This window comes from Spermophilus citellus (assembly GCF_964194105.1).
Source record: "Spermophilus citellus genome assembly, chromosome: 4".
NCBI classification, from domain to species: Eukaryota; Metazoa; Chordata; class Mammalia; order Rodentia; family Sciuridae; genus Spermophilus; species Spermophilus citellus.
In genome coordinates this window covers 29,797,998-30,374,713 of record NC_138185.1, presented here as the reverse complement: position 1 = coordinate 30,374,713, position 576,716 = coordinate 29,797,998, and the positions used below count along the sequence as shown (strand labels likewise).

At 43.7% G+C, this 576,716-nt stretch overlaps 12 protein-coding genes, 2 long non-coding RNA genes and 1 pseudogene across 41 annotated transcripts; 9 read left to right on the top strand and 6 right to left on the bottom strand.

The window, feature by feature from the left end:
• The first annotated feature begins 60,799 nt into the window (after positions 1–60,799).
• On the top strand, positions 60,800–94,440 carry ADRA1D (adrenoceptor alpha 1D). Its single transcript, XM_081290161.1, has 2 exons — positions 60,800–62,906; positions 83,222–94,440. The coding sequence occupies exons 1-2, from the start codon at positions 61,796–61,798 to the stop codon at positions 83,821–83,823; spliced, it is 1,713 nt and encodes a 570-aa protein (XP_081146287.1). The 5' UTR covers positions 60,800–61,795; the 3' UTR covers positions 83,824–94,440.
• An 11,743-nt stretch (positions 94,441–106,183) lies between these two features.
• Positions 106,184–149,901, bottom strand: SMOX (spermine oxidase). Of its 4 annotated transcripts, XM_081289701.1 has the most exons (10): positions 149,705–149,901; positions 126,061–126,294; positions 122,175–122,401; positions 118,580–118,753; positions 117,672–118,431; positions 116,787–116,947; positions 114,906–114,995; positions 113,682–114,451; positions 110,549–111,088; positions 106,190–109,704 (listed from the first exon to the last, which is right to left on the bottom strand). In XM_081289701.1, exons 2-8 carry the CDS (start codon positions 126,266–126,268, stop codon positions 114,314–114,316), a joined length of 1,758 nt encoding a protein of 585 aa, XP_081145827.1. In that variant the 5' UTR covers positions 126,269–126,294; positions 149,705–149,901; the 3' UTR covers positions 106,190–109,704; positions 110,549–111,088; positions 113,682–114,313. The 4 variants fall into 4 exon arrangements, with proteins under 4 accessions (XP_081145828.1, XP_081145826.1, XP_081145827.1 ...); XM_081289702.1 differs by lacking the exon at positions 149,705–149,901 and adding an exon at positions 129,043–129,159 and having other exon boundaries at positions 106,184–111,088; XM_081289700.1 differs by having other exon boundaries at positions 106,185–111,088.
• Positions 149,902–251,098: 101,197 nt separating this feature from the next.
• LOC308647664 (farnesyl pyrophosphate synthase-like) lies at positions 251,099–252,099 on the top strand (annotated as a pseudogene). The gene has a single exon. The product of its transcript is annotated as a farnesyl pyrophosphate synthase-like (transcript).
• A 14,607-nt stretch (positions 252,100–266,706) lies between these two features.
• Positions 266,707–349,274, top strand: RNF24 (ring finger protein 24). 2 transcript variants are annotated; one of them, XM_081291584.1, is made up of 7 exons: positions 266,707–266,999; positions 304,443–304,511; positions 321,295–321,444; positions 328,598–328,640; positions 330,143–330,184; positions 339,869–339,948; positions 340,945–349,274. In XM_081291584.1, exons 2-7 carry the CDS (start codon positions 304,456–304,458, stop codon positions 341,081–341,083), a joined length of 510 nt encoding a protein of 169 aa, XP_081147710.1. In that variant the 5' UTR covers positions 266,707–266,999; positions 304,443–304,455; the 3' UTR covers positions 341,084–349,274. The 2 variants fall into 2 exon arrangements, with proteins under 2 accessions (XP_081147710.1, XP_081147711.1); XM_081291585.1 differs by lacking the exon at positions 304,443–304,511 and having other exon boundaries at positions 266,723–266,999.
• Positions 349,275–349,391: 117 nt separating this feature from the next.
• On the bottom strand, positions 349,392–376,913 carry PANK2 (pantothenate kinase 2). Of its 6 annotated transcripts, none has more exons than XM_081291576.1 (8): positions 376,554–376,913; positions 367,237–367,374; positions 363,847–364,199; positions 360,982–361,235; positions 358,702–358,878; positions 355,084–355,207; positions 353,373–353,498; positions 349,392–349,655 (listed from the first exon to the last, which is right to left on the bottom strand). In XM_081291576.1, the coding sequence occupies exons 1-8, from the start codon at positions 376,810–376,812 to the stop codon at positions 349,605–349,607; spliced, it is 1,482 nt and encodes a 493-aa protein (XP_081147702.1). In that variant the 5' UTR covers positions 376,813–376,913; the 3' UTR covers positions 349,392–349,604. The 6 variants fall into 6 exon arrangements, with proteins under 6 accessions (XP_081147702.1, XP_081147706.1, XP_081147707.1 ...); XM_081291580.1 differs by lacking the exon at positions 367,237–367,374 and adding an exon at positions 367,865–367,929 and having other exon boundaries at positions 376,554–376,692; XM_081291581.1 differs by lacking the exon at positions 367,237–367,374 and adding an exon at positions 367,865–367,933 and having other exon boundaries at positions 376,554–376,691.
• Positions 376,914–404,503: 27,590 nt separating this feature from the next.
• On the top strand, positions 404,504–417,666 carry LOC308647204. The gene is made up of 2 exons (XR_014021607.1): positions 404,504–414,777; positions 414,829–417,666. It is a non-coding gene; the product is annotated as an uncharacterized lncRNA (long non-coding RNA).
• Positions 416,630–430,154, bottom strand: MAVS (mitochondrial antiviral signaling protein). Of its 6 annotated transcripts, none has more exons than XM_081291210.1 (7): positions 430,063–430,154; positions 426,104–426,247; positions 424,260–424,437; positions 422,891–423,057; positions 421,645–421,801; positions 419,097–419,572; positions 416,630–418,220 (listed from the first exon to the last, which is right to left on the bottom strand). In XM_081291210.1, exons 2-7 carry the CDS (start codon positions 426,218–426,220, stop codon positions 417,786–417,788), a joined length of 1,530 nt encoding a protein of 509 aa, XP_081147336.1. In that variant the 5' UTR covers positions 426,221–426,247; positions 430,063–430,154; the 3' UTR covers positions 416,630–417,785. The 6 variants fall into 6 exon arrangements, with proteins under 6 accessions (XP_081147336.1, XP_081147335.1, XP_081147337.1 ...); XM_081291209.1 differs by lacking the exon at positions 430,063–430,154 and adding an exon at positions 429,846–429,984; XM_081291211.1 differs by lacking the exon at positions 430,063–430,154 and adding an exon at positions 428,601–428,852.
• Positions 430,155–452,283: 22,129 nt separating this feature from the next.
• Positions 452,284–455,873, bottom strand: AP5S1 (adaptor related protein complex 5 subunit sigma 1). Its single transcript, XM_081289796.1, has 3 exons — positions 455,659–455,873; positions 454,346–454,537; positions 452,284–452,915 (listed from the first exon to the last, which is right to left on the bottom strand). Exons 2-3 carry the CDS (start codon positions 454,519–454,521, stop codon positions 452,489–452,491), a joined length of 603 nt encoding a protein of 200 aa, XP_081145922.1. The 5' UTR covers positions 454,522–454,537; positions 455,659–455,873; the 3' UTR covers positions 452,284–452,488.
• A 54-nt stretch (positions 455,874–455,927) lies between these two features.
• LOC308646617 lies at positions 455,928–458,195 on the top strand. The gene is made up of 3 exons (XR_014021434.1): positions 455,928–456,062; positions 456,570–456,789; positions 457,689–458,195. It is a non-coding gene; the product is annotated as an uncharacterized lncRNA (long non-coding RNA).
• Positions 458,196–468,314: 10,119 nt separating this feature from the next.
• CDC25B (cell division cycle 25B) lies at positions 468,315–486,010 on the bottom strand. Of its 3 annotated transcripts, none has more exons than XM_081289788.1 (16): positions 477,393–478,428; positions 476,380–476,489; positions 475,698–475,749; positions 473,915–473,956; positions 473,737–473,773; positions 473,397–473,519; positions 473,160–473,282; positions 472,866–472,997; positions 472,359–472,436; positions 472,095–472,271; positions 471,832–471,927; positions 471,245–471,307; positions 470,999–471,097; positions 470,656–470,789; positions 469,906–470,017; positions 468,320–469,762 (listed from the first exon to the last, which is right to left on the bottom strand). In XM_081289788.1, exons 1-16 carry the CDS (start codon positions 477,590–477,592, stop codon positions 469,622–469,624), a joined length of 1,719 nt encoding a protein of 572 aa, XP_081145914.1. In that variant the 5' UTR covers positions 477,593–478,428; the 3' UTR covers positions 468,320–469,621. The 3 variants fall into 3 exon arrangements, with proteins under 3 accessions (XP_081145913.1, XP_081145914.1, XP_081145915.1); XM_081289789.1 differs by lacking the exon at positions 477,393–478,428 and adding an exon at positions 485,734–486,010 and having other exon boundaries at positions 468,322–469,762; XM_081289787.1 differs by having other exon boundaries at positions 468,315–469,762; positions 473,160–473,519; positions 477,393–480,336.
• A 97-nt stretch (positions 486,011–486,107) lies between these two features.
• On the top strand, positions 486,108–489,009 carry CENPB (centromere protein B). Its single transcript, XM_081289786.1, has one exon. It carries the CDS (start codon positions 486,384–486,386, stop codon positions 488,208–488,210), a length of 1,827 nt encoding a protein of 608 aa, XP_081145912.1. The 5' UTR covers positions 486,108–486,383; the 3' UTR covers positions 488,211–489,009.
• A 1,694-nt stretch (positions 489,010–490,703) lies between these two features.
• SPEF1 (sperm flagellar 1) lies at positions 490,704–495,382 on the top strand. 5 transcript variants are annotated; one of them, XM_081289790.1, is made up of 8 exons: positions 490,704–491,721; positions 492,884–492,995; positions 493,581–493,737; positions 493,936–493,975; positions 494,099–494,159; positions 494,357–494,480; positions 494,600–494,703; positions 494,918–495,382. In XM_081289790.1, the coding sequence occupies exons 1-8, from the start codon at positions 491,613–491,615 to the stop codon at positions 495,240–495,242; spliced, it is 1,032 nt and encodes a 343-aa protein (XP_081145916.1). In that variant the 5' UTR covers positions 490,704–491,612; the 3' UTR covers positions 495,243–495,382. The 5 variants fall into 5 exon arrangements, with proteins under 5 accessions (XP_081145916.1, XP_081145920.1, XP_081145918.1 ...); XM_081289792.1 differs by having other exon boundaries at positions 491,701–491,721; positions 492,967–492,995; XM_081289791.1 differs by having other exon boundaries at positions 491,701–491,721; positions 492,964–492,995.
• An 8,077-nt stretch (positions 495,383–503,459) lies between these two features.
• ADISSP (adipose secreted signaling protein) lies at positions 503,460–515,960 on the top strand. Its single transcript, XM_081292593.1, has 6 exons — positions 503,460–503,641; positions 509,479–509,595; positions 510,952–511,094; positions 513,909–514,047; positions 514,985–515,107; positions 515,304–515,960. The coding sequence occupies exons 2-6, from the start codon at positions 509,577–509,579 to the stop codon at positions 515,402–515,404; spliced, it is 525 nt and encodes a 174-aa protein (XP_081148719.1). The 5' UTR covers positions 503,460–503,641; positions 509,479–509,576; the 3' UTR covers positions 515,405–515,960.
• A 379-nt stretch (positions 515,961–516,339) lies between these two features.
• On the bottom strand, positions 516,340–535,023 carry HSPA12B (heat shock protein family A (Hsp70) member 12B). 2 transcript variants are annotated; one of them, XM_081292592.1, is made up of 13 exons: positions 534,724–535,023; positions 529,730–529,789; positions 527,864–527,961; positions 526,731–526,855; positions 523,772–523,958; positions 523,352–523,456; positions 522,945–523,061; positions 520,860–521,034; positions 519,972–520,058; positions 519,490–519,594; positions 519,120–519,378; positions 518,501–518,604; positions 516,340–517,894 (listed from the first exon to the last, which is right to left on the bottom strand). In XM_081292592.1, the coding sequence occupies exons 2-13, from the start codon at positions 529,770–529,772 to the stop codon at positions 517,239–517,241; spliced, it is 2,061 nt and encodes a 686-aa protein (XP_081148718.1). In that variant the 5' UTR covers positions 529,773–529,789; positions 534,724–535,023; the 3' UTR covers positions 516,340–517,238. The 2 variants fall into 2 exon arrangements, with proteins under 2 accessions (XP_081148718.1, XP_081148717.1); XM_081292591.1 differs by having other exon boundaries at positions 534,832–534,964.
• A 12,141-nt stretch (positions 535,024–547,164) lies between these two features.
• On the top strand, positions 547,165–571,676 carry SIGLEC1 (sialic acid binding Ig like lectin 1). Of its 6 annotated transcripts, none has more exons than XM_081289411.1 (22): positions 547,165–547,266; positions 552,484–552,558; positions 552,911–553,270; positions 553,589–553,885; positions 555,147–555,413; positions 555,767–556,021; positions 559,665–559,964; positions 560,585–560,842; positions 561,875–562,210; positions 562,725–562,982; positions 563,183–563,485; positions 565,008–565,268; positions 565,396–565,707; positions 566,127–566,378; positions 566,684–566,953; positions 567,045–567,296; positions 567,610–567,912; positions 568,463–568,723; positions 569,486–569,788; positions 570,067–570,169; positions 570,547–570,619; positions 571,236–571,676. In XM_081289411.1, exons 2-22 carry the CDS (start codon positions 552,510–552,512, stop codon positions 571,341–571,343), a joined length of 5,181 nt encoding a protein of 1,726 aa, XP_081145537.1. In that variant the 5' UTR covers positions 547,165–547,266; positions 552,484–552,509; the 3' UTR covers positions 571,344–571,676. The 6 variants fall into 6 exon arrangements, with proteins under 6 accessions (XP_081145537.1, XP_081145536.1, XP_081145535.1 ...); XM_081289410.1 differs by having other exon boundaries at positions 569,486–569,620; positions 571,153–571,348; XM_081289409.1 differs by having other exon boundaries at positions 571,172–571,348.
• The last annotated feature ends 5,040 nt before the right edge of the window (positions 571,677–576,716 follow it).

Sequence of the window (576,716 nt, the reverse complement as noted above, 5' to 3'; positions counted from 1 at the left end):
AATTATGGTAGGATAAGAACAAGAAGGGACATAGAAAGAAAATTTTAATGTTATCTAATAAAATATGTAACTTTATGATTTCCTTCAACTCTTTTAACTTTATCAAGTACTTTCCATCTAAAGATTAGTTTGTGCTTTTATGGTCTTTTTATATTATGTTTCATTCTTTAATCCATTAAAATTTATTTTGGTGCTCAGTAAGATGAGATTCTAAATTGATTTTTTTCCCCAAATTGTTAAAATATTGTCTTGGTATCACTTATTGAATAATCAATTTCCTTCCTGCTGTTCTGTAATTTCTCCCCAGGGAGATATTTAACAGTATAATTTTTGAAGGCTAAATAAACTATTGTGGTTTTTTAAATACTGAATTAACTTGTTCTAAAATGCAAAAAAAAAAAAAACTTTACTAACTTAGAGTCTTTATCATTAATTTTTAATATAACCTAGATTCCCAGGCCAAAAATAAATTAAAAGCATTTGGTTGTTTGAAATCATCCATTTTTTTTTCTCAGTTTTACAGTGGAAAAAAATAGTAAGTTCAGTCAACCTACCAGTGTTATCCATGGGATTTCAGGGAACTTTTATGTGAAATTTATAAATTGGTGGTGGATGATATGTAGGTACACACATGTGTTCATGTGTGTGTACATATGTATGTGTGTTATTTTCTTAAGCCCTTGCTCCTGGAAGGGTGATCATTCAACCAGTGGCATTAGCCTCAGCTGAAATCAGGATATCAGGCCTCACCCAATTAATTGAATGTGCATTTTAACAAGATGCCTCCATGACTTGTATGCACACTGAAGTCCAGGAAGCATTGGTATTAAGCATGACCCTACTGCTCAACTTGGCTAGAGCCCCCACTCTGATAAATGGTCTATTGAAAGCAAGCCTTTTTAATCATAGTAAAGGGACAGAGAGCCTCCAGATAATTCTTTCAAAGGAATTGAGAGGCATCGAGGCGGTTCTTGGGACAGTTGTTTGGTTCCCCCACTCAATGTAAGGAGATCACTGGTTATCACTCTTAAGCTCACCCATTGATAAGACTCACTCACTTGCTTGGACTCTCTTCTTTCATTCCTTTAATCTTCTATTTCTTTCACCCTTAATACTTATTGGCTACTTTTTTCTATAACTTCCTGGTGAAATTTTATAAGAAGATTGTCTGACTGTCCTAATTGTTCACCTCTCTGTAACAGAACTTCATGTGCCTGTTTTATTACCACCAATCTATGCATTGTCTGCCCACAGGTGTGTTGAGGTCCCACCACGGGGAGACTTATCACCAAGAATAATGCAATCTCAGGGCTGGGGCTGTAGCTCAGTGGTAAAGCACTTGCCTACCATGTGTGAGGCACTGGGTTCAATCCTCAGCACCACATTAAATAAATAAATAAATAAATAAATAGGTATTGTGTCTATATATGACTATAAATAAATAAATAAATAACAGTAAGAATGCATTCTCTCTTAGAAGGACCCAGGGGTGTGGAAGCCTAATTGTTGTTATACAAGCTCTTTCCATACTTAAAGAAGATGTCACTGCAGTTCATCACAGGATAAGATTGGAGCTCTGTTCTAGCTATGAATGTGTTAAGCCATTCATAACCTCTTCCTTATGTACTTTTGTGTGTGGCTGGTAAAAATTTGACTGTCCCAATTAATAAGGAGTCTCGGAGTACTTAGGAAACACAGGGAATGTACTATTCCACTCATAAATCAAACCCAGTCTTATCCACCACAGGTAATCATTTGCCCAGTAAAACCAACCAGATGTAAATATTTCACCTATTCCCTTAACCCTGGCCCTGTGTGTTTGATTCCTAAGCTAGTCCCTGAGTTTTGTTTTGTTTTATTTTTTTCTAACTTCATTCCACACATAAGTTAGCATCTCAGCCACTCCAAACTGTTTTCATATCAGAGGCACAAGAGTGAGAGTTCCAGGTGACTGAGCTCTACTTTCACAGTCCAATTCCCAAGGGCTTGTCTCAGGTCCAGGAGTCACTTTAGCCAATTAGAATCCAATAACTAGTGGCCATTAACTGAGCATCTGCCAACTTGGGGGGTGAAATGAAAGGAGATCTAGTCCCTCCCTTGAAGAGCTCATTATTGGCTAAGAAGATAACTAACCCACAGACTAGCAAAGGTTTTTACCCACGGGTGAGAAGAGAAAAGAGATCAGGAAGTTTGGCTAAAGAGGGTGTTTATCTTAACCTTACAATGTTCACAAGTAAACTGACAAAGTCCAGTCCACCAACTAGCTCATTTGTTTGTTCGTTCATTTAACAAACATTATTGAGCACTCATGGTCATTTAATCATCATAATACTGATGATGACATTATTCCCAGTTTATAGAGGAAGAAACTGAAGACCAGAGAGGCAAAATGGTATGTCCAAAGCAAGACTGGAGAGAGAGAGAGAGAGAGAGAGAGAGAGAGAGAGAGAGAGAAGTATGGGTGCACACACAAGCACCTCAGGGATGTGTGTAATTAAAACAAAAGATCTAAGATTGGTGTCATCTGTGTTCACAAGGTGAGCAGAAATGGGAGGGGGTATTCACAATATATTCAAAGAAATAATGTTGGAAGTATTCCTAATTTATCAAAAGACATAAACCGAGATTCAAAAAGATGATAGAACAACAAAAGGACAAGTCCAAAGAAATCCACAGCATGACCCAAAGAAGTCAAATATCTGAAACTAAAGACGAAGTCTGGAAAATAGTCAGAAATCATTCATTGTCTATAAGGGAAAAACAATTCTTATGATAACAGACTGATCATGAGAAACCATAAAGGCCAAAAGGAAGGCACACAACATTTCCCAAGGACTGAGAGAACTGTCAACTCAGAATTCTGTATTTGTGAAATCATCTCCAGGAATGAAGGGGAAATCAAGACATTGTTAGATGAAGAAAAGACTACGAGAATTTGTTGGCGTAGACCTACCCTAAAAGCATAGCTGAAGGGACTTCTCTAAACAGAAAGGAACTGATAAATGAAGGAAACTTAGAACATCCAGAATGAAGAAAAAAACATTATAAGAGGGCTGGGGATGTGGCTCAAGCGGTAACGCGCTCACCTGGCATGCATGGGGTACTGGGTTCGATCCTCAGCACCACATAAAAAAAATAAAATAAAGATTTCGTGTCCACCGAAAACTGAAAAATGAATATTAAAAATTATCTCTCCTCTCTCTCTCTCTTTAAAAAAAAACATTATAAGAGATAAATACAATGGACTTTTCTTCTCCTGTGGAGTTGACTAAATTATGTTTGACAGTTGAAACAAAAATTATAACACTATCTAAGTGATTCTAGAAGTATGTAGATAAAGTGTCTAAGACAATTATAAATAGGAGAAAGTGTAGGGACTAAGAAAGGTTAGACTTCTGTACTTCACTCAAGCTGATAAAATGTTGGCACCAGTAAACTGCTGTAAGTCAGGTACATGTAACGTAATACTTGAAGCAACTGTTCCAGAACTCCCATCCGATTAGTTCTGAGATACTCCCAGGACTCCTTAGTCCCCAGCACTCCATCCTGCCCTGGACATGGATCAAGCAGATTCCAAAGACTATAGAGAATGTCCTCAAATGAAGTTTCAGGTGCTTGCAGAGGAAAACCTTATGTGGATAAGGGAACAGGGAGGACCAAGGGAATAAGATGGCAGGGCACCAACAGAAACTACAAAGCTAATTTCCTTCCTTTTGTTTTTAAATGGAAAAAGAAAATGTCAGCTCACGGAATAACTAAAATGAATGATTGCATCAATTCTAATTCTCCTCCTTTGCTGCCAATGTCACCTCCTCTACCTTCTTCTTCCTCCTCTTCTTCCTCCCCTCCTCCTTTCTAAGCTCTGCTCTGAGCAGTTCTTCATGTCTTCATGAATCAATGGCAACAAGGCCACCAGGGCAACTTCAGCCTTATATCATCTTCACATTCATCAATCCCATAATAAAGAGCTTCACTTTCCCGAGTAATTGGGAAGATGGCGGCGGGAAGTGAGTAAGCCGCTCCGTGCTCCGTGCCGCCGCGCCCGCAGCGTATGTTGCCGCGTCTTAAAAGATGAAGTAAAGATCATTAAAGGAGATCTGTCGACAAAGACTCAGCACCATGTCAAGAAAGGGGCCTAGGTGGAGTGAATCCTCCACGACTCCAGCCAAGGTGGAGTGAGTCCATCACGACTTCAGCGCGAGCAGTAAGGCTGCAGCCCCCGAGCTGCCCGGCTCCCTCGGCCCCTTCTCCTTCTCCTCTCCGCCTTTCCACTTTGCTTCTCCCCCGCCGTCTCTCCTCCCACGCTCAGTCCCTAAATCTAGATCTCAATTTCTTTCCCCCACCCCGCCCGCTCTCCCGCGTGTCCAGTACCCGGCCCGCGCGGCCCCGAGGTGCTGCCTCCCCTCCCCCAGCCCGCACCCCCTCCCCGGGGGTCCCGAAGGCCACAGCTGGGCCGCCACCGCGCTGGGGCCGCCACCGCCGCTTCCCGTGGAGCACCATAGAGCAGACTCTTCACCGCGCGAGTGAGCTGCCGAGTTAAATAGAACAGCTGATAAGATGAGTGACAATTTAAAATCTAAGTGATCCAACATGGCGGCGGACGCAGAGAGATCAAGTCTCTAACCCCTTCAGCTGCGCGGGCATAGGGAGAAGTAAACTGTCAAAATACTGTTCGCTCAGGACCACTAGGCACTGTTGAGCTGAAGGGGATCCCGGGCGAACAGTCTGCCCCTCTCAGAACACACCGAGCCCGGATTGGGCTGCATTCTAGTTCTGGTTCGCCTGCTTCTCATGACTCAGCACTAATGATCCCGCTGAAATAACTAGTCGGCCCACCTGAACTCACAGAGGTAAAAGCCAACTGAGCACAATAGTCAGACCCAGGGTATCCCTCTGCTGACAACAGAGGTCCCTTACACCAGCTACCAGGGGAGTTGCTACCTGAGGGCAAACAAATTCGCTGGGGGTCCTCAGCCCCAAGCCCTACAAACTTAGGGTCTGAGGGAGGCAAACAGAAAGGGTGTGCCCAGGCATCCATGGAAACAGGGCTCCCAGGAGCAGCAGACCCGGCATGTAGCCAGTATTGTGGTGAGCATCACAGGTGAGCGGGGCCTGGCTTGAGGAACCACAAGAGAAGGCCCTAGGCACTCAGGATAGGAGACCCGCACAGTCTGGGAAGAAGAGCTGAGGCACAGTGATTGGTTCCCACCCATCAAGAAGAGAAGCCTGGCCCAGTTCCCACCTACTGGAAGAGAAGTTAATTGAGCTCTATGACTGCATTTATTATTATTTTTTTAATGATTATTATTGGTATTTTTTTAAAATTTTATTTTCACTTTTTTGTTGTTGATGTTGTTGTTCTTCAACTTTCTTATTAATGGTTTCAATTTTTTTTAATTCTTTTTATTCTATTATTATTACTATTATTTTTTAAACTTTAATTTCCATTTGTTTATTATCATTATAATTTTTTTTGGTTTTTTTTTATTGATTATTTAAAGCATTACATAGTTCATGATATATCATCTTTCATACATTTGACTCAAATTGTGTTTTGAACTCCCATTTTCACCCCAAATACAGATTGCAGAATCACATCTGTTACATATTCACATTTTTACATAATGCCATATTAGTGACTGTTGTATTCTGCTACCTTTCCTATCCCCTACTATCCCCCCTCCCCTCCCCTCCCCTCCCATCTTCCCTCTCTACCTCCCCTGCTGTTGTTCAATTCTCTCCCTCTTTTTCCTTCCCCCTTGCCCCTCATAACCTCTTATAATTTTATGTATCATTGAAGGTCTCCTACCATTTCCATGTGATTTCCCTTCTCTCCCCGTTTCTCTCCCCCCATTCATCTTTGTTTACTGTAGTCTTTTCCTCATGCTCTTCCTTCCTGTTCTGTTCTTAGTTGTTCTCATTATATCAAAGCAGACATTTGGCATTTGTTTTTTAGGGCTTGGCTGGCTTCACTTAGCATAATCTGTTCTAATGCCATCCATTTCCCTGCAAATTCTATGATTTTGTCATTTCTTAGTGCTGCATAATACTCCATTGTGTATATATGCCACATTTTTTTTTATCCATTCATCTATTGAGGGGCATCTAGGTTGGTTCCACAGTCTAGCTATTGTGAATTGTGCCGCTATAATCATTGATGCAGCCGTATCCCTATAGAGCGCTCTTTTAAGGTCCTCAGGGAATAGTCCAAGAAGGGCGATAGCTGGGTCAAATGGTGGATCCATTCCCAGATTTCCCAGGAATCTCCATACTGCTTTCCAAATTGGCCTCACCATTTTGCAGCCCCACCAGCAGTGTACAAGTGTGCCCTTTTCCCCACATCCCCGCCAACACTTATTGTTGTTTGACTTCATAATGGCTGCCAATCTTACTGGAGTGAGATGGTATCTTAGGGTGGTTTTGATTTGCATTTCTCTGATTGCTAGAGATGGTGAGCATTTTTTCATGTACTTGTTGATTGATTGTATGTCCTCCTCTGAGAAGTGTCTGTTCAGGTCCTTGGCCCATTTGTTAATTGGGTTATTTGTTATCTTATTGTTTAATTTTTTGAGTTCTTTGTACATTCTGGATATTAGGGCTCTATTGGAGGTGTGGGGGTAAAAATTTGTTCCCAGGATGTAGGCTCTCTGTTTACCTCTTTTATTGTTTCTCTTGCTGAGAAAAAACTTTTTAGTTTAAGTAAGTCCCATTTGTTTATTCTTGTTGTTAACTCTTGGGCTATGGGTGTCCTATTAAGGAATTTGGAGCCCGACCCCACAATATGTAGATCATAGCCAACTTTTTATTCTATCAGACGCAGTGTCTCTGATTTGATATCTAGCTCCCTGATCCATTTTGAGTTAATTTTTGTGGATGGCGAGAGAAAGGGATTCAATTTCATTTTGTTGCATATGGATTTCCAATTTTCCCAGCACCATTTGTTGAAGATGCTATCCTTCCTCCATTGCATGCTTTTAGCCCCTTTATCAAATATAAGATAGTTGTAACTTTGTGGATTAGTCTCTGTGTCTTCTATTCTGTACCATTGGTCCACCTGCCTGTTTTGGTACCAGTAACATGCTGTTTTTGTTACTATTGCTTTGTAGTACAGTTTGACCTCCGGTATCGCTATACCTCCAGATTCACACTTCCTGCTTAGAATTGCTTTTGCTATTCTGGGTCTTTTGTTTTTCCATATGAATTTCATGATTGCTTTGTCTATTTCTTCAAGATATGCCATTGGAATTTTGATTGGCATCGCATTAAACCTGTAGAGAACTTTGGGTAATATCGCCATTTTGATGATGTTAGTTCTGCCTATCCATGAACAGGGTACATTTTTCCATCTTCTGAGATCTTCTTCTATCTCTCTCTTTAGGGTTCTGTAGTTTTCATTGTATAAATCTTTCACCTCTTTTGTTAGGTTGATTCCCAAGTATCTTATTTTCTTTGAGGATATTGTGAATGGAGTGGTTTTCCTTATTTCCATTTCAGATTTTAAATTTTTATTTTTTTGTTTTTCTTTCTTTCTTTTCACTTTTTTCTTTTGTCTTTTCATTTCTTTTCAATTTTCTTATTCCCCCTTTCTTGAATTCTACCTGCCTACACTCACTCTCTTTAGTGACTTCTTCCCTTCCCTTCTAATACCTCTCCTCCCAAGCATCAAACAAATTTATAAGAGTAAACAGTAACTCAGCAGTCAAACAGAACAAGAAGTATCATGAGCATAAAAAAGCAAGGAAGAAAAGGAGTACAAACAATGAAGGACAGCCTAAATATTCAGGAGGACCTGGAGTCATCAGAAAATGGCCATATAAAGAACTCAAGGAACACCTTAGACAGATGGAAAGGAACCTTAAAGATCACATTGAAAATGAATTACATAAACAGATAAAAGAAGAAGTTAAGCATCTTTATCAGGAGATACAAATTATAAAAAAAATCAAACAATAATTCTAGAAATGAAGGAAATGATAAACCAAATTAAAAACTCAATCGAGAGTATCACTAACAGAGTGGAGCAAGTAGAAGCCAGAACGTCAGATAATGAAGACAAAGTATATCATCTTGAAAAGAGTCTAGCCAACTCAGATAGGCTGGTAAAAAAATCACGAGAAAAACATCCAAGAGATTTGGGATAACTTAAAAAAACCAAACTTACGAGTCATCGGGATAGAGGAAGGCTCAGAGATTCATGCCAAGGGAATGAGTAACTTGCTGAATGAAATAATTACAGAAAACTTTCCAGAAATAAAAAAGGAAACAGATATACAAATTGTAGATGCATACAGGACACCGAGCACACAAAATCACAGTAGACCAATGCCAAGACACATTGTTATGAAGATATCCAATATACAGAACAAAGAGAAAATATTAAAAGCTACAAGAGAAAAGAGGCAGATTACATTTAGGGGTAAACCAATAAGGTTAACAACGGATTTTTAATCACAAACGCTGAAAGCGAGAAGATCCTGGAACAACGTATTTCAAACACTGAAAGACAATGGATGCCAACCAAGAATTCTGTATCCAGCAAAATTAAGCTTCAGATACGACAATGAAATAAAAATCTTTCATGATAAACAAAAGCTAAAAGAATTTGTAGCCAGAAAACCAGCATTGCAAAGCATCTTGAGCAAAACTCTACACGAGGAAGAAATGAAAAACAATAACCAAAACCATCAGTGGGAAGTGCCTCAGTAAAGACAGAGGACAGGGGGAAAGCTAATCATGGAGAAACAAACTAAATTAGAAAAAAAAAAAAGATAAATAATCAAACATGGCAGGAAGAACAAACCATATATCAATAGTAACTCTAAACGTTAATGGCTTAAACTCTCCAATAAAGCGACATAGGCTGGTAACATGGATTTAAAAAACAAATCCAACAATATGCTGCCACCAGGAGACACATCTGATTGGAAAAGACATACACAGGCTCAAGGTAAAAGGTTGGGAAAAATATACCACGCACACGGTCCTCGTAAGCAAGCAGGGGTGGCCATTCTCATATCGAATAAAATCAACTTCAAGACTAAGTTAATCAAAAGGGATAAGGAAGGACATTATATACTGTTAAAAGGAACCATTCACCAACAAGACATAACAATTATCAATATTTATGCACCAAATAATGGCGCTGCGACGTTCATAAAACAAACTCTCCTCAAGTTCAAGAATCAAATAGACCACAACACAATAATCATGGGTGACTTCAACACACCTCTCTCACCATTGGACAGATCCTCCAAACAAAAGTTGAATAAAGAAACTATTGACCTCAATATCACAATCAATAACCTAGACTTAACTGACATACATAGAATATATCAACCATCATCAAGTGGATATACTTTTTTCTCAGCAGCACATGGATCCTTCTCAAAAATAGACCATATATTATGCCATAGGGCAACCCTCAGTAAATATAAAGGGGTGGAGATAATACCATGCACTTTATCAGATCATAATGGAATGAAACTGGAAATCAATGATAAAAGAAGGAAGGAAAAATCCTACATCACATGGACAATGAACAATATGTTACTGAATGATCAATGGGTTACAGAAGACATAAAGGAGGAAATCAAAAAATTCTTAGAGATAAATGAAAATACAGACACAACATATCGGAATCTATGGGACACAATGAAAGCAGTTTTAAGAGGGAAATTCATCGCCTGGAGGTCATTCCTCAAAAAAGGAAAAACCAACAAATAAATGAGCTCACACTTCATCTCAAAGCCCTAGAAAAGGAAGAGCAAAACAACAGCAAATGTAGCAGAAGGAAAGAATTAATTAAAATCAGAGCACAAATCAATGAAATTGAAACAAAAGAAACTATTGAAAAAATTAACAAAACAAAAAGTTGGTTCTTTGAAAAAATAAATAAGATCAACAGACCCCTAGCCATACTAAAGAAGAGAAGAGGAGAGAGAACTCAAATTACTAACATACGGGATGAAAAAGGCAATATTACAACAGACGCTTCAGAAATACAGAAGACAATTAGAAATTATTTTGAAAACCTATATTCCAATAAAATAGAAGATAGTGAAGACATCGATAAATTCCTTAAGTCATATGATTTGCCCAGACTGAGTCAGGTGGATACTCACAACTTAAACAGACCAATATCAATAGATGAAATAGAAGAAGCAATCAAAAGACTTCCAACCAAGAAAAGCCCAGGACCGGATGGGTATACAGCGGAATTTTACAAAACCTTTAAAGAAGAATTAATACCAATACTTTTCAAGTTATTTCAGGAAATAGAAAAAGAGGGAGCTCTTCCAAATTCATTCTATGAGGCCAACATCACCCTGATTCCGAAACCAGACAAAGACACCTCAAAGAAAGAAAACTACAGACCAATATCTCTGATGAACCTAGATGCAAAAATCCTCAATAAAATTCTGGCGAATCAGATACAAAGACACATCAAAAAATTGTGCACCATGATCAAGTAGGATTCATCCCTGGGATGCAAGGATGGTTCAATATACGGAAATCAATAAATGTTATTCACCACATCAATAGACTTAAAGATAAGAACCATATGATCATCTCAATAGACGCAGAAAAAGCATTTGACAAAGTACAGCATCCCTTTATGTTCAAAACATTAGAAAAACTAGGGATAACAGGAACTTACCTCAACATTGTAAAAGCTATCTATGCTAAGCCTCAGGCTAGCATCATTCTGAATGGAGAAAAATTGAAGGCATTCCCTCTAAAATCTGGAACAAGACAGGGATGCCCCCTATCACCACTTCTATTTAATATAGTTCTCGAAACACTGGCCAGAGCAATTAGACAGACGAAAGAAATTAAAGGCATAAAAATAGGAAAAGAAGAACTTAAATTATCACTATTTGCGGATGACATGATTCTATACCTAGAAGACCCAAAAGGGTCTACAAAAAAACTACTAGAACTAATAAATGAATTCTGCAAAGTGGCAGGATATAAAATCAACACACATAAATCAAAGGCATTTCTGTATATCAGCGACAAAACTTCTGAAACGGAAATGAGGAAAAACACTCCATTCACAATATCCTCAAAAAAATAAAATACTTGGGAATCAACCTAACAAAAGAGGTGAAAGACCTATACAATGAAAACTACAGAACCCTAAAGAGAGAAATAGAAGAGGATCTTAGAAGATGGAAAAATATACCTTGTTCATGGATAGGCAGAACTAACATCATCAAAATGGCGATATTACCAAAAGTTCTCTATAGGTTTAATGCAATGCCAATCAAAATCCCAACGGCATTTCTTGTAGAAATAGATAAAGCAATCGTGAAATTCATATGGAAAAATAAAAGACCCAGAATAGCAAAAACAATTCTAAGCAGGAAGTGTGAATCAGGTGGTATAGCGATACCAGATTTCAAACTATATTATAGAGCAATAGTAATAAAAACAGCATGGTACTGGTACCAGAACAGGTGGGTGGACCAATGGTACAGAATAGAGGACACAGAGACTAATCCACAAAGCTACAACTATCTTATATTTGATAAAGGAGCTAAAAACATGCAATGGAGAAAGGATAGCATCTTCAACAAATGGTGTTGGTAAAACTGGAAATCCATATGCAACAAAATGAAACTGAATCCCCTCCTCTTGCCATGCACAAAAGTCAACTCAAAGTGGATCAAGGAGCTAGATATCAAATCAGAGACTCTGCATCTGATAGAAGAAAAAGTTGGCTCCGATCTACATATTGTAGGGTCGGGCTCAAAATTCCTTAATAGGACACCCATAGCACAAGAGTTAATAACAAGAATCAACAAATGGGACTTTCTTAAACTGAAAAGTTTTTTCTCAGCAAGAGAAACAATAAGAGAGGTAAATAGGGAGCCTACATCCTGGGAACAAATTTTTACCCCTCACACTTCAGATAGAGCCCTAATATCCAGAGTATACAAAGAACTCAAAAAATTAGACAACAAGAAAACAAATAACCCAATCAACAATTGGGCCAAGGACATGAACAAACACTTCACAGAGGAGGACATACAATCAATCAACAAGTACATGAAAGAATGCTCACCATCTCTAGCAGTCAAGGAAATGCAAATCAAAACCACCCTAAGATACCACCTCACCCCAGTAAGATTGGCAGCCATGATGAAGTCAAACAACAATGAGTGCTGGCGAGGTTGTGGGGAAAAGGGTACTCTTGTACACTGCTGGTGGGACTGAAAACGGGTGCGGCCAGTTTGGAAAGCAGTATGGAGATTCCTGGGAAAGCTGGGAATGGAACCACCATTTGACCCAGCTATTGACCTTCTCGGACTATTTCCTGAAGACCTTAAAAGAGCATACTACAGGGATACTGCCACATCGATGTTCATAGCAGCACAATTCACAATTGCCAGACTGTGGAATCAACCCAGATGCCCTTCAATAGATGAATGGATAAAAAAAATGTGGCATTTATACACCATAGAGTATTACGCAGCACTAAAAAATGACAAAATCATGGAATTTGCAGGGAAATGGATGGCACTAGAGCAGATTATGCTTAGTGAAGCTAGCCAATCCCTAAAAAACAAATACCAAATGTCTTCTTTGATATAATGAGAGTAATTAAGAACAGAACAGGGAGGAAGAGCAGGAAGAAAAGAATAACATTAAACAGAGACATGAGGTGGGAGGGAAAGGGAGAAAAAAAGGGAAATCACATGGAAATGGAGGGAGACCCTCATTGTTATACAAAATTACATATAAGAGGTTGTGAGGGGAATGGGATAACAAACATGGAGGGAAATGAATTACAGTAGATGGGGTAGAGAGAGAAGATGGGAGGGGAGGGGAGGGGAGGGGGGATAGTAGAGGATAGGAAAGGTAGCAGAATACAACAGTCACTAATATGGCAGTATGTAAAAATGTGATGTGTAACCGATGTGATTCTGTATTTGGGGTAAAAATGGGAGTTCATAACCCACTTGATTCTAATGTATGAAATATGATATGTCAAGAGCTTTGTAATGTTGTGAACAACCAATAAAAAAAAGAGCTTCACTTTCCCAAAAGCTTCAACAAAAGTATCCCTGGACCAGTCTAAGATATTGGCCCATACATTATAAGGATCATGGAGACAAAATAAACTGGTTTGAAAGTCCAGAATGGTTTATTTACCTAGGAGCCTTGTAGTTTGGGGTTGCAACTCCATAGTAACAACATAGATACAATGGGAAAACAGAGGTCTAGGAAGAGGTAGAGATTTGCCTCAAATCACATGTGCTTTGTGTGCAATCAATAAAGAGAACAACAGACAACCCAACCAGAAAATAGGCAAAAGTTTTGAATGAGTACTTCACTGAAGAATATATCCAAATGATCAACATACGTATGAAAAGGTGCCCAATCTCCTCAAAATTTAGCAATGAAAAAGAATTATAAAGATGTATATAACCTAAAAAATCTCAGAGACGTAATGCTGAAGATACCAGACACAAAAGTGTGTGCACTGATTGATTCCATTTATATAAATTTCAAGCACAGACAAAATCAATATATGTAATTAGAATTCAGCATAGTGGATATTTTTGAAAAGGTAGTGATGAGAAGAGAACATAAACAGAGCAGGGAGTATTTGAAGTACTGATTGTATTCTGTTTCTTTAACTGGGTGCTGATTACATGGGTGAGTTTGATTTGTGAAAATCCACTTTTGTACACTTTAATTAATTTAAGATATATAGTCATAACTCAGTATGCATGGGGTTTGGTTTCAGAATCCCTAATAGTTATCAAAATCTTCATATGCTTGAGTTCCTTATATAAAATGATGCAGTATTTGTATATAACCAAAGCATATTCTCCCACATACTTTCATATAATAGCTAATATCATGTAAATGCCATATAAATAGTTATACTATATTTTTTAGGACATAATAAGAAAAAAGTTTTTATGAATTCAGCATAGATGCAATTTTTAAAAAATATTTTTTCAAGTTGTAGACGGTCACAATACCTTTATTTGTTTGTTTGTTTAATGTGGTGCTGAGGATGGAACCCAGTACCTTCTATGTTCTTAGGTGAGTGCTCTCCCACTGAGCCACAACCTCAACCCAAATTCAGTACAGATGCAATTTTTAAAAACCATTTTCTGGGGCTGGGGTTGTGGCTCAGCGGTAGAGCACTGGTCTTAAACGAGCAAGGCCCTGGGTTCGATCCCCAGCACCACATAAAAATAAATAAAATAAAGTTATTGTATCCAACTACAACTACAAAAAATAAATATTTTAAAAAAAAAAGCATTTTCTATCCACAGTTGGTTGGATCTGCATGAAGTGGAACCTTTCGTTACAGAGAGCAGACTTTTCTTTTTCTTTTCAATTCAAAGACAAAAATTCCATAAAAAAAAATCCATCCCATTAAATTAAAACTTGTAAAACCAAGGCCTTTGTTCCCAGCCAGAAAGTTTTCTACCAAATTCTTCAACACACCCTAAAGGGTCTCCTTTAACCAGCCCCAACCAAAGCTAATTGCTCCTGTGTTTTAGTCTGTTGGGAGGTGGGGTCCCCTGTTTCAGTGATCAGCATGTGAAGGCAGCTTCCCAGTCTGACTTGCATCCTCCCTTTCTACCCTCCCTGCTCTCTGGGAGATGGCTGCCAGGATTTTAGCCTCCCTTTCACCAACACTTTCTCTTCTGGGATTTTCTCGAGCCAAATGTTCTTTGAGTCTTTGGCCAATTTTGCTGAGCTTTTTCCAACTTCTGTTTAATTCCTTCAATGGATAAAAGTGTTCCAGATTCAGGATGAACAGATGGATGCTTGAGAAATGAAATCCACAGAGTCATTGTGGACACTTGGTGCTCAATGCAAGGTCAGATTATAGAAAACCCTAGAATTTAGGGCCATAGGAGAACCCCAAGTCCTTAGGACACTTGGGATCCTGTGCCTTCAGGGCTCAAACTATGGGTGGGCTACAGTCAGGAAACCACCTTCTCTTTGTTAGTCTCCTTGAGGCAACAGCACCCATTTCTGGAACAACATTTGAAACTAGAGTGGAGAAATCAGTCTGTGGTATGAGCATCCTCTGAGGCCAGGATGGGTGGTCACTCCAAGATGTGGTCAGAGGTCCATTCGTGGCCCCATGCAGTAGGTCAACATTCAGTTTTTGGCGACCAACCTAAGTTTCTCTCACTGGGAAACAGATCAAGTTCTGTGTCAGGACGAAGGTATGCAGATACCCTGGCAAAATATACCCGAGCAGCCACTCTGACTCCAAATGAAAAAAGATGTGGGTTTTGGCTGGTGGAAATGGCACTTTCTCCCAAAATCCAAACCACTTCATAGTAAATTTTCAAATCAAGATACAGCTTTTAGCAATAGTTGAGCTTAACAAGCTTCAGGGTCATTCCAAGTTCGTTTCAATCTCTCCTCTTTAGCCACTGAGAAACCTGCTCCCCAGGCCCCACAACCCTTCCCTTAGCCCCAGACCTACCTATTTGTCCAGCCCCTTAGATGCACATACCCTTAGTGCTAACTGTCCATGCTCTAGCCTTTGGAACCCTAACTCTTCTGGTTCCCAGGTCAAGGTCACCCAGATGCACACACTGAGACAAGGATTTAAGTGCAAGCTCAATGTCAGGGGAAAGCAAAGGCAGGAAACATCTGTGGGAGCAATTGAGGATTAAAGGAAGGAGAGAAGGCAGTCAAATAAAGGGGCGTGTGCTGGGTGACCTACAAGCCACCACCATGGGCACTGACATCTCAACCCAGGTGAGGAATCCTGGAAGATATGTCAGAGTCCCCTGAACTCTGAAAGAAGAAGCTGCCCTCATTGGTCTGGCCTGCTCCTTCTCAGTAGTGCTTGGGCACTGTATTTAAAATTTCACTTTTAATTGACACAATGATTATACGACTTGATGGGGGTGCAATGTGATGTTTTGATACACACATACATTGTGTAATGACCCAGTCAGGGTAATGAGCACTTGATTGCTCAGCACACAGGTCACACCTGCCCTTGCACCAGAAAAAGAAGCCATCAGTCACAATCATTCATTGTATGCAGCGTTGGGGTACAGAGGTAAATGCTGTGGTGATGTGGACAGGGCACGGAGAGCTACTGCTACAGTCTTCATAATCAATATCCTAGTGTCCTGGTCTCAATATGCACAGAAGACTAATCAAGGACTTGCCCCTCTGCTTGGCTGTGCCATGGGGACAGAAAGGAGGCTCAGGCTCCAGCCTTGAGCAGAGCACCCCCACAATGGATTTATATAAAACACACACATCCAACTAGAGTAAGAGTATCAATAGCCAAAGACCCTGGCCTAACAAGTTACCCTTATAAACATGCCCCTTAGGGGACCGAGCATGGGAAGAAAACCCAATGGAGGTGAAACCCAACTGGGCCTTGAGGAATGTACAGAGTTTGAACAGGTGGCAGGAAGAGTGGGGAGAAGGTACCGAAGGGGCAAGGGGGTGAGCAGGGCCAAGGAGTGGGTCGAGCAGGCCAGAGCGAGGGTACAGCTAGCTGTGTGCCAGGCTGCCAAAGCAAGTCAAAAACAGTTTAACAGATCAGCCAAATGTGCGTCCGCTGCCACTCCACACATGGCACTGAAAGCACAGATGTCAGTCTGATTAACGGTGCTTTCTGTTATGGTTATAATTTTTTACAAATTAAAAGGTAAAGAATTATCAGGCGGTGCTGAAATGGCAGGGATTTGGAGAGTAGATTTGATTTCATAGTGAAGCTTATGGAGCACGAGAATGGCAAGATGAAAGAATTATTTAAATCTGTAAGTGTACCTCTACTCGGAGGAAATAAAGTGTCTCCCAGTGTCTTTGACTCCTGGTGAGGCATCCCTTTCTTCCTCTGGTGAGCATTCACCATTGGTTCCCTCAGTCGACCCCTGCATTTCTACCTCAAGGCAGTATCTGACCAAAAAAGATGGGATCCCCTGAGCAAGGCAGATTTAAAGTGCCTGGGAATGAACCCGTGGCAGCAACCTTCACCCAGAAGGGGCAGATACAGGAGGAAAATCCCTCAGAGGACAGTCCTGATGCAAGGTCCATACGTTCACTCAGTGGCCCCCAACAGGACTGGACTAGGGTTGCCTGCTTGTCCAATAGCATGCTCTTTGTTATTTTTCCTCCCTTCTGTCTCATTTCTCTACTCTTTTTAATGACTTACTTCCCTAAGAAACTCCTTGGATCCAAATCATTGTCTCACGGTCAGGTTTATTGCATAGGGTACGTTTTAGTCATCTTTGTTGTTGTTGTTGCCGTGACCAAAATACTGGACAAGAACAACTAGGAGGCAGAAAAGTTTCCTTGGGCTTCATGGTGTCAGAGGTCTCACCATAGACTCCATTGCTCCATCATGGAAAAAAGGTCCAGCAGAGAAGAGCTCCTCAGCTCATGGGAGGGTCAAGAAGAAGAGAGAAAGGGAAATGGAAGGGGAAGGGGCCTCAGGAAAACAACTTCCAGGGACCCACCTCTTCCAATCATGCCCCACCTGCCTGCAGCTACCACCCAGTCCATCCATTCAACTAGGATGGACTGATTAGGTTACAGCTCTCATAAGCCAATCATTTCCCCTCTGACTATCCCTGCATTAACAGGAGGTATTAAGGGACACCCCATATCCAAGCCATAACAAGGTGCTGGTCAAACATAACATAAGCATGCAGATCAAATATGAGGATTATCTGGGAGTAGAAATATTTAATATCCTCTTCTAGATCTGGGGAGGCTGATTGGACGTGCTTTCAGAGCAGGTGAATAGAGTCTGATGGCACAGAACACTAAGAAAGGTAATCAAATGCTTTCCTTTATCTTTCTGATTCAACAACTCAAATACACCATGTTAAGGGAAGAGCATCTTTAAGTAGAACTCCCAGGCACCAAACCAGAGAGTTAATTGAGGCAGAGCATAAATTGCCAGATGGAGATGTAGTACCTGCCCCATTTCTGTGTCTCCTCAGATTCCCATCCTGCTGCCCCCAGCAGCCATCCCTGCTTCTTCACGCTGATAGATCCCCTGGCTCCCCAACTGCTGCCATGCTTCATTCTGCCCCACAGTCCACCAGCATCCACCAGTCTCTCCCCAAAAACCCACATGCAATAATCTCAAGAGAGATGGTGTCTTATCCACAGCCTTCTTCTTTCCAATGTAACATCCTCACCAAGTTGTCAGTGCCCACATCTCTACTCCCAGAGTGTGATTTTGGTTTTTGGTTTTTGGTTTTTTGTTTTGGGAAAATTTTATTCCCAGGAAACATGCTGGGAATGCTAAATGCTCCCGGGATGGACTGCTTAGAGCTGGTGGGTAAATGTGCGCCTCCCTGGCTCCTCAGAAGGGGATGACTTTGAGGTACATGATCTACATGGTCCACCAATGCTCCTCAGTTGGACTGAGTCACCACATGAGAATTCTGTTATGGGCTGACTTCCTTTCCCTGTCTCAATTCCCATTCCCCAGTCAATGTGTCCTGTGGTCACCCCCCAAGTACATTACTTACACTCACACCCTGGGCTCATGCCTGCCTCTTGAGGAATCCAACCTGAGACAAGAGTGGCCCTGACCAATCTCTCTTCTCAGAGTCTCTGGTCCAGGGTATCGCCTGTCCTCTTAAATGGAGCTGCGTGAGGCAAGATGAGTTTCAAACATCTTAACCTGGCATTCAACACTCGCACGCAGTAGGAAAACAATCAAGATTCACTTGATGATTCACAATAGCCAAACTATGGAACCAACCTAGATGTGCATCAGTGCACACCAAGTGTGGTTATATACACAATGGAGTTTTTCAGCCATAAAGAATGAAATTATGGGGGTTGGGGTTGTGGCTCAGAGGTAGAGTGCTCGCCTAGCACGAGCAAGCTGCTGGGTTCAATCCTCAGCACCACATAAAAAATAAATAAATAAATAAATAAAGGTATTGTGTTCAACTACAACTAAAAAAATATGTTACAAAAAAGAATGAGATTATGTCATTTATAGGAAAATGGGTGAAATTTAAGAACATTATATTAAGTGAAATATGCCAAACTCAGAAGGTCAAGGGTTGTATGTCTGCTCTCTTATGTGAAGGCTAAAGAGGAAAATGGAAAAGACCGTGTGGGTGTGAATGGGCTGGATCTCTTGGAAAGGGACTAGGAAGAGGGAGGAGGGGAGGAAAAGTAAAAATACTGGGAAATGATACTGTCCAAATTATAATTTTATATTGTGTGTAAGTACAAATATGTAACAACAAATCTCACCATTATTCAACTACAGTGCACCAATAAAAATATGAAAAAATGATTTATTTAATGATGCAAAAACAGCAGCATGTTCTTAAAGTTAAAAGTTCAATACCTTTGGAGACATCATAGCTACTATTTCAAGAGTTTTGTACAAGTCAGGAATTTGATCTGAGTGACTAGCCAATGAGGTGGGGTTTATCCCAATTCACAGATAAAGAGACTGAGGTTCAAACAATTTTTAAAACTTGCTCAAGTTCATAAAGAAAATCGGATTGAGACTTAATCCCCAATTTGTCTCCAAATTCTGTTCTGACATCTCTAGGCAAAACTGTCTTTCTAAATAAAAATCAGCATTTTTTATAAGAGATGATGGCCATATCCTGAAATTTACAGGGAATTGCTCTTTTCCTACTTTCCTACCTTGGGAATTCCTCCTTGCACACTCAGCTCGCTTGGATTCATCATGGAAGCATTCTCTGGCCCTCTCCCCAACCCGTCACTGGGGCTACAGAGGGGTCTCTACAAGCAACCAATGACAGGCATGCCTGGCATCTTAGGAGATTCTGTCTTAGGGTTATAATGTTTGGGGTCTGGCTCCCAATTTTCATTTCATGGTTTTAAAAAACAGCTCAGGATTAGTCAATGAATTCCCAGACTCTCCTGAATTTCGATCCTGGCTGCATGTGGTTATGAAGTTCTGACATGAATGCCACCTTCTCCACAGGACAGCTGACTCAGCTGGGCAGTCTGCACCCAGGAACTTCAGGCCCTAGAATTCTCATGCCCTAGAAGTTCCCCAGGCCTGGCTTCTTATCACTGGGAATGGGAGCAGGAAGAGACATTTCAGGTGGAGATGCAGCTACAGAGCATGATTGATTATTGGAGAAAAACCAAGTTAGACTTGCTTTATAAGGGGAGGAAAGGAAGCCTTTAAAAAGATTTCTAAAAATTGTTAGATGCAAAGAAATGTCTGGGCATCCTCTAACTTGGGGGAGACATCAATCTCCTGGGATGCAAGCCACCCTGGTGTATCCACACTGATATTGTTCTGGGGGAAGGAGAGCTGTAGGTGCCTGGTGGGAATTTGAAAGAGGCTTGTCAAACTCAGGACTGGCTGGAGTCCCTGCAGGAGAAAGGATGAAACTTCCTACTCATCTGCTCTGCTGGCTGCCCCTTGGGAGGCCATGTCTGCCATGAATCATGTATGGAGTAAGGCCCCACCTGATAAAGACTTAGATGTGGAGAATGGCAGAAGGACACAGGGGAGGAGCAGGGATTCCAAGCATATCCATCGGTCCCTAATCCTCTCTATTTCCCTACAAAGTTCCCCAACTGGAGCCTTCAAGCAACTGAGACCCAATTTATTTACTTCAAAAACAATCCTTGGAAGTCCCAAAGCTGCCAATTCTTCTGCCCACTAAAATCTGTCCCACTAAATCTCATGTGTTAGGCAATACAGGAATGTTCAGAGATGAAATGATTAGATCATGAGCACTCTAACCTGATTAATGGATTAACCCATTTGATGGATTAATAATTTGACGGATTACTGGGTGATAACCATAGGCAGGTGGGGCATAGCTGGAGGAAGTAGGAATTGGGGGCATGGCCTAGGCTTTATGGGTCTATGGCCCCTTCTTCTCACTCTCTCTGCCTCCTGGTTGCCATGAGCTGAGCAGCCTTCCTCCACCATGTCCTTCTATCATGATGTTCCACCTCACTTCCGGCCCAGATCAATGGAGTCAGACAACCATGGACTGAAACTGTGAGCCCAATGTAAACTTTTCAGGCTCTAAGCTGTTCTTGTCAGGTACTTTGGTCACAGAGACAAAAAGTTGACAAACACACACATACATCCTCATCCAGTCCTGTTCACTGAGAATTATCCCCGACATTTTAATCAGTTCTTCTCTCTTCCCCAGTATTAAGATATAGTGGCCCAAGAGACAGTGAGCTGTGAACTCTGTTACACAGGGAAGTTAGGAAGTGATAATGTCTTGATATGGTCCTCTTTCCATCCTTGCCTGGAAATGCAAGACCTAAATCAAGGAAGTGATGTATTAATGGCAGGACTCCAAGCATGGGTCAGGCCAATGGGAGAGCTATATTGGGGTGACACAGTCCCTCTGGAGTTATCAGTTAGCAGGGCCAGTTGTTCTAGAACTGGAAAAGTGGCAAAAACACAGCTCCCTTTTTATTCTCACACAAGCTCTCCAAATTAGAGTAGATGTTCCCCTGGGACCCAGGCCCATCAGGCTGTGGATGCTGAATCAGAGAATTCCACAATAGGGGTGGAAGGATGAGATCAGATGTCCAAAATATGCAACAGCTGATTAACTTGCAATTAATGTGAGAATTCCCTTCCTCAGTTTTTTAGTGGCTTTTTATTCAGATTAAAATCAGGTCAAGGCCAGTGGCAAGAATATCTCTTTGCAATTCCAGAGCAGGCAAGTGGCTTTAAGGGAACAGCCAGAAATTATTATCTTCATATCCTGTTTCTAAGCCAAGAAAATGCCTTCTTCATTCAAGAAGAAAAAAGCACAGATAAACTTCATTTCAACTCATAAGCCATGACTATAAGAGTGGACCTGAAATCAAGCAAAATCAAGCACTACGGATTGGTTCAGCATGGCCAATATCACTGCCTAGTCTCTATAATCCTGATGGGGATCTCCCTGTTTATCATTATCATTTCTATGATTTTCACCATCCTCTTTCTCTTTATCATGACCAACACCATCACAGTAACATACGTCATCTCCCTCATTCCACTCATCATCAAAGATCAGCTCAATGTAACCTCCATTGGGAAATTTTCCCAGCCCATCTTTTCAGGCACAGTTGGTTGCTCCAAAGTGGTATGTTCTTGGGAGGTTATTTGTAACTTTCTCTCTCCCACTAGGCTATAAGCTTCTCAAACACTGAACTAACTTTCAATCTTTGTTTCCCTAACTCCCAGAGAGTGCCTAGAATATAGTAGGTTTTCAATATTCATTTACAAAATAAAAGACTGAATGAGAAGACACCGAATAACATGGACATTAGTTCTGCCTCTGACTTCTACTTTCCAGCTCCAAGTAAACCCATCCCTTTCTCTCCACCCAACCCTACGGCTATGGTCCTCAGACAAACCATCATACCTGTGTCCTCTTTTTCCTATCACTTAACCTCCCAGGAAGTGGTGAGTTCAAAGTATGGCCTGTGTTGATTATTGAGGAGAAAAAGCATCTGCAGGAGGTATTTGAAGATAAACACCAAAAAGGCTTGAGAATAGACTGGAATAGAAGATGAACTTGAAGGAGGAGCTAGGTGACCAGCAGGCTGCTGGTAATAGTGATGAACAGGACAGTCAAAAGGAGACCTGAGGACAGGATGGGAAAAGGCAGAGTCCAGTTGAGGAAAGTTGATGTTAGGAGGTCAATGGTATTCAGGTGGAGAGTTCCAACAGGCCAGTAGAAATATAAAACAGGAACCTAAGAATAGTAGTATGTCCATAACTGGGCATGTAGAATTTGGTGTCAAATACACTGAGATGAAAATTGAGAGCATAACACATTATCTATATCAGAGTCCTAGGACAGGAGGGTTAGCAGAGGAGAACAGCAGGCCCAGGAGTGGAGGCTCCCTTGTATATTGAGAGGAAGGGCACAGAAGAGAGGCTTATATGGATAATTCAGCATGATTGTGCCATGGGAGCTGGAAGCCAGAGAAAAATCAGTAATACTGACCCAGATTTTATTTAAAATTTTTATATTTTATTCATCATGAATTTTGGTATTAATTTTCATTGTTTTAAATATTTCATTAAAATGTTATTTATCTTGAGAGATGGGAGAGGATGTAACTGTCCAGCAATGTCCTTCTCAAAAGAAGGAAGCAGCTGAGCCCAATGGTCTGAGCACACGGGCTAGGTCCAACCATTTCAGATTTAAGTCTTGGTTCTGGCATCTCTTAGGTGTGTGACTGAGTCAAGTCACTGCACTTCCCTACCCTGGGTGCTCTCCCCTGAAAAATAACAACTTCCTGGCACAGTGTTGCACTGCCTGCCCTACATAGGTGATTCCTAAAGATCTGTCCCCATCCCCAGGCACCTAAGAGGGTGCAGAGGAAAACAGAAGACACTGAACAAGGAGGAAAGGGGAGAGGGGCAATGCAGAAGGAACCAGGCTCCTCTCCACATCTGACAGACACACAGACCTAGACAGAATTGGGACACCCCATCACTGTCCACAGTTTATATACTGCATGCACTACACTTTGCTTTTTTTAAATATCCGTGACTTCCTTCTCTTCCTTCAGTGTAGGAGGTGGGGAACCTAAACCTCTCCACAAGGCCGGGAAGGTGGTGCTCAGACTAGGCTGCAGCATGGCTACTCTTTGACTCAGTCCACTCTCCCACCCTGGTCCTCAAGATCCTGTCTCCGTTGCTTTGATTGGTGCCCCACGCTAGCCTGTCTCTCTGAGAACTGGGCAGAGGCCAGTAGGGGACAGCAACTCTGCCATCATTTCCTCCCGACCCTCTCTTTTCAGAAGCCTGTAACTCTGCAGCATGTTGTTCCCTGGTGGAAAAATGTCCATGTTTGGTGTCTGCCCAAAGGAGAATCTCTATGGAAAGTTTGAGAAAGATTCCCTCTGGCTGGGAATGTGAAAAAAAAAGTCTGTGCCTTTCCCACTTGGAGGGGAAAAAAAAAAGAAAGAAAGAAAGAAGGAACATACTTGAGACGTGGTTATTTTAGTCTCAGATTCAAAAGGAGCTGACTTGGACAGTGCTCACTTGGCCTGGATTCCCATCGCTTTGTTTGTAAAGGCGGGTGGAGCCAGCCACACAGAGGTGACGCCAACCCCAAAATGCTCATGTCTCTTCTGGATCTTTTTTTTTCTTTTTTATTAGCTCTAATTTACAAACAGCCAAGTGCACAGATCTTAAGACTCATGTATACAGCTTGATGAATTTTTACTTAAGTATATAACCATCTAACTATATTCAAATCAAGGTACAAAACATTTCTAGTATCCCATAGAACTTTCGCGTACCCCTTCCCACTCAACACTCAAACTCCCTCACGCATACACACAACATTAGTTTTGCAGGTCCTTAAATTTCATATAAATGGAATCAAGAAGGGATGTATACCTTCACATCTGGTTCTTTTCACTCAACAAGTCTTTGGGATTTGTCCATGTAATTGCATATTATATTAGTTTGCTAGGGCTGCCATAAGAAAATACCACAGACCGTGTGGCTTAAACAACAGATATTTATTTTCCCACAATTTTTAAGGCTTAGTAATCTGTAATCAAGGTATGGGCAGTGTTGATTTCTTCTGAGGCCTCTGTCCTTGGCTCATAGGGCTGTCTTCTCTCTATCTTTACCTGGTCTTCCCTCTTTGTGTCTATACCCTAATCTCTTTTCCTAAGAGGGACACCAATTATATTAAATGAGATCCCACTCTAATAACCTCGGATTAACTTAATTACCTCCTTCAAGGTTCTGCCTCTCAATAAAGTCAAATTCTGAGATGCTAGTGGTTAGGACTTCAACATACATATTTTTGGGCGGGACATAACTCAGTCCATAATATTATAACACTGGTTTGTTCTTTTTCTAAATGCTAAATTGTATTACACTTTGTGTAATTTATTTATTCTTTCTCTTATCAAAAGGCACTTGAATCATTTCCAATTTGGAGACTATTGCAAATATTGCGGCTATTAACATCTCTGGTACATATCTTTTAGAGAACATACATAATCCTTTCCAGTGCCTACCATGTATACCCAGGAATGAAATTTTGCACCATAAGGTAAGGGTCTTATGTAGGACTCTTAGTTCAGCAGATCCCTACAAGCAGTTTTTTTAGTTTAGTTGCATAATGTACTTTTACACTTCCACAAGCCTTGTCTGAGGAATCTAGTTGTTCTGCATCTTTGACAACACTGGTACTGTTATTCCTTTTTATTTTAGCCTCTCAAAAAAATCCAAAAGATGGTTTCAGAGCAAGTCCATCTGCAAAAGCTATACTCCTAGCAATTGTGTGGAGCATTTGCTGCATAAATCCATGGATAACCTCAATTATGCCAAGAGTTCTGGCATCTGCCTCTGTCCCACCCCTGATCAGGGAAGAAAATACCTATTTGGGGATTTTTTATGAGAAGGCTCAGAGTGTCGGGGGGAGGTTGGCATGTCATAAGGAACTAAGGGAGGCCCAGGGCCAGGAAATAACTGACCAAAGGAGCCAGGAGGATGGAAGGAAGCAAAATCCAGGGTGTTGCTGGTCACTTGGAGATTGATAGCTACATTTGTACCTCTCAGGGAGAGAACTTAAAAGACCCTCTGGGATGCTGTCTAATGTTTCCTGAATGATAGTTCTGGCTAGTCTTTGGTGAGAAGGAGATCCTAAGAGTCTCTCATATCCAGGCCCCAATAGAAGGCATCTCAGAGTAGATCCTTCAAAACAGATTCAGGATGTACCTTCCACCCCACCAGGTGCTTCCCCTAGGCCATCTGCCTCAAGGCTGGAAACCCCCATGGAGTGTCATTTGCCTGGCTTATGACATTTCCTGATATCTTCACACTGTCCGGGTCTGATGGGAACAGAAAGATAACCCAGGCCCCCAAGTGCAAGTGCAGTCCCTCTGAACCAGCAGCTCAGATATTTCCAGATATCCTGAAAAAAGTTATCTGATACATATGTTCAAAAGGTATCTGATACCTATGTTCAAAAGTTCAAGATCGCTCTGCTTTGTAGTAGCAAAAAACTAGAAGCAATCTCAATTTCAACCAATAAGAAAGTAGGTAATAAATTGTGGTACATTTGCTGAAATGGAATACTATATGCCTGTTTGTTATGGTTTAGATATTAGGTGTCAAAAAAAAAACTCATGTGTGAGACAATGCAAGAAAGTTCAGAGATGAAATAATTAAATTATGAGCAGTGTGACCTACTCAAGGTATTAGTCCATCAATATGGATTAACTGGGCAGTAACTGTAGGCAAGTAGGGTATGGCTGGAAGAAGTAAGTCACTGGGGGCATGCTATGGGGATTTATAGTTTTCCCTGGTGAGCAGAGCTCTCTTTCTGCTTCCTGGTAGCCATGTTTTGAGCTGCTTTTCTCTGCCATGCCCTTCTGCCATGGTTCAGTCTCGCTGCCCTCCCAGAGCAATGCAGACAGCTGATCATAAACTGAACTTCTGACACCATGAGCCAAAATAAAATTTTCTCCCTTTAAGCTGTTTTTGTCAAGTATTTTGGTTGCAGTGATGAAAGCTGATCGAAACACACTGTTAATGGCAAAAAAAATAGGCAGATATGAGTGTAATTATATAAATAAATCTCTAAGGTATATTAAATGAAGAATGCAATTTGCTGCCAGGCACCATGGTATATGCCTATAATCCCAGCTACTTGGGAGACAGGACGATGGCAAGTTCAAAGCCAGCCTCAGCAATTTAGCCTGAGGCTCTAAGCAACTTAGGGAGACTTTATCTCAAAATAAAAAATAAAAACAACTGGGGGTGTGATTCAGAGGTTAAGGGCCCCTGGGTTCAATCCCTGGTACCAAAAGAAAAAAAAAGAATGCAATTTGTTGAACAATGAATAAGCCTTGGTATAAATAAAACGTTTGAGGATATAAAACAAATATTTTTATCTATAAATACTTCCACACCTGAGTAACAGTGGCTTAAACAATAAGGATATTTAAGTATCTCACATAACAAGAAATCTGAAGGTTGAGAACCCCCGGTTGGTAGTGAAGTCATCAAGGCCCTAGCTTACTGCTCCCCCTTCCTGAGGTTGTTTGATCTCTTGTTATCAGTTCCTATCACAAGATGGCTCCCTCTTCTCTAAGCTCCCCATCCACATTCAAGGCAAAAAAAAAGTATAATGCCAATGATAACTCAGCTCATGCTTGTCTCTTTTATTTCATTTGCTAAAACCATGTCACATGATCACCCCATCCAGTTGCAAGGATTTCTGGGAAAGTGAGTACTGGCAAAAAAAAAATTAAATAAATAATATATATATCTCCATGACTAGCTTAGCTAATAATGCTTTGTTTTCAGAGGCTAGATACATAGCTATCCTAAACAAACTGTTCAACCAGGATTATCTGGGTGCTAACCCATATTTTGCTAGAATAACAATAAATTAATTTAAGCCTTATTGTAAAAATGTTGTAAATAAATGGGTGGATGAACCATCAAAGAGCCTAGAGGTATGGCCATTGGATCGGCTTTACTGAGAGCCAAAGATAGATGATAACTCATCTTAAGAAACCTAGGTGGGACAATTTAGAGGATCTGCCATTAGAGAAGGTGGAATAGAACTTTCAAGAGGGCACATGATCTGAAATAAACTCCCACATCCTTCCCAAAGGGCTACCAAAAGGACCTAGAGTGTAACAATAGCCTGATCTCTTTTGAGTACATAAATTTGGCTCAGGTCTCTTCCTTCAAGGGGTGAAAGACTCCCCTTGGGCCCAGGTATGTTGCCCTGTCCATAGTGCTGACCAGCCCCAGTCTAGGCTATAACTAATGCTCGCTACTTGGGAAAGGAATGATCCCACAAATGATGTAGACCAGGGCAAGATCTAAGTTCTTGTTGGGCTCTCATATGTTCTAGCAAGTCTCTTCACCTGAATAGGACTGCCAACACTTGGATCTGGAATAGCCTCCAAAGGTCCATGTGTTAAAGGCTTGGTCTTCAGTCCATAACACTATTGGGAGATGCTAGAACTTTTAAGAGGTGAGGCCTAGTGAAAAGCCTTCCGTCATTGGAGTCATGCTCTCAAAGAGAATTTGGAACCTCAGTCTCTTCTCCCCATCTCCTTTTCACTTCTGGCCATGAAGTAAGGTCTTGCTCCACCATGTGCTCCCCACCATGATGTGCTGACTTGCCACAGACCCCAAAATAATGGAACAACCAACCATGGGCTAAAAGCTCCAAATTGTAAGCTAACATAAAACTTTATTCTTTATAAGTTGATCATCTCAGGTATTTTGTTATAGGGGTGGAAAGCTTAAAAAACAACAACAACAAAAAAAAAACACAGGGACTCTGTTCTCTCATTTGTAAAATGGGACAAGTGGATCCATAAATGTAAAGACCCTTTTCAGGTCCTTAAGGCAGTAGTTCCAAACAAAACTTCTCTTTCACTATAGCATCTGTCAGTTTCACTTTCAGAGATTCTGGAAGTTCAACACACCTGTGACTTTGATCAAGTTATTGAAGCCATTTGGATTCATTTATTCATCTAAAAAACAGAAATAATAGGAAAGGAAAATCACCTGGTTTCTATTCAACAGGAACCCCAAGTGCCCTTAATGTTACCAAATCCAGCAGGCACTCTTTTGTTCCTATCTTACCTCTCTACAACCCCTGTCAGGGCCTCTCCCAGCTTCCTCTTCTCTTTGAAACCCCTCCCTCCCCCGTCTTCCATCCCACCTGTCCTCGTTTTCCCCCTTCCCAATCAGTGCTTCTCATTCTCCCTTATAGAGGTTTCTTCTTCACTCACTCTTCAAATGCCAAGGTTTTGAAGCATTCAGAAAAGATGCTAAGCTTCACTCAAAGGAAGAGGAATGCAAATTAAAACAAATATCAATCACTTTTTACTCATCAGATTAGCAAAACAAGAAGAGTTTGGCAAATAGAAACAGGCACCCTTACACAGTGTAGAAGTTTACCTGATAAAACCCCTTTGGAGGTCATTTTAAATGCCTTTAAGGATTTCATCCAGCAATTTCATTTATAAGAACTTGTTCTAGAGATAAAATCTACAAGATTCCTACCCAATGCCCATTCTCTCCTTTACAGCAAAACCTGATTTTTGCTTGTTTCTTTGTTTTTGTTTGTTTGTTTTGTGATTTTTCTGTCTGGTTAATTGTTTGGGGTTATTTGTTTGTTTGTTTGTTTTTAATAAGCCAAACTAATAACCATTTCAGCTTCCCAAAGGTAGGAACAGTGGTTTGACACAAGTTTGGCCAATGAGATGTGAGCAAAAATTATTTGAGAGACTGAGGGTGTAGCTCAGTGATAGAGCATGATAATTTTTTTTAAACTTGGGAAACTTTCAGGAAATCTTAAATGGATAATAGACTGCATTATTGATATACATTTTTATTGTCTTCCCTCCAGCTACATAGAATGTGGATGTGGTTGCTAGATCTGAAGCAACTATCTTATGACAACAAGGAAAGGGTCTGGTGAACTACTGTGATATAATTGAGCTACTAAACCAATACCAGTACTTATCTGCCCCAGATTTCTCCTTACATGAGGAAAGAATAAATATTTTTGTTTAAATCCCTGCTGTTTGAATATTCTGATACATGTAGCCAAAATTAAGCCCCAAATAATATTTATATACACAAGGAATTTTTTTGCAATATTGTTTATTTGAGAAAAGTCTGGAAACATGAAATTCCTACATTTGGGGAACTGATAATTATGGTACATGTATACAGTGGACTATTATGCAGCTATATAAAGAAAGAGGTAGATTTTTAATACTAATAAATAATAACATCCAAGATGTTTACTTAAGTTTTAAAGGAAAGATGTAGAAAAAGAAAACCTAGTGTGCTAACATTTAAATTAAGTTATTTTATAGATATAGAACATCTCCAGATAAATATATAAGAAACTGGAACAGTCTGTGGATAGGACCAGGGTTACTAGGGATCGGGAATAAGAGGGAAACTTACTAGTCACTGTACGTGCTTTTGTGTTTTCAAATGTTCACTATGTGCATATTTTATCTTCCCAAGCTTTGTTGATTAGAATTGTGCTCTGATTTAACCAAAAGAGAAACAGAGAGACAGAGAGAAGAGGGAAGATTTCCAGGACCCCTTCTTTTCACTGGATGACCCTATTCCCATGCCCTCAACCACCACAGATACATTAAGGGAACCAAATCTGAATATAAATCCATGAACCCTCTGATGAATACATTTACCTATCCGATGATCCACTGGACATCAGCACATGGAGGTCCCCCAGGCAGCCAACTTAACATGTCCAACCAAACCTGCAACCCTGCTCCTCCACTGTGTTCTCAATAAAGCGTGCCTCCAGCCAGCAATGCCCACTCAGTGGCCCTACCATCTGTGAGAGGAGGAATTGCTCCAAGTCCTGCTTTCTTCCCTCTGTCTCAAACTTCCTCCCCCTCCCATCTGGTTTCCTTGGTTTCCCTACAGAGAAATTGCACCAGTCAGAATCTTCCAGGAGCCTGGACAGAAGTCATACCCACATTAGGACCTCTTCCTCACCCACTGGCAGTATGCACACCATCACTTCTTCCCTTTTAAGCTGGAATTGCCATGGGAAAGGGGGCCACTTTTGTGTCTTTTGCTATGAATTTCTCCTATTCAAAACAGGAGTCACACAGCAATTGCAGGAATTCAAATATATGACTATATCTCACCACCCACATCTGATCATGTCCTCTCCATTCAATTTCCTGTCCAGCCTGAAAACCATTCACTTGTCTCCATTTCTGAAGCCCCTAAAACATGTCAGAGTAAAATATTTAAAATTATGATCTTATCATAGAACCCACAAATAGATAATAGATAGATAGATGAATGGATAGACAGATAGATAGACAAATAACTATTACAGATAGATAGACAAAGTCTTCCTGTGAAAAGTCAGACCCCACTACACTCCCAGGGCCTCTGCAAGACCCTCTCACCCCTGCTTCATGCCTCCGAGCCTATCTCAAAGCCTTGGCCTCAGCCACATGAAATAATTCTTACTTTCTCAAAAATGTCATTGCTTCAAATCTCTGTGCCTATACAATACAATCATTGTTCTACATAGAACACTCACCATTTCCCACTTCACCCTTTAATTTTCCTTTTAGTTAAACCTTTCAAACACAGTTCAAAGGCTACCTCCTTCAGGGAGTACCCTGTGACTACCCAGCCTGACAGAGAAGGACCCCTTCCATTAGGGTCTCCCCTCTGGACCATGAGTTCTTGAGGGAAGGACTGTGTGTGTCATTTTACTTACATCCCTGGAGCCTAAACATATCCCTAATAGATGGCAGGCTCTTAGCCAATGTTTGTTGAATGATCAAATAAATGAATGAGTGAATGAATGAGCTCTTGGTGGAATAAAATGAGATGTGTGAATTGTCTGACACCATGCCAAGTACACAGATGTCCAACAAATTTACTTTTGTTCCTTTCTTCCACTCTCCTGTGACCCAATTTTCCCAGGTCTTTCTAGCCCGTAGGTACAAGCAGAGTCCCCTTGGCAGTAAAGATGCCTATGTTACTGGTGCCTGGCCTTACCTGCTCACACTGGACAACCTGTCCTTGTTCAATGACTGTAAAGTCCCCAGGGGGGTCTTCAAATGAATCCATCAGCTATCCTTGTTCAATGACTGTAAAGTCCCCAGGGGGGTCTTCAAATGAATCCATCAGCTATCCTCACAGCATAAACTCTGTCTCATTTTTCCTTTTCTGCTCCAGCCCCACCTCCAGGATGCACAAAGTCATTGTCTCCAGGGCCCACAAAAAAGCACAGTAACAACTGTGCCCTACCCAGAGAACTGTCAGGAGGCTTCCTGGCTTAGACTTGCAGCCCATCACTGCAGCAGGCTTAGCATGAACCTGAGGCAGGTCCAGGGCATGAGTTGTACCCCTGATCATACTGTCCACTCCTCCCTGCCTCCTCTGCTCCCCTGAGCAGGTCCTTCCTCTCACATCCACTGTGGGCCTCTTCTACAACCCCCAGCCCACCCCAGCAGGGACAGCTCCTTTCCCACCTTCTGCTCCTAGTCTGGGATCTCAGGTCTCTCCCAGTCCATTTCTGCCTCCGGGGCCTGGCCTGGGCTCCTGGGGCCTTGTCAACACAGCTGGAAGCTGGATCCCTACATCCGTCAAGAGCCTAGAGTGGACACAGTTTATTCCCATTGCCTACTTCCCTCTAAATCTGAACCATGACCAAGGGGGTGGGGGGACATGCAAGAGGGATGAAAAACCATAAGAACAGGACGTCCTCTTCAGTTTCCTCTCCAATTCTATCAGGGGTTTGCTCCAAAAGCAGCTTTAATTGGTCAAACTATGTGTTTTGTCACTGAAAGCAAATTCCACAAAATGAAATATGATCAACATGTAGCACAGCAAGGGAGGGGGCCCTAGCCTTTGTCAGAGTCTTCAAGGCAAAAAGGGGTATGGTGGACTGGGGAGGGCCCAGAATCCCCATGGTTCCCAGGGAAGCCAGGACACAACCCAGGACACCCTGGAGCCTGTGCCTTATGTCAGACTACAGTGGCCAGTGCCACTGTCAACCCTCAGCTTCCCGGCTGGGTGCCCAGCATTGACCTCACACCACCCACTCACACCCTGAGGGTGTGAAAGAGGGAAGAATGTCTGCAGCCTGGGAATGGGGGGCATGTGCAGAGGAGGTCAGGAGGGAACTTGTGCCTCCAAGCAGAGGAGACACCCAGAGGCCTATGCAGGCTGTACAAGAGGAAGAAGCAATCATTCCTCTGCCTGTATCTACTCCCATCTTATTCCACACTCACAGCACCTGATTAGAAAGTCATAAGAAGTCCCTGCAAGACAAAGATGGTGACACCTTGTCAGTTGCGAATCAAGAGTTGGAGATAAGATCTGTGGAAATGACAAAAGATAATCAATTCAGTGTCACAGGTCACAAATCCAGGACCCATTCTCCTTTGGTTAAGGAGCTCCCAAATAGATCCACCATCTTACTCAAGCCTGTCCCATTTGACACTTGGAGTCCCACCATAAGTGCCCCGCTTCATTGGCTCCAAATCTGGAAGACCTAAAGGAAGGAATATATTAGTGTCCTAGCAGGTTTTGGTAAGAAGGGTAAGCAGTGACCATGAGGACACTGGAAATCCACTACATATTTAAAATAAAAGAGATGGGGCTGGGGGGAAAAGGAGGGCAGGAAAGTGGGTGTAGACAAGGTGAAGGAAGGAAAGCTCCAAAGAAGGGGAAATGAGCTAAATGAGGTGAAGGCCATATGTTTCTGGTGGCAGTCATCCCTACATTTTGTGATTCTCTCCAACAACCTTGCAATAGGTTGGAGTAGGAGTGGAGGTGGGTGGTTGGATTGATTCAAGGTTAGACAATTTTGGGATGATCTTGTTGGAAAGGAAGGAGGCTAAGGATTTTGAGGTCCCTCAAAGGGGAGAATGACCAGAAATATGTGTTTTCCAGTCACTAGGAAGGATAGCAGGTGGCACGTATCTCAAAGAAGGAAGATTTTTTTAAGAGTATTATTATACAGTAATGGTAGAAAATTAAAATATGAGAGAATCCAACACAAGCTGTATTTTTGGTTAAAAAATAAAAAGTAACATATTACTCAAGGCAAGAAAGTCAAGAGAACTTTCTGGGAAGAAGTTGATGATGTAAGAACATTTGTTTGCCTGGGAATCGGACCCTGAAAGGCTTCCTGGAGGAGGCAGGATTTGAGCAGGTCTTTCAAGGAAAGGTCAACAGGAAGCACACACTCAGGTCAAGAAATTGGGCCAAGCTGAGCGAGAACACCATTTTAAGAAGGCCCCTATAAAAATAAATGCTTTGTATTTGAGGCCTGATGAGCTGTTCTCTGATAAGTAGTTTGTTCTGTCCAAACCAAAAGATCCTATGGAAGAGAGGTTGGGAGAGAGGTGGAAATATTGGACCAGAGGAAGGGAGAGGCTAGCAAGATGACAGCGTAGGGCCAAGGATGCGCAGGTGTTCCTGGAGTCAATGAGAGCCATTAGAAAAGTTGGCAGGCCAGAGTAAGGAGCTCAGATGGGACGCTGAACACCAAGTATGTCTACCTCACAGCTGCATAGCATGGCCCTATCCCTAAGGGGAAGAGCCAATTTACCCTACTGGCCTGTTAATCTGGGGTCCCTTGAAAGTCCTAGGGCTGGCTCTTCTCTCTTCCAGGTCCTTATCCCAAGTCATAGTGTTCAATGCCTTGATGTTTTCTTTCCTCTTCAAAACCTGGTTCTCTGAGCCCCAGTGAGCCCTGGGCCCATATACCCAAGCAAAAGTGTAAAGAGTCTCTGTCCCAGTCTTCCACCAAGTAGTCCCCATCAGGCATCCTCTCCCTTACCTGCCGCCCCACCGTGTGTGTGTGTGTGTGTGTGTGTGTGTGTGTGTGTGTGTGTGTGTGGTGAGAGAGAGAGAGACCCTTGGATGAAAAGCTCAGGTCTGATCAAGGTTAAAGACAAGCTAGTACCATCTCTGTTCTCCATCAGAACAATGGAAACCATAATGCCAATCCTGTCTACGTCACAGGGCATGTTAGGATGAAAGAAGGTAAATGTACGGGAAAGCTCTTTGGAAACTTTCAAATGTTGTGAAGGTTTATTATGATTATTATTCATGTCTGATTTCACCGCCTCTGTGGAGCCCTAGCTCAAGTTTGTGCCCACGCCATGCCAAAACAACCAGTCAAATCCATCAAAAAGTCACTCAATTGAGTGGGAAAAAATGCAAACAGCTCTGCTGTATATTATCAAAAACATAAAGTCACAGGCAGATCACTGAGAAAGTGCAATGAGTTGTTCTAGGCACTGTTTTGAGTTTTTCTAAGGCTTTCACCTCCCATGAACTAATAAAGAGTGACAATAGAAAAAAATCAAGGTCCTCAACTTTTTGCCAGGAATGAGCATGGCTTTAGATGCCAGGCTGGGGAGCAGGAGAGGACAGAAATTCTTGCAAGGGAAGGCCCGTCTCTCTCTTAACCCTCACTCCTAGCCAGTATAAGACCAGCGGGTTGTCTTCTATTGGGGAGGTCACCTTTTCCAGCTAAGAAGCAAATTTGGGAGGTCCTCATATGGGTTAGAAGGAAGGAAGAAATACCTGAATAGTCCCCCAAACCAGCAAATGCTACAGACACTGACTACATGGGGCTGGAATCCAGAAGATGGGGACAGGGCTTGAGGGATTGGTATCTGGGGAGAGAGAAGATTCTGAGATAAGAGGATGTTTTTAAAACATAAATTTCCCAAGAGGGTTGCTTCAGAGTGGCAGGGGAGAAACCCAAGCCAGTTAATTTTGCTCTATGTGAGCAGTTCCACTAAACATTTGCTGGAGGAAAAGATGGAATCTCATTTTGAAGAAGAGGTTTGGCTATCATCCATGAGTTTTATTTATGTAAACCTCCCTAACACACCATTCTCATTAGGAGGTATCTGGCTCCAAAATGAAGTTTCTGGATGGAAATGGGAATATATATGAGTAAAAAACCATGCTGCATTCCAAATTTAATTCTATCAGTTATCAAGCCCTTCCCCAGCATCTGTGAATTCTTAATCCATTGCTAGAGGCAGATGGGAGGTGAAAGTGTGGGGAGAACAGGGTGTCAAAAAGGATAAGACCAACAATTATAAGAAGGGCCAACTGAGGCCATACTATGTGGCTGTTGGTTGTTCAGAGCTGAGTGTAGGCTGAAGCTGTCCCTATAGACAAGGTAGGTCTTGAGATAGTATTTGGAAAAGAGATTTTGGTAAACACCAAAGCAGCCCTATCCAAATATGTATTTTGATGATGGTATGTGTACAGTATTAGTAATGACACTGGATGGATGATTAAAGTAGTAGCTATCATCAGGGATTCACCTGAATCCCCTCAGAATCAACCATTCCCATGACTTCCAGCTGCCTGAACCTGCAACTCCTTCCTAGGGGCTCCCCTTGGGCTTCAGAAACTCTCCCTGCATGAGCACATGGAAAGCTAGTAGTGACAGGGAAGTAACCCCCCCCCAGCAACCTACACCAATGACAGATAGAAACAGGTGTACAGTATCCCACTGGTCCCAGCATTCTTTGGTGAGGTTAAGCTGTGGTTGCCAACAGTGCTGAGTGACTTGAAAACACACCTTTATTTGTTGCCTTCCCTTGCCTATCTCATGTCCCTACTCCCAGACAGTATTTTCAGGGATCATATCTCAAATAAAAATACTTGAACTTCAAAACTTGTCTCAAGGTCTGCTTCTTAGGGAGCTAAAATTGAGATAATACATATATTTTTTACTCTTCCTTTGAGTTTAGTTTCCTATTTTTCAGTCTATTTCATCCTCTAGGAGACTAAAGAAATATAAATGATTCTCAATTTTCAGATGATGGAATTGAGACACTAAAAGTTAAGATAACCAGCTGAAGATCACATAGCTGGTAAATTACTTACCTTCGTTGCTGATTCCTGGTCTAGGACTCTCATCACCACATCCCAATGCCTCTGGTCATTCCTATCTCTAAATAAATGCTGCATACTAGTTTAGCCCAATATTTCATGCTGAGAATATTCTTAAAGAACTGGTGCAAGGTATGATACATTTTCTAAGACTTGGCATATTAAGACCATAAAAATATGACACTGTCACCTTTGCATATGAACAACAACTTAACAGGGCCACAAATTCCTGTCACAACCCTGGACCTCTACCACTGAATAATTCTCAAAGCAGTGGTAGATAAGGCACTTTTATGGAGATTAATAAAGTTATGACATTTATTATTGGGAAATATAGCAAAAATAATTAATTAATTAATTTTTACTAAATGGGGCTTTGTAATTTTCCAAAGGAAATGTACAGTCCATAGCACTTCCCAAGCATGTTTGATTAAGACATCTTTCTTTCAAACAATATATATCACATCTTCCCAAAACAATGATGGGTACAGAATCTGCTTAAGAGAGAATGATGTACTTTCCTTATCAGACAGACACCTAAGTCCAGACTTAATTTTTTTTTGATACTCCCAAACTATGAAAACTTCACCAAGATGCACTGAATTTTTAGGCTCTTTATTATTATTTTGAAATGCAGTTGAGCTCTTTTGATCCTTTCTCATCTCAGAACAGTAATTACTTTATGCCTTTGAATTTTGCTTCTGTTCCATTTTTGTGATGGGCTCCATGCTTTCTTTTTTGGAAATCATCACCCTTTCTTTGACCAATTTCATCTCTTTGACCTGTTGCATAATATTCAAGGGATTTATTTTTACCTTTGCCCTCTCCATCACTAATTGTATTTTTAAAAAACTCATTTATTTCTTCATTTGTCTCAAGACATATATTAACTCTTAAGTTTTTGTCTTGTTTGAATAATTTGATAATACATGCACAGGATGCAAAATTCAAGAAAAATAATAGTTACCTATGGAAAAAAAAGCTAGAATAGGTCTCTTTTGCAACCTTGTCACTGAGGCTTTACTCTCCACAAAAATAAGCATTATTATAAGTTTCTTAGAATCCTCAAAATGGACTAAAGTCCTAAATGTAAGACCCCAAACTATAAAAAGCCTAAAAGAAAACAGAAGGGAAAAGCTTCATGACATTATATTTGACAATAATTTCTTGGATATGACACCAAAAGCCCAGGCAATACATTTAAAAAAAAAACTTTTGCAACACAGCAAAAAATAAAATCAAATAACCTGACTTTTAAATGGGCAAAGGATTTGAATAGACATTTTTCTGAAGATATACAAATGGCCAACAAGCATATAAAAAATATTCAACATCACTAATCAGAAAAGAGCAAATCAACACACACAATGAGATATCACTTCACACCCATTGGATGCCAATATCAAAAAAAAATGAAAATAAATGTTAGCAAAGATGTGGAGATATTAGAACTCCTGTATACTTTTGGTGAGATTATAAAATAGTATAACCAGTATGGAAAAATAGTATGGAAGTTTCTCAAATAGAGCTACCATAGATCTAGCAATCCCACTTTAGGGTATATAATTAGAAGAATTGAGAGTGGAATCTAAAAAGAGATTTGCACACCCATGTTCACAGAAACATTTTTCACAATAGACAAGGGGGGAGGAGTGAAAGAATGAACAAGGCTTGTCATCGGAGCAAATGCCCATTTATTGAGGAACAGCTCTACATATTTATATAGCCAGGGGTGGTTTGACAGTTGGCATGGGGTGCTTTTTGATTAGAGGGAAAGGATCAGGTGAGTCAGCAGGACTAGTCTGATTGGCGGGTAGGATCAGGTGAGCCAGCAGGGCTCTGATTGATGGGTAAGGATCACGTGAGCCAGCAGGGCTCACCATTGGACGGCTCTTCTTGGGGGATGGGGAAGTTAGTCTTTGGAGCCTGGGCAACTCCCAGCATTCCCCCCTCTTTGTTATTAAATGAGAATGGGCGTCGAATCATTCTGGCTGCTTCCTGCTGAAATGGAGTGGTGTGGGAGAAAGAGGAGGGAAGTAAGGAGCCCCCACAGGAGGGCAGAGAAGACCGGTATCAACAAAGGTTCTTTGCCACCACAGATTCATGATGACATCAATCCATTCGGCAAAGGTCTTGACTGGAGGTATCATCAGTAGCCAGGAGTTGGTAATTCCTGAGGAGAAGCTGGTTGAAAGCTTGACTAGAAATTTTACCCACCTGAGTCTGAATGAACTTTATGATAGGGGGAAGGAACAGGCACAGGGAGTTTTTATAGCCCAAATCTAAGGGGGTCTCTGGGTCTGCAAGCTGCCTTGTTGGCCCAAGGGGGGTTAAGTGTTCAGCCTTGAGCTGGGGCTTGGGCATTTGGGCTTGAAGCAAACAGGTGATATAGAACCAGACAGAGGGTTTGAGTGGCCAGGTCATTCTGCAGCTAACTTTGTTTGGCATGCCCTGCAGGCCCTGCAGACCAGCCTGTCCTGCACCTAACACCCTCAATTCCACTCTTCATTCCTTGTCTAATCTAGCTCCTTCCCCTCTCTATTAAGGCTGCTCTTCAAACTTTCTCCTACCTGGGTGTACCAGCTACCATATTTCCCTTTGAGAGCAGTCAGATCTCTCCAGGTTTTATGTGAAACACCTCAACTTTAAATACTGATACTTGGAATTCTTACAAAACTGGGAGGCCCTCTGGAGCCCTGTGTAAATTTGAAGGTGGACACACTAAGTGCATGCTATCATATTTGGCATGGATGCTCCAGCTAACCACTGGTCTGAGCAGCGAGTCTCGGTATACTCCAGCTGCTGTCAGAAGATGGTGACTTCTTCCCCTAGGAACTTAAAACTGAACTCAGACATGCACACACATACACAAAGGAAAAGCAGAAACCCTATCAAAGCCTGTAACGAGCTCATGACATCAAAGCTTCTCACTCTTCTATTGGCAAACAGGCAGGACCCAAAGAAGCACCTGGTTTTTCAGAGGCAGGGCATGTGGATCACCATGACAGGGCAACCTCCACACAGGATGGAGAAGTTGAGGAAAGGAAAGACTTAGAGAGCACTTCAGACAGGGGAAGACAGAGTGACGATAGAGCAGGTGGGCTGGACCAGAGCACACCCAACGCCTCACCCAAGGAGAGCTCAGGTTGCCTCCCAGGACAGTCACTGAAGGTAACTGGATTCACTGAAGGTAACTCAGGTAGGGGTAGATGTAAGCAACAGGAAGAAACAACTTCACCAGGAACCCAGGCATAGGAACTATTGGAGGGTGGTGATGGGAACACCAGCATGTGCACATGCCCAAACTGTACGCGCCAACTATGTGCAGGGTCCTGCACACCAGTTACACCTCAATAAAAGTGGGAGGGTAAACAAAACACACGTTTCTTCTTAGGTCCAGAAGGCAACTGGTAAAGTGCTCTCTTATGATCACACTTATTCAGGGGTCACCATGCTCTGGACACCTAAGTGGTTTGTCAGAAGGACAACACACAATGTCCCACTACTGGCCAGATCCAAGCAAGTAGGGGGTCTGTAAGGAAGAGAAGGGGGTCTGGCTGGAGGGGGCCCTTCGGGTCAATTGCCTTGAATAAAGGGCAAAGAGAGGACCCAAGAGGGGCCAGATATGAGGGGGAGCATTGACAAGAGTACTTAATAATGACAGGTGACGATCGTTGGCTCTTCTGATGAAGGTGGAGTGCCAGGCTTAAGCCTGGAAATATGAATCCATGGGGTAAGTTGGTTATTAGGTAGTTTGAGTTTGGCTGCCAAGGGAGTGCACATAATCACCTGAGCAGGACCCTCCCAGTTTGGTTTTAGAGGGGGCTTTTCCCCCCGTGGGCAATAGTAAACAAGTTGACCAGGTGTTAATAAGGAGGTAGGGTTTTGAAAGAGGTCAGGAAGGAGCCAGTCTTGAGAGCACCAGAGTTCAGAGTGTAGATGGAAGAGGAGGGGCAGGGCATAGGTTTAGGAGATGGGTAGGGGTTCTGTAGGCAATCCGGGAGGAACAAGGGGACGGCCATACTTGACTTTGAAAGCTGAGAGATTAGAAGGCTTTTTTGGCAGCGCCCAAATGCACAATAAAGCCAAGGGGAGCACCTTTACCCAGTCCAGGCTTAATTCCATGGTGAGCTTGGTGAGGGTCTCTTTAAGGGACTGATTGGTCCTTTCAACCTTTCTGGAAGCCTGGGGGCAGTAAGGGCAATGGAAATGCCAAGGGAGTGATAGTGAGCCAGTCCCTGAGTTATCTTCGAGGTGAATTCCGGGCCATTATCTGATTGGATAGAAGTGGGCATCCCAAAACGGGGGATTATGTGAGTAAGCAATAGATTAACTACCGTAGAGGCCCATTTATTGGAAGTGGGGAAGGCTTCAACCCATCCTGAAAAGTATCTACCAATACAAGAAGATATTTTATGTTTTTTACTCAGGCATGTTGGTGAAATCAATCTGCCAGTCTGCAGCTGGGGTATGACCGCGGGCCTGAGGAGAAGGGAAAGGTTTAGGTTTTAATGGAGTATTGGTATTGGTTCTCTGGCAGATCTGACAAGCAGAAGTGATCTGTTGTAGGAGAGTCTTATCGCGTGGAAAAGGGTGAAAAAGGAGTGAAGGAAAGTAGTAAGACTCTGTGGACTAGAGTGGAATAGAGAGTGAAGAAACTGGAAGAGTTGTTGGGGATCTTTGGGCCGATCTCCGATGGTTACGAAGATTAGCAGAGAGGAGGTAAAGCTTTGTAAGGCGGCTGATGGAGCTGCTTGATTGGCCTTGGAATTCCCCATAGTAGTAAGGGAGGAGTCAATTTGGTGGGCCTTGCAATGGATTATTCCCAGTTGGGAAGGCAGCCTGGAGGCTCGTAGTAGGCCAGAAATAAGTGTGGAATTAATGACTGCTGTCCCTCTAGTGGTAGCCCTCTTTCTTTCCAAATGGCTGCGTGAGAGATCAGGATATGGAAGACATATTATATAGGATGATGGATGAGAGGGAAATGACAGCATACCCCGCTACTTTAACCCCTTTGTATAGGGCAGGGTAAAATCTCTAATACCTCCAGGCATAAGCTGTGTGCTTCTTTCTGGAGGTCATGGGCCACTGCTAGGGCTCTGAGGCATGGGAGCCAGCCCCTGACGGTGGGGTCAAACTGTTTGGATAGGTAGGCCACTAGTACAAATGTGGGGCCATATTCCTGACCCTGAATATCAGACTTTCTCCCTGTTTTTATATAGAGGGTGAAGGGTTGGGAGAGGTCAGAGAGATGCAGGGTGGGTGCCCAGAGGCGGGCCTTTTAAAGGGCTTCCCTACCGCTGAGGGTAGGGGTTCATCTTGGGGGCCCTTGGCTAGATTATATAGCGGCCTGGTGAGAAGAGAGAAATTCAAAAGTAATCCAGGCCCTGAAGTACCCAGCCAAACCCAAGAAGGAGAGTCATCTTTGGTCTTTGGTGTAGGTATAGACACAATACACTGTTTTCTGTCTACTGTAATGGCCTTTTTCCCTTGAGAGATAGAGAACCCTAGATACATGCTATTTGGGCCTTTTGTGGAGAGGCCCGATATCCCTTTAAGGCCAAGAAATTAAGTAGGAGAACTCTGTCATCTGTTGAGCGCCCTTTGGACCAGCTAGAAGAATATGTTTGCAAGAGGTGCAGAGAGCAGGATTGGATCGGAGCAAGAAGAAAGCCTGGAAGAGATCCCTGAGAATGGAGGAATCCAGGGACCCAAAAAGGGACCATCTGCTTTGGTTGTCTAAGGGATAAGTGGGCCAGGCCTGGGTGCTATATTTGATCCAAGAGGCATTGTAGGGGAGAGTGCACCAGCAGAGAGGACACATTACCCATGTAAGGAGGAGGGAAGAGGATGCAGAGAAGGAGGAAACAAACTGATTTATTGGCAAAAGAGGCATCCCTGCTAGAGCCAAAAAATCAGGAGTGCCTAAGTGGTAGGTTCAAGCTGCAGAGATCAGTCGTTACCGAATCCTGACAGTCAAAGCTCTCATCCTGGATGGAGCCGGAGCCATGGGAGACCTTGGCCAAGGCTTTTCAGGACCCCTCCTGGAGAGGCCGGATACTCCCAGGACCGGAAAGAGGGGAGAGGAAGGGGAGGATAAGTGTCTCTCTAGCGGCCGAGTCTTATGGTGAGAGGACTAGGACTTTCGAATCTGCCCAAGGAAGAGTCCTGAGGGCCACCATAGCCTTAAAGGCTGTGGTGGGGTGCTTTCCTCCCCGCAGGTGGGCAAAGAGATTTGCCAGATGATAGTGAACATATTGCAAGAGGGTGGATTCATCCTATATAATACGTCTTCCATATTGGAGGTCGGAGGCCAAGGTTTGTCCAAAGAGGTGTGGACTATCTCGAAATCCCTGAGGAAGGACAGTCCAGGTTAAAGGCAAAATGATATCCTTTAAATCTATGACCAAGAAGTGGGTGGCAGTGTGGAGGATCTGAGACAGCAGAGTGTATGGGTTGGGAACCAAAGGATGTATGTTGTAGGCCCAGAAGAACTTTATGGGCCTAAGGGAAGTGTTGATGAGTCATAGGTAGGACCCATTGGGCTTTTTTACCACTAGTATGGGAGTAAGGGGAATGAGCAGGATGGAGGTACCCCTTGCTAAGAAGGTCCTGAATAATCAGGAAATAGTGGAGGGGGTGTGGGTATCCCATACAATCGGGTCAACCAGGTTAGTATGGTATTTCATGTCAGCCTCACAAGTGGAGCAGAATGGCCGATTTTCTGCCAAAAGGGCCAGAAAAGATGAATAGGTCGATTCTGGGGCCTGACTGATGCCAGGGGCCCGTATGTTGATTGTTGTATTGAATTTAGAGAGAATATCTCGGCCTAGCAAAGGAACTTGACATTTGGGGCATAACTAAGAACGTCTGAGAGGTTGGGAAGTTGTCTATTGAACAGAGTAATAGGGGAGTCTTTCTTGGATAGATGGTCTTTCCTCCTACCCCGACAATAGGAGAGGTGGACGGCACTGTTTGCCCCCAGAATTCTGTCAGGACTGAGAAGGTAGCCCTGATGTCAAGGAGAAAGTCAACCTTGAGTCCATCCACTTGAATCCACACCCTGGGTTCCTGTCTATTGATCGTTACGGCCGGGGACAAGGACTCAAGGCACCATCAATCGATTGCCAGGCCCAGAAGGTCGGAGGGTTCCCTGGCCATAGGCCTCCTATGAGATCTAGGACAGTCAGAGCCCCAGTGACCTTGTTGTTGACATTTAGGGCATGGGGTACGTGGAGTGCGTGGTGTGAGGCATGCCCTGGCCCAATGTCCCTCCTTGCCACACTTGAAGCAGGCACCCAGGGGGGTTTTCGGTGATGGGCAGCAACCCAAGGAAGCACCCTGCAGGACCTGGGCGAGCATCTGAAATTTCTCAGTCTGGGGGGTGGCAGGGCCTGTTTGAGCTTTTTTAGTTTTTTAGTTTGATCTTTTTTAGTTAGAACTTCGGGGTAGTTCTGCAAGAGGAAATATGTCATAAGGACATGACGGCCATCTGGGGTTTTGGGAGTCTGATCTGGGGGCAGCAAGTGGCCCCGGAGGGTGATTGGGATTAAGTCGGTGAGTTTCATCCACATGGGCTCTGGCAAGTTCCCAGACTCTGGTACATTCCTCAAGAAGGAGAGTATTAGCCAATAACATATAAGTGAGGCTCTAAGCCTGGAGGACCCACTGAGACTCTCTTCTGTGGTGAATGAGCCCAACCTTTGCTCGAGTTGCATGAGGTCATTCATAGAGAACGGGACATGTACCTGGATAATGCCCTCAGGTCCAGCAACCTCTCTTAAAGGGGCCATGGTTTGTGGGACTAGGGGCGGGACCTAGTTTGGGGGGAACTAAAGGTGTTGGCCAAGTCGGGGGGAGCTCCTGAGGGGCTGGACGGAGTCAACGGGGGAGGTCAGTAGGGAGGGGGTTCATCTGCCGGATAGGTAGGGGTGAGAATGAAGAAGAGAAAAAGCCTCAACATAGGGGAACTCCTTCCACTTTTTCGAGTGCTTGCAGAAGTTAAACAGATCTCTGAAAATTGTGGGATCTAGGGATCCTCCTGGGGGCCATTGACTTTGATTGTCTAATTGATAGTAAGGCCAATCTTGTGTGCAGAATTTAATAAGGGGGAGTCTGCAGGGAGGGAAGAAGAGGCCCCCATAGGTCAGGAGAGGGACAAGGGTGGTTGAGAGAGAGAGAGAGAGAGAGAGAGAGAGAGAGAGGAGTGCCTGTTCTTCCACCCCTCAGTACCTCCCACTCATGAAGGTCGTGGTGGGGTGCGTTCTCTCCTCCAGATTGGGCGTCAGAGGTTTGCCGGATGATCACGGTCAAAGCCCCTGCGTGGCCCATCTGAAGTTGGATACCCGATAGGGGAACTCACCTACTGAAGATCTGGTGTTGTAAACAGCATTCGAAAGAGTGGACCAGGATAGCAAGCCTTGAGAGAGGGGGCCCTCGAGCAGTGAGGCATTCCCCCTCCCGGATTTCGGCACCAATGAAAGAACGAACAAGGCTTGTAGTCGGAGCAAATGCTCATTTATTGAGGAACAGCTCTACATATTTATAGAGCCAGGGGTGGTTTGACAGTTGGCATGGGGTGCTTTTTGATTAGAGGGTAAGGATCAGGTGAGCCAGCAGGACTAGTCTGATTGGTGGGTAGGATCAGGTGAGCCAGCATGGCTCTGATTGGTGGGTAAGGATCATGTGAACCAGCAGGTCTCTGATTGGTGGGTAAGGATCACATGAGCCAACAGGGCTCACCATTGGACGGCTCTTCTTGGGGGATGGGGAAGTTAGTCTTTGGAGCCTGGGTGACTCCAAACAGGAAGCAAACCAAAGGTCTGTATCCATGAATAAGGAAATAAAATAGGTTATATTTTATAATATATTATTATAAAATATTATCCAATCTTTAAAAATGAAAGAAAAAACTTGTCACATGCTACAACATGTATGAGCCTTGATACTGTCAAGTGAAATATGCAGTCACAAAAAGACAAATATCAAGTGATTCTAATTATTATGTGTGTTATCTTCAGTCAAATATATAGAAATAGAAAGGAGAGTGGTTAGGGGAGTGGAAAGGGGAGAGTTTATTTAATGAGTATAGAGTTTCAGAGGTACAATATTAAGAATTTCTGGAGACTCATTTCACAGAGACATACTTAACACACTAGGCTATGCATTAAAAATGCCTAAGATGGCAAATTTTATGATACATGTTTTATTACAATCAAAAATAGAAAAAAAATCAAGCTTCTATTCTACCTGTATGTAACTATATTTCAGAATAAGCTAATTGTTGAGGATTGTTCTTCAAACGGGAATCACAGCTAATCCATATAGAAGGAACATCAGATTTAGAAAATCACAATTTCACACTCCCTGATGAAATAATTAATAAAGTTTAAAAATAAGTCACTCAAATCATTAAGTAAAATTTGTGCAGAAACTTTATAGTAGATCAATCAGGCTGACAACTCTTTAATCCATGGTTTATTGTTAGCATTCTAAAAATGGGACAACCAGATATCATAGAAGTCCTAATGTGATACAATAGAATATGTACAACAAGAATACTTGCTTTTTTATTTAAAAAAGAAAAGGAAAAGGAAAAAGATACAAAGAAAAGAAGCAAAATTATTTGAAAAATTCTCAGATCAAAATAATGAACAACGTCATGGGGCTGGGGGTGTAGCTCAGTGGTAGAGCCCTGGATTCTATCCCCAGTATGTAAATAAAACTTTAAAATAATATCATGATTTTAAAAATGAAGAGTACTGACCTCTGCATAAAAGTAATGATAAAACTGGCAAAAAAAGGTTAGAATAAACCTTTTCAGAACTCTGAAAATTAATCAGAGTTTATCATTAACACAGCATTTTTTTTCCAGGAAAAAGGGCTGAATTTCATTAAGAACATCAAGCTTTATGGCATTTTACTTGCCCTAATATCACCCCCTACTCCCTAGGTCCACAGTAGTCTCAGAAGGGCCCACATTCACAGTGAAAAGTGATAGCCTGGTAGCCACCAAAAAGGACCAGAAAAGGACTGGAGTATTTTTCAAAGCCCTGATTACAAAGAGCCATCATTATTCAACCTGCCTGGCAATTCAGAGAAGATCCCATTTGTAAGGCTATCTGTTGACTCGGCTTAGTGCTTTCCCTAGGTGGAAAGCTTTTTTCCCTGAGGAACATTTAAAAAAACACTAAACAACTAAATCACCCTCCAAGTTTCCCACCTACCTCACCAGCAGGTCTTCCACTGCACCTTTGCTAGCTCACCCGCCTTTATCTTGTGATCTTACTCGTTTCTACCTGTGTGCTGTCAATATCCCCAGACCCCTCTTCAGGACTCCAATGTGGATAACCAAAACACCTCCTCAACACCTTCATTTGAATATCTCAGATCATCTCACACTTACTACATCCAAAACATAATTTTAAATTTTCTCCCCAAAAGTCCTCCCCTGGTCCCATAGTCTGCCCTTCTCCATGTCAGGAAACTGCAATTCCCACCATGCAGCTAATGATGTAAGTCAGAAATTCCAGAGTCATCCTTGATACTTTCCTTTCCTTCAATCCCCCTCCCCATCTAATCCATTAGGAGTCTTGTCACATCACCTCCAAAATACATCTCAAATCTGTTCCCTTCTCTCCCTCTAGAAGCCACCATCAGCTCCTGCCTGGACATATTCAAAGCTCTATCTGATCTTGGTTGGCTTCCCATTACACCTGGATCAAAGCCCGTGTCCTTGGTCATGACCCACAAGCCCTCCATGACTTGGCCCTTGTCTACTCCTCAAGCACACACATTAGCTCCTCCCTCACAACCTTGGCTGCTTCTCCTGGCTCCTTCTCATATCATATATCACACAGCTCATATCACAACATGGAGGTCACCCTCCAGGGAATCTCTAATGATAAACCTCAAGAAGCTGCTCTACATCACATTAGCCTGTTGGATTTTCTTCATTTCACTCATCACTAGTGGAATTCAACTTTTTATTTGTTTCCTGGTAGTTCTCCATGAAAGCAGAAATCTTCTCTGCTGTGTTCATCACCACCCACTCAAAAGCTAAGAAAAGTGTGTGACACAGAATAGGTGCTTTATAGATGTTTATTTAATAAATGAATGGCTAAGAATGAGTTCCCGCTTCTATCCCTGCCATTCTCAGCCTGGCACAAAAAGGAATAAGTTAAAAACAAACATCAAGATACATTCTTGCTCCTCTTTGGATACTTTTCTCTATTGCATGAAATGTTTATAAGGGATAAGAAGCATTTTTATAATACTAGGATTTGCTTTAAAAAAAATTAGCCAGATGTGGTAGCACACACTTGTAATCCAGTGACTTCTGAGACTGGGGCAAGAGAATTACAAGTTCAAGCAATTAGCCTCAATCAACCTCAGCAACTTAGCAAAGTTCTCAGCAACTTAACAACACCCTGTCTCAATATATGAAATAAAAAGAAGTAAAAAGGTCTGGAGATGTAGCTCAGTAGTAAAGCTCCCCTGGGTTGACATAGTAGCCAAAAAGGGGGGGGGCACCTTTTTGCATCTTCCCATGGCCCCTTGATTCCTCTCTAACTGAACCTCAGAACCTCAATCCTCATCCTGGAGGCTCCAGCCTCATCAGATTTGATTTGGTACCAAGAACAGCAAGACTTTCTCCCCATGCTTTTCTTTCTGCCTGAAATGTGTGTGCTCTTCACAAACTTGGTTTCTCAAAATCCAATCTCAGTTGACATGCCACCCTCTCAGAGACCTGTCCTCATCACCCCCACCTAAATTGCCTTCATTATTCTGTCACAGTGCATAAGTGTGTCCCTTGATACACTAGCTTCATTGTACTTTTGTTCTTATCCTCCTATAATACACCATAAGATCCATGAAAGTCAAGGTGAGGTCTAACCCAACATGTCCTCCCCAGTGACCAGAAAGGAAAGGCATCTGATACCTAGTTTACACTTGTAAGAAATATTTGTGGCATGGAAGAAATGGAAGGCAATGTTCAACCCAAAAGAGTAGAGCAGTAACATGTCCTTTGGGGCATTATGGCAAAACAGTAAATAAGGTTTGGTTAGCAGACTCTGGTGTATCCCTCAGTTCAGTCACCCCAGTTATGAATATAAGGAATCTGTCTCCCTTAGCATTAGTCTATTTGGCTTTTTCCATACCACTCATCACCAGCTGAACCCACCCTGATTCTTTGCTTCCTTGTCTCTCTCTATGAATTCAAGAAGTTGTCTGTTCACAGCCAATAGCCCCTAAGATGAAACGATGGATAAGTAGTAATTGGAGATTATAGTTATGCCTACAGTCAACCTTTTAAGGAAAAAGAAACGCAATTAAACAGCACAATGAAAGGAACAAAAGCCCTCACCATGTCCTCACATCTCTGCCAACCTGGGAGATCCATGGCATCACAGCATCTTGATACTTAATACAATGGCAGGGGGCAATTCTGGCTTGGAGGTGGTTGTCAAACCCCTTCCTGTGCAGGTGAGATGATGCTTTTAGCACACAGCAGGGAGAGACTGCAGGCTGTAATTTCACCCTGTTACTCAGTTATCAAAGCCATGCCACTTCCTCCCCAACCTTGCACTACTAAAAGTACTCCCCCAAGGGGTCAGGTGCAACTGAGGGAGGTCTCTTGATGTAAAAAAAAAAAAAAAGTTAGAGAAGTTAAGAAGAGCATGACCTTGAATCAGAGCTAGTCAGAAATGGGGCTCATTTGGGCCAGCATCACTGGGTTGCTCCCATATTGGTAACCAACCTTCAGAAAGAAGCTTTTAGAGAACTATAGTCAACATACTATAGTGATACATGCATACCCATGTTTACAGTAGTACAATTCACAATAGCCAGATTATTGAACCAGCCTAGGTATTCATCATCAGATGAATGAATAAAGAAAAATGCTATATATACACAATAGAGTTTTATTCAGCCATAAAGAAGAAGAAATTTATATCATTTGCAAGAAATGGATGGAACTTGAGAGCATTGTGTTAATCAAAATAAGCCAAATTCAAAAAGTCAAAGGTCATATGTTTTCTCTCATATACCTTTTCTCATTGCTAGAGAGGAAGAGTAGAAGAAAGGTGCAGGGTGGAGCTCATGAAAAGTAAAGAGAGATCAGTAGAGTATAAGAAAAGAACCAAGGAAAGGAAGACAGTGAAGGAGGAGGAAATACTAGAGAATGATATTGGCCAAATTATATTGTTATGTGCATGTATGAATATGTAACAGCAAACCCCACCATTATGTAAAACTATAAATATATAAAAAAATGTATATATAAAAAATGTAGGGAGAAAAAGAAGCATCTTTTGGTCAATCCCCTTGCCCTCCGCTGACCACACGTCAGCCTGAGGAACAAGACTAAGTACTGCCCAAACTTCATTCTACCTGCAGCCTGACCCTCACTCTGCTCACAGCCTGACTCCTCAGCCTGGCCTCAGATAAACTGCTAATCCCAGGGTTGATCTTGTCCTTGAATGTACATCTTATTTTCTTACCCAGACTATGAACTTTCTGGGGTAAGGCACCAATTTCTCCTTCATATACAAATGGACAATGGCCAGACCATATGTAACCATAGAACTCTGATCCACAATCTGCAGCAACCATTCCTTTTCATCTTTTGCCCTCTTTTATTATTCCATTTTGTGCTATGCTGTCAAAACTGATGTTTGTCAAAAGAAGAAGAATCACAGGATAGAACACAGGCATAGACTTCACAGAACTGTTGATCAACTGACCTCATTGACCAGAATTTGTGGTTCTTACTGAACTAAAATATATTCAGACAAATTTTGCTATGGGTCACCAATAAACCATTTTTTTAAAGAGAGAGAGAGAGAGAGAGAGTTTTAATATTTATTTTATTTTATTTATTTTTTTAGTTTTTGGCAGGCACAACATCTTTGTTTGTATGTGGTGCTGAGGATCTAACCCGGGCCGCACGCATGCCAGGCAAGCGTGCTACCGCTTGAGCCACATCCCCATCCCACCAATAAACCATCTTAATCTTTTGTCCAAAGCCTTCTCTCTGATTTTCTTCAGGGAGCAAAAATTGTCAAGTCTCCATTTGATAGATCTCATCAATTTCTTATAGATATGAGTGACACTCATTCTTCAATAAACCCTCTCACCTTTGCTCAATCTCTTCCTCCAAGTAACTACACCATGTAGATGGCAGATGTTTCAAACATTACAAAGAATTTCTCTCACAGCCCCTTAAATGTAACTTTTAGGCCCTTCCTAAATGATAACCCTAAATCAATGATTGACAAGTGGGTGTGGGCTAAGAAAACCCAGCTCTTTTGCTGTCCTGCAAATATCTCTGACTTATATTTCAGAACTTCCCCAGTTCTGGGATCAGGCTAAAGCTACCCTCTGTGGGACAATGCAAGAGACAACATCCTTTCTTGGCTTCCTCGCCTTTTTTGTACCCAAATACTTGTTAGATTTTTCTGGGAGAATCTCTGTACATGGGTCCTTATCTCAGGATCTACTTCTGGGGAGCTCAAGATAAACAGAAAGTTTTTCTATAGGTTGGAAATCTTTGAAATTCTTTAGCTTTGTTCTGGGTTGAAATTAACCCTCCTCCCAACAGGAGCAGACCAATGATTAGTGCCTGAATGTGAGAAAACTCCCCAAACTAGCAGAAAAAGCACAGTAAGAGATTAGACCCACAGTTCCCAGCCCTCACACATGGCCCCAAATAATGCTTATTTCTACCAAGATTGAAAAACCTCACAATTCACAGGCCACTAGGTAGAGCATGCACAAAATAATCTTGGCTTAGTACTGGGGTAAAATTATCCCTATACCAAGCACTACTTTGATCCCAACTAACAAAGCAAAAGAATAAAACCCAAAAGGACCAGACTGTTTCCAAGTAACTTAACTGCATCCCTGAAAAAAGTTTAAAAATATATACTACTATACAAAAATACCTAGTACTTGAAAAAATATAATTCACAGTATCTGGAATCCAGGGGTAAAAAATCAAAATTGACCCAAAACTGATAGATATTAAGTGTGCCAATACCAATTAAAGCAGTTATTAACACTGTACTCATATGTTCAAAAAGTTAAATAGATACATGGCAAATACTTAAAAGTCCCAAATCAAACTTAGATAAAGGAAAACTAAAATATTGAGATGAAAAATATGCTACAGGGTATTAGCAGATTAGACATTGTAGGAGAAAAGATTAATGACATAAAGATATAACATCCAAATTGAAACACAAAGAGAAAAAAATAATTGGAGGGGAAGAGAAAAGAGAAAATGAGGACGAAGAGAAATAAAAGAAGAAAATATACACAATCAAATCACAATGAAGACAATCACCATATAAATAACCCCAAATTTCCTCATGCTCCTTTGTAATCTTTCACTGATATACAATTTGTTATTATAGATTAATTTGTATTTTTAAGAATTCTGAACAAATAAAATAATGTACAAAACTATTGTACTCTGCTTTTAAATGACTTCTTAGATTCTCTAGACCCATCAGATTCTAAGACATGAATCTCCTACCACCAAGAAAGATAAGATATTGAGTCAAACATGCATTTCTCCCACAGAATCCCTAGCTCCTTGATCTTTCTTATACTGTAAAATCCCAGACACATAGTAAGCCTATCTCTTAACTTCTTGGTTCCCATATTCAAACTCTGGATCTTGTTTAAAAGTACCAGAATTTCTCCAATTTCTTCTCTCAACCGGGCCCTTGGGACTACTTAGCAATATTATTTGTCCTTGGACAACCCTCTTTCCCATTTCCCTCAAGGGTTATTACAACTTTTTATTACTTACTTCAAATCCTTTACTTCCCACCATCATTAGGCAGAATTTCCATGAATTTCCTCTCCAAACAACCCACAAACCCCTTCAACTTCCCCTTTGCTCATTTTCTCCCTGGAGCCAACTCCTGCTTCTGGCTTAGAATCCTCATCTCTACTTCCTATTGAGTACTCCATTCATCCACATCCTCCATTCATCAGCATCCTGCTTCTGAGACTTCAACTTCTACCTTCCTTTTGGCTCTTTCCTCAGGCTCACAAACACACTCAAATCTTTTCAAGTTAGAAAGAGTTCACTGCCATCCTCCTACTTGCCTCTAGCTACAAGTCTTTCCTCTCTTTTTTCATTCCCAACAATTTCCTGCATCTATTTCCTCATTCCTAGTCCCTCCTTAAGCTTCTTTGATGGAGTAAAAGACGTTTGGATTATTTTCAGCTTCTGGTATTATGAATGAAGCTGCTATAAACATTTTATACATGTCTATTGGGGAAAATAAGCCTGAATTTCTAGGTCACAGGCTATTTGTGTAATAAACTTTATAATGGGCTGCATTGCCATTCAAAGGAGCAAATCATCTCCCCAACTGCCAATGTCAACAAGCCTGAAATCAAAATGACTCATTTCTCCTTGTATCTGTCAGTTCTTGCTACATAACAAACGACCACAAAATCTCATTGGCATGCAACTTCAAGTATTTCTCACATGTCTGCTGATTGGTGGGGTAGCATCACTCCAGGTGTGTCATTCTGCTCTCTGGGATGAAGATGCAATGGTCACCCGGTATGTGGCATTCTACCAATGATAGCAAAAGCTAAACACACAAGCACATTTCAACCCTCTGCTTCCATCACTCTGCCAACATTCCATTGGCCAAAGCACGTTACATGGTCAAGCTCAATGTCAAACAGCAGAGACATTTATTCTTCCCACCCTGAAGCTATATAAAGAATGTGAATATATTCTACTACAGGAGAATGAAATTTGGTGACCATAATTTAATCTTATAGATTAATCATACAATTATAGACATATATTTGCCTCAGTTGCAACTGCTTAGGGGGAAATGCACATACACAGTATGCTACAGCATATTCTTTGAGGTAAAAATCCAAAATTTTCTAGAATCCAGCCTCTCAGCTGAATCCTAGTCCCCTAATGAGGCCTGAATGAGGCTGTCAACTGAGCCCCAGGTTTAGGTAGGCAACACTCTCCTTAGGCAGACTTACATACAGGAAGGTAAGACTAACCCTAAGGAAGGGTTTTCTAGAAAGGCTCATAGACTATAGAGCTGAGAAGTTCTATGCCATGGGCAGGTCACTCCCACATTGGGAGCAGGGGCATGAAGCACTCTGTGCCAGCTCCCTGTTGGTGCCACTCAGCTCCTATTAGGGAAATGATGCCTACTCCTGCCCTGGAAAGATCAGGCTCCCTAGAATGCATGAAAACCCTCTCTAGTCATCTCTTGCAGAGATATGTATTCTAACCCTCAGTGATATCCAGCATTCATTTATTGATTCATGCTTTTGTCCACTGACTGAACATTCACTGAGAAACTCCAAGAGACCAGCATGGCATCAGCTGCCAAGCATAAAAGAGATAAACATGTCACCATCACTGAAAAACCCAAGAAGTTTATTGCCTCCAGGTATAACAAGTAAACAATTAAATCACTAGATATTACAGATGAATAAATCAAACATAAAAGAGACACAAAAGAGGAGGGCAATCCCCACGAGGGGCAGGATTATTATCATCTTTTTACAAATGGGGAAATGCAAGATGAGAAAGATTACGTGACTAATCCACAGAGAAAAGAGGAAGGGAGAATTGTAGGAGCCCAAGAGATAAGGCATGGAGAACACTAAAGGACGGAAGGCCAGCCTCATTTCCTAATTATTTTCCTGGGATGGCTGGGAGTTTTTCTTCTTCCATCCTTCCGTTCCTCCAGGGAATCATTATCAAGGGAAATCCTCCTTTCTTCACTTTCTTCTCCAGAGATTGAATCTTGGCCCAGAAGAAAGGAAATGGAAAATGGCTTTGGGCCATCTTATTCATTCTGGAAGGTTGACATCCCAGCAGGAGTTGTCTCAGCCTCTCTAATTGGGATTGGAGTCCTGCAACCCTGCCTGGCCTCTCAAGTTGATTATAGGCCACTTGTCTAAATGGACTAGCCTATTTTAATTCCGTGTTAGGAAATCTCCCTCATTAGCATTTGCTGATCCATTTGGGGATCAGAGAACTTGTCAGGTTAGTGTATCCCTGGAATTTTCTTTCAAGTACCAAAAATATTCTCATGGGACATCTTCCTTGCTTCTTCCAGTTTCCCATCCCATAATGGGTAATCATATTGTAGGGATCAGAAGTGATGGTTGTCTTGTATGTCACTTCTACTGGTAAGTATGAGGAATCTGTGATAAAATGAGAAAACCATTGTTCATGGAATTAGTAGACCTAGATTATAAGGGTGGAATCTCAAGTTCTGGAAAAGAAAGGTGAAGGATTCCCATTGGTATGGGGTGGATCCTATAAAGAGGGATTTCTTAGTCTTCACTAAGCCTAAAACAATGTTAACTGCACTCCCATTGCCCTCCTTGACTCTCATATTGTAGTCCAAAGCTGTGTGAGTTGGAACTGTCACTAGAATGTTTCCAAATGGTATTCCCAATTCTAACTATTTTTTGGCAAGTGATGCTAGAAAGGTACATATTAAGCCTGATTTAGAAGGAAGAGCCACATGGAAAGTCACAAAACTATCTTTGGGCCTTGGTAGAGTGTTTGCTGAGGGTTTAGAGCAACTGATAACTACTGTTTTCATAATGCATGCATCAGGCATTGCCTAGCTAATGCCTAAATGGAGTCTTCCTGTAACTCTTGCAGTTCTGCAGCACACACAGGCTAGACTATCACCAAACCCATTCTCTATTCCTGGGCACTTGACTAAACTACATTTCCCCCTTGCATCTAAGTGGCAACATGGCACTGGTGGGCCTAAAGACAAGTTTTGTTCTTGGATCTTAAAATACCCATCAATTCTCCATACTCTTCCTTTATTCTTTGGGCACCATTATAGATAATCCACAGAGGGTTCTAGGGCTGTAGGCAATTCTAAGCCTCTAGGAAATAATGGAGCCATCCATTGGAAGCACCCTGGATCTCTGAGTCATACCATAGAGAAGATCTGACCAAAAGAACTGCTCAACTAGGTACAGTCACATTGGACTTCGACTAAATGAGTAAGTTTTATTGTGCTAAGCCACTAAAATTTGGGAGTTCCTTATTATAGGAACCCCAAATAATCCCTGCCTTGAAAGTTTTCCACTCTAATGGGTCTTCCAACTTTGTCCAATATCCTGCTTCCCAGCTTATTTCCTCTCCTGAAGAAAATATAAAGAAATAAAAGACTATATCTTTGAAGCAGAAGAAAACACAGCTGCAAAGCAAAGAGCCCCTCCCAAAGGGTGCTCAGAACAGTGGGCTTCTTGCCAGGCTTTGAGTGGGAATATCATTCCACCACTGTCCTCACCATTTCCACTATAACAGGAGATGCAGTCACTAATTTCCAACTCCATTAAGTTTAAACAAACATTAGAATAAACAATCAATCCAGTTCATCCAGCTTCTGCTGAGAATAGGGTTGAGGTTGGGGAATGGATTACCCAGCATCTCCTTCCTTCAGAGACAATGTCCTTCATCCAAATATTCCCTAACCCATTCCAACTGAGAAGCCACCAGTCCTGTGTACCGAACTCTGCTATTCTGAAGGTGGAGAAGGTGGTACTTAGTTCCAACCCTTTCATCCAGTGCCCTTGCCAATCATAGTATGTGTATGGAGAAGAATGACACAATTTAGGGGATCAAAAAAAAATCTTAGGTTATAAGTAAGTCAAGGTTATGAGTCAAGATATAACCAGAATTAAGATCAGGCCATGGTAAGGTTTAAGTTCAGGCCAGGGCTAAATATCAATTTGCAGCTGAAGAATAGAATAAATGTCCATGTTCTTCACAGAAACTGATTCCAGGAAATGGCAACTTTAGCCAAGTCTTCCAATGCTATGCATTGGTCCAGGATGCCTCAGATCTGCTCTTTAAAGGCTAGAGTCCAGAGTTGGTCAAACTAAAGTTAACTTCTCACTTGTGAGACAAGCCATTCCTTTTTATTTACTATCACTCTAAAGAGGTTCAATAAAGAGGAAAGATCTTTGCACCCTTTCAGATTTAGTGCTCATCTCCCCACTGCCACTCTGAGGTGAAGAAGTCTTAGAAAAGAGTTCCTTTGAAATTGGATTTTTTTTTTGAAGATTTCTTTAGGGGAAATAATCTCTAGGATGCAGATGTCAAGCCCAGAGAAACTTTTTGTCCATGGAAATGGGAAAACTCTCCTCCTAACTCTCCTTGGTAGCATTGTCCGCCATTTGCATGCAAGTCTTAGGATGGCAGAAACTTTGCTTCATACAACATTATATCCCCAGTGCCCAAAATAGTTCCTGGCATATAGGTGATGTTTAGTTGAATTTTCCCAGAATGGTGACAGGGCACTAGAACTTGAGTATGTATGTGGGGAAGGTGATTGTGATTGATATATTCTGCTTGCTGGTGCCCACAAGCAGAATATATCAGTCACAATCACCTTCTCCACATACATACTGTCTCCCACTTAGCATCTTGACTCCAATGGTGCCAATCAATCTATAGCATCTTCACAAAGGGAGGGTTGGTCCAGGATGCATCAGATCTGCTCTTTAGGGACTAGAGGCCAGAGTTGGTCAAACTAAAGTTAACTTCTCACTTGTGAGACAAGCCATTCCTTTTTCTTTACTATCACTCTAAAGAGGTCCCATAAGAAAGGAAAGATAAATATAGGTGCTCAGTCTTCCATCTTAAACTGGGAGTCATGCCACTGAAACACAAAGAACCCAAAGGCCAGCGGGTTCTCCAGAACTCATTGTTCCAGCAACTTTCCCACAGGACTCCTGGTACTCAAGATATCTTGGGGGTGTCCCTGGCTTGGGGGGGGCTCCCAATGAAACTATGTGGGTTTCTGTGAAGACTTTACTTGAAGCAAGAGTTCCTGTGCTTTGCTGGGCAAAGTGGGGTACACCTGTAATCCAGCATTTTGGGAAGCTGAGGCAGGAGGATCACAAGTTCAAAGCCAGCCCCAACAACTTAGCAAGGCCCTAGGAACTCAACAATACCCTGTGTATAAATAAAATATATATATATATATAAAAGGGCTGGGGATGTATCTCAGTGGTAAAGCACCACTAGGTTCAATCCCTGGTACAAAAGAAAGAGAGAGAGAGAGAGAGAGAGAGAGAGAGAGTGTGTTCTTGTGCTTTAATCTTTGTTCTAGTTCAATCCCATTTGCCCTGTATTGTAAATTAAACAACTGGGCCTAGAGATTTGCCAAAGGCCATAGAATGAGAAAGTACAGAGCCTGAATGCCACTGCATGGTTCCCAGGTAAGAGTTCCTACAAAACTGCTAAAGACTTCCTTGTTGCCCTAGGAAGGCTCTTCAGTTAGAAGTCACACTTTGCCTGCCAAGGGTTCAACTCTAATTGAAAGAGTTCAGTGGATGGGGGTGTGTTTCATATTGCATCACAATTGAGGCCACCACTGGTCTTGCTCATTCTTCTACTATCTGTGACAAATAGTTTAACCAAAGGAATAAACCCAACCATAAGTCTTCTTCAGCTGAGAGCATTGATGGGTCACATGCATGACACTTTCAGAAAGCCCTCCAACATTTCTTTTAAGGATGGCCACGCTTCCACAGGCCAAGTCAAATTGAGGAAGAACGAAAAATAGAATAGATCAATTATTTATCAAGAGTGCATTTAAACTCTCCCTGAAGTCTACTTTCCCTAGGAAGTTTTGGAGATGGTTGAAAGGGGACAGTTAGAGGGAAACAAATAGAAATACACTGGGGATGTACCTGAGAATCTGAGTTCCCAGGCCCTAAGTTCTAGCCATTTTGAGGACAGCATGTCTCTATAGACAATGTCTATTCTAGAACATAAATCTCATGTGAGATTCATTCACATTCATTCATTTGTAGCTGAAATAAATACTAGGGTACTTTGTGGACTAGTCTCAGAGCAGCATCCTTGCAAAGAAATAACCACTCATAATCCCTGGCATCCCCTCTAAACTAATCACTTCACACACCACCATTCCCCGATAACAGAGAAGAAAGAAAAGAGGAAAATGATCATATTAGAAAGATCCACAGATACAACCAAGATACCCTTCAGTAGATGAATGGATAAAGAAAATGTGATATATATACACACAATGGAATATTATTCAGCATTAAAAGAGAATAAAATCATGGCATCTGCAGGTAAATGGATGGAGATGAAGAATATGATGCTAAGTAAATCCCAAAAAAGCAAAGGCGGGAATGTCTTTTCTGATATAAGGATGCTGATTCACAATGGGGATGGGCGGGGGAGCATGGCAGGAATAGAAGAACTTTAGTTAGGGCAAAGGGGAGGAGGAGTATGGGGTGTAGGAAAGACGGTGGAATGAGACAGACATCATTACCCTAAGTATGAAAACACAAATGGTGGGACTCTACTTTGTCTTCAACCAGAGACATGAAAAATTGGGCTCTATTTGTGTAATATGAATTGAATTGCATTCTGCTGTCATATATAACTAATTAGAATAAATACATTTTTAAAAATTCAAAGAAAGAAAGATCCATATAAAAACAGACCGGGAAGAGTCATTGTTGAGGTAGAAATGAAAATTAGAATGAGAAATTTTAGACTTGACCCAAGGTAGAGACTACAGAGAGAAGAGATGGATTCACAAAGTTAAGTGGCAAAACCAATCAGTACAACTTTAGACTGGCTAGTTTTGGAGTAGAGGGTGAACCAGAGGATGAATTTAGGTGTCTAGCTTTAACTGCCTGGATGGTGATTCCATTTTCATAAGGGATTACAGCAAGTTGAAAATCTGAGTGTCCAAGATGGTGAGTTTAGTTTAATTTGGTTTTGTTAAATACGTCTAATTTGAGGTGCCCATGATGTATCCAGGCAAAATTGTGGGTGTGGATGCTGTGCTCGGAGCAGTATTGAGCTTTTTTCCAGTCTCTCCACTGCTAAAACCTCTCTTCAGATAGAGACAACTCCTCTCTTTGCCCCTGCCAGCAGTACATGTGTCTAGACCCTTCCCAGATTTGAGCATCTGATAAGCTGGCACAGGAAACTGACAGATGATCTCACAGCTCCTGCCTTTCCATGTTCCTTCCCAAAGATCTCTAAAACATCCTCTTGCAGACCTTCTGAGGACCACCAAATTCTAAAAGGAGTGAGGCTGCCCCATCTTCTTCCAGGCACCCTACCCCACCTCTCCTTCTCATGTTGCTGGCAAAGACACCTCCAGCCTTCTGCTGGCTCTCTAGACAGAATCAAGCACAGATCTCTGTGACACCAGTGAAGAAATCCCCTAGTGCTCCAGCCCCATTCCCTTTACCCCAGTCTTCTTTGAAAACTCACCAGACCTAGAACCAAATGGACTCCATTGGGGTTACACCTGTCCCACATTATGAGAAGGCAGCCAGTCATGGACACTAGGACTGCCTCCCCTCACTCCCAAGTGAGGAGCTCCTGGCATCCCCTTTCAGTGCCCTTCCCTTTCAGAGAGGAAGCCCAGATTCAGGGTTTTGTTTTTGGTCAGCTTCCAGCTAACCCTTAAAAGCCACATTGCTTTCATTTTAACCCACAGTGGTAATTTCCAGACCCATGTAAAACATGGATGATTTAATGGGATAACTTGTGGGCCTTGAAGAACTGTTTCTAAGTTATGATTATTACAGCCTTGGCTTCCTAGGCTGGAGGAGGGGCTTACCCATATTTCAACAATTCTCCCATTTCCTGCTTTTTCTTCAAAGCAGCTTCTCATCTAGGACTTTCAGACAATTTGCCTGTTAGCCACAGCCAGAGACGCCAAGACCCATCTCCTCCCAGCCTTCTTTCCAAAAAAATCCCCTGGCAAGTGTTAAATCACCTTCATCTTGCACCTAAGAGGTGGCTTTATGCTCCCTACTGACTCTTCTTCTTCTGTCGTTCATAAGGGCCAGCAGCCACTTAAGTATTTTATGTTGGCTTAATGAATGATTGTCTTGTGTCTCTCCCTGCCAGATCTGCTGGTCAGTAAGAGGCTCCTCCTACTCTAACCTCCACCAGTGTCCGTGCTTCATACCAGTGCCACATTTCTTCTGCCCCCTGTCCTCCCTGTTCAGATCCTGCCGTTCTAAGTCCCACTCAACTAAGAAACCCAGGCACTAGGTAGACTTTGACTCTCATTTTACAGATGAGAAACTGAGGTAGGTACAAAGAGATCCAACAGCTAATAAGGGAGGAGCCTGGGTATTTGGAGCCAGACTTCTCTCTTCCCTCCTCCACCCCCATCCATCCTGCCAAGTGACCTTTCCCACCCTCCAGCACTTGTGCTCTCCCTCCCCAGCACCAGGCCGCTTGTTTGCAGTAGCAATAGAAAGATTTATTCTGACATTTGATGTAGAGTAAACTAACAGTGCGAAAGTTGGTGTTACATAGATCACTGTCCTGGGCAGGGTCTCAGGGCTATAGCCACATAGTCTGTTCGGCCGGCGCCCTTCATACCCGGCCTCAGCTTATACCAGGCTTCTGACCCCTTCCGGGGCTCTCTCCACGCCTTCATACTTGGCAGAAGGGTTTGAGACCCTCCTCTAGCCTGTGGCCTGAAAGAAAAAAAAAAAGAGGTGTTGCAGATTGATCCAGGCAGTCTCAGGAGGCGACCGCCGCGACACTGCACCGTCCAGTCCGCAGTCCGCAGATCCCGGGCGCTTGCTGCTCTCTGGCGGCCAGTGTCGGGAGTCTGGGGACCAAGAAATCGCGCCTTCTAAGCTCCGCACGCCCAAGGGCAACCAGTGAGTGACCCGGAGGCTGGAAAGGGAAGCGAAGAAGAGCGACGCAGCTGAGGAGTGAGAACCACGGGAGAGGGGATCCAGAAGAGGAGCGGGAGAGCGCGCGAAGGGAACAGCGAAGGAAGAGAGCAGTCCTGGCACCAGCGGCGAAGCGTAGGTGGCTCTGGAGTCGGAGAGCGCGTCAGCACCGCAACCCCTCCGGACCTTCACACACACTGTCTCCCAGAGATCAGAGCCCCTTCTCCCAGGGAGCGCGGCGCCCCCTCTTTCGGCTCCGGCCGCCCCCTCCTCCCTCCACGCGCTGCCCCTCCTCCGTCCCGCCCCCCGCACGGAGTTGGGAGCGCCGCAGTGGCCACTGCCTGCACCACCGGGTCCCGGAGCCGCTGCTTTGCCGGATCGCCTGGGCACGCTCAGAGAGCAGCGCGAGTCACCAGCCCTGACTCTTCTTCGATCCGACTCCACGGGTGGCCTCGGGGAGCCCCAGCCGCCTCCCGACCTGGCATTCCGCTCCCCAGCTGCCACTCTACGTATCACAGGAACTTGGGCAGGACCCGGACCGGACTCGCGCGCGGGGCTGAACCCGAAGCCCTGCGGCTATGCCCTCCTGCCCCCTCCCTGTCAGTTGTTGGTCCTGCATCCTGGCTCGGCCCCCGACGGCTGCGCGTTGAGATGACTTTCCGAGACCTCCTTAGCGTCACTTTCGAGGGACCCCGCCCGGACAGCAGCTCCGGGGGCTCCAGTGCGAGCGGCGGCGGGGGCAGCACAGGCGGCGCGACTGCCTCGGAGGCCCCGGCGGTGGGCAGCGTTTCGGGGGCCACGGGCGGCGGTAGCGGCGTGGTGGGAGCGGGCGGCGGCGAGGACAACCAGAGCTCCGCTGGGGAGCCGGGGGGCGCGGGCGCGGGTGGCGAGGTGAACGGCACAGCGGCCGTCGGGGGGCTTGTTGTGAGTGCGCAGGGGGTGGGGGTGGGTGTCTTTCTGGCAGCCTTCATCCTCACCGCTGTAGCGGGCAATCTACTTGTCATCCTCTCGGTGGCCTGCAACCGCCACCTGCAGACGGTCACCAACTATTTCATAGTGAACCTAGCTGTAGCCGACCTGCTGCTGAGCGCCACCGTTTTGCCCTTCTCTGCCACCATGGAGGTTCTGGGCTTCTGGGCCTTCGGCCGGGCCTTCTGCGACGTGTGGGCCGCGGTGGACGTGCTGTGCTGCACGGCCTCCATCCTTAGCCTCTGCACCATCTCGGTGGATCGGTACGTGGGCGTGCGCCACTCACTCAAGTACCCTGCGATCATGACAGAGCGCAAGGCGGCGGCCATCCTGGCTCTGCTCTGGGCCGTAGCCCTCGTCGTGTCCGTGGGGCCTCTGCTGGGCTGGAAGGAGCCGGTGCCCCCGGACGAGCGCTTTTGCGGCATTACGGAGGAGGCGGGCTATGCTGTCTTCTCTTCGGTGTGCTCCTTCTATCTGCCCATGGCAGTCATTGTGGTCATGTACTGCCGCGTGTACGTGGTCGCGCGCAGCACCACGCGCAGCCTCGAGGCGGGCGTCAAGCGTGAGCGGGGCAAGGCCTCTGAGGTGGTGCTGCGTATCCACTGTCGTGGTGCAGCCGCCGGCGCAGACGGGACGCATGGGACTCGGAGTACCAAGGGCCACACCTTCCGCAGCTCGCTATCTGTTCGCCTGCTCAAGTTCTCTCGTGAGAAGAAGGCAGCCAAGACGCTGGCCATCGTCGTGGGCGTCTTCGTGCTCTGCTGGTTCCCCTTCTTCTTCGTCCTGCCGCTGGGTAAGCGATCCCTCTCCCACTAGCCCCTTCATTTCCTTTCCAAGCCTATGGCTATGGCTTCCTGGCAGACATGGATGATCCTCCACCTCCTCCTTTAGGGTTCCATCCTAACCCTGTAGGGTTGATTTAGCGACTTTCCTGATCTCTTACTTTGTATAGGGAAAATGAGAAGCAGATTTCGTTTCACAGGGTTCCAGCTCTTTGTTTTTCTCCTGTTCGTTGCTATTACAAATCCGATCTTGTTTCCAGCCCCCCATGACCATGAGAAATCCTTGTAGATATCGCCCATACTGTGTGGTCAGCTGTGTATGTGACCCCTACATTACCCGCCCTCCGGAACTAGAGGCACAGAGTGGGTAGGTCCCCATGTGTTCATTCATTCATGAGAAGCAGGCCCTGGCCCATCCACTTGTGCATCACCATACTCTATAAGCCACCTGCTTCCTTCAGCACTCCTTCAGTTTGGAAGCTGGCCTCAGTGGTATCTGTGAGTGTATCCTGAGCTTTTATGTCTGAAGGCTCTTTTTGAAGGAGTTGCAGGAGAGGATTGTGTGGGGTAAGAAGGGGGGAAAAACAGGGCAAATTACAAAATGGACAATTAGTATTGTCTATCATCATTTCTGAAATTTATGAAGTCAGGGAACTTTCCTAATTCCTTCACAAGTTGCCCTGGGATATGGGCAATGTTCTCAGGGCTTCCTTTCACTCCTTGAGACCTCTCTTGCAGCAGGGACTAGGGGCTGGACCAGCATGGGGAGGAGAAGGAGACAGCATCTGTGGGGACATTTGCCTGGAATCATTTCCCATGCAGCTGCAGCCTCAGCCTACTCAAACAGAGGGCCGCCCCCGCCCCTGGCCTTTTCTCCCTGACCTGCCCCCTTCTTACCTTGTGAGACTGAGTCGAGGAAGAAACAATACCTACCCCCCCCTCCACTGCAGGCCCTCTCCCCACAGCAGCCACAGTGACCTTTATACATTATGAATTAGATGTGTCACACTCCTACTAAATCCCTCAATGTTTTCCCACTGCCCTGGGAAGAAAATCCAAACTGTACCATGGCCTGGAGAAGGTAACCTTCAAATTTTTATTGTTCAGGCCAAAATGGGACATTATGAGTGTTTACACTAGAACCACTGGCATGAACTAGGGCAATCCCAGACATGTAATTCCCCTCCAGAAAGGGAGGTCCCAAGGAAGGGGCTACCTCCCTCTACCTTGCCCCTGTTCCCTCCCTCTACCTGCCCCCCATATTTCACCCCTCTGATCCTGTCTGGTTCCTTTACCAAACCCATACCTGACTCTAGACCTTTGTACTTGCTCTTCCCTCTATCTGGACAGCTTCCCCACACACACACCTCCACCCACCAGCAGCCTCTCCTGGCTAACTCTTCATCCTTTAGATCTTCACTTAAATGTCCCCTTTTCTTAGAGTTATCGGTCTCAGTTGTCCTCCCTATTTTCTCTTTCAAAGGATAAGGTTCTCTGTCTTCATTGAATCATCAGTTATAGTTACATATATGTGTGTTGCTTGATTTGATGTTTGACTTCCCCACTGGCTCTGCAGCTCTGTGATGGCAAGGTCCCATAACTGTCTCATCATGAATCCACAGTGGCCAGCACAGCACCTGGTATATGAGGGACAATAGAGTGCCACATTGAGGGTCACAGGCTCTGACACCAAACAGCCTAGGTTCAAATCCCAGCTCTGCCTCTGTGGAACTTCAGGCAAGTCCCTTACCCACTCTGTGCCTCTGTTTCTTCATCTATAAATAGGGATGGTGGTGATGATAATAATGCCAGCCTAGAGTGCTGTGGTGAGAATAATATTGCATGAATATAATTGTGGCACATAGCAAGTGCTGGATATGCTGATGCTAATTCAGAGTAAGGCATGAGTAAAGCCCCCTCTTGAAGTCATCTGTCCCAAAGAGTTTTCCCACTGCCCTGGGAAGAAAATCCAAACTCTGTTGTGAGCACAGGGGCAAGGAATGTTCTGAAAGCAACACAACTGGAGGAAAAGACAAATAAGCGGTCATGAGACAGTGGGTGTGCCCCCCACCTTAGACACCTACTCAGACACCCAGGATTTAGAACTCTCTGAGCTCCATCCCCACACCCCTGTGCTGGCCTTGCCCCCCTGCATCTTGTTCATAAGCACCCTCATTCTCCCCCTGCACCTTGATTCACACAGGTTCCCTGGAGGGAAGCCACCTCCCTTTTTATATTTTCTTTAACTTCTTTTAAAATTTTAATTACAAAATAAAATCGAAAATTATGTAACAAGCACCTATGTACTATAACCACCCATTTTGAACACATGTTAACATTTTGCCATATTTGCCTTAGATCCCTTCCTCTTGCTCCTTTCAAAAAAAAAAAAAATAGAACCCAGCTGCAACCCAGTGCCCTCCTCCCCGCCTTCCTCTCTCTCTCCCTGCCTCCCCAGAGGCAAATCTGGCATTTGTCACTCCCGTGTATTTGTTTATACTCTTAGAACAAGCATCTGTATTCATAACAAAGTATAGAATTGCTTTGTGTCTTTAGAATTTATATCAATGGCACCTGCTGTGCATATCACTCTTCAGTTTACCTTTTTTTACCCAATATTATGTCCTTGAAATTTATGCCATGCTGGGCCATTGTCACAACAATACATTTGAGTGTCTTCCAGGTGTGTTAATCCAGTGTCCTGCTGAATGTGCAGTTTTTCTTGGTTTTTGCAGTTACAATAAGCACTGCAAAGGGCTACTATTGTTTTTTTGAGGTCCAGATCACATGTTTCCCTCTTCTAGGAAATCATCCCTAAATTTCCAGGGCCTTTGCCCCTTCCTAGCATCTACTGCTCTTTCTCAATTCCTCAGTCTCTGCTGCTCCTCACAAGTGGCATGGGGTCCCTTCAGAAGCTCTGTATCTTGTTCTGGGCAGAGATTTGCATGGGTGTATGCATATGTAAAGTCATAGAGCTGTATGATTAAGACATACACACAAGAGCTAAGGGATGCCGGTGGAGCTGAATGGAATGGTATTGACAATAAATGAGGCAAGAGAGCAGAGGCCAAGCAAGGAAACAGAATATTCCAATCTTCCCCATGTGACTTGAAGAGCTAATACAAGGGCAGAGGCTACTAAGGGAGCAGGAATGGCTTGGAGGCTGTGTAGGCAGGAAATTGGGCAGGAAGTCCTAACACCCCCCAGGCCTGGGATGGGGGAGGTCCCTTTGGAAGAGCCCGAACATTCTGAGCAGCAACACTTTGAAGGGAATATGGCCTCTAAGGGGCAGGCAGTTCTTGGCATGAAGGTGCCAGGTATATGGCGGGGAGGGGAGGATGAGGGGAACTTGGTTATGGGGTCAAGGATGGGGGTGCTCACAGGAGCATGGGGTGTAGGAAAGGATGGAGGGAGAAGAGAAAAGAAAAGGGCTCGGTGGAGCTTCAGGGAACACCTGCTTTGAAAGAGCCAGAAAAAGCAGAGAGGCAGCTGGGCCAGGTGTGGTGGCACATGACTGTAATCCGGCTCAGGAGGGTGAGGCAAGAGGATCACAAGTTCAAAGCCAGCCTTAGTGATTTAACAAGGCCCTGAGAAACTTAGTGAGGCCATGTCTCAAAAATTTTTAAAAAGAGCTGGGGATATGACTCAGATGTTAAGTGACCCGGGGTTTAATCCATGGTACCAAAAATAAATAAATAAATAAATAAAGGTAGCTGGGCAAGATGGCCATACAGGCAGCACCTCCCTCCTCACAGATCCTGATGGCCACACTAGGTGAAATGAGCACCAGAAATGGAGGGATTGGGAAATATCATTGTGTGTCCACAAAGGCCATAGGCCATAGAAATTAAGAGACCCATAAAGATACTACCCAGGACAGCCTAACAGTCCACAGTGTCCCCACTCACACCTGCACACACAAAGCTAAGTAGAAGCAGCAGCCAAAACCACAGCAGAGACAGTCCTTTAACAACAGCCACCAATAGCCCAGGGGAGTAACAAGAAAATGGTCCAGAGTCATAGAGGGACATTGGCTCAGTGGGCCATGGACTGATCATCTAATGCTGTGGGTCAGGCTACAGAAACATCAGAGAGAAAGAGCACCATCTGTGGGTGTCCTGAAACCCTGGGGACACAGATGCCAGACACCTAAAATCCTGAAGGGCTCAAAGAGACTGGGGATCATCTCCCTCATTTCTGGATGCCCCACCTGAGGAGCAACTGCAGAGCACACATTCCCTGAGACAGGCAGAGGGTCCCTCAATGAACCTGAGACATCAAGAGTTCAACAGTAATTCCAGGCAGCAAAGTTTGCTTCTGATTGCAGAGATGCCTGTGGACATATAAATACCCCTCACCCCTCACCTGCAGCCCCCCCAACCTTGGCTTTCATGCTTATACTCAGCTGAGCATGCATAGTGATGGCACATCCCTGTTCACCTAGGACAGTCCTGTTTTGTGCCTGTTGACCAATGTGATTATGATAGTGCTCCCTGTCAGTTTCAAGGATGTTCCTGGTTGGACAAGAGAGAATATGGACATTGGTCTGAGAGGCCTGTGGAGGAGGGGCTGTTGGCAGCCCTACCCAGGACAAACACATACCCACTGACCTCAGCAAGCTGGCGCAGGGCTAAGTGCCATGGAAAATCACAGGAAACTGCGTAAGTGGTTCCTGCTCATGGGCATCCTGTAGCCCCAATGTCTAGAGCAGCACAAACCTGCAGAGGGTTATGTGGAGAGGTAACAGTCAGAGCTGCTGCCTGGGACTTCCCTGGAGGATCCCTGAGGTGGGAGCATGGCCACCATGGGGCCGTAGCCCTGGGAGGGGTGGGCAGCTGGAAGTGTGCCTGGTGAAGCCTTCTGACCCTGGGATACTTGATGCAGGAGTCCCCTTTCTCTCAGAGGTCTGAGCCAATCACTCAGTGTAGTCATGCAGGTCACCTTCCCTGAGGGCCAGAGAGACACAGGAAGGACAGGGGAAACCTGCCCCTAGCAAGCATCCATCTGTGCAGAGATTCCTTCCTCTTCCCAGAGTCTCCAGAGGCTGTCTCTCTCCTCGGTGTCTTCACAGCAATAACACTTTGCTACCTTTGGCTTTTGCTGCCTGGGAAATGCCCCCAGCCAGTCCCAGAGGTGGATCTGTCCCCTACATTTTACACTCACACACCAGCCACACCTCCTGTCATTCCTGATGACCACTAGCAAACCCCTCAAGCTTACACTCTCAGCTGTGTTTTTGTTGGGCAGATCACAAAGTACCCCTGGCTTCTGAATGCCATCACCCAGGAAAGTCCCAGAGGCTCAGAACCTAGGACCCCTCCCAAATACACTTCAAGATATTCAAGTTGCCCAGAGGCCCAGATATCAGAAGCCCCCACAGTCCAGCCAATGTCCCAGAACAACACACCATCCATCCACAAGCCTCACCAGGTCTTTCTCCCTGCTGTGAGTCTGTCTCTGTGATACAGCACACCTCCCTGACCACCCAGACTTAGTTAGGTGTGCACATGCTTCTACTGCACATTACTTTCCCCACAGTATACTGTCTTTGTGAATATTCAATACATAGCACAAAGTTTGAAGAGTGAGAGAACTTACTATGTGGGCCTAGAAAAGTGGCCATATTGCAGGGGTGCTCCTGGCTTGGGAGTCTATGAGACACTCTTGGAATGTGTAGTCTATGAGAAGAAAGGTCAAGGGATGAGGCCAGCAGGAGGATGGAGAAATAAACTGGACTACTGTACAACAGGGAAAAGAACAAACCTCAGGTATACACAACAACATGGGTGAATTTTTTGTACATGACATTAAGTAGAATAAGTCAGATCAGAAATTTAAAGCATATGTACCATATGGTTCTGTGTATACAAAGTTGAATAATATGTGAAATTAATCAACAGCAATAAAAATCAGGGTAGTGATTATGTGTGTGTGTGTGTGTGTGTGTGTGTGTGTGTGTGTGTGTTGGTATTTACTGGAAGCGAATGCTAGAACCTTCAACTAGCAATGTTCTGTATCTTGTTCTGGGCAGTTATCACATCATTGTTTGCATATGTAAAGTCAGCAAGCTGTACGCTTGAGATGTATGCACTTATAAACTTGACTGTCAATTTGAGTACCTTAATGAGAGGGACAGAAAGCAGGTAGAAGACTGTGAGCCATGCTGAGGAATTTGTTAGCACAAAAAGACCAGACCGGATGCAAACTTCATAGATCAGCTCAGATTTTTATTGAGGAAAGAAGTTTCATGCAGGAAGAGGGTGACACCTCTGATGGGCCCACTTTCCTGGTGGAAAATGAGTCACTGGCCAAAGGAATTTGGGCTTATATAGGCTATACTGAGAGACGATTTAGTGAGCATGTGAGTTTGGGCACTCAGGAATTTGGGTTTTTAGGGGGGTGGGGAGGTCTGTGGCCAGCACTTGGAGAGGATTTATCTTGGAAGAGATTAGTGCTTCCCAGAGACTATCATTCTAGTTTTGATAAAACACCTTCTCCCCACCTGTGGCCAGCATCTGGAAAGGATTTATCTTGAAAGAGATTAAAGCTATCAATGTATGGCTTTCTTTTCATTCCCTTTTCCAAGGCCACACTATTTGAGGGTTTTTCATTTTCCATATCTAACAGAATTGATGTCCAGAATGGAAAGCAGGCTGTGACAATCAGGTAAGGAGTGGTGCAGGCAGGTGTTTCTGAGATTTGGCCATGTTCCAAAGGACCCATCTCCACAACTTCCTGAGATATTTCTTGGGTCGGCAGGTGCAGGGGAAGAGTTGGGGGTGCTGTGTGACAGGTCATTGGTGATGGCATTTGTCCCCATCCCCCCACCCCCATGCAAAAACCTGAAGAAAAGTCTGGCATTAAGTCTCCTACCTGTGCTTCTGTGGCACCTAGCACATAGTACATGCTCAGTAAATGTATGCAGAAGAAGAAGAAAAGGACAGAATCCATGGCCTCTTTGCATCCTGCCATGCCAAGAGTCTGTGTGGTAAAGCACAGCTGTTTTAGTCAACTATTTAGCTGCTGTAACTAAAAGATCTGACCAGAACAATTGTAGAGGAGGAAAAGTTATTTGAGAGCTCATGGTTTCAGAGGTCTTAGTTCATAGAAGACCAGCTTCATTCCTTGGGGCTCGAGGTGAGGCTGAACATCATGGCGGGAGTGGATGGCGGAGGAAAGCAGCTCACATCATGGTGATCATGAAGCAGAAAGAGAGTCTCCACTCTCGAGATATAGAATATATACCCCAGAGCCATGTTCCAGCTCCCACCTCCTCCCCACGCCCTACCACTTCAGTTACCACTCACTTGATCCCTATTAAATTAAATCACTGATTGGGTTAAGACTCTTACAACCTAACCGTTTCTCCTCTGAACCTTCTAGCATTGTCTCACATGTAAGTTTTTGGGGGACACCTCACATCCAAACCATATTACACAGCCTTCTACTTACTTTATTTTTTGTGTCGTATTGTGGTATTTTATTATTTATCCCTCTATTTATTAATTTATCCACCTAATATGAAATCTACCCTCCTAATAAATTTTAAGTATGCATATGGTATTGTTAACTACAGGAATTGTGTTGTACAGAAGAGCTCTAGAACTTATTCACCTTCCTGAACTGAAATTTTATGCCCATTGATTGGCAACTCCCACTGAGGAATTGTGAAGCACCATCCTGCTCTTTGATTCTATGAATTGGACTACCTCAGGTGCTTCATATATGTGGAATGCTGTGGTATTTTTACCGGGACTGGCTTATCTCACTTAGTATAACTTCCCTCTATTAACTGTCAATCATCCTTACTAGTGATATGGGTGTATGACCCTCCATACATGTGCTTTAAAAAATTTAAGCATAATATATAACATTGATCAAGTAACTGTTTCGAATAACCCATGAGTTAGGGTTCTTTGTGGGGTTGTTGTTTTGGATTTTTTTGTTTTTTTGTTTTTTTGTTTTTTGGGTTTTTGGGGGTTTTGGTTTTGGTTTGTTTTTGCAGTGCTATGGATCGAAGTAGGGCCTTGGACATGCTAAGCACAATTCTGCCACTGAGTTACAGCTCCAGCCTGGGCTTTTGCTGTTGTTGGTGGTTTGTTTGTTTGTTTGTTCTTCATGGAAAGTTTCAAGTACCTACAATAGTAGAACAGTATAATTAACCCCCATGTACCTATGACTCTGCTTCAACCCCAGGCTAATAATGTTGGTTCATCTCAACCCCACCCACTCTCCCACCACTGCACATTATTATGAAAAAAAAAATCCCAGATACCATATCACTTTAACTGTAAATTTTTCAGTATATATTTCTAGAAGAAAATGACTTTTAAAAAATAACTACTATCTATTGTAACACATTAAAATGACCACTTAATATTATCAATTTAATTCAAATATCTACCTAGTGTTCAAAAGGTTGCTGGTTGCTTTATAAACTTTTACTTTGTTAGAATGAAGATCCAAAAAAGGCACATGTATTGTATGTGGTTCATTTGCCTACCAGGTTTACTTAATTGATACATCCCTCCCCACCACCACCACCACTACCTCTTTTTTCTTTTAATTTCTTTAGTAAAGAAACAAAATTGCTTCTCCCAAGGTATATTTCACAATATATGGACTTCACATCTTCATAGTACCATTTACCATATCCCTCTGTTTCCTATTTGCCTATAAGCTAGTTTGATGAGATTCAGGTTTGGTGGTTTGGACAAGAATTCTCTTTTGTGATGTCAAGATTGATCAGGGTTCAGATGCTGTCGGCCTGATTTGTCCATTATAAGGTAACTCATCAGCCTCTCCTCTGCTGGCTTTAGCAGCTTTGATCATGGCCGGGACCAATGGGGCTTAAAGTGGTGGTATTTTAATCCTATAATTACTTCTGGATTTTTTTACTAGAATTTCAAAAAGAATTCACCACTAGCTGTTTGGTTGAAATAGTGTCTATAGAAGATGCAGGAGAGGTACTGAATGTTCCTCCTTATATATCAAATGAGGAGTCAATTCTCCAGTGTTCTTTCCAGAGGTGGCCAATGGGGGTTTTTTAATACCATAATAATGCCATGGTTTTTAGACATCCATGATATTCTGACACCTTACAGACATCACCATTTGGGGCTTGATTAATGAGCACCTTTTCAAATTGGCTCCTGAGATCTTTGGCACAACCCAGAGAATGTTGAGTACTTCCTTGCTTTCTGATCGAGTGAGACATTTTAGTCTCAGCTTATGCTTTTCCTGCTCTGGACCTAGAATTAGTTATTTCTCTTAAAAGTTCTGGTATCTTTTAGTGGAAAATGACAAGTGAGAGACCACAGTCTGAGCTCTCAGCTCTTCCTTGATTCTGAATTGGTTACACATCTAGTGGACAGATCTAGGAAATATATTTTATCTTTTGTAAAGAAAATATACACCACTGATGGGGATGGGTTTTTGTCCTTGGGGACAGATCCCTTCCCTTCAGATCTCATCCTGTGCCCAACTCCTGCTAAAGTGCTATCCCAAACATTCAATGACCTTTGGATCACTCAGCCTCGTTCATTAAAGACCTAAGTGTTGGGGTCACAAGATTTCTCCCTCACTTTCATCCCTGCCCTTGCATCAGTGTGACATTACTATACTGAGGCTGACCATGATGACACGTTGGCCTCCCCATTACAGTGACCTTCCCTCTCCCCATTCTAATTAGGGCCATGCCCAAGTCCACATGCCTGCCCCAATCTGCTCCTGTCCTGCCTCCTTGGCTCCCATTACTTCTGCTCATTGATCTCAACCACCCAAGCCTTCACCTTTCTGCCCTACATTTTGTCACCTGACCAGTTATACCTCCCTTCCCTAGCCAGCTAGTCCCATGATCTATCACTTCATCCTCTCCAACAATTTTTAACTCTCTCCCATCTACCTACTTCTATGAGTCCCAAATCCTGATTCAAGCCATTCTTTCACATGGAGCACAGTGATGTTCTGGGAAATGTTCAATAATTGGCTTTGGGGGGCTGGGGATGTGGCTCAAGTGGTCACGTGCTTGCCTGGCATGCGTGGGGCACTGGGTTCAATCCTCAGCACCACATACAAATAAAATAAAGATGCTGTGTCCACTGAAAACTAAAAAATAAATATTAAAAATTTAAAAAACAAAACAAAAAATAATAATAATTGGCTTTGGGATGGAGCTAATTTGTAGCATCTGCCCATTGCCCTAGTATAAATATTCCCACTGTGGTCAATTGCAAGTTATCAACAAAGCGCGCACGCACCACACACACACACACACACACACACACACACACACACACACATCAGCTTGCAAAATTCCTGAAGATTGAACCATCAGCTCTCGTGAATCAATCAATCCCAGGATCTAAGTGAGCACTCACTAAACAAAAATCACCTTCCATAGTCAGGGCTCTGCATGGCAGCAGGCCTTAGGATCTCTCCAAAATTCCTGCAGGTTCCCAATCAGCTCTGACTCCCTCTCAAAGCCCTTTCCCTTCCAAGGGATCTTCCTCGATCAGCTACTGCTTGTCCTTCCTTACCTTCCACCTCTCTTCTGCCTATACACAGCATACTGATATGTCCAGAGCTTTCTTAAAGATGTGTCTCCTTCAACCTTGTGGCCCCTTTGCCTTCACCCTCTCCCTATCTTCTCACTGTGATCTTTTCTCCCTTTCACTTATTTGCAATAATATTCCTTGCAACTTAACTTCTTTAAAGAATAATCTGATATCAATACTTCTCCACCTACCAACACACATCAGCCTCACTCACATATCTCCTGCCATCCTTCCCCCAACCCTCATCCTCTGAGGACACACTGCCATGGATATGCCTTTGACATGGTCACTGGTGACTGCCAGATTCTCATACTCAGAGGACTCTTCAAGTCCTTCTTTCATTCATCCCTGTATGTCAGCTTTCGTGCTCTCTCCTGGTCTCTTAGGAGTCTTCGTCTCCCTCTTTACCCCCTGCTCCTCCAGGTGTACCTCCTACTCCTTCTCAGCCTTCCTAGAAGGCCCTCTTCCCCTCAGATCCATATTTAAGTTCCAGGCCCACATTCTAGCTGCCAAGTCCCCACCAGCCCTTCAAACCCCCTGATGTTAGTTTCTTGTTGCTGCTGTAACAAATTACTTTAAACTTAGTGGCTTAAAACAACATTTTATCTCCCAGTTCTGAAGATCAAAAGTCCTAAAAATAAGTCTCCTTAGGGCTGTGCTTTTCCTAGAGATTCCAGAGGAGAATCCCCCTCTGGCCTCTTCCAGCCTTTGGGGGTGGCTGCACTCCTTGGCTCTGGGCCCCTCCTCTACCCAAAGTATTGCTCTGTTGTCACGTCTTCTCTGACTCTCCCCCTCCTGCCTCTATTCCTCTCCCCAGGACCCCTGTGATTACTTTGTGTCCACCTGGAGAACCAAGGATTGTCTCCCTCACTCAAGATCCTGAATGACAGCTACAAAGTCCCCTTCACCATGGAAGGTGGATTTCTTAGGTCCAGACCTCTTGAGGGCTCTTATTCTGTCTGTCACATTTGCATACCCCAACCACACTGTCTTCCCTTTCTGGACTCCCCCCTTTTCTTCTCCTCTTCTTAAGCTTCCACTGTCCCCAGGGTTAAGGGTCAGTTCATGGCCATGTTTTCAACTTTATCTCTCACCCAACTCCTCAGCCCCAGCTCACATCCCCCAGACTCAGTGCTGTGCACCTTCCTGCCCCAGATGCTGGCCAAGAAAAGGTCCCAAGCATTGCCATGGGACATGGCTACTCCCTGCATGACCTGAGCCTCTTATGGACCTGCAGAGTCCCTGAGGCTACTCCTCAGGGTTCCCATCTCCAGCCCACATAAGCTCTGCTTCATCTTGCACCCTGGGGATGATGGAGGATTTTCATTCCTTCACTTTGTGAGTGAAGGCCCAGGAGAACAAAGTTCTGGCCCTGAGAACTAACATGGGGTCTGGGAGGCAATGCTCAGGCAGCTCAATGCTGGGACTCCCTGACAGAGTGGCCACTATCTGGAGACCTTCTCTCCCCTGGCAGAAGTGCTATTCTGCTCAGACGTATGAGTCATTTGCCAGTGTGGACCCAGAGCTCAGAGGCTCATGCCCGGGTCAGGATCCAGTGGGGCTGAGCACAAGAGCCATTCAGCAGAACTGCAGTCTTGGTCGCTCAGAGCTTGGTATGGCCTGTTCCAAAGCTACAGATTAGATCAGGAAAGATGAGTGAAGAGATGGCAACCAAGAGGAGAAAGAGGAAAAGAAATTAAAGGAGAGAGGGGGGGGGCAGAGTGGAAGGGAAATGAGCAGGAGCCAGTATAGGGATATATTATATCCCTAATGTGGCCTCCACACAGCCTCTGTGTTCTAGGAGCTGCCTGCCCTTCCCTCTCGCAGCCTGCAGCTATAGAAGGGTGTCCCAGGCCAGACCAATAGTTCTCTGCCACCGCAGGGAGCCCAAGTATCCAGAGGCAATCATGGCAGCACAGAAGGACTTCTGGCCTATTCCTGGTCGATCTCAAGAAATAAGATCCTGCCAATTGCCCCTCACCATGGAAAATTAGCAATGCATGGAATTTAAGAGATTTGGCTGGCACAGCTGGCCCCACAGTGCCCTCAACCCACTCTTTCACGTCCTCACAGTCCATGAGATCTGGCTCCTACCCAGCTCACCTCTTTCTGGCAGCCTTCTGTGAGTGTTTCCACTTCAAAATGGCTTTATCTCTTTCCACTCTCCCTCTCACCTTCTCTGCTGCAGCCATCCTAATTTCTGGTTATCCCCAACTTGTCAGGTACCCTGATGCCTCATGCCCTTGCCTCTGCCTGGAATTCTGTCTCCTCCGTCAGATGCATGGCTTGCTCCCCACAGGCCCTCAAGTCTTCGCCCAAGGTGCTTTATTAGAGAGGCTTGTCTGACCCTTTCTGATTTAGCAAAGAGGTCCATGAGGAGTTGGAGGTTTAGCCCCTCTTGGGAGAGATTTTTGAACTCCAGGGTCAGAGCCACTGCCAAACAGCTAGAGAACTGGGAGACGGGAGGGGAATCTGGAGCTGGAATTCCTTCTCTCCTAGACCCGCTGGTGGGAAGAGACCTGAGTATCTAGAAGGACAGAGTATTTTTAACTCCTCTGTATCTTTCAGCCAGAGAGGATGGCGTACTATGGGTAGAAAAATCACTAATGGAGGAGGGGATAGGAAAAGGGGGAGGTTGGGGTGAAGCCTGATATTTCATGGTTGGCTACAAGTTATGGGAGAGACTGGCTGTGAATTCTGATGGTGTGCCAAGAACAAGTTCCCTTCTGGTGATGCCAAAAAAGTACTGTTAATCACACAGTCTGCCCCCTTGGCTTCAGAGCTGTCTGTTCTCGGCGGGCTTGGCCAGCGTGCTCAGTTCCAGCCATGTCCTTTCCCGCCTTACCTGACATCTCAGCAGCTCCTCCTTAGAACACAGAACTGGCCTTTCATAATCTAGACTACAAACAATCCCCCGCCTCAATTTCCCCAACAATTCTTGGACCAGGCTGACCCAGCCAACATGGCTATTTGCTGACTCAGGAGAAGCCCTACATCTTCTGACCAGCAGGGGTCTGGTCCCCTGGACACTAGGGTCAGACTCCTGAGACAGACTCCCCTGTGTTAGTCAGTTTTACATCTCTATAAAAAAAATACCTGAGCCAGGTGTGGTGGTGCATGCCTGAAATCCCAGTGGCTTGGGAGGCTGAAGCAGGAGGAATTTGAGTTCAAAACCAGCCTCAGTAACAGCAAGGCACTAAGTAACTCAGTGAGACCTTATCTAAACAAAACACAAAATAGGGCTAGGGATGTGGCTCAGTGGTCAAGTCCCTCTGAGCTCAATCCCCAGTACAAAAAAAAAAAAAAAAAAAAAAAAGAAAAGAAAAAAAAACCCTGAGCTGATTAATGTAAAAAAGAAAAAAGGTTTATTTTGGCTCGTAGTTTGAGAAGCTCCGGTTCATGATCGGCAAGCCCTGTTGCTTTGGGCCTGGCAGAAGTGCATGGCAGAGCAGAACACTCACCTCATGGTCAGGAAGTGAAAGAAGAGGAAGAGGAAAAGACCAGGGTCCCGCAATCCCCTTCAAGGACATGCCACCAGTGACCTGAAGATCTCTCACTAGGCCCCACCTCTTAAAGGTTCTGTCACTTCCCAGTAACTCCACAGGCTGGGGACTAAGCCTTTAACACATGGGTCTTTGGGAGACACATATCCAAGTCATAGCAACCCCAATACAGGGAATGGGGAAGGCAGGCAGGAGCTGCTGGATGGAGACTAACCACATGACAGAACAAGGACAAGGATCAGAGGGAGGCTGACAAGAACTACGACTATGGTCGGTCATCTCTATCTACATCCATCCTGTCTCTACTCATGGTGGTAAAAGTAGCCACTGCACCTCCATCCCACTCCCAGCCACCTTTTGAATGAGGAGGAATGGTCACAAACGTGCACACTCCAACTTCACCTTTCCCAGCAGTAGGCAGACAAGTTATGGTGGTGACCAAGGACTAATCCTTGGATCAGAGTTTTGGGACCAAGCAAAAGAACTTGAAGAAACATTCAGGAACTTGACCAAGAGTAGTCTTGGATCAGGTGCCCTAGAAGCAGAGTTTGAGATAGGGGTTCTTTTTACAAAGGATTTATTGAGAGAATGTTCTCAGGAGACATCTGGGAGGAAGGGAGGAAGCAACATGGGGCAGGGGAAAAGCTAAACCCAGATTGTGGTCTCCAACAAAGGCTTGCCTCAGTGTGATGACTCTAGGGAACTCAGGAGAAAGAAGGGCAGCACAGAATTGTACCACAATGAAGCAAGGGACTGTCATTGGCTATGGGCTGTCACATGGGGTCAGATTCATCTCCCCAATTGAAGCAGTGCCCATTGGCTGGGGATAGAGGACAAGTAGGAGCCATTGGTAGCCAATCCTCATAGCAGATGGGAGTGAGGGCATCCACTTAATGACCAAAAGGTAACTTTTTTCCATTTTTATTGGTGCATCATACTTATACCTAGTAATGATATTCATTATTACATATTCATAAATGTATACAATATAACAAAATGATTTGGTCAATATCATTCCCCAATATTTCCCCTGTCCTTCCCCTTTTCCCTCCCCTGGTCCCTTTCCTCCACTCTACTTGTATCCTTTCTATTTTAATGAGATCCCACCCACTTCCCCCCCCCCTTTTTTCTCTCTATATTCCACATGTGAGAGAAAACACAGAACCCCTGACATTTTGAGTTTAACTTATTTCACTTAATCTAATGTTCTAAAGTTCCATCCATTTTCCTGCAAATAACATAGTTTCATTCTCTTTATGGCTGAATAAAACTATTGTGTATATATACCACATTTTCTTTATCCATTCATCTGATGATAGACACCTGGGAAGGTTCCATAATTTGACTATTATGAATTGTGCTGCTATAAACATAGGTATACATGTATCTGTATGATGTACTGACTTTAATTATTCAAGATAAATACCTTGGAGTGGTATAACTAGGTCAGATGGTGGTTCCATTCCTAGTCTCCAAAAGGTAACTTTTGAGCAAAGACTTGAAGAGGTGAAGGAGACAACCAGGCAGATCTCTGGGACTCATCCTAGGAGTCTGGGGTCTATTCAATGCTCTCTCCAGAGAGAAGGCAACAGCCCAGCCTTTCTGAGTGCCATAGGGTACCCTTGAGGCCATACAGAAAGGCATACAGAAAGAAGAGAGTATGCTGGGAACACACACTCCAAAGACCACTACCACCTGCCCAGGGGCCACCAGTGAGGTGAGGTTAATCACAGAAATACCTGCAGAGAAGGTGGTCTTTGCAGAGTCTGAAGAGAAGAGGCTACCTGTGGAGAAAGGAGGAGTGCCACTCTGGCCAGATCAGCCATGCTCAGGAGTGGGGACAGGCATGCTGCTTGTGGGGAAGCTGCTGCAGGAATAAAGGGAGTGGCTATGGCCCCTGGCCCTCTTAAGTGATGATATGGGAAGACCAAAAGGTTTAGGACCAGACCAGCTCAGGAGCACAGCCTGACCTTGACCTCTAGGGTTAACTAGAATCTCTGCAAGTGGGCTGTCTTGAGGACTCAATGAAAAAACATTTCAAGGCCCCAAAATGGAGGCTAGTGGGTACTGAGCATTCAGAAAGCATTTTAGAGACCACCTATCCAAATGCCATTTCTGCATTCATTCAACAAATATTTTAGAGCCACTGTTCTGGGTCAGGAACTTATAGATAGAGAATCCTATCCCTGTCTCCAAGAAGCATCATGTCATAGAGTAATGGAGCAGTAACAAATTTTATTAAAGAGTCAGTATACAGGAAAGGAAAGGAAACTGACACGAATAGTTTACAAATCATAAAATTGGCATCCTGGAAGCCACGGATAAAATGAGCAGCATCCAGGCGGCCAAGAGTGCTGTTCGAAGGCTAGGGGCCCTGGGTGGGGGCGGGGGTGGGGAAAGCAGCAGGGTGACAGGTGATGTGCCCTGGAGAAGAGAAGCAGCAAGAGTAGCCTGGAAAGGGTAAGGAGCACAAGGCCACAACCAGAGAGACAGCAGTTATGACAGGGTGGATCAAGGACCTCAACACAGGCAAGGACACCAACTTTGGGTAGGAGGGTGACTCCTTTCTAACCCAGGAGGAAGAGAAGCCAGATGGTTTGGGCATGTGGCTAGCTTCTGTGGCCTCAGTTCCCTCTGTGAAACAGGAGATGAGTTCAACTACTTTGGGGAAGAAGAAAGGGTGGTACCAGGCTCAGAGCTAGAAAGGCTAGAGCAGGACAGGAGACAGAGCTACCAAGGATGAAGGCTGAGATCACTGCAGCTCCTGGACACGGCTGAGGTTGGAGGCCTAAGTGTGCTCAGAGACGGGTTAAATTGCCAGAGATGGGTTACATTGGGGTTAGGATCTGGCTAGATGAACCCAGCCTAAGTCCCAGGGGAGGATGGAGTAGGGAATGGCTGAGGTGCTGGCAAGCAGGAGGTCAGCTAAGCCCAAAAGGAAGGGCATGATAGGAGGGATACAAGGAGCTGGAAGAAGGTCAAAGTGCAGATGAGGAAAAGAGGACAGGAAGTGAGGAAATGAAATGCTCAGGCTTCCATTTTCAAGGGATTCTGTGCCAAGCATTTAAGGACAAGATAAACAGAAAACCAATAATTACTTACAGTGTTCTTGGCACTTATAAGTAAGTGTGATGATCTGGGGGTTGGCTGAGGGGACAGGAATACAAATAATTCTGCTGGATCAGGAAGGGTTGATAAAAGAAGTTCTGCAGAAGAAGTTCCCACTAAAATCTGGTCTATATGAACCTTAGACCTGCCATCTATGAGATCAGGGGAGCTGTGGCCTGTGGAATCTGAAACCCAAGGCACAGATGTCTATATTTTCTAGGCAACATGTCTGCACACCATGGGCAGAAAGCAAATAAGACACAGTTGTGGTGGACATTATTGGCACTTACCCATCTCCCCTAGTCCTTCAGTGCACATGGACCCACTTCGACCTGAGCACATGCCTGTATTACTTTGCCCAGGAACTCTCTCTGCCCATCAAAATCCTTGCCCACCATGGTAGCAGGCAAGAAGTAGAAAAATGAACACCCAGACTGAACAGCTCAACATAACTGATGGGAACAGGAGTGTAAATACCCCACCTCCTTTCCCCTCAGTTGGGTCACTCTGAGGTTTGTGTTCTGCACAGTCACCTAGAGCCCCGCTGGTGGTATTAAGCCCCAGTTGCCCACTTTGACAACTAATTTGATAGCCACCTCTCATGGGCTTCCTGCTTTCTTTTTTCCCTCCCAACTCCAAGTGTTTCATTTACCTCCCAAATTGATGACTTGCATTTAAATCTTTGTCTCAGAGTCTGCTTCTAGGAGATCCCAAAGTAAGACAAATCCTCAATAGGATACACTGGGAGGCTGAGTTTGGATTCCCTCTTTCATCTGTAAGGAATTCCCAGTTCACAGCTGGCTTCACACAGGTCAATTGAGCATGAATTAGGATATTAATGTTTACAACAAGACCCAGGCAGTATCATGAAATGCTGTGTTGCCCCCCAATCTGAATAAAAACCATGCTGATAGCAATGTCCTTTGGCCGGCTTCAGGCACACCACTGGAAAGCATAGTCCACTGATTTGTCATCCTGGGCTAAATATAAAAGAATTGTAGCCTGAGTCAGAAGTTATTTTCAGCACTTGATCTGACTGCAGCCATTGAGGGATGCTGTTCTTGAGGGCTGCCTTCCTGGAAGTTGAGGTCCACCCTGGTGGCCCACACATTCCAGGGACTACCCAACACCTCTACCAAGAAGAATCATCTCTTCAATCCACCCTGACTGATGCTCCAGCACCCCCAAACCTACCACATCTCAGCCACGTTTCTGGTCACTCTCTATATGTGGAAATTGGTCTCTCCCCAAGACTATAGTCTCCACTCTCAAAACCACAGGAAAAAAGTAAGAAGGAAGGAGAACAGACACCAGTTTGTGGTATAGTTGTGGTATTGGGGATCAAACCCAAGGCTTCACACATGCTAGACAAGCATGGTATCATTGAATTACATCCCCAGCCCCTCACTGGTATTTATTAAGAATCTGCTAACATGCTAGTTCCAAGACCTATAAATCTTTACCAAATCCCTTCCAGAGAAATATCATCATCTCTAGTTCACAGAAATTCAAAGTGAGACTTTAGATAGCCAGATAGCTTGCTCTTGAGCCATGTGATGCTGTGTGGCCCTCCTCTTCCTCCACCACATCTCTTGGCACCCAGAACTGTTTCTATATGGTAGGGGTTAGACGATATGCAAAGGTCTCCAGGTCAAAGAGTGAGGCATGGTGCCTCTTCCCCTTCACTAAGGGACCCTGCTCTTATTTGTGGGGAAGGAGCAAGAAGAGATATAGAAGTTTCCACAGTTTGTTAAGGACCCTGGGTAGCTGTCTCACCAGTCTCATGGGTAGCTGCAGTCCCTGTCTAGGATGCAACACCCTGGGCCCCCTACTGCTGCTTAGGTAGAGGAGAACAAGAAAGTGGCTTCTGTTTCCTGGAGTGTATCTTTGCAACTGGCTGTTCTTTCCATAGACATGGCCTCCTTCAGGTCTGTGGTGGGGATGTCAGGGTAGAGGTTTGTGGAGAGGAGGGTCTTCCTGGCACAGCTCCCAAACAGTGCCCCCACCCCCACCTGCCTAGTGCCCCCACAAAGTCATCCCAGAAATCTTCCCCAACCTCAGTCGGACAGTCTCACTGTCCTGCATTCTGATAGCCCATAGGCATTGTTTATAGAAGCCTAACTCTATGCCCAATCTCTGACCTGCTCTAAGCAATTCATGGTTCTTAACCCACAAAATAAAAAGTTGAACTTTCCAGCATTTAAGGCCCTTCACCATCTGTCCCAAATGAAGTCTTCTGAGTTGATCCTACAGGATATTTCCAGGCTCCAAATTTGGCATTCTCTTGCCCACTTGCAGCTTTCACATGTAAGACACTCTGGCCCTCTCATCCAGGCTGATTCTCTGAGATCCTTAGAAACACAAAGCCTAAGCTCCCTCCCTATGTGAACAAAATGAGTACTCCTCTACCATCACCCCACCTGCATTTCAGTGATGTTTGTATTGCTATCCTGGGAGCAAGGGCCATGCTTCGTGCCTCCTCACAGGAGAACCCAGCACACTGCTTGGCATGGGGCAAGCCTTAGTCCAGGTTTAATTCCCAGGTTCTTGCCCCTTTTTGTGCTGGGGACTACTCAGGTATCTGGTGAAATCTATGGATTCATCTTAAGTCGTACTTTCAAAAGCATGAAACAAAAAAAAAATGAGAAATGAAACTGATTTTACTAAAAAAGTTGTCAAAATATTTTTACATGAAATCAATGACTTAGAAATGTGCCTCCACATTAAGGCATTAAATGAGATCTGGTGGTGCATTCTAACGACTGTCATTTCCAAATAACAAGAAGCACAGAAAATATCTCATAACATCGGCAGCAATTGAATGTGATAGGAAAATATACGCGGGAACTGCCAATCTTGCACTACTAGTTTTGATGTATAAAAACAGTAATTTCACATGATTTTGTCCAATTCTACTCTGATTGTTGCCTGCACTCATTGAAGGAAATGATCAGTTTCGGGTAGAGGTGAGTAAACGTTGGAGATGCTAGCTTTCCCCATCCAAGTTTATGGAGCTCCTGAATTATATCAGGGGTCTCTGGGGGAGATCCTTTCAATCTCCCTGGAGTGCATAGAGAGCCTGTCCTCTTTGCACCCAAGGCCTGCCTGGACCTCCCGCTCCCAGAGCAGCTAACCAATCCGGGTCTCTGTGCCCTCCAGGCTCCCTGTTCCCGCAGCTGAAACCATCAGAGGGCGTCTTCAAGGTTATCTTCTGGCTTGGCTACTTCAACAGCTGCGTGAACCCGCTCATCTACCCCTGCTCCAGCCGCGAGTTCAAGCGCGCCTTCCTCCGCCTCCTGCGCTGTCAGTGTCGCGGCCGCAGACGCCGTCGTCCCCTGTGGCGCGTCTACGGCCACCACTGGAGGGCCTCGACTAGTGGCCCGCGCCCCGACTGCGCCCCCAGCCCGAGTGCCGCGCCCCCCGGAGCGCCGCTGGCTCTCATAGCGCCCCCAGATCCCAGCTGCCCAGGCACGGACGAGGTGCAGGCTCCAGTATCTAGCCGTCGAAAGACCCTCTACGCCTTCCGCGAGTGGAGGCTGCTCGGGCCGTTGCGGAGGCCGACCACCCAGCTGCGTGCCAAGGTCTCCAGCCTGTCGCAAAAGATCCGCACCGGGGGCACGCAGCACGCAGAGGCCGCGTGTACCCTGAAATCGGAGGTGGAAGCCGTGTCCCTAGGTGTTCCCCAAGATGTGGCGGAGGGCGCCACCTGCCAGGCTTATGACTTGGCCGACTACAGCAACCTCCGGGAGACTGATATTTAAGGACCCGCCAAGCTAGACTGAGGAATGTGCTGAGGGTGGGTGTGGGGGGCTTTGTGGGGAGGGAGGCTGGGTTTGTTGGAGTGGCCAGGGTGGATCAGGGACTCAAAAACTGTTCAGGATGGTTGCTTCTGTGGCATCTCTGGAGCAAGCCTGGCTGGACCCTTGAAGCGTTGGGAGTTTTGGGGCCCTCTGTTGGAGACAGGTGCGCAGAGCTCTTTTCCTAGGAGGGAGGGGCTGCAGGATCTATGGTGCCATTGGCACCCAAATTCCTGTTTGAGAAACTAACCACCCCATATGCCCTGCCCTTGACCCGAGTAGATTGCCCCAAGTATGGCCAGGCAGTCCTGTTCCTCTTCTTCGAGAGGAAGAGGCACCAAAGTCTTGCGTGGCTGCCCCAAGGTTAAAGGACAATGGGGTCAGGTCGCCTCAATGGACAATTTCTCCTTAACTGCCTACTAGCGGGACCCAGTGAACCTGCCACCACTGCCAGCAAGCTTTGGTGGCCTATTGGTTGACAGTCATACAAACCTGTTGTATTTTTCCCTGGGCCCACTGCCTCCTACCCCCACCCCTGCATTGGTCCAGTGTACACTCCATCACCTGGCTGTGCCCCTCATGACTTCCCTTCAAGGGCCTTACTGTTTACACTCTGTACATAGCTCATTGTGCCTGTGCCCATCACTTCTTGCTGGGATTTTGAGCTGCCAACTGGGGAGAGCTTTGTCATTTTGAAACATATTTATTGGTAAGAGTACTTATATTTTGTCCAAACTGTGCAAACTTTAGCCTATAATCCATAAAGAACTTTTTTTTCTAAAATCCTTAGAAATTCTTAGGCCCACAACAAGATAGACTAGGTCTCTATTTACCTCTCTAGCTTTGACTCAACTGTCTCTTTAACTGATGACTACTGTCCTTTGGGTCTTTTAGCATGACCAAAGGACTTGGGAGTTTTATTGGCTTTTAAAATTCACATGATTAATCTTGGTCACCAAATAGTAATAATAAGCACAAATTATCCCTTTGCTGATCTTCCCAGATGCATCCCTGATGCTCTGAGGACCTCAGTGAGGAAGGTGGTCATCAGTTAAATGGGTAAAAAATTACTTTATGTGAAAAGATATACAAGCCCAAGTAGACAGGTATACATGGCTAGGGAAGAGAATCCATACTTAGCATCAGTGTTTGTTAGCTTTAAGTAAAATCTCATATTCCCATAGATTGTAGGCAGTTCAGTCTTCAGCTAGATAATACCAACCACATTTATCCAACCAGCAAGGGAATAATTATTGTGGCCAGTGAACCCTTAAAAGGAGCAATGGTTAAACATTGCCCTGGGGTACCTGGGATTATTCTGAAACTGGAAAAGCCAGCTGCTGAGCCAACATGGACCAATATTGAGGCTAGAAGTCTCTATCTTGTACTAGGGAGGTAGTTTATGTGAAAGGTCACCACAATTCAAACCTTTGACATCCATTTTACAAGGTTAAAAGGCAGTCAATGCAGGGCTTGGATAGTTCACATGGTGGTGGTTCTATATAAGGATCTGGGCTTTCAGGCCTGGCCTTCCTCAACCTTGGGGAATAGGAAGGACAGTTCATAGCCAGTTCTGGGAGTATAGTGCATACTTTGCACATATTGGCCACTGTAAAGCTGGGTGGGGGGCATCCCTTGCTATCTTCTCACAGAGGTAGAAGCCATTCTTCAAATCAGAGGTTGGAGAAGAGGCAGACACCAGTGTCCAATGACTGAACACTGGCAAGCACAGTGGTAAACTAGACAAGAGTTCTGAGCAGGGTAAATGTTGGCTCCCATGCTCCAGGCTAGTTGCATCCACAGGTGGTGGACAGTGAGGGTAAGAGAATAGAATGGGAAGGAGCCTTTGTCAGGAGGATTTGGGGACCTCCCTGCCCTGTGTAACTCAATGGAAACAGAGGCAGGAGGAACTGAGGGCTTGCTCACTACTTGCTCCAGGTGTGATGATCACCTGCAGAACTGTTCTTAGGTTCAAGCCACAGCCCTGTATCCTGGCACAGCAGCCATTTGCACCCAGCTGCTTCCTCCTATACCCCTCAGACCAGGTACCAAGCCCACTAGCAATGCAGGAGGGCTGCAGAGCCCCAGAGAGGCCATGCCATATAGCAGAGGCATCCAGGGACCTTGCTCTAAAAACCAATAGAACACTGCCACTGACCTTGCCCTTGGGACATGTCAAAGGGTCAAAGAATACCCAAGAGGAATGAAAGGAATAACAGTGCCCTTGTGGAGGAGGGAGGTATGGCAAGTGATTTGGGAACACCTCGAAGAAGTACAATTGCACCATTCCCTGGGTCCTCAGGTGCCTCAGTTCTCCAGCTTGGACTACATGATTGATTAGAGAGACTGTCCCCCGGCTGCGTGTAAAAGAGGGCTTTTGCTTTTAGGGAAGCTCCTTTACGTGTGCTCAAGGATGGGTGGAGCCTGAAGGAATTGGTGAGTGGTAAAAGGGACGGTCCTGTGAGATGTGACAGAGACAGAAGCAAGCTTCCAGAGACACGGCATTTGCCTAATTCCTCATCCCCAATCCTTAGAAAGCCTCATTTCTACTTCCCACCCAGGAACTCAAGCTGCAGTCTGCCCTCCCTCTCTAGCAGGCTCCTGCCACCCACCTTGCCATGCTTCTCACACTCTTCCCAGGCTGCTTTTGCAAGTCACCTGGGACAGTCCATTTCTCCACTCTCCTTCCCTATGACTCTGTCATAGTCCATGTTGATGGAAGGCCCTTGCTTGCTGAGATATTCACTGCCTGCTTCTGGGCCATGCAAGGAGATCTCTGGGATCCCAGGGTCTCTCCTGATATGATGAACACTTCCTCTCCACCCCCTTCTTCCTCTCTCCCCGTTCTCTAAAGTCTCCCCTCCCTGCCCTTAAAAGTTTCCCCAGGGTTTTATTCTAACTTTTCTCAACTCTCCACATACTCTTATCCACTTCACATATCTCAATAACCACTTGCTTATGAATGAGTCCCAAGGGGCTGTCTCTAGCTCTGCATGTGTTCACCCTCCCCCTTGGTGACCTCCAGACACCCCCAAATACAAACCCCAAGGCCACTTGCCTCCTGAGCATACCCTGCCCTCTCTGATTTCCAACTTCCAGAATCCTCAGCTCTCAAGACCTCCTTCAAAGATCCCCTACTTGGAATTAATCCCTGAGTATCCCATAGCCCCCCACCCCCAGGATGCTCACAAACAGTTCATCCTGGCTACAGTCTAGAAAGCCAGCTATGCTGTACACTCCTGTGGGAACACCTGCTTCCAGTCCACCTTACCCTCCCATCTGAAGCCCCACTGCCCCTGCAGGCCCCTGCAGTAGCATCCATTCCCTCCCTTGGTCCCTCTGTTTCAGGCGCTGACAGTTCTGGGGAAAGGTTTGGGACCTCCATTGCCCTCTGCTCAGTGACCTGTCAGAGCTCAGACTCCTCTGAACCTTTCTGACCCTGATTCTATTCCTGTCCTGTTACACCCCCAGGGGGGTACATGTTCAAAATCCACTTGGAAAGAATTTCCTTTTTTTTTCTTCTTGTGACTCTAGGGAAGCACAAAACCAGATGCTTGCAAAGGCTAAACCAGTCCCCACAGCCTTTCTGCCTGGCATAGCTCCCCAGGGAGCTATTGGACCCAGGTGGCTCTGGGGGGGGGGGGGTAGGACCTTAGGGAAACGGGGCCTGGCACTGCTCCTGCTGTCTGAGCTGGCCCACTTTCCTTCCCCCACCCTGCCCCTTAGGAAAAAAAGGCAACAACAAGAATGCTGAACAGAACCTGCCCACATTCTAAAATTACCCGGGTCTGGGGGTAATTAAGGGGAAACCACAGGATACATATGGAATCAAGAAGAAATCCAGGACACGGAGCCACACAGGTTGAGCTTTCAGAGCCAGGAATTAGAGGTAAGGATGCACTGGAAGCATCTGCAAGCACCTCAGCTGTGACATTTCTGGACATTTCCTTCAGGGATTCACTATTCATGTATCTCCACTATACTGCTTGTGTCCACCTCTTTCTGTCCTGCCAAAAACCAGAGAAGGAAACTCAGCTCCTTTTCCTGAGAGGGAATCAGATTGGTCCCGCTCATCATTTGAGCCAAGCTATAAGGTCACTGGTCAGCCTATGGATTGGCTAATTTTGGGTCAGGCTTAACAGCAGGAGCAGGCAGATGGGAGTGGGATGGGCCAAGTGGGACAACAGCCCACTGGGCACCAGCCTGTGAGGAGCAAGTATTTTCCAGAGGGGGCAGGGCTGGTCAGATAAAGATTGACATCTCTGGGACACTGGGTCAGCTAAGCATGCAACAAACAATGAGGAAACTGCTCAGTATCTAGATAAATCCTTGGGCATTAGTTTTCTCACTTGACAAGTTACAAGGCAAATGGGTTACTGAAATTGTCATGCTCTCTCTGCTTCATAATCTATTTGTCCTCTTTGCTGCTGCATCATGACTAGTGGCTCCATATTTCAAGTAGTTGTTCAAAGCAGAGCAAGAGAAGGGTTGGCGGTAGCATCTACCTCCTTTTCTCAAGCTAGCAAAGCTTTCCCAGAAACATCTCTCTACCTCCACCTCCATTCAAGGATATATTGGCCAGAACTGGGTCACATGACCACCCTGTGCTGGAGACTGGAAAAAAAAAATCAGTGTGATTGGTCTAGATCAGGAGTCCAAAAATTCTACAGGCCAAATTCAGCCCACCGCCTGACTTGGGACAGCCTATGAACTAAGGATAGTGGAAAAAAGCAAAAAAAAAAAAAAAAAAATTTCATAATATGTAAAAATTATATGAATTTACTGCATAATATCTCCAATTTTGCTGACTGACCACAAAGCCCAAATTTACTACCTTGCCCTTTATAGGAAACATCTGTCAACCCTTGTTTTAGGGCAAGTAGGATCACTGATTGCCTTCTGTTGGGCACACTGCTATCCTGAACCAAAATCAAAGTTCTGGCAGCAATAAACCACAGAGAATGGATATTGGGCAGGCAGCCTTCTATGTCTGTTATATATGCCATCAACACATTCCAAGTCTAGACCCGATTAATTCATTTGAAAACAGTACAAACTAAGAACCTCCCCTTTCTTCAGGACCCTGGCACAAAGGGATTATTCTGGAAGTCCTCTTCCTTAAAAACATCTTCCACCAAATGTGTACTTTTTTGTTTGTTTTGTTTTGTTTTGCACCAGGGATTGAACCCAGGGGTACTTAACCATTGAACTGCATCCCCAGTCCTTTTTATTTTTTATTTTAAGGCAGGGCCTCACTAAGTTGCTGAAACCGGTCTTGAACTTGCAATCCTCCTGTCTCAGCCTCCCCAGTTGCTGGGATGAAGAGCATGTGCCATCATGTCCTGCTAAATGTGTAGAATTTTGAGAGACTTGTGAAAAGGAGAGGGGAACACAAGAAAATAACTGGCTGGCTGTGCTAAAATGCTGGCCTCAGAATTAGAGCTCCAGCAAGCAGTTACAGTGGCCAGTCTCAAATAAGCTAATACAGACTGCCTAACTCACTAGGAAGTGAAGTTTATAAGCCCAAGGTCAATGTGCCAATTTTTAACAATAAATATAACTTAACTATCATATAAACCAATATCCCCGTGACAATAAATGACCTTAATGACAAACCAAATCATGGTCTGAAAGCCACTTGGTGAACTCAGAGGCAAAGCCAGAGAGTTAATGACCAGAACCCTTGGCCAGGGTTTTACCTCTTCTTCCATGATCCATCCCTCTCCATCCTCCTAACTGACCCAGGCTTCATTCCCAGCCTTTCATCTTGATCTGTGCGTTGAAGATCACTTTTCTTGTCTTTAATCTCAACCATTATAGTTCCATCTCAGAGTGGAACTCTCTAAAGATAGTCTTGAGGCTTTTATTTTCAAGTTCTTAGGGAGAATCTTATGGTCCCCCTAGTGGACAAGCCTATAAGTATTGAATGTCTGGGCCTTATACAGATTAGGTACTTGATGTCCCCTCTCCCCAGCTGTGAACTGTACCTTATAGGTGGGGCCTAGGTAATTCCTGGAACCCTTCAACCAATCAGGATGCTTCAATCAGTAACAAATGGTGAGGTCAGGTGAAATCACTAAACAATGCATGCATTTGATATTTACAGAGCATCTATTATGTGGGGATCCATCAATGTATGAGGGATAAAAAACCCTCTGCTTTCCTGGTGTCCTCATTCTAGAACACACAAAAACGATAGGTAATAAACAACATCAACAAAATACACAGTAGTTAGATGGTGATAAGCAAGAAACAAATGGGAAGCATCAGGGTCAGAGAGATTACACTTTTAGATCTAGAACCCAGGAAGTCCTCAGCTAGAAGATGATAAGGCAGAGAGTCACACAAGTCCTTGGGGAGAAGCTTCCAGGTAGAAGGGATAACAGGGGCAAAATCCTGACTTAGGAGGGTACGTGGCATATTCAAAAATTAGCAAGGATGCCAGTTTCCATGGTAACACCCAACAGTCCAGGCAAGAGATGAAGATGCCTTTGTCAGAGAGATGGAGGTAAAGGTAATGGAAATAGGTAGATTCTGAAGAGATTCTCGAAGTGAAGCATTTCCCTGTGCCAAACCCATGCTCAGCACACCCTTCCCAAATTATCATCTAGACCTGCCTGCCTGCCTTATGAGGAAGGCCCCTTAAAATCTCAGGTAAGGTTTTTTTTTTTTTTAATTAATGACACTTTCAACTTAAGGTGGAATCCTGACAATTCCTTTATAAGACCTTTTTCCTTAAAATACCAACAAAGAACAAATCCCATCATTATGTACAACTATAATGCACCAATAAAAAATGTGGAAAGAAAAAAAACTAAATGAAATAAAAAAGCAAATAAAAAAGACCTAAAATAAGCATAAAAATTCAAAATGGGTCTTAAAAGTAAGGATATCAACCAACCATTTGCAAACAGTAGAGATTCCAGGTCTGAATAAGCTGAATTAAAAGGCTTGGGGCCCTTGCCAGAATTTTCCTCTTTGCATCAAAGGCATCATTGGCTAGGGATAAAGAGAAGGCTTGATTCTGTCCACTGCATAGTCCCCTGTGACTCACCCCTAATTCCAAAAAGTCTGCCCAATCATTAAACCTATGTCCACTGCCCCACTGCCCATAAACTGCTTTCTGAGTATCTGAGAACAAAGCCATGATTCTCCCATTCTCCTGAGCCTCCTCAGGAACTTGCTACATCTAGCAAAGACTTCATGCCCACTGGCCTATCCATGTATGTGGGTCTGGGGGCAGAAAGAAAACTGGAAATCAGAGTAAGATACTGTCGTTTTCCAGGTGTTTCACCTGATGGAAGAAAAGTGGTTAGCAGCTCTGAACTTTTAGAATGAAGTTCTTCCTTTTCAGTCAAGAATTGGGCGATGAGGGTAGAAGATGATCTTAACTGCATCTGGTGGAACAAAAAGAATGTTCACTGGCATCTGTTTCCCTCAGCTTGTTGGGTCTTAGTCAAAAGCATCCTCTAAGCCGGGCACAGTGGTGCATGCCTGTAATCCTCGCAGCTCAGGAGACTGAAGGAGGAGGATCAGAATTTGAAGCCAACCTCAGCAACTGAGCAAGCCCCTAAGCAACTCAGTGAGACCCTGTCTCTAAATAAAATACAAAATAGGGCTGGGGATGTGGCTCAGTGGTTGAGTGCCCCCAAGTTCAATCCCCAGTACTCAAAAAAAAAAAAAAAGAAAGCATCTTCCAGGGGCCCAAATCCCTTGGTCTCTTCCTTCCAGGCCCCTTTGCTAAAGTTGAATCACACTTCACCCTGGGTTCCTTCCCAATCCATCAACCCATTGTTCATTCTATCACCAGTGCCCAAGAATAGACCTCTTGGACTGGATGAAAGGTGTATCAGTCAGCTTTTTTTTTTTCAATTTTTTTTTTTAGTTGTAAAATACCTTTATTTTATTTATTCTTATGTGGTGCTGAGGATTGAACCCAGTGTCTCACACATGCTAGACAAGCACTCTACCACTGAGCCACAACCCCAGCCACTCAATCAGCTTTTACTACAATAAAGCTGTGAAACAAGCTTCCCATAAATGCACAGATTACAACAGTAAGCATTTCTTTTCTTGCAAGCATTTACCTTTTTTGCTTGTAAATGTTTATAGATTCCAGTTTCAGTTCTAGGCTTCTATGGGCTCCCATCTCTTACCCTTTTTTCCATATTCTCCTTGAAACTTCAGCCCTCTGGGGCATGCACTTCTCATGACAAATGGCAAGTACGCAAGAATTCAAAACTGTGACTACCTGTTAAAAGTTTCAGCGCCTATTGCATCATGTCTGTCTGCATTTCAATGGCCAAAGCAAATCACAAAGCTAACATAAAAGCCTGTGCGGCAAGAAAATCTACTCTGCTCCAAGGAAGAAAAGTATATGACTGAATATTTGCTGAATGATTCTCCACATGTATCACAACGGAAGTGAGTCTTGTGGCAGAACAAGCCCTCAACCTGTCCAGGAGCCCCCGTGGTATAATTAATAATCAGCCCAGAGACATCCTGTGGGATCTGAACCCTACAACTGATGGGGGCCAGCCAGCTGCCGCAAGCAGCATTTACTAAATGAAGGCAGGACCACAAGCAGGAAAATCTTGGGGACTCCAATACATCAACAAACAAAATACAACTGCAGAATAGTAGTGTCGCATCCAGAGGGTGGCCATGTTCCTGGCAAGAAGTCTGAGAATCACATTGCTGTGTCTTCCTGAACCTCTTTTCCATAATTTATCCACTTCTCTGGCCCTAGACTCCCTGGATCTGGCTACAGGGCATCTTCCATGGTTTCTTTCAACTCAATCTTCTAGGAAACAACTAGGCCCCTGCAACTTCAGCCCAGGCCTCAACACTCCTTCCCCATCTGCTTCTGGCTGGGCCATGTTCAGGGTTGTGCAACTGCCTCTTATTACCTGTGGGATCTGAACCACAAGGATGCTGTGTAACAGCCAACCACAAAATCTCACTGTCAGGCTCACATGTCTGAGGTCAGCTGGGCTTGGCTAGGTTCGCTCCTGGTCTAAGGGCTGGCCGGTTGTTTGCTGATCTAGACTAGCCCTGGCTAGGAAGACCAATGTGACTAAAGTGACTCAGCTCTGCTTCACGTGTCTCTCATCCTCCATTGGCCCAAGCCAAGCATGTTGTCATGGTGACTACAGAGATGCAAGAGCACAAGTAGAATGCCCAAAGCCTATTGGTACTCATTCAATTCCACTTCATTATCTTGGCTGAAGGTCACTGGGTCAAACTTGGATTCAAGAAGTGTAGGAATATAGACTCCACTTCTATGTTCATTTTCTAAGGCTTCCATAAAAAGGTACCACAGATGGTGTGGCTTAAACAACAAAAATCTTCACAATTCTGCAGGCCAGGAGTCGTGGTGTCTTCTGAGGTCTCTCTCCTCGGCTTGTAAATGGCTGGCTTCTCCTCATTGTCTACCATGGATTTGCCTCTGTACGCTTCTACATCCTAATCTCTTCTTTTAGGGACACCAGTCATACTGAATGAGAACCCATTCTAAACCTCATTTTAAATTAATTCCCTCTTTAAAGATCCTGTCTGCAAATACAGTCACATTCTGAGGTATTGTGGTTAGAACTTCAATTAATTTGAAGGCAGGGACACAATTTAACCCATAAGTACCTCCTTAGTGGGAGCAGATAGAAGGTCGCCTGGGAAAGCATACAGACATCAGAGAGAAGAACTGAGGTCCTTGTACCATCTACCTACCAGAAGTGGCAATACCGGTGTAGATTGTTCTCTGAACTACCACACTGCTCCGGATTGGGTGACACACTCCTGTACCCTGGGACAAGGACTATTCCCTGCCAAGCCCCAGGTTTTTCATTTGTCATAGGGTCCAGATCATACCTGTTTAGTGTTTAAGAACCACAAGGAGAGGCAATTTCCAAAATTGGATCTCCATCAAAAAAGTAGAAAAATCTTAACAGATTTTCATAAGATAAATTAAAATGATAGTCACATATCTATTCCAAAACACATACACACACACACACACACACACACACACACACACACACTGCACTAGACCCAGCCAGTTCTACAAGTAAATTCTTAACTACAAGTTTCCTTAACTAAATTGAGTATCATTTAGGAATAAATGTGAGAAGTAGATATTCTCGAACATGAATGAATTCTTCTTTTTTAAAAAGTACCTTTGACAAAGCTCAACCAGTGGAAATGTAGAAAGAAAGAAAAAACGCACAAATCCGAAACACAAAGGAGACATAACCATTCACAAAAAAGAATTCCATAAACAACTTTATGCCACCAAATGTTTAAACCAACATAAAAGGGCCAATTTTCAATCACAGTCTCCAAAATTGGATCTCCATCAAAAAAGTAGAAAATCTTAACAGATTTTCATAAGATAAATTAAAATGGTAGTCCTATATCTATTCCAAAACACACACACACAAACACACACACACACACACACACACACACACACACACACTGCCCTAGACCCAGCCAGTTCTACAAGTAAATTCTTTAATCCTTTAGGAAACAGATAACTAACATTTTATATTTGCTTTCCCAATCTACATAATAAAAATATATAACGCAACCCAAATTGTTTTTAAATCCCAAGAGAAAAAAAAAAGGCCACTTGTGAGCATATATCATGACCAATGTTGTAGATTGTATTATTGTCAAAGCTTTTGCTGCACGTCCCTGCAGAAAGATAATATGCCTGCCTCCCTGGTTTGCCCAACAAAATTTAAATAGAAGTAACACCTGCCACTTCTGAGCAGAAACATTAAGATCCTCCAGTATCTGCTTTACCATGTTTCTTCAGCCTGGATCCTAGAATTAAGAAGATATGAAATCAATCCTCAATGTGCTTGTGACATGAGCAAGGAATTAACTTCTGCTGTAATTCAATAAGATTTGGGGGTTGCTTGTTACCAAAGCAGAATTTAATCTAAGCTGATTAATACAATATGGTAAAGAATAACCCCAAAATACAAAGAAATCATTAGAAATGTTAATAATGTAATTAACACACTAACAAATAAGAAAAAATTATATGATAATCTCAAGAGATGCAGAAAAGACATTTGATAAAATTTAATGTTATTTACAATAAAACAAATTAGATAACCTGATAAAACATACCTACCAGAAACCCAGATCAAACAGCATACTTATTAGAAACTTTATTTTTATTTTTTTAGATGTGGGCTACTGGCATCCTTCTCTTCATGGAGCTTTATAGTAAGATGTTTTATTGGGCAAGGAGTCTGACTCATCTCCAGGGAACAGACATATCTGTCAAGAAACTGACTTTTGACATTTTATAGCACAGAAAAGTGTCACAGGTTTTATTTGTGTCTGGGCTACCTGTCACAAGTAATGAGATCATGATTATCATAGTTGCCCCTTAATTTGGGAACTTATTAGAAACTTTAGAAGTATTCCCATGAAAGTTAGGAACAAGACTGTGATCCCATGTCAATGTTTTATTCAACACTGTAATAATTATGTAATAGTTAACGCAATCATCATAGCAGTAGCAATAATTAATGTGGTAAGTGAAGGGGAAAAGAAGCAATCGGTATATGTCAGAAAAGAAAATGCCTATCAAAATTTGCAGATATGATTCTCTATCCAGAAAATGCAAGAAAACTGGCTGATTAAATAATTCAAACTAGAAAAGAGGTTAGCCAAGTTGAAATCATATCCAAAAACTAATACATTTCCTATTCTCCGTCAATGATTACTGATGGACTGTTGCAAGCCCAGCATGATGCCATACCTGCAATCCCAGCAACTAGGGAAGCTGAGGCAGGAGGATCACAAGTTCAAGGCCAGCTTCAACAACACCAAAAAAGAAAAAAAAAAATCGGGCTGGGGATGTGGCTCAAGCGGTGGCACACTCGCCTGGCATGCGTGCGGCCCGAGTTCGATCCTCAGCACCACATACCAACAAAGATGTTGTGTCTGCCGAGAACTAAAAATAAATATTAAAAATTCTCTCTCTCTCTCTCTCTCTCTCTCTCTCACTCTCTCTCTCCTCTCTCACTCTCTCTTTAAAAAAAAAAATCATTATTGTTGCAGAAGAGACCCACCCACAGAGCTTGAGTGAGGATTCCAGGGCAGAGAGAAGACTTAGTAAAAGAATGGCACAGTTTATTAGAAGAGAAAAGGAAGAAAGAAAGGGGACATCCTCATGGGTGAGAATGGGTCCTTTCAGAGAGGAGAGTGACAATGACCCTCACCAAGTCAAGGATTTCTAAGGACTTCTGGGTCCCTCTGTTCTTGCCTCAATTTCTCATACCCACTTAATCTGTTCATTACCCTTTGGATAGCCCTCAGCAAATTTTCTTTGTAACAGTCTGATACATCCTGGTCACAAGAAGTGGTTAGGATGGTTGTGACAGGGTTTCAGAGACAAGGGAGGGTCACCTGGCCACCTGGAAGGCTGTGACACAATAGTTTTTCTTAAGGGGATGTAATTACTACTTGAAATACCAGGCTCCCATCCCCCAGATGCTGTCTGATAAGGCTCCCTGTGGTTTTCAGTGGCTTTCACTGTTCCTGCTCACCTGTTCATGGTTGACTAGCTGCCTAACAATTAGGGGACATTTCAAATCAGTGGGGGAAGGGCAGACCATCCAATAAGTAATACTGAGTTAACCAGCCAAAGTCAAGGACTAAGCATAAACCTGGATCCCTACCTCCATAGCCACAAAAAGACTCTCAACAGATGCAGAAAAGCTGCAGACTAGGTATAAATTGAGATTACCATCATCCCCTCTCTTTGGGTTTGATAATTAGCTAAAATGGCCCACATAACTCAGGGAAACACTTTATCCATTTATTATAAATGATACAGATGAACTTCCAGATGAAGAGATAAATAGGGCAAAGTATAAATCAGTACAGAGCTTTCATGACCCCTCTGGGTACACTACCCTCCCAGAACCTTTGTGTGTTCAGCAACTCAGAAGTTCATCAGATCTTTTATAGAAGGTTCAAGAGTTTGTATAGAGCTTAAGCTAGCTGCATCCCTTCCTTAAAGGTGAGTGGGTGGGACTCAAGTTCCAACCCTTGAATCTTTTAATCACTTGATCTTTCTGGTGACTAATCCCACCTTGAGAATATCGAAGGCCTTACCCTAGGTCACCTCATTAGCACAAATTCAGGTGTGATCATAAAGGAGCATTATAAATGATAATAACAAAAAGAAAACATTCCCAGAGCTCAGGAAATTCCAAGGGTTTTAGGAATTCAGAGACATGAACAGGAGACAAAGATCAGATCCCCAAAGTAGTCTCTTTACCCCACCCCCAGTCTGAGATTTCATTTTCCACTTTCAGTTACCCATGATCAACTTCAGTCTAAAACAATAAATGGTCAAATTCCACAAACAAATAAGTGTTTGATTCTGCACTGTCCTGAGTCAAATGATGAAATCTCACACCATCCTGCTTTGTCCTGACCAGGACCCCCATCATTTCTTTGTCTGAAGTATCCATGCTACCTATACTATCCATTCATTAGTCACTTGTATCACACTGCTTATCCTCAAGTAATCCTAGTTCTGTTTGATAACAGCCCCAAAGCACAAGGGTGGTGATGCAAAGGCCACAAGTAAAACATTGGAAAGACAGATAAACTTTGGTACTATTTGGCAATGCTGCAGGGCATTTGGCAGAAGCATACTATATATAGGTTTTGGTATGATCCATAGTTTCGGGCATCCCCTGAGGGTCTTGAAACATATACCCCATGGGTAAGAAGGACTGCCTTATTCCATAATACACCACAGAACCTAAGGAGACACAGTAACTAAATGTAATTTTATGGGGTTCTGGAACAAAAAAGAAGGACATTTGGGGAAAAGTAGGGAAATGTGAATAAATGATGAACCTTAGTTATAACAATGTATCAATATTGGTTCATTATTTATAACAAATGCATCATACTAATGTAAGATATTAATAATAGGAAAAAATGGAAGGGGAGACTACTATTTGCCCATAAATCTGTAAGTCTAAAATTGTTCTAAAAGAAATAAAGTCTACTAATACAAAAAAAAATGATAGTGTAACAGGGGTCCACTTCATGCTTTGACCATAACTCTTGTTGCTCTGCCACTATGACTTATTTTAAAACTGACATCTTTTTTTTTTTCTTCCTCTTTCCCATCTGCTTCTTCCTAACCTTAGAGGAAGCAAGATTACCCATCTTTCTATCCTAGGTCGAGTTATCTGTCCTTATGCACACACATTTCAGACCTCAGAATGGCAACTGAAAGACCTAAGAAACAGCTGTCTCTCAAGTCTACTAGTGAATTGTGACTCTGATGGGGCACAGCTGAAGTATAGCCTTTGAATCACCTTTTTAAAAGCCCTCTGTTTCCCCTAACAGGTAGAATCACAGCCTCTGAGACAAGAGTTCCCTGTGTTTCTTCTTTGCTAGCAAAGCAATAAAACTTCTCTTTTTTTTTCAAAACCCTGTCCTTATTATTGGACTGGCACTGGGGACAAGAACCAAGCTTTTGGTAACATTAGAACCAAAAGCATGAGTAAATAAACAGTTATAGTTGGATACTTCAACATTATTCCCTCAACAATTAATAGAACCAAACAGAAAAATCTATAAGGATTTGGAAAAATTCAACAATATCATCAACCAAGCATATTGAACAATATCTATAACGTACTCTACACAAGAGCAAAACACACATTCTCTTCAAGCCCCTATAGGTCATATAACAAAACCATATACTAGGGCTGGGGATGTGGCTCAAGCGGTAGCGCGCTAGCCCTGGCGTATGTGCGGCCCCGGTTCGATGGCCCCGGTTCGATCCTCAGCACCACATACAAACAAAGATGTTGTGTCCACCGAAAACTAAAAAATAAATTTAAAAAAAAATTCTCTCTCTCTCTCTCTCTCTCTCTCTCTCTCTCTCTCTCTCTCTCTCTCTCTCTCTTAAAAAAAAACCACCATATACTAAATTCTGGGTTATAAAACAAACTTGGACAAAGTTAATAAAATTGAAATCACACAGTGTGTTCCCTGACCATAATGGAATCAAACTAGAAATCAATAACAGAAAAATAATGGGAAAAATCTCCAAACATTTGGAAACTAAAACGCACATTTCTAATAATCCATGAATCACAGATAATACTCGAGGAAAATTTTTTAAAACATTGAACTCTCTTCCACCAGGCAAGGACACACAGAGGGTACCATCTACCAAGCAGGGATCCCTCACTGAAATAATCTATCTGCTGGAACCTCCTGCCCTCCAGAACTCTGAAGATACTTTCTCCAGTTCTTCTCTTTACAAGGGCACCAGAAACTCCCAGGTGCCAATAATTAGAGAGAAACACAAAGCCAGGATGGTGATTTTGAATCTGTCATAAGGCCCCTCAAAGATATAATCTGTGTAGAATTAGGGACAAGGGCTCAAAAGCCCTCAAGGACACAAGACTTGAGGCCCCAACTCCAGACTCCAGGCACAGAATAGACCTGAAACTGAGCTCTCTCCAGAGGTGGGCAGCCAGGAAAGGCTGTTCTGCCTGTGAAGCAGGTCAGGGAAAAGTCCTGCCCCTGGGGTGAGGCCAGGGACAGAAAAGGGGTCACCGAGAAAAATCTAAGCCTGAAGCCTCTGCTCCAAGTGGCTGAAGGTACAAACATGCACTGTCTTCAAGGTGAAAAAGTCAAAGCCAAAATAATAAAAAGCCTCATACAGACCCAGTGAAACCCACAGGGCCTTGGCAGAGCCATACAGAAATGACCCAGCAAGGACCCTTCACAAATCAGAGCACAGAGAATTCCCACAATAAGCAAGTGAGAGTAAACTCCCCATCAAAAATGAGAGAAAAAAAAGTCTCTGAGAGTTCCCCGGCGCTGTGGTGCATGCCTGTAATCCTAGAGGCTCAGGAGGCTGAGGCAGGAGGATCACAAGTTCAAAGCCAGGTTCTGCAATGGTGAGGCCCTTAGCAATTCAATGAGACCCTGTCCCTAAATAACATACAAAATAGGGTTGGGGTGTGGTTCAGTGGTTGAGTGCCCCAGAGTTTATTCTCCAGTAAAGAAAAGAAAAAAGAAAAGAAAAGAAAAGAAAAGAAAAGAAAAGAAAAGAAAAGAAAAGGGGAAGGGGAAGGGGAAGGGGAAGGGGAAGGGTCTCCAAGAGCCAGCTGATCCAAGAAAGAAATACAGCAAAACAGAAAACCAGCCACTAGAGGAGATGGAGCAATATGAAAGTACATTTATAATCTTACCTAGAGAGACTAACCAGGGAAAAGGGCAATGAGAGATGTGGAAAAGCATCCAGAAGGTGGCGCAGAGAGAAAGGAGAATACAGGAAAGAGAATTTAAGAAACATGAAAAATGGAATGAGAAACTTCAACATGTGCCAGGTAAAAACTTCAAGAGAAAGTGGAGACAGGACAAGAGAGAAGCAATGTTTTAAAAGGCAACTTTCCTAGACATGAATCCTAAGACTGAAAATTCTGATGAATCTTAACTGGAATAAACACAATGAAATTGACATTTAGACACACTGACCTTAAACTTTGTTGAATCACAGTTAATAAGCAAATCTTCAAATATGCTGAGAATCAGAAGCGGAAGGATCAGAGTGGGGAAACAGATGATCGAAGAAAGGAAAAATAACTCCATTGACGTGGGTTTGTCATCAGTGGACTTTTTATTAGAAATAATAAAAAATAACAGGAGGGGAGAATTAAGCATTAAGAAAAACAAAGCTCAGTGGCAGATTCTTCTCAATAGCTCCAGTCCTCAGACATATCTGGAATAGCTATTAAATTGTTCCTTCTCTGTATCATGTCTCTAGACAGGATTTTGTCCTTTCTGTCTAGACAGGAGAATTTGAAGTAAGCCCAGTGAGAACAAAGTTTCCGTTAGGAGGTGAACAAGCGACATAATAAAGTCACATCATGGTGTTGCTCAAAAAACAAAAAATTGAACTAAGTGAAAATGAAAATATAACAGATAAAAATTTGTGGGACCCAGCCTAAGCAGTGCTGAGAGGGAAAACTATGACACTGAAAGCTCACATTAGAAAAGAGGAAAGATCTCCAATCAATAATCTGAGTTCCTGTCTATGTAACGAGAAAAATGAATTAAGCCCAAGGTAGTAGTAGGCAGGGAATATTAAAAACAAGTAAAAATCAATGACATTTGAAACAATACAGGTAAATCAATGAAACGAAAAGCTGATTATTTGGGGAAAAAAAATCAGTTGGTTAACCTCTAGCACAGACCAAAAAAAGACACAAATTACCAATATCAGAAATGAAATATCACTGCAGATCCCGAGAACATCAAAACTTATGGGATAAAGTCAAGGTTGTGATCAGAGGAAAATTTATAGCTTTGAACAAATATGTTAGCCCATCACTGTGGCACACAGATAATTTGAGAGGCTGAGGCAGGAGGATCACAAGTTCAAAGTCAGCCTCAGCAATTTAGTGAGGCCCTAAGCAATTTAGTGAGGCCCTAAGCAATTTAGTGAGACCCTATCTCAAAATAATAAATAAATAAATAAATAAATGATGTAGAGTACCCTAGGTTCAATTCCCAGTACCAAACAAAACAAAACACACATTAGAAGAAAAGCTAAAATTCATAAGATAAGTATCCATCTCAAAAAGAAGAGAACATGAAGCCTCAAGAAAGCAAAAGAAGAAAAAAAGGATTAGAGCAGAAGTTAATTTAAAAGTACAAAAGAGGATCACAAAGCTCAAATTTCTTTCTTTTAATATAAAATTTTCCAGTGAGCTTGATCTTTAAAAAAGATTAGCCAGGCATAGTAGTGCATGCCTGAAATCCCAGCAATTTGGGAGACTGAGGCAGGAGGATTGCCAAGTCTGAGGCCAGCCTCAGCAACTTAGTGAGGCCCTAAGCAATTTAGGGAACTCCTGTCTCAAAAAAGGACTAGGGATGCAGCTCAATAATAAAGCACACCTGTTTTCAATCCCCAGTGCAAAAAAAAAAAAAAAAAAGATTGATGGTCAATGTCAGGACATCATTATGATATGTGGGCATAAATCAAGATTAAAAAGATATTTTGAAATATAAGGCAATACACTTGAAAACCTAGTAAAATGAAAAAATTAATTTTAAAATACATCTTACAAATCTCTTCTAAAATAAAAATACAGATAGATAATCCTACAATGAAGAAATAAATTAAACCTGCAACTTAAAACTTTCCAAGACTGGATGGCTTCATCTGTGAATGTCATCAAACATTGAAGGATGCAATAACACCAATTTTAAACTCTTCCTGAGACCAGAAAAAGAAGGAATACTTCTGAATTCATTTTACAAGCCCAGAAAAACCTTGATTCTAAAACCAGACAAGGACATTACAAGAAAGAATGGGGAGCAACTGAAACCTGGCAGACAGTACGACCACTTGGGAAAACTGTGCACCTTACTGCCTGAAGATGAAGTGACTTTCAGAGCCATCAGATCCATTTCAGACACAGATCAATCAAAATGTGTTCGAATGTGCACCCCAGGAACAAGCATGCCTAAGAGCCACAAACTAAAAACCACCCAAATGTTCAACAAAAATAGATTTGGTAAAACTGGGGGTGTTGTTCTGTGGCAGAGTACTTGAGGAACAAACTGGGTTTGATCCCTGGCACCACTAATAATAAGAACAACAACAGATTGGTTAAGAAAATTATATGTATAAAAATGTATAAAATTCAATCACATACAACATGGATGAATTTCATGAGTAATCTGCACAAAAGAAGCCAATCACATCCTGAGTAGTCCCCATTTGGAAAGTTCAAGGCAAGCAAACAAATCAGAAATGATAATGTTAGAAGTCAGGTTCTTTGGGGAGGGGAGAGGAATTTGTGTTTGGGAAGTGTGATAGCTTGAGTGCATCACCTCAAAGTTCATATGTTGGAACTTTAGCACCTCAAAGCCAAAGTATTGGTTGTGGGGCCTAGTGGGAGGTGTTTGGGCCAGAGGAAGGGTCCTCATGAACAGATGAACGCCTCTTGTGTGAGTTCTGGTTCTCATGAGAGTTAAGATAAAACAAGTCCACCCCTCATGTTCTCCCTCTTTCACATACACTGGCTTCCCCTTTTGCCACAAGTTAAAGCAGCAGGAGGCCCTCACCATAAGTCAAGCAAATGACAGTCCTTGGACTTCTCATCCTCCAGAACCATAAATCAAAATAAATTTATCTTCCTTTAAATTATCCAGTCTCCGTCGTTCTGTTGTAACAACAGAAATGAACTAAGACAAGAAGGTTCATGAAAGGGGCTTTGGTAGTGCTGTCAATGCTTTATGTCTTCTCCTGGCTGGTGGCACAGAACTGTGCAAGGCACCTGATAATTCATTCACCATATATTCATATTTTGAGTAATCTCTGTGAAGTCAGTTTATCATACACTGGTTACCAATTTGTCAAAATCTGGTGGGATGGAACACCGTTTGTATAAAGTAGCTTAGTCACTTACGGATAGCACCAAATGACAACAAAAGTCTAAGATTCATTGCAAACTGGTTCCCCAAGACTTAGGAAAACTGCTCAGGACAGATAGTATCGGATCAGTCCAAAGTCACTAGGAGAAATACTATGCACTCTGCATATTACGCTTCAGTATAATGAGTTGAAGAAAAAAGGAGAAAGGATTGTTATAGAAAAAGAGAGACTTAAAAACTATGGTTCCTAATAAAACAGCTCTCTGATGATTCAGAGATGATTTCCATGCCTCTCAGGCATTGCTAAACTGCTTTTATTCAATAGTGGGATGTAAAAGTTTGATGGTGAAGAATTTGTTGCAATATATTAACTGGCCAAAAACATAAAATGACAAGTTTAGGGAAACAGAAATGGCAACAAATTGTCCAAAAATTTATGCCTGGAATATGGCATGATCTGTGAAATGGATTGATCTGGGTCATTGCACTGTCCAAGAACCCCTTAAATGAAGGAAAAGGCTGATTGTGCTTGGCTAAGGTCCCTCCTATGACATCACAAGTTTTCTTTTGTAAACATTTTCTTTCCACAAAAGTACCTGTGTATCAAAATGAATTTCTAGTTGGAAAAATAAAAAAGAACAGCAGTTACAGTAGGAGCTATGCAGGTTGAAAGTTGATGGACCTTTGACCCAAATCTGCCTTGTAATAGCCCAAGAGATCTGAACCCTTTCAAGGTTAGTTCACCAATTCCTTCATGAATTGCTGGAGTAGAAATGCTTGGTCAAGTTCACCTCTTTGGTTCCCTGATTCATGGAATGAAGGCCATGTGGTAAGAGAAGCCACAAAGAAGCCCCTATCAGAAAATCCAAGGTAGGAGCTGCTGACAACATTGAAGAGCACAGAGGTGAGGCTGATTCAAGTAGAGCTCTGGGCGTGGCCCTGGGCATCCATGCTTTTAAAGTTCCCCAGGTGATTGCAATATGCAACCAGCATGGAAACCATAACTCTAAACTAAGCCTGAAACCCTGGGTTATTTTTTGTTGTAGTTTTTTAATCTCCCCAGACAATCCTTGTGCTGGAGTGAGGAACCCGTGGTGTAGAGAGTACATCTCAGATTTTACCCTGCAATCAAAGCTTCTGCAGCTCTTATTAAAAATATAGAATGATTCGGCAGGTTCACGGTGGGACCTGGGGTTCTGAATCTCGGACAAGCTCCCAGGTAAGGTGAATGCTGCCAATCCACCAGCACATATTGAAGAGCATGGCTCTAAGACATGCATGAGATAGGCCATCCCAGCCCTGGGACATCTAGGCTGTTGGGAAGCCTTAACATCTGCCTGCCTGGTAACTTAAAGATGGGCAACTCCCTGGAAGAAGGAGGGAGCTGAGAGGCCTAGGGATGGAAGGCAAGGTGTGGAGGTAAGGAGCTGATTCACTCCTGCTCTCTGAAAAGCAAGAGTCACAGCCCAGTGTCCCCATTAGCACGGCAGTCAGCACACACTGACCCAAATATGCACACAAATCACCTGAGGTTCTTGATTAAACTGCAAATTCTGATTCCTCTGGAAGAGGAGTCTAAGATTCTGCATTTCTAATGAGTTCCAGGAGACATGCTGATGCTGCTGGTCTGGGGACCACATTCTGAGGAGCAGGAGTGTGGGGGGGAAGCAAAGAGGTTTCACTGAGAATTTATGAAGTGGGATACAAACAATCCGGCACAAAATGGAAAGAGAAGGGAGGAGGAAGAGGACACAGACTGTTCAATGTGAAACAGAAACAGCAATCTTGAATCCAGTCCCATCACCACTTGATCTGCCTATTTGGCCAGAGAGAACAATGGGATGGAAGGTGGAGGACCAGGATGGAGGATGGCAAGTCAACCTGAGGAGGAATGGAAATATCAGCTATCCCTGGTATGCCCCAGGGCCTTGGCTCCCTTCTGGTAATGGGATCCACATGCTGACTGCCCTGGTGTCCATGGTGGTCTCAAGCACACACCAAGGATAATTTGATAGAAAAGAGGACTGCAAATCCCCAGCCATCAGCTGTGTGATATCAACTGGAAGGAGATTCAGCTGAGTTTCTCAGGTCAAGGTCATATGAAGGAGAGGAGAATGAAGGTAGATAATGACTGAGTGTCAACACCCCTGTAGGGAAAGCAGGGAGAAATCCTATGCTTCCCACTAGTGTGAAATGCAGGGGCTGGAGATATTATCCCTGAACTTCTAAACCTACACCTACCTACTCGTACCCTATGGCCCATCAATTCTCCTAGGTAAGCACCCAATAGAAATGCATTTATACATTCACCAGGAGACATAGAGTAGCATCTTCATAGCCATGGTTTTGAATAGCCAAAAACTTGAAACAAATCCAGTGTTCATCACCAGAGGGGATGTATAAATCTTAGCACATCATACAGTGAACTATTATCTGACAATGAGAATAAACTAATGACAGCTACACAACAGGGATGAATCTCAGAGATTTGATTATAATAAAAATGTAGGTTTACATAAAGTACAAAAATGGGCACGAACTAAAGTGTGAAAAGTCTCAAACTACTTTGCTGTAGTCTGGTTCTAAAAGAGCTCCAAAAGCTCGTGTTAAAAGCTTGGTCCCCAGTATGTGGCACTACTGGGAGGTGGTGGAACCTTTAGGATGTGGGACCTATTGAGAGGAAGTTAGATCATTGGGGACATGTCCTTGAAGAAGATACTGAGACCCCTTCCTGTCCCTCTCTTTGCTTCCCGGTTGCCATGAGGTGAGTCGTTTGCTCTACCACATGACGTACTGCCTCATCACAGGCCCAGAAGCAATGGGTCTACCCAACCACAGACTGAAACCTCCAAAACTCTAAGCAAAAATAATCCTTTTCTCTTTATAAGTTTATTATCCCATGTATTCTGTTACAGTAACAAGATAACACACCCTTGGTGGGGTAATGACTGGGAGAGGCACAAGGGACACTTCTGTTTCTAGTTACATGAGAAGTTCAAAATTTTACATGTTGTACACTCATGATCTATGAGTTACATATGCCATTCTATTCCAATAAATAAGTTTTTTTTTAAATGGGACCTTATTTTGTCCCCAAAAGAAGCCAGATTTACTGGGACACAGTAAATATATTCATACCAAAGACTTCTTCCTTACACCTCTATTACTTATGTCCAAACATAAAAGAATTGTATACAACCCATAAGTCCAGCTTCACTTGGGGGACAAGATAAATTCACATATTTTATTTACTGATTTAGTAAACTTAATTCTTGAAGCATAATTAAAGTTTCTCCAAAGTGAAATTCTATACTAGAAAAGTAGAAGCTATTTGTAACTAGAACACCACAACCATAAACATTTTATAAATATTTATTTATTTATTTATTTATACAAGATATTGAACCCAGGGGTGCTTAGCCACTGAACCACATGACCAGTTCTTTTCTATATTTTATTTAGGGTCTTGCTAAGTTGCTTAGGGCCTTGCTAAGTTACTGAGGCTGGCTTTGAGCTTGCAATCCTCCTGCCTCAACCTTCTGAGCCACTAGGATTACAGTTATGTACCACCGTGCCCAGCATGAATATGTATTTTTATAATAAGAGAGTGAGTTTGAATCCCCAGTAGTTATTGGGTAATTCAGAACAGAGAACTGATTTTGAAAGATCACCTAAAAATGTAGATTTGTTCTTTAGTCAATTTTGATCAATTGAGTATGTTTTGTAGCTAATAACCATTTATCTTTCAGTTCACCCTGCCCCTAAACCAAACTAATAGTGCAAGCCACATAAACACAAAGGAACTTTCTTTCCCAACTGTTATTTAAGTAAACCTTTCTGTACTAAATCCCCCACCTTCCACCCAAAACAAACTGTATTGTAGGACTACTGTGGTGTTTAGAGACATATAATTCCAAAAGCACTGTCATTAAATAATTTTTCATGTAAACACACACACAAAGTGCATGCCTGTAATCCCAGCAGTTCAGGAGCTGAGACACGAGGATTGCAAGTTCAAAGCCAGCCTCAGCAATGACGAGGTGCTAAGCAACTGTGAGACCCTGTCTTTAAATAAAATACAAAATAGGGCTTTGGATGCAGCTCAGTGATTGAGTGCCTCTAAGTATAATCCCTGGTACTGCACACTCCCCCCTCAAAAAAAAAGACACATGAAATTTCTCCTCACAGCGCCTGACATACAAAAGTAAGTCATTAGCATTTGATGGACAAACAAAAAAATGAATGAACAAACAAACACAAGAAATTACTTTAGGAACCAATAAGGCCTCCTTTTATAGTTAAGATTGTTTGTGTTGGTTCATTTGTTTGGATTTTGGAAAACTCAAGAGAATTCAGGACAGCAAGGTTTTGTTCTGATATGGCCAGCAGATGGCGCCAGAGGATGTGGGTTATAGTCCCAATAGAGCATTTGCTTCTAGAGATCCAGGAAGTGGATTATTCCTCACCTCTTAGCCATTGAGAAAGGGGGGATCAGTCTGGCCTTTTTTTGTGTGTCTCTCTCTGAAATATGAGAATCCCTCCCAACAACTGCTAGGGTGAGGACAGTGAGAATGCAGAAAAAGCAAATGTAGAAAATGCTGCTGTGAAGCTTGACTATCCAGGGAGGCAAAGAAAGGGAGGGCAGTGGGACAGACATGTAGAAATATGGATGGGAAGGATGCAGTAAAGAGATGGGGAGAGTGAGGTGGAAGAGGCAAGGCCTCTATATTTGGAACAAGGAATGCACAGGTGAAGGGTCACCCTGGAAGAGGCAGAGCCTCATCTCCCATGGTGTCAGGAGGGAGGTCCCGCAGGACAGGTGTGAAGCTGGAGAACTTGTTGACTGGGTGAGGATGTGACCTCTAAGGGGTCTACTTTGTCTATGAAGCAGGAGGCCACACTGCCTGGTGACAGTGATAAGGGTGAAGTTGTGGGGAGAGGGGAGTATGAGCAGCTTGAGAGGAGAGAGCTGACAAGGGAAAGCCATGACTGTCACCAGCACTGAAGGTGGGTCTCCGTGGTGGCACTACTTAGCTTGGTGTTTTCATTTCCTTGTTCATTCATTTTGCAAATATTTATTGATAGCCTACTATTATGCCAGGCACTATTTTGGACATACTTCATAGGCAGCAGTAAACATGAAACAAACTTACTTATAATGGGTAACATGAAATTTTATATTATAGTGAGAAGAGGGATAAGCAAATGAATAGATAAACACACACACACACACACACACACACACACACACACACACACACTAACATAAGGGAAAAGGAAACAGTCATGGGGAGAGGACAGAGAAGGGGGAGGCTGTGAAAACAGGATGCTCAGGGCAGGCTTCCCAGAGAAGTGACGTCTGAGTAGAGATCTGAAGACAGAGAGGAAGAAGCCTTGCAAATTTCTGGAGGAAAATATTCCAGACAAGAAGAACAGCCAGGGCCAATGGAAGGAGAGGGGCAGGAGGTGACAGGCAGGGGATAGATCACATAGGTAGGGTGTTGGAGATCACTTCGTCCTAGTGTGATGGCTGTTGGTGGAAACCAGGGAGACAGCAAGGCTGGACTGATATTTTAAAAGGCCCACACAGGCTAACAGGGTAGATGTGGAAGAAGGGACATCACCTAAGAGGCTACTGCAGCTATCTAGAGCACAGATGCAAGCAGTCGGAAGAGCAAATTCAGAATGTTTTGTAAGGATAGCCAACAAGATTCAGTGATGGTAAATCTAACAATCAGATGTGGTATGAAAGAACAAGATTCAGTGATGGTAAATCTAACAATCAGATGTAGTATGAAAGAAAAACAGGATGAGTCAACAATGACTCAAGGTATTTGCACAGAGCCAAATGGTGATTCCACAAATGATTCTCAAGTGGAGAAGACCAGAGGCAGCTGAAATCTGGGAAGAAGCAGAATAAAGAGTTCTGATTTGGACACATCACATCCACAGAAGATCCTGTAGGCAGTGCCATGCTGTTTTGTTTGATTTGCTTCATTTTGCTTTGCTTTGGCCAGCAGGTGTGGCTCTGTGTTTTTCTCCAGAAGCCCCTTCAGTGGCCCAGGAATAGCTGTGGCTTGATCCAGGGCTTAGGTTGACTGGCTTTAATAAAACAAGGGTCAAAAGAGTTGAAGGTACTGGAGAGAGACCAACTGTAAAACCCCAGCTCTGGAACCAATTTGAATTAGTCAGGACTGATCACAAGTGAACGAAACCTAACCCAAACTAATTTAAGCAAAGGAAGAAACCAATAGTCCAGGGTGCCATAAAGTACACTGAAGCCACTCACAAATGAGAAAGACATAAAGTGATCGAATAGCCTTGAGCTGGGGATGGAGAGATGACTGTGTGACCTCATGTTCTCCAGGTATGGTAATGGGGACAGTAGCATATCTGAGACAAAAAAAAAAAAAGAGGTTGAATCTATAGTGAAATGTAGAGGGGAACACCCCATCCAATAGATTAAATTGTACAGATACTGAGTTTATGGAAATAAAATATGCCCAACACTTTCCATTCCTGAGGTCTAGGTTTTGAACATTCCTGCAAACTCAACATCAACCAACCACCTCTAGAATCATGGAAAGTGAGAATGGTTTTTGTATCCAAACAGGGCAGTGACCAAGTCCTTCCTTTCTTATATTAAATACATAAGAAAAGTTAGATGTCCTGGTCACCTTAGCAGGGCAACCACTCTTCCCATGTGTTGATGGTTTGATTCCCTACACAAACCAGGAGTAGCCTCAACAAACAGCCTAGCCGGTCATTATAAGAAAACCCAGTCTCTTGTATCTACCATTAAGTTTGAAAGACCATTAATTAGACAGGCAATTCTCAAGAATCGAGCCAGCAGCTCCCCTTACCTCACTCTGCACCTCAGGGTTACACTTGAGCCCATTCTACTTGGTCCTGCAGGGTGACTGCCTTAGAATAAATCTCCAATGTCCCCAAAGGCCCATGCTTTGAAGGCTTGGTCACCAGCCTATGACACTACTGGGATGTGGTAGAACCTTTAAGTGGTGGAGCCAATGGAAGGAAGTTAGATCATTAGGGTATTGGGACCCCAATCCCTTCCTGTCTCTCTGTGTTTCCAGGCTACCATGAGGCCAATGTCTTCCAACATACGCTCCCACCATAATGTACTGTGTTACCACAAGCCAAAAGCAAGGGGGCCAATGAACCAAAATCTCTACAACTCTGAGCCAAAATAAACCTTTCTTCCTCTTAAGTTAATTACCTCAGGTATTTTGTCCCAGCAACAGAAAGCTGACTAACAGTGGCTCAAACCAGAGGTGTTCCAGTGCTATACTTGTGGGAGGGGCAGACTGCAGGCAGTTCCCATAAAGTAGACGATAACTCATTGTCATATAGCAGCAAAGTCAGGAAGAGATAGTGCCCCAAATGTTCCTTCTGAGGGCACATTTCTGAGGCTTCCACAAAGCCACAACTGAATGCTGTGACTATGGATTCCCTGATGCCCAAAGCACAAGAAACCAACCAAGTCCACATAGAATCCAGTGCAGGAAAGAACTTTTCTCTCCAGGTGACCTTTCAGGCAATGGGAACTATATGGCAATGCTGGCAAGGGTGATGGCCTGAGCATGCCACATTTGATAGATCCCTTTGGTTGTCCATCAATGTTTGCTTGTCCACATCTGCTTCAGGAACTTAGTCGCCACATGGAATGCATCCTGTGTCCTGGGCGTGTCTAGCTGTTCCACGCTGATGAAGGGTTCTTGTTCCTCTTTGTTCATCTGCCTGGAATCTGCTTTTCGAGCTGTAAATCATAAACGCTACCTACATTATGCAATTATTTGAGGTGGAACAGCACATTGGAGGGCTGGATGCTTTGGCAACTCTCCAGGGCCACCCCTCCTCCAACCTGACCCCTCCTGTGTGTCTCAAGGGTCCCTGTTGGCTTCCTCCCAGGGTGGTTCCCACTCCCACAAGATCACATCCTCTCTAAACTGTGTGGCCTTGCTCAGCCGCACACAAGTCCTTCTGGGAACCTCGATTTCCTCTGTTATGAAACACTCCCCGCCTCTCTTGAACATCTGCAGGCACTGAGAGGATGAGGGGACACACAGAATAATGGATCAAATAAACAGGGACATTCTATATGAATTCAAGGTCAACCCTTATCATTGAGTAGCCAATGGGCCTAAGTAGGTCCCTCCTCCCTTTATCGGATCTTAGAATGCTTTGTCTCTGCCAAGGAAGAAATTAGCTAGACCAACGCAGCACATTTTGGGTTGGGTGGGTTGGGATAATGGGGAGGAAGTCTTTAGACCCTACTTTAATCTTTTAAATTAAGTCACACAATACAAAAATATGCATAAATATTCAGTATGTGACTTGCATTTTTACCAATGCATGAACTCCTGTTAACTATGCCCATCTCCTCGCTGCTAATGCCATAGCTTCATTTTGCAAGTTCTTAAACTTTATATAAAAGAAATCATCCAGGACATAGCCTTGTGTCTGGATTTTTCCATTCAACAATAAACCATGTCTTTGAGATAATCCACATTGTTGCAAACAGTCATTTATTTTATTCTATTGCTAAGTAGTATTCCATTGTTTGAATGTACTACAGTTCATCCATTTTTTCTATGGGTGGACAGCTGGGATGATTCCAGTTTCTAGTTATTGTAAACTTCACTGCTATGAAAATTTTGGTACACATCTTTTGTGGGCATCTGCACTCAGATTTCTCTTGGATGGAAATCAGGGGGGAAATGCTAGCAAGCACAAGACCAGCCTTGGTAGAATCAGTCACACAGCCTCCCAGGGAGGCTGTGCCCATGTCCACCCTCTCTGGCAATGGCTTCAGATTGCTTTGGTGGCTTCAATCTCTTTTCTTCATCAAGTACAATACAATAGAATGAGCCTGACTGTGGGGTCAGGCAGATCTCAGTGCATGTCTCAGTATCACTACCTACCTGGGTGACAATGGGCACACTTATTAACCACTCTGAGACTTCACTTACCCTCAGGGATCAGTCACTCTTCCAGCCAAAGTTGGCATCCATAACAAATCAAGAGACAATGTGCCCATCATTTATGACTGACACTCTGCCAGAGGGTGACTGGCACCAAGTGAATGTTCTCTCCCTCCCTCTTACCCATACCTGACATGGAGTCACCAAAGAAACATTTCCCACCCTCTCATCCCCATGGAGTCCCTTACAATTCCTATGCCTGTGACCCCGAGAACCTGTATTACTTTCTTCCCCCATATTTATGCCATGGGTTTACTTCTGTCCATCCCACTGCAGTTGGTGGGAAAAACCAGGAGCTGGGGAGGGTGAGAGGTGGACAGGTGCCTCCAAGGCACGAAGTCGGAAGGAGTCAGACCTGCTTTAACCAAAGTAATGTCTAAATTTACATTGTCTGTTTAAGTACTACTGTGGAAAGATGTCCAGTGTATACTGTTAATCTAAAAAAGCAAAATAAAGGACAGGATGAATACTTTGGCACTTTTGTATAAAAAGAAGGAAAAGTATCTTAATATTGACACATCTAAGAAGAGAAACACCTGACATAATAGCAAGGGTATATGGAGGGGCAATGGTGATTCTGGACAGGTATAACAAGGATTGTTTCACCAGGTTCAGTGACATATACCTGTAATACCAGCAGCTCAGGAGGCTGAGGCAGGAAGATCACAAGTTCAGGCCCACCTCACCAACTTAGCAAGGTCCTGGATAACTTAGCAAGACCCATTTCAAAATAAAAAATTAAAAGAACTGGGGATGTGGCTCAGTGATTAAGCACCCCTGGGTCCAAACCCCAGTACCCCCCCCTCAAAAAAATATACAATTCAAAGGGCTTTTGGGCTTGAATCACATGAATACATTCCTCTGTTCAAAAAAAAAATGTTATATATATATATATATATATATAATTTTTAAGTTATGCCAGCAGATGGGTATGGATCCTTGGCAAAAATTCTATAAACACTTCTCGAGGATAAACTCAGGTATGTGCATGTGTGTATGTAGGTTCATGTTATGTGTAGGTACATGGATGGAGGCTGTATGTCTACATGTGCACAAGAAGCACCTATAGGTGTGTGGGTGGAGTATAAGTGCGGGGACATATTCCACTCAGCAAAAAGAAAAGAAAATTCTATCCCCACCTCCCATAAGTGGCAGATCCTTGGAACACAGCAGATGGGTCACACTCAGGATATCTCCCTGCCACCAAAAAAGAAAAAAAAAATGGTCATGTTATCCACATTCTCAGAGGCTCAAAAGACACCTCTGCAAGGGCCAGATCCACCACCCTGTGACCAGCAACAGATTAACAATGAACACATCTGAGCCTGGCAGGGAGCCACAAGTGGGGTCTCCACACATGGAACTCACCTCACTCCATGCAGTTCATCATGCAATTAAGCTCCAAGAAGTCTGGCAAAGGGCCATGAAGCAGACCTAGGCCCATCCTGAAGGAGCCAGCACTGGGCAGGGTGAGGCCTATATTCCTGAGGAACCTCTCTGTTTAGACACAAATACGGTGAGGGGGACATCCCCTCCAGTAAACGCAAGCACCTACCATTCTGGGGACATCGTCAGGCCATGGTTCCCCCCACCAACCCCCCCTCAAAGGAGGTGTGATTAAAAACACACACGCAGAGGCTGAGGAGAACTGAGGAGAGAAGCTGAGGAGCACAGGAAGGGTGGCCTCTTTTATTATCCCAAAATGCAAAGTATTGAAGGCACTTGCAATAACAAGGAGGGAGAAGGGGAGGTGCAGGAGTCAGCATCCCAGCACAGAGGTAAATCAACGGGCCCCACAGGGTCACCACCTGGTCTGGAGAAAAGGAACAGCTACAGGGCTGGGTTTGAGGCCAGCCAGATTATCTAGCTCTACCAAAGATTAAAATCCATTCTACAGAGGATTGGGAAGTTAGGGGCACAAGGGGGCAAGGGGCAGGGGCTGGCAGTCACGAGTTAGTTGTTCTTTAAGGAACATGCTCGCTAGGCAGTGAGGATAGCCCTCAGGTCCCCTGCTGGAAGAGGTCTCGGTACATCTCGATGAGACGAGCAGCCTCGCGCTGGCCAGAGAGCAGAGCACCATGGGTGGTGGAGTAGTACTTGCGGTGAGTGGCCTCACCAGAGAACAGCACCTGCATGGGCTGGGTAGGGGGAAGGGGAAGTGAGGATGAAGGAGCAGCAGAGGCCAAAGGGCTTCTTGAATGCCCCAGAACCCTCATCCCTACCACAAATCACAGAAGAATGGGCAGGCATCTAAGATGCAGGTTCTGCTGCTTCCACAGGATGAGGAGCTACACATCCCACCTGGTCACCTTCCCCTCTTTCTTCCCCAAACATCCAGACCTTGGTTCTTTCTAACCTGAGGCTATTAGAAGTCCAGGCTCTGCAGTCTCAAATGCTCTGTGAGCCTCTTAGTAGCAAACAGGGCAAGGGGTTTAACCTCCCTGAGCCTTGATTTTTTCTCACTGGCCCAATGTGTTTGTACCTCCTACTTCTGAGGGTGGTTACAAGGACTGAGTGATATCATGGATCTAAAGCACTTAGAACCTGGAAGAACATAAGCATATGATAAAGTCAGGTGGTGATTTAACAAACCTTTATGGAGCCCCTATCAAGGTCCAGGGACTGTTCTGGGCACTTGGATGATAAAAGGTGAGCAGGCTGCTGCTTTGTGGTGCTTCCATGCTGGTGGGGAAGCCAGACATGAAACCCAATTACTAAACAACGGTCATACATGATGTGGTAGGTGTTTGGGTGAGGTGCCAATGGCTCAGAAAAGAGGCCTGGTGGATCCCACAGAGTTTCCCAGAGGAGAGGACCTTTGGGCCAGTTCTCAGAAGATGCTGGATGAATAGAGGCAAAGAACATTCAGAGAAAGGTAAAAGTGGGAGCAAAAAATGCTCCACACTGGGGGGAAAGTGCAATTTTTTGTATATCCAGGAATCAACCTGGAGAAAGCAGGCTCTCTTGGTAAAGTCCAGGCAAAGTTCAAGTTCTTGCATCCCAAGCTTGTGTGTGGACTTTATTCTGGTGCCTTTCAAACTACAAATGCCAAGGCATCAGCTGTGGAGCCTGATCAAATGCAGGTTTTTAATCCATCATTTCTTGGGGGCACTGAGAATGTGCTTTCCTAATAAGTTCCCTAAGATGTAGCTATATCCCACCAACAAGAAACCCATAGAGGTTGTTAAACAGAAGAGGTGGCAGGAAGGATGTTGTAGCAGACACCTGTTCTCACATCCACCCTTTCTCCTCTATCTCCTCAATTATAAAGCCCTAGTTTTTAATTGGGCCAGATGTCATCCCAAATAAAAATGATGTGGCCCAGCCTCTCCATCATCAAGGTGTGGTCACATGACAAAGTACTGGCCAATGAGATGCAAATGCATGGTTGCTTAGAGATCCATGTCTCAGCTCCAAGGGATTCCCCTTTTTTGCCCATCTGCCTTTCCTTCTTCTACACTAAGAGGCAGATGTAAGATCCAGAGCCTCTGCACCCTTCTTGGACCATAAGGTGGCCCTGAAGATAAAAGTCAGTAACTAATAATACTAGGTCCTGAGGCCTACCTCCAGATTTCCTTTTGTGTGCTGGAAGTAAAGTTGTCTTGTTTAAGCCACAGTTATTTTTGTTTTACTTTGCCTTTTTACATGCACTAGTCCTGAGGCAGGTGATAAGAGGTTTACTTTTTGCAAAGATGGCTATGGCAGTGGTAGGGACCTCTCTGAGACCCCTTTCCTTTCTCCCTCTGAGCATAGCAGGGCAGACACAGTGTACCTTGGTTGACTGAAATTTCTTTCACCGATTTTCCAAAGAATTGTTTTAAATTTAATTCTGTGGGGGTTTTAACATTTATTGTTATATGTACACTTAGTTGGGAAAACTAAAAATCCACTTTGTGGAAACAAAAATATATATTTCTCTCAAATTTACCTTTTTTTTTAGTGTACGGGTGACATAATTTTGGAGTGGGTCGTGTTCTTAATTTTATTTTCTAAAACATGGTGGGAAAATATTTCCATTGAATCAGTGCTATCCAATAGAACATTCTATGACACTGAAAAATTCTATAGCTGCATAATCCAATAGGATAGCCCCTTGCCACATGTGGCTATTAAATTTGAAATGTGACTAATGCATTCAAGAAATGAAATTTTTAATTTATTAATTTAAATTCTGGTTAATTTAAATCAAATATGACTAACTGCTACCATATTAACTAACAGAATGAAATGGCTCAGTTTTTATCATCCCAAGAAAGCATTTAAAGTTTCAATTTGATTCCATTTTTTTTTCTTCCAGATGTTAAGCGCACACTGTCTTGTTTTCTCTTTCATTATAGGTGCCACTCCACTGCTGCCTGACTTTAGCACACCTTAGTGAACACTACCTCATACCCTTCCTCAACCTGGACCAGACACACACAAAATACCCACACACCCACTCCCAGGCCTCTCACCAAACACATCCCCACTCACCGCTGTCTTAGAGCTCTCGGTGTAGGGCAGGGGCTTGGCCAGCTTCTCCACATCTGCCCCGCTTGAGCCCACCTGTGTGTATGAATAAGAACCTCGGAAGTAGGGGTTGCTGCCCCAGGCTGAGCGCAGGATTCGCCGAGGTTTTGGAATGTTGGGGTTCCCTGTTGGGGAGTCAGAAGAGCCAAGAGGAGGAAGGATAAGAAAAAAGGCTGCATACATACAGAAGGCATCCCAGAATGAACAACTCCACCCCACCTCCAGGGCTCCAGGAATATCAGGCTGCCTGGAGAAGGCACTGAGGGTGGAGGAGGAGGGAGGGAGGGAGGCCCACTCATCACCTCTGGGTGACCCCCAGCAAAACATTCCATCTCTCAGGGTCCTAATTTTCCTATCTTAAAAATAACTACGGGAGCTGGGAATGTAGCTCAGTTGGTACAGCATTAGCCTAGCACAAGGCTGGGGTTTAATCCCCAGCACTGCAAAAAAAAAAAAAAAAAAAAAAAAAAAATTACAGATAATCATATTTCCCATCTAATGTCAGGGGTCCCTGTTAAATTCTCCCGGAAATATGTGTAGAGAATGTTTCACTAAAACAATCAGATTATAAAAATCAAATCCAACTCTTAGGAAGACCATGGGAAAGGAATGGGCAGTGTTTTTGCCATCAGTCCTTAGAAGGGGAAGAAAACACAGTACCCATTGAGAGTTTCATGCTCTGAAGTGAGAGTGTCAGCAATTTAGGAGCCAAGCTGGTGCCCTGCAGTGGCTCCCGGTGCCCACAGCCATCTGGGTTTCACAGTCTGGGGGCGGGGGAGAGCTGCCAAGGGTCTCCCGGGGAAGCTGGCTGAGGAAGGGGTCAGGTGGAAAGGGCGGCAGAGGGCACACCTGTGAACTGACGCAGCATCTCCGTGCAGATCTCAGCCACCGCCTCATCATCGCACTTCTCCATGACGAGGGCCTCCTCCCCGCAGATCCAGCCACTCAGCACGTGGCCATAGCGCTCAGGCGGGTAGAGGACATCGAAGCCGCAGATCTTGCGATACCAGAGCTCCGGTGGGTAGGTGAGGGTGCGGCTCTCGGCCTCGTCCTCCCACACGAACTGCAGGCTGTTGCACTCTGGGCCCCAGAAGGGCTCCTCGAATTCAAGGAAGATCTTGTCGGTGGTGCCGATGCCCAGGCGGTGAATGGCAGCCACCTTCTCTGCCGGCAGGCCTGGCTGGAAGAAGCTGGTGTACTGCCTCTTCAGCACGCCCAGCGACACCGTCACGATCACGTGGTCCGCTGGGATCACCTCGCAGTCCTCGCACTCCACCAACACCGGCCACTGCTCATCCTCATCCCATCTGCCCCCCTGGGGACCCACTCCACTCTGACCAACCTCCCCGGTGTCATGATTATGGTCGCCCTCAACCCGGGGCTCAATCTCAGGGCCCCGAGGGCGGGCTGAGGCCTGGTCCCAGTGAATGCAACGGACCGGTTTCCCCAACTGGATGACGTGGGAGGGGATGCCCTCAGCCAGCAGCTCTACAACCCGCATGAAGCCTGAGGGAATGATGTGGTGGGCACCGGGGATCTCCGTCCACTCCCCAAAGGCGCTCAGGGACACCTCGTCTATGCTGTGTGAGCTGCTCTCACAGCTCTCCACCTGTGGGAGGACCCAGAGAGAAGCCAATGACACCAGAGCCAGGCTGGGCAAAGAACAAGAACTCTGGGCAGCACAGCCCTCCTCAGACCCAGACTCCCCCAGAATCAGGCTTCTTCACTCTGACAGCTGTACTTGATAGCAAAGATACCTTCAGGTACTGCTGGATCATGGCAAGCTTCAGGCGCTTGGTGGCCTCCGGATCGTCAGGGTCATCCCTGATGCGATTGCGCACCTCCTCCCGGGTGAACACCCCCACGCTGTTTTGACTCTCAGCGTTGACTGGTTTACCATGCCGGAAGAACTCCTGGGTCAAGTTATAGACCTGCCAGAGAGACCCCAGGAAACTCACACTCCCTCATTGCACCTCCACCCCCAAATGAAAGGAGCCCAATTTGAAAGTGACAGCTACCAGGTGGTCCCTGGATGTGCTGAGCCCTTGACCTCTGCATGAAGGAGCACCTGCTAAGCAGACTGGGAATGGCAGGCTGCCCTAGGCCACCTTAATGTGGATTAATCTTGCCAAAGGGAGCAACAAGGAGAGAGAAAGTTCAAGAGATGACTCTGAAAAGACAGGCAGGGGCTGGGACATCAAGGACTAAGCCTTAATCTAAAAAATCTGTCAGCAGGAAGACAGCAAGATCCCCCACCCACTGCTGTCATTCCCAGGACACTGGCAAATGTGGGCTCCTGGGCTGCACATCTGCAGCTGAGCTGACTAGGGGTGTGCTTCCTTTCCTACAGTGAGTTCAGATTCAGTCAGCACACATCTGGGAGAACAATGTGTGCCCTGCACCCCAGCCCTGGGACAGGCCCTGGGGCCACAGAGTCAAGGGAGGTGACAAAGCCTACTGAGATCACCACTCCCCACCCCCACCATTCCACTCAAGGGAAAGGCCTCCACAAGAGATAGAAACATGAATTAAACATGTCTTGTAAGTATAAATTATACAAAAGAAAATGAGTTAAATTATTCGTTTGTCCTCTCTGCAGTCACAAGATCCTGGGTGTTTGGCCTTAACTGGAGTCCTCAGCAAATTCCTCACACCAGACCACTGCCAAGGCGTCAGGATCTCAACTACCTCCCCCTCCCTGGGGTTTTTCCTTGAGTGATTAGCAACATGGTAGCCCATCCTTAGCTCATGTTGATTGACTAGAGGCCAAAACCCAACTGAGGAGTAAGGAATATTGCCTTTCTTTGTGTCTACCACCGCTGAGGACAGCCTTAACTTGAACTTGAGTTTGTCATGTAGGTACAGTCTCCTCCCCTAGGTTAAATAATGGCTTCCTGATGTGATTCCTGGAAATGGGACAGGTCAAAGGTAGCTAATACTAACCCCACCTTTTTTTGGAGGGATACAGGAATTGAACCCAGGGACACTTAACCATTGAACGATATCCCTGGCTTTTCTTTTTTTTTTTTTTTTTGTGACAGGTTCTCACTAAGTTGTTTAGGGCCTCACTAAGTTGCTGAGGCTGGCTTTGAACTTGAGATCCTCCTGCCTTAGCCTTCCAAACTACTGGAATTGCAGGCATGTGCCACCACACCTAGCTACCTCAGTTCTTATTAAGCACTTTTCACTGGGATCTCATTTAATCCTTACAACATTAAGAAGTAGGTACAACCATGTCCTTTTTACAAATAAGGAAAGTAAAGGTCTGAGAGGTTCAATAACTTGCTCAAGATTACATAGCTAGGCCAGGCCCAGTGGCACACACCTGTAATCCCAGCGGTTCAGGAGGTTGAAGCAGGAGGATCTCGAGTTCAAAGCCAGCCTCAGCAACTTTGTGAGGCCCTAAGCAACTCAGTGAGAACCAGTTTCTAAATAAAATACAAAAAAGGGCTGGGGATGTAGCTCAGTGGTTAAGTGTCCCTGGGTTCAATCTCCAGTACCCCCCCCCCAAAAAATTACATAGCTAATAAATACTATAACTGATATTTGAATCAAGATCATCATCAAGGAAATCCTAACCTCATGGTTATGCTTCAACCTTCAGACCCAAAGCATCATGACCCAGATTGATAAACTGATAACCTTCTTTATCTACCCTATTTTCCATAACTCATACCCTTGACTTTCAAAAATCAAATGGACCGGCACAAGTTGACGATGATCTACATTTTTTTTTTTTTTTTGGTACTGATTATTGAACCCAGAGGCACTTTACCACTGAGCCACATCCCTGGCCCTTTTTATTTTTTTATTCTGAGACAAGATCTCACTAAGTTTCTTAAGGTCTTGCTAAATTGATGGGGCTGGCTTCAAACTTGCAGTCCTCCTGCCTCAGCCTCCCAAGCTGCTGAAATTATAGGTGTACAATCCCTGTAATCCCCAGGAATACCACACCCAGCTGATGATCTACTTTTAAGGACATTTAAAAGAGCAAGGTTTGGGAATGCAGCTCAGTGGTAAAGCATATGCCTAGCATGTGCTAGTCTCTGGGCTTGAACCCCAGTGCTGGGGCAGTGGTAGGTCGGGGGAGGTCATGGTCCTGAAAGTCATTTTCAAGAAGCATCCATGCTTGAAGCACTCCAATAGCCTGGGAATCAGGGTGTAGACCAGGAAGGTCTACCTTGAAGAATACTAGTCCTTATCTGATCGATAATAATTCAACCTCTCTGCAGTGAGTGAAAACACATAATACCAAGGAACTATACAGAAAATATACTGCCAGTGCCTACAGAGAAAACACTTTGTGTCCCTGTCCTCCACACAGCAGGGACTTCCAAAGCAAGAGATTAGAAAATGCACAAAAGGTGCTTGCTGGCCCATTTGCTGTCCTAGATGGAGTAAAAAGGGTCATTACATTACAAATGCCAGGCTATCAGAAAACAAGGTCTATACATTACCTTGCCTGTTCAGTACAGTTCACAGCACCACTGAAAGATACTAAGAACATTAACAATTTTTTAAAAACCTGAATAATTCAAGGATGTATGCCATTGCTACCTCTAACATTAGACTGCGATACTAACCAGTGCAATATGGTAAGAAAAATATTCTGAGGCTATGCACCTAATACAATAATCACCAGACACCTGTAGCAACTTAAAATTAAATATTTAGCTTCTCAGTTATACCAGCTACATTTCAAGTGCTCAAAAGCCACATGTGGCTAGTGACTACCCTATTGGATAGTGCAGATTTAAAATATATCCATCACTGTGAAAATGTTCTACTAGACAACTCTGCCCTAAGGATTAGAAAGAAAAAAGACAAAATTTTCATTTTCATGTAGTACCTAAAGTTCAGAAATATTCATAGAATATAACCTAGTATATTAACAGTTACATTATGGAATACAAATTAGTATATTAGTAGATATACTAATTTGTATTCCATAATGTAACTAGATATTATTAGAATCAAAATATTAATTCAGCAAGGAAGTTAAACTCAATATATAAAAATCAGTTCTACTGCTACATACTGTGAATAATTAGAAAATAAAATTTTAAGAGTATCCAAAAACAATCATAGAAAACACTGCCACCCAAGTATTTTCTAATAACACTAACAAAAGATGTTTAAGGCCATTTTGAAGAAATATTTAATCATGTGCATCAAGTTTGACTTGCCTAGTACCTCTCCACTCATTATTTGCATTTTATTCTCAAACTGTCCTTCCTTTCCAAAGGTAGGCCCCACAGTGTGCAAATACACACAACTAGGATCATAGGAGATCCCGTAGGTCTCCCAACTCCTCCCACCCTCCCCACACCCTGTTGCCTGACCAACCCTCACCTCGTTGTATAAATCGCTGAATTCCTCAACCACGTCCTTGGGGATCCTGCGGCCACGGTTGGTAAGGTAGCAGGCCACCCCATTCTTGGAGTAGAGGCTGATACGGCCCACGCTGCGCTCCCCATCAGTTGTCTCTTCCAAGAGGCCATTGGCTTCTGCTAGATGATAGACAGGATTCCCCTGGGAGCCATGGATCCAGGTAGCTCCCAGCTCAAAGGTGGCGTGTCCTAATGGCAACAACAATAGGCCCTTAGAGGGGCAGGAATTTCTTTAGACAGGGCCTGAACACTGCCTCCTCTTCTTCCTCCAAGGGAATCCTCCCAACCTCAAGAACAGGACAAGAAAGGGCTCAGCGTCCTCTGATAACCTACTAAAGACTTCAGGGAAAAGTTCCCAGTGAAACCCACTTTACAGCTAAGAGAAGAGCCACCCAGAATGATTCAGGATGGGAACAGTTAGAAGGCTCTCCATTTCCAGTCCAACCTTTTTCCAAAATAACACCAGATACCAGACCTCCCTCCTCCCTGGCGCCTCCCTGCTCGAGAGGAAAACTGTGGACACCTGGGCACCCAAGTTAAGTAAAGGACCAAGATCCTCATCCAGCCTTACTCCAACTCCTCAATACCATCATCACCCCAGGGTCTAAGTCCTTCTCCCAGATAGAAAAAGGCCCCTTCCAAATGGGGAGGAGAGAGAGGGCCAACATTCCAGTTTGAAAGATTCCTCCTTAGAGAAATCTAAACCAGATCTCCAGGGGGAAATAAGCCTTCTAATCCTTTAGCACAGGGGGCAGAGATTCTCTGGTTAGAGCATCTATTTGAGGTGGCTGGAAGGTCACTCCTGGGTCCAAGTTGGGACAGCTCTGGGAAATGGTTCTATTTTCCACCTCCAGCCAAAGTCTAGACTTTGGCATGCTGTCTCTCTGCCTGAGCCTCAGTTTCCTCTTCTAATGCTTCAAGGACCATGGTACATTCATTTCCTTCCCTACTTAGTTCCAGAGAAGTCAAAACAATGCAAAGAGGATAGAAACATTTTTGGTGTTTTGTTTTTGCACACTGGTTCAAGATGTATGTGGTAAATTTCTTGCCAAGGTGGTCACAAAAAACCATCCTATCCTTGTAAACATGCCCCTTGGCAACATGACTTTGCCATTTCTCCCATCAAGAGGTGGAGTCCTTTTCCCCACCCCTGGAATCTGGGCTGGACTCATGCCTTGCTTTGATTAGTAGAATATGGTGAAAATGATATTTGTGGCTTCAGAGCCAAGGCCTCAAGGGACCTCGTGGCTTCTACTCTCACCCTCTAGAATGTAACAACCATGGTGCAGGGGGACCAGTCTTATCCTACTAGAGATACATGCTAGATCCAAAAACCTATGCCAACCACCAAGCATGTGGGTGAGGCCATCTTAGATATCTTAACCAACCCCAGTTAAGCTGCCAGATGACTGTTGCCATATGAGGGAGCTAAGGCAAATCCAGCAAAAGACCCACTTACCTGAGTCCTGCCAACATTTCTGACCTGCAGAATTTAAGCAAAGCAAATGATGCTGCTTTAAGCCATTGCATTTAAGGGCATTTTGTTATACAGCAATAGCTATCCAACACATTCTAACACACAGCAGTATTAGCCCTCACCCTAAGAACTAGGCATGTTCTCCTTTTTCATGTCTTCCCTTTCCTTGGCTGCTTCTAATTAAATCAGCAGTTACTAAAAATAGCCCTGTACACATGTACATGCCAAAAACAAGAGAAAATGCAACCTCATACCACAGCTAACAAAACAGAATTTCCTGGCGTCTCTGGAAAAAGCAGGAATGTATAGGTCTCTTTGTCCAAGGAAAGTGATCAGACTGAAGAGCACCAGTAGTTGAAAGCCTGGTGCCTTGCCTGCAAAGGTAACCCAGTGGTCATTAAGGTCATTCTATTACTAACCTTCCTCTAGAGCCTTAGGTTTCAGGCTCCCCAAGTGTCTGGTCTGCTGTGAGTTCACAATGGAAGAGGAAAGCTACCAGTACTCTGAGGAGGGACCTGAACCCTTCCTAGGGCACAGCAGGGAGTTACAAGTTAACACCACCCACTGGACAGCCCTGACACAGAGCACCTTTCCTGCCTCAGGATACTCATCAAAAGCAGGAAGAGGTGAGAAGCTCAAGGTCAGGATCAGAGTCAGTGTTCCACCTCTATCCCCAAGCTTTGCACAGAGCAAGCCCCCAGCAGAGGATGTTGCCTGCCCCCTCCCAGCTGGCCCCTCTGTCTCTGTCATCCTTGTCTATCATCCATGCATCCAAAGGGCATCAGACATCATCTCTATGCCAACCTCACAGACATTTAGTGTCCTGGGAACTGCACACATGACACAATTACACACAGCCTTGCTCTAACATGTGTTCCCCATCCTGGCCACCTCCATCTTCTCACACTCATCGTTCCACACATACTGCCTCTTCTTCTCTCTATCTGCTCAACTTCCACCACCACCATTGCATACCCAGCCTCCTTCCCCACAGCAAGACTTCCTACCCAGTCATCCTCTCAGCCTTCCTCAGCCCTTCTCTCCTGCAGTGCCACCTTGTATCAGCATTTTCCTGTATGAGTGTGAATTGCCCCAGGCAATAGGAAGGCTGGTTAGCAGAGGTGGAAGGGAATTTGGGGCCCCTTTGTAGGTAAGGGGTAGGTCTTGAGATTCAGAGAAAGATTCGTACAGGTTACAGCTAATGATGACCATTTAGCATGGTCATGTCTAGCTCTCAGCTCTCAGCTACCATGACTAGGCCATCTGTCTCCTTGTCTTCTGTTTCTATATCAGACCCTGATCATCTCATCCAGATGGGTAATTAGACTGCTTTTCCCCAAGGCTCCCAGCCAGCCAACCAATTGGGTGTTAGCAAAGAGTCCCAGCACTTCCATGGGCTGTTCCAGGTTTACAAGTCCTTTGGATGGTACTTTCATCCCTACTTCCAGCAGACACTACAGTGTGTGCCGGAGGAGGAGGGACAAAACTTTACATATGCTTTCTAGTCACTGGTCTAGGGAAAGACTCTTAACTCATTCTTCTACAAGAAGAGAGAGGGTCCCCAGGTGTCCTAATCTCTGCTGGTTCTAAGCCTGACTACCTTCCTCTCCGAGCAAGTGAGCTCACAGGCTCTTCTTACCCTTGCCAACTAAGGTAGAACAGACACAAACACACACAAAACCCTATAGAGGGCTCATCCACACACTGCAGGCCACCATGTGTGCTCTCCATGGTCTTAACCTCTCACTGGTCAGATCCCCACAATGACTGGGAAGCCCCAACCTCCAGCTGCATTTCAAGCCATCTCCCCCACTTTGTAGGAGACCTGGTAAAATCTGCCCATCCCAAAATCAAGTCTTTTACTTGGCTGCTTTCTCTAGGGTCCTCTTTATCTGAAACCTGAACAGACCTTCTTTACAGACAATCCTAAGACCTTCACATCACCCACAAGAAGACCCCAAATCCCTTCCACCTCTGCTAACCTAAGTTTCTATTGTCCTAGGACTAGCTCTCTTAGTAATGATACACTAATTCATACTCAAAAATTAATGACTAGTAGGAAGTTGCAGATTCCCCTTCTTGCAACATAGAAGAAACTAGCCCACCTAGCACCAAGCAAGCTGCTTCTAGGTGTCCCCTTCCTCCTGAACACTATGAATCCTAGCTACCAAGCCAGCACTCTCCAAGAATAGATGTTAGAACTCCACCTTCTCCCCCTCTGTGAAGGACACAAAGGAAGCTTCTGGAAAATATTTATAGGTTATATGAAGAAATGTGCATCCTAAGGAAGAAGATAATGAGATTTCAGGCAGGGTCATGGGTTAGAGAATAAAATGTGACCTAGGGAGGTGCTGCCTGGGGTAATGCTTACCAAGTTTCACGCTCTGCACGCGGCCTCCGATGCGGCTGGAAGCCTCAAGCACAGTGACATCTGTGAAGCCCTGCTCCAGAAGTGCTTTGGCTGCAGCCAGGCCAGCCAAGCCAGCGCCGATCACCACCACACGAGGCTGTCCCCTTCTCCGTAGGCCACGACTGAGAGGGTCATCCGCACTGTCGCCACTGGATTCACAACTTTGCATACCGTCCGCACTCGCCTTCTAGGAACCTAGGAGGAGGAGTGTCACACTCACAGTCTCCCATCACACTCTGTCCTCTAGAGGGGACCATGTCCTACTCCTCCCTCTCTGAAGACCTGGACAAGAAGAGTTACCTCTAAAGGATGCAGGGAAGGAGAAAGAAGTAAATAAAGGTAGGAGGAAGGAAGGGAATAAAGAAAAGAAAGGAGGGATACATTTCAGTCCCCACCAGGAAATGGAGCCCATCCTAAGCCTCTGACATCCATCATTTCCATCCCAAACCTGTTAGTACCTCTTTCCTATCCACAGGCCCCAAAGCAGAGGCAAGATGACCAAAAAAGCCAAAGTCAAGAGACATTGACCATAAGGCTGTTGATCCTGAACTAGCGCAGCCAAGCATGGCTACTGTGGTCCAGTATGTCCCAATCCCAGAAAGCTCACACCAAACCCAGGATGCTCACATCAAACCCTGGAGACACACACTAACCCCAGGATACATATACCCAAGGACAGGCCCCGAGATACTTACATAGACCACAGGATGCTCACACTAACTTCAAAATGCTGACCCAACCCCAGGACGCTCATACCAACCCCAGAATGCTGACACCAACCCCTGGATGCTCACACATACCCAAGGATACTTGCACGGACCACAGGATGCTCACACCAAGTCCAGGATATTTGCACACACAAGGATAGACACTGCTTTGCTCCTTTGCCTGACTCTTGCCTGGCATGTGCCCTCGTGTTCTCTCTCTCTCGCTCTCTCTCTCTCTCTCTCCCTCTCTCACCCCTTCAATTCTCATCTAGGCTTTCTGTTAGTCTTTCACAGTCTCAATGAGGTGGCAATTTGGTGGGAAGGACAAAGTCCCACCCTCCCCCCAGAGAGTGCCACGAGGCTGGTGTCCATCAAGCCTCTGCTATTCCTGGTACATTTTTTTTTTACCCAGCCACCCAGCCCCTCGGTCACCACAAAGCAGCAAGGAGCCCGGGAAACGGAGGACCATGAGGACCCGTGGCACCAGAGGCCAGACATCAAATTGACAGTTACACTAAGCCAGCTTGCTCAGAGACGCCAGACTAGAGGAGCCTGTTGCTGGGAGGCCAACAGGGTGTCTGAATCTGCCCCAGAAGACACAGCCTCTCTATTCCCAGAATGATCAAGAGAATTTGGAGGTGTCCTGGGACAATACTCTCAGTCCTGATCCTATTTCTGGTCTTTCCTTGACCCAAACAATGTCTACTCCAGTTCCTTCACTGAGGTTTGAGTAGCAGAAGTTGCAGAATCTAACAGTGTCCAGGATTTAACATCAGAATAAACTCAGGTAGAGGAAGCTGCCTGCAACTATGGTAAAAACAAAAAACTGTCACCCATAACCAAGAGTTAAGTATGACCCTTCTTACTGCATAGCAATCCACTGTTAAGAATACACCCAAGAGAAGCAGGGTATATTCCACCAAATAAATCTATTAAAGAATGTTTCTAGTGCTGGAATTGTGGCTCAGCAGTAGAGGGCTTGCCTAGCACGTGCAAGGCCCTGGGTTTGATCCTCAGCACCACATAAAAAATAAATAAATAAGATAAAGGTATTGTGTCCAACTACAACCAAAAATTTTTTTTAAATAAAGAATGTTTCTACCTAATAACTGCTTCATTCTTTAAGTTCTGTTTTCATTTGGTTTCTCCACAAGCTGACCTGGGGGCAGATTTGAGCTCAAGGAAACACTAATAGGGCAATGATAAAAGAGAAATCTAATCAATAAAGCCTTTGTTATTAGTAATAAAAAAGAACGTTTCTAGTGATTTTTATAATAACAAAAAAAAAGAAAAGAAAACTATAAACAACCCAAAGGTCTATCAGCAATAGAATAGATACATACATTGCACTATATGTAGTATATTCACCCAATTGAATATTCTTCAGCAATAAACAAAACTGAACTATCTGATACTTGCAACAACATAGATGTACCTAAAAGACATGACAGTGAGCAAGTGGCAAGAGACAAAAAAGCACATACTGTATGACTTCATTTACACAAAGTTCAGGAAGTTCTGTGAAGACAGGGATCAGAAGAGAGACTGTAAGGGAGGGGAGATGGGTAAGAAGGGTCCGGAGAGAATTTCCTGCATATCTCGATCTGAGTGATGATTACACAGTATATACATAAAGACTCACTGATTTATACATTTAAGATTTATAAGGGAGGCCTGTAATCCCCAAGGATCTGAGAGGCTGAGGAAGGAAGACTGAAAGTTTGAGACCAGCCTCAGCAACTTAGTAAGGCCCTATCTCAAAATAAAAAGTGTAAAAGGGCTGGGGATGAGACTCACTGGTTAATCACTGGGTTCAATCCCCTATATCAAAAAAAAAAAGTGTAACTTACTATAGGTATGTATGTCTATCTCAGATATTCATCCCTGCCCTCCAATCCACTCATCTATGGATCAAAGGCTGGCATGTTGACTTCCTTCTCTGCACATCCCAAGGTCTGGCTGCTGAGGTTTCCATTCTACTTGGAAAGGTGTCCTTGCTTATCAATCTTAGCAAAAAGCAGTCTTTTTCAAAATATACTCAAGCTGCTAAGCTGCTGTTTGCACTTACCCCCACCTATTCCACCTGGCCACTGAATGTTTGACCCACCACCTCCTCACTTGGAATTCCGGACACCCTGACCACCCTCCAAACCCAAAGACTCAGATGAACCCACTCAGGGCAGAACCGATTCTCTAAAGGGACAGAAGGTGGCGCCCGAGGCCCAGAACCTCTCACCGGCAGTTTCCACTTTCAGGAACAGGGGCTCCCTGCCTCCTCTCCAAGAGAGGCTGTGTCCCGGCTTTCCCAAGGGATGAGGCCAAAGGCGGTCTCAGGGCTCTTCATTCCTTCCTCCTTCCTCTGTCCCTATTCCCCTCTCCTCCGATCCCTGAGATGCTGAGTCCTCCCCACCCCCTCCAGTGCATGGGGTCAGAGCTAGCTCAAGTCATTCCTCCCCTCCCCCAGGTTCTACTTCCTGCCGTCTAAATTTAGAGGTGAGGATGTGGCCGCCCGCACGCGCCAGGGGACCGGCGGGCAGGCAGGGTCAGAGATGATGCTGCCGGATGTCTGCCAGCCAGCGCTGACGCTGCGTCAGGTTTGTAAACACGCGGCATGCTGCGGAGGGCCCAGAGCCAGCTGCAATGACGCCACCGCTTCCTGGGCACCCCACGAAGACGTGGCACCGCTGCCGGCCCCGCCCCCATGCCCCAGCTCCCCAGGACTGGGGGGGTCCCCTGCCAGCACCCCTCCTCCCCTGCCCCCGCAAGTAACTTCTTTTATACTATTAGTGGGTAAGATGGATGAAGTGGTTCTCAAGCCTCACTGGAACTGCATCTTGAAAAGCTGCTAAGGGGTCCAGGGTGTAATACGATTAAACTAAAGGTACTGGTCATCCTATTTATCATCAGGCTTCCTGAGTATTGCCTCTGAAAACCAGGGGACTAGGTAAGCTCCTTCTTTGGGAAGCCTGGATAGGAGAAACTGGCAGCCAGTTACCTGACCTCCTGGCCTCCCCAAGGGTATGGCCAGCTTGTCCATTGTGGAGACAATCAAATAAGGTCCTAAGTACTACTACAAGACTGTCAGCATTTTCGAGGGGCTCATGCAAGAAACTAATTCATCAGGTTCTGAAGCCACATTACAAGCAGACTGGTTTTGGAATGGGTTCTGGATATCGTCATGGAAAATGCTGGCAGGCACTCTCTGTCTTTAAGAGGAATGCAGAAAAAAAACTCCATTTCCCACATCAGGTCCCAGAAACCTTGAACTCAGAAAGATATCACAGGTGGAGTGTCAGGTGGAAGTAACACAAGTAACTGGAGACCACATTCTTCCAATTTTATTGTCACTCAGAAATTAACCTGCCACCTTTGACCCTCACAGCTAACCCCATAGTCCTGGTCCTCCATAGGCCTTGTTCTAGACCAGTCCCATTATACCTGGTGCCCCCCAAATGCCAAAGGAGCTCCACACTGCCCACAGAGGGCAAGGAGATAAGTGTTCCTTGTGGTCCCCCTCCCTTATCATCCCATGGGTCCAAATGAAAGAAGAGAGAAGACATCCAGGAATCCCTACTGTATGCTAAAGGCTCAAGTGGACTTTTGGGTGCTCTGTTGTCTCCAGCACGGGAAGGGAGTAAGCAACTTGTTTTCTGTTGGTCTGTATCATCTTCTCCTTTTGGATTTTTTTTTTTTAAATAAGAAACTGCCTTATTGAGGAAGAAAAATCATTTAAATGGTCCTCAGTGCCTGCCTGTCTTTTTCTCGCCTTGGGTAAAGAAATAAATAAATAACATCCGCTCCTTGATCTGTATGCACAGGAGAAACAGAACACCCTGTACTTTTCACGCAGATAAAGGAGAGAAGAAAAAAGTGCTGGCTCAGCCAGGCAGGAGAAAGGAGGAGGAAGCAGGGGGAGGCGGGAAGAGCAGGGCAATAGGCATTTGCCATCTTGCTGCTGCTTCCATGGCAAAATGGCAGTGGGGGAGCTGGGGCATCCTGCCCAGTGCCTACATTAGGACTCCCATGTCTCCAAGCAGACCAAGCCCCAGCACTTCAAGAAATCAGGCCAGCCAGGACAGGAGTACCTCCCTCTACCCCCATTCAAAATGCCCCACTGCCTCTCCCCACCACCTCCACTCAACCCCGCGTTCTCCCAATTTCTTTTTTTTTTTTAAAGAGAGAATGAGAGAGAGGGAGAGAGAGAGAATTTTTTAATATTTATTTTTTAGTTTTCGGCCGACACAACATCTTTGTTGGTATGTGGTGCTGAGGATCGAACCCTGGCCGCACGCATGCCAGGCGAGCGCGCTACTGCTTGAGCCACATCCCCAGCCCAACGTTCTCCCAATTTCACTGTCACTCAGAAATTAACCCTGCAACAAGTGCTTCCTCATGCAAATACTAGAGACATGGTTAGATGGTTAGTCCTGGTCTCTAACACCTGTCCCTGCTGAGCCGCTCCGGGAAATGCCCAGAACTGAAGGGGAAATGGGTACATCTCCTTGCACTTGCCCCATGCATCACTGGAGCACTGAGCAGTCCTGAGACTCAAAGCTTGAGGCATCCTTAGTGAAAGACCCTCCTTATCAGTTGGGACAAGCCACATCACACTTACAGCCCAAATTGTTGCCATTTTCAAACCCAACTTTCCCACAAGGCCCCCATCCTCCTCTCTGAACCTCACCAGTGCCTGGTCTCCATCCCCCAGCCCATCTTCACAAAAACAAGTATGGCCAGGCTTCTCACGGTATGACCAAAGAATTCAGCAATTCATCAAGCATCCACCTCATGCCAGCCACAGGGAAGCCCTTGGCAGGTTGGTCCTTCTACTTTCTGGACCCCGGTGGCCTTTCTGGCTTTGATTTCCACCCACAAAATACCAACATACAGATTCCCACCTCCACCAAAGTCTTAGGCCTCCCAGCCCAGCACGGCCAACCTAAAGACCTGGGGGAAACACCCTCCCTCCCATGTGTCAGAAGTTGCTTGGGTCTTCCTAGCACAGACATGCCCTCGTTGGGGGTGCTGGGACTGCACAGTATGTCACTGTAGGGCTATGTTGCTGAATCCAGGTCTGCTCCATTACTGTTTTCCAAAGCAGCAGTCACCATGAACTGTGAGTTCCTCACACGGGCTCTGTGCTACAACAGCCCCCAGAGAGCCCTCAGAGCACCAGCATCTCAGGAAATCCTGCTGCCTGGAGTCTCATCAGTGAGGCTGTTGCCCTATATGGTCACTGAGCAGGGCCAGGCTCCAGGCTGGACTGGCCCCCAGGTAAGCATGGCCATGCCCAGTGATCACTCACAGGAGGGCCAACAGCCCAGCTGGGTTTATGGCATCTCTTCTTCCTCAGTGTTGGAGCCCGCCACAGCCTCACCCTAACAGTGGCCACTTCAACAAAAACAATGCCAGCAAGAGCCAGACTCCCTGGTTCCCACATCCCTCCTCAAAGATACATAGAATTCTGCCCATCCCTGGGCCCTCTGAACATAGGTCACATAGGTCAAGTGCCTGCGCCCTGTCCTCTTCTCAGGGCCACCTCAGGATGAATTTCCTCATCCATTTCCAGGAGAAGGCAATTGACTTGAAGTGACTTGTCACTTCACCCCCTCCCCCTTGAGGTCTAGGGCTATATCAGCTGAACCCCTCCAAATGGAACATGCCTTCCAACCAGAAGTCTTCCCCCACACTCTAAGCCCCCACATTTGCTCATGGTAGACCTGTCCAGAGTACCCTCAGCAGCAAAGATCAGCTCACCTGAAACCCTTCCCAACCAACCTTGGGGGACTTCATGCTCTCCTCCCAACAGATATAATGAGTACCTATGGGCAGCAGCCTCCTCACCTTCCCTAGAGGGACCCCTCTCTCCCTTAAGCTTCTAACATAAGGAGAGGGAAAAGGACGGAAGCCAGGGGCTGGCCCAGGGAACATCTTTGGACTGCCTGTCAGGTCTGTCAGATTTGGATTCTCAAGTCCCCCCAGACAATGCAATTATTCTTCCAATGTAAAAAATGCCCAGAAATCCCAGACCAGCTGCTTTGCACAGCAGTGCAGACAAAGGGGCTCTGTGTCTACAGCAAGACTCCTCCCACCCCTTCACCCCAGGGAGGGCCCCCCCCAACTCTCCCAGCCAGACCCTCCCCAGCCTCCTCATCCAAGCCAGTGAGGAAGCAAAAGGGACAGGATTACTGAGCCAGACTGGGGGAAAAAGCACAGGAAGTCTTTGAGCCCAAAAGAGGAAGGGAAAGGGAGAGAACACAGGCCCAGGAGGCTGGAGACCTGGGCTGAGGCTCCAGTTCAGTATCTTCCTTGCTTTCCAGGTGACACCCAGACTACTATCTGTCCTTCTCTGAACCCTACTTGGCCAACACCTCTGAACTCACTCCAATGACACAGCATCTGTCCCCTGCTTCCTGGGCTCACCTGACTTAGTCCCATCTGATACCTGAAGCCTCCTTTAGTCTTCCATACTTCCCCATCTGTAAAATGACAGAAGATCCAGCTACCTGGCAGGACTGCTGGGAGGATTAAATGAGATAACACTGGTAAACAGTATGGCCAACTGCAAAGACCACCTCAGAGTGGGAGGGGAAGGGAGGGAGATCCCTTAAAAGGCCAGTATAGGAAGTCAGAGTCACCTCTCCAAGGGCCCAGAACTCCATTTCATGTATAAGACCCCCAATCTTGATGAGAGCTCAAAACCCAGACTCGGCCTTGGCCCCAACCCTAATATCAGACATCAATCAGGTACCCTACAACCTGAGCTCGATTGACTCCTCCCAGTAATAACTCGGTCTGAACCCCACAGCACTGATTCAGCCTGACCATCCTACCCAGCATTGAGCATGAGGGGGCACCAGAGATGTTAGTCATTAGTCAACTCCAAGTTCATGAACCAGAAAAGGCATAGGTGCCTCATTCCACAGACCTCCAACTACTAGCAGTGTCCTTTGGCCCTCACAGGCCAAAAAAAGGGAAAGGGCCCCATCTATCATCCTGGCACCTGGACTCCTCTCCAAGCACAATGTCTTTGTTACCCACATCTCTTCCTTAAATATGTAAAGTCCCTAAAAGCACAACTTTAAAAGGCTTTATAAGCCTATTCAGAAGAGTAATAGGGGAGCCAGGAGTCCTTGGCAGGCCTGTGCTGCAAGGACAGAGGCAGCCCTTAACTCAGTGCATGGGGCGAGAACCAAATGCTCCTCCACCCCCAGGGAATCAGTAGGCAGGACGAGGAGGCACACTGTGGGTGGTGAGCACCCTGGGCTGGTCTCCCAGGATGCTCCGCAAGGCAGAATAGGCCTGCAGACAACCCAGGTTAATTGTTCCAGGACTTGCATCCCTGGGAGGAATAGGTAATTGTATAGCTCCCTGCAGGGACAGGCCCAGGAGACTACTCAACCAGAAGCCTAGTTGTGGGTGGAGGAGGGGAAAAACGTTTTGGAAGAAGCCATAGAAAGGATAGGATCTTCTTGATGGACATAAAGGTCCCCTCAGTTGGAGACCTTGATGAGACAAATAGGTGGAGTTGAGCCACAAGACAGCCTGGGACTGTAGTTCTTCCTCCCATACCCTGACCCCAACAGCTTTACCCAAAGTTCCCTCAACCCCACCTCCCATAGATCCCACCTTTAGCAAAAATTAGTGCATGAACTGTGTTCAGACAATACATCAGTTCAGGGATTGGTTTCCATTTCTTCTGAATGCTTCCTATTAACCTTTCAAATAATACTGACTCAGCACTCTAGCTTAGCTTCTATCTCCAACTCCAAGCTGCTCACACCCCACACCCTGATTTCCCATCTTCGTGTGTGTCTGTGTGCACATGTCCTGGCTAGCCAAGAAGGAAATCTCCTCTCCACAAGAAGGACACACCTCTGTCCCTTCAAGTCCCAAATCTTCCAGAGGCATTCAGGTACCATGCCCTCTCAATGTCAGGGTCTAACAGGCTAAGTACACCACTCCTGGCTAGTTCTGTAAAAGATCAAATTGCCCAGACAGCAGCCTTTGCCACTAACCAGTGTGGTCTTGAAGAGTAGTGCTTGAGTCTCATTTTTTCCCATCTATATAATGGTGACACTCACCCCTACCCTGAGTAAGGACAGCCCTGACCCCAGATCCTATCCACCAGCTGCTATGTCTCCAGTCTCCTGAAGCTTTCTAAGCAACTCTCAGGATACGACCATCTGGATTTTCTCCCTTTGAGAAGGGCCTGACACAACAACTCTTGAGTTCCCCTCCAGGAAGCCATCAACCACACAAGTATAGAGACATTAGAGAACCAGTCACTGCCCTGGTGATTAAGTTGGTGCAAGACTTCCCTTGGTGATGGCAGACCAAGCTATAGGCAGAGGAGGACCAAGAGAAGACAGTGCTCACAGCCATTCACTCCCCTAGAAAAAGGTCTCTGTCAAAGCTGAAACCCAGAGAGGAAAAACCAGTCTCAAGACAAGGGTACCAGTTCTGAGGTGCCCAAGCCCCAGGGGAATCCCAGGAAGAGACATCTCTCTCTCTCACAATAACAAAAGCACACTTCTTTATGTTTCACTTGACGACCCAATTGAATAAAATAAATGAATTGCTATCCCCTCCTTATAGCACCATGGTTTCCATGCAGATCCTGGGGTCTGATCACTTGCTTTTGAATATCAATGGTTTGAATCTCCACCACTTATTTGATAGGAAAACTAAGCCTCAATTTCCTCATCAGTAGAGAGTTGAATGTGACAATGCATGCACAGTGCTTACCCCAGAGCCAGCCACAGAGCAGCAATGGTTCTTACGTTATCCTGCAGAGCCCAGTCTGCATACTAATGGCAGTTACCCAGGGAAGACAGGACCAGGTGACCATATGTGGGTGAGGATGGGGTAAATCTACCAGTAGAGAGGTCCAAGAGCCTCCTGCAAGATGACTGCACAGAAGGATTGTCAGGTCTCAGAGAGCCACCCCACCCCACCCCACAGGAACACTGCTATGGGAAAGGAGGAATGGGGCATTGGGAGAGAAGGATCAGCCCAGGATCCCCCTTGCTGGCTGCACTTGGACCAATGAGACAAGGTTATGAAGCTGCAAGTGCAACTCTAGGACAACCTGTGTGGCCACTAGCTTTCAAGATGGCCCCAATGATGCTTCTGTCCTAGTATTCATACCCTAGTGTAGTCCCTTCCTCCCACAAGCCCACCTTTGTAACTAATAGGATATTGCAGAAATGATGGACTGTGACTTCTGAGATTAGATAAATTTCCACCTCACTCACCTGGAGTACTTACAGTGGGGGAAGATAGTCATCATGTCCTGAAGACCCTCCAGCAACCCTATGGAGAAGCCCACAGACTAGGAATTGAGTTCTCCCCACAATAGCCAAACCAGCTTGCCAAGCAAAAGTGAACTGCCTAGAAGCAGATCTTCAGATGACTAGAGTGCTGGCCAATATGGTGACTACAGCCTCCTGGGAGACCCCTGAGCCAGAACCATCCAGGTAAACTGTTCCCAATTCTTGACCCATATTAATGGAGAATAATAATGTTATATAAATGAGGTCATGTGTGTGTGCGCGCACAGTACGCACGCACGCACATGTGAATGTTGCTAAGGACTAAACCCAGGATCCAGCCCATGCTAGGCAAATGTTCTACCACGGAGCTACAACCACAACCCTGAGGATAATAAAAATTCATCACTGTTTTAAACTACTAATTTTGGGCTACTTTATTACCTGGCAATAGATAACTAATAGTCAGCAACTCTCTTTCCAGAAGTCCCCATCCCACTGAGGATCTCAGCCCACTCTGTTCTGAAATGTAGTACTAAGGTACAGTGGGCGGGGAGCCTGTCCTAGGCCCAGCAGCTTATAAGGCCGGGGAGACAGGAACTGCTTCCCAGTCAGCACATTAGACTCACATGGAGATTTTTACAAACAACCCATACCTACACCACATCATTTAAATCAGACTCCTTGGGATGAGACCCAAATATGGATATTATTTTAGGCCTTGCATGATGCTAACATGTATCCACTTCTCTAAAGCAGGCTCCAAATGCAGACTGTAGGACAGCCCAGAGATATTCAGGATGTGTTATGTAGCAGTGGCAAACATGACCCCAGCCTACAGTTTAGCTGGAGGTCTCCCTCTATGCCGCCTCTGCCTGGCTACCAAAGACATCTTCACTCCATGTCTGTAATACACCTGAAGCCAGACAGGTGTCCTCACCTGCCTTTGCTCATGCACCAAGCATATCCACATCCTCCTCCCCTTTCTCTGCCTCCAAGGCCTACTCCAGCCCAAGGCCCAACCTCTCTCTGGGGGTGCTCCCACAGGGGAAGTATCAGGCTGCAGGGATGGGGTCTAGCTCAGAGTGTTCTCAAAAAGTCTTTTTTTCTCATCTGTAAAATAGGAATTACCATTACACCTGCCCTGATCTCTACTGGGTCTTAAGTTTCCTCTCACAAGTCCTCAGAGAAAACTATATTTGTATTTTTGTCTCCCCCAGGATTCAGTCTTGCACGGAGCTCTACTAGCCCCTAGGAGGACAGAGGAATGACTTAAAGAGACAGGGCTGCCCTAAAGCTCATGGCTTCTTAACTCATGAGTAGAATAAACAGTGCTAAGGGTCGCCACGGGAAATTCCAAGGAGGGTATAAAAAGTTATCTATCTAAAAGAGGTGGGCTGGGGAAGGAGTCAGATTTCCACGATGAGAGCTCCAGGAAGGGGAGCCACAAGCACCAAGGCTCCCAGGCACTACTTACAAGAGCAACCCTCAACAGAGGAGACCAGTGCGGTCAAACCACCTGGCAAGGCCCCGAAACTCCAAAGCCCCAGGTCCCAAGCCGCAGCACTCACCTGACCTCCCTCGGTAGTTGCAGCACCCGCCCTGGGAGTCGGAGGCATCTCCCACCTCCGCGCAGGGCCTTCCCCAGCCCCACCCCTGGGGCGTGGACAGCGCGCTGAGCTTCCAGACGTCAGCCACACAGGTGTGCACAGCAGCACTCTCACAGGACAGGACTGCCTGAGCCCGCTAGAGAACACAAGACCCTCCACCCGCACCCAAGGCAGTGAGGCAGCGTCTCAGCCCTCCAGAAAAGCAGGAGAGGCAGGCAGGCAGGCCAAACAGCCACTCAAAAAACAGCATGGGCACTTCATCCTCCGTGGGCTGCGCCCTGCTGGGTGTGGAATCTGAGTAGGCCTAGGACCTGTGGGTGGGGACATGTGTCAGCTCCACCTCAAAGGACCCAGGTCTACAGGCATGGCAGGTGCTGAGAAGACTGGAGGTAAGCACAGCCAAGGTTTGAGAAAGAATGGAGAGGGGCAGGTGGCAGGGGACAGATTATTCCCACATCTAAAGCAGTTCAGCAACTGCTACTCTGGGGCAGGCATCAGGCTCTCAGATACTGCAATAACCAGAAGCCAATCCCTAAAGGACCTGGCAAGTCCAGGTAACAAGTGCCATAAAGAAAAGAAGTCAGGGTGGAGGGACAGGGAACCGCTCTATGTAAGGAGGTAAGGGAAGGCCTCTCTGCCTTCCCTTACCTCCTTACACATAGATGACAGTGGAACAGAGGAAGTGAGAGTGCTGTGTTGACCTCCTAGGGACTTGCTGAACGGCAGGATATGGGGGCCAGAGCTGGCCAGGATGACTTGAGTGCCCAGTCATGACCACTGGGAGGAACCAAGACTGGTTGTAACTGAGTCAACTGGCCACCTCACTCTGCACTTCACAACAATCCTGTGATGTGAAAAAAGGAAAAACTAGCTCAAATACCTTGGTGCAGGACCCACAAGTGCAAGGTGGGCACCACGGGCCTGATTCCTGAGCCCTGTTCCCTCCTCAAAGCCATCACCAGAGTTGGGCAAGCATCCCTTTAGGTGGCTTCCATTCACAGGACCCTGCATGCACCCTCCCCAAGCCAGCCCCTGCATCAGGCATCACCTGAAGGCACCCGACCTGTCCCTAGGTGATTCAGTGTCCCCAGTGCCACCCACGAGCACAGAGATACACCCTTTGTGCAGATCAGGCACTGGACGCCTGGGAAGTATGAGCTAACAGACGAGGGGGTGGCTGGGCCCTGAGGCTTCTCCCCTTTCCCTGCCAGCAGCCACAGCCTCACAGTGCCGGGGTTAAGGAGGACAGCCAGTCAGCACTTTCCACAACTCTTTCAAAACCACTGACAAGAACCGAAGCTTGTGGGAGCAGCTCAGCTGGGGTGCAGTTTCCCCTTGGTGGTCCCTCGTGACTCTGCACAAAGCCCAACTGTGCTTGACTCCAGCTCCGGGGAGGGGGTGTCTCCTGCAAGTCTATCTTCTCTCCTAGGCCATGAGGCCCCCACTGGGCCCAGCCTGGGACTTGTGCTCCCTGACTGCAAAGAGACCTCACAGCCGCAATGGCAGAGTTGTCTGAGGTTTGCTGGGTCCAAGGAATGTTTGCAGGGGGAGGAGGGATCCTCTTTCACCATAAACCATTTTCCAGGAATACTACCTCTCTGTAGTCTCCACACAGCACAGTGTATCACAGAGCATAGGCAGCATGCATGATCACAAAAAAAAAAAAAAGAAAGAAAGAAAACTTCCCCCAAAACTCCAGCCACCAAATGTACCTCAAAGCAAACTGCTATTTATTTTGTGCTTCCTGTGCCAGGCCCTGGGCTGGGCTCTTCATTCACTGCACTATTTCATTTTCACTGTATAGCTACCCATTGTACAGATGAGGAAACCAGCTCCGAGAAACTCACCGACAGGATGAAGGCCACCCAGAGAGAGGGAGTGGTAGAGCAGGGCTCAACCCTTGCTCAGCTCTAAGTCCCCACTCTACCTCCTAGGGTGGCAGGTACAGGGACTGCCCTGGGCTTGGTACTTTCCCTGTCTTACCCCTCCTGTCTTACCCACATACTGACACTGAACACATTGTGCCAGGCACTCTGGGTTGGCAGAGTCATCCCAAAGCCTGGTGACTCACCCCAGCTGCACTGCCAAAACCTGGGGCTGCCACCAGGAGGCCACCTGCCTCCTGGTCCGAATGCTTAGCTAGGTGGGCTGCAGGCCAGCCTAGTCTCCCTGCCTCAAGTGCTGGCTTAGGCTTGTCAGCCACATTGTGCCAGGCCATAGCCCTTCACCCTTGCTTTTCTCCCCATAAACAGGGTCAGTGATGTGACGTCATTACTTTTGCCAGCACAAATGAAAATTCAAAAAGACTAGTTTTTTATTCCCTATAGACAGTCACTTCTCTCACTGGCAACAAATTGCCCCTTCCTAGTGACTTCAGGGTGCCCTGTCCATTCTCACCTAACAAGTGCACAGAACCAGCCTCCAAAGGACTCTACAAAACATCCCAGCCTGAAGCACAGCGTCCCAAGCAAGTGCCAGAAGGTCTGAAAAACCAGGTGTTCATAGAAAGTGTCCATAGAAAGGTGTTCATAGAAAGTGCACGCATGGGCCCCGGCCTGAGGTGTAATCCATAAAACACCTACGGAGTTTAGATGCTGAGTTTGGATGATAAACATTTTTCAAGTCCTTTTGTTGAGTTCAAAGAGACTTAATAACTCTCAAGCTTTTGAAGTCAAAAAGGGTCATTCTTAACATTCTGCCATCATTGTTATCGCTATTCTTCACTGAGCACATTCGAGCTACAAAACATAGTGCTAAGTACTTCCCCATGAAATATTTCAATTAATCCTTACATCAGTGCCCCTGTGCTACAGAGGAGGAAACTGAGGTCGCAGGAGTCTCCACAACCTGCCATCTGACAAAATGCACTTCGATATCTATTCCATAAGATACTAAGCCTCAGGCCTCACTTTTTTTTTTAATCCAGTAATAGTCAAGTTCATTGATTCTCCTTGAGTTACTTCCTAGACTCCAAACCTTTAACTCACAAAGTTTTGTATTGTGCCTGGTGTTGTTTAAAATTAATTTACCAAAATTAAAGACAGTAAAAGAGCCCTGTGTGGGTAACACTGAAAGGCAGCATTTAGAAAACTTTCCTAACAGTGTTTGCCCCTTGGTGGTCCTGGGTGTCTCCTGCTTGAGTCATCTCTAAAATCCAGCTGACCTGGGGTCTAGTTTTTTGCGAAGCTGAAAAGAATAGCACCCCACTCCCAGGATCAGAAGTACAGGCAGCTGGGCCAGCACTCCCAAGTGAGCGTCTTGGGACAAACTCTGAGAGAGCTGTTGGGTAAGGAAAGGGCATAAGGCCAGATGTCCCAGAACCTGAGTTTGACCCTCACCATTCCATTTACTGCCACTGACAGTGTCTCATCTGTGTCTCATCTCACCAGGCCTCCCAGGCTACGTGGGAAGGCAAGGAACTGTGTATCCGCCAGGGCCTGGCACACAGTGAACAAGGGGGTGGCTAGGTTCTTTGTTTTCTAATAAATTCCAACTCATTTCCAAGTGCTGCTTCTCCTGGTCTCAAGTCACAAGGGCCTTAAAACCCTCCCCTAAGAAGTAGGTAGAAGATTCAGGGATCTGACCTAGCAGGGCAGGACAGCCAGGCCACCCAACTCTGCTTCAACCCAAATGTTTTCCTTTGTTCTTCATCCTCCACCCCTGGACTTGGAGAGAGCCCTGGGCCCCCGCCTATTTGAGGAAGAAAGAACAAGGGGCAAAGGAGGACACGGGAGCGTAGCTGGGGCTGGATGAAGAATCCCAGAGCATCCACTCCTAGGCCTCTCCGAGGTTGCGTGTCAGTCACCCACACCAGCCTGTCAGCACCTGACATTGCACCATCCCAGCTCCTCCTCCTACACTGTTTGAAATGCCACACCTGTCCCCTCACCTGAGCTGCAGAACAAAGAGTCCTCACACTGCAAAGGAAACCAGACATAGAAGGGCAAGGCAGGGTAGCCTCACTGATTGTCCCCACCAGACACAGGGGATAGGGGGACAGTAGGGACAGGGACCCTGGAACTCTCCTCCCTCCCACCTCCTCCACTGACCACACCCTTCCCAGGGAAGACAACAGGGAAAGATTCTAAACATTCTGGGTAAATGATCAAGAATCTAAAGACAAGGATCATATAAGCAACCAGCCCCCTCCCATGCTTTAAGGAGCACCACTATTATTGGGTGGGTAGGGGAGAGGGTCCTGCACCCCTGCTACCATCACTGCATGTCCCTGCTGTGTTTCTCACTAAGCACTGCTCTGATCACATCCAAAACTTTTAATGGCTCCCTGTGGCCTAACAAATGAAGGCAGGTCCCTGTCACCTCCCACTTGCCCGCAGGCCACTGGTATCCTACACATACCCAGCAGAATCCTCAGACTCCCAGATCCAAGCCTGTGAGTTCTCATTCTGCTTCCCCACCCTGCAGGCCACTCCTCCAGGGAGCCAGTCCTGGCTGCCCTTGCCTTCACTCCTCCTTCTCCTCTAAGGACGGCTCTGCTCTAACCAGGACCCCACCCCAAGCTTTAGTCTGCTCTCGGCTGCTTCTTATACCTTGCCTCCACATGTCTGTGATGACGATCCTCTTCCCCAGGTCCCTCCTGGAGATACCACCTCCATCCTTGAATCACACCAGTAACAACAGCCAGCCGGTGTTTGACTGTCACAACCCTACAAGGGGGAGGGGTGACATTATCCCCATGATACAAATGGGGAAACTGAGGCACAGGGAAACTCGGGGCAAAAAAGCTTAACCCTGCTGTTAAGGGGAGGTAGCAGAGAGGTATAGAGCAGGAGACCCTCGCAGAATCCAGAAGATCCAGGCACAGTCACCACCAGGTCCTGGACATCTGATAGGTCCATCCAGGCCCCTTAGTCACTTGCTCAGTGAAGCAGAGCCATGACCGCAAGAGCCCAGAGTTGGCTCTGAACCAGGTACTGTCCAGCCTGCCCTTCCCTCTGTAGTGCCCTTTTCTTCCTCTGATTGTCCAAATGTGCCTGTCACTGAGTCTACCTCTCCAGGAAGCCATCTCTCCATCCTTCCTTTCCTCCCTGGCATATGTGGGCCTGCGCATCAACCATGTTTGTGGTATCCCAACATACAGCATCCTTCTATATCAGCTGTTCCCAACAGGTGTCTTCAGAGTCAGTGAGATATTATTAGGGAGTCTTCAAAAAAAGACTTCCTTGGTTGACTCAGTTTGGGAAATACAAAATGGTTTCCTTCTACAGGACTTGTCAGAGCCTTTAATGCTCCTAAATCCATTGTAAATCTCCCACAGATGGAGTAGATTTGCCACTTTCTACTGTTATTTGTCCCCAGAACCCTTGAGGTTTCCCAGAACAGTCAGAGAAATGCTGCCCCATCCACCCCTTCAGGACAGCCCGGCACAGAGGTAGCGGGTAAGACTGGCTTGGCCTTAACCTCCTTTGAAGAGGCAGGTGGGACACCTGGGGAGCCTGAGAGCAAGTGAACCCTTGCCCTGACAGCACCTCTGGGCACTACCTAGCATAACAGAACCTCTGCCCTCCATGTCTGGCCTCCCTATCCTCCTCCTAGAGAATGTACTCCCCTGCCAGTGTCTGGGGGGACCTCAGCTACCAGTGATCTCAGTGCAGAGCCTAAGGAACAAGGAGCCTTAGGAGACCCCCAAAGCAAGTTGGACGGCTTATTTGTACAAGTTGGACAGTTTATTCGTGCAAGCTGGTCCTTCTACTCCATTACTTAGCATGCGAATTTTAAATATTAAACCAAAACTAAAATATGTTAAGCTGCCACTCTGGAGAAGATGCAGTGCCCCACTCAACAAACCCTGTGACATCCCTCCCTTCCCCCAGGACTGAACATCTCTCAGTTTATAGACAAGGAAACTGAGGCCTCAAAGGAGAGCAGACACTTGCCTGTAGGGGCCCAGCCAGGGGCAAAGCAGAGAGAAGCATCCAGGGCCCTCAACGCCCAGGTCTGCTGGGGGAACAGCCAGAGTGGGATAAAACCCCAACAGCAGCTCAAGTGACCATCGGCAGCAGCACCCAGGATTCACACCCAGCCAGAGGAACAGACAGGGCACATGCCAGGGATGATGGTCCACAGCTGGGGACACTCCAGGGGCTTTTCAGAGATGTACAGCTGGGACTGGAGGCCGGAGTCAGCTGTTTCCCCAATCTTTCACCCCACCCTGGCTGGAGGAAGGGTGCTCACCACAGATTGGCTATGCGCAGCACCCAGCTTGGCTGTGGGCAGAGATAAGGTGCCCTGCATGTCATTTGCATGTCACTCTGCCCAGGAACAGAGTCACCCCAAACACCCGCTGTGGTCTTGGAAGCTCCTCCCAGTCAGGAGCCCTAGAAATCAAGCCTGGTTTCCCAGGTGAGACTCACACCTCTAGAGGCCCCTCACCCAGCATCTACTGTGCTCTTCTCTGCCCTTCCCCCCCAGTCTCACCTGCACCCTCAAATCCCCACACAGGCAGCTCCCTACATGGTTCATAGGAATTGAGATGGTCCCCTTTACCTGTTCCAAGTCCCGCCTGAACTGCACAGGTTCCTTAGGACTCCAGTCTAAATCCTCACTACACAAATCGGAGCCCCTAGACCAGCAGCACTGAACTGCCCAGGCGCTCGTTAGAAATGCAGAGTCTCAGGCCTCACCCCAGACCTCTGAATCAGACAGGACCAACCTGCATTTTAACAAGCTGTGCAGGTGATGCGCATGTATTTGAGTTTTGAGAAGCACTTTTATAGACCACCGTTTAATTAAGTCATGGCAATCACAACCTATAACCTTCAATGGCTCGCTGGGGCCTAGTACAAGTCTAGACTCAGCAGCTTGGCAGTCAAGCTTGCCCCAGCCTAACTTCAACCCACTTCTCCAGGTCTGGGATCCCCCTCTGCCTTGGGAATGCCATTCCTCCTTTGTCAGCACAGCCACCCAGAACTCTAGGACCCTCTCAAAGCACCACCTCCTTCAGGAAGCTAGTTTGAACTGCACCTCATTATATCACAGCTGGCAGGCTCACTTTTATTTCCTGGAGAGTGGGGACCATGTCCTTTGTCCTCATTGGCTCTGAAAACCAGGCTGGGACTCAGGAGATGCCAGGTGCCACTGACAGCTAACAAGGTCCAGTGCCCAGCTGTCAGGAAGTCTGCCCTCAGCTCTAGCCTGCCCACCTGAGGCTCTGCCACAGCCTTCCCTTTAACACAGTGGACAAGGACTTAGGTGCTATGGAAAGGCCTCCTCCATGGGCCTACTGACAACCCTGGGGCCTGGTGAGCTTTCGATAATATGTTTGCCCGGTGCCTCAGTTTCCCCAAATGCAGAAGAGAATGCTGACAGACCCTCTCTTCCTGTGGAGCTGGCAAGACATGCTCAGACAGATAAACAGATCCCCAAAACTCTGAGGCTCAGAATTTGGAGCAAACAGCTGTTTCCAGTTTCCATCTCTCTGTTCCCCCAATTCTGTTCCCACATTCAACTCAGTCCAACTCAGACTCCAGCCATGTTTCTCAGGGCCAAGCCTGAAGCTCTACCTAACAGCATTCTATATTGAATCCCAAACGGGCCAGCTATCTGCAGAGACCCTACCTGACCTCCCTGTCCTCTCCAGGCATTTTAAGAGACAACAAAGAAGGAATGCTATACCCAGGGAGGTGACATTCTAACAGGTTTTTGGATCTGAAGCAGTAGACCTCCACAGCACCCTGAAATCACAGTATGCATCATGCCCAACTACATGAGCTGGGTTCAGAGCCCCTCCTAGAAGAAAAAGCAGGACATGAAGCAGAAAATTTTTTCACCTACTTCACACCAGGATCCCTTCCACCTTAGAGGATATGACTTCTCTCCTGTCTCCTCAGCTCCCCAAGCCAGGCACCTCCGGGAATCAGGAAAAACCCCTTGTTTGTTCAGGAGTCCTCAGGTGGCACATTTATGAGAGGCATGAGAGAAGCAGCAGAGTGAACTAGAACGCACACCATCACTGCTAGTTGTATGACTGTGCCTCGGTCTGCCCATCCATAAAACGGGAGTAAGACTGACCTTACAGAGCTGGTAAGAGGATTAAAGGAGTTAATTTTGCAAAGTCCTTAGAACAATGCCTGACACCCAGTGAGCATACCAGAGCCTCGTCCTAGCCTCTTGGTCTCTGCCAGATTTCTCCATCCCAGGATGCCATCCTTGTTCCTACCTATTCCAGCTCAAGGCCTTTCCTAAATGTACCCACTTGACCCCAGATCCGAATCACCAGCCCTGAGTTCCAGCATTCAACTTGTGGTGTGACTTCAATCTATCCCCAGTTCCCCTGTCAAAGGCTAAGCTCTCCTCCTTCCCAGATCTGAGGTCCCCTGGCTCTCAGTCCTCCTTTCTGAGAGTACCAGTCACGTGATTCATCCATGCAAACAGAAGAGCTGTGGGTAGAAAGGTAAGAGACTACAGAGAGGGCTGGGGATATAGCTGAGTCGGTAGAGTGGTTGCCTGGCATGCACAAGGCCCCAGGTTCAATCCCCAGCATGACCACCAAAAAAAAAAAGTCTATAGAGACCCCCGTAGTTTCAGCTTCTTCTTCCTCTCCAAATCCCTGACCCCTAGGTTGAGCACCCAGCAACCACCCAAGGGTATAGGCTGAAATGAATCCCAGGCTATACACCTCTCCAGAAATGGAGAATCTCCCTTCTGGGGCAAGGGAGAGTGAATAGAGGGGACAAAAATCAGATAGGTGGCTACAGAGAGTGGCTGGGGCCCAAGATAAAATCAGCTACTTAAAATCTGTTTTCATGAAGCAGCCCAGATTTCCACCAAATAATGCAAAGGAAATCATTTGCCCTCAACCCACAGTGACCCACACAGACTCCACACACTGGAACACCCCAAGGTGTAGAAGCCTGACCTCAAGCCACCTGTACTTTCTTCACTTCTCCCCCACCCCCAGGGATTGAACCTAGGGATGCTCAACACTGAGCCACATCCCTGGTCCTTTTTTTAATTTCTTGTTTTGAAACAGGGTCTCACTAAACTGCTTAGGGCCTCACTAAGTTGCTGAGGCTAGCTTTGAACTTGTGATCCTCCTGCCCTCAGCCCCCAAGCTGCTGGGATTACAGGCATGTGCCACTGCACCCAACTTCTACTTCCCTTTTTCACATCCCACTGGCTCTCTCAGATTCTTGCAGCAATTTGCACAACTGCTTTTGAGGAACAAAAATAAAATCCTCAAAGACGCTTGAAGATTAAAGGGGCTCCTGTGCTAACTGCAATATCCATCTCTTTTTGCCCAGTCCCATCCTTCCCACCTGGCTCCAATTTCCTGAGCATCAGTTACATGCCAAGCCCTGTGCTCAATGCTCCAGATAGAGCAGCAGGCCATTCAGTCAAAGTTCCAGACAAAGTCTTAGAAGCCAGACAAAATCAAGTAAACAAAGTTAGGACAATTTTAACAGTTATGGCCTCTGATAAATATAATGAAGAAAGTGAACCAGATGCTATAATGAATTACAGGAGAGGAGGGCCCCTCTACCTACACTGGGAAGGCATTTGAGGAAGTTATATTTAAGATGAGACCTGAAAAGTAAGGAGCACAGCCAGCCCAGTGAAGGCACTGGGAAAATCCTCAGGCAGAGAAGATAGCACAAGCAAGCAAAGGCCCTGGAGCAGGAAAATGCCTAGGCTGTTGGACAGACAGATATGATTCAGATGTCTGTCAGGGAGCATACAAGGAGATAGTGGTCAATATAAGGCTGGGGAGGTCAGCAAGGTCAGATCACAGAGGGTCTGAATGACCAGGAGAAAGTTTTGAGATTTTATTCAAGTGCAATAGAGAGCCATCAATGGTTTTAGTGGAATAAGGTGATATAATCAAAAATTTCAGCATTATTCTTGTTAAAATAGATCAGAGGACACATGCAGATGGGAAAAGCATTAGCCCATTATCCCATTAGTGGCTACTCTCTGCTACTATAGGATTCAGACAAGACTTAAAAGATGCCTTGGCCTGGGGCAGGAAGCCTAGGGCAATAACCTGGGGTGGTAACAAGGAGTCAGAGAATGGAGAACAGGACTGATCTAGATTTTGTGGAAAGTACTAAAAGGACTTCCTCTTGGACTGGATTCGGAAAAAGGGGGAAAGGAAGGAGTTGATGCCACTTGTCTTAAAAAGGTGAGTAGATTCTAAGCAACACTCAAAAGGCCTGGAGAGGATCATATCTGGGGAGTGCAGTCTGGGTTCTGTTCCATCCACATTAAGTTTTTTGTCAACCAGGACATCATAAATCAGATAGGTGGCTACAGAGTGGCTGGGGCCCAAGATAAAATCAGCTACTTAAAATCATGAGAATGAAAACATGTAAGATCTGTGTGTTTATGAATTAATACTTGCTTTTTTAAATCCTAAGGAAAAATGAAAACTGGGGCAAGGGAGAGTGAATAGAGGGGACAAAGGGGAAAGCAAAGCTGGGGAGTGAGGAGAAAGGAGGGGACTGAGGACAGAGATGGGGCATGCAGGGCCTACAGCATGTAGAAATGAGTGAAGGGGTTGTCGAAGAAGAAGAAGAAAGAAGAAAGAAGAAGAAGAAGAAGCAGAAGAGGAAGACGACTAAGGAAGAGGCAGCCAGGAAGGGGAAAAGAAAACCAGGAGAAGTCAAGGAAGGACACTGATTCTAGGAGGAGAATGGAGAGAGGTGGGCAGAGAATGGAAGGGTGTGCAAATAACGAGCCCTGACTGCATGAGCTGCAGTTTCAGGGAAGTTTCCCAGTCAAGTGGGCTGCAAAACAGAAGGGATGCTCTAAAGGAATAGGTATAGTCAGCTCTCCAGAGAAGTTCCACTATGAAGAGAAGTGGGTCCTAGCTGAAGGGGGAGGGAGATCAAGGCAAAAGGGGGACTATAAAATGAGAGAGGGAGCAAAGTCTGTTCTTATAGTGTAAGAAATGACCCAAGGGGAAAGAAGCCACTTCTAACACTGAAGAGGGAAGGTAACTGAGGGATGGGCAACAGCGAAAGGATCTTGGAGCCAGAGGCCTGGAATTCAGGAATTGAATGCTCCTAGCTGAATAACAATCTTTAAAGGGGACAGAAGCAACGGAATGCAAATGTGGGGCTTACCCTACACACACCTTCAGAGAAGCACCAGATGCACGCCTACCTGTCCCTCCATTCATGCCCAGTCCCTCTGAGCCCTGGCACCTGCTGTTTGCCCAACCACAGCCAAGTTGCCCCCACGGACTGGAACGTAATGTGCTACGACCAACAGGTTCTGCAAACAACCTGTGGGTACAGCTCACTGTACATGCCACCCACCGCGCTTATCACTTCGGGCACTACCCCTCCTCTTGCAAGCTCCGAGGGAGTCCGTGGGCCCCTCACCTGCTCTACAAGAGCCTCCGCCTCCATTCAGGGCGGTGGTTTTCCTCAACTCCCCCGTCCCGGACAAAGTAAGCACTCCAACACACCCTACCCCTTTCCGAACCTGCTCCTGCCAAGCCCCGCGCAGATCGTGAGCCCCTAGTTGGCCCTTCCAAGAAAGCTGCTCCGCAGTCCGCCCGGGCCCTTCAAGGAGGCCACCTGGACGCTGCCCGGAGCTAGGAGCCAGGGTGGCCCGCCTCTCCCCGGGTCCCTGCGGAGCTTTCTCTTCTATCCCCAGCGCCCACCCTCCAGGCAGCCCGAGTAGTCTCCCGGCGTCCGCGCCCGGCTTTGTCTGCGCCCACGGAGCGCTCCTGCCCGGCTCCCCAGGGGCTTTCGTCCAGCACGCAGCCGGCGGGTCCGGCCTGCCCTCCACCCCCCGGCGCCCGGCCCGAGAAGCCCCCGCCCCAGGATCGCCGCCACCTTCCTCCACACTACCTTCCCCCATCGGAGCCAAGGGGCGCGGCGACCACCGCTCTCCGCAAGCCTCCAGGGACGCAGCGCACCCCAACCCTCATCCAGTGCGCCCCGCTGGCCACCGGAGCTCCGGGCCCCTCACCCTCCCGCAGCAGCCACAGCCCCTGCCAACGCCAGGCGGAGATTGGGGGCCGGGCCGGGGAGCGGGTGCTCGGTACCTTTCCCTGCTGAGCCGGGGAAGTGAGTCTTCGACTAGTAGCCTCGGCCTCCTCCGCCTCCCCTCCTCCGCCAGCCGTCTGGCTTCCTCCTCCAGCCGCCGCCGGGACCGTAGGGGCCCGAGCCAGCCGCCGCGGCCTGTGTGGGGCCCCGCTCCGCCTCGAGTCCCCGGCCCACCCCGCCCGGTCCGCTCGGGCCGGCCCTCTGCTCCGCCTCCGGGCAGGGACGCGCCGAGCTCCGCCCCCGGACCGCCCCTCCGGAGGCGGGGAAGTCGAAGGCCACTGAAGCTGAAGATTGAGGTGCCGCTACTTCGCCCCGCGCTGCCACCTGGGCTCACACCCCTTGGTTCAAGCATAGCTCCAACTTACTCACTCATCCCCAAAGAAAAAGTAGCCGGCCCAGCCTCGTGCAAGGCGTAACGCAAAGTCTAGGCCGTCTGCGGGGCGACCATCAGAGCCAGGACACCTACCTTGGTTAACCCAAGGAATTAGGAACCGACCTTTGAAGATGAGGGTACGCCTCTCCTCCCTCCGGGTTCTACTTTCACTACTGTGGCCCTGCACGGGATCTTAACTGGAGTCAGATGGCTAGTTTCCAAGGGCCGCCTCCGACCTCAACCCTCCATCCCACCCCTCCTCCGCCTTGGAAAACTGCCACGCATCAGTCTCGAACCCTAAACAATAGAAGATGGGTGGGCCGGCACTCAAATCCCAGCCTGTCCTTTCACAGGCCAGGACTGTGAGCAAAAGTGACGATCTTTTTAAGAAAGTATCTTTTACTGGGCCTGATGTTGCATGTCTGTTAAGACCAGCGTCTCTGGAGGTTGAGGTAGGAGGATCACAAGTTTGAAGCCAGCCTCAGCAACTTAGAGTGTGTTTCAAATTTTTAAAAGGAGGGGGGATGTAGCTCAGTGGTTCAATTCCTGAGTTCAATCCCCAGGATCCCCCCATCAAAAAAATCATATATGAATGAAAAAGTATTTTTTTTTTTTACTGTGACTCAGTGCTAGAAGACCGACTTAATAAAAGCTAAAGCAAATGATAAATATGTGGCTCACTTGTTTTTCCTTTAAAAAATCAGAATTATTTGGAAATTATTTGTTTTCTATTTGAGATTCTGCAAGCACTGCTTTCCTATAGATTTACTCTTCCTAGTTTAATGGAGGGGAACATTTGTTTGAAAATTTCATCCTATTTAACCCTGGACTGCCAGACACCCATCCAAGGAACACAAGCCTTTGATGGAAACAGGTCCCTATCCAGACTGCATCTTAGTCTTGGGGGCACATACCAAGGAACAAGCCCAAGGGCAGAGTACAGATCAGAATGCTTGAAGCCAGGAGGAGGGTGGCCCTGCAGAAATGAGGTTTGATGCTCCCCTGCAAGAGGGAACCACTTGGGGACAGGCTTCATATCAAGGGTAACTCAATTTCAGATGAGGTTTCTTCTCAGAAGAAAGGCCTTCCCCATCTCTCCATTTCTGCTCCTTTTAGCTGTTCCCTTCACCTGGAAGCTCCTTCTCCCCACCACTCCCCACAAACTCCTATACCCCTTTGGAGTTACATGTCAGGTTAAACATCCCCCTCCACCATGAATTCTTCCCTGTCACCATGGAGAGCAGAATAAACAGAGTTTTTGTTTGTTTGTTTGTTTATGGTACTGGGGATTGAACCCAGGGGCACTTAACCACTGAGTCACATCCCCAGCCCTTTTTTGTATTTTCTTTAGAGATGGGGTCTTGCTGAGTTGCTTAGGGCCGCACTAAGTTGCTGAGGCTGGCTTTGAACTCATGATACTCCTGCTTCCTCCTTCCGATCAGCTGGGAGTGCTCCACCATACCCAGCCAGAATAAACTTTGGTGAGTGAATTTTCAGGGTTAGATTCTGGGGTTTGAATTCTGCCTCCATTGTAGCCCACCTGAAAGTTTAATAAATGGCACCTATTCCAAAGAGTTATTATATTAAATAAGATTATTAATATGGATTGGATGGATTGTGAATGATAGGAAATGAATTAATTTGGTGTAAGCAAACAGGAAATTTATGCACTCATATAATGGAAAACTCCAATAGTATGACTGATTCAGGGACCCAGAGACTCAAAAATTATCAAGACTTGATATTCTCTTCCCCATCTCTCCATTTCTGCTCCTTATAGCTGTAAATTAGCTGTGATTCTCACAGCCCAAGTCCTCATTTCTCTTGGCAAAAAGCCAAATTATACCAAGTTGGCTCTGATTGGTTCATGTACCATCTACAAACCAATCACTGAGGTTGTGACTTTCAGACTGAATGGCATACCCATCCTAAAGCCAATCCCATCTAAACCATGTGGACTGGAACTGAGAGAGATTTCAGGGCATTGTTTACCATTAGATGGTGAATGGACCCAGAGCTATGTACCAAGCACACACAGGAAATTCCCTCCAAAAAGTATTGCCTATTGTTGAAGACCTTCATTATGTTTCATGGGTACCAATACTTTTTGAACATTCTTCTGTGTTTGGGGAACTTTCCATTTCATGAATCCTTCTTCCCACCTGTACTCCAAGTCAGAAACTCTCTTTTCCAGTCTTCTGATGATGCTGGCAATATCCAAGCCCTGCCAATGATATGCATCATCGAAAATTTGCATGTGGAAGTGAGCAACATAAGGAACCAGGCACCACCCAGAAACCACCAGGAGGAGGCTAGAAAGAGAGAAAATGGAGGTATCTGACTTTAGTGGCAATAGTGGCAGAGGTGCTAAACCACTTGCCAATAAATGAAATGCATGTTTCAGTTGCCTTTTGCTACTTATTTCTCACAATTCTTTGGGTTGACCAGACCCAGCTGGACAGTTATGCTATAAATGATGTTGATTAGGGACATCCGATGGAAATTTGTCTGGGGTTGGAATTAAAGTGATTTCTTTCTCCATGGGACCTCTCAAGCAGGATGGCCCAGACTTCCTTACAACATGGCAGTTTGGTTTCCCGGAAGATGACAAAGGAATCTACCAAGCATCTTAAGACCTAGGCCCAGATCTGCCAAGTCATGATTTTGACCATGTTCTATGGCTAAAGAAAGTCACAAGCCCAGCCCAGATTCAAAAGGAGGGTAAATCAAGTCCAGCTATTGATAGAAAAAGTAGAGCTGCATATTTCCTAGGGACCTCATACCACAGATTTGATGGCCTAAACAACAGAAACTTATTGCAGTTCTGGAGGGCAGAAGTCCAAGATCAAGGTGTTAGTGGGGTTGGTGCCTTCTAGGAAAAAGAATCTGTTCCACACCTCTCTCCTAGCTTCTGAGGGGTTTCTAGCAATCTATGGTCTTCCTCTGGTCTCTTCCCTGGTCTCTGCTGTCATCTTCACGTGATATTCTCCATGTTTCTAGCTCTCAAGTTTCCTCTTCTTATAAGGAAACCAGTCACATTGAATTAAGGCTCACCCTACTGACTTCATTTTAACTTAATCGCCTCTGTAAAAAAATGCTGTTTCCAAGTATAATCAGACTCTGAGGTATGGGGGATTACTACACCACTATGTTTTCAGGGGAAGAACAATACACCCCATAACAAATATGCACACAAACATAGAAGGAATCCTTTATACCATCTTTGCAGATAACCTACCACAAAGCAGGAGCCCCCAGGAATACTTTTGTTTGAAAGTGGTGTACTGGAGATTGAACCCAGGGGCACTTTACCACTGAGTCACATCCCCAACCCTTTTTATTTATTTATTTATTTATTGTTACTTTGCTGTCTCAAAAATGACACTCCTTGCAAAATCACACCAACCACTGCAGCAGGCTTGGGTATATGTTTTGCTCTCCCACCAAGGGAACCAGGAGAGAGGCATGGAACAGATTTCTCCTGCCTAGAAGAAACCAGAGGTATCTGGCATTTCATCTTCGTACTTGGTATGCAATCAGGCCAGGAGATCAGGTGCCTGGAAATCTCCAGTTGGCCTAGCGAATTCCAAGAACTTCATCAGAACATCAATGGCCCTGTAACTAGACTTTCTATTTATGCGGGGTTTGCTCATATCCCAGTTTTTTGTTTGACACTTTTTGTTATGTTCAGGTCCTTATCTCAGAGTTTAGGAACACCTTGAAAACAGAACACCATCTTTTTTGCCTTAGGTCTCCCAATGGCTCTATTTCAATGTCCATCACTACCCTCATCTGTTCTCCCACACACTTGCTTCCTACCTCATCCATATCACCAATTCAGAAAACTTCATCCACCTGCAGCCCAACCCTGGACAGTAGCCACTGCACAGAAAACCAAGAAAAACCAAACTAGGAGTATGTCGCAAATCACATGAATTAAGGAGAGGCTCAGACAGGGGAAGCAGAGCAGAGAGAGAATGTGGACAAGGTACTGATTCCTTAAGCCCTTTGCCTTCCTCCCCAGTGCAAAATAGGAGCATTGGACCAGATGCTCCTTCTAGGCACACCCTTTCTAGATTCAGAGATGTCCCCCACCCTTCAAAGAGCTGCACACTGTGAACCAACTTAACTCAGGACATTTTTCTGACCCCTGATGTCAGCACCACAAGAGGCAAACTTGGCCCTGAAGACTGTCCCAGACATGGAAACATGGAGAACCCTGGACCTCCTTGGCTCTGGTGAGCCAGACAGACCTGGCCATGGCAGGAGTGTGTATGCCCATTATGTCAGTGTCCCGGTCCCTGTCTTCCCCCTGCAGGAGCCATGGTGGATGGGTTTTCTGACCACAACCTTCTGTGTCAGCAATAAGTAAACAGGATGGGCTGATGGCTGCTCCAGAAGCAGATGCCACATACCATCTAAACAGGAAGCACTCAACCCACGCAAGGGCTATCTTCACTGCTTCCTAATGGAGGAGAAGGAGCGAGAGAGAAAAGGGGGAGGGAATGAACAAACAAGAACACAGAGAATGAGGCAGAGAGGCCATGAAGTAGACAGAAGAAAACCACAGCCCACAACTCACAGGTGCCAAAACCAAGGTCTTGGGATGCTGGGTTTCCTCCAAGTGCTCGATGTCCCCAAAGGTAACCCCCCAGGTGTCCCTACTTGTCAACCTCCCCTGCCTTTCACTGGTCACTCCAGCCCCTGCTACTGGCCAGCCCTCCTTACATGTGACCTCCTGCCCCAGCCCTCGATTCTAAACCTGCCCCTTATCTCATGGAGATCTCTCCATCTTCTTCTACCCTCCACCAAACCTTGCTCAGACCACAGCTTATCTTAAAAATCCTCAAAGATAAAACCATCCCCCAGAGCATTCTTCCTTTTGCACAGAAAAGTTCCAAAATGTGTCTCCATCCAGACTTATTCCAGAGAAAATTAACCTCACCCTTTTGGATGCCTTCTGAATCTCTCTGTAGTTTTTATGATTTCTCCATTTTCATGTAGGGACACAGAGCCCTTTGTTGGTCTAATTGAGGCCACCAACAAATGAGAAACCAATTTAGCCTCTTGAATCTTTTGACTCCCATCCTCTTTCCTGGATCACTTTTAGCTGATCTTCCTTGATTTACCTCCCCTTATCTTCGTTGATGGGAGCACATCAGGGCTGGTGACAGGTAGTGGGAGGATGGGGCTACCAACTTCCTGGGAGGAGTAGTTATCCATTAACAGACCATCCTCTGAGTCACTGGGAGGACTGGGAGATCCCAGAGGTTAGAACAGGCTGACTCATTCTTGTCTTTATTTTAGCTGAGAAGCAAACAACTCCACACATAGAATGGCTAGTTCATTCCTATTTCCCAACAGAACTAAAAGCCAGAATCCCACTGTGTGGAAAGATGAAAAAGGCCTCAAGAAGGTCCTTGTGACAACGCTGGAAGAGGTGACCTGCTGAGAGAGAGGAGAGTCCAGAGGCCTTCCTGTGGATAAGAATGAGGATCGAGATTTATGAAACTCAATATTGAGATTCAGACTCAAAACATATAAATAGACACATTTGGAAATGTTATTTACTTTGCAAAATACCCCCTTCTTAGATTTAGAGTTCCTGTAAATAGCACTCCATACTTGGTAAAATCCAAGAGTGGCTTGTAGATCTATTACAAGTTAAGAGAGAAAGAATTCCCAGAACTGGTAGCACTAGGAACTTCTGCTAGAGTGGCAACCATTCTCTCCTAGCCTTGCAGATCATCCAAATGTCCTGATCTCTGTTCCCCTAATTCAATGTTTTTCACCTGTGGGAAGATCACGTGGAGAGCACTCTGCTGGAACTCTGGCAACTATCAGGTTGTCAAATCCAGTGGTCCTCACCTCTCAGTCCTTTGGAAGCTTTCCTACACTTGACCGCTGCCTCCTACTGGGGAGGCTTTCTGCTCTTGGCGTGTTTGGTCTCCTGGTTTCTCTCCTGCCTCCCTGAAAACTTCTCCTCTGAATGAGGAGGCTCATCTTGGTCCCAGTTACCTTCCCTTCCCTGCACTCTCTCTAGCCTCATGACTCCAGCGTGGCATCTGCTCAATCTACAGCCTTGATCACTCTCTTGATCTAACCACATCCTGAATAGTCTGGAGGCTGAGGCAGGAGGATTGTGAGTTTGAGGCCACCCTCAGCAACTTGGTGAGACCCTGTTTCAAAATTAAAAAAATAAAAGGATTGGGGATGTTGCTCTGAGGCTAAGCGCCCCTGGCTTCAATCTCTTGAACAACAACCGAAAAAAAGTTAAACTCTTCTGTATCACTTTTTTTTAATGAATATTTTTTTGAGCAGCTTTGGGTTATACAGAAAAATTGAATAAAAAGTACAAAGAATTATCATATACCCCCTGACCTCCCTCCTAATCTTTCCTATTTTTAATATTTTGCCTAATTGTGGTACTCACTGGTGGGCCCATATGGATGCATTATTAACGATAGCCCATAGTCTACATTAGAATTCATCCTGATGTTGTTCACATTATGGGTTCTGACAAATGTAAAATGTCATATATCCACAATTATAGTATCATCCAGAATAATAGTCTTACTGCCCTGAAAGTATTCTATGCTCCAGCTATTCATCTCTTCCTCCTCCCAAACCCTGTGTAGCCACTGGTTCTTTTTACTTTCTCTAGTTTTGCCTTTTCCAGAATATTCTATAGTTGGGATCATCAGCATGTAGCCTTTCAGAGTAGTCTTAAATGGTTAGTCATCAAATAGCCCCGAAATGTCCAGGGTTACCAGTGTCTTGTCATTATACCAGGTCACTATTCTTTTGGTGAGCTTATTATACTGTTTAAAAAATTTACAATTATTTTCTATAAGAAAATGCAAACACCCTGAGGTGCTCGGAGGTCAGCTTGTACTCTCAGATGGATAAGGAGTAGAAATTTGAGATGGAGGAGAGAAAGGTCACATGTGTTCATCTGATCCAGGTCTTGGTAGGTAGGAAAATTTATCAGCTTGGAAAAGGGAGAGAGGCCTTGGATGAAATGGTGCTGGGAATTTAACTCAACAACAACCAAGTATTTGGCATGGGGAGAAATATAGGTGATTTGAACAATCAGGGTAGTAACCTTGACCTAAAAGACAAATGTTCCAAGCCAGAAAAAAAAAAATCATTCTTCTCCAGTACATACATAATATTTACAAAAAGTTACCACATAATAAACCATGGGGCAATCAGCAACCAAGAGCAAGAAATAAGCATCATAAATACAAAAGGTTGAAAATTATTGAGCAAAGTAGCCAATATTAGACATGAGAGAACCAATTATAGAATAAATCCAAAGAAGGCAGATTTAGAAATTAAATACACATAAAATATAAAACAAAAAAGGCACAAACTAACAATATTAAAAATGAAACGGTTGCATCATGATAGAAAAACCCAGAAATTTAAACTATAAGCAACTATAAACTATGAATGACATGTTGCCACTTAAAACTTAGATGTTTCATCTAGATAATTTCATCAAGAAAATTTTTAGAATAATACATCTATCAAAAATGACTCAAGAAACAGAAAAGCCAAATAATTGTATAATCATTTGAAAAATTTATTCAGGAATTTAAAAATCTACTCATTAAAAAAATAAGTTCTGACAGGTATGATAGTGCACACCTGTAATCTCAGGACTATGGAAGCTGAAGCAAGAAGATCCTGAGTTCAAGGCCAGCCTCAGCAACTTAGCAAGACTCTCAGAAATTTAGAAAGATCCTGTCTCAAAATTTAAAATTTTTTAAAAATGGGATGTAGCTCAGTATCCCAGGGTTCAATCCCCAGTACCTCCCTCCCCCACCCACCAAAAAAAAAAAAAAAAAACTGATGGGTTTTGTTTGTTTGTTTTTCCTATTCTGGGAATTGAACCCAGGATGCTTTACTGCTAGGCTACATCCACAGCCCCCTTTTTATTTTTCATTTTGAGACAGGGTCTCACAAGGTTCCCCAGGCTGACCCTGAGCTCAGCATCCAAAGTAGCTGGGATCACAGGCATCCACCACTGTGCATAGCAAGTTCTGATGGTTTTATAGCAGTGTCTTCAAAGCACTCATGTTATAGTTCATTTTAATCTCATACAAAACATTCCAGAAAATAAGAAGATAATATGCCCCAATTCAATAATGAGGCTTGAAAAACCTTGATCCTCAAACCAAACAAAAAACAAAAATGAAATGATAAAGAAAATTCACAGACCAACATCAATTATAAACATAACATTCAAAACAAAATACTGTATCCAGTAATGTATTCAAAGCAATAATACATCATACTGTAATTAGATTTATCTCCAGAATCAAGAAATGGTTCACCATTAAAACATACTATGTATACACATTTTTAAAGCATTTAAATATACAAGATAATCAAATATAGAAAATTTGTTTAAATTCATGCCTATTAATGATAAAAATTCTTAGGTATCTAAAAACAGAATGGAATTTCCTAAACCTGGGGAAAGATAACCACCATACCTTAAAAAAAAAAAAAAAGATACTGAAACTACATGAGGTGGCCCACACTTGTAATTCAGCTAGCTACTCGAGACGCTGATGCAGGAGGATCACAAGTTCAAGGCTAACTTGGGCAATTTAATAAGATCCTGTCTCAAAATAAAATAAAAAGAGTTAGGGATGTAGCTCAGTGATAGAGCACTTGCCTAGCATGTACAAGGCCCTGGGCTCAATTCCCAATGCCAGAAAATAAAAACTTAGTAGATAAACATTAAATGTTTACCCTTCAAATTCTGGAATAAGGCAAGGACCCCCCAGTATCCTCTATTTACCTCATCTGGCCAGTTTCCTTCTAAAAGTTCAAGAAAACTAACTTGACAAAGAAATAAGTCAGAGCAAATAATCAAGGCCAGATACTATACAACATCACTGTAAGGAAGAAAGAGAATAAGGAGGAAAATAACATCACGATGACAATGAACACAAGCCCGAAAGCCATGTCCACAAACCAGACTTTAAAACATCACCTACTCTAACAAAATGAGCTAAAAGACATTAGGAAATTTATGTAAGCTCTGAAATAACAATATAAACCAGAAAAGGAAAATTTAGAAATAAATAGATAGTATTCAAAAAATAATTTGAAATAAATAATTGTAGAAATGAAGGCTAAACTAGAATGAATACTGGTAAACCAACCTCTTTTTAAGAAAACAACCAAGGGGGGCTGGGGATGTGGCTCAAGTGGTAGCGCGTTCGCCTGGCATGCGTGCGGCCCAGGTTCGATCCTCAGCACCACATACAAACAAAGATGTTGTGTCTGCCGAAAACTAAAAAAATAAATAAATACTAAAATTCTCTCTCTCTCTCTCTCTCTCTCTCTCTCTCTCTCTCTCTCTTTCACTCACTCTCTCTTAAAAAAAATAAATAAAGCTCAGATGCCTGCGGGGTCCAGGGTTTTATTAATTCCATAAAATACACTGTGCATATTAAATACACAGACATGTTCCTCCTTTAAAAAAAAAAAAAGAAAGAAAAAGAAAACAACCAAGGAACTGTACACATCACTTCCACTAATAGCCCATTGACCAGTATATAGGGCCACAACTAGCCAGAGGGGAAGCTGGGAAGAAAGGTCAGAGCTGGGCAATTAAACTCCCAGGAAAACTTCTATTGCTATAAAATAAAAGAAAGTGGGAAAGATGGGATATTATTTAGTAACTTTTCTAACAGTCCATTACAGTGGCCATCATTTCAAGTACCTGGGTGTCTCTAAGATATGACTTGAAAAAGACATCCTAAGCAAAAGATGAGACCCCAAGGTCTTGAGGGGTGCAGTCAGCACCTGAAGCTCAGAATCCAGATGTTGCAGACGCAATGGCTCACACCTGTAATCCCAGCAGCTCGGGAGGCTGAGACTAGCCTCAGCAATTTAGCAAGACCCTGTCTCAAAATGGAGGGTGGAAATGGCTGTGGATGTAGCTCCGTGGTTAAGCACCCCTGGGATCAATACCTGGTACAAAAAAGAATGGAAGGAAGGAAAGAAGGAAGGGAGGGAGGGAGGGAGGGAGGGAAGGAGGGAGAATAATGTTGTTGCCTTCACATCCAAGTCAATTACTTCATATACCTTCAAGGAGCCATCAGTAAGTTGAAAAAGGAGACTGTTGCAGTATAGAGAACAACAAATGAAAGTTAAAAGTTTTCAAATGGTAAAAAAAAATTAAATAAAAATTAAAAAAGATTGTCTTTGGGTGAGATTAAACATCAAACCATGTGAATAAATACCCCTGAAGCCTTCTAAGGGTTTGAAGAGGCTGGGTTACTAAAGACATTCTAAGCCTTTAAGGTGATCCTGGTCCTCCAAACCTGTGCCAGGCTGAAAGCTACACAGAACCCAGGAAGGGCACGCATTTCCAAGCCCGCTTTAAATGGAGAAGAATTGACCACCAAGTGACAGTGCCAGCAGGTCAAAGAAATGAGCAGGACCAAGAGGGAGACCAAAGGATTCAGTCCATCCTCAGAGCAGGGAGTTTCATGAATCCTGCCCACCCAGTGGGCTTGACCATAGCTGTGGACCACCCACTACTCTGCAGGTTTCCCATTCTCCCATTGGCCAAATGAGATGTTTTGGTTGTAGTTATCTTATTTTCTCCCCAGCATTGTATTTTCACACATCCTGGTATGCAGTGCAAGCCAGATAACTTGACTTCTTTTATAGGCCATTGAACACAGAGAAGTTTATCTAGCCCTCATGCAAAAAGTCACACATCATCCATAAACCCTAGGCTTTGAGCTAGCATCTAATAGGACTTAGGATCATCTCCCTTGGGGACAGAATAAGAGTTTTTCTGTATGTGGTATCATGGAAGCACCTCTCATTTTGTCCTAAGTGTGGGGGGGGGGCATCTATCTCACCCCAGGAGTCTATGATAGACTCATAACACAAATGCCTCTAAAGAAATTTTCTCTAATTTTTTTTTTTATACTGGAGATTGAACTCAGGGGAGTTTTACTGCTAAACTAACTCCTTGGGCCTTTTTTAAGTTTAATTTCAGACAGGGTCTCACTAAATTGCTCAGGGCCTAAGTTGCTAAGGCTGGCCTCGAACTTGCGATGCCTCAGCCTCCCAAGTTGCTGGGAAAGAGGCGTGCAACACCATGCCCGGCTTGATTTTCAACTCTCTTTTTGACTCACTAGCAAATTTTATGGACCAGCGGGTGGGGCCATCTAAGATTTCCAGAGCTGGTTTTCAAAACCTCTTTCCACATTCCCCACAGTGGTCTACAAGGACTTCCTCTTGGTAGTGAGGTTAGAATAGGGCCACTAATTCTCTTAGGCTCTCAGTTGAAATCAAGACACAAAGAGTCTGATTTTTACATCCTGCCATGTTAGAGGGTAACAAACAACCCAGAAGAAACAAACCTTCAAACCTCAGAGAGATTTTCTTTTTTAACTGTGAACATAAGGCTAAATTAAGCATTTCCTTTGTGGGAGGGAATACTTGGAGGGGATCACTTAATTCCGGCTCTTTTTTCATCAATGAAAAAATAAATAAATAAAAAGTTTTGCCACGAACATCCTCCAACCTCGGAAATTCCACAGTTAACTCAGCTCCCAACTCCACTTCCTGCTGCAGAAGGAAGATGAGTTCCGGTTCAGATATTCTGGGCCGAGCTTTGGCTGCCTTCCCTGGATGGTGTGTTTATTTGGCAGTTGCCACATTCCTCCTCCACCCCTAGGTCCCATCGAAGCCTTCCTCCTCCCCAGCTGGATACTGAGGGACAATGGAAAATTGGAAAATGGCAGACCCACTTCAAAGGGCTCTTCCTTCCTCCCTCCTTCCATCCCTCCTTCTCAACTCCTTCCTACTTCTTATAGAGCAATCTCTGGTGGGTATCTCCAAGCCTTGTGCTCTGCTTATCACCCAAGCCCTTGGAATCTTGTTTCTGTCCCCCTCGCTTCACTGAAACTGTTCTTTAATGATTCCGTCCTCTGTGGACCTTTGTACATCCTCCTGAGGGATCATCTGACTCGCCAGCCACTTCCTCCTTCCTTAGAAGTGTTCTCAGTTTCTTTGGCACCAGCTCCCTGGCTTTCCTCTCACCTCTCTGGATGCTTCTTCTGGGTCTCTTTTTTCCAGGAAACTAATAAATGTGATGGTTCCTCTGAGTTTGGGGGCTTGGTTGACTTCTCTCAAGCCACACTCTCTTCTAGAAAGGGCTTCTCTTGCCATCATATGCTAATCACCCATAAATCTACCATCTTCAGTCTAGATGAGCCCTCTGACCTCTCATATAAACTCCCTCTTACAAGTCTCCACTTGAATGAACCCCAGGTACTTCAAACTTACTTCAGTAAAAGGAAGCCCATTTCTCCCACCCACCTGTAAAATCCAATTTCTTTTTTTTTTTAATTATCTGATTCAGTGAAGGAACTAGTATTAATCCAGATAATCAAACTAAAAACTTGGATGTTTTATAAAGTGTTGACGGATCCCCCAGCTCATTCAACCATGTCTAGTAAATAACCAGACCCTGTAGATGTGCCTCCCTCGTAATCCTCATATCCATCTACTTAAGTTTGGACTTCAATTAGCTTCTGGAGGCTGTAATAGTTCCTACATAATCCCCATGCCCTTTTGCAATCTATTTTCCATTCAGTACTCCATTCAAACAATTTTTTTGAATATGTGGGAAGAGAAATTTTTTTAACATTGAAAATCTGGTCCCCAAGACATCTTCCACCAACCGTGATCTGCCCTTGCTCTGCGCCTCCCATGGCATCCTTCAGGTCTCAGTCCAGATATCATCTGCAGCTCTAAAATACTTTTTCTAACCACCCCAATCTCTAGGAGATGCCCCTCCTCTGCTTCTACCAGCACCAACTCCTGGTGCCTCCCAAAGCACCCACTACACTATGGGCTCCTAGAGAGCAGGACTGACTGGGTCTTGGTCTCTGAGTCACTCTACCCAGGAAATGCTGAATGAAGACTTAAATAACAGAACAGGACATTATTTCATAATTTCAGAGAAGCATTCATAGAAAAGGTAGAGCTAGCAATAGACCGTTCATCAGAGGAAGATCTAGACAAATGAAGCAATTCAGAGAACCCCAGGGAAATGGCCTTCGTAGAGAAAGTTGCTGAGGGCCATTACCAAGTAGGAAATTTCCTTGCCAGCGTACCCCATGTTAATTTCGCTGTTGACATTGCATGTTAGGTGACCCTGCCCAAGGACGAGGGTGGATCCAGGATTAGGGTGTATCCTGCAGTTTGAGGAAGTATCCCAATCCTTGGGTTTAGGGCGTTCCCGGTTTAAGACAAGGCGTTCCCAGTTTAAGACCTTGGATTTTAGGGAAGTTCGATGTTGAGGATTATTGCTGCTGGAATTAGGGCGTTCCTGCTGCCTAAGCTCCTGTTGAACTCTCGTGAGATTCAGAGAGCATTTTGGGAAATAAGCCTCGTGGAGTAGGTGAATTGGGCGGCAGCAGAACTGGGATTGCCCCAGAACGTGTGTGGAGGCCGGTGTGAGTTCGGGAATAAAGAATTGCTGTTTGAATCTACAAAGCTGTGTGGTGGCTCGTGATTCTGTGCCCAGCCAAGACATTGGCATTTGGTGGTCCGTACGCGGGATGTCTGAAGCTTGGGGGTAAGTGAATTTGCTCGCTCCTGAAGGAGAGCAAAAAAAATGGGTGACCATTTCAAAAAACAATGTGTTCTTGTTTTGATTTATTTTGTTTTTATTTCAAGTTGCTTGTTCCTAGAACTTTCTCAGGCAAACTGGGGAAAATGGTTGACTCGAGGTTTGAAGTTGTTCGCCTCGGAGGAAGAGAAATTGTTAGAGGAAGGAGGCACCCCAGTAAGACCAAGAACAATAAGGTCATATGTTGATACAGTACAAAAATGTAGCCCATGGCTTTTTAAAGATGAGTTATTAAGTATATCAATGGGACCATCATGGTATCCTGTAGAAGGATTTTTCTTCAACAAGAAAGAGATGGCTAGTTCTGTTTACTATACTTGTCTAAGATCTTGGGTTTTACAGACATCTGATTAATTTACAAAGCTAAAAAGTGTTAAAATATCAACCACTAAATATAAAATCAAGTACTCTTTACTTATTAAGTTCCATAAGGTAATATATTTAAACAGTATGTGTGTTTTCATAAATTGGTAAATAGAAAAAAGTTTAATATTGCTTTGGTCTGTGTCTTTGCTAAAACAAGGTTACTAAGAGTTAAGATTCTATCATGTGTAATTTATATACAAAGAGTATAAGAAGTTTCAGTTGAGTTTCAATTACAGTATAATAGTACCATAAAAAACATGGAAGTATTTCATCTTATTAAAGTGGATAATTTGTCTAAATCAGAAATTTTATAAGAGTTGTTTCAGAATGTGAATTTATAAAAGGGTTAATGGTTAAAAAAGAGATATAAAAAGATTCAAGATGTGGAAATATATTTTAATATAAAAGGTTAAAGGAAAAAGAAATGTTTCTAGATGAGATAATCTCTGTGTGGTAAAGTAAAAAGTTGTAAAATGCCATTTAAAAAGATTTTGAGGAAACTAGACTTAATTTAAAAGCTTGAGAATGGAAGAAAGAAGAGAAAGATATTTGTACATGGCAGATTGAGACAAAGCTTCTTAATGGGAAAAAAAAAGCCTTTGGTTGAAGGGCAGCCATGTAAACTAACATTAAAGCGATTTAAACAGAATCTAAGCCTCATTTAAAAGAGTGAAGCTGTAGGTGGTGAAAAAGTACATTTAAAAGTACAGTATAGATGATAATTGGAAGGCTTTAAAAGGTTAAATTGAAGGTGGTCGAGATACCTTCATGGCGGAAAAAAGATTGCTTTACTCATCAAACTATTTAAATGTACTTATTAAACTATAAAGAGGGAGATGAGATAATCTTTGTGTGGTAAAGTAAAAAGTTGTAAAATGTCTAAATAAGTTGCAAAAGGCTTTAAAAGGTTAAATTGAAGGTGGTTAAGATGCCTTCATGATGGATGGAAAAAAAAAACCATGAAAATGGGAAGATAATAAGATAAAAGATATTTAGATAAAGAAGATTAAAAATTTGAAGTGAAAAACTTTAAAAACAGAAGTACAGAAAGGTAAAAAAAGAGAGAAGATGTAGAAAGATAAAAAAGATATAGGAAGATAAAAAAGATGTAGAAAGACAAGAATTTTAAACCCACAAAATAGGAAACAAAAGAAAACTAGGAGAGAAAAAAGCAACTAAGGGTAAATACAAAAACCTTAGAAGAAAACTAGAAGATAGAAATAAGATAGAAAATGGTTGAAAATGTCAAGTAAAGGTATTTCAGATAGAAAATGCAAGAGGCTAAGACAACTATGGTTTAAAACCACATCAAAAAATTAAAAGGACTAAAGTAATTCTAAAAACTAAGGCAGAATGCTTTTGAATGACTTGAATTTAAAAGGATCTTATAGGGGTATATATCCCCCAAAGATAAAATAACCCTTTTTACAATAAACTTTCTAAATTTGGATTCATCAGGACTTAGTGCTGCGGAAAGACATATGTATCCGAAAAATGTACATAAGCCTAAGGTACTTTGGAAAGATGTTCTAACAGGACAATGAAAAGGTCCTGATCCAGTTATTGTCTGGAGTCGGGGTTCCGTTTGTGTTTGTTTCCACAGGGAGAACAGCAGCCGATTTGGATTCCAGTAACTAAAGCAATTTCTACAGACCAAAAAGAAGATAATTTGACTCAAATCCATAACAGCTGATATCCAGAGCTCCAGCTTGGCTATTCTTACATCTGTGACAGTGATTAACCACGGTGCTTTTTTCAATATCTATTTTATTATTGCATTTTTCCCACATCGTAAAGTTCTATTTTATTTTTTGAGCTCATACAAACCTAGGTTAATGTTTTTCTGATCAGTTTTATTTTTTGACTGTGTTTTATTTTTTGACTGTGGAGTTTTTAAACATTGCAATGGAGATTTCACCTAGGTAAAACTACAAGGCCTTTATTGTCTTATGTGTTGTATGTTATGTGTGCACTGTTTTGTGTTGTATGTCTGTATGTGTGTATGTCCATATTTCATATATAAGGAGCGCTCATGAAAAAATGGATCCGAATTTTTTTTTATTCACGTGATTTAAATGGTTTAATTTAAATTAGGTAAACAGCTGTTAATGATTGTTTTTAAAGGTGGTTAACAGATCTGTTTGCTTACTAATTTAAATTAGGTAAACAGCTGTTAAGGATTGTTTTTTAGGAGGTTAACAGATCTGTTTGTTTACTTTCACCTTTCCTTTTCATTATATTTAATAATTCTGTTCAGGATAATGTCTCTTTAGCATCATTGCCAGAATTCCCATCTCCATCCAAGTGCCGGTGAAGACTAAGATAAAACCAAACTACAGCTTCTATGATAGCCATCACAGTAACTGTATAAACTGATGCATCAATGAATATAACTCAACAAGTTATGCTCAATCAAGGACTCGATTTACTTTGGGAGGAAATGGACATATTGATAGACTCCTCCGATTTGAACTGCCTGCAGAACTTGCCTGGACTATATATCAGTTGCATGCATTGTGAAATATCATCTGATGCAGCGAATTGTGGTACTGCTGGCATATCTTTGCTGATGGTGTCACCAGTGATGCAATTTCCTTGCCAGCGCACCCCATGTTAATTGTGGTAATGCTGGCATATCTTTGCTGATGGTGTTACCAGTGACGAAATTTTTCCAAAGGAGCCGTCAATTGGCTTGGTGTCCTGGCATTTCTGTATCCTCCTCCCTTCTACTAGCGATGGTCTAAAATTTGGGGGCCAACAGAGGTGAGGCAAAGAACCTCACCCCCCCACTGGCACCAAGGCTAAATTTGGGGGCCAACAGAGGTGAGGCAAGAAACCTCACCCCCCCACTGGTGCATAGGCCTTTCCACAAGCTTGGCTGAATGCTGGACCGGTAGTCAGTGACGGGTTGATCTGATTGCAGTGGATTCAACCTAAGACAGGAGGCTGACGCCTAAAGGTCAGTTTTCCCATGACGGGTAAGAACCATATGTTGAATTGGACAACCTACCAGGCACGGTCCTTAAGCCACATTGCTTGTTGTTTAATTAATCAGAAGGGGGGAGATGCTGAGGGCCATTACCAAGTAGGAAATTTCCTTGCCAGCGTACCCCATGTTAATTTCGCTGTTGACATTGCATGTTAGGTGACCCTGCCCAAGGACGAGGGTGGATCCAGGATTAGGGTGTATCCTGCAGTTTGAGGAAGTATCCCAATCCTTGGGTTTAGGGCGTTCCCGGTTTAAGACAAGGCGTTCCCAGTTTAAGACCTTGGATTTTAGGGAAGTTCGATGTTGAGGATTATTGCTGCTGGAATTAGGGCGTTCCTGCTGCCTAAGCTCCTGTTGAACTCTCGTGAGATTCAGAGAGCATTTTGGGAAATAAGCCTCGTGGAGTAGGTGAATTGGGCGGCAGCAGAACTGGGATTGCCCCAGAACGTGTGTGGAGGCCGGTGTGAGTTTGGGAATAAAGAATTGCTGTTTGAATCTACAAAGCTGTGTGGTGGCTCGTGATTCTGTGCCCAGCCAAGACTGCGGCAGAAAGTTAACTCTGAATGCTCACTCAGTAAAGAACATTGCTTAGAGCCAAGGTCAGGATAAGGGAGGATGAGAGTCTAAGGTCATAATCCTGACCACAGGAAGTCACTATCACAGGATCAGATCAAGGTTTAAAAAGAGCTGTCTGATGAAGGTACAAAGGCTTTTGACCCAGAAACCCCAGTTCTTGGAATCTACCGTAAAGTTACACCACCACAAATACAAAACAACAAAGAATTTCACTGAAGAACTATTTGTAACAGCAAATGATGGGAAATAACCTATATGTCTGTCTACAGAGTACTGGCTGAATAATCTCTGATACATCTACACAGTTGTACAAAAGAATACGGATGATATATGATGTGGGATGACTTCCAGGACGTAAGAAAAATTTCAAGTGCAAATGGTATGTACAATGTATTTCCCATTGTAAAAATAAAAGGTAAATAAGATAAACATAGGAATACAGATATGGACCAGGATGGTGCACACTTGTAATCCTACTTCCTGAGAAGGCTGAGGCAGGAGGATCACAAACTGAAGGCTATCCTGGACAACTTAGCAAGACCCTGTCTCAAAATTAAAAAAAAAAAAATGTCTGGGGTTGTAGCTCAGAGGTAGAGCACCCCTGGTTTCAATCCATGTCAAAAATACATGTGACCCAGCATGAGAGCACTCCTATTGGCCAAATTTGGGGTATTTTGAACATCAAAACTAAAAATGATTATAACTGATTGCATTGCACTGAAAAATAATAATCCAAAGGCCCATAAAGACATCTCCAAATCATTATTTTTTATTTTATTTTTTCCTGTGCTGGGGATGAAACCCAGAGCCTTATACTCCACTCCTGAGCTACATACCCAATCAAGAATCCCCATTACTTCAATCCCCAATGATTGATTCAGGCCAGAACCATATATAGATGTGTAAAACATTAGGTGAAAAGTTGGTATAAATGAAATATTTACAACATGACAAAATAAAATCCTATTTATTAGTTGCAAAGAGGGAAACACATTTCAACTGAGAGATCATGGGCTTCATTACAGAATAACCAGATGCTCTGGGCCTCCTACCATATATTTGTACCCAAAATGTTCAATCTAATCAATACATAAAAATGAAGAAAGTTTGAGAGTAACCAAATCTTTGAAGATAATTTCTAAGTTACGGAAAATTCAGAGATGAGAAAAACAAATAAACAATCTCACAAGGAAACAGATTAATCCAGATTATACAACATTCCACAAGAAATAGCCTAGATTCTTCACAAAGTTAAAGTCATCAGGGGGAAAAAAAAGGTTGTGTGTGGATATTTCAGACTAAAAGAGATTAAAGAGACACAACAACCAAGCACAATGGTACACACCTATAATTCCAGCAACTCGGGAGACTGAGGCAGGAGGATTGCAAGTTCAAGGCCAGCCTCAGCAATGTACTGAGGCCCGAAGTAGTTAGTGAGACCCTGTCTCAAAATAAAAAATTAAAAGGGCTAGGGATATAGCTTAGTGGTAAAGTGCTCCTGAGTTCTATCTCTACTACCAAAGACAAGAGAGACGAAAAACAATACCAAGTATAGCCTTTGATTGGATCTTGGTTCAAAAACTAGACAGCTACAAAAGATATTCTTAGGACAAGTGTGGAAATTGAATATTGCCTGGATATTAGGTAAAATAAAGTATCTTAGGTGTGAAATGCCATTGTGGTTACAAGGAGACTTTCCTTTTTCTTAAAAGATGTATTTGAAAGTAATTTAGAGGTAGAATATCTTGGTATCTGAGATTTACTTTTAAATGTTTCAGGAAAAAGTATCTATTTTAATACACATAAAATAAAATGTGAAAAAAAGTCCAATTTTGAACCTAGGTGGTGAGGCATGGTGTATGTTGATCGAGTGGAATCCATACTATCCTTTCCACTTTTCTTATGCCAGGAATTGTCATAGCAGAAAGTTGAAGAAGTAAAAGCTTTCCTTTGTTGACAGAGTAGGAGAAGAAGCAGGTACTCGAGGGCCAGATATGGGAGTGCTATTAAGTATTCTTTTTTTTTTTTTCGGTCCTGGGGATTGAACTCAGGGACACTCAACCACTGAGCCATATCCCCAGCCCTATTTTGTATATTTTATTTAGAGACAGGGTCTCACTGAATTGCTTAGTGCAATTCTGGGTGCAATTCTTGCCATTGCCGAGGCTGGCTTTGAACTTGTGATCCTCCTGCCTCAGCCTCCCAAGCCGCTGGCATTACAGGAGTGCGCCATTGTGCATGGCCTGATAAGTCTTCTTATGGTTTCATTTTCAATCATGGCACACATGCTTCTTGTTCATTATAGTACATTTCAAAAATGCAAATAAACAAAAAGACATAAATAGAGAACACCCATAATCACAGCTCCCAGGGGAAAAAAAAATTAATTTTATGAATGTTTTACTGTATTTCTATCTGGTCTTTTTAATTTTCATTTAACTAGGTCTCCCTTCAGTCTCTTCCGGGTGTTTAGGGCCATAGTTACTCAGGTTCTTACAGAACCCCAGAACCCTAAAATGCCACAGGCAGGTGGCTAGAGCTCAAACAGGTCATCCCACTGTCCTTCCCAGCATCACCCTCTGTGTTCCCAGTGGGATCCACAGGAGCAGCAGGTGGACACTGTGTCAATCACTTGTGAGGCCTGGGACTGAAGGAGAGACTGGCATCCTCTGGGGTTCTGGCCTGGTGACAATCTCTCTATATGGAAATCCAAGCCAATGTACAAATATACCTGTACACACACACACACACACACACACACACACACACACACACACAAATATACCTCTATATGAATGTGAAACGTACCTATACATGCACACAAACACATTCATATGCACACATATAAACATGCAAACACTCCCCAACACCAACATATAGACACACACATGGACACACAGATACAGACACACTTGCCATTTTCTCTGTTACACCCACCCATCAAAAAATTAATTGGGAGGTGGGTTGGGGTTGTGGCTCAGTGGTAGAGTGCTTGCCTAACGTGTGAGGCCCTGGGTTCAATCCTCAGCACCACATATAAATAAACAAAGTTAAAAATCCACTGGCAACTAAAAAATATTTTTAAAAAATTAATTGGGGAAAGGAATTTGTGTCTTGCCTTTCTTTCTTTTCTTTTTTTCCTATTGGGACAAAAAACACCCATTTTTTCCCTCTTCCCCCCATCAGGAAGAACAGTGAGGAGAAGGAGAGGAGTTGATAAATTTTTTTGTATTTCCTAGGCACCCTGTGAAATGGGTCCCAATAAGGTCTGAGCTAAGGGCAGAGGAGCTGATTCTTTGAGACCAAGAGGAAAATGGTCTAATCACAGCTGGTCGCCACCAGGGCCTGCAAAGCAGGGGCCTCCCCAGCCTCCTGGATGTAGGAGACACTGACTTTCCAACCAGCCTGCAGAGAAGGATAACCAAGCACAGACATCTGCCAACCTGGCAGGCAGAGCTTTAGGGCCAGGTTCATTTTAATTTTGCAAAACCAAGCCAAGTGACTGTTTATTTTTTGCACCAGAGTGTTGTGCAGTAATTCACACCTGTTGTACTAACAACAGCTCTGGGCTATTAGAGCAACTAAAATCTAGAATGGGCCTCATTTGTAAGACAGGCTCTAGAAAGTAATCCATACCAGTTTCCCACCTGGACCTTATAAACCCCCATGTTCATCAGTCATTGACTGGGGCCCAAGGGGATAGTTGTCCATTTGTGGGCATAGTGATTAGGCACAGGGAGAAGGGACTAAGCAGCCAACGCTCCTCCACAGCAGCTGGGGAAATGTACACCTGCTGCTAAAGGGGATGTAGATAGCTCCAGGTAATCCTCTCTGGGTACCTTTTGTGCTGGTAACAGCTCCAAGCCATGGTTCTGTCATGTGAATGGGAATTGAAATCCCCTTACAAGGCACGTTGCTTGTAGGCCCAGGCCAAGTTTCTGATTGGGCAGGTCTGGGGCAGGGCCCAAGAGTGTGTGTTTCTAACCAGTTTCCAAGTGATGCTGCTGCCAGGGTTCTGGAGCCCAATTTTGAGAACTCTAGGGCTAAGCAGTTGAGACAGGCAGTTCCCAATGGTTAAAGGCTGAGTTAGGAGTGCAGATGGAATTTCCTGATAAAAACCCTTGTTAAAGTCATGTGTTCAGCTGCCCACTGCACACTGCTTTCAGGCAGGGGCAGAGGGAGGAGCACAGAGAAGGAAGGAGAGGTCAGGAGTGGAGAAGACATTTCAGCCTCTGCAGCACTGGGCTCAGACCTTGGCTGGGAACAGGGATTGCTGACGAAGAAGAGGGCAGCAGGAGAGCCCTGGCTCCTCTCCCTGGAGCAACAAGTCCTTAGAGCTGAGAGCCAGCTTTGAGCAACCCTGTCCCTGCCCTAAATGCCCTGAGGGAATGGTGTGAACACTCAGTCCCATTTATTGGCAAAGCAGGGCTCTGGGTCTCTCCACAGCTAACCTTGAGAAGCCCACCACCCTGTGAGCTGAAGGATGTGTCCATTGACCTAACTCATTAAAAGCAGACTGAGGTTTGAGCCCCAGCATCCTGATTGCCACTCTGGGTGGTATTCCAGGAAGACTTTTACAAGCAGGGAGAAGCCTCTCACACCCAATAGCAGGCGACTGGAACAAAGTTGCAGTGGCTCTCCTCTGAGTCCTGACTCTTTCTTCTAAAAGGAATAAACACTACATAAACTGGCTTATGCAAAAAGGAAAGTCATTTCTTCATACAACTGTCTCCAGGATACTGGCTTCAGGAATGGCTTGATCAGGGATCAAGCAATAGCTATCTATATCTCAGCCTTACCTTCTTCCAGTTCAGCACCTGTCCTGAATTTAAAAGGGTGGCAGAAGCTCTAGACCTCACCAGCTTCAGACCTCTATGAAGGTCTAGCAAGGCAGAGCCTCATCCTGGTTACTCAAGACCCAAGAAGAGCTTTAGTTAAACTTGATTGACTGACTAGCTTAGGCCTAGGTCCTAGGTGCCTCCTCTGAGCAGGAAGCTGAGAGGGTGGGAGCAGAGACTCCCCATGGGAAAATCACTACTGAAAAAGGGGGAGTAGAAATGGAATCCCCCAAAAGAGCAGACATCCCCCCACAGGGAACACTGCCTGAAGGTCTGATTATCTGATTACCTAGTTGTTTTATTGTCTATCTGGTTGCCTCACTGTCTAATTATTTACTTGTCTAGTTACCTAGTCACCTGGTCAAAGGGAACCTGCTGGGATAGCACTCCGGTTGATAAGACCATCTTGCTTCTATCAGGCCCTGAAGCCAAAGGAGAAAACAAGATACAATTTATACATAGTACAAATTAGCTGAGGATAAAGGTCTAGTGCTCCTGTGGGTGCTCTTCAAGGAGCCAGGGAGTGGGCCCTGGCCTGAGTTCCTGTATGGCCCCTGAACTGGCCATTCCTAGGGATCAGGGCTCAAAGATTTGTGGTCACAACAGAGAGCAAAGATCCTTACATCAGGGACCCAGAAATAAACAGATACAGATTCAGCATATTTCTGGTAGAGTTTAATAAAGGGATTGGATGTAAGGGGCCTCCCAAACACCTTCCCCACCGGCAGCCTAAACATCTCCCCTTGTCAGACTCTCATGATGTTTGCACCTGAAACCTCAGGGTAACCTCATCGTAAAGCATTGCTCTCTGCCAGTTAATCTTTGAAAAATATATCAAATTGCAGTTGGGAACTCTACAAAATTTGTAAAGCTCTGTAAAATGAAAGTGCAGGGTTTCTTATTTTAAAATTATTAAGAATTTGAAGGTGGCCTGGTGTGTTGGCGCACGCCTGAAATCCCAACAACTTGGGAGGCCGAGGCAGGAGGATTTGCAAGTTCAAGGCTAGCCTAAGCAATTTAGCAAGGCCCTGAGCAACTTATAAAAATTAAAAAAAAAAAAAAAAATGAAAAGGCCTGGGGATGTGATTGAGCACCCTGCATTGGAGCACAGAACATTGAGCCAAGTGGGGTGCCCTGAGCCACTGCCCAGGCTGCATAATTACCATGGCAGCTGGATTCTTTGACAACCCCTAGTCTGGCAGCCAAGGGGAGGGAGCTGTTAGCAGGAAAGGTTAGAACCCAGAGGCAGAGAAAGCTGTAAGGAGAGAGCTGCCTGGAAAGAAGCTGGAACCTAAGACATGGACACAGCCAGGGGCAGTGTTTACTATAAGGGATCTTGCCCCACCTCTCTGCGTGTGGGGGCTTGTGCCTGTAATCTCAGTGACTCGGATGCCTTGAAGCAGGAGGACCAGGAATTTGAGGCCAGCCTCAGCAACTTAGTGAGATCCCCATCTGAAAATAACAAATAGCTGGGGGTGTAGCACGGTGGTAAAGCGCTCTGCATTCAATCCCCAGTGGGTGAAAGGGAGCCCCATCTCTCTCCTACTCCCTTCAGTTTCCAGTCTCTGCTCCCATTGCTTTCTCCAGCCAGAAGCCAGAGTGTAGGGGGCCCACTGGGGCAGCCACAAAGCTTAGCCTTCTGGGGGCACTTCCTCAAGCAGAGAAGATCCAAGAGTGGATGCAGAAAGAACAGCCCTGGGCACGTAGAAAGTGCCTGGGGAGCACTCGCAGGGCAGCTGGGACCCAGGTGGAAAGGCCCGGTGGTGTCCAGGAAAGAGAAAAGGCCCCAGGAGACCAAGCCCACTTCCCAAGTACAGCCTGAGCAAGCCTGGCAAACACAGCCACAGAGGCTAATTAAGAAGGGCCGCCTGCCTGTGTTAACCAGGTCAGAAGCAGAAAAAGCCCAAGAAACTTCCATGGCTCCAGGGACCTAGAATGCCCAGAGGAATATTCAAGAGACTCCAAAAAGAAGCCTAGTGAGAAAGGTCAGCTGGACCGAGAATTCTGGGTTGCACCGATCTAGCTGAGTGAAGAGGCAAATTTTGTCCTTGTGTTCTTGGTCTTTTTTGAGCAGCTTCCTAGGCTCCTCATTGGTGCAAAGACCCAAGAGACAAACTCAATCACACCAAGAGCTGAGGCAACAGGGCAGGCAGAGCCGGCTTTGTAAGTGTGCAACCTGTGCAGCAACTAGGGGCCCCCACACTTGGTTTAATGTTCCACTGTTGCCATCTTCAAATTCTTAACTTTGAACAAGAAACCTTGCAATTCACTTTGCACAGGGCTCTACAAATTATGTAGCAGATCCTGACTGCAAAACTTGGCTCACTTTTAAAGAGCAACTGGAAGAGGGCAATGCTTAACTCTGAAGTTTCAGGCACACACAGCAATGCAATCCAGTAGGGCAGATATTCAGGTTGGGGAGGGTGGTGTTTTGGAGTTCTTTACATCAAATCACATTGATGAATGCCTACTGCATCCAGGACAGGATCAGCCCCATGCAAAATATGAAGATCAAGGGTAAATCAACCCACAGAAGACAGAGTGTGCCCTTTGCCCACACTCCTAGGAAAGTACAAGATCTTCTGGTCCTGCGGGCTGCAGGTTAAGGGATTCTGTTGCCTCTAGGTTCCCAGCCCAAGATTGTTCAGTCTCTGAAAGTCTCTGAAGAACTAGCTGCCCTGTCAAGGTGCTGGGTACCCATTGTCTTCTTACATCCTATATACAAATTCAGGTGTCTGGGGTGTCGGAAAGGGGGTAAGCAGGAGCCAACCTGAGGGCCCCACAGGGGTCAGGGGTAGTAGAGGAGGGAGCCATCATATAAGCCAGACCCCCTGGGGTGTCCAGTGTCCTTATTCACTTCCCAATATTTCTGAGATGGTCACTCCTTGTTGATAGATGGGTCACAGAGATGGCAAGTTCTGGGCCACCCCAACAGTAAAAATCTGAGGGCACTAACAAGGCCTTCCCAGCAGTGCCATGAGGCGGGCACTGTTATTACCTCCCTTTGCAGAGTTGTATGGCTCTGGTCCCAGAGTTGAGTGCCAGAAGCCAGGCAAGCCATGCACGCTCCAGCAGCTGCCAAGTCATGATGAGTGGGTGGGTTCCCCTGGCACGGAGGTGGGTCTATGCTCCTTGATGGTGAATTGAGCTTGGCAGTGACAAGGGGAAGCATACCAGGCACCTACTCCTCGCCAGGCTCCAAGCTAAAGTCTCTTTATAACAAAATTTCCAATTTTCATCATTGTTAATTACTCCCATTTTCTGGATGTGGAAACCAAGGCTCAGGAGAATGTGTCTTGCTCAAATCACCCCCCTCCATGGTAAAAGGCGGGACTGAAATTTGAACCCAGGTCAGTCTGATGCCAGTGAAGTGACAGAGAATGGGGGTGTGCAACACAGCTGGCAGGAGACACCGCTCAGCAGATGCAGGGCCTCTCAGCCCTTAGGGAGACACTGAAGAGTTCTGGACCAGGGACACATGGGGTTCAAGGTTCCCAGGGGTGGCTTAGGCTATTTGCAGACTGGTAGCAAAAGGGCAGAGGGAGTCTTTTGCCTTTAGGGGATGCTTCTAATCAGCCTATGCTGCCCCCAAGTGGTAGTTTTGCAGAATTGATTCCTTTGCTAAGGACCGGCTCATTTGCTCAGCCATTCCCAAATTTGAGTGTGCATTAGAATCACCTGCAAGTTGAGTGCTTCTGTCTTGGTAGATCTGGGGTGGGACTGAGAATACACCTTTCTAACAAGTTTCCAGGCGACTGTACTTTTTTTTTTGTACCAGGGGTTGAACCCAGGGGCGCTTAACCACTGAGCCCCATTCCCAGTCCTTTTCATTTTTTATTTTGAGACAGGGTCTCATAAATGCTTAGCACCTCATTAAGCTGCTGAAACTGGCCTTGAACTTATGATTCTCTTGCCTCAGTCTCCAAAGTTACTGGGATTATAGAGGTGCGCCACATTACCTGGCCAGGTGACCACACTGTGAGAACCACAGGCTTTCAGGGGGCCACCCAGTCAGGTGCCTGTGGGGATAAGAGAATTCCGGAGGACCCTGGCCTTTGAGAACTGAGACTCGACGTGAGACGCCTGAAACAAGTGGCAGGACAGGTTTGAGGGGTGGGGGGCAGTGGGAAAGGGGGTTTGGAGGGCATGGGATCTGAGAACTGTTAGGACTCAAAGGAGCCGACTTCCAGAGGAAGCCAGAGCTTTGAGAATCTATAAAACAGCTGCCTCATTTTCATGTCACTTCTACATCTTTAATAATAGAAAAATTTTCTATCACTGACATGAGCATTTTACATGACTTAATTATTTCTCATCATAAGTCTGTGAAAGAAGAAATTGCAGTATCATCCTCCTGCTAGGGGCTAAGGTGTATGTCCATCTCCCACCCATCCCCAGAATTCATATGTTGAAGTCCTAACCCCAGTAACTCAGAATGTGACTGCTTTCAGAGACAGGGTCTTTGAAAACATCATTTAGTTAAAATGAGTTTGTTAGAGTGGCTCCAAATACAATTGATTTTTAAAAAGAGGAAATATGGACACAGACATGTACAGAGGGAAGACCACATGAAGTTGCAGAAAGGAAGAGGGTGGTCAGCTACAAGCCAGAAAGACCTCAGACAACCCAGTCCTATGAAAACTCAATGTCAGACTTTTAATTTTCCACAATAATAAGAAAAATAAATTTTTGTTGTTCAATCAACCCAATTTGTGGTATTTTAGTATGATAAGCCCTAGCAAATTTTACAGATAAAAAAAAACTAAAGCACACAGAGGCTAAATAATGTGTTCATTCGTTACCCAAGGAGTCTGGCTCCAAGCAATGTTTTTGTTTTGAGCCACCAGTCACTAGGCTCCGAACAAAGAGTAAGTCTTACCCTCAATGATTGGAATTTAGAGACAGAAGCACAGGATTGGAGTCTTCCTTCATGCAGCCTTTGGGAAATGTATCTCAGACTGGTGCTAGCTGCGTGTCTCACTGAACCATGTGTTTCAATTCCAGCATAAGCTATGTCGGATGCTGGGCTCAGGGAACAACTCTTACCACCTGACCTTTCTTGTGTGTCTCAACCAGGTGCTGGCCCCTAATCTATAGAGCATCCAGGGGAACTCCTGACACCTGTGCAATACCCAAGCCCCACAGTGGTCATTCAGGTAAAGGAAGAGTAGTCCCCACATGCTGAGGTCCAGTCTCCTAAAAGCAGATGGCTCACAAAGTGCCAGATGATGCTGTTGCCACCTGTGCCTCGTCACAGCAAAGATCCTGATCCTCAAGGTTACAGGACAGAAACCCATGGCAACCCACTGCCTGGATCTCTATGAGAAGTACCTGAATGCTTTATCCTTGCCCCTCTTCAGAGGTCAGAGGGCATCATGACCCTCTTTGATCACTGTTAACTGGGCTAACAAAAACTCTGGGATCAATTGAATAACAACTTACCAACTCACTGATACCGCTTCCCAGCTGCCAAGCCAAGCAGACAGCCCACTGGTTCCTGCAGAGAAGCGCAGCACAGTGGTGGAACAGTGGAGCCGTGTAATGATGGGTTGGAGCAGGGACAGCAAGCACAGCCTGTGGCCATTCAGAGCCCACCATGCAGGTGTGGAGGGCCTGAGGCAATTCAAGCCAACGCGCACCAACCAGTCCCCCTTCAACAGCCAGGCTTGGCACAGTACTGAGGCCTGCTTCAGAAGCCGGCCCTACGCAGTGCTGCAGCCCAGAACTTGTGAGCACAGACCATCCAACGACCTCAACCTCCTGCTTCCTGACCTGCAAGGAGAAAATGAAAGTGGAGCCTACCTGAATGGAATTTGGGACTCAAGAATTGACCAATAGTGTTAGTACTTTCCCAAAGCCTAATTAGCATAAGTTTGGACCAATAGCAGTGATCCAAGTGCTATATAAACCCCTAGATGAGCACACTCAGAGGGAGGAAAAACTATAGGGTGCCCACTTGTATACAAAGAGTTCTGTTCCTGATTATTATTATTATTATTATTATTATTATTATTATTATTATTTAATAAATCCTACTCTTACACTTACTCAACCTGGTCTGTGAATTTCATTCCTTCAATTCAGGAGACAAGAACCCAAAAAAAAAAATTAATTAATTAATGGTCAGCTGCTGGAGTCTGCTGCATGGCACATCAATAAGAGCTGCAGCACTTCTCAACCTCTTGCAGACCCCACCTGCTAGCAAAAGCAGAGAAACAAGTCTCATCTCAAAACTCTGGTTTCAATACCACAGAGCTCCCCTGCCCCCTGCTTAGGCTGAGCTATTACTTTGTCAAGGTGATAATTATCAGTGAACATAACTCCTCACCCTGACCATACTGATTTGAGACTTTCTGCAGAATGAAACATAAATATATGAAAAATAAAGGGGACCTTGCCCAGGACATAGTCAATAACACTCCCATACACACCACTCCCAAATACCTGGGCATAGGAGAAGAAAACAAAAGACAGAGATCCACAATTGGGGATGATCCAAGTGGAAATCCAAATCTTGCTGAAAGAATTTCTACAACAAAAATATTAAAGAGTGTGGATTCGGGGCTGGAGCTATCTATGACTCAGTGGTAGAGCGCTTGCCTAGCATGTGTGAGGCACTAGATTTGATTCTCAGCACCACATATAAAAACAAATAAATGAAATAAAGGTCCATCAACAACTAAAAATAAATTTAAATAGTATGGATTGGTTTTTGTACCTCTACAACATAGATTCTGAAGTAACTGTAATTGGTGCTAAAATGTCTTAATCCAATAAATTCAAACAAGGTACCCCCTTAAAATCTTAGGCATAAAATGGAAAATCAGCTATGCCTCACCTTAACCATCAGAACCATTCCCTGGCTAAATTCCCTGTTCTCGTAGCACACACTGCCCTAAATATCCATAGTGGGCATGGACTCTCAGAGCCAGTGAATATTAAATTAATCTTTGATGTTTAGCAATTGGCTTGATTAGATGTATTCCCACGGACCTTCCTCTTCCCTTCTCTTTAAAATAGTTATATGCCAAAAAATATTTAAAAAGGCCATCAAGAAATGAAACCCATAGTTGAGATTTATTTATAGAGGGGATGTAGCTCAAAGGTGGAGTACGCGAGAGGCCCCAAGTTCAATTCCCAATACCAAAGAAAGAGATTTATCTAGAGAAAGGGTAAATACCCATACTGTTTTTTCATTTAATAGCATATTCAAAAACTTGGAAAGAGTGAATGGAGCCTCACAGTGAATGAGCACAATCCTAATGCTGTGGTCCCACCCATTCAGTCCCCATTGCCTTCTCCATCAGAAAGATGACAATTCACCTTCACCTACTTCCTTAGAGAGTATGTCAAAAGCCCTGCCATCACACATGATCTTAACAGGCAAGATCTTCATCACATCCAAGTTTCTCCATGACCCACTGCTGGCTACATGCTGGGCTTTCCTGGAGACACAGGCTGTCACAATTCCTGAGCTTCCCAGTTTCCTATTACAGCTTCAGTCACAGAAGCAGTGACCCCAAATCTTGGCCCAGTCACTGAGGCCTCCTTGATACAATAGGAATGGCACCTACAAGAGGGATCCAGATCTGAAACCTCTGGTGAATCCTATTTGCAGAAGGAAGTGGCCTCCCCTGCCCTCAGTCCCTTGCCACATGCCATGGTGTTATAACAGGTCGCCCCCTAGTTACCAGAGAACACTTGGGGATAAACTGAGTAAACAGCAAAACAACATACACCTTACAGACACATCTCACAAGTTGGAGGTGAGCAGAAAGCTGCAGTTTCTCATTTCTTAACTGGAACATCCTTGATAAGAGACGGGATCCATGAGTTTGCACAAACCCCAAAGTTATGGTAGCACTGAATGCCCTGGCCAACATCTGGCCCCATTTACATATTTTTACAGACTCTAGAAACAATGCCAACAGTCTGGCTACCTGGCCTCACCAAAGACAGCAATAAAAATTCCTTCTCCGAGGTCAACGTCTTTTGGAGTGAAGAACTCTGGGGATTTCTTGCCTCACAGAAACACATATACACATCAAGGTCACACATGTTCCTGCACATACCAAAACTACAAGTTTACAAAGCCTCATCAAGATTCTTCTTAACCCCTGTGAAGTTCCGGGCATCGTTGACAGTTGCAGACATTCATTTCACTTCTCAGGACACACAATACTTGGCATGTTTAAAAAGAGCTTTAGTCTAGTGGCTTGGGAGGCTCAGGTAGGAAGATGGTGAGTTCAAAGCCAGCCTCAGCAAATTAGTAGGGCCCAAAGCAACTCAGCAAGATCCTGTCTCTAAATAAAATACCAAAAAAAAAAAAAAAAAAAAAAGAGCTGGGGATGTGGCTCAGTGGTTAAGCGCCCCTAGGTTCAATCCCTGGTATAAAACATAAATAAATAAATAAATAAATAAATAAATAAATAAATAAATAAATAAATAAAATTAAAAGAACTTTATTAAGATATAATTTACATACTATATAATTCCCCACTTAATATGTATAAGCCAGTGGCTTTTAGTATATTTATAGATCTGTGTAACCCTCACCTCCACCAATTTTAGATTTCATTGCTGCAAAAAGGAACTCCCCTGATCATTAGCCCTGTATACCCAGAGGTGGAATCATAGAATCATGGGGTAACACTATGTTTAGCCATTTGAGGAACTGACAGACTGCCAGCCAAAGTGACTGCACTATAGTACCCTCTCCCAGCAATGTGTGAGGACTCCAATTTTAGTACATCTTTACCAATGCTTGTTATTGTCCTCTTTATTATAGCCATTCTAGTTGATGTGAAGTAGTATCTCACTGTGGTTTTAATTTCTGTTTCCCTAATGAGTAAATGAGGTTGAATAATTTTCCATGTGCTTACCATTGGTATATCTTCTTTGCTGAAATGTCTATCTAAATACCTTGTCCCTTTTTAACATTTTTAATTATGGTCAAATTTAGATAACATAAAATTTACCATGTTGACCATTTTTTTCTCTACTTATATCTTTATTTTTTTTATTGGTTGTTCACAACATTACAAAGCTCTTGACATATCATATTTCATACACTAGATTGAAGTGGGTTATGAACCCCCAATTTTACCCCAAATGCAGATTGCAGAATCATGTCGGTTACACATCCACAATTTTACATAATGCCCTATTAGTAATTGTTGTATCATGTTGACCATTTTTATAGATATACTTCAGTGGCATTAGGTATATTCACAACGTTGAACAACCATCACCAGTATTTCCAAAAATTTTTAATCACCCCAAACAGAAACTGTACTACTTAAAGTAATATCCCCATTTCTCCCTCCTCTGGTGATATAAACAAAATCAAACAATATAGTCCTTTGGTGTCCAGCCTATTTTACTTCAGGTTCTCAAGGTTCATTCATGTTGTAACTTGTATCAGAATTTCATTCTATTTTAGGGCTGAATAATATTCCATATGAATACCACATTGTTATTCATTCATATGTTGATGGGCACTTTAGTTATTTTGATTTGTTGGCTATTAAGATTAATGATGATATGAACATTGACATACAATGTTTAACTCCCTGTTTTTAATCCCATAAGTCCCCGTTTTTCATTCTTTTCCATGTATACTTAGGAATGAACTTGTGGGTCATATGCTAATTCTAACTAACAAATTATTTTCCACACAGGCTGCACACCATTTGACATTCCCACCAGCAACCACAGGATTCCAATATTACATCTTCACCAACATTTGCTATTTTCCTTTTTGTTGTTGTTGTTGTTGCTGTTTTATAGCCATCCTAGTGGGTGTGGAATATTATCTCATTGTGATCCTGATTTGCATTTCCCTAATGATTAATGCTGTTGAGCAACTTCTCATGTGATTTTTGGCCATTTGTCAAAGCAGATGTCTGCTCTGAAAAATCATCTATTGAAGTCCTTTGCCCCTTAATTGGGTTGTTTATTTTTTGATGCTGGGTTGCAGGTGTTCTTTAAGTATTTGGATATAAAGCCTTTATCAGATAAATGATTTACTAGGATTTTCTACCATTCTGTGGGTTGTCTTTTCACTCTATAAATAATATCCACTTTAATTATATCTTTTTATTATTGAACTTTAAAAGTTCTTTATATATTCTAGATACAAGTTCCTTATCAGAGATCCAAGTTGCAAGATCTTTCATTCTGTGGGCTGTGTTTTCACATTCTTCTGTGTCCTTTAATGCACAAACGTTTTTAAATTTTGACAATGAATACTCAGCTCTTAAGCAAGACCTTCAGTGGAACTTTCCACTCCCTTATTGCTCTTGGAGGGCAGGCCTCATAGAACATCATAAAGGCTTACTTAAACAAGTTCAAATTCAGCAGGATGAAACATGGCACATTGCAGTTTCAATCAAACATCAGGAATGAAAGGTAATAAAGAATCTGACTTCACTTTTTTTGTTTTCATTTTTTTCTTTTTGTACCAGGATTGAACCTGGGGCACTTAACCATGGGGCAAGATCCCCAGCCTTTCTTGTATTTTATTTAGAAACAGATGAGTTGCTTAGGGCCTCACTAAATTGCTGAGGTTGGCTTTGAACTAATGATCTCCTGCCTCAGCCTCCCACTGGGATTACAGGTGTGAGCCACCACGCCTGACTTTACTTTTGATGTTTGGATCCTGACAGCTGTCAAGCCCCACCCTTCCCTTTTGCATTGTACCCTACACCTGGGCAAATCAATAAAAAGTCCAGATGCTGGCAGAAAGTTCAATTCATGCAAGTCCCAACCCAAGGCCAGGAACCCTCACCCCAGTCTCACACTCACAACAAAAGACAAGCCAGTGCCCTCTTCCTGCTGACTCAGGCAATTTGGGGCAACATTCTCTCTAGTACACCTCTCGTTATGTGAGAGCTTTTCTTACTTTCTTAATGTGTGACTATACCATTGGTCTCAACATTCAAGCCAATTTTGGGGTGGATGGGAAGATCTAATCTACATCTGCGAGATGATCACAACAAAACCCATCTCCTAATAATCTCAACATTCTCCTACATCACCCCAATGCCAATACCACACTTAAGACTATTAACTGTAGCAGCAAGTGCCACAAACCTTCTAACCCAGTGGCTTAGAAGGCTGAGGAGGGAGGATTTCAAGTTCAGAGTCAGCCTCTGCAATTTAGTGAGGCTCTAAGCAACTTTAGTGAGACCCTGTCTCAAAATAAAAATAAAAAATAAAAAGGGCTGGGGATGTTGCTCAGTGATTAAGCTCCCCTGGGTTCAATCCCTCAGTGCCAAAAATAAACAAATAAAAGAAAGAAAGTGAAGTATCCCATTAACAATTGTTATATGGATTAAACATAGAATTGATACTACACTTGGGGATGTTGAGTAGGGCAGGCAGAAGAACGCCTCCCAAAGATGTCTAATCCCTAATCCCTGGAACCTGTGACTATATTACCTTATGTGACAAAAGGGTCTTTACAGATGTAAATAAGGCTAAGTATTTTGAAATAGAGAGATTATTGTGGATTCTCCAGGTGAGCCCAATCTAATCAAAGGAGTCCTTAAAAGCAAAGAACCTTTCCCAACTGCATCAGGGAGAAGGAACTAGAAAGTACTCCACTTACCATCATCACTAGCTTCCAAGATGAAAACAGGGAGCCACAAGCCAAGAAATGCAGCAGCTTCCAGAAGCTGAGAGTGGTCTTAATTTATAGCCAGTGGGCTGGGGATATAGCTCAGTTGGTAGAGTGCTTGCCTCACATGAACAAAGCCCTGGGTTTAATCCTCAGCACCAAAAAAAAAAAAAAAAAAAAAAAAAAAAAAATTACAGCCAGTAAGAAAACCAAGTCCTCAGTCCTGTAACAGCAAGGAACTAAACCCAACCAACAATCTATTTTGTGACCATGAGGTAATAAATGTAGGGAGAGACATTAACATGCCAAGGATAATGGAGCAGAAGTATAGAAATAGAAAGAAATTATATTGATAGATCATGAAAAAAATACCAGCAATTACTTTGAATTTCTTCTGTGGTGGGAAAAAGAAAACTTTACTTGTTAAGTCTATTACTTATTAAATGTGTTTGGTACTTGCAGCTGAACATATTCTTAATTGATACCTACCGGTTAGAAGAGTGATAAGTCATAGTTTAGGCATTATAATGCTCCTTTAGCAAATGTGTTAGTTGGGGGCTGGGATTGTGGCCCAGCGGTAGAGCGCTCACTTAGCATGGGCAGGACCCGGGTTCGATCCTCAGCACCACATAAAAATAAAGACATTATGTTGTGTCCATATACACCTTAAAAAAAAAGTGTTAGTCGGCTGTAACAAATGCCTGAGATAAATCATCTTAAAAGGAGGAAAAGTTTGTTTTGGCTTATAACCTCAGAGGTTTTGGTCCATGGTTAGTTGACCTCATTTGGGACTATAGTGGCACAGTACATTAGGGCAGGAATATGAAGCAAAGGATGCCTGTTCACCTCCTGGTGGCAGGAAGAAAAAAGAAAAACAGGAAGGAGCCAGGGAGTTCAACACCAGGTTCAAGGGCAACTGCCAATGACCTAACTTCCTTGCACTAGGCTCCCCCTCCTAAAAGTTCTACCACTCCCAATAGCAACACTGAACTGAAGATCGAGGCTTTGGGGAACTTTTCAGATTTAAACTATAGCAGCAAGGGAAAACATTCTAGAGGAGGAGGAAATTAATATATAAACAAGAATTTAGGATTGTGCTCATTGATATGAAGGAAATACAGGGCAAATGGGTCAGTCGTGGCTAGACCCTTCTATGAAATGATAATTAAACTGAAATCTAAAGAACTGAAAAGGAGCTAGCAACACACAAGAAAAAGGTGTTCTGAACAGAAGGCCAGAAATGTGGGACACTCTGCGGCATAAGAGTCAGGCTGGTCAAGGAACCAAAAGACGATATGAGAACAGAGAGCAAGGAAGATAGGTAAAGGGCGAGGCTGGAGAAACAGGCAGGAGCCAGAACATGCAGGGTTGGTGGGCGTGGGGTGGGGCATGGAACTACAGTTTGGACTTTTAAGTGCAGTGGGAAATTTTTGAAGGTTTTTCAAAGTCATGGCCAAATGGTGCTGGATAAGAGAATTCTAGTTGCAATGAAGTAGGAAGACCCATAAGAGGAGAAGCAGTACATACAAGAATGAAAATTGATAATCAAATAAAAGTTAAGTGGTTAAAATAATAATATGGTGAAAATCCAGTAGGGAGCAAGATCAGGATAGCTTGATAAACCCAGCATTCTCTGGAATCTGTAGAATGACGCTCTAAGTATGCCCCTTACCTCTAAATTATAGGGGTTGGGTCAGATTCTCTCCTCTTGACTAAGAGGTGGTACCTGACCCAAGGTCACAGAAATTACTGCCAGAATCAACCAGCCCCTTCCCCACACAGTCTCCCTGCCTGGCCCTCAAGGACGCCAAGTTTTTTAAGGTGAAATAACACCCGTTCATCCATGCAGCCCATCAAACCCTTTGCTTGGAAAAAATACCTTCAATTTTGCCAGCTACGAGGGATCACTGTGGCCCCTTCTCCCTCCTTTCCTGAGTCCCAGTGTGCCACTTTTTGAGAAGCAAGTAGAACTGGGGGAAAAGCCATCGGGAATCACGGACGTTCTCAGCAGGTCCACAAGGGGGCAGAAGAAAGTCAATGGCCCTGCCGAGTTGCCTCTTCTGGTTCCCAAACGCCTGCAGAAAGCGGAACACCGTGCGGAGAGAAGCTTGGCTTGGGCGAGTGTCCCAACGGAAGGTGAGGTCTTGGGAATGTGTCAGCTGCTCCCCCCCCCCCCGCCCTCATCTCCATGGTGGGCAGGGCCTCTGGCACCCCGATTGCTAAGCAAAGGTGTAGTTTCAGCGGGAGTCTAGCCTCAGCATGACCCCGCTGGGACATCGGACCGCGACACCTAAGATACTGTGCACCTCACCTAGGGCTTACCTGGAAGGCTGCCATTGGCTGCGTGCTGTCGGGTGGGCGCTTATCCACCAGACACGAAAGCTCCCTTTGGGCTAAGGGTAATTCTTTGGAGAAGAAGACATGCAGCTGTGATCCGACCGGTACAACAACAGTGTACTGGACAAGCCACCAATAGTCCACTTCAGACCGGTATCATTTACTGCTGTCCACTCCATCCTCTTTCCTGTTCTTCCCTGGATGAGAACTGAGAATGCATGTCTTTGCACAGACCTGGGCACGGAAAACGGTTATCCTAGTGGTTGGGACTGTTTGTGAGGCTCCTGCAATTGGGATTCTCTGGCTCACACCTCCTGTCCAGGCCCAGAGGAATCTCTTGCTTATCGTTTGCCTCCTCTCCTGTTTTTCTGCCTGACAACAGAGGGATTCCGTCATGCTCTTCACTTTTGACGATTTCTTTTTCTCTCAGTCTGACTTTCTCCTCTTTATGACTTGGCAATAAGCAAAGGTCTCATTCTCACCACCTTATCACTTAAACTAAAAGGGGTTTGTGACTTTTAACTAAAATAAAGCTTACTGCAATAGAAATGCAAAATACCAGTTAAGATCCCCACCCAGCTGCTGGTGGCTTTGGGAGCCTGCTAAGTATAGCAAAGGTTCAGAACAACTGGATGATCAGCATTTTCTTCTTTCTAGAGATTTCTGGGACTTTCCCATTGAGTCAGCAGAGAAATTAAATGAGTTTTATTTTTCACCTCCATTTGCAAATTATTTGGTCTTAGCCTATCAGTTGCTTCCACCCAGGTCTTTGAATCTGCATCCAGTGATACAAGGAAGCAGAAACAATGGAATATTTATCCTGCCAATGGTGGCAGTAGCATCTGGAAGTCAGGAGCAGCATAGGTGGTGGTGGTGACCACAGTGTACCCCCAAGAAGCTCCAGCAGCAGTTTTAACCCTGTTACCCTTGATGCCCATGTGATTTCTGGGCCTGCCTTTCTAATCATCCTGTGAGTATTTCTAATATTTTTTTTTCCATAGTCAGAGCAGGTCTATGCTTTTTGCAACTGTGAACTAATGTGGAGTCTACAAAGGGTTGGAGCAGGAGGAGATGATATAATCTTACTTGCTTTGAAGAGGTTCTGCTGGCTCCTGTGTGGTCCAGAGATTGGAGCACAGCTGCCTAAATCTGAGTAGGCCAGTTTAAAAAATCCTGTAGGGCTCCTTGAACTAGGTAGTGGCAGTGAGGAGTCTTGATCTGGTGATATAATAGATGTTTGAGAAGTGGAAGCAGTGTCTTTGTTTACAGGATGCACAAAGGTTCCAGATAAGTCCTCCAGGGAAACGAGATATCAGCAAAGCACATGGGTTTCTGTCTTTTGCAAATAAATATTGTGTTAGGTTGATTGCAAAAATGGCTCCAAGGCTGTTCCACTCCCCCACTTTGTGATGTGATTTTGTAGCACCTTATATCAAGAGGCAATGTCTTCTGCAAAATGCTTTCAAGCAAGCCTTTGTTTAGAGACTTGTTTGGTCAAAAGAGTGTGGCAAAAGTGACAGTATGTTAATTCCAAGTCAAGAACACATGGGGCTTTGAATATTTTCACTTGCTTTCCTGAATTCCAGCAATCAGTGTGAATAAGGCTGGATTAGCCTGCTGGGTGATTTCTACCCCAGGCAGCCCAACAACCCAGCATCTGATTGCAAAAGCATAGGCTTGTGAGAAAAGATAAGTGCTTAATTGGATTTGAGGGTAGTTTGTTATGCAGTAAGAATTAACCAAAACACAGAGACAGAGAGAGTAGACATGTGTGTGGATAAATATAGATATATAACCATCCCAAATGAACCTACTGCCTTCTAGATTTTGAAGGGTGCTTGGCTGTGTGGGCTTCCTGCTATTATCCTCTGCCCACAGATTGGACTTCCCTATCCTGAGGCCTATGATTCAGAAGTCTGATTTTATCCCAAAGTCTTGGACCCAGCATTAGTCCCTATTCCTGGTCTTTGGGATTTGCTTTGGTCAGGCCTTCTTTCTGCGAAAAACCACTCTTTCTCAGGGCCAACCAAAACAAGGGTCTGTTGCTCTGCAAAACATGCCATACGTCATGTGGGGACATGAGAGGGAAGGAAGGGCCAGAGGAGGAGAAAGGGGAGGAAGCCTTTCCCAGGAGCTAAGAAGAGCCTGCCCTGGGTCTTCTTTCCTAGGGACTGAGAAGGGGACACAGAACAAGCACATGTACCTTCTCTTCATGGGCAGAAGCAGGAAGACTTGACCCTGCTGCTCAGTTACCTGGGAATGCTCTTCCTGCCTGAAATGACAGGAATGATCTGCCCACTCCCACCTCACCCCATCCACCCCAGCTGTCCATGCCACAGAGACAGCTTGTCATGGGCTACTTATCAGACCATATCAGACTGTTCAGGGAGGTAATCCCAATCACTGACCTGAAATATGGGGTCCTGTGGCCAGAGCCTGTACCCTCTCTGACTATGATAGCTGCCCAGGGGTTGAGACTGACACCAGCTATGGTGGCTCTGAGAGATTCTGTCCAAGAGCTTGCGGTGGAATACAATACCTTGTAGATAGGGTGCAGTGGGGGAGGGGGAGTGTAAGGGATTCCTCACATCTTAAAGAATCTGCCAGAAACTGCAGAACTGCAGGCATAGACCCTGTGACAGTCAGATAAACACACATTTAGGTGGAAAGCTGGTGGGACTTCCCCCGAGAGGGTCCACAGGCTGGCAGAGCATGCGGGGTGAAGTAGGCAATAGTGAGTTCAGACCAAGGAGGTCCAAGGGAAGTTGTTTCATGACATGATGCTTTTGGAATCTGTTCTGCACAGACAGAAATGGCCTTGGAGAGAAGGAGGCTAGGGATCTGTCTTCATGGATGCTAGAGAGAGACATAGCCCAGGCCCTCCCTCGAGATCTTCTCTGATGAAGACACAGCAGAAAGAAGGGCAAAGGCAATGTGAGCCTTCACGCCTGCCCCCTCCCCATCTGGGGTTCAGGAAACAGAGCAATCTTGTGATGGGATGTGCATTGGTGACCTGAGGTTAGGCAGATGCCATCCATGAACTGCAGAGGTTGAAGCTGGCCACCAGAGGACAGCTGTGAGCCTATGGTCAAGCACCTGCATAGTTGTCCCTTTCAGGGAAAGCAAGCCAGACTCCAGGTGACTGAGACCTTGCTTTAAAACATCTCAGTCAAGGGCTGCTGTCTAGCCATATAAGGGGTCCTCAGGTTGGGAAGGGTACCAATGCCCTGCCTACTTTGCCCCAGTAGGCAGACCTTTATTTAACGCAACCAGATCTCAGTACTATACGTAGGAGCCTATTATCTAATAACCTGATCTAAGTATTCCCCTAACCCTGGTCTCAGACCATCCCCCAACCCACAGCAGACCTTCATTTATTCAAACTAATATTTACCAAACACCTATTATATATCAGGTGCCCTATTAGATATTTGAGATCCTTCCCATAAACACATTAGAAAAAGACTCCTACTCTCTAAAAGTTTCAATTCTCTGAAAAGAAGGTACCATCACACCATCCACGGTGACCCCTGATTGGCTAGAATTATTTGGGTGGCTCTGAATTATTTGGGCAGCCCACGGCTTCAGACAGGTGAGTAGAGTAACTATGAGAAGCTCTGCCTTGCAGCCTGAGCATTAGGTCCTCCTCTGACCATCAGACCAAGAAAAAGCAATAAAAAAGACAGAAGAAACCTGGGTCTAGGAGAAACCTCAGTTTTTCAGAACATGTCTTCTAATTCTTTCTCTCAAAAGTTGAGTATAGCCCATTATTGTTTGAAAATTGCAATGTGCTGCTGTTTGTCCAAAGTGCTTTTGTTTAGCAGCAATCCATTGCTTATTTGATGAGAAATTGCAAGGGTCAGAGAAAATTTGCCCCTACACCTTAATGCATTATATCTGGAGGGGATTCCCTAGTACTCATGCTCAAAATCTCATCTTCTTCCAGAGGTTGCTTCCCTTCCCTCGATTTTCTGTGTTAATGGCCCCATCCTTCCCCTGACATCATAGCTGGAAATCCTGATGTCATATCCAATCCTTCCCTCTCTCCCACATCTATCCAGGTACCCATCAATTCTGCCTCCTACATTCCTCTGGATTCTGTGGATTCTGTACCCTTCTTCTCCATCCCATGATCACTGTACCAGCCAAACCACCATGATCACTCACCCACATGATTCCTATTCCATTGCTCTGTGTGTGTGTGTGTGTGTGTGTGCTGATTTTTTTTTGGGGGGGGGAGTACTGGATTGAATCAGGGGTGGTCTACCACTGACATATATCCTTGCACTTTTTTTTTTTTTTGAGACCAGGTCTTGCTGTTTTGCCCAAACTGGCCTCAAACTTTACATCCTTCTGCCTCTGCTTTCCAAGTACCTGGGACTACAAGTGTGCATCACCACACCCCATATGCTATACCATTGTTGATGCTTGCTTTAACACCAGCCTCCAGATTTCTCTTCTGAGGAAGAACCAATCAAGACTCTCTGCGTGGGATCTGGGGCCAAAATGCACCCTCAAAGCTCGCTTACTTTGTCCTAGGTTCCAACCAGGCCAGCTCTTGCAGCTGCCTCCTGCCATCCCCAGTGCTCCTGGGGACCTCTGCTCCTAGCACTGCTACTTCTGCTCATCCTCTCTGAAACCTGCCAAGTGAATCCAAGCTCTATTCTCAATTCCCTGGAAGCTCTCTCCCAATCAAGCTTTCCAGAGTAATCTCTCCCTTTATAGCATCCTGTCCTTCACTATCAGAGCTTACCTGAGGCAAGACCATGTGTCCCTGTGAAAGCTGTGAGCTCCAGAGGACAGGGTCAATCTGTGCCTCCTCTTTGGCCTCAGCCCAGTGCCCGGTCCCCATGAAAGACTAAGAAGACATCTGCTGTATATAGAGCTAAAGGCATCCATGACATGATTAAATCAATGGATGAGATTTCAACTCCTGGCAAAAAATACAGCTAAGAATCCTAGATGCCGCATGTAAAACAAACATCTGAAAGTGGAGAGAAGGCAAATCAACTAGGGGCTTTGGGATCAGGAAATGACACAACAATAAATTTTCTGGATTCACCTGTTTGCTTCATATATCCTGGACAGGGTGCAGGAGAACCCAGTAACCCAGAAACAACAATAAACCCCAAGAAAAGTCTCCTCTCTTCTTTGCCAAATGACCAAGATGGACAGTTTAGCAAGATGGGAAAACTTTTAACAATAATTGTGCTAGTCAAGCCAAATACCACAGAATGAATGAATGAATGAATAAAAGTGTGGCCCTACCCTCAACCACATCATCAAAGGCCAAGTGCAGATCCTAGACTTCTACCTTCACCAGGCTATAATGAGGCAACCTAGCCTCTCCTCTCCTGGCCAGGCTGGTATTAGAAAAAAACAGAGGGAAGGCAGGACTTTGATCCCAGCAGGCAGCAATGAGATTCCCCCCTTCCCAGAGGTGTCAGCGGAGTCCACATGAGGAACTTCTGCCCTTCTCCTTCCCCACTGGGCTGGTTGGTCTCAGGGGAGGCTTAGTGGACACTCAGGACTTTCCCCACTACCCAGCAGTAACAAAGCTACCCCTCTCTGCCATTGTGTCAGTGGCAGTCACATGTGGATTAACCCCTGCCCTTCCCAACCATGGTATCAGTGGAGGCCAGCAGGGAGCCTGAATTTGTGTCCACTGCCCACCAGTACCGAGAAGTTCCTCTCCACCCTGGAGCCTCAGCAAAAGCAGAATGAGGAACCTGAACTTCACTCCACCTGGCAAAAAAAAAAAAAAAAAAAGGAAGCAACCCTTTCCTGAGCTGCAGCATGTCACATGAGTTCTGCTAAAACAGAAAGTTTATATAAGCTCCAAGGTCGCTGGGCACAGTGGTACACTCCTGAAATCCCAGCGATCCAGGAGGCTGAGACAGGAGGATTCACAAGTTTGAGTCCAGCCTGGTCAAGACCCTGGCTCAAAAGAACAAATAAAAAAGGTCTGAAGGTGTGTGTAGCTAGTGGTATTGTGCCCCTGGGTTTCAACCCCCTCAGTGGTATTGTGACCCTAGGGACAAAAGAAAACACAAGCTCTAAGTTCTCATAGCAACCAGAATGTCAACATGTTCAGGTTTTCACTGAAAATGATTTATCAAGTCGAGAAAGCTCGACTTGAGGAAAGATGATCCACAGATGCCAACGCCAAGGAGACACCAACATTAGAATCATCTGTCAAGAATTACAAAACAGAGCCGGGACTGGGGCTCAGCAGTAACGCACTTGCCTGGCATGTGTGAGGCACTGGGTTTGATTCTCAGCACTGCATATAAATAAATAAAATAAAGGTCTATCAACAACTAAAAAAATTTTTTTAAAAAAAGAACTACTAAACAGACATCATAAGAATGCTTCAATGAGCAATTGCAAACACTTGAAATAATAAATAAATAAATAAACAAACCAATAAAAAGTCTGGGGAGAGCTGGGCATGATAGTGCACACCTGTAATCCCAGCTGCTTGGGAGGCTGAGGCAGGAGGACAACAAGTTCAAAGCCAGCCTCAGCAATTTAGCAAGGCTCTAAGTAAATGAGCAAGATCTGCCTCCAAATAAAATATAAAATGGTCTGGGGATGTGGCTCAGGGGTTAAGCATCCCTAAGTTCAATCCCCAGTACCAAAAAAGAAAAAAAAAAAGTCTCTGGGGCTGGGACACAGAATGTCTTGGTATCAGCAAAGAAACAGAACCAAGTATAAATTTTAAGGCCAAAAATATAGTATCTAAATTTTTATATATATATATAGTTGTTGATGGACCTTTTTTTCATTTATTTATATGCGGTGCTGAGAATCAAACCCAGTGCCCAACACATGCCAGGCAAATGCTCTACCTGAGTCACAACTCCAGCTCCCAAGTATCTAAAATTTTTAAACTCAAAAGATGGGCTGAACAGCGGAACAGATATGACAGAATAAAGAATTGGTAAGCTTGAAAATAAAGCAATTTGGGGCTGGGGTTGTAGCTCAGTGGTAGAGCACTTGTCTAGCATGTGTGAGGCACTGGGTTCAATTCTCAGCACCATATATAAATGAAAAATAAAGGTACACTGACAACTAAAAAAAATTTTAAAAAAGAAAAGAAAGCAATTATGTTGTCTAACCTGAATGACAGAGAAAATAGACACACACAAAAAAAAAAACAGAGCCTGTTCTGTGGGACTCTTAACGAAAGATCTAACATTTGTATCACTAAATTCCACCTGGAGAAGAGTGCACATCTCAAAAAGTACTTGAAAAAATAATGGCTGAAAATTTCCCAAACTTGGCAAAAGATGCGAACCTACAGGTTCAAGAAGTTGAGTGACCTCAAACAGGATTAAATCAACTAATCCAAATCAACACATGTCATAGCCAAACTTCTAAAATTAAGGAAAAAAATATTGAAAGCAGAAATAAATGACATATATTACCTGTAAGGAAAAAATAAAAATAAAAAAGAACATAAATAATAAAATGGTCAATCCAAGAAGACATAGCAATCCTAAATATGTGTGCACAAAACAACAGGCTATAAAATACATGAAGCAAAAATTGATCGAGTTGAAAGAAGAAACTGACAAATGCACCATTATAGTTGGAGACTTCAACATTTCTCTCTCAACAATTGATAGAACATCTAGAAATGCAGCAAGGATATAGAAGATTTCCATAACACCATCAAATGACAGAATCCAGTTGACATTTATGGAACACTGTACCCAACATTATCAAGAAGATCCCAAGCCAGGTGAGGTGACACATGCCTGTAATCCAGCAGCTCTGGAGGCTGAGGCAGGAGGATCATGAGTTCAAAGCCACCGTCAGCAAAAAACGAGGCACTAAGCAACTCAGTGAGACCCTGTCTCTAAATAAAATACAAACTAAGGCTCTGTGCCCCTGAGTTCAATCAAAAAAGAGAATCTCAAATTGGAGGCCAATTTCAGCAACTTAGTGAGAACATATCTCAAAATAAATAAATAAAAAGGGCTGGGCATGTAGCTTAGTGATAAAGAATCTCTGGGTTTAATCCCATGTACCAAAAAAAGAAAGAAAAAAAATAAAAAGAAAGAACTATAGACCAATATCCCTCATGAATATAAATAAAATATCTTTAAGAAAATACTAGCAATATTAACAAATAGAGTTCATATATATTCACATACATTTATACTGCATAACAACATTTCAATCAACAACAGACTACATAAACAATAGTGATCCTATAAGATTATATTGCCTAGTGACATCGTGACCATCTTAGTTTGTCTGAGTACATGCTATTATGTTTGCACAAGAATGAAATTACCTAACAACACCTTTCTCAGAACGTATCCCTATTGTTAAGTAACACATGACTCCATGTGTGTACACATATATAATGATCCAGTGGGTTTATTTCAGAAATGAAAGGCTGGTTCAGTTTACAAAAGTCGATTAATATAATCCAAAATAATCCATCACATCAAGAGGCTAAGGAAAAAAAATCATATCAATTGACACAGAAAGTGCCCTTGACAAAACTCAAAATTCACTCATGAGGGCTAGGGTTGTGGTTCAGTAGTAGAACACTTGCCTAGAATGTGCAAGGCACAAGGTTTGATCATCCGCACCATATAAAAACTAAATAAAATAAAAGTATTGGGTCCATCTACAAAAACTGTTTTTTTTTAATTCATTCATGATAAAAACTCTTTAAAAATCGAGAACAAAGGGGAATTTGCTCAATTTGATACAGCACATCTATGAAAAACCAATAGCTAACATCATATTTAGTGGTGAAAGATAGTGCATCCCCTCCCCCCTACACACACACCAGGTGATTAAAGCAACAAAGATTTATTTCTTTCTCATGTTGCATGACCATTGCATGTCAACTGGGTAAGTGGGGTGAGGTGCAGGATTGTGGTTTCTTTGTTTTGTGGCTTCTGCACTGAGGAATCCTGCAAAGGGAGGCTCCATCTCCATGCTTCCTCCATTGCCAAGGCAGGAAAGGTTCCACCTGGAAGGTATGCATGTTAATTCCCAAGTCAGCTTTTCTGCCAAGATCAGAAAACAGGGCAAGGATGTCCCTTCTTACCATGGCCATTCAACATAGTACTGGAAAAACTGGCCAGCACAAAAAGTCAAGAAAAGGAAATAAAACATACAGATTTGAAAGGAGAGAATAAAACTGCCCTCTCTTTGCAGATCACATGATTGTCTGTGTAGAAAATCTCAAGGAATCTACCAAAAAATAAATAAATAAATATAGAACTACTAAGTGAGTTTAGCAAGGTTGAAAGATACAAGATCAACAAATAAAAATTTAGTGAGTGTTTGTGCGTGTGTGTGTTGTGTGTGTGTGTGTGTATATATATATATATATATATATATATATATATTTTTTTTTTTTTTGAGATGAGGTTCCCACTAGGTTGCTCAGGCTGATCTCAGATTTGTAGACTCAAGTGATCTTTCTGCCTCAACCTCCTGAATAGCTGGTTTTCCAGGCATGTGCCACGATGCCTAGTTTAAAATTAATTTTATTTTTATACACTAGCAATGGAACACATGAGAAACAAAATTTGAAATACAATACTATTTGCAATTGCTCAAAATAAATATGTAAGTGTAAATTTGACAAAACATGTACAGGCCTTACATACTGAAAACTATAAAATACTGATTAAAGAAGAAATTGCAGGGGTTGGGGTTCTGGCTCAGTGGTAGAGCGCTTGCTTAGCAAGCATGAGGCACTGGGTTCGATTCTCAGCACCACATACAAATAAATAAAAAATAAAGGTCCATCAACAACTTTAAAAAATTAAAAATAAAAAGAAGAAATTACAGAAAATCTAAACAACTGGAGAGTCATAAATATTCATGGATTGGAAGACTTACCATAGTAGAGAAATCAATTCTTCTCCAATTGATAGACAGGTTTAACACAATTCCTATCAAAATCCCAACAAGACTTTTTGGATAGATAAGATTATTCTAAAATTTATATGGAAAGGAATTAACATGATGAGAAAGAATAATAAAGTGGGAGGAAAAACTAATCAATATTAAGTCCTAATAATATAGCCATTGTCATTGAAATGGTGAGTCACTGGTGGAAGAATAGACTTGTGGATCAATGACACAGAATAGAAAATCCAGAAACGGGTCTATGCAAGCACAGCCTCCTGATCTCTGACAGGGGAGCAAAAGCAATTCAGTGGAGGGAGGATCGTTCAGAGGCAAAAATACACACCTAGACCTAAATCTCATGTCTTACACAAAAAGGAATTTACAATGGATTGTAGAGAAGTGTAAAACGTAAAACTATGAAACTTGGGGAGAAAACCTAGGAGAAAGTCATCAAGACCTTGGATTTGGTGAAGGGTTCTTAGACATGATCCCTACAATTAATTAATAAACCAAACTTCACTAAAATGAATAACTTTTTTTTTTTACAAAAATATTCTGTGGAAAAGATGAAAACACAAGCCATGAAGAAGAAAATATTTGTAAACCACGTATCTGACAAAAGACACATATCAGAAGGTATAAATAACTTCAAAACTCAACAGATTAAAAAAGAAGTGTGATTAGGGATGTGGCCCACTGATAGAGCATTTATCCAGCATGTGTGAGGCCTTTGGTTCAATCCCCAGCACCACAATAAAATAAAATAAAATAATCATAATCAAATTAGAAAATGGGAAAAAGACCTGAAGAGACATTTCATCAACAAGGATATTTGATGGCAAATAAGAACATAGAAAGATGCTCAACATCATGAGCCTTCAGGGAGATGCAAATTAAGACCATGATAAGATATATTACATAACTCCTAGAACTGCTCAAATAAAAAATGGTGACAATACCAAATGCTTAAGAGGATATAGAGAAACTGGATCTCTCAAACATTGCTAATGAAAATGTAAAATGGTAGAGCTACTCTGGAAAACAGTTTGATGGTTTCTTAAAAAAAACTAAATATACACTTAACCACACAACAATTGCACTTCTGGGCACTGATCCCAGAGAAATCAAGAGTTATGACCACACAAAAACCTGTTAACGATGGTTCACTGCAGCTTTATAATAGCAAAAAAAAAAAAAAAAAATGGAAACAACCAAAATGTCCTACAATAAATGAGCAGCTGAACAAACTGTGGTACATTCAGACCATAGATTATTACTCAAAAATGAAACTGTTGATACATGCAACAACCCAGATGGATTTCAAGGGTATGGTTCTGAAAGAGAGAAAACATTGCAAAATGTCATATACTGTATTCTTCCATTTATATAACATCGTCAAAATGAAAAAAAAAAAATGTAGAGAATACTTTAGTGGTTGCCAGGGGTTAGAGATGGTAGGGAGAGGTGGATGTGACAAGGGTATCTTAAAAGGGGTGGTAGTTACACAAGCTTATGTAAATGATAAAATAACAGAACCATGTACACACACACTGTATCAATGTCAGTTTCTAGTTTTGACACTGTGCTATATATCATAATCCAATTAGAAAATGGAAAAAGACATTTCATTAATGAAGATATAGAATAGCAAGTAAGCACATGGAAAGATGCTTATAATGGTTATAATTATGTAAGATGTAACCACTGAAAGAAACTGGGTGAGAGGGACATGGAATCTCTCCATATTACCTTTGCAACACTCTGTAAATCTCTAGTACTTCCAAATAAAAAGCTTTTTAAAAATCCTTATATGAGCCAGGCATGGTGGTGCACATCTGTAATCCTAGCAATTTAGGAAGTTGAGGCAGAAAGAAGGATTGCAAGTTCAAGGCCAGCCTTGGCAACTTAGAGAGACCTTGCCTCAAAATAAGATATAAAAAGGGCTGGAATGTAATTCATTGGCAGAACACTCCTGGGTTCAATCCTCAATAGGGGGAAAAATCATCATATAAAATCTAGAAGTTGAAGGATCCCATGAGAAGAAAAACTGATGGGGTCCCCTACCCCATCATTGTTCTCTCTATCCAGAACACAGATAGCCCCATGGGCTCATGACACCACAGAAATTAACCTGTGCCGGTCCTTGATAAGTCTTTACAGCAGGTTCTCCTGTGATCAACAAAGAACTAAGACCCAGGAAGAGGCAGCAACTTTCCCAGTGTCACATAGCTAGGTTATTGCTCAGAATGGGAACATGAATAATCATGACTTCTGTATGAAGATTGGAAGAGTTAGGGTATAGAGCAGTGGTACGTAGAATAAGAGCCACTAAAACAGTCAAGAACTTTGAGATGGAGGATTCAAGCCTTAGAAATAGATTGCATGGGGGTGGGGGGTAACTTCAGGAGGTGACCTTGGATAGGGTCATCCTTTTCATAATGATGGGGTACTGAAGAGAACTGGATTTTGGAGGACCATGAGCTCCATCTCAGAGCTGTTCAGTTTCAGGTCCTTTGAAGATACCTAGTCTTTCAGGAGACACAGGGTTTCTTGAATCTGCAGCTATCCGAGCAGAGAGAGCTCTGCTCCCTAGGGAAAAAATATATATATAAACTCCAAAGGATACCACCAGTGATCTACTTCTTCCAGCCACTCCTACCTGCCTAGAGTTACCACCCAGTTAATCCATATGACTGGATCAATGCGGTGACACGCAACTAAACCAGTCATGGTCACTCCAGGAGAATTGGGCTGGCACGAAATAATGACAGACAGACAGAGAAGTACCTTTTACTTTGTGTTCAGTGACGGGCCCTATGACCCAGCTCCCACCAAGGAGTCAAGACAGGCAAGAGAGAGAGGGAGCACACCTTGAACCCAGGTTTTATTAATGGGGGGAGCTAATCCATGGAACATTCTATCCAAAAAAGGGCAGAAAGGTAGGATTACAACAAAAAGATGGGTGTAATTCAATCCCATCGGGTGACGCTCACTCCCAGAGCTACACCTTTCTTATCCAAGCAGAGGTAAAGTACAGTTGCATTGCAGAGTGCAATACCAGTTCTGTACCTCTTACTCAGGACTTAAAGGTGTGTGCATAGCTCCTGAACAAGGTAGCTCCCCAACAGATCAATCCACTAATTAGGTTACAGCTCTCTTGATCTAATCATTTCACCTCTGAACATTTCTTTGTCTCACACATGAGCTTTGGGGGACACTTCATATCTGAACCATAATTAAGTGGTTTACAAAATTCCAAAGCAAATAATCAAATCAGAAAGAGGCAAAGAATTGTAAGGAGGTTGTTAAATTGATTCCTGCTGTCATATTAATGTATTGTAGATAGAAAATGAGAGTCAAAGCCATCTTCTAATAAATACACAATCAATATCAAGTGTAGGGGCTGGGGATGTGGCTCAAGCGGTAGCGCGCTCGCCTGGCATGCGTGCGGCCCGGGTTCGATCCTCAGCACCACATACCAACAAAGATGTTGTGTCCGCCAAGAACTAAAAAATAATAAATATTAAAAAATTCTCTCCCTCTCTCTCTCTCTCTCTCTCTCTCTCTCTCTCTCTCTCTCTCTCTCTCCTCTTTCACTCTCTCTTTAAAAAAAAAAAAAAAAATATCAAGTGTACAGTTCCCAGGTCAGCTTGGTGACTCTCCACAGCTTCCTACCTTTCTAGTGAGATTTCACCCCCCTCCTAGCCCTCCTTTATAGAAATTCTAGAGCTGTAGTTTCTCTTCTCACTTCTAGCAGGGAACCATGATTCAGGATTGGGCAAACTGGCATGAAAACTCTTGAGTTCATCCAAATCCTCTGCCTCTGAGTCCCAAGTTCACTTTTGCAGATTCATTTGCATGCAATTTGCATTGCTGTGCAAACCTGGCTTTCTCTTTAAAATGCTAGTGCTTCTCTTCATCTATGTCCCAAAGAAACATGGGCTATAGTGATAAAAATAATAATAATAATAAGAGCAGCCCCTAAATTTCTGCATTGATTCAAAATCCATTTATTGAGGATCCAAAATTCATTTGTGAGGCTGACTTTGAGAATTAAGTATATGTCTTGCTTTCCTGCCTCCATCTCCTAGCACAGAACATAAAGATGGAGAGGGGACAGACATACGCCCACCACACAATGCTCCCAGACTAGAAGCTGAACTGGTGGAACTGGCGGAACTAGAAGCTGAACTGGTGGAACTGAAGAATTAGGATCTTTGGCCTATGCGCTCAGCCAAAGATCCAGCAATCAAAACTCTCTGCCAGCTCAGTCGGAGTGACCTATTTACAAAGCATATGGCCAGATAATAAAGGTCCTTATAGGGCCACAATTTGGAACTGACATTGCCCCAGCTTCACGGCACAGAGGAGATCGATCACATGCTCACTTCCCTGCCAGGTAGATTTCAGGATTAAAAAAAAAAAAGGCAAACCCTCAATCTGGAGATGCCTTTTCATCATAGCACTTCTGCATCCACTCAACTTTGACACAGAAGTTTAGAGGCAGCCTTAAGGGTCTTGGGCCCTTGTTTCAGAGCATATAAAAATGAAGACAAAGCAGTTTCTTTAGTGATCTCATCCGCAGGAGATTTCCTCCCATTGGGTCTAATTAATCTGCACCAAGCCACAGTGAGCACCATAGCTGGCACCTGGAGCAAATTTATATTCACTCAGGAACAAATGCACTCCAGCCTGGCCATTGCTCCTCTGTACAGCCTCTTGCTGAGCATGATAGCCTTCAGCTGCTACTGGTGCTATTAGGCCTTCTCTGGAACCAAAACTCCCACAGGGCTCTTCCAGAGAGACTAACAACTCAAGCATCAGAATGGCAAGTTTCCAAAGGTGCGTGTGGCTCTGTGCAGGATGGAGGAGGCATGGCTGCATTATCCCTGTGGTCATCAACCTCCCACATGGTCACCACGATCCTTCCCTCCTAGTATTCATGACCTGGTATAGTTCCCTCCAACACTGGATACAGCAGGTCTGTGTAATCAGTAGGATATTACAGAGATGTGAGGCTTCTAAGGCTGTGTCACAAAAACCTTTGCAACTTCTGCATTGCTCTTGGATCACTTGCTCTGGAGGAAGCCAGTTGTCATGTCAAGCAGCCCTTTGGGGACATCCTCTTGGTGAAGAACTGAAGCATCCAGTCAGCACTTTTTTGCCCATGTGTGGGGGAGCCACCATGGAAACAGACCGAGCTCCATCAAAACTTCATGTGGACCAGCTCACTGCAGTTTTACAAAAGACATCCAAGAGGATCACCCAGCTGAGCAGCTCCTATATTTCTGACCCACAGAAACTGTGAAGATAAGAAATATTTTTTGTTGTTTTAAGTTTCTAAGTTTGGTGGTAATTTGTTACAAAGCAGTAGAAGATTAATGTGATGTGCTCTCATTTCTCTTGGGTAAACACCCAGGTCTACAATAGCTGGATCATAGATGATAAGCATATGTTTATAAAATGTTGCCAAAGAGTTTTCCAAAGTGGTTATACCATTTTATACTCCTACCTATACCATTGGCAAGTTCCAGTTGTTTTGTTCTAAGATTCACCTCACCAAAGGCAAATAACTGTCTTTGACAATAGGGTATGGGTATAAGGTACAGGACCCTGGTTTCACCCAGCTGCCATTCTCTCTTGACTCCACGGACCAACCACTAGGCCATGGCCAAACTGGAGTGAGTTTTTGATCCTTCCACAGTTCGGGGAAATACCTCCCAACTGCTCATATAAACGGCCTCGGAAATCATTCTGCACTTCAGAGTTGGCAAAGCCCTTTCCCATACGTGCCCAGAGTTCCTGAAGGACCCACCAGTCCATGTTCACAGATGAGTTTGCAGTAACAGGAAAAAGACACACTTTATAGGCTTTTTGCCTGTATCTCTGGACTACAGGTTCTCCCAAGCCCCTTGGTTTTTCCCAGTTATTTCTGGAAGTAGCTAGGGTATCTCAGATGAGCTTAGCCCAAGTCCCTTTCTAGAAAGACAAGTACTTAGAAGCCACATGGGGGCAGCACCTCACCATGGCCCCTGATAATTATCCTGAGTACCAGCATGTGGTCGGTCCCTCCTAAATTTCATCCATTCATCCCCCTGAAGTTATCATTTGTACGTGACCAGAATGCCAATAGGACTGTGGACAGTGAGGACAGGACTCAAGAGGGTTTACAGGAAAAGGAGGACACTATTGATAACTGGACTGGAGGACATTCCTGTTATAATCTGGCTAAGAAGTTGTCTGCATTTTGCCCATGTCCTGAGACTTTCTGTGGGGCTGATTTTAAAAGCAATAGACTTATTAATCTGGCAGAAGAAATTTCTAGGCAGAATAGCATTCAAGCGGTGGCATTGATAATGTTGGCAGCTCTTAGCCAAATGGATTGTAATAATCAGGAGCAGAAAGATTTGGAAAACGTGGACTTGAAAGGCCAGAGCAAAATGAGGGCTAAGGAAGTTGCAGTTGTTAAAGGCATTACCACCACTGAAGAAATGCTAAAGACTTTGCCTAGAGATAACAAGAAAGATGGCTTGAGGACATCTCAGGAGCTGGCAAGACCACGCTCACCTCAAGCTCAAAGGAGTAAAAGTGAAAATTCTCTGGAGAGGAGACCAGTGGGGCACTCTCTTGCACTAGGAAGTTTTTTCAACATGCTCAGATACCCAGGCACTCAGAGGCTGCAGCAGCCAGGGTACCTGGAGGGTTGGCTACTGCTGGAGATGGCAGCAGACCTTAGTATCAACCACGTGGTGCTAGATGTGCAGTATTACAGGATACTGGAGCTAGGGGGTCATGGAGACTTCCTCCTAGGTTTCAAAGGAAGGCCTGGGAAGTCAGGCAAAATGCCCCAGGCTCAGAATCCCTGTGGTCAGCCCTGGAGAGCACAGTGTGGAGATGTGAGGAGGAGAGCTGCAGTGGAGACCCTCAAGATTAAGAAATGAAAGTAATGTGGGACATCATCCTAGGAACGCTATAGGAATCAAGCAGAGACAAGCCAACAGAATAGCCACTTGGGGCAGGGCAACAAACAAGGCCACTTGGGACAGAACTACACAAGCCTTTTGGAGAGGACATCATGATGAGATGCTGGGCACAGAACTATAGGACTTCTTTGACTAGCTGGATTTGAGTCTTGCTTTGGTCCTTTGGTCCCATCCCTTCTTTCTATGCCCCTATTTTATATATTGGATACTTATAAATTGCTTTTAATTTTACAGGAGCTCACAATGCGAGATTGCCTTGGGCCTCAGAGAAGACTTTGGACTTGAACTTTGAGCGATCTTGGAATTGTTGAAACTATGGTGATTCTTGGGAATGGACTAAATAAATTTTGCATTGTCAGTTGAATGTGAGCCTTGGGGGGCCAGGGGCAGAATGTTATGGTTTGAATGTGAGGTGTCCCCCAAACTCACATGTGAGACAATGCGAGAGGGCTCAGAGGGGGAATGATTAGGTTGCAAGAGCCTTAAACCAATCCCTGATAGGTTTAATTGAGTGGTAACTGAAGGCTGGTAGGGTGTGGCTGGAGAAGGTGGACATTGGAGGTGTGGTTTGGGGTATATATTTTGTATCTGGCAAGTGGAGTCTCACTCTCTCTGCTTTCTGATCATCATATGAGCTGCTTCCCTCTGCTACACTCTTCCACCAAGATGTCCTGCCTCACATCAAGCCCTGAGGAAGGAGCCTGCTGTCTATGAACTGAGACCTCTGAAACCGTGAGGCCCTAAATAAACCTTTCCTATTTTACAGTTGTTTTGGTCGGGTCCTTTTATCATAGCAGCAAAAAAATCTGACTAAAACACTAGGCCACACTATGTTTGGGTATCCTGCAGAAATTGGGGAAGGACTCTTGTAGTAGATTCTGTGGGGGTTCCACCCAGATTCCCTCCCCTGGGCTAGTACATCCATCTGCTGCTGAAATGCAGCCCCGTTCTCCTGAGACTTGCCTTCAGCTGATGGGTGACCCCTGGGAGATTATACTTCAAGCTCTCCCAAGAACTGATTGATACAGAGGTACAGTGGGGACAGCTCTGTGATCCATTTATACCCCATAGTTTCCCTTGAGATCACACTGAAGTTAGAGCCCAGATGAGACCACATCCCTGCTGAGCATCTTGCCCTATCCTGGCCTGATTCATTCCCTCCCTTTATGCTCCTCTAAGAGCACTTCCTCAATAAATCACTTGTTCTAGAATCCCCATCTCAGCTTCTTACTCTAGGAAAGAAACCCTATCCTTCCTCCCAACTTTGTGTCCAGAGACCTGTCACAACTTTGCTTCAGCTTAAGAACTTTATGGAGATCTCATGAAATCTGCTCCTGCTTCTGCCTATAGTCTCTCTCTGTAAGATTCAAGAGCAGTTGTGGGATCAGGAGGGAATCTGAATACCCTTCCACTCTTCTCCATCCATTTCTCCTTACTCCCCTTCATCTCTCTCCAGGAGCCCACCCACTAGCCACCACAGGAATCCTTTGCCCTATGAAAAGCTGCCTTCCTTTGGGACCCCACCCATGGGACCCCACCATGTATGGGCATATCTTTGACTTTCAAAAAGCCTTGTTCCATCAGTACTATTAATTCAACAGTTTTTTCCTAGTAAAGAAGCAATTTACTACATGAAGTTACTACAGTTTACTACAATGAAACTTAAGCTCACTTGCATGAGCCCCTTCTAAAGTCCTACCAATTTATAATCATAGTTATTCTTCTGCTTGAAGGAGGATTCCAAATGACATTATCTCAGTCCCCACAAACCATAACTCTGTTCTTAGAGAAACCAAGGTTCTGAATGGTGAGGTGATTTGCCCAGGACACAGGCCTGGTGGCAACTGGGTAAGATTTAATCCAGATTTGCTGCCTCTTATCCTCCATCCTGCCATTGTCTCTGAAACTCCCCCAGGGCCACAGAGGCAGCCTCTAGGACCCATCCCTTGTCTTCCCTCAGTCCCCAGCATGCATCCTTCCTGGTTGCCACCATCAGCCTCCTACCTCCCACTCTGCTCTGGCATATCATTGTGGAAGCTTGTCAGGCCAAAGTGGTGCTTGAGCAAAGTTATATTTAAATCTCAAGATAGAAGTGAGTCTATGCACACTCTGTCAACTGGTATAGATATGCACAGAGCCTTATTAGAACCTGAAATCACCTCTCTCTATTTCTATGTCCCTTAGCTGATGATAAGCATTATAGAAGACTCTGTCCTGGGACACTGTAGAAGTTGGACTGTATATCAGAGAACTTTTGCTGTGTAACAAGCCTTTCTAAAATATGCTGGCCTACAACAACAACAATTTATTTATATCTCAGTTCTGGAGGTTAGCAGTCTGGGCTGAGCAATTTATCTGGCTAGACTCCTTCACAAAAATGCAATCAGTTGACAGGTTGACTGGGACCTGGAATCAACTGGCACATCTCGTCCCTGTTCCACATAGTCACTCATCCTCCAGAGGGTAGCCCAAGACTGTACACATGGTAGCTGGCAGAATTCTAAGATAGCAAGTAGATAGAATAAAGATGGATCTCTCCCACCTCAAGGTGGAGTTTTCCTGTGGACCGAATCTCCAACTCTTCCTTGGGGCTTCAGCCAGCCTATTCTGTAAATTTGGGGCTTACCAATTCTCCACAGTTGTGTGAGCCAATTCCTTAAAATAAATCCTTGTATATATGTCTACACATCCTGTTGGTTCTGTTTCTCTGGAGATCGCTGACTAATACACTAGCCTGGATTCAATGGGTGGGGAATAGATTCCACCTCCCGATGGGAGTGATGGCAAAGTCACATTGCAAAGGACAAGGGCATGGGAGGGGACTAATGCAACTGCCATAGATGGGTGTAGGAATGAAGTGAGAGAAAGCAAGGGTTGGAACCTGCAGCCTTTGGTGTCCACCATTCCACACTGAACTTCTCATGGGCTACTCAAGTGGAGTGTCTGGTCACACCCATCCCATGCTGAATTTCCAAGTCTTCTTGATCAGGGAAGGGAATCCACAGCTGGATTTGGGAGTGTCGCCCCCTGACTCCCCCCACACATATCCCCGTCCCAGACTAGGGGCTTTCTGTACTATTCTACCTATAGGATCTAATGGCCAATAGTCTTACAGTCTAATAGATTCCAACACATGTCCCCAAATGTAGTTGGCATAATGGCTGAGACATACTGAGCCCCCCCCCCCCCGCCCCATGACCCTAAGTGAACAAACACTTGAGTTGGCTCATACCTGATGCTGATCACACAGAGGCTTTAGTGTTGAGGCCTGGGATGTCTGCTTCCTGGCTCCAGGTCCCATGTAACCAGGACAAAGGGCAGGGGACTTGGATTTTCTCAGCCCACTTGCAGTCCTCCTGAGGGTCCTCCACACTGCCTCTGTCTCATTGTCTCCACTACTGCTCAGCAAACCCTCCCCCAACCACTTGACCAGTTGCCCCTCCTGGCTTCCAGCCCCACTTGGTCTTCTACAAACACTTCTCCCAGGCTCAGTGAGCCCCACATTGGCACTTGGCCTTGCCACAGGTGCATGTCCTTCAGGCTTCCCTTCCCCACCTGTTGGACTCTGAGTAGTTTCAGCAAGTAGAGAGTAGTCAGGAGAGAGGATGCAGCAGGCAGGCAGTGGGGGCACTTGGAGTCAGCCTATGAGACACCAAGGGCCAGAAGCCCCGACAGCATGCTGAAAACTAATAGGAGACACTCAAGGCTGTGAGCTTCAGCTCCCCCAATTCATCACAAACCCTCCAAATGATTGGGGACTGTCACTTTCCTTCTCAGTTTCCCCATGTCAAATGGAGATGAGAATGATCTAGAGCAGATTCCATAGGTGCCCTCCCATCTCCTTCAGGTCTTATCACTTCAGGGAGCTCTGGCTGCCTTCCATCTATGAGTCTGCAAGTCCATGCCTGAAAACTTTCTTTCCTGAACTACACTGAAAGCCACAAAGCAGACTGGAAGTGCCAAGGAATTAACACCCTTCAGAAGTGTTAATCTCAGCTCCATCGCTCCTGAGGCAGAAGAACTCTGAGGCTCATGTTCTACTCTGGTGTCCAGAGTTCCCTCCTCCATTTTGCTAAACGACTTGCACTCAAAGCCTCATCTCAGGGTTTACTTCTAGGGGATCCCAAACAAAGACACCATCCTAGCCCTGCCTATGACACAAGTAGCCTGTGATCAAGACAATGGCAGAGGCTAACTGCTGGTATCCAAGCCCAGGACTGTGTAAGGAATTTGCCAACCCTCATTTCTATTCTGGGCTCAAACCCCACAGGAATGTGTAAGAGGATGTTGGTGGGACTTTCCTTATTGTGCAGGAACAGAAGCCAAGGCCTTAGGACAGGACATACCAGGTATCCATATTCTAGAATGAATAATAAATGAGTCACAAACAGCTGGGCGTCCTGACTCCTCACTTGTTGAGAGTGTTGCAACCTGTTTCTCCATCCATTCTGCCTAAAGAGGGGACAAGGAAGGGGAAAGTGAGGATGAGGGAGTCCATTATCCAAAATGACAGAACTTCCCTCTGGTTCAGCAGGCAAGGGGAACAGTGTTCCCAGCTCATCAGAGGAATATACAATGTGTCAGTTTGCAAATCCCTACAGATCAGGCTTAGACCTTCTGTTCCAACCAGCTATTCTATGTCCTTTCTATTCTACATCTCAAACTCATCCCCTTCTCTCCACACAACCATCACCAGTTAGGTTCTTGTCATCTCCTGCCTAGAGTCTTCAGGAAAAACCTAAATAAACTCTCTAGCTTCACTTGCTCGTCGGGACTCAGTTTAGATATCCCTTTACCTAAGTCTAGGCCTGTTAGCCTTAGATCATGCTTAACTCCTCCTACTCTGCTTCATATGACAGAGACTGGCCCTGCAGGCTCTGGTATAATAGACTGAACCACAGGTGGCTTTGACCACTGGGTGGAAGATGAAAGGGCAGGAAGAAGGGAGATTGCAGGTTATTTCTTCCCAGGGTCTTTGATTACATTTGGGTCTTGTCCGTAGCTCCAAGCTCTCGGTAGGTTGAATCATCATAATTCCAGCTCTACTGGGTGACCTGAGTTCCTAACATCGTCTTTCCATAGGGCGGCAATAGCTTTTCGCTCTTGCTAATCTCTGTTAACCCTGATGGACTTCTCAGCTCGTCCATTACCTGGGTAACCATTCCCTGCATTTAATTACCTCTATTTAAACACTGGGTTTTGTTTTCCTGGTAGGACTCTGACTAATACACAATTCTTCCAAGCTTTTACTGACCCCAGGATTAGTTCAGTCCCCTGTTACTACTCAAATAGCATCCTTTCACTCATCACTTCAGTGAGTGATTAAATGTCTATGGTGTTTGAATCCAAGAGTCAACCATAACTAAATCCAGGTGCTTTGTAAATGAAGTTTTATTGGAACATAGTCACACCCATTCATTTACATGTATCGTCTCTGGCTGCTGTCAAAGACAAAGTTGAATAGCAGCAATAGAGACCCACATTTGGTCCTCAAAACCTCTGGTCCTTTTCAGAAAAAAAGTTTGCCATCCCTCGTTCTAAGTAGGCCCCTGTGCCTCAAAATGTAGTACCAGGATCAGCAGCACATTTCACCTGGAAGTTTATTAGATGCAGAGCTTCGTGCGCCACCCAGACTCGATGAAAATCACAATCTGCATTTTGACAAGGTCTCGGCTGATGCGTGTACACATTGAAGTTTGCGTTCAGTCTCAGGAAGTCACTCCCTTATCATAGGACTCATCCTACCCAAAACCTGTGATTGACTCATTAATCAGTTTTCTTACCAGAGAAAAGCTCAAGGGTCATTAGCATATTGGTCCCCATAGGAGTCCCAGCACCTGATAAGTTGTGTGGCCCAGAGAAGGTGAATGCAATGATCTCTAACAAATAGCTGAAGAAAACAGTAAGAGCTGAAGGTCGAGAGAGTTTCAGAAACAGCAGTTACCATATTTCACATATCAGATTGGCAAAGATCAACAAGTTTGTTAACATGCAATGTTGAGAAAGTAGGACAATTAACTCTTTCTGACACTGTTAGCAAAATCTCTTTGGAAATGTTGATTAGACATTATTCATCAAAATTATAAATGCACATGAATTTTTAAGTGCACATCAAAATTATAAATTATAGCCAGGGGGGCTGGGGATGTGGCTCAAGTGGTAGCGCGCTCGCCTGGCATGCGTGCAGCCCGGGTTTGATCCTCAGCACCACATACAAACAAAGATGTTGTATCCGCCGAAAACTAAAAAAATAAATAAATAAATAAATATTTAAAAAAATAAATTATAGCCAGGCATGGTGGGGCATACCAGTGATCCCAGAGGCTCAGGAGGCTGAGGCAGGAGGATTACAAGTTCAAAAACAACCTCAGCAATAGTGAGGCACTAAGCAACTCAGTGAGACCCTATCTCTAAATAAAATACAAAATAGGGCTGGAGATATGGCTTGGTGATTGAGTGCACCTGAGTTCAATCTCCAGTACCTCCCCCCAAAATTATAAATTATAAATGCACAGCAAAATTATAAATGCACATGCACTTTTTGACCCTGAATTTCCACTTGTAGGTGTTTATTTTTCTGATAAACTCACTCATGGGTAAAGAACAGACTGCTAAGGTATTTACTGCTCAAGAGTAAAATAATTGGCACAATCAAGTATTCATCTACAAGGAATTTTCCCAGTGAGTTATGTCTTCTAATAAAACTGCAACTTTTAGAAAGAAAGATTAGCTGCCATAGTGATGTGTGCCTATAGTTCCAGCTACTTAGGAGACTGAGACAGAAGCATCACTAAAACCCAGCAATTCACAACCAGCTTAGGCAACATAGCAAGCCACTTTCTCTTAAAAAATAAGGTAAAAAAGATATTATCCTATGTATATACATTATTATTCGACCTGTATAACTCTACATTATGTACAACCAGAAGAATGAGAAGTTATACTCCATTTATGTATGATGTGTCAAAATGCATTCTACTGTTATGTATAACTCATTAGAACAAATTTTAAAAATTTTAAAAAAATTTTAAAAAATAAATAAAAATTGAAATCAACAAAAAAGGTAAAAAAAGAAAGAAACAACTAAAAGAATCTCCAAGATATGTTAAAGTAAAAAACAAGAAACAGAAAAACACCTATACACAAAACCCTTCAACACTGACTGACTATGGGAAGGAACTCCTGGATTGCTGGGAACAGACTTTTCACTGTCTTCTCTTTGGTACCTTTTGCATTTTGTTATGTTTCTGACTACAAGTTTATTCAACACAATATAACCTCCTCCATTTACTCTGGTGGCAGACCTCACCCATGACAAAGCCACCTCTAAACTGGAATCCAGTTGCTGACCCAGCTCAGGCTCAGCTTTCTTGTGGGCTTTCTTTTGGCTTCCCCTCTTTGAGTCTTGGAGATTTCTTACTCTCTAACGAGAAACCCTAGGGATACTGAAGACCTTCACTGATAAGCTGCCAATATAAATGTCATAGGCAAACTGTTTTTTCACATAGCCTTGAGACTTGAGAGACTGCATGACCTTCATGACATGAATGTTGGGCCTGTTCTTACTTGCTAGCTCCCATTGCTTAGGCATATGGACTTCCTTCTTGATCACCATTACTCTTTCCTTAAAAATGAGTGTATAAATGGCAGCTTAGTTCTTTGGGAGATATCAACATATGGCAGCTGCAGGGTCCAAGACTGAGTCATAAAAAGAAGGAGCATATGCAGTGTGGCCTCTCTTCCTTGACATCGTTTGAATTAAAAATAAGGTCTGGGAGTATAGCCCAATGATAGAGTGTTTGCCTAGCATGCATGAGGCCCTGGGTTTGATCCGAAGCACTGAAAATAAATAAATAAATAAATAAATAAATAATCCAAAAAAGAAAAGGAAAAGCTTAAAAAAATACAGGAATGTATACACACATAAAAATGTGGACAAGTATAGACATGTTTTAGATGCCACATCTATTTAAGGTGTGACCCACAGACCAGCAGCATCAGCATCACCTAAGAACTAGTTAGAAGCACAGAATTCTAGGCCCCACCCCAGATGAGACTCACTGGGTCAGGCATCCGAGAACTCCAGCTCAGTAATCCCACCTGGTTTCCTTGGTCTGTAGCTAATAAAATAGTTGCCTTCCCACAACCCACCACTCCACCCCCAACAGGGGCTCTATACGTGTGAGACACTAGGGCCCAGGCTGTTCCCATTAAGGGGAGACTTTTAGCAGCTCCTCCCAGGCCTCAGCTGGCTCTGAGCCCAGTGCCCTGGCGGGTCCCCAGCTGAGGAGACAGCTCACTTCCTCCTCCTGGAACCATTGGGACTGCTCAGAACGGAAACATTTGAGAGTTCTCCACTCCCCCAGATATAAACTATTTCCAACATGAATAAAGATGCATCTGTCTGGCTCAGGGTTATCCGGAATTGGTATTTATTTATCCATCCACCAGGACCTCTAAGTATGTGTGGTACACTGACCTAGTGGTAGAAGAGAAGTCAGGGGAGGGGCAGCCATTGGGCAGATCCCATCAGAGAAAGAGGGATGAAGAAAAGTCAGGAGTTTGGCTGCTGCCTCTGTATCCTTGATCCTTCTGGAAATACTCCAGGCCACATCTGGAGTCCACATCTGGAAGCAGTGATGCTGCTGGACTTTTCAGAGCAGTGGGAAAGAGAGAGACAGCCTTGCTGACGTCAGTCCAGACCACCCAAGAGTTTGCAGCCAGAGGACCAAGCAGGGAGACTAACTTCCCCCAACCCACTCTGCCCACTGACTCCAGCTTATTTCTCTGACCCCAATGTCTGAGTGAGGACAGAGCCAGCCTCATCTGAATACCCCACACTGCAGCTTTCCTGAGCTTTCCCCCACCCTAAGCTGAAAGGACCCTGTTTAAGCTGAAATCCACCCCCCTCTCTCCTTCTGGATCCTTCTACACAAACCCCACTCCTGACAGCAGCCTTCCCCTAAAAAGAACCCCAAGGACTCCTTTTCTCCCTTCCTACTCCCTCCAAAGTCCCTCTTCTGTGTGGCTAATGTCTCTTAAATTAAAAACAAAACCACACTATAAAACCATGAATAAGTGTACAGCCCAAAAGAGTTTGCAAGAAGCTTCCCCGGTAGAGAGCCTCATCTCCTCTCTGACAACCCTACAAGGTTAAAATTCCTACCCCAAGCCCAGGAAATGTTAAAGGGCTTGACAAGATCTCTTAGCCTGTAGCTGCAGAGGCCTTAGGGCTCAAATGCTCTCCTGAGCTGCCATGTCCCCAGGCCTCAGGCCCTCCCAGTTGGAAAGGCCATAAGACAGTCCTTTTTCCCAATAACCACCTGCTGACATCCTTAACGCTTGCCTAGCTCACCAGGCCCCAAATTTGGAGACCTGTTTCCTCCCCATCCCCTGGATCTTGTACCACCCTAGGTGTACTCCATCTTGGATTCTGGACAAATCCTATTCTTCTCTTCCTGATCACTATGGTAATTACTTCCCAACCAGCCCTCTAGTCCCTGGGCTCTTCTCCTATTTAACCAACTGCCTTCAAACCCTTGTGACAGACAAATTGCAACAGGCCCCAGTTATTCCCCTTCTTATATCCACACCCTTAACAATGTGACTTTGTATCTCCTCTGTTGCCCTGCCCCATCCATCTGGGCTGGCCTCGTGGCTTGGCTCGACTGATGGGATATCCCAGAAGGGACAATGTGCCAAATCTGAACCTAGGCTTCAAGAGACCATGTGAATTTCCTCTTTTCTATCTAGTCGCCATGGGAGTAAGCTCTGGAGAACCCTCTGGAGAATGAGAAACCATGTGGCAACAGGTACCCCCAGGGGCTCAGGCAACAACCAGACAAATGTCTACCAATGAGAAGAAGCCTTCCTGAGTCAGCTGTCCCCACCACCCATCAGCTTACCACAGATGGGTGAAGGAACTAACTAATGTGTTCAGCTAAGCCAGCCCAGACCAGAAAAATAGGTCAGTGAGAAATAATAAAGAATTGTGGTTTGAAGTCACTAATTTTTGGAATAGTTTGTTACACACCAAAAGCAAACTGATACACCTCTGTCCTCTGCCCACTGGATCTCAGGGGCTTTCCAGGCCAAACTCTACATTCCAGCTATACAAACTGTCCACATTAAGTTCCTTTCCTGAAATTTCCCCAAAGCATGGTCTTCACAGCATCCCCTGATAGTTCTTGCTCTTTCCATCTTCAAAGCCTTTGATTATGAAAGTCTTTCTCCGGTGGGGGCAGTCTGTTCTCTGCTCCCACTCGAATATCATTCTACTCTCCTTTCTTCATCTCTCAAAATCATGTCCTTCCTTTAATCACTGACTCTGGATCTACCTTCCCCTTAAGCCACCCATGAGAGTGTTTCCTATTATTTTCACTCCTTGGTTGGGGGACCCCATCCCTGGGTAACTCATCTACATGTGACACTCAGACCAGTCCTTGTAGTATCCCTATGAAGTAGATCCCTCTCCTTATTTGAAAAATGAATGTATAAGATACTTTTTGGACACAAATTTAAAAACCTCTTGGCGGAAACTCTTCCTCCAGGCAGTGCTGAGTTGAAAGATTCAGAGCAAGTTTCAACCTGACCTGAGATTTCTCCAATAGAGCTGAGTGGGAGGCCCCAGGGGATGTGTGTGACCCTCAAGCACAAGCAGCTCAAAAATACAAGAAACTCAGAGTCTGAGGCACCTCCCTGATTGATAGGAGATAAGAGCCAATGGAAAAATGCTTCTCCCTTTTGTCTCTCAACAGACAGTTCTAAGACATTTCAAAAGGTTCCTTGGAAGGTCATGATGGCATCAAGCCCCAGACATCCACAGCATTGACCATACATCTTGTATGGGCTCTCCTCCTCCCATTTCAATGCCTTTTTTCCTCCCTTCTGTTCCCTGAGATCACATTCCCCCAAATTGTAAGTGCATATACTGAGGCAGTTGCTAATTACCAAAGATTACCAATTAACAAGACTTTGTCTCAGGTTCTGCTTAAGGGGATGACCCAGGTTGAAACAGCAAGGAATCAAAGTTCAGAGAAGTTTAATCATTTGTACAAGATCACACATCTTGGCTTTTTTTTTAATTGAAACCAACAGAAAATGTAAGAACTTACATCCAATCTAGGTCATTTGGCTTACAAAAGTCATCAATGAAGTGTAGTCACATGACTGAAAAGAAAAAAAGTCACACATCTTGTAAGAGAGCAAACCTAATTTGTCTGATCAAGTAACAAATACATATTTAGTATTGATTGATTGACCAATGCCTCTCCCAACACTGCTTTGAGGACCTGAACACATAGGGTAAAAATAAGTGTAAAAATATGTATTTAATGTTTAATTTACCAAGTTAGGCTAGAATGCATTTTCCATGAAAAAAAAAAATTACAGATCAGGTTTCAGTCTTTCTGGCTGTCTCCTTCTTATCTTCAGTTCCTGCCCAGAGGCAACCCCTTTTCCATGCACTTACAATATGCATTATCATCATATGTTCATATGCTAGAAGTGTGTTCTGCAAAGGACTTTTTTCATTTGCCAGTTTATCTTGTAATGTCTTTCCTTCGACTGCAGATAGTATTTTAGAGAATGAATAAGCTATAGTTCAGTCATTCCCCTATTAGCATATATTGAGGCTGTTGCTAATCTTCACATTTCCACTATTTCACATTTATGCAATGCTGGGTTGACATTTCAACCAATGTTGGTGTATTTGCACATCCTCATCCCCTACTTAGCCCAAGTTAACTTTGAACAAGCCATTGTGTACAACTCTGAATCAAAAGCTGGAAAAACAGCTAGCCATGGAGCAAGGGCTAAATAGAGTGATCAGAACCTGGAGAGAGAAGATGCCAGGCTCTGTGGTGGAGCAGTATTCTTTAATTTTATGTGGAAGAATCTCCCGGAGGATGTGGAAATTAATGCAGATTTTCAAACCCATGACATCCTCAACCCCAGAGATGCTGATTCAGTCTATCTGATGAACAATCTAGAGAATTTTACATTTTTTTAAGTATCCCCTGCCCCCAAGAACATCAGCAGGAGCTCAAAGGAAAATAGTCATTCCTCCTTTGGGGAAAAGAAAAGACTTCCCTGAGTGACTATAAGATGAGGCCCCAAAGTCCTCCCATTCACTAGCTGGGAGGAGAACAGAGAGAAGGGAAGTGGCAAGAGAGAAGCCAGTAAGACCTGGGTTGCAAATAGCCTGATAGATTAGGGGTCCTGTCAGCATCTCAGGGAACCAGTGTGCCTAGGAGATGCCCAAGAGGAATGATGCCAGGGAGTATGGCAGAGTGGAGTTATGAGAATAAGCAAAATGTAAGAGTTTAGGGATTATCTTTTTTTTTTTTTTTGGAACCAAGCTTGAACCCAGAGGGACTTTACCACTGAAACACTTCCCCAGCCTTTTTTAGATTTTATTTAGAGACAAGATCTCACTGAGTTGCTTAGAACCTCACTAAATTGCTGAGGATGGCTATGAACTCAAGGTGCTCCTGCCTCAGCCTACCAAGCTGCTAGGATAACAGATGTGCACCACCTCACCTGGCCTTGGGAATTATCCTATTAGTAATGGGAAGCTAGAGCTTTGTATGGGGAGGATGGTAATGGATTTGGAATTGAGAAAGGTAATTCTGACTACAGACTAATAAGGACCATGCAGGAGATAGAGTGATGAAGACTAGGGATGAGGCTGGGAATGAGAGCTCACATCTTCACCCAGGCAGGAGCAAGAGGCAATGTGTGCTGTTCACTTATTCTTCCATTCACAAGTCGTTGGGTTGCTTGCCATCTTTTCCTATTAAAAACACTACCTTAAAAAGAGAAAAAGAGGGGCTGGGGCTGTAGCTCAGTGGCAGAGCACTTGCCTAGCATGTATGAGGCACTGGGTTGATCCTTAGCACCACATAATGAAGCAATGGAATAAAGGCATGCTGTTCATCTACAACTTCCAGAAAGAGAGAGAGAGAGAGAGAGAGAGAGAGAGAGAGAGAGAGATCCAGTGTGGTGGTGGTGCAGGCCTGTAATCCCAGCAACTCAGGAGGCTGAGGCAGGAGGATCACAAATTCAAAGCCAGCTTCAGCAATTTAGGAATGCCCTAAGCAACCTAGGGAGAACCTTTCTCCAAATAAAACATAAAAAGGGCTGGGTATATGACTTAGTAGTTAAGTACCCCTTGGTTCAATCCCTGGTGCCAAAGAAAAGAAAAGAAAAAGGTAATGCATGTTGGAACAAAGGTGGTGGTAATGGATTTGGAGGAAGGGAGACAATACTGACAATATTCAGGAGGCTTGCTGATAGATTGGGCAAGCAGAGTGGGGAAGAGAGAAATTGATGGCCTAATTTCTGGCTTGGGAACTGATTCCCCACTAATATCCCAGGCATGTCAGGGTTGGCTGAATTCTGTTAATATTCAGAATGTGCACCCTCTTTGACCAGCCCTGTGCATCTAGTTATATATTATCCATTAAGTATAAACAAAGTGTTTGCAGTAAGATGGTCTAAAATACCGAAAATCTGAAAAATAACCTAAAAAAATCTCTTGATTAAGAGAATGGTTACTTAAACAAATACATGGCTATTGAATACTAAGCAACTCTAAAAAGATTAAGGAGGTGGGCAAGTTGTACATAATTCATTCAGCAAGAGACCAAGCATCACTTGGAAGGTCTGAGAACCCTTGTTTATTACATAGCAGATAAAGATGAGCTCGTGCTCTGAAGTTCTGGGCCCTGAGCTTAGCTTACATGGAGGCTTTTATAGGAAATTTGACATCACTTCTTAACCATTACAACATTGGTAGGTCTGGATTCTTGGCCTACGTGACCAAAGACCATGCACAAGAATTCTTGTGATAAGCCATTCATGGATGCAGAACAAAGGCAGTGAAACACCTGTGAGTGATATAAAGTGGCCTCACCACAGACAGCAGTAACTCAAGATAACTGTAAGCTTACATCTCTAAGAGATATAAAACAAGACCTAGCATGAAAATGTTACAATTTAAATGAGTGTTTAAGCAACATTCCTAGAGAGACAAGTAATTAAGTAACACTCTTACAAAGCTGTAAAGTAATATTTCCCTCTTCAGGAGGAGGGAAATCCATATGTACTGATATGGGAAGATTTTCACCACACACTGTTAAGAGAAAAGAGCCAGTCCCAGTAGATGAGAGGTAGTAAACACACATAGTCTGAAGTACTATGTATACATAGTCTTATACTATATCCTATTTTCATTTGGTATAAGATGACAAAGTATTTCAAAATGGTACAACCACTATGAAAAGCAACATGAAGATTCCTCAGAAAACTTGGAATAGAATCACCATTTGACCCAGATATCCCACTCCTTGGTTTATACCCAAAGGACTTAAAATCAGCATACTACAATGATGCAGACACATCAGTGTTTATAGCAGTTCAATTCACAGTAGCTAACCTATGGAACCAACCTTGGTGTCCTTCAATAGATGAAAGGCTAAAGAAAATATGGTATATATATTCAATGGAATATTACTCAGTTTTAAAGAAGAATGAAATTATGGCATTTGCAGGTAAATGAATGGAGCTGGAGAATATCATGCTAAGCAAAATAAGCCAAGCCCCCCCAAACAAAGGCTGACTGTTTTTTTTTTAATATGCAGATGCTAATTTACAATAAGGTGGGGGACACTAGGGAAGAATAGAGTTACCTTAGATTAGGTAGAGGGGGCATGAAGGGAGGGGAGGGAATATGGGGATAGGAAGGATAGTAAAACGAAACAGACATTATTACTTTATGCATATATATGACTTTGTGACTGATATGTTTCTATAACATGTACTCTCAGAAAAATGAGAAATTATAACCCATCTATGTATGATATATCAAAGTGCATAAATGCATTCTACTGTCATGTATAATTAATTAAAACAAATACAAAATTTTTAAAAATTAAAAAACTAAGTATTGCTATATGCTCTATATGTAAAAGCCTTAAAAACCTTCCTTAAGGAGGCTGATTCATAATGGGATAGGAAGAGGAAGCATGAGAGGAATAGACAAATTCTAGATAGGGCAGAGGGTTGGAGGGGAAGGGAGGGGACATGGGGTTATTAATGATGGTGGAATATGATGTGTTGTATACACAGTGGATATACTGTGTATACAACCAGAGATATGAAAAATTGTGCTCTATATGTATAATAAGAATTGTAATGCATCCGTCATATATAAATTTAAAAAAAAAACTTCTTTAAGTTTAAAAATATTTAATTTATAATCCAATATTTAATTTTCATACTTAATAATATTTAGCAGTTGAATTGACATAATTTTATTTAAAAATTTAATTTTTAAAATATTTTTTAGTTGTCAAAAAGCCTTTTATTTATTTGTTTATTTATATGCGGTGCTGAGAATCAAACCCAGTGCCTCATGAATGCTAGGCAGACACTCTGCCACTGAGCCACAACTCCAGCCTTAAAGACTTTATTTTTACATTTAAAAAGTAATTTAAATACAATTTTAAATTTAATTTCAATTTTAATTTTAAAAATTTTACTTATGAATTTTTATTTAAAATTTAATTTTAAATATTAAATTTAATTATTGTGATTTTTAAAAATTATATACCATTGCAGATTTTAATTTTCATTAAAACATTCAGAGATGGAAAATGGAGTTAGGAAATGATTCTTTAAGCTATAGTTCATCAATCATTTACATTTTACTATATATTAATTCTGACCTTTTCTTTTTTATATTCTAATTTGTTATACATGACAGCAGAATGCCTTACAATTCATATTACACATATAGAGCACAATTTTTCATATATTTGGTTGTGTATAAAGTATATTCACACCATTTGTGTCTTCATACCTGTTCTTAGGGTTATGATATCCATCTCATTCCACCATCTTTTTACCCTCAAGCCCCTTACCTTTCCCTCCTACCCCTTTGCCCTATCTAGAGTTTGTCTAATCCTCCCATGCTCCCCCTCCCAACTCCACTATGAATCAGTCACCTTATATGAGGGAAACATTTGGCATTTGTTTTTTTTGGTATTGGCTAATTTCACTTAGCATTATATTCTCCAACTCCATCCATTTACTTGCAAATGCTATGATTTTATTCTCTTTTATTGTGTTTATATACCACATTTTCTTTATCCATTTATCTACTGAAGGGCATCTAGGTTGGTTCCACAGTATAGCTATTATGAATTGAGCTGCTATCAACATTGATGTGGCTGTGTCCCTGTAGTATGCTGTTTTTAAGTCCTTTGGGTATAGACCTAGGAGTGGAATGGCTGGGCCAAATGGTGGTCCCATTCCCAGTTTTCCAAGGAATCTCCATACTGCTTTCCATATTGGCTGCACCAATTTGCAGTCCCACCAGCAGTGTATGAGTGTGCCTTTTCCCCCACATCCTCACCAATACTTATTGTTGTTTGTGTTCTTAAGTGCTGCCATTCTGACTGGAGTGAGATGAAACCTTAGAATAGTTTTGATTTGCATTTCTCTAATTGCTACAGATGTTGAACATTTTTTTCATATATTTGTTGATTGATTGTATATCATCTTCTGAGAGGTGTCTATTCAGCCCCTTGGCCCATTTATTGATTGGGCTATTTGTTTTTGTTGGTGTTTTGCTTTTTGAGTTCTTTGTATACCCTACAGATTAATGCTCTATCTGAAATAAGAGTGGTAAAAATTTGCTCCCAAGATGTAGGCTCTCTATTAACCTCACTGATTGTTTCTTTTTCTAAGAAGCTTTTTAGTTTGAATCCATACCATTTATTGATTCTTGGTTTTAATTCTTGTGCTATAAGAGTCTTATTAAGGAAGTTGGGGCCTAATCCGATATGGCAGAGACTTAGGCCTACTTTTTCTTCTAATAGGCATAATATCTCTGGTTTACTTCCTATGTCTTTGATATATTTTGAGTTGAGTTTTGCACATGGTGAGAGATAGAGCTTTAATTTCATTTTGTTGCATATGGATTTCCATTTTTCCAGCACCATTTGTTGAAGAGACTGTCTTTTCTCCAATGTATATTTTAGTGCCTTTGTCTAATATAAGGTAACTGTAATTATGTGAGCTAGTCTCTGTGTCCTTTATTCTGTACCATTAGTCTACCAGTCTATTTTGGTGCCAATACCATACTGTTTTGTTACTATTGCTTTGTAGTATAGTTTAAGTTCTGGTATAGTGATGTCACCTGCTTCACTCTTATTGCTAAGGATTGCTTTAGCTGGTCTGGGTCTCTTATTTTTCCAGATGAATTTCATGACTGCTTTTTCTATTTTTATGAGGAATGTCGTTGGGATTTTGTTTGGAATTGCATTAAATATGTGTATAAATATGTATGCTTCTGTTAGTATGTAGTATGGTCATTTTGACGATATTAATTCTGCCTATACAAAAATAAGGGAGATCTTTCCATTTTCTAAGGTCTTCTTTAATTTCTTTCTTTAACATTCTGTAGTTTTTGTTGTAGAGTCTTTCACCTCTTTTGTTAGGCTTATTCCCAAGCATTCTTCTTCTTCTTTTTTTTTTTTTTTTTTTTTTTTTGAGGCTATTGTAAACGGGATAGTTTTCCTCATTTCCCTTTCTGAGAATTTGTCACTAATATACAGAAATGCCTTTGGTTTATGGGTGTTGATTTTGTATCCTGCTACTTTGCTGAATTCATTTACTGTTCTAGAAGTTTTCTGGTGGAATTTTTTGGGTCTTCTAGGTATAGAATCACATTATCAGCAAATAGTGCTAATTTGAGTTCTTCTTTTCCTATCCATATCCCTTTAATTTCTTTCATCTGTCTAATTTCTCTGGCCTGTGTTTCAAGAACTATGTTAAATAGAAGTGATGAAAGAGGGCATCCCTGTCTTGTTCCAGTTTTTAGAGGGAATGCCTTCCATTTTTCTCCATTTAGAATGATGTTGGCCTGGGGCTTACCATAGATAGCCTTTATGATGTGGAGATATGTTCCCGTTATCCCTAGTTTTTCTAGTGTTTTGAACATGAAGTAGTGCTGTATTTTGTCAAATGCTTTTTCTGCATCTATTGAGATTATCATATGATTCTTATCTTTAAGTCTATTGATGTGATAAATTACACTTATTGATTTCTGTATGTTGAACCAGCCTTGCATCCTGGGATGAACCCCACTTGATCATGGTGCACTATCTTTTTTGATACGTATTTGTATTCAATTTGCCAGAATTTTACTGAGAATTTTTGCATCTATGTTTGTTATCGATATTGGTCTGTTTTCTTTCTTTGATGTATCTTTGCCTGGTTTTGGAATCAGGGTGATATTGGCCTCATAGAATGAGTTTGGAAGTGCTCCCTCTTTTTCTATTTCATGAAATAATTTGTAGAGTATAGGTATTAGTTCTTCTTTTTAGGTCTTGTAGAATTCAATCGAATATCTATCTGGTCCTGGGCTTTTCTTGGTTGGTAGGCTTCTGATGGCCTCTTCTATTTTCTTGCTTGAAATTGATCTGTTTAAATTGTGTATATCATCCTAATTCAATTTGGGCAACTCATATGCCTCTAGAAATTTGTCGTTGCCTTTAATATTCTCTACTTTATTAGAGTACGAGTTTTCAAAATAATTTCTAATTATCTTCTGTACTTCTGTAGTGTCTGTTGTGATATTTCCTTTTATCGTTAATTTAAAATTTAATTTTAAATATCAAATTTAATTATTGTAACTTAAAATCTATTTTTCTCAAGGCAAATTCAGGTATTACTTTTGTAAGTTTAAGAATGTGTACATCACAAAGATAATAGGCCTTCTTTCTGGAGAGGGAAGAGATTTGGGGCATAAATGAGAGTTCCTTTTTACTATATTGCCTGTTAAATTTAAAGTAAATATATTTTGAAAATGAGACATCAGGGCCTGCTTCCTTCCCCCACCCTGATGATGTCTCTAATTAAACCCCAGAAGGTAATGAAGGTGAGAGAAATGTCCAAACCAGAGTTTTTGTCCTGAACTCAGTAAACTTGGGAGGGGAAAAAAATTATGCCATTATTTTCACCAGCCTCTAACTAAAATATAGCATTTTCTTTTCTTTTCTTTTCTTTTTTTTTTTTTTTTGCATTTTAAATATAGGCAACAGATCATGGTAGTATCAGTACCTGAAAATTTGCCACCAAAAAAATCACAGACATTTCCATATTATTACTGACACCGTAAAATATCATATATGAAATTATGACAGGTATCACAGTCACTGACAAATTTTCTTCTTTAATGTATTAAACATGTATATTACTATATTGCTTAAAAAAACAAAAACCACTGTCTCGACTATGTTGCCCAAGATGGATTCAAACTCACAATCCTTCAGCCTCAGCCTCCCAAGTAGCTGGGATACTATATCATATTTAAAAATATGTTGATATCTGCATTTTAGCATAATTGGTTTCCTTTGTTTTCCGGTGTACTTTACGTTGTGCATTTCAAAGCATTATTCTGAAAAGAATTATTGGATTTATAGATGGCCAAAGTGTTTCATGACTCGAATAAGGTCATGGGGAAAGAAGGGTGTGCTTAGCTAGACCCAGCCCAGTCTAGCCCCAGGTAGCCTGGGACAAAAGCCCTGGTCTGGGGGAGCCCTGGGAAACCAAATCCCTGGGCAGCTTGTCCCCAGGACCCTCCTTTGAGGGAGGGAGAGATGGGTTTCTGGAAAAGGTTCAGAAAGGTTTTGGAGAAAGATCTATGAGTTGTCTCTGAAAGAAAAGGGATTCTGGGGCTCAGGGGAATCCAGATGGCCCAGGCATGGTAGAGTATGCAGCCAAGGTAGAGTGCCCTACAGGCACCTGCCTGCCTACCTGTCATCCTACTTACCACAGATGTCCTAGTTTTCACCATCTCCATGACCCCTGTTACAGTTTCTCCAAGACCATCCCAAATAATCTGCCCCATCCAATTCAAGCACTGAACAAGCATGGCAGTTTCTCCATCTGCCCGCTGCCCCAGGGGCAAAATCTTTTGAGCCACAGTTTATACTTAAGAAAGATTCTCCCTGCAAAATACATTTAGGACAGAGATAGAAGCTGGACAACTATAATGGGGACGAGCCAATGAGGTTAGGAAGCTCCTCTGGTAGCCTTCCAGACCTGTCATGAAATATCATAGACTTGGAATGGCCTGGTGTGGTCAAGCCCACGTCGGAAGATGGAGATGGACCTACTGACTCCTTGGAACACCCTGACAGAGATCAGACCTCTCTGTTTGGCAGGTCACTTTTAGCTTTATCAGTCCAGGGACTTGTTTAGGCAGGGCTGTCTCATCACTCCTGAGAGACTGTAAACTTGCTTTAAGAGGGATTTAGTTTCCCTCTATGGTTTGCTTCACTGCTAGGGGAAAAAAATGACCGAAAATAACCCAAGTCAAATCTGGGGATGATGATGGATATTGGGAGAACAAGCAGAGATGGCAGCACTGAGACCTCTCTCCCCAAAGCCTGGCCTGGTCAGCACAAGTGCGAGTGGTGATAGTGACCCCCAGGAGGAACAATTCTGTCCAGGGTGCCAGCCTTGACTATCTCTGCACGCTGTCCTGTGTCCTCTTCCTACCCAAACCCTTATTATCCTCCCAGATTAGCTGGACTTCATTTCCCAAAGTCTTTTCAACCCTCAAGGCTGCCCTGGCCCCAACAGAGGGTGTGAGACTGGGGTCTTCTGGGGAATTGGAGCAAAGTCATCTAAATTTCTGAGGGGACAGAGAAGATCTCAAAGGATGTTCCTAGAAGTCAATTAATGAATCCATTGCCCAACTAGTGAACCAAAACTGGAAACCATGAGACTTGATTCTTCCTTTTGTGTGTGCTATAGTCCCCTCTGTCTTTTCTGAGCACTTATGATATGACCCATGCTGTTCTGGGTATTGGGGACACAAGGGCCAGCTAAACAAAGTCAGTGTGCTCATGGTGCTGACACACTGATGGGAGAGACAGATAGCAAACAGGTTGTCTAACCTGTAAATAGACTGTGTCAGATGGTAGCAATACCCTAGAGACAAATAGAGCTGATAAAGTCAATAGGCCTAAAGAAATGTAAAGGAGGGAGCCATGCTGATATTTAGGGAGAAAGTATTACATTTAGGGGTAATAGCCAGTGCTAAAGCCTGGGAGAGAAAGGGAAGGAGGAATGATGGGCAAGGAGTAGCAGGACAGAGATCACATCGGGCTTTTTAGATGTTGTAAGGACTATGGATTTTGCTTAGACTGGGTGGGAGCCATTGGAAGTTTTCAAGCAGAAGATGAACATGGGCTCAGCCTCTCAACAGTTACTCTAGCTGCTGTTTTGGGAATCACCTGGGGGGTTGAGAAACTAAGGGACTAATCACCTGGGAGAGAGAGAAACTAAGAGAGAAGTTGGGGAGAATGAATAAGGCACTCATCCAAGTACAGTGGTTGTGGCCCAGATTGGATAATGAAGGTGATAGTGGTTAGGTACTTTGAAGACACACAAGGTGGGGTTGCTGATGACTTGGGTGAAGGATACAAGAGTCAAAGTTTCTATACTGAATGATTAGTCCAGAAACATGGTAAAGTGGAGAAGACTGCAGAAAAAGCATTTTAGTGGTATGAATGAGGGTGCAGTTTGGGATATGGATGGTAGCTTCACAGGGTAGTTCATCTGTCTTGCTAGTTACAGGGAGAGACATTTTTCAGGGGGCAGGATAATCCTGGGTAAAAGTGATGCTCGGCTACAGAAAGACAGACACAAATGTTCATAACTTTATTCATAGGAATCCAAAATGAGAGACAACTCAAATATACACCAATGAGGCAATGGATAAACGAATTACGGTCCATTCGTACCATGGAACACTACTCAACAAGAAAAATGAATGAACTACTTATGTATGCAGCATTCTGGATGAATCTCAAAGGCATTGTACTAAGAAACAAAGCGTATAAACTGTATGGTTTGTTTTATATGAAGTTTAAAAACAGGCAAAACTAAGCTAAGATGGGGAGAGTCATTTCATTTGGAAAAGGGGTTGGATCGGTGGGTGATGGGGCCAGTACATAAAGGGACTTTCTGAGGTGATGGTAATTGTTCCTATTTTTATCTGGTTAGAGATTACACAAATGGGCAAGAAAAATTCACTAAACTGAATCTGATGTATGCATTTTACTGTGTGAAAATTAAACTTCAATTTCTTTCTTTAAAAAAATAAGACAATGAAAAGAAAATGACTGTTGGAAGTGAGCTCTACTTGAAACACCCAGCTCCTCATAACTGATGGTAAAAATTTAAAAATTAAAAAATGGAGTGCTGTCAAGAGGAAGCCAAAACATGAGTTGACTGTGACCACAAGGGAGGATTTTTGTAGAAGCTTTGATCAAGCTGGAAGTTGCCTCTTGTGTGTTGGGGAGGACCCAGTGTCCAGCTAGGGTGAAGGAAGGCGATTTGACCCTGGAATTTGGGTCTATCAGTTAGCTTTTATCACCTTTTACTTATTTATTTATATTTTGGGCAGCCTGACACATCTGGGAACCCTCCTTTTATTTGGAGAAGCCTAAGATTATGAATTGTTTTCTCCAGAGACAAGGGTATAGCAGCCCAGAACCAAGCCCAGCTTCCTCCTTTTCTTGCCTCCCAGAGCTCTGAAGCTAAGGTAAGAGCCACAGAAAAGTAGGGACAGTTGAGAATGTGATCACAGACAGAAAACAGCCGTACCAGCAGCATCAGTTCCTAGCCACGCTCCTTCTGTGGCCAGTCCTCTGATCAATCCCATAAACCACCCTGTAATCATCTAATAACTCCTTCTTCGGCTTAGGCCACTCAGTCAGTTTCTGTGGTTTGTGAACAAACACCCTGGCTGGTAAGTGCTGTATTGGAAGAGTCCAGAGCTAAGCGTCAGAAAGATTTGGGAGGTGTTTTAGGTCACTCTGGTTTGTCAAGTCCTGGACAGTCAGAGGGAGCCGGTCCCATGACCAGCTCAGGTCATGCAGGAGAGCCATTGGACAGGGAGTGGCCCTGTAAAGACAGGGAGAGCTGTGGAAGGCAGGTCCAGGGCCCACTGGCCCAGCCAGGGAGACTAGTTGTAGCTCTTTGGGTGGGGGCTGGGGCTGTCCATTCCTGCTGGATCCAAGGTCAAGGTGAGGCAGTTTATGGGACTGAACCAAATCCACAGTGCTGGAACCTCACAACTTAGAGCTTTAGGAGCAACTTTTAGGGAATGAGAGCCAGTATGCTGCCTTGGGAATATCTCCTGGATACAAAGCACAGACTGGGCCTCAGGGCATCCTCAGCCAAAGAAGAGTGACCTTAAGATGTGAGATACACTTAGGAGGTCATGGCAGAGGGGTGTGCATGCATGCACACACACGTATTAGCTCCCTCAAAGAGGAATGTAGGAAAAAGATGAGAGAGTACCAGGACAACCCCACTGAAGAGAGGAAGCCAAAATGTGAGTTAATGTGACCACAAGGGAGGATTTTGTAGAAGCTTTGATCAGGCTGGAAGTTGCCTCTTGTGTGTTGGAGCAGACCCAATCTCCAGCTAGGGTGAAGGAAGGAGATTTGACCCTGGAATTTGGGTATATCAGTTAGCTTATACCTTTAAAATAATAAGCATTTACTATTGTTCATGTATCTAGGTTAGCTGGGTAGTTCTTGTAGTATCGTCTGGAATCACACATGTGTCTACTGTCAGCTGAGCTGAGTCCTAGTGGGTCTTGACCGAGCTCTCTGACATGTTTGGGCAGCAGCTCACAGTTTATCTAATACAGCCTGAGCTGAGAAGCTTGTCTCTGTTCCAAGTGGTCTCTCATCCTCCCGAGGGTTAGTCTGAACTTTGTTCACCCGATCATAGCAACATTCAAGAGACCAAGCCAAAGCAGGCAGTGCCTCTTGAGATCTAGGCTCAGAACAAACATCACCTTCTATCAGCCAAAGCAAGTCAGCTGTCCAAATCAGATTCTAGGGTAGGGAAACAGACTCCACTTCTCATTGGGAGGAACTGTAAGATGAGGAGAAGGAGCATGAGGCTGAGCATGCCCTTTTTGGTGAGTAAGACCTACCTGCTGACGTTGAGGAGCAAGATTTTATCATCTCTTACCTCTTCTTCCCTTACCAGTTTCTCCTGGGCACCAACCTCTCACTGATCCCTGACTCACATCAACCAGGCCTCCCTTGGGGAAAGACTCCAGGCTCCAAAACCAGCCCCCTCTCAATTACCCCAACTTCTTCCAGGTCTTCACAAATTTTCCTTCTGCTCACTGCTAGGAGAAAAAGAACCTGAGAAATCCTCTCTGTCCTAGAGTCAGGGTAGGTTTAGCAACAGATTTCATCTCTAAACAGCAATAATGATGATATGAACAGCTTCCATTTACTTAGCATCTACTATGTTCTTCTCCAATATTATTCTGGGATTATTCTTATTGTTACTGGTACAACATAGAACATTCACTCTCTTGAGAGGGATTATAAGGCATTGTCTGAGGGAGTTTTGTGATCACTTGGCATTGTCTTCTGTGGTTGTAGCAGGCATACCTGGTGGGGACTATAAGTCCTGTGCCCCTACAGGTGGGGCAGATCAGGATAGTGAGGCTACCAGTATTTTAAAAAGAACTCCACACTAAGAAAGGTGTCTCCGATTTTCAGTGAGAAGATTCACTTGAGGTCCTCAGCATTTAGGGACCACACATGCAGTAGATACTGCTCTTGGCTCTTACCTCTTCCAACTACCAGTACCTGTGATTTTTTTTGCCCCAAAGTTTTATTTGGCCAGTTGAGCCTATTCTATTCATCTGTAACCAGGTGTTAACAACCTCTCCCCAGTTGCCCTCAACTAATGGCTGATGGGTTATGTCATAAGTACCTGCTAGAATTTAGATCTAAAATTCCCCTCAAAGCCCCTTGTGTTAAAGTCTTGGACCTCAGTTTAGTGCTATCAGAAGGTGGTAGAACCTTTAAGAGGTGGGGCCAGTGAAAGGTCTTCAGGTAACTGAAGAGTGCTCTTGAAGGGAATGTGGGATGATGGTGTCTTCTTTCTTTACATCCAGCTTCCCTGAGGTGAGCATGTTGTTCCACCACATACTCCCACTTTGATGTGCTCCTCAACACAGGGCCAAAGTAATGGGGCCAATTGACCATGGCCTGAAACTTCTAAAACTGTGAGTCCAAATAAACCTTACCTCTTTTAAAGTCAATTTATCACAGGTAAATGATTTGTTATAGTAACACAAAGCTGACTAATTCAGTTTTCCCAGCTCCCTCTCTGATTTCTCTCCCTGGTCTCACTTCCTCACTTTTCTACTAGAGATCCTGGGATCTCTTCACAAACCTTTGTCCCAGGATCTACTGAAGGCAATAGTCCAAGAGCCTACCTTTGGTGAGGCCAACCCTTCAAGCTAGTGGTCACCTGGAAGGCCCACACCAAGCCTGACCTCTGCTTAGTAACTAAGCTACCTGAAAGTGATAGACATTTCAGCTGCTCATTCAGAAATCATCTCCATCCCCAAGGCATTCAAGCCAGAAGACACACGTAAAAGGCAAATTTTCTTTCCTGGAAATTCTCTCTCACATACCTATGAACTCCTCCATATGGCTACCAAGGACTCTTGACTGAAGGGCAGGGATGACACACAAGGTCCATCTCTAATTAATTAATAGAAGATAACTGGGTGCTCCATTCAGGGTCTATGAATATAATTAGTGACGCCAGCCTCACATATTGGAAGGTTTTTTGGGGGGTGAGCATTAGCCTTATATTTGTCCCCATAGCTCTAGAAGTAAATGAGTTCCTTCACAGCAAAGTTGGATGGATTTTTCCTTGGCATTCCTGTTCCACCAAGGCTCTCTCTGGCTCTGGCTGAGGTACTTCCTTCATCTATCTGACTTGCTCTAACCCAAACAGCGAATTTGTGCAGTGAGCATGGCTACCTATTTTATGAATGAGGAAACCGAGGCTTTGAGCTAGTAAGTGAATTTCTTTATAAGGATAGAACAGAGGTTTTTAATCAGATCTATATGACACCAAGCTCCCACCCTATGTCCTTCTTAGAGAAGGCAGTAGTAAAGGGCTTTAACCAAAGAGAACAGCCCCACATCTCTTTTAGTTAAAAGAAGCCTTCTGCCAACCCATGCTTTACATACTTAGCTATCTTCTCCAATCAGTTTCTTTGGAGGCCAGCTAGGAGACTATCCCCAACCCACAGCCACCCCAAGTAATTCCTCTGCCAGGCCCAGGCCCCACCATCTCTGGTCCAGACTGTCTCACCTCCACCTGGGCCACACACTCCTACTTACTTGCTGTCCTTGAGCAGCTGTCTCTAAGAGAGGGCTGCAGGTCGCCTGGGAATGCCAGAGGCAAAATTTTAACTGGAGCAGATGTGATTGGGGAGCTTCCAAACCTCCAAGTTATGGAAAAACCCAGCAGAGGCCTTCCAGGATGGTGACTCAGCTCCCACAGGCAGGGGCTGCAAATGGGGTCTGTGGACCACAGCCCAGGCTGGAGCCCACTCACTAGGCTGCTGGCCTGCTCACCCAGGGTTTGTCTCCTGTACTGTTCCAGAAGCAGTTCAAGACTTCACTTCAGATACATTCCCATTGCTGCACATCTGGGCCCTGTTCCTGAGGGTGGTGACTTCCTACTCTGAGAAGCCTGGGGGTGGGACCCACAGTCTTTCCCACCCACAAGTGTAGCCCCCAATTTCCCCACTCCCTACCCAGGGAAGAGGTTTCCAGCAGAGTCTCCGAGTATGTTGCAGGTGCTCTGTTTTGTGGATTGAGACAGCAGGGAAGGAGGAAGTGACAAACCCACAGAGAGCTTTCTGAGGGCTAGGACTCTTGGCCTGTCCTCAGCAAGAACCCCCTCCCCCAAGGAGGTGTCCACTCCTGTTGACCTTCCACCCAGCTTTAGATATACAGTGTTCAGTGGGCTGACTGAAGTCATCTAGGCCTGAGTTTCAATTCCTCACTAGCAGGTGTCCTGAGTCCCACTTCCTAGACTCAGAGCCTGAGATGCAGAATCGTGGGTGCATGATTTACCCAGGAAAGGATCTTAGGAAACAGGCAAGAAAGAAAGTAGGGTAGGAAGGAATAGTCCCAGTTGTAGTTCCTTGAAGGTAAGTTGTAGTTGTGATTGTAGTTGTATTTGTGAATAGTCCCAGTTGTAGTTCCTTGGAGGTTAGCAGGCCAGGTTCCTGTGTACCTGTGTCAGCTAGTCCTTGTCTACCACTGAAGAATGGGGGGTGCTGGGGATGGGAGAAGGAGGTGTAAGTTGCTAGGTTCTGAACAAATGCAGTCCCATCACTGAGGAAATCCTCTAGGGATGGTCTCAGACATAAAAGCTGTGGCTGGAGCACTTGCAGATTCTAGTGAAGGAGGTGCACTGTCTGGGAAAAGAGATTCGGGTGGGGTACTAACACCACACTTCAGTTGACTCCTCTGTCAGATGAGCAAGATACCTACCTACAGGTGCATCAGAATAGTTCACCTGAATCAGGTCACTGCAGCACAAGGACCCCAATATAAGGTAGAGCCTCACTAACTGGGGGCTACCATTCCTATTGCTTTGTGAAGTTATTTCAGTAAAGAAGTTAATTTTATGTGTCAATTTGACTGGACAACACTGCCCAGATATTTGGTCAACTATTACTCTGGATGTTTCTATGAGGGTATTTTTAGGTGAGATTAATATTTAAATCAGTAGACTTTGAAAAAAATAGATGTCCCTCCCTAATGATGGGAGCATGAGGCCCACCAATCACTTTAAGGCCTGAATAGAATGAGGCTGACCTCAAGCAGGAGGAATTCTGCCAGCAGATGGCTTTCAGATGAGAACAGCAACATGGGCTCTTCCCTGAGTCTCTAGCCTGCCAGCCTACCCTGCTGATTTTACCAGTCTCCATAATTAATTGTGAGCCAAGAGGGGGAGGGGGCAGTGAATGAGTTAGGGGAGAGGGAGAGAGGGAGAGAGAGGGAGAAAGAGATGCATATAATTATGTTATTGAGGAAAAACTTAAATAAACTCTCTAGCTTTACTTTCTCTCCGTTGACTTTTCTGTTTTACCACTGACTGGGGAGGTCTCACAGCTGGGAAATACATTGTTAGTCTCCCACTAGCTTTGCTGTAGATACCACCTCTGTTGTGTGAGTTAAGATGTTAATGGTTGCCTAGGTGACTCTTCAGAGACCTGAAGGCCACTTTTGCTGAAAATACTGACTCTTCACTTGGGCCTGTAGATGTCTGATGGGTAACTGGTATGGGATGAAAGGCCTGGCATCTCTGCCTTCATATTGGGTCTGTCTCTTCTATTGCCTTAATCTTTGGGTCAGATGCTCGTCAGCTCTGCATATAGACATGATGATCATTTGAGATTTGTTTTGTGCAAAACGATAACATAGTGCTAACTTGACCTAGATTTGCCTGATCTCCCTCCCACCCCCTCTCCCACCTTTAAGCTAAAAACACTTATCAGCCACACTGAAAGAAAACACCAGACCATGAAAGAAATGACAAGAGATGGCACACAAGTTTCTGGAGGATCTCTGCGTATTCCCAGAAAAGACATGAATGTGCCTCCCTTTTATGAGCTTACCCCCTCCCACATTATTGCTTTCCTGTAACTGCATCCCCTCAACGCCCTGGAGTTGAGAAGCTGATTTGTGAGAAATGCTCCCTCTTCTGCATTCTTTGGCCACTGAATAAAGCCTTTCTTTCCCCACAACACTGATCTCTTGGACCTTGGTTTTTCCATGTGGTGAGCCTCTGAACTTATTGCTATGTTGTTACACAGTAGTTCTACTGCTTCTGTTTCTCCAAAGAACTCTTGACTGATACAGAAAAAAAGGGAAGCAGAAGGTGGGTAACCAAGGGCTCCATTGATACAAACACATGTATGTTCCTATGTACCCCCAAACATGCTTGTAGAATGCTCCAAATCCCCACTTGTTCTTTTAAGAATTTAACTTTTATTTTATTTATTTGTTTTCACGTGGTGCTGAGAATCGAACCCAAGGCCTCATTCATGCTAGGCAAGCACTCCACCACTCAGCTACAACCAGCCCATCCCCACTTCTTCTTCTTTTTTTTTTTTTGGAGCACAACTTTTTATTTATCTGATTGTACATGATGCAGAGTCACACCACTTGTGCAATCATTCATGTATGTAGGGTAATAATGCCCATCTCATTCCACTGTCTTTCTCACTCCATAGCCCTTCCCCTCCCTTTAAGTCCCTCTGCCCAATTCTAAATTCCTCCATTCTTCCCTTGTCCCCCCTTCCCCCATTATGGATCAGCATCAGAGAAAACATTTGGCCTTTGTTTTGGGGGGGGGGTTGGCTTACTTCACGTAGTATGATATTCTCCAACTCCGTCCATTTCCCTGCAAATGCCACATTTTCATTCTTATTTAAGGTTAAGTAATATTCCATTGTGTATGTATTCCAAAGTTTCTTTTCCATTCATCTATTGAAGGGCATCTAGCTTGGTTCCATAGTTTAGCTATTGTGAATTGAGCTGCTATAAATATTGATGTGGCTGCATTACTAGCTGATTTTAAGTCCTTTGGGTATATACGGAGGAGTGGAATAGCTGGGTCAAATGGTGGTTTCATTCCAAGTTTTCTAAGGAATCTCCATACTGCTTTCCAGATTGGTTGTACCAATTTGTAGTCCCACCAGCAATGTATGAGTGTGCCTTTTCTCCCACATCCTCACTAACACTTATTGTTGCTTGTATTCTTGATAATTGCTATTCTGATTAGAGTGAGATAAATCTTAGAATTTTTTGATTTGCATTTCTTTAGTTGCTAGAGATGTTGAACATTTTTTTCATATATATTTGCTGATCAAATTGTATTTCTTCTTTTGTGAAGTGTCTGTTCTGTTTCTTAGCCCATTTATTGATTGGGTTATTATTTTTTTTTTTGGTATTAGTTTTTTGAGTTCTTTATATATCCTAGAGATTAGTGTTCTATCTGATGTGTGTGAGGTAAAGATTTTTCTCCCCTTCTGTAGGCTCTCTCTTCACATTATTGTTTCCTTTGCTGAGAAGAAACTATTTAGTTTGAATCTGTCCCATTTATTGTTTCTTCATTTTATTTATTACACTTCAGGAATTTTGTTAAGGAAGTCATTTCCTAAGCCGACATGATGAAGATTTGGACCTACTTTTTCTTCCATTAGGAACAGGGTCTCTGGTCTAATTCCTAGGTCCTTGATCCACTTTGAGTTGAGTTTTGTGCAAGGTGAGAAATAGGGATTTAATTTCATTTTGATGCATATGGATTTCCAGTTTTCCTAGCACCATTTGTTGAATAGGCTATCTTTTCCCCAGAGTATGTTTTCGGCACCTTTGTCTCGTATGAAATAATTGTGGGTTTGTCTCTGTGTCCTCTATTCTGTACCATTGGTCTATGTGTCTATTTTTGGTGCCAATACCATGCTGTTTTTGATTCTATAACCCTGTAATATAGTTTATGGTCTGGTATTGTGATACCTCTTGCTTCACTTTTCTTGCTAAGTATTGCTTTATCTATCTCTTATTTTTCCAAAAGAATTTCATGATTGCTTTTTCTATTTCTGTGAGAAATGTTGTTGGGATTTTAGTTGGAATTGCATTAAATCTGTATAATGTTTTTGGTAGTATGGTCTTTCTGACAACATTAATTCTGCTTATCCAAGGACAAAGGAGATCTTTGCATATTCTAAGGTCTTCTTTAATTTCTTTTTTCAGTGTTCTGTAGTTTTCATTGTAGAGGTCTTTCACCTTTTTTGTTAGGTTGATTTCCAAGGTTTTTTTTTAATACTGTTATGAGTGGGGTAATTTTCCTAATTTCTCTTTCAGAAGATTCATCTCTAATGTACAGAAATGCATTTGATTTTTGGGTGTTGATTTTATATCCTGCTACTTTGCTGAATTTTTTTATTAGTTCTAGAAGTTTTCTGGTGGAATTTTTTGGATCCTTTAAGTATTGAATTATGTCATGGGCAAACAGTGATAGTTTGAGTTTTTCTTTTCCTGTTCATATCCCTTTAATTATTTTGTCTGTCTAATTGCTCTGGCCATTGTTTCAAGGACTATGTTAAATAGAAGTGGTGAAAGAGGGCCCTGTCTTGTTCCATTTTTTATTTTTTTTATTGTTGGTCATTAAAAACATTACATAGTTCTTAATATATCATATTTCACAGTTTGATTCAAGTGGGTTATGAACTCCCATTTTTACCCCGTATACAGATTGCTGTATCACATCAGTTACACTTCCATTGATTTACATATTGCCATTCTAGGGTCTGATGTATTCTGCTGTCTATCCTATTCTCTATTATCCCCCTTCCCCTCCCCTCCCCTCCCCTCCCCTTTTCTCTCTCTATCCCCTCTACTGTAAATCATTTCTTCCACTTGTATTATTCTTCTCTTACCCCTCCTTTCCTCTTATATGTAATTTTGTATAACCCTGAGGATCACCTTCCATTTCCATGCGATTTCCCTTCTCACTCCCTTTCCCTCCCACCTCTCATCCCTGTTTAATGTTAATCTTCTTCTCAAGCTCTTCGTCCCTACCCTGTCCTTGGTTACTCCCCTTATATCAAAGAAGTCATTTGGCATTTGTTTTTTAAGGATTGGCTAGCTTTACTTAGCATAATCTGCTCTAATGCCATCCATTTCCCTCCAAATTCTATGATTTTGTCATTTTTTAATGCAGAGTAATACTCCATTGTGTATAAATGCCACATTTTTTTTATCCATTCATCTATTGAAGGGCATCTAGGTTGGTTCCACAATCTTGCTATCGTGAATTGTGCTGCTATGAACATCGATGTAGCAGTGTCCCTGTAGCATGCTCTTATTAGGTCTTTAGGGAATAGACCGAGAAGGGGAATAGCTGGGTCAAATGGTGGTTCCATTCCCAGCTTTCCAAGAAATCTCCATACTGCTTTCCAAATTGGCTGCACCAGTTTGCAGTCCCACCAACAATGAACAAGTGTACCCTTTTCCCCGAATCCTCTCCAGCACTTATTGTTGTTGGACTTCATAATGGCTGCCAATCTTACTGGAGTGAGATGGTATCTTAGGGTGGTTTTGATTTGCATTTCTCTGACTGCTAGAGATGGTGAGCATTTTTTCATGTACTTATTGATTGATTGTATGTCCTCCTCTGAGAAGTGTCTGTTCAGGTCCTTGGCCCATTTGTTGATTGGGTTATTTGTTATCTTATTGTCTAATTTTTTGAGTTCTTTGTATACTCTGGATATTAGGGCTCTATCTGAAGTGTGTGGAGTAAAGATTAGTTTCCAGGATGTAGGCTCCCTGTTTACCTCTCTTATTGTTTCTTTTGCTGAGAAAAAACTTTTTAGTTTGAGTAAGTCCCATTTGTTGATTCTAGTTGTTAACTCTTGCACTATGGGTGTCCTATTGAGGAATTTGGAGCCCGACCCCACAGTATGTAGATCATAGCCAACTTTTTCTTCTATCAGACGCCGTGTCTCTGATTTAATATCAAGCTCCTTGATCCATTTTGAGTTAACTTTTGTGCATGGCGAGAGAAAGGGATTCAGTTTCATTTTGATGCAAATGGATTTCCAGTTTTCCCAACACCATTTGTTGAAGATGCTATCCTTCCTCCATTGCATGCTTTTAGCCCCTTTATCAAATATAAGATAGTTGTAGTTTTGTGGATTGGTTACTGTGTCCTCTATTCTGTACCATTGGTCCACCCGCCTGTTTTGGTACCAGTACCATGCTGTTTTTGTTACTATTGCTCTGTAGTATAGTTTGAAGTCTGGTATTGCTATACCGCCTGATTCACACTTCCTGCTTAGCATTGTTTTTGCTATTCTGGGTCTTTTATTATTCCATATGAATTTCATGATTGTTTTATCTATTTCTACAAGAAATGCCATTGGGATTTTGATTGGCATTGCATTGAACTTATGGAGAACTTTTGGTAATATCACCATTTTGATGATGTTAGTTCTGCCTATCCATGAACAGGGTATATTTTTCCATCTTCTGAGGTCTTCTTCTATATCTCTCTTTAGGGTTCTGTAGTTTTCATTGTATAAGTCTTTCACCTCTTTTGTTAGGTTGATTCCCAAGTATTTTATTTTTTGGGGGGATATTGTGAATGGAGTAGTTGTCCTCATTTCCGTTTCAGAGGCTTTGTCGCTGATATACAGGAATGCATTTGATTTATGTGTGTTGATTTTATATCCTGCCACTTTGCTGAATTCTTTTTTTAGCTCTAATAGTTTCTTTGTAGACCCTTTGGGTCTGCTAGGTATAGAATCATGTCATCTGCAAATAGTGATAATTTAAGTTCTTCTTTTCCTATTTTTATGCCTTTAATTTCTTTCGTCTGTCTAATTGCTCTGGCCAGTGTTTCGAGGACTATGTTGAACAGAAGGGGTGAGAGAGGGCATCCCTGTCTTGTACCAGATCTTAGAGGGAATGCCTTCAATTTTTCTCCATTCAGAATGATGCTTGCCTGTGGCTTATCATAGATTGCTTTTACAATGTTGAGGTATGATCCTGTTATCCCTAATTTTTCTAGAGTTTTGAACATAAAGCGATGCTGTACTTTGTCGAATGCTTTTTCTGCATCTATCGAGATGATCATATGGTTCTTATTTTTAAGTCTATTGATGTGGTGAATAACATTTATTGATTTCCGTATAGTGAACCAGCCTTGCATCCCAGGGATGAATCCTACTTGATCATGGTGTATAATTTTTTTGATATGTTTTTTAATCCGATTTGCCAGAATTTTATTGAGGATTTTTGCATCTAGGTTCATTAGAGATATTGGTCTGTAGTTTTCTTTCTTTGAAGTGTCTCTGTCTGGTTTAGGCATCAGGGTGATTTTGGCCTCGTAGAATGTATTTGGAAGTTCTCCCTCTTTTTCTATTTCCTGAAATAGCTTGAAAAATATTGGTGTTAGTTCCTCTTTAAAGGTTTTGTAAAACTCTGCTGTATACCCATCCGGTCCTGGGCTTTTCTTAGTTGGTAGTCTTTTGATGGTTTCTTCTATTTCCTCTATTGTTATTGGTCTGTTTAGGTTGTCTATATCCTCCTGACTCAATCTGGGCAGATCATATGACTTAAGAAATTTATCTATGCCTTCACTATCTTCTATTTTATTGGAGTATAAGGATTCAAAATAATTTCTGATTATCTTCTGTATTTCTGAAGTGTCTGTTGTGATATTGCCTTTTTCATCCCGTATGCTAGTAATTTGGGTTCTCTCTCTTCTTCTCTTCATTAGCATGGCTAAGGGTCTGTTGATTTTATTTATTTTTTCAAAGAACCAACTTTTAGTTTTGTCAATTTTTTCAATTGTTTCTTTTGTTTTGATTTCATTAATTTCAGCTCTGATTTTAATTATTTCTTGCCTTCTACTTCTTTTGCTGTTGTTTTGCTCTTCTTTTTCTAGGATTTTGAGATGAAGTATGAGATCATTTATTTGTTGGTTTTTTCTTTTTTTAAGGAATGAACTCCAAGCAATGAATTTTCCTCTTAGAACTGCTTTCAATGTGTCCCATAGATTCCGATATGTTGTGTCTGTGTTTTCATTTAACTCTAAGAAGTTTTTAATTTCCTCCTTGATGTCTTCTAAAACCCATTGATCATTCAGTAACCTATTGTTCATTCTCCAAGTTATGCATGATTTTTCCTTCCTTCTTTTATCGTTGATTTTAAGTTTCATTCCATTATGATCAGATAGGATGCATGGTATTATCTCTACTCCTTTATATTGTCTAAGAGTTGCCCTGTGACATAATATATGATCTATTTTTGAGAAGGATCCATGTGCTGCTGAGAAAAAAGTGTAACGACTTGATGTTGGGTGGTATATTCTATATATGTCAATTAAGTCTAGGTTGTTAATTGTGTTATTGAGTTCTATAGTTTCCTTATTTAACTTTTGTTTGGAAGATCTGTCCAGTGGTGAGAGAGGTGTGTTGAAGTCTCCCATGATTATTGTATGGTGGTCTATTAGACTCTTGAACTTGAGAAGAGTTTGCTTGATGAACATAGCTGCACCATTGTTTGGGGCATATATATTTATGATTGTTATGTCTTGTTGGTGTATGGTTCCCTTGAGCAGTATGTAGTGTCCCTCTTTATCCCTTTTGATTAACTTTGGCTTGAAATCTATTTTATTAGATATGAGTATGGACACTCCTGCTTGTTTCCGCAGTCCATATGAGTGGTATGATTTTTCCCAACCTTTCACCTTCAGTCTATGTATATCTTTTCCTATCAAATGCGTCTCCTGTAGGCAACATATTGTTGGGTCTTGTTTTGTGATCCATTCAACTAGCCTGTGTCTCTTAATTGGTGAGTTTAAGCCATTAACATTTAGGGTTATTATTGAGATATGGTTTGTTCTTCCAGCCATATTTGTTTATTAATGTTACTAAACCTGTTTTGTTTTCCTCTTTGATTACTTCCCCCCCTTTACTGTCCTACCTCCCACTGTTGGTTTTCAATGTTATTTTCCATTTCCTCTTCCTGTAATGTTTTGCCAAGGATTTTTTGAAGAGATGGTTTTCTAGCTGCGAATTCTTTTAACTTTTGTTTATCGTGGAAGGTTTTAATTTCATCTTCCATCCTGAAGCTTAATTTCGCCAGATACATGATTCTTGGCTGGAACCCATTTTCTTTCAGTGTTTGAAATATGTTATTCCAGGATCTTCTAGCTTTCAGAGTCTGTGTTGAGAGATCAGCTGTTATCCTGATTGGTTTACCCCTAAATGTAATCTGCTTCCTTTCTCTTGTAGCTTTTAAAATTCTCTCCTTATTCTGTATGTTGGGCATCTTCATTATAATGTGTCTAGGTGTGGATCTCTTATGATTTTGCACATTCGGTGTCCTGTAGGCTTCTAGGATTTGGGATTCTGTCTCATTCTTCAAGTCTGGGAAGTTTTCTCGTATTATTTCATTGAATAGATTGTTTATTCCTTTGGTTTGGAGCTCTGTGCCTTCCTGTATCCCAATGACTCTTAAGTTTGGTCTCTTTATGTTATCCCATATTTCTTGGATGTTCTGCTCATGGTTTCTTAGCAGTCTTGCTGAGCTGTCTATGTGCTTTTCAAGTTGAAATACTTTGTCTTCATTGTCTGATGTTCTATCTTCTAAGTGATCTACTCTTCTGGTAGTATTCTCAATTGAGTTTTTAAGTTGGTTTATTGCTTCCTGCATTTCTAGGATTTCTATTTGTTTGTTTTTTATTACCTCTATCTCCCTGTGAAATTGATCTTTTACTTCCTGGATTTGTTTATGTAGTTCCTTGTCAAAGTGATCTTTCATTGTCTGATTTTGCTGTCTCATGTCTTCTTTGAGACTCCAGATCATCTGAAGCATGTATATCCTGAACGCTTTTTCTGACATTCCATCTGTTGCAGCTATTACCTCTTCTAAAGTTGAGTTGACCTGCATTGCTTGTGGTCCTTTCTTTCCTTGTCTTTTCATACTGCTTGCGTTTCTTTCTGCTTGGTGAAACTGTTGTGTTTTTGAAATTTTCCCCCTATTTATTTATATTGCTCTTGTATAGTTGGGAAATCTCCCTTGCAGGGCGGGTAGTGGCTGTGCTCCTCCTCTAATTAGGGTGATCTGTCTACCACGCTGGTCGGTCGCAGGTCTGCCCACCCTGCGGGCGCGGGTGGTAGCTCTGCTCTGCCCCCACTCCAATTGTGGTGACGTAACTACCACGCCCTCGGGTCGTTGGTCCTGATCTGGATGTGGGTGGCGGCTCTGCTCGGCCCCTACTCCAATTGGTGTGACGTGTCTACCACGCTGGCAGGCCTCTAGGCCTGTTCTGCCAGTGGGTCGCAGGTCTGCCTACCTTTCAGGCTCGGGCGGCAGTTCTGCTCAGCCCCCACTCCCAGTGGGGGTACCTGACTGCCTCTCCAACAGGTCGCTGGGCCTTTTCCGGACACGGGCGGCGGCTCTGCTCCACCCCCACTCCAACCAGTGTGATGTGACTGCCTCAGTGCTACTTGTCCACCACGCTGGCAGGCTACCGGGCCTGTCCTGCCAGTGGGTCGCAGGTCTGCCTACCTTGCAGGCTCAGACGGCGGCTCTGCACAGCCCCTACTCCAAATGGGGTGACTTGGCTACCGCACTATCGGGTCGCTGGTCCTGTTCTAGGCGTGGGCGGCTACTCTCTTCAGCCCCAGCTGCAGTTGGGGTGTCATGATAGCACCCCAGCGGGTCACTTGGCCTGCTCTGGGCTCCACTCTGCCCCCCTGACCCCCACAGCACCCAGCAGGACCCGGACCGAGAAGCAGTCACCGCAGGTTCCCCAGCCCTGGGCCAAAGCAGCTTCGGGATCCAGAACCCGGCCTCTCTGATCCCGGCCACGCTCCACTAGGAGCAGGCTCCAAGGAGCGACCCCCGCAGGTTCCCCAGCCCCAGGCCAAAGCTGCCCTGGGAGCCAGAGCCCGGCCGCTCCAAACTCTCCGAGCTCAGTGCACGCTCCGCTGGGAGCAGGCTCAAAGACGCAGTCCCCCTGGGCTCCCCAGCCCCGGGCCAAAACTGTTCCGGGAGTCAGAGCCCAGCCGCCCCGAGCTCAGCGCACGCTCCACTTGGAGCTGGCCTCAACACGCAGTCTCCGCAGGTTCCCCAGCCCTGGGCCAAAGCAGCTGCGGGAACCAGAATCCGGCCGCTCAGAGCCCGGCGCACGCCTTGCCAGGAGCGAGCTCCAAGGAGTATTCTCCACAGGTTCTCCAGCCCCTAGCCTGAGCGATCTGTCTGTGAGACGCAGGCAAATACCAGCCTGAAATCACCTGTTCCGTAGCTGAATGAGCTGAGATCAGTAGAAAACAGGGATGATTACATCAGCTCTCCAAGATGGCGGCTGCTGTCCTCCTCCGTGGTCCGACCGGTGTCGAGAATCGAACTGGACCGCTTCTCTCCTCTGTCTCAAAGCCGGAACTCAGCACTAAGCACGGCCATTGCACCACTGGCAGGAGCCCCCAGAATCCGCATCGCTGCACCCCCGCTCCGGCACCTCGCCGCTTCCCAGCGCGCGCCGCAGACTCCAGCTGCGGAGCGGTCCGCAGATCAGGCAATGCGACCCTCCATGCGGAGAAATCGCCCGCGTCTGAGCCCCTGCAGCCGAACCTCGAGCGATGGAAATCCGTCCACTAGATTCTGGAGCACCTCAATTTCACTGGAAATTCCCAACAAGACAGCCTTCAGCTGTTTCACCTCGTCTTTCTCCCGCACAGTGACGCGGCGCACGGGGGTGATGCACTCCCTTCGCCGCCATCTTTTTCTCTCCTCATTCCCCACTTCTTCTTAAGGCTCCTCTCCCAGCCTGCCTGGCATTCACTGAGTCAGCTTCCCAAGCAGCCCCTTCAGGATGTCACCTCACTCCCCAAGCACACCCCACCTGTCCTTATCAGCCCTGCCTCTAGATTCTTCATACCCTTGCCCTGACTAGCCTAAGGTGTCAGGAATGTGTGTTGGGGGAGTGATTCCCTGGGACAGAGGGAAGGAGACCCAAAAGGGGCAGCTGTTCCTAGAGCTCACTGCTTCTTTCCAATTTTAATGGTCTCACCAGGATGCCAACAGCCCAGCACAAGGAGACAAAGGGGACATTAAGACCACAAATATTCCCCCTCTGTCATCTCAAACTCTGTAAGGCTGTCTGCTTTCTTCCTACCACAGTGACTCACAACCTTTCTAGCTACCATCAAAACTGATAAACATATTACTGTGCCCCATCCCCAGGCTCAGGAAAAATTTTAAACAAGAGCCAGGGGTGATCCCACAGGAGGACACATTTAGAGTTGGACCCCGGGCAATAGCTGCCTGGTGGAGAATGTATTGTTAGGCTGTGAACAGCCCCTGAGTTTCTAAAGCCCCTTTGCAGATACAAGTCATTATCTAGGGAGACCTAACACACAAAAGAGGAAGTTCTTAGGAGTGTCTTATCATCTGCAACTGGCAGAAGGCTCAGGCCCCAAAAAGATGATAACAAAGCATGACATGATGGTGTAAAAGAAAAAAATGTCCAAGTCAGTATTGCAGCTGTCTACACAAAAGAAGCGGAAATAACATTAACCCTGTGATCTAGTTACCTGAATAGTTAATATGTTTCCGACTTTGGATACAGTCTCTTGTGAAGTACTTCTCAGAACCACCCTGGGAGTGAGGGTGAGTACACCCATTTTAGAGATGAGGTGACTAGATCACAGGGTGCTCAGTCATTTTCACAAGGAGACAGGGCACTGGAATGAAATTAGAGCCCACCTGTCCAAGGAGGGAGCACAATCAACTGGTAGCACTTCAGGAGGAAGCATCCCAAGGACCTCACTGGACAGTTTGTGTCTAGCACTGTCCAGGCTATGTAGGTACTGATCCTGGCTCATTAGAGTCCTATTAGAATTCATTTAGTTTACAGATCAAGCCTTCCAGTTTACACGTCAAGCTCCTATGACTTGAACAAGTGAGAGTCAAGCCCTGGAAGTTACTAGTCACCGGGCATGCCAAGGACTGAGTTTCTTATTTTTCTGATTAAAAAAAAATGAGGTATAATTTACAGATTTCAAGTGTACAACTTGATGAAATTATATTTATGTAAAAAGATGCATATGCAACCTGAATCCCTTTTAAGATACAGAACACCAAAACACCAAAATACCCAAAACACTCCCACACACAGATTTTCTCATGCCCCTTCCCATTCAATACCTTCCTAACTATTCTGATATCTATCAGCTTAACTTTGCCTCTTCTTAAATTTCATACAAATAGAATTGTATTATGTGTACTGTTTCATTCATGTTGTTGCTTCTGTCCTCAGTTCGTCTTATTATTGCTCAGTAGTTTTCCCTGTGTGAATATACTACAGTTTGTATTTTGATTCTGTTGATGGACCTTTGAGTTGTGTCCAATTTGGGACTATTAAAATTAAAGTTGGGCCAGACACAGTGGCCCACGCCTATTATCCCAGCCACTCAGGAGCTCAGGAGACTGGCAAGAGGATCGAAAGTTCAAGGGCAGCCTCAGCAACTAAGCAAGACCCTAAGCAACTTAGAGAGAACCTGTCTCAAAATAAAGAATAAAAAGGGCTGGAGATGTGGTTCAGTGGTACAACAACCTTGGATTTGATTCCTAGTATCAAAGAAGAGCGAGAGAGAGAGAGAGAGAGAGAGAGAGAGAGAGAGAGAGAATATGCCTGAGGAAGGAATATCCACAGCTGAATCCTCTTAAAAATAAATAAATAAAGTTGCTTGGAACATTCTAGTACATGTCTTTTGGGAGACTAAATAACTTTTTTCTGTAGGTTATATGCCTAAGAGTGGAATCACTGAGTCATAGGTAATGGTATTATGGGTTGAATTTGTGGCTCCCCAAAAGATAAAGAAAGCTTTAATCCCTGTACCCACAAATATGATCTTATTTGGAAATGGGGTCTTTGTAATCAAGTTAACAGTCAGTAGAGTGGGACAAGCCCTAATCCAATATGACCGATGACCATAAAAGGGGAAATCTAGATGCAGACACACTCCAGAAGAAAGGACCATATGAAAACAGAGACACACAGGGAGGATCTGTGTGATGATGGCTGCAGAGTGGGGTGATACAACCAGCTGCATGCCAAGGGCCACGAATGATGCCAGAGATACTAGAAACTCAGACAAAGGCAGAGAATGGTCTCTCCTAGAGCCTTGGAGGGAGTGTGGCCCTGCCAACACCTCGACTTCTAACTTCCAGCTTCCAGACTGTAAAAGGATACATTTCTGTTGTCCATGGCCACCCAAGTGTGGTTCTTTGCTATGGCAAGCTGAAGAAAGGAATATAGCTGATTTAGTAGCTACGGCCCAGCAGTTTGCCAGAGTGCCAACCACTAAACGTCAGAGGGAAACCTGAGGATCAGATTCCAAAAATTGGTGCCCACACCCCTGTAACTGCCCTCCTAGGAGGTCTGCCCAACAGCCAGCTGCTCTTCTCCAGAAAAATCCTCCTAAACCACTACCACTGCACTCAGGTGGAAATGAAAGCTCAGGGAGGTTTAGAAACTTGCCCAAAGTCACATAGCTGGCAAATGCTGGGGCTGAGTCTTGATCACAAATAGACTGATTCTAAAGCCCTGAGATTTTTGTGACACTTGGGCTCCAAAGATTATCCCCACCTGATATCACATAGGCAAGTGGCTGCGGGTTTCTCCTGGGAGCTCCATTCCTTTTGGCTCACCTTAGGTTTCATGCTGTGAGTCACAGCAGCCAGACTTTACGAGCCCTCTAATGGGCCAACTACCAGATAACCTGATTATGCAAAAAGCCACATGTGAAACTCCCGCCCTAATAACTACATAATTTATAAAGCAATGAGTCTACCTTCCCCTAGTCTTTGGCTGCCTGCCCTCCACCGAGGCTCCGTGGAGTTTTTCAAGCTAAGGCAGGAAGCACCAATAAAGGGCTCCATCCTCTCCCCTTTCTGAACCCAGAGAGCCTCCATTGCCCTAGGCCTCTTTCCTGTATTGGCCTCTGCACATTCCACCATGCACTGGAGACCCTGGAGGCTGGAGAGAAGGCTTGGAGGGGAGGCAGGAACAATCAAAGGAGAAACAAAGAGAAGGAGATGTTGAAATAGCAATGGACCCTGAGGGACAGGGCCATCCAGCATCCACTGCACAGAAACTGGGGCTGAGACAAAACTCACCAAATGAAATAGAAAATCTGTCCCCTTTGACCTGGGGAACCCAGACAGCAAGGCTGGTTCCAGAGTGGGACAGCACAACTATCCATCCCCTTTAATGCCCTCCTGGGATTTTAAGTGAGGGCTTCCTTTTCTGATTCCCTCTGATGGGTCTCTCTCACTGCTTCTTTCTTCCTTCCCTCCCTAGTCCTCTTAAAAGCATTTGTCCTGGGCTGGGCTTGTGGCTTAGTGGTAGAGTGCTCACTCACCTATGTGTGAGGCACTGGGTTCAATCCTTAGCACCACTAAGAAAGGAAGGAAGGAAGGAAGAAAGGAAGGAAGGAAGGAAGGAAGAAGGTGTGTCCATCTACAACTAAAAAAATATATATTTTAAAAAAAGCATTTATTCTGTGTCAGGCATGGTGCTAGGCACAGAGAAATGAGATCACACAGTCTCTGCTTCCTGGTGTTTCCTGAGCACTCCCCTCCCCCTCCCCTCTGCAGGGGTAATGGTGCTGGGGATGGAACTCCGGGTCTGGCATCATACCCTACACTGAACTGCCTCCCCAGCCAGTCGTCCACAATAATCTTATCTACTTCCAAGACTTCATGTCTGTCCTTCCTACTCTCCCTCTGGAACTAGCCAATTCCTACCCATCTCAAAAGCCATCTCCTAAAAACAAATAGTTTCCCTCACTTTCTTTTTGTTTATGTTTTTCTTTAAAAAAATGGAAATTTAACAGACAAGTTAAATCCTCTCTTTCTTTTAGATTTCAACATTCTCTTAAACAATAAGAATTTGGGGCTGGGGATGTGGCTCAAGCAGTAACACGCTTGCCTGGCATGTGCGGGGCGCTGGGTTCGATCCTCAGCACCACATAAAAATAAAATAAAGATGTTGTGTCCACCGAAAACTAAAAAATAAGTATTAAAAAATTCTCTCTCTCTCTCTCTCTCTCTCTCTCTCTCTCTCTCTCTCTCTTTCTCTCTCTCTCTCTCTCTTAAAAAAAAAAAAAAAGAATTTAATCTCCACTATGTACAGGGCTCTGCCCTAAGGCCTTGAACTCCTTTAGTCCTCCGGACAACTCTGGGAGATCAGCACTAATGTTCTCTTTTTTGCTCAGTTCTTCCCTGCTGCCCTTGTCTTGGTTCACCATGGGTGTGGTACCCTTCCCTCTACCCCATTGGCTTCAGCCTTGTGACCTGCCTTGGCCAATGGAATGTGGGTGGAAGCAAGGTGACAGTGCTGAGCTCAAGGCTTAAGAAAGCATTGTGTGTTTTGCTCGCCACTCATGCACGTGACTTCTGCCATGCAAAGGGTACGCGTTGAATAGTTGCTAATAGAAACATGTAGACCTGGGGCTGGGGTTGTGGCTCAGCAGTAAAGTGCTTGCCTAGAACATGCGAAGCGCTGGGTTGATTCTCAGCACCACATAATAAAAAGGTATTGTGTCCAACTACAACTAAAAGATATTAAAAAAAAAGAAAAAGGAAAAAAGAAACATGTAGACCAGACCTAAGCCTAACCTCAAACCTGGAAACCAGTCCACAGAACTGCAGTCAACCCATGGACTTGTGAATGACAAATAAGGGTTTATGGTTGAAGGTCACTGAGCTTAAGGGTTGTTTGTTACACAGCATTAAGGCAGCAATTGCTGAATGATACAATTATCATTTCCCATCTTACATGTGAGGAAACTGAGGCTTTCAGAGGTTAAGTAACATTTCCAAATTTATATAACTAGTAAGAGGTGGAACTAGGATGCTAATCCAAGCATCTCAAGAATGTGTAAGTATGTCACATATAAATATACAATAATATAAATATATAAATTCTGACATATGTATAAACACATATATTGCATATTTGTAAACTATATATAAATGGCAACATTACATATATGCTTTTGTAGGATCTTTTTTTTACTCTACATTATGTTTTTAGAGTTCCCTCTGATGATATCCTTTGCTTTTTTTGTCTGTTGTAATGCATTAGATGAATGCATCCTGCTTTCTATAAATTGGACATTTCATTTATTTCCAGTTTTTGTCATTTCAAACTATGCCGCAACAAACATTTTTGTACTTGTCTCCTCATATACATCAAAGTCTCTTTAGAGTATGTGACTGGAAGTGGAATTGCTGGGTCATAGGACATGCATGTCTTTTACTCTACAAGATATTATGAAATTGCTTTCCCAAGTGTTATATCAATTTGCATCAGGGTGTGAGATCACCAGCCTGGTATGAGATTATCTGCGGGTCCACATCTCTGTTATGGTGCATGGTGTCAGTGCCTCACACAGACCCTCTTATTGGTTTGTATATCCCTGGCCCAGCTGCTATGTGGTCCCCTAGCTGGAGAATTGCCCTTGGCCATGACAGCCTCCTGGCCTTCCATGATTCCCGGCCACCATTCATCTTAGTTATTTTGAATTGGGTTCAAAGGTTAGGAAGAAAATATAAATGCAAGAGAAAGAAGCCAAAATTCCCAATCCCTTAGCCCTGGTTCTCCTAAGCTCCAGGGCAAAGAAGGATACAGGGAGAGGAAGAGGGGAAAGGAAGGAAGAGGGAAGGGATCCAAGGAAGAGGAGAGTGGGGAATGTAAGACTCAAAGCTTCTCCCCAGGGTAGGTGTGCTAGAGGGAAGGAGCTGAGCAAGCCTCTCTCAGCACACAACAAGGATCTTGCAAATGGCCACATCATGCCCTAGTAAGAAAAGCCTGTTATGCTTCCATCACCCACTCACCCACTGGCTCCTCAAATGTTTGTCTTTGTATTTCAATCACACCTACTTTCCTGATTCTGCTCACTCACTTTGATCATTGTTTGTATCTCCAGTGCAGAGAACACTGTCCAACACATGATAGCAGCTCAATATTTATTGAATGAATTAATTGGAGAACGTCGTTTGGTACACCCAGATTTTCAATAGGAGACAAAAGATTCCATGGAAGCTTTCTATCTATACTTCTTCCTCAACTTGTTATCAAACCCTATATTTAACACTCATTGTCAAGTATGAAACCACAGCCCTGTTTCCCATAACAAATTTAGTTTCTGTTTCTCTTCCCCTCTCTGCTCACAGAGCAGGCAATCTTTATACCACCCAACAGATACCATCCACCTGCTGGTCTTCCTGGAGTTCTGGGTCACATACTCTTCCTCTCTCTTTTTTACTTTGGTGCATTTTGGCAGCCTTTAAAACGCTTCTTTGTGAAATCTGTGGCTCACCCTTTCCCAGAAACTCTGCAGCCCCACCTATGGGGCCACTTATTTAAAAGTAGACCCACCCTTCTTACTATTCCTTGTATTTCTTCCAGGCTGTTTCTGTTATCCTCATCCCACTTCCTCCACCTCCTTCCTCTCAGACAGACAAACAGACACACACACACACACACACACATACACACACGCACACACATATACATGCACGCACATGCACACACACATACACACACACACACACACAAATATGTATATTTCTTCCTCTGTGTATTTCTCCATTTTATATTCTAGTCTCTTATGCCACCAAACCTGTCTTTCCCAGCACTGATTTCCTCTGTAAAGGTGTTGTTAACTCAGAACCTCTTTCATTCTGGATCTTTGAACATGGGCACTGTGGCAAGCAAAATTATGACCCCTTAAGATGTCTGCATCTTAGTCTCCAGAGCCTGTGGATATACTACCTTACATGGCATAAAGGAATTTGAGATGTGTTGTGATTAAGAACCTTGAAAAGGGGAGATTGTCTTGTGTTTTACAGGTTGGTCCAATGTAATCACAGGGTCCTGTCACTGTCACAAAATATCTGAGATAATCAACTTACAAAGAGGAAAGGTTTATTTTGGCTCATGGTTTTGGAGGTTGCCATCCATGGCCACTTGGCCCTGTGGCTTTGGGCCTACAGTGACACAGTACATCATGATGGGAGTATGTGGCAGAGGAGGCCTGTATCATGGTATCCAGAAAGCAAAGAAAGAAACAGGAAGAGGTTCAAAATCTCCTTCAAGGGAACATCCCAGTAACCTAACTTCCTCCTACTAACTTCCCTCCACCCTTTTAAGTTTCACCACCTCCCAATAACACCACAGGCTGGATACCCAGCCTTTAACACAGGGACCTTTGGAGCCACTTATCCAAACCATAGCAGGTCCCTATAGAAAGGAAAGAGGGAAGCAAAAGAGTCAGAGGAGATGTGGTGACAAAAAAAAAGATGTATTTGTATGTGTAGAAAAAAGGGGGAGAGGGAGAGAGAGAGAGAAAGAGAGAGAGAGAGAGAGAGAGAAGGAAGGAAGGATGGATGGAAGAAAGAAAGGAAGAAAGGACAGACATGAGGGGTCTGTGAGACTAAAAGATCTAACATTTATATCATGTGAGTTCTAGTAGGAGAGGGGAAAGAGTATGGACCTGAACAGTATTTGAAGAAATAATGGTTTGTTTTTTTTTTTTTTTTTTTTGGTAACAACAACAAAAAAAAGAAAAACATAAAATTGCACATTCAAGAAGCTGAGCAATCTCTGAATGTACTAAATCCAGAGTAGTGAACACCAAGACATATCACAGTTAAGCTTCTGAAAACTAGAGACAATTTTTTTTCTTTAAAGCAGAGAGAAATGATGCATTACCTAAAGGAGAAAACTATTAGAATGGAAGCAGATTTCCCATCAGCATCTCCAATGACCAGAGGAAATAGCATGACATTTTTTTTAAGTGCAAAAAGAAAAAGAATTTTCAACTCAGAATTCTATGCTCAGTTAAAATACCCTTCGTGAATGAAGGGGAAATCGGGACATTCTCAGACTAGAGAGAATTTGTTGCCAGAAACCCTACTCTAAAACAATGTCTAAGGAAAGTCTACTAAAGAGCAAGGAAATGATAAAGGAAGTCTTAAAACATCAGGAAAGAACAAAGAACAAAAGGTGGAAAATATGGGTAGATTCAAGAGATTTTTTTTCTCTTAAGTTTGTTTATGGTTGAAACAAAAACTCTTTCTAATGTGGTTCTCAGTGTATAAAGAGAAAACATTTAAGAAAACGATAAATGAGGAACAACAAAAGAACCTAGAAGCAGGTAAGTTTTCTACACTTCACTTAAACTGTAAAGTATTTATGCCAATAGACTGACAATAAGAGTGTGTGTGGGGGCAATAACTAGAGCAAACACAACAAAAGTTATACAAAGACCTACATTCAAAAACAGTATAAATAAATCATTGGAATTCTTCTAAAATGTTCAAATAATCCACAGGAAGGCAGGAAAAAGAAAAGAAAGAACAAATACAGGGAAAGTGGCAGACTCAATTCCTAACATATCAATCATTATATTAAATGTAAATGGATTACAAATATCAGTCAAACCATGAAGATCATTATAGTGAGTTAAAAATATTACCCAACAATATGTTGTTAATAAAAAACTCATTCTAAATATAATAATGTGTTAAAAATAAAAGAGTGTAAAAAGATATATTAAGTGAAAATTAAATAAAATAAAGCAGAAATGGCTGCTTTACTCTCAGATAAAGTAAGATTTTAGAGCAAAGAAAATTACCAGCAGCAAAGAGAAAAATTACATAAAGATAAAAGGACCCATAAGCCGGATGTAGTGGCACATGCCTGTAATCCCAGCTACTTGTGATACTGAGGTAGGAGGATCACCAGTTTGGAGTCAGCCTGGGCAACTTAGTGAGACCCTGTCTTTAAAAAGGGAACTATATGCCAGGAATGTATGAGGGTTCTGTGTACATACAAAAAAAAAAAAAAACCCTCAAAATATCTGATGCAAAAACTGGCAGAACTGAAAGGGAAATAGACAAATCCACAATTATAAGTGGATATTTCAGTTCCATTCTCAGAAAAAGATGAAACATTTTTTAAAATCAACAAGGAGAGAAGATGGTGGATTAGAGAAAGGAAGCCCATCCCAGTTCCTCAGCACCAGATTTACAGAGCAGGAAGGCTGCTCCTTAGTGAGGTAAGTAACTAAGGAACCTCACTGAAACTTAATCCTGAACTGTAAAAAAAAAATCATAGAGCTTCAGAAAGTCAGTATATTTGAATATAAGAAATAATAGAAATAATACTTTAGAGATCAAGCAAGAACCGGCATCCAGGAACAGAGCACTTTGCTCCTCTCTCAGAATGAACAGAGACCAGAAATCAGATGTGTATGCCCAAGAAAAGCAGGATTTCATCCAGCATTTCTCGCAGATGGTCAAGGTGCTGGCTGAGGATGAGATGGGCACTGAGAGACAGGAGATACTATTGCTCAACTCAAGGTAGTCCTGGAATATAATGCCATTGAAGGTAAATACAACCAAGGTTTGACAGTGATGGTGGCATTCTGGGAGCTGGTGGATCCAAGAAAACAGGATGCTGAGAGTCTCCAGAGGGCCCTGACAGTGGGCTGGTGTGTGGAACTGATGAAAGCTCTCTTTCTGGTGTCAGATGGCATCATGGATTCATCCCTTATCTGGCAGGGAGAGCTGGTATCAGAAGCCAGGCATGGGTTTGGATGCTATCAATGATACTCTGCTTCCAGAAGCATGTGTCTACCACCTGCTGACGTTCTACTGCCGGGAACAGTCCTGCTATTTGAATTTGACTGAGCTCTTCCTGCAGAGTTCCTATCAAACTGAGATGGGGCAGATCCTGGACCTCATCCCAGTCCCCCAGGATAATGCGGATCTTGGAAGATACACTGAAAAGAGATACAAATCCATTGTCAAGTAAAGAGAACTTTGCACTATTTCTGCCTGCCTAGCACTGCTGCCATGTACATGGCAGGCATTAATGGGAAGAAGGAACATACCAATGCCAAGAAGATCCCGATTGAGATGGGAGAGTTCTTTCAGATTCAGGATGATTACCTTGACCTCTTTGGCGACTCCAGTGTAACAAGAAAGGTTGGAACTGACATCTAAGACAACAAGTGAAACTGGATGGAGGTTCAGTGTCTGCAATGGGCCACTCCAGAACAGCACCAGATCTTGCAGGAGAATTAGGGGCAGAAGGACACCAAGAAGGTGGCCCAGGTGAGAGCACTATATGAGAAGATGAATCTACCATCTTTGTTCTCGAAGTATGAAGAAAACAGTTACAGTTACCTTATGAGTCTCATTTAGCAAGGGCAGGGAGGGAGGGCTCTCAATAAATTATTGTGTAACCTTAAAAAAAAAAGAAAAGAAAGGAAGGAAGGAAGGAAGGAAGGAAGGAGGGAGGGAGAGAGGAAGAAAGGGAAAGAAATAATGCCAGCAGCGGCAGCAGAGTGGAACAGGGAGCATAGAGAAGAGACAAGTGTCTGCAGATAAAGAAATTTTTTAAATAAAGAAAAAATGACTTGGGAAAACCTATGGTTTACAGGGGAAGACTGATTTTAACGGATACAGAGTTGGTAGTGGAAATGTCTCAGTGAAAATGAATCCAAAGCATTCCACTGAGACAAAAGCATTCTGAGGATGGAAAACCCTCCACAGGCCATCAACCATAGCAGTTGAGGAAAATGTTTCTGGATGCTGAAAACTATTCCCACACAGCTTGCACAGCTGCCAACAGAGACAGGGGATTGGAAATTCATAAAGGAAGTTACCAGCATCCTGCAAAAAAATTCCTAAAGGGTGCCTGAACCAGAGAGACTGAAATAGTTATGAAGAAAAATTTACCTGAACCATTCAACCTCTGGATCCCCATGGACAAAACTCCCATAAATGCTAGGACCTCATAAGAGCTATCACAAATATGCTCACTGCAGCCACACAAGTGCATCTGCACTCCAAGGAGCATACCCAGTAATTCACATCCATCGAAGTGAAGGTGAAACCTGTGAGGAGTTAGTCTCTATGCCCTAAAAGCAGATTTTACCAGAAGCCCCAGAGATCCGGTAGTCCAGCAGAGATCGGCAACTCCACACCCATAGTGGGTATGGACCAAATCTCAAATACCTTCCCATGGAGTTCCAAAATCCACCAAAGTCTGAACCCCAGCAACTAGAAACTTCAGTCTAGAACTTTACATCACCCCACAACAGGATTACACAATTCATCAGCACTCCCTAGACTATCCCACCCAGTACTGGAAGATGGGAAGCTGAGAGCTTCAACATGAGGAACAAGACGACAGTGGCCAAAAATACAGAGCCAAAAATAAATATAAAAGAATGATCACTTAGTTGGTAGAGTGCTTGCCTCCTGAAGCCCTGGGTTCAATCCCCAGCACCACCACACACACACACAAAAAAAAAAAAAAAAAAAGAAAGAAAGAAAGAAAGAAAAGAAAAGAAAATCCATACCTGCCAACAGATTTGATCACTTCAGGGGAAACATGCCTTTTCTCTCTCATTAATTTTTTTCCCTTTTTCTTTTGTTTCCTTTTTCTTATTTCTTTTTCCTGTATATTCTCATTTTTAATTCTTTTTAAATTTTAACTTTTTTTCAATTGTTTCTAACATCATTTCATTGTATTCTATTATTCTTTACTTTTTTCTCATTAAGCATGATTTTGTGTATATGTGGGTATGTACGTGTCATTGTGTATGCTGTCACTGCATGGATAAATTTGAAAATATATAATATTCATATAGATTATACATTAATATCTCTCTCCTGTACTTGTTCATTATTTAGCCTTGATTTAGACTTAGGTGGGGTGCAATTTTACAAGGGTTCAAGTTGTTTTGATCTTTCTTTTGCTGTCATTCATACCTAGGTTCTGGGCCCTCCTATCCTTGGCATTTTCCAAGAAGAACTGAAACCAGCATACCAGAGTGATATAGCCACTTCAATATTTATAGCAACACAATTCACAATAGCTAAATTTTAAAATCAATCCAGATGCCCATTGTTAGATGGATGGATTAAGAAACTGGTACATGTACACAATGAAGTTCTACTCAGTTAAAAAGAAGAATGAAATTATGGCATTTGCTGGTAAATGGGTGCAACTGGAGAACACCATGCTAAGTTAAATAAGTCAGATTCATGGAGTCAAATGTTTTCTTTCACATGTGGAAGCTAGAGCAAAATAAAATTAGGAGGGAAGGATAGGATATCATAATGATATAGGAAAGATCAGTATTGTAGAAGAAGGAAATTGAGAGGCAGAGTGGAGGAACAGAAAAGGAGAGAAAATGTGGAATGAATTCTTTAAAATCATGTTATATGGCCGGGCGCGGTGGCGCACACCTGTAATCCCAGTGGCTAGGGAGACTGAGGCAGGCAGATCGCAAGCTCAAAGCCAGTCTTGGCAAAAGCGAGGCGCTAAGCAACTCTGTCAGACCATGTCTCTAATAAAATACAAAATAGGGCTGGGGATGTGACTCAGTGGTCCAGTGTCCCTGAGTTCAATCCATAGTACCAAAAGACAAAAAATCATGTTACATGCATATATAAATATACCACAGAGAATCTCACCCTTATGTATCAGTAAAAAGAACCAATCAATAATAAATAAATAGATGAGTGAAAGTAAGCCTAATAGAGTTGAGAAAGGAAGATGGGGGGTGTGCAGAGAGGATAGGAGAGAAAAGGAGGATTGTGAACTAAAACCAAATTCCATGCATGCATGATTTTGTTGGGATGAACCCAACTACTATGTATAACTATAATGCTCTAATTTTTAAAAAATCCACAAGGATATACAAGAACTGAACAACACCCATCAAAATCCACCAAAGTCTGAACCCCAGCAACTAGAAATTCCAATCTAGAACTCTACATCACCCCACAACAGGATTACACAATTCATCAGCACTCCCACCCAGTCTATCCCACCCAGTACTGGAAGATGGGAAGCTGAGAGCTTCAACATGAGGAACAAGAAGACAGTGGCCAATTGTATCAAGATACAATTGGTACATAAAAAACACTGCACTCAATAGTAGCAGAACATGCATCCCTTTCAAGAACCTATAAAATATTTTTCAAGATAAATGGACCAGGACATAAAACCTGGTCCATAAAACAAACCTTAACTGATTTATAGTAGTTGAAATTACACATGCAAAGTATTTTCTTTGACCGTTACAGGATCAAACTAGAAAATAAGAAAGGAAAGGTAACATTTAAAATACCTAAGTATTAGAAACTAAACCCATTTGCATGTGTGTGTGCTGGCGATTGAACCCAGGGTAGAGCACTTGCCTAGCACGTGCGAGGCGCTCAGTTCAATCCTCAGCACCACATAAAAATAAATACATAAAGGTATTTTTAAAAAAAAGAAAGGAAGGAAGGAAGGAAGGAAAGAAAGAAGGAAGGAAGAAAAAGAAAGGAGTTCTGCACATTGCTTTCTTTCCTGGATGAAAATCATATAGGTTCAAGCTGGGTAGAGCTCAGGGTGGCAATAAGATCCTCCAGTAGAGAAGACTGGGTAGTATATGTGGCAGGTTGAGTGGCTTTTCCAGGGCTTCCAACATCCACAAAGTCTGGAAGTAATCAAATGAGTTGTTCATGTTTGAGAATAAGCCCCCCAAATGTGATAATCCACATCCCTTAGGGCCATCACAGAAACTCAGAAGACACTGTGCATCAAGAGGGACACAGGAGATGACTGAGAGATAGCAGGTCCCCAGGAATCTTGCAATCAAGGATAAGGGTTGGGCCACCAAGGACTTGTATGAACTGATCACACAAAGACAAGATAGAAAAAACACATCACACACAACACGGACGAGGCCACTGCAGATGCAAACCAGAGGCCATCTACCAATTTTTTAGATTCTTGGAAGCTGCTCAGAAACTTGTGAAAATACCCCTGACTGCCTGAGATTAAGGTAAAACTAACTGCGCATGGGGCTTACAATAGAAACTGAATTCAATTTAAGTTGTAAAAATTAAAAGGTATTTCTTGCACATTGATATTTTTCTGCTGAAATGCATATCCATTGCACTAATAATTTGCTAAAAGAAGAGAGCTAAGGGTTCTTCAAGTAATATAAGCTTATCTAGGTTAAAAAAAAAGAAAAAAGAAAGAAAGAAAACCAAAAAAGAGGCCACTGTTCACACTGAGGGATTGACTCTACCAGAGGAGAAGTTAGGTGACACAGAATGGATTCAGCAGGGGGAAAATAGCCCTGTTTTCTTGTGTGCTCATCTTCCCTTGAGCAGGGGATTCTTTCCTTTCAGAGGCCCACCTATCCCAAAAGCAAAAAGTCCCTACTCTTAGAATTCTTCCAGTGAAGCTCTGGGTTCATTCCTGTCTCAGCTCCTTCTCAGGCCCCTCTTTAGAAGCTCCCAAGGTTCTTCCCTACAGCTGCTTTGTGGTGTGTGAGGGTTTCAGTCACTCACTGGAGGGCAGAAAGTACTGATGTACTGATGCTGTCAGTACCTCACAGACAGTCCTTGGCATTCACCTCTGCATACTGAAAACTGCTTACTATGAACACCTGTACATTTTTGCCTAGAGCCTTTTATCTCTGGCCACAGGAATGTGCCACAGGAACAGGGCAAGTGGGAAATGCTGGAGAGTTAAGGCCCCAAGAAACATTTTCAACCACTGATGAACAGGGAATCAGCAGACAAATACTCCAGCTTCTTCATCCCTTGGGCTAGATGGCCTTGAGGTGAGTGTTCTGTACTGGGTCCCAGACCCCCCCCCCCCCCCCGGAACTGAGCTTGTTTCCCACAGTGATGAGAAACACACTAACACAGTGTATGAACTTCTTTCTTTCCCTTCACCCTGCTAACTGGTGCTTCTTGGGATCATCTCCCACATTAACTACTTGTATTGGAATTCTTGCCTCAGCATCTCATTTGGAGAAGAACTGAAAAGATCAGTGCTAATTGTTGGTTTGTATGTTAAACAAAATGCACTGTGTTAAACGAAAGAAGAAAGACCTAAAGGGCCTCATATCGATATGATTTCATTTGTAGGAAAGTCTAGAAAAGGAAAAATAACAAGGATGGAGAGACAGTGGTTTCCAGGAATTAGGGGAGCCCCAAGGGTTGATGACAAAGGGACAGTATGAGAGTAAATTTTGGGGTGAGGAAAGTGTTCTGTATGTGATTCTATGTATTTTTACAAATCCCGCTGGACTGTATATACTACAAAGAATAAGTTTTACGGTGGTATGGATAGACTTGAAGACACAAGGAATTCCCTTAATCCACCTGAACTTTTACAGAGGATGATTCTAAGACCCAGGAAAATTACTTGCCAGAGTCCTATAGCCAGAAGACACAGCCAGAACTGGAAGCCAAACCTCAATCATATTAGGCAGGTTCTCTTTCCAACAATAACTAGGGTTTCTGTTTTTTAGCCAATTTATCCCAAAAATCTGTGCCTCTAACAAAAATTGGTTATGAAGATGGCATAAGGATAGTGGTCATCTTGTTGATGACAGTCTATATCATATTTTTCTCTTGAATCTCTCTGTTCCAATCATCCTATGTTCATCCTATGTCAGCTTCATGGGAATTCCCTATACTTATTCCCTTTGTTGGTTTCCCCAATTTCCTGTTTTCTCTGTCTTCCTCCTTGGCTTACTCTCTTGGTTTGTTAGAGCATCTCTTTCAGTTGCTTCCTAGTGAAGGAAACATGCAATTGTGCATATCTGAAATTCTCTTTGTTATACTCATTTCTTGTGTTTGGCTAGGTATAAAATTCTAGACTGGAAATAATTGTCCTTCAGAATTTTGAAGATAGTATCTTAATAGTCTACCACGATTGCTGGAATAGTTCCAATGAAAAGCAGTCTGAGACCATTCTGATTCATGGGATTTGGTATATTGAAGCTTGTAGTATCTTCTCTTTGTCCCCAGGGTTCTGAAATTTCACAATTATATATATACCTTGGCTGGGTCAACCCTTACCCATTGAAGTAGGCCTTTTTTTTTTTAAGTTGCTATTATCTGAACATTTTAAAATTTGTTTTAATTAGTTACACATGACAGTACAATGTTCTTGACTATCATACATTTGAATCAGATAGGACATAATTTCTCATTTTTCTGAGTGTACAGGTTGCAGAATTACATTGGTCATGCAGTCACGTATATACCCACAGCAATAATAATGTCTATTTTATTCTGCGGTCCTTCCATTCCCCCCTTCCCCTCCCCTCCCCTCCCCCCACTTCTCTCTACCCAATCTAATGTGACTCACTTCTTTTTTTTCCCCCTCACATCTTCATATCTGTATTCTGTATAACGAAGGGGGTCTTCTTCCCTCTTCCATGCAATTCCCATTCTCCCTCCCTTTCCCTCCCACCTCTCTTCCCTATCTAGAGGTAATTTTCTTCTCATGCTCTTCCTCCCTACCCCTTTTTGAGTCACCTCCCTTATGTCAGAGAAGACATTCAGCATTTGTTTTTTTGGGATTGGCTAACTTCGCTTAGCATAATCTGCTCTAATGCCAACCATTTCCCTGCAAATGCCATGATCTTATTATTTTTTAGTGCTGAGTAATATTCCATTGTGAATAAATGCCACATTTTTTTATCCATTCATCCATTGAAGGGCATCTAGGTTGGCTTCACAGTTTAGCTATTGTGAATTGTGCGGCTATAAACATTGATGTGGCTGTGTCCCTGTAGTATGCCATTTTTAGGTCTTTTGAGTATAGTCGGAGAAGAGGAATAGCTGGGTCAAATGGTGGTTCCATTCCCAGTTTTCCAAGGAATCTCCACACTGCTTTCCAAATTGGCTGCACTAATTTGCAGCCCCACCAGCAATGTATGAGTGTACCTTCCCCCCCCCCCCATCCTCGACAGCACTTGTTGTTGTTTGACTTCATAACGGCTGCCATTCTTATTGGAGTGAGATGGTATCTTAGAGTAGTTTTAATTTGCATTTCTCTGATTGCTATAGATGGTGAGCATTTTTTCATGTATTTGTTGACTGATTGTATATCCTCTTCTGAGAAGTGTCTGTTCAGGTCCTTGGTCCATTTGTTGATTGGGTTATTTTGTTTTTTTGTTGTTTAACTTTTTAAATTCTTTGTATATCCTAGAGATTAGAGCTCTATCTGATGTTTGAGGGGTAAAAATTTGTTCCCAGGATGTAGGCTCCCTATTCACTTCACATATTATTTCTCTTGCTGAGAAAAAACTTTTTAGTTTGAATTCGTCCCATTTGTTGATTCTTGGTTTTAATTCTTGGCCTATAGGCATCTTATTAAGGAACTTAGGGCCTAACCCCACATGATGGAGATTAGGGCCTACTTTTTCTTCTATTAGATGCAGAGTCTCTGGTTTGATTTCTAGATCCTTAATCCATTTTGAGTTAACTTTTGTGCATGGTGAGAGATAGGGATTCAATTTCATTTTGTTGCATATGGATTTCCATGAACTAGGCCCTTTTGATCTGGCAATTTACATTTCCCAGCTTAAGAAAATTTTCTTGAATAATCTCATTGATAATTTTATCTCCCCACCCTTTTGGAATATATATTATCCAGATATTAAAACTTTCAGACTATTCCTCCTACAGTCCTCATCTTTTCTTTCCCATTTTTCATTTTTTATCTTTTGGGTCTATTTTCTATAAGATATCGCAGACTTCTTCCCCAAATATTCTGTGGAATTTTTCATTTCTGCTACGGTGTACTTATTTATTTTAAAGCTTCTTTTAATTTCCCATCCTTTTTCTTTTCTTTTCTTTTCTTTCACTGAGAATCAAAACAAAAGGCTCCACAAACGATAGGTAAATGCTCTCCCATTGAACTATATCCCCAACCCTATTTCCTCTCTTAAAATAACATCGTATTCATATTTCATGGATATATTATCATCTCTTATCCTTAAGAATAAGTCATGATGTCTTTCAGATTATTTTTGTTTGTTTGTTTGTTTTGATAAATAGTTTGCATGTTTGTTTGTTCGTTCATTTGTTTTAGGAGACAATAATTACAAGTGTAGAAATAAACTCCACACCTCTCTTCAATTTATTTTTGACAAATTATTAGGCTAATTCATTAGGGAAAGAATAGTCTTCCTTAAATAACGTTGGGACCATTGCATCTTTATTTTGATCATCATTATTTGTTCTCTTTAATGTTAGTAGTCTTCCTCAGATAGCTGGTAATCTGGTGATTTACACTAGATGTTGGTATCCTGTCCATACCCCAGCTGCTGCTGTGTGACTGGTTGTTAATGGGTCAGAGTTGCCCTGTAAAGAATTGTCCTCTTTCAGGAACTGTCTTGTTTTAGTGTTTGTGGTCCCCTCCCTGGAAGCCAATGATTAATTAATTGTGTGTATAAGAAACAAACCCTCTTGCTCCAAAGTGAGATCAACTCTGTGGTGCAATTTCCACTCACTGCGGAATCAGACCAAGGCCGTTCTGCTTTCCACCATGGTCTCTGCAGCAAGAGGGCCCTCACCAGATGCCAGCTCATTGAACTTGGACTTCCCAGCCTATAGAACTGTAAGAAATAAATCTCTGTTCTCTGTAAATTATCCCATCTTAGGTATTCTGTTATAGCAGCACAAAAAGGACTCAAAGGGTTGGGGTTGTAACTCAGTAGTAGAGTGCTTGCCTAGCATGTGTGAGGCACTGGGTTCAATCCTCAGTACCATATAAAAATAAATAAACAAAATAAAGGTACTGTGTCTGTTTTCAACTAAAAAAAAAAAAGAACTCAAACACTCCACACTCCCTCCTCCTGACCTCTCCCATCTCCTTCCTATATTATACTTTCTTTATAATAATTATATAACAATACAATAAATAATTATTAATAAGAATTGTTATTAGTGATCCTGGGACTTGAACACAGGGATGCTTAACCATTGAGCCACACCTCCAACTCTTTTTAAATATTTTATTTAGAGACAGGGTTTTGCTAAGTTGCATAGGGCCTCACTAGGTTGCTGAGGCTGGCTTTGAGCTCCTGATTCTCCTTCCTCAACCTCCTAAACTGCTGGGATTATAGGTGAATTTGCCATCCAGCAAATTCTTCTTTTTTTTGGGGGGTGGGTACTGGGGATTGAACTCAGGGGCACTCGTCCACTAAGCCACATCCCCAGTCCTATTTTGTATTTTATTTAGAGACAGGGTCTCACTGAGTTGCTTAGCGCCTTGCTGTTGTTGAGGCTGGCTTTGAACTTGAGGTTTCCAGCCATTGGAATTATGGGTGTGCACCACCAAGCTCAGCAATTTCTTCATTTTAAGACAGGGTCTTACTAAGTTTGGGAGGCTAGCCTTGAACTTACAATCTTTCTGTCTTCGCCTCCCAAGTAGCTGGTATTACAGACATGTGCCACTGTGCTCAGTCATTATGTCTCTTTTAAAGTATTTCCTCACTCCCAACTCACCTCAGAAAACTGTGCCCTTATCCATATGGTCAGAAGTCCTTCAAGACCCCTGAAAAAGAAATGATGTCTAATTTTAAATCAAATGTCTGTGACTAATTTTAGAATAGTAACTTTCTGTATAGTAACTACAGTGGGAGCAGGAGCTGGATTTAGTCATCTTTAGATTTGGCACTTAATGCATGTTTGTCAAAGACTATCTGACTAGTGAAGGAAAAATCAGTCTTTCAAATAGAAGCTAGAAATCAAAGATTGTCTAGAACCCAACCCCTCTTCCCTACCTGGTAGGGAAGGTAGGTCCTGGGGTGGGGGGCCTATCTTATCTGTTGGGTGGTGAATACCATCTCAGAAAAAATATCCCTCCTCTGATCAACCACTTGAGTGTTTAATTAGCCAGAGTTCTGATTGACGCTTTCAAGGGTTGACCATACAATACTTTGACCCCTTGCACTGGGCCAGGAGAGGAGTCCCACCATTCTATGAGAGCAAGAGGTGTCCTCCTGTATTTCCTGAGTTCCTTCATTCCAGGAATAATTCCTTCATCCCTCCTTGTGTGGACCTCTTACTGGGATGTGACCTTGCCTGTGTGTGTGTGTGTGTGTGTGTGTGTGTGTGTGCGTGCGTGTGTGTGTGTGTGTGTGTGTGTGCGCGCGCGCGCGCATTGGGGTGGGGGTTGCTTCTCAATGTGTGTGCATGACCATGAAGCAGTGAGAAAGGGGAGAAGGAAAAGTATTTGTATGTGTGTGGCATCTTTGGGCATGGCTGTGTGTCTACCCTCAGGCCAGTGAAGAGGCTGGGAGCCAGGGATTCTATTTCCCCAGCCACCAACAAGCTATCTTACCTTTCTGGTACATATACAGGCCCAATCACCCAAACAGAACTCAGAGTTCCCAAAATACAAGTATGTGCAGGATTCTGTGTGGGAGCTTCCTAGCTGGAACCAGACACAGATACAGAAGATCAATGGTACGATTTCCCAGAGATGGTACAACCATTCAGACTGGAGAATGTTTGTCTTAGTGTGGATTCTCTCAAGAGTAGACCCTTGGGTGCAGGGATTTGGATGTAGGCAATTTATTTAGGAGGTGATCCTAGAAAATAGGAGTGAAAAAGTAGAGAGAAGAAGATATGGAAGGGAAAGAAACCAATAATACTAAGTTGAATTGATGGGCAAGTTACTGCCCAGTTGCCCATAATTGAGACTTAATCCTATCAGGAACCAAGGAAACAACTTTCTGAAATAGCTCTCAGCATTGTTCTCCTGGATAAGGAGTGGACTGGGAGTATTTATCCACTGACTTCAATCTTCCCATTACTTATAGAAGACCATCAGGGAACTTTCCAGTTCCATCTGTGGAATCAAGCATGCTGTCCAACTCAGCTTCTCCAGCTATGGGTTATACATCTCCTAGCTGGAACTGTTGCCCTCACCATTAGAATGCCACCATCACCACAATTTCTGCCCCAACTGTACCACTGCCTTTCTCTCTCCTAAGTTTTTTAGGTCTGAGCTTGAAAGAGAAAGAAGCAAAATGAGATACTTAACCCACAACTCATTTTAGTGAAAAGAAACTATGGTGGTTTTCTTCTTCCTTCATTTCAACCTATCTAATCTACCCAAGTAGCTTTCAGCCACCATCCTCTCATCTCAAAGCAAGGACGGGGAAGAGAGATAAGACAAGAAAACACAGGCGGGCTTTCTAGAATGTTCTCCAGCTGCTGCAGCATCCCCTCTAGGCAGGCTTCCCTGCTTATCTTGGCTTTCTGCCTTTCAACCTGCATGATTGTGTTAGTCAGATTTTTATTTCTGTGACCAAAGTACCCGACAAGAACAACTTAGAGAAAGAAAAATTTACTTGGGCTCATGGTTTCAGAGATTTAGTCCATGATGGCTGTTTCCATTGCTCTGGGCTGGAGGTAAAGGACGTGACAGAGGAAAGCTGCTCAGTTCATGGCAGCTTAGAAGCAGAGAGAGCAGAGGAACTAGGGGAATAAGATAAAATTCCCAATGACATGCCTCTGGAGACCCACCTCCTCTAGTCATACCCCACCTTCCTACAGCTATCACCCAATAATTATTAAATTATTAATCCATCAAATGGATTCATCTACTGATTAGGTTATAGCACTCATAATCTAATCAATTCCCCTCTGGACATTCCTGCTTTAGGGGGATAACTCATATTCAAGCCACAATGATCATAATAAGGAGTCAGCTCTTTATGTTCTCAGAGATGGGCTCAGGCAGTGACTAAGGAAAGAAATTTGGTCTTGCTGGAGCAGAATCTTCCAGTGGGGGCAGAACTCCCATTCCAGGCCTTTAGCTCCATTACTTGGCATTTCTCACTTGCCTGTCAGTCATCTGAGGCTAACACTGGGAGGACATGTCTTCCAAATAACACTGAAGGTTTTCCCCTAGGATAAGAGGGTGAATTGAGTCTACAATCTACTTTTGCTTCTCCAGAATCCCACTAAAACTACTATCAGGGAATTTAAAAAAGAAAGATACAGATTCTTGAGGACAAAGAAAACAGAAGAGACAATAGCAAAACAATTTTAGAAGCTAGAAAACAGAGGGGTGTATGGTAATTGACTTAGAAGTTCCAAGAAAGCTGAAACCCAGGGAAAGCTAAGAATGGCCCTATTTTCATGGCAAAATTAAAATTAAAAAAAAAAAAAAAAAGGAATTGGCAGTCTCAGGTTCTTCTAGAACAGCAAGCCAAAATCAGGAGAACTGGGTGAAAGGTAATTGGAAAATAGTCTTAGTTCATGTTTCCTACTCTCCAAGTTGCAGGCCTTCCCTCACCAGGCAGAGGACTGTAGATTTAGTCTCTAGAGAGGGTAAAACAGAGGGCCCCTGGACTGGAAGCACAGAGATAACTGAGGACAAAGTTACTGTGTGGAAAACAGGGGTATTAAGTGACTATTTCCTCACTACATACTGGGCTTCTCAACTTCCTCTCTGCTTACTTCCCAAATCACTAACAGTTCCCCTTTACCTCTCTTCTCTAGAAACCAGTCAAGAAGAAAAGAACGAAGGATGTTGGTGTTAGAGATTCCAATAAACAACTACTCTTGTCTTCCCTTCAGTGAATCTCTGCTTTGATAAGTTGGACCCCTGCTCCCAAGGCTTTTCAATAAGTTTTCAGACCTTTACTGTTAATCAAGTGTAGAGAGCTACATATATCTTAGCTTCCCTAGAAACAGGCTGTGATGGGGATTTGGGTACATGCAATTTACTGTTGGCGGGCTCCCAGAAGATGCTCCCAATCCTCTCCCAGAAGTACCAGGGAAAGGAGATCAAAGAAAGAACAGCCCAGACCTCCTTTGATGCCCCTGTACTCCTCCATCACATGTATTTTGTCTAGAGAAATGGTAGTGGTTGGGAGTGGGGAGAGCAGTGAGTTGACCCTTGTGCATTGCTAAGCAATTTTCTCTTTCTCTCTAACACCTAATTTTCCTAAGGACAAAAGTCATGAAGCTGGAGCCACTCCACCCTCTACCCTGTAGCCTGTTTGGACTAGCAATTACTAGCCAAGCTTTATAAACAAAGAAAACTGGTTTCCAAACACAGGCCTAGGGAGGGAAGCCATAAGAAAGGAGAAGAAAAGGAACTCAGCATTTCTCTCCTACTTGAAACCTCCCTGGGCTGCCAGGGAACATTGCCTCCACCAACAACTATTGCATGTCCACTGTGCACCAGTCACATGCTTGGTTCTAAGGAAACACTGCTCTTGATGTTGAAGGACTCATATTCTGGAGGGAGCCAAAATATGCAAATAAGTGGGACCTCAAAGTATGCCTGGTGCCCAGAGAGAAGGGTAAATGACACAGGTGGGGATTTCAAAGGAAAGGATGTCCATGGGTGAAGGGAGTAAGGAGACCCTCCCAAAAAGTGAATTCTTAATATTTAATTTTTAAAGAACAGTTTTAGGTCCACAGAAAAATGAGAGGAAGATGTAGGAACTTCCCTATACTCCCCACACATGCATAACCTCCCCAGTTATCAACATCCTCCATCAGACTGGTACATTTGTTACAACTGATTATTACCCAAAGTCCATAGTTTACATTAGGCGCTGAATTACTCTTGGTGCTATATATTCTACAGGTTTGTTCAAAGGTATAATGACTTATATTCACCATTATACTATCATACAGAGTTATTTCCACTGTCCTAAAAATCTTCTGCGGATTTTTAGAGGAAAAAGCAAGATGAGTGTTGCTTTCCTTGTAAAGAAATCAACAGGAAATGAAGTCACTGATGGTGAAACACCATGATGGTATTCTGGAAATGGCTGGAAAATAAGGTTTAAGGAGCTGGATGGAGCAGGAAATGAGAAAAAGGCAGATTTGCATATCATGAGACTAGATTTGCATGGGAATGGATTGAGGTGCCTGCAGGAACTCAGGAGACAGGTGAGAAGACCCGATTTAGACAATGACAAATATCAATATCAGGAAAACTGAGTTGAAAACCCCCTCCTGGTAACTGCTGTGACTGAGAGCAAGGTAAGTAGCCTTCCCCCAGCGTCCTGGCTTGATTGGCAGAGAAGATATGGGTCCAAAACCCCAGGACAGGCAACTCCGGTGGAAGAGCTACTCTCTTTCCCCAGCACATGCCTGTACTCATCTCTCAACTTGAGGTACTGTGATCAGTGAGTAGCAGGCTACTTCTTGAGATATTCACTGATGTTTCCTCTTGACTTCCCCTTGTTTTGAAGGCTTATGGTTTGCCAAAGCAGGAGGAACAGGACTGCAGGCATTTTCCATGATGACATTTTGCTTCCTAAAGTTAAGCTACTAAGCTATTTGTGGTCTATATGAGGGGTCCGGGAGGGTTGGGAAAGGAAGGAGAACTTTAGAGAGGGACATAGGGATTAAGGAAAAGGGGCAATAATTTTTGCAAGTCCTGAGCTGCAGTGCCCACACTGCTGAGAAGCTTCAGAAGAGGTTTTGAGGCCTGTTGTTTGCTCCCAGCGGAGCAGCGGCAAAGTAAAGGGACTGGGAACAAGAACGCACTGCCTGCTAAAGACATGAGATCCTTGGAGCTGCATTAGACCCTTGATCTTGGTATTACAAGAAAGGCTGGGCCCCCACCAAAACAGGTCAACTTCTTGCCTGTCCTTTAGAATGGAAGTTGGGGGTTGAGAGCAATAGGTAAGACATAATTAAATACAGACATGCACTGTTTCTTGCACACACTTCTCTCCACTATCTGGGCAAAGTCCAGGTGGCATCCATCACATTGTCCTGCAAAGACAGATGGAGGGGGGAATTGGTGTACACGTCTCCCCATCAAACTAAGGGTACCCCATTTCATGCACATCCCTGTGTCCCCAAGGACTCCTAGGCGAAAGAGATGGTGTTCCAACCTTTCACTGTCTAAAATTGCTCCCAAAATTCTAAACTCTCTAGCAAGACAGGCTAAACCCCCGCAGTTTCGCGGTTAGACCACGCCAGCCGGCAGGGCGGGACCAGGCCTGGTCAAGGAACCGCGCGCTTGCGCACTGTCGACGCTGAAGCCGAGGGCCCTCAGCGAGATAGGCGGGGACTGCCCAGGCATCCGGGTCCCTCACCCCGCCCCCGCTGCATGAATGAGAGGCGCGGCGAGCGCCCCTCCCCCGCCGGGTCCGCCCCTCACCGGGGGCCGCCGAGCGCAGTCTGCAGTCGCCACCTCAGCCGCGCTGCTCCCGACGGACTCTTGCCGCCCGCAACCCGCAGCCCTCTGCCGGGCGCTGACGGTCCCGCACGCCCGCCGCCGCACTAGCCAGCGCGCCCGAGTAAGTGAGCGAGCGAGGACCGGGACGCCGAGACCGCCGCCCCCGAGCTGGGTCTTGAGGGACGGGGCGGGTCCGGGATGCTGAGGAGACCGCGGGCCCGCGTCAGCCTTCCCTACACACTCTGGGGCGCCTCGGCGGGCTGGGCGAGGGGCCGAGGGCTGAGACATTTGCCTCAGGCCGGGGAGAAACGCGTAGAAGGGTTCGGCGCGGCCCGGGGCCGGGGCCAGGGAGCGGTGAATCCTGCACAAAGGGCGGCGTGGGGCTGTCATCCGGAGGTCACCCAGGGCAGGTTCGCGGCCCCCCTTTTGCCCTGCCGGCCAAAGCCCTGGCGTCGGGTCCCCGAGCGTGGGAGGCGGCGGGAATGAGCAGGGAGGCGACGGGGAGGATGTCGAGGATGGCTGCCTAGGTGCTGGCGGTGTGGACGCTCCGTGGGGGGCGCGGCGTGGCAGTGTTTTCCTGGTCCCGATCCTCTCCTCCGCCTTCTTTGTGGTGCTTGGCTCGTGCCTGGTTGTCACAGTGTGCATGGCAGTGGTCTGCGTTGAGACCTCTTTCCTTGGCTTACTCATTATGGAAGTCATATGGTGGCCTCATCATGGGGGGAGGTGTGCTCCCACAGGCCAGAGATTTGAGGAGCCTCCTTTGTTTCCGGAGACCTGCTGGGGTGTATGTGAGAGAGAGACACCCATGAAATGAGAGAATCAGATCATCAAAAAGGACATAAGGGGATAAGGGGGATTGAAGGAAAAAAAAGTAACTTCACACCTTTACCCAGTTCTATGGTATTATTTTCAAACAGCAGTTTTTTGGTTTCTTATTGTAAAACCGGTGGTTTTCGTTAATTGAAAATATGCATGTTTATTTTCTTCTAGCTGTAAATGTAGAATACTTTGCTTTGTGGGGGTTAGTTAATGGCAATATATCTGTGTACGTGGGAATACTCCGACTCATCGGACAACTCATCTGGCTATAGTTCATTGATAATGTCTTTATACTTGAGAACAAGTCTGTAGGAATACTCCAGTATATCTAGGACACTGTTTTCTGGAATCCCCAGTATAGGCAGATTTCGTTCCTGACTCCCTGTGTTAAGAAGGTGGTCCAGCAGGTTCTTTCCACCTCCTTGCTTTTTTTTTTTTTAATTCCTAATACTTTGGCAAAGATTTTTATTGCATATTACCCTGGCATGCGCCCTTCCTTTGATCTGAATTTTCCTGTATTCTGTTGTCTGGTTGTGCAGCCCAGCTCAATGGCTCCTCTTACAGGACTATTGGAAAACAGAACACCTTTTTTCATTGTCCTCTTCCCCAGAGAGAGAAAGAGAGAGAGGGAAGAAGCACTGCAGGTTCCCATAGATATTGTCTGGATAGGACTGCCTGTCTGATTTTGTTGTCTTGGTGAAGTTATGAGGAGTTATAGTTAATGTAGACCAATTAAAAGGAGGCCATTGTGATACCACCATCTATTCTTTGCTATTTTTTAAAAAAATTATTTAAATCTTAGAAGACACTTGTTTTGTTGGATGATTTTCAGTTTCTTTTCCACCCTTCTAATTTTGTAGAGTGATAGTAAATTAGGTAAATTCAGTTACAAAAACACACTTTCAAAATATTTTTTATTATGACATTTTAATTCAAAATAGGGGAGGTAAAAAAAAAAAAAGAGAAAATTAGGAGCTAGGTGTACTGGCACAGCCTATAAACCCAGGGGCTCAGGAGGCTGAGGCAGGAGGATGCAAATTTGATACCACCTTAGCAACTTAGTGAGGCCTTGTCTCAAAATTTTAAAAAATTTATAGAAGGGTGAACGAGGGATGTGACTCAATGGTTAAGCACTCCTGGGTTCAATCCCTAGTACTCCCCCCAAAAAAAAAATTAAGAGGAATTTATATTGGATGGCATGAATAGTTGGGTATGTTCAATGTTCTAAGATTATTTATTTATTTGGGGGCTACCAGGGATTGAACTCAGGAGGACTCAACCACTGAGCCACATCCCCAGCCCTATTTTGTATTTTATTTAGAGACAAGGTCTCACTGAATTGCTTAGAGCCTTGCTTTTGCTGACGCTGGCTTTGAACTGGCTTTGAACCTCCTGCCTCAGCCTCGGCAGCTGCTAGTATTACAGGCATGCATCACCATGCCTGGCAAAGTATTTTTTTAGTTGTCAATGGACATTTATTTTATTTATATGCGGTGCTGAGAATGGAACCCAATGTCTCACACATGCTAGGCAAGTGCTCTACCACTGAGCCACAATACCAGCCCTAAGATTATTTATTTTTGAATCATATGTATTTTAGTTCCTAGTAGTTTGGGATGCAAAATGAAATGTCAACCTTCACAACATCTGTTTATTTATATTCCCTCTGTTTAAAACCTTTGCTTTTTAAATTGAAGGAGAAATTTTCCTCTGGTTGGTTCAAGCTCTGTTATTCTTGGTAAAATGCTTTTCTTATGCTACCAAGTTCAAATTCTTTTTTTTGTAAGAGCTAACATTATTAAAAGTTGACTTTTTTAGTTAAAGAAGTTTGGGTTTTCTGATGTTCTATTTAAATAAAATTTAAATATCAATGAATTTAGCTTGGGTAAATTAACTTAAAAACTATGTCACTAATATTGAAGCACCCCAATACATTTATAAATTGCCTGCATAAGACATTTTTTAGAAGTACTTTTAAAATAAACCATAAAGGGAAGTTTTAGATAAACAGTATAACCGGATTATCACTGTAATATTGTCTTGTATTGTACTGCAATTTCATAGAACTTTAATTTTGCAAGAGTGACTTAGCCATTTTTTACATCAACAAAGGAACCATTCCTGAATTTGCATGTCATCCTTGTGCAGAGCTCTTGCTAATCTCTTTATCATTCACAGTTTTAGTATATGTGCTGCTGTAGCAAGCACAACAAAGGACTCCTAATACAGCCTGACCTTGTTATTCAGCATTCAGTTAATCAAAATCTTTACTAACCTAGAGTCTAATGTTTCTGTAAGTATGGTAAGTGAAGAAAAATTCTGCAGTGACTTCTAAAACATTGAAGTAGACTAAATTATGTTAAATGTTTTAGTAGTAAGTATATTATTTACATTCATTAGAATACTAATATTATTATATTAGGCATGGTGTAGTTGTATACATGGTGACTTTTTAAAAAATATTTTTAGTTGCAGATGGACACAATATCTTTATTTTTTTATTTACTTATTTTTATATGGTGCTGAGGATCAAACCTAGTGCCTCATATGGAGGCAAGCATTCCACCACTGAGCTACAGCCCCAGCCCACCCCGTGACTTTTTGTTTTCCAAAACTGGGATCCATAATCTTCCCAACAATGTCTGCTAACGAAAGTAAAATGTTGTTCTATTAAGTATCCTTTATTAATAATTATTTTTATTTTAAAATTAGCAGTAATTTTATTGTAACATATTAGCTTGAAGCAGATAAAATCTTTTTTTTTAGACTGGGAAATTACTTAAAAATCATCAATTTCACGTGGTTCAAACTCTGCCAACTCTTAGCAGTCACTTTTGGTATTCCTTATTTATTTTGTTTTTAATTTTCATACTATTGTTTCTTGTTTTATTTAACCTTTTGGGGAAAAAATGGACTTCTACTTTGGAAATTGAAGATTTAGCTATTCCATGTAACTGTCCTTCATCCTTACTAGTACTTCACGGTTCCCAGTTACATCAGTATTGAGTATTTTTATGACTATGACTATGCCTATTATTCACAGATGAACCATGTAGAGTACTATTATTACATCTTGTTTTTCATTTGCTTAGTTGTGTTTGTATCAGTCACTAATTCTTCCTCCAACTATGACAAAACTGATTATTTTTCAGTATTTTTAAAGGTAACCTCGCGGTTTCACTTCATTTTCCTGGGGGTTGGTCCTGCTGGAGCCCTCCCTTTCCTACTCCAGTTTGTATTGTTTTGCTCTCAGAGTGCATAGCCATCATCCTAGGACTTCCCTTTGTCATCATTTTGGGAATTCCCTTTGCCATTCCCCTGTGTAGGATCTCCTATTTCTTGGATCCTGTGTCTTCCTCATTCCTTAGTAGCTTCCTGAGAAAGGGTACTTAGAAAATCTGAAATTCCTTCCTGAATTTAGAATTTGCATATCTGGAAATGTCTTCATCTTACCCTCACATTTGATGGGGGTCTAGTTCAGTGGTGAAATGTAGATTGAAAATTAATATCCCTCTTTGAAGGCATTGTTCCATTGTAAACTTCCAGTGTTGCTATTGAGAAATTCAATAGCATTCTAATCCCTAATCCCTTTTTCCCATTCTAGAAGATTTTAGGGTCATCAGTTTATTTGTGGCATTCCTAACATTTCCTGATATATCTTGGTATAGCTCTTTTTCTTTCCTCTGGCTTGTGGAGTAGATTATATTTTCCAAAGTTATCTGCTTACATGTGTACCATCTCATACTCTTCCTCCTCATTCCTTCTTTACCTCATACCCCCTCATAATTCCTAACTCCTACATTTGAGCCATGCATCATCAACTCTCCAGGGATCTATCCATGTCAGCATACCCACATGCTCCCATGTTGCTCATCTTTAAAAAACATAACAAATTATAACTTTCCCCACCTCCCATCAATCACCTCCTGTTTACCTGCATAATTGAAGTCTCACATGAGATGTGCACATTTCCTTCCTACCTCATTTATAGTACCTGTCACATTTTGAAATCTATTGTTTACTGATCTTTTTGTCACCTATGCCCCTGGAATGTCAGCTCCAGGAAGGCAAGGACTTCATCTGTCCTGTTTACTATTATGTTCCCTAGAACAGCTGCTAGCAGAAGTACCTATTCAATATATGGGCAAAAAGGTATAATTGACATTTTTAAACTAGTAAAATAGCTCTTGCTTTTTGAAATTTTCTAATAAGAAAATACATTTTCATTTGTTTTTTATTTTCTGCTTTTTGCTGCACTTAGAGTTGGAAAAAATTGTAAGTACTATACAAGTACTATATCATGATTGAATTTTTCCCTAGGTTCCATTTAATTCTTTCCTATGTATAGTTTAGTATTGGCAGTTTTCTGCCAGTATTCCAGCATCAGATTACTTGGAGTTGAATTCAGCTCTTACTTTTTAACAAGTTACTATGAGCAGGTTAACGTCTGTTTTTCCATCTCTAAGATGGAAATAATGATGGTACCCACTGCATGTACTTATTCTGTGAGTTAAAGGAGATAACATGTGAAATGACAAATTCAATACTTGGAATGGCAGTGAACTTAGTGAAAAACAATTATTATTGCAGCCTCCTCCAATTTATAACATTTGGTTATGACCCAGACTCTTTAATATTTTTGTTCAGAATGCTTGTGTCTCTTAGCATATATTGGCTATGAATATGACTTAGCTATTTTTTGGTTTTATGTTGTTTTTTTTTTTCCCTGATTCCTTGCCTCTGCTGCAGATTATCCTGTGTTGGATACAATGATCTACAGTTGACAAATGAGCACCTTGTAGCACTTACCAGCAGTTTGGGTCATTTGATAAATCATTTTGATAATTTGATAAAATACTTTTTATTTCAAGCCATATCCTGTTTTATTTATTTGTCTTGCTCAGAGATGAAGTGCCTTCTTCATGTTATTCCACATTAACTCTTCTTATTTTATATTTACTTAAACTTTCTTTTTAAAATATTTTTTTCATTGTAGATGGGCACGATATCTTTATTTTATTTATTTATTTTTTGTATGCGGTGCCGAGGCTCAAACCCAGTGCCTCACGCATGTGAGGCAAGTGCTCTACCACTGAGCCACAGCCCCGGCCCTATTTATTAAAACTTTCAAAACACCCAATATGTCATCAAACAGATTTTTTTTTAAAGTATCTATAAGACACTGATATTTTCAGATACTAGCTAGCTGGGAAGATAAATATAGGTAGCAATACAATATAGTCTACTTTGAGTCACATGAAAAATACAGAAAGGCTATAAAAATTCAGAGTAGAACTAGGTCCTGTCAGTCTTATGGGATGCTTTTATGCATGTTAAAATGTTTGCTTTATCTTATTCCCTAATTTTTTGTCTTGATTTTTATTCTGGAAGTTTGCTTAATAATCATGGGAATGTTTTAAGAGATAATATACAAGCTAAAATTGAGAATAATTTTTAGTTTTAGAAATTGTTTCTGGAAGTAATTTAGCAATTACCCTGCCTTTTTCTTTTCTTCTCTAGATAGGTAGTAGGGACTCTTCAAATAATTTGAGCATTTCAGACCTCAGAGTATAGTGTTGGGTAAATTGAGGGTTCTTAAAAGAATGCCAGATGGTTTGAAAGAAGTTGTGAGCACTCCAACTAGCGCAGTCCTTTGAAAGCCAGCTGGCTAAGTCTCTTCTGTGCTGGAGGTAGGAACCAGACACTTTGTTCCATGCCAGCTGGCACATGAATAGCTGGCCAATGGCTTTACTTTTGGTTGGCCACTCTTGGGAAAGACAGCCTGTGCCCTCCATATGCCCTAAGGATAGTCTGGCACCAGAAGAGTTGTATTAGGCCTCCCTGGTGCTTGCTCCAAGGGCTGGAGCCAGCCTGCAGTAGCAAGGGAAAGGAAGCTAGCTACTTCTTAGATAGCATTACAATTGAACCTCATGTTATTAATTGCTTTGGAAAAGTTTAATGTAGCTTGAATTTTTATGGATTCAATGTTAAGTATAATAAATTTGCTTACAAATAAAGGTGAATGTTTTTATATTCTAAGTAACTACCAGTTTACATGCTTTCAAAGTTCCTGATTAACTTTTCTTAAAGGGAGGTTTGCCTGTTCTTTTTATGGTCATCGTCATCTCCTAAAGTTTTGGTCATTAGGAAGTAAAATTTTTCCTCATATCATAATGCTTGCTCCTATATAAAGTATAGGTTTCAATAAAAAGCTAATTTTGTATATCTTCTTAAAATCTATCTCATTTTGGGGCCAGAGTTGTGGCTCAGTGGTAGAGTGCTCACCTAGCACTTGCGAGGCCCTGAGTTTGATCCTCAGCACCACATAAAAATAAATAAATAAAGATATTGTGTCCAACTAAAAAATAAATATTAAAAAAAAATCTATCTCATTTTATCTGCTCTTCATATTTTCTTAGGCAGGCTGTTGTATCAGTCAGGTACAGTTCCTCACTTCTTTTAGCAAACTTAATTTCAGTGGTTTGAGAATAAAAGAAATGCCAATGTGGCACTGCAGGTAATGTGAGCATCTTTATGATGATATTGTCTAGCCTCAAAATTAATGATTTCACTACAGTCTATCACTATGCTTTATGTTGTGCATGCCTCTTATCCCAGTGTCTGGGGAGGCAGGGGCAGGAAGATGGCAAGTTTAACGCCAGTTTCAGCAAGACCTTGTCTCAAAATAAAACCATGAAATGGGCTGGCGAAATAACTCAGTGGGGAGCACCCCTAGGTTCAATCACTGGTACCAAAAAAAAAAAAAAAAAAAAAAAAACCCAAAACAAAACTTTTTTTTCTTACAAATTTGGAGATTGAATGGTGTTGCATTACCTTTACTTGTTGAGTTTATCTAGGCAAACAAAAAATTTATGGACTATCTGTATCTCTGATTCCCTCCCACATCTGAACATTTGAAATTATGCCCTGTAGTATAAACTTGTAATAGAATCTAGGCATCATATCCAAATATTCTTTTGATTTTGAACTGAATAAAAATTTGGCAGATAATGAAACATCAAGTTATGAGTTAATGTAGTTTGTGGGAAATGGGTGGGTAGGGAAATCAGAACTGTAGGCTGTCATTCTTTTTCTTTAGTATAAAAGAAATTACCAAACTCTCCCAAATGTGTTAGAAATCTTATGCATTGCTATAACTAATTTTTTTTTACTCAAACTTGTTGATTATCTCTGAAAACAGGCTAGAAGGACATCTTGTGGAAGTGACTAAGATTATTTTAAAAATCACAAAGCAATATATTAATTGGCCAATATATTATACTGAGAAATCATCTTTCACATTAGTTAATCTGTACTGAAAACATTTCATGCCTGTAGTTTTACATGTGTTTCTTATTTACTCCTTACAACAATCCTCAAAACATTATGTATGATAAAACTAAAGATGAAAAAAGTAATCTGTTCAGGTTCACAGGTCAAAGGCCAGATTTAGAAGCCAGGCCTTTATCCTCCAATGCCCATCACCTGTCACATTTGATGACTTTTAGAAGAGAATAGTTGGACATAAGGACAGATTTAGGGGACATCTACATGTTTTTATCTCTTCTAATATTCTTGCAGAACTACTGCAGAAAATAAAAAAGGAAATAAAAATTATTTTTTAGAATTAGAATGGGTCAAAGGGGGTGTATGAGTTTCCTAGGGTTGCCATAACAGATTATCACTAAGTTAGTGGTTTATAACAACAGAAATTTATTTTCTCAGAATTCTGGAATCTAGAAATCATAAATCAAAATGTCAGCAAGGCTACCTGCGACACACCCTTCAAAGATTCTAGGAGAGAATGTTTCCTTACTTATTCCAGGTTCTTTCAGTGTCTTCATGTGGCTTTCTCTTATTTCTCTCTTATAAAGTCACTTTCTGCCATTGGATTTATAGTCTACCCAAATAATCCAAAAAGATCTCATCTCCAGATTTTTAATTATGTCTGCAAAAACTCTTTGTCCAAATAAAGTCATATTCATGGGTTTCTGGAATTAAGATATGGACATATCTTTTTGGGAGGCACCAGTCAACCCACTACAGGAGGTAAGAACTTTATTGGTGCTAATTTTCTATTTCACTGCTGTGTCACACAGAATCATATATTAGACAAGTATTCGGTAGATCAAGATACAAAATAGGCAAAGGTATTGGAAGTATAGAAGGACAAAAAACTAAAGTTCAAAGGAAGGTTTGGGGAACTAAGGCAGATTTCATGGTAGTATTCCTTAAAACAAATCATGAAAGATGGACAGATTTATTTATTTATTTATTTTGGTACTGGGGATTGAACTCAACCACTGAGCCACATCCCCAGTCCTATTGGTATTTTATTTAGAGACAGGGTCTCACTGAGTTGCTTAGTGCTTCGCTGTTGCTGAAGCTGGCTTTGCACTTAGGATATTCCTGCCTTAGCCTCGCAAGAAGCTGGGAATGGACAGATTTTTATCAGATAGTTGGGGAGTGCAGGTTGTAAAAGTATCAAAAATAAAGATAGGAAGGCATCTTTGTGCAGCCATAACTAATGCATTTGACTAAAGTGTAGGATTTAGAGAAATAATGGAAAAAGAGATTGAAAAGCCTCAGCCAGTTCATGGTAGGGCTGTAGTATTGGGTTGATGAATTTGTATTTAGTTTAGAGTTATCTACCCATGAGAACATATTACGAGAGTTTCTTACAGGTGCCTTCAGAACTATTATAAAGCCCTCTGAAAAAAATATATAGTTTTTTTTTCTATAGGAAGATTTTCAGAAGGGTTCATAACTCCTAAAAAGATTAAGAGGAACACTGCTTTATTAGGAATGAAATGTTTTATGCTTTGGAAATGTTTCAAGAAATCTATTGATTTTCTTTTTGGTTTACTTTGAATTACTACTTGAAAGATAATTTTAAAATTGAGCTCCAGAGAACCTTAGTCAACACTATCTGTGGAATACATTGTGAATGTTGCATAATAAAAGTTCAGATACTATTTCAGGAGGGATATGAAGGAGGCCATGGGTTCTTAGAAAAGTAATCAAGGCTGGGCGTGGTGGCGCAAGCCTGTAATCCTAGCGGCTCGGGAGGCGGAGGCAGCCTCAGTGATTTAGCAAGGTGCTAAGCAACTCCGTGAAACCCTGTCTCTAATAAAATACAAAATAGGACTAGGTAGGGATGTGGCTCAGTGGCCGAGTGCCCCTTAGTTCAATCCCTGGTATTCAAAAACAAAAAATTTTTAAAAAGTAATAAAATGATTACACAAAAAGAAAAATGCACAGCATTCAGTTCAGAATGCAGCTGTGACATCTGTTTTCTGTTTCTCCGTTTTCTCTATTTCAGTTTGCTCCACCACCTATTTAGAACTTTGTATATAAAAGCATGACCAGTTCTGAGAGAAGGGATACACAGCTGCATTCCTAAAAGTTTTTTTTGTTTGTTTGTTTGTTTTAGTATATTCTGTAAAATTGCTTGTTCTTTACAGTTGTTTTTCTTGTTTTTCAGTGAAACAACCTACTTCAGGAGTAAAACAATGTTTATTTTGTATAACTGGCCATTATACAAGAAGAAAATGGATATATTTTCCATGTATCTCATTCCATTTCTACATAATTAGGCAACATGTAACAATTTTCACTGATCCCTTTGTTATCTATCTGAGATTAATATTACTCAATAGATTTACCTGTACTGTTTTTTAGATTTCTCTGCTACTGAAATTCTTTTTTATTATGAAAATTTGTATACACTCAGAATTAGAGAGTAGTGCTAAATATCCTCATATGCTAATCATTCAGATTCAACAGTTAACACAGTTTGCCGTATTTGTTTCATTTATCCTTTTCTCTTTCATCTTTCCTTGCTGGAGTATTTTAAAGCAAATTCCAGATATTTACCCTACCAAACTTCTATACACATATCTAAAAAATAAGGACATTTCCTTATAAAACCAAAATGCCATTTTCATACCTAATAAAATTAGCAATTAATTTTTGGTATCATCTCATAGCTAGACCTGATTTAGCTTTGCCTGATTGACTTAAGAATCTTTTTTTAGAGATTTGTGGGATCCAGAGTCTACAGATAACATTGGTCATTTTGTCTCTTGTGCCTATTTTGGTCTAGGGCAATTCCTCCTCCTCTTTTTGTTTTGTTTTGTGTCATGGACTCATTGCAGGAAATGGGTCAGTTATCCTGTGAACTTTCTCACATTTGTGTTTTGTCCACTTGCTTCATCATGGTGGTGGTTTTTGCTCCATTCCTTATATTTCCTATAAATGGAAGTTAACTCTAGAAGCTTGATTAAAGTCAAATTTAAATTTGTCTATTTTTGGCAAGAATGCTTACCAAGTGCTTAAATTGCATCACATCTAGAGGCCTGCTGTGTCTGGCTACCCCACTTCTAGTGTTGTGAAAAGACCCCGTTGACGGTAACATCATATAGGTATCTTATCCAAAATCCAAAATGAGGGCTGGAGTTGTGGCCTAGTGGTAGAGCACTTGCCTGGCATGAGTGAGGCCCTGGGTTTGATCCTCAGCACTGCATATAAATAAATAAAGAAAGAAAGTAAAAGATCAATTTACAACTAAAAAAAAAATTTAAAAAAAATCCGGGGCTGGGGATGTGGCTCAAGCGGTAGCGCGCTCGCCTGGCATGTGTGCGGCCCGGGTTCGATCCTCAGCACCACATACAAACAAAGATGTTGTGTCAGCCAATAACTAAAAAACAAATATTAAAAAATTCTCTCTCTCTCACTCTCTCTTTAAAAAAAAAAAAAAATCCAAAATGATTTTTCTTCTTCTGTTGTCTCTTCCACATTTATTAGCAAGTATTCTGTAAAGAAAACCTTTATTTCAACAGAGGTATTTGGGGTTACCCTGAAATATAGTTTGTATGAGAGGCTACCATAAAACTTTATATTATTGTGTCATTGATAAAAGATAACAAGTTTTAATCAGAATAAGTGGAATTGAGTTCATTGAATTGAGGATTTAATCTTGTTTTAATGAGACATTTAAAAATTTTTAGTTCTATAGCAATATGTGAATGATTGTTTTTCTGTTATAGTTGAGGTATGTACTCCAGTACCCCTGGAAGTTAAAGGTGGAGATACTTGAAAGCCTTTCATAAACTTGAATCAAGCAGTGGAGAGGAAAGAGAATTAGATTAGGGTCAGGGGATTTCCAAAGTTGATTTGGCCCAGCCTTCTTCCTTTAATGCAGCTGAATATCTAATCCTTTCATTTGTCATAATAGAATCTCTTTGGGGGTATAAATATCACTAAGTTTCTAAATAGTCCTGAGTCTTGGAATAAAGAAAAATTTATAAAGAAATAATTAGTATAAAAGACGTTGTTCTAAAATTTATTTTATCAAGATGAAATAATGATGATCATATTCAAGCATCTTTTTCTAGACTGTTTGCTTCTTTTTTTAAAATGTTTTTTTAGTTGTAGGTAGACACAATGCCTTTATTTTTATTTATTTATTTTATGTGGTGCTGAGGATCAAACCTAGTTCCTCACCCATGCTAGGTGGGTACTCTACCACTGAGCCACAACCCCAGCCCCTAGACTGTATGCTTCTTAAGCAAGATATTATTCTTAGTTAAACTTTTGATCTAAAGCTATTGGGTTACAAAATGAACTCTGCTCCTCTACTTATCCTACCTCTGCCCCTACCCTTGACTGAATTTAAGAGATTTTTTTAATAAGAAAGAACTTCACTTGCCTAATTTTTATTATTTCTCAGAAATATTGCCTAGTGATTCCAAATGCTTGATTACCCTGGGACTCATAGTATTGGGTGGGGCCTAGTTTGAATACAGTCTAATCTGAAGTTTCTCTTTAGTTGTTTCTTTCCCCCATTTTAATTTATCTTTAAATCTTTCATGTAAAAGGAGCTTGACTCAGATCCATGGGGTACAAATCACAGAAATGAAAAACATAGGACATGCTGTGCCTTTTTAATGTGGACTCTTATGTACTTTCTATCAATCAATTACTGGTGTGTGTGTATATCCCTAAAGCATTGACAGTGTTTGGGGGAAATTGTGAATAAAGAAATTGTAATTGTATTATAGAATTAATGCTTAAATATTTTAAAGGCTGAAGGAATTCTTCACTGAATGTTGTTCTTTTTATTGAAATTTTTCTTTCTGAGAGAGAGTTTCTTGATCACCAATTCTCACAATACCTTTTGTTTAACTTCATGTCTTCACTTTTTTTTCTTTTTCTTTTTCTTTTTTTACTGAATAAAAAAATGCTGAGCAAAGAAAGCCTTACTTGTTTGTCCTGCTGCATTTCACCTTAAGACTTTTTATGCATTTTCTGAACCCTTGTGTTCTGGAAAATGTAACCTTGATATCAAATGACAATTAAACAGATCAATATTCTTAGCTTGATAACCATCGCTAGACAACCTCTAATTATATTATTTGAGAAGGCTATTAAAAGTATATGCTTAGTGTGATTTCTCCATAAGCAAACACTTACTATGAATATATTGTTTATTTAAAAATAATAATACTGTCTTCTGAAGAATAAAGAATGCCATTAGAAAGGGATGTAGCTCAATGGTGAAGTGCTTGCTTAGCATGCTGAAGGCCCTGGATTCTATCTCTAGCACCACAAAAAATAAACAAGATCATAGACAAAATCAAAATAATTGTTTTAATTGGCTGAGCTAAATATGAAAACCGATTATTCCTCATCTGAACTGTAAAATGGTTTTAGTGCTAAAAATTACATTTTCTATTTGGGGAATTAAGCACAGATATGGAATACCTAGTTGTGTATAAGGTGCTAGGTGCTGAGCAGAAGGGTTGAGTTCATCTATGGGATGAGGAAGATGTACTTCCTTTTTGTTATTAACCTTTCTAGGAAATTGTTCCAATGCTGTTGCTTCCTAGCCCTCCCTTAAAGCAGCCAGAAAGCCCACTGTGCTTGGATACGGTTTTTCATCCTTTGTCCTCTTTGCTTGTTTGTAACAAGGGGGAGGGGAGGGGATGGGATAATAAAGCTAGAAACTGATAAACCACAAAAGTTAGCAGCCTGCTCTTTGGAGGCTGCAAAACTTGTACATTTCTACCAGAAAAAAAAAAAGAGTAGTTTTTTTCTTTTTAAGAATATTTCAGTTATTTAATCAAATTCTGCTTGGATTTATTACCCTACCATTATTCACAACTCATTTATTTATAATCTCTTATATGCCATCATGTATTGTTCAGAATGAACTTATAGAGATGAAAATTTTTTGATAAAAAGTGCTTAATGAATTAACTCCACTACTTTCATTTATTTTATTAAATGAAGTTGTTATGGTTTAATTCTGCATTTATTAGATTTGAGGTTGTTATTTTGATATTTTTTTATTGGCATTTTTGGTATTATCTGACTTAAAATTTCCTGTTAAGGTGAAGAAAACTGAATTCTCAAAGGAATTTCAGTACTCTTCTGACTAAGATAACTTCCTACAAATGCAGTAAAATCAATGGAGCCTGCATTTAGATTTTATTCAGGCTAACTTCCAACTCTCTTAAAAATCTAAGCATATTTTCTTTTACATGGTAAATTCCAGATTTATTTTCACAAAGGCAAAAAAGTAGAATGATGTAGGGAAAAGCATATGGAGTTTAAGCAAGTTCTGACACTATTTGTTTACTGTGTAGCCTTTGTCTACTAAAATCTCTCAACTTCATCAGCTATTCTCAGATGGGGTAATTACATTGAAATCTCAGCCATTCTCAGATGGGGGTAATTGCATTGAATACTTTCAAGTTGTTGTGGTAGTTCAGCTTCTTTAATAAACTGATTTCCTAATGTTTATTGTTACTGTATACAAAGGATGGGACCATGAAAGAAGTATACAAGAAAATCTCAGTCGTATTCTTTTCATAAATATAAGGCCAGTTATGGTGCCAGGCTAAGCCTAGTTACTGAGCTATGCTGGATCAGAGGTTTCATTCCAGTGGTTATCAGATGATGTGAAAAATTGTTGCTACTTAACTGCATTTACTTACTTCATTTTTTAACGATTTTTTAAAGATGGACACAATATCTTTATTTATTTTATTTTTTTATTTTTTTATGTGGTGCTGAGGATCTAACCCAGTGCCTCACATGTGTGAGGCAAAGCTCTACTGCTGAGCTATAACCCCAGCCCCTGCATTTACTTTCTTAACTTTAAGGAGATATATATGTATGTGTGTACACACACACACACACACACACACACACAGACATATATGTGTATATATAAAATTTTTGATGGTTGTTTTAAGTCAGTTCTTCCCCCCCACTTTTGAACAGTTGTATTGAGATGTAATTTACATTCCATATAGTATGTTCACTTAAGTGTAGAATTAATTGGAATTTAATATATTCACAGAATTGAGCATATTAGCATAATTTTAGAATATTTTCACTATATTTTTAAAAATTCTTTTATTTTAAAAAATTTATTGTTTGTTCTTTTTAGTTATACATGACATTAGAATGTATTTTGACATATGTACATGGAGTATAACTTCCCATTCTTGTGGTTGTACATGATCATTATCATATTTCAAGAACTGGGAACCGTGGCATATGCCTGTAATCCCAGCAATTTGGGAGGCCGAGGCAGGAGGATTATAAATTCGAGGCCATTCTCAACAATTTAGCCAGACCCTGTCTCAAAATAAAAAGGACTGGGGATATAACTCCTGTGGTAAAGCACCCCTGAGTTCAGGCCTCAATACCAATCAATAAATAAGTAAATAAAATAAAAAGAAGAAATGACTCATTCCTTAAGTCATCACTCCCCACTCTCCCCACACTTCTTTCTGTCTCTATTGATTGGCCTATTCTGAGCATTTTATATAAGTGGAATTATACAATATATGTCCCTTTGTCACTGGCTTCTTTCACTTAGCATGATGTTTCAAGGTTTATCCTTGTTTTCTTTTTGTTATATTAACTTGACAGGCTTGTTGACCTATCTGTAGGATAGGAAGGAGATGAAGTGACTTTTTTGTAATAAAGAAAATTGACTTGTGTCCATGGCTCATTATCAGTCACAAATGACGAGAAAAGCTCTCTAAAAGCTGCAGTTGCTGTAGCTGCAGACCAAAGAATGGTGTTCTAGTACAGAATGTGGAAGATTCATGTCCCATCATTCTGTTTAGCTGCTTCTGTGTGCATGAATAATGCCATGATTATTAGTACATCTTTCAATAGCAGAGACTAATACTGTGTAACTGTATGGGACTATTGTAACCAAAACTATTGCACCACTGTCATTTTTATTTGCTATTTTCCTCTTGTAACTGATTTTTCTGTTGACTGTTCTATATAACTCAGATATTGTTATATAATGCTAGGATTACATGCAGTAGTTTTAGTTATTATGTAACTTTATGAGCTAAATGCTAGGTATTTTATTTTGGGATAACCAATTACTGTATATTACAGATTAAGCATCCCTAGCCCAAAAACCTGAAATCTGAAATGTTCCAAAATCTAAAAATTTTTGAGCACTGACACGACAGTTGGATAATTCTATACCCAACCTCATATGACAGGTTAAAATCAAAACACAATTGTTGTAAAAATATTATGTAAAATTAGATTCATGATGTGTATACCTGAAACATAATGACTTTCATGTTTGGACGTGGGTCCCATCACCAATATTTCTCATTATGTGTATACAAATATTCTAAAATCTAGGGGAAAAGATCTGAAAGTCAGTACCTTTTTGGTCCCAAACATTTCAGATAAGAATTATCTATCCTGTAGTATAAATGAGATGTTGGAGACAGGATACATAGAAATACAATCCTCAGAGCACATTCCTCCCAAATTTGTGGATATAGTTAAAAAAGAAAAATAAGTCAGACTGTCATTTTGAAAATCCAGCCACTGTGCCTTAGTTTCTTCTGCAAAGTGGGATGGTGGTTGAACTGTGATACTTAATTAGTGCTGAAGGGGCTGGGGATGTGGCTCAAGTGGTAGCGCGATTGCCTGGCATGCGTGCGGCCCGGGTTCGATCCTCAGCACCACATACAAACAAAGATGTTGTGTCCACTGAAAACTAAAAAAAAATATTTAAAAAAAATTCTCTTTCTCTCTCTCACTTTCTCTTAAAAAAAAAAAAGTTACTTTAAAAAAAAAATTAGTGCTGAAGGTCTTTTTTTCTTGTGGTGCCAGGAATCCAATCCAGGGTCTCATTCATGCCAGGCAAGCATTCCATCACTGAGTCATGTCCCCAGACCGGTGCTAAAGGTTTTTAACTGTGGTTCTGTGAAATTAATTGGTAAGAAAAAGCATTGCTAATGATCCTAGACTACTTCTATATCATCTCAAGAGTATGTTGTAGTAGCCAGTTGTAGTAGTGCATGCTTGTAATCCTAGCTATGCAGGAGGCTGAAGCAAGAAGATTGCCAAATTTAAGGTCAGCCTGAGCAATTTAAACCCATCTCAAAATAAAAAGCTGGGGATGTGGCTCAGTGGTAGAGAGCCCCTGGATTTGATTCCTAGAAAAAAAGATTACCTGGTAATGTCAAATTTCCTGTTCTAATGAGTTATGTAATGTTGGTGCCATGACAGAAAGCCAGTAGTATAAGTCTCAGTAAAAATCATGTTTTTCTGAACAATAATTAGGATTTGTGGTCTGATGTTCTGAATGGTCTGTGAATACAAAATAATTTAAAACATTATGATATCAATATTCAAAATGTTAGAATATTAAAATATTAGAACATCACTGTATGAGATGGTTTCAGCTGTTAACAGAAAACCCAAAACAGCAAATGGCTTAAAACAAGATTAAAAATATCTCTTATTCATGTAAAGTTGGCACAAGCCTGATATGGAGTTTAATGCCGTAAGGGACCTTATACTTCTTATCTTCATTTCTCTCTTACCGTACCCCCGCTGCAGTTGGATGTAAATCTCATTCTTATTCAGCAGGATGGTGGCATCCATATTACTGGGAACAAGATCTAGAAAGGAATGAAGCAGAAGGTAGAAGGCACCTGTGAATGCTCTGTTAAGCATGATTCCCAGAAACTTTCATATACATCTGTCACATTGGCTAGAACTAAAACATACTGACATGCACAGCTAGCTGCAAGGAAACTGTGGGAATTGTAGCTGTATGCTTAGCTAAAAAGTCTTAATTTCAGTGAAGAAAGAAGAACAGGTACTGGGGAATGGTAAAGAGGGCGCACCGTCAATCTCTGCCATAATCTCATTAATAATAAACAATGGGGAAACCCAAGGGGCATTTGCCATTATATATCTCTTCCTCTAAAGAAAGAAGGGTTCTGTTTCTAGTAGTTATTACAACCTAAATGGAAATGTCCTTTTAGAAGAAAAAGGCTGACAGTAGAAACATTTCTTAAGAATATGTCATTCTCAAAAGCACAATTTGAGTCTAATGTATGAAAGATGATATATCATGAACTATGTAATGCGATAAATAATCAATAAAAAAAAAAAAGATGACGCTAATGGAAGGTAAAAAAAAAAAAAAAAAGAATATGTCATTCTCTTGGGCTGGGATTGTGGCTCAGTGGTAGAGCCTGCGCCTACCATGCTTGAGGTACTGGGTTCGATCCTCAGCACCACATAAATGTAAAATAAAGATATTGTGTCCACCTAAAACTAAAAAATAAATAAATAAATTGAATTAAAATAAACAAAAAAAAGAATATGTCATTATCTTTTCTGTAATCGGATTAGCACAAGAGGATTATCCAAAAGAGATATTTCCTTGTTTAAATGCTAGAGTTGAGTATAGTTTAGAAGCCAAGCTCTTGTGAGTTGAGTTAGTGTGAATTTTTCCACAGAGCCAAGTAGCCCCTGAGGAAGCAAGGAATAGATCTGACCCAAATATACAGTGATCTTACCTGGAACATACACCTTGTAAGGCTTAAGTCTGGCCTGAGCTCCCATCTCATTCCTTATTTTGTAGTGGGGAAAGTCCATACATTCTAATGTGTGCATCTGTAAAATCAAGATAATAGTGCTTTGCATGATGATAATAGTAGTGGTCTTGTAAAATGTTTTCATAAAGGAAAGAAAACTTCCAGGGCTTATGATATTGCAAGTCTTGGCTCTTTATATTCACTGTTCCAGAATGATATGACCTTTTCAGAATTTTTCAAAGTATAAAATCAGCAGAACCACTCACTTCCCAAAATATTCAAATAATATATTTCACCTGTCCCATTGACACAGTTATTCCATCCTCCTAAAATCATCTTAAGGATTTTTTTTCAATACCTTTTTCTTACTTATTTATTCTTATGTGGTGCTAAGGATTGAACCCAGGGCCTTGCACATGCTAGGCAAGCACTCTACCACTGAGCCACAACCCCAGCCCATCTTAAGGATTTTTTTTTTTTTTTTAAAGAACAAGGAGAGTCTAGTAGACAAAGGAGGGAATTTGGGGTTTTTAGTTTTTTAATTATACTGAGGATTGAACCCAGGTGCATTCTTATCACTGAGCTGCATCCCCAGACCTTTTTAAATTTTATTTTTGAGATAGTCTCACTTAATTGCCCAGGCTGGCCTCAAACTTGATATCTTCCTGCTTCATCCTTCAGAGTAGTTGGGGTTACAGGTGTGAACACACTACCCAGCCAAACAAGGGATCTTCAGGCAGTGCCTAGAGCTATAGTTTTGGAAATTTCAGATAATTATCATCAGTGTCAAAATACATAAAAAGCAGCCTGCATACTTTTCTGGATTCATAATTATGTGAGGATTACTGAGTTAGTCATGAGCTTGGTAGATGCTGTTTTATAGCCATTAAATTTTCTTTCCTTCTACAAAATTAAGATCCAAGAACTGATAAGCTTTTAATTTATACAGATTAACCATCTGACATTTTTAAAGAAATGGAACTAAATCGATACCTAGTTCCCAAAATTCCATATTCCACCCCAGTCACTTCAGAAAGGAGTTCACCTGAAGCCCAGAAAGATATAGTTCAGACTATATCTTTCGGTGGTTCCTGACTCAGGAAAATTCAGACACTAACCCCAATACCAACCTTATACCAGAAAACCAAAGGAGACTTTGATGGCAGTGATGAGCACTCATATGTCAGGCACACCCCTGGGGGGAGGCGTGTCATAACTATCCTGGTTTTTCAGATAGGAAATTGAAACTTGCCTATGGTACAAGTTGGGGGAGTGGCTAAGCTGGAGCCTGCAGGATTAATGCCTCTGCCTTAGGCTTTCTCTGGTTTACTCTCTCCTTTCCTGCTGATGAATTTCTAAAGCATGGGTGACATTTTCTGTTATTTTAAAGACTCTTCAATTTTTCATTTGTATGAAAATGTTTTTACCATTCTAAAAGTGCTTGTTTTACAAAAACTCTATTCCACTTTTAGTATATACAGTTTATGGCTTGTAATCTTTCCTCTCCAGGCATTCTAAGCTTCTGTTGGAATTCTGAAAAACCAGTACCTTTTCTGGTAACTAAGACTTCACCGGTGGGCTAGCAGCGTAGCTCAGTGGTAGAGCATGTGCATAGCAAGTATGAATGAATTCTTGAGTTTGATTCCCAGCACCACCGCCAAAAAAAAAAAAAAAAAAAAGGAATTTACCAGTAAAGTCCTGCAATTAATATGCTCAACCCAAAGCCCTCAAGAATAAGAGGTCTTATTGCAGTTTACAAATGACCATCTTGCCATTTCTCTCAAGAGTAGCCTGAATGAGGTTTAAAGACTGTAAACCTCCAAGTTTGAATTAGGGTCACTCACAGCTGGGCAACTTGTTACCAGTTAGAAAAGGGAGTCCACACGTGGAGAAAATTTAGTGCCTTCTAATAACCTTTGTATACTTGAATTTTGTTATTTTTCTTTGAAGACTATAGACAAACTCAATTTTTTTTCATTTAAAAACAAAATAAATAAATCCTTCATAACTGCACCATTAAACAATTATAGCTGGGCATGGTGGTGTAATCCCAGCAGCCCAGGAGGCTGGGGCAGGAGGATTGTAAGTTCAAAGCAATATAGTGAGGCCCTAAACAACTTAGTGAGACCCTGTGTCAAAATAAAATATAAAAAAGGGCTGGGGATGTGGCTCAATGCCTCTTGGTTCAATTCTCCCCCACATCCCCCCCCCACAAAAAAAAATCAGAATTATATTGATATCTGGTGCCCTGTGCTTTTCCAGGAATTGACTATTGATTTATTATGGATAGGTATCTTAAGTATCACTGACCTATTCAGATTATCACATTCTTCTTATTTAAAAAATGATTCTTTTTTCTATCTTTAGGATAGCTCTGGCTCATTGTTTCAGGATATTTCCTTGATCATCACATAGACTAGCAATTCCCGAGTGAGATTTTCCACATTCAATGCTGTTTCCAGAAGTACCATGACATTTTAAAACTTTTTTTTTAATACCTTTATTTTATTTATTTATTTTTATGTGGTGCTGAAGATCGAACCCAGGGCTTCCTACGTGCTACGTGAGCACTCTGCCACTGAGCCATAACTTCAGTCCCCGGCATTTTCAGAATAAAATGAACCTTGACTAATTTTAATTTAAAATATTCAGTTCTCAGCCAGGCACAATGGCTCATACCTGTAACCCCAGCAATTTGAGAGGTTGAGGCAGGAGGAATACAAACTTGAGGCCAACCTTGGCAAGTTAGCAAGACACTGTTTCAAAATAAAGAGGGCTAGGGAATGTGCCTCAGTGGTAAAGTGCCTCTGAGTTCAATCCCCAGTACAAAAAAAAAAAAAAAAAGAAGACAGTCTTTGCAGTCTTTGTCACAGATTAGAAGAGCTGGGGACCAAACCTGGCACCCCACGCATCCTAGGCAAGCTCTCTACCACTGAGCCACAACCTCATCCCGGATAATTTACTTTTGAAAACAAAGTATAGGGTTATTTAGTCTCTGATAACTGGTAAATTGGGCATATTGTATCCTTATAGGGCTCTCCTGAAAATACTTCCATGGGTTGTACTAATGGCTTTGGCTTAAAATTTTAGGAAAACTAACAGATTTGAGGCTCTCATATTTTAAATTCTCTTCCTAATGTCATAATTTTCAAAGCAAAAGGACTAGATGTTGGCTTAAATAAAATAATGTGCAAGTGAAATCTCTATATTAAGTAGATTATAGTGTTCAGCTGAATTCTTTGGGTTTGTCTACTGCTTAGGTCCCAACTGATTGTTAATAATAAAAGATTAAAAATATCAGAAACATAGTCATGTCATCTGTGTATTTCAACTTCCCTCAGTACAGTAATACAATTAATGTAGGAAAAATTATAGAAGAGGAGCAGCTTAACATACAATCCATGAAACTAGAGAATCTTTTTCCAAGCAATTCTATAGAATTGTAATCAAAAAGAACATTTTGCATAGTGCTTTACAGTTAAACACTACAATTCACATACCTAGTTCATATTATTCTTTATAGTCACCATGGGATGGGTACTATACTTTCCAATAGCCTGAGAAAAGCCAAATTAGCTGTCCAAACTGAAAGTATTAGTGGTGAAAGGAACTAAAACCAGATCTCTTACTCTTCTCATGGGCTCCTGTGAGATCCTGTTGTTTTTCACTTTAGTAAGCTTGAACCTAACCAACAGGGTTAGAATAAATGCACCAGTGAAACAATTCCTGCCACAGGTTCCTGTGTGTAGGCAGTTAGCATGCTGATGTGCCCTAGGTTATTTTTGTTGCCTTAAAGAATCAAAAGGGCCAATCGTAATTCTTAAATAATTTGGAATAAAATATTTATTTTAAATTCTGAGACAATTTTAGATTTAAAGAAAAATTGAATAAGGAGAAATAATAATAATAATTAAGAATTGGTAAAATAACAAGTAAAATCTCTATTGCCCTCAAGAAATGCATTTTTCAACTCACTAAATAATAGTATTATCAGGAATAAATGAAATTTCTTTGGTGTTTTAGTTGGCTTTTTCTCCCTGTGACCAGAATACCTGACAAGAATAACTTAGAGGAGGTACAATTTATTTGGGGCTCATGGTTTCAGAGTTCCCAGTCCCTAGACCACCGACTGCATTGCTTTCGCCCAAGGTGAGGCAGTACATCATGAGGGAAGGGCCCAACAGAGGAAAGCTGCTCAGCTCTTGGTGGGGTCAGGAAGCAGAGGGTTCAGGGAGGCACTGAAGGGAAAATGCAGGGCAGCTCCCAATGACCACCTCCTTCATCTGTGGCCCACCTGCTTACAGTTAGTCCATTGAAACTAGAATTGACTGATTAAGTTATAACTCTCAAAATCTTATCATTTTACCTATGAATATTCGGCTAATAGGGACTTTGGGGGGGTTACCTCATATCCAAACCATAACACTTAGTATGGTAAATGTGTTAGGGGACAGGATGTCTTCAGCCACACACATTATGTTTATTCATGAAAGGGCAATCTCATTAGAGTAAGAATAAGAGAAGAATTTTTATTAACATTAGTTTACTCTCATTTTAGAGATACTAGACAACTCAGAGCAAAAAAAAAATTATAGCTGATTATAAAGAAGGAATTAAAATTATCATTTGATCATTACCTTATCTAAGCAAATGCTGATTTAAGACAGATAACCATAGGATATTTATGCAGTACTAATCCTTGTAATTTTTTCCTTATCATATCTGCCCAGAAAAGGCCAGGATTTTCAACTTAGTCTTTTAAATAAATATCAAAAATTTTAAATCCCTATGAATCTTCATAAACAACATAAGAAAACTTTTATGTTCTGTTTAATAGTAGTATGAACAGATATTTTTAAATACTAAAAGTATTATGGGCAGATATTCAGTGAAAAATTATTCTCCTTCCAATCCTTTCAGAGGCAATCACTGGTAAGAGTTTTTTTGGGGGAGTGGTTTGTTGTTTTGTTTTGGGTGGTAATGGAGATCAAACCCAGTGTTCACACATACTTGGTAAGTGCTCTGCCGTTGAGCTATACATCCCAGGTGTGTTCCCTTTCAGTCTGTCTCTGTCTCTGTCTATCTCTCTATTGTGTGTGTGTGTGTGTGTGTTTGTGTGGGGTTTTTTGTACCAAGGATTGAACCCAGAAGTGGTTTACCACTGAGCCACATCCCAGACCTTTTTCTTCTTTTTTTGTATTTTATTTTGAGACAGGGCCTGGCTAAGTTGCTAAGGCTGTCCTTGAACTTCCAGTCCTCCTGCCTCAGCCTCCTGAGTTCCCAGCATTACAGGCATTGCTCACCTATTGTGTTTTGGCTTACTTTGTTGTAAAAAAACATGTTGCAGAACAAAATCAGCTTTTTTCCTGAAATTAAACAGGTATTATATTACACCTAGAGTTTATTTCATGGTGAAATGGGAACTGCTTTTTGCTACCCATTTCTTCTCATTGCCTTTATGTAATTATGACTGTAAAAGTTCAACTGGAAAGTATTTTCCTCCTTCATAACTTGTCATCCATTTCATCCTTCTCCTGTCTCAACATTACTCTGTTTTCTTCCGCTGCCCCCAATGCATGCTCATAAATGAATTCTGCCTTTAGTACCAGGCGCATTGCCACATGCCTGTAATCCCAGCTACTCGGGAAGCTGAGGCAGGATGATTGCAAGTTCCAGGCCATCCCAGACAATTTAGTAGGAACCTGTCACAAAATAATATAAAAAGTGTGTGTGTGGTGGGGGGAGCTGGGGATATAATTCAGAGTTAGAATGCTCCTGGGTTTAATCCCTAGTAGAACCAAAAAAAAAAAGAATTCTGCCCTCAGTTAATCTCAAAACTGTGAAACAAAAGTCAGTAATTAAAAGCTGATAAACAGATTATTTATAAAATTTTAGTGGACTGTGTTCCTTGGATATAGAGGTTAGAAGGGAATATGAGACATCAAACTTGAATCCCTTTCACCAAATGTAGTCTCAGAATTATCTGATGGGATTTTTAAAAAATTGAAAATAGAAACTTAATCATAAGAATGGAGAAAAGGTCTTTATGAACTGACCTAGAGAATAAATACTGGGAACATGGTAGAGTAAAAATAAACATATCAAAATGACAAACTTCTAAAATAAACAAAAAGTTTAAGAAACACACTTCAATTATGGTAAAAAAAGATAGTACCTCAGGCTTGATTTTAAAACTTTGGCAATGCCAATGAAGAGAAAAACTAGGCATAAACTCAAAACAGTGGTAGCAGAAGAAGCAGACCCAAGTTGCAGAGGGATCGGAATTGTCAGTAATGGGGATGGGGAGGCTGAAAGACACAAAGACTATTAAAAGGAACTGGTTAAGCTGGGCAAGGGTCAAACATCTGTAATCTCAGCTACTAGGGACACTGAGGCAGGAGCATCACAAGTTTGAGGCTAGCCTTGGCAACTTAAAGGCCCTGTCTTGAAATAAAAAATAAAATGAGCAAATTTATGACATTCTTTAATTTTAAAATGGAATCAAAATAATGGGATGGTCAGTGAAATGAGACTAAATGGAAATATCCAGATTAAAGTACAGCTGGGATAGAAAAATAGGTTATAACTATTCCAATAGATGTAGTTTTTTTTTTTTACTTCCAACTCTCCTCTAAATAATGGGAAGGGGATACAAATAGGAGGAAGCATTAAGAAAGAAAATATTACATAAGTTACTACAGAGAAAAATAGAACCCTTAAAAACAGAATACAGATACCTAGTTATCAGTTTCTTAGAACTGACTGAAAAGAAAAAAGAACTATATTCTGGAGAATAAAAGATAAAAATGACTTTAAACTTTAAACTCAACAGAGATGAAGATACACTTAGGGAAATATTTAAAGAATACCAGCAAATTATCTTGTCTAGCTCTCTGCCTTTTGAAGACAAAAGATTTTACAACTCTGAAACTCTTTTCCCTGATAGAACCCTAAAAAATCTTTTTCTAATAACCAAGTACCAGAAGAGATTATAAAAGACTGAAATGCAGAGGGACATCTTTGAAATATATGTCACAGAAAGACTGGAGTTCTTAGAAGGAAGTGCAGCACTAGTGTCATCCAGGAGCGTCAGCTTAGGTGCCCAGGAGCAATACCTCCTAATGCAGGATCTCTGTTGGAGATACTGGGCCTCAAATTTTCCAGGGCCTGGGCCTCAAATTTTCACACTCTTTCCCTTAGGTAAATCACATGGGACAAGCAGAATAAAATCAGTATATAATTTTGATGAATTTAGAATTTAAATAGAGGTATGTAAGTGGTTTTAAAAAGTATTTCTTTCCTGTCATAAGGATACTTTCTGGAGGACCTATTTGACATTCACTGGTAGGTGCACAATGGATGTGGCAGAAAGTGTGTGTTTAATTGTATCCTTTACTTTCATATGCACAGACTTCGTTTAAGTTCTTTAATATCCTTGTCTCTAATGTAATATGTGGACAAATATTGGTTACATATATCACTGTTTTTTTTTAACTTTAAAACATTTTGAAATGATAGTAGTATCATTCAAAATTCAAATGATACAAAAGAATATAGACAATGAAACCTTCCTAGGTTCCTTGTTTCCTCATCAAAAGCTGCTTATATTATTAATTTCTTGGAAATCCTCCAGGGTTTATACATATTTAAAGTAAATTTCTATACTCGTTACTACTGAAATCTACCCCCATCTATCTAGTAATCCATGTTTGTAATTTTATTGGCCTCTGATGTGGTGGAGAGCAGTTTGCTATGGTCTGAGCTACAAAAGCTTTACATCTATTCCTGACCATTAATACAGACCCAGAGCTAATTCGCCCAGCTCAGATGGTCGTGTTATAGTTGGAGGGAGACTACACTGTGGCTCATTGCTGAACGTTAGCAAACAGAATGGTCTCTTCTGAGTTGGTTTCTATAGTAGCTGGTTAAAAGAACAGAGATGTATCCAGGTTTTCTTATTTTCTTCTTCTTCTTCTTCTTCTTCTTCTTCTTCTTCTTATTATTATTATTATTATTATTATTATTATTATTACTACTACTATTATTAGTGTGTGGGGGGGTACTGGGCTTTGAAACTGGTCTATCATTGAGCTACATTTCCAACTCAATTTTACTTTAAGATAGGGTCTCCCTAAACTGCCCAGGCTGACCTTGAACTTGGAATCCTCCTGCTTCAGCCTCTTGAGTAGCTGGGATTACAGGTATAAGGCACCATGTCCAGCTTCTTATTTACAATTTGTTACTGACATTACCTTTGGTTAAGCTAGAAAATGAAAAGATTGCATCTCCTAAAGCATAGTGTGCCTTCATGTTCCCTATTGGGCAGGGTCTTGAGAGGCTACTTGCTTGCTTGTTATCAGAAAGATGAGCTAGAAAACAGATACCCCCAAACAAAAAATTTATTTGGTGGTATATAGTTTTTATAATTATTTTGTAAGGGTCCGGCGAAGCGTCGGAGAAAGAGACCACACAAGAGACTGGCTTCATGCAATTGGCAGGAGGGAGTTTATTGAACCAGCATGCTGGGGCTCAAGGCTCACTCAGGAAGGGAGAGCAGCCCAGAGCCCAGAGCAGAGGTCAAGCAGAGCTTAAGTACACTTTTTGGATAGGGCGGGGGGGCTTTGCATACATCAGAACAAATCATCATGAGGCGAGGGAAAATTGAACAACTCTGAGACATGATTAGTACATTCATTGGCGGGAACAGGCTGGACAGGGGTGATTGGTCACTTCTAAGCGGGGTACACATTCAAACTGATTGGTTTTGGGGCCTGGATGCCTACGTGCCGAGCTACTCAGAGCCCTTAGCTATTAAACAACCAGGGAGTCAGTGGAAATATTTACTGGGCAGTTCGGGTATTGTCCTAACAGCTACAGGGATTACAGGTTTTGGGGGTAGCAGAGGAATTTTTAACAATACCTAGTCTTTTACTTTTTAACCCAGGCCCTGCAGCTTGGAGACTTTGCAATGCCCGGTCTTTTACACTTTAACCCAGGCTTTGCGACTTAGAATCAGCTTAGAAATTTTACCTTTACAATTTTAGGTAATATGTAAGTGTAAAGATCATATAGAATGTCATGTTCAATTGCCTTGACATGGGTTACAACCATTTTTTTCTGGAATATTGACTGCTCAATACTAAGTGTTCGGGCTGGGTTGTGGCTCAGTGGTAGAGTGCACACCTAGCACGTGTGGGCGCTGGGTTTCATCCTCAGCACCACATAAAAATAAAATAAAGGTATTGTGTCCAACTACAATGAAAACAAAACATTAAAAGAATACTAAATGTTCAGTGGGTGCTTTACTAATATTTATTTAAATGGCAGGCAATTAACTGCATCTAAAATTTTTTCAAGGTTAGGCTGCAAAATGAACATGCAAAAAATGTAGCTTTTCTATATGCCAGGAGAACCAATTTAGAAAATATAATGGGAAAAAAACCCACTCCTATATGTAATAACTATGAATAAATAAAGTATAAGACCTGTATGAATAAGCTATACAAGTTTATTGAAAGGAATTAGATTAGAATAAATGAAAAGATATATCATATGCCCGGATATAAAGACCTATTTTAGTCCATTTTGTGCTGTTCTAATAGAATATTATAGACTAAGTGATTTTAAATCAACAGAAATTTGTTTCACAATTCTGGAGGCTGGAAGTCCAAGATTAAGGCAAAGACCTTCTTGCTGCATCATAACATGGTGGTAGAACAGAAAGAGGGTGAAAGAGAAGCAAAGGGGAGCAGAACCTATCCTTTTATAAGGAACTAATTCCACTGATAATGATATTCATCCATTCATGAGAGAAGAACTATTACAGTGACAATTATATTTCAACATGAATTTGAGGTGAGGGGACAAACATTCAGACTATAGCAAGACCCATTCTCCCTAGTTAGATAAGCTATTAATTTAATGTGTTTTCAATCAGTTTCCCAACAGGGTATTTTTAAACTTGCTTATTGAAAAAAGATTATATAAGAATATGCTTGAAAATATTAAAAAGGAAGACTGACAGAAATGTTACCCTATCATGGATTATTGATAGGCTGAATTATATTAAAACAAAGCATAGGATACTGATGTGGGTCATCATAGACAGGAACAGGGGAAAAGTCTCCAAATTTCAGGGCTGGGGAATATGGCTCAAGTAGTAGCGCACTTGCCTGGCATGCGTAAGGCACTGGGTTCGATCCTCAGCACCACAAAAAGGTAAAATATTGTGTCCACCTAAAGCTAAAAAATAAATATTAAAAAAAAAAAGTCTCCAAATTTGAGAAACAGAACCAGGCATGTGTAAGAACTCTGAAAAAAGGTAGAATTTTAAGACAGTGGAGAAAGGATTTCATAAATGTCATTACTGGAACAAATGGTGATTTGGGAAAACCTTGGTCTTTTTTGTTTCATGCCTAACATGTAAAACCATTTAGATATTAAAAATATGTAAGTGGTTGTTTTTAATAAACTGGTGCAGGAAAAACAGAGAAAGAAACCATAAAACATAGACAAAACTCAGTGCTAACAGGGACCAAGCAAGAATTTGAAAATAAAGTCATGCAGCACTCAATTTCTTTTATTATTTAGATAGAGTTAGAAATATTTATCTACTTTGAGAAAAATAATGGCAAAAATAATGGAACAATAAATGGCAGCCTACATTTGGTTCAAAGTTAAGAAGTGATCGGGAACCTGTTGACATAGGCCCAGGGGCATTCTCACACTGTAGACTTCGGGAATGCTACTCACCTATCCCAAATTGTGCAACAACATGGCAGCCTGGTAAAAGGCCACTTAGCTCCAAGCAGTTTTTGCCATGCAAGAATGCCCAGGGTTATCAGATCTTTTGGCTTTTTTTCATTGTGAAGCTGGAAATTGCTAATTTTATGTTAAATCTCACAAATTTAAACCATTGTCTTAGTTCTTTAAAATTTTATAGGCCAAATTAAATTTATTTGTAGGCTAGATTCAGTCATAGGCCTTGAATTTATAAACTCCAATGTATAGTTTTGGTTTTTGTTTTGGTTTCAGGATTGTACTTACCTTTTCAACATTTTCCCCTCTACACTATGGATCAGTTTTCATAGCAGAGGAATTCTCTATGCACATTTACTGAATTCCACCTCCATTGCCTCAAGGTCTAGGGCTATTGCATGAAGATATTTCTCTGTTATCATGGTTTCTTCTTGAGATAGTTTGGATACTTATATTCCTATAAGTTTTATTTAATCTAGGTTTTAAAATTAATACTTAAATTTTTAAAAAGATTTTTATTAAAATATCAGTATAACAATAGTTTTTATCTTTTTCTCATTAATATTCTGGTTGATTGATTGGTTGATTTCGATGCCCTTTAATTTTTTTCATCTATTTTTATTTTAAACTTATTAATTCCTTCTTCTATTTTGTTTAGTTTGTTCTTTTTCTATCTTATAAATTTGAATTCTTCATTTTTTTTTCTTTTCTTTTCTTTTTTAATGTTTCTTTAGTTGTAGATGGACACAAAAGACATTTCACCAAAGTGGGTATACATATGGTAAATAAACACATGAAAATATGTTTGAAATCATTAGTCATTAGGGAAATGCAAATTAAGACCACAATGAGATATCACTACATATACATCTGTCAGATGACTAAAATAAAAAATGACAATACTCAATGCTGGAACATTTGTCTATTTATTTATTCATTTATTATTATTTTTTATGTGGTGCTGACTGAGATTGAACCCAGTGCCTCACACATGTGAGGCAAGCACTGTACCATTGAGCTATAGCCCCAGTCCTCCTATTCATTCATTTTCATTATTTTTAGACTTCATGCAGAATTAAAAGCTATGCATTAGTCTCTCAGTAGAAGGATTTTTCCCTACAATGTGATTTAATTTCTAAATGGTCTGTGATTTACTTTGATTTGCTTTGATTTTTTTTTTTTTGACTGAAACCAAAATCATTTAAAGATTATTTTTTTGAATCAAGTAGCTAATTTTTTTGTTGTTGTGTATTTGTTGTTGTTGATGATTTAATTTTATTTCATTGTGGTCTCAGAATGTAGCCTATACAGTTTTCATTCTTTGGAATGTTCTTTATAGAATAATAAACAGTTTATCTTTAAAAAAAAAAAGTTCCATATTCATTTGAAAAGGAACTGCCCTTCTGTAAAGATACAAAGCTCTATGTGTATATTTATTATTTGTTGAATGGTATTTATATCCCTTCTTTCTATTTGAAGATTGATATCTTTATTACTATAAATATCATTGTTCCATATAATTTTTTGTTTTCACTTCTACTTTTTTGAAAATTGGCACTCCTACTTTCTCTCTATAATATTTGCCTGCCATTTTTTGCTCTCTTTTTTTAACATTCCCATTTAAAATTTTCTAAGTCATTTAAAATGTTTTATTAAAACTAGCCTTTAGCTAAATATTATTTGTGTGTAATATTAGAGTCTTTCTTAATAAGGAAACGTAAATCATTTATTTTATTTTCATCAAGAGTAATTTTTACCTTGTTTCTGTTCTTTGTTTTATACTTCTATTATTTCCTAACTTTTGACTCACCCCTCTCTCTTTTTATCTTTTCTTTTTATCTTTCTTAAACATCCACTTGTCTTTGCTTCTTTTTCCTTAGTGATGGTGACAAAGTAATATTATCTCATTGCATTAGAGCTGCAAATGAGATGCATTACATTTTAGCATAATATTTGAAATTATACCTTATAGAAATTTTATTTAGTAGTATACTTTTTCAAAAATGAAATTTTTTGTACAATTTAACCTTTTTTTTTTTTTTTTTTTTTTTGGTGCCAGGGTTTGAACCCACAGGCACTTAAACTGAATCACATCCCTAGCCTTTTCTTTTCTTTCCTTTTTTTTTTGGAACCCTGGTTAGTAAATCCCTATCTTGATTTCAAACTTATTTTCAGGTACTTATTTATCATATGTATACCCACTTTGATGAAATGTCTTTTTTGCACATTTCCTAATTGAATTGTTCGTTAGTTCTTAGCTCCACCATGACAAATTATCACAAATTAGGCAGCTTAAAACAGTAAAAATTTATTATCTCACAGTTCTGGGGTATAGAAGTCTGAAATTAAGATGTTGGCAGAGTTGGTTCCTTCTGAGGGCTCTGAGAGTGTATTTTCTCCTAGATTCTGATGATGGCCAGTAACTTTCAGTGTTCTGTGCTGATTGCTGTTTTGCATTCTTCAGTTAAATAGCATTCTCCTCTCATGTCTGTTTCTTTGTGTCTATTCTTCCAAGGACACAAGTCATATTAAATTAAGGATTTACCTTTACTCTGTATGATTTCAGTTTGTTAATTACTTCTACAACAATCCTGCTTTGAAACAAGGTCACAATCTAAAGTAGTAACTTCACCATTTTTTTTTTTTTTTTTTAGGACACAGTTTAACCCATAATTGTTTTGTTTTGTTTTTGAATGTTGAGTTTTAAGTATAGATATTATTAGTTCTTTGTCAGGTAAGTTATTTTCAAACTTAGCTTCTTTTTATCTTTTTTTGGTTTTATTTTCTCTTCCTTTTTAAAATAATGCAATTCATTTGGACAGTTTTATGCTAACATATAAATTGAACAGTAGTACAAAAGATTCTCCCTACCACCACCCAGTTTCCTTTCTTTTTTTCTATTTATTTTGTGTATATTTTCCTAGATGATTTATTATATTAGAAATCAGTCACATTAAGATATATAGAACCCCACCCCCACATGTCAAATATTTCAAAATTAAATGGCACACTTATAAATATCTCAGGTCAAGGAAGAAAGCCCAAGAAAAGTAAAATAAAAACTGCTTTGAACTAAGTGATAATAAAAGCTTAAAATATCAGGATCTCTTGGATGAAGCAGTACTTAGAACATTCATAACTTAAAGTACTTGTATCAGAAAAAAGCTAGAATATCAATCAAATTATTTTCAAATTATGTAGTGGGAAGGAAAAATAAGAGTAGGAGCAGAAATATATGAAATAGAGAAGAAATAATACACTAAAAATTTGATAAAAATCAAGTCTAATCATAAAAAGCAATAACACAAAAATTATTATCAATGGAAAGGAAGCTATCAAAATAACCATACAGATGCTAAAAATATGTTTTTTAGGGTGTTTTTTGTTTGTTTGTTTGTTTGTTTTTTTGGTACTGGGGATTGAACCCAGGGCCTTTGTGCATGCAAGGCAAGTACTCTACCAGCTGGGCTATATCCCCAACCCAACAGATGCTAAAAATATATTAAGGTAATATTATAAAATTGTATGCTAACATATGTGATAGTTTATCTAGCATGGTCTGTATTAGAGAAGGATCCATGTGCTGCTGAGAAGAAAATGTATTCAGTCATTGACGTAAGAAATATTCTGTATATGTCTGTTAAGTCAAATTATTGATTGTATTTTTATAATTTATAGCTCCCTTTCCATTGATAATAATTTTTATTATTATATGAAATATAAATCATATATTTCTGCTCCTACTCTTATTTTTCCTTCCTACTACATAATTTGAAAATAATTTGATTGTTATTCTAGCTTCTTTCTGATGCAAATACTTTAAGTACTGAATGTTCATCAAAGTACTGTTTACTTCTATAGCTTCTTTAGTTTTTGTTTGGAGGAACTATCCAGTGGTGACAGAGGCATGTTAAAGTCACCCAGTGTTATTGTGCTGTGGGCTATTTGATTCTTGAAATTGAGAAGGGTTTGTTTGATGAATGTAGATGCTCCATTATTTGAGGCATATTTACAATTGTTATGTCAATAATAATAATAATAATATATAATAATTTCCTTAAGCAATATGAAATGGCCTTCTTTGTCCCTTCTGATTAACTTTGGCTTAAAGTCCACTTTATCTGATATGAGGATAGAAACCCCTGCTGTTTACATACTCCATGTAAATTTGTTTTTTCCCATCCTTTCATCTTTAGTCTGGATGTCTTTTTGCCTATGAGGTGAGTCTCTTGGAGATAGCATTGTTGGGCCTTGTTTTTCAATCCAGTCTGCCAGCCTTGTCTTTGAATTGATGCGTTTAGGCCATTAAGGCTCAAGGGTTTTATTGAGAAATGATTTGGATTCCCCATCATTTGGGTTTATTTCTAGTTTTTAATTTGAATTAGTTTCTTCTTTCATTTACTAGTCCTTTAGTGTAGTTTCTCCCTTTGCTGGCTTTCACTTTTTTTTTTTTTAATTTCTGTTTCATCTTCATGGAAAATCTTGTTGAATGTTCTATAGTGCAGGCTTTCTAGTTGCAAATTCTTTTAACTTTTGTTTATCATGGAAGATTTTTATTTCATCCTCAAATCTGAAACTATGCTGGGCATAGGATTCTTGGTTGGCATCATATCCTTTCAGAGTTTCATGTATATGTTATTCCAGGACCTCCTACCTTTGAGGGTCTGGGTTGAGAAATTAGCTGAGATTCAAATTGCTTTCCCCCTACACATAATCTGATATTTTTCTCTTATAGCCTTTAAAATTCTATCCTTATTCTGTATGTTAGTCATTTTCATTATAATGTGCCTTGGTTTGGGTCTGTTGTAATTTTGTACATTTGGGGTCCTGCAAACCTCTTACTATATTTGATTTTCCATTTCATTCTTTTGGTGTGAGAAATTTTCTGATAGTACTCATTGAGAAGATTGTGCATTTTTTTGGTTTGTATGTCCATGCCTTCATCTATCCTGATAAAAATCTTAAATTTGGTCTTTTCATGTTATCCCATAGTCTTGAATTTCTGCTCATGGTTTCTTAACATCTCTCTGTGATCAACTCCATTTTCAAAATTATATATTTTGTCTTCATTGCCTGATGTTCTGTCTTCCAAGTAGTCTAATCTGTTGGTGATGCTTTTTATTGAACTTTTAACTTCGTTTATTGTTTTCTTCATTTTGAGGATTTCTGCTTGGTTTTTTTCTGCCTCTTTACTGAAGTGATTTTTCACTTCCTGTATTTTCTGATTTCATTTCTTATAGCATTCTTTACTTCACAGATTAGTTTAACTATGTCCTTTCTAAACGACTTCTGACATTTCTTCTACTGTAATGTCGATGGATTCTGTTATTAGAGTATCTTGGTTTGTTTCGGGCACTTTGTTCACTTGTTTTTTCATGTTGTTTGTGTGTCTACCCATCTAATAGTATGGATCTGAGGCAGTAGAGTTTCTACCCTGTAGACTTATAGTGTTCCTGAAGGTTTCCAGTCTCACTGTTTACAGGGAGACAAATAAGAACAACAATATACAGCATTAAGCCAAATAATTCCTATTATGGTGTCTACAGTGTTAATTATCACAATAAACAGAAATGATACGATCAGTTATTGCCTACAATAAAAACAGCAAGTTTGCAAAAGGGTTTATAATTTCAAATGGACAGGGAGAGAACAGAAGTGATATAGGATGTGATGATTATGAGGGAGGAGGAAAGAGGAGTAAAAAATTAAAGGAAGAGTGAAAGAAAGAACAATAGAGATTGGCTGTTAGCAGAGGAAAAGAGAATCAAGAGCAATAAATAAGAGAAAAAATATAGTAAAAAATTTTTAATTAAAAATAAAAATTAAAGAATATAAAACAAAACTAAGTACTAATTAATCCTTCTAGTTCACAAAACACTAATCCATAAAAAACTGACTTCAGAAATACTAGAAATGAGGGGGAAAATATGAATATGTATAAATGTCCATGTATCATTAAGATCACAATTAAACAGAGAAAAAGAATTTAAAAGATCTTGATGAAAAGTTAAAGAATTCTTTTTGTTGGACACTTCATAATATTCTCAGCTTCTCAGCAGTTTTAGGTGGGGTCATCTGGAACTTGAGTCTCCACCCTGTGAATGCTGGAGTGAGGTAATCCCATAGGCCAAATTCCTGGAGGCAAACTTTAGGCTAAGGTGGGCTCCAGGCTCTTCGCGGAATGCCAGTTGGTCTAGAGATTTTAAATCAGTGCACCTCCAGCACCCAGTACTTGCTGGTCCACACTGGATGACTACTCCAGGGATCTTCCTTGGATTCTGCTCTGTTGGTGGGATTGCCAATTCTTAGTCCTACATCACCTTTGGACTCCAGGTTTCCTGGTCTGGCGTTCACTCTCCAAATAATAAGATACGTATGGAACTTCTCTCCCACCTCTGCCCTTCCAGGTTCCAAGCCAGATGCATCTCTCAGCCAGTCCTGCTAGTGTCGGATTGGAGGGGGAGGGTAGAGCCAGGGGATTTCCACTACCCATTGTCTCCTGTGGAAACCTCTCTCCACATTTGATTTTTCTCCTGGTCACTTAAGCACACTCTATATCATGTAGTGTGTGTTCACTAGGCCTGTATTTCAGGGCAGACTCAGGTTTGCCAGGAATTGGCCCCTTCAGCTGCTGGCCCCCACAAAACGCCTGCAAAATGGTTCCTTCCTTTGTCCCCTAAATGCTACCTGGAGAGATGGTGGCTTCTTTCCCCCATGCACACGCATATTGTACAGCATGTCTTTCAAGTTTGCCAGGCAATGTCCTTGATGTCTAAATGCTCCATACCCTGACACTCCTCTGGCCTCCCATATCGTGAGTTCCTTTAATTCCCTTATGCCTCCACTTTGCTCTTGGAGGGACCATCTGGCTGGTAATCCCAGCCCAACTGTGGCACTGGCTATACCACCGGGGAATTCTTGCTTATTTTATTATATCCAACCTCCTAAGTTCCTGGTCTGCTATGAATGTCCAGTTTTAAATTCCAGTAAAGTACCCCCAGGTTTTGGTTCACCCACCTTACTGACAAGCTGCCTGTCTGCTTTCTTGGTTTCAGTCCACGGAACAGCCAGGAAAGCCACCTCCTCTACTCCACCACTATGAAAATCTTATTTCTTTTGGTATCCTTTTAACAAGGACTTTTATAAGGAAGAGCTTGTTTTTTTAAAATGATATCATTCTTTTCCTTTTATGGACACATTTTCGCTATCAGATCGCTTTCCCCAATCCTAGATCTCAAATATTTCTTTCTGTTTTTGCCAACTGTATGATAATTTTACATTTTGTATGTAAGACAATGGTCCACTTGGGGAGTTACTTTGTGTGTGTGAGATTATGATCAAAGTTCAGTATTTTGCCTATGGATGTCCTGTTGCTTCAACACCAGTTGTTGGAAAGACTGTCCATTGAATTATTTTTCCACATTTCTCAATATTTATTTAGGCATAAATATATAAGTCTGTTTCTAGATTCTCTGTTCTGTTCCATTCATCTATGTGTCTGTCCTTTTGCCAATAGTACACAGTCTTAATTATTATATTGTCATTAAATTGAGTAGACTGAATCTTCTCCCTTATTGCTTTTTAAAACTTGTTTTAGCTATTTTAGTTCTTTACCTGTCTTTCTTACCGGAATTTTGGTAGGAATTATGTTAAATCTGTTTATCAATTTGGAGAAAATAGTTTTACTCTTCAAATGCATGAACACAGTTTGCCTCTGCATTTATTTAGATCTTAATTGATTTATTTAATCAAAATTTTATTGTTTTCAGCATTGAAGTTCCATATATATCTTATTGGATATAGTCCTTTTATTTTATTTTTTTAACAATTGTATAAATTCATTGTATTTTTAATTTCAGTATTCACATGTTCATTGTTAATTGATTTTTGTATGTTTATTTTTTATCTTGCAGCTTGTTAGACTCACTTATTAGTTCTGGAGGTTTGTTGGGTTTTTTTGTTTGTTTTTATAGGTTCTTGGGGTTTTTTTTGTTTCTAGTGGATAGTGATGTTGTCGGCAAATAGGAGCAGTTTAATTTCTTCCTTTCTGATGTGTATGCCTTTTATTCCCTTTTCTACTTTATTGCACTGGCTAGAACTTCCAGCACTATGTTGAATAAGAGTGGTGAAAGCAGATATCCTGCCTTGTTCCCGGTCTTAGGGGGGTAAGTATTCAGTCTTTCACCATTAAGAATAATTTACAGTTTTTGTTGTTATCTGGTTGAAATGTGTTAGTGTTTTATAGGTGCTTTTCATCAAGTTAAGAAGGTTCCCTTCCATTTCTAAATTTCTGCAAATTTTTAATCATAAATGGATGTTGACTTTTGTGAAATGCTTTTTATGCATCAGTTGATACGACCCTGTGATTTTTCTTCTTTAGCTATTTAATATGGTAGATTATACTGATTTTAAAATATTAAGCCCGCCTTACATCCCTGGAATAAACCCTATTTGATCATGAAATATCTGGACCTGAAGCATTCTTTCTTAAGAATTTTTTAAATGATGAGTTAAATTTCTTTAATAGTTGTAAAGCTGTTCAGATTATCTTTTTATTGGGTTAGTTGTGATAGTTTTTTTAGGAATTTGTGTGTTTTATTTATGTTGCTAAATTTATATGTGTACATATCTTTATTATCCTTTTGATGTCTGCAGAGTCTGTGGTAACATCATTTACTTAATTTTTGATACTGGTAATTTGTGTGTTTTCTCTGTTCTCTCCTTTCTCCTCTATCCCCCATGCTGGGGATCAAATCCAGGGGCTCTAGCATGCTACACAAGCACTTTTCCACTGATCTATACCCCAACCCCTGTGCTATACCCAACCCCTTTTTTCTTTTCTTTGTTATTCTTCCCAGAGGTTTGTCATTGATCTTTTCAAAAAACAAACTCAGATTTTTGTTTCACTGATTTTTCTCTATTGTTGCCATGTTCAAATTTTGCCAGTTTCTCCTCCTTATTATTTACTTCCTTCTGCTTGACTTGGATTTTTTTTTTTTTTTTTTTACTCTTTTTCTAGGTTCTGAAGTAAGCATTTAGATTACTGACTTGAGATATTTTTCTCTCTTCTAATGTATACATTTAGTGCTGTGAACTTCCCTCTCAGCATTGCTTTACCAGTGTCCCACAGATTTTGATATGTTCTGATTTCATTTCCAATCAATTCAGTTTTTTTTTAATTACCCTGAGACCTTTTTGACCCATGGATTATTTTAAAATGTGTTGATTAGTTTCTAAGTGTTTGGGCATTTCTCCTATTAGGTTTCTGTTTCTAGTTTGATTCTAATGTGTTTAGTAACATAGTTGGTATGATTTCAGTTTTTTAAAGTTTATTGAGATCCATTTTATGGCTGAGCTTGTGGACTTTCTTGGGTACTTGAAAAGATTGTGCATTTTGCTCTTGCTCAATGGAATGTTCTATAAATTTTCATTAGATATTATGTTGTTGAATTTTTCTTTGTTCTTGCTAGTTTTCTATCTAGTTGTTCCAGCTTTTGTTGAGAGAAGGTTTTGAGCCTCCAAGCATAATCGTGGATTTGTCCATTTCTCCTTTCAATTCTCTTTCAATTCTTAGTTTTTACTTTACACATTTTGCAGCTCTGTTGTTATACTCATACATTCATAATTGCTATGTCTTCTTGGTGCATCGACCTTTTATCATTATGTAATGTTTCTGTCTCTGATAATTTTATTTGTTCTGAAGTCTAATATAGCCACTCCTACTCTGTTGATTAATACTTGCATTGTGTATTTTATTCTTGACAGCCTACCTAGATCATTATTTTTGAGGTGAGTTTCATGTAGACAGTATATTGTTGGGCCATATTTTTAATCCATTCTGCCAATCTTTGCATTTTCATTGGCATATTTAAACCATTTATACTTTCTAAAAAATTTTATACCTTTATTTTAGTCATTTAATTTTTTTATGTGGTGCTAGGGATCAAACCCAGTGCTTCATGTGTGCTAAGCAAGCACACTACCACTGAGCCACAACCCCAGCCCAAACCATTTATACCTAATGTAGCTATTTATAAATTAGGGTTTATGCCTGTTGGTGGGGGGAGTTTGGTGTTTTTTTTGTTGTTGTTGTTGTTTGTTTTGTTGAGGTAGGATCTCACTAAGTTGCCCAGGCTACCCTTGAATTTGTATGCCTGCTACCTCAGCTTCCTTGGGACCACACACATTCTGCCAGTCTAGGTCTGTCATTTTGATTTTTGTGTTGTTTGCTCTCTCTGTACCTTATTACTCTGTTACTTGAATTGTTGTCTGAAGTCCATTTGAAGTTTCCTGTAGTGTTTTGAGTTTATCTCTTTGTGCAGTATTTTCAGTAATTGCTGTAGGTATTTTATTATATGTGAAGCCTTCTGGTGTCATCATTTTACCAATTAAGTGAAAACTAAAAGTCTTACCTCCCTTTGTATCTCTTTAACTCTTATTTTTAATGTCTTCAATATTTCCTCTTCATACATTTAGAGTAATTTAGACAACTATATTTTTTCTTCAACCATCAAACAGAATTTAGAAAACTGAAAAAGTTTATTGTGTTTACCCATATTTTTGCTTGCTGTTTTTTTTCCTACTTGATGTTCCAGTGTTCCTTTTTTATCATTTCCTTTCTGTTAAAATAAGTTCATTTAAGTAACTTAATTTAGTCATTCTTCAGAGTAGACCTTCTGACAACAAATAATCTTTGTTTTCCTTTATATGATTTATGATTTCCTGAAGGATATTTTTGCTGGATGTAAGATTCTGAGTTGATGACCCTTTTATTTCAACACTTGAAAAATATGTAATATTCTTCTTATTTTTTAATTTTTATTTTTTAAATTTTTTACAGTTCTGGGGGTTGAATCCAAAAAGAACTTCACACATGCTAGGCAAGTGTTCCATGTAATTTCCTTCTTTCCTTCATTGTTTCTCATGAAAAATCTCTTATCTTTCAAATCATTTTCTTTCTAATGGTAACATGCATCCCTCTCTTGTTGGTTTCAGGTTTTTTTCTTTGTCTTTAGTTTTCAGAAGTTTCAGTAAGATGTACCTAAATATAGATCTATTTGGGTTTATTCTATTTGGAGTTTGCTCAGTATCTTGAATCTGTATATTTATAGCTTTGTACAAAATATGGGAATTTTTTAAGCCATTTCTTTGAGTACTTTGTCAGCCCTGCCCATTTTCTCTTTTCCCAGAAATTCAATGACATAAATGTTAAGTTTTTTACTTTAGTCCTCATGCTCCTGAGGCTCTGAATTTTTTGCTATTGCTTATTTATTTGCCCTTCATTCTAGTTTCTCTCTGTTGTTTTTATTGGCTATTTTCTATTATTCTGTCTTCTAATTCATGAATACTTTCCAGATTCTTCACCACTTTGCTATTGAACCCATCCACTAAGTTTTTAATTTCATTTCTTAGGTTTTTAAGTTCTGTAGTTTCAGTCTTATCATGTCTTCTGTTTCCTTACTGGGACTTTCATTATTTTCACTTGTTTCAGGCATATTCATAATTACTTTTTGGAACTTTTTTATGATGCCTGCTTTAAAATCCTTGTCAGACATTTCTGACTTTTTCTCTCATCAGTGTTGGCATTTGTTTTCTTTTTTCATTTAATTGACGATCTTCCTTGTTCTTGGTATGAATCATTTTCATTTGAAATCTGGACAGTCTAGATCTTATTTAAACCTTCTGTTAGCTGGCTTCCTTACGTCACTGACAGTAAAAAAGGTGGAGATATATAGTGTTGCCTCTTTAATGCCAGGTGAGGGTAGAAGCCCAGCTTTCCCTGCAGCCTCTGTTGACATGGGAGAGTTAGGAGGCTCCTTGTTATTAATTACCAAGATGGGAGGGAGTTCCAGCTCTCCACCAGGCTTTCACTGATATTCTGTGGCTGAGAAGTGCTTGTTGCTGCTTAAGGTATTAAAATTCTAATTATCCACCATATCTCCTCTGTCACTACTCCAGTGAGGGAAAGTATAGTTACCTCATTAGTGGAAAGAGGTGTAACTTAGGGTCCATATATTGTCTCCACCAATACTACAGAGGTGAGGCTTCATTACCACCTGGCAGTGTAAAATCCCAGCTTCCAAGGAAGACTGTTCTGACACTATCCCAGCAAACCACCTGGGGGCACCTCGTTATGTCTCAGTCAGGGTAGAAATCTAGGCTCTCCTTTTTACTTTAGCTGGCATGTGTAGGGATGTAGCTACAGTGTTTTTTGGGATATGTTTAGCTTGAAATAGAGCAATTATTACCTAAAAGTTTTCTGTCCCCCCAGGCTACCTTTTGGTGGTCCTTTGACTATAGAGAACAGATTTGTTGTGGCTCTTTGTTGGTCTTTATCTGTCGGCATTTCTGGTTTGCCAGTTTCTCTAGCTCTAAGTCTAAGATATGTAGACAAAGAAATCGCAGGGAACACACTGCTACACAGTTCCTTGAATCTCTTGAACTTTGTTGTATTTGTTGTATAAGTAATGTCCAGGGGTTTTAGTTGTGTTTAGCCTGAGAAGTAGGAGAATGAATGTATACTCCATCTTTCTAGAATCAGAAGTCTACTTGGATGTATTTTGATGGAGGTATAGACAGGAACTCTATTATCTTTTATCATTCAGTGTTTTAGTTAATAATGATAACTGACTTTTCTCATGTATACACTATGTGTTCAGGTTTTTCTCCAAGTGCTTTTCATATATTAAGTTACTTAATTCCTGTAAGACTCTATGAAGTAGTTACTAATGTTTTTCTGCTTTTATCAAATGACGAAATTGAGACATAGATAAGATAAATAGCATACTCAAAATTTCTGTCAAATTCATGATTAAATTCTAGGCCCTCTGACTCCATAAGCCTCTATTACGTGTGACCTGAGACAACTCTAGTAATAGTTCTTTATGCTTTCTATTATAGCACCTTGACTTTTCTTTCTGGAAGCTTATCATAGTTCTTTATCTTAGAATTCAGAAATTTTATTAAGATATGTGTACATATAGGTCTTTCACCAATAATAATTTTCTTTGGAACCCACCATATCCTTTTTATCAGAAGACTTAAATATTTCTACTACTCAGTAACATATTTTTGAAATTTAAAAAGTTTCCTCTTATCTACCCACTTAAAAATGTTTTTTTTAAAGACCGTGTTTCAAGAGACTAAAAATATACTTAGTAGGGCTAGGTTATGGCTCAGTGACAGAGCACTTGCCTCACACATGTGAGGCACTAGGTTCGATCCTCAGCACCACATAAAAATAAACAAAGATATTGGGTCCATGTATAACTAAAAATATGTTTTTTAAAAAGATACTCAGTAAAGAACAAATAAGTGAATTACTTCTGATTTGCCAAGAGCTTTCTTTTTTAATAAATTAGGGAAAAAATCATAGTTAAGCATGACGATTAATCTGTGAGAAACTGCTTGCACCTTAAGGCTTATGTCATAATTTATATGAAACTGGAAGACTTGCTTGGTTATAGCTCTTGATGTGAAAAAGAAAAGTGAGATGAACAAAAAAAAGTGTACTATGAAACCAGAGTCAGCATCCCTATTTACTGTGATTTTTAATCATTTCAAAAAGTAAATGAAGCCAAGCATAGTGGCACATACCTGTAATCCCAAGCAACTCACGATATTGAGGTAGGAATATCACAAATTCAAAGGTAGCCTTAGCAACTTAGCAAGGCCCTAAGCGACATAGCAAAACCCTGTCTCAAAATAAAAAGGTCTGGGTATGTGGCTGATTGGTTAAGCACCCCTGGGTTTAATCCCTGGTACCAAAAAATGAAAAAATGACAGTTACATAAAACAATAATTGCAAAAAAAAATGCATCACTGAGCTTATAAATATGAAGATTTAATCTATATGGCCATAATAGTGCAAAAAGTAGGGGATGAGGTGGGCATGGTGGAACATGCCTGTGGTAATCCCAGTTAGAGCACTGAGGCAGGAGGATTAAACTTCAAGGCTAGCCTGAGCAACTTTACAAGACCCTGTCTAAAAATAAAAAGGGCTGGGGGTGTAGATATCATAGAGTGCCCCTGGGTTTGATCCACAGTACAAAAAAAAAAAAAAAAAAAAAAACCCAGGGGAGGGGAAATGGAGTAAGGAAATATCAGATGGTAACTCAAAGCCACAGGTAGAAATGAAGAGTACTGGCCATGCATGGTGGCACATGGCTATAATCCCTGGGACTTGGGAAGCTGAAGCAGAAAGATGACAAGTTAGAGGCCAGCTTCAGCAACTTAGCAAAACTCTGTTTCATATTAAAAAATAAAGTAAAGGCCAGGGAGCTTAATGGTACAGCACCCCTAGGTTCAATCCCTAATACAGAAAGGAAGGAAGAAAGAGAGGGAGGATACTTGAAACAGTAAATATGTAGGTGAATATAAAATGTTCTGTAACTATATATTTTCTGTTTTGATCATATTTAAATGACAAAATTATAAAAGTAGTAATTATGACCTATATTATTGGGTTTATAAATATGTAGAATGTATGATGATGTTAAAAAGAACGAGTAGGAAAGGATGTATATATATTGGTACAAAATTCATGTGTTTTACTGGAATTAAGTTAGTATTACTCTAAAATATATTGTAATAAGATATTATAATCCCTAGAGTAACTACTAAAAACTAAAATATATATAGTTTAAAAATCAACAAAACACTCTTGAGCATATGTCATAAAGATAAAAACTTAGGTTTACACAGAAACGTGTGCCTGTATTACAAATAAAACATAACAGTTTTATTTATTTATTTATTTGTAAATAAAACATAACAGTTTTATTTGTAATAGCCAAAATCTGGAAACAACCAAGATGGCCCTCAACAGGTGAATGGTTATACAAACTGTAGCACATACAGACCATGTAATACTGCTTAGCAGTAAGAAGAACAAACTGTTGATACACACAGTAGCTTAGATAAATCTCCAAAAAAAAATGCTGAAATTCTAGAATGTTAGATACTTTGATTCCACTGGTATATCATTTTTGAAATAAAAAACTTTAGAAATGGAGGATTTCTTGTTGTTGCCAGAAGTTAGGTATTAATGGTGAAGGTGAAAGGTAGAAGTGTGTGGTTATTAAAAGGGTAACACTAGGGATCCTCATGATGTGGGCACTGTTCAGTATCTTACCTATTATGATAGATACAGAGCACAAATTAGTACAAATAAGTAGAGAAATCAGAATAAGATTGGTGAATTCTGTCATCATTCATACTGTTTGTGATATGATATTATAGTTATATATAATTAATATATAGTTGTGATATTATATGTATAGTTAATTATAACCATCATGGGAAACTAGGCAAGATATACAAAGGATTTCTCTGTGTTATTTCTTAGAACTACCTATGAATCTGTAATTACCTTAATAAAATTTTATTTAAGAAAAAAATGTTTTAGATTTCAAAAAATTAAATGGTACACTAGAAAAATACCTACTTAATAAGAGGTCAGAAAAAGAACATGAGACTTCTAGAAAACAAATAATAAAATGGCACACAAATCCAGTCATAGCCATAGGAACATTGAATGTATTAACACTCCAGTTAAAAGGCAGAGATTGACAGACTAGATTTTTTTAAAAATTAAGATCCATTTCTGAACTGTCTACAAGAGACAGTTTAGATTCTAAGATACAAAATTATGGAAAAAGATATCTTTATTTCCTTCTTTAAAAATCTTTTACCCCATATTTTTATTGGTGCTTTATAGTTGTACAGAAAGTGGAACTTGTTATATAATAATATATGCACACAGTATAATAATATAATTTGATTGACCAGTGTCATCCCTCCCCCTGGTCCTTTTACTGATATTCAGTTTTCATGAGATTTACTCCCCACCTTTCTTTTCCTGTTTTTCTCTGTAGCTTCCACATATAAGAGAAAACATACAGCCCTTGATTTTTCTGAGTTTGGCTTATTTCACTTAACATCATTCTCAAGTTCCATCCGTTGGAAAAAGATCTTAGAAACAGTATACATAAGATAACTGCTACTGGGCTGGGGGTGTGGTTCAAGCGGTAGCACGCTCGCCTGGCGTGTGAGGGGCCTGGGTTCAATCCTCAGCACCACATACAAACAAAGATGTTGTGTCTGCCGAAAACTAAAAAATAAATATTACAATTCTCTCTCTCTCTCTTTTTAAAAAAAAAAAAAGATAACTGCTACTATCAGGCAAAATATATTTTAAGACAAAAACATTGCTGGAGATAAGGAGGAACGTTTTATAATAAAATGGTCAACTCATCCCCTAAGACCTAAGCCCCAAAATACATAATGCAAAAATGGACAAAATTAAAGAGAAAAATAGATACAGTACAGTCAGGTTTACATAGCTGTGGGTTCTACATTCTCAACCAACCATGGATCAGATATATTGAAAAAAAAAGACTATCTATACTAAACATATGCAGAGTTTTTTTCTTGTCATTATAACAACTATTTACATAGTATTTACATCATATTCAGTATTATAGTTAATCCAGAAATAATTCAAAGTATACAGGAGGATGTGAATGGGTCATATTAAATACTACATTTTTTATGACAGATTTAACATCCATAGATTTTGGTATGAGTGGTTGGTAGGGGGATCCTAGAACTAATCTCCCTCAGCTATTGAGGGACAACTGTAACTAAACAATAATAATTGAGAAATTCACTTCATCACTCTCAGTAATAAGTTAAAAAATCACCAAGCATATATAAGAATTGAACACATTCAATCACCAACTTGACTCACATTTATAGTACGCTATCTAATGACTATAGAATACACATTTTATTTAGCACACATGGAACATCATTCCCCAAGGTATACCATATTCTAGGTAAAAGGTTGATGAAAAGGTTTTTTTTTGTTTTGTTTTGTTTTGTTTTGTTGTTGTTGTTTGTTTTTTGTGTGTGGTACTGGGGATTGAACCCAGGGGTACTCTACCACTGAGCTATATCCCAGACCTTTTTTTTTTTTTTTTTTTTTTTTTCTTTTTGAGACAAGGTCTTCCTAAATTGCTGAGGGTCTCATTAAGTTACACAGCCAGACCTCAAACTTGTGAATCTCCTGCCTTAGCTTCCTAAGTAGCAGGGATTATAGGTGTGATCCACAACACCCAGTTAATGGTAAAAAGTTTTTTAAAGGGCAAAAAAGTAATGTTTTGGGCTTGCTCTTTATAAAACTTGAATATAAGAACTAAAATTCTTAGAAGAAAACATGGGAGTACATCTATATGCCTTCATATTTGATAATGGAGTCTTAGATGTAATAATACCAAAAACCACAAGTGACAAAAGGGGAAAAAAAGCAAGAAAAGATAAATTGAACTTTATCAAAATTTAAGTTTTTTGTACATTGAAGGAAATTATCAAAAAAGTAAAAAGACAACCTACAAAATTGGGGAAAATATTTGCAAATCATGTGTCTAGAAAGGACTAAGCATCCAGAATACATTAAGAATTCTTAAAACTCAATAACAGAAAGACAATCCAGTTTTAAAATAGGTGAAGGACTTGAATAGTCTTTCTCCAAAGAAGATGTGTAAATAAAGTAAGCATGTGAAAAGATGTTCAACATTATTAGTCATTAGGGAAACAAAAAACCTCAGAAATGACTAGGCAAGAGAGGCTGGGGCTGGAAGATCTTGAGTTCACACCCAGCCTTGGCAACATAGTGAGACCTTGTCTCAAAACACGCACACACACACACACAGACACGCATAGATAATACTTCACATCCATGAAGATGAGTATTTAAAAAAAAAAAAAAGTGAGCTGGGGATATAGCTCAGTTGGTTGAGTCCTTGCATGCACAGGGCCCTGGGTTCAATCCCCAACACATCACAAGAGGCTGGGGAGGCTGAAGCAGGAGGATCGTGAGTCTCAGCAAGATCGAAGCCAGTCTCAGCAACTTAGCAAAAACCCTGTCTCTAAAAAGCTGGGGATGTGACTTAGTGGTTAAGCATTCCTGGGTTAAATCCCTGATTTAAAAAAAAAAGAAAGAAAGAAAGAAAAGAAAGAAATTAATTTAAAACAAGGGTTGATGATATGAAAAAATTTGAACCCTCGTACATTGCTGTAATTATTGTAATGATGTAAAATGGTATCACTTCTGTTTGGTTTTTCCTCAGAAAGCTAAACAGAATTTACTACATGACCCAGCAATTCAACTCCTAAGAATATACCCAAAAGAATTGAAAACAGAGACTGAGACAATCCTTATACACAAATAATCTTAACAACACTATTCACAATAGCTAAAGGTTGAAAGACCACAAATGTTCATCAGCTGATGACGAAATACTGTCATTTCACCCATAAAAATAAGATAAAGTGCTAATTAATACATGCTACAATGTGGATATATTTCAAAAACATTTTGGTAAGTGAAAGAAACCAGATACAAAAGTCCTATAACTTAGGATTCCATGTATACAAAATATCCATAGTGGCTAAATCTATAGAATCAGAAAACAGATTGATGATTGCCAGGGGGAGAGAGTATATAAGAAGTAACTGCTTGATGGATAGAGGTTTGTTTTTGTTTGGTTTTTTAAAGTATTTTTTAGTTATACATGGACACAATATCTTTATTTTGCTTATTCATTTTTATGTGGTGCTGAGGATTGAACCCAGTGCCTCACATGTGCAAAAGCAAGTGCTCTACCACTGAGCCACAACTCCAGCCCTGGGTAGAGTTTTATCACACTTGGAGTGATGAAAATGTTTTGAACTCCTATACAGCGAATGGTTGCATAACATTATGAATGTCTTAAACACCACTTGTTTGTTGATTTTAAGATGATTAGTTTTAAAATTTATTTTTGTTTTTATTTTTTGTTCCTTGGTAGCTGAAATTATAGGTGTGCATCACCACACCCAGTCATGGATGCATTTTTTAAAATTATATATTAACTTTTTTTATGTACTGTGTATTGAACCCCAGCATGCTCTGAGCCATACCCCCAGCCCTTTTTATTTCTTATTTTGAGACAGGTTCTCACTAAGTTTCTGAGGCTGTCCTTGAACTTTAGATATTCCTGCCTCAGCCTTCCAAGTTGCTGGGTTTACAGGCATGCACCTCAGGGCCTGGCTTATATCTATTTAAAAAAAAATAATATATATATATATATATATATAAAGAAAGTCTAAAGTAGTTTTTCCTAAATTTTTTTCTTGGACACTTTTTATTTATAAGAAACAGATGTAGTTTTATGGTTTGTGAACAGGAAACTATAAAATACAGCATTATTAATTACTGGTGGCTCCCTTTCTAAGCATTTTTAAAGTAAAAGTAGAATACTAACTTCTGGTAATGTAATATTGTCCAGGGAACAGAAACTGACCGACCTAAGAAGAATATGACTACCAAATATGCTTTGAGAAAGGATGCTGCAGCTGTGGTATATTGTTTTAAACTCCAGTCTATATACTAATCTAAATCTCATGTAATCTGTCTTAAAACCTTCTTGCTGAGAAGTCCTATTGCTGATAAAATATTTAAATCTTCTTACCTTTGCTTATTTTTTATTTATTTGTTTGTTTTGTTTTTATAAATTAATTAGGTGATTTGAAATTAAAGCAACAAATTTCAGAACCTATGAATTACACTGGGGGAAAAAGTGATTTTCGTGTAAATAAGTCAGAAATTCCAAGATACAACGGTGCATTCTCTACAAGTTCCATTTTTCTTCTTCTCTCCCACAAGGAGCAATTACTAAAGAACTTTTTGCATCATAAGACCTCAATAGCAAAGCATTATTATTACTCAAATGATGAATATGTAGTTCTTTCCATGCTGAGTAGTATATATACTATCCAGCCCCCGGGATCACTGAGGCACATATCTCTTCTCTTTGATGACAGCACTACCTCTAATGTTTCATATGTTTGTATCTCCATTCAGAATTCTACAAGAGTTCCTTGATAGTACCATCCAGTGCAAGGACCCCTATAGGGTATCATTCTCATAGCACTGCATAGGGCTCACCCCAAGTTGGTCTAAATTGAGGACTTCTGTTGGTTTGGTTTCCAGTTCTTGCCTCTAGAGGCCAGGTTAGTAGACTGCTTGACACAAACCTTTGTAGTGTATGTGGAAGAACTCCCTGATAAAAGGGCACTTGGTTTGATGGAATCTTTTCCAGAGGCTTGGTCTTTATTGAGATTTCTTTATTCCTTGTATTTCACATGTAACTTCCTTCCTCAAACATGCATGCATGCATGAGTGCCCATACACACATACACCATACACATCCTAAAGCCTCAATATTTTTGTCCTCTTAGAGGATTTGTTGTTTGTTTTTGGTACTAGGATTGAATCTGGGGGTACTTTATCACTGAGTTATATCCTCAGCCCTTTTTATTTTTTTATTTTGAGACAGAGTCTCACTAAGTTGCTGAGGCTGACTTTGAACTTGAAGTCCTCTTGCCTCAGCCTCCCAAGTATGGGATTACAGGTGTGTGCCACTATGTCCAGCCCTCTTAGAATTTTTATACTCTTCAAATTCTATTCTTTTTATCCTTCTAAGAATTATTTGAAGTTAATAAGATAGGCATTTTCCTATTGAAAGGTGAGAAAATTTAAATATAGTTGGGACAGGTATTGACATTCACCTGGTGACATCCTGAAAAAAAGCATCCAGATTTACTGACACAAACAGTCCCTTTTTTTAACTACACCACTTTGTTGCCCTATTTCCTTTCTGTTAGCCAACCTAGCACAGATGTTTAAACTCTTATTTCCTAAGATGAGAAGTATTTTGCCAAGCCCTATTTGTCTAGAAGTGACATTTTTAGGGATTAAAGTACAGTCATCCAAGTCTTGACCATAGCAGGGGTCATCAAGTGTGGCCTTGTCCACAATGTAAAGTTGAAAGATAAGTTTTGTGCAGCTATAATTTTCTTATAACTCTGCAGCATATGTGCTGTGTATATTTGGCAAAATAATCCTTAGCTACATCTTCCCTTCCTAAGAAGATCTGAGCATAGGAAAAAGGAAATTATGTATTTTAAGTAAAAACTCACTTTAAGCAAAAATGGACAAAGATTTAAAACTGATTAATATCATATTTGGCAGTTCTTGGAGAAGAAATACTATGTGATGTAGTTACTCTTTGTAGCTGTTGATTTATTGGCTCAAGATATTAGAGACTGGATATGATACAAAACTAAAGGTTTGAATAAATTATAAAAGATTGTAAAAGTTTTTAAAGAAAGCAAAATTTGTGAAGGATTTCATATGTGATTGAGTTGATAAATTTATGGATTTTTATAGGTGCTAAATAGATAACAAAGATGAGTTAATGTTATTATAAAAATTATGTTCTGTGGTTCAAAGCTATTATACAAACTGTATGTTTTTTGTCTTGTTAATTTCATTTTGTATTTCCTTGTAAACATTGCCTGTTAGTGTTTTGCAGAAATACTACTTCTAACTAAACAACCTGAGTTAATTTAAGATAATAAGACATCACCCACAAGACAGATAATAGATAATGCTGACTCCCAATACTAGTGTTGATTCCAATTAAATTAAAGAGGTAACTGTAAAAATATAGACATTAATGTTAAAACCCATTACTCTCAATTCAAGACTGGTGGGACTGGCCTGCTGAATGTTTAAAGACCAAAACTCAGAGACTAAAGCCAAGGAAGTAAAAAAGCTAATGAGAAAAGCCAGTATTTTGGCCCGGCCTCTAAATAGTCAACCAGGACCCAGGAATGACGGGACCCCTCTAAGGGCCCTGCAACTCTGATTAGTCACTCAACCTCCCACTTAGGTATCCTGAGGACCCTAGAGAACTGAAAACCAACCATTTTACATTTTGCAAAGAGGAGGGTTATTGGAGAGGGAAAATATCCCTGATGCTTCCAAGGGAAGTCATGTGTAGTCAGTAAGACCATAATAGTGAATAAGAACAAGGTCAATTTTTGACCAACTTGGTCTTAAACACCTGGCAGGAAAGTATAAGCAAAGAACAGTATGGGCATTTAAAGAAAAATGCTTTAGTCCTTTTAAATGTAACTTAATGTGCATTTGCATCAGCCCTACCAGAAGTGAGTAAAGTTTATAGAGAAAGGGTGCTTACACATGAGTGTCTGATAACTATCAAAAGAGACTCTGCAGGACTCAGGCTGTAGCTCAGTTTGCAGAGCGCTTGCCTAACGTGTGAGGCACTGGGTTCGATCCTTAGCTCCACATAAAAATAAACGAAGGCATTCTGTCCATCTATGGCTATAAAAAAAGAGGCTTTGCTAAAGTCATAAGTTTGTGCTTAGTTAAGTCTGATCTGACAGACTGTGCTTTTAAAAAACATCCATATCTTGAAATGTATAAGCAAATAAAACTATTAAAGCTTACTTAATTAGCCCCATCTAGCTGTTATCACTATTAGGACCTCTGGTAATTATACTTCTTCTCTTACTGATCAGCCCTTGCCTTTTAGCCTCCTAATAAAGTTGTATTTTCCAGATTACAACAATTCATATTAAAAGCATGACAAGACAAGGACTCCAACATATTCCAACAACTAAGACCAATCTCTCTTTGTCCCATTAGATGAGGCAGGAAGAGACTTTATGTCCCTGGGTAGATTAGGACAACATCTCATATCAGCCTAAAGTAGATACAAGAGCTGAACTTTTCCCCTTCTGCACCCCTTAAGAATAAGGGATCCAAGCCTTGGGTAGGATGCGGGGCAAGATAGAAATTTGGGATAAAAAGAGGTCTCAAAGGAAACACTCATGAGCAATTGAAATGCAGAAAGCACACTGGAACAATTCTAACTTCTAAGCAACAGTACCCTTGGCCTCCCTTGTAAAATAAGCAAAATGCACAAGCACAAGAAAAACTAGCACAAAATTATGGGGCACCTTATAAAATCAGGCAATACACCGTCACAAGAGAAATAACACAAAATCGTGTAATTCCACCTTAGCTCCACCTCTAGTTCAGCTCCTAGTACTAACCCTTTGTAAGTATTAACAAACCATATCATCAGGTTATTGTCTCTCTTTCTGGAGATAGCCTGCATTCTACCTAAAATACATATTCCTTGCTTTACTCCAAAGGCATCTCTCTTGAGATTGCCCACATTCTCCTTTGAATGTATATCTACTTTCCTAAATAAACCTCTTTCTATGCCTTTGGCAGGGGGAAAAAAATATATTAGGACTGGAAATTTTAAGTAATGATAAGACTTACATTTCAGAAACAGCCAGTCACCATCTCAATGGTGTCAACAGTGTAAGTATGATATAATTCTGAGAACTAACAAGAACACTAAATGTGTATAAATTTTTAAATTTTCTATGCATAAATAAAAGTAGTTTTATTTTCTTGGTAAGGCTTTTTTGTTCTGATTTTGGTAATAGTCATAGTTATAATTCAGTTATTCATCTTTTGTCTTAATAAGCAGGCTTGGCAGGAGTTTTTTTATTCTGTGAGGAATCAACGACAAGGGAAGTTCTAGTGAGAAGGTGTGATAAGTCATTTTATCACTATAGCTTATCACCTAAATGAGGAGTCAGGTTCCATTTATAAAATTTTAACTTTGGTAGTGATCATTAAGTATTACCAAGCAAATCTACAGAAATAGTCCCCTTTTAATATTTTAAAAACATTGGCTCTTTTCTTGTTATAAAAGTAATATAAGAAAGGTAGTAGAGCAAATTGATTGAGAGCACTGGCTTTGGAGTTGGAGGGACCCAAGCTCCTCTACATAGTTGACCAGACTATGTGACCAAAACACTCTCAGCTTTAGTTTCCTCATGTATAAAACAGGGAATAATTGTGGTACCCACCAGAAAAGTTTGATGTGATGATTAAATAAAATAATGCCAGTAAAATTATTACTACAGAGCCTGACTTGATAAAAGATGTTTAAAAAGAAGAGAATAAAATTCTAAGCCACTGTTAGTATTTTGATAAGTTGCCTTTCAGGCTTCTCTCTCTCTCTCTCTCTCTCTCTCTCTCTCTCTCTCTCTCTCTCTCTCGACAAAAGGTAACACTGCAGTTGAGAGGGTAATAGATTTGGCCAGTAAAGATTCATGTTGATTGACTCATAATATATATATATACACACACACACACACATTTGTATTTGCAAAATGGGTTTCATATTTTATGTGCAACCTTTGTTTCATTTTTCCCACATATTTTTATTTCTCTTGAATTAAAATTAACTAAAAACATCAGCTTTAATGACTCCATAAAATAATAACATATGATGTAATTGCTTAATCATCTCTTTGTAAGATATCTAAGTCAGATATTTTTTTGTTTGGGTGGTTATTTGTGGTTTTGGGGTTTGTTTGTTTGGTAATGGGGATTGAACCCAGGAGCATTTTACCACTGAGCTACATCCCCAGTCCTTTTAATTTTGTATTTTCAGACAGGATCTTATTAAGTTGCTTAGGGTACTGCCAAATTGCTGATGCTGGCCTCAAACTTTCAATCCTCTTGGCCTTAGCCTTCTGAGTCACTGAAGCCACTGCTTCTGGTCTGAGTTTTTAATACTTTTATTATTACTATTTAATACTATTTACTTACTATAATAATTACTATTTAATACTTTTACTATTATAAATATTAGGAATTTAAGAGTTGAATTATTAATTCAAAGGTTAAAGTTTGAAAATTCTCAAGATTTTTTTTTCCTTTTTGCACTTCTTTGAGGTTGAACATTTTTGTGTTTATTGATTATTGGCATTATTTCAGTGAAATATCTTAATGAATGAATGCAACTTGCAGAGCTTTTTCACAGGATCTCTATTCTCTAGAATAATGCCAGGTAAGTAAGCACGTAGTAAATATGTGATACAATGAATGAATGTCTGTCTGTCATACTTGTTTCAAATGAAGTCAAGCATTAGAAAACTTTTGCCTCTATACATCTTGGTTCTTAGTCTTGATACCTAATTCTTTTCCATTCTTTTCTTCCCCTACAGTTTATCCATGAGCTCAGATTTCCCACATTACAACTTCAGGATGCCTAATATTGGATTCCAGAATCTGCCTCTCAACATATATATTGTGGTTTTTGGCACTGCTATATTTGTCTTCATCCTTAGTTTACTCTTCTGTTGCTACTTGATTAGGTAATTTTCATTTTATGTTACTTCAGAATATGTTAAGCAATCAAGTTCTACCCTAAGATTTTTTCATATATGTGTATATATTCATATATATATGAATATATGCACATATTTTTATATATTCATATATAACATATATATATGTTAGCTGTAGATGGACACAATACCTTTATTTTGTTTATTTAATTTTTTTTAATGGGGTGCTGGGGATTAAACCCTGTACCTCACACATGCTAAGCAAGCTCTCTATCACTGAGCCACAACCCCAGTCCTACCCTCAGATTTTAAAATATTTAAACTTAAATGTGATAATGGCAAATTTTCTAAAAGTTAATATGCTTATTGTTTTAATCTTCTCTGAGTTACTAATCAGTAATACACCTTTATGCAGTCTTCAGTCCTATTTACTGTTAAGTCTCTTATAGGAGAAAATTGTCTTTATTAATTTGTCCTCCATGTGAGCACCTGGTCCAACTATACTTTACATCATTGTCTGTTTTCAAAAAAAAAAAAATATTTTCACAGGGATTTCAAATTGTTTTTTGAAAGGGTGTTGCATCATTGTTAGCTAAAGTCATTAGGGATCAGCAGTGTCCAAGACAAGACCCATGCCTTTAAAAAAGCTCCTTGTGGTCCCTCAAGAAGATTTTAAACTCCCAGTTGTTGTCCAGCTAGTTGAATAGTCAGATGATTGGTTATCCAAAAAAAACCACTACATATTCTACATTACCAATAGTACATGTAGAGACATTTGACAAAAGGTAACACTGCAGTTGAAAGGGTAATAGATTTGGCCAGTAAAGATTCATGTTGATTGACTCATAATTATTTAAGCATTTTTACTTTTTAAGTTTTTTAATAGTGTCTAATTTTCAAAACCAAGACTGAGACTATATAAAATTTTATATGATATTCTTCAAAGAACTTTTTGGAGGCCTAGAGTTGTGGCTCAGTGGTAGAGTGCTTGCCTGGCACTTGTGAGGCACTGAGTTCGATCCTCAGCACCACATAAAAATAAATAAATAAAATAAAGGTATTGTGTCTGTCTACAACTAAAAAATATTGGGGGGAAACAGCTTTTTGGAGCTGAAGACTGGGAAGGCGTAGCAGCAGGTAAGAGGAAAATCATGAAAGAGGCACCCCACAAGTATGATTTCAATGGATTGAGTCAGTTGTGTCAGCTGCTCCCAGGGAGGTCCAGTAAGATTTGAAAATTTCCCATCACCTTGAACAATTAGGTTTGTATCCATACTCTTTTAGAAAAGTTCAGGATAGGGGAATAAAGGAAGGCAAGCTATAATGTGGCAAAACCTGACTAGTGAGTGAAAATGGATACAAGACATATAATCTCTTTGAAGAAATTTGGCTGAAGAACTATTAGGTTTAGGGGAGAGGCAGAGGCTGTAAAATCAAGGAAGTATTTTGATGTTTGCTTTTTGTTTGTGTATGTGTGTGTGTTACTGAGGATTGAATGCCCAGCCCATTTTTTATTTTGAAACAGGATCTCACTAAATTGACCATGCAGGTCTTTTTTCTTTTTAAAGATTTGCCGTTTTTAAAAAAATTTGTTTGTTATTTTTTTAAATTTTTTTTCTTTTTAGTTACACATGACAGTAGAAAATATTTTGATATATCATACATACATGAAGTATAACTTCCCATTCCTGTGGTTGTACATGATATGGAGTTACACTGGTCATATATTCATATATGAACATAGGAAAGTTATGTCCAATTCATTATACTGGTTCATGCTGGTCTTGAGCTCACAATCCTCCTACCTCAACCTCCTGAGTCACTGGGATTACAGGCAGGCATACACCACCAACTAACCTGTGTGTATATATGTGTGTGTGTGTGTGTGTGTGTGTGTGTGTGTGTGTGTGTGTGTGTGTGCGTGTATTCATTCTTAAGTTTTAGGTGGACACATCTTTAGTTTACATTTATGTGGTACTGAGGATCAAGCCCAGTGCCTAGTGCATGCTAGGTGAGCACTCTACCACTGAGCCACAACCCCAGCCCCTATGTTTTGTTTTTAAAGATAGAAACCAGCTAGTTGTGGAGGATTTGTGAGAAAGAATAAATCATGTATGTTCAAAGAGACAAACCTAAGGAATACAGTGATATAGTCCTAAACAGAATACCTGTAGAGAATAATTGCTCATGTAAGTCAGTAAGTCTGGGAATGAGAGGGTTTGCATATGTGGCAGTCTTCCTTTATTTCCTGTGAAATAAAAAATTACAGTTGAAAATGATAGGGAGGTGGTGCATGTCTGTAATCCCAGATATTATGGAGGCTAAGGCAAGCAATTGGGAGTTCAAGACCAGCCTCTCAGCAACTTAGACCTTGTCTCAAGATAAAAAATTAAAAGGCTGGGGATGTAGTTCAGTGGTTGGGTACCCCTGGATTCAATCCCTAGTACTGCAAAAAAAAAGAAAAAGAAGGAAGGGAAAAGAAAAGAAAATGATGGAGAGAATGTGGTACTGTTAAACTTAAAGAGTGGCAAGGGTTTGAATCAACCACTTCATGGAAGCTTAGGATTCTAACCATGAACATATAGAAGGATTAGAGAACAATGTGGAGTGGCAGGCTGAGAATAGTCTTAGTGGCCATAAGCTACATGGTTTTGTCATTTTCTCCAGCACTGTTCAGCATTGTTAATCATGCTCTCTTACATATTTTTAAGATATTTATTTAGCAATGCAAAATGAAGTAGTATAATCTAAAATATTAATAATTAGTGGGACTTAAAGGAGTAATCAATAAGGGGAGTTAATTTGAGAATTTCCTAGAATAGATGGAGTTTGAGCCACAGATTGAAGAAATGGGAACATAATTGATCCCTCTTATGAGTGGAAGTAACAAGTTCTACTTTGGGAAAATATTCAGATGCAATGGAAAGATTCAGTTAAGCAAAAGGAAATTACAAATCAAGCCTCATTTTAATGAATTCTAATAGAGTTTATCTCTTTTCTTTATATGAAAATGTACTGTACACATTTTTTAGTAAAGAAGCAGACAAAAACTAGTAAGCATATAGATAATTTGAATAACATTATCAAAAAAACTAAAGAAACAATTCTATTTATAATATCCAAAATAATAAAATTCCTGGGAATAAAGAGGTGAAAATCTTTTTTTTTTTTTTAGAAAGAGAGAGAGAATTTTTAATATTTATTTTTTAGTTTTCGGTGGACACAACATCTTTATTTTATTTTTATGTGGTGCTGAGGATCGAACCCAGCGCCCCGCTCATGCCAGGCGAGCACGCTACCACTTGAGCACATCACCAGCCCAAGAGGTGAAAATCTTGTATTCCGAAAACTAAAAGCATTGCTGAAATAAATTAAAGAAGACTAAATAAATGGAAAGACATCCCAGGTTCATGGATTTAAAGACAATATTGCTGAGATCGTAGTATTCTTCCAAGTTGTTGATTCAATGCAATTCCTATCAAAATTACAATGACTTTTTTTCTTTTTTCCAGAAATGGAAAGATTATTCCTCAAATTCATTTAAAACTATGAGGGGTTCCAAATAGTCAAAATGATATTGAAAAAGAAAACAAAATACAAGGAATTACCTATCCTGTTTTTAAAACTTACTGCAAATGTACAGTAATCAATACATTGTCCTTTTGGCCTAAAGTTAGAAATTCAGCTGTCTCAGTGGCACACACCTGTAAACCCAGCATCTTTGGAGATTGAGGCAGAAGGATTGCAAGTTCAAAGCCAGTTTCAACAACTTAGTGTGGCACTTAACAACTCAGGTCTGTCTCTAATAAAATATTTGAAATGGGCTGAGGATGTAGCTCAGTGGTTAAAGCACTCCTGGGTTCAATCCTAGGTACCCAAAAAAAAAAAAAAAAAAAAAAAAAGAAAGAAAGAAACATAAACCAAAAGAATAGAATTGAGAGTCCATAATAAATAAACCTAAACATCTAAAATAAGAATGCCAAAATCATTCAGTGGGTAAAGAATTGTTTTTTTAAACCAGTAGTGCTGAGACAGCTGCATATTCACATGCAGAAGACTAAAGTTGAACCCTTGCTTCACACAATAATTTTAAAAATTACTCAAAATGGATCAGCGACCTAAATATTAAGAACTAAAACTATAAAATTCTTAAACATGGGGTAAATATTCATGACTTCAGATTGGCAGTGGGTTGGTACAAAAAGCACAAGCAACCAAAGGAAAAAAAAATGCAGTTGTAAAATATTTTAAAAGGTGAGGCCCAGTAACTGGGGAGGCTTAGACAGGAGGGTTACTTAAGCTCAGGAGTTTAAGACTTGCCTGGGAAACATAGTAAGATATCTCCTAAAAGATAATAATAATTATTATTAATAAAAACATTTGTGTACTAAAGAACATTATCAAGAAATCAAAGAGCTGGTGGGGAATAAAACAGTGATGCTGCTGTGGGAAAAAGTTTGTCAGTTCCTTAAAATATTAAATAGACTTATCATATTACCTAGTATTTTCATTCCTTGGTGGATACCTAAGACAAATGAAGAGATATGTCCACACAGAAACTTGTACGGGACTTTTTTTTGGTTTTGGTTTTGGTACCAGGAATTGAACCTAGGGGAGCTTAACCACTGAGCCACATCCCTAGCTATTTCTATTTTTTATTTTGAGACTGGGTCTCACCACGTTGCTGAGGCTGGCCTCAAACTTGCACTCCTCCTGCTTCTTTCCCAACTCATAAGTGCTAAAAGTGTGCCCCACCACACCCAGCTGTGTAGAAGAATATTTCTAACAGCATTATCCATAATAACCAAAATGGATAATCAACCAAATGTCTATCAACATAAACAAATTATAGTATGTACATGTAGTGGAATATTATTCAGACATAAATGAAGTACTGATATATACTGCAACTAGGATGTACATGAAAACATTATGTTCACCGAAAAGCCAACCACAAAAGGTTGCATGTTGTTTGAGTTCTTTTCTAGAATATATCCATGATATGAAAATCCATAGAGGAGGGATTAGAGATTGCCAGGAGATGGGGAAGGGGGAAGGAAAGCATGATTACCTAATGGGTGTCAGGTGTTTTATTGGACGGTGCTGAAAACTTTTAACATTAGAGACACAACTGTTGATTGCACCAACATTGTAATTAAATTATCATTGATTTGTACACTAGAAGATAGTTAATTGTAATGTGAATAAAAATAACATTTTTAAAAGAAAAACTGACAAAAGTAATAGAAAATATGAATAATTTATATGTAATGAATATTGAATGGTTATTAATGCATTCCCATAAAAAACTTTCAAGCCAAGTAATTTCATCAGTGAATTCATTATGTTGAAACATTTTAGGCAAAAATACTGCTTTTATACAATATTTCCAAAGAAGAGAAGTAGAGGAAATGCGTCTCAGCACATATAATGAGGCCAACATAATTTTCTTTCCACAGTCTGATGGTACATGACAAGAAAGGGAATTATAAACCAATCTTTCTCATGAACAAAATATTAGTGAATAATATATGTGCAAAAAAAGAATAATGCATTATAACCAAATAGGAATTGTTCCATGAATGAAGGTGTTTTTAATATTCAGAAATCAAAAAGTGTAGGTCTGGGGATAAAATTCAATGGTAGAGTGCTAGTCTTGCGTGCATAGGGCCCTAGGTTCAATCTCTGGTACTGCCCCCCAAAAAGCAATATAATAACCACATTAAAAGTAAAAGAAAGGAAGAAAAATAATATTTTATAAAATGTAATACTTACACATAATGTTTTTAAAATAAGCAAACTAGAATAGAAGGGAGTGTTTTTAAAATTCAATCAAAGCTGTCTACAAAATACCTAATAAAACATCATACTTAATAGTGACAATATTGATAGGCCCTTGACTATCACTTTTATTTAGTATTGTATAGGAGCACTGTTATGATTTATATATTTTCCTAATCTTGAGCTACAAAGAGATTTTGTTAACTAGATACAAAAAAAAAAAACTAACAGTAATTGGAGAAAAGATAATGAATTGGACTACATTTAAATTTTCAATTTTTTAAAACTGAGCCCATTAAATAATGGCAAAGATGTGGAATTAGAACTCTCAGAAACTGCCTGTAGGAGTAGAAATTGGTACAAGCACTGTGGACATAGCAATTCTATTTCTAATTATATCCTCATCAGAAATGAATCTGTATGTCCACTAAAAGACAAGTAGAAGAATTTGTGAAGCTGCTTTATTCAACAACAGAATGGATAAATTGTATTATATGCACACAGTAGAATACCATGTCAGTCAAAAGAACAGAATATAACATGGATGACTCTCAAAAAGGATTGTAGACTGAAAGCAAAACACAAAAGAATATATGCCAAATGATCCACTTATATGAAGTCCAAAAAACAGATATAATCTACAGTAACCAGAAGTCAAGATGGGGGTAACTCTGGGGAGTAGGTACTGATTGAGAGGAATCATTTCTGAGGCTTCAAAGATACTATAAATGTCCCATTATCTTCATATGGATAATAATTATACTGGAATATACATTTTTAAATTTTTGAGCTATATAATTAAGGTCTTATACTATTTATTTATGTATGTATGTATGTATGTATGTAATGGGGATTGAACCCAGGGGTACTTAACCACTGAGCCACATCCCCAGTCCTTTTTTATTTTTTATTCTGAGACAGGGTCTTGCTAAGTTGCTTAGAGCCTCACTAAGTTGCTGAGGCTTGTCTTGAGCTCCCAATCTTCCTGCCTCAGCCCCCTGAGTCACTGATATTCCAGGAATGTGCCACCAAGCCTGGCAAGATTTTATACCTTATTAGATGTATGTTATACTTAAATTTTTATTTATGAAAAATGTGATATAGCAAATATTATTGAAAAAATAGATATTTGCAAATATAAAAAAGAACTGTCATCTTCATTAAAATATTTATTGTATTAAGATTTTGTCTTAATGAAATATCAATAGAACTTATATTTGGGTAACATTTCATGATTCACTTTCTCCTAACCTGGCAAAAGAGATGTCATTTAGGTGTATTCTAGGATAAAGACTGTATTTTAAACCATAAATTATATAAATTAACACTAAAATCAATTTTAAAATTTTTTTCAATTATTAGAAATCTCAGTAACTCATTGCTTATTTCTGTCTTTTAGGTTAAGACATCAAGCCCACAAAGAATTTTATGCATACAAACAGGTAAGAAATTTAATTCAATATATTAATTAATTAATTAATTAAGATTTATAAACATCTACTCTTTTTAATGTTTTTTTCAGTTGTAGAAAGCCACAATATCTTTATTTTTATTTTATTTATTTGTTTTTATGTGGTGCTGAGAACTGAACCCAGTGCCTCACATGTGCGAGGCAAGCGTTCTACCACTGAGCTATAACCCCAGCCTCCAAATTGATTTTGATCATGTTTTTTTCCTAAAAATTAAGAACTAAGATTATTTTCACTCATATTTTAAACTAAGACTGGATTTACATATTTTCATTTTAGCATTTCTGTCAATAGAGTTGAGACATTTCGCTAAATGAATTTACTCCTTCTCCATTTAAAGACATAGCAGTTCCTCAGAGATGACCAGCTATGGTACAGTGGTCTCATCATTCCCTTTTGTACTTTAAATGTTAGTTCAGGTCTCACATTAGAAGCCCACAAACTTGGATCATAGCTGTTAACCCTTCTATAGTTCCTCACTAGTTTGTGCTTTAATAACTCAACTTTTCTTGAAATCCAAATAAAAGTAGTTTTTTTTCTTCCTTGTGTCATTCTTTAACATTTACCACTGACACCAAACAGTGGGCCTAGATTTTCCTTAATTCTCTTTTGGCTCTAAGCATAAAATTTTTGTTGTCCTTAGAATTTTAGTATGTGTTTATATGAGTTTAAATATAGGCAGGGAGGGAAAGCAGCTTCAGCTTGTTTGGGTCATTAACCTTATTGACACTGATGTTAACAGGACTATGTCATCATTTTAGGAGTGTATATCTTTCTATCCATTTTTTATTCATGTATCCTTTTTTTAAAATATTTTTTTAGTTGTAGACAGGCACAATATCTTTGTTTTTACATGGTGCTGAGGATCGAACCCAGTGCCCCACACATGCGAGGCAGGAGCTCTACCACTGAGCTACGGTCCCAGCCCTTATTCATGTATCTTTGATATCTGAATTTATTGGCTTGTTCCCTAGATGTACACACTGATGTCTTGGTTAATCCCACATTCTTCCCCATAGTTTTCATATGAGATTCAGAGTTGAATATTTTAGTTTTAAGTGAATCTTTTGTCTCAGTTTTGTCATAATCTTGACAACCTAAGCATGTTTGTATATAGGCTAACTAGAAAGTAAAATTGGCCTTGGTGATCATTTATACATGAAATTGATAGAACTAATTGGGTCACAAGACACATGGTAAATTTAATCTTTAAAATATACTGAATATATTTAAATATATTTATATTATATAGTATATTGAGCTCAAGTTAAAAGAATGTTGTTAAAATGTTCTATCTCAAATTGTAAGAGATTATCTTCAATACTGAATTATGAAGGAAATTTTATTTGTGTGTATGTACACACACACACATATATATACACACACATATATAAATATAAATATTTCTAAGTGGAATGAAAAATGTTTTAAGTTACAAATTTAAATAAGCACAAAATAATTTTTTGTTCTTACAGGTTATATTAAAAGAGAAAGTAAAAGAATTGAATTTACATGAGGTAAGTTGCTTTATAAGCATTTTAATATTGTCTTAAACTATTTTCTAATAGAAGTGATATGCTATAGTATGCTTAAATAACTTTATTTTCAGAAGCTGAAAAACTTAGGCTTGTTTTGATTTGCTTAATAGACCATTTGAGGGTGAAGTCATATAAAGATAAATTGTGTGAGGCCTTAAAGAGAGTAACATATTTACTGTTTTTAATAGGGATGGTGCCAATGTAAGATTTCATAGCAACAGGGAACGCTGCTTACTGTCAATGCTATATAAAAGGAGATAGATATAAATCAGTTTTTCTATTTGAGGTGAATTTGTACTAATTCCACTCTTGAAAATGTTCTCAGTATTACCTTCCTACTAATGGCACACACGCATGCACACACACACACACACACACAAAGTATGATTTTCTAATAGGGATAGGTGTGTGAGAAAGTGAGGCAGAAGGATGGAATGGGGAAGGGCACAAAGGTAGCAGTAGAAATCCTGGGCATTGTCTGAGTCTTAAGTTGCAGGGTTGACTCACAAGTGCTCACTGGTAATTTAAATATAAACTTTTTTGTGTGTATCCTGTTCTAGACATTAAGACACATAGTCTATAAAAATTCTGTTAATTTTAATGTTATTCCTGTGTTGCCTGTGGTGAAGCTACATTGTCAGTCTCTCAAAGAGAGTTAATTTGTGAAGTTATTTGAAGAAGAATAATTATTATTTAAATTGTTGTTAAACACTTTGAAATGATCTGATGCTCCTTGGGTCATTTTACATATTTTTCATCAACGAATTGAATACATTCCTGCTTAACAGCAGTTTACTTATAGTTTTGGATTAAATTTAAGCATCAATTACTGTTGGATATTTAACTTTCCAAAGGTTAATTTTAACATGTAGCCAAAATTAGCATAAAATAATAGAAGATGATCTCTTTTCTAATTAAGATTTTTTTCTTTTTGTATTTTATTCGAGGCAAGGTCTGAGTTGCTTAGCGCCTTGCCATTGCTAAGGCAGGCTTTGAACTTGTGATCTTCCTGACTCGGCCTCTCGAGCCCTGGGATTATAGATGTGCACCATCATGCCCTGCTTTGAGATCTTTTTGATAACCATAAATGAAATTTTAATTCTGACATACATTAACAAGTTGAAAAACCAGGTTTGTCGGGAACAGAAGTCTTCAGTATTGATTTGATCGATTACTTTTAGAAAGTTAATCCTGAATAAATGTATTATGTTGCTGGCATGATACATGTACCTATAATCCCAGCTACTCAGTAGGCTAAGGCAGAAGGATCACAAGTTCGAAGCCAGCCTGAACAACTTAGCAAGATCCTGACTCACAAGTTTTTTTAAAAAGGTCTATGGATGAGCTCAGCAATAGAGTGCTTGCCTAGCATGTGTGAGGGGCCCTGGGTTCAATACCTAATAATACCAAAAAAAGGAAATTGCTGCCTCATTACATATTAGAATTAGTGCCCCCAGCTGTTCCTAATCAATTTATTTTGCTGAATCTGGCCATTTGTATTTAGTTATTTGTTATTTGTATTTAGTTATGGTAAGAAGTTGCTTTTATCATTAAATTTCTTTTGTACCTTTGTCTTCAATTTTTACCTGTGATAAAAAAAAATTCTAGTTATGGTGAGAAATTGCTTTCGTCATTTTCTTTTGTACCTTTGTCAAAAAATAAATGGCCATATTTTTGTGGCTCTATTTCTATATTCTCTCTTCTGTTTTCTTAATTTATTTGCCTATTCCTTCATTAGTACCACATTGACTTGATTAGAGTAGTTTTATATTAAGTCTTAAAATCAAGTAGTATGGGGGTGGGGGCTGGGGCTCAGTGGTAGAAGCACACTTAACCTGGAATGTGTGAGGCACTGGGTTTGATTCTCAGCACCGCATATAAATAAATAAAAAATAAAGGTCTATCAATAACTTTAAAAAATTTTAAATCAAGTAGTATGGTTCCTCTAACTTTATTCTCTTCCAAAACTGTTAGATGTCTTAGTCTAGTTTCTGTTGCTATAACAAAATACTTGAGGGTGGGTACTTTATAAAGAAAGAAGGTTAGTTTGGGCTCATGTGCTGAAGGTCCAAGAGCGTGACACTGGCATTGGCTTTGCTTCTGGGGAGGACCATGTGCTGCTCCATGTGTGGTAGAAAAGCAAAAGTGAAATAGGCACATGCAGAAGAAAGGTCAGATAGCAAGAGAGAGACAGAGGGAAACCTGAATAGCTTCATAATCTTTGTTACAGTAACTAGTCCAGTCTTGTGAGGTTCTAGCTCAGTGGTGCTAAACTTAATCCAGTCTCAAAAGAATAATCCAGTCTCTCAGGAAATATGAAACCATTCATGAAAGAAGTGCCTTCATGACCTAATTACTTCTGCTAGGTCTCATTTCTTAAAGGTCCCACTGCCACTCAACGACATTACATTGAGGACCAAGCCTCAACATGAGTTTTGGTGGGGACAAACCAAGTTATAGCACTAGTCTAGTTCTTTTGCCCTTCTATGTAAAGTATAGAATCAGCTAGTCTACCAGTTAAAAAAAAAAAAAAAAAAAAACCTGGGGCTGGGGTTGTAGCTCAGTGGTAGAGCACTTGCCTTGTATGTGTGGGCTCTGGGTTTGATCCTCAACACCATATTAAAAAGGTGAATAGTGAAATAAAGGTATTGTATCTATCTACAACTAAAAAAAAGTAAAATAAAGGGAATAACTGAAATAGAAGATTATTGATTAGTATTATATTAAATATATAAATGTATTTGGAGAGAATTGACATTTATTACATTTATTTTCTAATGTATGAATGAATGTATTATATCTTTTATTTATTTATTTAGTAATTTTTTTGAAGCACTGTTGTTTAGGCTGTTACACATTTAGGATTTTTATGTCTTGGTGATTTACCCTTTTATCAAGATCCCTGTTCATCCCTGATAATTTTCTTTGCTTCAGTGTCTTTTTATTGTGTGTGTTGGCGGGGAGGGATTGCCAGGGATTGAACTCAGGGGCACTCAACCACTGAGCCACAGCCCTGTTTTGTATTTTATTTAGAGAAAGGGCCTCATTGAGTTGTTTAGCACCTGCCTCGTGGTTGCTGAGGTTGGCTTCAAACTCACGATCCTCTGTCTCAGCCTCCCCAGGCTCTAGAATGGTAGGCATGCACCACTGCACCTGGTCCTGCTTCAAAGTCTTTGATAATATAGTGACTCCAGCTTCCTTTTAGTTAATGTTTGTATGGTATGTCTCTTTCTAGCCTTTTATCTTTAGTCTACCTATATAATTATATTTGAAGTAAGTTTTTTTTATAGACAGCATATAGTTTTTATTTTCTCTGTTCATTTGTCTTAATGTATCAAGGCAAATATATCACTTAATAATATTAGACTCTCAGAAGTAAACATAAGTATATAAATCATCATTACCTTGGATTAGGCAATGGATTCTTAGATATAACAACTAAAGTACATGCAACCTAAGGAAACAAATAGATAAATTGAAGTTAGCAAAATATTAGACTATTATGCTTCAAAAGACATTATCAAGAAAGTGAAAGGACAACCCATAGGGAGAAAATATTTGCAAGTCTGTATCTGAACTCTTATAACTCAATCATAATAAATCTATAAAATAAAAAGGTATGCAAATATATTCTCCCAGCTTTTCATCTTAACAGGGCTTTTTTTGTTGTTGTTGTTGTTCTAATTATTTATACATGACAGCAGAATACATTACTATTCATTGTAAATGAATAGAGCACAATTTTTCACTTCTCTGTTTGTACGTGAAGTAGAGTCACACCATTCATGCAATCATACATGTACCTAGGGTAATGATGTCTATCTCATTCCACCATCTTTCCTGCCCTCATTACCCCCCCTTACCCTCCGTTTGCCCAATCCAAAGTTTCTCCATTCATCCCATGCCCCCGCCCCCATTGTGGATCAGCATCAACTTATCAGAGAAAGCATTCAGCCTTTGGTTTCTTGGGATTGGCTTACTTCACTCAGTGTGATATTCTCCAACTCCGTTCATTTGCCTGCAAATACCAGAATTTTATTCTCTTTTTTTTTTTAAAGAGAGAGTGAGAGAGGAGAGAGAGAGAGAGAATTTTTAATTTTTTTTTTTGAATTTTTAATATTTATTTTTTAGTTCTTGGCGGACACAACATCTTTGTTTGTATGTGGTGCTGAGGATCGAACCCGGGCCGCACGCATGCCAGGCGAGCGCGCTACCGCTTGAGCCACATCCCCAGCCCTTTTATTCTCTTTTAATGCTGAGTAATACTCCATTGTGTATATATACCATATTTTCTTTATCCATTCATCTATTGAAGGGCATGGTTGATTCCACAGTTTAGCTGTTGGGAATTGTGCTGCTATAAACCATTAATGTGGCTGCATCCCCGTAGTATGCTGTTTTTAAGTCCTTTGGATATAGACTGAGGAGTAGGATAGCTGGGTCAAATGGTGGTTCAATTCCAAGTTTTCTAAGGAATCTCCATACTGCTTTCCAGATTGGTTGAACCACTTTCCAGTCCCACCAGCAATGTATGAGTGTGCCTTTTCCCCACATCCTTGCCAACACTTATTGTTGCTTGTATTCTTGATAACTGCCATTCTAACTGGAGGGAGATGAATTTTTGATTTGCATTTCTCTAATTACTAGAGTTGAACACTTTTTCACATGTTTGTTGACCAATTGTATATCTTATTCTGATAAGTGTCTGTTCAGTTCTTTAGTCCAATGGGTTATTTGTTTTTTTGGTGTTAAAGTTTTTTTAGTTCTTTATGTATCCTAGAGATTAGTGCTCTGTCTATTGGGCGTGTGGTAAAAGTTTGCTCCCATTCTGTAAGCTCTGTCTTCACCTAATTGATTGTTGTTTTTTTGTTTTTGTTTTTGTTTTTTTGTTTTGTTTTTTTTTGTTGTTGTTGTTGTTGTTTTTGTTGAGAAGAAACTTTTTTAGTGTGAATGCATCCCACTTATTAATTCTTGATTTTACGTCTTTTGCTTTAGGAGTCTTGTTAAGGAAGTCAGGGCCTAATCTGACATGATGAAGATTTGGGCCTATTTTTTTCTGCTATTTGGCGCAGGGTCTCTGATCTAATTCCTAGGTCCTTGATCCACTTTGAGTTGAGTTTTGTGCATGTGAGAGATAGGGATTTAATTTCATTTTGTTGCATATGGATTTCCAGTTTTCATAGCACTGTTTCTTGGAATAGGCTATCTTTTCTCCAATGTATGGTTTTAGCACCTTTGTCTCGTATGAGATAACTATATTTATGTAGGTTTGTCTTTATGTCTTCTTTTCTGTACCATTGGTCTGCATGTCTATTTCAGTGCCAATACCATGCTGTTTTTGTTGCCATAGCTTTGTAGTATAGTTTAAGGTTGTTTTGTGATGGCTCTTGCTTCGATCTTCTTGCTAAGGATTACTTTGGCTATTCTGGATCTCTTATTTTTCCAAACGAATATTATGATTGCTTTTTCTGTTTCTATGAGGAATGATGTTGGAACTTTAATTGGAATCATATTGAATATGAATAGTGCTTTTGGTAGTATGGCCATTTTGACAATATTAATTTTCCTATCCAAGAACATGGGAGATCTTTCTTCTAAGGTCTTCTTCAATTTCTTTCTTTAGTATTCTGTAGTTTTCATTGTAGCAGTCTTTCACCTCTTTTGTTAAATTGATTCCCAAGTTTTTTTTTTTGTTGTTGTTGTTGTTGTTGTTGTTTGGTTTGTTTTTGAGGCTATTGTGAATGGGATAGTTTTCCTAATTTCTCTTTCAGAGGATTCATTGCTGGGCTGGGGATGTGGCTCAAGCGGTAGCGCGCTCGCCTGGCATGCATGTGGCCCGGGTTCGATCCTCAGCACCACATACAAACAAAGATGTTGTGTCTGCCGAAAACCTAAAAAAATAAATATTAAAAATTCTCTCTCTCTCTCTCTTTCTCTCTCTTTAAAAAAAAAAATTTAAAAAGGATTCATTGCTGATGTATAGAAGTGTATTTGATTTATGGGTATTGACTTCATATTTTGCTACTTTATTAACAGGGCTTTTTGCAAAATAAAAGTCTTTAACTCCAGTTTATCAAATTTTTTTCTCATTACTTGTAATTTAGGTAGTATGTGCTTTTCACGCCTGTGGACTTAAAGTTGCTCCAATATTATTCATTGAAATGGCTATCCTTCTGCCATTGAAATGCTTTTGCACCTTTGTCAAAACAAGTTGATTATCTGACAAGGGATTTATATCTAAAATATATAAGAACTCATAACTAAAAAGAAAAATAAGTCAGCTAAAAAATGGGCAAAAGGACTTGAATAGACATTTCTCCAAGGATATGTATGGTGGCATTATTCACAATAGCCAAAATGTAAAACAACCCAAGTGGCCACCAACCAATGAATGGATAAACAAAATGTGGTATATTTATACAAGGGAACATTATTTAACTATGAAAATGAATGAAGGCCAGGCTCAGTGGCGTAGGCCTATGATCCAAGTGGCTTGGGAAGCTGAGGCAGAAGTATCATGAGTTCAAAGCCAGCCTCAGTAATTTAGTGAGGCCTAAACAACTCAGTGAGACCATAAATTTAAATAAAACATAAAAAAGGGCTGGGGATATAACTCAGTTGTTAAGTGCCCCAGTAACCCCCCCAAAAAAGAAGTACTACAGTATGGATGAACCTTAAAGACAGCAAGGAAAAGAAACCAAATGCAAAATACCACATATTTATGCTTCCATTTACATAAAATGTCTAGAATAGAGAAATCCGTTAAGACAGAATTAGTGATTGGTTGCCAGAATTTGATGAAAAGAGAAAATAGGAAGGGATTGCTTATGGCTATGGGTGTTTTGGGGTAAGGGAGGTGAGGCAGATGTTCTGGAATTAAATAGTGGCAGAGAGTTAATATATTATTTTTTATTTTCCCTGGTTCTGGAGATTGAACTCAGGGTGCTTTACTACTGAATTACATCCCCAGTCCTTTTATTTTTTTATTAACATTTATTTTTTAGTTGTAGTTGGACACAATACTTTAATTTTATTTATTTTTATGTGGTGCTGAGGATCAAACCCAGGGCCTTGTATCTGCTAGGTGCGCGCTCTACCACTGAGCCACAATCCCAGCCCTATTTTTTTATTTTGAGAAAGGTTCTCATTAAGTTGGCCAGGATGACATCAAACTTGTGATTCTCCTGCATCAGCCTCCTGAATCACTGGGGTTACAACTCTGGATGTGTTTTAAAACTTTTAGGAGCTGGGAATATAGCTCAGTGGTAGAGCACTTACCTAGCATGGACAAGGCCCTGGGTTTGATGCCCAGTACTAGGATCAGAGAGGGAAGAGTTCTTTGACCAGGCACAGTGGTACCCATCTGTATATACCTGAGTCCAGTGACTCAGAAGGCTGAGGCAGGAGAATTGCAAGTTTGAGGCCAGCCTTGTCAATTTAGCAAGACCCTGTCTGAAATAAAAAACAAAGAGGGCTGGAGATATAGCTCAGTAGTGCCCCTGGATTCAATTCAATCTCTCGTACCAAAAACAACAACAACAAAAACAAAACAAAACAAAAAAAACCCTGCTGAATTCTATACCTATTTAAAGGAGTAAATATCATGATATGAGAATTATAGCTTAGTATTTATAAAGGTGATAGGAAATCACTTTGGATACAAACAATCTGTCATTGAAAGTAAAGGTCATTTGCAAAATATGCTCTATAAAGGAAAATTTTTAAATGACTCTGGCCCTGGGGGATCTTCCAGGAAGTCCAGTTTGAGGCTTTTGTCTTTTTATTATTGCCTTTAATTTTTGGTCACCTTTAGCACTTACCATGTCAGAATTTATCTTCTGTGTGTATATGTTGTATTTGTTGTTTGTTTGTTTGTTTGTTTTCAGACATCTATAGTTTTTGTTTGTTTATGAGGGTGTTTTTAATTTTTTTTTCATTGTCTATGGACCTTTATTTAATTTATTAATTAATTACAGTGCTGGGAATCGAACCCAATGCCTCACACATGCTAGGCAAGTGTTCTACCACTGAGCCACAACACTAGCCCAATATAATTTTAGAATTTGTTTATGTAGAACATAATAGCACATTAAAAACCATAACAAACTCCATTTTGAAAAGGTGACAAATTTGGATCCTAGAATTTATAAAAATGAGCAATGTGTCTCACATACTTCAGTAGAGTTAGTACTGAACTTCCAGAAGATAATTCTAACCCTGTTTCAGAAGGTTAGGCTGAGGGAAGCTTCCTCTTGAAGGCCACAGGGTTGCTCACCCAGTTTAGAAGGTGGGGGCATTTTCTGCCTTTATAGATGAGAAGCTGAGGCCCAAAAAGATAACCCTGCCCCAGAAAACAAAAATGGACTTGAAAGTAATGCTCTCATCACAAATTTTAAACATTAATAGACAATTGGTATTGATAGACTGACTTACTATATCCTTCCAACCTGATATAGTTCAGTGAGGAGCAGGACAGGTAATGTCCTCATTTTATAGGTAAAGAACAGTAATTATGAGGACAGAGGCCACAACTTGTAATAACACAAAGCTAGTAGGTGTCCAAGCCCAGGCCAGACACCTATCCTGCCTTCTTCCTTCCTGCAGTCTTGGTGGCATGATGAATCTTACAGGGCACTCTTGTCCATTCTCCTCCTGAGAAGATCCTGTCTGTTGTACACAAAAGGCCCCAGTAACTGCCACAACAGGGGTATTGGAAGACTGACATTCACAGCACTGGCTATAGGCACACGTAACCTAGAAAGACTGGGTTACATATTACAGGTTAAAAAGCTGATCACAGCAAAACCGTGTCTGCTGTCAGGGCAGGAAATAGTGATAGCCTGAGCCAGGATCCCTGGGGATGAACAGGAAAACAAGCAAAGAAGAATGCAGCTATTGAGCAGGAGACAGAAGGGGTTCAGCAACACATCAATGTAACAGACCTGAGTCCCCAGCCAGGACTAGCTGCTCCCCAACTCCACCAAGCCTGGCCTCTCCCCAACATGATTATTGCTACGTTTGTTTCCTCATCTGTAAAATGGGTAAATGTGATGATACATGTATCCAAGGCACTAAGTATTGAAAGCAGTGAAAACTGTCCATCTGTCAGAGAGCAGTCCTGGCCCATGTACATAATTTTGGTAAGTGAAACTTGTAATAATATTTAATTTGACAAAGACAGACTCTGATAGAAGGACAGTGCCACATGGCAGCTCTACGAACTACAATTTGTGCCTTAAAAACTGAAGCAAGAGTTGCCCAGGATGTGAGCAGGCCCTTCAGTGAGTACTTGGGAGCTGGGACCGTGCTGCTGATCAGGCAGAGCATCCCCTGGGAAAGTCAGTCCCTGGTCACATGCAAGTTACAAGGTGAAGCCTGCATGTATGAGAGGAATCCTGTCACACTTCTCTCATGTACAGAATAAAGGAACCTGTACTTATTTTCTGTCTCTCCATCTGCCTACCACCTTTAAATGTGCAACAGGAAGAGCATGGGCATCTTCTTCAGAGGGCCTTACCATTCCAGTTGGTTTCTTTCCTGTAAAGAGTTGTGAGACACTATAAATTTCTTCAAATGGCTGGCCCTGGGGAGCCTGAGCTCTGCTCTGTGGCTTGGGTGAGTACCTGCCAGACACTTGGTCTCATTTGTGACTTTGTCTTTCAGCTCTGTGCAGTATGTCTAGAAGACTTCAAGCCTCGGGACGAGTTAGGGATTTGTCCATGTAAGCATGCCTTCCACAGAAAGTGAGTATTGGCATGGAATTATTTAATGGGAGTTGACCTTGAGGCATATCAACCAACTCAGTGTGGGCTATGTGGCAATGCCAGACAAGCTTGATGGTTTCTCATTTGGTCTGTAATGCAGGAAGTTGACAGCACCCTGTGAGGCAGGTGTGTGTATTCGTGACATTTAGGAGGGTGAAGGGGGTGGAATGTGACTACCACGACAGGGCTCAGGCAGAGAGTCAGCCAAGCCTACACCTCTCTGGAACCCAGATTATAAACAACTATTTAGATGGAACTTTCTAACAATAGTTTCCATCTCCTAAAAATGTATTTTAATCAAAACCATAGTTACTTTAAATCAAAATAAATAAAGTCTGTATATAAATGGTAGTGTGGGGCCATCTCCTCCATACCACAGACATTAATATCTCCCTTCTCTTGCAATTTTATGTGTTTTGTATTTCTACTAGAAAATTTTATTTTCCTGCTTCCTATTTCCCTCCTCAGTGTACTTTGCTCTTTAAGAAGTCCTGGATAGCCGGGCATGGTGGCACATGCCTGTAATTCCAGCCTCTCAGGAGGCTGAATCAGGAGGATCACGAGTTCAAAGCCAGCCTCAGCAAAAGTGAGGCACTAAGCAACTCAGTGAGACCTCATCTCTAAATGAAATACAAAATAGGGCTGGGGAATATGCCTCCATGGTCGAGTACCACAGAGTTCAATCCCTGGTACCCCCACTAAAAAAAGAAGTTGTGGGGGGTAAACTGAGGGTATAACACACCAACTGGCTTCCTAATACCACCTTTTGGAAAACAGGAGGGTCTGATTCCTTCAGAGAGTGACATGTCTTCTCCACCTATAGTGGAGCTCCTTGAGACCATATACCAGACTCCTTACACTTGGGTTCTAGGTGGCAGACATGTTCACTATCCTTGGCAACAGTGAGATGACAGCAGGAGCTGCTATTAGTATGGGAATAACATCTCCCTCCCCTCACCTTGTTTCATTCTGCAGGTGCCTTATTAAGTGGCTGGAAGTTCGGAAAGTGTGTCCACTGTGCAACATGCCAGTTCTGCAGCTGGCCCAGCTGCATAATAAGCAGGACCATGGGCCCCCCCAGGGACCTCTGCCTGGGGCAGAGAACATTGTATAGCTCACTGCAAGGATCAGACTGTTGTTGAATACGAGATCTGTGTGGAGCCAGGAGGAACACAAGCAGTCTCTGTCTTGGTTGCTGTCTACCTGGGGCATTAACTGCCACTTCTTTTTCCTCACGAAGAACTCTTGAGTCAACCAGGCTGGCAATCTAGGCATCTGGGTCTTGTGACAACCAAAGCACTCTGACACTACCCCATGGCCAAGAGAAGAGGAGTGAATGAGTCTACAGGTTTGATTCCAGAAACTTCATGAGGGTCTCTTGCTAACTCCATTACACTCTATCTCCATGTTGAGGTGAATCTTTATCAAGCAGAAGGGAAGATAAACACAGGTGTAAGATAAGGGAACTGAGGGATCGTCTTTAAAGCCACGCCCCTACCCTGTGGACAGATGAGCTCCTGTGCAGACCACAAACTCTCCTGGCAGCCGGGAACTGAGTAAAACCAGTGGTTACACCAGCCAAAACCCAGGTAGCTGCCAGTGGTTGGTGAGGCAGTGCCCACAGCTTTTCAGTTATGTTCCTTTTATAAGGCCATCTTGGAACCCAAGGGCAGAAGTGCCCCTCACCATATCTGTCCCAAGTTCACTTGCTACCAATACTTGCTATCAAATCATCTAAGCTGAAAATATTAGATGTGCTTGGAAAGGCCTGGTCAGAAGTCATTTCCTCTTACCATTTCCTCCTCCCATTCACCAGTTAGGCCTGTCAGGAGCCCCAGCAGGGGCTAGAGCCTGTGTCCACACTGTCCCTGTGTAACCCAGGGGGCCCCAAGGTTCTGCCTACATCCCTGTAAGCACAGTATGGTGCCAATGTAGCTGCTGGCCTTGGCCCACTGGCGCAGGTGAAGCTGCTGTGAGCCCTTCAGAGGAGCAACTGACAAAGGCCAGTCCTCCTGGCCCAGCTGAATGAAGAGGATACCGACCCCTTTGCCTCTCCTGTTCTTTCCTCCCTCTATTCTTTCCCCTCTCTTGTGCTGTTTCTACTTAAGAAAAAAAAAAAATGCCTGTCATTGACTTTTTAAAGTCTACCCCAAGTAAGTTCCCTACGTAATTCTGAATCCTGAAGCCGGTGATCCATGCGGAATTGTAAATAGTTTCAGGAAGTCCCTATAGGGCTGGCTACCCTTAGTGTGTGCCTCAGTATTTGAACTTGTGATCACCAACTGAAAGTGTCTTCATAGGAGAGAGATGCATGCTACTCTTTGGCTCTTTCTGTCCAGCTTTTCTAGAAATGACTCAGTCTATTAGGATCTGTGAACACTGTGTAAACTAGCCATGTGTAGTAGCAGTGGATGAGACAGAACGTTCTTTTCCACAGCCTGCTCTCCCCCTCCCATCCCATCTTAAGAGGTGCCACAACACATCATCAACTGCTTTACTCCACTCTGTCCCACAGGTGTGAGTAGAGTTTTTCACTGGAATACAGTCTGCGTGATATGGAGAGGATGGAGAAGGCATTGCTGCTGTACTCATGGCATGTCTCCAGGAATTTTTTCTGGAATCCAGCCTCTACGATCATAAGAGGGAACCTGACCTTGGCTCAGGTGGCTTGGGTCAGATGAGGAAGAAAATTCCCATTTGCTTAGAAAAGTGCTGGGCAGAATCCAGTTTGGAAAATTACAAGTGCAGTTGGTCAGAATTGGCCGTTTCCTATGTGTGACCTATTCGTATGCCAACTGGACTGCTGCCTAAACAGGGCAAGAGAAGTGTGAACTATTTTTATATGAACGCCTTAGCCTGTTTGGCCCTCTTGAGAACTCTTTATACACTGCAACTTTCACCCTCCTTTTGTGTTCTGTTCGTAGCATGATAGAGTTGAATGCTGCAACACCCAGTTTACAGTGAAATGTTTTCAGTGACCAGTGTTAAGTGGGCTTGCTGCTAGCCCAGCCTCATTAACGGCCAGCATCCACCAGTTTCCATGGCATGACCTTGGGACAGATGTTGCTGCCTCTTTTTTTAAGGGGCTCCAATAGGAAAGAAATTTTTCCCTTCTGACCTACAGTGCAAATCATTGCCACTTACAACTTTCCTAGGACTCTAGCCTTTCAGTTGCCACCTTTTCTGTCCTTATGCATTAGTACTAAGGAGATAGCCTCATGAAGTCCCTGGATTTGTGCCAAGACAAAATCATCTCATCTCACTGCATAAGAGCTCCAGGCATGCTAAGGTGCAGACTCCAAATAGTCAGGGCCTTTAGAGGAAAGGACAAGAATGCTCTGTATTCTGCACTGGGCCTCATCTTGGATATGCTGTGCCTGAATGAAGTGCCACTAACTTCACCATCTCAGCACTTGTGAATGCAAAGTGCTTCTTAAAAGGAATTCCTTCTGCTAGCATTGGGCTGGAAGCTGAACTGTCAACAAGAGTATTCCTCTGCTCTTAGTGATCTCTTGGCTTGGTGGCATCCTGCTACATCACTAACAGTAGTTATGGCAACTCTTAGCCATACAGTCAGTCCCTACACCTGGGTCCCCCACCAGGTGTAGATATGTGGGGAATCTGATCTACTCTTGGACCACTAGCTGGTGTGATTTGTCAGTGTCTTAAGCAGCTCAAAGATTGGATGTCACTTGGGTGCTGTGGGTTAGTGGAACATAACTCAGCCCTTCTGTGGCTAAACCATTATCTAGTTATTGCTAGAGGCCAACTGAATTCAGCTGATGTTAGAAGCAGGGAACAGACCCAGCCCAGTTCCTAGTTGGATCAGCATAAGACCCTAGAAGTTGACATCTGCTGCTTTTCTTTGCCAAGTATGATTTAGTTAGGCCCATCACTGGCAGATAAAGTCCTTGCAACCTGTACTTTTCTGGCCAAGGAGCAGGACAAGACAGAACTGGCCAAATGAGAACAAGTGCTTCTGGAGGTCTGGGCTAAGGAATACAGGGGACCTCCCACTATTGCCAGCTACCTAGTTCTTAATAAATCAAGATCTGTTTCCCTTGTGCCAAACCCCTTGGCTCCATCAGAAATGACATTGGGCCGTGTCTCTTCATGACTCCACATCTCATCTCCATTGTCAGGTCCCACTTTAAGCTACTATGAACTACTGTAGAAATTATTTTCTGAGAGGCTTCCTGGGTATTAGGAGATGCACAGGGAGGTATCCCAGAGCTCCAGGCAGAAGCACTTGAAGTAATTTAAGTCACCCCCTTCCCATTCACTTGCCTTGTGCCATTCTGCAGGCTTGTCTCAAAGCCTCATTTCCTCATTCACCGCCTGGGGACTGCATTAACAATGTCCTTGCCACCTCTTGGGAAGATTAGCCAGTGTCCAGAGCCTGGTGAGCAGCAGGCCTAGGGACAGGGGGCTGCTCATCCTCATAATATCTGAGTCCAGGCTCAAGAGCTTCCTAAGCTGCAGGGGCTTTACCTGGGGCTAGGACTCACCTGTCTCCCTTTCCTCTTCTGATCTTCCTTGGTCACATTCATCTGTCATTTCCCCCACTGCACCCCAACTTGGTTGTTCAAGGCTGTCTTCCTTTCTAGATTTAATTTTTTAAATAGGTAATCCCACAAAACTGTTAAAAATTTTCTTCCTTGCACTCCTGACTCCATCAAACCCAGTTCCTCAGCACATGAGCACCCACTGGTTTTTGTTCCTTGCATAGCTTTCCAGAGATTATTCATGCATACACATTCCACATGCAAATGTATGGGTAATTGGAGTTTTTTTGCTCATGTTATAACACACAGGCTTATTAAAGGGACATTCCTGTTCGTGTGGGAAGAGCCATTTGATTAGTCAGAATCTCTTAAAAGGTGAGCCCAGAACTGGGGGATATTTTTGCATCATATTCCTTTTGAATAAGGTGTTTTTTATTTGATGTTTACATACTGGAACTATATAGTTTCTTATGTGAATCAGCAACTGCAGTCCTTCCCTTAAGCCAATGGTCCAGCTAATTCAAGAGCACTAGTTTTCAGATTGTCTTCCTGTTGTGTGAGATCAGTGCAGGCTCAAGCAAGACCAGCTCCTCAGCCCCAAGCTGTATGTGCAGTGTGCCCCAACCCCATCTGGTTTGTTTAGTGTTGTCTGCCTGTAACTGCCATTGTTTCTTAAGAGTGCCAGTGTCTCAGAGGAAGAAGTTTGAATAGAAACTAAAGGCTTATCTTGTAGTGCAGATGTCTCTGCCTCTACCAGTCAGCTGGCTGCTATGTCTGAATGTCCATAAGCAAGTTCCAGATTGGCTTCCTTTTCTTTCATCTTCATCTATGTACTCAGAGGCAAATGTTTCCTAGAGAATTTCCCCTCACCCAACCACTTTTCCATTTGGCGTAAGAAATTACCATAATCTTTTCATTTTTGCCCTTTAAGGAGATGAAAGTTGAAGCTGCTTCCTCCAGGCACCCCTGGGGGAGGGTAGACTTGTGCCTCACTCACCAACAGCCACCCAGTGCCTCTCATCAGCCTTGATGGTATCTGTCTGCCTACTGCCCCAAGCAGCATCACTGTTTTAAAGTGCAACTAGGCCCACTCTAACCTGAACTTTGATTAGAAATTTTGTGGTAAACACCCTCAGGCACTTGTGGAATATCTGGCTTTGGTTAGTGTCTTTCCCTGTTAGGAATTCCTTAAGTAATAGAGATGAAGATACCTAAACTCAGTGTAAATTCTGAAAACTGCATGTGATAACTGGAAAACACCAGATCATAGCTCTTTAGTAAGATGAACAAGATCCTATGTGCCATGGATTGTGCTTCCAATTGAGGGGAAATTGTTCAGTAATTCCCGTTCAGCTTTACAGCCCAAAATGTTGCGAGATGCAAAGCACTTAATTCCACTTTTAAATGTGAAGCATCTACACTTCTGGCTTTCCAATCTAGTCCTCATGCCTGTGGCCACAGGATCAGGGAGACCACCCGTGCTGCTTTATAGACATGGTGTAACCTAGAATGTGGGCCCCACCAATGTCGAGACTTCTGTTTGTGCTTTGACAAAGTTTCCCCGCACCCTAGGCCAGTTCCAGCCTGGCAGGTCTGTTTTGAGGCCTGCTGTGTACCATTAGTCTCCGTCCACGTTCCTCCCTCCCTTGCACAGCTCGGTGGATGGGGTAGGGTGCCCAGCATTAATAAGTCCCTCCTGGTGACAGCCTGGTCTTCCAAGAGAACGCTGCTGGTAACTTGTCTCTAGGTCTCTTGACAGATCATTGCCGGGAAGGGGGGCACTTTAGTCTTGCAGTTTAGCCCTTTGGGGCTTATTCACTAGATATTGTATAACTCCCTCAAAAATAAGGTTTATGAAATGCTGAACCTCAGTTTTCATAGACGTGTTTGTACACTAAGAATTCTGCAGCAGAATATTTTTAAACATCCGCAGTTTTTTGTAAGGTATATTTTTGTATATTTAATTGCTATTTTAAAATTTTAATGCATTTTTTGCTAATCACTTGTTTAAAAACAAAACATGCATGTAATTGACTGAAACACATGTAAATAAAAAGCAGGTTTTGAAAATACTTAGTGTTCAAGTGTGTGCCTTTCAACTCAAGAGTAGTTGCCTGGGTAGTAAGACTTGAAAATACAAAGGGAAAGGTTCTGCTCAAGCAGAGGGGGTAGGTGCTGATGCCTCTGGCCTGTCCACTTCTGTAACAGGCATAGTGGTGAGAATGCTAGGCTTCAAATGGAGATTACAGTTTCGGAAGTCCAGGCCTTACCAACCACCCTGGCCTCAATTGTACAGGCACATGTTGACAATCTCCCAACTGTTAACTCAGGGTGGCCTGAAGTAGCAGGACTTAAGCTTTTTCCACGTTCAGCCCACATGACCCTAAGGACTCACCCCCAAACCAACCCTCATTGCTATATATCCCAGACCTTAAAGTATTTGTCTTGAAGAGGTGTCTTGGTCCAAAGTTCTCTAGGCCAGTGCTACTCTCCTCGCTCCTCACTAAGACATCTGCAGCTTAGCTTCAGTCTGGTGGCTTCAGGAAAACTTGTTCTGAGGCCATTCATGACCTTGCAGTCGAATCTGGACAGCCTCATCCATTCTCCACCAGGTGCCTGAAGACCTGCCCTTAGTCTGAGCCACAGGCCTCTATGAATAGCTTGTTTTGTCTCTTATTCCTTCACTGCCCATTTCATTACTATTATTTTTCTCATGCTCTTGGAATTCACAAAATCCCCTTACTTTTCCCATCTGCATGCGCATTACCCAGCTCTGTATCTGACCTAAAAACTCAGGTGCCTATTTGACAGTCCAAAATCAAACATAGGTGCCCTTACGCCCTCATCTCCCTACACCCTGCCACCTCCTACCCCTGACCAGCCACCCTCCTCCTATAAGTTCAGGCCATATATTTTTCTCTGCACCATAGCCACAGCCCACATACTGTTTCTTCTGGCATTAGGATAAGGTGAGACACTCAGGCCACCAGGTGGAAAGCAGACTAGGACAACTACTGAGAGCAGACAGGATGTTGGCCACGGTGACCACCCAGAGTGCACCTTATGGGCTGGAGGTGGTGAGATGGCAGTAAGCTTGGATAAGGATATGCATATCTGTAGGGATAGCATTGAAGTCCACAGGTGGAGAGGAAATAGTGTCTATGGCTTTAGTTTAAGGGCCAGGTCTGGGTGGGGTGCTGCCTTGAGGAGATCCAGGATTGTGTCTGAGGACTGACACCATCTGTCATCAGAAAACAAGCTGGCAAAGACGGAAATAATCCATGAGGCAGAGAAGCAAGAGGAGCCTGCTAAGAGCTGACGCAGGTAAGATCCTGAAACATCCATTAGATTTGTAACTTTAGGTTCACTGGTAGCCTATCAAAAACACTCCCATGGAATGACAGAGTGGGCTGAACACAAGGTAAAAAGTGAAGAAAAACAGCTTCTCAAGAGATGAGCAGTGGGTTGAAGGAAGGCCAACGAGACATTCACAGCTCATACTCTGGATCCAGACAGATCTGGGCTTGATTCCAGTTCTGCCCATTACCAGCTGTGTGACCTTGGGTATATTTGCTCTTCTGGGCTTCAATTTCCTTCTGTGTTATACTGTAGGAATAGCCAGGGCTGAGGAGGCTGCCCATGTGGAACACTGTCATAACCTCATGTGCTCCATGAGATGGAAGTTCACAGGAATAATCTGCCCAGCAGAGCAGGAAAGCCAAGGGCCCATAAGCTGAGAAATCCCCACCTCCAGTCCCAGTACAAGTGGGTAGATGGTGGTGGTGGTTTTGGTAACAAGGAGAAAGTGCAGCCAACAAGCAGACAACTGAGAGTGGAAGATCTAGAGATAAGCAGCTGCAATAAGGGTGAACTGCCATCCCAGCAGCATTCCTCTTACTCTGCTGCAGGAGGCCCCAGCCCAGCTGGACCCACACTCTAGATGTGTCAAGGCACATGCATAAAGGCACATGTCCCTCAGGGGAAAAGCTATGGGACGCCCTGCATGAGCCGGCCCTCTGCTGCCATCACACAGCCCACACCCAATCTTGCGCCCTACTCACCCCTCCCTTCCACCCCAGAAAGAAATTGAGCTACATGTGGAGATCACAGAACAGGGAGGGTCTTAAGACCTTCCTTCTAGTTATAAGGCTGCTTTATACCAGGCCTTTCCTTGCCTTCAACTGTGATTCCCACATCACTTGGCACATTAGATATAAAAGCTGCGCTGTCTCCAAGGGGAAGGCTTCTTAAATTATTCTGCACAGCAGAAAGAAAAGGTCCAGCCCTTAGCAAGACACTCAAGTAGTCTGAAACCCCCAAGCACCAGAGGCTCCCACAGTTAATCAGCAGACACCTCAATTCCTCATCTGCTACTCAGCCTGAAAGGATACTCTCTACATGGCCCCTTGAAGAGCCATCAATTCCAGAGGCTCTTTGGTGTCACACTGCCAGCCTCTGCTTTTTCCACTAGCTCACCCATTTTGGTCAGGTCATTATGCCCCCTACCCTAGGGAATTCTGCCAGCAGTTTTCTCCTTCCATACAGATCTTGCCATGATTTAGAGAAGTAATACAGAGCAGCCCTTCTAAAAGTTGCTTTTTCAGTTTCAGGAACAGAATTAACCAACCCAATTAAGTTTTTAGAAGCTTAAACTATTTTTCAATATGTACACACACAGGCTAAATACAAACCAGAGTAATGCACAGGTGATCTCTAAGGCCGTACTGAGAAAACAGTGATTAGATTATCACACACAGCAGCCTATCTTGCATACAGCAAGTCAAAACAGGATGCAACGCAGGACAGCTCTTCCAAGGCGTCTGCAATGAGTTATGCCGAGATTTACAAAAACACCACAGGTGAAACAGCGCTACCCTGAAAGGCAACTTAAACACAGTAATCCTCACACTGCCTGAACATGGTCCACTTGTTTTTTAATGCATTTTTCCTTACTGGTTGCTAGTTTAGACTGAATTTTTTAAGGATTTATCTTGATGACTTAGAAAAATACACATCATTTCTTGCTTTGATTCGGGTAGTACACGATCATAAAACTGAGTAAGTCTTTTAAAATACAAAAGTCCACAGATCCCATTGTCGAAATTTCCAGGACGCCCTCCCAGGTAACAATCAGGGAATCTTCAACAGCTCCAGGAGTGCTCCAACAGCTCCAAAATAACCCTGAAAAACAATACAGCAAAAATAAGAGCAATTTTCCTTTGATTTATTTCAACTACCACAAATACAATTACTAGTATTAAAATCAACATCACCCTAAACTCCTGAGCACTAGCAGCAGGCCCAAGGCCAGCCTGGGAACAGGAAAGGCCTGAGGAGCTCCCTAGCCAGGGAGGGGGTGGAGGTACAAGACACCCCACACACGTCAGACCATTGTGTAATAACACCAGCCCAGCCAGGAGCAGTGGTAATCCTTGTGACTCAGGAGGTTGAGGCAAGAGGATCGCAAGTTCGAGACCAGCCTCAGCAACATAGAGACCCTGTCTCAAAACAAAAAATAAAAAGGGCTGGGGATGTAGAGTGGTAACGCACCTCTGAGTTGAATCCCTAATACATCACCACTAACACCACCACCCCCAAAAAAGAAAAATCAAACCCACGGTGGGTATTCCAGGAGCAGTGGTGGGGCCAACAGCAGCTCAGTTATTCTGGTAAAAGATGATACCTGGATTGTCCTGAAGAAAGAGGTGAGAACCAGCTGAGGCCTGGCACATTTTTCAGACAAGTAATGAATGAAGATGATAGGATGTATCACAGCTGAGGGCCCGCCTGGCTGGAGGTGGAAGGATGAGGAGGAAGTAGAACAAATTCAAGGTGCGTCTAAAGGAGGGGATGAGGGCAGCAGGGAAAGTCTGAGAACACCAACCCTGAGACTGGGAACACAGGAGCATGAAATGTGGAGAACAAGGCAGGTAGGTTTCCTACAGAATGCCAAAGGAGCAGCTGTGCCCAGCAGTCACTGGATCCACTAGACCAGAGCAGGAAGCACAGGAATAGACAGCAGTGAGGGAGGACTGAGAAGCAGCAGCTGAAAGAGAACCCCAAATCCAAACAAAAAGGATATAAAACGTTAAAAGAAAGTGGTACAAAATCCACACTGACAAGAATGCCAGCAGGAATCAGACAGGAAACCCACAATGTTACAGAATCCATCAAGGTCTCTAAGAGCATGAGATCAAGTATTGAAGAACTTTAAAAAAGAAATAACTAAAAAAGGAATGTAGGAAGATCCTGAACAATTTGACTGTGAATTTCAAAGATATTAAAAATGTCTAAAATATCTTTAATAGTGAGGTTTAGTCTTTCAAGAAAAACTAGCTCACATATATATCTAAAAAGAACAAATAAAAATACACACACACACACACACACACACACACACACACACGAGCTAGCTCAAGAAACGTGATGAAACAGCAGCAAGGCTGAAGCCTGCCCTATCACTCTATTTCTCAGTTTTTCAAAAAGGCAGTCACATCTATTTGTGTTAACTAGAAGGCCAGAATTATAAAGGTGACACAGCCAAGAGACAGCAATGCTTGGGAACTCTGCCAAAGAACAGACATAGGTGTCATCTTATACCAACAGCACATGTTGCTGTATGTAGCTTCCAGTGTCTGTGCTTTATTTTACAATTAAAAAAAAAAAAAATAAGAGTTAACCACAGAAGACCCAGAAGCTACTATAAAGTAAAGACAGGCTGTTGTAGACCAAGAAGTGCTGGGATGACAATGGTAAAGGATGAGAGAAGGAAGGCTTGAGAAGAATGCACACACAGCTTTAAAACTGTTAAACCAACTGCTTTGCTGTGGTGGGGCAGGAGAACACTTCAAGATCAAAATTCCACAAGGGCAGCGATCAACACTAGAGTAAGAGTCCTGATCACAAATGGAGAACCCGGGGACAAACACTGCAACAATGCTAACCAGAGGGAAAAATGATGTCAGCAGGCAGGAAAGGGTGGCAAACTGTAGACACATGAGGGTTTAAAAAGATTTCTAACTACAGCTGGGTGCAGTGGAACATGCCTATAATCCCAGCACCTCAGGAGACTGAGGCAGGAGGATCGCAAGTTCAAAGCCAGCCTCAGCAACTTAAGGAAACCCTATCTCTAAACGGGGAGTCTGAGGATGTGGCTCAGTGGGTTAAGTGCCCTTGGTTCAATCCCTGATACAAAAAAAAAAAGATTTATAATTACAGGTTGCACATCCCCTACTCAAAATGCTTGGGCCTAGAAGTGGTCTAAAATATTCACAGACTTTACCAGTTGGAGCATGCTTAATTCAAAAATCTAAAATCCAAAAATGCTCACCAGCATTCAAAAAGTTTCTTATTTCAGCCAGATGTGATGGCACACACCTGTAATTCCAGCTACTTGGGAGGCTGAGGTAGGAGAACTGAAGTTTGAGACCAGCCTGGGCAATTTAGCAAGACCCTATCTCAAAATAAAAAAGAGGTAGAGATGGGCTGAGGTTGTAGCTCAGTGGTAGAGCACATGTGAGGCATTTGGTTCGATTTTCAGCAACATATATAAATAAATAAAATAAAGATCCACTGGCAATAATTTATATATATGGGTGGGGTGGAGATGCAGTTCAGTAATACAGCACCTCTGGGTTCAAATCCCCTGTGCAAAAACAGTTTCAGATTTCAAATTTCATAACTAGAGATACTCAACTATTATTATGATATGAGGGTGTAAGTTTAAAAAAGGCTAAGAAACTAATCTCTTTAAGTTCTACCTAGGAAAATTTCAAAAAGAGTAAAAATAATACAGGAGGAAACTTATACTATCACATAACATAAATAAAGTTTATTTTTATTCTAACAAAGTAAAACAAAACAGGTCAAGGATAATAAAAGCAAAATTCACAAAACTTATGAACTATATGAAACTTATGGCCAAATTCTGTATTGATTTACTAATATAAAAAAATTAGATGACTTTGGGCTTTGATAATGCTTTTTGATATGGGGACTCTATGTAGTTGGGATTTTAACTATGAACTTGAACAATTTAAAAAGAAAAACTTAGACAACTTTAAAGGAAAAAAATAATTTTTACTTACAGCATCTCAAATCCTACTTTGATTTCTGTCAATCCATGTAAATACTTAAAATAAGTACCCACATACAATTCTGAAAAATGTTCATGGTAGTACTACCTGAACTCCAACAACACTTAATAGTTCAACTGCCCAACAACCAAACAGAGAAAAGAGAGAAACTCTTCTACAGCTTTGGTCCCATGTTTTCCCAAACAGTAAAAAAGGGCACTTTCCAAGATATGATATCAGGTTGAACAATTTAATGATTCCTCTCCACTTTGTCATTTCTAGCCTGTCTACGTGTTCTTACAATAATGTGGTTCTAGTCTAGAATGTTTTTTCACTGATCCATTCATTTTTAGAATATACACCTTAAATAGTACATGAATTTTATCAATACATAATAACTGACATCAAAAAAGTGAAAAAAGTAAAAACCCAGAACAACTGCGTTTTCAGAGTCAGTGCAATGAGAAAAAAATAAAGATTGTTTTTAAAAGAATACAGGATAGCTCAGCACTTGCCTAGCATGTGTAGGCTCTGAGTTTGATCCCCAGCACCATGACAACAACAACAAAAAAATTATTTTCTTTAAAATTGCTTAAACTTACAATTAAAATAGCCAAAAATCTACTTTGTACTATATATCAGATTTTTTAAAAAAGCTTTCAAACATTACAAAGTTAAACTCCACCTCATACAATTACACACACACACAAAAAAAAAAAAAAAAAAACAGAAATACTGCAACCCAGTTCACCTGTCCTTCAAGTTCCACTACAACTGTGCACTTTTGTATATATGACACATCACCAGAAACAAATCCACTTACCTCATGTTCTGAAAAAAGTGCTTTCAACTGTCCCTTGGACCAATAATCCAAAGCATATGCCAAAAGCCGCATGGCGATCGTATTAATTCTCAAGAAATTTCCAACAAATACCACCTGGTTAATGTTCTGAGCACATCAAAAAAAGGCAATTAGTTTGCATCTTAATTTCTGTTTTCTCATAAAAGTTACTCCAACAGAGGACCATGCAGCAACTTGACTGATGATCAAATTTATTCCATTTGGTCCAAGACTTCTGAAATTTTGATTCCCAAACAACTCTGGACCCACTGCAAAAGCATGCCCAAAAATGTCACAGAAGAAGAAATCAGATTAGGAAAGACATTCGTATTAAATATGACAAATGACAACTAATTTTAAGTAAATTTGTTACACAATTAAAAACTATAACCCAATTCAAAAAGAGCAAAGCGACACAAATAGGCAGATCACACAAGATATGCAAGTTGGAAAAATTCATCTTCACTAATGATCAAAGAAAGCAAAATTATAGAACTATTAACACAAAAAAAACTACCTGAAATTCTACCCCCAACATTAGTAAAACTGCAGTACAATGGATCCATTAATTCATTGCTAAAGATGATCTAAAGGGGCGCAGTGTGTGTGTAAAGTATCACAGCAATATGCACCAAGATTCATAAGATGGTCATACTCTTAAGACCTGAAGTCTCACTCCTGAGTAAGTCCCATATCAAGAATAAAACTGAGCCAAAGAGTAGTTTCACACTTAAAACTGCTGACTGAAGAGTTATCACTGGAAAGCAACCAAATATCCAGCATGTGAAATGCCAAAGTTATGTGAATAATCCATGACACAGATGAACCCAATCAAATATGCAACCAAGAAATGTATAATACTTAAGTAAAATATATGAAATGGTATGTATGCTAGCTACCTTAAAATACATAAGCACAGGAAAGGGAACATGCAATAAAGAAAAAAAGTGTTATATTAAAATGAAGAAATTTAATTATTTGATCCCATCCAAATTTTTTTTATTTAAAAATGAGAAAAATCCTTCTGTCTTCTGAGGTTTCCTTTTAAGCTGCATGACTGTATTATCTAAAGAATAACTTTAAACAAAAATGTATAAATAGGGACATCAAGCTGCACCAACTAGATCCTAAGTTCTCTTTCCCCAAGGGCAGCCCATTCTTGGTTCTTTCATAGCCCTGTACAATGCTGCTTGACCTGAATGCTACAAGGCAGCACTGTAAAGAAGCTGAAAGCACAAAGACGCAGCTCTGCTGAAGTAGAGGGGAGCCAGGGTGACATTCCTCTGCCTGCTCAGTCTTCTCCCAGCTTCAGTGACTTCTGTGGATTCCTTTCCTGAGCCTCTACTGCTCCCAATGAGCATGGAGTCTCGATTCAGCATCATTACCCATCACTGCCCACCTCCCCACTCCCCATCATCTCAACACTAGCTATCTTCCTAATTCCCTCTACTTTCTCCTCAAAAGGTCATTTTACCTAGACAGTAGCAGTGTTATCTTCAGTAAGAAGAAAAAATAAATCAGTGAAGATTAACCTGTATTAGAAGAAATCTTAACTTTGCACTGAAACAAAAGTCCACCACACAACTATATGTAGGCAATGTTCTAAGAAGAAAAAAGCTTAACGTCAAGGTGGGGCCACTTAGGAAGTTCAGTATTTTCCTTAGAGCAACATAAAAAACCCATGTCCCCTTACTTCATTAAGGGCACACATTCTTGCTATGGAGCCAATGTTGTTGGTGATGGTGATCAAAGTTGCTCTGGCGAGGTCCTCCTTACTGACAGCCTCTCGCTTCTCCTTGCTCATCATGTTTCCAAAGCTGTGATGGGAAAAAAATATCCCATTGCTAAACCAAAGGCAACACAGCCCAATGGAACTTCAATTTTACTTTACTAAGATAAAACGATTCTTTAGGGCAATACTGTTCACGTCTTCCAACTTCTTATCTCACAAATGATGAAGCACCTAAGCATCTGCTCAGAGAACTCAGCTCCAAATAGAGCCCACAAGCATTCTAAATGAACAGGCAGCTTTCCCTGTGGTGTCTACCAACACCTAGCTTTGACACCCAGATAGTCCCACGGAAGGCAGCACCCTTTCTGCCATCACAGACAGTTCTATCAGCAATCCATCCCAAACACATAGCTGTTCTACTCAGATGCTCACATTTACATTTAGTAAACTACTTTATCAAAGCAAAGCAAAGTGCAGGGAGCTGAGTCTAAAATGAGCTACTTAAGAGTGTTAAGTTAATTTCTTGACCATAAGAATTGCTGCTTGACCAGAACAAAAACCTAGGCAATCAGAAAAAGAAAGTCAGGACCAATGAGCAAATGCTGCAAACAAAATAAAATCTATGGCACTAAGCACCTAAAATTAGTGAACAACAAGTATAAATGAGTGTCTCTTCTATTAAAATCCATGTGCCTAAATATACAATTGAATTGCTACACAATCTCAAAACAATTCCATATATAATAACAAAGAGAATAAAACACTCAGGGAACATTTAAGGAAAGTATAATGGTAGCCAGGAGCCGTGGCACACGCCTGTAATCCCAGAAGCTTGGGAGGCTGAGAAAGGAGGATTGCAGATTCAAGGCCAGATTCATCAATTTAGCAAGGCCCTATGCAATTCAGCAAGATCCTGTCTCTTAAACAAAATATAAAAAAGGGGTGGGGGTGCAGCTCAGTGGTTAAGCACCCTAGGGTTCGTTCAATCCCTGGTACCAAAAAAAAAAAAAAAAAAAAAAGTAAATGCTTTTACACTGAAATCTATAAAACACTGTTGAAAAAAAAAAGCAAAGACCTAAATAAATGGAACAATATTCCATCTTTTTGGACCAGAAGACCTTACAGTGTTAAGATGGTAATTCTCTGTAAACTAGTCAATAGATTCAACTCAATCCTTATCAAAATCTAAGTTGTCTTCTTTGCAGATATTGCCTAATTGATCCTAAAATTCATATAGAAATTCAAGAAACCCAAAATAGCCAAAAAAGAACAAGTTAGAAGACTTGGTTTTTCTAATTTCAAAACTTAATACAAAGCTACAGTAACCAAGGCAGTGTGATACTGGAGTGTGATACTGGCTTAAGGACAGACAGATTAGTGACAAAGAACTAAGAGTCCAGAAATAAACCTAAACATCTATGGTCAATTGATTTTCTTTTTTTTCTCTCTCACTTTTTTTTTTCCTTTTGGGATTGGATCAGGAATCCTTTATAATGTAATTACTGGTTAATTGATTTTGGACAAAGGGACCAAAGACATTCAATAGGGAAAGAACACTCTTTACAACAAAAGGTGCTGGGACAACTAGATAGCAACACAATAAAGAAGAAAGGCATTTGGACCTTTACTTCTCACCATATATAAAAATTAATTCAAAGTGGGTAACAGACCTAAATATATGAACTGAAAATACAGAAGTAAACCTTCACGATCTTAGACAATGAATTCTTATCTATGACACTAAAAGCACAAGAGATGAGAGAGAAAACAAAGATGGACTTTGCCAAAATTTGAAACTATGCTGCAAAGAACACCATCAAAGAAAAGATAATATAAAAGGAGAGAAAATATTTGCAAATTGAATCTCTAATAAGGAGCTTGTATTCAACATATAAACAACTCTTGTAATTCAATATTAAGATAAAAACAATAGGAAAAAAAAATTTTTTTTTTTTTGGTACCAGGAATTGAACACATCCCCAGCGCTATTTTGTATTTTATTTACAGACAGGGTCTCACTGAGTTGCTTAGCACCTTGCTTTTGCTGAGGCTGGTTTTGAATTTGTGATCCTCCTGCCTCAGCCTTTTGAGCCGCTGGAATTACAGGCTTGTGCCACTATGCCCCGCAAGAAAAAATTGGTACGATTTGAACACAGACACAGGTGTTAAGGTAACAGACATAGGGCCAATAAGCACATGTGAAACTGTTCATCACTAGCCATTAGGGAAATGCAAATAAAAACCACAATGAACTATCACTTCGTGTGGTCACAGTAATGCACACCTGTAATCCCAGTGATACAGGAGGCTGAGGCAGGACAACTGTAAGTTCAAGGCAGGACAATTTTAAGTTCAAGGCCAGCCTCAGTAACTCAGTGAGGCCCTAAGCAAACTCAATGAGACCTGTCTCAAAATAAAAAATAAAAAGGACTGGGGATGTAGCTCAGCAGTAAAGTGCCCCTGGGTTCAATTCCTAGTTTAAAAAGAAAAAAAAAAAAAAAAATCACTTCATGCCTATTAAGACAGCTAAGACCAAAAAGATAAACAGTCTGAAGGACATGAAAAAAACTTAACACTCTTTAAAAACCCAGGTTGTAAGACAATGCAGACACTTTAGAAAACAGTCTGGTACTTCTTCAAAAGATTAAACATAAAGTTACCACATGGCCTAGAAGCTCCACTCCTAGATACGCACCTAATTAAAAAGATGCACCTAAGAGAATTAAAAAGTGTCCACACAAAGACAAGTACACCAAATTCAGCATCATTCATAAAAATAGCCAAAAAGGGCTGGGGTTGTGGCTCAGCGGTAGAGCGCTCACCTAGCATGTACAAGGCCCTGGGTTCAATCCTCAGCACCACAAAAAAATAAATAAAATAAAGGTATTATGTCCCAACTACAACTAAAAAATAAATATAAAAAAAAAACAGCCAAAAAGTGGAAAACAACCCAAATGTTTATCAACTGATAAATGAGTGAAATGTGGTATATGCATATAATGGAATATTATTCAGCAACAAAAAGGAATAAACATTCATGATAAAGTAAAAATGAACTTTGAAAACATATGCTCAGTGAAAGAAACTGTCATAAAACAGCACATGTATGATACAATAGGAAATATGCAGGAGAGGCCAAATCCACAGAGTCAAAAAGTAGATGAAAGGCTGGGGTTGTGGCTCAAGAGGTACAATGCATGCCTAGCATGTGTGAGGCACTGGGTTTGATCCTCAGTACCACATAAAAATAAAATACAGATATTGTGTCCACCTATAACTAAAAAATAAATGTTAAAAAAAAAAAGTAGATTAGTATTAGGCAGGGCTGGAGGTGGGCAAATAGGGAGTGGCAACCAATAAATATAAGCCTTTTTTCCAGGAGATGAAAATGTTCCAAAATTGGATCATGGTGATGGCTGCACAGTTCTGGAAATATACTAGAAACCAGTAAGTTACACACTTTAACCAGGTATTTCAGAGTACATAAATTATATTTCAATAAAGCTGCTTAAAAGAAAACATATGTCAGGTACTTAATATCATATTCCTGTACTACTTAGAATACACAGGCTCCCTTACCTCGAAGCTACAGCCCAGCCTGGCAATCCAAACCTCTCATAATCTCCTCCATAAATGTCTCGCACTAGTTTATCCACTTTGGTGCTATCTCCACGAGATGCCATTTCAAGAGCTTCTTCAAAAGTGGTACAGCCAGTTAGAAGACAGCAGAGACCAAAAAAAGTTCCTCCTCCAAGACTGTAATTAAAAACAAGCAATAAAGTACAATATTTTAAAAAAATAGGAATAAAAGAGTAAAAATTATGACCCCTAAAAGTATTCACGTCAATTCACTCTTGCCCCAATACAATCCTGCAGATGCCATCAGTAAGAAACAAGCCTGTGATATGAAAAAGTCTGCTTCATAGACACCTTGGATGGACACATTCATCAGACAAGCAAAGCAGCAAAACATAGGGCCCGCCTCCCTTCCCAAGTTCTCTTTTTTTAAATGAGGACTTTTTAAAAAATATTTATTTATTAGTTTTAGGTAGACACAATATCTTTATTTTACATTTATGTAGTGCTGAGGATCGAACCCTAGGCGAGCACTCTGCCACTGAGCCACAACCCCAGCCCTACAAGTTGGTTTTAATTTGCATTCCCTTGATTAGCTTTACATAGTTTTATCATTAAGTACTTTTAAATTTTTGCTCATTTACTTAGTGGGTAACTTTTTTAAAAATATTTTAAATATATATATATATATATATATATATATATATATATATATATATATATATATTATATATTTAGTTGCATGTTGCCACAATACCTCTATTTTATTTTATTTTTTTTTTAAAGAGAGAGAGAGAGATTTTTTTTTTAATATTTATTTTTTGGTTTTCGGCGGACACAACATCTTTGTTTGTATGTGGTGCTGAGGATAGAACCTGGGCTGCACGCATGCCAGGCAAGCAAGCTGGCATTTTTTTTTTTTTAATTTTATTTTTATTTGGTACTGAGGTTCAAATCCAGGGCCTCACATGTACGAGGCAAGCGCTCAGTCACTGAGCCACAATTCCAGCCCCTCCCTTCCCAAGTTCTGAGAGCAGTCAGGGTGCTAGCAGGTATAAAGAGCCTCAGTTACAGTTTAGCCCCATACCTGGGACCAGTCACAGTGGCACTGTCTCACTTTCTCTCTTCCCGTACTCACTGAAGTTATTCTCATTCAAGCACTTTATCACCCTGGCTCATTGGCACCCCATCAGACTCCACTAATCTGTTTTCTCCAACAATTTTTTTTTTTTTTTTTTTTTTTTGGTACATGGGTTTGAACCCTAGATGTGAGCCACATACTCAGCCCTTTTTAATATTTTATTTAGAGACAGGGCCTCTCCAAGTTGCTTAGGGCCTCACTAAGTTTCTGAGGCTGTCTTTGAACACATGATCCTCCTGCCTCAGCCTCCTAACCCACTGGGATTACAGGCATGTGTGCCACCACACACAGCCTCCTCTCATTATTTTGCTCACTCTTGTTTAAAAAAAAAAAAAATTGTTTATTTAGCTGGGCATGGTAGCACATGCCTATTAGTGACTCTAATCCCAGAGTCTAAGGCAGGAGAATCCCAAATCCAAAGTCAGCCTCAGAAACTCAATGAGGCCCTAAGCAACTTAGCAAGACCCTGTCTCAAAATTAAAATTGTGGCTCAGTGGTGAAGTGCCCCTGGATTCAATCCCCAGTTACCCCCCCCCCCCCGCAAAAAAAGTTTATCCTAATCCCAGATCCTTGTTTTTCAAGTGACCTGATTCTTAAACCAAAACATATTCACTCTCTTCTTCCACCTATTCCTCCCTTTTCAGACTACCTTCTTCTGATCACATGTGTGCGTAAATGTGTAAATATGTGTATTTGTACAGATGTATAAAATCTACAGATTTCAGACTGGAGTTGTTGCTCAGTGGTACATTGCCTGGCATGTGTGAGACACTAGATTCCATACTCAGCACCACATAAGAATAAATAAAATACAGGTATTGTGTCCATCTACAACTAATAAATATGTATATAATTTTTAAATCATCACATAAAATCTACAGGACTTTCCCTTCTAAGATGCTACCTAGTAATTTTATCTACTTTGTATAAATGCATCATAAATCAACTGAGGGCCAGGACCATGAACTTGAGTCTACTGATGCAACATTTTATTAAACTGTAGTAATAAAATCCTCAGCAAGACATTAAAGGTACATAATTTTAACCAGTTCTTGCAGGTACAGTTACATATAATACCTGAAAACTCAGTTAACCTAGTATGATACTAAGAATAAACAATGACTTCTCTATAAAAGACTTACCTTGTTCCTGTGACCCTCTTGTAATTATCTTTGGAATACACTGCTAAAATGCTAACCCCTGAGCCAATGTTCACCAGAAGCAGAGGATATGGGTTTTTCAACTCAAATGGTAACTTCTGACATTTTTCAGAATCAGCAGGATTTTCAAAGTAATAGCACTGTGACCGTCCATTGAAACCAACTGAGTCAATATATAAAATTCCTTTGATTAAGCAGTCTAGTTCATCCAGTTTGCAAAGCTGAAGATCACCTATCTGTAATGAAATAAGACTGTATTCAGACTTTTTAACAAACCAATAGAAATAAAAACTTCTGTTTAAAAAGACATCCCCTCTACGTTAGACACACCATAAAAATACACCCACAGATATGTATTATTTGATACAGAGCATTACAGAACAGATTTAGGGACAACACATAGGGATGGCCTGCCAAGACAGACGCCTGCTCCCATAGACCCAAATATACTCTACATACAAACTACTGCAGCAGCTGAAGAAGTGTGCCAAAAATCTTAAGTGAATGCTCACCAACTTGTCAAGGAGAAAACAAGATCTATGTTCACAGGGACAATGAAGCAGGTGCACAAATTAAGCCATATCTCTATTAGAGAGTAACTGGTGACAACTGCAGGAGCCATAAAGACTCTGACATCAGCTTTCCAAAAGACCAGATTCAAGTCTATGGAGCAGTATCAAAAGAAGCCACACCTTACTATTTAACCTAAAGCCAAAGGGCTTCAAGTATCCAATTAGAAAATTTCTCCCTATTTAAACTCATTATAGCTCTAGGGAAAGTCGGGTTAGCCATATCAAAATTGAAATCATTTTTTTAACTTAATTCCTTGTAAGTAATAAAGAAATTATTCAACATTATAGAATTGGCATAGCAATTAAGAATAAAGATCTATATGTATTAAAATGGAAAGAATCACAAGACATGCTGTCAGTCAAAAAGCAAATTGGAAACTATTTTATAAAATATGGCCCAATTTGACTTTTTTTTTTAAACCATGTTTACACGCACATGTGTCATACAGTCATGCACAGAAAAATTTAAGATATATAAACTTTTCACAGTACTTAAGAGAGCTGATACAGACTGCCATGTCTGTGAACTTCTGAACCACCTGGATGTTTACAAGGCTCAACTCCCTGAAGTACCTGATTCTGTTTATAACCAAGTTTAGCCCATCAAATTCTCCCTCTTTAATCCAAATCCCATTTGATTACATTTACATTCAATTTATTCACAGCCACTGTGGGTTATGAAAAAGAGTTAATGGACAGCCTTGGATGAATCCTTAATTTAATTAATTAAGAATATTAAGCTACTCATGGGACCAAATCCAAAACCCTTTAAGTGTTCATCACTGTCATTTCATCTAGCCACTCCCCCATGTCAAGATGAATTCAAAGTTGACTTCCCTGCATCTCTAAGTGCCAGTATTTTCACTCCTAAACCAAATCATTTGACACCAGTGGCCTATTAGAACCCAAGTCATTTTCTGATAGTGTATGTCAAATCAATTTCTCATTTTATCCTTACATATCCTGCTGTGATATTATTTCTAATGAATCTCAGCCCAAGTGATATATTCAATGACTGAATTCACAGGTAATTTAACTATTCCAAGTTATTCAGAATATAAATTTAGTGCCAAGAAGCAAACTAAATATAAAATAAGAAAATATGATTCACATTAAAAAAGAAACTCAGGTTTTAAAAAATTCTCTCTCTATAATATTAATCACTCCTAATACACAATTTGACAGGCATTTGTTTCATATAGTTTTAAAGTACAGCACTGGTGCATACAAAAGAGAATTCCCAAGAACCAATTCCTAAGGCACTTTGAACCCTCTCCTTGGATAATCACGCAACATGATCCTCTAACAGCCTGAATAGCTTTCAAGTATGTTGCAAAGAACTCTGTTGAATCCTAGAAACAGAGAGGTTTTCTCCTCTCGTTTATAGTCCAAAGCCCACTAGAAGACTTCCACAAAGGACATAAGCCTCTCTACGGCTACCTCTCCTGTACTCACAGGAGGAAAAAGAAACCACTGAAAAACAGCAACCAAGAAAAATCCAAACAAAGAATATAAAACCCTGTTAAATAATTCACGTCAATTTAATACTATGACGACTCCGGCCAGTTACAGGGAAAAAGTCAGGACACAGAGAACAAAGAAAGAGGGCAAGGTCACAAACCATATAATAATGACATACAAGGGAAAAAAGAAAGATGTGTAGAATAAAACAAAGGCAGAATCTCCCTTGGTCTAATATTCTCATTAGGTGGCATGAAAAACATGGTCACTAGAGACATTTTAAATCTGTATTGAACCCTGAAGGTTAGGGTCTTAGCCATTCACTAGTCAATTCTTACACCTATCGTGACACCCATCCTCAAAAGACCTAGGCTCAAGGCCTTGCTCACTGTTCACAGAAAGAAGGCAAAATCAAGTGCTGGGTGACTCTTGCCCTCAGGGACAGATGTGGTGGACAGACTCAGTGAACACAGAGCACATAGAAAGGCAGAAGAATCATGATAGATGAGTCTGGAAACAATTTTATGACAGGGTTTTTTAAGTTTTATTATTCAAGCTCACTGTTCTTCTGTTTATCCCAGACTCAATAAGTATTCATGGAGAGGAATGACAAAATGCAATGCTTTTAGAGGTCCTGATTCTCATCAACACAGCTATCTCTAGCTAACTCCTATTACTAATTTATATTTAGTCTTCATTGCACTAAAGAAAATTCAAGTTCCATTAGAAATGGAAATAATTTTACCACTTGCAATTGGCATTATTTTTAACAATCAAATTACCATAAATTGTATATAAGCTAAAAAATGCATACTGTGAGAAAATCCTGCTCAAATTTGTATGCTCCACCTCCAGTGGCACAAAAGACAGTGTGGAGACTCGAGAAGTTTTTATCTCTGCCCATTTGAATAAAAGCAGGCATGTCATGAGTGGGAAAGCGTATAAAGTGCAGATTGCCTTTGCGTCCACACAGAGTCAGGTCCTTCAGCTCCAGGTGCACGTCCCTAATACCAGTGGACCCATAAGCCACATTGGAGGTCAAGTACTTCCGAATGCTTTTAAGACTCTCCACTTCTTCCTCTTCTTCTTCAGCAGTGATGTCTTTGGGTTCAAAATAAACCAGCTTGACCAGGGTTCCACCAATATCCAAGCCAAACCATGGAAAAACTAGGGAAGAAAAAAAAAGTCAGAACAGCTTTTCTAAAAACCTGAGTTTACAGCTGGCAACTTATTTCACACCCTCTGATTCCCAAGGGATATTAATCTATACAAAAGGGGGTGAAGAAATGTGACTGCCTCTGATTTGGAAAAAACTAGGACAAAGATCAAAAAGAAAAATATCAAAATATTGAGCCAACCTAACCTTCCTATACAGACAAGTCCAAACTGTACTATAAAATATTTTTTTAAAAATAAGCCAAGTGGCTGGGCGATTTAGGAGGCTAAGGCAGGAGGATCGCAAGTTCAAACCCAGCCTCAGCAACTATGAGGTGCTAAGCAATTCAGTGAGACCCTGTCTCTAAATAAAATATAAAACAGGGCTGGGGATGTGACCAAGTGGTCGAGTGCCCCTGAATTCAATCCCTGGTACCAAAAAAAAAAAAAAAAAAAAAAAACCAAGTGTGCTGGTACACACCTGTAATCCCAGTGACTCAGGAGGCTGAGGCAGGAGGGTCACAAATTCAAGGCCAGCCTCAGCTACTTCAGGAGGTCCTAATCAACTTACAAGATTCTATCTCAAAATAAAAAATAAAAAAGTCTGGGACTGTGACTCAGTTTTAAGTGCCCCTGGGTTCAATCCCCAATGCTCCCCCACCAAAAAATGACTACAATAAGCTCATATCTGAAAAACAAAGATGGAGAATGAAAATCTTCATGCCCCCAACTGGCTTAAATGAGAAATATTGAGAACTCAAAACTCTGGTTTAGTACTAAAACTGAAGATACAGGAAACTCCCTACCCTACCTAACAAATAAGCACCAGTGATTAATTTCTCTCAAAACATGATGTCCTAAAAATAAAAGATTTCAATAGACTTTAAGTTACATCTGTCTCCTCAAAATCCTCTCCAACAAAAAGAAAACAGAAGACTTCAGGAAGTTGGATCAAAATGTACTGCAGATATACATGCCTTCCTCTCCCACCCTAATTCCTAGAAATGGCTAAAATATCATTTTACTGATATATCCTTTTCTAAAATAATTCTGGAACAAAAAGTGATATTACACTGGGCGTGGTGGTGCACACTTGTAATCCCAGCAGCTCAGAAGACTGAGGCAGGAAGATCGTGAGTTCAAAGCCAGACTCAGCAATTTAGTGAGACCCTGTCTCAAAATAAGAAATAAAAAGGGCTGGGGATGTAGCTTAGTGGTCAAGTACCTGTGGCAGTCTGGCTGGGCACAATTCAGGAGCCACTTGTCAAAAGAAACGAACTTTATTTTAAGAACACACACACCACACCACACAGCTCCTCAGGAAAAACCCTCAGAGCCCAACTGCCACCACCGGCTTCCCACAAGCCTCTCAACCTCCCCCACTCCTCCTGCTCTTGAGGCCAATTGGCTGGGTTGCGTGGGCGGAGCCAAAAAAGTCCCCTAATGAGCAGCTCCCGTGGTCTGAAAGGGCAGGGAAACAGCCCAATGAGCATCACCGCAGAGGAGCCAATCAGTTGGCAGCTAGCAGTTTGCTGGCAGCTGGAAGTTTGCTGGGGCCCCTACCCTTGGTTCAATCCCTGGTACCAAAAAAAGAAAAAGAAAAAAGTGATATTACTAGAACTAGGTAATATCAGTCCACAACCCTCCCAAGAGGAATGCTATTAAAACTGAGAGCAGCTACAAAGATGGGAGAAGATCCATTGAGGCTGCCAACAAGGATGGTTGCCATGGAATGGAAGCAGGATTAAGTGATATGGTAGGGAAATACATTTCATGCAAATGGACAGGCCCACTTCCCCCCTTCCAACACTCTCCACTCCACCCCTGCAGAGACAAACTCTTCAGTGGCACTGTAGTCCCATAATCAAGATGACATCTGGGTAGCTACTGTTAGCCACAAATAATGGGGAGTCCCCACATCTGGCCACACATACATCCATCTCTCCTCTATAGTCCACTCTGACAGATCAGTAAATAGAAACTGCATCCACCAACAGAAGAACAAAACTCAAACCAGGGATGACCACTGTACAAGCTAGAGTCACCAAAGGGAAATAAATGCCACAAATATGATAAACTTAGTATCTGAAGAACTGCAAGAACAACCAGGAGAATATTAAATGTCCTCAGGCATAAAATGAGATCTCATCCATGAAGAATAAGCTACCAGAGAAAAAATTTTTAATTTTTTTGTGGCTCGGTGTAGAGCGCTCACCTAGCACGTGCGAGGCCCTGGGTTCGATCCTCAGCACCACATAAAAATAAAATACAGATATTGTGTCCAGCTAAAAAATAAATATTAAAAAAAAGAGAAAACTTGTAACACTGGTATTTAAAAAAATTATATAAAACTAAATACACAAAAGAACTTGAGTAAAATTGGCAAAATTTAAATAAAGTATACCCATGTTAATTTCCAAGTTATAAAGGAAAATGATTTCAAATGCCCCCCCAAAAAAATAAACTATTACACACTTAACATTCATGAATCTCAAAAACAGGTTGAGTGAAAGCAGCCTTGTACAAAAGGCTACCTACTTTATGATTCCACTTATATGAAAATGCAAACCAATCACTTCTGCATCTGAGAAAAAGCAGATCACAGGCTAGACAGAAGGAACTAAATTGCACAAAAGCAGAAAAACACTTTCCATGGCAACCCAAATTGTGATTGTTGGGAGTATGGAGGTTGTATGTCTATATACCTAGGTAATTTGGTTTTTCTTGTACACCAGGGATTGAACCCAGAGGCATTATGCCACATCCCCAGCACCCCTCTCCTTTTTTTGTTATTTATTAAGAGACAGGGTCTTGCTAAGTTGTTGAGGCTGACTTTGAACTTGAGATTCTCCTGCCTCAGTCTCCCAAGGCACTGAGATTACAGGCATGTGCCACTATGCCTAGCAAGACCTAGGTGAATATTTGTGTCAAAATGGGTGAAACTGTATACTTTAAATGGCTGCAGCTTACTCTATGTAAATTATACTTCAAAAAACACATTTTTATAAAAGAAACTACTGCCAAAATAAAGCTTAATAGACATACTCACCAAGAAAATGGGCAGGAAAAAAAATGGAAAACAAAACAAATTCTTCTAGACTGCCTCTCAGGTATGAAGGTAAAGTAGATACACAGAATACAGAACCATAAAGTTCAATACCTCTATTATACAAGTTCCAGAAATTTTCTAGGGAAAAGAGAGGACATGAATCATCAGGTCAAAACACCAAGTGTTATATATAACTAGTGAAAAAGGAAGACCTAGACACATCCTACTGAAATTTCAGGAAATCGTAAGGAAAAAACTGAATCCCTGCAAAGATACATAAATTTCATAAAAGTAAACAGACTTTTCAACAGCAACACAGATCTAGAAGACAATGGAGCACTAGTGGAAGACAATGGAGTACCTGCTTCAAAGTTATTAGGAAAAGGATTTGGAAACTTTTTATCTAGCTAAACCAGCTTTCAAGTGGAATGCAAAGAAATCTTCACACACAAAAGAGCTCAACTTTTACTACTCCAAGATTTCCTCTGCAATAATTAGTAGATGCATATCAACGTAATTTTAAAACATCCAAGAGCTCTAAGAAACTTTTCATCCATGGGCTATAAGCAGAGAAACCAGCACATGCTGACTTTTAGAAAAACAAGCAATCTGGAACTAAAATACTTACATGGTTTCAACATAGGAAGTCAAAGAGGAAGAAAAAGGAGTAGGAAGTGAAAGCAAGCAGCATTTCTGCCTTGTTGGAAAAAGGAAGAAAACATAAAGATTCTGATTAATTTTAGACAAGAAAGAGAAGTAACTTTAAATGTGTTAAAAACATATAGGTAGAGGCTGGGGTTGTGGCTCAGAAGTAGAGCGCTCGCCAAGCATGTGTGAGATACTGGGTTCGATCCTCAGCACCACATAAATATAAAATATTATGTCCACCTATAACCAAAAAAAAATAAATATTTTTTAAAAAATTGTATAATAGCCGGGCACAGTGGCACAGGCCTGTAATTCCAGCAGCTAGGGAGGCTGAAATAGAAGGACCGAGAGTTCAAACCCAGCCTCAGCAATTTTTAGGCACTAAGCAACTCAGTGAGACCCTGTCTCTAAATAAAAAACAAAATAGGGCTGGGGATGTGGTTCAGTGGCCTAGTGCCCGAGTTCAATCCCCAGTACCCGCCTTCAAAATCTAAAAATGTAGAGGTAATGCCAGAAGAAAAAAGGGACATAACTTTTCCAACTAGATGTAAATAATAATAGTGTGCTATATTTGGTGGGGATGGGAAATGCTGGTGGTTGAACCCAATGCATTTTACCACCAAGCTACTACTCCCCCAGCCCTAAAGGATCTTGAATGTTTTCACCATAAAGAAATTAAAATAATCTGAGGAGAAAGATATTTACCTTGATTTGAACATTATACAGTATATACATGTATGGAAACATCACAGAGAACCACATGAGTCTGTACAATTTTTATGTACCAGTTTAAAGGAAACATGCACAATTTAAAAGCTACTTTAAAAAAAGAGCAGATGTTACAAGATAAACTATGTAAATAAAAACAGAAAAACATCATTGTTTACAGTTACAGTATTGCTGATCAATAAGATAAAGCTTTGAGGGCTGAGGTTGTGGCTCAGCGGTGAGGCCCTGGGTTTGATCCTCAGCATCACATAAAAATAAACAAACAAAATAAAGGTACTTGTCCATCTACAACTAAAAAATATATATATTAAAAAAAGGGGGGATGGAGATGTAAGGCAGCGTTAGAGTGCTTCTGGGTTCAATCCCCATACTGAAAATAAAATAAAACAAAGCTTTGAAAACGTCACTAACAGACAAGAGTCTGGTAACTACATCCAAGAAAAAGAAAATATGGCTTTTCTTTAAAAAAGAAAAGAAAAAGTACATGCTCAGAAATCTTAAGCCAACAGCAATCAGTTAAAGTGTACACTAACATGGATCAGTTAGGGGGGAAGAAAAAAACATCAAGTAATTCAGAATAAGACTTAAAAACATGGCAATCAAACACACTAAAAAACGTTTCTAACAATGTCAAGATCTATCGCCAGGGGAATAAAAATTTCAGACCCTACTGGTTTCAGACAAAGCTTCTCTATCATTCCAGCATAATCTCACACTGAAACTATAGGAGAGGCCGGTGTGTGGCGCACCTATAATCCTAGCAGCTCAGGAGGCTAAGACAGGAGGAATACAACTTCAAAGCCAGCCTCAGCAATTTAGCGAGGCCCTAAGCAAATTAGTGAGACCTTATCTCAAAAAAAAAATAAAAAGGATTGGAATGTGGCTCAGTGGTTAAGAGCCCCTGGATTCAATTCCTGGCACCAAAAAAACAAAGGCATCTGGGAACCCAAATATAAAAACACTAAATTATTAAATGGAATCCAGCCGTAAAATAAAGAGTAAGACTATCATGGTCAGCAAAGAATCTTCTCAGGAATGAAAGGATGGTTTTCACATTAGAAAGTCCAATTACTGAGGCTTTCTGTATTAATAAGTTGAAGGAAAAAGAACCATGATTATCTCAATATTCCAAAAGTATAAAATCTAAGAAAACTAATTAAAACCAATAGAACAACATCAAAAATGTTTAAAGGGGCTGGGGATGTGGCTCAAGTGGTAGCGCGCTCGCCTGGCATGCGTGCGGCCCGGGTTCGATCCTCAGCACCACATACCAACAAAGATGTTGTGTCCACCGAGAACTGAAAAATATTAAAAAATTCTCTCTCTCTCTCCTCTCTCACTCTCTCTTTAAAAAAAAAAAAATGTTTAAAGGTATTCAGATACAAACACCAATAGCTTTTCATTTTGCTATTATACATAAGCAAAACAAAATGACATGAAAAAGGTCATACACAACAGCATAGCAAAAATATATAAAATATTAATAAATAAATCTAACACTAGAAGTATATTATCACTATTAAAAATGGTATACTGGCCAGGCCACACACCTGTAATTCCAGCTACTAAGGAAGCTGAGGCAGGAGGATTCCAAGTTCAAGGCCAACCTGGGTAACCTTAGCAAGACCTCTTCTCAAAATAAAAAATTTTTAAAAAGGGTTGGGGATACAATATACTTGAGTTAGTAGATTGCCTTCCTAGCATGTGTGAATCCCCAGTATTAGGTGGAGCAAGGGAGTGCTCAATTTTCTAACATTAGGAATTACACCTTTACCAGACCATATATGGTTAAGATACTGCAATCTCAAATCCGTAGGATAGTCTAGTCAGTTAAGATCTTGGCCTGGCGTGGGAGGGAAAGGGAGCGGGCAGGGGGTTAGCAATGATGGTGGAATGTGATAGATATCACTATCCAAAGTACATGTATGAAGACATGAATTGTTATGAACATACTTTATATACAGAGATATGAAAAATTGTGCTCTATGTGTAATAAGAATTGTAATGTGGGCTGGGATTGTGGCTCAGTGGTAGAGTGGTCGCCTAGTATGGGCGGGACTGGGGTTCGATCCTCAGCACCACATAAAAATGAAGGCGTTGTGTTCTGTCCATCTACACCTAAAAATTAAATATTTTTTAAAAAAAGAATTGTAATGCATTCCATTGTCATGTTTTTAAAAAATAAAATCAATATTAAAAAGATTTTGGCCTAATATTAAAAAACACATTTTAATAATTATTATTCTTTTCCCAAAAAAGCTTTAAACTCAAAGACTGGATGCTTACAAAACACTACATCATAAAATCAGTATGCCCAATCATAAATTCTACATTCAGGAAATGTAAACACACAAATGTTAACTAAGACTACTGAAAGGGTTGGGGTTGTAACTCAGTGGTGGAACACTTGCCTTGCACATATGAGGCACTGGGTTCAATCCTAAACACCACATAAAAAAATACATTAAATAAGGGTTGGAGATATAGCTCAGTTGGCAGAGTGCTTGCCTTGCATGCACAAGGCCCCCTGAGTTCAATCCCCAGCACAAAAAATAAAATAAAATAAAATAAAAGTATTGTGTCCATCTACAACTAATAAAAAAAGACTACTGAAAAACTGAGAGTGGTTTTCACTTTTAGAAAGCAAACTTTTAAAAAGGGCTTTTCATATTATGGTTATGTTTTACTGAAATAAACTGAGAAACAACAGTTCCTAAAAACAAAGGTACTCCAAGTTCTGAACCTGCAAAGTACTCAGTTTATTCTAACTTAAGTCTAACAAACCTCATTGCTCTTTTAAATGACCAATAGAAATAGCCGTTCTTTTCACTACCTGATAAGGTTCTCTCCAACAACATATAGTGAATTATCTGTGTTCCCTCTCTCCTTTGGAAAAAGTATTTAAGTAAAATATTTTTAATAGCATCTATCTCTTCTTGCCTTAATGTTCCCAGAAAAATAGAGGGCAGGGATGCCAATACTGAATAACCATATTATTCAAAAACATGTTTCATACCTATAACCCCTAAAATAACACACTGTGCCATTTTACACAGCTGCATAACTGGATTATTTTTTAGGCCTTGCTTAATACTTTATATATATATATTATACATCCAAGGTGAGGGGCCATATTTACTTTGGTTTCATTCTGATATAAAGGTGATGCTTAAAACAGGGGTTGGGGATGTAGTTCAGTGGTAAAGTGCTTTCCTAGCATGAGCAAGCCTTGGCTTCCACTCCAAGCAATGAAAAAAAAAAAAAAAAGTGATAAAACATTAAGTTAAAAAACATCCTCTCCCATTCTGTTTCTCAATAAAGGGATACAAAGCTACAGGAAATCAACCACTTTCTTCCTGAGCTCCTAGTGGGCAGCCCGTCCTAATTCCTTAGGTGAATTCACTGCAGGTGAAATGGTGAGCTTGATAAAGGGGGTTGGAGGAGGGTCTCAATGGACTCAAGAGCAGCTCTATTTTGCCAACACTTAAGCTCCCTCAAGAGACAAGGAAAATAGGGCTGGGATTGTGGCTCAGTGGTAGAGTGCTCACCTAGCACGGGCGGGACCCGGGTTCGACCCTCAGCACCACATAAAAATAAAATGCATTGTGTTGTGTCCATCTACACCAAAAAATAAATATTAAAAAAAAGACAAGGAAAATAACCCTTTTTGCAGGTTAGTATTATCAAGCTACAAACAAAAACTTTATACCTTACCTTCTAGACTAATAAGGGTTAAGGATTTCTCATGATTGGCATGATTCCAAAATCAGCAAGTCCCAAAGATCTCCCTGGTCCACTATAGCATACTTTGGAGTTAACATCAAAGAACTGGCTGGTCCCCAACGCTGCTATGGAGTACTATGATCCCAGGATTCCCACACCTACTGCACATCTGCTGCACATCTGAGGCCCTTGATAAAAATGTATGTTTTCATGTTTATCAAGATTGCATTTTATTGTATGTATGATAAATTTTTTTAATTATTTTAGACCCTTCTGCATGAAAGGGGGGTGGGGTGGGTTGGAGACAATTTTTAAAACATCTTACAACCACAGCTCTGGATTACATCACATATGCTTTCCCCCAGTCCCAAAATGGGGATCAAGAACATTCTTGGTCTAAAATCAGACACCTAGAATCAAAACCAGCTCTAGGCTGGTAGAATGCTCAGTAGCAGAGCAGTTATATAGTAAGTTCATGGCCCTGGGTTCCATCCTGAACACTGAAAAAAAAAAAACCTCCATCACTAACTCAATAAGGCCTGGCCTTGGACAAAGGGACAATTTCACTGAGCCTTTTCCTCATCTAGAAACTGGGAATTTAAAACAACAACAAAAAAAAAAAAAAAAACAACTACCTCACAGGGTATATAAGACCAAAGGGAGATGTTTATAAAATATCAAAACAAGGGGCTGGGGATGTGGCTCAAGCGGTAGCGCACTCGCCTGGCATGCGTGCGGCCCGGGTTCGATCCTCAGCACCACATACAAACAAAGATGTTGTGTCCGCCGATAACTAAAAAATAAAATATTAAAATTCTCTCTCTCTCTCCATCTCTCTCTCTATCTCTCTCGCTCTCTTAAAAAAAATATCAAAACAAGCACTCAGAAAATTGTAGCTATAATGATCACTATTATCTTATTTCCATTTTTTTTTTAAAGAGAGAGTGAGAGAGGGGAGAGAGAGAGAGAGAGAGAATTTTCAATATTTATTTTTTAGTTCTCGGCGGACACAACATCTTTTGTTGGTATGTGGTGCTGAGGATCGAACCCAGGCCGCACGCATGCCAGGCGAGCGCGCTACCGCTTGAGCCACATCCCCAGCCCCCCCATGGTTTTTGTTGTTGTTGTTGTTGGCTTGTTTCGTTTTGCAGTGCTGGGAATCGATTGAACCCAGCACTTCATGAATGCTAGGTCAGTGTTATACCAACAGAGCTACATTCCCAGCCCATGTTTCCATTATTTTTAATCCATCTTTATTAGACATTTTTCTCAGTCCTAAGACATACACCCCAATTAACTCAAAACTTTTCAAGAACACAGACATATGCCTAGCCTCATCCCTAATTATTCTGATGCAGAAAGTCTAAAAGAAGGACCAGTAGTCTGGGAACCATACTGCTCTAGGGACATGTGGTAGCAACTTGACTAACTAGGGCCATGAAAATTCTAAGACAAACTAGTTTCCTTCTAATTTCAAATAATAACGAGACTCTGTGCTCTTAGACAAGTAACATAAGGACATCAGAACAAGATTTTCCAACCCCAACCAAAAGGTGGCACCTTTCCATAGCCAAATGTACCAATAAAGACAAAAGATTTCATCTTCATGGAATTCTCAAATTTAAAACTAAAGTACATTCTTGAAGGATTCAGCAGCAATGAACTGCCTCTCCATCTAACAGGTGCACCCCAGGATAATATAAGAAGTGCAAATCAAAGGAAAAATAATATATTGTTTATCTCTTTTTCAGGTCTTATTATCTGAAAGATGACTTCATAATTTGTCAGAGAAAGCAATGAAGGTGAACACAATGAATATTGGACACCAAATCAAAACATAAATCCTATAACATGACTATTTATCTTCTTAGTTCTTTAAGTTTCAAAGCCACTTTAAAATGCCCACCTGCCCCCCCAGCCCCTGCTGCCCCCTGCCTAAACCAGTTTTCCAGAGGGATCTTAGAGTGGCCTGAACTTGAATGGCAGTTTTTCTAATTCCTCTCCCCAGATTCTGATTCTAAAGATAAAGAATTGAGCCCAGGAAATGTGCATTCTTAACTCTGGTTATTTTTATGCTCAATACTTGAAAGTACTTCCATAGTACAAGTAAGAGCCTTGAGCTCAAAAGATCACGCTTGTGTGGTCTTAGAGCAATCAAGATACAACTAAATGAACATCAACAATTCAGTAAAACACAGTGGTTAGAAGCAGAAGCAATGAAGCTAGAATTCCTGAGTTTACATTTCCTTTGTTTTCTTTTCCTTTTCACACTCCCAGTTCTGAGGATTGAAACCAGGGCCTTGAGCATGCTAAACAAGCATTCTAACACTAAGCAACATGTTCAACCCTTTTTTAAAGTTTTATTTTGAGAGTAGGTCTCACTAAGTTGCCTAGGTTGGCCTTGAATTTTGGATCCTCCTGCTTCAGCCTCAGAGTAGATGGGATTACTAGTATGCACCAACACTCTGGGCCTGAGTTTACAGTTCTATCCCACCACATACTAACCAATCAACACCGGGCAAACATGACCATTTTCTCATCTGTAAAATGAAAGGAATACTACCTACTTACCTCAGAGCTTTGAGGACTAATGAGTTATTAAAGACCTTAGAAAAGTACTGACCCATGCAAACATCCAAAATACAACACTTATGATCCTTGTGGTTAATGATCACAAATGGCTCTCTATATAGCTGTGTTTCTTACTTGCTGAATCTCTGAAATTTACACACACATCTTCAACCATGTAATACAAAATCATGAAGGAACCTAAGCATGGTGGCACATGCCTGGAATCCCGGCAGCTTGGCAGGCTGAGGCAGGAGGATGGAGAATTCAAAGCCAGCCTCAGCAAACACTAGGCACTAAGCAACTCTGAGACTCTGTCTCTAAATAAAATACAAAATAGGGCTGGGGATGTGTCTCAGTGGTTGAGTGCCCCTGAGTTCAATCCCCGGTACCCAAAAGAAAAAAAGAAGAAAAGAAAAGAAATGTAGAAGAAGAAAAACACATGAAGGAACTAATGGTTTGCACTATTCAAAATCAGGTGCTTCTCAAACAAAACAAAAACTAGGTAAGTAACTCTGATACTGGAATCAGTTGAGACTTTTTTCCAAATCTCTTGCAAGAAGATGGGAAAGGACGAAAGAACTGAAAATTCCCAAACTTTCTATAGCAAAACAGAGCTACATTTAATCACCCAAATCACAAATGACAAAAGAAAAAGCAAATTGAGTGGTTGAGACTAACAGAGTTCACCCACTTCCTGCCACTTAACCTCATTCTCACAATCTGCATTTAAGCAAGTCAATTTCCTCAAATAGGAATTTAGCAACCACCACCATCAGCAAATCTACCCGGCTACAATGTAAAGCTCATACTACAGTATCAGGGCAACTGATATTTTCAACAGTAGCAATGGTTGTGAGACAGCAGTCTTGAAATGAAGACCTGTAAAAGGGAGGGATGAAAAGAAATTGCAGAAAAAGAAACCTGGTTATAAAACGGAGAAACACGTTCTCTGGGAAAAGCAAATGCAACTCCCAAGGCAAAATTCAGGAAGATGTAGTCTCCCTTCAAAACTAAAACCCATAATGCCCAAAATGCTACAGCCCTGAATCGTGACTACCTGCAAATAGATGGAAGGAAAACAAGAGATATCTGGGTGTGAGATGACCTGAATTCTCAAGGGAAGAAAAGCAGCCAAACCTTAGAGGTGCAAGAAACAGGGAATCCACTTTTAGGCTGGGAGCGACTCGGGGGCGGTTAATCATTTTCCGCTAAGCTCGAAATGGCAAGATAAAAAGGATTTAACGTCTCGGAAAGCAGCTCTCTGGAAATCCACGGAAGACAGACACCGAGGAGTCAAAGGATTTGGGGGGAGGGGAGAAAGGCGATGAAAATGAATCAAATCAAAAGAAGCCTTCTAGAGCACCAAATCATGTGACTCTCTGGAAAAGAACGCCCGAGGAGCTAAGGAGAGGGAGGAAGGGTCCTGGCACTGCAACAAGGGGGAAGCGCAGACCAATGGCCGCGAGGGCCCGACGGGGGCCCCAACTCTGAAGGCTCCGCGATAGGGGAACTCGAGCCCTCTAGCCCAGCATCAGGCCACGCACCAACGTGGGACCACCGTGGGGGCACGGTCCACGCGCGGGAAAAACGGCAGCCGGGAACGAAGGGGGCTGGGCGAGCCGCAGGACGCCCCGTGGGGCACTTACGCGGCCGCTTTTTCCGGAGGCTTTCGACGCGCGGGCGGGGGACCGAGGCAGGGTCGCTGTAGGAGCTGGGCCGATCCCGCCTCACACCATCCGCCGAGGCCCCGACAGCAGGCGCCGACGCGCTGCTCGCCCGGCGCCGCAGTAGCTCCCGCCGCCGCCCTTCGGGGCCCCCGGGCGCCGGCTCCCCAGCCGACGAGGCTGAGGTGGCGGCGGCCCTGCCGTGGCGCTCCATGGGCGCGCCGAGCCGGCCCGCTCCCATCCGCAGCAGCCACCGCTGCCGCCCGAGCCAGCCCCCCAGCGCCGGAATCCTCCTGCCTCCTCCGCGGCAGTCCAGCCTGAGCAGAGGCGCACCCTGGGCCGGCCGCCTCTTCCGTTGCGCCAAGGCACATCAAGCCAATCCAAGTAGGCTAGGGGCGGCCCAAGGGCCTCTCGTCCAATCGAATCTCTGACTCAAGTTGGATCGACCGCGCCCCCGTCCAATGAGATTCTCCCAGGACGGGGCGGGGCAAAAGGTGGCGGAGGAGAGGAGTATCTGGGCTCCGCGGAGGAGGAGGCGGTGTCGCGGGGAGCGGAGTGATGGCGGCGCTGCCCAATGGGCGCGTGGGTGGAGGGGCCAAACTCCTTCCTCCCTACCCAGTCTCCCCCACCCGGGGGCAGGTCGGTGCCCCGGCCTCCGGAACTCTCCCGGGACGCCCGCGTGTCCCCTCTCGCTGCTCCTTGTGCTCCCTCCTGGCTCGTGCCGTCCTGCCATCCTCCACCCCAGTAGAGGACCCTCAGCGACTGGCCTCCAGTCGTTGGCAGATGCAAGGGCTTGAACCGCGACGGACATAAGCCTTTGTCCCTGGGTCTGGTTCCGCAGTTACCCTCGAGGCCTCCAGCCCCTCCGCATTATTTTGCACTCCCTCCCCTAGCTTGTTTAAGCTAAGCCCCTCTCCTATTCCGCCTGCGCTGGAGAGATGTTCCGGGTACCAGAAGGAATGAAAGGACTGGGGTTGGTCTCCATGGCAACTGGAGGAAGGAGGAGGGATATAAATCCTTCACCATCCTCCTGTGGTGAAGGAGGGTGTGTGGGAGCCAGGAAGTTGGGTTGGCTTTTTGAAGGAGACCCAGAGCCACTTCGCTGTGGTGTAATGGGGGACATAGAAGGATTTGGCGGACGCCTTGGAACTTGGATTTTTTCCCCACTTTAGTCGTCTTCATTTTTCTTTTAAAGAGCAAAAATGTTACAGCCCAGAGACCCCAGTATCTTTTGTATACCAAAAGCCCTTCCACCTAAGGCTGCCTAAGCTCTATATCCCCAAGGTACTTCCTCAACCCCCTCAAGTTTAAGTGGACTGTGATCTTATATTGCTTGCTAATTATCCAATAAGTGCCTACCCGAAGACTCTATAATGACCCTTAGGCCATAGCCCTTCTTTTTATTATTATTATTTTTAAAAAAATATGACAGCAGAATGCATTACAATTCATATTACAAGGGTTGGGGTGGTGGCTCAGTGATAGAGCACTTGCCTAGCATGTGTGAGGCCCTGGGTTTGAGTCTCAACGCACATATAAAGATCCATTTACAACTAAAATAAATATATATTTTAAAAAACATCAATTCATATTACACATATACAGAACAAGTTTTTCATATCTCTGGTTGTATACAAAGTATATTCACACCATTTGTGTCTTCATAGATGTACTTTGGATAATGATGTCCATCACATTACACCATCGTTTCTATCCCCATGCCCCCTCCCTTCCCCTCCCACCCCTTTGCCCTATTTAGAGTTTGTCTATTCCTCCCATGCTCCCCTCCCTACCCCACTATGAATCAGCCTCCTTATATCAAAGAAAACATTCGGCATTTGTTTCTTTGGGATTGGCTAACTTCACTTAGCATTATCTTCTCCAACTCCATTTACCTGCAAATGCCATGATTTTATTCTTTTTTATCATTAAGTAATATTCCATTGTGTATGTATGGCACATTTTTTTGTATCCATTCATCTACTGAACGGCCATAGCCTTTCTTTTCTTCACGTCTCCCATCATCACTGGTAGTAAGTAGCAGGCTGAACAAGAAGATTAAGTTTCCTGGAATAGAATTCCCATGATCATTCCAGAGCACCTCTCCCTGTAGGAATGATTGGAAACCCTATTTCCTAATTTGAAATTTCAGCTCCTTCAGAAGCCACCCCAGATGAACCTCCTAGAATCAAAAACACCTGTAGCTATTCTTCTACATATTAGTGCCCAACATCGCATATCTCTCTGCCTCCTACCCTTACCCCCAAAATATGTTCTTCCTTGACTTGAGGGAACTTCCATCTAAGTTTGTGAATTCTCATAGATCATCCTGAAGAACCAAAGAATCATCTTCATCATCTCTTGGCTACCAAGAGGCAATCCAACATCAAAACAGTGCCAGGAATCTGTGTAGTGTTTTTGCAGTCACCAAGTGCCTTCACATCTCACTTTATTCCAACAGAAAGATGTGAATGATAAGGCATATTATCCAAAATACACAGTTTTCAAAATGACAGAGGTCTGGGGATGTAACTCAGTGGTACAGTGCTTGCCTGGCAGAGAGGAAGCCCTTTGGTTCCATCCCCAGCACAGGGAGGGGAAAAAATGATACCCTAGACTCCTGAGAAGTTCAGCTACTGTCTGCCTTTTGCTTACCAATAGAAGGAACAGATTCAGTGAAATTCCAATAAATACTGACTTTTTCTCCTCCTAAATACGTGTATTAGTCTTCACCTATTGTAGTGTATTTGTGAACTTGCTGACAATCTGGCAATTATTAAAATTTATCTAAAAAGATGAAGCATATACCAATAGCAACAAGATAGCTTGTTTATAATCCTAAATCATAAATGTGAATAAATTGAGCAAAATAAACCAAAAACTAAAGAATACATACTGAGTCAACCGAGGTAGTGTATGCCTGTAATCCCAACAACTCAAGACTGAGGCAGAAGGATCAAAAGTGCAAGGCCTGCCTCAGCAACTTAGGCCCTAAGCAATTTAGTGAGACCCTATCTCCAAATAAAAAATAAAAAGGGCTGGAGATGTAGCTCACTGGTAAAGCACCTCTGGGTTCAATCCCCAGTATCAAAAAATAAAATATGGGGCTGGGGATGTGGCTCAAGCGGTAGCGCGCTCGCCTGGTATGCGTGTGGCCCGGGTTCGATCCTCAGCACCACATACCAACAAAGATGTTGTGTCCGCCAAGAACTAAAAAATAAATATTGAAAATTCTCTCTCTCTCCTCTTTCCTCTCTCACTCTCTCTTTAAAAAAAAATAAAAATAAAATAAAATATGTATATTTTGTATGCACACACACACACACACACACAAACACTGTTGTATGGTTCAGATATTAAGTTCAGATGCTGGGGATACATATAGCTTAGTGTTAGAGCACCTGCTAAGCATGTTCAAGTGCTCAAGGCTCTGGATTGGATCCCCAGCACTACAATAAATTAATTAAGTTCAAAATTAGTAGAGGATATAAGAGGTGAGGATGATGGTTACTTTAGGGAAAGAAGGAACGAAGCAATGAAAGGGACCAGGAGGCTGGTGATGATGTTTCCTTGATGGCTGGTGGTTACATAAGTGTGTTCACTTTGTAATATTTCATCAAGATGTTAACTTATGATTTGTGCACTTTTCTGTATATATGTTATACTTAAATTATTTATTTTTGAAAAGAGTAATTGAATATTTGCCTTGGAGCAAAGTAAGGTAAACAACTCCATGAGTAAGCTTAGATTTTTATTTTTGAAAAGTGAAATTGTTGGCCAAGTGATGGTGCCCACCTGTAATACCAGCAATTTGGGAAGCTGTAAGCAGGAAGATTGCAAGTGCAAGGCCCTAAGCAAATTATCGAGACTTTGTCTCAAAATTAAAAAATAAAAAGGGCTGGGGATGTGGCTCAGTGGTTAAGAACCCCCCTGAGTTTAATCCCTGGTACCAAAAAAAAAAAAAAAAAAAAGAAAGAAAAAAGAAATTGTTGCCAGGCACAGTGGTGCATGCATGTAGTACCAGCTACTCAAGAGGCTGAGGCAGGAAGATTGCAAGTTTGAGGCCAGAGTGGGCAACTTAACAAGACTATCTCAAAAAATTTTAAAGGTCTGGGATTGTGGCTCAGTGGTAAAGTGCTTGCCTCACAAGTGTGAGGCATTGGATTCGATTCTCAGCACCACATATAAATAAATGAATAAAATAAAGGTCCATCAACAACTAAAAAAATATTTTAAAAAAATTAAAAAGAAAAGAAACAAAAGTGATTGGGGGTATAACTCAGTGGTAAAGTGCTCCTGGTTTTGATCTCCAGTACCACTACCACCACCACCCCAAAAAAAGTGAAATCGTCACAGAAGGAGATCCAAGGATTCCTGGGAGAAGGGAATCTCAACTCAGGACAAGTGAGCTTCTTGACAAAGATAGCAGAAATTAATTTAAGAATGTGTCAGTTAAAGGCACAGAAATCTATTTTGGAGAACAAGAAATGCACATTTAAGGAAAAATGCAGACCATTTTGAGACTGAGAGACACTTTGGGGGTTCTCAGGCTCTTCTTTTAATGGTTTATGGTACTCTTGTCAATCTTAGGATCCTTAGGCTGACGTGGTCTTCATTATTTGGTCAGTAGATAACATTGGAAAGTGCCCTAGAGATTATAAATTTCCTAAAATACCCTACTTCTTTGCTTAATCTGTTTATTACATGGTGTAATTAACAGTGCACAGGTAATTTTCATAACTAGATGAATTTAAAGTAACTCCAAAGATTTATAGATTTCCCAGAAATTTGAGAGTGATAAGCCTGGAGGAACTAATGTGGAAAGTGACAGGCGTGGAAAGTTCTGCAGAACTTCACATTAAATTTATATTTCCTTGTCCTTCCTTTTGTCTCCTTTTTATTTATTCTATTTTTTCAACTTTACTTCACAATGAAAGTAGCAATTAAGAAGTTTCACTTCTCCATGGTTATTATAATAGATTTTTTAATTTTTTAGATAGCATTATTAAGTTCTTTTTTTAATGTTTATTTTTCAGTTTTCAGTGGACACAACATCCTCATTTTTTTATATTTATTTTTTAGTTATTGGCAGACACAACATCTTCGTTTGTATGTGGTGCTGAGGATCGAACCCGGGCCGCACGCATGCCAGGCGAGCGCGCTATCCTTGAGCCACATCCCCAGCCCCTATTAAGTTCTTTATCACTCTTCTAAGTCCAGGAGAAGACATTTTTCTGGTGTCTACTGCAGAGTAAACAGCAAATGGACATGGTAAGCATAGTACTTCAGAGGAACTCACCTTATGCTAAAGGAAGGCCTTGCAAATCTAGAACCATTTCTATAATGAAACATCGTACAAATCATTCATCTATCATGTTAGTTGCCTATTGCTGGGTAAAAATAACCCCCAAACTTCAACTGAGGCAGTAATAAATATTTATGTATTATCTCAGTTTCTGAGAGGAAATCAGGAGTGTCTTAGCTGGGAGGTTCTGGCTCAGGGGCTTCTAAGAAGTTGCAGTCATTTGAAGATGTAATGGACTGGAGGATCCTGCCTAGTTGTCATCCGGCTGATAAAGTGGTACTGGCTGTTGGCAGGAAGTCTCAGCTCACCAGTTGAGTCTCCAAAGGGTTGCTTGAGTATACTCACAGTGTAGCAACTGGCTTCTTCCAGACCTAGTGATCCATGAGAAAACAAGATAGAAGTTGCAGTGTCTTTTATGACCTAGCTGGGAAGTCATACTCCATTGTTTATCCTATTACACAGATCAGTTCTAATCACTATGGGTTAGTACTACAAGAATGTAAATATCACAAGGGAGAGGACCCAGGGCAACATCTTGGACTCCACAGTCTTGTAGCACCCAGTGATTGGCATCCTCATCTCTTTATTTCTACTCTCTAAGAGCCAGGAGATAGACCCTATCTGAGTTGGCATTTCAGTTAAAGTAGAGCGTCACTGGAGAATAAAAATAAAGATATCATTGCAAGAGGCCACAGAGGTTTCTAGAACAAGTTTTTTCACTTTTCAGTGGGCTCTAGTGATGCTAAGGACATAGTGTAGATCAGACCTCTTTTAATCCCAGGTCCTTTATTCTACAATGTAAAAGTATGCATGCATCTCCTTCCCCCACCCCTCCAAAGAAATGAAAAACATGAAGTTCTTAAGCCCCTAGATGCTCTTCCAAGACTTGGATGCTGGCCCAGATTCCTCTATCAAAGACAGTTGAGATGGGGGCAGGTTGTTTTTTTTGGTAGTACTATGGATTGAGCCCAGAGGCACTTCATCACTGACTATACCCCCCAGGACTTTTTATTTTTAATTCCAAGTTAGGGTCTTGCTGAGTTGGCCAGTCTGGCCTCAGACTCATGATTCTATTGCCTCAGCTTCCCAAGTCACTAGGACAGATGTGCACTATCCATCAAGCACACACATACACTAACTAGATCGTGGCATTTTGGTGGTCCCACCTCAGCTCATCACAAGCAATGTAAAAGCATTGACTGCTTTCACGAAACCAGTCTCAAGCAAATAGAGAAAGAAAATTCAAGATGAAAAACAATTTTAGAACAACTAGAATTTTCTAGATATGGGAGATCCAATCCCTTCCCAAATATTAAAAGGATTGAACAGGAACTGGAGATACAATTCAGTGACAGAGCAGCACTTGCCTGGCATGCATGAGGCCCTGGGTTCCATCCCTGGCACCCAGGAAAAAAAGAAGAAAAGGGTTGACTATTTTTCATTGTTTTTCACACTCGAGGCCTATCTTATCTTTGATAAATATTCCTGATGGGATACTATTAACTCCTTAACAACTGTAATGGTCTCATCCTTTAATAGTAGTTAGAGAAGGAATCTGTGTTCAAATAAGTTTGCAAAATACAAGAAAATTTAAGTGCAACCTCTTAATGTTTTTAACATGCTGAATGAAAGGCATGATAAATCTTTAAGAAGAGGCTGGGGTGTGGAGGTCATGTGGCTGTTTCCCAAAAGTAATTAACTACAGAACTATTTTTCACAGAACTTCTGATTCCTCAGAACACACTTTAAACCATTCCCCTCTGAGAATAATATCACTTGCCGGTTATATTAAAGGCAATGCTTCTTTCTATTGTGAAAAACTCGATAACTGGGATTATTTTCACTCCCAAATAAACCTATTCATAGAAGCATCTGTCCCCTGAAAACAAGTTTGTCTTGATTTTTCTTAAACTGCTCTACTTCCCCACTTTCTATGTTTCTGTTCTTCTCTTAAAGGTACTGCCCTTTCTTTCCATTGCTGTAACTTGATTCTTCCTCTCATTCGCTTGAATCCAGCACTGTTCAAGAGGAAATATAATGTAAACCATATGTGTAACTTAAAACGTTTCTGTAGCCATGCTTAAAAAGGCAAGAAGGAACAAATTACTTTTAATATTATATTTTACTTAATTGGGTATATTCAAAATATTAGTTCAACATGTGGCATTGGTCATATTACAAGTGTTTAATAGCCACGTATGTATAGTGGCCATCCTAGAGAAAAGGCTCTAATCAGTAATTTATTTTCTTTGCCTCCTAAAAGGTTGCCATGCCTACTTTCTCTCCTCCCCAAACTCCCAAATTTGTGTGATTAAAGATTGTTCTGCTTATAATCCTATTTTTGTTGAAAATATTTTGGTGGTTCTTCTACAAAGTAAAGTTCAAACAACTTAACATCCAAAGAACCTCACTTCTGACATCTTCCCACTTTTCCCTATTACTTCCCAGATGCTTGTATAACATGTTCTAACAAACAAGTCTCGGGTTCTCCAGATAGGCTCTACTCTGACCCAACTCTAAACCTCAGATCATCCTTTGTCTCTACATGAAATTCCTTTCCACTTATCAAATTCCTTCTACTTATCAAAATCCAACCCAGCTTCCACGGCACAACAAAGTGATACCTCCTCCTTAAAATCTTCACCAGTTACCCACATTTGCTATGAACTTTCTGACCTTTTATATTAGGTCAGCCTTATTTGTTTTTCCCCAGTGCTGGGGATCAAACCCAGGGTCTCATGCCTGCTAAGCAAGCACTCTACCACTAATCTACACTCCAAAGCCTATATTATGTCACCCTTTATGGCATTTCTCACGTACTTCCTTGACTTAAAAGTCTTAGTGTACTTTTTATAGACTCAACTAGATTATGAAAGCTATTAGAATAAGAATTTGCATTTTCACATCCCCAAAAGGGACTTTCACAGAGTAAGCACAGATTCACCCACACACTTAAGTGTGTGCCCACATATGTATGCACACATGCACACAGAGAATATGGTAGCTAATGACTGCAGTGACAATAGCAGCTTCACGATCCCCTAACAACCCAACATTGTGGTGGACAGTCTTCCGTATCTGCCCAGCTACCAGCTATTCTCTATTCTCCAAGAAATCCTCTACCCCTACACTTCACAGATTGGACCCCAGCAGCCATCTTTGTACCTTTCCTGCCATCACCTTGGAGCAGAGATCATCCCTCAAAGCATGATGCCACATCCCCCAGGCAAGCAAAGAAGCCAAGAGATCTGGTCTGCAGGGAAACTCAAAAATGAACAGATGGAGAACAAAACACAGAAGTAGACTGCTTGGCCAGCTTTCCCCATTCCACCCGTTTCTATCTTCCCTGGCCTGAATACATTCACATCAGGTTCCGTGGGTCTTCCCTGAAATGTTAAAATAAATTTCTTAAGTCTTCTCCCTTTTCTTAATTTAGCTTACACTGCCTTCCGTTACTTGGAACCAACTCTTAAAATAATCATGATGGAGGACCAGACTTCCTTATCAAGGCCACTTATCCTGTCCTTTTTTCCATGATCCAAAAACCTGAATTATAGTTTTTCTACCATAAGGGCTCAGAGCTCAAGGATCCTCAAATGTGAGGCAGCTAAAGAGGCTAAAACTCACAAAAGAAGAATTGTCTATGTTATTTGAGCAGATGGAGCCACTACAGAAGTTTCTCTATGATGCTACCCTCTCAGAACCTTTTCCCTGGTCAGAGTCAGTGAAAGAAACTCAGTCTCCATTAATGACATGACAAATTAATCATACTCAAGAAATATTGTTTATATTCGTCTTGTACTCTTGTACATTGACTTTCAAAGTGTCATCAGGAGGTCATCATGGGATTTGTGTAGATGAGGTTGCTTCATTATAAGTCATTAAGTTTTGAAGAATGCTACTCAAATTCTTCAAAGATTTTTTGTTATGTTAAGTAGGCCAAACATCTCCAGTTTAGTCTTCATTGAAATAATTATCACAGCAAAAACAATTTTCCTTGGCTCTTTGATGCCTTGAAGCCTTCATATCTGCTCTGCCTCCAGCCTGGAGAACTCCTTCCCCACTCCCACTCCAGCTGATGCATCTTCACCCTCCACTTTTTTGGCCCTTACCTTGGCTAGAACTCTGCTTCTCTCTCAGAAGATCCCCTCACCACCCCCCTTAGTGCCACTTACCCACCCCAGCCACCCTCCATTTATTTTATTTTATTTTTTTATTTTATTTTAGTACCGGGAATTGAACCCAGGAGTGCTAAAAACTGAGCCACATCCAGACAGAACCCATTTTAGTTTTTATTTTGAAACACGATCTTGCTGAGTTGCTTAGGGCTTGCTAAATTGCTGGGTCTGGCCTCTAATTTATGATCCTCCTGCCTTGGCCTCCCAACTCACTGAGATTACAGGCATATGCTACCATGATAGCGCTGGCCATTTATTTATTTATTTATTTATAATTTCCTTTCCCTCTATTCCAATTGCACTTTTGTCTGTCTTTGATCCCAGGGCCTCACACACCACACAAACTTACATCCTCAGCCTTCCAATTACATTTTAATTAATTTTAGAGAGGTATAATTTAACATGTAATAAAATGCATCCATTTAAATGCACAGTGGATGAATTTAAATAAATAAAACCACCATCACCACAATCAAAAACTTTTTCAGCACGCCACAAGTTTCACTTATGCCCCTTCCTAGTTATTCCCCACCCCTACTCCCAGACAACCACTGATTCAATCTCTATCTCTACTGCTTTTATTTGTCTTTTCCGAGGACTAATGTAAATGCAGTCAATCAGCATGTACTCTTGGTGTCTTTTTCAGCATAATGCTTTTGAGTTCATCCATGTTGTTACTATATCAGTATGTTTTTTTTTTCTTGATGGATAGTACTACATTATATGGAAATATCTTATTTCCTTTATTCATTCAGCACCTGGTGGATATTTGGTTTGTTTCCAGTAAATGGATACCATGAATAAAATAAAGATGCTATAAAGTATGTGTACGAGTCTACTTTTTAATTTTATTTTTATTTTTTGGCAGTCCTAGGGATTGAACGCTAGGCCTGGCACATACTAGGCAAGCACTCTGCCACTGAGCCACATCCCACCCACTTTGATTTTTTGTGACAGGGTCTCACTAATCTGCCCAGGCTGGCCTTAACTTTGCAATCCTTCTGCCTCAGCCCCAGAGTATCTAGAATTATAGGCATATGTCACTGTGCCCATCCTGCCTTTATTCTTTTTTTTTTTTTTTTTTGGTACTGGAGATGGAACCCAGGGGTGCTTAACCACTGGCCTCAAGGCTCAAGCCATCCTTCCTCAGCCCCCCAAGTAGCTGGAACTTATAGGTACAAACCACAACACCTAACTAATATATTTTATGTTCAAATTGTCCCATGTTCTGTCAATGAAGCCCTTTAGATTAACTTCTGGGGGCTGGGGATGTGGCTCAAGCGGTAGCACGCTCGCCTGGCATGCGTGCAGCCTGGGTTTGATCCTCAGCACCACATACAAACAAAGATGTTATATCCGCCGAAAACTAAAAAATAAATATTAAAAAAATTCTCTCTCTCTCTCTCTCTCTCTCTCTCTCTCTCTCTCTTTCTCAAAAAAAAAAGAAGATTAATTTCTGAGTCAGGTAAACATGGCTATTGCATCTTCAATAGCCTCTTTGTTTTCTGATATGACAACTCTGTCAATTCCCCATCCAACTGGGCACAGTGGCATAAATCTGTAATCCCAGAAACTCAGAAGGCTGAGGCAGAAGGATTGCACATACAAGGTTAGCCAAAGAAATTTAGGCCCTAAGCAATCTAGCAAGACCCTGTCTAACAATTAAAAAAAAAAAAAAAAGGATGTGGCTCAGTGGTTGTATGTTCCTGGAATCAGTCCACAGTGCAAAAAAAGAAAACTAAAAAGGGATAGAGATGTAGCTCAATGATAAAGCACCCATGGATTCAATCCCCAGTACAAAAAAAGAAAAAAAAGAAAGAAAGAAAGGAAAATTCCTTATCCAGATCTCTCTCTCTCTCTCTCTTTTTTTTTTTTTTTTTTTTTGTACCAGGAACTGAACTCAAGGGCACTCAACCATTGAGCCACATCTCCAGCCCTATTTTGTATTATATTTAGAGACAGTATCTCACTTAGGTGCTTAGGACCTTGCTGTTGCTGAAGCTGGCTTTGAACTTGTGATCCATCCGCCTCAGCCTCCCAAGCTGCTGGAATTACAGGCATGAGTCATCTCACCCAGTCCACCTAGACCTTGAATCAGCCATTTCTCCAAAGTGTAATGGTCCCTCGCAGTGGGAAATGGCATTTAAAGGTTACAATTTGGACACTTAGGAGTGCATATTGCTATTGGGTCATTAATTGTTTCTGGTTCTTTTGGAAGCTAGAACTAGAAGATACTTTTGTTTTTTGCAATTTTGGAGATTGAACCTAGGGCCTCAAACATGCTAGGCAAATGCTCTACCACTGAGCTACAGCCCCAGCCCTTTTTCATTTTATTTTGAGACAAGATCTCACCAAGTTCTTTGCAGTTCTTTTTGTACTTAGAAAATATTGCAGTAGGAATGAGAAACCAAAATCGTCCTGTTTTAAAGTCATTTGAAATAATTCCTCTTTATGTAGGTCAGTCATCAACTCAATATATAATTAGTCTTTTTTTTAATTGGTTGTTCACAACATTACAAAGCTCTTGACATATCATATTTCATACATTAGATTGAAGTGGGTTATGAACTCCCAATTTTACCCCAAATGCAGATTGCAGAATCACGTCGGTTACACATCCACATTTTTACATACTGCCATATTAGTGACTGTTGTATTCTGCTACCTTTCCTATCCCCTACTATCCCCCCTCCCCTTCCCTCACATCTTCTCTCTCTACCCCATCTACTGTAATTCATTTCTCTCCTTGTTAATTTTCCCATTCCCCTCACAACCTCTTATATGTAATTTTGTATAGCAATGAGGGTCTCCCTTCATTTCCATGCAATTTCCCTTTTCTCTCTCTTTCCCTCCCATCTCATGTCTCTGTTTAAAGTTAATCTTTTCTTCCTGCTCTTCCTCCCTACTCTGTTCATAGTTGCTCTCATTATATCAAAGAAGACATTTGGTATTTGTTTTTTAGGGATTGGCTAGCTTCACTAAGCATAATCTGCTCTAGTGCCAAACATTTCCCTGCAAATTCTATGATTTTGTCATTTTTTATTGCTGCATAGTACTCCATTGTGTATAGATGCCACATTTTTTTATCCATTCATCTATTGAAGGGCATCTGGGTTGGTTCCACAGTCTAGCTATTGTGAATTGTGCTGCTATGAACATCGATGTGGCAGTATCCCTGTAGCATGCTCTTTTAAGGTCTTCAGGGAATAGTCCGAGAAGGGCAATAGCAGGGTCAAATGGTGGTTCCATTCCCAGCTTTCCCAGGAATCTCCATACTGCTTTCCAAATTGGCCGCACCAATTTGCAGTCCCACCAGCAATGTACAAGTGTACCCTTTTCTCCACATCCTCGCCAGCACTTGTTGTTGTTTGACTTCATAGTGGCTGCCAATCTTACTGGAGTGAGATGGTATCTTAGGGTGGTTTTGATTTGCATTTCTCTGACTGATAGAGATGGAGAGCATTTTTTCATTTACTTGTTGATTGATTGTATGTCCTCCTCTGAGAAGTGTCTGTTCAGGTCCTTGGCCCATTTGTTGATTGGGTTATTTGTTATCTTATTGTCTAATTTTTTGAGTTCTTTGTATACTCTGGATATTAGGGCTCTATCTGAAGTGTGAGGAGTAAAAATTTGTTCCCAGGATGTAGGCTCCCTATTTACCTCTCTTATTGTTTCTCTTGCTGAGAAAAAACTTTTTAGTTTAAGTAAGTCCCATTTGTTGATTCTTGTTATTAACTCTTGAGCTATGGGTGTCCTATTAAGGAATTTGGAGCCCGACCCCACAATATGTAGATCGGAGCCAACTTTTTCTTCTATCAGACGCAGAGTCTCTGATTTGATATCAAGCTCCTTGATCCATTTTGAGTTAACTTTTGTGCATGGCGAGAGAAAGGGATTCAGTTTCATTTTGTTGCATATGGATTTCCAGTTTTCCCAACACCATTTGTTGAAGATGCTATCCTTCCTCCATTGCATGCTTTTAGCCTCTTTATCAAATATAAGATAGTTGTAACTTTGTGGATTAGTCTCTGTGTCCTCTATTCTATACCATTGGTCCTCCCGCCTGTTTTGGTACCAGTACCATGCTGTTTTTGTCACTATTGCTCTGTAATATAGTTTGAAATCTGGTATCGCTATACCGCCTGATTCACACTTCCTGCTTAGAATTGCTTTTGCTATTCTGGGTCTTTTATTTTTCCATATGAATTTCATGATTGCTTTATCTATTTCTACAAGAAATGCCGTTGGGATTTTGATTGGTATCGCATTAAACCTATAGAGAACTTTTGGTAATATCGCCATTTTGATGATGTTAGTTCTGCCTATCCATGAACAGGGTATATTTTTCCATCTTCTAAGATCTTCTTCTACTTCTCTCTTTAGGGTTCTGTAGTTTTCATTGTATAAATCTTTCACCTCTTTTGTTAGGTTGATTCCCAAGTATTTTATTTTTTTTTGAGGATATTGTGAATGGAGTGTTTTTCCTCATTTCCGTTTCAGAAGTTTTGTCGCTGATATACAGAAATGCCTTTGATTTATGCGTGTTGATTTTATATCCTGCCACTTTGCTGAATTCATTTATTAGTTCTAGTAGTTTCTTTGTAGATCCTTTTGGGTCTTCTAGGTATAGGATCATGTCGTCCGCAAATAGTGATAATTTAAGTTCTTCTTTTCCTATTTTTATGCCTTTAATTTCTTTTGTCTGTCTAATTGCTCTGGCTAGTATTTCAAGGACTAAATTAAATAGAAGTGGTGAGAGAGGGCATCCCTGTCTTGTTCCAGATTTTAGAGGGAATGCCTTCAACTTTTGTCCATTCAGAATGATGCTAGCCTGAGGCTTAGCATAGATAGCTTTTACAATGTCAAGGTAAGTTCCTGTTATCCCTAGTTTTTCTAATGTTTTGAACATAAAGGGATGCTGTACTTTGTTGAATGCTGTCTCTGTGTCTATCGAGATGATCATATGGTTCTTATCTTTAAGTCTATTGATGTGGTGAATAACATTTATTGATTTCCGTATATTGAACCATCCTTGCATCCCAGGGATGAATCCTACTTGATCATGGTGCACAATTTTTTTGATGTGTTTTTGTATTCGATTCGCCAGAATTTTATTGAGGATTTTTGCATCTAGGTTCATTAGAGATATTGGTCTGTAGTTTTCTTTCTTTGAGGTGTCTTTGTCTGGTTTCGGAATCAGGGTGATGTTGGCCTCATAGAATGAATTTGGCAGAGCTCCCTCTTTTTCTATTTCCTGAAATAACTTGAAAAGTATTGGTATTAATTCTTCTTTAAAGGTTTTGTAAAACTCCGCTGTATACCCATTCGGTCCTGGGCTTTTCTTGGTTGGTAGTCTTTTGATTGCTTCTTCAATTTCATCCATTGATATTGGACTGTTCAAATTGTGTGTATCCTCCTGGCTCAGTCTGGGCAAATCATATGACTTAAGAAATTTATCGATGTCTTCACTATCTTCTATTTTATTGGAATATAGGTTTTCAAAATAATTTCTAATTGTCTTCTGAATTTCTGTAGCATCTGTTGTGATATTGCCTTTTTCATCCCGTATGTTAGTAATTTGAGTTCTCTCTCTTCTTCTCTTCGTTAGCATGGCTAAAGGTCTGTCAATCTTATTTATTTTTTCGAAGAACCAACTTTTAGTTTTGTTAATTTTTTCAATAGTTTCTTTTGTTTCAATTTCATTGATTTCTGCTCTGATTTTAATTATTTCTTGCCTTCTGCTACATTTGTTGTTGTTTTGCTCTTCCTTTTCTAGGGCTTTGAGATGAAGTGTGAGCTCATTTATTTGTTGGTTTTTTCTTTTTTTGAGGAATGACCACCAGGTGATGAATTTCCCTCTTAAAACTGCTTTCATTGTGTCCCATAGATTCTGATATGTTGTGTCTGTATTTTCATTTATCTCTAAGAATTTTTTGATTTCCTCCTTTATGTCTTCTGTAACCCATTGATCATTCAGTAACATATTGTTCATTTTCCATGTGATGTAGGATTTTTCCTTCCTTCTTTTATCATTGATTTCCAGTTTCATTCCATTATGATCAGATCAAATGCATGGTATTATCTCCACCCCTTTATATTTACTGAGGGTTGCCCTATGGCATACTATATGGTCTATTTTTGAGAAGGATCCATGTGCTGCTGAGAAAAAAGTATATCCATTTGATGATGGTTGATATATTCTATATATGTCAGTTAATTCTAGGTTATTGATTGTGGTATTGAGTTCTATAGTTTCTTTATTCAACTTTTGTTTGGAGGATCTGTCCAATGGTGAGAGAGGTGTGTTGAAGTCACCCATAATTATTGTGTTGTGGTCTATTTGATTCTTGAACTTGAGGAGAATTTGTTTTATGAATGTCGCAGCACCATTATTTGGTGCATAAATATTGATAATTGTTATGTCTTGTTGGTGAATGGTTCCTTTTAACAGTATATAATGTCCTTCCTTATCCCTTTTGATTAACTTAGTCTTGAAGTCGATTTTATTCGATATGAGGATGGCCACCCCTGCTTGCTTACGAGGACCGTGTGTGTGGTATATTTTTTCCCATCCTTTCACCTTCAGCCTGTGTATGTCTTTTCCAATCAGATGTGTCTCTGGAGGCAGCATATTGTTGGATTTGTTTTTTTAATCCATGATACCAGCCTATGTCGCTTTATTGGAGCGTTTAAGCCATTAACATTCAGAGTTACTATTGATATATGGTTTGTACTTCCAGCCATGTTTGATTATTTATCCTTTTTTAAAAAAATTTAGTTTGTTTTTCCATGATTATCTTTCCCCTCGCCCTCTGTCTTTACTGAGGCACTTCCCACTGATGGTTTTGGTTATTGTTTTTCATTTCTTCCTCGTGTAGTGTTTTGCTCAAAATGCTTTGCAATGCTGGTTTCCTGGCTACAAATTCTTTTAACTTTTGTTTATCATGAAAGATTTTTATTTCGTTGTCATACCTGAAGCTTAATTTTGCTGGGTATAGAATTCTTGGTTGGCATCCATTGTCTTTCAGTGTTTGAAATACGTTGTTCCAAGATCTTTTCGCTTTCAGCGTCTGTGATAAAAAATCCCTTGTTAACCTTATTGGTTTACCCCTGAATGTAATCTGCCTCCTTTCTCTTGTAGCTTTTAATATTTTCTCTTTGTTCTGTATATTGGCTATCTTCATAACAATGTGTCTTGGCGTTGGTCTACTGTGATTTTGTGTGCTCGGTGTCCTGTATGCATCTTCAATTTGTATATCTGTTTCCTTTTGTATTTCTGGAAAGTTTTCTGTAATTATTTCATTCAGCAGGTTACTCATTCCCTTGGTTTGAATCTCTGTACCTTCTTCTATCCTGATGACTCGTAAGTTTGGTTTTTTTATGTTATCCCATAACTCTTGGATGTTTTTCTCGTGATTTTTTACCAGCCTTTCTGAGTTGGCGAGACTCTTTTCAAGATGATATATTTTGTCTTCATTATCTGACGTTCTGGCTTCTACTTTCTCCACTCTGTTAGTGATACTCTCAATTGAGTTTTTAATTTGGTTTATCGTTTCCTTCATTTCTAGAATTATTGTTTGATTATTTTTTATAATCTCTATCTCCTGATAAAGATGCTTAACTTCTTCTTTTATCTGTTTATGTAATTCATTCTCAATGTGTTCTTTCGCTGCTTCAATTTGCTGTCTCGTATCCTCTTGAAGGTTCCATTCCATCTGTCTAAGGTGTTCCTTGAGTTCTTTATATGACCATTTTTCTGATGACTCTAGGTCCTCCTGAATATTTAGGCTGTCATGCATTGTTTGTTCTCCTTTTCTTCCTTGCTTTTTCAAGTTGCTCATGTTACTTCTTGTTCTGTTTGACTGCTGAGTTACTGTTTACTCCTATAAATTTATTTGATGCTTGGGAGGAAAGGTATTAGAAGGGAAGGGAAGAAGTCACTAAAGAGAATGAGAGTAAGCAGGTAGAATTCAAGGAAGGGGGAATAAGAAAAATGAAAAGACAAAAGAAGAAAAAAATAGGAATTAAAAAAAGAGAAAAAAATTAAAAAAAATAATAAAAAAATTAACATTAAAATTAGAAGAAAAAAATTTTTAAAAAATTGTAAAAAAAATTTAAAAAACAACAAGAAAGAAAAATGAAAATGAAAGAAAAAACCCAAATCAAAAAAAAGAGAAAAAAAAAAAACTAATAAATGCAGTCTTAGAGTTTGATTAACTTCTCTTCCAGTAGGTGGCACTGTGCCCACCAGGCCAAGTTTCTCCTGTCAATACGCGGGAACCAATCACTGTGCAGCAGCTCCTCCTCCCGTACTGGGCGAGTCTCCAATCCTGAGTGCCTAGGGACTCCTCTTGTGTCTAGTCACTTCCCACTTTTCCTCTAGCCAGGCCCCTCTCACGGGTGCCGCTCACCACAATACTGTCTACACGCCAGGTCTGCTGCTCCCGGGAGCCCTGTTTTCATGGACGACTGGGCACACTCTCCCTGTTTGCCATTCCCTCAGACCCTAAGTTTGTAGAGCTTGGGGCTGAGAATCCTCAGCGAATTTTACTTGCCCTCCGGTAGCCACGCCCCCAGTAGCTGGTGCAAGAGACCTCAGTTGTCAGCACTGGTGAGAGCGGTAGTTCCACGCCACGGGTCCCGCGCCACGTCTGATTCCCTCAGTCTGGCTATCGTGCTCACGGGAGAGCTGGAAGGGGCCCTTAAGGTTTCCCCGATGTGTGGAGAGGGAAGGCTAGGGAATTACACACCTGTAGCCGCAGGTTTCAATGAAGTTATCTCCTCCACTGCAGTCTGGTGACGTCAGTTCTCTGCCATGGTGGTATCTCTTGCAAATGGCGACAGTTCGTTTCCCTTTGCTGGATGTCCAATGCAACGGGTGGGTCCTTACTGTCTCTCCCAAGCCCCGTTTCAAACCTGTGGCCACTACTTATGAAGGCTCGGTTGGCATTTACCTCCGTAGGAACAGAAGGGCCGACCAGTTGTTTCAGCCGGATGGATTAGTGCTGAGTCACAGCTGTTTGTCTGCAGGAAGCAGGCGAACGGGAGCTTGAATTCAGCCGATCCGGGCTCAGTGTGTGTTCTGAAAGGCCCAGACTGGTCGCCCCAGATCCACGTCAGTTCAGCATTGCCTAGTGATCCCCGCAGGCACCGTCCTCCGTCCGCCGCCCGTGGCGCGACACTCCAATCCTATAATTAGTCTTTTTTGTTTTCCATTTTGATTCAATTTTGGGGGGATTTTAAAATTTAATTTAGTTACATAATTATGTAAAATAGTTATATGGTTCCAATGTAAACTCTCTATATAAATAAGATTTGATCAGAGAAGTCTGGCTTCCGTCCTGGAAACTTCCACCATTTCCTCCCTCCTTCTTTCTCTAAAGGTAACTGCTATGGTTTAAATGTGGTTTTTCCCAAAGGATTCATGTGTTAGAAGCTTCCCCAAGGTGGTGGTATTCGACTTCTAACAGGTGGGCCAAGTGGGAGGTAGCAACATTGTCCCCTACCCCAAATTCCTGTCTTGCCATGTGATCTCTTCCTCTCTGACAGGCTCCCATCCATTTAGTGCCATCTGGTGTAAGGCGATGAGTCAAGGAGGGCTAGAGAAACCCTGAGCTAGGTTACAGGACCCAGCTAACCTACACCTAGAATTTTTTTTTCTTTTCTTTCTTTCTTTCTTTCTTTCTTTTTTTTTTTTTTTTTTGTGTGTGTGTGTGTGTGTGTGTGTGTACCAGGGATTAAAACTAAGGGCACTTAACCACTGAGTCACATCCTCAGCCCTTTTTATTTTTTATTTTGAGACAGGATCTCACCAAGTTGCTTAGGACCTCACTAAGTTGCTGAGGCTAACTTTGAACTTGTGATCCTCCTACCTCAGCCTCCCAAGCTGCTGGGATTACAAGCATACACCACCATGCCTGGCAACACCTGGAATCTTAACCCACAGAAACTGTGAAAAACAAAATGTGGGGTTTTGTTTTTGTTTTTGCAGTACTGGTGATGGAACCCAGGGGCACTTTACCTCTGAGGTATATCCCAGATCTTTTTGTTGTTGTTTTGTTTTAAGACAGGGGCTCACTAAGGCTGAGGCTGGTATTGAATTTGAGATCCCCCTGCCTTGGCCTCCCAAGTCTCTGAAATTACAGGTGTGTGCCACCACACATGGTTATTGTATATTTTTAAAGCTTTTAAATTTTGACATAATTTCTCATACAGCATATGGTTAACAGATTATACCTCTGCTGTGGTTTGGTTGACCATTTCCCAAAGGCCCATGTGTTAAAGACTTGTTCCCCGACTGGCACTGTTGGGAGGTGCTGTGAACCTTTAGGAGATGGAGCTTCATAGGAGATCTATATATAGGTCCTTGGAGGTTTGCCCCTGAAGAGAGTTTTGGAACCCCCCATCTCTTTCTGTCTTTGCTTTCTGCTTCATGAGTGAGTGGTTTGGTCTGAACATCTGTGGTTTGGTTCCTGCCATGGTGGCTGCCTTATCAGAGACCCAAAGTAATGGGAGCCACTCAACCTTGGTGGAACCTACAGAACCATGAACCAAAATAAACCATTTTTCTTTTTAAATTAATTGTCATTTTAATGACAGAAAGCTGACAAATACGACCTTCATACAGGCTGTGTTATGTATGTTGTCATAAGACTGTGAGAAGGTGCTGATCAATCAATTCATATAATGCCAACTGATGAAGTCAGTTGACCAGTAGTTTTGAATAGCATCTTGTGGCATTCTAGCTCTAACTTTGCCCTCTTCACCATTTCAACAGGGTCATCCTGCACAGAGTGAAAAAAATTCACAACCAAAAGGTCCTCAACCACCTGAAACAGTGACCAAATCATTCAGGTTGCTATATGAACTAAATTCAGTTCAACCAAGACCTGTTCTGTGGGGCAACAGTACTTTATGGAATGCTACAAGCAGCTATCCCAGGAGGCTAGAGGCCTTGAATCCCACTATGGACAAGACCTTGAATCCCACTATGACAGAGCCTCTATCCCCAAGCCAAGGATGAGGTTAGGTCAGGGCCATAAAATGGCACAGAAGTATCTGAAGAAAGACAAGGAATGGTGTCCATCAAAAAGAAAACAGGCTTGGGGCTGAGGTTATGGCTCAGTGGTAAAGCGCTCACTTGGCACACTGAGGCTCTGGGTTCAATCCTCAACACCACATTAAAAAAATAAAATAAAATAAAAGGTTATAAAAAAGAAAAGAAAGAAAGAAAACAGGCTTATAAGCAAGTGAAGAGTGTTTTCAATCACTGTTCTTTATCCTTAGAAAAGATCCCTCAGAGCTGGGCATGGTGGTGCACACCTGTAATCCCAGCAGCTCAGAAGGCTGAGGTAGGAGGGTCACAGAGTTCAAAGCCAGCCTCAGTAACAGCGAGGCGCTAAGCAACTCAGTGAAATCCTGTCTCTAAATAAAATATTGAAAAGGGCTGGTGGGGGGCCTGGGGTTGTGACTCAGTGGTAGAGTGCTCACCTAGCATGCACAAGGCACTGGGTTCGATCCTCAGCACCACATAAATGTAAAATAAAGATGCTGTATCCACTTAAAACTTAAGAATAAATGTTGTTTTTTTTTTTAAAAGGGGTTGGGGATGTGGCTTAGTGGTTGAGTGCTCTGAGTTCAATCCCCGGTACCCCCCCCACCAAGAAAAGTCTTTTAGAAATCAGGCTCCACCCCAAACTCAGTGAATCAGAACTTCTATTTTAACAACATCCCCAGAGAATGTTGTTTACGTACAAACTCTGGCCTATGTCTCTACCGTTTGAATTTTTTTTTTTTACATGTATGAATTGCCTGTGTGATTAAAACCAATTGTTTTAAAAGAAACTCGATTACAAGGTGAAAATTTAAAGGGATGGGAAAACCAAACCCCCTGGGCTAAGTAGCAAGGAAGGAATCCGCTGAGCCAGCCCAGAAGGTGACAGCCTGCCACACCTTCTGAGAGCTGACAGCTTCTCTGGGTAGATGGCCCCACCCCCACCCCAGAAGGAAGGCAGAGGGAAACCTGGAAGAGGTCCCGACAGCCCCCTAGGTTGGAAGTTGTGTTTTCATTTATTGCAGCAGCCTCATTATATGCAGGCAATTGGCTAGTGTAGACCCTCACAACTGGGTTCATGAAGAAAGAGCTAAAGCATTCTAAGGTCTAGAGGTAACACCAGCAGAATTACTGCACAGGAGTTGTCCTTGGGCTCACAATTCTGAAGACATGAAGACAGCAGGCAGGGGGAAAAATTAAGTAATTCTTTCAGCAATTACCAGTTTCTCTGTTCCACAATTCCTTTGGATAGACCTCCTGCAAGAAGGCAATTTCCAGCTGCACATGGTAATGAAAGGATTTTTCTTTTTTCTTATGCTGAATACAATCGTACTGATTAAGTAGAAGACTGCATCTGATTGCTTAGGAAATTTGGATAGTGTGGTAATGGCACCTGGGGATGAGGAAGACAGAGATGGTCTGAGGGAGCTACTACAGCTTGTTTTCACCTCTAGTCAAGGACACCCAAGGTCTGATGGTTAAACTCTGGAGGAGGAAGGATTTGACATCATCACCTGGTCCAGACTCACGGGTTGCGCATCCCAGAGGATGAGGGATGAGGGGGCTGACTGCCCATGTAGGACTAAAACTCAGGGTTTCCCCATTCTTCACTTTCCCTCCCCTACCTCAACTTTTCTGTCCTCACTTTACTCTCACCTTTCCCCCTCCTTTCGGTCTCTGTTGTAGAGTGTTTTGTTTGGTTTTCTTGGAGCCCCAGAGATTGAACCCATGGGCACCTAACCACTGAGCTACATTGCCAGCCCATTTTTATTTTTTATTTTGAGACAGGGTATTGCTAAGTTGATTGGGGCCTCCCTAAGTTGCTGAGGCTGGCTTCAAACTTGTGATCCTCCTGCCTCTGCCTCAGCCTCAGCCATTAGGATTACAGGTGTGCACCACCATGTTCTGCAAGTGTTTTGTTTTTTAAGAAAAACATCACTGCCAGGCACTGTCATGCATGCCTGTAATCGTAGTGACCCAGGAGGCTGAGGCAGAAGGATAAAAAGTTCAAGGCTAGCCTGGGCAATTTAGTGAGACCCTATCTCTAAATAAAATGAAAATATAAATAAATAAGGGCTGAGGATGTTGCTAGAAAGCAAAAATAACTGAAATAGGGACAGACCTCAACAGGTCAGCGATGCTTTTTATTAAGCAGCAAAGAGGCATATTTTCAGAAGAGAAAAATGGCGATGGGCTACAATAATAATCTGAGTCGTATAGGATTTAGCAGAAGCAGGTCATGGGATGGGTTAGTCAGTTTCTTTTGGTGCGCTCATTTAGGGTGGAGAGGAGGCCAGGTAGGGAAGTTCCCTGGAGCCTATTGTACTGGGGACCCCAGTTCAGCCAGGTGGGGGTCAGGTGTGAGTTCTTTTTGTGTTCTCCCCATTTTATATTCCTGCCTTCCTTCCAGCTCAGCCCTGGGCTTCTAAATTTGCCAAAGATATCTCTATACACACACACATAGCAGGAAGGTGGGTGGGGGAACAGCTGTACATAGGGAAAGTGCCCTGTGTTAGCACAAAAGGAACGAGCCAGGTGCAAACTCCACAGATCAGCACAGCCTTTATTCAGCAATGAAGTCATGCCTATGATGGACCCACTTTCCTGATGGAAAATGAGCCACTGGCCAAAAGGGGAGTCTGTTTATATAGGTTACACTGAGAGGTGACTTGATTAATGAGCGTGTCAATTTGGGCACCCAGAAACTTGAGATCTGTTTTTACTGGGCAAGATGGAGGGTCTGGGGTCAGCATTCAGTATCTAGAAAAGATTTATTAGAAACTGTCATTCTAAGCTTGATGGATATCTCCTCCTCAGGGCTTGTCTTATCACTGAGAAAGTCTATATTGGGAAAGGATCAATGTTATCAATGTGTTGCCTTCTTCCTCATGCCCTCTTCCCAGGCCACACTATTTTGGGATTTGTCCTTTTCCATGTCGAACATTCCAGACTCCGAAAGGGGAGAATGAATTGGAATGAAGAGATTGAGCTTTGGCTAATTCTTGCTGAGAGGGGATGATGTAGTGGGGGGGGGGCTTCCTTTCAGAGCCCTAAAAGTGAATGTTGGGGAGATGCAGAGGGGCATATGTGGGAGAAGTTTTGATGCTGTCGTGAGTGATGTCAGTTCTCTTTATGTGGCCTCAGAAGATCAAGCATGAGCAGTGGGAGAAGAGATGCTTGGAGAGGTTTCCTGGCAGATGTGGCTGAGTTGGTAACTTTATTAAGAAACTGTAAAACTAAAAATAGCGAGTAGAAAAGATATTATAACAATACGTGGAGATTAACTGGTTTGCTAGGTTAGGGAAACAATTGTAGCATATAAAATGAAGACCAGCTTACTAGCTTTAGGAGAATAATTTTAGTGAGAAAAGTTAAGATTAACTAATTTGTTAGTGTTATGAAAATGACTTTGGTGTGTAATATAGCTGGGGACCCTATTATTCTTAATTAACACTCAATCAGATTTAGGCTCTTCCATGATTTCAGAGATCTGGTTCCTTTGGAGCATAGTAAGCATGATAACTTTCGAGCCATACTTTCCTGGTGGTTTAATCTAGTCTCCATTCTTCTTGACAGATTATGCAAAATAAAAACAGAGACACAATTAACAATATAGTTATAGCTAGTAACCCAGCTATGTGTACAAAAGTGTTTAAAAAGGTTAAGGGAAGAAATTCCTTCAGCTAAACTGCCCCAGATCTCTTCATTATCAAAAGAAGGTGTTTTAGCATTAACCTTGGCCAGAATCTGAAATTGTAGTTTTAGCACACCCGAAGAAGCATTATGAGAAGGATCAAGTCCCATTAGGTGATGCATATACACTTTGAATTGAATCTCAGTGTCATTATATGGAATTCTAGTAACCCAAAAGTGGGTAATATTATAATGACTTTGGCGTCTCTGAGCCCATTGTAAATCTTGTACTTGTTCTCCTAGCCATATAATAGAATCTTTTAGTTGTTGAATTTTGTTCAAATTTTCCTAATCAATGTGTCCTTGAGTTTGCCAGGTCTCAGTAAAATTCAGAAGCCATTATCCCAGCCAAGATAACAATGCCAGCTATTAGCTACCAGGTGAAATGTTGAGCACTTTTACAGGGAGTCAACAGATACAGGCTTTTTTTTTTTTTTTTTTTTTTGGTACTGGGGATTGAACTCAGGACACTTGGCCATTAAGCCACATCTCCAGCCCTATTTTGTATTTTATTTGAAGACAGCATCTCACTGAGTTGCTTAGTGCCTTACTTTTGCTGAGGCTGGCTTTGAATTCACTATCATTCTGCCTCAGCCTTTGGAACTGCGGGGATTACAGATGTGTGCCACCTTGCCCAACTGCTACCAGCCTTTTGAGAATCATAACAGTTTGTTTTGGGCTCTGCCATATGATTCAATTGACACTATACTGCAACATACAGTTTTTACTTTTAACATTTGTTATATATATAATGTTAAATGTATATATATATATATATATATATATATATATATATATTTGTGTGTGAGAGGCATTATATTGTATTTGAATGGGCCCAGATAATAAAACAGAGATTTAATATACATGCTGTGAGATAGAATTCCTTATGAAAGGAAATATTAAGATGGGTAACATCTTTAAGCTTATTATATTGAGAATCACTGTCCCAGATTCGAAAAGACTGCTGAGTCAGACTTATTTGTCATATTCCAGGTGGTCTTGGAGCCATTTAACCTTGTCTCTTACTATTCCTTACTGGTTTACATAGAAGTAGCATTCTTTCCTGACTGGTTTTGCAGAACAACAGGTGCCAGGGAGTCCAATTGATTTTGTAAAGTCAGTACCAAATTGGTGACCTGTTGGATATCTGCAATAATCTATGCTAACTATTTTTATAGTGAATAGAGGTTCCTAATCCCTCTGCTCCTGTGCCAATCCTGGTGGGTGTTTTTGTTCTATGAGTAAGGAAATAATTTGGGGGCTTTCCTATGTCTGGTGTGTGCTATTATTGGAATAAGTAGGCTTTGGTAGTAGGATAAAATGTCAGTCTGAAGAGTAAGGAAAATCAAGGTACAGAGGCCAGTTTAATTTTGGTAGGAAGGGATAAATATGAGGCTGGCAAAGGAAAAACTCAGAATTTGGGGGGCATCAGGGCTGTGGAACTGACACAAGTGTACATCTTAAAGTTCTGTTCAAAAGAACTATTGTTTTTCTTTTAAATGCCCAAGTATAGCTATACTTTGGTTATAACTGTTTTTGCTAGGTGTTTAAGATCAAGCTGGTCAAATTGACCTTGTTCTATGTGTTGTTAAGAGTCAGCTGAGTTCCCTCAGGGGTCACTCTTGGGGAACTTGAGAGCAGCTTCTTAGTCTTTTAGTGTCGTCTGCTTGCTAGGATGAATTAGGGTCTCCTTGATGAGGTGGCTTCCCTTTGAGAAACTGATGTGACTCCATTTTTGAGAAACCAGCCTCTACCTCAGAGCAAAGCCTGTCCAAGGAAGAGGGCGTGACCCTTGTCCCTGGAAAAACCCACAGAGCACTCCTAAGCACATATCCACCCTGCTGAGTTGTTTGTCTACAAATAACAGGAGAGATCTGCGGCACCAGGTGTCCCTGACTCAGTTAGGCTAGGTGAGGACCCATAGCACCCCCCTAGCAACCACCAATCAGCATGAGACAGGGAAAATCCCTGGGATGCCAGATGACCCCCCAGTAGTTTATGGTGGTTGATAACATGTTGGAAAACCATGTAATTTAGCATGTACACCCCTCGTGGCTTAAACCAATCAGTTCAACCGAATCCCCCTCTTGTACTAACCAATCACTCCTACCCAACTTGTTCCCACCAGTGAATGTGCTAATCAATGTTAAGAGTTGTTGTTTGACTTTTCCACAGTGTGGAATGATTTGCTGTGTGATGTTGTGACCCATAGAGTATCCCCCCAAAACCTATAAAATCTCACTGAACAAAGGACCAGGACTCACTCCATGGGACTGCTCCGTCGGAAACAGTTGTGAGTCCAGGCTCCAGCTTGCAATAAAGACTCTTGTGTGATTGCATCGGATGCGGCTCCTGGAGGTCTATTGGCGTCCCACAAATCTGGCATTATACCGTCACCAATGATCCTCCTCTTTGCAGCAGGTGCACTGATTGGCTTTCCATTCTCTAGTGGGTTCATTAATCTCCCTGATCAGGAGGTCATGTGGACCAGAGTTGCAAAACCCCTTATAGAAGTTCTCTCTCATTCCCAGAATTCAGGCTGACTCAGGGCAAGAGCCAAATATTGGTTTTCTTGGATCTTTAGTTTTATCCTTTGTTAGGATGGCCTTAGGCCTGAGCCTAAGCAACTTCATTTTTAAAATTCCAGTTTGAAACCTGCAGTCTCACCAGGCACATCCAACGGAGCCCTCCAGGATGGCCTCAAACAAGTTACTTCCCCTCACCCTGATAAACAGAGTGAAGCCCCGGGCAGGCTGTCCACACCTGATAAGAGGGAAAGGCGAGAAGATCAGGGTGGAGACCACCAGACCAGATGTTTCTGACCCCAGGGTAAATGTCACTGAGAAATCCAGTGGTAGCCGATAAGGATTGAAAGGGGGGTCAAAAGCCCCAAATTTTAGTATAAATGATAGAGCAAATGAACAGGGATTCAGCAGCCGAAACAAGGATGCACTCGAGCTGGAGAGCCTGATGAGGACCTGACATCCCTTCACTTGTCATCCTTCCTGAGCCTCTGCATGATCCTCACCGCTCTCAAACTCTACAGCCTCTTCTGGACCTTGCTGAGAGCAGCAACTCCTCCCTACGACCCCCTCCTCAACCGGTGGTCCACTCCCCGCCAGGAAAAGCCTGCCTTGGTTCCCGACCTGATCACTGCAGTCTGAGTGAGTGTGCATCTGCTGGACGTGAAGCCTAAGGCTTAAGACTTTTGAACTTAGGATGCAGAGGTAATGTCTGTCGTCAGCCTGTCATGATTAAGTGTGTTTGCAGTGCTTAGAATTAATCTAGAATTGTTTGCTGTGAATTGATTATGTCTATTGCAGTGCCTAGCCATAAGGATTGTCATTTTCCTAATTAAGAACCTATAGAGTGAAATTGTATTGAGTAATTTGAGTGAATAAAGCATTGAAAGGGGCAGAAGCGTGTGGACATTGTTTATTTCTCCCCTCGACTGCAAACATCACAATTTTGCCCCCTCATGACATCCTTAATCTTTTAGCCTTGGTCATAAATATCCAGCAAGCCAATCTCACCAGTCTTAGAGTAAGAGTACTGGGCTTTAATTTCAATGTCTATAACCTTACAGTCATTTATCCCTTTTATTTAATTGGGGTTCTTATTAGTACTGGAAGTTAGCCTTATATCCTATCTGTCCTGTAGGTGTTGGCTTATTATCTCAAATTAATCCAGGTTGTGTGTTCTTGAAGCAGTACCTCTAAAAAAAAAAAAACAGGCAACAGCTATAGAGTTTAAAAGAAAAAGAAAAAGAAAATTAACAAGAGTAAAAAACATATTTAGTTTGTGTAATAGCTATCTTGAATTTTGGCTGAGTTATACATTATATCCTCTTTTGAAATAACTTTAAATGAGCTGAAGTCTAGCCATTTTAACAAGTAGTGAGGTGAGAGGCAGAGCCTTTTCTCAGGTAAGGTGGGACTTTTGACAAATTTAGGTAAAGTGTTCTAGTTCTGAAGCTGTTGTATTATTTCTTAAATATCAGTTTACAAAGTTTGCATATATTGTTTCCTCAGTCTATATGAATGTTAGTTAACACAATATAACATTACATTTAAAACACGAATCAAAGAAAGGCTGACAGAACTTTTAACTTTCCTTTTATGTGGAAAATTGGCAAAATTCTTTCCTGTTTTACAATATTAATCTTTAAACTGATCAGGTCCTCATTATCTGTTAGAATCACACTTACATTTCTACCCCAATGTAAAAAATTACATAAAATTTAGGTTCAGTTACAGAACATTAAATGATATAAATAAATCCCCAATAAAATTTGTTATTCTTCTAAGTCTAAAATTACCATTACAGACAACTTTAGTTTGGAGAAAAGCAGCTTGATAAAAATGTTCTTTTAAATCTCCTGCTTTAAAGACTTGTATACCTTGAAGATATGAACACATTTAGTATGCTATACTGATGTGGGTTTTTTGTTTTGTTTTGTTTTAATCTTGAACTGACATTTTATTATTATTATTATTATTTTATTTAGTTATTTATTTATTGTACTGGGGATTGAGCCTAAGGGCACTCAACCACTGAGCCACATCCCCAGCCCTTTTTATATTTTTATTTAGAGACAGGGTCTCACTGAGCTGCTTATCCTCCTGCCTCAGCCTCCTGAGCCACTGGGATCACAGGCATGCACTACCGCCCCAACATTGATGTTTTTATATTAACCAAGTTTAGCTTTTAAAGGAACATTTGGACTCTGTAATGTACTATAATACTAAAAAATAATGGTTGTTCCTGTGTAACCAGTATTGTATAGATCCTAATTCCTTTAAGACTAGTTGCTTTAAAGAATAAAACTTAACAGACACAATGTTAAGAGTAAATTAATGTTTTAAGAAATCCTGTCAGTTTAACATGTAGATTACACTTGGTTTTATATCAGCAAATTAGTATTTGACCTTAGGGAAGAAACTTGAATAGCTTTAACTGATGTTCTACATACATATAACCAACTTGGTTACACACAAACTTGTTGAAATTTGCCTTTTACTCCCACAGACCTTCTTATCATTTACTTAGACACTCTCGTTGCTTATTTCATAAAGACTTTCTTATCCAGAAACATTTTTTCTTCCTTCTACTAAATATATTTCCATACCTAGAACCTTCAAATTTCTCTTTCCTATCTGTTGACCCCTATTTTTATTTATTCTGAAATAACCCTTATGAAATTTCTGAATTTAGACAAATTACTCCATATTAATAAGAACAAATACATTATTATTTACAGACACTAATTGGAACACAGTTGAAACTTTTGGACCCTTTGTACATAGAATCACATCTGTTTGTTTAACAATTCATGAAAACACAAACAATGTTCAAGTATATCACCCCATTCAATTCAAGAAGTTAAGAGTACTTGATGTTATATTTAACAGTGCTTTTTTTTTTTTTTTTTTTTTTTTTTGGTGCTGGGGATTGAACCCAGGGCCTTGGGCATGCAAGGTAAGCACTCGACCAACTGAGCTAACCCCAACCCCTAACAGCATCTTAACTTTGCAAATTATTCAGCTGTCTCTAACAAATACATTTACGATTAATCCCACATACGTCAAATATAATTCATTTGTTAACTGTAAGAACCAAGGTGTCAGACGAATGTATTAAACAGCATTCACCTCTTTTTTTTGTTGAAGAAAAATCCTAGAAACAATGGATTTATATATTAATATTTTATTAGTTGTCTGATCACCTAGAAAAACCTGAGAGTTAATAACTTTAAGTATATACTTTATTCTCATTTGTTTACCCAATTTAAATTGAACCTTCTAAATCACATGAATTAAAGGTATTTGGATCCATACTTTTGAAACTTTAATTTATGAGCTCATTCATCTATATGACAATTTTGATACACAAACACATGTAGACAGGCCAATATACAGGTGCATGTAGAAACAGAACAAAGAAACAAAGGCCTTATAGCTTTTTAAAACCTATTAGGTCAAGAGCTAACCTTTGCAAATTGAACTCTGAACAGAGCAGAGTGTATAAAACCTTTATAGTTGGATAAAATAGGTCTGGTCAGAAAAACACACAAACCTAGGTGCGCTGGATCAAAATGGGCTAAAAAAAATAGAGAATTAAAAAAAAACAAAAAACAAGAATCTTAGGGGGAAAAATGACAAGGCCGTTAATTATTTCAGAAGCAGCATGAAAGAGCGAGAAGAGAGAGAGAGGGATAGAAAAAGAGTGAGTGAGTGAGAGAGAGAGAGAGAGAGAGAGAGAGAGAGAGAGAGCAAGCCCTGAAATCATTTTTCTCCCTATGCCGCAGCCAGGGAGAAGTTAAAATGACATTTTTTCCCTTCAATCTGGATTGGCCTCCTACCTCCTAAGAACCCTGCCTTTTATGTTCCAGTGCAATCGCCAGGGCTCTTTAACCCTTTTTTCTCTGATTGGTAATCAGGCCAGCTTAGATGCAGAAAACTATCAAACACTATCTCCCATACCTTTGAGGATGAGGCTGCTAGGTCACACCACTGAGACACGCCACTCACTGTTGAGCTGGTTAGGTTATTTTTCTCTCTCAGTGACAAACAGGTTAAATTTTTGCTACATAGGTAAGCTGAGGGTAGGGGCTTGAAATAAGCCTCCTTTTTACATAATGTCAGGTTAGGACCTCACTCAGAATGGAGAATACTAATTAACTTTTTGATAATTATTTTAATTTAAGGAGGAAACTTACCAGCTAGTTGAGCCCTTAAAATCTCTTCAGAAGGGGAATATTTGCCTGCTGCTTGGCCATTCATCAATCTCTGTAATCTAAGGCTCCTCAGATGTATTATTAGGGGACTTGGGAAGCTGGCTGCACTGAGGGGAGAGGTGTTTTTTCCTGGGGACAGTCCACCTTCCAGTGTCCCCATTGCCCCACATTTGGGATATGGCTTGGTGAGAAGCCTTGGGTTACGACAAATTTTTGCCCAAGGTCCAGTCCACCCACATCAGAAATGGGGCCCAAAGGTATATTAGAGGGTCTGGTGGGGCCGCGAGCAGCAATGGCTGTTTTAGGGCGATGGATGGCAGAGGCTAGGAGCTGATGTTTAGTTTTAAGATGGTTTTCTTTCTCCTGTTTGGCCTCATCTTCCCTATTGTTAAAGGTCTTGAAAGCAGGATCTAGAAATTGATTCTGGGAAGCCTTGGCGCCCTTCTCTGTTTTTTTACGGGTATCAGGTGCAGACCCGCTGATAAATTGCATAGGGAGAAAGAGAGTATCAGCAGCAGTATGAAAGTCTAGCGTGGTATATTTGGTAATTGAGTGAAGGAAAAAGAAAGGTTGAAGGTATGGAACCTCAAACCACCTGCCAATCTGTATTAAATATTTTTGCAAAGCCCGGAGAATTTCTTTATCAAGAGTTTTGTACTTGGGCCATGGGCACTGATTATCTAATTTGTACTGTGGTCAAATCTGAGTGCTGAGTCTAATGAGGTGTCCAATTTTGAGGTCAGTTTGGGAGTAGAGGGTCATAAAATTGATAAAGAGACAGCCCAAGAGGTTGTCTCTGGGAACTGACCCAATAACTCCCATATTTGGAGAGGCTGGACAGAAGTGACAACTGAAAGCAAAGCGTCCTCTGAACTCTTATGTCAGAGGTGTGCCAGTCACCAGACTGGACTTCTCCCACTGGGGACTGGGGAAATATCTTTATACCAATCTCACTGGTAGGGGACCCCCTGGGACCTAGTTAGCTAAAGGGTGGGTACCTATCTGCTGGAGACCAGCTGGACTGACTCTTACCTCTCTGGAGAATTTAAAAGCTGGTGTTGGATGAAGGAACAAAATGGAAAAGAGATCTCTGATCCCTGAGGTTTGCTGGGTGTGTAAGGGAAGGGAAGATTGGGGAGGGGAGGAAGTAGAAACAGGACACCTTCAATGCCAATAAAGGATTTGATACAAATCTTGCATTGTTCTTGTGGCATAAAGCCACAAAAATCTAGCAGGTGGTCGATATTTGGTACCCCTGAGGGCTGTCGGGACCAGATTTGAGACATAAGACCTTCGTGCAGCACCAGAGAGTGGCCCTGGCCAGCTGCCTTAAGCCCTCCTCTTTCCCAAGCACCAAATTTCTCCCGCACAAAAGCTGGCAGTTGCTTAGCTAAAGTGGACTGCAAAGGGCATGAAGGGCCTATGTTTTACAGAGTTGGGGGGACACAGTCAGTTTGGGGATTCAGCTGTAGCTCCTATGAGCCATGGCTTGGAGGTCCCCCTGACTTTCAGAAAGCCATGGAAGTGCCAGATGTTTAGTAGTCACTTTCAAGGCCTCATTAGTTGGTTAACTTTGACTGTGGGGGAAGGGAATGGGTTTTGGGGGTACAGGGAAGAACAAAATATTACCTTTCTCCCATTTCCCGATCAGGGAACCAAAATGTTAGCTCCAAAAGGAACGAGCTGGGTGCAAACTTCATGGATCAGCACAGCCTTTGTTCATCAATAAAGTCGTGCCTATGATGGACCCACTTTCCTAATGGAAAATAAGTCACTGGCCAAAGGGGGAGTCTGTTATAGGTTACACTGAGAAGTGACTTGATTAATTAGCGTGTCAATTTGGGCACCCAGGAATTTGAGATCTGTTTTTACTGGGCAAGATGGAGGGTCGGGGAACAGCGATCAGTATCTAGAAAGGATTTATTAGAGACTGTCATTCTAGGCTTGATGGATATCTCCTCCCCAGGGCTTGTCTTGTCCCTGGGAAAGAATGTATTGGGAAAGGATCAGTGTTATCAATGTGTTGCCTTCTTCCTCACGCCCTCTTCCCAGGTCACAGTATTATGGGGGTTGTCATTTTTCATATCTAACACCCTGGAATTTATTCTTCATGTCCTTCACAGGACAGTGGTAGAACACTCCAGGGTTCTCTCCCCAGTTACATACCACACACAACCATCACTGGGAAGAGCATTTGCCTAACATGCACAAAACTTATGTTCAATCCCTGACATCACAAAAAGAGAAGAAGGAAAGAAGGAAAGAACAAAGGGGAGGGAGGAAAGAAAGAGAGAGTGAGAGAGAAAGAAAGAGATAAATCAACCAGGTGCAGTTGCCCAGGCCAGTAATCCCAGTGATTTGGAAGGCTGAGGCAGGAAGATCACAAGTTCAAGGACAATCTCAGCAACCTAGCAAGGCCCTAAATAACTTAGTAAGACCCTGTCTCAAAAATAAAAAAGTTAAAAAAAAAAATCGAGGGCTGGGATGTAGCTGAGTGGCAAAGCGCTCCTGGGGCTGGGGGGTGGGGTGCGGGGGAGAAGAAACTCACTGAGAAAGTAATTAAAAGTAATCAGTATAGGATTTTGTTGTTGTTGTTTTACAATATTGATGATTGAACCCAAGAGTGCTCTACCACTGATCTATATCCCCACATCCCCAGCCCCTTTTTATTTTGAGACACAATCTAGCTAAATTGCTGAGCCTGGCCTTGAGCCTGCGCAGTCCTCCTCAGAGTCACTGAGATTACAGGCCTGCATCACCAGGGTGCCTGGTTTATGTTTTTTTTAAATGTAGGCAAGGAGGTCAGAATTTACACATAAAAGCAGGGTTTGAGGTGAGCCATGGGAATTTAAGAAGCCCACTTATTAAAACCAGAGGGATCTAATCAAAGAAACCTTTCTGTAGGGGTTGAGCTTTAAAAAGCCAGCCTTGAAGAAAAAAAGAGAACCTTGGTTGGTGTAGCAGCTGCACCACAGCTGGGAGCAGAGCCCCAGGGCCATGGACTCCCTCACACAGGCAGGCACCTCTGACCCCAGAGATGGATGGGGAGCTGGAGGAAGTATGAATGTGCCTCCCATCTGTGCTGCATGGCAGCTCCCTCAAAGCCCATGCCCTTCCCTCTGAGAGACTGAATATGCAATGGAAAATGACTGACTATATATGATAAAGGAATTTGGATGTGAATAAAACTCTTGTAGCAAGCAGCCTGGGAAGCCCCAGAAGCCAAACTTCCATCTGTGCAGCAATGAGCTCAGAACAGTGAAAACTTGGCCAGTGAGCTGGGCACAGTGGCACACACTTGTAATCCAAGCAATTTGAGAGCTGAGGCAAAAGGATCGCAAGCAAATTTAAAACCAGCTTCAGCAACTTAGATCCTGCGTCAACATAAAAAAAAAGAAAAAGAAAAAGAATGTGGATATAGCTCAGTATGAAGTGCCCCTGGGTTCAATGCCCAGTATGGGGGTGGGGTGGAGAATTTAGCTAATGATCACGGTTCCTTCCCAACCTCCAACCACCTCTCCACCTCTTACAGCTCAAGACCAACCAGAAAAGCCATATATGTTCCCTAACCAATGATTAGATGCCACACTCTTCTAGTTAGCCCTCCTCTGCGGACCCCATGCCAACATCATCCAATCACAGCACACCTGAACCTTCCCTTTTTCCTACTATGGAGTTTCGCATCGGTGCCTGCCTTAGAGTCCTTGCCAAATGCAAATTATGATGGCTGACTGCCTCTCAAGCTCTGATTAAATGGCTTTTAGTCCTCATTTGGATGATCTTTGTTTATTTTCTTTTCTTTTTTTTTAAGAGAGAGGGGGAGAGAGAGGGGGGGAGGGAGAGAATTATTCTTAATATTTATTTTTCAGTTTTCAGTGGACACAACATCTTTATTTTATTTTTATGTGGTGCTGAGGATCAAACCCAGCGCCCCGCGCATGCCAGGCGAGCGCATTACCACTTGAGCCACATCCCCATCCCCAATTTTCACATCTCCCACAGGGTACTGGACACAAACTAAAAATACTCATGAAATCAACACGTGGATCAGGAGGTAGACCAACACCCCAGAATGTTTCTTCCCAGCTACATACCTACCAGAGTTCATCTTTCTCCTGATTTTTAACATCATAAATCAGCTTTGTTTATTTAAGATAAATAAAATTTGCTTTTTGGTGTATACTAACTCCGGCTCAGCATCAGGTCCGGGAGATTCATCCATGTTCTATGTTGCAATGTCCTCATTTATATAATAGTATTCTACTGTGTGACTTTATTATAACTTATCCATTTTCCTGAGGATAGACAATTTGGGTTTTTCTCATTTTGGAGATATTATGGACAGTGTGATCAGTGTGATGGTTAGAAGTTTTTTTGTTTTGTTTTGTTTTGGGTGGAGGGGGGTGCTAGGGATTGAATCCAGAGGCTCTTTGCCACTGAGCCACATCCCCAGTCCTTTGTTTTTTGAGATGAGTTGCTTAGGACATCACTAAATTGCTGAGACTGGCCTTGAACTTGCCATCCTCTTGCATCAGCCTCCTAAGTCACTGGCATTACAGGCGAGCGTTGCCTTGCTCAGCAATTTCGAGATGTTTTGAACTATATGGGAGAATGTGCAGAGGTTATATGCAAATACTGCACAAGGGACTTGAGCATCTGAGAAGCATTCTTGCACACATCTTTGTGGACATGCACTCTTGTTTCTGTTGTGAACACACCCAGGAGTGGAATTGCTGGGTCACAGGTTTAGGCCTATATTAGGCTCTAGTAGACAACTGCCAGTTTTCCAGTAAGGTAACACCAACTGGCTTAGTTCATGCAAGCTGCTATAACAAGATGCCTTTTATTAGGTAATTTAGAAATCATTGAAATTTCCATTTTGGAGACTGGGAAGTACAAGATCAAGGCACCAACAAATTCAGTGTCTAATAAAGGTCCAGCCTCAGCTTCAAAGATATGGTTGCTGCTTTCTCATATGGACTTCTGTCCTCACATGGTGGAAGGAACAGAGGGCTCTCAAGCCTTTCTCTCTCTCTTTTTCCAGTACTGGGTATTGAACCCAGGAGTGCTCTACCCTGAGCAATATCCCCAGCACTTTGTATTTTGAAATGGGGTCTCACCAAGTTGATGAAGCTGGCCTCGAATTTGTGATCCTCCTGCCTCAACCTCCCAAGTTGCTGGGATTACATGTGTTCACCACCATACCAGCTCCCTCGGTCCTCTAAGGGGCATGAACCCCATTCCTGAAGGTGGAGCCCTCATGACCTAATCACTTCCCAAAGGACTCACCTCCTAATACCATCACCTTGGGGTTAGGTTCATTTTTGCAGGGACATATACCTTCAGGCCATAACACCAACCTACATTCCTCCAACATATTCATATTTTCATGAACATTTAATGTTATCTCTCATACTGTTTCTCACTCCGCTCCAAATTTAGTTATAATTCTCAGTAGTCAAAAACAGATCAAAACAATACTTGTCCTTCCCCCTCACTGGCCCCTGCCATGCTCCAGAAAAACTCCACTGAACCGTTCACTACTGGGTTGGAGACAGTGGGGGTAGGAGAGGACTTTTAGGGAGAGGTCTTTATTATCTGTCATCAAGACCTATTATAATGCTTAGCTCACAGTGGGTACAAAATAAATATTTGCTGTAAAATTATATGAAAGAATGACATGGAAGCCTATTTTCCTGTATCACACATTATGAACATCCCCAACCACTCAAAGGCACCCTCAGAGGCCTTGGACCTGGCACAAGTGACTCTTAAACGATGTCTGCTAAATCAAACTGGCTTCATGAAGACTAACATTCTAGTTTTCTTATGGCACCAGCCTCACCTCACCCAGCCCCAGGGCTTTGAGCCTGGGCACACACAAAATGATTATAATCGTATCATTAGGACACCCCTGAGATTATTTTAATTATAGACCGAGTGTTATTATACTATTATAGTAGGTGGCAGATTTTGGCATACTGGGCAGTGATGTGATGGTGTAATGATCTCATTTTAAATGGTTTACTTTGTTCCAGATATCAGGTCAGTTGAAGTTCATAGACGTAAGAAGCATCTAGCTCTGGGGCCTAGGGGTCATTGTCCCTCTTGTCCTTCTTCCCTCCCAGTCTTGTAAACCAGCTATAAATTGGGTCCATAATGGTGTCTCTTTCCTAGGGTCATTGTGAGGATTAAATGAACTAATATATGTGTAGCTCTTGGCACAGTGTCTAGCATGCAATTAAAGTCAGACATTAGTGGCGACCTTTATTATTATTTGTTGTTAGCAGCAGCCAAGTGAAGAATGTTCACAGTGACCACACCCAGAACCCCCTGTGGACCTCTTAGGCCTGAGCTAAAAGAAAAAAAACTAAGAAAGCAAGGAGCATGTGACTATCCTCTGTGGAGCGGTATCAATCCCAGCACAAACGCTTCAGACCAAAGACCCCTCATCTCCCTTCCCTCGGGGAAGTGGGTCTTGGCCTTTAGGCGCATGACAGTGCACCCATGGCAAGTGTGGAACCTCAAGGCCCAAGGACTTGGAATTTGAACATTGCCTAGCATGAGAACTTCTGCCGGCTGGAAGGGCTGTGCCATGGGGTATATGTCTCATGTGTTGTCACTTCTCTGAGACAGGAGCAATAGCAGGCACCTCCAAGGAGCTTGACAATGGAAGGACGCTTGCAGCCCCCTCCTCCTAAGATGGAGTCCAGTGCTGCTCATGCTTTGAACTGGTTCAAGAAGGATGTCACCTACAGAGGCTAACAGACCACAATGTGGATGCTTCATTGTTACGTAATGCTGCCCTGGGAGAAAACAGATGATCTTATAATCCTTCCAGCTTATGTCTTTCCCTTGGCTTTCTGAACCCTTCAAACTCTTATACAAAGAACCTGTACTCAAAAAAGCGGGGCAACCGGGTGCATTGGTGCATGGCTGTAATTGCAGCAATTTGGGAGGAGGAAGCAGGAGGATGGCAAATTCAAAGCCAGCCTAAGCAACTTAGACCCTGAAATAAAAAATAAAAAGGACTGGGGATGTAGCTCAGTGGTAAAATGCCCCTGGAATCAATGCCCCCCCCATGCCAAAGAAAAGAGGAAGGAAGGGGGCAACAGGCAGGGATGAACAAGATGGCCAAGATATTAAAGCCAGGAGATGGGCACATACTGGTTTGTTATTCTAGTCTCTCTACTTTTGCATTTGTCTGAAAGCTGGCCATAATAAATGTTTTCTAAAAGAAGGTATTAATATAATGTTTTGAACAACCAACAATAAAATAAAAAAAAAAGAAGGTATTAATAATCTGAGACCTGGCAGGGTGAAGGGCATCACCCTCATCCTTGACTAAGAAGCTCCCTAAACCTGAGGGTGGCCATCAAGAGAAGTGAAGGAGTGGCACTGTTCTGGCTTTGTTAGGTCAAAGCAAAGTCCAAGGGTACTTCCCTGAAAGACAGAAACCACAACAGTCCCAGGGCTTTGAGGAAATGCTTCGGCCAGGGAAAGAAGGTGGACAGGTGTTCTGCTGCAGGTGGGTCTGCCCCTGGGCACTTAGGAGGGCATTGGTTTCTCCAGGACTACCCAGCCTTGACCTCAACGGTCCCCTAGTCCCGTCTGCGAGTGGAGGTCCTTTCTCCCTTCCTTGTGTTCCAGCCTCTACCTTGTCTGGGCCATGGCTGTGAAGGTGAACTTCCTAGTTCACACTTCTTTGTAAACCTTCCTGCAGCTGAAAGTCACAACCCAGAACAGGATTCTTGAGACTGGACTCTAATTCCCATTTCTGCCTGAAGGTGGCATTTAAGTCTTCAGGTTGATAATAGCTGAGACGGGGATAGTGTTAAGTGCAGGCCAAATCAGGGATTTGAGGCGGTATAATCTGAAAAGTGCTGGGAGGGCCCTGAACACTTCCCACACACCTGACCCAATATATTGCCAACAGTGACTGGTTACTGTGGTTGAAATTGTACCAGCTGACTGGGCACAGTGGTGCACCTGTAATCCCAGTGGCTCAGGAGGCCAAAGCAGGTGGATATCAAGTTCAAAGCCAGCTTCAGCAATTTAACAGGCCCTAAGCAATTTAGGGAGACCCTGTCTCAAAATAAAAAAATAAAATAAAAAGAGCTGAGGATGTGGCTCAGTGGTTAAGCACCCCTGAGTTCAATCTCTGGCACCACCACCAACTAAAAGAAATCCCCCAGTTGAGTGATTCTCTGGGACTACGTGTTGCCTTCTTCAGCCAGTTTTTTTTTTTTTCTTTTCAGGGGGTGCTGGAGATTGAACCCAGAGGTGCTTCACTACTGAACTATATTCCCTTTTTATGTCTCCTTTTATGCCCTTTTTAATTCTTTAAAAAGATGGGGCCTTGCTAAGTTATTTAGGTTCTCGATATTGCTGAGGCTGGCCTTGAACATTTGGTCCTCCTGTACTGCTGGGATTACAGGCATGGGCCACTCCACCCAGTGAGATTTTTTTTTTTTCCCCAAAGTACTCTGGGAGGCTAGCACATTAAAACTAGGACCTGTGCACAAACTGGCTGGCTGGCACCTGGGGGTACAGGTGGGGGATACAGTGGCCGGTTAAGACCAAGGGATTGATAAGTACTGATATAGATTGCTTGGGGACAGACCACACCTAGATTCAAGTTAGAGGCTGTTGGGTTTAGAGTGGGGGCTGAAATTCAGAAGTAGAGGTCATTAGGTTGCGGAAGTTCCCTAGGGTGGTGTAGGGTAAAGCTGCCTTGGGCTTTACATAACAAGCCCCACCCCTGATGTCTCCAAGGGCTCTAGTTCTTGCCCCTTGAAGAGCCCAGAAATGGAGAAGGCTCCTGTGTCTACCATTTGTCCAGCAAAGGCCACCTGAAAAGAACCCAAGAGGATTCCCCCCCAGTGCACCTCAATGTGTGAAGAGTATAGCTATCTTCCCACCCAGGGAGGTGGTGGAACACACCTGGCCGCTGGAGATGAGGAGAACAGCTGCTCACTGGATGGACCTCCCTCCCCAACAACTCGCAAATGTACTAGATGAAGTTAAGAGGCAGATATAAGGAAGGAGAAGGTAGCAGGGTCTGGGTTTACCTCTAAAAGTATAGCCAAGTGCTCTACTCACTGCCCATTTATTAGCAATAATAACATATATCCAGTCCCTAGGAAATGCCAGGATTCAGTCTAAGATTTACATAGATAAACTAATTTAATCCCCAGGACAACACTAGAATATACATGTATATATGTACGTGTGTGTGTGTGTGTGTGTGTGTGTGTGTGTGTGTACATTTCACTCCCATTTAACAGGTGAGAAAAGTGAGGCACACAGAGGTTAATATCTTGCCTGGGATTAAAGAGCTAGTGAGATGATGAGCAGGATGCAGCCGAGCCTGCCCTCACTGCACAGCGCACCCTTGTTGCTGTGCACTCTGCCTCTTAAGCCCTCAGCTCTACCTGGTTAGACAGGAGGATGCCGCATCCTGTATGTCATGTCCATGAAGGATGAGCTAGAGGCTCACTGTCCATGTGGGGAAACCAGACCAGAGAGTCTGAACATCTGCCAAAGTCACACAGCCCAGAAAGGGAAGAGCTGAAATCTAAACCTGGCTTGAATTCTGCCCACTAGGCAGGTCCCTTCCCCAACCCATGTAGGAAGCCAAAGAGAATGGAGGACAGGAGGTGGAGGTAAGGGGACTGGAGAAAGGCTCCAAGGGTCTTCCTCCTGTCTAGTGGCTGCTTCTGGATTCCCTGGGTCCACTGGAACTGGACCTTCTTCCAGGGTGGCCTGGCCAATGGAGGGGGACTAGAGAGCCAGGGAACCCAAAGCAGCTGGCTCCCTGAACACTAGGCACCTTGCTGCTGTCAGGATGCTGAGCTGCTGGGCGGGGAACAAGGTCTTGTGGGAATCCCCCACCCAGCACACCTGTTTTGGCCTCAGGGGACCTGGGCAGAATGAGGGACACGTCCTGATCTTCAGGCTTGGGCAAAGGGAGACAAAGCCTGGTGGAGGGGACCTCCTTAGGAGCACACAGGGAGACTACCAGGTAGGCAACGTCTGAAGCACTGGGGGCCGCTTAGAGCCAGAAAGCCAAGGATGGTGAGGGACAAGCAGAGGACAAGAGCTAGGACAGAAAACGCTGTCCTCACAACTCACTCCTCCATCAGGCCCATAGTTCTCGAGGTCCCCTGCTTGACCTGGCCCCTGCCAGCCTGGGGAAAGGGCACCGTGGGAATGCAGCAGATGCATGGTGCAGTGGGCAATGGAGGTTTCATTGCAGTGGGCGCCGCCGGTACAGCACCACCAGGAACACCGCCAGGAGCGCGGTGGCTGCGGCAGTCCCCAGCCACCATAGAGCCCCTGGTGCTGTTGAGCATATCATCTCCTCCTCTTCCTCCTCCTGGGGCTCTGAGGCCTCAGGTCGTTCAGGGATGCCATCCAGAAGGTCAGCACTGGGACCCTCAGCCACATGGATAGCAAAGGACATGTACTCATTTTCCTCTGGGCCTTGGCTGGACTCCAGGACCACAGAATTGCTGATAGCGAGATCTTCAGAACAGCCAGAAAATGGCTGGCTGTCGACCTTCGATACCAGGGTACCAGGCTTGCTCAGCTCGGCCTCAGAGCGCAAGTTCCCAGAGCTGCTACCCCTCCAAGGAGAACTGCCTTCAATGGTGACTGTGGTTGCTGGAGTCCCTGGGGTCTCCTGGGAAAGAAAGGAAAGTGCTAGAAGGGGATGGGTATGGGAGGGAGATAAGCCAGACAAAGTGGGTGGCCCTGTTCTCGAGTCAGGGCATGAACTAGTAGCCTAAGCCCAAATTTCTCAGTTCCCTCCTATATCTTGGCTTGCAAGACAGCATCGCTTGGAGACCCGACCATTGGTGGGGAAGAGGGCAGAAGGGGAAGAAGGCACCAAGGCTTTGTAGTATCATTTCATTGACGGCCTCATTGCAGCCCTCTCCCAACTCACTGGTCTGCCTGTGAGCTCACTCCAGGGAAGCCCTTGACAGCAAGCCCCTGTTGCTGAGGCCTTAGGATCACAGGGCAGCTACAGTGTCCTGGAGCCTCAGGAACTTGATTCCTCGAGGCAGACTGCAGCAGTAGGGTTAGATGCAAGGCTTTGGAGAGGGCAGCTACGGGGGCTAATGGGTCAGAGCAGCTGCTCCAGGCTGGCTGGCCAGGAATTACTGTTTGGAAAGCCTGGTCACACGGGCAGGCCAGACATACTGGTGGTGAAGGGCAAGGCATGAAGGCAAGTGGGCCACCATGCTCCACCCCTCACTGCTTCCTCATCGACAGATCAGTGTTGCTAAGCTTAACTGGAGGCTGAGTCCCAATGAGTTAAAGCACATGACCAGTAGGGTGGCCCCATGCCTGACCCTCTTGGGGCAATGATACTTAGGGGCTTTCATGACAGTCATTCCTCCTAGAGGATAAGGCAGGTTGCCAGCTTGTCCCCACAGCTTTAAAGAGAGGTCATGGACTTGCCCAGGTTAGAGACAGGATGGAGACTGGGAAGGGTCCAAGGACAGGGCCCAGAGGGAAAGGGCCTGAGGCACTGCTAAGAGGGGCCAGGACTCACCTTGGCTTTGCTCCCGTTGGAGGGCATCGTGTTGGTAGGCACCTTGGTGGGAATCATGGTAGCGGTAGGCACTTTGGATGGCATGGCGCTAGCACGTGTTGAGTTGATGGGCAACTTGGATGGTGCTGGGTTGGAGGGCGCTTTAGGGGGCATTGCACCAGGGGGCTTCGTGCTGGTAGGCAACTTGGAGGGCCCCAAGCTGACAAGGGCCGAGTTGGCAGGCACTTTGGAGGGCAGTAAGCTGGTAGTTGTTGAATCAGCAGGTACCTCTGCATCACTAGAGCAGATGGCAGTCTTATTATGGTCACCAATCTCTTCTACAGAAGCCAAGGCAATGGAGGAGGGACCAGCAGATGCAGGAGCTGACACTGCAGGTCCAGGCAAATGGCTTTTCCTGGGGGTGGAACGGGCCAGGGGCTGGAAGGAGACAGTCGGAGACACAGGCCCACGGGCTGATGTGGAGCTGCAAACTGCACCTGCAGGTGGCAAAAGTAGAAGCATAAACCCAAAGGACCGTCACCCTCAGGGATGGGGAAAGGTCCTTGTGTCTCAAATCACATTAGCCCTATTGCAACATGCCTCCCAATCACCTGTGCATGGAGAAGACTCTACAGTCCCTTTGGTCATCGCTCTCAGACCTGAGACTCAACTGTTGCCTGCAGTTCTTGACCTACATCCCCAAGTCTGTCCTATCACAAGACCGATGTCATCCTTCCCACTAACTGCATCCAGGAGCTTAAAGATCATTATTGACTATTCTTTCTGCTTCTGTTTCTCCCACCCAGAACACCTTCCTGTCCTGTTTCTGCCTTTTTCTCTCTCTAGCTAGTGGAATCCTAGATGTTCCCCTCACTGCTGTCCCCCACACTCTCCAGCAGGAGCAACACTGGATCAGGGCAAGGGACAGCAGGGTGGTTCAAGCAGAATTGCTCACACCAGTCAAGTGGTACCAGAGGCTGGCCAGTTCCCAGGAGTAAGGCAAAGCCACCCTAGGAAGAGGACCTGACACAGGGTGACAGCCCATAGAGGCAGTGTCATCAGGAACTCTGAGGATGCACACACCAGACCCCAAGGTTGACAAAGGTCAGAAGTGATGCCTGAAACTCCACATCATGTATAACCACAAGAATGGGATCCCAAGCTGGGCATGGTGGGACATGCTTGTAATCCCAGCAGCTCAGGAGGCTGAAACAGGAGGATCACGAGTTCAAAGCCAGCCTCAGCAATGACGAGGTGCTAAGCAACTCAGTGAGACCCTGTCTCTAAATAAAATACAGAATAGGTCTGGGGATGTGGCTTAGGGGTTGAGTGCCTCTGAGTTCAATTCCTAGTATGGGAAGAAAAAAAAAAGAATGGGGATCCCAATTAGAATAAGTTACGCTCCATGCATGTATGTCAAAATACACTTTACTGTCATATATATCTAAAAACCCCCAAATTCTAAAAAAGAAGTGATGTCTCATGTCCCCTCCCCTAAATGCAGTACCACAGACTCTCGTGGGACCTGTGTCCATCAATACACTGAAATCAGATGCCTTTGCCTTCATGATTCATAGAAGCATCTCCTAAAAGGCATTCCATGACAAAATAACACTGTAAAGTGCAAACAGGTGCTCAGGACTATTTGGGGGTGACAAGAGTGGAGGGTACAAGATGGTTTCTCCTAACTTTTAAATATCCCTGTGCCTTGTGGCTGTTCCAGGGTACTGAGGGCAGGCCAGGCACAAGTGTCATTTGGAATACAGTTTGAGAAGTAGTAGAAAGACATGCCAGGTCAGGGTGGTCAGCTACACAGCCTTGAGGGGGAGTACTGAGATCTGGTGTAGTGTCCAGGCACCTGGCTGATGATAGACATGCTTCCTCTGGGGGTTGAGATATTTTAGTGACTTTCTGGGAACTGGACACCCCTTTGTAGTAGGGCAGTACTGAAGGGCTCCTCTGACAATAGCCAATCCAGCTTTGTACTGTCTTTCCCCATCCTCCAGGTCCTGGCTAACCTGTAGGCCTCCCATCTAAGAATGGAGTCAATTTCTCATGAATCTGGGCTGTCCTTTATAACTTGCTTAGGCCCACAGAGTGAGGAAGGAAGGACACTGTGCCAGTTTGGAGTCTATGCTTCAAGAGCCCTTTCTTCTTTGCTTAGAGGTCTCAGTCCAGCTGCCATGGGAAAGGCCTGTATGCTAGAGGATATGAAACCCCATGGAAGGGAATAAAGGTGCCCCATCCAATAAGGCAGAAGCAGAATAAGTATATGTATGAGGGAGTTCAGGAGAGGAAATTCAGCCAAGACCAGAAGAACTGTTTAGCTGGGTCAGCTGTGTGCTAAATAAATGCTTGTATTTTAATCTACTTATAATAATGTTTTTTAAACTGTTTGTTACACAGCAAACACTAACTGATACACTCACTGAGGAACTGGTTTGGTACCTGGGGTGAATGCACTTTATTCCCACTTTGCTCCTGTTCAAGGAAGCCCAAGGGGCAACTCTAATCCTACCCTTCACTTGGGAGGTCAAACAGGCCCTCTAACATCATATCACATGCATACCTGCTATGTGGGTACCACCCAGTTCTCGATCCTGCTCCTGATGCCTGCTGGAAGTCGGAAGACTGAGGGCTGTTGGGTTAGAGGAGGGCTCCAAGGAGCCAGCAGGTCTCCTCAGGACTCCCCTGGAACTGGGTATCTGTGGGGCTGGCTCTGAACTCTGAGAGAGAGAGAAATGGCTGACAAGAGCTGGCAAAGAACAGCTGATGTTCCTGGAGCATCTCCTTTTTTTTTTTTTGGTGGTGGTAGTGGGGGTATTAGGGATTGAATCCAGGAGTGCTTTACCACTGAACTACATCCCAGCCCTTTTTATTTTTTATTTTGAGACAGGGTCTTGCTAAGTTGCTATGGGCCTTGCTAAGTTGCTTAGGTTGGCCTCAAACTTGCAATCTTCCTGCCTCAGCCTCCTGAGTCACTAGTATTATAGGCATTCGCCATTGTCCCCAGCTAAGGACAACTTCTAAAGGAGCTCTTTTCTTATTTCTGGTCATTGCCAGACCCTCTGTCCACAGATGATCTTACATCTGGGAACTGGACACCCCTTGTAGTGGACACCCGGAGAGTACTGACGGGCTCAAAGAAAATACCCCTGGGAACTGGGAGTATATCTCAGTGGTAGAGCACTTGCCTAGCATGCACGAGACCCTGGGTTCAGTCCTCAGAACTTTAAAACACACACACACACACACACACACACACACACACACTGTCCCATGGGGGTCCCTATCCATCTGTCTGGCCATGTGGAGGTCTCCACTGCACAAAGCACTTTCTTCAGGGGTTTCTGCACAAACCCTGTGGTTTCAGGTCCACAGTTTGGTATCTCCTGATACCCCCACAGCCCACTTATCATATCTCCATATAATTTGTCATCTTTTCTCCACACTTAACTTTACTGTGATAATTACAGTCCCTCCAGCCACCCGAGACCTCCAGTTCCCTCACCCTACTCCCCAGTCTGGCCACTCCCAGGTTCTTCCACCCAGCTCAACATCTCGCATGACCACGTGGTAAAGTGTGGCCTCCCAGCTGTTTGATGACAGTGCTGGGGGCTGCCTCAGACCTTGTCAGTAGTCTGGGAGCTGGGCTGAAGCAGATCCCCACTGAAGGAGCCTGGGGTCCTTAACAGAGATCAGGCATGACTTGTGGGAGGCAGGCGAAGACTTCCAAGAGGCTGGAGGTGGGGGCACAGAAGTGAGCAGACAAGAACATAAAAACAGGAAGCCTGGGGTGAACCCTGAGGACATACCTCTCCTGGGGACTTTGGTGGCTGTGTGTCCTGCACAGGCCTGGGGTAACTTGGATCTTCTCGGTAGCCATTGTAGGGGACGTGAGCCACAGCAGGTGCAGAGGGCCCTGGGACCTTGCCAGGAGCTGCCGGTGCTGCCTGAGGGGCTGGAGAACAGATTGGGTTCCCTGGAGAACAAAGATACAGTGATACCAAGAAGGAACCAGGGATTCTCCCTGTGACGGGCAAGGCCTGGGTGCTCTGGGGCCTCCTCCCTCCATAGCTCTAAAAGTTGACCTGATATGGGATGCACCCCATGGGTGACAAGCATCATGGGAATGGGGACAGGAGTGGGAGGGAGAGAAGAGTTGGGGAGAAGGAAGACATGAGTGGGGCAGGGATCCGCATGAGCACCCAGGCTACATCAGCGGTCACTCCTCCTACGTCCCCAGACTTTTTTTCTCTCAGGGCTGTTATACCTAATTGATCCCTGACACATCCTGCCCCAGATACTACCACAACCATTTGTATTCAGGGGAGATCACTACTAATCTCCACAAATGAAGACAGCAGTTAGGAAAGAAGGGAGAAAGAGGTGGGGGGAGAAAAGAAGCCAGGAGGGGCATGGTAATGTATGCCTGTAGTCCCAACAACTCAAGAGGTTGAGGCAGGAGGATCACGAGATTGAGGCCAGCCTCTACAATTTAGCAAGGCCCTCAGCAACTTGGCAAGACTCTGTTTCAAAATAAAAAAATAATAAGGGCTGGCAATGTAGCTCAGTGGTAAAACGTTCTTGGGTTCAATCCCCAGGGAAAGGAGAGAGGACGGAAGGAAGAGGGGAAGAAGATGAGTGTTCCAAAGCTATAAATCTGAGTGAGGATCTCTGGGATAGCCTCTAGTCTGAACTAGATGGGGCTGATTCAGTTTTTCTTCCTGTGTCAGATTCCATCCCACAAAATTCCCTCTGGGCACTCAAGCCAGCCAGGGACCTTAAGAGTAGTTAAGGAATAATCAGGCAACTTAAGGGAGGTGGAGAGAGGGTTGTGAAAGAATGGATGGGGGAATATGAGACAGAAGAGGAAACAAGGAGGCAAACACCACAGCCACAAAATTGAAAGAAGGCCCCCCGCACTGAGCACATGGGAGGTGCTGAGCCCCAGCTAAATACTCAGCAGGTACCGTCCTATGCTATTTATTGCAGCCCGATGTGGTAGACATTGCCATTAGCCCCATTTTGCAGAGGAGAAGGCTGAGGTTCAGGGAAATTAAGGAACTTGGTCAAAGGGACACAGATAATAAGTGACTCTGCCAGGATTTACACTCAAGTGTATATATTGCTCAGGGGTGATGGGGGCAGGGTGACCAGAAATGGCCAGGACAGGAGGCTCACCAGGAAGCAGTTTGCTCCGGTAAACATGAGCCACTTCCTCAGCAAGCTCAGCCTGCTCACAGGTCTTCAGTGCCTTGATTAAGAAATCTACCCAACCAGTCCGGCGCTGGAGGCGGTTGAAGAGTTCCCAGAGTGTGTCCTGGTTTCCCAGGCTTGAGTAGCAGGCCCGTAGTCGATCCTAGAAGACACAGTGCAGCCACCCTGCTCAAGCCAGGTGGCCCCAACTCTTTCTCCACCCACAGAGGAGCCACTGCAGAGGGGGCATCAAGAAAGCCACAAGAAGGAGTCAGCCATCTGAAATTGAGTCAGAGCTCAGAACAAGACCAAGACTGGAGCCCAGGAATGGAGTGAAGAAGAGAAATTACCAACAACAATAAAGGCAGCTAGCAGGAAACAGGCTGTGACAATGTCCTAGGCTCTCTGTTGTGGTTTTACATGAATTTTTATTTAATGCTATTATTATCCCTATACACTGATGAGGAAACTGAGGCATTAGCAGAAGCAAAGTAGCATCAATCCTATAGCAGTGGGACAGGAATCCAAACCCAGTTAATCTGAGGCAAAGCCTTGGGTTTAGACAGGCCCTAAAGCAAAGAAAAAGGCTTGGATGGATGCAGAAGGAAAGGTTATGTAGCAACAATAAGATGAAAAGAGGCAAAGAAGAGAAGGAAGGGGATCAAATAGGGGGAATGAGGGTTCTGGGGAGCCACTGCGGAGGGGGTATCTGGAAAGAAGACACCAGCTGCGTTTTTACACTAATTCAAATTCCCTTATAAAAACAAGCAACTAGCTGGACATGGTGGTGCACACCTGTAATTTCAACAGCTTGGGAGCTGAGGCAGGAAGATTGCAAGTTCAAGGCCAGCCTCAGCAACTTAGCAAAGCCCTATCTCAAAATAAAACATTTAAAAAAGGGCTGGGGATGTGGTCAATGGTTAAGTGTCCCTGGGCTCAATCCCTGGTCCAAAGGAAAAAACAAAAAACAAACAAACAAACAAAAAGAGCAACTAGAAGAAATGAAAACTCAGAGAAAACATTTACTACAAACTAGGTAACAAGATATGCCAACAAGCTCATCAATACAAATTGGGACAAAAACTCCAACTACCCCAGACCTGTGCTCTAATGGTACTTACACAGGAGGACACAGAGGAAGCAATGGTGCTCCTGAGACACTGGAGGACATGTCTTTTGGGTGCCAAAAGAGCCCACAGGCATCTACTAGGAGCACAGGGATACCATTTGAGAACAGCTAAAATTGTAAGGGATTCATTCATTTCATTAACTAGTTAGTTTAAGGGGTCTGCAGAAAGTCCTGGTGGGGCAGGACAGATCTGGCCCCTCTCAACTCTCAAAACTGAGCCAAGCACAGTGTCTCATGCCTAAAATCCCAGCAGCTTGGGAGGCTGAGGCAGGAGGATCTCTGCAACTAAATGAGACGCTGTCTCTAAATAAAAAATAAAAAGAGCTGGGGTAGGTGTGGCTCAGTGGTTAAGCATCCCTGGGTTCAATCCCTGATACCAAAAATAAAAAACAAAACAAAACAAAAACCCATCAGGGAAGAAAAGAGGATCTAAAAAATAATGGGCAAAGGGACCAGAGTCAGTGCCATATTTTTGAGCACTACACTAAAACAACACAAGAGGGAGCTCGGCAAGGTTAGAAAAGCCACCCTGAACCACGTTTCATCTAAAAGTTAAAAAGCAGAGAACACAAGAAGCAAGACAGAGGGGAACTAAGAAAAAGTAGTAGGCCCTGGCTTGGGTGAAAACCTGGCATGGGGCTGAGCTTAATTCCACAGCCCAGCCCCCAGCCCCAAGTCCAATTGTCACTTCCCTGCTCACCTGGTCACTGGCTGTCAGGCAAGGCAGAAAAGGCAGAATCTCCAGAACATTAACACAGCAAAACTTGCTGTGATGGAGGCGGATATACTTATAGGTCTCATCTTCAGCAAAGGCCATGGCAGCTCAGCTTCTAAAGAGATAGGGCTGCAGCCCGGGGAAGGGAGAATGGACTGAGAGAGGGGTAAAAAGACTGGAAGAAAAGGCATTGCACATGGCAACAGGGTTGGACAAATCATAATTCTTTCTCCATGTTTTTGAATTTTTGCTTTATTCCCTTTAATCTTTTATTTCTTAAAACATTCTATGTTAATATTGCCTAGTTCTCAGAGGCTCTCAAAGAATTGGTTTAAAATGAATTGATGGGCCAGGCACAGTGGCACATGCCTATAATCTCAGCGGCTCAGGAGGTGGAGGCAGGAAGATCACAAGTTCAAAGCCAGCTTCAGCAATTTAGCAAGGCACTAAGCAACTCAGTGCGACCCTGTCTCTATTAAAATACAAAATAGGGCTAGGGATGTGGTTCAGTGGTTGAGTGCCCCTGAGTTCAATCCCTGGTACCCAAAAACAAAAATTAAAAAAAAAAAAGAATTGATGACCAGAAAAAAATTAGATGCAGAAGACCCAGGACCCATTTCTTTTTTTCTTTTTTGAGGGAGATGGGAACAGGGATTGAACTCAGGGACACTTGGCCCTGAGCCACATCCCCAGCCCTATTTTGTATTTTACTTAACAACAGGGTCTCACTGAGTTGCATAGCGACTCGCCATTGCTGAGGCTGGCTCTGAATTCACGATCCTCCTGTCTTAGTTTCTGAAGCTGCTGTGATTACAGGCGTGTGCCACCACACCTGACTTCTAGGACCCATTTCTACCCTGCAGGTTATTCAGTGTTGAGAAGGGTCTGCAATGAGCCCCTAGCTGCTGTGACTAGGGGATATATATACCTGTTCCCCTCCCAACTCTTAGGCAGGATAGTAAGAGAGTCACCTACAAGTGCTGCCTCTTTGGGGTATACCAAAATAAAGAAAAAAACAAGTCCAATATAATAACAATAGGACTCCCCCTTCAGTGGCATGCTCCTGTAATCCATCCCAATTTGGAAGGCTAGGCAGTAGAATCACAAATTCAAGGCCAACCTGGACACCTTAGCAAGACCTAACACCCCCCCCCAACACACATACAAAAGGATCGTTTTACTATAAATATGAAGAAAATAAGTTACTAAGAAATTAAGGAGCTTTCTAGTCACTGGAAAAGCAAAGGAATGAGGTTTAGGATCAGGTTCTTCCCAGAACATGCCTGCAGACTCACCCTTAAAGCTTGTATATGTGTTCTTATGGCAGGAGATTGACTTACTGCCCTGAACAGTATGACCCAGGCAAGTTACCAGCCTTTTCCTTAAAATGGCTCAGGGAGTTTGTTTTGACAATACAATTGTTCAGCTCAGACATATAAGCTTAAAAGTTTAAAAATATTCCAAATACAAGTGATAGCTATGTACTTGCCACAATTTGCAAGTATAGGTGTGTTTGTTTGCTTGTTTCTTATTTGCCTCCCCATCAGGGAGTGCTGCAGGGGATAAGAGAGATAAGGTCTGTGCCATTATCCAATTTATATTCATTGGGGTGGGAGAGATAACAGATAGTAAACACAAAACTAAATGAGAATTCCAAAAAGCAATACAAATTGTAAAGAAAACAAAACAGAGCAATGAGACACATCCTGGAGAAGGTCATGCTCCTTGAACTGGGGTAATTAAGGAAGCCCTTCTCAGTTGGAGACATTTGAGTTGGGCTGTTCTCAGCTGTGAGAAGATTGGTGTTTCAGGCAGAGGGCACAGTAAGAGGAAGTCCTAGGATGGGAATGAGTTTGGCATGTTTGAAGAATAGAATGCAGGCCAGTGTGGTCAAGGTTCAGAAAGCTAGGGGGAGAGGTAAAGATCAAGGTCACAGAGGTTGGTAGGAGCCACTCATGTAGGAAAGGACTTTGGGTTTTATTTCGAGAAAAATAGAAAACTCCCTTAGAAGGTTCTAACAAGGAAAAGAGAGTTTTTGATTTACATCAAAGTCCTCTTTGGTGGTCATAAGGACTGTGGAAGGGCCACAATGGAAGCAGGAGACAAGTCTGGAGGCCACTCAGGGTGGGGTTCAGGGGGAGACATCATTGGACATGGCCAAGATGATAACCACAGAAGTGGCAAGGGGAAGTGGGATTCCTGGTGTTTGCGGATGAGGAAGGTGAAGGAAAGAGGAGAATCAAGCATGACTCCCTGGGCACTGGGTGGGAGAAAAGTGCCATTTACTAAGCTAGGGAAGCAATGGGAGAGCCTTAGTGAAGAGGGAACTCCAGAGGTCTGTTTTGAACATGTGAAGCTTAAGATGCTGTTTGAATATCAAAAGCACTGTCAAAGAGGTAAGGAAGCAGATAGAGGACGAAGTGGGTGTTCAGTGTGCATGATACCCACATGCACAGAGACAGTGTTGCATCATAGTCTGTACCTATCGCTGCTGCAGGTGCCAGGTCCTCACCACATAGGATGCAGGACAGCGATCCTATCTGGTGGTCTCGTAGCCCCAGGTTGCATGATTTGCTTTGTTGACCACCATGCTTCAGACTCCTGGTGGGACAATTGCTAGTGATGGGAAAGTCCAGAGAGCAGGAAGCTATGGGTCTTCTGATCTTTCAGGAGATGCACAAAGACAACTCTGTGGAGATTTATGGAACCCCTTCTCCTTACCTTCCCATGGCACCTAGGGGGGCACTAGGAGGGAGTCCCATGAGGCGCTCTTCCACAGCCCAGTCTCAAGCCTTAAGGTACAGATGGGGGAGATGGGGTGATGTGACCCCACCAAAAGGAATGGAAGCCCATGTTTGTTCACATTGATTGAGGGCTCACTAGAGATAGACATATCCTGAGATTTTTTCCACTTGATTTCTTGACAATCCCAGGAAAGAAGTGATACCATTTACACAGCTGGCCAGGGGTCCACACAAGAATTGAACCCTAGATGTGCTACCTCACTGCAGTTGGCTATGTACCTTACAGGGCACAAAGGCCCCTGGAGAAAGTGAGGGCCACACAGCCAGCCCTCTGCATCTATGCCTGCAGAGGGGCCAAGGTCGTCGAGGGGGCGGGATGGGGGTGGCCAGAGGAGATGCACATGGGAGGATGCAACATTAATCTCTTTCTCTTGGCAGAAGGGGAAATCTTTTGAGAGAGGGCTGCTCTCCTTGTCAGCCTCAATTCCCAGGTAACTGACTGTCCTACAAGATGTTTTTGAAGCTTCACAGCATCCATACAAAGAATGGCGTTCTTGCTTGGTTTCATGCTCACCCTTTCTCTGGCACTTCGATATCAGAGAAAGGGAGGAGGTAGCAGAGTGTTCCACACCCCGGAACAAAGTTTCCGACCCGACTGCCCTAGAGCCTCTGAGCGCGTAGTGGAAAGAAATATCCACCCTCCCATGGGACAGGCCTCGGAGCCTCGGATCGGATTCCTAGGCGGGACCCAGGTCCGCGGAGGGCAGGGAGGCAGTTCGGAGCAGATGCCACCAGCCAGAACTGTCAAGACCCAGGGACTGGCGGCAGCGGACTCCCGGGAGTTACTGCCACAGGTCGGCGCACCCAGGCCCAGTCTAGCCTGAGGGTCACCCTGGGCCTGCAGGCGGCGGGAGTAATTCAGCCCGTTTCCTTCCGGCCCCACCTTTTCCCCAGAGCCTGAGCAGACGCCCTGAGCCACCTACCCACTCTCTCCGGGTGCTGGAGGTGGCGCGAGGAGCCCTCGGGGTCCCGAAACGCAAGTGCTTGGCACTTGCGGTTCCCGGAGTTCCGCGCCCCGGGCCCTGCGCGCCCCGGCGGTCTCCGAGACCCACTTGGCTCCTGCCGCAGCAGCCCACCTCCCAGAAGGGCATCGATGCATGCAGAGCCCAGAGGACCCAGCGCCCGGGACGGCGATCTTACCTAGGGCAGTCACGACCCAGCGACCAGCTGACCACTGTCTCCAGCAAGGAACCCTCCCCACAGGGAAGGGGCGGGGCGGGGCTCGGCCCGTGCGTCCATTGGCTAGGCAGGGGGCGGGGCTTCGTGGCCACCGATGGTGACTCCGCGGCAGGGGCGGGCACTTGGCCTTGGCGAGTAGGCCTGGAAGCGCTCCGAAGGGCGTTGGGTATGCACCTAGCTTCCTGCAGGGGGCGCAGAAGAGCAGATTGTTTTCTTCCCTTATTTGTCTTGAGCCACTTCCAGGGGGAACTCCAGGTTCAGGCCAGAAGCCTGGAGGGCTGTTCGCCTCCGAGTCCTTGGCAGGATTGGAACCCAATCCCCGCACTCCTCAGGTGAAGCAACCCCTCCTCCAGCTAGGTGCTCTGAGGAGAGAGGGTCTTCGTGTCGCTCACTCCAGCGTCTCCCGGGCCTGGCACACATTTCATGTTCAATAAACGTTGAGTGACAAGTAAAGGTCCCAGTGTGCGACTCGCACACTGGGCCATGGGAGCGGGATCTGAGCGGGTTCTGGGCGGGAAACTTGCTGGGTAGGGATGTCAAGTTGCCAAGCGCTTGTGCTGGATGAGGGTGCGGGCCTGAGCGCAGAGCAGCAGAGTCCTCTCTCGCCTAAGGGTCTGGGCACTCCTCTCTTAGTGTTTGTCATTAATGGAGTCTTTACTCTGCTTGGACAGCGGACACTTGGTGGGGAAAGGCCAGCGATTGTTAGATACCTGCTGTATATCTAAGGGCCCATTGAATATTCTCAAAATAATCAAGTAGAATAGGTTTATACTTCTTATTTCAAAGAGAGATTAAAAGATTTGGGGAAATTAACAGGGTTTTTTGTTTTTTTTTGTTTTTGTACTGGGGATGGAACCCAGCTTTTATCACTAAGCTACGCAACCTTTTTTTAAATTTTGAGACAGGGTCTCTCTAATTTGCTCAGATTGACGTTGAATTTGGGATCCTCCTGCCTTGGCCTCTGGAGTAACTGAGACTACAGCACACATACACCACTACATGTTTGACAGTTTTACTGATGTTAAACATAGGCAACCTCTATGACCCAGCAATTTCACTCCTGAATGTACATCTTCCTAGAAGCATATGCACTAGATATTTGTAGTGACTTTATTCATAATAGGCAAACTCCTGAAGCAATTCAAATATCTATTAGCAGGATGAATGAGGAGACAAGCTGTCCTGTACTCAACACAATGGAATAGTACACAGCAGTGAAAGAACTAACTGAGGGCTGGGGTTATGGCTCAATGGTAGAGCGCTTGCCTAGCATGTGTGAGGCACTGGGTTTTATTCTCAGCACCACATATAAATAAATAAAATAAGGGTCCATTGATATATATATATATATATATATATATATATATATATATATATATGAAAAAAAGAACAAACTGGGTACACACCGCATGGATGGATCTTTCCACCTATGAATGAGTAAACAGTGTTCAGTTAATGGAGCCAAATACAAAAGAACATATGATGCCTGATTCTAGGCACTGCTTCAAAAACAGGAAAAACTAATGTACATAAATAGAAATCATGTCACTGGTTACCTCTGGGAAGGTTGCCTGGGGGAGGGGAGAGAGGCATACCTTCTAGGGGATGGAAATGTTCTTCTACGTGTCCTGAGTGGTAGCTACACAAGTTTACACATACTTAAAAATGCAACAATGGGGGCTGGGTTGTGGTTTACCTGGTATGTGTGAGGCAGCACTAGGTTCGATTCTGAGCACTGCAGATAAATAAATGAATAAAATAAAGGTCCATCAACATCTAGAAAAATTTTTTGTTAAATGCATCAGTAGGGCTGGGGATGTGGCTCAGTGGTAAAGCACTTGCCTAGCATGTGTGAGGCACTGGGTTTGATTCTCAGCAACGCAAATAAATAAATGCATCAGTGGGGGCTGGGATGTAGCTCAGTGGTAGAGTGCTTGCCTAGCATATGCAAGGCCCTGAATTAAATCTCCAGTAAGGCAAAAAACAAAAACAAAAACAAAACATCAATGGGAAGGGTTCAGGGGCACACACCTGTAATCCCAGTAATTTGGAGGTTAAGGCAGGAGGATCACAAATTTAAGGTCAGCCTCAGCAATTTAGTGAATGTCTCAAAGATGGGGGTTGCTGGGGATATAGCTCAAAGGTTCAATCCCCATTATGGAGGGTGGCAAGGGGAGAAAAGAAAGAAAAAGACAAGGGTTCAAACATTTAAGAGAGATTTGGTTGTGATCACATGCAAATGGCTAAGGAAAGATCTGACTACAAAGCCTGTGCTTCCAAACCAAAATTTAGGAAGTTTTGAAACACTTTATAGGTGAGATTTTATTACTGTACTTACTTGGTAGCCCTGTGGTGTTTCACAACATTCAGAACTTAGGAAGTGTTCTAAATCACACTCCAACTGTAATTAAGCCAGCTCCACATTATGTAGCTAAAAGAGTGAGTGATGATGAGTTCAAAAATTAATGGTGCCTGCAACTCACCTTGACCCCTGTGGCTTCATATCTACTTCTTGCAGGAAGAGCATTGGGAGTGTGGGGCCTGGCTTCCAAATGCAATTGTCATCCCTGTCTTTGCTGGACCTTGAAGGGCATGAAAACAATCCAGCTTCCTGGCTGGGTGATTCCCTGTCACCTGTCAACGGCTTTTAAAAAATCAAGGCAAAGAAGGACTCAACATTATGCCTATGTTATTCTTACCAAAAGCTCACATTTGAAGCTAATGAAAAAACCTCAAATGAAGGCCACCTGACAGCTGTCCTGTCCCATACAGTAGCTAATAGCCACATGTAACTATTTTGGCTGAAATTAAATAAAATTTAGAAGTCAATTCCTGAATTCCACTAGCCACATTTCAAATGTCAATTCATCTGGCTAATGGCTATCATGTTGCATGGCACAGATACAGAACATTCCTATCAACCTAGAATGTTACGTTGGACAATGCTGATCTACAGAATAATTCTTCAAAAACATCAAGGTCACGAAAGACATGTTAAGACTGGAAAACAGTTCCAGAGTAAAGGACACCCAAGTGTCGTGACTATTGAATGTAATGTGGGATCCTACGTTGGATCTTGAGACAGAGAAAGGACATTAGTGGGACCAATGGTGAAATCTGAATAATGTTTTGTTTTGTTTTGGTCCTGGGGATTGAACCAAAAGGTACACTACCACTGAGATATATCCCTGTCCCTTTATATTTTTTTATTTTGAGATGGGGTCTTACTAAATTGTTGAAACTGGCCTTGAACTGTGATCCTCCTGCCTCAGCATCCTGAGTAGCTAGAATTACAGGCATGTAATCATTACCACGCAGAGCCTAAACAATGCTTTTGGCTTAACAATGTTCTCTCAGTGTTGATGTTCTGGTTTTGATCATTGTCCTGGTTGTGTAAGATGCATTTGTATTATTTTTGCAATTGTGTTTGAAGTCTGAAATCATTTCAAAATTATAAAGTAAAATAAAATAATCTTCTGATTCTACCTGGCTATTTATATTTCTTTATCTCATATAGTGTGTTACATTCCACCCTATTGCAATGGGTTCAATTTGTTGATTGTTGTCCACATTTTAGTGGGAGGATGGGCCAGAAAGTGATCTATGCCCCAGGCCAGTGCTCCAAGGAGAGCTGTGATCCACACATGATGACTCAGCAAACACCAGCTCACGTTTCCCCCAGAGAACAGAGGCCCAAAGATAGTGCCAGAGGGCCCCAAAAAGGGCCATGCTCTCATGGTTGAGTCCTTCAGGGAACGCTCCCAGAATAAACACAAAACAAACCCTGCCTTCACAACTTCCTTTCAAATAAAGTTTCATATGGCTATTCTTTAAACTATTGTTTTTCATTCTGTTGATTTATTTTATATATGCTGATATTTTACATATATTTGTATATGTACACACACACAAAAAAAAAAAAAATGCTTTATACAGCTATGTGGGGAAAGCAGAAAATCAAAATCTGTACTCAATGCATGCCATCACCCAGGGGTAAAAGACTGGTGACATTCTGGGGTCTTTTCTTCTTATTTTTTTTCTTTCTTTTCTTTCTTTTTGGATTGAACCCAGGCATGCCTATCATTGAGCTACACTCCAAGCCCTTTTAATTCTTTCTATTGAGACAAGGTCTCTGTAATTGCCCCGACTGGCCTGGAACTTGGGATCCTCCTTCCTCAGCTTCCAGGGATTAGAAACCTGCACCCAGCAAGTGTCTTTTCTTCTGTTGTTTTCTTTTCAACAGTACAGTGTCTCCGAGTCTCATGTCTTCCTGGGCTCATCCTTTCCTGGACAAAAGTTTGTGAGATGGGTCAAGTTAAGATCTGGGCGACAACAGGGTCCAGGAAGGAGACTTCCTTACCTCTCAGGACAAGCAGAAGGAGCTGGCTTGGATCACGAGGGTTCTCCATAAGTCCCTGGCATAGCTGGTTCCTCCTCTGGGGCAGTGAAGCCCCTGTAGTCAGCATGGACTCCGCCTCAGGCCTTAGGGCACTGTATTGCTAGAAGCCTGCCGTTAAGGAGTCCTGCCACCCTTTCATTCCTTTTTGAAAACCACTGATGTAGGCAGCAGATGATTACCAGGGATTTGCAGGGATGGTAAGGAAATGAGCATGTAGGCAGGATATGTGGTCAAAATCAAATGTCCATAGTCGTTGTGATGACACACACTTGAATTCCCAGCAATTTGGGAGGCTGAGGCAGGAGAATGACGGAAGATGGCCACTTAGAAGTCAACCTCAGCAACTAAGTGAACCATGTCTCAAAATAAAAAACGAAAAGGGCTAAGAATGTAGCTCAGTGGTAAAGAGCTCCTGGCTTCAATCTCTAGTGCCTAAAGGAAAAAAAAAAAAAAGAGTTACAAAAATTCACATGCTTGTTGGGTGTAATGGTTCATGCTGGTAATTCCAGCCATTCACTGAACTGAGACAGGAGGATTGCAAGTATGAGTCCAGTCTCAGCAACTTAATGACTCTGTCTCAAAAAATAAAAATGATGGGGATGTAGCTCAGTGATAAAGTACCCCTGCATTAAATCTGCAGTACTCAAAAAAAAAAAAAAAAAAAAAAAGAAGGGAAAAAAATTCCCCCAATGCAAGGCACTTCTTCCCAGACACATCCCTCCTTAGATCCAGCTTCCTGCCTCACTGATGTTCCCTACTTTCTGTCATCCCCTCTTTCTGTTGCTTGTCCCCCCACCAGTATTAGGTGTTTAATGAATCAAATAAAAATTATTCTATGTATATTATGCATGGCAGGTTTGGTTTCTTGAGCATAATTTATCATCAGTGAAATACATCAATCTTAAGTGTAAGACCTGGATTATATCTGAGTAAATACCTATGTACCTAACAACAGATCAAAATCTAGAATATTTCCATCTTCCCAGAAAGTTCCCCTACACTCCTTCTTTATCAATCACTATCCAATCACTATTCTATTCCCGTAATTTAGTTTTGCCTCTTCTTGAATTTGATATAAACAGAAACACAGAGTACATACATTTTTTTGTGTCTGGCATCTTTCATTCAACATAATGTTTTTGACATTCATATATGTTATTGCCTGTATCATAAATGTGTTCTCTTTCATTGTTATGTAGTATTCTTTTTAGTTGTTGATTGACCTTTATTTATTTACTTATATATGGTTCAAATTGCTGGGAATTCAAGTGTGTGTCATCACAACGACTATGGACATTTGATTTTGACCACATATCCTGCCTACATGCTCATTTCCTTACCATCCTTGGAAATCCCTGGTAATAAAACCCAGTGCCTCACACATGCTAGGCAAGCACTCTACCAACTGAACCTCAACCCCAGCCCTGTTATGTAGTATTCTAATGTATGACTAGACCTGTTTATTCATTCTATTTTTTTACTTTTATTTATTAGGTCCTGGAGATTGAGCTTGGGGTGCTTAACCACTGAGGTACATCCCCAGTTCTTTTTAATTTTTATTTTGAGAGAGGGTGTCACTAAGTTGCATAGGGCCTCAGTAAGGCTATGCTAAGGCTGACTTTGAACTTGAGATCAACCTCCTGAGTCTCTGGAATTACAGGAATGGCCACCATTCCCAGCTATTCATTCTATTTTTACAGAAACACGGGGGTTGTCTAGATTTTGAGCTAGCAGGAAGAACAAAGCCACTATGAATAGTCATGTATAAGTCTTTTCTATAGAATCATGTACTCATTACTCTTGGGTATACTTTTGGGAATAAATTGCTGAACAATAGGATAAGTTATGCTTAGCTTTATGAGAAGCTCCCAAGAAGTCGGCCACAGTGTTTGCACCATATGACACTCCCACTAGCAGTGTCTTGCAAGTTCCAGTAACTTCAGGCCAATCCAGTTTCCCACCAACACCTAACATGGTTGGAGCTTTTTTTCACAACAAGTAATTCAGTACAGGGAATTAGTTGGTTGCAAAATTGTGAGAGGGACTGGGAGTGAGTTCAAGAGCACATCTTCACAGGCCAGTTGGAAATGAGAAGGCCACTGCTGCCACTCTCTGTGACACCAGAGAAAGAGTATAAAGATGGTGAGTCTGGCTGCTGAGACTGGTTCTCGACTATTGCACCATCATGTCCTATTGTCAGCAGAAGTGATAGCAGGAAGATAGCCACTGCCCCTCAAATATCATACCTATTTCATATTCATAATTCTAGATGCAAAGTAGTGTGGGACATAGTTTTTCCACTTTCTGGCCTCTGTAATATATTGGAAAATGTCCTATAAGAAGATAGAGGGAATCGATTGTGTTAGTTGGCTTTTAAACTATCCCAAAATGTAACAAACTACAACAACCACCACACAGCCAGGTGCAGTGGTGGTACACATCTGTAATATAAGGAACTTGGGAGGCTGATGCAGGAAGAATGCAAGTTCAAGGCCAGCCTCAGCAACTTAGCCAGGCCCTAAGCAACTTCACAAGACTCTGTCTCAAAATTAAAAAAAAAAAAAGGCTGGGAATGTAGTTCAGTCGTAGAGTGTTCCTGGGTCCAATCACTAGTGCCCCCAAATAAATAAATAAATAAATAAATAAATAAATGGCAACCAATTATTTTGTTCACAATTTTGTGTTGGTGATTGGGGCTGGGCTCAGCTAGATGGTTCTTCTGATTTTATTTGGATTCACTCATGCCTTTGCAGTCAGTTGCTAGTTCTGTTGGGAACTAACTGGTCTGGGAATGGGCTCAGCTATGATGGATCATCTCTGCTCCATGTAGTGTGTTTTTTGTTTTGTTTTGTTTTTTCATGACAGCTCAGCAGGTTTCAAAAAAGAAAGCAAAATGCATGCTTTTTAGGCATATGCTCCAAACTGGCACAACATCACTTCTGCCACATGCTACTAGCCAAAGTAAGTCAAGAAGCTGACCCAGATTCAAGGGGAGTGGAGAAAGACTCCACCACTTTATAGTGATATACAGCCATATTGCCAGGATGGGAATAAAGAATGGGGTGAAAAGCTGGTAATCTACCCAACTATCCCACACAATGACCATACCTCCTACTCCCAGAACCAGCTGGCAAACCCCAAATCTGTTTTTTTGTGTGTGCAAATCAACAGGACTTCCTGTATCTTACCTTTTTTCACCCCTTTGATTTGTCCTGTTCCCTGGGTTCCTTAACTTTATTTTCCAAACCATCTAATTAACTTTTTAAAAAATATTTATTTTTTAGTTGTAGTTGAACACAATATCTTTACTTTAATGTGGTGCTGAGGATCAAACCCAGGGCCTTGCACGTGCTAGGCTAGCATTCTACTTGTGAGTCACAACCCCAATTTTTTATTTTGAGACAGAGTCTCTCTAAGTTGCCAAGAAACTTGAAATTCTCCTGCCTCAGCCTCTGGAGTCATTGGGATTAATGGTGAGTGTCACTGTACTAGACTCCCCAAGGCATTTTTGCTTCATTTTTTTTTTTTTACTATTTTTATTTTCTTTTTTCCCAGTGCTGATGATTGAACCCAAGTTCTTGTACTTGTTAGGCAAGTGCTCTATTGAACTATAACCCCATCCTTATTGCTTCATTCTTAATGTGAACAAAATTCACCAGATAATTGGGAAAAGCCTGCAACAGAAAGAGAACTAGAAAAGCCAACAGGGAAAAAGGTTTCTGAGGTTAACCAGGCAGGAAACAAACAAGAACTTTAAAAGGAAAATAGAAGATAAGTGTGGTAGCACAAACCTGTAATTCCAGCTACTTGGGAGGTGCAGGCAGGAAAATCCCAAGTTTAAGGTAAGCCTCAGCAACTTAGCAACACCCTATCTCAAAAAACCAAATAAAAAGGACTGAGGATATAGCTCAATGGTAGAATACTCCTGGGTTCAATCAGCAAATAAAGATATTGTGTTCAACTACAACTAAAAAATAAATATTTTTTAAAAAGTTAATTAGATGGTTTGGAAAATAAAGTTAAGGAACCCAGGGAACAGGACAAATCAAAGGCCTAGCATGTGTGAGGCACTGAGTTCAATCCTCAGCACCACATAAAAATAAAGATATTGTATCCACCTATAATTTAAAAATAAATATTAAAAAAAATTAAAAGGGTTGGGGATGTAGCTCAGTGGTAGAACTCTTGAGTTCAATCCACAGAACCACAGCAAAAAAAGAAAAAAGGGAGAGAAAGAGTAGAGGGTTGGGGGGAGAGCAAGCCTTGAGGAGTTGGGTGTGCATCTGCTGGATGGGCTGCTTTAGGGAGACCAGATGGGGACCAGCCTGTAGAATAGTCCCTAGAACATGACGTGTTCTATTTTACTATTTACTACAGGAACAGAATTTTACTATTCTGTTCCTGTAGAGTCTGGGTGTCACTTTGTTTGAGATAGTGTCTCCTTGGGCTGTCTTCATGACCAACACTTGGTAAAATCCACAGGCCAAGATAATGTTTTTATTTATTTTTTTAAATTTTTTTCAGTAACACATTTTATTTAATCCAATATATAAAAATACTGTTGCTTCATCACATAATACTAGAAACCTGCACTGCTTTGCTTTTTAAACTTAATAAATTGACATCAAATAAAACTAAAAATGCCTTTCTGTAATTACAGGAGCCTTGTTTCAAAGGCTCAATTACCACTAGTGGATGGTGGCCATGACACTAATCCAGCCCCCAAAACAAATCCTGGTCTACTCTGGCCTGGTTCTCACACATGGACCCTCAGAGGGATGGGCCTTCACAATAATAATTTTTTGTTTCTGTTTTTTGGGGAGTTTTGCCTTACTGGGGACTGAAACCAGGGTTGTTCTACCCCTGAGATATACCCACAGCCCTTTAAATTTTTTAAAAAATTTGAGATAGGATCTTTCTTTCTAAGTTGCTGAGGTTTGCCTCAAACTTGGAGATTCTTCTGCCTCAGCCTCTCAAGTAGCTGGGATTACCCGTGTGTACTATGGCACTTGGAAGAATAATGTCTTTAAGTTCATGTAGATATAGAAGGCTACCAAAAATACTCATCATATTTAAATAATATTATTAAACTATTAAATAGATGTGTTTCTCTAAATAAATAAAATATTCATGTGGTATCATGTATAAACAATAATATATCTATATAAACTGTACTGTGGTAGGAAAATATTGGTGATTTCTTTTGGTGACCAAGTCTCAGATTCTGCCAACACCTTTTTCGTTTGTGGGTGGCACTTAAAAAGAAATAAAATTGCAAAAATTTGGGACGGGTGATGGATAAATACATTGTCTTAATTATGGTAATATTTTTTACGAAGACCATATTTTCATGTAGTGATATCTTCATATTTTGTGGTAATATTTGTGTGTGTGTGTAATCTCATTAAAGTGTATACTTTATTTTTTTAATTTACTTTTTAGTTTTAGGTGGATACAATATCTTTATTTTATATTTATGTGGTTCTGAGGATTGAACCCAGTGCCTTATGCATGCTAGGTGAGCACTCTACCACTGAGCTGCAACCCCAGCCCTAAAGTGTATACTTTATATGTATTAGTGGGTGAATAAAGAATCCTGCCAGTGCAGGAGGATTGCAAGTTTGAGGCCAGCCTCAGCAACTTAGTGAGGCCCTAAGTAATTTAGGAGGCCCTGTCTCAAAATTAAAAATAAAAAGGGCTAGAGATGTAATTCAGTGGTTAAGCACCCTGGGTTCAATCCCTGAATCCCTGGTAAAAAGAGAGAGAGAGAGAGAGAGAGAGAGAGAGAGAGAGAGAGAGAGAGAGAGAATGAATCTTGTGAATAAGAAGATGCATATGCACGGATACACAGGAGAGAGAAAATAATGCATTATTGAGAATGCAACTGGGAAACAAGCACACAAGTGCTTCACTAGAGACTACAAAGTCTAGGCAGCATTTCATCTTATTCAGCACACATTTTATTCAGTAGAAGATAGACAAGTGAAACTTCTGTCATCTTCCAGGAGACAAATGAACACATCTTGCTGATGGTCTCCCATCCTCTTCACAAGAGACTCCTGAGTTAACATGGGAGGCTTGTGAATAAGAGTTCTAGGGTCAGAAGGCTGTGAGCCAGCATTGTAAAGTTTGGAGACTGGGATTTCTATAATTCCTGGCAAAAGAGTAAGGCCTATTCAAGCCTTTAAAGAGACACACTAAGGTAAGGGGAGATGCAGCTACCTCCTCTTTATCAAACAAAACACTTTCATTTGATTTACCCTTAGAGAAGCTCATTGTGTGCCAATTGTGTGTCCCTCATAAAGCTGCAAACATTCCCCCCCCCCAAAAAAAAAGGAAAGAAATGTTAATTTCATTTAGTGATTAGTGCAAAAGAAGATGCAATTTTTCCCCCATCCAAGTTTGCAAAGTTCCCTGAATTCTGTCCATTCACAGAATAGATAGTCTGTGGGTTCCAGGTCTCATTGTCCCAATCACAAGTTCCCTTGACTAGTCAAGTTTCTATAGTCCTGTAGTCTCCTTTAATCTGGGAAGCTCCTTGGTCTTTCCAGCAAAGGAGACACTCATGCAGCATCTGCACATTTCCTGCTGCAAGTAGCCCTGCGTCCTGCTGGCTTGCTTTCTACTCAGCTCTTTCTATGCCATAGAGGAAGGGTCTCCCCCTCAGTGTTCTGAATGAGGTTGGAGCTATGACTGGGGATTACCACAGGTCCATGATTCCTGCCCTGAGGGAATGAAGGTAAAAAGGTGACCAGAACTCCTGCCCTCTCAGCAACAGTCATCCCAGTTTAGTCTGGCAAAGGTCAAAGGGACTCTCTCTGTGTCCACTCCAATTAGAGCTTGGCTGTGTTGAGGGTCCACAAGTGTTTACAGTAGCAAAGACTCCACCTTTGATATTTTTGCAGAGTACAGGTCAGATATTTTATGACATTTCCCTCTCTCTGGATTTGTCTGAGGTTTCCTCCTGATCAGATTCAGGTGTAGCATTTTGGACACTCAGAGTGATGCTATGTCCTTTGTGCATGAGATTGGCAACACACGTCTGTCCCACCACTGTGGATTTTCCCTTTGATCACTTGGTGGGTGGAGTCACAGGTTTCTGTCTGTAAACTTCACTACTGCTTCACTTCCCCACTTTTAATTGTTTTTTTTTTTTTTTTTTAGAGAGAGAGAGAGAGAGAGAGAGAGAGAGAGAGAATTTTTTAATATTTATTTTTTAGTTTTCGGCGGACACAACATCTTTTTTGTATGTGGTGCTGAGGATCGAACCCGGGCCACACACATGCCAGGAGAGCACACTACTGCTTGAGCCACATCCGCAGCCCCCCATTTTTAATTAATAAGCAATTATGGAAAGATCCTTTGAACCTGTATGAATAACTGCTTCCTCATCATCCCTTCATTCTTTAGTTTCAGCATCTTAGAATAGCTCATAGGTCTTCTTTGCATAGATACTACACAGTTATGATTATGTCTGATTCCAGATATTTTATATATTTGGTTTTTACCCTGGTTGGGATCTTCACTTTCATGGTATTAATTAAATCCCTATTCATGGGCATAGGAAATTACTGATTTTTGCTCATTCTTTTTGCTGTTAATCACCTAACTTAGGGCCTCTCTGAGTGTGGGGAGGTTGGTCTTTCAGACAGGGCATGCCTTGTGGTAGGGACTTGTGGTCCTAGGAGTATCATCCTTGAGAGATAAGCAGTAATCTATTGTTTCTATTTGTATCCCAAGAGAAAGTAAAAGTTGTTACATGGGGGTTGGGGATGTAGCTCAGTGGTAGAGCAGTCACAAGGACATTCCAGGACCACAAGAGCCAGAGATCTGTCAAAAGGTGTTGGAAAGAACTTGTTCGTGTGTGTGTGTGTGTGTGTGTGTGTGTGTTACTGGGGATCAAACCCAGCAACTTGTGCATGCCAGACAAGTGCTCTACCACCGACCTACACTTCCAGCCCCTGTCAAGAGGGTTTTTTTTTTTTTTTGAGAGAGAGAGAGAGAGAGAGAGAGAGAGAGAATTTTTTAATATTTATTTTTTAGTTTTTGGCGGACACAACATCTTTGTTTGTATGTGGTGCTGAGGATCGAACCCGGGCCGCACGCATGCCAGGCGAGTGTGCTACCACTTGAGCCACATCCCCAGCCCCCAAGAAGGTTTTTTATTTTGTTTTTGGTACCAGGGATTGAACCCAGGGGCACTTACCCACTGAGTTATATCCTCAGCCCTTTTTTATGTTTTATTTTGAGAGTGGATTTCGCTAAATTGCTTAGAGACTCGCTAAATTGCTGTGGCTGACTTTGAACTTGTGATCCTCCTGCCTCAGCCTCTCAAGCTGCTGGGATTACAGGTGTGGGCCACCATGCCTGGCTGTCAGAGTTTTTATGTCCTTTTGTTTCCCATCAAGAGTCAATCCCAGGATGAGGATGAAGCTCAGTTGTAGTGCTTGCTTAGCATTCATGAGACCCTGGATTTGATTCCTGGTACCACCAAAAGTCAGTCCCAAGCAAGTGCAGGGATCAGGCACTTACCAGCCTAAGGTAGAATCTTTGCCACTGCAAACACTTGTAGACCCTCAACACAGCCAAGCTCTAATTGGAGTGGACACAGAGAGAGTCCCTTTGACCTTTGCCAGACTAAACTGGGATGACTGTTGCTGAGAGGGCAGGGGTTCTGGTCACCTTTTTACCTTCATTCCCTCAGGGCAGGAATCATGGACCTGTGGTAATCCCCAGTCATAGCTCCAACCTCATTCAGAACACTGAGGGGGAGACCCTTCCTCTATGGCATAGAAAGAGCTGAGTAGAAAGCAAGCCAGCAGGACGCAGGGCTACTTGCAGCAGGAAATGTGCAGATGCTGCATGAGTGTCTCCTTTGCTGGAACTTCAGGTTATCTAATGGGAAAGGAACTTGTGGTCCTGGGAATATCATCTTGGAGATATAAGAGACAGACTATTGCTTCTATCTGTATCCCAAGAGAAAGAATAGTTGTTATATGTGGCTGGGAGTATAGTTCAGTGGTAGAGCCCCTGCCTATCACAATACAACCAAGTCACTGGTTCAATTCCCAGCACTGCAAAAAACATTTTTTTAAAAAGAGAATTTTTGGTGTCTCCTAAGAATCACCTTATCCATTGGTCCATTTGTTCAATATATATTATAAGCCTGGTATGGGCTAAATGTTATATAATGCAGAAAACAAAAGTTAACATTAAGGTTTCCTGGAGGTTATTGTATGGCAAGATTGCAATAAATCACCAAATCGATCTTAAAGCAGGAGATGGAAACTTTATTCACCAGTTAGCATGGGCCAAGGGGCAGGCTGCAAGTCTACACCCTTTGATCCCCTCCTGGGGGTTTGAGTACCAAAATCATATTAATCATAAGTGGCTGTTGTTATGATTCAAAACCATAAACAAACGTCATGAGATCTAAAATCATAAGCAGAAGAGGGAGTAGGTCAAAATGTCCCTAGTTGAGTACAAGTTAAAGAACAGTTACTAACATTTAGGCAATCAATCTCTGATGGGGTACATTGTCTAAAAAAAAAAACCTGGGAACCAAAGAGAGAACAATTTTACGTTATATAAGAATTGCCATTTTGTATGGAGGGACTTTGGGCAAAGGGGAGGGTGGGGTGAGGAGGAGGCTTGGGGGCAGAAAAGATGGTGGAATTACCCTAGGTACACGTAGGACTGTGCACATGGTGCAACTCTACATTGCTACATCGTGTACAACCAGAGAAATGAAAAGTTGTGCTGCAATTGTGTACAATGAATCAAAATGCATTCTGCTGTCATATATACCTAATTAAAATAAATTAATTAATTAATAAGAAATTTGAAAAATAATTGCCATTTTGTGTTGCCAAATATGCTATGCTAAGCAACAATTGATGGGTACAGAGGTGGGGCTTTCCCATGAGAGAAGCAGTTTTTACATGACGTGGAGTTTCAGGGTAAGATGGAGTCTGTTTGGTCATTACCCATATAGCCTGGCCCATAGCATTATAACCTTTTATGATTTGGATATAAAGTGTCTCCCAAACACTAATGTATTGAAGGCTTGGTCCCCAGTGCAGCAATATTCAGGGGTATGGGTTTTGGGGAGTAACTGAATTATGAGGGCTCTGACATCATCAGTGGATAACTGAACGGACTATGGGGAGATAGTAAAAACTGTAGGCTGGTAGGGCATGGTTGGGCTTGCACTTAGGAACTACTTCCTGTCCCTGGCCCCTCTCTCTCCTCCTCCCCACTTCCAGGCTGCCAAGGGCTAGACAGCTTTCTTCTGCCACACATTTCTGCCATGAGGTTCTGCCTCGCCTCAGACCCAAACCAATAGAGCCAGACAACCATGAACTGAAAGCTCTGAAACCTTGGGCCAAATACATCTTTACTTTAAAAACTGTCAGGTATGGGGCTGGGGTTGTGGCTCAGTGGTAGAGCACTCATTAGCATGTGTGAAGCCCTGGGTTCGATCCTCAGCACCACATAAAAATAAACAAAATAAAGATATTGTGTCCAACTACAACTAAAAACTAATATAAAAAAATTGTCAGGGGCTGGGGCTGTGGCTCAGTGGCAGAATGCTTGCCTCGAATGTATGAGGCACTGGGTTCAATCCTCAGCACCACATAAAAATAAATAAACAAAATAAAAACATTGTATCCATGCATAACTTAAAAAATAAAAAAAAAAGTTATCAGGTATTTCCTTTAAAGATGTTAGAGATTTTAGCTGCATTCAACAAAAAGCTGATTAATACATAACCTGGCCCTCAGATGAGGACCAGAAGAGAGAAAACCCTCTTAAGGGGATGGTCAAGAGACTCAGGGGGTCTCATGGTCTGAATATGTTTGAATTGCTTCCCATGAGTTTGCCTGTAATGATACTGGGAGGTGATGGATCTTTAAAAGGTGAGACCTAATGGGAGGCCAATACTGGCCCCTCCCAGCTCTTTGGTTACCTTTCTGGAGATAAGATCTCTCCCACAATTGTGGTGCCATCCACATGAGGCCTTCATCAGAGCTGAGATTGTGTTGGCCAGCTTTTCATCACTGTGACTAAAATATCTGGCAAGAACAACTTGGAAGAGGAAAGATTTGGGATGATGGTTTCAGAGGATTCAGTTCATGACTGACCAGCTCTAAGACAGAAACATAGTAGAAAGGTATAATAGGGCTGGAAATGTAGCTCAGCGGCAGAGTGCCTGCCTAGCAAGCACCAAACTCTGGGTTTGATCTCTAGCACTGCCAAAAAAGAAAGAAAAGAAAAGAGAGAAAAGAGTAAAGCCGCTCAGCTCATGGCAGCCAGGAAGCTGAGAGGGAAAAGAGAGAACCCTTCCAGGGCAGATCCTCAGTGACTTATTTCCCCATCTAGATCCACCTTCCAATAGTTCTTCTAGCTATTAATGGATTAATCCACCAAATGATGAATGTGTTGGAACTTTCATGATTTGATCATTGCCTAAAAGACCCCACTTCTGAGCCTTGATGCACTGGGGATCATGCTTTCAACACATGAGCCTTTGGGGGACAGTCCAGATCTGATTCATCTAATTCTACCACTGAGCATTATACCCTAACCCTTCAGAACTATGAGATAAATAAACCTCTTTTTTCTTCTTCTTCTTCTTTTTTTATTTTTATATTTTTGGTACCAGGGATTTAAACTTAGGGGTACTCAACCACTGAGCTACATTCCCAGGCCTATTTTGTATTTTATTTAGAGATAGTGTCTCACTGAGTTGCTTAGCACCTTGCTTTTGCTGAGGCTGGCTGGCTTTGGACTCGTGATCCTCCTGCCTCAACTTTTCAGAGCCACAGGGTTACAGGCATGCACCACTGCATGGGGCAAGAAACCTCTTTTTTTTAAAAAGGTATCTGATCTCAGGACATTCATTATAGTAACAAACAATGGACTAATAACAGAAAATATATAATGATGAATTTTAAGGTTTTTTTGTTTTGTTTTGTTTTGTTTTCTGGGGATTGAACCCAGGGCCTCACACATCCAAAGCAAGCCCTCCATCACTGAATCACATGCTCAGCCCTAGAGATGATTTTTTTTTTTTTTAGAAGTAGTTGGACACAATACCTTTACTTTATTTATTTATTTTTATGTGATGCTGAGGATCGAACCCAGGGGGTCTTGCATGTGCTAGACGAGTTCTCTACCACTGAGCCACAATCCCAGCCCAAGAGATGATTTTTTAAATACCAAACACCAAAGGTATGGTCCATAAAGAAAGAACTTTAATGACATTAAGAAGTTCTGCTCCAGAATCTGGGGTTGTGGCTCAGCGGTAGAGTGCTCGTCTAGCATGTATGAGGCCCTGGGTTCTATCCTCAGCACCACATAAAAATAAAACAAAATAAAGGTATTGTGTTCAACTACTTCTAAAAAAAAATAAATGTTTAAAAAAAAAAAAAAAAGAAGTTCTGCTCCAGGGCTGCGGCTATAGCTCAGTTGGTATAGTGCTTGCTTTGCACGCACAAGGCCCTGGGTTCATCCCCAGGACCACACACACACACACACACACACACACACACACACACACACAAGAAGTTCTGCTTGGCACTGAGTTCATAGCTCAGTGGTAGAGCACTTTCCTAGCATTTATGAGGCACTGAGTTTGATTCTCAGTGCTCCATATAAATAAATAAGTTCATTAAATAAAGGTCCATTGACAACTAAATACACACACACATACTTTATATATATATAATTTATATTTATATTTATATATATAGAAGTTCTGCTCTGTGAAAGACAATGTGAAAAAATGAGAAGACAAGCCCCAGACTGGGGAAAATATTTGAAAAAGAGATACTTGATAAGTGACTGTTACCTACAATATACAAAGAACTCTAACTCAACAGTAATAAAACAAACAACCCAATTAAAAATGAGGCAAAAGAGACAGGCATTGTAGCACACACCTGTAATCCCAGCTACTCATGAGGTTGATGAAGGAGAATAGCAAGTTTGAGGCCAGCCTCAACAACTTAATGAGACTCTGTCTCAAAATAAAAAGGACTGCAGATGTAGCTCAAGTGGTTAAGTGGCCCTGAGTTCAATTCCTGGTACAAAAAAACAAAACAAAACAAACAAAAAAATAAACACCACACACAAAAACAAAGGACCTGGACTGGGGTTGTGGCTCAGCAGTGGAGCGCTCGCCTACCGTGTGCAAGGTGCTGGGTTCAATCCTCAGCACCACATAAAAATAAATAAATAAAATAAATGTATTGTGTACAATATATATATATATATATATATATATATATATATATATATATATATATGAACAGACACCTCACAAAAGAAGGTATACAGATGGTAAGTTAAGTACATAAAAGATGTTCAACATTATGTCAATAGAGAATTGCAAATTAAAACAATGAGATACCATTGCCCCTTATTAGAATGAACAAAGTCTAAATACTGACAACATCAAATGCTGGTAAGGATGTGGAACAACAGGAACTCTGTTACTGGCAAAATGGTATTGCCACTTTGGAAGACAATTTGGCAATCTCTTACAAACTGAATGTACAGTTTTTGGTATTCACTCAAATGAATTGAAATTGTATAGCCCCACAAAAATGAATGTGTAGGGCACCTTTATTTGTAATTGCCAAAACTTGGAAGCAACCATGAGTACTTTGGTAGGTGGATGGATAAACTCTAGTTGATCTATAGGATGGGATATTAGTCAGCAATTTAAAAAATGAGCAATCAAGCCTAGAGAAGACATGAAAGAAATTTAATGCATATTACTACATGAAAGAAGCCACTGTGTAAGGCTAGTATGGTTCCACTGCATGACATTTGAAAAAGATAAGCCCAGAGAGATGGCAAAAAGATTAGAAGTTGCCAGGAGTTAGTGGAAGAGAAGGGATGACAGATAGGCAAAACACAGGAGCATTTTGGGGCAATGAAACTACTCTGTGTACTGCAATGATGGATACATGTCACTACACACATGTCAAAACTCTTAGAAAGCACTACACCAAGAGTGAATACTAAGGGAATCTATGGACTTTGGGTGATGCTGATGGGTCAATGTAGACTGAACAATTGTAACAATATACCCATTCTAGGCAGGATTTGATAATGGGAGGGTATGCATATGTGAGGACAAGGATTATATGGGAACTCTCTGTACTTTTTGCTCAATTTCTCTGTGAATGTAAAATTGCTTTTAGAAAATAAAGTATATTAGCTGGGCAGTAAACCCAGCAACTCAGAAGTCTGAGATAGGAGGATCCCAAGTTCCAGCCCAGCCTTAACAACTTAGTGAGGCCCTCAGCAACTTGGCGAGACCATAGTCTCAAAATAAGCAATAAGAAGAACTGGGGATATAGCTCATTGGTAAAATGGCCCTGGGTTCAATCCCATTTTTTAAAAAAACTATTCAAAAATGCAAAAATCAAGGTCAATTTAATGGCATAAATATGCAGGGCTTTGATTAAGGGGTCACTGAGTGTTGCATCTGATAAATAGTATTTGAGTTTACAACAAAATATATGAATAATTGTTTAAAGAAAAGGACTGAGCCCTGGGGGTTGCTGGACAATAGTCTGCTGTGTCACAGGCCTAGGGAAAATAACACTGTCCTGAAGGAGATGTGATGATCCAGGACCATCCCAAGCATCCCTTATGCCTCCAGTGATCCACACCACCTAGCAACACCATGGCCTGGCCTGAAACCTGTGACTTCCTCCTCTATATAGGGCTCCACTTCCTTCCTGCTATCTTCCTGTTGTCCCAAGAGCATTTTCTGTGCCCTGGCTTCAACACCAGCTGCTAAATGTCTCCAGTTCTCAAGAGGTCAAGGGGTGTGTGGCTTGACCCAGATTCCTAGGACAGGAAGAAGACAGTCAGAAGGCTTGGAGGTGAAGCAAGTTTACTTCTCTAGCAATTTTTTTTTTTTTTTTTTTTTGGTAGCAGGGATTGAACTCAGGGGCACTTAACCACTGAGCTGCTAAGTACCTCATCATTGTTGAGGCTGGCTTTGAACTCGAGATCCTCCTGTCTCAGCCTCCCAAGCCACTGGGATTATAGGTATGAGCCACTGTGCCCAATTTATGCAGCAATCTTAATTTTTTCTTTAAAGAGAGAGAATTTTTTAATATTTATTTTTTAGTTATCGGCAGACACCACATCTTCATTTGTATGTGATGATCCAGGACCATCCCAAGCATCCCTTATGCCTCAAATGGTAGGGCGCTCACCTGGCATGTGTGCAGCCCGGGTTCGATCCTCAGCACCACATAAAAATAAATAAAACAAAAGGCATTGGGTCCAACTACAACTAAAAAATATTTTTAAAATAAAATATGGAGACAGATTTCAAAAACACTATTAAAACTTAATTCTAAATTCATATAGTATCAATTATTATCCCATTAATTATGAATTCCACTAATTATAAATTAATTAATATTTATTATTAATTTCTCCTGACCCAGAATTAATGAAAACCCACAAGATTTAGAGATTTCCTCATATCTAGACCAGTTTAACTTGGTGCTCTTTCTCTTGTAAGTGTTCCATGTAATTCTTCCTAAAGTGGTTTCAAGTTTGCATTGAGGTTCTTGCTAACAATCACAAAAAGATTCTTGATTTCTACCTAGAGCCTTGCTTTTGTCTGTGGCATAAAGTTTGCTGTTCACAGAAGCTCCCTGATAATGCCTACCATATATTCATATGATTTGGGGATATTTTCTCTGTGGGCACAGACCATAGCACTAATTATCCCTGTAACAGAATGTGCTATTGTTTGACCAATACCTGTGTTTGTGTCAGTCTGGAACAATTAGGCAAGTATCTATACTTATAATTGTTGTTGTTGGGAAAAATAAACTTTCTTTCACTGGGGAAAAAAGTAAAAATAATAATAATAATAAATAAATTAAAATAAAGAAGGCTGGGGATGTAGCTCAGTGGTAAAGTATACCTGGGTTCAATCCAAAAACAAAGTGGAAAAATGTAGAAAGGACACTGGGTGAGCTCATGGGGTGACAGAAACCCAGGTAGTAACTGGGCAGCCAGAACAAGAACCAGGGGCTCAGCAGCCCCAGGGTGTGGCCTCAGTCTCCTCCATTCTCTATGTATCAGTTTGCCCCAGGAGATGGGAACCAAGGCCACCAAACATGCCCAATTCCAACTTCCAGGACAGAAGGGTCCCAATCTCTCCTTCAAGTTCAGTTTGAATAGAAAGAATTCAGATCAGGCAAGCTTGAGATCTTCCCCTGAGGCCAGAGGGCCTGTTCTTGTGAGAATAAAGCCACTTCACCAAGATTATCCCTGGTAGTAGAAGGTTACAGTATGGCTGGTGGCCTTGGCTGCAGACACAGAAGGGCTGATTACGGTGCTGCCTCCTAAATGCATGTGGGTGGACTCATCCTGGGTGACCAAGGGCAACCGATACATGGGAAGCATGAGATGGGGATGCCACCTGCACCCTGACCACCCAGAAGGCCATTCTGCCCACACCAAGAAAGCCTTGTCTTTACAATAGCAGACCGATCATGAAAATGATAATGATTTTTCTTTTTTTAACTGAATAATTTTAGGCCAACACCAGAAGCTGCTGATTAAAGGCCTCCTAACAACTGGTGTTTAGTGGCCCGTCCATATATTTTTGGCAGGCAGGCTCAGCTCCACTCTCTGAGAGCAGAAAGAGCCGAGGAATTTATACACCCTGTGACAACAAGCAAAGACTAAAGCAAGTGGGCAAACACCCACGACCCCCAACCCTCAGGTGAGGTAATTCAGAGGTGACCTACACACTGGCCCCCATCTGAGCATGAAACTCCCCATTGAGTCACACCTGATGGGCTGCCTCCCCTTCCTATTGCCTAGGATTACCTCTCACATAAGCCACCTGCACATACTTGTCTCAGGCTCTCCTTCCCAGAGGCCCACACTGACCTGCCACCAGTGGAGGCTGCAGTCAAGGAGGCGGGCAAGATATAGAGGCCGCCCAAGAAACCTCTCGGGAGACCCTTGAGCAGGAAGTAGACACCTAGCTCACAGGCCATCCGAAGAGGCACTCACTTGTAGAAGAATGTGTCTATCAAACTCACAAAGGGCAAGGTCACACAACCAGCACTTTTAATACAAAATGAGAAAGACAAGGTCAACCAGCGCAGACTTCCCAAATGCTGCATCTTAACCCTACCTGATGGGCTAGGGCTTGGCACACAAGGGGCTACAGGATGCCCTGCTGAACAGTGTTTCTGAACTGAGGTGGAGCTAGCTGAGAGGAGGCCCTTGCTAACAAAATCTCCAATGATGTTGCTTAAGTATTTGCAAAGGTAGGGGCCAGGGCCTGCCAGGTTGTGGGCCTAACCACCCCCACCATGAAGGGAGTCTGCAATGACTGAGGCTTTGGAAGGAGAAGGTGTGCTGTTTTAGGCAGCGCCCCCCTAATCCCCCAGCACTAGTGGCTAGTGGGGCTTTAGGAAGGCAGAGTCTAGGTCAGGTCTGACATACATAATGCAGTGGTCTGAGTAAGTCACACGATGGCAGTTCTAGGCTCAGGATGTTCTGTGATTCTGGTGACCTGAGAATAGACACAGTCCCACTTCTACCCTCATACTGGTCCCCTTGCTGCCAGCTTGTCCCATCCATGTGTCCTGGATATGGCAGCACATCAGAGCAAGAAACAGGTCAGGCAGGAGGCAAATGCCAAGCTTCCCCTGGCTGTGTGTGGAATCTCTCTCTCTTTTTTTTTTTTTTTTTAAGAGCGAGTGAGAGAGAGAGAGGGGGAGAGAGAGAGAATTTTTTTTTTAATATTTATTTTTAGTTTTCGGCTGACACAACATCTTTGTTTGTATGTGGTGCTGAGGATCGAACCCGGGCCGCATGCATGCCAGGCGAGCGCGCTACTGCTTGAGCCACATCCCCAGCCCTGTGTGTAGAATCTCTATATTCCTTCCCTGTCCCCTCAGTGAGCCCCATTCCAGTGAGGGGTCAGCGGGGCCAGGCAGCACTGAATTCCTTCTCCAGACCCTGGACAAAGTGGTCATTGAGGAAAAGCAGCTGACCATGGGGCAGAAAGCGGGTAAGGATGCCTTCAATGCGGTCAGCTCGCAGCAGGAGGCTGGAGCCAGGGGTCAGCAGGCGGAGGTGGTCCAGGAGCAGGCGGGCCAGAAGCCGGATGGTACTCTCGGCCAGCAGCAGGTTCTCATGGGCATCCAGCACCAGGGCAAAGCCCAATGAGAGCATTCCCAACCACACCACAGTTCTCGGCTCCTGGAAAGGGTCTCCTGCTGCCAGGCGGAAAGCACCTCGTGGAGCCTCCTGCAGGGGCACAGGCTCGTCTGAGGATGGAGACTGCAGGTCCGTTGGGGGTCGGCCAGATGCCTGCTGCTGCAGCTGGCACATTGACTCCACTTGCCTGGGAAGAAGTGACAGATCTGGTGAGGCCCAACTTCTGTCATCCTCATGACTACTCTGGGAGCTACCATTACGCCCATATCTCAAGTGAGGAAACTGAGGTTCAGAGAGACTAAGTGACCTCTCCAGTGCCACAGAGCAAGGAAGTATGACCTCATCTTGGAATCCAGGCCTGGCCTCTGGGCCCTAGACCACTTTACTACATGTGGCCAAGAGAAGGCAGGTTCTAAAAACAGCTTTTTCAGCTAAAAAAGGGCCCCAGGGGAAGAAGAGGCTGTCCCACCTGCTTCATAGAAGCCTTGCTAAGGAAAATAAGTGCCATTGCCCAACCTGGGCTACCCAACCTCTCTACCTTCATCCCACCCTGCAACCTTCTCCAAGTAAAAATAAAGTTTCCCATCTTTCCATTGAAAACTCCCTGTGATCCTTCCTAAATTGCCTTCTAATTTGAGTCATGCACAGCCTGGTTTTAAAGCATTTGTTGGGGCTGGGGTATATCTAAGTGGCAAAGTATGTGCTTAACATGTGCAAGGCCCTGAGTTCAATCCCCAGCACCAAAATAATAAAATAGTGAAGATATCTGTTTGGTTTTCTATGCTACAGGGAGGGAGGGGAAGTCGAGAACAAGAGGCGGGCAGGAATCAGTAAAAGTTGCCCAGAGTAGCAATTTCCTACCCAGAATGCAGAGGGGAAAAACTCTGGTAACTAAGTCTGGGATGGGAAGGTTCAAGGATAGCCTCTTTGGAACAATGTTTTCCAAATTGTGCTCTGAATCCAAACATTCGGGAGGACCTTAGTATAAAGATGGCTGGGGTATACATATTCTTTCTTTCTTAGAGATACAGAAAGCCTACAGCACAATAAAGGCCCTGAGAAGTCCTGCACTACAAAGTATGTTGAATCTGCACTGTGGTCTGCTTGCCTACACTCCAATCTCAGCTGTGTCACTTTCTAGCTGTATAATCCTGGCAAGTTAAGTTCCTTAAACACTGTGCACCTCATTGCACATTGTATGTAAGGTGGGGATAACTGTAGCTACCTCAAAAAACTATTATGACAATTAAATGAATTAATAATAAATGTGAAATGCTCAAAACATAAATGCTTAGCACATACAGACTCGATAAGTGCTCACTATAATAATGATTACAAAACCATTAACATTATTTCCTTAAACTTTTCTTGCAGTGATGAGGTTTGAAGTCAGGGCTTTGAGCATGCCAGGCAAATGCTCTATGGCTGAGCTACAATCCCCAGCCCTCTTCAACCCTCTTTCATATTAACACTATTAACACCTGTGGAAGACTCTGGGAAAAACCACTCCAAGATATCCTCCCTGCTTCTTAGTCCTCCTGTGTTGCTGCATGCCCCCAGAGCGCCTATCACAATCAGCCGCGTGCTCAGTGAAGCCTGGAGTTGGACTGTGGTTACCTGGCTACCGCCAAAATCTGCTCCTTGCGGAGAAGCCTATCCCTCTCTGCACCATGTGGTCGAGGATCATCAGTTGACTTCTCAGCACCAAAGACACAGGAGTACAGCACTCGACAAAGGCCTGTGTCCTCCACATTTGGGGCCCTCAAGGTGTGGATGAGGAAGGCGTGGACCATGGCTCTGTGGTGGGTGCTACAGAAAAGCCAAAGACCTGGGTGAGAGTGAAACCCCAGCTTGGGAAGCACCTGTGGGTGTGGCCCAGCAGCATCTGGGGTGGGTCCAGAGGCCAATGTGGCTGGACACTGAACCCCCCTCACCCAGCCAACACCCACTCCAGCCTCTGTGATGCCGAGTCAGAGCATCTAGTGGTGAAGAAATCACAGACACCCTAAACCTAGTTCTTCAAAACAACTGGCCAAGAATCTCCAAAAAAGTCAAGGTCTCAAGAGTCCAGGAAAACCTGAGGAGCCACTCTAGACTGAAGAAAACTAAAGAAACCTGACAGCTAAATGCAACATGGGCTCCTGAACTGGATCCTAGGCCAGGAAAAAGACAATTTCCACATAGGGAATTACTAGGACAACTGGAAACATTTAAATACGGACTATGGGTTAGAAGATGGTCTTGGTCAATGTTACCTGGTTTTGAATGTAGGAATATGTCCCTGTTTTCAGGAAAAAAAAAAAAATACATAGAGACATACCTTTAAGTACAGAGGTAAAGAGGCACCAAATGCAGCTAAATCAAACCAGGAGGGGTGTGTGTGTGGCAGAATAGGTATACGGAGAAAAGAAGAAATGATAAAGGGGATAAAAGATGTGAAGACTGGCTAGTCTTATCAATGAATATACGGGAAACTGTGTGAGGTGGCACACACCTATAATCCCAGCAACTCAGGAGGCTGAGACAAGAGGATCACAAAGTCAAGGCCAACCTCAGCAATTTAGGGGAACCCTATCAAAATAAAAAATAAAAAGGGCTGGGGCTGTAACTCAGTGGTAGAGCGCCGCTGGGTTAAATCCCCAGTACCAAAACAAACAAACAAAAGTATACGGGAGTTGATTATTTCAAAATAATAATAATAATAATAATAATAATAATAATAATAATAATAACTCCTTAGTTCAGTGGCTGGCCTGAGGGTTGAAAGGCCTGAGGGCTGGAATTGTATATATCCCGAAGGCACTTGGAGACCCGAACCCTTATTCCCTAGCGCTGACCTCCGGTGACCCGCCAGAGGCAACCAGAGCGCGTCATCAGCCCGCGTCCCCCAGCCCCCCACCAGAATAATGGTAGCGGCCGAGGAGCCTTACGTCACTACTTCCCGCAACCCTGCGGTGCAATGCACTTTGGGAATTGTAGTTTCTTATTCCGATCAGCCTGGCGTTGAGAGGGTTTTCAGTTCTGAACGTGCTGCACCTACAGCACTAGGACGCTGTTATCGAGGCGTAGCATTCAGCCTTCCCTCCGGGCGGCGGACTTCGAAATGGGAGCCCAACACGGCAGTGGGCAAGCAATGGCGGCCTCACGATTCGTGGGCGCCTGCGCACGCCGGCGGCAGGCACGAGCAAGAGCGCCGCGGGTCGGAGTAGGCGGGGCCCTTGCGTAGCGTGCGTTGCTTTGGGTTCCAGGTACTTTCCGACACTGAGGCCCGGGGCGCAAGCGGGCTTCATTGTTCTCCACACGGGGATCTGAGTTCTCCGTGGAAGCCGTGCGGGTATGTGCTGCCAGGCTGGAAGCCCTGACCTAGCCCCGCCCCTGGCCACCGACCCGGGCGGCCGCGAGGGGGCGCGTCGCCGCGACGGCCACCAGTGCGCGTGCTTTCCCAGGAGGCCGAGAGTAGCCCGAGCGCGGAGTGCAGGCTCCCTGGCTGCCTGCCAACCTAGTGCGGCTCGTGGCTACGCCTCAGGGCCTCGAGGTGGCTGGTTTACTTCCTAGACTGACCATTGTGTGAGGATCAAAGGCCCTGAAAAATTATGAATTTGCAGGGAAATAGGTATATATAGGCAATTTTGCCTATATATAGGGTTCCCTCAGCCGGCTAAGACTGGGGCTGAGTTTGGCATAGAAAGATTTGAACTTTGATCCCAGTCCTGTCACAGTTGCGTGTTCCTGGCAGATCAACTTCCGCTGAGCCCCAGTGAAATCCCATAATATAATAACAGCAGGGGCCAGCGCTTAGTAGGGCTGACCATTTTTTTTTCTTTTCATGTCCCACCTCCAGCAGGATCCCTGCTTGACTCCTTGGAAGGAGGCCATCATGAAGAGATTTATACATTAAACTTGAAATGGGCACTGTCAGGTGCCAGCCTCCAGAGCCTTGTAAAGACCTCAACCTGGAGACATGGCCCAGAAATGTTTGGGGTCTGCCCTGCACTGTTCCCCGCAACCAAAGGTGTATACTCCTTCACTTCTTGGCAAGTGAACGGCTTGAGCCTCCCCAGGTATGTCCCAGTGTTCTATGCTGCAGAGCCTCTCTATACTGGCTGTAGATTCCCTTAGTCTGGAATCACCTCCCCTCCCCCTTCCAAATATACTCAGACCCAAACTTTGGGGAAGGCTTCCTTCTCAGACTGCCCATTGGCCTCTTGAACCATTATGAAGGTCTCCCAGCAGCAGTAGTGTACACCTGCTCCCATGGGGTGGGTTGTGGCTTCCATCTTCACTTTCCAGGAGAAGGCACAAGGCAGGACTGAAGGGACCTGAACACCCTTCCTGTGATAAGAAATGAAGGGCCAGGTGCAGTAGCAGACCCCTATAATCCTAGCAGCTTTGGAGGCTGAGGCAGGAGGATCTCTAGTTCAAAGCCAGCCTCAGAAACTGCTAAGTGCTAAGCAACTCAGTGAGACCCTATCTCTAAATAAAATACAAAATAGGGCTGGGGAGGTGGCTCAATGGTTGAGTGCCCCCAAGTTCAATCCCTGGTACCAAAAAAAAAAAAAAAAAAGAAAAAAAGAAAGAAAAAAGAAATGAGGATAGGGCACAGTGGCCCAAGCAGGGGTCCTGGAGTCAAAATCCCCTGAGAAAGTACACTCTGGGCCTTTTGGCCTAGGACCCTGGGGAGCGGTGCTGGCTAAGGTATGTGAGCATTTTGACCACAGGTATAATACTTAAATGAATTTGTAGGTGGAGGGATAGGCCCAAAGATAGTGCGGGGCCTCAGCCACTGAGCTGGTGAGTGATGTGGAGTGATGTTGGCTGAATTCCTGGTCCTCAGTTCTTATCACTCTCAGTCAGGCCTCATGTTTGCCAGCTGATTACAGCAATGAACTGGCAGAGGGCTTTATTTGGGGGCCCACCTAGCATCTGGAACACAGGTTTCTGACTTCTGTCTACTCCTTAGGCAGTGAGTCTACACCAAGTTGCAGATCACTACAGGACTGACCTTGTATAGGGTTCATGGAGGAGACAGGCTGGCCTGAACCACTATTCTGGAGGACTGTGGAGAACCCAGAGGAGTGATATCATGGAGGGTTTCCTCCGCCTGCTGGGGAGTGGCCGTGGGGGTGGAAAGCAGCAGAGAGGGAAGTCTCACCTGATGGTTTTGCTGAGGGCTGCTTATAGGAGAGCCCTTCTCCTTGGCCGCTGGCCTCTTCTATATCCAGGACACACTTCAGGACACACTTGGGCACCATGGAAATATCTACCCAGCCAGCAATACTTACTCAGCCAACCACACTGCTTTGTGATCTAGCAGTTCTACTCTTGATACATACCTGGGTGAACTGGGAGTCATTAGTCACCAAAAGACATGTGAAGTATTCTCAGTAGCTTTATTCTTAATTGTTTCAAGCTGGAAACTATCCAAATACTTGTCAGTTATGAAATGAATAAATACATGTGTATTCTTGTTTGGTAGAATACTATATGACAATGAAATAAAACTACTGATATACATATGGATAACCTCACAGACATAATGTTGAGTGAAAAAAAAAAACTAGTCACAAAAATGTAGACACAAGCCAGGTGCCATGCTGCATGCCTGTAATCCCAGCAGCTTGGAAGGCTGACGCAGGAGGATCACAAGTTTGAGGCCAGCCTTAGCAATTTAGCAAGGCCCTTAGCAACTTAACAAGACTCTTGTCTTAAAATAAATAAATAAATAAAAAGGACTGGGGATATGACTCCATCCATGGTAAAGGGCCCTGGGTTCAATTACTGGTATTAAAAAAAAAAAGTAGACCCCATGTGATTTCTTTAGCAGAAAGGGTGTAAATTGGCCAGGCATGGTGGTATACAACTCTAATCCCAGCACTTTGGGAGACCGAGGCAGAAGGATGGCAAGATAGAGGCTAGCCTCAGCAACTTAGCAAGACGCTGTCTCAAAGCAAAAAAAAAAAAAAAAAAAAAAAAAAAGTGGGTGGCTGGGATGTAACTCAGTGGTAGAATGCCCTTGGGTTTAATCACCAGCAACACACACAAAAGAAAAAAGATAAAGGGAAAAAAGTGTACAAATCTAAGCAAATTGTTCTGCACAGTTATGAGTCGGAATGGCAGTTATCCTTGAGAGATAATGACTGGAGGGACTTGAGGGAGCTGTGGGAGACAGTCACATTCTGTGCCTCAATCTGGGTGATGATTATATTGGCACATTCACCTTGCAAATATTAACCAAATTGGACACTTAAGATATGAACACTTTCCCATATATTTAATTCAACAGAAACTTCAGTAAAAATGAAAATTTCAGCCAGTTTAGGGATGCAAGTCCACTTCCCTCATACAGTCCTCATTTTTATATGACTCATAGATGGTGACAATTTCACTAAAATATCTTCTTTGAAGTCTGATAGACTCCTTCCTCTGCACTAGAAGAATGCAGGCTTGAGTTAGGAATAATGGAGATTTAAAATACGAATTTATTTTTTCCATGTATTGGGGATAGAGCATGCTGGGCAAGAGCACTATCACTGAAGTGCATCTCCAGCACAATGAAAAGAAACTTTTAAGTATAGCCTCTCATTTAGCAGATGACTAAATGGCTCCTTGATGTGGCCCCCATCACACAGCAGAGTGCCCAGTGGAAAGCATTTATTTTAAGGCATGAACTCTGCTTCCCACAGCAGCCAGCCTGCAGAAGAGAGGAAGAATTTGACCAAGATTGCAAAGGATAGTCATGGTCTGAAATAAAAGGAAGACATACATTTTATTCATTCATGTGCTCGTTTGCTCTTTCTGCTGGGTATAATATCATCTGGGTACTCAAGAGTTTCCAGGGCAGGCTCTGGGCAGACAGGTGGAACAGATAAAACAGAGGCAGAGAGGTCCAAGAGGCTCAAGAATGGGAAGAAGCCTGGAGGATCAGTCTGGGAATATTACTCAAAGGTAACATCTGAACTGGGCTTTCTGAAGAGGTAGGAAGGAGTTCAGAAGCTGCACCTGGCAGGAAGGGCATTTTGGACAAGAGGAGTAGGTCAGAGCAAACCCAAAGTGGACCAGAGGTCAGTCAGAAATGCCTCCCAGAATTTTCCAGATAAGGAATATAGTTTTGTGTGGGGTGGGTTGTTTGTTTTGTTTGGGGGGTTTTTATATGGTGGTATGAGGGATTGAACCAGGGACTGTCTACCACTGACTGAACTGCATCCTCAGCCTTATTTTTATTTATTTAAATTTATTATTTTTTGGAAACCGGGTCTTGATAAGTTGCAGAATCTTGCTAAATTGATAAGGATGACCTTGAACTTTCGATCTTCCTGCCTCATCTTCCTGAGTACCTGGAATTATATGCATGCACTATCACACCCAGTTCATATGATACCATTCCTTGACCTTTTGTAGCACACAGTCAACTTGTGGCCCCTGAAGTCAAAAACACTGTGCTGCAGGGCATGGTGGCACACACCTGTAATCCCAGTGGTTTAGGAGGCTGAGACAGGAGGATTGTGAGTTCAAAGCCAGCCTCAGCAATGGTGAGGCACTAAGCAACTCAGTGAGTCCCTGTCTCTAAATAAAATACACAAATAGGGCTGGAGATGTGTCTAAGTGGTCTAGTGCCCCTAAGTTCAATCACCAGTAATAAAAAATAAAATAACATAAAAAACCCACTATGCTGAGGATAGTAAGGGAGGAAGGAACATGGGCCCCAGAGGTGCCACAGTCTTCTTGCTGAGCACACATATTTATGTAATGAAGCCACTGGTCTTAATGGGTACTCAATAGATCAGTACATGTTGACAACCCTTAATCCAGGGGCAGATAAGGGCATTGATTAGCATTGGAAAGACAGGTGGGCTTTTCTGGGTCTGGTAGCAGCTCAGAAGCACGGGACAGGGGCAGGATACAGGCTGGGAGTCCTGGGGTTACAAGACCCGTCCTGAGGACAACACAGTGGAGACTGAGGGTTGTAGCAGTGGGCTACAGGTTCCTTTTAGAGTGGTTAGCCTAGAATCTGAGGCAAAGCCAGTATACAGGATCAGGTATGTATGTGACAGAGACAGAGAAGGTGAGAAGGAACAAAAGTACAATTTAATAAAGCATGCTGAAAATCAAGAGGAGCTTGAAGGAAACAACCCGTCTGGGGCCCTTCCCTCTCTTGACAGTGAGCAGAGGCACTCACAACTTAGATGCCCCCTTACCTAGCCCTGCTCTCTCAGTGGTTCTCTGAGTTGGGGAATTGCCTCAAGCCCCGCCCTTCCCCAACCCCTTTATTCCCACACTCCACTGCCCTACACCCACGGGTGAGACCTGCAGGTGGCCTGGGGCTTTCCTATTTGAACCATACTTGGCATCCACTACTGAGCTGCTAGGATACCTATGCAGGGACTGAATTGACTCAATTGGGAAAATGAATTCTACTCTTCATCTACTCAAGCTGGGTCCTGATTAGCTGATAGACAGTCAGGCTTGATAATCTCTGCTGCCTTTCCCAGACATCAGAACCAACTTCCAGGTCCAGTAGGCTCATTTCTTTCTTTCTTTTTTTTTCTTTTTCTTTTTTTTTAAAGAGAGAGAGAGAGAGAGAGAACTTTTTAATATTTATTTTTTTTTAGTTTTTGGCGGACACAACATCTTTGTTTGTATGTGGTGCTGAGGATCGAACCCAGGCCACACGCATGCCACTCGAGCGCGCTACCGCTTGAGCCACATCCCCAGCCCCCAGTTGGCTCATTTCTACTCCCTCCTTTTTTTTTCCTAGTATTGAGAATTGAACCCAGGGGTACTTGTACCACTGAGTTACATCTCCCACCCTTTTTTATCTTTTATTTTGATTTTTTGGTTTGTTTTGGTATTGGGGATTGAACCCAAGGGTGCTTAATCACTGAGCCACATCCCTAGCCCTTTTTATTTTTTATCTTGAGACAGGATCTTACTAAGTTGCCTAGGGGCTTTGCCAAGTTGGTGGGACTAGTTTTGAATTTGTGATCCTCCTGCCTTGGCTTCCCGAGTTGCTGCAATTACAGGTGTGCACCCCCACCTGGCAGCCCTGTTAGTTCTTTTTCTTTCTTTTTTTTTTTTTTCTGGTACTGGGAGTTGCACCCTGGCACTTGGCCACTGAGCCACATCCCCAGCCCTATTTTCTATTTTATTTAGAGACAGGGTTTCATTGAGTTGCTTAGTGCCTTGCTGTTGCTGAAGCTGGCTTTGAACTTGCCATCCTGTCTCAGCCTCCCGAGCCACTGGGACTACAAGTGTGCGCTATCGTGCCTGGCCAGGCAGTAGACTTTTTGACTGACTCCATGTTAAAGGTGACTAGCATTTCTCAAAGAGCAAGGCAGAATCTATGAGAAACTAAGATGAGGAGGGGATGTGCTTTTTTGAGAATCAAGACAGGCTGAATATTGGGTGGATTTTGGCTGCCCAAAAGTCAGACAAGACTTGTGCCTCCCTCTACTCCACCTCCCTGAGCCATCTCAGAGTTGGCATCACCCTATGCTAAGAGCCTCCTACAGGTCTCTCACGAGTTTTCCCATCCTCTGTCTCCCCCAAACATCCATCCATAGCTTCTACCCAGACTGGAGCCCACGCTGCCTGCTTCTGCACACTGTAGGTGGGCTTTCTCCTATAACCCATACCCAGGGACCTGTTCATGTGCAGGAAGGGAAGGGACCCTCCACAACAGCCCCTTTAATTAAATTAATTAGGCTGTTCCTTTTAACCATCCCGATCTCCTTTTACTTTCTACACTGTCCCTTCGTGTGTAGTAACAGCTGTAGCAGACTCTCCTGTGGCACTTGTAGGCAGGCCCTGTTCTGAGTGCTTTACTTACATCAAACCATTAGATCCAGTTTGCAACCCTTTGAAATACAGTCTTTATTATCCCCATTTTACAGATGAGGAAGTAGGGGCCCAGTGAGATTAAGTAACTTTCCTGATATTGCACGTAGCATCGTGGGACGTGTATATATCAATAGATTTCAGCCTGCCCCTTGCACTTCCCTTGTGTGTCTCCTTCTCCCATATCCGGTCATGGTTACCACAAGATCTGACTCAGTCCCTCTTCCCACAGATCTCTGTAAGGTCATTAACCCTTCCCCAACCCCAACTCGGCTAATTCTCTACAACTCAACCCTGGGAGCTGCCTTCTACTCCAGGATTGGATTGGATGGCCTTCTTTCCTGGTACTCCCATTTTCAACACAGGAACACCCCTCCTCCCCCATGCATCCCTCCTTTCAGGGAAGTGGCCTTGGCTGGGCCCCAGGAGGACTAGGCTATGTGTGATTCGTCCTTTCAAACAGCCACGCTTCCTGCAGGGCTGAAAGCCAGAGGCTCCACGAGGCAGTGTGGGCCCAGCCACGTGAGGCCCCTTTCCTTCCCCGCTGCCCCAGGCCCCACTGACTCAGAGCCTGGCAGCTGTGGTCACCCCCCTTGGGGGGTACATACCAATGCGGGTGGGGTGGGGCTGGGGCCACCCTCCCTACACTCCTTGGCAGCCACACAGACTCCTGTGTGGGGAGGGTGGGGATGCTTCTTACCTTCTGTCCCATAATCAACTGTCTTCTTTGAGCACTACATTGTGAATACTCTCACATCATCCAACATTCTCTCCAGGCATGACTTTGACAGCTGCAAAGCAGCCACTTCTCCATCATTACTCAATTGTCCTTTCCTGATTAATTCCAGATTCTACGTGTCTATGGACCTTCCCATCTAAACTTCTTTTTGCACCACACCAACAGCTTTATTGCCTGTGGAAAGAAGGATGTCCTTCTGTTCAATTTCAGGGATCAGGGATGAAGACCTTATAGAAATCATGCTTTCTAGATTGTCATGGGCTGTTGTCAACAGAGGACTCAAGCCAGTTAACACAGAGCTAATTAACTCTATAGAGAGTCACTGATTTTTTTTCTCCTTTTTGTTGGAAAAAAAAATAAAAAAAAAAAAAACATACTGAGCCACATCCCCAGCCCTTTTAAAATTTTATTTAGCTACAGGATCTCACTAAATTGCTTAGGGCCTTGCTAAATGGCTGAGGCTGGCTTTGAACTTGTGATCCTCTCAGCCTTCCAAGTTGCTGGGATTATAGGCATGTGCCACCACACCTGGTTAAGTCACTGATTTGGGTGTTTTTGTTTGTTTGTCTTTGCTTTTGTTTTTTGGTACTAGGGATTGAGCTCAGGGGTACTCAACCCCTGAGCTACATCCCCAGCCCTATTTTATATTTTATTTAGAGACAGGGACTCATGGAGTTGCTTGGTGCCTCACTTTTGCTGAGGCTGGCTTTGAACCCACCATCCTCCTGCCTCAGCCTCCTGAGCACCTGGGATTCCAGGCATGTACTACCATGTTTGGCTTAAATCACTGATGTTTAAAGAATCTGAATTGACAGAAAAAAATCAAAGCAAATCATGGTGGCATAGGCCTGTAATCCCAGTTACTAGAGAGGCTGAGGCAGGAGGATTGCAAATTTGTGGCTAACTTCAGAAATTTAGTGAGACCCTGTCTTAAAAAAATAAAAAGGGGGCTTGGAATGTCACTCAGAGATAGAGTACCCTTGGATTCCATCCTCAGTATCTTCCAAAAAAAAAAAAAAAATCAAGACTAAGGCAAATATTGTCTCATTTTTCAATATAGGAGTCAGAAAAAGACTGAATCTGCATCACTCAAACACCTGCGAGGCCACATGATAGTATATGGGTTCAGCACTCAACATTTGCCAGAGTTATTTGCTATATACAGAATTCACATTCTCTGTTAAGAGATAGAAATTATAATTTGCCAATTTTTTAAATTTTTCGTTCTTTTTAAAATTTGTTTTTAAAAAATTTTGGTACCAGGGATTGAAACCAGGAACATTTAACCACTGAGCCACATTCCCAGCCCATTTTAATTTTTTATTTTGAAACAGGGTCTTGCTAAGTTGCTTAGAGCCTTACTAAGTTGCTGAGGCTGGCTTTGAACTTGTGATCATCCTACCTCAGCCTCCCAGGTCGCTGGGATTATAGGCATGTACCACTGTGCCCAGCTACAATTTGCCAATTTTGACAAGAATGTGGAACAAGACTCTTAGACATTGTTGGTGGGAAGGTGAGTTGGTGTAAGGACTGGCATTCTACCAGTGCTTTACCCCTGAGCTACATTTGCAGTCCTTTTTATTTTTAGTTTTGAGACAAGGATCCTCACTTAGTTGCCAAGGATCCTTCTGCCTCAGCCACCCAAATTGCTGGGATTACAGGAGTGCCCCACTGTGTTCTGCATGTCCTGATTGTGGTAGTGAATACAGAACTGTATGCACAGTGGCACACACCTGTAATCCCTGTGACTCAGGAGGCTGAGGCAAGAGGATCACAAGTTTGAGGCCAGCCTCAGCAATTTAGCAAGGCCCTAAGCAATTTAGCAAAATCTTGTTTCAAAATCAAATAAAAAGGACTGCAGATGTAGCTCAGTGGTAAATCACCTCTGGGTTTAATCCCCACTACCAAACAAACAAAAATACAAAAACAAATCTCACAGAACTATATGCTCAAAAGGGTGAATTTTACTACATATTAATCACTTTTTTTCCCCAGTACTGGGAATTGAACCTAGATGTTCTCTACCTCTGAGCTACATTTCAACTCTTTTTATTTTTCATTTTGTAACAAAGTCTCCCTAAATTGCCAAGGGTAGCCTCAAACTGCCCATTGTCCTGCCTCAGCCTCCCAAATCACTGTGATTACTGATTATGAAGTGTGCCACTGTGCCCAGCTAACTTTTTTTCTTTTTTTTTTTTTTTTATTTTATTCATGGTTCTGGTCCAAGGTCAGTGGCCACATCTGGTGATAGTCTTCTTATTAGCAAAGTCCTGAGGCAGTGCTGGGCATCACATGGCAAATGACAGGGAGTGTGTGTGTGTGTGTGTGTGTGTGTGTGTGTGTGTGTATGTGTGTTTCCTCCTCCTTCTCCTCCTCCCTATTCTCTTTCTCCTCCTCCTCCTCCTTTTTTTTTTTTTTTTTTTTTTTTTTGTATTTGCTTTTTTTCTTTGAGATATGTCTATGTTGCCCAGGCCAGCCTTGAAACACTGGGCTCAAGCAATCCTTCCGCCTCAGCCTCCTGAGTAGCTTGGACTACAGGTACATGCCACTACATCAAGCTATACTTTAATTTTTTAAAAAAACATTTCAAAACAGAAGAGGTCTTGGGATATAGTTCAGTTGGTAGAGCACTTATCCAGCATGTGTGAAACCCTGGGTTGGATCCCCAGCCCCATAAATAAATAAATACAAAAGAAAAAAGAGTAGAATGAATTAATCCAATTAAAGGATACATATCCATATCATGAACTACTTAGCAACAAATTCTCACTAAATGAGAACATGACGAACATCAAAATCATTAGGCCAAATGAAAAAAAATCAGAAGAGTACTAACTCTATGATTTCATTAAACCAAACTACCATGATAGAGGTCACAATAGGAATTACCTATGGAGTGGGAGTCATGCATGGGAAGAACATGAGGGACCTCCTAAAATGCTAGAAATAACCTTACCCCACGTGGTGGTTGGTTCTTCAGGTCCAGAGTCTATGCTGATGATGTGTGATTTTGAGGAAATGCTGGATATTCTTCCTTTAAAAAAAAAAAGTGTCCTTAAACATTGTGATTGCAAAAAAAGTGACTGAGTGTGCAACTCAGACCATGAATCAGATGGAAATTCTTTCCCCCATGCCAACCCCCCCTAGACCAGACTGGTGCCTGCTGCCTTGTCTGGGCCAGCACTGCCCAGCTCCCTGTGCTAGTGCCCAACTCCACACAGCTCTTTAACCATGTGAATGCACAGCACGTGGCTGCTCCTGGGCTCCTGGCAGGCTGGAATTCCTGCCCCGCCCTGGCCCCAGCAAAACAACCTTCAAAACTGGCTGGCAGCCCAGGATTTTAAACAGCCTCCCTGCCTGATCTGTTTCTCTTTAAGAGCATCCAGGAAGAAAGTTAAAGCTTCCCTGCTGGGGGAAGGGAGATGGGGCACTCTTCCTGGTGTCCTGACGTTTCCATAGGAAGCAGGTCCTGGCCTGAGTCAAAAGCCAAGAGGCAAACCCACAGCGCCCTTTGCCCAGATCCAGGTCCCTGCCTCCCTCAAGGTGGATGCCAGAACCCACTTTGGGCTTCTCTTGGGGGACTTTTTCTCCTGACTTGACTAAGTGTCTCTCTGAGGCCACCTCCCACCTCTCTGGCAAAATGAGCTAAATGTCCTCCAGGGAGGCTCAAGAGGCTATAAGTCTAAAGTTTGCATCTTACTAAGTGTCTCATGACTGCCGCTATGACTCTGATGGTGGCTCAGGGGGACAGAAGTGGCCACGGACATCAGCACCTGGCACAGGCCTGGGGGCTGTAGATATTGGGTCCATGCTCCTTTCTGTTCAGGTATCCTGATCTGGATAATGCAGGAGGACATTCACAGGTGACACAGGTCAGGTCAACCCTCCAGCCCCATTGGCTGCTAGGACCAAGGTGAGAGGTGAAGGGTGAGAATCCTGGGCAGGCTGGAATGCCTGCTCTGCTTATCTGCTATGCGACCTGCGGCCTGCGTCCAGCTGCCTTCCTATGAAACCAGGGGGGAGGGTGGAGCAGGCAAGTCTCAGTATGACGATGCCCAGAGCTCTCAGCTTTTCATTTTGAGACAGGGTCTCACTTAGTTGCCTAGATTGGCCTCGAGTTTGGCAATCCTACCTCCACCTCTGAAGTCACTGGGATTACAGGTGTATGTCACTGTACCTGGTCCTGCTGACGATTTCTTTTTTTATTTCCTCCTTACTGGGAATTGAATTTAGGGGTGCTTTACCAGAGCTACATCCCCAGCCCTTTTTGAGAAAGGGCCTCACTAAATTGCTGAAGCTGCTCTTAAACATGTGATCCTCCTGCCTCTGCTGTGGCCAGGATTTCAGGTGTGTACCACCACACCCAGCCCCATGGACAATTTTTTTGTTGATACCAGGGATTGAACCAAGGGGTGTTTAACCACTGAACCACATCCCAGCCATTTTTATTTTTAGACAGGATTTCACTGAATTGCTTAAGACCTCACTAAACTGCGGAGGCTGGCTTTGAACTTATGATCCTCCTGCCTTAGCCTTCTAAGTCGATGGGATTACAGGCATGCCCCATTGCACCTGGCTCCCATTGATAATGATTTTTTTAATTTTTATTTAGTTGTAGATGGACACAATACCTTTATTTCATCCAATTTTTTTAATGTGGCGCTGAGGATTGAACCCAGTACCTCACACATGCTAGGCAAGTGCTCTACCACTGAGCCACAACTCCAGCCCATCCCATTGACAGTTTTTTTTTTTTTTTTTTTAAGAGAGGAAAGGGGGGAGAGAGAGAGAGAGAGAGAGAGAGAGAATTTATTTATTTTAGTTCTCGGCGGACACAACATCTTTGTTGGTATGTGGTGCTGAGGATCGAACCCAGGCCGCACGCATGCCAGGCAAGCGCACTACGGCTTGAGCCACATCCCCAGCCCCCATTGACAGTTCTTGAGGCATGCTGGGGTCACTTACTCTTACCATTGGGTGTAGGGTTTAGGGAAGGTAAGCTCGGAAATGCTTGGGTAGTCAGATGAGGGGAAAGGGGAAAGTCCTGGCTGGAGTGTCTTTGATACAAGAAATCGAAGACTTCAAGAGAAGACGGAAAGGGAACTTGAGATACCTTACTAGAAAGCCTTCCAGCCTCTGCTGGCCTGCTCCCTGCCCCAGTCCCACCACTGTGGTCAGCTTTGGTTTTGTCAAGGGCTCCAGAGATCACAGTGCTGCTTTCTTAACTTGCTCAGTGCTTTATTGAACCAAGGCCTTAACAGATGTCTCATGGGGCCTTCAAGCACAACCCTTCCCCCACTTTGAGATACAGAATCCAGAGGTTGCTCAGTCCTTGGTTTAGCTGCTTCCACATTTTTTCTTGAACAATTTTTTCTTGAATATTTCCAAATGAATTGTAAAGACATTTTGTTCACATATACATTCCTGCCACAGGCTAGCATGTTCACCAAAATGCTTCCACTCAATTTATATGCACATGTGTGTGCAAGGCACCATGCATTCATGGCCATCCACCCGCCCACAGTCCATCCATCCATCCATCCATCCATCCATGACAGGACAGCAGCAAGTTCTGACCAGTCAGGCCCTAGGATTCACAGCATTGGGGCCTCCAGTAGGCTCCTGATTCAGGCCTTAGCCCCTTCCTCAGGGACTTCCAAAGATAATAACATCCCTTTCTGGGGCAACAAAAGCCAGGACCAGGGGGTAACTGCTGTTTGAATCTCTAACCCCAACTGGACAGGGGGAGACTACACAGCCAGTGATTGTGTCCTGGGACAGGTAAAAGTTAGACAAACAAATCAAGCACGCAGGTAATACTGCAATAGGAAAGAGTAAGAGCTTATGTTTACACTGGAGGTGCTTGGACAGAGGGACAGGAAAAAGAAAGGGGCAACGTGCAGACACACCCATGATTCTTGCAGAGGCAGGGGCAGCCCTGGCCCATCCTCGTCCTTAGGGGCAAGGCTCTCCCAACAGCCTCAGCTGACACATACATAAAGGGACTTTTCTGGACCAGGAAGACAAAAGAGTTGACCCAAATAGGAAGGAAGAAAAGCAAAAAGGTTCCTGCTGAACACAAAATATTTCCTCTGACCTGGTTTTAACCCACCAGGCTGGGGTCTTCCCGGGGTGGTGTTATCACCAGGGTATGGAAAATGACTGGAGTGAGACAAGGGAAATCAGGGACAGGGGCAGACAGACAGGACACCCATGCTGTCTTTCCCCTGGATAGCACCTGAAGCCTCTAGAAGGCCCATGGTACAATAGGCACCAGGGCCTCACAGGGCCAGGATGGTGGCAGGACTGGCACCAGTTTCTCACTGATCTTGCAGCCGGCTACAGAGCTCCCTCCGGCTTCGCTCCCCAGCCCAGCTGCGTGTCTTCAGGCGGAAGGTCCTCAGCTCCTCCTTGAAGGCCTCGTGATTCATGGGCCGGTAGTTCTGGGGTTCACAGAAGTTCTAGGGCAGGATGGAAGGGGTCTGTCAATTTGGAGGAAAGGGGAAGCCAGCCCTTCCTTCTCCTTCTCTTAGGACTATGACCTGGCCAAGCCTTTCCCCTGCAGTCTGTCACCCAGAGGATGTAGCCACCCCCATTCATGTACCGGGTGCTGTGGGAAAAATTCCTTGTAGCCGCCTTTGAGGATATACATCTCTGGGTAGTACAGGCTGGGGTAGTCATTGGCTGCACGGTCTCGTTCCCTGATAAATCGGCACCTGGAACATTACAGTGGGGGATGGGGGGATCGGAGCTGGCCATGTGGTGGGGTCTAGATGAGAGGACTTGTTCCCTCATCTTTACACTTTGGAAATATTCAAGAAAAAATTGTTCCTTTGAAGGCCTTGGGAAAGCCACGGAAGGTTTTGTTTTTAAATTTTTGTAACCTTTATTTTATTTTTATGTGGTGCTAAGACTTGAACCCAGTGCCTCACACATGCTAGGCAAGTGCTCTGCCACTGAGCTCAAGCCCCAGCCCCAGCCCACACACAAGTTTTTGAGCACAGGAATATCAGCCAGTAGAGGATAAGTCTGCTGGTCTTTATTGGGCAAAGAAGAGGCTGGGGTGATGGCAGGAGAGAGGTGGTAAGCTCTATTTCCAGAGAGCAGTTGCACAATATTCAGTAGAGAAATCTGTGGCCTAGCCCAGGAAAGAGGAAGCAGAGAGGTGATGAGTGGACACAATTCAAGAGATATATTCAGGGCTCCTGAAACAGACTAGCAAAGGACCAGAGACACAGGCTGAAAGGCTTGGCTCACCCCTCTGGCCATTCCAACAGCTCCAGCACCTACAAGCCTGGGCAGGAAAGGCCAAGGGCAGGCACTAGCAGGCTGGGCAGACAAAGCTGGGACTCACATGCGGGGCCCACGCTCAGATGAGAATTCACAGTGGAAAATGAGGATGATTCTCTTGTCCAGGTTACAGGGCATGATTGGGTGCTGCAGCAGAAAGGTCTCAGCATCCCGTTCCAGAGGTAAATTCACAGCAGTCTGTCAAGAGATGCTAGGGGTGAGGCCACAGCCCTGCACCTGGGAGGCAGACCCCTTCCCCTTGCTGTTCCCAGATAGGTGACCCCATCTTTCTTGGGCAAGTTCCCTACCATGAGAAGGCACACATGGGCCCTCTACTGGTTGAGCCTTGCAGTAGGGTGCCTGAGCCACGTGGGGTCCTCAGGCCTTTGCCCAGTGTCCCACCTCACCTTGATGTGCCCTCCTTCATATTCATAGGGATATCTGCAGTCCACAATCACAAACTTCTCCACAATGTTGCTGAATTTTCCGGTCAACAGGGCTACCATCTGCAGGTGGCGCCATCAGAAGGTCAGGCTGGCAGCCAGGGACTGGCCTTGCCCTTTTGTTGGTCCATACATGTAGCCCATCCCCAGAGGAGGTCACAGCCAACAGTAGTCCAAAAGGCCCCTGGAAAATGACTCAACCCTGCTTACCGTTTCGGGTGAGATATATTTGAGGTCTTGGTGTTTGCCATCCACAGTCTGTAGAAGGAAGGCCTGAAGGGAAGGGATAAAAGAAACGAGAAAGTAAAATTGGTAAAAGCAGGAGCCTGAAAAGGAAGGGAGCTTTGTTCCCAAGTCCAGAGATCACACCTGCTTTGCCCTTCAAATTCAGTTCTGGTTCCCATAGCAACCAAGAGGCACCTCCTGGGGCTGATAACCAGAGAACAACCTTCCAAGGGGAAGTGAAGGAGGGAATAGAAAACATGAACTTTCTGCTTCCTGCCCCATAGGCCTACCATGTCCAGGAGTGAGGCAGGAGGAGGGGCGACATGGATATAAGGTGGGAAATGTTCTCCAAGGCTGAGGTACAATGGATGCCTAGGCAGATCTGGGTAAAGTCAGGAGACCAAGAAGAGCCAGAGGGAGAAGTCTGCATGGGAACATAGGATGCAAAGATAACAAAGGACAAAGAAAAGAGAGTCCCTGGGGAGAGAGGAGGAAAAGAAGTAGCTCCAGGGGCAGGGGTCCCCAATTAGTAATAGGGTAAGCCTCCTGAGGGCCCCATGCTGTGCTGGTACCTTGGAGTAATCTCCGATTAGCCCACGATGGTCACTGTCCAGGATGTTTTCGATCTCATCATGGCACAGGGACTTTGAGCGGAGGACACGGGCTTTCTAAGAGGCAAGGCAGAAGGATGCAGGGGTCAAGGGTGAGGCTATCTGTTCTCTCGGTGCTACCATGCCCAGAATACCAGCTGTACCCTACCCTCTGCCATGAACGACCAAGTGAGTGGAACATCAAGGTGATAGTGACAGCCCAGTCCCAGGAGAAAGGCACTCACAGGTTCCTCAGGCTGCTGCTGCTCCTCCAGGGGGGTCACACTCCTCCTCCGCTTATTTTGGACAGGCATGTCCCTGTCCTGAGGCCGCTCTAGCCTCTTAAGGATGGGTCGGATCACACTACAGGGCATGGATGGAGAGCGGAAGAGCCGCTGGCACTTGCTGAACATGATGAGGTCCTGGCAAGGGTGGCAGGTCAGGGGTCAGAACATTCAATCCCTAATCCCAAATTCTACCCAGAGGGCAGGGCCACCCCAGAGGCATACCTGTTCTTCCTTATCTAAGGTCTTGACCAATGGGGCACTAATGAGGCTCTCCATGCCTGGGGGAACTGCTTCATCATCCTAAGATCAAATCAGCAAGGACATGGTCACAACCACAGGCACAAGTCAAACCCCTCAGGCCTGAATCCTCCAGCACAACTCTCTCTGTCCCCTCAGCAAACACCAGGCCAGCAGCCCTCCCAGACCCTGCTAAGCTTCTCTACCAGAGCAGCGCCCCCGCCCCCAAGCCCCCAGAGCTGCAGGGACCTACTTGCTGTTGGGGCTTGTACTGAGCTGTGCATGTCCCTTCACCCTGCCCAGCTTCCCCTCCACTGTGGCACCAGTCACTTGCCCTTCTCTGATTGGCCAGAGATCAGACTGTAACTCAGTTACCTCAAATACTTCTTCTGACATTGAAATGAAGTCATGTCTTGCTGCTGGGGCTCAGAGCCTCTCTTTTGGGCCATCCCAGGGAGAGAGGTAGGGACCTGACAGGCCAAGACTGTTTACCTTTAAGTCACTCTCCAGAATGTCCACAAATCCATCATCTTCCTCAGTAGTTGCCTCAGCAGGGGTCAGAGAGCAGGACTGAGCCAAGGGGCTGGGCTCCTCTACTTCCATCTTATGCTCAGGGGTAAGACACTGCCAGAGTGACAAACACACACAGGCTGCTCAGTGGTGGGGAGGACCAGAGTCAGTCCTCAACCCCTTCCTTCTCAGTGCCTAGGGGGGTCCCACGCTACCCTTTCCTTCCCCCAAGCTATATCCTAAGGTCCCTCCAAAGGGTCAGCTCTCCTTATGTACCATCAAGTCAGGGGCTGAGCTTGGCCTCTGGGTAAAGGCCTCTCTGCGGCTGGCCCACTGTGCCAGAGTATGGGCAGGGCTGGGATGTGTGGGCTTCCATGGCATCTTGAAGACAAATCCATTCTGTGGGCGAGATGCAAGAGGAGGGGCATCACTGGATGCCAGAGAACCACCAGGCATGCATGCCCCCTTCTTTCCCTGGAGGTTTCCCACTTGGGCCTTCCAGAAGCAGCTCACATTTTCTTTGTCTTCCCCAGGACTGCCGGCAGCTCTGTCACCTGCCTCACTCTTCCTCCAGCTTTCCAGTGCTTGGGAGTTGGTGATGTTCCGTAACACAGGGCTGTGGCCCAGCAGCCGTACCTAGGAAGCCAGGAAGGACAGCAGATACTGAAGGCTGCATTTCTTGGCCACCAGCCTAGACTCTATTCTCTTCTGCCCCTCCTCCAACTCCCCTGGCCTGCTCAGCCTCATATGAAACCCCATGTTCCCCAACCAACTGGGAGGTAGCCCTGGGATGCCTGTGCCCCTACCCAGTCAGCACCCCTATGTTTTCTGTTGGGTCTCAGAGGACACTTACCGGCAAGGACTGGAAACGTCTGATAGAAAACTGCTCACTGCAGAAGGAAACAGGGAAAGCTCAGAGCTAAAAGTCCCTGGGGACAGGGACTAAAGGCAGGGAAGATATCCCTCCCCTAGATCCCTTGACATCCCTGGGGGCCAGCCTGTCATGGGCAGAGAGGGTCAGGGACACTTACTTTCGAATAATCCGGCTTGCTGCTTGGATGGCCTGCTCAAACCTAGAAGACAGAAGATGTGGCCCATCTTCCTCTATATCCCATCACCTACGCCCAGCATTAGGCCACAAATCATAAGGCCCAAGGACCAGGGCTCAGGCCAGAGCAAAGGGAGGGGGAGGAAGAGGCCCACTGTCAGTGGGGCCCAGGTATTGAGGAAGGGGAGATGAGAGGCAGCCTGGAATTTTAAAGGCTTCCCTGAATGGAAGAGGGCCCAGAGACAAGCAGTGAAGGAGACAGCTGGGGCAGGTCACAGGGTCATTGAGATATCACCAAGGCAACAGTCTCGCCAGCCTGCATACAAGCCTTCCACCTGTATGCAAATCACCTAAGTGGGGCCATATGGCTGCCAGGGAAGGCATCCATCCACCCCATGATGACGGCCATGGGCATCCAGCAATGTGAGTTTAGTCAGGGGTGGATGCCAGCAAGGCTGGGCTCTCCTCCCCCAGTGAGGAACTGGTCTGGCTCCTTCCAGGACAGGGGCCTGCTTTAATGGCCCCCTGGACCAGCCCCCGTCTGCCACAGCAGACCCCCTAGTGACAAATGTACAGGGTCACATCCTTTCCTCCCTCCTACGGAATTTTCCAGGACCCAGCCTCTGTTCCACCCCCTCCTTCTGCCTTAGAAGAGGCCAGCAGGCAAGGAATTCCAACAGATGTTCCTTTTGAAGCTAAAGCATAAGCTTCTGTATATAGGCCCCGCCCCCCAGCTATGTTACTGGAGACCACCTGCCATGGGGAACTCTGTGCATCTGTGCATGCACACTCACACACACACCAGCTTCTTTCTGAGAAACTAACTGTCAAGGCAGGTGCAGGGGGGGAGGGACTCTGGGCCAAAGTATCAAGGGGTGTCCCTGTTCCCTCAAGAGAGGGCTGTGCTCAGCCAACTTGGCATCAGGATGACCAATTAATCGGCTTCATTTCCAATTTGCACCTAGTCCTTAGGGGTAAGGCAAGGGCAGCTCTGTGTTGCCCTCCACCCCCACTCAATTCTGTTTCCTGTTTGTGAACAAACCCTGTACCCCGCCCAGTCGGATCAAAAGCTAAGGGAGGAAACAGTCACTGCCCTAAACCCAAAGCCACAGTCCCCGGGCTCAGGCTGGGGATACCCAGCTGCCCCTACTAATGGTTGGCAGCTGCTCCACCTGCCTGGGCCTTAACAGCTGGATGGGAACAGCTGTCCTCTGGAAGGCACTACTCACAACCCCTAACAAAGGGAGAGGTATTCGTCCAGAGCAGAGACCACCAGCTCTCTTGACTTCCAGGGTTTGGCCAGAGAGTAAAGTGTGTCATGAAACTAGAGATTGCTAATGGGCCAAGGGCCAAATCAGTCTGCAGCCAACAGTGTGCAACTTGGCCTAAAGCAAATTAAAGTTTTGAATTAGTGGGACCATACTTTTAGGTTGGTATTTCTCAAACACACACACATAATATGTATGGGCAAACAAAGGGGACATATGGGCTTGGACTGAAAAACAGACTTGGCTAGTGGGAGCCATCCTCTGCTCCCAGGGAACTCTTTCCCTACCATTCCTGAGCCCACTCTCATCTGGTTTCCATAAGAGCAGACCCTTCCCTGAAACAGGGAGCAAGGTCTGGGAAGGTCAACTAGCCCCAGACAAATGTTGAGGGATCTGACTACTTTCCCTGGCCTCTCCACTGAGTTTAGTAGAACTAGGATTCCCAAAAGTAAGTGGTGAGTCCTTGGTAGTAGGGATCCACCCCCATTCTCTACTCACGTCTGTTCTGCCATCTGGGGGTCCATAGGGCTGGGGGAATCCATGCAGAGACCTAAGGGGACAGAACACCTTGATCTGAAAGTAGTATTTTCTGTATACTTTCCCCACGGCATCCAAAGAAGAGAAAAATAAACGTGTTTTTATTTTAAATCTGGACACTTTATTTTAAACAATGAAACAAAAACCTACCCACGGCTTCGGAGGATGACACACTATCCATCAAAAGGCACAGGGCTTGGCTCCCTGTTCGCTATGGAAACTCCTCTACGTATATTTTTCTAAGCATTTTTCTTAAATTGGTTTAAAATACTTTGGAAGACACAACAGCTTTTTAGAAAAACATTCCAGACTATAAGAGAATGCTCTAAAAGACCAACTTTCAACTGTAAATGCCTTCCAGGTGGGGCTGTGGTTTAGAGACTTTGGCGCCTGGTTTTGAATAGGTAAGATCTCACCTTCCGCAGAGGGCCCCACCCTCTTACCCTCTCCACAGAATGGACTGGGTGTGGTGAGCCTCATCAGAGGTATGTCTTCCAACTTTGTGGGCAGGTTAGGGGAGGCTGCTAGGCCTTTCAGGTTGTAGGAAGGATGTTAATCTGAAGGGCAGGGAAGTCAAGAGGCCCAAGCAGTTCCCCCACTCTCCTGGCACTTGGGGACCTCCCCCAGGGACCCTGGGTCTCACCTGCGTCAGAAAATTCAGAGGACTCTGATGACAGGGAAGATTCAGATCCCCGCCTTGACAGGGATAGGTGTGTCAGCCGGCTTCCAAAGGGCAGACTCTTTGGGTTCTCGCTGGGGAGGGAGAAGGGACCCAGGAAAGGAGAAAGATAAATATGTAGAACTCAAGGGCTGGTCGGCCCCTATTCCCGCATTCCACCACCTCTGAAGGGCCCATCCAGCCTCTACAATGTCCCAGGGAGCCCCTTCACTGAGAGAAGAACTTGTGGGAGGTGATCCCATCAGGTCTACCCCTCCTCTCAGATCTGCAAGGCTCAATCTATTAATTGTCTTGTCTGGATTGATTGTTTTAGGAAAAATTCTCCAAGGTGCAGGGAGAGATGAATCAATCCAGGGACAAGAGCAAGGAGGCTGGGCTTGGGGCCCAGAGGGGTCGGAGAGGGGGGCAGCAAAGTAGCTGGAGAGTAGCTTCCCCAGCTCTCAGACCCACATCCATTCATGCTCCTTCCAGGAAGAAGGGCCAAGACCTAGGTCTCTATTGCTGCCGGCATCCCAACCAGCACCCTCCTGCCTCCCTACACACTGTCTTAGGGAGCAGGATCCTTCTTTAATCACTAACCCTGGGGGCAGAATGGGGTGGTGCAGGGAACAGAGGGTCCAACCGGTGAGAACCACAGCTATGCCACCCTCAGGTTCCCCCTCTAGGCCCGGAATTAGATTCCCTGCCTGGGGCAAAATGGTGGCTGTTGGGGCAGTGATTAGGGAGACAGCGTGGTAGAGACGAAACGAGGGAGGGGGAGGGGGAAAAAGGGTCCACATCAGGTCACCTGGAGGGTGTAAGCCACAGTCTGTCTCAATGCCCTTGCCCTGGACTCCTGAAGCAGGGGCAAGGGTGCCTCTGCTCTGTCGGGAAGCCTCCCCACTCCACCTTTTAAATTGGGCTCCCGTGCCCAGTGTCCCAGGATCCTAGTCCTGGCCTCCTTCATTTCCACGCCCGGCTTTCTCAGGGCGTCCTACCTGCCGAGCCCGGCGAGATTGTGCATGGTCTGGGTCAGGGTGGTGACTGGAGACTTAGAGACCGCAAGCTCCGGGGACTCCAGGAGACCATGAGTCCCCAGCCAGAGGCCCGGGAGGTGGCCTGGACGCTGGGCGCTCTCGCGTACGCCGGCAGGATTAGGAGCCGAGCTTGGCGCAGGCTCGGGCTGGGGCACCTCCATCGCGGCGGGGCGGGCAAAAGCTGGCTGCAGGGCCCGGCGCAAGGCGACCAACAGAAGCCCAGCACAGCTGGCCGGGGCCAGGGAGGGAGCGGGTCGGGGTGGGAGTAAGGGAGGGAGGGAGGAAGAGCAACGGGACTGGGAGCGAGGGAGCCCAAGGGGAAAGGGATGCGGGGAGGGTGGGGAGGGGTGGAGGGACGCGGGACTCAGGCTGCAGCCGGGGAAACCTCTCGATGCAGCTGCCACTTCCACCTCCTTATATATTCGAAAAATAACAGCGGCCGCGCCGCCCGACGCCACCAATGGGGGCGCCGGTCAGAGGAAGGCGGGACCGAGGGCGGGGCCCGCCGGGTGAGCATCGCCTAGACTGGACAAACCCAGCCCGCCCACTTTCCAGGCACAGGAATTGGGGGTTATGCCACGCCCACTCATCCCCAATCCCGGGCACCAGGATTCTAATTTCCAGAATTCCACCTCTTGGGACTTGATTTGGAGCAACATACCCCAGAGGAAGCCAAGACCTCCTGGGGGGGGGGGCATCAGAAAGACCCCCCGAGGTGTAACATTGCGCACGACCACCCGGTAGGGACCTTGAGATGCTCCACCTGGCTCCAGGAAGTTTGCCAAACACAGCTGTGCTGCGCGTCCGCGTTCCCGGTACTGTTTTACCGACAGAAGCGTCACACGGTTGGGCAGGTGGAGCCAGGATATGCTCCCTCCCAGAAGCCTCTGACCCCAGTAGCCTACCTGTCCACGCAACGTTCAGTGCCAAGCAGCCGCAGAACGTAATTCCCAGGCCCAGCCCCCTTTCCCCTGAGTTCTATTCCCCGTACCCGCCCCCCCTCCCCCCGCAAAGGGTTACATGGCACCACAAATTCACCGGAACTGAGGAGGGGAGGCCGCCAGGTTGGATGTGACCCAAGTTTTTCCTGGCAACGCCACAGTTGGCCTAGGCATGGATTTCTTTCATTTTTTTTTCTTATTTATTTATTTAATTTATTTCTTACATGACAGTAGTGGAGTGCATTATATTCATGAATACCATTCACAGTTTTTTCTTTTTTTAAAAAAATATTTTGTTTTTTAGTTGTAGTTGGACATAATACCTTTATTTTATTTATTTTTAGGTGGTGCTGAGGATTGAACCCAAGGCCTCACGCGTGCTAGGCGAGTGCTCTACCTCTGAGCCACAGCCCCAGCCCCACAGTTTTTTTTTTTTTTTTAATTGGTTTTGGTACCGGGGATTTAACCCAGGGACGCTTAATCATTGAACCACAACCTAGCCCTTTTTATTTTTTTATTTTGAGGCAAGATCTCGCTATGTAGCTGAGGCTGGCTTTGAACTCACTATCCCCCTGCCTCAGCCTCCCCAGTAGCTGGGATTACAGGCGTGTGCCACCGAACCTGTTTAGGCCTGGATTTCTGCCTCCGGAATTTGGGGGGTTGTCAGCGACCAAAGAAGTATCTCATTCCCACTGATGACTTGGCTAATTTGGTGTCAGTGACACCATATTGTTTAATTGGAGTTTCTTTGATGAGGAGGGAGGCTGAATTTGTCATTAGTTTACAATGATCATCTTCTAATTATCTAATCACCTTCCAGCCAAGCCTATTTCCCTGGAAGGAGCTGGGAGGGCTACACCCAAAAGCTAGATTTTGCATCCTATCTCCCCAGGGAAGAGAGGCTCCTGGCTGGGACGGGGCACAGCTCAGGAAAGCAGGAAAGCACTTTCCCTAGCAATCCCAACTATTTGTCCTAGGACACTGGGTGGGGGTGACACAAGGGAGGGCGTGCACCAGGTGGTCAGCAAATATGAGAGGAAAGGAGAAAGAAAGATCCTAGCCTGTGAGAGGAGCAACCAAGGTGGGAACTGGGAACTTCTCAATATCTTGCCCAGTTCCTATGCTGTGCCAGGAGCTATACTGCTGAGGCAGGCAGGGATGGCTGCCCCCGCCCCCTTCATTCTCCCTGGGACTCAAGCTAGAAACCTAGCTTCTAGAAGCTAGCTCCTATCTACATTAATGGCCTTAGTTCCCCGAGTGGATGGGAATGCTCCACTCTCTTGGACAGCTTCTACTCCAAAGACTGGCAGTTTATTAGCTCTGAGGGTTGCAATTAGAGAGTCAACACAGCAGGTCTCCACCTCCCCACCCCCTCCCACACAAATCCCCACAGGGTATTTGAAGAGGAAACCACCTGCTGTGTGGATTCTGAAAATCTCTGGAATCCTTTGATATCCCACAGGTGGAGGCCTGCATGTCAGCTCTGTGTGTCCAGCTGAATCTCCTTTTGCCAATTAGATCATGGAGTATGTGCTCAGTTAAAACAAAAACCAGTCCACAAAATTAAGTTAAAAGAAATATTTTCAACCAGCATAGTAACAGGACCAAATCTAGCTATATTCTGTTCAGGACACCTGTGGGCTATGGAAGGCTCCATCTCCCCATGGAAGCAAATACCCTGGCACTAAGCACATCAAACTCTAGACTCATTCAAGAGCATCTGATGTGACCCCTGGGGCCTGGGCAGAAGAGGAGCAAACATACTTCTTTTGTTGTTGTTTTAATTTGTAACGAATACTTTAATGCTACCAAATAAAGCATTTTTAAGCTTGTCAGTTACTTTTGATAGTAACATGAAACTTTAATGAGATATAGTATCTCTATGATACTATTTTATAAATTTTTTCCCTATTTTTTCATTGGTTCATAAACTTCTTATTTCCATAATCCCTTCTGTTTCTCCAAGCCAGCTACCACACAGCTTCACCTTTGTGGGACTTCCCCTCCCTGTGGATTTTCTGTCATGGCTAATGGCATGTTTAATGTTTTGTTGTTGTTGTTGTTGTTGTTGTTGTTGTTGTTGTGTGTGTGTGTGTTGGAGATCAAACCCAGGGTCTCCCACATGCTAGACAAGTGCTCTACCACCAAGTTACACCTCCAGCACTTCTTTTAATTAATTATTTATTTTGGTACTGGGGATTGAACCCAGAGGGGATTTTACCACTGAGCCACATTCCCAGAGCTTTTTATTTATTTAATTTTTTGAGACAGGGTCTTACTAAGTTACTTAAGGCCTTGCTAAATTACTGAGGCTGGCCTCAAACTTGTGATCCTCCTTTCTCAGCCTCCTGAGTCACTTTTATTTTTAGACAGTCTTGCCAGTCTGGCCTCCCACTTGTGATATTTCTTCCTCAGGTTTCTGAGTTGCTGGGATTACAGGCATGGGCAGCCACACCCAGCTATGTTAAAGGGTTTTAGGTAATCCTAGAGGCTCAGGAGACTGAGGCAGGAGGATTGCAAATTCAAAGCCAGCCTCAGCAATGGGGAGGGGCTAAGCAACTCAGTGAGACCCTGTCTCTAAATAAAATACATAATAAGACTGAGAATACAGCTCAGTGGCTGAGAGCCCTTGAGTTCAATCCTGGGTATCCCTGCCCCTCCAAAATGGTTACCATGGCACCACAAATTCAAACAAAGTTGAATATTTAAATGTTACAAAAAGACAGTGAAGCAGGACCAATGTTCAGGACCCCTCCCCACAGGCAGCTACTATTATAAATGTGTTACATATTTTACAGAAGATAGTTTATAGCCAGTAGAAATGTAATAGCAGGCATGAATGTGAGCCACATATAGGATTTAAAATTTTCTAGTAATAACAACATTTAAAAAAAATAATAAAATGCTGGGCATGGTAGCCCATGCCTGTAATCCCAGCAGCTTGGGAGGCAGAGGTAGGAGGATCGAAAGTTCTAGGCCAGGGCTGGGGATGTGGCTCAAGCGGTAGCGCGCTCGACTGGCATGCGTTCGGCCCGGGTTCAATCCTCAGCACCACATACCAACAAAGATGTTGTGTCCGCCGAGAACTAAAAAATAAATATTAAAAATTCTCTCTCTCTCTCTCTCTCTCTCCCCCCCCCTCACTCTCTCTTAAAAAAAAAAAAAGAAAAAGAAAGTTCCAGGCCAGCCTCAGCAACTTAGAGAGGTCCTGTCTCAAAATAAAATATAAAAAGGGTTGGGGATGTAACTTAGTGCTTGAGTGCCCTGGGTTCAATCCCTGCTACAAAACAAAAATAAACAATCCAAAAAAAGGAAATAGGAGATATGGTTCAGTGGTAAAGTGCTTACCTAGCATGCCCAAGGCCTTGGGGTCAATCCTCAACATTGCAAAAAAAAAATTAAATAAATAAAAAATAAAAAGAAACACAGGAGACTACTTTGAACATGGCAACATGTCAATAAAATTATTAATGAGATATTTTACATACTTTTTTGACAGTTTCAAAATCCAACGGATAGCTTTAAAACCTGGATATCTTCAAAATCCAAGGTGCATTTTACACTCACAGCATATCTCAACTTGAACTTGCCACATTTCAAGGGCTCCATAGCCACATGGGTTAGTGAACAATGCAGGAATATACATTTACAAGCATGTGTACGCCTGTATTCTTAAAACTACAAAAACAATATACGAAACATTGTTCCATACATTTCTTTCTTCACTTCACTTAGAGATGGATCCATATTAGTACCATATGGCCTATGCTTACTCAAGTCCCTAATGCTGAACATTTAGGTTATTGGCTTTGACAATGATTAACAGCAAGTACATCTGTTGGTGCCTGGGTGCTGCCTATCTATAGAATAAATTCCTAAGATGGGGCTACTACTGAGAGAAACAGCGTATGTATTAAAATCTCCTTTTCCATTTTCCTGCATCTTACTTATCTCCTTAAACTGAGTGAGCTACCAAAGAATAGGGACCAAGTCATTCACCTATTCCAGTCTCCAGGCATCTTGCATAGGTCAAGATCAAGGTTGGTCTCTGACCTTAATAATCCATTTGTAAAGATTTCATTTCAGAAGAGGATAAAAGTATACATGGAAGTATGTGTATTGAGTCATTGTGTTTCAATATGGAAGGTAGCTTCTCTTTAAAGGCTGCAGATAATGGCACTTCCAAGACTGAGGCAGGAGGATTGAAGTTCAAGGCCAGCCTTAGCAACTTAGAAAGACCCTAAAATAAAAATAACTGGAGGGGGGGCTGGGGATACAGCTTGGTTGGTAGAGTGCTTGCCATGGGTTCAATCCCTAGTACAAAACAAAACAACAAAACAAAACAAAACAAAACAAAAAACCCAGGAAGGAAGAGCATGTGGAAAAGACTACAGTAAACAAAGATGAATGGGGGGAGAGAAACGAAGAGAGAAGGGAAAGCATATGGAAATGGTAGGAGACCTTCAAGGATACATAAAATTATAAGAGGTTATGAGGGGCAAGGGGGAGGGAAAAAAAAGGGAGAGAATTGAACAACAGCAGGGGAGATAGAGAGGGAAGATGGGAGGGGAGGGGAGGGGAGGGGGGATAGTAGGGGTTAGGAAAGGTAGCAGAATACAACAGACACTAATATGGCATTATGTAAAAATGTGAATATGTAACAGATGTGATTCTGCAATCTATATTTGGGGTGAAATTGGGAGTTCAAAACACAATTTGAGTCTAATGTATGAAAGATGATATATCATGAGCTATGTAATGCTTTAAATAATCAATAAAAAATTAAAAAAAAAACCCACAAACAACTGAACAACTGGGGCTATAGCTCAGTGGTTGAGCACCTCTGGGTTCAATCCTCAGTACTTAAAAGGCAGTTGAGCAGGGATGCCTGATGCTTGACATCTGATGGGCTCAATATGCAAAATGTCAAATATTGGATGATTACATATTGGGCTCCTGAAAATGGCATTTAAATTTTTTTTTGAGATTTTATTTATTTGGTACTGAGGATTGAACCTAAGGATGATCTACCACTGAACCACATCCCCAGCCCTTTTAAATTTTTTGGTACTGGGGATTAAACTCAGGGGCACTTGACCTCTGAGACACATCCCCAGCCCTATCGTGCATTTTATTTAGAGACAGAGTATCCCTGAGTTGCTTAGCAGTTGCTGAGGCTGGCTTTGAATCTGAGTTTCTCCTGCTCCAGCCTCCGAAACTGCTGGGATTACAGGCATGTTCTACCACTCCCAGCTTTACTTTTAATTTTAAGATAAGGTCTCACTAAGTCGGTTAGGGCCTTGCTAAATTGCTGAGGTTAGCCTCAAATTTGTGATCCTCCTTCCTCAGCCTCCCAAGTCACTGAGACTACAGGCATGTGCCACCATACCTAGTTTGGAAAATGGTATTTTAAACAAAGTTTTCCTAGAGTAAAAGAAGCATGAAATTCACCTATGTTGATATTTGTTAACATGCAAATATGTTCACAATATGAGCTACAAAATATTATACCAAATGTGTCCCATTAATAATAATATACAGCCGGGCACGATGGCGCACGCCTGTAATCCCAGTGGATCAGGAGGCTACGGCAGGAGCATCTCAAGTTCAAAACCAGCCTCTGCAACTGCAAAGTACTAAGCAACTCAGTGGGACCCTGTCTCTAAATAAAACACAAAATAGAGCTGGGGATGTGGCTCAGTGGCTGAGTGCCTGAGTTCAGTCCCCACTATCCCCCTAAACAAACAAACAAACAAAACCACAAAACAATATACATAAACCAGGTGTGGTGACATAAACCTATAATCCCAGCAATTTAAGAGGCTGAGGCAGGAGGATCACAAATTCCAGGCCAGACAGACCCTGTCTTACTATAAAAAATAAAAAGGGCTCTAGATATAGCCCAGTAGTAGAGTACTCCTGGATTTAATCCCCAGGAGGGAAAAACAATTTATGTCAGAACATATGAAGAGCTCCTAAAAGTAAAGAAAAATGGCTGGAAGCATAGCTCAGTGGTACAATATGGGCTTAGCAATGCACAAGGCTCTGGGTTTGATTACTAGCACACACATGTACCTGCACACATAAAGAAAGAAGAAAAAGAAAAGAAAGATTGGAGCTGGGATTATGGCTCAGAGGTAGAGTGCTTGCCTAGCATTCGTGAGGCACTGGGTTCGGTTCTCAGCACCACATAAAAATAATAAAATAAAGTTATTGTGTACACCTATAACTAAAAACTAAATGTTAAAAAAAGAAAGACAAACACAAGAAATATAGGCAAAGGATAGAACTAGAAAATTCACAGCTAGGCATAGTGGTGCACACCTATAATCCCAATAATTTGGGAAGCTGAGGCAGGATAATCATCAAGTTCAAGGCCAGCCTCAGCAATTTAGCAAGGCTCTGTCTCAAAATAAAAAACAAAAAAAGAAGGCTGGGGATATAGCTCAGTTGGTAGAGTGCTTGCTCCACATGCACAAGGCCCTGGGTTCAATCCCCCCACACACACACACAAAAGGGGGGGGGGCTGGGGATCCCTGGGTTAAATCCTCAGTTTAAAAAAATTAAATTAAATTTTAAAAAATAAATTAATAAAAAAATCCACAAGACTCAAATCCTAATAAGTTGTATTTTCTTCCCTTGGTTTTCAGACCATTTCCCCCTGTGGCTTCAACGGCTCCTTATGCTTCTGTTGATGGTCCTTTCTTGCACCCCCTTAACCTTGTAGCACCCAGGGCACTGTCTTTGGTCCTCTTTTCTTGCCTACACCCACTCACTGGAACCTTCATCCAGTCTCAGGTTCTCAACCTGTCTCCTTGGGTTGCTGTTCTACGCCAGGTTTTAAAACACTGCAATGAACTTGTTTTAAGAACTCATCATTTTTATGTATTTTGGTGCTGGAGGAGGAGGTTTCATGGATTTATGTGTGTAAATGCTTATGTATATTCAAGACATTATTTCTATAGGTGCAAAGGTACATGTATGGCTATGTGCGTGGAAAAGCCCAGGCAGCGAAACACTGAGTTATTATCAGTATTTATCTTTACAGTGTGGGATTACTAGAACTTTTAAAATATCATTAGGATCATCAAACAAAACTGTGGTGTTGTCTATACATATAACCTAAGTGTGTAACAATGGGTTATGTGGGTTAGTGCTCATCCACACTTAGAACTATATACAACCGTTAGAAAAGCATGTTCGATATGGTAAAATTATCATCATTAGATTCTAGATAAAACAGATGCCAGATATACATTCTAGATAGCATGATGCGTTTTATCCATTAAAAACAAAACAAAACAAAACAAAAAAAACTGTGCCTAGAGAAAAGATTGCAAGGAAATGTATCAAAATGTTACCTGCGCATCTCTCCAGGTGCTGGTGTGAAAAGCGATTTTAGCGATTTTTAGCTTCGGGTATTTTTCAATTTCCGAAAAAAAAAGAATGAGGGTCATTTTCACCCTAAACCTAAGGCGACGGGAGGAGTTATTTTGCTTTTTATGCAGCAAATCGCTCTCCACCGAGAGCAGTGGCAGCGCAGCGCGTCACCGCCTGTGCGGTTACCGGCGGGTCACCCGGAGGCCCGAGCACTGGCCGGTCCCGCAGGCCGCAGCGCCCCCGGTGGCAAGTCCGGGGCGGCGGGAAGGGGATGGGCACGGAGGACCGGGAGGCGGCGCCGGGCGTCCCCGCGCTTCCCGCGAGATCCCGCTCCGTGTGCTCCGCCCCGATCGCCGCGCTCTCAGATCCCCGCGCCGCGGCACTTCCTGCCTTCCGCGCCCGCGCCTCCCACTCTCACCCGTGCTCGTCGCCTGCCGCCAGCCGCCCGGCGCCGCCCCAGGAGGTGCCCCCGGCCCGGCCGGGTCACCGCCCCGCCCGCCTCCCCGCGAGCCGCTTTGTCTCGGGCGGGGCGCGCGGGAGAGGCCGCCAAGTGCCCCCCGCCGTGGGCCCGGGCCCCCCGCCCCGGGGCGGCGGCGGCGGTGCCGGGCCCCGGGGCGGGGGGCGCGCCGGGATGGGCCCCAAGCGGCGGCAGCTGACGTTCCGGGAGAAGTCACGGATCATCCAGGAGGTGGAGGAGAACCCGGACCTGCGCAAGGGCGAGATCGCGCGGCGCTTCAACATCCCGCCGTCCACGCTGAGCACCATCCTGAAGAACAAGCGCGCCATCCTGGCGTCGGAGCGCAAGTACGGTGTGGCCTCCACCTGCCGCAAGACCAACAAGCTGTCCCCCTATGACAAGCTGGAGGGATTGCTCATAGCCTGGTTCCAGCAGATCCGCGCCGCTGGCCTGCCGGTCAAGGGCATCATCCTCAAGGAGAAGGCTCTGCGTATAGCCGAGGAGCTGGGCATGGACGACTTCACTGCCTCCAACGGCTGGCTGGACCGCTTCCGCCGGCGCCATGGTGTGGTGTCCTGCAGTGGTGTGGCCCGTGCCCGGGGACGAAACAGTGCTCCCCGGACCCCAGCAGCACCTGCCAGCCCGGCTACTGTGCCCTCGGAGGGCAGTGGTGGGAGTACGCCTGGCTGGCGCGCCCGGGAGGAGCAACCGCCGTCTGTGGCCGAGGGATACGCCTCCCAGGACGTGTTCAGCGCCACCGAGACCAGTCTTTGGTATGACTTTCTGCCCGACCAGGCGGCGGGGCTGTGCGGAGGCGATGGAAGGGCGCGCCAAGCCACCCAGCGCTTAAGCGTCTTGCTGTGCGCCAATGCCGATGGCAGCGAGAAGCTACCCCCTTTGGTGGCCGGCAAATCAGCTAAACCTCGTGCGGGACAAGGTGGCCTGCCCTGCGACTACACCGCCAACTCTAAGGGTGGTGTCACCACCCAGGCACTGGCCAAGTACTTGAAAGCCCTGGACACCCGAATGGCTGCAGAGTCTCGCAGGGTCCTGCTGCTGGCAGGCCGCTTGGCTGCCCAGTCCCTGGACACTTCAGGCCTGAGGCACGTGCAGCTGGCCTTCTTCCCTCCGGGCACTGTGCATCCCTTGGAGCGAGGAGTGGTCCAACAGGTGAAAGGCCACTATCGCCAGGCTATGCTGCTCAAGGCCATGGCCGCCCTAGAGGGCCAGGATCGCTCAGGCCTGCAGCTGGGCCTCATGGAGGCCCTGCACTTTGTGGCTGCAGCGTGGCAGGCAGTGGAGCCTTCGGACATAGCCACCTGTTTTCGGGAGGCTGGTTTTGGAGGTGGCCCTAATGCCACCATCACCACTTCCCTCAAGAGTGAGGGAGAAGAAGAGGAAGAGGAGGAGGAGGAAGAAGAAGAGGAGGAAGAAGAGGAGGAGGAGGAGGGTGAAGGGGAAGAGGAGGAGGAGGAGGAAGAAGGGGAGGAGGAGGAGGAAGAAGGAGAAGGAGAGGAGTTGGGGGAGGAAGAGGAGGTGGAGGAGGAGGGTGATGTTGATGACAGTGATGAAGAAGAGGAGGAAGAGGAGGAAAGCTCTTCTGAGGGCTTGGAGGCCGAGGACTGGGCCCAGGGAGTAGTGGAGGCTGGAGGCAGCTTTGGGGGTTACAGTGCCCAGGAGGAGGCACAGTGCCCTACCCTCCATTTCTTGGAAGGTGGGGAGGACTCAGAGTCAGATAGTGAGGAAGAGGAGGAAGATGAGGATGAGGATGAGGAGGATGAAGATGACGAAGATGATGATGAGGATAATGATGAGGTGCCTGTACCCAGCTTTGGGGAGGCCATGGCTTACTTTGCCATGGTCAAGAGGTACCTGACCTCCTTCCCCATTGATGACCGTGTGCAGAGCCACATCCTCCACTTGGAACATGATCTGGTCCACGTGACTAGGAAGAACCACGCCAGGCAGGCGGGAGTTCGGGGTCTTGGACATCAAAGCTGAGCCCCCTGGGCATAGCCATTGCCTGACCCAGAAGGGCAGCACCAGCCCTGGGGCAGAGAACTTGCAACCACTGTGGATGGAGCCAGAAGGGGGGAGCCCCAGGGCCTTTAGTAATGTTTCCCTGGCCCTGAGATAGGCCCAGGGGCTGAGGTCTGCCTCACTGCCTGCTTATTGCCTCTTTCTCAAAATCCTTTCCTCCCCATTTGCCCCTGGGCTAGGGGACCAGGTGGGGTGAGTGGGGAGCTGTCCGGTGCTACCACACCGTGCCATCAGTGGACTAGACCATAGTGGCAGCCAGGGATGGGCCCTGGAAGCTCCCGGCCGGAGAGTGCCTCTCCCCCTGCCGTCCACACCAGGTCTTCGGTGGGGGGGACCTCAAAGCCATTCTGGGAAGGGCTCCAGAGGAAGGTCCAGCCTGGGTCCCCACAAGGCTGGCAGCCCCACCCCCACCCCTGGGCCGCCTCAAGAAGCACAGTCTAACTCATGGCAGGCTCCTAAGCTTGCCTCTGCCTGCTTTCCACCTCCCTAATCCCTTCCTTTGGCCCAGTCCTTGTGACTTTGGCCCTTGGTTTTCTTTTCAGATTGGAGGTTTCCAAGAGGCCCTTCAGGGGAGTGATACTGGGTACCTCCCCTGTGGGCAGCTGCAGGCCCTGTGCCTCTCATCCCTCTCTGGCAGGGCCCCATCCTGGGCAGAGGGGCCTGGGGCTGGGCCCAGAGTCCAGCCATCCAGCTGCTCCTTTCCCAGTTTGAATTCAATAAATCTGTCCACTCCCCTTTTGTGGGGGTGAACGTTTTAACAGCCAAGGGTGCATCCTTCATGGTCTGGGCTTGCGTCTGTCTTGGGGGACACATGCTTTCCCTCTTCCCTTTGGTCCTTGCTCTGGTGGGACATAGAAGCAAGGGTTGAGAGGGTGGGTGGCCCTGATTGGGGTGAGGGGCAGCAGGAGCTGTCAACATCCATGTCTAAGAGTTATTTATAGAGACTTGGGAAAGAAGGGGTCTTCAGTGTACCCACCTAAGGGTAGATTTGAGGAAGCCTACACCTGCACTGCTTTGGGGTTAGAGAGAAGCTCTTGGTCACTTGGCTGGGGGCAGAAAAGAGGGAGCCAATAGTCTGTCGGGCTAAATCAGACAATATGCACCTGAGGACTAGACCCACCAAGGCTGGTTAAAGAAGATCCTTGCAAGAGTTGTACTAGAACAGAAAGTTTGTTCAGACAGCTCTTGTGGGTCAAGTTGGAGTTTGGAGGGGCATATGGAGAACCCTTTGATTTGCCTTTGGTGCCTTAGAGAGATGTTTTGTTTTTTGAGGTCTTTCCCAGGCTGCTCTCAAACTCCTGGTTCAAGTGATCCTACTCCTATACTCTCCTGAGTAGTTGGGATATAGGCATGCTGGTGGCACCTGGTTAAGGCCTTTCATTGATGGCCCTCTGCAAACCTGGTGGCCACCTTTGCAGACAGTGGTAGGAGGAAGGTGAACTTTTCTAGGAGCAAATTGTACCACCAAGAAGTTGATGCAGTGCCCTCCAGGGGCTCCCCTGTCCAAAAGTGAGGACAGGCCCTTTTCTGTCCTACACCTCCTGTTTTCAGGGCCCAGTACTTTTCTCCATAACCCTTCCTCATTGAAGCCCTCAGGCCCCAGAGGTTCCAGCCAGGGGAGGGCCTGAGCCTGAGTAGGGCAGGCAGCTCTGGGTCTCAAACCGGTTTTCCCACCCTGCCTGGGACTGGCACTTCACCTCTGGTTTCCTCCCAACCCCTCATCACCCCTTTGCTACCAAGTTCCTCTTCTCCCTACCCTGGAATGTTGGGTGGGGGATATTCTTTGCCTGCACTGGGTGTGGTTCCTCCCAGAAAGGCAAGGCCATTGTGCATCACTTTAAAACAGGAAGGTGGGGTGACTTCCACTTTTGGCCTTCTGCACTTTTGGCACTCCCCTCCAGGCCTTGGCTTTGAAACATAGTGACAACAAAAAGGACTTGAGATTATCCGTTGGCATCACCCCCATTCCTTTATCTGAACTCTGGAGGAGGAGACCAGGGAGCCAAAATCAAGCCCAATCTACCCCCCCCACACACACACACACACACATCCCATGTGCTCTGGAGTGAGTAGGAGGGAACAGTGGTGTTCTCCCCAAGTGACCCTGGCCAACTCGGGTCCCTTACTTCAAGTACTAACTAGGCAAATCACTTCCAGCTGTTTTTTGTCAACAAGAACACCTCTTGCTGGAACTGAGATGATCTCATTAGTGATCATACTGCTGATACTAATAGGGCCTTACAGTGTATCAGGCTTTAAACACTTTCCAAAGTGCCCACAAGATAGGAAAAACCATGACAAATAGGCATAGAGAGGTTTGGTGATGTACCCAAAGCCACACTTGTGTTAGAAGGAAGCTTTCTCCCCAGGCTGACCCTAGAAGTACTCCTTTACTGCTACCCTGTTCCTATTCATTAATGAGGGATCCATCTTCCTAACTCTTGTAGGGTTGCTAATCCATGGTTGAACAGCTCTTTGAAAGATGAGGAATGCAGATAGAGTAGCTCTTGCTTCTGTACCTGTAACCAATTCCCATTACCCCCAATTACCATACAAATACAGGTCTTTTGTAAATGTTAACATCTTTCCATTTTGTAAGTTCTTTTCTATTCATTATCCCACGGGGACAAGTAGGTGAGAACTGTCCCCATTTCACAAAGGAGCAAATAGGGTGATGGAGTTGAATGACTTGCTTAAGGTACTGACTTTGAACTCTGCTTTCTCTGGGAGTTTTGGTTACCTATTAAATGTCCCTCCAGAACACTGGTGGCATGAGGAAGTGGCAGTGGCCCTTTGAGTACAGAACTTTGGGAGGGAGCCAGCAAGGAAACACTGTCATACAGAAGTCAATCGCACAGCTCAGATGGGTAGCAGATTATTAACAGTACTCCCAAATGGAGGTGATTATTATTATGGCAATGCTTTCCTTCATTTAGGACTGATAGCTAAAGGGCACAGAAGGAGGATCCCAGCCCTGGGGATACTGGTGCCAGGGTTCTGGGGGCCTGTTCGGCTTTGGCAGATCTCAGAATGGGTCAGCAGGTGGTATGGGTGTAGAGGTGATGCCTTTTTGGAGAAAAAGAGAAGATAAGGACACCTAACTCTTTACAACTCTGGAGCCCAGGAAAGGGTAGCTGGAAAAAACTACAACTCCCAGAAGGCCCTGCTTCGAGGCGAGTCGGCAATGGTTGCCATGGTTTCAGAAAACAATATGGCTGCTCCCAGATGGGACGTAAGTCTTTGGGCTAGGGAGGCAGAGGCAGGTCTGGACGCCCGCAGTGGCGAGAGAGGAAGCGTTTGAGGGGTCGTGAGGCTGGGTCTGGACGCTGCACGATTGGAACGGCTTGACCTTGCTGGGCCCCAATGGCGAGCAGTGTGGATGAGGAAGCGCTGCACCAGCTGTACCTATGGGTAGACAACATCCCTCTGTCCAGGCCCAAGAGAAACCTCTCCCGGGACTTCAGTGATGGAGGTGTGCGCTCCTGTGTGTTTCTGCATATTCTGACCTGTATGGACGTGTGTAAGGGATCTGTGTGCTTACTGTATTTTTGATATTTGGGTAACTGTGGTGTGTGTGTATATGGGTGAGATCTACCTCCTGGGACTTCAACTGTGGAAGAGTACCCTTGTGTGTGTTTTCTATTTGTTTCTATGTGTGAACAATGTGTCTATGTGTATGTCCATCTGTTCTATCTGGTGTGCACATAGTGTGTGTGTGTGTGTGTGTGTGTGTGTGTGTGTGTGTGACTCCCTCCAGGGACTTTGATGACTAAGATACGTATCTATGTATGTATTTGTGCAGTGTATGTGTTTCCATGAGATTATGTAGTCATAGTCACAGAAATTATTAATCCCAGTAATGTCTTCTGGGATTTCAGGATGGAATATGCATTTTATATGTACATATTTGAGGAGGCCATGTACATATGTGACTCTGTACTTACATGTGTATTCTACATGTGCACCTATGTGTATCTGGCTTGTGGGTTTTTTTTTTTTTTTTACTTGTTTTTGGTTTTGTTTTGTTTTGTACTGAGGGTTGAATCCAGAGGCACTTAACCACCGAGCCACATCCCCAGCCCTTTTTAATATTTTACTTAGAGATAGGGTCTCACTGAGTTGCTGAGGTTGGCTTTGAACTCGTGATCCTCCTGCCTCAGCCTCCCAAGCTGCTAGAATTACAGGCGTGTGCCACTGCACTAGGCTGACTTGTGTTTTTGTCTTGCATGTCTATACATTCTGCCCTACATATATATCTGTAGTGGGATCTTACCACATGTCTCTGCTTGTATGAGTCTGTGATTCTCTCTGGAACTTTGGTGTTACAGTATGTGTGTCCATATGAATTCCTAGGGTAAGGCCCCATCCTCCTGAAGAGTTCTTAAGAGACTTATTCTGAGTTTTCCTATGCTCTGAGTTAACGGAGAAGGAATGCAGCTGAATCTTAAATCTGACTGATGATCTTTGTCTCTTCTTTGTTTCCCACCCTATTATCCTTCCCTTTTCTGCATCTTCCTCCCCACTGGGTTCAATCACTCTGCTGCTTTTTCTATCCCTCCCTTCTCTTCTCCCACCCTCTTCTCCCTTATTCATCCCCCCATCTTCCATGTCTGCTTTCACGGTTACTCCCACAGTCCTGGTGGCAGAGGTCATCAAATTTTATTTCCCAAAGATGGTGGAGATGCACAATTATGTCCCTGCAAACTCTCTCCAGCAGAAGCTCAGCAACTGGGGTCACCTGAACAGGTAAAACAATACTTGGATGCAGGAGTGGAACTCTTCAGCCCCAACCTGCCTGAGTTCCCAGGAAAGCTGCCCCAGCCTCTTCATCTCCTATGGGGTTTGTTGTTGTTATTGTTTATGATCTCTGCACTTTTAATTTCTTTTAAAATATATTTTAGTTGTTGATGGACCTTTATTTCGTTTGTTTGTTTGTTTATATGCGGTTCTAAGAATTGAACCCAGTGCCTCACACAAGTGCTCTACCACTGAGCCACAAACCCAACCCTCACTCTTAATATCTTAAGAAGAATGTTCACTTACTGTGGTCTTAACTGTCCAGGCTGGGACTGTTTTGACGGTAGGGTGGCAGGGCGAACACGACAGAATTCATCTGGTAATAAAATCAAGGAACTTTTCTATTGGGAAGGAGACAAAGAACCTTGGGACACCCAATCTCGGGCAGGGGAGGGTGAGGCTCAGATGGCAAGCCCTTCTACTCCCCCTGGGCTGCACACTCAGGATTAAGACAACCGTGCCCCGCCCCTTCTCCACTACTTTGATTTAATTCCCCGCAGGACCCAGTCCACCATCCCTATGTCTATCCTGTAGGAAGGTGCTAAACAAACTGAACTTCTCGGTACCAGACGACGTAATGCGCAAGATTGCTCAGTGTGCCCCGGGTGTGGTGGAGTTGGTACTCATCCCGCTGAAGCAGCGCCTGGAGGAGCGGCAAAGGCGCAGGAAGCAGGGCTCCGGTTCCTTACAGGTGGCACCCAGCTCGAATCTCTCCAAATGCTTTAGGGAGGAGAGGTTCCCAGGCAGGGAGAAGCATCGCCTTTGCGATGAGTGTGGGGGAGGGGTGCCTGGCCAAAAGACCTGATCTGGGGAACTGCGGAAGGGCCTAGGGGGCTTTTTGGGGGATGGGTGAGCTGAGACTCACAGTGGACCACTGGGATTCTTTCAGGAGCTGCCTCCCGCTGATGGCAGTGGCTACTTGGATGTGGGTAAGGTGGCCTTTCCTCCTTTCTTCTCAGAAAGGTCTTCCTGACCTTCCTATGGCTTGCAGAATCGGAGGGGAAACAAAATAGAGCTACAGCAATGTCACTCCTCCATTTGCCTTGTCTCAGATGTATCCCAGAAGACACGAGGGGAAGGTGCACCAGAACCCCAAGGAGGAGAGCAGCTCAGGTAAAGAAGCTGGAAGCAGTGTGATCTCAACAGGCTGGGTAATCTCCCCACTCGGGCTGGGGGACGGTGATTGGGTGTGGAAAGGTGGGGAGGGGGAAAAGGGGAGAAGGGGAATAGTGAACGCCCGGCCCAATACACTGGAAGGGTGAGGGTGGAGCCCAAGGTCCAGGCCTTCGCTAAGATGCTTCCTACCTCAGGGTGGGGCGGCTGCCGGCACCCCGGCCTCCTGGGTATAGCCAGGAGCTGCAGGGCGACCCAAGCTTCGTCCTTCAGATTGCTGAAAAGGAGCAGGAGCTGTTGGCCTCGCAAGAGACTGTGCAGGTGAGGGCAGGAGACCGTGTAGGTGAGGGCGCACTGGGAAGCCTTAGGGGGTTAGGGGCTGCAGAGTCGGGGCAGGACAGCCAGTGGCTAGGTTTGATTTGTGTGCGACGCCCACCCAGGTCCTGCAGATGAAGGTGAGGCGCCTGGAGCACCTGCTTCAGCTCAAGAACGTGCGCATCGAGGACCTTTCCCGGAGGCTCCAGCAGGCGGAGCGCAAGCAGCGGTGAGCTGCGCCTGAACGTCCCACTATGGGTCAGAGCCCAGACGTCGCGACCCACCCACCCAACAGCAGACGCAAGATTGGGAGGGCGGAGCCAGCTGCTCGGCCCTTGTACCTCTCTCCCTGGGGATGGGAGTGAGCGTAGGGGCGTTAGGACTGGAGCCCTAGGAACCGAAGTTCGCGACTGAGCCGCCTCCTTACACTCCACCCGGGCCAGGAGAATGGACCGCTTTCCAGAGCCCAGAAGCCACGTGCGGAGACCAAGCGTGCCCACCAAAGCAGTGCCCAACACCTGGGGTCCCGCCTTGGAACTCCAGGTGTTGGGCCCTAAGAAGCCGTCTCTTGGTTCAGTCCACACCCCCAGACCCAAGTCACCGCCCAGCTCTGAGGCCAGCGACGTCTTCATCCAGACTAGTTCTCCATGGCCTCAGACACACGGGAAATTGGCCTTAGAAACCGAGTGGCTCCAATGCCCCTCCTGGGTGCTCACCTGGGACCCATCTCGAGGCTGGAGACCGAAGCAGCTGGAGAGGAAGGTGTGATGAGTGGGAATAGCCAGAAATAGGAGACACATCCGTGGGTGCCTATAGCAGTCTCCCTCCCAGCCCATCGGGTACTGTCGGGTGTGCCTGGGGTGTGTCTGTGACAGGGCTGCCCTCATTAAAGGTGGTGTTGTGCTTTCTTTCCTGTGCCTGCTTTCTCTTTCTGCCTGGATCCCTGAAGGCAGCAAATCTCCGCCCCTACCTTGTCCTCCACTCTGCCACCCTCTATCCCCCTTCAGTGAAAGTGTCATGAACCCAGAATGGGTCTCATGGGTGGTGGGTCCTGTGTATTCACTGCTTGGTATATTGAAGAGATCACCAAGGGTCAGGTTTTTTTTTTTTTTTTTTAAGGAGAATTTTTTAATATTTATTTTTTAGTTTCGGTGTACTCAACATCTTTATTTTTATGTGGTGCTGAGGATCAACCCAGCGCTCCGCACATGCCAGGCGAGCGAGCTACCACTTGAGCCACATCCCCAGCCCAAGGGTCAGTTTTTGTGAACTATGACAGCCTGATTTCTAATCCTGGCTTAAATGGACCCCCAAATGTATACCTTCACAGTGTCCTGCAACTTTGTCCAAACCCAACCCTAAACCCAGGCCTCAGATTCTCCCCAACTGTGGCCACACCCTTGCCCTCAACTGCCCATGGACTGACCCTTATCTTGGCTTTCTGTATGATTCCTGACTGTGCACACACTGCCCAAGTTCTATGGACTGAGGCCAACTTTATTCCCAACACTGACCAAGACACCAGGGCCTTGGTATGACCTTAACTCTGATGATTTGCTGACTACCAATAATGTGGAACATTTGTAAATCCTGAGTTATAGCAATTCCATTCCTAGGCACATCCCCAGGGGAAACTTAAAACTGTTGTGTTCTGTGTTCTGAGAGATAAGTTACAGCAATATTCATAGCAATGCTCCAATGGCAACAATAAAAAATAACCTGTACTAGTTATCACCATATAATAAATTGCCACTAGAGATTTAAAACAAAACATTTGTTTATTTTTTAAAGAGAGAGAATTTTTTAATATTTATTTTTCTTTGGTTTTCGATAGACACAACATCTTTATTTGTATGTGGTGCTGAGGATCAAACCCAGCGCCGCGCGCATGCCAGGCAAGCACGCTACCGCTTGAGCCACATCCCCAGCCCAAAACAACACATTTATTATCTCACATTTTTTGGGGGGTTAAGAGTCTAGGCACAGCTTTGCTGGGTCCTCTGCTTCAGAGTTTCTTACAAGACTGTACTCCAGGTGTCAGACAGAAGGGTCAACAGGGGAAGGAGCCATGCTCTCTTGATTGTGGACAGAATCCAGTTCCTTGTAGGCTATTGGACTGAGCTTTTCAGTGTTTTGCTGGTTGCTGGTAGGTGACTGCCCCCATTTCCTTGCCATGTGGCCATCTCTGGCATACTAGCATACTTCATCAAAGCCAATAAGGGAGAGAGCAAAGAGTGAGCTAGTGGGATGGAAGTTTACAATGTTATCTAATGTAACCAAGGGAGTGACACCTCATCATATTTTTTGCCTGACATCTGTTTATTAGATGAAAGACACTGGGTCCAGCTAACATTCAAGGGGAAGGGTACATATGGGTATGAATACCAGGCAGGAATCATTGGGAGCCAGATTTCTTCCTTGTGGTAATGAAGGGACAAAAATCAAGGATAGTGGTTCCCTCTAAGAGGAAGCAAAGGGAAGAGATGAAGCATAGGCATTGGTATAAGTTATTTGTAATAGTTTAACTCTTAGAGCAGGTTGATAGGTATTCACGGTTATTTATGGACAAACAGGAAGAGTTTCATGAATCAGGATTATATTTAGCCAAATTCAGTAACATTAAAAACATTTAGGGCTGGAGTATAACTCAGTGGTAGAGCACTTTCCTGGCATGGGCAAGGCCCTAGGCTCCCCTAGCACTGAAAAAAAAAATCAATGAATGAATGAAAATCAAAATTGGTGACTACTCCTTTGGTATGAGCCCCATCCCTAAGCTCAGCAGGGACTTGGGTTCAAACACTGATTTTCTACCTAATCAAACTGTTGTGTTCTGTGTTCTGAGAGATAAGTTACAGCAATATTCATAGCAATGCTCCAATGGCAACAATAAAAAATAACCTGTATTAGTTATCATCATATAATAAATTGCCACTAGAGATTTAAAACAACACATTTGTTTATTTTTTAAAGAGAGAGAATTTTTTAATATTTATTTTTCTTTAGTTTTCGGCAGACACAACATCTTTATTTGTATGTGGTGCTGAGGATCAAACCACTAGCTTCTCCCACACACTGACCACAGTTCTAACACTCTTTTTAGTCAACATTAGATTTCCAGAGTTCTATTCTCTAAAACTTCCATTCACTTAACCGTATGTATAGGCTCCTATATGTGATACTAGTAGTCATAGCTTATATGAAGAATCTGAGGAAACATCAGTTGGGCAGATTATGGTTCTGCCTAGCAGGAGCACAGTGGCCCTAGAATACAAGTTCGGTGACTGGGTTGTGCCCTAAAGAATCTGTTGGCCTCTCCATGACAAAGGTTGGGCTGGGTCTAGGAGGCTCTTCTTCCTTGAGACCCTTCTACCCCTGTTATCAGATATACCTGAGACTGTACCAACCCACAGTTATATCTCCCAAGAACCACAAATCAAATCCCAGAAGCAATTGGAGGATTTTGCTAAATGTCTCTTGGGGATATTAAAGTAGATTACATCTTACATTATAGCTCTATAACTCTTCTTTAAATATCTCTCTCATTCCCAAAATTCCCCTTGGACAGCCAATGCTGTCTCTCCCATTTCTGACCCCCACTAATTCTAGTTTCCCTGGTTAATTCATTGATTGATTCCCCAAATGTTTATTGAGTGCATATGATGTGCCAAATGCCAGGAACACCAAGAAAAGTATAAAATAGTGTTCACAATCCTGTGGGAGAGAAAGGCATGAAAAGAGTATCCAGAATTTGTTATTTAAGTTGAATGCAGTGGTACACACCTATAACCCCAATGACTCAGGAGGCTGAGACAGGAGGATTGCAGGTTTGAGGCCAGCAAGACCCTATCTCACGTGTCAAAATGCACGTATAACCAATTAGAACAAATTTAAAAAACAAAAAAAAGATTGTATCTCAAAATAAAAAAATAAAAATGGCTGTGGTTGTAGGTCAGTGGTAGAGCATCCCCCTGGGTTGGGTTCAATCCTCAGTACCAAAAAAAAAAAAAAAAAAAAAAAAGAAAAAAGAAAAGAAAAAAGAAAAAGTTCTATTGTCTATCCTAAATTTACTTTGTCAGTCCTCTACTTCAGAAAGCATTTATTTCCAGGCTTTTGATATTAATAATGCAACAATGAATAATCTTATATATTAGTATATTTAGTATTGTACATGAATATATATGTATGATAAATTCTAGAAACAGGATTGGTTGGTTAAAAATATATGCATTTGTAATCTTGATACTATGAGATTGTCCTGCAGAAGGACATGGCTCATAGTAGAGGCTGAAGACTGGTGGCCTGTTGCCATGCTTTGACTTGCATGGTGTAGTATTTTTATAAATTAAATGCTAATTTTTATGTTGATGAAGATGTGAAGCAACTAGAACTCTCATACTCTGCTAATGGGAGTGTCAAGAATTACATTTCAGAAATGTTTGGCAGTTTCTACAGATGCCTATGCTATCATTTATGGTTTAATCAGTAGTAGAAGGGATTTCTTATAGGGATTTGACTAGATAATTGTGGAAGTTGTTTAAAGAGTCTCCAATCTCTGTAACACTTTTGTTTTTGCACCTAATTCTGGAGCTTAAAGTCTACAAGAAGGCCGATGGGAAGAAGAATATAAGGCAGGGGAATGAAAGAACACACTGGAATCCACAAGCATAAGCTGGAAGGCTTGAGGACAAACTGGAACTCATGTCAGTTCTCACTGCCTCTAATCTGGATGTGAATAAACTGCAGAAGCAGCTGGCCCCCTTTGTCATCTGGCCCAGGAGTCAGAGAAGTGAAAGAGGACCCAGGGAAGGTGTAAGTTTGCAGGCCTAACTGCTATCCCATGTCAATGAGGTAAAGCTGCAGATCAGCAACAATGTGTGTGGGCGACAAAGCTCCAGCCTGGAGCTTGCAAATGTCAAATTTGGTATTGTTTTTTTTTTAATATTTATTTTTCAGTTTTTGGTGGACACAACATCTTTATTTTATTTTTATGTGGTGCTGAGGATTGAACCCAGCACCCCGCGCATGCCTGGCGAGCGGGTTACCGCTTGAGCCACATCCCCAGCCCCTCAAATTTGGTATTGTTGCTGCTTTCCTTTCATTCTTCAAATCTCATGCAAAAATGTCTGTCATGGCCCACATGGCCCACCTTAATTGGAAACATATATTAAAGAGAATTTTTGAAACAGTTTACTCTAGCTAAATTGACATATTATAAAACAACACAGTTATGTCCCAGCAATTCCATTTCTAGATAAATAAGCAAGAGAAATGCACACATACATTCGCTAAAAGACATGTACTAGGCTATACAATATATTATTATTTTTAAACTTTAAAAAATATTTATTTTCTAGCTTTCGGTGGACACAACATCTTTATTTTATTTTTATGTGGTGCTGAGGATCAAACCCAGTGCCCCGAGCATGCCAGGCAAGCACGCTACCGCTTGAGCTATATCCCCAGCCCGAATATATTATTTTTTGTTCTTTTGTTCAATATTGTGAGAATTATCCCTGTTGTTGCATGTATTCAGTATGATGATGTCACTGATAGGTAATATATCATTGTACAAATATAGTGCAATTTATCTATTCATTTTATTATTGGTATACATTTGGTTATTTCTAGTCTGGGGCTATTATAAATGCAACCATGAATATGTGTATACATGTATTCTGGTATATAATTGAGAGGAATTACTGTGTAAAAGTGGGCATATATCAATTTTTTTAAGAGAGAATGAGAGAGAGAGGGGGACAAAGAGAGAGAGAGAGAGAATTTTAACATTTATTTATTTTTTCTTAGTTCTCAGCGGACACAACATCTTCGTTTGTATGTGGTGCTGAGGATCGAACCCGGGGCCGTAAGCATGCTAGGCGAGCGCGCTACCGCTTGAGCCACATCCCCAGCCCCGGCATATATCAATTTTATTAGAATCTGCCAAGTAGCTTTCAAAAGAGGACACAGTTTTTTTATTAAAAATAATAAGAATCAGGCTGGGTATAGAGCTTAGTGATTGTTTTAGTCAGCTTTTTTGTTCTGTGACCAAAAGACCTGACAAGAACAATTTTAGAGGAGGAAAATTTATTTGGTGCTCACAGTTTCAGAGGTCTTAGTCCATAGATGATTTATTCAATTCCTCAGAGTTTGGGATGAGGCAGAACACCGTGATGGAAGTGTGTGGCAAAGGAAAGCAGCTGGGAACATGGCACCAGGAAGCAGAGATAAAATTACAAAGGCACATCCCCAGGGGCCCACCTCCTTCAGCCACAACCTATCTGCCTACAGTCACCCCCAAATTAATCCTATCAGGGGATTAATTAACTGATTAGGTTAAACTTCACATGTTCCAATCATTTAATCTCTAAATTCTCTTGCATTGTCTCACATATGAGCTTTTGGAGGATACCTAATATCTAAACCATAACAGTGAACAGTGATAGAGTACTTGTCTAGCATGTGTGAGGCCCTGGGTTTGATTCCCCCATCCCATCATCCAGAATTACTGTTTGGAGCTGGAGTGGGTGTTTTCCATGTTCTTCATCTGTTCTTCTAACCTGGAGTTACTCCTAGTTCCTTCCCATACTGTCTCCATCTCTAGGGAGCCTGGTAGGGGCCTGTGGCTTTCCTTTTCAGAGTCATTTAGTTCAGTTAACACTCTATGGACAGGAAGCCCTCAGACCTGGATACCACTCTGACGTTGGCAGGGCCTCTTTTGGTACACAGGCTCATTGGGCAGAGATGGTGCAGCCATGTAACTTCTACCCTAACTTCCTTCTGGCACCAAAAGTTTTGCTTTCTTCTGAAGACTTTCTGGAACTGTGTGGCCTTCCCCAGGAGCATGTAGTATCTCCAGCATGGGCAAGTCTGTATTGTAGATCCTCCCAGTTATCCAGACAGTCCAGGGTCTGGAAGTATGAGGATTGTTTGGCAGAAAAAGGAGACCACAGTTGTTTTTATGTGGTGTCCCTCCCCACTAAGCTGGGGATACCTTCCATTTCACAGAACCTGGTACAGTAACTTGCCCATCATACATTCAGTAAATATTTGTTGAAAGGAGTTGACAATTAGGAAATGGCCCCAGGCAGTAGGGAGCAGCTAGTCTGTGTTTGGGAGTCTATACTAGACATGACTTTTCAGGTGGGAGGATACCATAGGAGGGGAAGGATTCATGAAATCAAATGTCAGCACAGACCCAGGAGTTAAAAATAAACATGAGAAATAGAGATTGATAGGATTTATGGTAAATTGATGTGTCCTAAAGTGGTAACTACCACTCAGCATCAGAATTTGGTGCCAGGCTGTAATGACTCCATGTTATTATTTCAAAAGAAGTCTGGAAATCAGATTCTTTTGCAAGAAAGGGAAGGAGGAAGGGGGAGGAGGGGAAGAATTATTTTTAAAGCCTCATGTAGGTTAAACAAAATACATCTGCAGACTACTCTGGGCCCACTGTCTGCCAAGTTGAAAAAAAAAAAAAGAATACATTGCAGGGATGGGGGGGGGTTAGGTATTGGGAAGGAAGGGTGGGAATTGGTAGCGAGTGGAAAGGAATGGATGAGCTGAGACCACAATGTGGAAAACTCCCAAAGTCTGCGCTGGAAGACTGTGTTCTCAAAGGCCAGAGAGCTCACGCACGAAATCACCCAAAATGCTGAAGTTTGAAGCTCAGCTGGAGACAGTCCCGGAGGACGCAGCATTTTAGAGGAATGGGAGGACTCGATGGAAACAATAGCTCAGAAAGATTATTTTTCAAAAGTGTACGGATCAGAGACCAGGAAAGTTAGGGGCCACAGGGATCCAGCGGGAAGTGGCTTCTTTAAGTTTCTTCAAAGGGGGCTGGGGATGTGGCACAAGCGGTAGCGCGCTCGCTCGCCTGGCATGCGTTCGGCCGGGGTTCGATCCTCAGCACCACATACCAACAAAGATGTTGTGTCCGCCGAGAACTAAAAAATAAATATTAAAAATTCTCTCTCTCTCCTCTCTCACTCTCTCTTTAAAAAAAAAAAAAGATTCTTCAAAGGCAGTGACCTTAGCCCTTCAGAAAGGAAGCTGGCCCTCAGTTGTTAAAGCCCTCTCTCCTAGTTATTTTGGAAGGAAAAGGCTGCGTGCTTTAGATGGTTCATTCACTGGTACTTTAGGGAAATTATTCCCGTCAGCAGAAATGGGAATAGGGTGTTCATGGATACGGCTAGAACCTCTGAGGACCCGGGGGCCACGCCTCCGGTTCCTCAGCGCTGTGGAGTCGCCCACGTGCTACCCCCGCCAGGCTAAGCGAGGCGCATCCCGCTGCCATGGCGACCGCCTCCATGGAGACCGGGAGCAGAGGCTGCGGTCCCCGGGGGCGCCCGCAAAATCTCCCAACCCCCCATGCCGTGTGCCTTTGTTCTGAAGCTTATCTGGGCTGGGCCAGGCTCTCGGGACGCGTCTCCAGTCCGCTCGGGCGCGCTTCCTCCGAGGCAGGGGATGGGGTAGAAAGGGAAAAGCAAAGCCCGGGGGTCGCAGAACCGGACAGATGGCTGCTTAGCTACTAGACAGCACTAGGGTGGGTCGTAACGGCTGATGGTGAGGACGTGGAAACTTGGAGGGAGAAAGGCCACCTTTGGGCGCTCCACCTAGCCGGCAGCCCCGCCTTACGGTCACCGGAGGGAGCAAAGCCCAGGGGAAGCCCCGCCCAAGTCGAGGCCAAAGTGGGAAGTACAAACCCCCACGCAGGGACGTGGGACAAAGGCGGAGTCTCTGAGGCGCCCCTCCTACCCTCTCTCCCTCGGGTCGCTTTCTAGTTCCCGGCTACGACCGGCGGCTTGGCAGCCTGGCAGCCTTCATCGCGAGAACTCGTCGGGTCCTGGGGCAACCGCTTTATCATAGGGCGCAGGCGCAACGCCCCCTTCACGTGACTCTGGTGGCTAATCGCTCGTTGGCGGTTCCCTGAAGCTAGTTCATTGGTCTGAAGCGGCCCTCGCCCCACCCACCAACCAGCCAATGGGCATAGGCGGGGGCGTGCCGTGAGGCGGGCGGCAGTGGCTCGGGGCTCTCTTCCTCGTGCTCAGCGTTGTGGCCGGGCTGCAGCCGCCGCCTGCTGCTGTCGCCACCGCCTGCTGCTGTCGCCACCGCAGCCACCACCGCGGTTGTCCCTGCCTGGCCCATCCCAGAGGTGCGCTTACAAGGTGAGACTGTTCCTCCTCTCACAGCCTCCGGGGTCCGCCCATCTTGCCGAGATTCCGCTCCCGGCAGGGTCCCTGTCCTAGACAGTTGGTGCCTGGACCCGGCTCGGGGTGATAAGAGGGGTGGGGCAGGGGGACTCCGCTGTCGGGGCCGGGCCTGGAGGACTTCCCAATACCTGAGTGGGGTGATGTTAGGTCTTCGGGTTGCGGGTGACCGTTAGCTGGTGGAGCAGGAATGTTTTCCGCGGGGCGCTGTCGCGGGGCACGAGTGACACAGTGAGGGCGGGGGCGTAATGGGGGGGGGGGAGGTTAGCATCGCTTTCTGCCGCGTCCTCGGTGTCGCTACCATCTCGTAATTTGACCTTGGGCGGGTAGCCTGTCTGAGCCTTCGGTGCTCTGAACCCTCGGGCAAGAGGGCGGTAATGTCTGGGAGTGCGGACTCCGGAGACTCCTGCGTCAGCCGAGGTGAGGGCAAGAAGCACAGGCGATTATCTTGGTCAGAACCGCTGCCTTGATGCTCGGGAAGGATATGATGGGGTACGTTCAGCTGCATTTGTTTCCCAAGAAGATGAGAATGGTGTGGGGCTGAGGGTGCCACACCCACAGGGATGGCGATAAGAAAGGAAACAGAGTCCCACACTTGGTCCCCTAGCACGTTGGAGACTTAGTTTGGCCTCCCTGATATCATGTAGCTAGAGTGATTTGATTTAGATTTTGGACCAACGTTCCCAGGACCCTGTCAGACTGAAAAGGGCTTCTCAGCCTGTCTTTCCTGTTGAGTCTTGGCCTTGGGAAGTGGGGATAGGACATTATTCTACTCTAGGGAGCTGAGAAAGGTCAGAAGTATCTGTCATCCCCTGAATGCACTCTGGCCTCTGCTTCTTGGGTCTTTTAGGTCTCTAGGGCCAGGTCAGGGTGGGTCAGGCAGTCTGTAGACTAGAGGAGTCTCAGCACCCTCTAGCTGAGGGCAGGGGGAATGAGGAGAGAGAAAGCTGGGCAGGGGAGGGGAGCACTTGTCTGGGAAACAGGAAGGAGGGTGGGAGGAGGGTGGGAGTCCCTTCCCAAATTCAACTCCTGCTTCACTGTGAGAGAAAACAAACAAACAAAAAATCCTTACTTAACCCTCACATCTTTGGCCTTCTGGAGGGAGGAGGAAATGAAGTTAGGTCAAGGCCGAGCTGATGGCTTCCTCCAGCATTGCCTTGCTGTAATGTTAAGTATGTGGCCCTGCTATGTGCTCAGTCCTGGGTTATGTTCTAGGAAGTAGGCATTCATTTATTGTTGCCCAATTTCAAGGCCTTATTGGGTGTTTCAGTTTACAGACTTGAGCTTTAATGGAAGGCTACACTGAGTGCTTCAACCAGTACTGAGCCCCAGGATAGGTGTAGTGGAGGAAATGGTAGTAAGAGTGGAAGGTTGTCTGTCTCGCCTGGCATAGAGAAAGACCTTGGACCAGGTTGAGATTAGGGATTGAAGAGTTATTGAGAAATAAGGTCCTGAGAGATTGGGGACATACCCCTAGCCACACAACAAAGATCTAGTTGGAGCTGGCCCTGTGATACCTGGTAGTTTGGGGGCTGCTTCTGGGGCAAGGAGGTTGCATGTATTGGGGACAAAAGGGTGTTGGGTTCAGGAGCTCTGCTTTGCTACCAATAGACTGGTCTTTGGCCCTTTGTCCAGTTTGAAGCTTGGGCCATTGCATGGGACACCCTGAAGTGACAGCCAGCACTCTGTGGGGCAGAACTGGGTTCCTGAGTAACTGTCCAGCTGTCTGGTTACTTGCTAGTCCCTAGTAGCCTTAAAATAGCCTTTCTTTCCAAAACCAAGAAGGATCTGGGCTAGCACCTCTCTGTCCCCCTAATGGAAGTTTCCCCCGTTTGCATGAGAACAGCTGAAAGCCAAAGAAGCCCCAAAGGCCTTGTCCCAGCTTTTCAGTCCTTCCCATCCTGTGACTGTCCAGAGTCTTACCCCTGACTTGCTGACAGCACCCAAGGCAGAGGCTGGGTCATTTGTTTAGCCATGGAAGGAGGGCAAAGATACACATTGTTCACATCTTTCTGAGCTCCTGTGATTGTTGGGGAGGGGTGGATAGGGGGCTTTCGAGCAGCTTTCTTTTCATCCCTCCCTGGGGGCCTGACTGCCCTGGGAATAGAAGAAGGGAGGGGGGAGGTCCCCTTAACCCTTGAGCTGTTTTCCAAGAAGCTGAATTCCCTGGGGTCCTCTTGAAGGGCCACTCCTGGCTCCTCCAGGATTGACCTGAAGTGCCTCTTCTCCAAGTGCTTTTTTTTTTTTTCCTAGTGAAATTGCTATTGCTTTAGAAACCAGGCCTTTGGGGTTTTACAGAGGTCCAGGGTGGGTGCATTTTCACAGATCTTAGGCACAAAGCTGCACCATACCCTGGGAGGAAGAGGCCACTCCTTATTCCTGCCTATTAGAGAAGTGATAGGAATATCCCATGCAGCCAGAAAGGGCAGAACCTCAATTTAAACCTGGATTGCTGTCTCTAGGAGACTGTGTGTCTTAGACCATAGTGAGGAATTGGCACAGGAGGAGACTGGAGGCAGGGCTACCCTAGGGGTTGCAAGGTGGCCTAGCACTTCTCTGTGAACATGGCTGCATCAGGGGAGGTCTGTTGCCCTCATTTCCTGCTTCTAATGAGGAAATGGTGTGGATAAGAGTCTAGCTTCAAGGACAGCTGCTGGCAGGTTCTCTGTTGTGAAAGATGGTTTGGCTTTTCCAACCTTCTTTGGGCCCCTGAAGTCACTTGCCTCCCTGTTCTGTATTCTCACGGAGGGTTACAGGCAGTTGCTCAGTGACTGTCATGAGTTCTGGCACTGAAGATGTGGGTCCTGCCCTGAGCAGTCTTTCCATCTCAAGGTAGGCATGGGCAGGTAACCAGCCCACTGTGGCAAGGCCAGAGGAAGTCCAGGGGAGTGATGCCCTCAGGGTAGAGGTTTGCTCTGAGAGTTGAGAAGGGAGATACTGAGAGTTGTTGTCCTTGACCACACCATGTCTGCTTAGAGGGTCCAGCCAAGGCCTATATTTGGGCTCCCCTTAGAGATGTCATTCATTCATTCAACAAATATGAACTGAAGTCAGCAGCTCCCTGTCAGGTGCTGTGCTGGGGGCTCAGGACAAAACCAGTCACTGCCCTTTTAAGGTGGAGAAGATAGATAACATGATCCCAGAAGTGAAAAGGGTGGGTCCGGCAAAAGGAGGCGGGGACCAGGCAGTGGGGTAGGGGAAGACAGGGAGGGGCCCTGCATATACTGGGTCTGTGTGTTTTGTGAAGAGGGCCTCTAGGAGCTTCTAATGAGCCATTGGTTAAGAGTTTTAGCAGGGTACTTGGGGGGCGGGGTAGGGGAGGCTTGTGGATATTGGGCTGTCACTACTATATGGCTACAGAAGCATGGTTGGAGCAGCCTCTTTGAGGAAGGAAGGAGGCCTGGCACCCTTGCATTTGGCTGTTTGTCACATGTTCTGAGTTATAGCTTTGGGGGTGGCTGGAGTAGGTGGGTTGGGACAGACTGCTTTCCAGGGCCAGGCTCCTTGGAGGAAAGCTGTCTCCAGAGCAGCCCTGGCTAGAGGTGAGTAGGGTATAGTTTGCCTCCTTGCAAGTTAGGCCTGGGAGTTAGCCTCCAAGGAAGGGGCTGTTGCTGCTCTGACCTACCTTGCATTCCACAGGCCTGAACCTTGCTTGCCCTTCCCTGCATCTCTAGGCCTCCTACCAAGGGACTCCTGGGACCCAAGCTGTGAACACACAGCTGGGACCTGGGTGGACTTGTCTGGCTTAGCCCCCGAGGGATCTCAAAAGTCATGCCCTCAATAGGCCCAGCCCCTGACGTGAGGCCACCCCATGGTTTTTCTTCATTCTCTGGATTACCCAAGGTCATTCATGGGTCACTCGTCTCTCAGAGTGTGTTTCTCTGAGAAAATAAAGCCGTATACTTCTTTATGGAGTACAATTCTGATATCTCACCTAACAAAGTCATCTAATTTCTTAGTGTCTTCTACTATCTTATTCACTTACATTCCCCACTTAGCCCCCAAATGTCTTTTTATAGGGAGTTAAAAACCCCCTCCCCCGTGTCCTTTTCTTTTTGTAGCTGATTCAGTGAAAAAACCAGGTCAGTTGTCCTGTAGATTTTTCTGTCCCTTAAGTGTGAGTTAATCTAGAAAAGGGGTTGGCAAAACATTTCTATGAAGGGCTAGATGGTGAATATTTTAGACTTTGCGGCCATATGGTCTCTGTCACAACTGCTTGAAGTAGTTTTGTTTTAGTGCGAAAGCTGCCACAAACAATATGTAAATGAATGAGAACAGTTACATTCCAGTAAAACTTTATTTACAAAAGACAGGTGGTGGCCCAAGAGGCTGTAACTTGCCAATTCCCTATCTAGAACAATCTTTCTGTTTCTTTTTTCTTGCACCTTGAAAAAAACAGGTCAGTCATCCTGTGGAATACTCGGCCTTCTGGGTTTGTCTCATTGTCTGCTCAGGGCATCGTTTAATTTGTTCTGTCCTCTGGTTTTTAGTAATTGAGGAGTTGGAGCTAGGGGCCCTATCAGATCCAGGTTAAGCATCTTTGGCAGGGATCCCTTGTCAGTGGTGCTGTGACTTTTGGCTGCCTCACATCAGGAGGCATCAGTGTGTCAAGGCCATCTGTCCTGTGGTTAGTGAGGGGGACAGACCTGTGTGTGGCCTTGTGATGTCACATCCCCCTATTGCAAACTTGTGTTAATCCCCATTAAGAACACCAGGTCATCCATTGGTGGCACTTGGGCATCTGTGTGTATCTACTTCCACCCGCCTTTCCTTGGTGGTTCAGCATCTTCTCACTGTTGTTGCCTCTGGCATTTGTTTCTTTAGGCGCTGCAGAATTACTTGACATTTGGTTGTTCCTTTGTTATTTATTAGTAAGGAATCTGTAGTGAAAAGGAGCTTTCCATTAACCACCAGGGCAGTTTGCTTACAAGAAAGGCTGAGGGACAGGTAGAATTATTTCTCTTTAAGGGGCACTGCTGCCATCAGTGGTGATACATGAGGGTTTGTGTTTGTTTTGCTTTCCTTGTTCTTCTTTTTTTTGTAATCTCTGTGAATGCTCTGATTTTACGTATTCCATCTGTTTCCATCAGTTGTGCTTCTTATTCTTTTTGATGCTTAGATAGGACCAGCTCAGCCCATCAGAGGTATCCTTAGGACACCTCACACTTGCTTCTGCACTGAGACAGCCTTTGATGAGCTGAGCCAGTGCAGGGTCTGGATGGTGGGTTCAGATGGGGTAACATCCTCTCCATGGGCCTCTGTTCTGTATGTGGCTCTGACTGACCACTAGGGGGAAAGCTCTAAGGATAGAGTTATCTCTTGTGGTCCCCTATTCTTTCCTATCTCCAAGCATGCTGTTGACTGACCAGCACACAGCTGCACTGGGTTTGTGACCTGAATAATATGTATGACCCCCTGGGTCTACCTTCAGGGTCAGCAATGCCAGAACTGGCCCCTAAAAATTAATAAAGTTCCCTTTCTCTCCAGGCTGTTTCCTGCCAGTCTCAAGTGGGTTGGGCACTTGACCTATGTTGGCACTTTGGCACCAGAAACTTAGCATGTGCTGGCAGGGCCCTGGGCTCAGTAGGGGGTCAGGAAGGGGTGAGGGCTCTTGATGTCTGTGGTCAGTGGCTGAAGGGGTCAGGCAGACCCCTGTGCAAGGGGATGCAGGCCCCATTTGGGCTGCTGAAAGCAGCAGCAGTTTGAGTCTTTCCTAAGCAAAGCCCTCTGCTCTCTCCCAGTCATGGGCTCATGGGTGATCCTGACCACTGCCCTCTCCATCCCCCATCCTTCAGGTTCCTGCTTGTGTCCCTGGAGCATGGGAGGCTGCTGAGCTGGAGCGGAGGTATACAGCAGGAGCTGTGTGTTTCACTCGGTGGCAGGGAGGGCGTCCATGGCTGCAGCCAACAAGGGTGAGTGTCCTCCTGGCCTGTGGGTGTGCATGAGCTTTTAGATGGGCCCTGGGGTACGGGGCATTTTTGCTTGGGGGGCCTGCTTCAGCTGTGTGTGTGTGTTTGTATGCATGGTGTATGAATTCCGAACATGTGAGTTGTGTGTGCCTGGTCCTGCGGGTCACCCAAGCCCTAGCAGAGGCCCCTGCTAGTTCCTTGGTTTGCTGTTTTCTGGAGGTGTGTGCTCCTATGTCTTGTGTGAGATACCCTATTGTGCTGCTAGTGGTCCAGCAACATGCAGGGCTTGTGTTAAGTACTGAAACTGGGGAGATGGGCAGGGCCACAGCAGGCCATTTGTATTTCACTGAATCCAGAGGGCTGTTGGAGAGTTTTAGGCAAGGGAGTTCTGGTAAAATCTTATAATCAGGTTAATGAAGTGCAATAAGGACTGTGGATGTACCAGGCTGGCCCCCAGGGCTTTTGCTGAATGTCAAAGAACCCAGGCCAAGGCTGGCCCAGGCCTTCCCACCAAAAGGACTCCAGATAGGTTTCTTGGGAGGCCTAGGGCTGAAGTGTCAGAGAGGACTGGATTCATGCTCTTGGGGTCCCTCAGCCTGAGTGACCATTCAGACCAGCCACTTGGCTCCCCACCACTCTTCCCCTCTCAATCCCCTGATCTTTCAGGCCTTGGAGAACCAGACCCAGCTCAGGGACAGCCAAGGGCCTTGATGGGGGCTAAGCAGAGAGGAAAGGGCATGGGGAGGACGAGGAGGCTCCCCAGCTTCTTTCTTCTTGAACCTGCCAGTGATCAGTGAGCATTAGTGACAGCTGCAGTCTCTCCTAAGTGGACGGAGTATAGTTTTTAACCCTCTTCATTTCTCCCACCTCCAAGAAGGGCACCTCCTTCTATCTCTGGCCCCCAGGTTGGCTGAGGTCATCACAGGGAGTAGACTGGGGCCTCATGTACTGACAGACCTGCGAGAGAAGATGCCAGGGTTGGGGAGCTTGGCACTGTGAAGGAGAGTATAGGGCCAGGTGTGCCGAGACCTGGGCCAAGCCCTACAATGCTGTGTCTTCCTGTCTCTGGTGCCAGCCTCCTCCCTTCCAAGTAAGGGGGGAGTCATATCAGCCAGTCCTGAGGGGTCCCATGACCATGTTGTGGGGATGACTTTTGTGGGATGACTGGGCAGGTAGGAGTGAGGTAGATAACCTCAAGCTTCTTGATTGCCAGTGGACTTAGTCCTGAAATTGGCCTGGCCAAGTGGGTGCTGGGTGATGTCAAGGGAAGTCCAGTTATGGGGAAGGAATAAGGGGGACATAGTTTTCTGGGGGTAGGAGAACGTAGCCACCCCTGGATTCTTCTCTCACTCTTCTTAGGCAATAAGCCCAGAGTCCGGAGTATCCGCTTTGCAGCAGGCCATGATGCCGAAGGCTCCCAGAGCCATGTCCACTTTGATGAGAAGCTACATGACTCAATGGTCATGGTCACCCAGGAGGGTGATAGCAGCTTTCTGGTCAAGGTATGTTCATATTTCTCCCAGAATCAGCTTTACCTCCTCTCTGGCTCTACCTGGCTTTCTGGGACTGTCTTTCCTCTTTCCTCAGTGGCATTCACAGGCATGTCTTTGCCCCTCCTTGAGCCTTGGTTTCCCATCTATAAAATGGTGGTGGTGGTGGGGGTTAATGAGATGAATGTATCACCAGGTGAGTAGAGCTGGTGTCATTGGCCTTACCCAGCCAGTAGCAGTGGAAGGCTGGTGTCAAGGCAGCTGTAGTGCTACAAGCCTGGATTCAGGTCTAGGCCTGCCATTCTGGCTCTATGACCTTAGGCAGGTCATCTTCATTTGTTTTCTCTCCAGTGGAGACAATTCACACCTTATAGAGTTGGTGAGAATGGAAGATGTAGGTATGTGATGCAGACATATGGTGATAACAAAGTGTGACTTTTTACCATGTTTTGGGCTCTTTGTAATGGTATTGATTACTCCATTTTTTTTTTCTTTTTGCCCCTGGGGATGGATCCTAGGGCTTTGTGCCTGCTAAACATACACTCTATTACTGAACTACATATCCTGCTTCATCCCACATTTTCTACTTGGTAGAGTACCCCTTTCTCATGGCCGTACCTCACACATGACTCCTCCAACTGCCAGGAGACTGATAGGTCCCCTATTCACTTGGAAAGGCAGGAGGGAGTCTCTGCAGGGGCCAGACTGAGGCCTTCAGGTTGGTCAATAAGCCCAGGATCCAGAGTTGAGTAGAAATGCCCTGTGGTGGGGGGCAGAGGTTTGGTTCCCTGGAGACTGCCCTAAAAAGGGGCTTGCTGCTCTTTTCAGAAGGGGCCCAGGTTTGTATCCATTTCTGTCTAACCCTAATGTCTTCCTTCTTTCTCCTACAGCTGACAGTTTTCCCCTGGGGAAAAAAAGGAACGAACTAAAGCTTAAAAATCAAAAAACATCAACAACGATGAGAAAAAAAAAAAACCTAGTTAAAAAAACCCAGTTCCCTTCCCTCATTGCAAAATCCATTCACATCTATGAGAAAAATATAAGGGGCTAAGGATATAGCTCAGCAGAAGAGCACTTGTCTAGTGTGCATGAGACACTGAGTTCACTCCCCAGCACTGCAAAAAATAAAAAGAAATTTAAAAGTAGCCACAGTTATATTATCCAGAAATAACCATGGTTAATATTTGGATATCTATCAGTCCAGGTTTCATTTTTTAAGCTTTGTTTTTGTTTTTGTTTTTTAAAGCCAAAAAACAAAAAACTGGCATCACAGTGGACAGGGTATATTTGCTTGCTTTTCTTGTGAACTGGCTCCTGCCTGTATCAGGAAATAATCTTCCATGAGATTTTATACCTGCCTGGTGTTTCATCATGTGTATCATCATTGATTTTGCTGCTTCCCTGTGCCTAGGTGCTACAGTTGTTTCTTTTCCTGTTATAAATAGGATATCAATGACTATTGTTTTGCATATCTCTGAGCATTTCTCCTGGAAAATTCTGCAAGTGGTGCAGCTGGATCACAGAGTCACAGTAAGCAGGTATAGCCAGAAAGGCTTCTTGAGAAGTATGCCCACTACCAGCAGAGTGTGAGGGGATCACCTGGATTGAGCTTTATCATGTGGTGATGTAAGGCTGGTCCCATTGAAAGGCTAAAAGCTCCACACAACCATTTCCAAACTGCCCTGTATAACTGTGACCAGGATTCTCTGCCCACATGAGCTGGGGGTACTGCATCCCTCCTGTGTTTACTGGACTGGCACTTCCATCGGCCACTGTGCCCAACTGCCACTCTGGCTTGTAATTCTTCACATCACTGAGTTTCCAAGGATGGCATCTGTCCCAAAGGGACAGTGTTGGTTGCCAAGCACTATGTATAAACAATGGATATTCAAGCAGGTGTGATGGCCCATACCTGTCATTCCATACAAGTAGGAGGCTGAGGCAGGAGGATTGCAAGTTGGAAGCCAGCCTCAGTACCTTATCAAGGTCCTAAGTAACTTGGTGAAACTCTGTCTCAAAATAAAAAATAAAAAGTTCCAGGAATGTATTTCAGTGGTAGAGCACCTCTGGGTTTAATTCTTGGTACTAAACAACAACAAATTCCATGGGCCATGAATAGGGGCCTCTGAGTGAGCAGGTGGGTGTATCTGATGCCAGCGAGACAGGCAGAAGTCAGGTCTGTGGGCCAGCTGTGGACTTACACAGCTGATCTGGAGTTCATTTTGGGTTTTAATTGGTGCTGTGGATCAAACCCAAAGCCTCACACATGCTAGGCATGAACTAACACTGAACTATACCCGTACTCTGGTGTCCACTTACCTAATTTCATTCTATCCCTCATCCACACTGTTTTGTGTTACCTGGTGTCTCCTTATTAGGGATTGGAGGACCCTGGGCTACTGGTTCTGAATAGGTGCTGGTAGTAGTGGGGACAGGTGGATGGTCTGTGTTGTGGGACTTGGAGCCTCCATATGGCTCAAAGTAGTGGCTAGTGCCTTATGTGCCAATATGGCAAGACTGGCCAAGAGATCTAGGGAAGACTTTTCCCTGGTCACATAATGTCATTTTCTGACTTCAATCTTCTTTATAAAATAGGCCACTAAGGAATGTGGGGTCCTTGACAGATGATGAGGATTGTGCTGGCCTTTAGGGGAAGGGATTCTGCCAGAGGGCCTGAAGCCACTGGACTAGGGGTCTAGCTAAAGTGATGGAAGGAGTTAGGCTTCCAGAGAAGCAGGTGTTGTGGTCCACAAGGATCATAGGCAGCATGGACTCTTAGGGAATCAGTAACTGGAGGTGCCTGTCTTCTCACCCTTTCTGCTACAGGTTGGCTTCCTGAAGATCCTGCACAGGTATGAGATTACCTTCACTCTGCCCCCAGTGCGCAGGCTGAGCAAGGACATCCGGGAGGCACCTGTTCCCAGCCTTCACCTCAAGCTCCTCAGTGTCATGCCCATCCCTGAAGGTGTGTCCCTTCCTGGGGTTCTGGAGGCCTGCCCTCCTCTAGTAGGTCCCAGATGTGTGAGAGAGTGAGAATATGGGATACTTCAAGTCAGTGACACATACCTCTTAAGAGCTTGCAGTGATAACTTGGTAGTTCACATGTCCCAGGCCTCCCTTCTTTGACTGAAGCCAATGAACTCACACTGCAGGCCTGCATCTGCCCATTGCCTGATGGTTTCCTTAGTGGGGAAGTTATCAAGATGGGAACCACCGGCTTTGGGCCTCCAACCCTCCCTCCTGTCTGCCCTCGAGAAAAATCTGCTGGAGCCGCAGAACTTTGTGTGGCCAACTTCTAGCACCCACCAGTCCCAGGCTCTGGGTTTCACACTGCTTCTCCCAACCCTGCTGGTCTCAGGCCCTGCTCCACCCGCTACCTTCAGCTTGGAAGAGGCTAGGGTGTCAGTTTCTCCATGTGCTGCCCATAGACCCCAGCTTCAGTGTCATGTCCCCCTTTCTCTACCTTTTCATGATCTTGTCCTCCAGTGGACTCCAAGCAACATGCCTTAGGCATTTGCCTTGCTCTTACCACAGTCTGCTCACATTCCACCCTGCCTGCCTCCCTTGTCCTCCATTACCCCCTCACTGCCTGCCTTTGTGTTGAATACACAGGTCCTTCTTTTGGAAGCTTGAGTTTGAGTCTGCCTCACCTTGAGAGCCATGCTGGGGATGGCCTGCAGGCCAGAGGCACATTGAGCTCATTGAAGAAAGGGAAGCTTCTTAGGCCTCTAGGCACATCTTACCAATAGGGATGTGTGTCTGGGCTCTGAAGGGGCCATTCTTGCCCCATTCTCTGGGAGGCTTAGCATGTCATGTGATGGGTGATAGCCATAAGTGTTGGGGACAGGATTGGGAAGCTGTGGGAGGTGTTGATGGCACACCTGTCCCCTGTCTCTGGGCAGGTTACAGCATCAAGTGCGAGTACTCTGCACACAAGGAGGGCGTCCTCAAAGAGGAGATGCTCCTAGCCTGCGAGGGTGGCACTGGTGCCTGTGTGCGGGTGACGGTACAGGCACGTGTCATGGGTGAGTGTGAGGCATAGATCTGGCTGGAAGGGAGCAGATGCAAGATTGGCCTCGGGGATCCTTATCCAATGGGGTCCCAACTTTTTAGCCCAGGTCCTCCCAGTGGCCCCCACTACCTGATCTCTAGGGGAGAGAGGACCCTTTGGGGTGGGGCCAGGGCACAGTGGACACACCAGCTTGCATGCCTGCTTTGCAGACCGACACCACGGCACACCCATGCTACTGGACGGTGTCAAGTGTGTGGGTGCAGAGCTGGAGTACGACTCTGAGCATAGTGACTGGCATGGCTTCGACTGAGGCCCGCACCCGGCCGACCTGTCTTGGGGCCCCTCAGCCTTAAACCCCACCTGGTCTCCCAACATGCTGCGTGATGATGTGGCTTCCTCACCCCATCCCCAGGTGGGCGAAGGGGTGGTGTTGGGGCCTCGCCCACACCTTTCACCTCTGCCTTCATTCTGCCACTATCCTGCCTCTCCTGTGTTCTATTCTCCCACTTCCTCCTCTCCGTGTGCCTCAGTCTCCTGCCAGAAGAAATGGGTTGAGCCCCCAAGGAGGCTATCTAAGGAGGGGAAGGGGAGATTCTGGGGTGGGTTCTACCCACTCTCCATCCCAAGCCATGTGGGCTCCAGTCAGGGTCTGGGAGAGGACTGAGTGGCTCTGTGACGCCAACACCCCATTACTGCTGCTGCTGCCTGGATGCCTCAGCCACCTCTCCCACCCCTGTCTCTTCCCCACTGCTACCCATGTGAGTAGGAGGGAGGCGCAGTTCCCAGCTCCTACCCCTCAGGTCTGAGTTACTTGGTTTTTAAATGACTGGTTGGGTTAGAACCCATAAGAAATAAAAACTTAAATGGATACATGGCCATGGGTTTTTTTGTTCTCTCTGGTCTCAAAATTGTCTAATGCCTCACAGATGGGCCAGGCAAGGACTTGGGTAACTCATCCTTTCAGGAGGCAAGAACAGCCAGTGGTATTGTAGGACCTTGGCCTCAGAAGAGCTGTGCACAGGTGGTGGCATTTTAGGCCTGGGGCTAACTGGGGATGGGTATCTGCCCTGGCCAGGGAGAGGTCTTCAGGAGTGGGGAAGTATTTGGGATGTTTGACAGCAGCACCCCCTTATGGCCGGTTCCTGCCTTGTGCACAGCTGAAAACTTACTTTCTCTATAACTCATGCTTTCTACAGTACTACCACTATTAGGGTCCCCACTTGTGTGGTACCAGCAGGCTGTGGCTTGCCCTTAAGCATAAATGCTTTATTGTCATCTTAGTGTAAGCTGCAGGGTGGGTGTTGCATGTCATGATTGAGAGAGATGCCTGACATTTCACATTTGGGGAAGCAGGCCTGTGGGTGCTCTGGGAATGTCCTAATGGCACATGGAGTCAGTGGCAGAGCTGGGACCATCCCTCAGTGCTCCCTCTGTCCTTACCCTCCCTCAACTGCCCATCCAATCAGGTGGTGGGGATGAAAGTGGGGTGGGTCATTCACAAGCTGTCTTTAGGCTCCAGAGCATGTCGTCTCCACACCCCCCAAAGCTGCCTTCACTATAATAATGTGCCCTCCTCCCCACTAGTCAGCTACTGCCCTTTCTGTGAGTAAGAGTCATATTTAGGCGGTCAGCATATCCAGGAAGGTGTTACTAACACCTGTCCCTCCAATGTCCATTTGTCATTTTCCTGTGGTTTGGGGTTGCTCTGCCTGGCTCTCCCCTATGGCAGCAGCCCATCAATTAGTGAACTCTGGCCCTTCAGGCCCAGGCCCTGCACAACCTCCCTCCTGCAGTGGCACCTGGGAACCTATCTTGCTGCTGCTTCTCCCCAACCCATGTTCAGGCCAGGGCTTAGTCTTTTGTTGCATTCTCTAAGGGATCACACACACCCTGCCAGTCTGGGCCCTCCCTCTTGCAAACCTTTCAGAAGTTCTTGGTTCTTGGCGGGGGCCCTTCAGCCTTCCAATCAGTGGACCAAAGCCCAATCACAAAGCGAGTCTCCATATGTCCCCTCCCTCCCTCCAGACTTCACCTCTCCAGGATAGAGGGCAGGGAAGGGGCGCTGACATCGGAACTGGCCAGTTCCTCAGCTCCCACCCCGCTCTCCAGACCCAGGGACCGAAAGAGCGCGGGGCGAGTAGCCCTCAGTTGGAAAGAAAGTCGATGGTGGCGCGCACGGAACGATTGGTGCTGACGTCCACAGCAGTGACCTTAATCTCGGTGTCGCCAAACTGCATGGCAGCGCGGATCTCGCGGCGGCCTGGGGCTGCACCGGTGCTATCCCGGCCGCCGTCGGCCGGCTCCAGCTCGAGGCTGAGCGCGCCGCATTTGCGCACGCCGGGGTCTGTGATGAAGCGCGCGTCCTCCGCGGCGCAGCAGTACAGATTGATGAGCACGCGCCGTTGGCCAGGGCGCGCTGGACAATAACTACGCCGCACCTCCTCACCTAGGGCCACCGACTGCTCTGCCGCAACGAAGCGCTCGAAGACATCGGTGCACCAGCGGCGACCGTCGCGCACTAGCAACTTGTCAGGAGGGTGGCGCCCATCCACAAAGCGATTGAGCACGCCCACACCGTAGGTGAGCGGCGAGCGGCGCACCCGCACCACGCCTGGGGCCTGGCCGAAAAGCACAGCGCCCTTGAGGATGGTGAGGCCCACGTCGTGTGGGACCACAACGCGCAGGCCACGGGCGCCCAGCGCCGCCTGCACTGCATGCTGTAGCACCGCAGACTCGGCAAAGCCGCCTACCAGAAACAGCAGTTTCACACCCTGCACCTCTGGCCGCGCCAGCAACGCCTCTGTGGGGCAGAACCAAGATGATGGATGAGGAAGAGGAAAGGGAAGGGGAGAGAAAGAGCCACTGAGGCCACAACTTCGTGCCAACTTGGTGCTTCCCCTCCCCTCCCCACCTGTACACTTTAGGCAATAAAAAACTAGCCATTTGAACTACATCCTGATAAAAACACTAAGCACTTTCACTGAGAGCTCTTGGCAGTCCTCATGGGCTCTGCCTCCCCAACACTCTATCTTCACCCCCTTCTTTCCCACCACCCCGTGGAGGGCAAGGGACCAGGACCTGCATTTACAGTATCAAATACCTATACTATGCAAGACCGTGTACCCACTCTCTAGACACTTCAGTTCATTTAATCCCTGTGATAGCATCTGGGGGAACTCAGTACTATCACCCCATTTTATAAATGGGGAAGCCGGGGCACCAGAGGTTCTTTAACCTGCTAGAGCTACACATCATCCCCCTAGTTCTTAATCACTGCCTCACTGCATGCTCCAGGTGTTTCAGATGATTCTGGGTCTCATCCCAGTGTATGGATGTGTGGTGGCTTCCAGGCACTGGTGAGGGGAATTATTCTCTAATGAGGGTGGAACAGAGACCAGGCACTCACCTATGTGCTGGATGATACCATTGACTGTGGGCTGAAAAAGCTCATTCATGGCCTCACAAGACATCCGGAGCATCCCCTGAGAGGACCACTTCACGAAGTTCACACTGTAAGCAGTAAAGAGGGGCACAGGCCCATGAGTCAGGGTCAGGCTGCTTGCCACAGTTTGGAATCTGTGGTCTTCACTCCCTACCCTTGCCGCCAGGGTGGATGTACCCGGCGCTGACTATGGGTCAAGGGTGAACCAGCTAGAAGTTGGCTTTTAATCCCCACCCCACTCTTCAGCCTTCTCCAGTCCTAGGCAAGAGCATCCCCTTGCCTAGGTGCAGAGAAGCCAAGGAACCGTACATTGGTCAGCTGCGAGGTGGGAGGTGGGCGGGAGAAGATACACATCCGACCCCGCCCACCACCACCACCGTCCGCCCTCTTGCCCAGTTTGGGCTGCGGATTCCTGGGCTGCTCCACTGGGTTCTCACGCCCCACGCCCCTCGCCCTGTCGACATTTCCGTAATGCAACAGTCCACGCGGACAGCGACAGTCATGTGGGGTCCACGACCGTCCCTTGAAGTGGCATTCCATTCCTCAACAGCAAATCCTGCCTGAGCCGGGGCCCTGGACCTACCTGCTTCTGCGCAGGGCCGTCTCCACGTTGTGGCCTCGCTGCTTGCGATAGAAGTCAATGAAGGAGAAGGGCAGTGAAATGTTGAGCGCCCCCGCACGGTGCGGACCCGCCGTGCGTTTGCGGGCCTCAAAGGCGATGGTGAGATCCACCCAGGCCGCTGGCCGTTGCCTTTTGAAGGTCGCAATGAAGTCCTCACCGAAGATGCGACAAAGCAGCTGCTCGAAGGCCAAGTCCACGCCCACAGCGCCATAGGGGCCGCCTACAGTGAGCCAGAGAGTGGAAGGGGTGTCAGCGCCCACCTGGCCACCAAGTACTATTGGCGGGCTATAGGTCCTGCGCTACGTAGCAAGGGTGCTGCCTGACTACTCACCAGATGCCTTGTAGAGCTCCTTGAGGGTGCCATGGGGCTGCTCCAGTTGGTGCACCGTCAGGTCCACAGTGCCTCCCCCGCAATCGGCCACCATATAGCGGTCTCCTGTGACAGTCAGCAAAGGCAAACACGCATGGCCTGCCTTGAACCCTCAGTCCTGCATCCCCTCCAGGCTGTCCAGTCTCCAACCCTGCCCAAGGTCCAAGCCTGCCACCCCAGGGTGTGGGGAGGGATGTGAAGAGCTTCAAGTACTTGAACCTCAGGCCACCAAATATGGGCACAGGGTATGGGAGAGAAATGGTTCCAGAAGTTCTGCAACTCCACTGACTCCTCCACACAGAACTCTGAAGAAGTGGGAGTTAGGGGCACAGCTGTGAGAGGGAAGGTGCTGGTGACTGAGGGGACTGCCAGGTTAGGTATGTCTTTCCTCCCATCAGTATATGGTTCCCTGAAAGATGTCCTTCCATCCCCCTCCATTGCACCTGCTTGCATTTCTGCCCACAGCTCTCCCACTCCTGACTCCACCAGAAATGTGCGGCTGTGGCGTGACCTTCGCAGCTGCTCACGGGCTAGGGGTTGTGGACAGCAGGAGAATGAGATCAGACTGTGCTACCATGTTCACCCCCAACGCCCCTCCCCTCATCTTCCCAGCCAGGACCCTCCAGTGCTCCTGAAACTCCCACCCACCCCCAGTGGGAGAGTGCAATGCTGACCCCCCCAAACCTAGGCACTGTATCCGAAACCGGGGAAGGGGTGTAATATCTGGACATAGGACCTTTCTTTAACCCAGGAAGGGCCAGACCAGGCACAATCATACTTAGAAGAATTTGGAGGAGCTGGGGTGGGGGAATCTGGGGATATCCTAGGGGAGCTCAAAACTTGGGGCCTCTTCCTATTGTGAGAGATGACATTTGGGAAGATGATCAATGTTATCCATAGCTGTCCTTGGCCTCAGTGCCTGGTTCTGGCAGCAGAAGCTTGGGGCATGGGCAGTGGCTGTTTAAGGGAAAGCTCCTGAAGACAAGAGTGGAGGCAGACTTTGTTTTTGGCAGTGCCCACCTGAGCAGCTTGCCCCAGGGCAGGCTGTGCCTCCCCCAACCTCAGTCTCAGGCCTGAATGAGTCCTGCCCTCTTCAGACTATGTGCCCCTAGGCAAGGTGAAATCTCAATTCCCCCCACCTCCCAGACTAGGGGCCCCAAGAGCAGGGCTGCACTTCTCTCCATCAATTGAACTTCACCAGGGATGTTCCTCAAGATTAGTGCTCCTTCCGCTTCATCTTGAACATTCTGAGCCTGTGGCCTCAGTGACCTCAACACTCCAAGGGCAACTGCATCTTACCAGTCTTGGGCAAGGTCCCTGAGGCAGCTCACCATGACGGAAGCTGGAGTCAATGGAGCGGCGCTCACCCAAGCGCCCACCCCCCGGAGTCCGGCCACTAAGGTCCATGAGCTGGTGCAGGCGCAGCTTTCGGCAGTAGACAGAGGCAGCCTCAGGCTCCAGGGCAATGAGCAGTTGCTCTGCATCCTCTCGAGATACCAGGCCAGCCTGGGTGGAAAGTGGGCAGGACCAGACAGTGCTATGGGCTGTCATATCTAGGATGACACCAGGGGGCTCCCACCTCCTCCCTGGTCACATCCCACCCATGCTAGGCCTCTGAGGCCCCTTCATGCTACATAAATGTGGAGCTCACGGCCACTTTATGACCAGGCCTTAGGCCATGGCCACGGCCAAAAGGACACAGGGGTGGCCCAGCAGGAAGATGACAGAACTGTAGCAAGGTTCCCCTTCGCAGGTGTAGCTGACCAGCTGAGCACTGGCTGGGGTGTTGGCAGAGACTATCTAGCACAGTATTTGGAGTGTGGTGGAGCAGAGGAAGTGGTAGGGGCTCCCTTGGGCTCACCGGGCTGGTGTCAGACACTTGGCCACAGGCTGCCCCACTCCCAGGAGAACTTTGTTCCCAGAGAATCTGATATAGCAGGAAGGAAACAGTGAAATTCCAGGCACCAAGATAGGCCAGTGTGGGGGGGAGAAAAACACTTGAAATCTGTTATTTCCTGCATTAGGACAGGAGATTCCTTTGGGAAATACTGGGTTTTGTAGGGGCTTTGGGGCTCCCCAGAATTCTGATCAGAAGGGGGAGGAGGATACAGGTGGGGATGGAGATTTCCTGCCCAGAGCCAGCCCTTCCTGAGCTGGCAGCAGGGAACAGTATGGGAGGAAGCAGGGTGATTAAATGGGCAGGGAGACACTAAGGTGGGGAGTATTCTTTCAGGAGACAGCTTTGCTTCTGTCCTGATCCCTGTGGGGAGATGCCCACTTGTTCAGGGTTGACTTCCAGTGAGAAGCATAGATAGCTATAAACCTAGCCCCTGGGTCATGCCTAGCCCACAGGTATAGAGGTATTGGGGCACTGATATCCCAGGGAGCCGATAGGCAAGATCCCTTTTGGGTGTCCTAGGGTCTGTCCCCCAAGACCCCAGGGGCAAAGCCAAGCAATGAGTTTTGCTTTGTGAGGTTGGGGGTACCCTCTGTGTCCCCCCTGGAGAGAGTAGAGCCTCTACACCCTCTTCTTTCTCCAGGCCTTTGGACATCTCTGTGTATGAAGACTGGCACACATTGGGCAGATCTCCTCCCTTCCTAGTTTCATAGTCCTTTCTCCTCTGCTCAAGAACCTACAGTGGCTGGGGCAGAGGCAGGGGTATTCCTGAAAGTACTGATGCCAGCTGAAGTGGATGTCGGTGGTTCCCTGTCTGCTGCTGTGTCTGCTGCTGTTGGCCCACAACTGCTACTTCTATGGACAGCTGTCCTCAACTGAATGGGAACAGCCTCCCTTGGGCAGGAGTCCCTCCCATTTTCCCAGCAACATGTCACTGACGGACATGGACCCTTTCCTCACGGTAGCCAACTCAGGGCTATAATTCTCCCTCTGGAGCTCCCTGGGAGACCAAGCTGAGGCGGGGCTCCTGCAAGATCACATCCCTGTTCAGCTCTCTCCTGTCCTGCTTCCTCCCTTCCCTTTCTCCTGAGAGCCTGTTTTCAGTAGACAACCACATGAGACTCCCCATTTTGGGCTCTGCTTCTAGGAAACATGACTTAAGATGCTATCTGGTGCTCACTTTGGCAGCACATATACTAAAATTGGACTGATACAGAGAAGATTAGCATGGACCCTGCGCAACAGTGACATGCAAATTTGTGAAGCATTACATATTAACAAAAAAAAAAAAGATGTTGTCTATACTGGCCTGAGCTGTGCTTCTTGTCATTCTACTTCCTGTTTCCTCAGGCCCTTCCTTTCCTAGTGGCAATGGCCCTCCAAAATTCCCATTAGGGGAAGGTTGAGGTCTTTGAACAGTAGTAACTCTGTGATCTCAGGGGTGGTGAGAAGATGAGGATATGGGGCCAACCCCCAGGCCTTCCCAAGCATCGTTCTCTGTTCTGCCTGCATTCCTCACCAGGTAGGCAGCCTCCCGCATGAACTGCTTGGCCGGCTGTTTCCAGATGGCAGGCACCGTCAACACCCAGCGCACAGTGTCCCTCTCTGGCAGAGACGGGCACTGCTCCCTCAGCTCCTGGAGGAATAGGGAGTGGAGAGGGGAACAGTTGGCTTGGGAGCATCTTCAGCCCTGTATGGGAGCTGGGGGAACTAACCAAATCTCAGGAAAGACTTCCAAGTTGAGTTGGAAGAATCTCCCTCCTCCACCTGTCTGATCAGATAGAAAGACAGGGAACTGGAGAAGATGGTCTATAATATCTGGCAATAACTTCACATCTGATGGATGGGGTGGGATGAAGGGAAAGGAAGGAGTAGAAGAGCCTGGGAGTCCCTTCCCTAGTTGTCTGGAACGGGGCGGCAGCACACCTGAAGGGCATGCTCCTTGAAAAAGCGAAGGGCATGGGCGAACACCTCCAGGGCTGGCATCTTCTTTCCGTTTACGGCCTCTAGCTGGGTCTTCAAGGTGAGATCCTGGCAGAGACACACAGAGGCTCTGCCAGAGGCCAAAGCTCTGCCACCATTCCCTGATGACCTCTTTGACCTTCACCTCACTCCCCCTCTAACTCCTCTTCACCCTCAGTCCCAGCTCACCTTAGCCCCGCCCGACCACCTACGAGCTCCGCCCACCTCCTGGACCAACTCTCTTCAGCCCCGCCCCTTAGCCATCCTTCCCCCACTCTTCCTCATCTCTTTTAGTTGTGCCCCACCCTCCACTTATGCAGTCTTTTCCCCTCCTGGCCCCGCCTCCCTGGTCCCAGCCCTGCCCAGAGCCAGAACGTGGCTCACAGTGGTGCTGTGGATTTTCATCTTGAACTTCTCGAAGTAGAGCCAGTCCCGTGCTTCCTCAGGGTCTAGGTCGTGGTAGTAATCACGGGCAGTGTAGCCAAAACTGTGAAAGGCTCCCTCTGGGGTCAGCAGCAGGCAGGTAGGGGTCTTCTGGTGGGCCACGCCTGGATCCCCACCCTCCCATTTCCTGTGGAGGCACAGGGTGGTTTTCAGTGGGTTCAGCGGCAATCCACCCTTCATGGGGTTGGGTGCTGGCTCCGGGGCCAGCAGTGTGACCTCAGGCAGGACACAACTCTAAGCCTCAGTTTCTGTAAAATGGGAATAATGATGGTATCTACCTCTTAGGGTTCTTATGAAGAGGAAATGAGGGAAGATTTGTTCTTGGGAAGTACAGATGGCACACAATTAAATCTCCTTAAATGCTACCTACAGGTTCCACTGGTCCCATCTGACTCCTGTTTCTTCCATTAAGTCACACCCTTTGACCTCTCCTCTTTATATCCCTTACAAGCAGCAAAAAGCCACCATCTGTTGGGGTGGGTCTGATTTCCTGATGTGTTCTCTCTGGGACCCTGGAAGAAGCCCAGGGACCCTGGAAGAAACCCAGGTCCCAGCCAGGGACCTTGCCCTCTTGAAGGCCATTCTCCAAGGCCAGGCTCCTTCCAAGTCTTTCAAGACCATTTCTATCTGATCCACCTCCACAGTCACACCTTAGGAGACTGCACCTCTGGCAGTTCCCAAAAACCTGAATGAGATTCTGAAACCCCCTGTCTACAAGGGCTTCTGGACCTCCACCCAGAACTATCCATTTTTTTGCCTGGCAAATCCTTTCCTCCCCCTCCTCTTCCTTCTCTGACATCCTGACTCCTTCAGGCCAACTTCGCCATTGTAGTCCTTTGTGGGAAGGAACTGGGAATCCAGGCAGAGAAGTATGCAAAAGGTTAGAGGTATGAAGAGCAGGGGAACCAATTCTAGATTGACTCAATGTGCAGCAGGGAAAAAAGAAATTACAGGAATTCTAGATAATGAAGAACTTTAAATGTCATACCAGAATTCTATCTTGGTGGATTTTAAGTAGGGCAGCGAACAGACATGACTACATTTACCTTTGGAAAGGGAGGTCGCTGGTCTCCATGAAGAACAGATTGGAGGCAAGAGAGGATGCAGAAGCTACACCAGGAAGGAGGATGTTGCAGCAGTGCAAGTGAGAGAGGATGGAGGGTAAACTTAGGCTGGAATGGTGGCTATGGAGAGAGGTGGATGGGTATACCAGAGATATTAGGGAGACATAGAAATGATGGGGCTTGGTGGTTGGTGGTGGTGAGAAGAGAAGGCTTGGGGAGGCCAAGATGTTCCTCAGTTTCTGTGACCATCACTTTCATGAGACAGTATCTTTCATGTGTTCATGAAACCTGGCATAGCCTTAGCTGTGTACGCTGATCAGCTGGTATGCCCTACAGCTCCTAGAGGGCTCTAAGTGCCTTTGTGGCCTCCTATCATGTGGAGGAAGCAGAGATGGGGGAAAATCAGTCCAGGTTCACAGGAAGCTCACGTCTCATGTATCTTTGGGTCAGTTGCTTCTGTCTCTCCATTCACCCTTCCCAGGCCCTTGGGAAGCTCCCCTGTATCTCCCATACCCATCTGGGTTGAGAGTTGTGGAGTCTTCTGTAGCTTCACCTACTGGCTGTGGCCCTAGTAAGATACATTCAAAGGATCGGGATCTTGAGATACAGAGGGAAGTTGCTATGGCTTGGTTATGATTTGAGTGTCCCCTAAGGTTTCATCTGTTGAAATGTAATCCCCATTGTGAGGTCCTAGGAGAGTGGAGATCCATTTATGGTGTTTAGAGGTGAGGCCTTTGGGAAGAGATCAGGACTAAAATAAGGTTTTTAGGGTGAAGAAACCATGACTGAATCCCAGCAGCTTTATAAGAAAGAGAGAACTGGCACCATAGCACACACCTATAATCCCAGAGACTCAGGAGGCTGAGGCAGGAGGATTGCAAGTTCAAAGCCAGCCTCAGCAACTTAGCAAGACCCTGTCTCAAAAGAAAATTAAAAAGGTTGGATATGGCAGAGCACTCCTGGGTTCAATCCCCAGTACCACAAAAATAAATAAATACATAAATAAAATAAAGCAAGTTTTATTATAGATCACTTTTATCTTTAAAACACATATATGCAGGGCTGGGGTTGTAGCTCAGTGGTAGAGCGCTTGCCTTGCACGTAAGAGGAACTGAGTTTGATCCTTAGTACCACATAAAGATAAATAAATAAAATAAAGGTATTGTGTCTATCTACAACTAAAAATATTTAAAAAAAACACATATATGCAGATATATATGTTTGTGTATAACCCAATAAAAAGGTATGTATGTTTTATTGCAAATTTGTTATATCTCCACAAAAAATTTTAAATTAAAAATAAATTCCCCAGGGCTGGAGATGTGGCTCAAGCGATAATGTGCTTGCCTGGCATGCTGGGTTCTATCCTCAGCACCACATAAAATAAAAATAAAGATGTTGTGTCCACAGAAAACTGAAAAATAAATATTAAAAAAAATCTCTCTCTCTCTTTAAAAAAAAAAGTTCCCCCAGTACTGCCCAAAACACACAAATAAACCCCTGAGCCGGGAGATGTTGCTCAGTTGTAGAGCGCCTCACATGTGCAAGGAAGGCCCTAGGCTCCATCACCAGCAGTGCAAAAGTAAATAAATACATAAAAACTTAAAATAAAACTAAAGTTCCACATTTCAGGCAGAGGGTGAGAGTGCTCCACTTGAGGCCTGGAGCCCAGATGTGAGGCCATCCTCCAACCTTTTGTCCCCACGGCGTGCCTAGACTAGGGATGGAAGAGGCTCTGAGAAGACCCCATGTCTCAGTGACCATTTCTAGGATCAGGCCCATCCCAGAATTTGGGGATCCCCCTCCCCTCAATCTCCCATCCCAGCCACCATCACCTCATCATGTGGATGGCCTCAGGGTCACTGGCAAAGCTGAAGGCATAGCCACTGGATGTGGTGCCGAAGTCAATGGCCACCACCACAGAGAAGGAGGCTTGCTGGGGGGCTCGGGCCTCTGGCTTCTGCAAATCCAAGATTCAGAGTCAGCAACCAGCAGGGAAGTGCTCCCCTTTGCTAGCTGTGGTCCAGAGCAGACCTGGCCCAGCTCCACCTGCCCACCTGCTGGCCAGGGCTCCCCTCTCCTCCCTGGCTCCAGGCTAAGACCTGGGCATACCAACTACTCAGAAAGTCTGAGGTTTCTCAGGTAGCCCTGTGGTTTTGGGCGACAGCAGCTGCTTTGCCACTTCCAATTCTTCACCCAGCTACTGCCTTGGTCCACCCCCATCTTGCACCCTCTTCTCTCCCTACACCAGTCTCGGAATGGCTGGGAACAATTTTGCTCCTCTGGGCAGTTTTATAGCTTTATATGGATCTGTGCATATTTTATTCCTTTACTCTTTTTGTGGCCACAGTGACTCAAACCAGATTCTGTCCAATTCTGTGGCAGAGAGGAGAGGCCCCATGCACATGCAGACTTGTCCCTGCCTTCTCCCAGGCCAGGCCTGGGGTCTCTGAGAACAAGAGGGTCCCCAGGCTGGATCATCAGGGCAAGACTCTCAGGGAACTGGGGGTGAGAAGTCTTTGTCCTGGAAACTTCAAGTTAGTAGTTTCCAAACTACTTTTTTGACAACACAACTTCCTCTCCTCCAGATATGTCTTGAAATAAGGTGGGACTGTGGTTGGCAGGAGGTGGAGCAACTCTGAGAGGCCCTAGTGCTCGGAGAACCTATAAAAACCACAGGCCTGCCCCACAACCTGCTGCAGCCAGCCACAGTGGCCTCTAGGTATCATCCTATAGCAGGGAAGGCTGGGAGTTAGTTATGTGGGGCTTACCTGCTTAGTAGCCCAAGGCCACTCAAGGCTAATCCTCCTGGGGGTGTATGACTAGAGTGTACAGGGACAGGAGGCATGCGGTATGCCCCTGCCCCTTCTTTCTTCCCAGCACAGGCCCTGCCATGGCTCTGCCAGGTTCCATCTCCCTCCACACCAACCCAGGCCTCCCATAACCCCAGTCCCTGATCTGGGCTTACTGGAGACTGTGAGGGTGTGAGGGGGGCAATGCCACAGCTCTCCTGGGTCCTTGGGGAGCCAGGTGGGCTGGGTACTGGTGATCGCTCTGGGCTGGAACCTGCAGGGAAGAGAGAGCAGGTCATTCTGGCATGATCAGGACAGTGGGATCCCAGGTCTGGCACCAGGAGGTTCTCCATCAGTTCTACTGGGGAAGAGGGACTGGAAGGGAAGATCAGGAAGGACAGTCTTGAGGCGGGTGCAGATGCTAAGGGCTTGTTATCAGTTAGAGGCAACCTTTCCCTGGAGGGTGATCTATGTATCACCTGGGCTCATTGACTCCCCCGGCACCCATCCGGCACACCCAGCTAGGGAGGAGGGGAGACAGAGATGCATCATATGGTGGGGAGACTGAGTCCAGAAGTAGAAGGGCAGGAGAAGTGGGGCAGACAAGCTACTGGGGTAGGGGTGGAGGGTAGAGAAATCACAAAAGGAGGGGGGATTGCAGATCTAAGTGGCCGGGAGGTAGCACAGTTGGCCCAGAAGTGGGACTGCTCCCCTCTGCCGTAACTTGGGCCACCTGTTTCTAATCAGGACTTGAGGAGCTCTCCCTCCCCCATCCTCAGGGCCACAGACGGCCCAACTGGCTGCCTAGGGAGGATCAGGAAGGGGGAGGCCAGCACCTCCCTCCAGTCCAGCTCTGAGCTTAGGCATGTCCACAGCACTGGGAAGTCAGATCACCCAACCCTTTAAACACACACCCCCATACACAAATGTACACCCCAGCTAGCATTTAGGGGCAGGAGATCCCACTGAAACCGCTTTGCAGGCTCGTGACTGAGCTGGATCTTAGGTAAGAGGCCACAGAGTAGCCCCCAGGAGGCAGCCCAAGGCTTTGCCTGAAGGATCAGGCAGCTCACTGGGCAAGAGGTCCTGTCTGGCTGAACACTCCCAGGTATGGCTTGGCAGCTGGTCACCATCAGTCAGAGCTTTGCTAAGGGTCATGTGGGAGGTACTGGGGCAGTCCTGAGATCCATGGGTGCGGAAAAGGAGGTTGTCCAGAGAGGCAAAGAGGGACCTGGCATGAAGATTCATGGACAAATAGGCAGGTCTGTCATGCTGCATGCTGAGCTAGGGGAGGGACCTGTTCCTTCAACCACAGCCTTGCTATGTGACCCAAGAGAGGCCCCAGCCTTCATTGGCCTGGGGTAACCTAGGAACATGTGAGGGGTTGGGAATGAATGGAATTCTGGGAAATGCCTGAACAGGGCTGCAGTCTCTTTGGGTGCCAGAGGGGCAGGGACATGGTATTCACATTCTGAGGGCTCCCCTTTCTCAGGCATCCAAGCATAGGCTTAGCCCTGCCACCAGCTCCAGCTTGAGAGGCCAAGTTGCTGTGCTTTGAGCCTGGGAAGGGAGGCAGGAAGGAAGGGCCCAACCCGCCAGGTCTTTGTGAATGGATTTCCTGAGGAGTGTCCCTCCTGCCTGCTGGCCTCCCACCCCTGCAGAGAGCCCAGAGCCTGCCTCCAGACCCAGCCACTCACATAGGCATGCACAGACTTCTGTATTCACATGCCCATCTTAGACTATACCCTACCCCCCATAGGTCCCATGCAGAGATCTACCCACAGACAGACACACACTAACTCATACTCACACAGAGTCTTGTGCACACACTATCTGAACAAAACACTTGCACATGCATATACCTGTGTGCGCACACACCCTCTCTGCACTCACACCCCTATATACACAGAGGGGTTCTGTGACCAGATAGGTCATATGTATACACACACACATTGTGGACAACCTGCAGGTGAAGGGGTCTCAAGGCAGGGGTGAGTGGAGGGTGTTCAAGGAAGAGCAGCCAGCAGTGGCGGGGGTCTTACCAATGTACAGCCCTGGCAGGCCCATCTCCGGGACAGCCAGCATCCTTGAGGGACTTGTAGCTGTCAACAGGAACAGAAAAGCAGAATGGGATTTACTTGTTCTTTTGTTCCTTCACAAAAGACTGCTTATTTATTGTATTTATTTACTTTTGGCTGGAGTCCTTTGAAGCAAATCCCAGTCATCATGTTGCTTCACCTATAAACACTTCAACATGTCTCTCCAAAAGATAAAGACATTTTGAAAAACACCATTACAACACCATTATCATGTCTAACCAAATTTACAGCAATTCCTTCATCTCATGTAAAGCTCAGTCTCACAGGCCCCGTTTGTCTCAAAATGGCTTGGCTTTAAAGGGCTTGGGATCCTTCTCAGTGTTTCCTGGTGCCCACCTCTGTGCCAGGTGCTGGGGCACATCAGTGATCTAGAGAGACTCCGTCCCTAGGGACTCACAGCTTGGTGAGGGAGATGATCATAATCTGATAATCAGCATAATTAATTTTGAGATTATAAACAATACTGGACTGTGAATGTGGCAGCTGAACACAGCGAATGGGGGAGGGGTGGGCTTGCAGGCAGGCCCCTGTGGACCTTCCTTTAGGTTGAAAGATTTGAAGAGGCATGATTTAGTTTGCATTTTGAGATGTCCCTCTGACTGCTTGGGAAGGTGGACTGCAGGAATCCATGGAAGCAGGAAATTAGCTGGGCTTGTAGCCTTCCAGGCTTTAGATGGTGGTGTCTGTGTGCCTTGAGACAGGCGGAGACATTTAAGAGACAGTGGATGTCAAGGTGGCAGTGCCTGGCTCAAGCTGAGACAGATGATAAGCTAGGTAGTGAAGGGGCAGGATGGCAGGGAGAAGGGGCAGAATTTGGAACTAAGAGAACATGCCAACAAGCCAGATGATATGTGATCGGGAGGTCAGGAAGAAATCCAAGTTAGATACATGTGTTTGGGAGTCATGGTCATGGGAGGCCTGGCGGAAAGCAGAGGGAAGAGAGGAGAAGTGACTTAAAGTCTGAATAGGGGAAGATGGGCTGCCCGAGATATGGAGAAGCTTTCTGTGGTTTCATGAAGACTATGATGAGAAGAGGGTGAAGCTAGATGCCTTTAAGAGATCCTGAGATTCACTGGACATGGTGACACATGTCTGTAATTCCAGTTACTTGGGTGGTTGAGGCAGGAAGATCTAAGTTCCAAGCAAGCCTGGATAATTTAGCAAGACCCTGTCTCCGAATAAAATAAAAAGGGCCAGGGATGTAGCTCAGAGGTAGAAGCCTCCCGTATTAAATCCCTGGTGTAAAATAAAACAAAAATGAAAGAGTTGTAGCCCTAGAGGAGACTGTAAACACCTATTTTAATGGTTCATGGCAGGTAAGTCCAAATATGGCCAACAGTGAAAGGTAATTGGGCTAAACCTCCTTAGAAGGCTGGCTGAGACCAGGAACAGCATAGTAGCTGGAGGGAGGTGAGGAAGAATATTTACTTTATTTTTTAAGATGGGAAGAACTTGGGCTGGGGTTGTGACTCAGTGGTAGAGCACTTGCCTAGCATGTGTGAGGCACTGGGTTTGATCCTCAGCACCACATATGAAAAATAAAAGGTCCATCAATAACAACAACAACAACAAAAGATGGGAAGAACTTGAGTTTGTGTCTGTGAAGTTCTGGGGGCCATATTATAGGCAGGACCCTCCAAATTCTCAACAGCATTGCTACTCAAAACATGGCAGCTTGGGCATCTTCCTGGGATCTCCAGGAGGCTTGTTAGAAATGTAGAAACTCAGGCCTCATCCCTGACCTGCTGAATCAGGACTTGTATGTTAAGGAGAGATGCCCAGGTGACTTTGAGAAGTGCTGCTCAAGTTTCCCTGCAGTTCAACAGCCTGCAGATCTTGGATGCTATTGGCCTTATCTGTGAGCCTGGTTATCCCTCTAAACAAAGGTGGGGGCTGCCCAGGGCCTACTCCCTCTCTGTACCCATTAACAGGATCAGGAAGTTTTGCTAACAGAACACAAGCCAACACAGAGCTGGCACTGGCACGCCCTTACACACATGTACACACCCCCTTTCATGCACGGTTTACACAAACCCAGCCTAATTGTGGACAGACACCCAGACTTCTACACCCTTTTGCATGTCAAGGATACTCCTACATGGCTAGCACCATGCAGTCTTGCTGTCCTCCATGTCACTGGAGGTACACAGTTGGATACACAGGAATCTGAATCAGGAGAAGGACTGGGGCTGGCTGTGGACACTTGCATAGTAGTGGCCAGATGATGCCCAGAAAAGAGAAACCAATAAATGAGGTTGATAGGAATATTGGTCACCAGGGACAGAAGCCCAGCTCAGAGTGACAGAGTGACATCCTAGAGCTGGGTCCCACAAGCTCTTCAGAGCTGAAACTGTGTCTCTTTTCTCAATTCTGCATTCATTGACATCATGGTAGTAGCTTGAAATCAGTTGTGGTGGGAATATTTACACTGTGGGAATTGGCGAACACTACAAAATCAGATTTTTCTCCCTCCCAGAGACTTGACTATAAAACATTTACCAGCATTCCACTGGATCCAGCTGCAATAGAGAAGCTGGTAGTCCTATTTGTATGTTCTTTGTTGTCACTGTTTGCAGTAGTAGGGATTAAACCCTGGAATTTTCTACTACTGAGTTACATTTCTCAGCCATTTTTATTTATTATTTTGAGACAGAGTCTTGCTGAGTTGCTGAGGCTACCCTTGAGCTTGCCATCCTTTGGGCATTAGTGTGGAGTTGCTGGGATTACAGACATGCACCATCATGTTTGGTTCTTCAGCAAACACATATTAGTAATTTCTTTGTACCAGTCTCTATGCTAAGTGTTGGGAACCACTTTCTTAGATGGATAGATGGGTGGATGGATGGATTAATGCTATTGGGTCTATAGAAACAACCAAAAACTTGGGAAAAAACACACTGAGTTGTCCATCACTCTAAACTGAATTTCATGCCCCAACCATGTGCCTATAATCTCTGTTCTGAAGCTTGTTATCTTCTTTCTTTGAGTGTGTCATACATGGAGTGCCCCTGCCCTGGGTTCTCAGGGATGGCAGGAGCTTCAGTACCTGAAGTGAGTATATCATGGCACCTGGCATGAGTCTATCATGTCACCTCTCTGCACCTCATTGTCCTTTCCTATAAAATGGGTGTCACAAGGAACTTCCGAGGATCCATAAATCCAGGTATGAAAGGTGTTGATGAAGGCAGAGAGTCAGGCATGTATGAGCAGTGTTCTTTCCTTCATAGTTTCATTTAAATTCTGAATTTTGGCTTTTTAGAAGTTTCTGGTCTTACTGAGAATTTTATTTAGCCATCCTGAGTTTTTTGTCAAGGAGGTAGGAATCAAATCAATTTGTGCTAAAGGAGTTTCCTGCTGATTCCCTGAGAGTTGTAGGTGGAAGCAGGTAGCAGCTACAAAACACTCACACATGCCCCATGTCTTTGGAAACCCCCATCACCATGCAAATGCACCCAAAGACATTTAAGTGCAATGCTGACTAGGGAGTTCAAGACAACCTCGTTCCCCAAAGTTAGGTCTGGACAGAATTTACAGCTGAAAATGAGGGAGGCAGACCCCTATCGCAGGGGCCCACTAATTTCAAAGAGTGACATCTATGGGTTAGGGAATATTTTCCTGGGACAGTTTGATTTTATGCAAAAAGTAACTCCATTTCCTGGCTGACAGCATGTGTCAAATTCTGGCCCCAGCATGATCCCTACCCTACCCATAAGTAGACCCTTAACTCTGCCCATGGATTGACTCCTAACTTTTGGCCTCATATTGACCTCTAATCTTCAGATTCTCCCTTACCCCTGGTCCTTATTTCTACCCAATAGGCATGCCCTATCGGTTCCTGGGAACCAGGACAGGGTGTGGCCAAGAAGGGACTTAGACCAGAGACTTCCTAGAGAGTGTTCCCTAGTTTCATAGTAGCCTAGAACTTTTTTACTTAATGGAGAGAATTCTCTCAAGATCTCTTCCTGTGTTAAGGATGTTTGGGCTGGGCGCCTATGGCCCTCGGAGCTCTGCAAGTGTGTGGTGCTACTAGATTTCAGGACTCCACACAATGTCCATGAGGACAACCACATCTTTACAGTTCCCCTCCTCCCTGGGACCCTGCCTCTCCTATCCACTGCTGCCTGCTCAGCATACTGCAGGCCTTTCTAATGGAACAGGACTCTGTCAGCAAGCTAAGTGAGGCCAAGCCACAGAATGGGCCAACCAACCAGGGTCCAAGGGTCAGATCAGAAATGGCACCCAAAAGTCTGCCCCACCCTGAATCTGGAGAGAAGCCAGAAGGAAACTAGGGGGAGGCTGTGGGGTGAAGGGGCTGCCCCCTCCTGTGCTGGGGCAAGGGTGACAGAAATGGTCTCCTATGGAGCCTTTCTGTCCTCATCTTTGCTTTCCATACATCCTGCCCCACGCCCTTAGGTCCTCATCATGGGAGCAGCCAGTTCACAAACAACCTCTGTCCCCCAGGATCCATCAGTCTCCAATACCTCCCTCTCCTTCCATAACTCCTGGGTGGATCTGCTCCCTGGAGTCCTGGTTGAGAACTCCTTTCCTCCCATCTGTCCCCAACACAAGTATGCTCCACAGGCAGCTCCAGGACCCCTATGGGAGCCCAGATGCAGCCTCAGTAGAGAAACCAGAGGCCGGGACACCAGGACCCTGGCCACCCAACCACTCTCTTGCATCCCAGACCATAGGACCTGGAGCCTCTGAGGCAGCTCCCAAAACGCACATATATTCAGCCTCCAGTCTCCATCCCAGGCACCGTGTCTCCACAACCACTTCCCCGAAGCAGGCCCCAACCCACACTGGCTCTCCTGCCAGCCCCCAGGCACAGGCAGCCAGGTGGAGCCTTAGCGCAACGGGTGTGGAGCCCCATAGCCCAAGTAGGAGCCCGCTCCCACGGCCTGGTTAAAGAGAGGGGCTGGCAGAACTGCCCTCACCCGAGTCAGGAGCGTTCTCGTGGGGTCTCCGCAGACAGCCCGGGACGGCCAACCTCTGCGCCTCTCTCCGCTCCCGGAGTCCCGCAGCCCCCGCCCTAGAGAGCTCACCTCCGCCCTCCCGACAGCTCGGCCCAGGTCCGGCCGCCTGGATCCCGGCCCGCAGTGGGCGGCGGTGCCTGCCGCAGCCCTCGACGTGCGCCGGGCCGGCGGCCTCCGACTCTGCTCTGGCCCGCGCCCCCTCCCCCAGGCCGGATGGCCGCGCTCCCGGCCCAGATGTGCGAGGCCGGGGCGGGGCCTGCCTGCGCGGGCCTCTGCGAGGGGCCCAGCCGCGCGGCGTCCAGGGCCCCTCCCTGCGCCCCTCCTGCGCTTAGTCGGCGGGGCGGAGGGGCCCCGGCGCCTCCCCTGCTCCCCCCGCAGCCCAGAGGGTGGGAGAAGGCCGAGGCGGGCGGAGGAGGGAGGGGGAGAGGAATTCCAGACCCCTCGTCGGCCTCCTGCGGCTCCCCCGCCCCGCCCCAACAGCCCACCTTGGGGCTCTGCCTTGGCCGGCCCTTCTGCATCTGCCAGGGCCTAGCCACGGCGGGAGAGAGTACCGCGCCCCAGACTCCTCCAGTCCCAGGAGCCAGAACCCGACCCACTTCCACCTCCCCTTACTCTAGTTCCTTAGCGGGCTCTCCAATGTCAGAAGAGGCAGAATTGAGGGTGAGGGCAGGCCCTCGGGTCCCTAGCTGGGACCCAACTCTGTCATTGCTCAAATCTGGGGCGTCAAGGCAGGGCTTCTCACTGACCAGAGCCCCACTCCTGGTCAGGGGACCGCTCAGAACTCAACCTGTCCTAGCAACCCTCAACACTCAGTCTCTTTCATGTGGGGCTCACAGTGGCCTTGGCCTTCTTGTCTTAACCCGGGTGTAAGGATACCAGAATGTGGTTTCTGAATCATGAGACCTGGTTCTGCTAGGCCCCGCTTGGAGCCTTATAAGCAGCTGACTTACCCCTGCCCTACCCTCCTGGACCTGGCAGAGCCTGGACCCCTTGCCTCTTCCCGCTGGTGCCTGGCAGCCTCTCCACCCATGTCTGTTTGTGTCTGCTTCTCCTGTTCCATCAGCAAGGCCCCCACACTTCTGGGAACACCACTTGTACTCTCCTCCACCCCAAACTTGGTCAGGGGCCATTTTACCTCCGGGATTGCTTTCCCTGGGCCTGCCCTAGCTACAGTATCACCTCCCCTAGCCTTTTTTACCTGATGGAGAGAATCCTTGCTGCCCTTATTTTCAGGGCTGCTGTTCCAGAGGACCTATTTCCCCCCCTGGTATAGAGGATCCAACCTAGGGCTTGACACATGCTAGGTAAGCACGATTCCACTGAGCTATATTCCAAGCCTTATTCATTTATTTATTTTTGAGACCAGATCTCAATAAGTTGCCCAAGCTGGCCTCAAACTTGAGATCCTCCTGCCTCAGCATCTTGAGTAGCTGGGATTACAAGCAGGCACCACAGCCCTCCCCCCCCATCTCAGGACCTTTGTCATGAAGTCAGGCTGGGGGTTGCTATGCACCCACACTTCTGGATGTCAGTCCTTGTCAGTGAGGCCAACAAAGTATCTAAAGAGCAGTCTCCACTGGCTGCCTGTGCGTATGTGTGTCACTGTATTTTGTGTCTCTGTGTGTGCGTGTTTGTGAGTGTGTCACAGGAGTCCTTGATCAGGGGCTGGCAGGCCTTTATCTCATTTGAGACTGAGTCAAGCCAGAGAGGACTGAAGACTGAGTGTATGGTCAGGGGATAAAGAGGATGGGCTCACATGTGTGCTCCCTGTTATTATTTTCCCCTTCCACTTCCATTCATTCCTCTTCCTGCATCCCAACCCTGAACTCCAAAGATAGGCTTGTCATTGTCAGCAGCAGCAGCAAGCTCCAAGCAGGACTTGAGGGTGCCCTCTTATTTGGAAGCTTCCTGCTTCCCCCAACTTCAGATTCCCTCAGTCTGATTTGGGAGCCACAGGCTCCACCCTTGGGCATCCTCCAATCTGACACAGAGAAGAAGGACAACAAATGACCCCAGTGAAACCTTGATCCATGTTAGAGGAAGTTCAATTGCCATAGAAAGTTTGGGCCTCACAGGGTCCTGCAGATCCCCTGCCCTTCACCTCTCTGTGGTCTCATGTCTCCCATTGTGGGCCCACCCACTGACCTCACCAAGCTTCCTCCCTCTATCCGGGTGGGGACAGCACAAACAAAGATCAGCCTGAGTGTGTTCTCCCAGCAGCAGCCTCTTGCCAGGCCGAACCTCCCTTCTCTGGGCCTCTGCCTAGGGCTTACTCCTCCCAGGGGATGCCCCAGCCCCAGCCCTGCCCCTTCAGGCCGTCTCTAGTGTGTAACTGGAGGAGGTTTTCAAAGGTGAAATCTGGCCTGTCACTTCACCACTCCATCACTTTCCCTGACTGCCCAGGACCTACAAGAGAAGATCCAAAAGATTCAGGGCATGGACTGTCCTTGGCTGACCCCTCAAACTCCCTTTCCCAGCCTTAACCATCAGTGTCCCTCCTGCCTTTCTGGCACAGCTTCTCTTCTGACCTTCTGAACCTTTTTCTACCTTGGCCAGTCCCCAGCTCTGTCCTGCTGGTCAGCATCCTTCCTTCTCTCAGGCCCTTGGGAGAAACTTGTTCCTTGAACCCTATTGTGGGTGCTGTGCCTGCTCAGAAAGTCCTCTACCCTAGGAACTGCCAGCTGGGGATCCAAGGAGACCCTGGGTTTGGAAGGCAGGAAGGCATAGGCTCCCCTTTCCTGGTACCCACTACAGGGCAGAGCAGCAGGTGGCTTTAGAGCAGAGAGTATAGTTAGTAGGACATGCTGTCCCACCGTCTAAGCCTGTTGATGCTGGGGGGCTGTGGAGGGGATTTCAAAGTCTCCCCTCCACATCCTGCCTAAGGCTGGCCGCTTGTTGTGGCCCAGAACTTGGGACAGACAGACAGACAGACACACACACACACACACACACACACACACACACACACCCCACAGAGGGTGGGCAAGGCTTTCTTCACCAGTGGACCATATCAGCTGAACCTCATGGTGTGCTGGTGCCTCGCTGGGGACCTTCCTCTGCAGCCTCAGTTATCCTCATCACACCCATAGAAAGAAGGCCTCGGTGCTTCTCTCTCTGGAAGAGAAAGCTGAGCGATAAAGGGAAATCGCCCAGCCTTACTCAATAGGCCACCTCATGGCCTGTGCTCTTGCTGTGCCACAGTTGTAGGGGCTTGGTACCTTGGTACCTTGATGGAACCTGGTACCTCAGCACCCCAGCTCAGGTGACGTACTCCCTAGCTGGCTGCCCAACCCTGCCTGCTTGGTTCTGGATGGGACGTGGCCAGCTTCTGGGACAGAGACCTCTAGAATGTTCCTCTCCCAGATTCCTGAGGTATGAGCTTCCTTCCAGGAATTACTCTGCCTGCTCCCACCCAGATGGACTTCTTCTCCCTGGCCCACAGCCTCAGACCTCGGACAGCATCACTTTCCTCACGAGAAGTGGACTGTGGGAGACCCAATCCCTCCTCCATTGCTTGTGGTAGCCTGGTGGCTAGGAGATCTAGGCTAACCTTGGTGACTTCTGTTGTCACTGCTCTGTGGGCAGCTGATGCCTCCTTCTTTATAAAAAGAAAGACTTGGGGGTCCCAGCTTCCAGCTGAGCCTCCAATGTCCTGCCCCAAATGGTACCCAAAGGACCAGGATTGGCCTTTCCTCCAAAACTCTATACTGACACCTCCCACTTGCACCCCCTTCTCTCAGTGCTTTGCCATAGGGACATTGAAAAGGCTTCTTGGAGGAGGTGGCCCTTGATCTGAGCCCCCCAAGGGTGACTAAGAGTGAACCACATGGAGAAACAGAAAGGAGAACCGTTCCAAGTGGAAGAAACAGGCAGTGCAGAGGCGTGAGGGGCGGTGCCACTGGAGGCAGAATGGAATCTAGGTAGTTGGCAGCCAGCCCAATGAAGGGCTGGGCTGTTTGTCCCTGCTGCTTTTGATGACAGACCCACCCTTGTTTCCAACCCCACAGGCATTCTGGTCCTTTGCACAGAACCCCCCAATCCTACTTGCTCCACTCGGGTGTCTTCTTTTTGGAGTCTTCAGTCTCTGTTTGTGACCCTTGGAGTTTGTCTTCCTTACCCAATTCTTAGATTGGGTGAGACTTTCCCCTTCCAGCCCCCGCCCCACAGAATTGCCCTTCTGTGAGGTTGGTGGTGGGGGAAGTACAAAAAGGAGCAAGACTAAGGGAAAAAGAAATACTAGAGAGGACAAGATTTTTCTTGAGGAGATTGTAGGGCTGCAGGGTGGACAATGTTGGTGGCTTTCTACCCCAATATCAACTCTCATTTTTTTTCCTTTTCTATTTTTCTCTTATAGCTGTGCTGGGAACAAACCCAGGGCTTTGCACATGGTAGGCAAGAGCTCTACCGTTGAGCTGCATCTCCAGCTCTTCTCTCATTTTCCTTTTTGTCATGGTCACACAGCATACAGAATATGCCCCCCAGCCTCCCTTGCTGCAAACCATGGCTACATGACTAAGTCTGGCTAATGAGATGTAAGCAGAACTGTTTTGTGGCCTCTTCCAGAATCCTTCCTTGAAAATACTGGTGGGTGCCCATTGTTCCTTGTTCTTCCTCTGCTCCATCCTGCGGCCTGGAATGTCAATGGGATGACTGGAGCTTTAACCTCCACTTTGGATTATGAGGTTACAGGACAAACCAGAGCAACAGCAAAGCAGTGACCTTCCAGGAGACTGATCCCTGGAGCAGTTTCCCTATGCTAGCCTCAGGCTGGGTACTTCCAGACTTTTAAATGTAAGAGAAACTCTTTTTGTTCAGGACACTGCATTTTGGTCTCTATTACTCACAGTGGAATGTAATCCTATCTAATTCAACACCACAGGGAAAATGTTGACTAGGCAGTTGGTACATGGAGCTGGAGCTTAAAGCGGAGTTTTGGGTTGTGGGTAGAAATTTGGCAGCCCTTCTCAAGGAGGTGGAAATTGAAGACATAAGGACAGATGAGCTCACTCAGGCAGAGTGTGTAGTGTGAAAGAGAAAGGATGAGGGCTGTCCAGGAGGCCAGCCTGCTCCCCTCTGCCTGCTGCCCCATCTCTTTTTACCCATGAAAGAGGATTCTGGCTTTGTCCATTCAATGTCATCCACCAGCTTCCAATATTGCACAAGGAGGGTTTTGCCAGCTAGTGCTGGTGGTGCACACCTATAATTCCAGCTACTGGGGAGGCTGAGGCAGGAGAATTGCAAGTTCAATGCCAGCCTGGATACCTTAGCAAGACCTGGGGATGTGGCTCAGTGGTAGAGTACCCCTGGGTTCAATCCATAGTTTAAAAAGAAAAAAAAAGTTTCTGTCTTCTCCAGAACATTTTTTTTTCATGTGCGATTTAATGGAGGGGATGGTATTGGGAGGCCAAGAAGTGTATGAACTAGGTAGTATAAGTTTTTTTTTTTTTGGTATAGGATTGAACCCAGAGGCACTTCACCACTGAGCCACATCTCCAATCCTTCTCATTTTTTATTTGGGGACAGGATCTCACAAAGTTGCTTAGGGCCTTGCTAAGTGGTTGAAGCTGGCCTTAAACTTGAGATCCTCCTGCCTCTGCCTCCTGAGCTGCTGGGATTATAGGTGTGAACCACCACAACAGGTTCTAGACTTTATTTTAAAAAATAGTTTTAGATATACAAAATTATGGAGTGTAGCATGTACAGTTCCCATAGATCTCTTCCCTCACAGTTTCCCCCTATTATTAACATCTTGGATTAATATAATACATATGTTACAATTAGTAAACCAATATTGATACATTATTAACTGAAGTCTATAGCTTTTATTAATGACGTTCTCTCTCTCTTTTTAATAGCTTTATTTATTTATTTATTTATTTTTGTTGGACACAATACCTTTATTTTATTTTTTAATTTTTATGTGGTGCTGAGGATTAAACCCAGCACCTCACACATGCTAGGTGAGTGCTCTACCGCTGAGCCACAACCCCAACCCCAATACCTTTATTTTATTTTTTTATTTTTATATGATGCTGGGGATCAAACCCAGTGCCTCACCCATGCTAGGCAAGTGCTCTATCACTGAGCCACAACTCCAACTCTTGAATATCTTTTTAAAATTTTTTTTACATGCTGATTGACCTTTATTTTATTCATGTATTTTATTTTTGGTGCTGAGAATCAAACCCAGTGCCTCACACATGCTAGGCAAATGCTTTTTTAATGCTAATCTGCCACTTTCATATTTTCATTGGTAAGGTGTTGGTTCACATATTTTGCCCAGTTTTAAAACTATTATTATTGTTATCATCATCTTCATTATTATTAGGTACTAGGGTTGAACTCAGGGGTGCTTTACCTCTGAGCTATTTCTCCAGCCCTTTTATAATTTTTGTTTTGAAGCAGGGTCTCACTAAGTTGCCCAGGCTGACCTTGAACTTGAGTTCCTCCTGCCTTGGCCTCTTGAGTTGCTGGAAATACAGTCACTTGCCACCAAGCCTGGCTTTTGCCCAGTTTTAATAGTGGTTTTTGGATTTATTTGAGTTCTTTGTCTATTTTAGATAATGGTTCTTTATCAGAGTTGTGTTTTGCAAATATTCCCTCCCCAAGTGTGACTGGTCCTCTCATTTTCTTAACATATTTCATATTTTTAAATTTATTGTTTTTCTTCTCTGTGAATAGAATCACTCCACATCTCCTGAATCAATTTGCCTGATTACAGCTGTTCCCAGATCCCAAATACTGTCTCTTTGTCTCCAAAATTTCTGGGAGATTATTATTTGACTAGTTTGGTGAAGTGGGAAATGAGTTATGGCTGGATGGTGTGATGGCATTATGCAGCTGGAAGAGAGTCTGGGAAATGGAAATCTAGTTTTCCAGCCTGTGCAGTACTGGGAGACAAACTAGAAGGAGGGGAAATAGGTCCTAAGTGTCTTTTTTGTTTTATTTATTTTCATTTTTTGGTGCCAGGGATTGAACCCAGGGGCACTTAACCACTGAGCTCTCTTCTCAGCTCTTTCTATTTGGAGACAGGGTCTTACTAAGTTGCCAAGGCTAGCCTCAAACTTGTGATCCTCCTTCCTCAGTCTCCCGAGTCACTGAGATCTGAGGCATGCACCACCCACACCCAGCTTTCAGTTTTTCATATAAACAGAAGGGGTAGAGCCCTGTGGATGTGGTGTGGGACATGGAGGTAAAGACATTCAGCCAGTACAAAATGGGATGAAATGAAGAGCAAAATCTCCTACCCCCCAGCCTTACTCATCAGAACTTTGTGCTGTTAGATATTCTGGACTTTTAACATCATGGTTTTAAATACGCTTTCCTTCTGTTTCTTGATTTAGTATTTCAACTTCTGATACCTCATTATTTAAGCAAGAAATGTATTTTTTTTTTAAGAGATGGGGTTGCGTGTTGCCCAGATTGGCCTTGAATCCCTGGATTCAAGTGATCCTCCTTCCTCAATCTCCCAAGTAGCAAGAACTACAGGTGAACACCCTCCAGTGTGCCTGGAATTTAAATCACATTATTTCTCATTTCCCCGCAGGTCTACCTTCTCAGTTCTGTTTGCTGTATTATTGCAGTCCTATGTTGGTGCTATGTACAGTTTTAAACAATCTATAAAATTTAAAATCTGGTTCCTTGTCCTTCAGCATCAGATGGGAGTTACTTATTTATTTGTTTTTGCAGTATTAGGGATTGAACTCAGGGCCTTACACATGCTAGGCTCTACTCCAGCCCTTCAGACAGAATTTCTTGAGCTTGATTGCTATGTAAGGAAAACAAACTCCCCATTTACCACCTGACACCCCTTTTCCCACCTCCTTCTAATTTCGGTTGGTTTTCTCTTTACATTGCCATGGTCAACATTTATAACATTTACATTCTATTCTGGAATTATAATGAAATTCTCCATGCTTCATCTTCAGGTTGATTTGGAAAATTGAAAACCAACCAAAGCTGTGATTATATAACCATTATTTACCGCAGAACCAAGTAATGAGAGAGCTCCTTTGAGAAGGAAATCTAATTCCCTTTCCTCCACCCTGTGCTGCTTGGAGGAGAATATTTGCTGTTCCAAAGTCAAGGTCAATCAGATTCTCTTTTCTTATACTCCACTAATTGCTCAAAATCTTGCCTCACATGTGTTGCTTCTTATTCGTTTCCTGGAATAGATTTTGTTGTTTCTGGTTTTCTAATTGCCTTTCATATATTTTTTTTTTTCCTGAGAGAAGAAACAGATGTCATTTCATTGTGTCGCCAGAGAGCCGACTTGCCATGTGCACCTTCTCATGCCTGGGTCCTTTGTGAAGTGAGATGAAGGAGCTGTTGTTGGGTTTACGCAACATTCAGAACCCCCCCACCCCCACTTTTTTTTCTTTTTTTTTTGGTGCTGGGAACCCAGGGCGCGGCCGTGCTGAGCACACACTGTACCACTGAGCTACATCCCCAGCCTTCTCTTCCCCTTTCTTTTGATGAACTCCTGCTCTCCTAGTCTAATAGTGTGATTTAGATATTTTTCACCAGTTGCAAATTTCCCCTCAATGGGGATTTTGTAACCAAGAGCTGGCGGTTTATCTTGACGGTGGTTCATCTGAGGGCTAGACACACAACTGAGGCAAGGACAATTTGAGTCCTTCTAATGGGATTTAATCAGTGGATATTAAGAGAAGCACTCACTCTTGTAGCTTCAGGTAAGGCTTGATCCAGGGATTCAATGATGTTATTAAGAATCCAGGGTCCCTATGTACCTTTCTTCTGCCCTGTGTTGTCTTTGTCCCCTGGCTCCTCCTAGTGGACTTTCAGAGCAGCATGCTCCTTTTGTGTAGTAAATGGGGCAGGGGTTAATCCCACCCATCCCGAGGTTTGAGAATACAGGCGAGAAATCAGTTTTTTTTTTTTTTTAACATTTTTGTTTTTCAGACGGGAATAGAGTGAATTAATTTTGGAAACCCAAACCACGGATGTTCACACCCTTTTCTATTAAATTTCTTTTTATGTTATCAATTTTATTTTAAATTTCCAAGAAGTTTTTGGTTTTCTTTCATAACTGCCTCTTTTTGTTCTATGAATGTAATAGCATTAGAATCTTCCTATATAGTTCTCATATTTTCTCTAGGACCGGTTTGCTAACCTTTCTTCTAGTTTATTAAGAAGATAGTAGGAATGAACATGAGAAGCCCTGGGTTCAATCCCTAGTACTACACAAACAAACAAACAAGCGACAAGAAGGGGCAGCAGAGTTGATTGATTCAGAGCACATCTCAGGAAACAGTCTTCCACATTCAAATTCCATCTCTTTGACCCTTAATAGTTGTGTAAACCTTGCTCAAGTTACTTTACCTACCTGTGACTCATTTTACTATAAATGGAACAGTCTTTCGTACTTCCTTAATAGCTATCTGCTCTTCATTCTTAATCAATCTTTTGTTTTTATTTTTTATTTTTTTGCATCACCAGGAATGAACCCAGGAGAGTTCTGCTACTGATCTTAGCCACGTGACTTACTCTGGTTACATCTCCAGCCATTTTTATTTTTTATTTTGAGACAGAGTCTTGCTAAATTGTGTAGGGCCTTGCTAAGTTGCTGAGGTTGATCTCAAACTTGTGATCCTCCTGCCTTAGTCTCCTGAGTTGTTGCAATTAAAGGTGTGTGCCACACCTGCCCGGCTAGGACTGATGCTCTTAACCATCAAGCTATATGATCCCAGGCTGACTGGAGCATAGTCCTGAAGGACTCCCTAGGGCTACCATAGACTGAGCTTCACACATCAGTTACAAAGTGTGTGTGTGTGTGTGTGTGTGTGTGTGTGTGTGTGTCTGAAGACAGAGGAAGCAGAGGACTTTGACTCCCTCTGGAGGAGATAGGAGGTTCTGCAGTGATAATGGCAATGTTGGTGAGCAGAAACCTGGAACTGAAATCCAGGTAGGTTCAAGAAATGAATGACTTACGGGGTAAAAATGGGAGTTCATAATCCACTTGAATCAAATGTATGAAATATGATATGTCAAGAGCTTTGTAATGTTTTGAACAACTAACAATAAAAAAATTTTAAAAAAAAAGAAATGAATGACTTAGGATCCTTGTTGTTCCATATGACGCCAGGCCTTCATCTTCCCCAACTTTTCAATAATGAGTCCACAATACTTTACCGGTGCACATCCTTTATTACAATAAAGTCATAAGACCTTGTGACGTAACTTCTGGTTGGTAGGATATAAACAAAAATGAAGCGTGCAATTTAAGGAGTTTTTGTAAGCAGGAAGCATGACCTCCTTTCCCCGTTTCTCTATCCTGCTGGAATGTAGATATAATGGCTGGAGCTCAGGCATCCATCTTGGATGAGTAGAAGCAGTCTACTGATGATGGCTCTCAAAAAGAAGGGGTCTAGTTTCATAATGATCATGGATTTGCCATATCAATATTTGATGCCAACATTAACTGGAGGGGAATGGAGGTATACTACTCTTTTATTTACACCACTGTTATTTGGGGTTTTGGTACTTGTTGTCAAACTTATTTATTTATTTATTTATTTTGCGGTGTCTTGTGCATGCGAGGTAAGCACTACCAACGAGCCATATCCCCAGCCCAAACTTTTTTTCTTTCTTTCTTTCTTTCTTTCTTTCTTTTTTGCATCCAAAAAGTTTTGCCTTGGGCAAATTCCTTGACCTCCCTATATCTTGGTCTTCAAATCTAGCATGAGAATAATAGTACCCACCTCACAGAGTGTGCTCATGAGGGTTGTGTATGTGTATATGTGTAATGTACGGTGTAGTAGTGGTATGGAGAAATCACCCTGTACTTAAAAAAAATTATTATTTATTGAGGTTGCTGCAGACTGAAAGACATTAGGAAAAGCAGTGGTCCCTGACTGGGCAAGGAGACAAGTCTCTTCACCCTACAGGAAGATAAGCAGTTTCTGTGCCTGTTGTTCTGGGACCATAAATTTGCTGATGCAGCTAAACGAGGGACCACAAAATTCCCAGGGGCACCCAACGCTAAGCCCACACACATCTATAGGGTGGCTCAAGTCTGCTGACATGGACGGGGCCCAGCAGGGCTTTGTTCCAGGCCAGAGGTTTGGTTCTGGTCATCTTTGTGTGTCTGTCATCCTCTTGGGACCAGCCGGCTACCTGGAGTCTGCCACATGCAGAGACTCACATGCAACTCAAGACCTTGCTTATGTCTTGTCCACTTACCTCCTGTGGCCAGAGTAAGTCACATGGCTAAGACCAAAATCCAGGACCAGGGGAATATGCTTTCTCCATCATGAAGCAGTGGGGTAGGTGTACCTATAGCCTCCGGAGGACTGAAGGTTTAGTACCAATAGGTCACCGTCCCATAGGCCTAGAGCTGGGGTCCTTGGACCAGTTGTTGAGGAAGGAAGCAATGGCATGAACCCCTGGGGTTCTGGTCAAAAGAGGAAATGACTCAAGTTTAGGAGTAGATGGAGGAACTGTAATGAAGGAAACAGTGACAGAGAATGACTCTCTGAGGATTTCAGCACAGAACATCACCAGACCTCGGCTCTGCACTTCTGTGGCCTGGAGTTCTGAATCCACTCTGACTTAGGGTTTCCTCTCCTTTTCTGTACATGAAAGTTCATGTCTCTGGACAGGGGCCCCATCTGCTATAGCTGGGCTTCCCACCAAGACAGGCAGGCAGGGGCTGAGTTGAATTGATTTTGAGAAAAAAAAAAAAAGCATTGTCACTTGTATCTGAGATTGCTTGAAGGATTTAGCACTGATCCCATATTTCAGGTGTGCATAGTAAGCCCTCAAAAGAAAAATGGACTCATGTATTAGAACTAGCTGTGGAGAGGTCTTTCCTTGCCTGCCTTCATGGAGTGAGGGTAAAAACCAGTAAAGGAGAGAGAGGAATCAGCCTAGGCAGGGTCCTGGATGTTGGAGTCGTCCGTGTCTGCCACAACCAGGGCCTGCTTCTTGGGAAGCTCTGAGAGGATCCAGGTGGCAGTGGGGTACACAGAGTCTCCCAAAGGGCTTGGAGGATAAATGCTCTGGTCTGGGTACCTTGTGATGCTCCCCAACCCCAGGCCAGACTCGATTCCTTCCCAGTCATCAGGGGAGAGCACTGTGCAGAGTGCTCCCCTTGGCCTCTCTCCAAAGGCTCAATGACCCAGAGAGAGGGGTGTGGGCATGGCTGGTGAACAGGAAACACTACCCCCGTTTTTTACTTTGCCTGGGAGGAGTCACCGTGTGGCCCACGGTCCCCACTTCTGCTTGCTTGTGTTTCTAGGTCCTGGGCCTAGGTCTTTCCTGTCCTGGTATTGTGCAAGGCCTGCAGCTGCCTCCCTGGCCAAACTCTGGGCTGGGGCGAAGAGCTGAGGCTTTGAGAAAGAGGAAGCAGCACCAGAGACTAGATCTTCCTCTCTTGGGGTGGCAGAACCCAGGGGAACCAGCTGCACCAAGAGCTCCTGGCTTTTCTTCCGTTTCTTCTTGGCAGGTCTGCTAGCCCCACAGCCACTTCCTCCTGTGGAGCAGGTACTCCCCAACCCTGGGCCTGGAGGGCGGGGTGAGGGGAAGAGGGGAAGGTGGGGAGTAGGGAGAGGCTGAGACTTGCTGGGGGTCATCTGGGTGTGAGGGCTAGATTCCCAAACAACCCAAACCCAAGACACCAACCAGAGCTGTAATCAGAACCTAAATTCCTCTACCACCCTAAATCTTCCCCAGTGCAGAGCACAGTCCCAATCCTAACCCGACCCTGTGTGGACCCCAGTTCCTGTTCCAACCTCATCTCACTTGCGTGGTCACCCCAACCATCATAATCCCAGCCCCAACCCCGTCACCCTCATCCTAACCCAGTTCTGCCTTATCCTAACCTCACCTGCACCTCACCTACACCTCACCTGTCACCTTTCTCACTTCCATGGCAAACCCAATCCCAGCCCGGATTCCATTCCAAATCCCAACCATCACCCCCCATCTCAGTCCAAGCTCAGCCCAGCCTTAATCTCCTCTGTTCTCCCACTCCATCCATCCATCACTTTACCTGCCTGCGAGAGGGACCCTCAGTAGTTTCTGTCGCAGCTCAGGGAGGGGTGGCTCCAGCTGGGGGCATTTAGAGCCAGTTTAAGGAATGAAATGTGAAATTTCTAATGTTGCCGTCAAAAGCCCCTCTGTATTATACATGAATTCTATGGCTTGCAGAATTAATGTTGGACCTGTGTTTGGGGCTTTCCTTTATTTTGAAAATAAGCTACTCCTGGAACTGCCCGCCTGTACCCTGACTTCCTATCTTAAGCCAGGCCCTCCAGCTGGCCTTATCATCCTGTGTCCCTCCTTTTACAGCTCAAGAGGGAAGTTGGGGAGAAGCCCTGGTGTCAGGAAAGAGAAACCGAATCCTGCCTATAGCAAAACTTCCTGGCCCTTTCTTCCTGGTCAGACTTGGCCTCTGGGATCAGAGGTCAGGGCTTTGGGGCCCCAGTCTGCCCTTCCAAGATGTCCCAAGGCATTTGATCTTATATGCAGCAAACATGGGTGCCATCCAACCTGCCACATGACAGTTCTGGGGATTTAAAACCCTGCCTCGGGACCACCCAAGACTAGGAGACACAGGATGAAGGCAGCGCTGTCCAAAAGAGTCATTGTCCACGGGAAGGTTTTCTTCAGAGTGGCAGAGCTCCTTGTCCTCCAGTACATACATGGCCCCCGTCCAGGACTGAAAAGATTCCTCTACCACCAGGGGCACTAGATGCTCACCAGCCCCAACCCCAGCTCAGGGGGCTCCTTCCCCTCCATACCAACCTTTCAAACAGGGATGAGGGTCTCTCTTTCTAGGGTTGTCCCTGCTCTCCCCCCCTACCCCGGGACAGTTTTCTGGGTCAAGGCTGGTTTTGGGGATGGACCAGCTGATCTGGTCTTCAATGGGAATGACCCCTTTAGGGCTAAGCTAAGCACTGGTGACTTCTGCAGAATGTGATCTAGGTGGGTCTAGAAAGGTCCTCCTACATGCTCCATATGTCCAAACCCACCATGCCTCTGTGAAGTTCAGTGTTATCCATTCTAGGACCCCAGATGGAAAGAACTAGGCAGCTGGGGATGTTACCTGCAGCAAGCCAAGGAATCTGCCCTGATTTCAGCTGACTAGACTCAGCCATCCACCTGCATAAGAATAAGCTGCTTCTCCACCGTTTGATAAAACATCATTAAATTTATTTTTCCTTTTTATATCATGTGCTGTTTTCCTATGTGGGCAGATGGCCAAGTCCAACCTGCTGGATCCAGGTAGCTTCCTTGGCTCGGCTGCCAGTAACAGGAACAACATGGACATAGCTTGCTAATGACCCCTGCTGCAGAGAAATGCCCTTGACCCTCTGCATAGGTCTGGGCCTCAAGGCCATACATACCCCAATGTGCCCAACAGGTTGCTTTTTCAACTTTGGGCCTCAGAGTCCCACTGGGGCCCATCTCCAATACAGGCTGCAGGGTTGTCTTCCCAGAAGGGAAGTAGGCCTAGGAGTGCCAAAAACTGAGGACGAGCTGCTAGGCCAGTGCAAATGACCAGATCTGTCTGCTGGAGCAATCCCAGGAAAGGCCTGGGTCCCTGGGGGAGCAGAGTTCCTGACCTGCCCATGCCCTTTGCTATGCTACCTTCCAGGACATCCCTTCTGCTTTCTGCACTGACCTGAGTACTGCTTGGGCATCCTGATGGCAGCTCAGGCCTGGTCCAGGCCTGGTCCAAGCCTGGGTATCTGCTCAGCCCTCCCCAGGTGTGCCCCTGGACATAGCAGAGTCAGCAGCACATAACCCATGAGGCAGATGGGCTCGGGGGCTGGGAGAGGTCATGAGTTTCCTGTCCCCATGTCCAGCCTCCTCAGGCTCTTCTGTCACTTTGCAGAGTCAGCAGGAACCAGGGAGGATTGCAAAGTTGATAGCAGTGTATATGATAAAATATACATAATATAAAACTTAGTCATTGAATGTACAATTCAGTGGCATTAAGTACAATGTTGTGTAACTATCACAACTATCTTTCTAGAACTTTCTCATCATCCACAAGAGAGACTCATTACCCATTAAATACTAACTACCCATTCCTTCCTCCCCTTAGTCTCTGGTAAACTCTATTTCATTTTCTACCTCTAGGAATTTATGTTTTCTAGAAGATTCATGTAAGCAGAACTATATAATATTTGTCCTTTAGTGTCTGGTTGATTTCACGCAACATAACGATTTCAAGTTTCACATGTGGTATAACAAATGTTAGAATTGCATTCCTTCTTACAATATATTAATATTTCATTGTATGCACACACCACACTTTGTTTATGCATTCTTCTGTTGATGGGCACTTGGGAAGTTTCCACCTTTTGGCTCTTGTACATAATGCTGCTATAAACTTTGGTGTACAAGTACTGATTCGAATCTCTGTTTTTAATGCTTTTTTGAATACACGCCTAGGAATGGAGTTGCTGGGCCACATCGTAACTCCCTGTTGACTTTTTGAAAAAAACTCCAAACTGTTTTCCATATCATTAAATTCCCATCAAACAATAATGCACAAGGGGCCTGGCCCTTTGGTGAGCCCCTATAATCCCAGCAGCTTGGGAAGCTGAGGCAGGAGAATCGCAAATTCAAAGCCAGCCTCAGCAAATTAGTGAGACACTTACTTAGCAATTCAGTGAGACCCTGTATCTAAATAAAATATAAAAAGGGCTAGGGATGTGGCTCAGTGGTTAAACACCCCTGGGTTCAATCTCTGATACAAAAAAAAAAAAGCACTAGAATACCAACTTCTTCACATCTTCACATACTCATCAACATTTTTCATTTTCATTTTCTACTTTCTTTGTTCATTGATAGCCATTCTAAATGGATGTGAAGTGGTAGCTCATTGTGGTTTTGGTTTGCATTTCTTTAATGGCTAATGATGAACATTTTTTTTCCTGTGTTTATTGACTGAGTGCTTATTTTCATTAGAGAAATGTCTATTCAAGTCCTTTGTCTATTTTCTGAGTTAGTTTTTTTTTTTCCTTTTGAGTTGTAAGAATTCTTTATGTAGTCTGGATATTAATCCCTGAAATGATTTGCAAATATTTTCTCCCAATATTTTTGTTTTGTTTTTACTCTATGGATATGCCTTTTGATACACAGAATTTTTTCTTTTTCTTTCTTTTTTTCTTCTTTTTGTCTTTTTCGAAACAGAATCTTGCTATGTTGTCTAGGCTGAGCTCAAACTCCTCGGCTCAAGTGATCTTCCTGCCTCAGCCTCCCAGGTAGTGGGGACAACAGCCCATGATGCCTACCTCAAAATTTTTTCATTTTGATGAGGGTCAAGTTGTCCATTTTTTCCTTTCTTCCCCTCTCTCTCTCTCTCTCTCTCTCTCTCTCTCTCTCTCTTTCAGCTTCCTCCTTCCCTTCCTTCCTTTCTCTCTTTTTCTTTTGAGATGGAGGTCTTGCTATGTTGCCCTGGCTGGCCTTGAACTCATGATCTTCCTGCCTCAGCCTCCAGAGAGGAACTTGGGATTAAAGGCACATACCATTATGTCAGTTTCTGTTTCCCTTTCCTGTGTTTTTGATGACATGCTCAAGGAGCATTACTTGATCTAAAGCCATGAAGATTTTCACCCATGTTATCCTCTAAGAGTTTTAGAGCTTCAGTAGTTTCTGCTATCTCTCCCCTTTGGACTTAACATCTATTGTACTCCATGGTGTTCCTTCCCCACCAGAGGCACTCCATGGCATGGAGTGCCTTCTTGTGCACAGTATACAGTAGGCATGTCACACCTAGACTTGCTCTGTCACCTCCCTGTCTCTACTCTGAACCCCTAAGGACCCACAGCCCTCTCTCACCAACTGAGGGAGACCCTGATGTGCCTGGGGGGCTCTGTACTGCTGGGGCTCATATAGCCTCAGTCCTAGGTTTTCCAAAATGGAGGCCACCAAGAACAAGGCAAACACAGAGAGAGCGCTGGGGTGACTCCAAAGACTCCAAAGGAGAAATTCCAGTGTAAAGTCTCACGTGCGCTGCACCTTGAAGGCAGAATAAGGTTTCATCAGGCAAAGACCATTTATGGTAGAGACAGAGCTGGGTAGCCAGGGAGCTGCTGAGCAGAAAGACTGGCCCCACAGTGGGTTGGTGGGGACAGGGAATGGGATGGGGCAGGGAGCAAGAAAGGGGTCCTTTCACATCTCACTGACAGTTGGGAGCCATAGAAGGGTTTTGAACAGAGGAGTGATCCTTAAAGGCAGCATTTAGGCTAAATTTAATCAAACCCCATTATGGCCTGTAGCTGGTAAGGCTGGTGACAGGGAGAAAACTCTCAAGTGGAAAAAAAAAAAAAACAAAACACTGTCATTCTCACTGGGTGCCCTGGACCTCTCTGGGCTCCAGTTCCTGTTAATTTGGGTAGCATGGATGGGGCAGGGGAGGAGGGGAGGAGGGAGAAACAGCTGCTCAGTTGCCAGTGACTGCCTTGGTTCTTGAGGGGCGGGGAAAAGCAGAACTTGAGTTTGGGCCAAGGGGAGCAGAAAGTTTTCTTGGACACTCCACCCAGTGAGGGCATTTCTGTGCAGAGCCTGGACAGGAAACGTGGGCTCCTGGCTCCCTGCTGGCAGCCACCCTAGACATCCTTAGGAACACGGCCTTCTCCTAGGTTGGCCATCTCAGCGGGTGGAGACACAGGGCTGGACCCTCAGTGCCTGGGGTAGCCCTGGGAGGCTCCTGCATGCTCAGCCACTCTGTGTACCACCTCTTAGGACTGGAATCCATCTGAGGACCTGCTATGGGCTTCCTGTTCTGGCTGCTCCTTCTGGTCTCATTCTTCCCACCAGGTAAGCTTATGTCCCAGGACCCAGCCTCTGAAGATCCAGCCCTCTGCAGACTGGTCAGGTTTGGCTGCTGAGGTCAAGAGGGGTCAGAGGCAGGCAGTGGCAGGATGCTGAGCAGGAGGCCAAGTTTCCTCTCGAAGCCACCCTGCCAGGCCTCTGAGCAGCCCCTAAGGGACATCCGTACTGTACCCCTAGGACATTGAGCTAGCCTAAGCTAGGGGTGCGCTGTGAGGGTAGGGCAGGGCATGGTTTTTGGGATTTACCTGAGGCACCTTTTCTGGGGTGAATGGCAGGGCATGTGGTATCCCAAGGCTGTATCACCCTCCCGTATCTCTCTCTCCCACCCTCTCACCAGGCCACACCTCATGGGGTGTCTCTAGTCCCAAGACCGTGCAGGGAGTGAAGGGGTCTTGCCTGCTCATCCCCTGCATCTTCAGCTTCCCTGCCAACGTGGAAGTGCCCGATGGCATCACAGCCATCTGGTACTATGAATACTCGGGCCAGCGGCAGGTGGTGACCCACTCTGCGAATCCCACACTGGTGGAGGCACGGTTCCGTGGCCGCGCCCAGCTGCTGGGGAATATGCAACACAGAGTCTGCAACCTTTTGCTGAAGGACCTGCGGCCTGAGGACTCAGGCACCTACAACTTCCGCTTTGAGATCAGTGATACCAACCGCTGGGTTGATGTCAGAGGCACCTCGGTCTCTGTGACAGGTGAGGAATGGGGAGTCTCGCTACTGTCTGGAAAGAACTTCCAAGCTGCTTCTAGACCCACTGGCTCATAGCATCAGACTTTGTCCTAAACCTCACCCTGGTCCCTTCTCAACCTCAATTCCAGCCCCCCGGCCACCCTCCCCCACTCTGAGCCCCAGCAAACCTGTGCATTCACCAAAGTGGGGCTGGAGGTTGAAAGTAGCCTCGCTTTGCCATTAAGTCCCCTGATCAGGTCTCCCCTTTCAGCTGGGGCTTCCAGGGCAAGAGGTCTCAGGTGTGATAAAGGGAAGTCCTGAGCACACCTGTCTTTGTCCTCAGAGAAGCCGAGTGAGCCCATCATTGCCTCCCCCATGGAGCTGCGAGAGGGCATGGAAGTGAACTTCAACTGCTCCACACCCTACTCGTGCCTGGAGAAGCCAGTCAGCCTGACATGGCAGGGCCAGGACCCTACTCGCTCTGTCACCTCCAGCTTCCAGAAGCTTGATCCCACCGGAGTCGGCCACCTGGAGACCCTTCACACGGTCCTGTCATGGCAGGACCATGACCGGACACTGCTCTGCGAGGTCTCAGTGTCCAGTTTCAGAAGCCAGCGCAAGATTCGCCTCCAAGTGCAGTGTGAGTGTGCGAGGGGTCCTGTCCTCGTTACTGAGCACCATGTCCGTGGCTCCCCAACGGAGAGAGGGGAACAGAGACTATGTCCCTGAGGCAAAACCAGGCATACAGTCAGGGCAGTGCCGATGAAGAGGGAGTGTTGTGCTCTGAGAGCCAAGTTGAATGGCTCTGTTCCAACTCTGTTGGCTTCAAAGAAAGGGTCAATCCTCAAGGTCAGAGAAGGGGAGACACAAAAGGTCAAGGGATAGGTAAGCCTCCAAGTAGCTTTGGGGGTTGGTGACAAGTGCCCCTCCCTAAGTTGGCGGCAAGTACTCTCTCTGGAGGAGCTGGTAAGATGGAGTCTACACTTTTTCTGCTTTAAGCTGCACATGGTCACAATAACCAGGGTATCACTGGGGCCTGGGCCGAGTCAATGGGGAGAAAGCCCTGGTTTCCATTGGTTATGCTTCATCCCATCTCAATAAAATGGGGCAGCTGTTCTAGAACAATTACTATCCACAGGCACCAGTCTGCTGGCCTCCATCCACTAGATGAATAAACACTGGGCTAGCCACTTGTTTCCCATCTGTTTTCTCATCTGCTTAGTAGAGCTAATGATTCCTTATTCCTATCTCAGAATTGAATGGAAATAAGGGGCTGGAGGTGTGGCTCCGTGGTAGAGCGCTTGCCTAGCACGATTGAGGCCCTGGGTTCGATTCTCAGCACCACATATAAATAAAAAAATAATAAAGGTACAATATCTTTGTGTCCAACTACAACTAAATTTTTTTTTTTTAAATGAAAGGAGTTGACACAGGTAAGGTAGTTAGAAGAGTGCTGGATACTTGGAAATATTAGCTTTTATTAGCATGTTTACATAGAAAGAGGCCTTGGAACAAGATTTAAAGAAATGTAATTTCTTAGTATTGCCAGTTCCTTCCTTACAAACCCTTTGGCCCCTGCCATTAAGTGGCTGGTCCCTCACCAACAACCACCACAGGCCACTAAAGTAAGCAAAGTGGTGCCCGTGACCTTGTTCATGCAACTCACCCCCTGAAGCAGAAAACCATAGAAGGCTGCACAAGCTGGATGCCAGGCCAAGCATCGCATTATCAGAGCCTCAGTGGAAAAGGAAGGGGGCAGGAATGTGTCTGGGGTAGAGGAGGACACGACGGAGGAACTCTTGGGACTGATGTTTGCTCTGAGTGCAAAGAGCAGAGTTTTGAAAGGAAACGAGAGGTGTGCTACCCCCTCCCTTACCCCACACCTGCATCATGACTTGCAGATGCCCCTAAAGACGTGGAGGTCCTCCCCAGCCCCACGGGGCGGAACATCCTTCCAGGTGATCTGGTCACATTCACCTGCCAAGTGAACAGCAGCTACCCTGGGATCAGTTCCGTGCAGTGGTTCAAGGACGGGAAGCTCCTAAAAGCCACCGGTCGTGTGCTACAGTTGTCCCAGGCAGCCTGGAGCGACGCGGGAGTCTACACCTGCCAAGCTGAGAATAGCGTTGGTTCTTCAGTCTCACCCCCAGTCAGCCTGCATGTGTTCAGTGAGTCCTGGGTGAGGCTGGATCTAGCCAGAGGGTGGGGTGGGGGCTCCAGGCCATGGGACTGAGGAGAGCAGAGCCAGGGCAGAGCCAGAGGTGTAGCTCTGTGCCTCTGGGATGCAGATGTGGATCCCAGCTCTGCCTCACTGGGGGACACATGACGGAGTGGGATGTCCAGAGGACCCCCGTCAATAAGACAGAGATGCAGGGCAATTCCAAGAGGCTTCCCTACATGGGGAGGGGCGCAGTAGAATTGAATAGAGATTGAAGCTGATTGGCTGCCATCTGGAACTCTGAGGGGTTGGGGCTCAAGTTGTCTGGGAGTCCCTCTAGTGTACCCTATGCTTCCCTCATAGTGGCCGAAGTCAAGGTGAGCCCAGCAGACCCCATCCTGGAGAATCAGACTGTGACACTGTCCTGCGGCACTCCCAAAGAGGCACCCAGTGAGCTCCGCTACAGCTGGTACAAGAACAATGTCCTGTTGGAAGAAGCGCACACCCCCACCCTCCAGCTGCCCTCAGCCACCAGGGCCGACACTGGCTTCTACTTCTGCGAGGTGCAGAACACCCAGGGCATCGAGCGCTCTGGCCCTGTCAGTGTGGTGGTCAAACGTAAGTGGCCAGGGTGGGGTGGCACTGGTACTGCCAGAGCAGAGCCTGAGGGTGGAGCCCCTAGGGGAGGCTTGGGGTTGCTGGCATGGGGCTCTGAGGCCACGCTCACATCCCAGTTCTGCACACCTTGACTTTGGAAAGACTTGGACCTCTCTGGGCCTCAGTTTCCTCCTACTTTTAAAAAGTCTTATTTGGAAATAAGTTCAAATTTATGAAGAGTAGCAAAAATGGTAGAAAGAATTATATATCTTTAACCTATCGTCCCCACTTACTAACATTTTAGATGTTACTTTATCCTTTTCTCTCTCTCTATGTGCATGCACACACACGCTTACACATATGTTTATATGTATACACACATTTACTCTCTATGTAAACACATATGCCCTCCCCATGTACATGCACAGTGCACATATGTGTTATTTATCCACCTTCATACAAGTGTTCCTCAATTTATGCTGGGGCTACATCTCAAACCTTTTGTTAATTGAAAATATCAAAATCAAGAATCTACTGAACAGTGTAGCTTAGCTTCACCAACCTTCAACCTACATGCTCAAAACAAATTAAACTACAGGTGGGCAAATGCATCTAACACAAAGCCTACTTTATAATATAAAGTGTTGACTAGTTCTTGGGACTTATGGAATGCTGTATCACCAAAATGCTGGCCACAGGCATATGGTAGGGTGTCAGTAGCTTCCCCTCACGGTCTTGGGACTGACTGGGGGCTGCACTGCCCAACAACACGTGTGAGAAAGAATCATACCACGAAATTGCTAGCCTGGGAATGGATCAAAATTCAAAATTCAAAGTGCAGTTTCTAATGAATGTGTATCATTTTCACACCGTTATAAAGTCGGACTAATTGTAAATTGAGGACCATCTTGATTTACATCGTTACAGTTGCAGACATGATGTCTCTTTTCCCCTTACTTCCTCAAGTGAGTATTTCCTAAGATCAATCCCTTACATAGCCCCAGTACGAAGATCCCACTCAGTATGTGTGACATTGATCCAAGATGATTCTTTAACCTATAGTCCATATCCAAATTTTAGCAATTGACTCCACAATGTCTTTTAGAACAAAATTTTTTTTGGGGGAGAGTGGGTTCTGGGGATTGAATTCAGAGGCACTTAACCACTGAGCCACATCCTCAGCCCTATTTTGTATTTTATTTAGAGACAGGGTCTCACTGAGTTGCTTAGCACCTCACTGTTGCTGAGGCTGGCCTTTTTTTCTTTTTTCTTTTTTTTTTTTAAGTTTTTTTTAGTTGTAGATGGACCATGACTTTATTTTATTTATTTATTTTTATGTGGATTGAACCCAGTGCCCCACATGTGCCAGGTAAGTGCTCTAACACTGAGCTACAATTCCAGCCCTGGCTTTGTTTTTATTTTTAATTTTTAATTATTTGTTCTTTTTAGTTATACATGTCAGCAGAATGTATTTCGACATATCATACATCCATGGAGTATAACTTCCCATTCTTTTTTAAAAAAAATTATTTACTTATTTATTTTATAGTAGAATGCATTTTGACATACTGTACACATATGGAGCACAACTTTTCATTCCTCTGGTGGTACGTGGTGCAGTCACTACAGTAGTGTAATCATACATGTATATAGGGTAATAATGTCTGTCTCATTCTCACTCCCCTCTACACAAACCAAAGTTCCTTCATTCTTCCCTATCCCCTCACCTCACTATGAATCAGCATCTGCTTATCAGAGAAGACATTTGGCTTTTGTTTTTTTGGAATTGGCTTTTTTCATTTAGCATGATATTCTCTAGTTTCATTCATTTACCTGCGAATGCCATAATTTCATTCTTCTTTGAGGCTGAGTAATGTTTTATTGTGTAACTGTACCACATTTTCTTCATCCATTCATCTGTTGAAGGGCATCTAGATTGGTTCCATAGTTTAGCTATTGTGAATTGAGGTGCTATAAACAATGATGTGGCTATGTCGCTGTAGTAGGCTGATTTTAAGTCCTTTGGGTATAACCTGAGGAGTGGGATAGCTGGGTCAAATGGTGGTTCCATTTCAATTCTTCTGAGGAATCTCCATTCTGCTTTCCAGATTGGTTGCACCACTTTGCAGTCCCACCAGCAATGTATGAGTGTACCTTTTCCCCACATCCTTGCCAACATTTATTGTTGTTTGTATTGATAACTGCCATTCTGGCTGGAGTGAGATGAAATCTTAGAGTAGTTTTGATTTGCATTTCTCTAATTGCTAGAGATGATGAACATTTTTTCATGTTTGCTGATTGATCGTATTTCTTCTTCTGTGAAGTGTCAGTTCAGTTTAGTTCCTTAGCCCATTTATTGATTGGGTTATTTGTTTTGTTTTGTGTTGTGTTTTGAGTTTTTTTTGAGTTCTTTACATATCCTGGAGATTAGTACCTTATCTGATGTGTGTGTGGGAAAGATTTTTTTCCCATTCTGTAGGCTCTCTCATCATGTTAGTGATTGTTTCCTTTGCTGAGAAGAAGCTTTTTAGTTTGAATCCATCCCATTTATTGATTCTTGATTTTACTTTTTAGGAGTCTTGTTCAGGAAGTCAGGTCCTAAGCCAACATGATGAAGATTTGGGCCTACTTTTTCTTCTTATTCCGTGTAGGGTCTCTGTTGTCATGTCTAAGTCTTCAATCCACTTTGAGTTGATTTTGTGCAGGGTGAGAGATAGGGGTTTAATTTCATTTTGCTACATATAGATTTCCAGTTTTCCCATCACCATTTGTTGAATAGGCTATCTTTTCTCCAATTTATGTTTTTGGCGCCTTTGTCTAGTATGAGATAACCATATTTATGTGGGTTTGTATCTGTGTCTTGTATTTTGTGGTCTACATGTCTAGTTTGGTACTAATGCCATGTTGTTGTTTTGTTATTATTGCTCTGTAGCATAGTTTAAGGTCTGGTAATGCAATGTTTCCTGCTTTAGTATTCTTGTTAAGGACTCCTGAGGCTGGCTTTGAACTCATGATCCTCTGCCTCAGCCTCCTGAGCTGCTGGGATTACAGGTGTGCATTATTGTGCTCAGCAGCACATTTTTTTCTGGTCCAAGATCTGGGCACACACTTTGCATTTGGTTGTCATACATATCTCTTTATTCTTCTGTTGTGTCTCTCTGGGACAGTTCCTCAGTCTTTCTTAATTTTTCATGACATTGAAGCTTAAAGAGCATAGGTCAGTTGTTCTGTGCTATTCCTCAATTTGCATTTATGTGACTCAAATAGCCTAAGACTCTGAGCTTGAGCAGGAAGGTTGCAGGGGTGATGCTGTGTCAACCCTGGTGCATCCTATTGGGAGGCATCTGGTGTCAGTTTGTGCCATGCTGGTAATGTCCCTGTTGATGGCTTGGTTAAGGTGCTGTCCACCATCTGGTATTTACCATTTTTTTTTCATCTTTAATGTGGGGTCCCGATCCCTGCTTGTAATTTTGCCATGAGGACCGACTGGGACAACAGAGTGATTTGCCTGGCCCAGGAGCAAAAGTGCATTTGACAGGTGCTCAGGAGCTTCTAGCGTTGCCCTCTGTCCCTGGGCACTATGGGGCAACAGGGTGCAGGATCATAGGTTATAACAGGGCATCTCCATCTGAGGGTGACAGGTCCTCCTCTGGTCTCCACACAGACCCACCCCTTGCTCCAGACCTGACGGCCTTCTTGGAGACACAGGCCGGGCTCATGGGCATCCTTCACTGCTCCGTGGTCAGTGAGCCTGTGGCCACACTGGTGCTGTCACACGGTGGCCTCATCTTGGCCTCCAGCTCTGGGGAGAGGGATTACAGCCCACGCTTCAGTATCTCCTCTGCTCCTAACTCCCTGCGCCTGGAGATCCGAGACCTGCAACAAGCTGACAGTGGAGAGTATGAGTGCTCAGCCACCAACTCTCTTGGAAATTCGACCTCCACCTTGGACTTCCATGCCAATGGTAACACGGGCACAGATTGCAGGGGAGTGGATAGGGGAAACCCCCCCAAAGGAGGCATGCTCTGACCTCTTCCCTTTAAAAGTCCAGATGACTCAACGGAGAGGCTGAACTAGTTGGTTGGGTCATATATTAAAGATCTGAGCTATCTAGTCATTCTAGCCTCAGAAGTTCCTAGAAGCCAAGGCAAAAAGGGAAATGTGGCAATACACATCATTACTTTTGCAGATTATACTCGGACTCTGAACTTGAAAGGTCCTTTATAGACATTCATTTATTTTTTATTTGTTAAACTTTTGGGCCAGGCTCTCTGCTAGGAGTCAGATGTAGGAAGTAAGGTCTTCCAACTGCTGCCCTTCCCTTCGGAGGCTATGGAAGATGTAGCCAATCCATCCAGCTAAGCTTTTGACAGGAACCTGGGCTCTGGCTCAGAGACCTTCTCAACTGTGCTGCAGTGGATCTGAATTAGCATCAAGGCCAAATCCTCCTGATCCACCATAAAGCTCAAACCTGCCCACAGTCATGTGGGGAGAGGAGAAACCTACAGGGTTTCCTTTGGCAGGTGACATGGAGGGTGGGGACTTTGCAGCCTCTTCAAGCCTCCTTTCTCCCCCTCCTGCCAGCGGCCCGCCTCATCATCAGTCCAGCAGCCAAGGTGGTGGAGGGGCAGGCGGTGACTCTGAGCTGCAGGAGCGGCCTGAGTCCGACTCTGGACACCCGTGTCTCCTGGTACCTCAATGGAGTCCTGTTTCACGAGGGACCCAGCAGCAACTTCCTGCTTCCTGCTGCCTCCAGCAGCAATGCCGGCTCTTACCACTGTCGGGCCCAGGACAGCCACAGCGCCAGCAGCCCCTCCTTGCCGGTCGTCCTCACCGTGCTCTGTGAGCAGCCTTGCCACCAGCCACTGCCTACTGGGGAAGGGTCAGCCCACTGGGACTGCCAGCTGTCCTCACTTCCTGCAGGCTCTCCTGGCCCAGTCCTCCTCTGGGGTCTACATCAGGAGGGTGGTCACAGGCCTGGCCACAGTGGCCCTGGCCACCCAGGGCTGGGGAAATGAGCCAGGGCTTCCTTTGCTCCCTGAGTTCTGCCCTCCAATCTCAGTCCCTCTGCCCCTAAGTCTCAGTGCCACCATGGCCCCATATCCAAACTGCCTGCAGGTGACTCAGGGATGCCGAACTCCTATACATGTGCACATATTCCAGAGGCTGAGCCCTCCCAGATTCCTGGAGAGTCTAAGTCAGAACCCCTCAGCGCTCCTCACCAGCCCCTCTGCACCCTCCCAAGGGAGCATGCTCCATATTATCCAGAGGGGCTGAGTCATGTGTAGAGCATGCTTAAGTTCCAGAAAGTCTCCCCTGACAGTGTGCACAGGGGCATTGTCTCAGGGCTTGTGGTGAGGGCAGCTGCCTCATCGGGGGTTTTGTGAGTGAGATTATGTGGGACTTGACTGCTAGGTATCTTTTGACCATGTCTCTTGAGAAACCTTTAGAAAGAGGCTTTTGAAGGCATTATGCAGTATCACAGGAGCTGGCTTTGAGGTCAGAGAGACAGGCAGGTAGGGCCCTGGGGCAAGCTCAATGGAACCGAGAGCAAGGCTCCAAGGGACTGCTATGAGGGTGCTGGGCTCAGGAGCAGATGGGATTTCTGTAGAGTGGCCTCTAGCTCATGTGGCATCTTTGCTGCAACTAGCAAATGGCTCTCCTTCTAGGAAGACTCAATACAGTACCCGGGCACAGGTGAGAGCCAGGAGCATGGGCTGAATCCTACCCACCCTGGTCTGGTTACCCTTGTGCAGTGCACAAACTGCACAGCTGTTTGTGGTCAATCTAGGGACATGCCTTTTTTCAGTGTGTCCTGGGAGCCTAGCCAGCCTGTGGCCCTGGGATGAGTGGCCATGTTCTTCCTCCCCACAGACCCCCCACGCCAGCCCCTGTTCATCGCCCAGCTGGATCTCAATGCTGCCGGAGCTGGGGCTGAACGGCTTGGTGTCCTCCTGTGCCGGGTGGAAAGTGATCCTCCTGCTCAGCTAAGGCTGCTCCACAAGGACCATGTTGTGGCTAGTTCTCTGTCACCAGCCAGTGGCTGCAGCACCTGTGGGGGCTGCTCCCAGCGTGCAAAAGTCACCAAAGCCCCCAACTCGCTACGTGTGGAGATTCGCAATCCAGTGGTGGAGGACGAGGGCTTGTACCTGTGTGAGGCCAGCAATGCCCTGGGCAACTCCTCAGCCTCGGCCATCTTCAATGCCCAGGGTGAGTGGGTGCAGGGGACCGGTGGGCTGGGGGCTAGGGGCTGGAGCTCCCGCCTCTGCCTCTCCTGTTCTGGGGAGGGCTGATCAGGCAAAAACACCCCTGTTCAGCAGTGGGAGGCAAAGCTGCTCCCAGTGACAGAGTGGGGTCCCACTGGGTATCTTTTGACTATCTGTTTTGGGAAACCTCCAGGCTGAGGGAAGCCAAAGCTTCAGATCCTTCCTATGCTCAGCTTTGGTCGGGGACAGGCTTGGAACTGTGAGGCTGATCTCTGAGCAAAGGACAGTAGGGTTGTCTTGTCCTCTGTCTCCTTTACTATGCCCCCTCTCTGGCCTGGGTCTCCATGTCCTCTAGTACCCGCTTCTCATGGGCTCTCCCATGAGCTCGTCTGCTGTCTTCCCTACACTGTGGGCAGCCCAAGGGATCTCCTTCCCTCCCTGCTCCAGGCCCCTGGGTTGGGCAGGGGGTAGTCATAGTGGGGTCTGTCTCTCATGAGCCCATGCTGCCTGCTGTCCAGCCACAGTCCTGGTCATCACACCATCCAACACGCTTTGGGAGGGCTCAGAGGCCAACCTGACTTGCAATGTGAGCCAGGAAGCCACAGGCAGCCCTGCCAACTTCTCCTGGTTCCGGAATGGGGCACTGTGGGCCCAGGGCCCCCTGGAAACTATGAGATTGCTGCCCGTGGCCAGAACCGATGCTGCCCTCTACGCCTGTCGCCTCCTCATGGAGGATGGTGCCCAGCTCTCTGCTCCTGTGATCCTGAGTGTGCTCTGTGAGTTATGGCCAAGGGCAGCTGGGGATTGGAGGGGGGAGGGGCTCAGGGGCACAAAGGGCTGGGGAGGTAAGAGCCTGGACTGGCCATGGGCTGCCTCGGGCTTGGGCTGTGCGTGTGCAGTGAGAAGGGGCCATGGCGTGGCACTTGGAATGTGGTGAGCTGGGCTGAAGTAGCGTGAGTTCTCCGTGTTCTTGCAGATCCCCCAGACCCACCAAAGCTGTCGGCCCTCCTGGACGTGGGCCAGGGCCACATGGCTCTGTTCGTTTGCACTGTGGACAGTCGTCCCCTGGCTCAGTTAGCCCTATTCCATGAAGAGCGCCTCCTGGCTAGCAGTCTGGGACCCCAGCTCCCATCCCATGGCAGGCTGCAGGCCAAGGCCATGGCCAACTCCCTTCAGCTAGAGATTCGAGAACTGGGTCTTCGAGATTCTGGAAGCTACCGCTGTGAGGCCACAAATATTCTTGGATCAGCCAACACCTCGCTCTTCTTCCAGGCCCGAGGTGAGTGTCAGTGCTCTCATGGTGTGAAAGACACTGAAGCCCAGGGAGGCTACTTAGGTCAGACTTGGGGCTGGGGTGCCATCAATTTTGTGCAGAAATGTGAGTCTTTTAGCATTGGTTAGGGGACAGGTTCCAACCAGTCAGCAGAATGCATCCTGCTAGATTTTTGTTGTTTGTACAAAGGATTGAACTCAAGGCTGCACCCCCAGTTCTTTTTGAGACAGAATCTTGCTAAGTTGCTGAGGCTGGCGTCAAATTGCAATCCTCCTACCTCAGTCTCCTTAATAGCTGGGATTGCCGGTATGTGCCTCCATGCCTGACTTCCACTAGATATTTTCACTTGTAATAACTATAGAAACCACTAGGAGGCAGCAGCAATTGCACGAGATGGTTTGCTTGGTTCCAGCACTTTGTGGCATAACTTATTTTATAACACTATAATTCTGTTACATAGTAGGTATTCTCATACAAAACTGAATGTGTATGTATATTATGTATATATGCACATATACATATGTGTATATTCTTTCTTATACATATTCATATTCTTCATTCATATTCATATACACATATTTATATAATATGTATGTATATATGTATATATTCTCTACAAAATTATCCCTAAGCAAATAAACAAAAAAGGAAAGATATTGTCTGCAAAGCAAAGGCCAAAGAAAAATAAACTTTTCTTTTCCCACAGTGACAAGCAACAGCAATTTGGGGGCATTACTTTGGATCTTGGTTCTGTGTATATTTTCTTACTTATTATACCCATTTCACAGGCAGAGAAATTGAGGGTCAGAGTTTTAGGAGCTTGCTCATGGGCACATGATTCTGCTAACTCTGGACCAACTTGGTTCTGGTCCTGGTATGGCCTGTGCTCTCAGTTACCATCCCAGCTGTCCCTCCTCCCCACCTCCACCCTGGTCTCCTGCTCCAGAGCCAGGGGGTATCAAAGAAGCTGACCTTTGCTCACTGATCAATACCTGGACTCTTTTGCCTGGAGCCTGAGTACAGGACTGGGCTGGAGAGGGCTAGAAAGTACTCAAGGTCACACAGCTGCCAACCTCCCTTCAAGTCCTGGGCCACCCACATAGTCCCATTCACAGTCAACCAATAGCCCTCGCCATGACCTAAACCCCTCCTATTTCAGTGCTTCATGGGTCAATCCAACATTTGTCAAGAGCTAACACATGCAGGTGCTATATCTGGTGATGGGGTTACAGGTCACACAAGCCTGGTTCCCATAAAGCCTACCCACTGGTAGGCAAGATTGATTGACAGAGCAAAACCGTAACTCCAGGTGGTGGGTGGTGAAAAACCAGGGTGGAGTCTATGCAGGCAACTTGGGCAGGAAAGCAGAGATGGAGCTAAAAGTGGACCCTGGGAAATGCTTTGGAGGAAAGCTGTGGCTCCTGGATATAGGGGCGGGGTTTTGCAGCCCTGGGCAGAGACACGTCCAGTCCCAGACTACAGGAGCGATGTTGGCAAGCCCCCACCAGCCCTTGGTTTCTCTTTGCAGGAGCCTGGGTCCAGGTCTCACCATCGCCTGAGCTCCAGGAAGGCCAGGCTGTGGTCCTGAGCTGCCAGGTGCCCACGGGGGTCCCTGAAGGGACCTTATACCACTGGTATCAAGATGGCCAGCTCCTCCCGGAGTCAAACTCTGCCACACTCCGTTTTGCAGCCATAACTCTGAAGCAAGCTGGGGCCTACCATTGCCAAGCTCAGGCCCCAGGCTCAGCAACCACCAGCCTGGCCGCTCCAGTCAGCCTCCATGTGTCCTGTAAGAGTGTTTTCTCATTCACATGTGGGGGAGAGGATGCATTTCCTGGTCCTGGACTCTGCCACCATGACAGAGCCCTGGATTAGGGACCCTGGGCCACACCCTGACCATTCCCCACCTGGTGTAGACACTCCACGCCAAGCCACACTTACCACCCTGATGGACACAGGCCCAGGGCGACTGGGTCTCCTCCTGTGCCGTGTGGACAGTGACCCTCCAGCACAGCTTCGGCTGCTTCATGGGGACCGCCTTGTGGCCTCCACCCTACAAGGTGTGACAGAACCTGCAAGCAACTCTCCTCGGCTGCAGGTAGCTGTGGCCCCCAATACACTGCGCCTGGAGATTCACAACACAGTGCTGGAGGATGAGGGTGTCTACACCTGTGAGGCCACCAACACTCTAGGCCGGGCCTCTGCCTCAGCCAACTTCGATGCCCAGGGTCAGTGTGTGTGTGTGTGTGCGCGTGTGCACACGCACATGTGTCTCACAGAAGAGGGGAGAGAAGGTGGGAGAGGACCCTAGAAGCCTGGGAGCATAAGGACAGCCTCCATTCCCATGCTGCCTAAGCCCAGTGGTCTTCAGGCTTAGGTTTTCCAGAAGAGCCTTTTTAAAACAGGATTTTTCTTGGATGCCCCAGTAGATAAAACTAATCAGGGGAAACCACCATAGAGTAGGGTTCATGGTGTTCACCCCATTTGCCTTCCACCAGGGGCAGGGAGGGCTTGGGACCTTCTAGGACTCTGCAGAGTTCCATTTGGGACCATCCAAGAAACAGTGAGCCATTTCCTAAGCTCAGCCTCAAGACCTGAACAGCCTCAAGATGCTCACTGGTGTCCTCTGCCCTCCCTCTTTCCCCAGCTGTGAGTGTGCAGGTGTGGCCCAAGGCCGTGGTGCAGGAGGGGCAGCAGGTGAACCTGACCTGCCTTGTATGGGCCGCCAGCCTGGCCCAGCTCACCTACACGTGGTACCAGGATGGGCAGCAGCGCCGCGGTGCCCGCTCCATCTCCTTGCCCAATGTCACGGTCACAGATGCTGCCTCCTATCGCTGTGGTGTAGGGCTCCCTGGCCAGCCACCCCACCTCTCCAGACCTGCCACCCTGGACATCCTCTGTGAGTCTGGTTGGGTGCAGGGTGGGGTTGAAAGGAACGACAGCAGCTCACAGGGATCAGGGAATGGCCAGAGTGTCACAGGCGTTTAGCCCAAGGACTCAGTACCCAGCCAGCTAATGGACAAGGGGCATTAGAGCTGGGGGCAATAGAGATAGATCTTTTCAGGGCAGAGGAGTAGGGCCCAAATTGGATAATTAGAGGGCCCATGGGGTGGGGAGCCAGGGCCCTCTTCAGTCCCTATGCACTTTAAAACTGGCCTCTGCAAGACTTTCATCTGAATTTGTATGCCCTCCGGGTCTCTACAGATGCGCCCCGCAGCCTGCGTCTGACCTACCTCCTAGAGAGCCGCGGTGGGCAGCTGGCTCTGATACTGTGCACTGTGGACAGCCGCCCACCTGCCCAAATGATCCTCAGCCACGCCGGTCGCCTCCTGGCCTCTTCAACTGCTACCTCTGTCCCAAACACCTTGCGCCTGGAACTACAGGAGCCACAGCTGAGTGATGAAGGGCTCTACAGCTGCTCTGCCCACAGCCCCCTCGGCCAGGCCAACACATCCCTGGAGCTGCGACTAGAGGGTGGGTGGGGGCCAGGTGGGGACCACAGGGTGGGAATCAGCTGTGGTGTCTGGCTGGCCCCAACAGACCCTGACCTTCTTTCTTGTCTCAGGTGTACGGGTGACACTCACTCCCTCGGCTACTGTATCTGAGGGGGACCCTATCACAGTGACATGTGAGGACACCGCAGCCCGCCCACCCAGCCTCTATACCTGGTACCACAATGGCCGTTGGCTGCAGGAGGGGCCAGGCACCTCACTTGAGTTCCCGGTGGCTACAAGGGCTCACGCAGGTGCCTACTCCTGCCAGGTGCAGGATGCCCAGGGCACACGCAGCTCCCGGCCTGCAGCCTTGAAAGTCCTCTGTGAGTGGGGGAGGCTGGTTGGGGCTGCCTGGGGTGAGGGTGGTGGGAGGTGCTTCTGGGCTCAGTGAGGGAGGGCACAGGACTGCAATGGGCTCAGGAATGGGCATTTGGAGAAACAAGGACATAGGTTATGAGAAAAGACACCCTATGGCCTTACAAATCCTGCCTGGAGGACTCTGCCTACAGGACTCCTGAGATGTTTCTTCTAGAAAGTGACCATTTGTCCAGAGGCTTCCACCTCAACAGCATCAGGCAGGTGGTCAATGGGCAGTGCATAGGCAACACTCCCATCTGTGCCCTGCCCCACCCCTAGATGCCCCTCGAGATGCCATCCTGTCCTCCTTCCGTGACTCGAGGGCCAGACCCATGACCGTGATGCAGTGCACTGTGGACAGCGAACCTCCTGCCGAGCTGACCCTGTCCCACAATGGCAAGGTGTTAGCTACCAGCAATGGGCTCCATGACTCAGCACCGAGGCAGGGCCATGTGCAGGTGGCCCGCAATGCGCTACGGCTGCAGGTGCAAGATGTGCATGCAGGTGATGACGACACCTATGTTTGCACAGCCCGCAACTTGCTGGGCTCCGTCAGCACTAGTGGGAAGCTGCAGGCAGAAGGTGAGTAACAAAGGAGAGGCAAGAAGGGAGCTTGGGTTTGGGGTTCAGGCACTGAGGCCAGAGTCCATGTGAGGGGGCTGGGATTTCCACTAGAGGGGACTGTCCTGAAGGTGTATGAGAGAGCCCTGCCCTGAGAAGTCTATTCTGATGGAGAAGGTTGCCCATTCTGGTGGTGAACAGCAAGGGGGAGGTGTTGCGATGCCCAAGGGAAGTGGTGATGGAAAGGAGATAACCCCACCCTCATAGAGCCCAATCTGGGGTGGGGGTCCCAGACCTGCCCTGGAAAAGCCTGGAGCAGGGAGAGAGACAGCCTTACCCTCAAATTGGGGTGGAGATCCTCATCTGTCAGACGGCCTGTCTGTAAGGGAGGCACAGTCCTGTCCTGGGAGCCCCAGAGTATGGATGTGGGACAGCCCTCTTCTTGCCCTCAATATGAATGGAGAGGCAGTCCCATCCTGCAAGGTACAGATCCCAAGACAGATTGAGACCTCCCTGCAATGCCCAGAGGCAGGTACAACTCACTGACCACCTTCCCATCCTTGGCCTGCAGGTGTGCGTGTGGTAGCTGAGCCAGGCTTGGATGTGCCTGAGGGTGCAGCACTGAACTTGAGCTGCCACCTCCCTGGCAGCCCTGGGCTTGTGAGCAACGCCACCTTCACATGGTTCTGGAATGGCCGACCACTACAGACGGAGCCTGTGTCCACTCTCACTTTCACCCACGTGGCCCGTGCCCAGGCTGGGCTGTACCACTGCTTGGCCGACCTCCCCTCTGGGACCACCACTTCTGCTCCAGTCATGCTCCATGTGCTCTGTAAGTGTGAACCCTCTTCCACCAGCCTTGGTCTCCCCACATCCTCCATGACCCTCAGGTCCTCCTCCTCTGCTGTCTGCCAAGAGTAAAGGCTTTACAGGAATGGAATCCTGGGTTTCTGCTGTCAACTGGTTGTATGCTCTGGTTCATCTGTCACAGTTTCCTCTTTTGTAAAATGGGGAATACATCTTCTTGGGAGAAATACAGGAGATAAAGCATTCTGAGTACCTGGCAGACAGGAGGCCTTTGTCAGCCTTGGTCTTCTGCTCCATGCTGCACCCATGCTGCAGCAGTCAGCTATCGCTATGTAACAAGTTACCTCTGCAGCAGTCAGCTATTATTATGTAACAAGCTACCCCAAACTCACAATTCTATGGGTCAAAAATTTGGGCTAGGCTCAGTTGGGATCTCACTGCATGTGGCTGCCATTGTTTAGTGGCTCCACTGAGGCTGGATTGTCCAAGATGGTCTCGTTCTTATAGCTGTGATTGGGCTACATGTGTTCAGCAGGCTGGCCTGGGCTTCCCACATGGTTGCATTTCAGGAAGCAGAATGGAAGTTTCAAGACTTCTTGAGGTCTATCTCTGAAGTCCCTCAATGTCATTTTTGCCTTTAATTGGTTGAAGTGAATTACAGAGTCAAAAAGTGAGGAAATAGGCTTTATTCCTTCATGGGAGGGGTACCAGACAAGCTGCATGGGTGCAGGAAGGGTGGAATTTGTAGTCATTTCCTACAATCACTATACTCTTTTTCTCCTTACAGACCCTCCCAAGGTGCCCACCATGACAGTCTTTGTGGAGCCTGAGGGTGGCCTCCAGGGTATCCTGGACTGCCAAGTGGACAGTGAGCCCTTTGCCAGCCTGACCCTTCACCTTGGCAGCCGACTGGTGGCCTCCAGCAAGCCTCAGGGAGCTCCCACTGAGCCACACATCCAGGTCTTGGCCTCCCCCAATGCCCTGAGGGTGGACATCAAGGAGCTGCGGCCCAGTGACCAGGGGGAATACGTGTGCTCTGCCTCCAATGCCTTGGGTTCTGCCTCTGCCTCCACCTACTTTGGGGTCAGAGGTGAGGAGAGGGGGCTCCCAGGCCACTCTGCACAAAGGCACAGATCTCAGGTCCAAAGGTTGTCTTCCCTGAGTCTGTCTGGCTGCCATAAGACTATCTTTGTAGTCTAAAAGATTGCTTAGAGCGCTCTTGCATGGCGGTGGGGGGGGGGGCGGGGGCTTGGAAATGAAGGGAAAGTTAGAATAGAAGTCTTCATCTTGGGTGGGCCAAGGTGTTGGGAAGAGAGCACTGGGGGCCACGAGCCACAGCTGTCCCCTGAGCACTCCTCCACGTTCCAGCCCTGCACCGGCTACATGTGTTCCAGTCGCTCCTGTGTGTCCTGGGGCTGCTATTGGGCTGCCTGTGCCTGCTGTTGGGCCTGGGGGCCTGCTACAACTGGAGGTGGGTCTAGAGCGAGAGGGTGGGCCGCCTTTCTATGCCCTTTTCCTCCAACATTGCCCCATATCCTTTAGGGGAACCTTCCTCTTCCCAAATTCACAAGCCACATACTTCCCAGCCCACCTTTTCCAAATTTGGGAATCCTTTCTAGAGTTGCCTCTCCATCCATCTTTCTGTAGCTTTTTTACTTTTCTTCTCCCTTCCCTGTTTGGGCTACAGAATGGGCCAGGGAGGAAAAAAAAGATGAGGTATCCCATGGTGCACAGGGCTTCCCCTGCTTTGTATAGGGGGCAGTCTTGGGCCAGCATGTGGGTGGGGAGGGAGGTTGAGGGCAGGTGGTAGGGAGCAGGGAGCCTCTCTGACTCCATTCCTGCATGTAGGAGGAGGCGTTTTCATAAACTGAATGTGGGCGAGAATTCTGTGGAGATGGCGCCTCAGAAAGACACTACGCAGGTAATCACTCAGTCAACACACAGCCACATGCAGACATGAGGCCTGGCTACCCATAGAGGCTGTGCTCATGGATAAGATGGTGCCTGGGACCTACAATCATGGGGAGTTGGGAAGGGAACTGGCATCACTTGGAAGATGGGGAGAGCAAGATTCTGAGGTTGAGAGCAGCCACTGGGTGTTTGCTGGGGGACTGGCACCCTGATTCTGGTAGATTTTTTGGTCTTAGCATCACCCACACTTCCAAGATGTTTTGACTTTTATTTTGAGGTCTCTCTTCCCCACTCCTGAGCCTGCCTGTCACCTGATCAAGGGTGAAAGTCTGTTTCCCCTCCACTGGGATGTGCCTCTTCTCCTGATCACCCATCTGGTGTCAGTTTTAGTCATTCAAAACTCCTACCAATTCCCCTGGGACTCGTACCAAGGGCTGGGGGCTGGGGGCTGGGGGCTGGGGGCTGGGGGCTGAGGGCTGGAGGTAGGGGGATGGCCCTCCTGTGCACCCAGAGTCCTGTGACCAGGATTTTCTTTGTGAGAAGCTCATTGATCCTGATGCAGCCACACGTGGAACTTCATCCTGTGCTCTGCCCCTGAGCTGACCAGTGGCATTACCTGCCCTCAGGAAGAGGAGGTTGCTGGCATCTGTGATGACTCCGGAAATGTGAAGGAGGAGGCGTTGGGTCTTACCTACCTTTGTGCAAACAGCACAGTGACATCTGACTTTCTATGACTGGCTCCAAGCCTCTCACCCCCAAGAAAAATGGGTGGTAAGAGGAGATGGTGAAACCCAGTCTACCCCGGGAGGGTGTGGCCTCTGCGGGATCCTGAAAAGAATTGAGCTGGTCCTGTTGTCCCCTTCTTTCTCTGTCTCTACCTTTTCTCTGGGTCTCTTCTTTTCTCTCCATTTCTCTTCCAAAGGAGGCACTGTTCCTTCATATCTTTCTTCTCAAAGCCCACCCTGGACTTTTTGGATGGATTGGAATAGTATCTGAGACCTCATAGAGTTGCCAAGAAACTTTGTACCGGCAGAATACAACTCAGGCTTCTCTTATAAGAGATCAAATACAATGACATCAACATGATAGAATTTTGTTTTTCTCTTGCCTGCTAGTCTGGGTATGCTATGGTGGTATAAAGTGTTGGGGCTCAAGATCCTTCTATTTTACTTTCCTCCATCAAAGGTGGTCTTTGATTGTGAGGTTCACTATGGCCCCACCATGTCTACAGCCCTCCAGTGAGAAGAGAAAGAGTGGAAATGGAAAGCACATGTCAATTGAACCCAGAAGTAGCATATGTCAGTTGCACTCCCTTCCCATTGGCTGGAATTTAGTCATGTGGTCACTCCAAGCTGCAAGGAAGATTGGGCAATGGAGTTTTTATTCTGAGTCCAAAGTACATTTGGAACTTCTATTTCCAAAGAACTCCCAATTAATGACGCATTCCCGGGACTTTTGACATTGATGGGAATGCCGGCAGCAGACCAGTTCTGTCTTGGTGACCCCAGCCATTCTGGTTATGGGCTTCCTGAAGGAGGTTGTCCCTCTCAGGACTTAGGACTGAGGAAATCAAGGTTTGGTGGTCCCTATGGTGAGGGCATGCCAGGCTGTGAGGGTGCCTGAGCAGACATCTTTGTATCAGATCTAGCCCCTGGAAAAGAGGTGCCTCCATTCCCACGTTTCCCCACCCAATCCCAGGGGCTGGGCCCTGCTTAACTGGCTCTCTCAAGCACAAGGAGCAGACACAGATGTCATCAGCGTCATTGTTGCTAGCATCCCTCTCCTTGACTGAGTGAGCTCCTGTCCTTTTCCTGCGGGAATGAGGGTTGCCACGAAGGAATAAAGTGCTCCTGGGAAATTAGGAACTGAGGGGAGCCAGTTCTCAGGTGATTAGTGACCCTCCCTTGTAGCCTGGTAGCAGAGAGTGGGACATGTAAAGGGACTGATCTGGGCCTATGACTTGGGATAGGAAGCATGGTAAATAGGAGGCATCGGATAGGGGTTAACAGTTGGGAAGAAATTGGGTGCCAGGCAAGCTTTGTGCAGCTGATGTTTCACGCACCCTTATTCCAGACCCCATTTCTTTGTGCCTGATTGTCACACTCTTCTTGGGAGCCTGTCCAGCACGTCCTTTTGATAAACTTCCATCCTATGATGCAACTGGAGTGAGTTTCTTATAACTCAAAACTTCTGGGCTAGAACACAGAGGATTCCAACGTTGGTGGGGTTTATTCTTGGAGAATATTTGCAGAGGTGGCCAGGGAGTGCGTATCACATAACACTAACTTCCTTCTGCTGAAGCGATCTGTGTCCCTCCCTGCTCCTTGTGGCTCTGGTTATGTGTTGTTCACCCCCAGTAACCAGCACAGTGACTGGCATCATTTCTTCTGAATTGTTGTCAAGTAGGAGGGTGGAAAGAATGGGCTAAATCCAGAGGTGGGAGAGGAAGAGATAAAGCCAAATGCAGCCAGATGTTTGGGAGCTGTCTTAGGGAAGAGAGAGAGAGAGAGGAGAACCACAGATGGCAGCAGGAGGAGTGCCTACTGGGGTGTTTGGGGACATGTAACATGTCTTCATTTGCTTCTGTGTCCCTTCAAGAGATGTACGTCCACCTTGGATTGGAAAGTGCTCAGAGGGTTCAGTTGGTTCCATTCAGGGATCTGAAGCCCCCCTTACTCTTTTGAAATAAACTTGCAATTGAAGTGTAACATATACACGGAAAAATGCACACAGTATCAGTGCATACAGCTCCACGACTTTCCAAAAGTGGACACACCCATGCCACCAGTGTCAGATCAAGAAACAGAACATCACCCACACCACAGAATCCTTCCACAGCCTCTCCCAATTGTACTCCCCAGGGGCAGCTACTATCTTGATTTCTACCACCATAAATTTGATTTCCCTATTTTTGAACTTTATATAAATGATATCATAGAGTGTGTATGACAACTTTGGAAAACAGTTTGAAAATATCTATTTAGGCTAATCCTATCTCTCCCATGACCTTAGCATTTTTCCCCTGGGTATTTACTCAAGAAAACGAGGGCTTATGTGACCATGAGACTTGTACTAGAATGTTCACAGAAACGCTACTCTTGGCCAGAAATTAAAAACAGTGAATGCTCAACAGCAGAGGAGGGGCTAAAAACAATTGTGCTATGTTCACACAATGGAATATTATAACAGTGAGCAGGAGCTACAGCTGCAGAAAACAAATGGGCGACACTCTCAAACAATGTTTAGTGGAAGGAGCCAGATGCTACTAGCACAGGTTGTATGTGCTAATCAGTTTAGTCTCTGTGACCAAAATACCTGAGAAAAAAAATTTAGATCCCAGTGGCTCAGGAGGCTGAGGCAGGAGGATTGCAAGTTCAAAGCCAGCCTCAGTAATTTAGCAAGACCCTAAGCAACTTAGTGAGACCCTGTCTCAAAATAAAAAATAAAAAAAGAGCTGGGGATGTGGCTCAGTGGTTAAATGCCCCTAGATTAAATCCCCAGTACAAACAAAACAAAACAAACAGACAAACAAACATAAAAAGAACAAAACAAAACTTAAAGGAGGAAAGATTTATTTTGGCTCATGGTTTCAGAGGCTTTCAGGGTTTCAGTCCATGGTTGGTATTATGGTGTCCCCCTAAAGCTCAGATGTGAGACAATTTTCAGAGGTGAAGTGATAAGATTATGAAAGGTATAACTGGATGAACTGGGCAGTCATTGTAGGTAAGTGAGGGCAGCAGGAGGGAGTAGGTCACTTGAGGGTGTGCCTTTGGGGTTGGTATTTTGGCCTCGGTGAGCAGAGCTCTCTCTGCTTCCTGGTTGCCACATCCTGAGCTGCTCTCCTTGCCATGCCCTTTCATCAAGGTGTTCTACCTCCACCTCTGGCCCAGAGGTACACAGTCAGTCAACCATGGACCGAACCTCGGAAACCATGAGCCAAAATAAACTTTTCCTCCTTTAAGGTTGTTCTTGCTGTCTTTTGGTCACAACCATGCAAAACTAGAACATCACTAGATGTTCTGGTCACTAGAACAGCTGGCTAGCTCCATTGCTTTGGCCCTGAGGCAAAGTGGACATCATGACAAAAGGGTGTGGCCGAGGAAAGCTGCTCAGCTCCTGGCCACCAGGAAGCAGAGACAGGGGAAGGAGCCAGGGACAATCTAGTTTCCCAGGGCACACCCTCAAAGACTCACTGCTTTAACTATGTCCCACCTCCTGATAGTGTCATCCAATTAGAAATCCTTAGATGAGGTTAGAGCTTTTGTGATCCAATCACTTCCCAGAAGCCCCACCTCTGAACAATACTGCACTGGGGACCAAGCCTTCAATACACGAATCTTTTTAAAAAATATTTATTTTTTAGTGTTGTTGGACACAATGCCTTTATTTTATTGATTTATATGTGGTGCTGAGCATTGAACCCAGGGCCCGCATGTGCCAGGCAAGCACTCTACCGCTGAGCCACAACCCCAGCCCCAATACATGAATCTTTGGAGCAGACATTGAAGATCCAAATCATAATACCATGTGATTCCATTTTTGTGAAATTAAATTAATGGTGATGTAAGTCAAAACAGTGGTTAACAATGAAGGAAATTGATTGAAATGGGCCATGAAAGAGCTTTTAGCGGGGCTGGGAATGTGCTCTGTCTTGGTTTGGATTCAGGTTATATGGGGGTATTCATTTTGTGAAAATTCATTGAGTTACTTACTTTTCTGAATGTGTATTTCAGAAAGAAAGTATTTAAAAACTCTTCCACTTAGCTGGCATGGTGGTGTGTACCTGTAGTCCCAGTTACTTGGGAGGCTAAGGTTGGAGGACTACTTGGACCCAGGAGTTTAAGGCCAGCCTGGGCAACATAGTGAGACCCCATTTTTTCCTTCCTTCCTCCCTCCCTCCCTCCCTTCCTTCCTTTCTGCTTGGGATTGAACCCAGGGGCACTTACACAGTGAGCCACATCCCCAGACCTTCTTTATATTTTATTTAGAGACAAGGTCTCATTGAATTACTTAGGGCCTTGCTAAGTTGCTGAGGCTGGCTTTGAACTTGCAATCCTTCTGTCTCATCCTCTGGAGTCGCTGGGATTATAGGCTTATGCTACCATGCTAGGCGACACCCCATTTTTTTAAAAAATATATTTTTAGTTATCGATGGACCTTTATTTTATCCATTTATTTATACTGCTGAAAATCAAACCCACTTCCTCACACATGTGAGGCAAGTACTCTGCCACTGTGCCACAACTCCAACCCCAAGACCCCATTTCTTAAAACAACAACAACAACAACAACAAAAATCCCCACCACTACCACCACCGGAAACTTCCCATCTTTTATGCTTAATAATCAGAACAGTTTACCCAAATCAAAACCTGGCTGATGAAGGGTTCTAAGCAAACCCTTCACCTTATCAAGGGGCAACATGTTGTCCTTTGGATGTACCAGGCTGTCAGGGAGGGAGCCTTGACTGTGACTTTGAGATCCTCCATTCACACACATTACTTTTTCTGATCCACTCAACCACTGGCCTGGGATCTCCAGGTGCCACCCAGGACATGTGGGTAAGCTGGAGTTGGCAGTGACACCCTCTTCTGGATCACTCCTCAGGCTGAGTCCTGTTTAGTTGGTGAACACTGCACTTGGTCTGTCTTATTTCCAGGACATTTCCTCATGCTGCTCAGAGAGAAAAAACAATAAACCATTTGATAAATCATCTTTCCCATAATATTACCTGACATGAATACTGGGCTGATTGGTGACTTTCTAGGATCTATCACCCTTAACTTTGATCCATTCCTTCCTCTACAAACTCAAAAGTAAATTAACAGTTGCTCAGAGATTTTGGCAGAAAAGTCCTCTGATGCCCTTGGACATAGCTCTTCTCAGAGCTCTGACATAAAAGGTGTACTAAGAAAATAAAACAAAACAAAACCAAGGTGAAGAAAAATATTAAGAAAAAATGTCTTTACTTCTTGGGTATGTATAAAAATAATCTAAAACCTGTGTAAGAAACTTACAGTAGCAGCTTCCTGTTGGGCGAGGAGGGTTGAAAGAATGGAGACTGAAGAGGTAGAAAGACTTTTTCTTAAGCATTTTATCATTCCTTA

Bases quoted from the DNA above. Each gene is read 5' to 3' on its own strand.
- ADRA1D (XM_081290161.1), top strand. From the start codon at position 61,796: ATGACTTTCCGAGACCTCCTTAGCGTCACTTTCGAGGGACCCCGCCCG. The intron at 62,907-83,221 runs GTAAGCGATCCC...TGTGCCCTCCAG, and splicing joins CTTCTTCGTCCTGCCGCTGG to GCTCCCTGTTCCCGCAGCTG.
- SMOX (XM_081289700.1), bottom strand. From the start codon at position 126,268: ATGCAAAGTTGTGAATCCAGTGGCGACAGTGCGGATGACCCTCTCAGT. The intron at 118,432-118,579 runs GTATCTTTGCTA...GTCCTCCCACAG, and splicing joins TGATCCAGCAGTACCTGAAG to GTGGAGAGCTGTGAGAGCAG. The intron at 116,948-117,671 runs GTGTGCCCTCTG...ACTCCCCAACAG, and splicing joins GATGCTGCGTCAGTTCACAG to GGAACCCCAACATTCCAAAA.
- RNF24 (XM_081291584.1), top strand. From the start codon at position 304,456: ATGTTGAATAAGAGTGGTGAAAGCAGATATCCTGCCTTGTTCCCGGTC. The intron at 304,512-321,294 runs GTAAGTATTCAG...CTTCCCCTACAG, and splicing joins TTGTTCCCGGTCTTAGGGGG to TTTATCCATGAGCTCAGATT. The intron at 328,641-330,142 runs GTAAGAAATTTA...TTGTTCTTACAG, and splicing joins AATTTTATGCATACAAACAG to GTTATATTAAAAGAGAAAGT.
- PANK2 (XM_081291576.1), bottom strand. From the start codon at position 376,812: ATGGGAGCGGGCCGGCTCGGCGCGCCCATGGAGCGCCACGGCAGGGCC. The intron at 364,200-367,236 runs GTGAGTATGTCT...TTTCTTCCCTAG, and splicing joins TTTTCCTGCCCATTTTCTTG to TTTTTCCATGGTTTGGCTTG. The intron at 349,656-353,372 runs GTAAGTGGATTT...ATTGTTTTTCAG, and splicing joins CACTTTTTTCAGAACATGAG to GGTTATTTTGGAGCTGTTGG.
- MAVS (XM_081291207.1), bottom strand. From the start codon at position 430,013: ATGCCCTTCTGGGAGGTGGGCTGCTGCGGCAGGAGCCAAGTGGGTCTC. The intron at 423,058-424,259 runs GTGAGCCTCCTG...TTTGTTCTCCAG, and splicing joins CCGGAGCAAACTGCTTCCTG to GGAACCCAATCTGTTCTCCA. The intron at 418,221-419,096 runs GTGAGTCCTGGC...TTTCTTTCCCAG, and splicing joins CCAACGGGAGCAAAGCCAAG to GAGACCCCAGGGACTCCAGC.
- AP5S1 (XM_081289796.1), bottom strand. From the start codon at position 454,521: ATGGTCCACGCCTTCCTCATCCACACCTTGAGGGCCCCAAATGTGGAG. The intron at 452,916-454,345 runs GTAACCACAGTC...ACTTCTTCCCAG, and splicing joins CAGATTTTGGCGGTAGCCAG to GCAAGTGGAGTCAATGTGCC.
- CDC25B (XM_081289787.1), bottom strand. From the start codon at position 477,592: ATGGAGGTGCCCCAGCCCGAGCCTGCGCCAAGCTCGGCTCCTAATCCT. The intron at 472,437-472,865 runs GTAAACAGTCTT...ATTTGATCTTAG, and splicing joins TTCTGGAGAGTGACTTAAAG to GATGATGAAGCAGTTCCCCC. The intron at 471,928-472,094 runs GTGAGTGCCTTT...CTTGCCTCTTAG, and splicing joins AGCAGCAGCCTGAGGAACCT to AAAGCCCGTGTCCTCCGCTC.
- CENPB (XM_081289786.1), top strand. From the start codon at position 486,384: ATGGGCCCCAAGCGGCGGCAGCTGACGTTCCGGGAGAAGTCACGGATC.
- SPEF1 (XM_081289790.1), top strand. From the start codon at position 491,613: ATGGCGAGCAGTGTGGATGAGGAAGCGCTGCACCAGCTGTACCTATGG. The intron at 494,160-494,356 runs GTAAAGAAGCTG...TTCCTACCTCAG, and splicing joins CAAGGAGGAGAGCAGCTCAG to GGTGGGGCGGCTGCCGGCAC. The intron at 494,704-494,917 runs GTGAGCTGCGCC...CACCCGGGCCAG, and splicing joins CAGGCGGAGCGCAAGCAGCG to GAGAATGGACCGCTTTCCAG.
- ADISSP (XM_081292593.1), top strand. The intron at 511,095-513,908 runs GTATGTTCATAT...TTTCTGCTACAG, and splicing joins ATAGCAGCTTTCTGGTCAAG to GTTGGCTTCCTGAAGATCCT. The intron at 514,048-514,984 runs GTGTGTCCCTTC...GTCTCTGGGCAG, and splicing joins TGTCATGCCCATCCCTGAAG to GTTACAGCATCAAGTGCGAG.
- HSPA12B (XM_081292592.1), bottom strand. From the start codon at position 529,772: ATGCTGGCTGTCCCGGAGATGGGCCTGCCAGGGCTGTACATTG. The intron at 519,379-519,489 runs GTGAGTAGTCAG...GGCTCACTGTAG, and splicing joins GGAGCTCTACAAGGCATCTG to GCGGCCCCTATGGCGCTGTG. The intron at 518,605-519,119 runs GTAGGTCCAGGG...TACTGCTTACAG, and splicing joins ACGGCCCTGCGCAGAAGCAG to TGTGAACTTCGTGAAGTGGT.
- SIGLEC1 (XM_081289411.1), top strand. From the start codon at position 552,510: ATGGGCTTCCTGTTCTGGCTGCTCCTTCTGGTCTCATTCTTCCCACCA. The intron at 559,965-560,584 runs GTAACACGGGCA...CCCTCCTGCCAG, and splicing joins CTTGGACTTCCATGCCAATG to CGGCCCGCCTCATCATCAGT. The intron at 570,170-570,546 runs GTGGGTCTAGAG...TCCTGCATGTAG, and splicing joins GGGGCCTGCTACAACTGGAG to GAGGAGGCGTTTTCATAAAC.